The following is a 552,357-nucleotide window of genomic DNA, read 5'->3' on the forward strand; positions in this document are numbered from 1 at the left end:
ATCAATGGAGATAATGCTTGTACCCTGTCCCACGTTGTCGTAACTCAAGATAAGCAACTACTCTTTCTTAGAGACAGACTTTCCTAGAGAAACTTTGATCTGGGTGAGGAGTTCCCATCCTAATTCTAGACCTCAGAAAGCTAAGATAAAGGGTACCTCTCAAGACAGCACAACTTTGACACTTGCATGATTTGACTAAGGACTCAAATTGTTAAAAATAAAGCTAAGGCGGTGAGTTGAGGTGAGGGTTAATGGAATGTTTCGGTTTTTGCAAAAGAGGTTGCCATTCATCAAAATCCAGCTGAGAACTTCTGGGACCAGATGTTTCCATTTGGGACTCCTTTGGAAGACAGTGCAGTGCAACAGTTAAAAATCTGAATTCTGGAATCTAGTTATCTTAACTTAAGTTGTACTAGAACTGTTTATTTGCCCACTGTTTGCATTTTGGTTCAATAGAGAAAAGCAGTGGTTTTCCTTCCTACCAACAAGTTGAAATCTAAGGAAAGAGCAATGACTTGAGAAGCCACTGAGAGATGGAAATCACAAAAGCTTCTTCTGGGTATCTTAGAAAAAGAGAGTCAGTAATGAGGAAGGACAGAGGTGAATTGAAGATGCCTTCATGTTCAAGAGAGAACCTTTCTTATCATGACTGACACAGAAACACCTATTTGGCCTCAATCCAGAAGATGATCGGAGGGCAATTAACTTCTCAGTCTACTTTTTCTCTAAAGGAAGGATATCCTTGTCTCAAACTTGAGGGTAGAGTCAGAGAAGTGATGCAGAGATGCCTCTGAAATAGCAAGAGCTAACATTGTTGCAATTTATCATTTCTTCCCCTGCCTGTCCTTACTCTTAACATGCTCCTCTATTTTAGACTACATATAACTCTGCCTTATTTTGTATCCTTTAGTTATGTGTTTTTCCCATCTCTATGTAATGTATTTAACAAAGGTAGAGACCAAACACTGTACCTCTCTTTCTTCTTCCTCCTCCTTGCCCACTGCGCGCCGTATACAGTAAGTGTTCACGGAGTGGTTGGTGAAAAAAAAAATAGATGAATGAAGCGGAATTTTCAAAGATTCACAGTCTTGGCTATCTAGTCTGTCCCATAAAAAACAATGAAGAAATGTAAGTTTTATTCAACTGTCTTCATGACTATCCTTTTACTCCTCACTCTTCCCACCGCTTCCTTCACTGTAGACATGGCATATGTTCCAAACTTCTATGTATCGAAACTTACCTGTCTTGCCTCCCATTTATGAAAGGAATTATAGTTTCAGATTTTCAAGGTAAAAACTGGTTTCCTAGTCAGCTAATCCTGATTCAAAAGCTGATGACTCCTGGTACCTTAAGTGTGCTAGTCCTAACTGCATTTGATAGGAGCTTTCTGGAGACGGATGCTCTCATGAAAAGGATTATATGTGGCTTAATAGGCCAATGGAAACAGAGTCTGTAGTGGAGAAGCTTTCTGTTCTTTAAATCACTCATCCTGCAACCTAGATCTATTTAGGAATAAGCATTCGTGATGAATATGAAAATTTGAGATTAAAGAGAGTATCAATCATTTGATTTCCAAAAACTCAAGTCTAGGCGACTGGTGCCAAAGGCTCATAAATGAGCAGCTGCTTGAGATGAGCATTGTATTTTATGTATTTAAGTGCATTAATCTTAGAAAAACGAATAAGAAATCAGGGAAGCTGAGTGCTTCCTTATTCCTTGAAAGTCCAGATCTTCAGAGTGTCCTCGTCCACTTGACTTTTCTGCATCTGTTCTTTTGGTCTAGGCTGCCAGAAGCCAAGATGCCACTGATCGTCACAAGCTAAATAGGTCATTTTGGCTAAAGAGAAAACCCAAAGAGGAGATAACAAGAGAAAGGAAATCTGCAATAGGTTATGTATGAAAAGAGGTGACCAAGAAAGACATGATTCTAGGTGGGAAAAATCGAAGAAAGACAGCTTCATATTTTAGCCCATCTTAGATTTTTGGAGGAGGATCAATACCTAGCTTAACACAGATGGAGAAGAAAGGACAGCAGAAAAGCATGGTGGAAAAAGCAGGTCTTTGACTAAAGATGCTTGCTCTGCCACTAATAGGATGTTTTAATGGGAAAAAGACACTTTATTTTGAGGGACCCAAGTTGACCCATAAAAAAATGAAGATGTTGGACAAAATGGTATCTGAAGTCCTTGGAGGAATGCTCTGATGCTTGAAGAGTTCAGAAAACTGCTTGGGGTGCTTTGAACCCGTCTGCTCTATGATTAAAATCTTCACTTGTACCTACTTTCCTCCTGTGCAATCTCAGGGCACTTAGCAGTAGATTAGGCAGAGGGGTCAATTCCCAGGGCTTTGAATCTGGAAAATGTGGTGTCACTCTCTCATCATTGTTTCCAATTGCATATTTTGGTTTATGATGCATAAAACATATTGTAAAAAATGAACTCTCCAAACTGTACTGCAGAACCATTAAATGCTGCGTCTCATTCACGGGTGAAGTTTTTTAAAGGATCATCTATAGCTATGCTATGGAAGCCAACCACAACAATGTGATGTACTTTGGATCTTTCAAATGGGCCATATTTCTATTGAGAGGGAATACAATCAGGCACTGACCTTTGGAAATGATGGGAATAATTGTGCAGAGCCTGGAAAAGCCCTGCCGTTGGCATGGGACTGCCTCTGTCCCAGTCATTCATTCACTCAACAAATATCTGTTGAGTACCTATTATATACCAGGCACCGTGCTAGGCACTGGGGAAGCAGTAGTAAGACAAACTTGGTTCTTATCCCAATGAAACTTACAGTTGAGAGAGTGCTATGACAGTTTCATGGGAGACAGCCTAGAGTTGGATGTCAGGGAAGCCCCCCCTCAATAATAGCACTTGAGATTTGAAAGATAGCTCTCCTGCCTTTCCTAACCCTTCTTGTTCTTTTATGTATTCCTTGTATGAGATACTTCCCATTTTCTACCCTTGAACACACTACTGTTTATCAGGGTCCACTTTCAGTGGTGCCACCAGAAGCTAACCCCAGATGCATCTAGTCTGAGAAGAGGAGAAAATGAGTCTCTATTCTCCCTGTTCTGAACACATAGTTGCACTAATATAGTGATCTTACTGGCTCTAATAATAATATAATAATAATGGTGATGATAATGATGATGGTGATAAGTAAGAATAGAAGAATAACAAAGATGCCAAGACTTTGAATGCCTAGACTAAAGTCCATATTCCATATCTATCTTGGTTTGGGTTCCCCCAAGAACAGAAATAGGTTGGGGAAGAGTTACAAGGCCTCAATGGCCTGACTATGCAGTATACTCTTTACAAATACTTCCTTCTGCGGAAAAACCCCGTCCTCCTCCCTGCATTTCTCTCCTTGCCCACTCCCCAACTGGTAGTGCCTATGAAATCTTCAAGTCTTGGCCTAGACGCCGCTTCCTCTGGGAAGCTTTCCTCAACTCCCAAACCTGGTTGGCTTGCCCTCTTATGCATTTCCACAGCATCTTGCCTTTGCTTGTCATGGCGCTCATCTTGCTATATTTGAATTGCCTGTTGTTTGATTGAATTTGTGCAACTGCACTTTCAAAATGGTCATAGAGAGTAAATGAATGAATAGATGAATGAATGGATGATGTTGCCTACTTTGCTCTGGGTCAAACAAGCATGATCTCCCACACAACTCTAATTTTTTAAAAAGCACAGATCTACTTTCAGCATAAACAATGATTTATTCCTAATGAATGTTCTTCCATTAGGCCCACTCTGGTTTCCTCCAATCCTTGAAATAGGACTGTTTTTGGTTACTGGAACAGAATAAAGGAAATGCATGATTTTTTAGGATTGTTTCGTAGATGCAAGGAGAGACAATCCCGCAATGATCAGTCTATCCCTCTAGCCTGTAAGCCCCAGTGAATCCCTCAAACCACTTCTGGATGGTATGTTCAGGGAATGACTTAGATCTCAAGGTCACACAGAGCAGCCATCCCCCAGATGGTGCTATTAGTGATACAAGAAAAGATAAAGATTGTCTTATTTCTCCCCTTAAAAAACTCTCTGAACAGTCCTCGTGCAGCCCAGTAAAACAAAAGCCAGGATCTGGAGAATCAATAGAAGAATAAGGAAGAAGATGTGCATTAGTGTCTAAGAGATCATGAATTAAACCCCAGGGCTGTCCTTTATCAGCTCCATGAGCTCACGTAAGTCATTTACATTCTATGAGCTTCATTCTCCTCTTCTGTAAAACGGGATAGTGTTTCCAGGTCTTGAAACCATGCCTGGGATTTAATGTATCCTGCCCTTAAAAGATATATTGTGGCATATAGACCGAAGAATGTTCCATCTGAATTGGAGAGAGGAAAAAAAGGCAGTAGGTTGCTACTGTTAAGAAGCAAATAGCTTTTCTGAAAAGATTCTTTTATACTAATGTTCCTCAAACTGTAGCACACATCAGGCTCATTTGCAGGACTTGTTAAAATAAAGGTTGATGGGCCTGATTCCCTGAGTTTCTGATCCAATAGGTGTGGGGTGGGCCGGGCATCATGCTGGGTCCTAGGGAGATGGGAGTGACCTCACTGGTCCCTATCTTCACAGATCTAACAAATTAATGGAGGAGGGCAACATTAAATAATATCCTGACACATGGAGTTTTAAGAAGACAATATCACATTCAGACTCTGCCCAGAATATCATTGTTTTGTACTGGTTCTCAAACTTTGGTGTACATAGAAATTATCTTGGGTGGTAGGCATTAAAATGCAGATCCCAGGCTCCACCCTCAGAGGCTTCAGGAGGTCTAGGGTGGAGCCAAGAACCTGAATTTTTCACAAGTTCCCCCAAATCATCCTAATGTAGGTGGTCTTCATATCATATTCTGGAAACACTGCTTTATTAAAGAGTATCATTCTTTGCTGATGGATTTTTAAAGCAGCTTTCAAAGTTGAAGTAGACCAGCTTGTATTTCCTTCCATTTTAATAAAGAAGCTACTCAAAATTAAATCTCTGTGCTTTGCCCTCCTCCTCTGATATTTCAACGGCCTTCAGGGAGCTATTTTAATTAAGCAATTCATGGAGAGGACTCCTGTTCAGGTGTGCCTTGGTTTTATTTGGAAAACAATAATTAAAAACCAAAATCTCACTATTCCTGGAAGGAGACAAGCATCTATCTGTTTCAAGGCATAGATGATATTTGCAAAATGGGAGAGAGTGGTAAGAATGTCTGTTAGACTCTATAGTAGATTCGAGCACCACCTGATAATATTGATGCATGTCGGGAATGCAGATAGGTCCACCTCATGGAATCATTCTAGTCACTGAAGGGGGTTGTGTAGACCTATGTGAGAGAATAATCCTAAAATTACTTCTGGGTTCAGTGGCATGATGGGACACATGCTTGACAGGCTTTGGTTCCTTCTCCTTCAACACAAGGGTGCAAGTGATGCCAATATATGATGTGGATTAAGTCTGCCCCAGCTAGAGAAGCCCAAGGTGACCTGGCCTACATGCCAAACTATACGACCCAGTGGACTTTTTTATGGTGGGAATTAGGACTGCCCCAGGGAGAGAAGCCCAGGGCATCCTCACCTACATGCCGATCTATATGGCCAGATTCGTATCTAAAGTTATATGACCGCACAATAACCAGACCCCATCTGCACTGAAATCATTTAATGACTTTTTACATCATCTTGTCTTTTCTCCAGTAAAAAATAAGTCACGTACCCATGCCTTATAAAATTAGCCCTAACCGTCAACTCGGGGCAGCAGCAGGAGCTCTGACCGCCTGTGGGTCCTGTCCCCACGCACCAGCTCTGACTGCCCATAGGTCCTGTCCCCATGCAGCAGCAGCAGGAGCTCTGACCACCCGTGGGTCCTGTCCCCACACACCAGCTCTGCCTGCCCATGGGCCCTGACCCCATGCCCGCGGGGACAGCAGAAGCGGCGGCATCAGAAGCTCTGACTGCCCATGGGTCCTATCCCCATGCTATTCCACACTATTCTCTAAATAAAAGAGCACTACTGCCAGATATCGAGAGTCTAAGAAATCTTTCTTTCGACTCCTCGGCTCACCGACCCCGCATCATATAGAGATAAGTCATTATAAAACGAATCTGCATGAGGGCTTGGAAAGACTTTCGAGAATTTAACCCACAACCCCAGAAAGCAAGGTGTGTCAACAAGGGTTGGCTTTTCCCCACATTCCCCACTGACACAGCGGAATGACCATTAACAGGGTCATTTCCTCTTGCAAGGCTTTGTCCCCTCCCAGTAACATGAGAAGGAGAGTATGAAGGTACAATTTACACTGTCAGACTAGCTTAATAAGACATTAGCACAACCTGTAACAGAAAGAAAAAAACAAACCTCAAATCCTTAGTAAAAACTAACCAGAAACCACGCCACATATCAAATGGATAGATGTTCTTTGACTCTGGCTAGGAGGAAAGAAAAATCCGAGGGAGATAAAATAATTGGGCTTCTGTCAAATCAGAAGGCCCTATGTTACCAACCTATGTTTGGGAAGTTGAAAAATTGATGTTAGATTACAATCTAAAAAGAGATCCTGAGTGGCATTAGCAATGACTTTTGGCCCACAATCTTTTATTAATAGAGCCACGTGCAAGTCCCCAGAATTGAGTCATCCATCAAGTCAAAAATCACTCACCTATTGTGCCATCATGCCTTAGAATTTACTCACAAATATTTATGGACCATAACACACGCAGAGCACAGATCGAGACACTATAGGAGGGCACCCACTCCACTTGGGGAAACAAAGTGCTCATGAACCATATCATCCCACTGTACACATAGAACCAACTGTCCATATCCTGATTGGCAGCACCCATGGGTAGGAGATGATCAGGGGCGGGGGCAGTCAGAGATGGCTTCTTGTAGGAAGCAGAAGCAAATCTTACAATGAGTTATAGAGGACAAAGTAGTTACAATTTGCTGAAGAAGAAACGAGAGAGCATTCTAAGCAGAAGATCCAAAAGGCCCAGATTTTCAATCTAGGAAGTCTTTCCCTGATGAAAGCACTGGGAATTATATACAATAAGGTCTGTCCTTAATTATCAAATAAATGCAAAACAAAAATAAGATGGTATCTTCCACTGATTAAACTGACAATATAAAATAGTCATCAACAGAGTTGGCAAATCCTGCCATGGGGTTGTGTGTGATTTGCTACAACTTTTCTTGCGGGACAACTGGGAATGCGTGTCAATGGCCTTTAAATTTGTCATACCCTTTCAGGTAAAAATACCATATCTGTGAAATATCGACGTTGCTAAATACAAGAAACTTCATGGCAGAATTTTTATAAAATAGAAAAATTATAAAAATGTAAATGTCCGATATTTGGGAATTAGTCAAAGTATGGTGCATCCATATGATGATGATAATGGGCAGAATATTTAATAACTTGGAAAATATTCATAACAACCGATGAAGAATATGATCCAATTTGGGTTTTAAAAATACTTTATATACATTGGAAAGCCTCTGAAACTCTAGAAACATGTTCACCAAAATATCAACCAATAATGGTTCTCTCTGAAGTTGTAAAGTTAAGGGTGATTTGTATTTTTTCTTTTCGTCTGTCATCTCCACATTTTCTATAACAAACACGTATTCCTTCAGAAACCAGAAAAACATGAAAAGTGTTCTTTCAACAACTAAGGAAAGAGGTTAAATGGGTAAAGCTCAGTGTTTCTCCATTGCTTACAGTACGGAGGTCAGATTCTTTTCCATGGGTTGGCCCCACCTACTGCTCCAGTCTCGTCTCTCATTACGTTCCCACCAACTCTCTCAGCATTAGCCACAAAGGCCTCTAAGTTTTTTATTTGAGAACCTTAGTATCGTAGTTTATATTATTTTTTCAATTATTCATTCCCATCCTCTTCCCTGTAAGAGGGTTAGGTTACTGCCCTCTGCCATGTACCTTGCTGTGTTCCCAGTGTTGAGCACGATATACCCCTGTCCCATTGGCTTTGGTCTCTACTTCTCAGGCCTCAGTGGCCTCTTCTTATAGATTTGGAGAGTTTTAAGAGCCCACTGTCAGCAAAAGGAATGTAAGCACACATGACAGGGCTAATCCAAGCAGAAGCTTTCAGAGTCATGGAAAGTTCCCACCAGGGCTCTTGACCCTTCTTTCTGCTACAAGAATAGCAAGTCCCACATAGGGGCTGTTCCTTCAGTTTGAGTCCCTGAATGAGAAACAGAGTCATAGCCGGACAGGGCTGCAGTCAACCCACAGCCTACCTACAACACAAGTGACTAATAAACCTTTACGGGGTAAGCTGAGATTTGGAGGTTATTTGTTACTGCAACAAAACTGATTAATACACAAGACACATGGCATTTCTCTATCTGGAATATTCTCATGAGGCACCTCCACTCCATATAATTAATTCCATCTCTTCCTTCATATCCCAGTTCTACCCTAACCCCTTGACCAGGTCAAAGCCCTTTTCACATACTTTCTCAGCACAGTGACTGCTCCTTCTTAACACTTATCACAATCATAATTTCACAATTTTCGTGTGATTATTCAATCAATACCTGGTATGCCAATGGACCGTAAACGCCTTCAGAGCAGGGATAGTGGCTATCTGTCCAACCATTTTATCACCAGCACCTAGCACAGTTCTTGGCACATAATACCTCCTCAAAAGAAAATGTATATATATAAATTAATACATGAAGGAAAGCATGGGTAAATTAATGAAGAAGCTTGAGCGTAGAATTGAGAAGTGTAAAAATCAAATAAAGCAAATATTTGGAAGACATTGTCTTAAGGTGAAAAAACATTATGAGTCTTTTAGAGTGCAAATCAATATGTAGTAACAGTGCTCAAGACCTCCTGAATAATAATAACATGTGAGGACTTTCACCGTTAAAAGCACTTTATACATATTAATTCATATCATCCAGGTAACAGCCCCGTCATGAGAGTACTACTATTTTCCCAAGGGAGGTTCAGCACTTGGCCCAAAACCACACAGCTGGGAGCTGGAGAGAAAGGCTTTCCATCCAAGCAGTCTGGTGCCAAAGTCTGTGTTTGTAACCACTGTGGTGCCATTGACTGTGCTGCCATTCATTTCGTCTGAAGCTTGTGAGTGCTGGGAAAGTCTTGGGGAACTGCATTGGCAAGGCAAGAAAACATCTATTTTTAGTTTCCCTAATGTATCACAGGGAATCCCCTGACCTACTTCTAGGTGGGGGTGGGTGGCTCCAAGAGAACCTTTCCCCTTGGGAAAATAAAGCCCACACATTTTCCTACATCACTTTTATCATTTGATCCCCATTCAGTGCCCTCTGCCCAATTCACTTGTAAAACGATGCCAATAACAATAACTACATCATCATTGACACATTTTGGTCCTCTTCACACCCCTCGCTGTGCCTCGTACGATGTCCTGCACATATTGGGTGCTTAGTAAATGTGCTTTGAATCGAGTGGGTCCTGTAGTTCTTGTCTTATGATTAAAACGATTGGCATGGACAAACACTCATATGAAGTCTAGTGGCCTGTATGAGAAGTCCATTTGGGGGAGCAGGTGGGATGTGAGAATCTCATTCTAAGCTAAACTTGACGCAAGAAATAAGGAACCTGAACACCGATTGCCTCAGCCATGGAGCAGGGAAAGCAATTGATTGTGGGGCCCATGCACCAGACAGCTTCCCCAGAAGTAGTGGTATTATGAGGGAGAGTGAATCTGGGGAGGGGCTGGCACAGGGGGACTAGCTTGGGAACAGGTGATGTAGTGGTGGCAATGGTGTGAGGTCTGAGCCTCAGGGGAGAGAAAGGGCAGAACCAGGGCTCAATGACTTTGCTGCTGTGACGATAAGAAAGGGTTCGATGACATCATTTCCTTTAGCAGTCTCTTCTCTGACAAAGCTGATTTGTGAGTTAAAGGGAGGAGGAAGATACTGAAGTCAGCTGGGAAATTCCTGAGTGCAGGGGTAGAAAAGTGAATTGGAAACAGTGGAGAACAGCTGGTCCTCAGCTGAGGCTCAAAGGCACCCAGAAATGCCAGGCTGGGAATAGAGAATTTAGACCTATTCCAGGACAGTATTCCTTAAAGTACAGATGCCAAACCACGTACATCAGAATCACTAGGGGAAATCTTTAAAATACAGATTCCTGAGCCCTCCTGGAATCTGAGAGTTTCATGCAGAAATCTGCAGCTTTAACACCCCAGATAATTCTTATGAATCCTAAAACCTGGAAATCTCTGACCTGGAGAGCGAGAATACTAACTTAACCAAAGTAGGGAAATAAAATCCCAAATGCTTAGAATTTGGGACCTGAGCAATGATTGTTTTTCAAGGATAATTTAACTCCTTATGTTAAGACCAGCTGTGGATTCAGTGGAACAGTCATTGATTGGGATTTCTAAGTGCTTTTTAACAACAGACATGGGTGCATGGCTAAACTTTCCTTGATGATCTCCCCAACACTTCACAGGTGAAGAAATGGAATCTCCTTTCAGCCTAGTGGGCAGATTTCAACCTGTCTCTCAATTCTCTCCCTCCTCTTTCTACTGAGAATAAAGGTAGCTGTTGTGTCTGTCCTGAGAAGAGCTGGACCCCCTGAAGTAAGGGTGCGGTACAGCCGAGTCTCCGGCATTAGAGATGTAGCTCCTTGGCCTGGATTGAAGTCGCCCTGTGAAGCAGCTAGACAGAGCACCCATCTCCTGAGACTTGGCCTTCAAATCCCTATTGTTTTTAAATTAATCACCAGAAAATACTCTTCATTTCCCCACAGTTGGGCAAAAGTCCCAAGTTCTAGCTGTAACTAACCCAAGGGCTCTATCTCAAAATAAAGTGTGGGGGCCCGCGGGCAGAGCTGAGATAGTGGAGACCAGGCCATCCACCACCAGCTAACAGCACAGGCAGCCTCCCTGGGCTTCTCTCTGGGAGCCTGAGCCGGTTAGGCCAGCCCTGCCAGGGAGCCTCCACGGAAGAGGGGGAGAAGGGCGGAGATGCAGGGCTTGGAAGAGGAACCTAGAAGCCTTGGGGAGGGCGGGGCTCAGCAGGTTTCTCCAGCAGGCCAGGAGAGGAGGAAACGGGGTGGAGGAATTGTGTTCAGGTGTGTGACACTGAAGGCTGCGCTTCTAAAAGGGTTGGGGCTGCCTGCCCCAGCCAGGGATGAGAAGGAGGCTCTTGTACTGGCTGTCACTCCCCTTTGATGGGATAACTGGAGGCAGTGACAGTTCAGACCCCCTCCTTAGTGCCCCACCAGAATAAAAACACCCAAGGAGTGCTGACTCCCCTTGTCATAGCTGTGGAGCCTGCACCCTGCACCAAGGAGGAAGGAGGTAAGCGCCCTGCTTGATGCTAAGACTTTGGGGTGGAGGGGGTTTCTCTTCAGCTCTCACCAGTGCTTGCTGCCCTGGGGTAGGAATGCTACTTCAAAGGGAGGCTCTGAGCCTGCCCCTGGCTTCATCCTCACTACCCTGGGTCCTTGGGGCTGCAGCTGTGTCCACCACCAGCCTCCAGCAGCTCCGGGTCCCAGGGAACCTCATTCCTCTGTATCTGGGGAGCTCTTTGCCCACGCTGGAAGATCTCGTGCTTGCATGGACTGAGTTATGAGGGCAGCTGCAGATGGTGATGGTGCTCACTCCATGGAGTCTTGGCTTCCTCCACGTGCTGATGAGCAGGCAGCCTCTGCCCTTGCTGACTATAGCTAGGAATGAATTACCTGTATAGAGAGCCCATATTATACAGGCATTGGTCATCACCTGTGCTATTTCAGGGCCTCTTTCAAAAAGCTTACAAAACCATTATGCAGGATTTTGAAAGAAGTAAATGTGTGTGAGGAAGAGAGAGAGTGAGACAGAGAGTTGGCTTTTTGTTTATGGTGACTGATAAAAATAGTAATGGTGAGAGCTTATTTGAAGGTTTATGATTTACAAGCACGAGTGTGAGGCAATTTACAAGCCCGTGAGTCAGGTGTCAGTATTACCTACAATACTGCTGAGGATGCTGAGGCTCAAGGAGATTAGCTGAGCCAAACCAGTGCTTGCTGATCCCAGTCCATGCTTTTGACTTACATCAATGAGGTCATAGTTAGCTGAGGGTGTTCCAGATTCAGAGTATACAGAGGTGGTGAGGAACAACCACTTGTCAAGGGGCTTTCTCCAGGCAGAACAAAGCTGACAGCCTCATTCTCCTGTTGCCATGTTCGGGAACTAATTTAGAACTTGGTCTCTACTTCTCAGGCCTCAATGGCCCCTTCTTGTGGATTTGGAGAATGTTTAGAGCCCACCGTCAGCAATATGTAATCCATGTGGTCTGTGCCATTAAGAATTCAGAGACTGTGCAGCTGAACAATGCAGCTGGTCTTTAAAACACCAGAGCCAGCAATGGAAGCAAAAGCAAATACATCAGAGAGGAAGACACTGGGTCAGTGCACTGTGGCTACCTAGAATTAAACCCAACCTCCAAATACCAGGCCTCTCATCACTCCAACCTTTGCCCCCTCCCCAATGTCACCTAATACCAGCTCCCTTAGTTTCATAGTGAGCCAGCAACACTGGCGGCCTCTGCTCTTTCCTCTTTGGGACCTGTGTCCCTGGTCCTCCCTCTGCTTGGAACACGTTCCCCTGGGCTTTTCCTGTATTTGGCTCCCTCTTTCCAATCAGGCTGCAGCTCAAATGTTGCCTGTTCAAGAGGGCTTTCTAGACCACGGAATCTAAAATGGACGCACCACCACCACTACCACCCTCAATTACACTCCCTCACAGTGTTGATTATTTTCATAATGCTGATGACGATCTGAAATTCTGTCGTCTTGTTTATTGTTTACCTTCCCACTAGAACATAAGTTCCCTGAGGGTAGAGCCATTCCATGTCTTCTGCCAGCTGGACACTATTGGGTCCCCAGGGCATAGTAGATTCCCCAATTAAAACAGGCTCAGTTAATATTTGTTGAGCGAATGAATAATAGACAGGATTAGGAGATATCAAGACAGCTAGTTTTTCTCCTTCTCATCCAACACCTCCACTCAATCTCCCTTGGGAAGGCAAACATCTTGGTCTAAAAACAGCAGTAAGGGTCACCTGGGTTTTCAAGAGCTCAAGGGGCAACTGATTTCATTTTTGGGGTAACAGGGAAAAAGGCTAAATGACATCAAGTGGATTTAGTTCCTTGAGAAATAGCAAGGTCTGATCAGGCTGGCTCTGCTGACCAGTCTCAATAAGCAACACTGCCTGTGACACATGCCAGCAAGCTCTTCTGGACCAAACATGATATTGATCTTAGGCACGCCTGGGGTACTTGCCATGCCAGTACAAGTGCAGGAAGCTGAGAGTGCTCCCTTCCAGCCCTGCTTCCTCAAGTCACTGATTCAAATTCCCACCAGGCTTTGCTGACATATCTTTTGCTATTTTGGGTGTCATTCATTCATAGGATGGAAAGAGGTCCATATTTGGGAGCAGGGTGTACAAAGCATTTCTATGGGCTCTACCACTCTCTGCAACTGTGGTCATGTCTCTTCTTGTCTCCTCTTCTCATATTTCTCTTCTGTAAAACGGAATGATAAGAGCTGCCCTCCATAGCCTGTGAGGTACACGTGTGGTGCCAGCCCTTTGCAGAGTATTCGGTGTGACAGCGATATAGAAACCAGCACAACGTATCTCTTATTCACAAGCACCCAGCCCTGCAAGCAATGGGGAGCATGGAATACGCAGGGAGCTGTGTTTGTTTTGGAAAATTTCACTTGCAGAAAATCCACAGTTCCAAAAGAAATCTATCAGAGGAAGAGACTTCTCTGCAGGATTCCTTTTCCCAGGCAACAACCTCAAGAATCGGCTTACACACTTTAATTAACACCCAGCCCATTTGCTTTGCAGCGAGGAGCATTAGCATCCAGCCTACTGACGCTTCCTCTTTGGCAAGCACACAGCATTTGGCAATATTTCACACGCTGGTGGTTTTTATGGGTCTCTCCTCACACTTATGTGTTCTTCATTGTAATGTGTGTCATGCCTTCCTGGTATCAGCCCTGGCCCTGGCCCTATTTGATTTAAGAGACATCCGATTTTGTATCTGATCCTCAGGTTGCTCGATGATTCTTTTATTAACGCATTCCTTATCTTGTTCTGTTCCCTTGTGTTGTTCTCAATTTGCAGATGCCTTTTGAAAACAATATATTTTTTGAATCAGGAGCCAAGCCAGAGTCCTGATAATTTTCTGGGGAGGAAGGGGCCGGTAAGGAAAGTTGTATCATAGAAAGAGACTTACATTCAGTGTGTGAAGACCTTGTCTTGAATCCTGGCCATACTTCTCAGTAATTCTTTTCCAATTCCGTGGGCCACAGTAATGATAATAGCAATATTGGCAGTGGACATTTATTGAGAACTTACTAAGTACTAAGAGGATTCCTTGGATAATCTCATCTCGTGTTCCTGCTGACTCTCTCTGTGTTTTGGAAATAAGGAATAGGAGACTTAGAGGGTACGAGGCCATCAGGTAGGGAGTGATGGAACCCAGATCTGAATGCACGCTGGGTGACTTAAGAGCACATGCTCTTATCTACCAGACAGGTTGCCTTCTTGAGTCCCTGGAATCTTTCTTTATACACAATTCAACATAACTGGGCCTGCCCTTCTCACAAGATGTCACCCAATGAGATGATGCCTGTGAAGTTTCATTGAAATGGTGGTTTTACTTTACCATTTTCCATGTGTCTTGTTTACCAAGATTTAGAAAAATGCTCTAGAGGGATTCCTTTTCTCAAAGTGCCCTTTGAAGAAAATGACAGATATTTTCATAGAGAAAGGAAAATGGTGCATCTTGCCAAAGGGAAAATGAAAATCATCAGTCCTAACCCAGAAAATCATCAGTCCTAACCCAGAGCATACATTGGATACTAGGCAGAACCCAAACTGTGTTAATTCTTAAAATCTTCTGGAGAATTCGCAGATACTATCTGCTGCACTAGGGGCTAATGATAGAATAATGATAGTCAACATTTATTAACTACTCCTTCATACTCGGCACTGATAGAAGCGTTTTCCTCATGTTATCTCATGTGCAAGAGGCAGTCCATCACAGTGGTGATGGGCATGGGCTCATGGTTTAGAGTGCCTGACTCTGTCAGTTGCTAGCTGTGTGACCTAGGACAAGTTTCTCAACTACTCTGTGTTTCAGATTCCCCATCTATAAATGGGAATATTACTGAACTTTCCCCCCAGTGGTGGTGTGAACATTCTATAAGTAGATACATATAAAATGCCGAAACAGTGCTTGATGTGTATGGTACTCTGAAATGTTCGCTGCTGCTGCTACTTTTCCCTGTGCCCTTCTATGAGTGAGGGCCTCTCGCTCCCACCCTGTAAGTGTAGAAACTGATGACGAGTCAGGTGACACAGCTAGAATCAGGATTTGATGCTCTAACTGTATCCATCTGACCCCTTCCCTCTTCTATGTCATATTTCCTCAATAAATTCTCAAGGAAACACACATTCCTCTGGGAACTCAGTTGGACAGGAGCTTATATTGCAAGATCCAACCTACTTTCTCTCCACGCATGTACCTAAGGGTCCTTATTGGCATCTCACCTTTAGGCTGGTGAGTGAAGCGTGTTGTTGAAAATGACTTAAGTTGTGTTCTCTAGGATATCATCAAACCAGCCAGAACTTTCTCCTCTCTTCAGTTTCTCTGTGCGCAGGCAACCACACTACCCTTGGGGTGGTAAGTTTCCTCATTAAAAGCAATCACTGATGCTGCTGTTCACCAAGACAGAGCGCTGACCGGACTGTTAGGGGGCTTCTTTCAGCTCTAGGAAAACATTCTCCTGCGCTGCCTTAAATCCACCGATACAAAGTCTCTTGAGTTAGGACCAATGTTGGGATAAGTGACCAGAAATTTTCCAGAGGTCTGTCCTGGACTGATCAAAGACAGATGCCAGCACTTGTACTCTTTCGACCGTGGTACCCAGTTGCATATTCAACTTGCTTTACGGACTCAGACTTCCCTTGGGTGGAGACTTGCTTCTGCCAGGAGCACCAGGACCCTTGGAAAGCAAACATTCTTCAGCTGCCTGCACTGAGTGTGCCTGGCTCTGAGATCCCTCTCAAATAATGACAGTAATTAATAATTAACAACAGCCCCCTTTTATTGAGTAGGTGCTCTGTGTGAGACTATTTAAGTAGTTCATGTAATCCTAACACAGCGACAGTCTCAAGTGGGTTCCAGTACTATCCTCCCTATTTTAGAGAAGAGGAAGATGACGTTCTCGGAGCTCAGAAACTTGGCCAGGGGCACCCAGCTGAAAGTGGTACCACCAGGACATACATCCAAGCCGGTGTGACCGAACACAGGTTCTTCATGTCTGTGCTCAACTGCCCCAAACTCCTCCTGCCTGAATCACCCTCTCCAAGATGGTTTGATAAGACATTACTGACTAACCATGGAAAAACCTGTCCTGCTGGGCCACCCCATGGGACATGTGGACAAACCTGCCACCCACAGTTTGTTTTCCTTGCACCTTCCCACCCCGGCCTGGGCAGTGAGTCTGTTTGTTTTCCTTTGCCTCGTCTTATCCGGACGCAGTTGAGCTCCTTAACTAGTTGGCTTGGCTTTCCCCCCATGACACTTTAGTTACCAGAATATTGCAGAAGTAAGCACCAGGGCAGAATTCTTGTCTCTTCAAGGTACCCTCAGCCCATCCCTAACCTTTTTGAACAGTAACCCTTTTGCATTTTTCCTTCCTTCTCTTTTCAGCCTGGTTTAAGAGCCAGTGGATTTGATCACAGATCATGAAGCATGTTTTCACTGCTGTGAGAGAATTCAGTAATTGGCATTTTAGCCTGAGGACTGGCCTATGAATTCTGTCAGACAAAGTGGTGGTCTGCATTGTGGCTGCATGTCAGGAAAGTGCTGTCATCCCTCCTAAGTGGCACTTATGCAACTGGCCTGTTACCAGGAAGGAATACAGAAAGAAGTCGGAGAAATTGAGTTAAATCTTGGACACCATGCCCTTTAATGCCTATGAGATCTTGCACAAATTACTTACTTTCCAAAGTAGCATAATTCTGCTTCCATTTCATTCAGCCTTGCATGCATTTACAGATAACACTTCCACAGTGTCCCGGGCACTCTACAGACCCCTACATGTGTACCATTTCACTTAATTCTCCAACCAACCTACTGAGGTAGATACTGTGAGCATCATTTTCCAGCTGAGGAAACCAAGGTTGGTAAGATTGAGTACCCATTAAGTAAGCGATGAAGGGGGCCTTTGAATCCTGTTCTTTTGAGGTCAAAATCCACTCCCCAGACCAGCATAATGCACTGGCTGATCATTTGCTGTTAAATTCTTCCTTCTCTATCGCAAGATCATGCACAAGTCTTTCTCTTGTGCACAATCGGCTTTTGCAGCTCTTGCTGAGGACATTTTCCCAGACCCCGTCTCCCTGCACTGCTCTTCCTCATTTGCCAACCTTCCAATCGATGACCAGAGCAGCTTCGGCTGATGCCCTGGCCTTCGCTCATTATCCTTTCTGCTCAGTTTGATCTCCCCATCACAGAAAGACACCTCATCGATAAGTGTAAATCTTTTCTGTTTCCTAACAATTGAGAGATCTTCCGAACAAATACTTGGGCTTACCTCTGAAAATAAAACCATCTATTTTCTCTTCCTCTGCATGGCAGAAGGATCACTGGGTACCGCTGCATTTCCAGGACACTCAGAGAAAAAGCAGGGATTGGCTGTGGACAAGATGAATGGGCCAGAGTCAAGGGCTTGGAGGGGACCCATTAGGATGTACACCCATAAGTGCAAGGGTCTCCTCCATCGTGTTTGTCACTGTGCCCTGGCACTCAGGACAGCTCCAGTGTTATTCACTGGATCAGCGTGTTGGCTTCTAAGAAAAGTATGTGTCTATTGCAGCTTTGTTTTCCAGATACTTTGTTTCTGTTTTACTTGAAAGTAAACGCAGAAGGGAGAGGGTAAGTGGTTATTGGAATTCTTACATTTGGAGACCAGTTTTCTTTCATCAGCCTCTCAGTGGAGTATTTCTCTGCCCAGTTACACTTCGAGTTACTGTGGACTCCGTTTTAGGGTAAAGCTCATCATTTCTCTCCCATCTAATAATGCCACTTCTCCTGCCATGGCTCACACTGGGAGGCCGGTCACACACACTCCCCCTCTTTCAGTTACTTGGTTTGGCTGGACAGTCACCATCGGTGGGTCCCTGGACCCCACTTTTTGCCCACATCCTCCTCCTTTAATTCTCTTTCAGTGAAGAGTCCAGGACAATAAGATTTCCATTTCTGAGCACTCACAGTGTGCCAGGCATGGTGCTAAATCCTTCCATATACTACTCCCTTTAATCCTCACAAGATCTTCACCTCAGCATTTGGCAGATGAGGAAGAGCCTGTTCCTTGGAAAGGTGAGATGGTTTGCTACAGGTCACAGAGCTGGTTGGTGGTGAACACAGGCCTCTGTGCCAGGTCTGTGGGTGCCCAGTTCCAAGCCTTTCTGCCGTGGCTGCACAGCGAATCCACCTCTTGCCTTCAGTCGACATCTGTTATGCAACCCCCTATATGAGAGGGATGCTGGTCCTTCTCTGACTTTTCTCAAGCCAGATACCCACCCCCATGACAAGTGTCATTCTCTAGAAGGGCAATCTCTGATGTCACCTCCTGTAAAATGCTGAGGTTGGGGTCCTTGTCTCTATCAGGGAGCACAAAATCCCCTAAGGGGCCGTGCCTTCCTTCTTGGTTGCCATTCTGTTAGGGATGACAGAGGAGAGGCTGCTATGTGGTCTGACTTCCAGAAACCAGCCTGAGCCCTTAGAAAAAACTGCCTTTGGGTATAAGTCCTGAGGCCCTAAGGGAAGGCCATTTTCACTGCCCAGTGTGTGGAGATAAAAGTCAGTTGGGAGCTCAGAAAGGGGGCGGGCGGGGAGGGGGCTTCCTGTGCTTCAGTTCTTCCTGATGTACAGCTTTCCCATCTTGTGGTCCAGCCAGGGGCAGCCTTCACTAACACTTACCAGGCATCGTTATTTCAGCAGAAATTAGATTTGTTTAAAAAGCAAACTACTTTAAGTGGAAAATTAGTGTTTCTTATCACAAACAGAGTAACTGTAAAACGAAATACAGGGATTACAGAGCACAAAGTGAACTCTGGGCTGACACTGCTGTCCACTGAAAGCTCTGGCCCCAAGACCAGCTCTCGCTTTGTTCAAAAGGACAGTTAAATATTAACCAGCTCCATTTTGCAGACATAGAGTTTTAGTTTGGGAAGTTCTCGAGATGGGTGGTGGTGACGATTGCATAATAATGTGAGTGTACTTGATGCCACTGAACTCTAAACTTAAAAATGGTTAAAATGGTAAATTTTATTTCATTTTATATTTTACCACAATACAAAAAAGAATGAGGCAGCTCTTTATGTACAGTTATGAAACATCTCCAAGATATATTAAGTGAAAAAGTAAAGTGCTGAACAGCGTGATCGGAATGCTGTCATTTGTAGTTTTTTTAAAGGCTAGATACACATACACACCTATGCTTGTATGTGCAAGGATCCTTCTGGAAGACTGACAATATTTGATTCTGTAGAGGGATTTGCTTCTGGTGGCTAGGAATAGAGCAGGAGAGTCATTGCTTGCTGTTTGATTTGTGTTCCATGTGCATGTATAACTCATTTTAATTGATAATTTTTTTAACTGTAGAAGAAAATAAATTGCACCAAACTCAAACTGCCTCCCTAAAGCAGTGGTTCTCAACCTTGGCTGCAGCCTAGACTTGAGCCATTTAAAGTGAGGTCCTCTGACCAGGGGCCTCAGCATCTCCCGGGAGCTTGTTAGAAATGCAAGCTCTCAAGCCCCACCCAGACCCATGGAATCCAAATCTGCATTTTATCAAGGTCCCCAAATGGTTTGCAGGACATTAAGGTGCGAGAAGCACTGCGCAGGACTAATTAAATCCATCTCTGAGGTGGGGTTTGAGCCTGGGAATTTACTAAGGCTCCTCAGACGATTCCACAAGACAATTGATGCTGCCAACCACGGACTTAATATAATAGGGAAAATTGAAGGGGTTGAAATAGGATGAATTTTATCACTGTATGACTCCATTTTATTCAATGGGGGCCCCATGTGCCTCTTAAGAGTTGTTACACGTCCCACACTTGGGAGCACTGGCCCAGATGACTATCTCAGATCACATTAACGTCACACAGGAACATGCACTATTGGGATTCACCTAAGCTTGGTGGGGAAGATGTTCTCCTTTCTGGCTTCGAGTACATCGTCCCTTATATAAAATAGACTTTGCAATTCCACACCAAAACTCATGCTGACTAAGGGCTTTTTTATCCATGGATGGGCATTACATGAGGTCATTGTAAAATTAAACTTTGGAGTTAAAAAGATATGGATTTGAATTCACCTCTCTGAGCCCTGTGTCAAATGAGGCTAATGTCTACCTCACAGAGCTGTCATGTTTAAATGAGATGGCATAGATGATGTTTGATGCGTTATAAGTGCTTATCACTATTAGGTGATAATTATGATGTTTATACTCCTCTCCCTTCCTCTCACACCCACGTCTTGTCCTGGGCTTCTCTCACTGTCACTATTCCCTTCACATTTGCTCATTCTGCCTTGAGCGTTTCACATACAGATGACATTTCTCACATTGCGGTTGACGCCAAGGAACTTGAGTTCCACCTCCCCCGTCTCTTGACACAGAAAACACTCTGCTGCCTCTCACCAAATTATCTGACACATTTCTAAAACACAACTGAAACCTCATTACATGGATGAACAGCTTTCCATCAGCTCATTCCTCACTCTGATATTAATATAATTGTTGCCAAGACATTGCAGTTGGCCTCAGAGGCAGTCAGGAAGGCGTCATTGGTAGCAACCCGAGATGGCTGCAAGTGCAAAGAGAGCTAGTGGAAGCTACTAGGGTTTCTGCGTGGATACATGGTACTGTAGAGTGGATTCTGTGGTTCTCCTCAATTGCCGCGGCAGATACGGTTCGGGGAGAGGGAGCGGGTGTCTGAGTCAGAGAGTAAATGTCCTTCCCCCACAGCACCCTGAATCATCTTTTCAAAATGCAAATCTGAACATGTTTAAAACCCCCGCTTAAAACCCTGTGAGAGCCTCTCACTGCTTTGAGAAGGAAGACCAACATTTTTGATAGGATCTACAAAGTCTGGCTTCCAGCTGTTACTCCTAGTCATCTCTCTAACTCCCATCTGTCTGATTATTGGGTCGTCTTCCTCACTTCATTGAGTCCTTGCTTTGTGTGAGTCCTGATCCCCAGGCCATAGACCAAGTCTGATTTTGCGCAGTCTCCTAGCCCTAGGGCCTACTTTGTAGCAAAAGCTCAGTAAACGTTCATGGAAAGAATAACTGCGTGCGAGGATGTCGTACAAATTGTTCCTGTCTAATCTGCTACCCCATGATTTGCAATGTCCCTCCCAGTAACAGAAATGCTGGCAGTTGCCTATATAGGTAGGTAGTAGACTGTTTTCTACATTTAAGCTTTGGCTGACGCTGTACCCTCTGCCTAAGATTATCATCTTACTCCTCGCTCGCTTTGTCTGGGAAATCTTAGGCCAGGATTATCTCCTCCAATCAACTTCCCTTGACTCGCCAACATCCTCAGTTATGCCTCCCTTATGTCTTTATTATGCTCCATATATAACCTCCATTTCATTTAACTCCGTTCCATGTTTGTGTCTGCCTCTCCAACACCTTGAGAAAGAAGAAATGAGAAAACATAAATTGTGTGCGATACAATAGGTGATGAGTATGTGTGTGTATGTATGAATGAGTCACTGATATTTCATGGTGAATAAAGAAGTATGCCTTGTAGTCTCAGTGCTTTTGCACTTGCTGTTCCTTCTACCTGGATGCTTTTCCCACCTCTTCTCCTAGTAGTTTTACCTACCTTCAGACCTCAGTTCGGTTATATCACGGGCCACACAGAAGCCGTCCCTGCCCCACCCCCAGACTCAATCTGACCCTCTGCTATATATTCTAGCTCCTTATTTTCTTCATTAATCTTATTACCAATTCCAATTATAAACTGTACTTTTATCTGATTTAAGTTTACCTCGCTGTTTATACTGGAAGCTTCATGAGGACTGGCTTTATTTCCATTTTCCCCCAGCAGTTAGCATAGTGCCTGGCACCCTGAACATGCTCCCTGGAATGAACAGTTGATCAAATTCAGGTCTTATTAGATCCCTGAGTGTGAAAAGAGAGAGTAGGCAGATGAGAATGCCCAGCTTCCCTTCCCCACTGTGGTCCTGTGAGGGTTTTCCTCAATTGCTATGAGTAGAAACTCCACCCCATCATTCAGCATCATGCGGACATGCCGGAAAGCATTGTGGCTGCTGGTCCCCACCTTGCCCCACAGTGCTCCCCTCCCGACTTAAATCAAGCCACTGCTCTTCTGAGAGCTTGTTCTTTGGAATCTCAGACGGGTCCAGCTACCAACTGCTGAGGCAGCAAAGAGGCATGATGGCAAACCCAGAAGGTCAGGCAGGTGGCAGGCAGGACAGCACAGTTGTGGCTTGTAAGTAGGTCTGACATCCCCAGACACATTCTGTCTAGAAGAATGAGCCTCACCAGATTTTGTGGGCTGGCAGGAGAAGAGCTGCTATCTTTCCTCCTCTTCCTGGCTGTCCCACTCAAAGCAGATGATCAGTGTGATTTGACTTGAGAAGTATGGGAATCTTCTAGGTGGCCCCCCTACCTTGACTCCACCACTTGTAGCTGAAGGTTTTCTTGTCATTGACATTGATAGGCCATTGACATTCCTGACATTGCCAAACCACCCCAAACCTTTTCTTCCATTTGTCCTGCCCTAGAAAGCCTTCTGGTGACTGTCCCCAGCCAGCTAGAAGGTTAGAAGTATTCAAACATCCAGGGAGAGGCTTAGAGGGCTTGTATGCGAGTGTGTTTGTCCTTGACCGGTAACAGTCCCTTGGCCATGAGTTGGGCGGTGGCTGGTTGCAACAAGGAGATTGGGCAGAGAGAGAGAAATGCCCTAGGACCAGGAGCCGGTCCCATACCCAGCTACCGGCTCTCTCTGCCTCATTTTACCTCCTGTAAAACAGAGGGTAAGACAACATGAGAAATTTTCACATTAGGTTCTCTGGAGCTGTTGGGTTGGGTAGAGATGACCTGGAGGCACCGTGGAGGGCAAAGGAGCAGCCCTTTAACACACTCATCCCACATCCTTACCCGTACATCTCTCCCACACGCTCACAAGTACACTCACACCACGGCATACACTCCTGTTCTTTCTCTCTTCTCAGAGCTGCTTTCATCTGTTTTGTGTACCAGCATGCCGTGAAGGACACGTGGCACTGCAGGTGAAAATGAAATAGGGTCCAGTACAGTATGAAAACATTTGATAGCCACTGACCCAGATGATCTCTGAACTCTACCAGCCCTTGAGCCTTCAGCTGCATTATTGGGATGCGTAGTTCTCTTCCAGAAGTCTCCTAGAAAGTAACAAGAGTTAGTGGTTGCAGAGGATGGACTCTGGAGCCAGACTACCTGGGTTTGAATCTGGCTTCTACCACTTACTGTGTGTCTTTAGAAAAGTTATTTAACCTCTCTGTTTTCATCTCCTCACTCCAAGATGGGTATAAAGGAGTACCTACTTCATAGTGTTGTTGTGAGGATTAAATAAGTTAAATAGGTAAAATGCTTAGAATAATGCTGAACATAAAATAAATATTCGTTAAGTATCGGCAGTTATGATTTTATTGCTTCTCATTATTAAACCAGTGGTTCTGAACATTGAGGGGGGCCATGGATCCCTCTGTAAATTTATAAAAGCTATGGATCCTTTCCTTGGAAAACTATATACCAAAACATCTTGCGCCTTCAATTCAGAAAGCAGTGGGCTCAGTGTCTTCACTGGAAACTAAGACCCCACACATAGCTCGCGTGTTTGGGAGAAGTGTTTTGGTGATTGAATCTAGCCTGTCAAACAATGAACAATCGGGCAATTAACAGGTTCTGATAAATGATTGCTAATTAAACTTTACGACAAATAGAGCAGAGCCAACCTATTTTCCTATTAGAAAGACCCCAATATGTCTCTTGAATTGCTGCAAATCTCTCAAACAAGGTATACATTTATTTAAGCACCTTCCAAAGGGACCTAGTTTCAGGGATTGCAATTTGCTAAGAGATTGGACTGGGTATTTCCACGGCAAATAATTCCATTTACATTACACCCAGGCCCAATAACACTGCATGCCCTGAATAACTCATTACGCTCCGTGCGAGGCTTCTAACCCCATAAAAGGTATAAGAGCATAAAGAATATATAAAGGAGACAGAACATTCAGATTCTTTAAATTTCTTCAGCTTTTTTGCCAGCACTCTCTTCTTAGGAGACTTTAGCTAGGGGGAAATAAAGAAATGAGTTGCACAACCAAATTAGGATGGGAGATTTGGGGCAAGTGGATTGAGGTGAAGGAGATAATGGATGGACTGGGATAATGAGCTCAGAGAGGCCGGCTTCCAGATGCAAACACTAGGTATAAGCAGCTTTCATTTTCCTGAAGCCAGTTTTATGAAGCTGCTGTCCCAGGGCAAAGGCATGCGGTGCCAACTTGGCCTCCAGGATCCAACACTTCTGAGATACTTATAATGATATTTCCTTGATTCTAAGTCATGCACTTTTTTTTTTGTCATCAACGTTTTGTTTTTGTTTTTAAAGATTGGCACCTGAGCTAACAACCATTGCCAATCTTTTCTTTTTTTTCCTTCTCCCCTCCAAAGCTCCCCAGTCCATAGTTGTATATTCTAGTTGGGAGTGCCTCTGGTTGTGCTATGTGGGACGCTGCCTCAGCATGGCCTGACAAGCGGTGCCATGTCCGCGCCCAGGATCAGAACCGGCAAAACCCTGAGCTGCTGAAGCAGAGTGAACGAACTTAACCACACAGCCACAGGGCTGGCCCCTCATCAATATTTCTTAAGTGTAATCTGCCTTATACATTATAAGCACATTCGATGTAGTGTTTTTCCACTTCCTCTTTGGCACTCCCCAAAATTATTGAATTGGTTATCTTACCACAAAAAAAAAATTTATCTTGGTACCAAAATACAATAATTCTTGCTTAATTTACAGGATAGTGAAGTCTGAATGAGATTAAACTTGTCAGAGTATTTTTGAAACTGTAGAAACCTATATAAGCACATTATTATTATTATATTATTATTAAATTGGCTACTCGATATTTACTGAGCATATACTATGTACCGTTTTGTTCTCCATGTAGGGACTGGAGAAGTGAAAAAAAAATTAACAAAGTCCCTGCTCTCATGGAGCTTTCCTTCTCTTAGGAAGAGATCAAGAATGTACACACAAATAAGGGAGTTTTCAGGAAGTAACGAATACCATGAATAAAATAAAACAAGCTCATGGAACAGTACCTGGGGAGGACAGCTCCAGCTAAGAGAGTCAGGGAAAGCCTGTCTGAGCTGAAACCTGAGTGTCAAAAAGGAACCAGTCCCATCTTGAAGGGAAGAGGGTGTGATAGCATTTCAGACAGAGAGAAGAGCAAACACAAAGGCCCTGGTACAAGCCAATCAAGGGTCAGAGGAGAGAGTGTGGCCGGAGCACAGCGGACCAGGAGGAAGGTGGGCAGAAAGGGAGAAGCAAGCAAAGGCTAGATCATATGCGGCCTCTTAGGCTGTGATGATGAGTTTGGGTTTTAATTTATCCAGCCCTTGCTTTTAACAAATTCAGGAACTAAAGTCCAAAGGCGAAGTGACTTGTTCAAGGTCAATGAAACATCCTACGGTTTTGGAAATTAGATCTCTTCATTTCCTGACAGTTCTGCTTCACTGAGCTGCTTGCAGACAGCAGCTTTTGTTGGTCAGGTAAGGCCTTCGAGAAGGAGCCTGACACTCCTCTGTGATTTTTTTCTCCAAGTTCTTTCTGATATATCATTTTCCTCCTAATTAGAGATGAATATATTCTCATCATTTAGCTGGTTTATAAACAAAAGCAAAAATAGAAGTTATTCCAAGCCATTTAAGTTAACATTGGTTATTAAAACACTAAAGTAGTCAAAATGAAAACAAGACCTGGTGGGTGGCTCTGCAAACCAGCTCATCTGAGCTGTCTGTATCGCTGTTCCTGTTACCAAATCAGGTTCGGTTTGCCCTTCGCACGAAATGCCAGTCACTGAGATGAGTCTGCAGCAGAGAAAGGGTTTATTCACAAGGCAGCCAAGGGAGGAGATGGGAGAACAAATCTCAAATCCTCCTCCCTGAAAATGAGCATTAGGAACATTTATGGGATAAAGGAGGCAGAGTGGTCTGAAGTATGGGGATAGATAGTTGGAGGTAAGGAGAAGTGAGGTAATTGATAATCTGCGCAAGCATGGTCAAGCTTCCTGGCTCTTCATCGGATGCATGTTCACAATATAGTGGCATTAACATGATCTGAGGGTAGAGTTTTTGCCTCTCGGATGTCAGGAGTTCATCTATCACATACCTGCACAGGCCCGGTTGGTGGGTTGGTGGTCTCCACTGGCCTGAACTGGACAGTGGTTGATCCTTAGTTCCTGAAAGTAACTCAGGCATCTGTTACCATAGTGACCCAAGCGTCAGGGAGATGTTGTCTATGAGGAACCTAGTAGGATCTGGATAATATATTGCCTATCTACCCGTCTTTTGAAAATAAGCAGCACAGCTAACAATGAGCAGGTGGACAACTAAAGACTACAATTAATAATTGCCAAAAAAACCTTTAGTTACCAGCTACCTAATTATTAGTGGCTAACTGTCCACTGGTTTCATTCCGTTGGGAACAGTACAATTACACACTGTATCTAACAGGATCCAGCTCCTGGACTCAGGACACCGATTATCTCAAGAGATGGGTCTGCTAAAGCCATTCATAGCTCTCCATGAGGTTCCTCCACTCATTCCTTATAGAACACTGACTTGAGACTTGGATGTGTGTCATCAGGGACTGTCCCTTGGCATGCCCAATGGGAGAACCAGTGTGGTATGTGATAAGACCAAAGCTCTTGTATCATATTTGAATTTGAATAATTTCTCCAATGCCATGTTATTTATCGCTATTTATTATATCAAGATAATAGTACTTAACTCAGAGGGTTGTTATCATAATTAACTGAGACAATGTAAGTATTTAGCATGCAAAAGTGTCTCAAAGTATCTGGCTCCATAATGTCCCTTCCCATCCCACAGGATCTCTTAAAATCAAGGGATCTTTGTATCCCAGATCAATCTGCCTCTTTTTGCTCCATACATAATCTGCTGGTCCAAAAATTATTTAATGAACACCTACTGAGTGACTTGAACTGTAGCATATACACCCACCCAATTAATATGTAGGGAGTGTCTACTAAGTGCCCATGATTGTACCAAGCATTATGAAGTCTATAACAGGTACAATGGAACATAGTTTTTGTCCTAAGGAGCTGAGCACTTAAAAGGACAATTTTCAATTAGAATATTGTTTAGGACTTGATACTTCCAAATGCCAGAATTCTATGTTCTTAAAAGGAAGAGAGAGAGGATAGAGTGATGCAAACTGGAGCAACCAGAAGGCTTTGTGGAAAAGAATGGGTCAGGGGGAGGCTTGAGCTGGGCAAGATGAGGGTAAACCAAGAAGAGAGGTGGCGGCCTTCCAGGCTAGGAAACTAACAGCATTGCAGGCACGGGCAGAGTACAGAGGTAAAAGGGGAGAGGATGGTAAGGAGATGGTAAATCCTGCCCCTACCTGGGCTAGATGCCTTTTGAGGAAAAGTGCTTTTTAGGGGGCACAGACAGAGGAAATTTGGGGGGACACCTGGGTTCCAAGCCTGCTTTGTCCCCATGATGAGAATGTGGTCTTGTTGCTGCCAAGTGAAGAGCCTGGGAAGACTGATCCTTTTAAATAAGTCTCATAGTTCTTACTTGTTCCAGAATGTTAATATAAGCCCCAGATATAAAAGGGCAGTGATGTGGCATAATCCTTTCCAGCCACAGTATCTGTGTGCGGGAGGCCCAGCAGATGCATACCCTATTTGGGAATTGGGCATTCAGGAAGAACTGCCAACATTTGTTGCATCCTATACTATTCACCTCTTCCATCAATGTTGTGAATTCTTGGCCAAAGAAACTGGCTCCTTTTAATGCTGAGAAAGACTTCCTAATAGTCTGGGCTGTAGTGCCTCTGCTAGGGTTCCCAGAGTGTCCTCTGCTTCCTGCATGAGAGCCTTCATCACACCGTATTGTGATTGCCTGTCTATGTCTGACTCCCACAAGACCATAGGCCATTTGAGGTGAGCGGGTACCATACTTGTTTTAATTATGTCCACCCTTCAATTCCCAGAGCCTTGCACAATACCAGGCACATGATAGATATTTGATTAATATTTAATATATTGAATTAAATTAAGATTAGCTTTTCTAGAGCAGAGGGTGGTAGGTGGCATATAAGAAAGTTAGGGTCAGAACTTGGAAGCCAGTAAACTTGACAGAAGTTTAGATTTGATGAGAAAGCAAAGGAGGGCTGGCCAGCAGACTAAGAGAATAGTAAGCATTAAACTGTACTGCCTGCTCCCCTCTCAGCAGAGCAGATGGGGATGAATGGAGTAAAATTAGAAAAATCATTAGCATGATGATAACCAGAATCTCCTCATGCTGGGAGCTGAGAGGTAACCAGGGGTCTTCTCTGCTCCCAGCCTCCATGCCTTTCAGATCACTGTTGCTTCCTTCCTGAGGACAGTAAGTGATGCTAGCCCCAGAGTTCTCTGTGAGAGGGAGGGAGGAAGCGAGAAAAAGAAAAAGTAAGCTGTGTCAGCTGATTCTGTGTCAGCTTTGGAAACAGATGAGTAGCCTCACTTAGGGACACCGAGATTTGGAGCCTGAGTATGGGCTTTGAAATCAGATCTTCCCTGGTTTAAATCCATAGTCTTCTACTTCCTAATTCAGTGGCCAATGGCAAGTGAACATTCAAAGGGTAGAGGTAGTTATTACCTTATATGATGATTGTCATTATTGCACTAGAGGGAACTCCACTGGCATGCATCCAAGGCAAAAGAACAGAAAGACAATATCTCCCAGAGAGACCCAGCCTAGGACCAGAGAGCCCAATAAGGGTCATTTTTTAGTACGTGTCTTTTCTATCTCCGCTTTTAGTTCTGTATTGTTTTGTTAAAAGATAAATCACAGAGAACTGAACCAGAAATGATTTCAACTCACTCTGTCAATGCGTTGGGCAGGATAATTAACTCTAAGTGCACAACAGACAAACCTTGAACTCTCAGTGACTTAACGGGTAATAGTTTACTTCTCCCTCATGTCACAGTCCAGTACGGGTTGGAAGACCATCATACAACCTGTAGCAAAGTCATCCTCAAAGGTCTCCAAGGTCGCTGAGGTAGCAGATGAGAAATTGAGGAGATACACCAGCTCTTAGCTGCCTCAGCCTCGTAGTGGCACATGCCACTGCCGCTCATGTTCCATTGGCCAGTGCTAGTTACAAGGGCCCAACCTAAATGGAAGGAAGACTGGGAAATATCAGTAGCATATGGATATTTGGTACTGTCTGCCACAGCCACTTTCTTGCTGTGTGACCTTGGCGAAATCACTTAACCTCTTTGAACCTCAGTTTTCCTGGCTCTGAAATGGACCTAATAGTTCCTACTGCATGGAGCTTTGTAAGAATTACATGGCATCATGCAGGTAAAGAATTGAGCACATTACTTTGCAGGTAGACTCTTCAGTGTCAATGTTCTTTTGTAGATTGATTAAGAACCACGAAGTCTTATTTGGCTTCAAGGTAACAGAAACAGGTTCTAACTACCATCAGAAAATATGAAATTTATTGGAAGTATTTGGGGTAAATTTTAGAATATGAGTGAAGACTGAAGAACCAGATCATAAAAGATAAGTAACTGGGGCTTCATGGCAGGAAGTAGAGGAAACTATTTGGCTTGGTGCCATCCCCTTAGCAAACCAAGGGCTGGGTATTTTGATAGTCCCCCCCGCCTCAAGGCCCCATGCAGGAAAGAAGTGTTTCTTTAAAAGGAAATCTGGGTGCTGTTGCTAGAAAAGAGAGAGTGGAGCCTGAGTAGCCACAAATAAAAAGTATCCATTCACTGTATCAGTTAAGAATAAGTCATACAAATAAAATAAGACCCAATTAGAGTGGCTGAAACAAAAAGTCAGATGGAAGCTGTCCACCGCTGATGCATTGATGCCCTCAGGGATGCATGCTTTCCAAACTTCCTCTCTGCCTCCTTGGCACCTTGGCTCCTCATCCCCATACCTTATAGTCACAATGTGGCCACTCCATGTCTAGTGGGAGGACGGAGAGTGGTATCAACAAACCTCCTTCCATCTCATCGGACAAAACTGTAGCACATGGCTAATCCTGGCTGCCATGGAACCTGGGGAATTCTTTCACTTTTTTAAATGACTTTTGATAGATTTAAGCAAAAGAGAAGTTGAGCATGGAAGTATGGATGTCCTAATCTATGAGATCTTCTAAATGTCCACAGTTTAACATTAAAGTGAATAAATCAACACCCTAGTACCGGAGGGAAGTAGGAGGAAACACTAACTATCCTGAAACTAAAGAATTCCTTCCACTGGCTCTTCCCTCCAACATCCTCATAAAAAATGGAAAAATGTGAAAATTTCTCCCAGGGGTCTACAGATCCCCTTCCTGGCCCGAGAGGACCTGAGTAGCATTGGATATGGAGAGTGAACTGGTTGGTAGATGTCTTCCCAAAGACTGTTTCTGGATGGATTAGTGATTAAAAGTTCCTTCTCTAGTGAAATGTCTCTAAAGTTCCAGCACAATCCACTTCAATGGTCACAAATTAACAAGAAAGGTAGGAATAGAATATTTTTTAAATGTTAACATACCTTGCTAGCGCCTGACCCATTCTCAGATCTCAAGAAATGGAAGCTATTTTCCAAGTTCCCTCAGAACCTACCTTTCCCAGCTTTTGATGTTAAAAATCTGAAATCTAAATCTAAAAACTAGGTACTGACACAGTTCCAGAAAACAGCTACCCCTTGGGCAGGATTCCGCAGGTAATCGTAGTAAAAGCAGTAAAAGAAAGGGGCAGAAGGACATGCTAATTGTCCATGGAGAGTTATAAGTCCTTGGGTAAATAAAATCGTCCCATTTCTTCCTTAACCTTCTCCCTACTCTGCCTCTCACCCCAGACACATTTTTTTTCATTCCAATGAAATGAGGTAGGCTTGAGACAGAAGCCTAGCCAAAAACACTTATGCTTTTTAATATTTTATGAAAGAGCTCAGTTTATCTCCATTTAATAGCCAGATTTTATTTAATGTCAGCAATGTGCTACATGCTATGGTTGGGGTTTTATATACACTATAATAACAATATTAGTTAATGTTTAGCAAGTATTTATTGAGTCCTAGGCTCCCTGCTCTAGTGCTTTACATAAATGATCTTCTTTACTCAGCAAAAATACTCCACCATGTAAAAGGTGTATTACTTGACTTGTTTTACAGATGAGGAAATTGAAGACCCAGCCAAGGTATGAAATATGGCAAATATCATAGCTTCAAGTGGTGGAGCTCTGAGTCAGACTTGCTTCCTTAATCACTAAGCTATAGTGCTGTTGACTTTTCTCAGCAGCCCTATGGGCCACAGGTTGTCTCACCTTACACCTGAGGAACCTAGGACTCAAGGGGGTTGGTGACTTACCCAAGGCCAACAGCAAAACTATTAAATGGCAGAGCTGGGATTGAACCTAGGCCCATCTGAATCTTAAATGCAAAGATGTGCTATCCCACAAGGTTTTTTCCCAATGGCTGAACATATCTAGTGCATTAATTCCCTATTCACAACTCTGCCACCAAGATTTACTTATCCAATATAGTGTAGTAGTCAAGAACACAGACTCTGGAACCAAACTAGCTCTCTGACATTAGGTGGGTTTCTTAACCTCTCTAAGCCTCAGTTTATTTATCTGCAAAATGGAACTAACGGTAGTACCTAATTTATAAGTTTGTTGTAAGCACTTGGTATAAACCCAGTCTAGAGTTTCTGTTCAATAACTATTATTGTTTTTCTTCCAGCTTGTTTGAATTTCATCCATTTTATAACTCGTATTTATCATGTGCCATCAGATGACTTTGACTGCTGGCAACCCTATGAATGAGTGATGTCCACAGTGTCCTGTCCTCAGCAGCCCTACTTGGCTTCTGTAGACTCATGCCTGTGGCTTCCTTTACGGAGTCAGTCCATCTCATATTTGGTCATCTTCTGTCATCTCCTTTTCCCAGCATTATCTTCTTTTCCAAAGAATTCTGCCTTCTCATGATGTGCCCAAAGTAGCACAGCCTCGGTTTTATCATCTTTGCCTCCAAGGACAGTTCAGGCTTAATTTGCTCTAGGACCCACTTGTTCATCTCTCTGGCAGTCCAGGGAATCCACAGAGCTCTCCTCCAACACTGTATTTCAAACGAATCAATTATATTCCTGCCAGCCTTCTTCACTGTCCAGCTTTTGCACTTGTACATAGGAATTGGGAATTCGAGGGTGTGGATAATCTTGGCCTTGGTCTCTAATGACACTTCCTTACACTTGATGATCTTTCCTAATTCTTTCATTGCTGCCCTTCCAAGTCTGAGTCTTCTCTTGGTTTCTTGGCTGCAGTGTCCATTTAAATTGATGACTGAACCACGGTAAACAAAACCTTTAACAATTTCAATATCTTCATCATCTATGTCAAAGTTGTGTAGTTCTTCTGTAGTCATGATTTTCGTTCTCTTGATGTTCAAGTGCAGTCCTGCTTTGGAATCTTCTTTCACTTTCATCAGAAGTTGTTTCAAGTCATTGCTGCTTTCTGCCAGGAAGATAGTGTCATCTGCATGTCTTAGATTGTTGATATTTCTTCCACCAATTTTCACTCCTTCATTTGAGTCTAGCCCAGTTTTTCATATGATACATCCACGTACGGATTAAACAGATAGGGAGATAAAATGAATGCTTGTCTGACACATTTGCCTACAGGAAACCATTCTGTCTTTCCATATTCTGTCCTGATAGTGGCTTCTTGCCCACAATACTGGTTACGCGTTACAGTACAGGTTACTCACTGTATAGCCTTAAGAATCTTCTCCTCTCTCCGGGCCTTAGTTTCCCCATTTGTGAAACAGGAGGTTGTCTCGATATCCTTTGAGTCCCCTTCTAGCTGTCATTCCACTCTTCTCACATATCACGGTCAGGTGCCAAGTGAAGCTACGTGGTGTTGCTTGGCTCCTATGGGAATCATAAGGTCTCTGTGAAAATAAACACATGGTTAATGTTAGCAACCAAAGTGCCAGCAGCCCCTAAGTTCTTATGATTGTAATAACTATCATTTGCAGAGTGCTTGCCATGTGCCAACCACTTTTTAGAACATTATATATACATTACCGTATGTAGTTCAAGAATCTGCTCATCCTTTTCCTTTTCTCTTGCTGATGTTGGCAAAATATTTTACCTAAAAATATATCTTGTAAGTAGGGCAGACAGGTTGGACAAGGTATTACGTTAGCTAAAACACATATCGCAGCTAATGTGAGTGATACACGCACACACATATTGAGAGAGAGAGAAAGAAGCTAACGTAATTACCAGGTCAGGACTGCCTGCCCATCCTGCATCTGTCTAGACTGTGAAGACCCAGAACAGGAAGAGCTAACATGTACATATAGAACGACAAAGAAATTCCAGGCACAGCTATGAGCACTTAGGACTGCCTCAGCTGCTCCTCATAGTTGCCCCATCATGTTGGTACCATCACTATCGATTTTATAGATAAATATATGAGGCTCAAAGAGATTAAGTAGTTTGCTCTGCTAGGAAGCGGGAACCCTGCCCAGTAGTCTAACTCCAGAGGCTTTATCCTATTAACCACTACTCTTAGAACTTTCTGTACCTTCTGAGCTTAAGCCCCGTTTAAAAAGCAGGAAACAACTCCCAGCTTCCTGAATAGTAACAAAGCCCTGGGATCTTTCCTGGTCCTGAAAAACAGCACAGAGGTGGTGTCCTCAGCAGGAAGCTGAGGTCCTCGGCCCTCGAGGCTCTGGTGACAGAAGCTGCCAGGTGAGGCCGCCCCGTGGATGTTCTGACCTCCCATATGTCACCAGGGAGACACTAACTCAGGGATGACCTCCAGATCTGGAGAGACAGCCCCCTACAGCCTGCTCCAGGCCTCGCTGACCTAGGGTCAGAGTAGAGCTGGTTTACAGCCACTTGGAGCCCCTGCCCTCCTTTCTGAACAAGGAAAACACGAGGCTGGTGGGTAGTGAGGCGGAGCCAGGCTCTGCTCCTGTTCTGCTGCTGTTGGATGTGGGATACCTGCAGGGAGCAGCCAGGCTGCAACCTTGTCAAGCATATGACAGAGACTCCTCAAATGATGACTGGGGCTGTTCTGCAGTAGGCTAAATGGGACGACCAAAAGGGTATCAAAATTGTACTAGGGCTTCTGTAATATTTTATTTGCAGTGGACCATCAAACGGTTAGGTTTTCAGCATTTTGTGCAACAGGAAAGAGCAGATTCATGTTATTCCAAGTTTTCCCGTTGCTGACAATGCAGACGATGAAATGTGTTTGGGCCTGTGGGAAGGCTGCTAGAAGCCCCTGGCTCTCCATGTGCTGGAATGGTGAGCGAGGGACAGCGTGTGAGACGCCTTCAAGCCCCAGTGCTGTCCCCTCCTCAGTCTCACTGCATTAAGAACAGGGACAGGCTTCTCTTACACCTAGCCTAGCGACTTCGAAACTTTGAGTCAGCAGATCAGGTTCCCGTCTTGGGTGTGACATAAACAAGCTACATAGCCCTGAGCAAGTTGGCTTTGCTGCGTCTCAGCCTTCCTGTCTATAAGACACAATGTTAAAACTGGGTGGCCTCTAAGACTCCTTCCTCTTTAGAATGCCATGGCAAATAAAAAACTCTCAGCCACTCACTGCAGTTGTTAGTAGTTACTTGTATTATTAACTTTTGAGGCAAAGTAGTTGATCTATTAGATTGTCTTTTCCAAGAAGGCAGATTAGTTTTGCTTTGTTCAAGATTCTATCTCCTGTGTCCGACAGTGCCTGACACAGAGTGGGTGCTTAATAAATGTCAGATGGATGGTAGTTGGGTGGGTCCAATTTCTCTTCTGAATTAAATAGTGCCTTCCATGGACACTCACAGCATGTCTCATGTGCACCCACCAGAGATGGACTCATTCTCCGTGTACCCTCCCGCACATGAAGTGGGTCCACACTAGTTGCTGGAGACAAACTCCCGAAGCTTGCACAATGGATCTCTTCAGTCATCTAATTTTGTGTCCTCCTTGCTTCCTTTATCACTTGTCAGTCAACGTGTCTTTGCAGTAACAATGTCCTTTCCTATCTCTCAGAATGTTCCAAATTATCGGCCAATCAGTTATCTATTTGCCTAATACGTGCTCAGACCCTCTGACAAGTCCTGTAGGGAAAAAATAAATGAAGAAAAACTGGGCACTGCCATCAAGGAGTCTATGGCTATTGGGGAAAAGAAAAGCTGCCCCCACTTTTCATTCACCTTCAGTTCTTGCCCTGATATTATTCTTTTTTTCTCCATCATGAGCTCCAATCGTTTCTCCCAGAGCAGCCTTCAAAACTATGTTCCACTCTGCCATTCTTTATCCCCTCAAATGCCTGACATTTCTCCATTTTCAGGGAACTTTGACCCCACTAATTCTTACCCACACATCTGCCAAATCCCTCATGTTGCTGAGTTTTGATAGCGAGGGCATCGTTAGGGACCCTGCAGTCGGGAGTAGAGAACTTGTTTCTCTAATTTGTTTCTGTCATGCAGCAAATCAATCACAAGGTCAGCTTAGGAAGTAGGATGTCGAGGCTCACTCAGTGCTCCTCAACTCTCCTGGCCACAGGAATATTTTTCAGAAGTCTTGGCATCTATCTGAGGTATTACCAAAGCAATGAGACTTTTCTTTTTTTCCTTATAAAAATGGTCTTTTTTCCAGAATTTCAGCTCACATTTAAGAGAGAGAAAGGACTTCTATAAAACTGAAATTTGATTTTGAATTTCTACTATGTAAATGGTAATGTGCTTATTTTTGGTTAGTTTTCTCATTAAAACCTTTTGTACATGGTCTCATGCCTTCACTCCTTCGAGGATTCGTGGAAGAGGGTGCATTTGGAGATTGCCCAACAGTTGTGGGCTTTGATCTGGGTTCTGTTCCTCACCAGCCATGTGACATTGGGCAAGTAAATTTCAATGAATGTTTTCTTCATCAGCAGAATGTGGGTTCTTTATTTAAAGGACTCATGTGGTTGTTAGGAAGATTGACTGAGGCAAAGTCTATAAAACTTAATGCTTAGCAGGTTATAGGGGTTCAATAACCTACTGTCTGAATCAAGTTCAACAATTTATTGGTCTCCCGCTGTGTACAAGGTCCTGCTGGGGGATGCAGAAAAAGCTGACCCATTCATTCCCAAAGCAAATATTTGATGCATACTTGTAACGTGATTTCTATTTAATTTCCAAACTTTCAAGTTTCAGCTCAAATATCATCTCTACAGAGAGGCATTCCCTGGCACCATATCTAAAATCAACCCATGGTTATTCACCCTGATGGCAACTTGTATATTTCCTTGATGGTATAACAATGTTTTGTTTGAATGTTTGTTGGCTGTTCCTTTCTCTAAGTTGGGGGAGGCCAAGACTTTGTTTCTTCATTACTAACTCCCCCAGCGCTCTGCCCAGTGCTTGGAAGCAAGTAGACACCCTACCTGATTGAATGAATGAATCCTAGCTGCTGGGGCGACACTGAGAAACCACAGACATAGGTCTGCCCTGATCCGATTCACAACCAACTGGGGAAGCATAAGGACCTTTAAGTTAAATTGTTAAAACCCTCTATTTTTGTTAACACTAGAAACTTTCTACCTCAGAGCAAACAACGATAGGTTTTATAAGGTAGGTATAATTGGAGGTGTCAATCCTGAAAGAGGTATTTGGGGTGAGGGAGACGTGGGAAATCTTGGATGGAAGGCAGCATATGAAAGTCCATAACATTTGCAAAGCATTGCCAGGACGGAGCCCCTCTCAGTGTGGCTGGGGCCACTCTGAAGAAGAAAGCCCCATTCTCAGCTGAGAACTGAGTTTTGCTTTCCACCTGTTTTGGTTTGCACCACTGCTACTTTCCTACAATCCTGGAAGAATCACATGGTGTGGCTCTCATGGGAGAGAAGAGATGCCATTCACTAGTCAGAAACAAGACCATGAGGAGAAAAAAGAAATACATGCCTCCCCTCCAAAGGGACTTATACTCTTCAGAGAGCATTCCTATACTTTTTTCTATGACATGAGTAATACATGTTCATCATGAATATTCAAGAAAATACAAACAAGCCAAAAAAAAAAAAGAAAGTAAATCTCCTTTCCCATCCCATGACATAGATGACCCTTGGCACATTTTGGTGTATATGCTTCTAATTTATTCTATACATATATCCTGATCATAGAGTACCTAATTATTGATCATGTTTTCTGTACTTTACAGTATGCAATGATCATTTTCTATGCCATTTAATACGCTCCACCACATTATTTTTTATAAACATATAATACTTTACCCTACGGAGGCATCACATACCTTAGTACATCTGTAAAGGAGAAAGAAAGAGAAATTTGGGGAAATCATGAAAGGGGTTGCATCTGGAAGTTAAGAACTCAGACGTTGGAGGTGTCCCAGGTTCAAATCCTGGCTCCACCTTCACAAGAGGCAGGACATCCACAAGCCCTGAACCAGTCGCAGCATTGTTATCCTCATCAGTAAAATAGTAATAGTAGAGGTAGCTGTTCCCTGTGGTGGTTTTAAGGATTAAATAAACTAATATAAGCAAAGTGGTTGGCCCCACAGAATCCAACAAATGTTCACTTATTTTCATGTCTAATGAGGAAATAGAACAAGAAGGAAAAGAGAAAGGAAATGCAAGCAGAGGAAAAGAGAGGAGGTAGAAAAAAAGATTTGAGGGGAAGATCTGACTTGTCTGCAAACTGGAAGTATTCGGTCGTGAGAGCAGGCTAGGAGACAGAGGGCAGCCTCAGGAGGGGCGGTCAATGAGTGCGTGGGAAATGGCAGGTTTTCTGCAAGAGCTGCTGGTCTGTGTATCTGAGCCCTTAACTGCTTTAGGAGAAAACAAAACACAAGACAACCTTCTGTTTCTTGTCTCGGCTGGAAGGCTTCCCGTTGAGAGAGCCTGGTGCTGTGGGGGCTGTTCTCTTCTGCTCCCCCAGGGGGGAGCCCCCTCAAGCACAGAGGTGAGATGTGGAGGCACCAGCTTCCCCACACAGGCTGTTCTTTCTCTCCCACCTCGACGAAAATGACCTCACCAGTGTCCTACCCCAGAATTCCCAGAATGAATGGGATGCATCATCTCTACCGTCAAAAACTTAGGTTCTGAGCTCACCAGCTGGAGGAAATCCATGCATGCTGTTTTGTGGTGTGGCTAATGTTGTTTTCTGTGTAATTTTTAAATAGCTTTTAATAGCTTTATTGAAGTCTAATTACCGTACAATAAACTGCACATATATAAAACATACAATTTAGGTTGTGCCATACATATACACCTGTGAAACCGTCACCACAACCAATCTAATGCAGCTGTAACCCCCAAAGTTCCCTCATGCTCCATCCTGGTTCCTCCCACCACCACCTCTGCTCCCAAAAGCTTTCTGCGTGACTGTGTTTTTAGTTCTTTTTCCGCCTTCTTGTTTTCAATAATTAGACAATTTGATGTTATCCTATCCCCGTGGTTCCTTTTTTCTGAGAGTGCAAATGGAAATGGTTTTATAGCAACTTTTACCACCGGTTTGATTTCCCAGTGGAATTGGAAATAAAGCTCACTCGAGACGATTGTCGCACCAAGATGGAAGACAAATCATGGCTTCATTCGTTCCACAGAGAGGAGGCTCCTCTGTAGGCAGCTTTGTGTGTGCAGGATAGAACAAGACAAGGTTGCTTGCCTCATGAAGCTCAGATTAGAAAGGGAGACTGACCATATCCAAGCAAACAAATAATCATTTATGAGGAAAGGCAAAAACATGCAGTGACCAAAAAATTATGTTTTTGCTTTCCTTTTAAATGTAAAGCATAAGGAATGGCCTGTCTAAATGGAAGCAGTTAACTAAGGTGATAGCAGGTTCTTTCTTAGCCAAAAGCTTGGGGAAGCCCAGGAATGAGGTTCTAGGCTGGGTAATCAGCAGGTGCCAAGGCCCTGAGGCTGGAAAGAAATTGGAGCCTTGAGGGAGCAGCAGGCCAGCGTAGTTGGAGCCTGAGAGAAAAGGAAACAGGCCTGCAAATACAGCTGGAAGGGTGGGCAGGGGCCAGCTCAGGGTGGTGAAGTCCTTGGAAGGAGTTTGGGTTTTATTCTAAATTTAATTTGAAGCCATAGGAAAGTCTCAATCAGAAATAGTGCAATTTGACTGGTTTAAGATCACAGCTTCTCATGAAAGGACACATAAATGACAAAAATGTAAAATTTCTGATTAAAACGAATAATTATGAAAATCATAATGACGGAACTCTCTCTCTACTGTGGCTCCTTTGCTCAGATAAAAGTAACAAACGACTGTTTTCCATTGAAGAGTGCCGTCTGCCACGCACAACTCCAAGCGTTTTGCCTCTCTTCCTGGTTTACCTCTACAAAACACGTATTATTCCCATTTTACAGAGGAGAAAATTGACTCAGAGGTTAAATAATTTTCCCAAGTTCGCAAAACTTCGAGAGTAACCTACCTAAGTAAATTAACAGGACCAAAGGAAATGTCTCTTTCTATCAAAACTCATCTGGAACTTTTTGCTGCAAGGGCACATTTAAACCTGTTTCCTGGCCTCCGTGGAGGTTAATGGCTTTTAGAAAGAAAATAGGTCAGACATTGAAAGGAAGAGGTAATGGAGGAAATCACTGGGGGTGAAGAACACACGCTGGGGAGACTCTGAGGCAAGGGACAGAGTGTCCACGATGGTCACCCAGAGGAGCATAAGGTTATTCAGCCACCTGGCAAAGTAACATGAGAGGCAAGTCCCAGAAACTGGACAGTTCTGGCAACATGGAATGTTTGGCAAAGAGGATCAAGTCTCAGTAACTACACAAAGGTAGGCATCTCTTCTTCATACACAAGAGGCCTCAAAATGTTAACGTAAAATTACTATATGGCCCAGCAATTCCACTCATCGGTATTTACCCCAAAAAGCTAAAAACATGTATTCAAAATAAAAGAAACTTGTAAACTTATGGTCATAGCAGCTCATCACAACCCCAAAAAAGTGAAAAGAACCCAAATATCCATCAAATGATGAAAGGGTAGATAGCAAGTGACATATCTATACAATGGAATGTTATTCAGACATAAAATGAAATAAATTTCTGATACATGCTACAATGTAAAGGTAAATGTTGAAAACAGGTGAACCTTGAAAATACTAAGTGAAAGAAGTCAGACACAAAAGGTCACGTATTGTGTGATTCCACTTACATTAAATATCCATAATAGGCAAATCCTTGGAGAGAGAAAACAGATTCGAGGTTGCCAGGGGCTTGAGGAGAGATGGGAAGGGAAGGGACTGCTTAATAAGTACAGGTTTTCCCTTTGGAGTGAGGAAAATGTTAGAACTAGATAAAGGTGATGGTTGCACAACGTTGTGAATGTACTAAGTGTCACTATTTGTACACTCTGAAATGGCTAAGTTTATGTTATGGGAATTTCACCTCAATAAAAAAAAAATTCAATAGAGTCATGGAGAGCACCCAAAATGCCCAGTTGAGGAGACCGTAACAGTCTATAAGGAGAATCTCTAGATAATCTTTGTTCGTTCCATATATATCTAACACCTGTTATGTTGGGTATTAGGATGAGCCAAGTAATATCTGGTCTCTGCCTTCATGGAGTTTATGTTCTAGTGGAGGAAACAGGGATTAATCAGACCCACAAATATGTAAATTATGAATGTGATGAGTGCTCTAAAGGAGAAGCTCCATGGGGCCAGGAGGTGGTCAGTGAAGTCTTTCCTGATAAAGTGACAATTCAGGAACCTTCTGAAGGAATTTACCAGGGGAAGGGAAAGCTGTTTTAAGTGGAAAGGGAATAGGCTGAGGGAACAACATGTGCAAAGGCCCAGTGGCAGGAGATCTCATGGTAGAGGTCAGGATCTGAAAGAAAGCTTATGTTGCTGGGTTGTAAATGTGAGAAGATGTCCTATACAACGTGAGCCTAGAGGGGCAGCATGGAACCTGGAGAGGCCCAGATCATACACAGCCCTGTCAGTCACATTTAGGATTTTGGTCCTAGTCCTTAGAAGAGTAAAAAACAGCCCCCAAACACACACCCTGTGTCTCTCCATTCCCTGCCCTGCATTTCCTGTCCTCTGAGCTCTTACCATCCCTGACCTGTCTTTGTTTCCTCTCTGGCTCCCCCGACTTCTATGTAAGCTCCCTAAGGGTAGGGACTGTGTGTTCACTGATGTGTCCCCAGGGCACAGCACCAACGAGGTGCTCAAAGCTTGTTGAATCAGTTCATGGGTTTCCTCTTTGAAAACACCACTCACACTGCAGTGTGAAGACTGGATTGGTTTGGGGCGAGAGGAGAGGCAGGGCAGCCAGCAGTTCGGTTCTGCAGTGGAAGGAAGTTACCTCTCCTGAGAAACCCTGTGTGCTGCACTGCCTGTGGTGGGCAGCAGCTTGTTCCTCTGCAAAAAGCAGGTCTTATCTTGAAGAATAAGACCTCTTCTCAACTGAGTGCTCTGGCCCCTTGATTCAGACTGCCCTCATAAGAGGTTAAAGAGTCAGAGGTCAAAGAGTAGGAGAATGTCCGTTCAGTGAGGAATGTCGAGAGGCTGGAGTTGGCTGGCAGGGCAGTGTGGTTGTTGAGAGAGCACTGGCTAGGTGTTCTGAATTCTACCCCAGCCCTCTGTCATCTCACTGTGAGACCTTAAGGTCTCTCCACCTCTCTGGTTCTCCATCATATGAAGGAAATAAATGATGAACTTGGTCTCGATGATTTATCCCTACCCTATTTTTTCCCACAGAAGATTTTGTCTACTATTGTGATAATAGTAACTTATGTTTGTTTATTTGAGAGTGTGACAAAGTTTACTGTTATGAGTGTTATAACAAACCATACTGCAAATCAGTGACAATTTTAATAGGATTCATGTTTCATTAATCCCAGTAACACATACATCTCAAAAATATTACAGATGTGTACACAACATCTGATATTTATTCCATCTAGAGAGAGTGTTGAGTGCTCATGGATTTGTACACCCCTGACACCCATCCCATGGCCTCATGAATTAGGAACCATTGGAATAGAAAACTTTGGAGATCATAATCCTAGGAACAGAGAAAAAGCTGATTGTGGAAGGGAAAACAGGATGGCTTCACAGCCTGCACTGAGATTGAGCAGCTTACTTCTGCCTCCTCCCCTCTGCTTCCTGATTCCAGACAGGTGATGATACCTAGCACCCCATCCTCCCAGGAGAGAGGTCCTCCCAGGAGAAAGGTCCTCCGGATTCAAGAAGCAGATTGCCCCATCCCCTGGTCAGATGAAACATTCTTTCCTCAGCGTGCAGACGCTGGTCTGGCTTCTAGAATGGCTCACAAAGGAGTAAAGTTCAAAGAAGCTGCCTGGGCGTTGAGAGAATTCTGTTGGCTACTGAATGAAGTTTATCACAAGCAAAACTTCCAGATCTTTGAAGCAGAGAGGCTCAAGTCTGGAAATTGGTGTTGCCCCCTCTCTTGGCCTCTGCTACGTGTATGTTTTTCTAACAGATTCCTTTGTCAGAGGCACTGGTTTTCCTTTCCCCAAGCTCATTAATTTCCCAGCATTAATACACTTCCCTTATCCTCTAATTAGGCACCGCTTCTCACATATTTATGGTGGTGAATGCCCATGAGCCAAGATTTCCCCTGGATGTATGCAGAGGCCAGTCCATGCTTGTGATCTGTGCTCCAAATGCATGCACTGGCAGTGCAGGAGCCGCTTATCAAGTGTGATTCACAAGTCACTCCTTCGCCCAGAGACTTGCATTCAATATATTAAACAAATATTTGAGCAACTACTCCCTTCCAGGTGCTATTCTAGATGCCTGGAATTTTTGCAGAGAACAAAAGACAAAAATCTCTGGCTCCCAGCAGAAATAAATTTGATGACAGGTTAGCGATTAATAAATGCCTTGTAGGTAAAAGAACAGAGTTGGGTAATACAGGCTAGGTGTGCCCGAAAGTGGCAAGGGGGTGTGGTGTGTTTGTAAGCAGGGTGTTGAGAAGTTGACCCTTCACAGGAACTTGCATCAGAAAAGAGTTAGCTGTGCAGCTATCTGGGGTAAGAGCAATCCAGACCACAAGGACAGTAAGTGAAAGACCCTAAGGAGGGAGCGTGACCAGTATGTCCAAAGAATAGTAAGGAGGTCCATGTGACTGAAGCTACAGGAGCAAGGCGGACAGAGTGAGGCTGAGGTCAAAGTCGTGGGGGCAGACTGTATGAGACCTTGGGGGTGCTCTGTAAAGACCTGAGCTCTTACTCTCAGTGAAGTGGGGCCAATGCCAAGTTTTGATCAGGGGAGCAATGAGATCTCACTTGTTTTTTATTCATTATTTGATTATATTTCTATTCATCTAATAGTTTTAATACCAATTGAAAATTTGTGCCTGAATCAATTATATTAGAGCGTGCAAATGCTTTTTTCTAATTCTGTCACTCACTCTACTCTTATCACCTGACATTCCTTTGTGAAGTAGAGCTTTCTTTCATCAACTCTGGGTATTTGATTCCCAGGAATACATTTCCTATTGGAAAATAAAACTAAATACTAAGATTGTTCTATGTTCTTTGATGGCAAATTTTCAAGGAAAGCTTTTTTTTTTTAATAGCCACCTCAAATAGAGACAAATGTGCCTCTGCTTTAGAAGGGCTCTCCTACTTTCTCCCTCTTACATTGTCCTTTCTTATTACTGGGGAGGAAATTCCATCAGGGAGCCATTCCTTGAGTCTGCTGTCATCTTTTGGAGTCTCCTTTCGGTGGTGCACCCATGATTCCTGGAAGGAAAAATATGGCCATGGAGGAGAGGGCATCAGGAACTCTTCCTTTGATTTGTTGGAGGGATGAGCTGATTCTTGTGTCCAGATCCTAAAGAGCAGCTAAGATAGTGCCATGTCCCTGTTCCACAGCCTTCATTATTTAGTTAAATCCAAATGGCCTCACCAGGTTTTTAAGGCTCTGTAAAATCTGTGTCCAGATGATCTTTCACTCCTTAATTCTTTTCCTGTCCCCCCCCCCACACACACACACAATGCACCCCTACATTCTGGATATAGCCCCTCTAAACTACCCAGTACCCCAATATATGGTCTATCCCATTTCAAGATTTTGTCTGTGGTTAATTTTCCCTGGGACGTCCTTCTCCAGAATTATCTATACCTGTTTCATCCTTCAAAGACTCCACCACATACCCCTTCCCTGATCCCCACCCTAAACACCCCCCAAAGCTGAAATCTGATTCCTCTTTCCCTGTGCAACCACATCCCTTTGCCTTATCTCTCTCTCACTTTGTTTCTCATGTTCTCAGTTGTATAAAAATTACCTGTGTTCATGGCTATCTCAGCCACGGGTTTACAACGTCTTGAGAAGTGAGGCTGTTGCTCTGATTTTTTAAATTCCTCCCAGTGGCTAAAAGTAGCATTTGGTTCAAGGTAAGTGCCCAAACACTCATGGAAAAGAATTTATACAGCGGCTGTAGTAATTTTCAAATTTCTGCTTTCATTCATACGTTCAACCAATACATAGTGAGAACTATTGTGTCTCAAACAATGGGTGCTGTGGAGAATCCAAAAGTGAGTCAAGAAGTAGATCCTGCTTCTGGGAGATTCCAATTTAGAAGGAGAGAGAGAACATGTACCTAAATTACCATATTACAAAGTCAGAAGTGTTCAAAGCTGGAGAGTCAAGAACAATAGATTAAATTCACTCTGGTTTTCCTCTTTGCTCTGCCACAATATATTCTCCAACAGCCTATGAATCATCCCATCAACTAGGATGAAAACAACTTTCACAAGTCCTCTAGGGATTTTCTCTTGTTCCCGGAAGAGCTTTCAGTGTCGTGCTGATGCCCCTCCTGAGAAGAGAACAAAGACATGTCATGTTTTTTCTCTCTCTTGTTAATTCAGGCTGGGTTCCCACTCAAATGGGATTTTATAACTTTCCTTTCCACCAACAACCAGGACTTTCATTTTCATGATTCCTTTACAGTTGGAACCAATACAGTTAATCCTGAGGTTTAACCAAGGTGATCATAAGCTCCAGCTTCCTCTGACTTGCCTAAAAAGTCATTTCTGGGTCCATTGTCTCCGTGGGGTTATCAGCCAGTCATGCAAACACATCTGGAGAGAAGACAAACACTCACTAAGGAACTGCTTTTTCTCTAATTTCCTGCTGGTTTAGACTTCATGTTCCCCATCTGGGCCATGCAGGGTGCTACCTTTCTTGTTACAACTGCAGTGCACTCGTTGCATCAACCCTCCTCATTAAAACAGCAGAGCTGAGCACAATCAGAGCTTTGCAATTCTCCCTCTCAGCTCATCTCTTTTCTCTGTTTACTTATTCATTCACTTATGTATTCATTTATTCAACAAATACTGATTAATCGCCTCCCTTTTTATATACTCTGCCTATTCCCAAAAGGATCAGAGGTGGCTTGTGGGATCAAACATAATGCAAAACAGGGAAGCTTGGGATAAAAACAGAAAGGAAGGAGGAGGCGTTGTCACCAGCTCCAAGGGGGTTGGAATTTGGCCCTGGATCTAGTCCAGCAAAAGAGAGATTTGTCGAATTTCTGCCGTTTTGCTTTCTCCCCAACGAAAACATGCAAATTTCTGTGCAGAGTGTATAACTTTTCCTGCATCTAAATACATTTATTGAGCATCCAGTGGAATGCTTTGTTCTCGTATGCAAATGCCTTTAGAATAAATGAAAGAATGAATTCACTGCCTCCCAAATTTTAGTCATTTGCATGCTATCGTTCAAATTTTTGCTTAATTACATGACTTATTTATTGTGTAGTTTTTTAAAAATTGACTTTAAAATATATTTTTAAAAAATACTTGACTCTTCCATAAATGGGATTCTATGTCCATTGCCATAGCTAGAAAGTAATAATAAAATAAATATAATTTAAAAATAACATTGCATTCCATGTAAACAATGGCATCTACTTAAAACTCTGAGTTACAGCTTCTTCCTTCCTTTGTGCTGCAAGAGAGATTAGGATGTGTTAAGGATTTAAATTACACAAGTACCACAGTGAGATAGTCAATTCTTTCAATTATATCAATACAAAAAGAAACTAAGAAAGAAAAATCTCATCATAGACATCAGTATGATATTACTACTTTTAAGTAGCATCCTATATTATCTCACACTGCCCCAAACCTTTTTACGTATCATCCCCCCACCTTTGGAAACGTTCATCAATTAATGGAAGCTGAAATTTGTGGGACAGAGTTTCTCTCCTACCTGGAAGATATGAAAGCTCTTAGATCTTACCGCATTGGGTTCATTTCAACAAGTGCAACACCAAGCCATCCTCTCCTGCACCCTTTGTTACCAGCAAAGAATTGTTGCAATATGGTCAGCCCCAGTACAGAATGTGTGTGCCTCTGTGAGGAGTTCATAGTCCAGATGAGATTTTGGAAGACTTGCTTGGGTGGAGGAGCAGTGAATTATGCTTATTTAACATTATTAGGTTGCTTATAAACAGTATGCTGGACAGCAAGTGAACTACTCGTAAATTTGGAAAGTCTTAAAAATTCAAGAATGTTTCCATTCACTTATTGGATGTCCTAGTTTCAAGGTGCTAAGATTTGGATCTTAATTTCTTCTTCTCGTACTCTAATGTACTCATCTACTTTCTTTCATATCAGTGATACACATCAATAAGCAGAATTATCTTTGGGGGACAGAGATCCTGTAAGAGGTGCCAGTGACATTCAATATGTATACCAGCAATGGCACCTGATTTTAGTGGGCATCCAGTTTGGTGTTGTTTGTCTGCCTTGACAGATCGGATAGTCTACTCTACTAATTCAGAACCACCACTTTCTCTTTTCTCTTGCTGTGGGCTCAATTATGTCTCCCCAAATTCCTATATGGGTCCTAACCTCAGTACCTAAGAATGTGGCCTCATTTGGAAATAAAGTCTTGAAGATGTAATTAGTTAAGATGAGGTCATACCAAAGCACTTGGGCTCCTAATCCCATATGACTAGTGTCACTTATAAAAAGGAGAAATGTGCACATAGAGACATGCGCAGAGGGAGAATGTCATGTGAACATGAGGGCAGGAATTAAGATGATGTGTCTATCAGCCAACACAAACCTAAGACTGCCAACAAAACACCAGAAACTAGGAGGGAGGCATGGACCAGATTCTCTCTCTCAGCCCTGAGACGGAACCAGCCCTGCCAACACCTTAATCTAGTACCACTAGCCTCCAGAACTATGAGACAATAAATTTCTGTTGTTTAAGCCACCGAGTTCATGGTATTTTGTTACAGCAACCCTAGCAAAGTAGTACATCTCTCTCCACCATTTCCACTGCAAGAGGGAAGTGTTGGAAACTTGGTACCACTCTACTTTCTAAAAACTGCCGCCCCTTACTCAAAGAACAAACCTCATCACTATCATTCAATATACCACATGTACGAACATACACTTGACTCAGAAGTCTTCTTCCTTTTCAAGAAAAAAAGGGACTCTTTTTTTTTTTTTTTAAAGATTTTATTTTTCCTTTTTCTCCCCAAAGCCCCCCGGTACATAGTTGTATATTCTTCGTTGTGGGTCCTTCTAGTTGTGGCATGTGGGACGCTGCCTCAGCGTGGTTTGATGAGCAGTGCCATGTCCACACCCAGGATTCGAACCAACGAAACACTGGGCCGCCTGCAGCGGAGCGCGCGAACTTAACCACTCGGCCACGGGGCCAGCCCCAAAAGGGACTCTTTTATTAAAGAACTTGCTATTGATTTGGGTATATTCGTTTAGCTGATTGGTTAATGAAAATGTTTACCTAGTTTCAGGGAACAAGGAAAAGCTTTATCTGTCATTTTTCATATGCTGAAATTTTCTGATAAAGCCTCAACGGAAAAGTAGTACTAATTACTTAAATGACATTTAGTTTACCGATCATTGTACTATATAAACACTACTGATCCAACATAGGAAAGTAGCCACAGCTACTCTAACTTTTAATATGCTTAATGTAAAGGGCATGGGGTTTTTGCTAGTATTTTTTTTAATCCTTTAATATATGGTCTCCTGTTTTGGTTTTTGTGTGTATTTGTTTTGATAATATGGAAAGTTTACACATGTTCTAGTAATTAGTTTAAGTATAATATTAGTAACTATTAATCCTCTACTTCTTTAAATGGTATCTATCAACTTTCTGTTATAAGCAATGATGAAACTAGTGTATTTTCTCGTCTCCTCTTTTTCTAACACCTAATTTCAGTTTCCAGTATTACCTTTGCTAGTGTTTCCTTTCGTTCTGTTATACATCTAGTGCTCGATCCATCATTCTCAGCTGTAAAATGTAAGAAAATCACTATATTTATAACACCTGCCCTCAATTATCCTTCTCCCAACTTTTACCAAAGTTAATAAAATGTAGATGCTGCTCTGAAATCATTATCCCTGCATGACATTTAGTCGCAGTCATATAGTCAAATAGATTCAGTCCTCACCACAAGGCTTTTTGCTGTAATCTTTATAATCATATGTGGATGGACTAAAGTTTTTTCTCCAATAGGTTTTTCAATAAAGAGTCTTGGGAACAATATTCCTTAAGTTCTTGCACGTTCAAAAATGCAGTTGATAGTTTAGGTAGAAGGTTCTGAGGCAAGATTTTCTATTCCTGAGAATTTTATAAGCAATGTTGCCTGTCCTTCAGCATTTACTGAAGCTATTTCCCCACCCTATCCAGGACTGGAGGTGGTTCCCTTTGGCTGCCCAATTGATTCCCTCTGTATCGTTGATATCTGGTAACTTCACCAGGGTATGTCATCATGTTGGCCATTCAGTGTCACTTCTGTCCCAGAATATAGAGTGCCCTTTCAAACTATACATTCAAGGTCATTATGTCTGAAAATTTTTCTTTAATTATAATTCTTAATATTTGCTTTAGTTGCCTATTTCCATTTTCTTCATCAGGGGCTCCCATTATACACATCTTGGATAACCCCATCTGTCCTTGATATCACTAATTTCCCTCACTGAGCCTTTGGAACTCACTTTTCCCACCCCTGTAGTCTGTGGTTTACTGTATTTATAGCAGTTTTTGTTCTCCCTTGTGTTGCTTCTCATTTCAGATTCATGTTTGCATTGATTTCAGTTTTATCTTCCATTTCTCTCCTTAGACCAGCCAGCTCTATTATTTGTTTTCCTTCTGTATCCTTCCCACACTTCTCTAGTCTTCAGAATTCTGACTTGATCTTAGATTTTAGTGATGATTGCTTCATGAGGTGGTTTTGTTGTGTTATGCACACAGTGAAAACTTGGTCACAATTTTATCTTCTCCATGGCAATTTTTTCTGTTGAATGTTCACTATTTTTCACTTGTTTTTCCTGGTTCATTCCCCATTTGATCTTCATAGTATCTATCTACAAAAGTGACAATTTTTATGATGTTTCCTTTGTGATTACTCATCTTTAAATAAGATTCCTTGTTTCTAAGCCAGTTATTTGCAAGAGGTTTTTATGAAAGCGATACTAGGGGGAATTTTAAATGGAGGGTTTTGTAAGATTTTTCAGACTTTTCCTTCCCCAACTGAAAGAAATCAGCAATTATAGGACTATTTTCTGTGCCACAGGCATTTTTCCTTGAAATTAGGCTTTTGTATGATTTTTATATTTAGTCCTACTCCCGCAGCTTCCCTTGACCAAACAGAGAGTGGGGGTGAGAGGATAAATGTTAGTAGCCTAGGAGATGAATTGTATTCATCCAATTCTCATGTGATGGGAAAAAATGAGAGCTGTTAGATGTGGTACCTGAGTTTACAGGTGGGTTGGGTAGAGCACAGTAATAATGACAACTGTCATTGAGAATTTATTATGCCAGATATGTATACACACACACACACACACACACACACACAAGATATAGATGTAGACATAGATAGACAGAAGGAATTTATAATGATCATGTAAAGTAGATATTATTTTGATTATTTTTCAGAAGAAGAAGCTAAAGCTAAGAGATTAAGTAGCTTTCCAAGGTCAAACAACCAGGAAATGGTGGCAGAAGTGAAATTAGAACCAGGTCTGTGTGAATCAATTCCAATGCATGCTCACAACCTCACTGACTCCCCAGTGGTTGATACAGAATTAACCCTTAGAGGAATTACTCGGCTTCCCTGTTTAAATAATGCAATTAAATAATCGTAGACTGGGTATGTACCAATATGTCTCTGGCTTGGTCCACTATTGAGCTCTAAATCTTGAGGAATCCAAAGGCATGCCTAATGTGTAATCTCAATGAATCCTAGTCACCACTAATTTGCTGGTCTTCCCAAAGCTTAGGGTACTATCATGTAGTTGGATTTTTCGAGAGGAGGAAAACTATTCTCTATATATTCTCTATATATTCTATTCTCTATATGGTAATCCAACCTCTGACTTCCCAATCACAGATATAGTTATGCCTTTTTTTGTAAGCGAGAAAAAAATTTGACACTGTTTTCATTTTGGAATATGAACTTGTTTCTGATAATATATGTTCATATGCCTTAGAAATGAGGTTCTTGTTGGAAAATATGCAGAAGTTTTTTGTTTGTTTTTGTCTTAAGAAAATCACAAAATTCACAGCAGTGGTTTCAGCAAGTGAAATGTTGAGTGCAGGTGGGGAAATTGAGTAAAGCCTCATTGTAAACCCTGTGATGATGTTTTCCTGTAAATTTAAATGAAACAGAAAGAGTAAGTGGGATGAAGTGGACTGTAGATAATAACCAACTATTCAACATGTTCAAGTTGATTGGAATCCAGAAGAATTTGGGCACAAAGATCAAAAAGGCACTGAATATTTGTGCAAAATTAGCCACTACTCCACCCCAGATGTGGTAGTGATTTGGCAGCTTTTTTTGATGATGAAAGGCTATTGTTTTTGTACAGAAGTTTCATCAGGCAGGCCACGCATGTCTGTGAAAACCAGGATTAATCTTCCTCTAGCCCTGTAAGGTTGAGATGCTCTGCATTTGGTTGGTTTTCACAGCTCTTAGGGATATCACCCCTTAGCTCTGTTAAATGGCATGTGTGTGCTGAAATATGATGCCAAAGCCATTAAGTGTTCTTGAGAACCTCTAATATGAGGAATAATATTACCATATACCTTGAGTTTTAAGATGTCATCAATTATACACATCATTGTAAATTAAATAGTAGCATCAGGGATTTAAAATATCTCATTCAAGGTACATATCAAGTGTAAAATGCACCACAATTTCAGAAACAGTAGTACGTGAAAAAGTGAGAACATATGGTAATATGACCTTTGATCTTACAAAACATATTTGAATGGATTGTTCCCACAGAATTTCCCAGGAAAAAAATGGCTACCAAGGATAGCGGAATATTAATCACTGCTGAGGTTGATGGAAAATCAAACATGGGCCTGTCATCCCATAATCTTTGGCCCAATTAAAAATTAGTTACAATGTAGAATTGTGGGGAGGGCCACTTACGGATCTACAGCTGAGGAACCTCTATCTGATGTTACTGGTGTAATTGCAAAGATAAGATTTGTACCCTGCACAGGTATCAAAAGCCAAGGTAGACCCTAGATATCAGAAACAAGATTGTCAAATCAACATGATAGACAGATGACAAAGTAAAAGAGACAACAAGTGGAAGAAACAATGAAGTGACAGCAAGAAATGGGAGCTACTGACTATTGAGGAGTGGTAGAAAGAAGAAAACTCTGGAGATGTTTGACAAGATTTTTTTTTTTCTATTGGAAAAGATTCACCCTGAACTAGCATCTGTTGCCAATCTTCCTTTTATTTTTTCCTTTTTCCCTCCCCAAAGCCCCAGTACATAGCTGTATATTCTAGTTGTAAGTCCTTGTAGTTCTATGTGAGCTACCACCACAGCATGGCTACTGACAGACGAGTGGTCTGATTCTGTGCCCAGGAACCAAAGCCAGGCTACTAAAGCAGAGCACCAAACTTTAACCACTAGGCCATAAAGGCTGGTTTGACAAGATTTTGGAAGTCTTTCCCCAAGGCTATTTGGGTGTAAAAGTGTTCCTAGCAAACACATGGTGCCTGAGCTCTGCTTCCTGTTGAGGCACAATCTGAGATACTCTCCCATCTGATACTTTTGCCTCTACCATGGTCTTCGGGAAAGGCATCAGGGAAACATCCTACTGTATGAATCAAATACTTGAATCTATTAAAAAGGTCACATTGCATGGGGGCTGGTCCCGTGGCCGAGTGGTTAAGTTCGCGCGCTCCGCTGCAGGCGGCCCAGTGTTTCGTTGGTTCGAATCCTGGGTGTGGACATGGCACTGCTCATCAAACCACGCTGAGGCAGCGTCCCACATGCCACAACTAGAAGAATCCACAACGAAGAATATACAACTATGTACCGGGGGGCTTTGGGGAGAAAAAGGAAATAATAAAATCTTTTAAAAAAAAAAAAGTTTACATACAGAAATGTGGACGTTTTCATCCTTTAAAAAAAAAAAAAAAAAGGTCACATTGCAGTACCCAGAGCCTGCTGCTCTTGGACCAAAGTCCCAAGAGACACTTTATATATCACTGTCTATGGTCATGGATTAAATGATGCTCCTGCTCCACTTCTGGCCAAACCTCGACGTCAAAGATAACGTCTAACCGTGGGTGCCAGAGTTATCAGAAAGTCCATCCTCCATTACCTTTTTCTCACTTATCTTTCATAATTGAAGCATATTAAAAGGTAATAGAAATAAGGTATAGGCTTATTTAGGCTCTTGTGAGAGTAAGCAAATAAGAATTTGGGATTCATGGGTCTTAGACACACCTATACAAAAGGAGAGCTTGAGAAGTCTTAAAACATTTTAAGAGGGGTTCTCATCCCAATCCATGTACCTGTGGTAACTGTGTGGGGGTCTACTGCCAACTTACATAGAACAATCCACTTTGGTTTAAAAGGGTTGGAGGAGAGAAGGAAGTTCCTCCCTTCAGTCTATCCATGGACAAGTATTTACTGAATCTTTACTGTAAGCTCAGGATGATGATATAAAGAATATACTGAAGTAAGGTATAATTCCTGCAGAAAAATTACTTACGTTTCAGTCGGAGAGAATAATGCAACAGCTTACGTGGCAAGCAGTCTGTAATTAGGAGTTAAATTGTCTTTGTGATTACAAAGAATACGAAAGAAGTGAATCAGTGAGAATCAAGAAATTTGGGAAGGCTTCTTGGAGAAAATGTAAAAGATAGCTATCTCCAGCAGTAAAAATCAGCATTCAGTTCTACAAACATATGTGTGTTGCCCATGATGTGCTAGGAGCTGTAGTAGGTGCTATTTATGTTCTTTTTTTTATTTCATTGCCCACACATAAATTAGTTTGACTGTCATAATGATGGTTAACCTTTATTTAGAGCTCAAAGAGTATCATGCACTCTATATGCATTATCTATGAATTAGGTGATGATGGTGTTCCCCCATTACAAGTGAGGTCATTAAAGCTTAAAGAGATGAAGGAACTTGCCTAAAGTCACACAGCTAGTAAGAAGTCGGGATTTCAACCCAGACCTATTTAACTTAAAAGCCCCAGCACCTAACCATGACCATACACTACCTCTTCAGTCTCCTCTGAAATTACACACATGACAATTTCTTAATTAAGAATTTGTGCTGCATTTAAGTCTTTGATTTTCCTCAAAAGTGACGTTGTAGAAAATTTATTTTGCCAGATTCCACAGTATCTTCAGCTATATCATTCAATTCTCAAATCCGTATTAGACAAAGTCCAAGTGAGTTGGAATTAAAAAGAAAATCAGAATAATTCATACCCCACTATAGTGTTAGGAGAGTGGGAAACATTTGCTGTGAAATCACAAGGAGCAATGGTAGGTTATTTGGGGAACTGTGGCATTTAAAAACTCGAACATTGAAAACCAAGAATATGAAACAGTTTATAACAGTTTCTTTTAATTGAGACTTCATGACATAAATGACACTGACAGTCTCTGGTGATAAAGGTGATGACAGTGGCCTTGGCACAAATCAAGCTAACAATTCTATATGGAATATATGTGCAAAGGAAGGGAACGAGCATTCATTAAATGCCAGACTCTGTTCTAAGAATATATAATATTTTTTGTTTTGAGTATATATGAAAGCAATTATCCTGATGTAAACCATAGTGAATCAATCTTTTCTTCCATCTCCAGAAATGAAATTTTCCTTTATCTTTCTCATTACAGATATCAACACAAATTATTTAGAATAAGAAAAGCAACACCGTTTCCAGAGTTGGTATTCCTGCATTTGGTAAGTTTCTATTCTTAGGTATTTCCTTCCATGAGGCTGCATCTTAGAATCTGATTATAATATATATTTGTTGGTGGTGCCTATTTAGAATCCCTGACCTCCTTCTGATTAGATAACCCCTTTTCTTGCGAATAATACTTTCCATGAGGTTAAAAGAAATGACCTTGCCACAGAGTATGTACGTGAGCTGGTGAATCAGAGTAGCCATCCCTGTAGCAACGGTGATTGGTCCAGGGATGAGCACTCAATTTAAAGTGAAACAATCAGGGGCTTTCCCAGGACTTTAGCAAAAAAATAAAATGTGTCCAGAAAGACTTTCTACTGAGGCTTCTAGACTGAGTCAGTATGTGCGTCTGGAGTTTCCCAAAGGCCGTCTGGCCTACCACATGGAGAAAGCCAGTCTAAAACACACAATAGAGGGGGCTGGCCCCGTGGCCAAGTGGTTAAGTTCGCGTGCTCTGCTGCAGGTGGCCCAGTGTTTCGTTGGTTCGAATCCTGGGTGCGGACATGGCACTACTCATCACACCACGCTGAGGCAGCGTCCCACATACCACAACGAAGAATATACAGCTATGTACCGGGGGGCTTTGGGGAGAAAAAGGAAAAAAATAAAATCTTTAAAAAAAAATAAATAAATAAAACACACAAGAGAGCTGATAACATTGTTGGAGGCCTTGGGTCTCTGGACATTCCAGTTCTGTGAGCCAATGAATTCCTCTTTGGGCTTAAGTAGTTTGGGTTGGGCAGAAAAAGTTCGGGTAGAAATACAGTGCTTATGGTGACCTCACTGAGATGGTATGAAGTGGCAGAAGTACACTGGATTGGAATTAGAGGGGCCAGCCTGGTGGCGCAGCAGTTAAGTGTGCACATTCCACTTCAGGTGGCCCGGGGTTCGCCGGTTCGGATCCCAGATGTGGACATGGCACCACTTGGCAAGCCATGCTGTGGTAGGCGTCCCACATATAAAGTAAAGGAAGATGGGCATAGATGTTAGCTCAGGGCCAGTCTTCCTCAGCAAAAAGAGGAGGATTGGCAGCAGATGTTAGCTCAGGGTTGATCTTCCTCAAAAAAAAAAAAACAAAACAAAACTGGAGTTAGAAAATAGTCTTGATGGTGACATTGACTTGTGACCTCAAGCAAACTTCCTAATCTTCCGGAGTCTGTCTCCTTTATCAGCGATACGCTAAGATAGAATCATAAAATCCTAGGCCGTATTTTTGTCTTCCATTTTTATTCCAAGTTCCATTGCTTTAGCTTTATTAATTCATAGTTATCTCTCACCTAGAAGTCATAGGGAAAGGTAAGTCACACACACTGCTTACTAGCACGTCTACATGGGCAAGGCTTTTATTTCTAGATGAAGGCCACATCTCTCTGTTCCCAGGTCTCACTCCACCTGTCCCAAGCAGCTACCTTGCAAATACATGTTGTAGACAGCCACAGGGCCTGCATAACAATGCACATTAGGCTCTGAGAAAATCCATCCCTCCTACCTTGAAAATCAACTTAACTACTTGTATTCAATAAATAGAAAATCATGTACAAAGACTACTATGCGATATCTCTTATTTAATGTCTTTTTTCTTTATACTCCTTTAAGACCTGTTCCAGCCAATGATTTCTGCACAAATGCACAATGAAAACTTCTAAATCTTTTGAAAAGGGGATTCACACCATTACACTCAAACATAATAGACCCTGAGACTAGAAATTCCACTTTAAACTAGCAGCGATATCATAATTCTGCTGAATATTCTGTATTATTTGTCATTTACCTCCTGAACCAAGTCAAAAGTATTACATATGGTGAATGGAACATCTCTTAAATTTAATTGTGTACAGAGTATTAAAATTTTACAATTTTGGAAAGACCTGAAATTCATCCTATTGATGTTCTCCTGTGGAGCAAGCTGCTCAGGAAGAGTCCCGGTTCTGTGTGTGTTCTGTGATAAAGATCAAGCCTCATACTAAGGCCAAAAGCTTGTTTCAAATTGAAAAGATGTCCCTATAACTTATACATAAACAAGACCAGTGCTATAGTTAGGCAAGTGAGTTCTCCTAGTTGGCTCTTGTTACAATTACTTGTTATCAATTGAATTTACTTCCAGTGTACCCAGATATTAACAGATGTGTGTCATTGAGAGTGAATAGCTACCATTTGTAAGTTCTGTAGATACTTCTATACCCAGCTTTACATAACTCTAATGAGATCCTAGACATACGTGGAAATATTTGCGTGACTTGTATATAGTTTTTTTTTTAATCCTAGACAGGCACCTCCTTAGCTATTGAGTTTTCTGGGGACCTCTAGTCAATTTGCCAGCTAAGCAAAGAGAACGTGGAAGTTATGTCAGGGAGTTGGACATTCTCTAAAACCTACAACTTTCAACTTCTAAAATCCTCCCCTAAATCTGATCAATGACATACTTAAATTAAATATGCTCACAGAATTTTATAGTTTCCCTTTTACCAATTATACTTAAGGAGAGACTTTTTGCTCCTGTTCCGAATAAACCACCAATGCCAAATATATGTGATGATCCAGTGGAAGGAGCACTTGGCTAGGACGTCCCTTACCTCTATCGCTTCTTTGTGTTTGGACTATTGAGATAAACTCCTAACTGATTGCTCTGGATTAGGTACTTTCCCTCAATGATTTATTCTAACATTAAATGTATTTTCCAAAGTGACAGCTGCCCCCAATCATTATTCCAGTTAAAAACTTTCCATTGGCTGCTTGTTGCCTCTAGGATTAACAATGATAGTGGTAGTAACACTAATACTTATGAGGGCCAACGCTTATTGGATTCACTCTTTTCTAGGCACTATGTGAGGTACTTTACATACATTTTCTCATTTAATTTTCACGGTAACTTTCCAAAAGTTCATGGTTGTGGAAACTGAGGCTCAACAAGGTTAGGTAATTTATCCAAGATCACAGAGCTAGTATGTGATGGAACTAGGATGTAAACTCAGATCTACCTGACTAAACATCAGACTATTAGCCATGACACTATTCTGCCTCTTCTTCCTAATGAAACACAGCTTCCAGCCAGTCTCTCATAAGATGGAAACTCTTCATTTGTTCTCTTGATAAATCTCTTGATACTCTTTGACACGCCCTCTTCTCCTGCTCAGTTTTTTTTTGTTGTCTTTAAAAAGTCATGTTCCATCTTTCAATTCTTTAGTTTTCCTTTTCTCCTGACTTTTCTGCTTTTGCTCTTCCTTTTCACCTTCATGTGCTATACCCTTTCTCTGCATCTTCAGTCAGTCGTTCAATGAACAGGTCGTTATTGTTAAGTACCTGCTGATCGGTCATTATCCCTGTCTTTCATAAACTCACCGACTAGTGAGGACAGTAGGTATGGGGGTGGGATCTATTCCATAATAGTGATAGCTGAAAAAGATGAAAGTGGCCCTGTTCCAGTGGCTAGCACTCAAAAAAAGTATTGGTAAGGAAGCAAAGTCAAAATCTCTTTATTAAATCTCATTTCATATCTTCAGGGGTGGATAATCTTATTTCTCCCAGATAAATTATAAACTCCTTGAGCATAAAACAAAGCCTTGTGTTTCTTTTTACCACGTCCACTCCTAGCTCAGATACAGGTATGTAGTAAATATTTGATATGTTCTTACCTAACAAGCATGTCTGTATAAGATAGATTTTTATGTCCTGCCTACTTTTTCCAAGGAATTTCTTCATGGCATGTATTTATTAAGTAATATAAATATCTATATTGGCAAGTATATTTCCAAATATATAGAAGGTTATTATTCTGAAGGATAAAGAATACTGGTATGGGGACAGGAATTTAAGAATCAAGACTAAGAGTGCTGTAGGATGGGCGCCATTTGATAAATATCCTCTCTGAGGATAGAAGTGATGATTTCTGCCTTACTGGCTCCGTGGAATTATTAAGTTAAGCCAGTTAGGTAAGTGACATTAAAGGCTTTATAGTCTATACCAGTGATTCTCAAAGTGTAGTTCAAGGACCCCATGGGGGTTTCTATACGAGAGTTCAACCAGAGAAACAGAACCAGTAGGAGATATAGACTAAGACATTTATTGCAAGGAATTAGCTGACATGATTGTGGCCCTGGTGAAGCAAGTATGACACCCATAGGGTAGGCCATCAGGTAGGCCATGCTGGAATTCTCAAGCACAAGCTGAAGCTGCTATCCCCACATGGAGTTTCCTCTTCTTTTTCAAGGAAGACACAGCTCTGCTTCTAAGGCCTCGCAACCAATTGAATCAGGCCCATCCAGATTGTCTATGATAACCTCTCCTATTTAAAGTTGACTGATTATAGACTTTAATCACACCTGCAAAACACCTTCACAGCAGCATGTAGACTGGTGCTTGAGTGAGTAACTGGGGACTGTAGCCTAGCCAAGTTGACACATAAAACTAACAATCACAGTCCCCAAAACTTTTTCAGGGGCCCCTGAGTCCTCCCTTTTCCAATATGAATGAGGCTGGATTTTTTCTTCATATACTTTAAACAATATAGTGCAACAGAGTGAACGCATAAACAGACATGAGAATCCAGCTCTCTTCTACTAAACCAAATACTAAAGAGATTTAGAAAGATTCTCACTAATTTTTTGTTTTGGGAAATAGTTATTTTTCATAAAAATGTTGTATATTAACATATAATGAATATATTCTTCTTAAGTGAATAATTATTTTAAAATTTTCTAAGTTTCTGATACAGTAAATACAGACAGAAATAACACAAACAAAAATTTATCAGGATCCTAAGTAATTTTTAAGATTATAAAGGAAGTCTGATTCCAAAAGGATTGAGAACCACTTTCCTGTACAAGTGTGATGATTATAGAACCTTTCCTTTATCAATAAAACAAGCGCCTCAATGATTATCCTGATATTTGGCATAAATCATTGCAAATGTCTTCTATTGCACAGCATGAAGTAGACAATATAAAAACTTGGCCTTACCTTATGAATATCAAAATGACCTAATCTGTTCCTCCTCATGCATTGATTTAAACAAATTATTATTCAAAGAATCACAAGATCCTTTTGTGACCTCCTAATGACTTGACCTGATGCTATAAATACCTATTTGAATTTTGGCTATAAACACTTTCAGCATCAATATTCAGTATTTTATTCTAAAGCTTATCTTTTGCATATCTCAGCAAGTTTTCCCTGCCAAGTTTCCTTACATGATGGTCAAAATATTTATTTGGGGGATATTTTTATTCATGTTTTATATGCTAAAAATTGTAAGCTAACAAAGTGGGTAGCAAAGTGGGTAACAAAGCAATCCCTACTTGTGGCGACTTTGTATCCCAGTGGGTAAAATTCAAGTTATTCTTCACTATTTAGTCACCCTTTGATTAACCAGGAAAATTGGAGGACAGAAAGTCTTGGAAACACCAAAAATCATGATTAAAACAACAATGCCCAAAAGATGGTGCAAAATTCATTTGACAAAAATTAATCTAAGCAAAACTGCATATCACATTTGGAAACACATTATCATTATGTAGTGTCACCCCAAAGAGTCCAGTAAAAGGAATAGTAAAAGTATAATCCTTTAAGATAGAAGTTGCAGACTGGAATTGCTACAGGGCCCTGGCAGGTAACGTAACCTCCTGAAGCAGTCCAGATGAAGAATGGGGTTACTTGTGCCCAGTTCAAAATGGGTGGCCTTTATTTAGCAATGGCCAACTCTTGACTTTTATAAATCGATACCCACGGTTGTCAGTTCTTTGGCTTGTCCCACACAAAAAGAATCTGCATTATTATGAGACATATCCTAATGGTAAATGCTGCCAACTAATCTAAAATTTAAGTCTGTGCAGGCCAGGCCACACAAAATGTTCCTGAAGATTATTACCACTGTGTAACATCTGATTTAGGAACACTGAATATCACACAAATTATTTGGTGACAAAGGATCAAGAAGTCCCTATCCACCGAGGTCGTCTGTAGCTGCTGCTGTTTTTCAGCAGAGCCTATCCTTGTCCCCTCAGTGATATTTAGTATGCAGGCTCTTCATCATTAGTTTGTCTTTGCTTTCTAAGATTAATTGCTGGAGGTCCAGACTGAGATTTCACGCTCCTTCAAATCGTTCGTCTTTGAAAGTTTGCTCAACATCTACCTGGCAGAAGAGCCAAGCTTAGGTTGGGGAAGAGAAGGAAGGACTCCCAAACCCCTGTCGTTTACTCAGTGAATCAGCCCTGCAGCTATCCCAGCCCGTCTCTTTGGGAGTCCAGGAAACATCTAAGGCAGGATTTCTCAGCCTCAGAACTATTCACATTTTGGGCAAGATAATTCTTTGCATAAGAGGATGTCCTGTGCAGTGTAGGGTGTTTAGCAGCATCCCGGGGCTTTACCCCCTGGAAGCCAGTAGCACCCTTAACCCAGTTTGACAATCAAAGATGTCTCCAGATATTGTCATAAAGTCCCCTGGGGGGCAAAATCACCCCTTGTTGAGAACCATTGATCTAGGGGTATTCATGCATGCCCCTTGGGGGTCTCTCACCTCTTCTCAGGCTGCTTAGACTGTACTCTTCCTAAGAGGAGTTCTGGTAAATGAAATGTGTTCCGTCATGTTTCATTTCCAGCGATGTTTGATGCCCTGGGCAGCTGCTCTGCTGTCCCCATCCCCTTACCTTAGTCCTGAAAAATTAGTTTTATGGCTAATCTCTCATGTTACCAACTCCTCCTCATGTTTCAGCTATTTGCTCAGTACTTCTTCCAACTCTTACTCTTTAATCCTACGCTAGTGTTTGCATCTGATTAACCAGCTAAAAGGCTTCAAGTTATTTTCCATTCCAAGTACTTAAAACGTCATTTTGTTTGTTCAGTGAGGATTAATCTAGACCCTTGCCTTTCTCATGACTAAAATTAAGACAAATAAGCACTGACAAAGTGGCCATAGGAAGATTTTTCCCCACAACTTTTTCTGCTATATTTTATTTGAAGAATTTTATGACCCTATTTGTTTTCTAAGGGGAGTAATGACATCAATCTATTAAGGCTGTTGGGGAATTAAATGAGTCAGATTATGCAGGGTGCTTGGCACAAAGTAAGTGCTCAGTGATAGTTATAAAAATTATCACCAGTAACATTTGTGCAACTTGCAGTAAACAATTTGTCTTAAGCTTATGAAATTCATCCTGGTTGTATGGTGCTGGTGGTAGGAGATGGGGGCAAAAGGCTCTGTCAACAGTTGCTTCTTTAATTGGCAAGTTAGGGCAGCAGGAATATAAAGATTAAACATGACAAACTGTCTAAAAATCAGAAATGAGAAGCATGATGCAGTCAATGAGAAATGCAAATATGTACAAAATGCTCAATTCACCTAAGTGTAGAAAAGTTGACTGCTGGAAATGGAAATTATTTAACGCTCTGAGACGTGTGATCTCGTAACATGATTTACTGGGAAATTCCAGCAGCTAGACAACAGAAACATGGCCTCTCTAACAAAAACTGAACACAGCATTTAATATCTATTATTTGTTACTAAGATTCTACTTAGCCGGATAGCGGCATTTAATTCCAACTTCATGATGCAAATAACTTGCCACATGCCTATTGGTATTTACAATCTCTAAGCAGCTTGGAAAATGAGGCAATGCTTTAAGGGCTCTATATCCATTGGTCAGCATGACAGTCCAAAAGATAGTCTAGCCTCTCTTGTCTCAAAATTGTATGTACCCCTCTGTTAGGGAAGTGGTAAGGGGAAAGACCACTGGTCCTAGGAGTGAGGACATGGGGCTTGTGGTCCCTTGTCTGCCACCAACTTCCTGGTGAGGCCTTGAGCAGATTTATGAACTTCTCTAAGCTTCAGTGTCCTCACCCTGGCACAAGGAAGCAGCACAAAACGACCTCTAATTTGCTTCTGGTGCTAACATTCTGTGATTAACCAGATCTGTGATCCTAGGTCACACTTGTGCCAAGAAACCATGGGACTCTGAGAAAAGGAACAAGGACTTGCAAAGCACTCTTCTCTTCAGCAGATGGAAAACTACGAAATGTCAAGTGCCTTTTAACAACATTCTAGACTGTTCAAAGTGTTAGGCAAATTTTATATCGTTTAGAAATGTCTAGCTTGTATCCTACTGTTACAGCTATTCAGATTTTACATGTTGTAGCTGTTTCTTCTCTTCTAAAATGCCTCCTATGTCCATGTTTCTTCATAGCAGTCTGATAGGATCCAACAGCACAAAGTCCACAATAACCCTAGCCACCAACCAAGATCATATGTAAATATTTTCATGAAGTCAGATATTACCTTCATTTCTTTCCACCTCCTTTTTTTCTTAAACTTGGTAATATTCCCCTTTTGTTACCCTCAAAATAGGCTTGTTGTTTGCTCTGTCTTCTCTTTTCCTTAGGAACCCATCAATAACTATCCATGACTATGGCAACTGGTTCATGACATTTACCCCAATTAGCTGAGTTACAGGCAACTCAGTAAAAGGATAGGACATGAAAATTTCTTTTTTAGGGTGTGAATCAAAACTCTCAAAAAAGCACAAAAAATAATTCTGATTTTCTGTATGTTTGAAGCATTCACATAATCCGTAAGTATAATATATTGGTCCCACTTTCCTTATTTTGTGTAATCAAACCATAATCAATAAGAACTACAACTATTTCAAAATGAGATTTCTGAAGCATTGAGGACAAATTCATCAGGAGCACACATATAAAAGTCACTGGAGAGAGTCTTTTCTTTCTTAAGTGCCCTTGAAACCCAGCAACTGAATTATATTCCAGGCCCCAAAGGAGAGCTACAAGGTTATAATTGTCTCACACTTAATTACATGCATTGCAAAAGGTAAATGGACGAAGTCATTTTTGTACCATGTATAGAAAATAAAATCTCTTATAAATTTTGTTCTTGCTGGCCCACTGATTCACAGCAAGCAGAAATTTATGCAAGAACCATGTCTAACAGTGATGGTGTTGTTTAACTGTGCAGCCGAGCCGAGAACACTGCCTTCACTGTTCTGGGCCTGGGCCCCGCACTTACAGATGTGCTATTCTTCTTCTCTTGGGGCCCTGGTGAGGTGGCTTCTTTTTCTGTTTTCCTTTATTGGTCACAGTTGTTTCTTTCCAGGCCATCTTCTCTGAGTTTCCAAGGGAGCATTAGCTTAAGGCCTTGCCTTGACACGGTCAGATATAATCAGAGAAATGAAAATTGTCATAGGAAAGAGAAAAGATATTTTAGCCAAGCTGCACAAGAGAAATAGAGCCACTTTCAAGCCCCGTTTCCTGTAGCTTCTAATGGAGCCTGCTCAGGAGGGATGTCAGCTGTGCGGGGGTAAGTAAAAGCAACCTGGCCCTTCCTACATAACCAGGAATGACCACCTCCTATGATGACTGAGTCCAAGTTTTGAATCAGGTCTGAAATATAACTATTTCTCTTTGTGCTGCATTTGAAATCTCATTTGGCTTGCTGAGGGCGAGATCTATGTTCCTTTTGTATCACTGTGTTGTATTTTTCTTCGATTGATTTCACTAAGATAAACTGATGACAAATGCTACTTCCTTATGTGTGATAGAGCTTGCAGCCTGAATGTACCTGAATACATTTTATGATAAATAATATATCCTGCATTCATCCAGTGCAGTCTGAGGAAGCAGACGGAGTTAGTGTCTTGTTCTCAAAGCAGAAAGAAACTACAGCTTTAAGGGAGAGAGTGAGATCATTATATGGCTTCCCCGTTTCATCTCAGTAAGCTCTGAAGCTGGCAGTGGTTTTCAACTATCTGTGGGAACTTTGGTTTCCCTTTGAGTTCAAAGGAGAAAATAGATGCTTAAAGAAAAATCTGTTTACTCTCTAAGTATTAACTACTCCTTCCAGAAAAAGCCCCATGCATGCAAGTGAGTCTGTGATGAACACCTTTAGTACAATCCTACTGTGGCATGCTATTAGGGCTAGGGTAACACATCTCTAACCACAAGGTAAAAAGTAAATTTTTTGAAATCACTCTCAGCAGCTAGTTGTTTAAGCTGAAGGCGGTCATATATCTGGGAACTCATTTGTCCTCCAAATTTGCTACACAATTCTGGCTAAGGTAGTCAGAGGGGAATTCAAAATTCTAGGGAGGAACTTGACCTGCAACAACCGATCTGGCACTCATCTGCTTTCTTCTCCAACATCCCTTTCTCTGGTTCCAGATCTTGTAAACATACAGGCCAGAGAACTAGGAGCGTCATTCCATTAACAGATGCACTGTTACATTAAGCCATTAATCAGGCAAATCACAAATGTTTTCTTTCTAGACGTTACTATAATTAGTCCTAATAGTACCTGCTAAATTTGTCATTTCATTGCCATTGATGACTTTTTAAAATTTTATCAAATAATTCATTTCTCCTATTTATATAGATTTAAGTTGTATTTCTACCTCGGAGGGTTCAGGATCTCTCTCCTCCAGTTGTGACTATATAATTCCCAAAGAATATAGCAGCGGAACCTCACCTATTGGGTGGATGAATGGACTCTTGAGAGACTGAAAGTTGAAACTCACATGCTAAGTTTGCAATAAAACCATATTCCCCTCATGCTAAAGGATGGGCGTTATTGCTTTGAGGCATATGGTGCTAATAAATCAGCTGAGGGAGTCTGCCGTTCTCAAAGGCAGAGCTGGAAAGGGAACTTAATCCAGCCGCCGGGTTTATAGGTGGTGACACTGGGACTCGGGGAAATGACGTCTGAGTTACTGAGACGAAACAGTGACTGGTGTCCAAGGCTCGTGGCTCTCAATCCAGTGCCAGCTTTTCTACCACCTATTCTCCAAATGGCCCTTGCTGTACCAGAAGGGAATAAAAGTCTTCTTGACTCAAAAGTAAGCTAAAACAGATTGGATTTCTGAGACTGATTCTCTCCACCTACCTACTCTCCTGAAAGTAAACCTTAGCCAGACATTCTTAGATCCTTGTTTGAACCTAGGAAGCTCTGTCTTCATTGCTGATTAAATGTCACTGATTTCTCCCTTTCCAGTAACATCACTTTCAACATTTTCTGCTAAAAATTTCAAGTATCCGGAGCCCTTTCTCCTTCTCATCTTTTCTCTATGGAATACACTTTTGTTAAGAGATTGAGTAAATGGGTTGTTACAATAGCAGTGGTGTGGCTTAGTAAAAAAAAATAAGCGTTGGAATTGATCTTGGAATTGAATCCCTTGTTTTACGTCTCAGTAACCGTGTGACATTAGACAAGTTTCTTAACCTCTCAAATCCTCACATTGTGTGCGTGTGGGTGTGTAATCATCCAATACAACATAAGGACTGGCTCACAAAAGCCGCTTTATAATTATTAGTCATTTCTATTCATTGGAACCAGATGAGAGGGAATATTATCTGTCATGGCACTTTTAGTGTTATGTGTCTCAATGTCTGGAGCAAAGAAGGAGAATCTCATTTTCTCCTTTTGGCGTTAATCATCACTGGCTGCTGTTAATGCGGACAGCCTTGCAGATAGTTAGCAGCCTGCAAGCAACCTGAATTTTGGGGGAGGACAGACTTCCATTCCTTAACCAAAGTTGCTGCAGGCTGCTCCCGTGTGGTGTAGTATCAATTTGAACTAGCTGGATTGAAGAAACAACACAGGAACATAAGAATACATTGTTTCTTTGCCTGATCTGCCTGTTTAAATAAAAATACCGGAACCCTGCAAGCTTGGTGGAGAGATTTTCACACACAAGCCACCATATATTCCTTACAGCCTCCTCCCCAAGTACAACCCAAAACAGTGGCTCTCAAAATGGGCTTTTTGGGCCTGCTGCTTCAGCATTACTCAGGAATTTGTTAGAAATGCAAATTCTCAGGCCCTCCTCCAGACATACTGAGTCAGAGTCTTGGGAAGACTCAGAAATCTGTGTTTTCCGCAAGCTTCCAGGTGATTCTGATGCTGACTGGAGTTAGAGAACCATGACCTGGAGAATCTGCCCGAGTGCTTTATGGCCTACGGTGTTTCTCAAAGTGAGGAGTAGATACCAGAACAGTACTCAAAACGATCTGAGATTGAACAAAGATGACATTAGTTCACACTCTGATGTGGCATCAAATAGCGGAATCAGAGTGAAAGTTTTCTCTGCTTTGATTCTCTTTCCATTCTTAAGTCTTAGTTTGATGTGAATAGGTCTTTAACACCTCTCTAACCACTGCTAATCTCCTCTTTCAAGAAAGAGAGTATGTGCAAATTCAGTGTCTTTAGGGACCAGCAGAATCTAGCGATATTTTGGTTTCTTTGTATTTGCTTTTATGAATACCTTTGATTTAGGCACATTATATTTGTTTTACATTTATGTAGTGATAAAAAGTTTTCTTTATAAATGTTTACGTGAGTCAATTTAAAGAAAAAGTTAAGAAAACTATAATACAGTTGGTGTGTAGATGTGGAAAGAATGAGTGCATTCAGAGAAATGCTGGTATGCTAGAGGGAACCTAGTTACATCAGCACTTTAATTCCGTTTGTGGCATTTATGAGCTGTACTCCTTTTCTTAGCCTCCATTCTTTCGTCTATCAAATGGGAATGATGATATCGACATCATAGAAACGGTATGAGAATTTATGTATGGCAAATGCTTGCTGCAATCCTTAGAATGTAGCCGGTACTTGCTGCATTCTTATTCCCTCAAGTTTTATTTGGGAGTCAATTTGTGTGGCCTTCAGAATACCATTTCTTTCTGGGCTTCAGAGTCCTCATTTGTAAGACAACCAAAAGAGACCTGATGATCTCAAAGGCCCCTTCCGACTCTTCACTGATATGTATATGCATGTATTTTGTATGTGAGTATCTATATATACTTATATATATATAATAAATTCTGTATTCCCTACCTTTTTATAAGCATGGTGTAGGCATAAGTAACTGTATTCCCCAGACATAAACCTTGACTGCTAGGGAATAATATTGAAAGTGGCTGAGCTGTGTTGGAAAATAAAAGTCAAGTCATGAGGAATGTGGGAGCTGATGTACATTTCAGAGCTCAAACGTAATTTCATCGTATTTTATTATCATCTGTCAAACTTAAAGCAACACTGAGACTAGAAAACAGATTGTCATGGAGGTTTCTGAGGACAATGGTTTCCATGAGTTGGTGTAAATATATTCAGAGAGACTTGTTTCTCCTTAATAACCCACGTTTTTCCTTCTGAATTGCTGATGCGTTCGCTTATAGTGTTTGAAAGGCAGCTTGTCCTTTGCTGTCAAGTGAACTTGATAGAATAATAGAAAATTCTGATAAATTCAATCAGACCTTGTTGTTTCCTAAGGGAATTTCTTGGCTACTTATTCTACTGAAGGAGAAAAAGAGAAGATGGTGTTTCTTTGGTCTTGTACAAAACACTGACCAAGTTTAACCGTGCAGGTTCCAGTTAGCAGGACCTGCTTGAGTTTTCCCTTCTCGGCATCCCAGGGGACAGTGCTGCAGGAGTGTAGGGGCCCTTTGGAAGGTGAAAGCAAGACATAAAGGGTTACTACAGGATTGCCCTGTTATGAAATCAGAAGTGGTAACCATCAACTTACTGCTTGTAGCATTCTTGTCAATCAGGAGACTTAAAATCCAGAAAAATGGTGAAGTGAATTTCTCAATCAGAATATAAAATAGCTTGCACTATCTTTTACATAACTGACTATTAAAGAGTCCCAGAAGCTAGATCCTCTAAAATATTGACGATTCTGATGAAACACCCCAGTGGGGCTATTCGACTCAATTCAGCTGTCACTTAATTGAAAATTATTATGTAAGGCACAGGGAATGTGCTTGAAGTTACACAAAGGTTCAAGTTACTATTTTACTATCTCTTTAAGCTCCAGTCTCACCTATAAACTGAAGATAAAATGTTCCCACTTCACAAGATTGTTGCGAAAATTAACCAAGGAGATGACATTGGAAATAACCAGAACAGCTAATAGTCACTGACCACTTACTACTTGCCCGGTGTCACTCCAGGGGCTAGGATCATTTAGCCTCAATCAATCTCTGAGGTAGGTATTATTCTTAGGTCCAGGTGGTGGATGTGGGAACAGACGCCAGAGAGAACTAACTTGCCAAACATGTAGTCTGGCTCTAGATGCCTCTTCTTTAAGGCTTAAAAACACTTGACATTGTTCTCAGCATTTCCTATGAGTTGAATCATGTGAAATTAGATACTTGACCTTTTTTCTACTCATAAAAAAAGCAATTTTGTGTGATCCTACCTAATAAGCATTGAATATGGATTAATAGTAGCTACAGTTGCTACTGCTAAAATAGTAACAATAATAATATTGATTTTTATCTTTGAACCTCCTCATTAATGTAAGAAATGCAGGTGACACTATAGCGTAAAGACCACTAGCTTGGCAATCAGGAACGAGGTGATCTCTAGGTCTCTGTTTCCCCATTTGTAAAACAAATGGGATTGGTCTTTTTCAGCTCTAATAGTCAATGGCAGAGCTTTAAAAACTGCATTGGGAAAAGGACCAGGTTTTTGGCCAATCCATCTTCAACCAATAACTTCTACTGTGAATGACTAGTACATAGTTCATGTCATACACAAGGCGAGTTTACTGATCACCTGCTTGCATATCGTAGCAGGGTAAAAATCAGCATATCCAGATCTAAACGCACATTCTCAATTTCTGTATTTAACTTCTTGTAAACCAGTAATAAACAGTTCATGGACTGGTGCTGCTTCATGGACTATACTTTGAGTAGAAATGGATCTCCATGATATATATAAATAAATTCTTAAAGAAAAGGGAGCGTGTGGGTGTGTGTTCGTTTCCCTTTAAAAATGTATTGTTTGGAGGTTAGAAATGAATATCATTAAAAACTGGAGAATTTTAAAAAGGAAGGCCACAGATGTGTGATATAAACAACAGTACTCAGAACATTTGGATAAGGTAGAGAAAAGAAGGCAGTGTGTACCAGAGTCTGTTAGTACGTTTATTTTAAAAAATTGTTTTTTTATGTAAATAATAGCTAAGCACGTTCCACGTTGTCATGTTTGAAGCACTGGGGAAGTAGAGGTAAATGAGGCCTTGCCCCTCTCCTCCAGAAACTCACGGTCCAGCCAGAGACGCAGCACATAAGCATGAAATTGTAGAATAGCAGATAATGCTCTGAAGAAAGACACAAGAAGCAGCATTTAATTTGGCTGGAGTATCAGAGGCGGCTTGACCCCTAAGGTGTAATTTCTTATATTTTGGTGTTTCGAATAGTTTTTCTTTATTAAAAAAAAACTTTTTTATTCATGTCTAACTCACACACACACAAAGTAGACTAATCTGGAGTATACAGCTTTGATGAATTATAACAGAGTGAACACGCTCATGTAGTCACTGCTTGATCAGGAAATTGAATGTCACCCGCTTTCCGGAAGGTCCTGACGTGGCCCTTCCTAGCTGTGGTCCTCTCCCTCTCCAAATGTAACTATGACCCTGATTTCTAATACCAAGGATTAAATTTGCCTGTTCTTGAAATGTTATGTGAATGCAATCACACTGATATAATCCCTTGTGTCTGGCTTTTCTGTTCAGTGTGATATCTGTAATCATGCTTCCCAAACTGTGTGCCAAAGTATCCCAGAGCACTGCAGGATATTTTTAAATTTTAGAGAAACATAGTGATATTCAGTATCTATCAGACACTGAACAAAGTAGTATCTCGTGCTAGTTTACAATTTCAACATTAGACTGCACTACATTCCTTTCCGTGGTGTCGTGTCTTTGCAAACATTCAAGGGGCTGTGATTAAAAGCAAGTACATGCAAAAATTTGGAATAATAAATGGCAGGTTCTAATCTGATTCCAAGATTTGAGATGCTGTGCAGAGTCCAGCGGGCACACACATCCCACTAATAACAGTTACTTTGGTTATTTAAGATTGAAATTAAAATATTAGTTTTTTCTTTCAATTGATGCGTACTTTTTTTAACATAGCTGCTGAGTTGCTAGGACAGAAATCTTTATTAAGTTATTGAGACCTAACTACTTAATAATTGGAACTATTAGATACTTCTTTTGGTGGAGTAGCATTATGAAAACATTCCTGAGACACTAAGTGACCTGAGAAAGTTTGGGAAAATCTGGTCAGAAAGTTCATTTGTATTGTTATGTGCAACAGTCTTTGTTCATTTGCATTTCTGTTTAGTTTTCTATTGTGTGAGTACACCATAGTTTATTTATGTATTCTACGGTTGGCAATTTGGTCTGTTTCCAATTTGGAACTATTATGAATATTGTTCCTATGAACAGTTCTAAATACATCTTTCAGCAAACATTCATGTATATTTCAGTTAGGTATACATTTAGGAGTGGAAATACCGAGTCATAGGATATGGACATTTCAACTTCAGTTGAAACTGCTAAATAGTTTTCTAAAATGGTCATTCCAATTTACATTCCCACCAGGGTTGTACAAGAGTATCTGTTGTTTCATATCCTACTAATATTTAATATTTTTAGTCATTTTAATACAGCCAATTCTTGTAGGTGCAGGCAAATCCAGATTTTGTGCCGCCTAAAGCTTAATTCAATTTTGAGGGTCTTACCTAAAAAAAGATAGTAAATTATAAATACAAATTTAAGTTTAAGAATGATTAATTATTGAATAGGAGAAAATAAATTACAGCAAATTATAAACTTTCAAAGCTGAAAAATAACCCAAATATCACAAAATCAAGAAAAATTGAGAAAAGTCATGAATTCATTGCCCATCATAGCCCCTACAATTTTCCCTCTTTCCACTTTTTGGTTGCATATTCCTAGATTACCTCTTCATATGGCAACAATTTTGTATTATCACTTTCTCTGGAGAAAATAGAAAGACAATCCAGTCTTTCTTATAGTACACTTGATCAAAACTTGTTTTCAAAATATAGATCATTTAGGGAAGTTTCTTTATGTTTAAGAATTTGTCAAATTTAAAGAAATTTCTATAGATTTTTTTCCAAAACTGAACTGCAAATTTTTAGGACGTCACAAATAGTACAGCATGTAATCTTAAATATACTTTGAATTGGTGAAATTCATTCGTCATCCACGTCCTGGTTGTAGTGGTTTATTGTGTATTTTGCTAGTTCTTCCCTTTGTTTTGTGTCTCCATCAGCACAGCAGGTAGTAAGAGCTAGCAATTAATTACCTGTACCTGGGGGGTGACCGCAAACCATATACAAATATCCCGCTAAATCCAAACTAAACGTTTCCCCAACTTACCTTCCAGTATTCGGATCCCACATACCCTCACAGCTGCTTCTATGATCATATGACTTTTCTCCTCCCCCCACCTCCCATTAATATGTTGAAATATCTTCGTTACTTTTCTAACTTAAAACCACTCTCGCATTCCTGTGCCACCTAGTCAAGATGTATTATCCTTTTTATGAGTCTCTGAATTTAGGGTGGGAAATATTTTGTTTAGAGTTACTACTTCTACATTTATAAAAGATTGGGCAATAATATTCCTTTTCTTCAGCTTTATTGAGGTATAATTGACAAATAAAATTGTAAGATGTTTTAAGCATACATCATGAAGATTCAATATATACATACATTGTAAAAGGATTCCTCCCACCTAGTTAATTAACACACCAATCACCTCATCTTTTTTCTAGTTGCGACATTTAAGTTCTACTCTTTTAGTGTTTTCAATTATACAATACAGTGTTATCAATTACAGTCACTGTGTTATACATTAGATTCTCATTAGACATATGAGATATTCATCTAACAGCTGAAAGTTTGTACTCTTTTACCAACCTCTCCCTATTCCCCTACAGTGCCCCTCAAGTTCCTGGCAATCACTTTTCTACTCTCAGTTTCTATGAGTTTGATTTTTTGTGTTAGATTCCACATATAAGTGATACCATGCAGCATTGATATTTCTCTGGCTTATTTCATTTAGCGTAATGCACTCAAGGTCTACTTATGTTGTCACAAATGGCAGGGTTTCCTTTTTTCTCATGGCTAAATAGTCCATTGCATATATATGCCACATCTTCTTTATCCATTCATCTGTTGATGGACAATTAGGTTGTTTCTATATCTTGGCTATTGTGAATAATGCTGCCAGGAACCAGATATCTCTGATATCCTGGTTTCATTTCCTTTGAATGTATACTCAGAAGCGAGATTGCTGGATCATATGGTAGTCTATTTTTAATTTTTTGAGGAAGATCCATACTATTTTTCATAATGACTACACCAATTTACCTTCCCACCAATAGTGTACAAAGGTTCTCCTTTCTCCACAGCCTCAAAACATTTGTTATTTCTTGTCATTTTGGTACTAGCTGTTCTGGCAGGTGTGAGTTGATATCTCATTGTGATTTTAATTTGCACGTCCCTGATGAATAGTAATGTGGAGCACCTTTTCACGTACCTGTTGGCTTCTAAGAACAAATGTTTATTCAGATCCCCTGCCCAATTTTGTCTTATTTTTTGGTATTTAGTTGTATAAGTTCTTTATATATTTTGGATATTAACCCCTAATTGGATATATTATTTGCAAATATTTTCTCCTATTCTATAGGTTGCCTTTCATTTTGTTGCTTTTCTTTGCTAGACAAAGCTTTTTAGTTTGATGTGGTCCTACTTGTTTATTTTTGCTTTTATTGCCTTTGCTTTTAGTATCAAATGCAAAAAGTCATTGCCAAGACTGATGTTGATGTTACCACCTACATTATCTGCTAGGAGTTTTATGGTTTCAGGATTCACATTCAAGTCTTTAATCCATTTGGAGTTGATTTTTGTATACGGTGTAAGATAGGAGGCAAGTTTCATTCTTTTGCATGTGGCTGTCCAGTTTTCCCAACACCATTTATGGAAGAGACTATCCTTTCCCCATTGTATATTCTTGGCTCTTTTATCACAAACTAATTGACCATATATGCATAGGTTTATTTCTGGGCACTGTTCTGTTCCATTGATCTATGTGCCTTTTTTTATGCTAATACTATACTGATTTTATTACTATAGCTTTATAACATGGTTTGAAATCTGGAAGTGTAATGCCCCCAACTGTTATTCTTGCTCAAGATTGCTTTGGCCATTTGGGGTCTATTGTGGTTCCGTAAAAATTTTAGAATTATTTTTTCTATTTCTGTGAAAAATGCCACTGGAATTTTGATAGGTATTGTACTGAACATGTAGATCGCTTTGGGAAGTATGGACATTTCAACAATCAAACAATTAATCGAGCAGTTCTTCCAATCCATGAACACGGGATATCTTTTCATTTATTTGCATCATATTCAATTTTTGAATCAATATCTTATAGTTTTCAGTGTACAGATCTTTCACCTCTGTGGTTAAATTTACTCCAAGTGATCTATTATTTAATACCATTATATGTGGGATGGTCTTCTTAATTTCTCTTTCTGATAGTGCATTGTTAGTGGATAGAATTACAACTGATTTTTGTAAATTTATTTTGTATCCTGCAACTTTACTGAGTTTGTTAATTCTGACAGGTTTTTAGTGGAGTCTTTAGGATTTTCTATATATAAAATCACGTCATCTACAAATAGAGACAATTTTACTTATTTCTCTCTGATTTGGATGACTTTTATTTCTTTTTCTTTCCTAATGCTCTGGCTAGGACTTCCAATACTACGTTGAATGTAGTTGGCAATAGTGGGCATCCTTGTCTTGCTCCTGATCTTAGAGAAAAAGCTAAAAGCTTTTAGAGTATTCAACTTTTCACCATTAGTATGATGTTAGCTGTGGGCTTGTCATGTAAGGCTTTTATTTTGTTGAGGTATGTTTCCTCTTACCCAGTTTGTTGAGAGCGTTTGTCATGAATGGATGTTAAATTTTGTCAAATGCTTTTTCTGCATCTATTGAAATGATCATATGATTTTTATCCTTCATTTTGCTAATGTAGTGTATCCCATTGATAGATTTGTGGATGTTGAACCATCCTTGCATCCCTGGAATAAATCCCACTTAATCATGGCATATGATCCTTTTAATGTATTGATTAATTCAATTTGCTAATATTTTGTTGAGAATTTTTGTGTTTATGTTCATCAGGGACATTGGCCTGCAATTTTCCTTTCTTGTAGTGTTCTTGTCTAGTTTGGGGATCAGGATAATGCTGGCCTTGTAAAATGAGTTTTAAAGCATTCCCTCCTCTATTTTTTTGGAAGAATTTAGGAAGGATTGGTATTAATTCTTCTTTAAGTGTTTGGAAGCCATCTGGTACTGGACTTTTGTTTGTTGGTAGGTTTTTTATTACTGATTCAATCTTCTTACTAGTAATACATCTGTTCAGATTTTTTATTTCTTCGTGACTGAGTCTTGGTAGGCTATATGTTTCTGTGAATTAATCCAACTCTTCTAGGTTGTGCAAAATGTGGGAGTATAATTGTTCATAGTAGTCTCTTATAATTATTTGTATTTGTGTAGCATTGGCTGTAATATCTCCTCTTCATTTCTAATTTTGAGTCCTCTCTCTTTTTTTCTTGGTAAAAACAGCTAAAGGTCTATCTATTTTATTTATGTTTTCAAAAAACAGTTCCTATTTTCATCTTTTCTGTTGTCTTTTTATTCTGTTTCATTTATTTCCACTATGGTTTTTGTTATTTCCTTCCTTCTGCTAACTTTGAGTTTAGTTCTTCTTTTTCTAGTTCCTTGAGGTGTAAAGTTAGGTTGCTTGAGATCTTTCCTTTTATCTTAACATAATTTTTTATCACTATGAACTTAGACCTACTTTTGCTGCACTCCATAAATTTTGGTGTATTTTATTTCCATTTTCAACTTTCTCAAAATATTTTTGATTTCTCTTGTGATTTTTTTCTTTGACCCATTGGTGGTTCAGTAGCATGTTGTTTAATCTCCACATATTTGTGTTTTTTCCTGTTTTCTTCTTGTAATTGATTTCTAGTTTCATACCATTGTGATCAGAAAAGATGCTTGCTATGACTTCAGTCTTCTTAAATTTACTAAGACTTTAGTGGCCTAATATATGATGTATCCTGGAGAATGTTCCATGCTCACTTGAGAAGAATCTGTATTCTACTGTGTTGGGTGGAATATTCTGTAAATGTCTGCTAAGTCCATCTTATCTAGGTGTGGTTTAAGGACAATGTTTTCTTATTGATTTTCTGCCTGGATGACCTATCCATTGTTGAAAGTGGAGTATTGCAGTCCTCTACTATTATTGTATTACTGTCTGTTTCTGCCTTCAGGTCTGTTAATATTTGCTTTCTATATTTAGGTGTTCCTATGCTGGGTGCATAAATATTTACAAGTGTTATATTCTGTTGTCAGATTGACCACTTTATTATTATATAATGATCATCTTTGTCTCCTATAGTCTTTGGCTGAAAGTCCATTTTGTCTGATATAAATATAGATCTCTTGAAATTTTTTTTGTTTCTATTTCCATTCAGTATCTTTTTCCATCCTTTCACTTTCAGTCTGTGTGTACTCTTAAAACTGAAGTGAGTCTCTTGTAACAGCATACAAATGGATCTTGTTTTTATCATCCATTCACCCACTTTCTTCTTTCAATGGGAGAATTTAGTTCATTTACATTTAAAGTAACTATTGATAGATATGGACTACCATATTTGTAACATTCTACTTTAAGCTGATAACAACTTAACTTCAAGTGTATACTAAAACTCTCCAATTTATTCTTTCCACACACATTTAATGTTTTTGATGTCACAATTTATCTTTTACCTGGTGTATCTATTAACAAATTATTGTAGTTACAGTTATTTTTAATACTTTTGTCTTTTAACCTTCATACTAGAGTTATAAGTCATTCACCCACCACCATTACAACTTCGGAGTATTCTGAATTTAACTATATTTACCTTTACAAGTGAGATTTATAGTTTCATATATTTTCCTGTAAGTAGTTAGCACTCTTTTGCAATTCTCTTTAACAGTTTTTGTAAGGTCAATCTAGTGATGATGAACTCCTTCAGCTTTTGCTTGTTTGGAAAACTTCTTATCTCTCCTTCCATTCTAATGGACAACTTTGTCAGACATAATATTCCTAGTTGGGAGTTTTTTCTTTCAGCAGTTTGAATATATCATGCCATGCCCTTCTAGCCTTCAAAGTTTGTGATGAAAAAGTCTCCTGATTGTCTGATGGGGGTTCCCTTCTATGTAGCAAGTATTTTTTTATCTTGCTGATTTTAAGATTCTTTCCTTGTCTTTAACTTTTGATAATTTAGTCATAATGTGCTTCATTGTGGGTCTCTTTAGATTCATCTTATTTGGAATGCTCTGGGCTTCCTGGATTTGGTTGTTTCTTTCCTCAGTTTAGTAAAGTTATCAGCCATTATTTCTTTTAATAAGCTTTCTGCCCCTTTCTCTCTTCTCCTTCTGGGACCCTACAATGTGTATATTGTTCTGCTTAATGGTTTCCCGTAAGTCCCTTATACTGTCTTCACTCTTTTTCATTTTTTTTCTTTTTGCTGCTCTGATGGGATGAATTAAATTGCTCTGTCTTCAGGTTCACTGATCCTCTCTTTCACTTGATCTAGACTGCTGTTGAACCCCTCTATTGTATTTTTCGTTTCAGTTATTGTATTCTTCAGCTCTGTGATTTCTGTTTAGTACTTTCTTATATTTTTTATCTCTTTGTTGAAATTCTCCTTTTGTTCATTATTTTCTGACCTCAATGAGAACCTTTATGCTCAGTGTTTGAACTCATTATCAGACAAATCATTTATCTCCATTTTATTAAGATCTATTTGTGGAGTTTTATCTTGTTCTTTTGTTTGGAACATATTCCTTTGTTTCTTCATTTTCCTTGACTCTGTGTTTATTTCTGCATGTTAAGTAAAACAGCCACTTCTCCTAGTCTTGACAGAGTGGTCTCGTGTAAGAGATGAATCATCAATCAGCCTGGTTGGTGTTTCTGGTTGTCTCTCAAAGCTCTGTGATTGTCCAAGCCACCTTCTTTGTTCTTCACGGCTTCCACTAGTCGAGGTTGTGCCAAGACCCATACATGTCCCCAAAGGGAGGATCAGGGGGTTGACCCCATGGCTGAATGGTTGGGTTCATGTGCTCCACTTCAGCAACCCAGGGTTTTACCAGTTTGGATCCTGGACATGGACCTAGCACCGCTCGTTAAGCAATGCTGAGGCAGCATCCCACATAGCTCAACTGAAAGGACCTACAACTGGAATATACAACTATGTACTGGGGGGCTTTGGGGAGAAGAGAAAAAAAAGGTGGAAGACTGAGAACAGATGGTAGCTCAGGGCCCATCTTTAAGGAAAAAAAAGGGGGAAGATCACAGTCAGCACCTAGATGCAGGCTGTTTGGAAGCTAGACCATCAGGCAGCAGCTGGGAAAATATGTAGTTAGAGCACGTCAAGGGATAAATAGGGATATAAGGGGGTTTTTTGCCTGTTCCCTCTTCACTGGGTCCCATTGTATAGCTATTGGGGTTGCTCCTACACCCATTAATAACTGCTACAGTTAATAACTGTAGCAAATACAGTTACAATCCTGTAGGAGTGTACCATACTGCTACAGCCCTGTAGGAATCAGGAATGCAAACCCCTTTGGCTATCAGAGCCAGACAATCCAGAGCCCGTCCCTTGGACAGCACTACAAAAGCTGGGGCACCAGATACGCGTACATACTTCTTCCAGGGTGATACTAGCAACTTGGATCAGGCAAGAGAAAAATCAGTGGAAGTGTCCTCAGACTTCCCTGTTATCTGGAGAGGATCACAGTCAGCTATAGATGAGTGCTAAATTAGAAGCCTGACCCTCAGGCAGCAGCTTTTAAAGTACAGTCGTGTGTCACTTAACAGACAGGGACACATTCTGAGAAATGCATTGTTAGGTGATTTTGCCATTGTGCAAACATCATAGAGTGTACTTACACAAACAGAGGTTATAGCCTACTACATACCTAAGCTATATGCTACTAATCTATGGGACCACTGTCATATATTCAGTTCATTATTGACTAAAACAATGTTACGTGGCATATGATTATAGGCAAATAGGGCTTTTTCAGGAAAAGGTCTGGAAGATAGGTGTTTTGTCTTCTCTCTGTGTGCTGAGCTTTGGGAGGATAGCTAAGTAGCCATTTTTTCTTTGTTTGCTACAGTCCTGTTGGACTCATTGGCTATCAGAACCGGGCAATCTAGCAGTCTATCCCTTGAGTGACAGCTACAACACCTGGGGCATCAGATGTCTGTATAAGCTCCTTCCAGGGAGATATTGACTATTTGGAGTAGACTTGAGTGAGAAGGTGAAGCTGGCTTCCTCTGTCTCCAGGAAGGATCTTAGTCAGCAACTAGATGCATGTTAAATTAGAAGTCTGACCCTCAGGCAGCAGCTTTAAAGTATGCAAATAGGCCTCTTTCAGGAAAAGACTGGAAGATAGGCCTTTTTTCCTGCTCTCCCTCTGTACTGAGCTGTTGGGGATAGCCACAGAAAGTCCTTGCCAGCCCCTTAAGAACTGTTTGTTTGCTATAGTTTTGTGGATTTTGTGGACAAGCTCTGTTGGCTTTCAGAGCTAGGTGTTTTTGGGGCACTAAATGTGGTGTCCAAACTCTTCGCTTCTCAGTTGGGAGTTATCTCTGAATTGTATAGTGCTGTGCTGGGGGTGGCATTTATGATGAGAGTATGTCTCAGTCTTTCCTATCCATTTTGATGTGGGTGATATGAGTATTTCTTCTTTTGCCTGATTTGTAGGAGTCACTCAGCTAGCATCCGGGTTTCTTTCGGAGTGAATTGGTCCATGCGTAGCTGTACATTCAGTGTGTCAATGGAAGGAGGTGAGTTCTGAAGCCTCTATGTTGCCATCTTGAATCAGAACTCAAATGATATTCTTTTGTTTGTTTATTTCTTTCATTTCGTGCAAGGTGTTCATCTTGTTTTGTATCAAGCCTCTGCTGTCCTCATAAAATAAATTGGAAATTGTTTCCTATCTTTCAGAACAATTTGCGTAAGATCAGTGTTATTTTTTCTATAGATTTTAGAAGAAATCACCAATGAAGCCAAATAGTCCCTGAATTTTCTTGTGGGAATGTTTTAAATAATGAATTCAATTGCTTTAATAGATACAAAGCTATTCAGATTTTCTGTTTCTTCTTATGTCAATTGATAGGTTTATTTTTATAGGAATGTATCCATATCATCTAAATTTTTTAATTGATTAAAGTTGTTCAGAATATTGTCCAATGATTTTTTTCTCAGTTGAATTCTCAATGATATTCCTTTAACTCCCTTCATATTATTGGTTGTTTGTTTCTTCTCTCTTTTTTTTTCATGATTAGCCTTCCCAGGAGTTTACCAGTTTTGTTAGTTTTTCCTAAAGTACCACCTTTTGGATCTTTTACTTCTGTCTACTGTACTTTTTAAAAAATTTCACTAACTTTCTTCTATTTACATTTTTTGGGTTTCACTTCCTTTTTCTCCCCCCTTACCTCCTTGAGAAAGATACTTAGACAATTGATTTTTAGCCTTTCTTCTTTTCTAGTATATGCACTCAAGGTTATAATTTCCCTCTAAGTGTGGGTTTAGCTATATCCCACAAATTTTGATATGCTATATTCATTATCATTCAGTTCAAAATATTTTCTAAACTTCTATTATGATTTCTTCTTTGCTCCATGGGTTATGTAGTAGTGTATTGGTTAGTTTTCAGATTTGGGGAAATGTTTTCTGGTTATCTTTCTATTAATTACTTCTAGCTTATAGCCATTGTAGTCTGAGAACATATTCTCTATGATTTCAATCCTTTGAAATTTGTTAAGATTTGCTTTATGGCCAGAATGAGGTCTATTTTGGTAAAATGTTCCATATGCACTTGAAATCCTATGCAAGGCTAAGAGTATATTGATCAAATACTCTGTTCACAAATTAATTGAATTGGTTCTTTTTCCCTCTCCCCTTTAGCATGATTATATTATTTATTTGGAATACATTTGGGTTCATTTGTTTTCAATTTGCTTTCAGTCTTAAGTTTTCCTCCTTCCCGTCTTAATTTAATTATGGTTTTGAATATGTAGAACATTAACATACTTCTAAAAATCAAAACTATGCAGAAACATGTAATCATCTTTCTGTAAAAGTGTCACTGCCTCCTGTATTCCTTCCACCTCATTCCACCTACCCCATGTAGGTCACCAACATTACTGTTTCCTGACCGGTTCTTGCTCTGTGATTTTTTTTTTTAAGATAAGTAAATGTACATATGTTCTTATTTCCTCTTTTTTCTTTTACACAAGGTAGCATGTAAGCTCTTTTGCAATTTGCCTTTTTTATTTAACAATATCTCCCAGAGATCACTCCACATCAGTTCATAGAGATCTTCCTCATTCTTTGTTTGCAGCTGTGTAATACTCCATTGAATATATACACCATGGATTTTTCAATCAATCTCCTATGCTTAGACATTTAGGTAGTTTCCTAAAAATAATACTGCAGTTAGTAGCTTTGTGTATATGTATTTTTGTGCTGTTGAGGGTGTATCTTCCGGATAAACTCCTAGAAGTGAGGTTGCTGGGTTGAAGGATAGATGCATATGTAGTTTATTAGCTTGTGCTGAATTCCTCTCAATAAGGACTTTGCATTCCTACCAGCAATGTATGAAACTGTCTGCTTTTCCTCAGCGATAGGAACATTGTCAGGCTTTTGGAGTTTTGTCAATCTGATGAGTGAAATAGAATTTCAGTGAGTTTTAACTTGCATTTATCATAATGTGAGTGAAGCTGAATATCTATACATATGTTCAAGGCTCATGTTTATATCCTTTTGTAAATTGCCACTTCGTGTCATTTTTCTGTGAGATTATTAGTATTTATTTTTTCTTCAAGTGTTAAAGGTTTTTTGTATATTAGAGATGTTGGCCGTTTTTCTGTGATATACACTGCAAATACTTTCTCTTTGTCCTTTGTATTTTTACATAACTTATGGTGTTCCTTGTCATATATAGTCAATTTATCATTCTCTTGTTTTTCACACCTGGATTTTTTAGTCAATGTTATAAACATTTCCCTAAATCCAAATTATGGAGGAACTCACCCATATTTTCTTCTAGTACTAGTAAAATTTTATTTTTTACATTTATAATTCTTACTCATTTTGAGTTTCTTCTTCTATATGACGTGAGGAATGGATTTTTTTTTTTTAAAACAGTTATCCAGTTGTCCCAACATCATTTATTAAAAAGATTATCTTTTCCCCAGTGATTTGAGATACCACCTTTATAATATACTAGATTTCTATGGGCTTCTATTCCATTGGCCTTTGTCTCATCATAAGCCAGTACTGCACCATTTTAATTACAGAGGCTTCATAGAATCGATATTCAGAGGATCAGACTCCTCCCCTCACCCATAGCTTTTCCTATTTACTCTTCCTTCCTGTCTTTGCGTATTTATTTTTTCTTTTCTTTTTAGCTTTATTGAGGTATAATTGATAAATAAAATGATAAGATATTTAAAGAATGCAACACGATGATTTGGTATACATATGTATTTATTTTTTTATATGAACTTTAGTCTCAGTATATCTAACTTGATAATAAAACTTGTCGATATTTTCATTGGGTTACATTAAATTTATGTTAGCATAGTAAAAAGTGAGATCTTGATTATGCTGAAGCATCTTAAATAAGAAAAAGTGTTATCTTTCCACTTGCTCCAATATACTTTTGTGTCTTTCAGGATATAGTTTTCTTCATATAGATTTTTATCATTTATTGTTATGTTGATTCCTAAATATTTTATCTTTTTTGTTGCTATTATAAATAAGATATAAGATTTTCTCGTTCATTATGTCTTTTAACTGGCTATTGCTTTTGTATACGAATGCTACTGGGTTTTGTTATATTTTCTTTTCATTGTGAAATATGGTTTTAGCATTATAAAATGTCCTGGCCTCACTTTATGTATTTGGCTTGAATTCTATTTTGTCTGATATTTGGATTTCAATTCCTGCTTTCTTTTTGCCTCTGTTTGGCTGGTAAGTCTGTGCATTCCTTTATTTTTAGCCTTTTTGAATTATAGCATTTTAGATATGTCTCTTATATACAGCATAGAGTTTGGGTTTTCATTAATGGATAGGTTTTAGAATTATTTTAATAGATGAGTTAAGCTCATTAATGTTTATTGATATGACTGTTATATTTCGTGCCAAGTATGTCATCTTATGTTGCAATTTCTGTAGGCACCATATTTACTATGTTTCCTTCTCTTTTTGATGTGTCTTCTTTGTTTTTCTTTTTTTCCTTTGGCTATTTAGGATGTTCACGTTTCTGTTGTAGTGTTTAGTTTTGTATTCATAGTATCCTTGATTCCTTTTTGTCTTAACCTTTTACTATCTCAAACTTCCAATGACTCCCTCATCTCAGAATAAAATTAAATATCTTTGCTATGGCCTACAAGGCCTTCCATGACCTGTTTCCTGGCTATTTCTCTGGAGTTTTTCCTGTGACTCTCCAGTCACTCAACTCCAACAACATGACGTTCTTGGTCTCCCTCAAACATGTTATCATCTAAAGGTCTTTGCAGTCAGGTTATCTCTATCTGAATGTCCTTCCTGCAAATTCTTACACTATTTACTCCTTGACTTCATTTAGGTCTGAGCTCGAATTTTACCTCATCATCAAAAGAGTCCCTGACTCCCATAGTTAATAGATCATGGCGATTTCAATCTGTAGCTCCTTATCCTATGTGATTTTTCTTCAAAGCATGTGCCACCACTTGCCATTGTTAATACAAAGCACGGGTAGATTCTGAAGGCCAAAGAAAATATTTGAATGGTCCCTTCAACTAAAGAGCATATTTTCCATGGTTTCTTGGCATCGTTAAAATGCTGTTCAGTTAAAATTCTAAAACTTGAAAATTTGGGTCAAGTATATTGAGGTTCTCAAATAGAGAACAGAACTGGAAGTTACTTGGCATTGAAAATGCAAATGGGTAACTCTGCCTGACAACCAGATAACAGCCCTGCCTATCGAAGTTTGTCTCTAGGCTGTTTCCACACTACAATTTGTTGGAAGTTTCATCCACATCTTATTTTGATGGTATGTGTGGGCCTGTTTTCTTATGTTCCCTTGACCATTTTAACAAGAGTCTAAGATATGGGTTCATTTGAACCCATGAGTAAAACTGTACAATGTGAGAACCCCCCGAATGGAAGTCTAGCACCAGCTGTCTCATGCAATTCTCCAACTTCATGCTCCATAAAGCAGAGGATAGAGGCATCATGAATTGATGAGGTGTGGCATAGTAACCTGGGGCCTCAAAATTCATGCCAGATGAGGAGGCAATTGGAATGGGCTTCTAAGTACCAGCATAATTTTGTAATTCTGGCAAAAGTTTGTATGTGAAAGATAGCTGAGTCCCAAATGATGTCTGCCATCTGTGGCTACATTGTAGAATCCTGGTGTGGAAGAATTTGGTTCCCATAACTTTGCTCAAACTTCTATGTGGTAATGAATACTTTTGTGAACAGTAATGGTTATTGTAACCTGGTGTGCTGATAAGCATGGGAATATCTCCAGGGCAAGAGTAGGATGGAGACTGGATCGTGGGGAAATAATTCTAAAAATGGTTCTCCAGGGCTAAGGGATAAAGCAGATGGTACTATATTTGAAAAATGGGAGAGAACAAATTATAGCTATTTATGTTTCTGCTCTGAGGGCAATGCCTGTATTTTCTATAGGATGGCTTCTTTGCTAAGGACTATTAACTTGAGAGGGGAAAGCTACCACCAAATGATATTTTAATGGCCAGCATAAAAAATGTGTTACTTTTGCTGTGATTTCCCTGAAAAAACATATCTTGGTAGAGAAATCTTAATCATATTTTAGAAGCTCTGTTGGGTCTTTCTCATGGAATAAAATAGTAACAACATTTTAGGAAGAGAAACACTAATGGATTTCCCTTTCAGAAATTATTTAATTCAAATAAATGTTTAACGAGCTTTTGCTGAGTTCATGGCATGGTACTAGATAATAAGGGAGTATAAAGAGGAATAAAATATATCCCTTGACCTCAACGCATTTGTGATTTTGTGAATAATATTCCAATAGCTAAATTTTGTGTATTGTATGATAAGAGATAGTAACAATATATAAATGACTCACCTCACCACATTTATAGTAGCTGATTTTTTTTTATTCCTGCTTTGAAGGACCTTTCTAGTTGAAAAAAGAAAGCCCCACAAAACTCTTTCATAGAGCCGTCAAACAGCTTGCAACATTAGACAAATGTAATCAGCAGTGAGAAAACATGATGGACTGACTGATGAGATGGAAAGACTTTTGATTGCCTGGATATGTGATAAGACAATGAATCCATATGCCTAGAAGCCAAATGGATTTTTTCCAAAGGGCTTTCATACTGAAAAACTCTTAAGAAAAAGAAAAATGAGACATTAAAGGAAGACATTTTCAGCTTGAACAAGGGACTATTTGATAACTCCAGGAGGAAGTTCTATTAGCGTAACCTCCTAGTTCAGGGAAAAGCTGTAAGGAATCAGGCCACTATGTAATACAAGAAGGAGGAGGAAATGGTGGACGTAAATGGAGTACGAAGGAGGGATCCTTGGAGGTAGTGGCATTTAATCTCAGCCTTGAAAGATACGGATGGGTTGAGTCCATGGGAAAGAATGATTGAGTCAGAGGAACCAGAGTGAACAAATATATGAGCTCTGAATTGGCTAAGAATCTGGTAGGGAAAAATATTTGTATGTTGGATTGGTAAGAGCTGAGGAAGCAAAGATAGTTCACGACGGGTTCACAGAGGGTGTTCACTTGAACTTTACTTAATAAACGATGAAGGAAATGTAGGATGTGAAGAATAATGCAGTGAGATCAGGGCTTTAGAAAGATAACTCTGGAGGAGCAACGTAAAGAACAAGTAGAGCATATGTGACAGCAGTCCAGACCAGAGAGTAGAGGCACAAGGACTCTCTCATTTTGTCCTCTACAAATAACTAGCATATTATTGAGCACGTGGCAGCCGTTCCACAAATGCTTTATTCACTCAGCATGTAAGTATAGCATATCTACCACATACAAGCATTTGTGGAGGCTAGAGAAATGGAGAAATATTCCATTGTTCCCAAGAAACTTAAACTCTTTACTGATTAGTCATGAATTTATAAGGTTTTTTAATTTATTTTTTTTTTCAGTGAGGAAAATTGGCCCTGAGCTAACATCTGTGCCAGTCTTCCTCCACTTTGTATGTGAGGTGCCACCACAGCATGGCTTGATGAGCAGTGTGTAGGTCTGTGCCCAGGATCTGAACTGGTGAACCCCAGGCCGCCAAAGTAGAGCACACGAACTCAACCACTATGCCACTGGGCCAGCCCCCTACAAGGTTTTTGAGGGTCATCCAAGGTCCAATTGCCCAACTGTTTTGAAATGGTTTGCATTCTGCTCTCAAAGATATCAGTAGTCAGGACCAAACTTCCAGAATAAGCCACACAAAAGATTACAAATTGTATGAAACAAACAAACAAACCGGGTTCTCTGTCACATCTCCCTATTGCTCTTACTAGTTTATTTCCACTGACACTGAACTATCTAGGAAACCAAAAATTGAAAATATCAGATCTGACTGCAGGAGGCAATCAGGAGCCCCATGGAAAACCTATTCTTTTTATATATTTCCAATGCATGAAGAATAATCTCTACCTGGAAGCCAAACACCCTAAGCTGATGTCCAACTTGCTTTTTAGACATTATCCAAACATACATAATGTAGGCAATAGCTGCTTGACAGGGATTTGGAATCAGGAAGAGGAAAAGACATTTTGGTTGAAAATTGCGTGGTAATATTTATCTTCACAATGCTGTGTATGCCCCAAGCCTGTCTTCATTCTTAACCCCTGAAGAGAGAAATAAACTGAATTCAAGCCAGTGGGTCAAGATCCAAATGTAGCACATAAGCTTACTCCCGGCGCGGATAGGGGGTCCCAGAGAACAGCATGTCCTATAAAACCTTGGACAGCAGAGAGAGATGACCATATGCTCCTCTTGCCATTTCTGCTTGTCATTTTCCACTCCCCTTCCCCCTGTAGGTGACTGATAAGCAAAAGCTTAACTTTCCTTTCATCAACAAAAAAAACACCACAAGCTATACATCTCAGCTTGTTCTTCAGCAAGTACTGTCTGTTTCTGAGCCAATGTTTGGAATTTGAAGTGACAACTCAACCCAATAATTTTACTCCTCTCCCTCTCAATCTTAAATTGTTTTGTTTTGTTTTTTTTTTTTGCTGCATCTTAATCCAGGGTGTAAGAAACATGGCTCTCACAGAATGAAATAAATCTTGAGGAGTTCTCTCTCCCTCAGCAATTCAACATCTCTTTTGGATATTCTCCCACTGAGCATGTCTTCAGAGGGACCTCTCACCTCATCGGTGATCTGTATCTCAGCTGCCACTTCTTTTTGAGGAAAACTTGACTTTCAGTTTCTAGGGAACACACAAAACAAAACCTTACAAGGGAATTGGAAGTAGGGGTGTTGAATGAGACAGCAACAAATTTCTGGTTAAGGGATGCACCAAAGTACGTACAGACTAAGCTGGTTCTGACCATTACCTTTACTGAGGAAATTAAGGATGCTTAGGTTTTACAGAGCCTTTATCCTCAAGGAAAGATTTCATTGTAACTAATGCATGCTTGGGCTGGAAAGCATTTAAAGAAATTCTAAAATGTATACCACAATGATCATGACCAAAGAGTTTCTCTGGTTGATGAGAGCTTATGCGTGAGTATCCAGAAGCATGTTGTAAATTGAGAAGATGCATCATCATCACTTAAGCCCCCGATTAAGGTTTTATTTCATTAAATTTTAATCACAGTTCACCTTATTGACACATCGCTCTACTTTTTTTTCAGTTTCATCCATATTTATCTCCACCAACTGCATCTTATAGAGAATGTTGCCCTGAAAAGGCAACATCCTTTTGTATAGATTTATTAAATATATCCTTTTAAAAATCAACCTTTATTGGTTTCTGCCACATCTAGCCCAAGACTGAACTTGACCACCCTGAACAGCATGCCCGTTAATCCATAATAGTATTATGCCCATAACAGCATAAGAATCTACCGTTGTGCCTTGAAAAGACAGAAGTGAAAAAGTCTCTCCCCAGAGAAAACAATGCTTCTCTTCCTCCCCAGGGATAAGCATTTTTCCTAGAATTATACTGCTTGAATTGAAAAGTTTACCTCTCACATGCAGGCTTTTAGAAGCACTGTTGATGTGGTCACATTTTAATGTCTAGATTTCCATCTGGAGACCTTGATTGTATGACTGCCTCCAAGTGTGGTAGAACCATTATTGCCAGTAAACCTCAGAGTGTGCATAGATCTATATCAAAGCTTTTCCATGGGGTTGAGGTTTCCCTCTAAAGCACTTGAATTATACTTTAACTATCATCTCACATAGAAGCATTTGGAAATTTGTTTTTAAAATCACTTTTTAAAATTTCAAAACACTTCTCGTTGCCAAATGTAAATGATACAAAATCACACCATGTAAAAATATGGTTCTTTCTAAAGTTTTCATTTCTCAGTTAAAATTCTCTACCTCTTTGTAAATTGTCCACTTTCCTCTACTAGATCTTTAACACATTTATCACAGTTGTTTTAAAGTCTTTGTCCTCTAATTCCAAAATCTGGACTGCTTCTGTTGACAAACTTTTCTCTTAATTATGAATCACCTTTTCCTCCTTTGCCTATCTCATAATTTTTGGTTTTATGCTGGACATTGTGTGTAAAAAGAACCATAGGATGAAATAAATATTAACTCCTTGAAAAGAAGATGTCCCTTCCTCTTCAGAGTGCTGATGTGGGAAGTTGAGTCAATCTAACCTTATAATCATCTGCAATTCAGCTGAATTTTGAATTTGTCGCAGCTTTTGTTAAATTCAGTCAACCACTGACTTCAACAGATTCGAGGGCGGGATCAGAGCTTCGCCTTCATCAGGGCTTGAGATCTCATTATTAGTGAGAGTCTTGAAATCCCTCTATACTCTACAATGGCACTGCCAGCTCTCCATTTTGGGAGAGATTTCTCTCTTCTTTATGACTCAGCCATCAGCTTTTTAGTTTTTTGTACCTTGTGAAGTCTCTCTACCATACTACCCTGCCACCAGGCTTCAGAAGACTGATGCTTTAAAAAAAGATGAGTGCCTTACATTTGGTGAGGGTCCATGCGCCTTAGAGGAAATCTATATCAGATCTCCAGGCCTACCACAGATTTAGGCATCTAACGCCACACCCTTCATAAAGGTGCTGTGTGAAAGAGTTGACAGGTAAGCACATTCTTGCTTTGGTTCGGATTTGCTCAGGATTCTAATTTGTGATGCCAACCCACACCTGGCCATGAAAAGATTGCTACAAATCAGGCTTGTTTCTTCTTAGCCCCATCTATGGCACGGTTGTTCCTCCTGCTGCCTTGACTTCAGGGATGAAATTAGTTGTGACATTCTTCTCCCCTAGGAATAGCTCATCCCTTTCTGTTTGTTTCATTTAGATTTCTTTGTATCCTCAGCTCTCCAATGAATTTTTAGAAGTATGATTTTGTGGCTTATGTAGCTTTGTCTTATTGTCAGAGTGGGAGCAGTGGTCTCTTGCAAGATTCCACATTCTAACTAGAAGAGAAGTCATACAGGAAAAATAGAAAGTCTTCCTTATTGCTCCCCAAATGCATCCATATGCATACACACTCAGACACTTATTTGTTTATGTATTTGTGTGCATATGTATGTGACTTTTTAAATAAATAGCTTGCTATGCATTCTCTCTACAACTTTCTCCTTTTTTTCAACAATGTCTTGACTGTATATTTCCCTGCTAGTACAGGTAGAGTTACCACATTCTTTTGAACACTTATATAGTATTCCATGGTATTGTCTGAACTATCATTTATCGAAGCAAGTTCTTACTGATGGATATTTAGTCATTAAATATTTTAATATTATAAATAATGTATCCACGAAAAATCTCACAAAAGTATGCAGAGTTTTGTGACTGTTTCTAAGGTCGAAGTCCTAAAAGTAAACAGCTCATTTGAAGATGTTTACTTCTTTTAAAAGATAACATTAAACATCATCTACTCTTTTCACATCACTCTGTGCCATCATTGTGACTATTATCACTGTACTGCTGTGATGCCCTGATCACTTTTTGACAAGTGTTGGACTATTTGACCCCTTGCATAAAGGCCTGAGATCAGAGTAACCCTGAGTAGGTTCTGTGGAAGACTAGTGCCATGAATATTTCATAAAAAGGGGATCTGGGGGCCGGCCCAGTGGCATAGTGGTTAAGTTCACGCATTCCACTTTGGCAGCCCAGGGTTCACAGGTTCAAATCCTAGGCACATCCTTATATATCGCTCATCAAACCATGCTGTGGCAGTGATCCACATACAACATAGAGGAAGATCAGCACAGATGTTAGCTCAGCAACAATCTTATTCAAGCAAAAAAAAAAGAGAAAGATTAGCAATTAACATATGTTAATTCAGGGACTTTCTTCCTCACCCAAAAGAAAAGGGAGAGAGGAGGTTCTGTGGTCAAGTTAGATTGGGAAGCCCAGTATACTATATCCACACACGCTTCTTTCTTAGAGATTCAGAACATGCTTGAATATATTAGAGACTTTATGAAGCCATGCAGAAGAATGATCTATTTAACTTTGTTTCGCCCAGTGTTTTCCACACCTATTGATCAAGTAACTCTCATTGTTTATTATATATTGACATCCTATAGAAAGAAATTTGGGAAGTGCTGCTCTAAGTAATTTTATTCCTTTAAAAATAAATCTGGATGTTCCTGCTGCTTCCATCTCTTTCCTTGTAACTAGGCTTTCAACACTGTCCATGATGAGTTGCCTTTTCTCCTGATCACTGAATCTCCTAGTCCAGAAAGGCTCTCCCCGCTTAGAGATGGGAGGTCTCCATGCTTGCTAGAATTGTTTATAAACTAAAAATGGGCAGACTTTAAGAGAGGGCCTACTGAGCTCTCCCATGAGTCAATGAGAGCTTTTAATGCCTGAACTCTATTAAATTTATGCGGCCTTCCCATGACTCTTCTTTTCTTTTCTTCTTCATCTTCTTCAAGATTCTCATCTGTATTTTCTCATAAGGGAAGTATGGTATTCTTGGCTGTCTCCTAAAGTCCTGATGTAGAGAAGTCTCTTGCTTATTTAAGGCTTAGGCAGGGAGGATTTGTCCTACCAGAAGAAGAAAAGTAGGAAAGTTCAGTAATCTTATTCATGATAAGCTATGAGAAGAGAGCTGTGCTAGGTATGAGAGAGACCATATGCTAGGTAGAGCCTCCATTAATTGTGAACTCACTCTATGCCAACCATGGTGTGAAGAAGTTTACCTCAATCATCTCATTGACTTCACTCAACAACAGACTAAAAAATTACTGTTGTTATCTCCATTTAACAGATGAAGGACCTTGGGCCCAGTGAAACTAAAAATATAATTTGTTTACAGTCACACAAAGCAAATAATAAAGTAAATGATAGAGGTGAGATTTAAACTAAGTCTTCCCAATTTCAAAGTTGTTTTTAACTACTACACTATTCTATCTACTATGTGAGTGTGTATAGTGCATGTGTGTGTGAGAGAGACAGACAGACATAGAGGGAGAAAGAGACAGAGACAGAGAGAGAGAGAATGAGAATGAAATTAACCAAAACTGCTGTTCTGATATGTCAGACTAACTAGAATGAGAGTCAGAGATTTAAGGCCAGGCCAAGCTGGGTAGAATTTCCAACCCTCTAGATCAGTCATCCCTCTAGATCCTATTCTATATGCTGTCCTCATTTCTCCTCTGGATCTTCCCTTGACATCAGTTGTAGAATATGCAATAGAAATCTGCACTAGACAAAGGGACTATAGAGCTTCTCTGAGCTAAGAAAGAAACCCAGTCCAGAGAGTTTCATATATAAAAATTTGGCTCAGTTCCTAACGAATTTGGATTACATGAAATCAACACTGTTTTCTCTGTGGATAACCAATCAATACAAGTACAAAAGGAGGCTTAGATTAATCTGCAGCTGGAAGCACATTCGTGAAAGCAAAGCACAGATTTTCAAAGCTCAAAAAACCTTAGGCTTATTTGATCTAGTATCGTGATTGCAATTTGTCACATGCAAAAAACATATTTATTCAACAAACATGTATTGAGTACTTCACTTTCAAGCATCGTGTCAGTTGTCGCAATGCCTACACAAACACAGTGATTGGAAAAAATTAAGGAGTGAATTGCTTGAGTGCATTGGGGAAGATTATAAAAAATGGAAAATTAAAGAAAATACAAAAACGTGTGCTATGAACTTCTGACATACAAATAAACATTAGCAGGAAATAGTTTAAAAGGCATTAGTGAAATAAATTTTATATTAGAAATCTCATATTCGTTCCAGAAATACTTGCTGAGAAGCTCTTATGTGCTAGATATGTGCTAGGTCCTGGAAACATGGGGGACGCATAGGATAGTTTTTTACCTTAAACATCCTACAGCTAAGTGGGAAAGAGAAACATAAGAAGAATACTAATCACACAGCTTATAAGGGATATAATAGTAGCATAAATGAAAAAGTGAAGAAAAGTCCTGAAGGATTGGTTAACCTTTGTGAAAGTGCATAAAGCTAGTTGACATGTTACATTTAGCCTCTGGAAATGTTAGAAAAGATTTTGGGGATCACAGATGAATACCTTATTTTACCAAAGAGGAAAGTAGGCACAGAGAGGGAAGGTGGCTTGCCCAAAACTAACAATTGGCAGAATGGGAGTAGGAAAATCCTTGACACCCAAGCTAGTGCTTGCCCACATGCAGGTGAGAACCCTTTGTTAGAGACTTTCAAAGAAGATGTGTGACCTTTCCTGGCACACATCTCACTGGGAAGCAGTTGTCCCTCCTGATTTCCTACTCCTGAGCTGCTTAGGTTAGGGTGAACCTTTGTGAGCATGCCCAAGTACTTGACAGAAACCAAAGGAAAAATGCAAACAGTTTGAAATAAACATTTTCATTACAAAATGTGCCAGGGGGTACTTTTTTGTGAACTATTTTACATTAGAACCACCTGCAACAAAGTGGGAACTGCTGGTGTTTGCCCCTTTCTTGGCATAACAGGAATGCAAATAAACAGCTGCTGTATTTTCTGCAATGTCACTGCTTGGAAGTCCGCTAAAGTGCCTTTTGTTTGTGTTGGGTATATCTCTAGGTCACTTAGAGTCACTGTCTTTTCCAGGAATTAGCTTAACCCCTATTATTATTCATAAAATAATGAAAACTGGAAAGCCAATATCCAGCTGCTATTCAGTCTGAATCCCCTTTCAGTTTATTCATTAGACTACTGAGATAGAGCGGCAAGAAAGTTTTGTAGAAATTAGATGCGAATCCTAAACATGTTCGTGTAATTCAGCCCCCAAATTCTACTTCTTAGAGTGTGTCTAAGAGAAGCTACTCAAAAGAAGAAAAAGATTCATTGTTTTAAACATAGTCTTAAGAAAACTGGTTATAATAGTAGAAATTATGCAAACATCTTACATATCAAATAGTAGGTAAATTAGAACAATTTTTGGAGCATTACAAAGCCATTAAAAAATGTTAATAGCTGTACAGCTGCATGAAAAAAATTGTTTAACATAATGTTTGTTTTCATTTCTGATGTGGCTGATTCAATAAACTAAAAATCTTATAAGACAATTTGACTATGTACTCTGAAAGTCACCTAGAAGTGAAAATATAACAAACATCCTTTTAAGCTCTAGGTAAGCACTTAAGAAAGTACAGAAAATCCCAAAGAGTCAAAAATAAAAGAGGAACAGAAAAAGGGAGAAATCATGGGTATTATTCCAAGTTGCTGAAGTGAGTTTTGGGGATTGTAGATTGGGCTGATAGTCTCCATAAGAACCTGATTTTTTAATACACACTAGTGTGCAGGAGCCAAGATCTTGGGCCTCAATTATTTGAGGGATTTTGAATTAAGTTGCCTATGTGAAACCATGAACTTCAAAGGGCTACAACTTCAGCAAAAGATTCAAACTGAGGAAAAATTCAGCCCATCAACAAAGGGGCACTAGCAGCTTATACATCATGTCCTAAGCTCAAAAGAAAGGTATAAAGAAACTTCCCCTGAAAATTTGTAATGAATCTGTCTTCACTTATGTTTGGAGTTTGATTTTTATACCATCTGCTTGCTCTAGTAATTATTAAGCTGTAAGTAGCACATACCCGAATGGTCTAGGGAGCTTCTGATTTTGGCCATGATAGAGTAATTGAACTATACTTGCCTCCCTCCATGAACAATTAGAAAGGTGAGTAAAATATATAAAACAATTCTTTTCAAACAATGAACAAAGGCAATGTAGGGCTGTGATTCCTAAGAGAAGGGGAAGAAATGAGGAAATCTTTTGATTGCCCTAACTTCTGATTGTTGATACCTTCCAGACCACAGTGCAGGGAGGGAGAACTCAAGCAGAGCACTGTCGACTCAATGACTAGAGAAGACTGAAATAAGGGTGCAGGCAGGCTAACGTGAAAGGAACCTGTGGGCCAGCATGCCAGAGGAAAACATACAGAGGAAGAGTTCCAGAAAATGGCAGGGGGAGTCCCTTTGATTCTGTCACTAAATATTGAGTGCATATGTACAGGATGAAACTACGTGAGCCCAGCCAGAAAAAAACTTGGCAGCTAAAAGCTGGTCAATTCACAGAGCTCACACGGGGCTAGGAGATATTAGAGTGGAGAGTAAACATCGGACACTGAGGGCACTCAGTAGCAACCACATGAAACCACACTTTACACACCTTAGTAGGTGGGCTAAATTAGTACCAGAGTAAAAGTTACTTTAGACTAACTCTAAAGAATCTAAAAAATGTGATTCGAAAGATCAATGTGACTTCCAAATAACTTACCTGACTGCCAGAACAAAGTCCAACACGTTTCAAAGGAAGACGAAAGATCCAGCTACTCAACAATGTATAAAATTCACAAGTCCAGCAACCAATCAACTATTACTAGATTTACAGTGAAGTGGGAAAATGTGCCCCATTTACAGGAGAAAATTCAGTCATTAGAAACAGATCCCAAAATGACAGCAATATTGGAATTAGCAGACAAGAGCCTTAAAATAGCTGCTATGAGTATTCTCAGCAATTAAAAGGAAATTTGAACATAATGAGGAGAGAAAGATACCAAGAAGAACCAAGATTTTATAGCTGAAAAATACATTGTACTTAAACAAAAAATTCACTAGATGGGATTAACAGCCAATACTATGTTCAAGAAGGAAAGATTATGAGCCTAAAGACAAAAGAGTAAGGCATCCAAACTAAAGCAAAGAGAGAAACAAAATAATAGAGAGGAAAAAACAGACTCAGTGACCTGCAGGATGATAATAAGTCAACTAACCATGTGTACTTAGAGTCCCAGAGGGATAATGGGCAAAAAAAAAAAAAACGTTTTGGAGTAATAATGGCTGAAAATTTTTTTAATTGATAAAAAACCACGAGAATATAAATCCAATAAGCTCAATGAACTCTATGTAGGATAAACATAAGGAAAACCACCCTACAGCACATCAAAATTAAATTGCTAAAAACCAGTGATAAAAAAAGAAAATTTTAAAAACAGTGAGAAGAAAAAAATATATTATGTAGAAAGGAAAAAGATAAGAATTATTAATTATTCACAGAAAACATCATGTACATGGAAAATCCTCAAAAAAGTAACTCAAACAATTAGTAAATTTAGGAAGGTCACAGGGTAAACACATAAGTCATTTGTATGTTTATAAACTGGAAAAAAATGATTGAAAGTTAAATTTAAAATACCATTTACAAGCACCATAAAACCCCACCAAACAAAATATGTTACCTACAAAACTCTGCTGAGAGAAAATTTTAAAAACCTAAATAAATAGACACGCTAAATTCATGGATTGGAAGACTCAACATTGTTAAGATGTCAATTTTATTGAAATTTGTCTATGAATGCCACATAATCCCGATGAAAATCCAAGTGGGCTTTATTGTAGAAATTTAAAAGATGATTCTAAAATCTATATGGAAATACAAAGACCTAACATAGCCAAAGAAATTTTTTGAAATGAAGAACAAAGTTGGAAAGCTTGTATAATCTAACTTCAAGAGTTACTATAAAACTGTTTTAATCAAGATAGCATTGTATTGACATACATGGGAACATATGGATCAATAGAACAGAATAGAGACACCAGAAACAGACATACACGTATATGATCGTTTTTTGACAAAGAAGCCAGGTAATTAAACAGGGAAAAGAGACTTTTCAACAAATGGTGCTTTCCATAGCAGAAAACAATGAACCTTGAAAAAAATGAACTCTCACGCCATATCTTGATGTTAAAGTAAAAACTATAAAATTTCTCAAAGAAAACATTTTTCTTTGTTACCAGAATTAGACAACAAAAACGTCAGACAAAAACTGGCAAGGCTATAAAATGTGAATGATGAAAACATAAAAGAAGGAGCTGAAAATATGAAAAAAGAACAAGACTCTATCAAAAATGACCAAGCAGATATAAAAGGAAACAAATAGAACTTCTGGAATAATTTTTTTACAAATGCAGTCAATGATTTTTTAAATTAGTTGATGTGCTAAACAGCAGACTAGACAGAGGGAATGGAGAAGCAAGTGGCGAACTGGAACATGTTTATTAAGCGAACATCCAAAAAACAGAACGGTGAGTTAATGAGATAGAAACTATGAGGGGAAAAAGAGACATGGAGAAGACACTGAGAGAAAGAGAAAGAAGAGAGAGAGACAATGAGAGCGAAACCAATCAAAACCATTGTTCTGATAGACTAGTTAGAATGAGATTCAGAGATTGAAGTCTGTGCCATACTTGTCTTAGACACAGAGTAAAATTGCAGATTTATAGACAAAAATCTCAGAAAAACATAGAAAAGATACATACTATTTGCAAAGAAATAACAAACTGACAGACTTCTCATTGCAAAGATAGAAAACCAAATGGTGCTAGAGAAAATTAACTTTTAACCTCAAAATATATATTCAGCTAAAGTAGCATTTGAGTGAAAACAAAACAAAGATGTTTTCAGACAAAGACTAAAAGTATTTACCTTATAAGAGACTCCCACTAAAATACTTAATAAAGAAATTAAACCAGTAGAAAAAAATTGGAATAAAGAAAAATACTGAGCAAAAAGTTTTTAAAACGTTTGGGGAAAATCTAAACAAATATTGATTTAGGGTTAATAAAAATAACGGTAGAATTAAGTTTTGGGTAACAACTGGTACAACAGAAACAGAGGCAGGCCAGGCAGATGATCTGAGTTAAAGAATTCTAACTTCCGTAGGGAAGGAAAAGATATGGTTAATTCCAACTTGTGATGTGTGCATGGTGAATTTTTAAGGATAATCAATAAAGAGAAGAAAATACATTGAATAACTTCCAAACCAGTAGAAGGCAAAAAAAAATAGAGAATTAAGAATAGAAAATGTTTAACTAGAAAGTACTAAATTCTAAGATGGCAAAATCAAAGTGTATCAAATCACAAAATCATAAGTTAAACTTGCCTGTAAAGACAGAGATTAGCGTCTTCGATTAGAATTATTCAAACGCATTTGAATCTATTTTAAAAATTACGGACACAAAGTGGTTGAAAGTAGAAGGATATGTAGAGATTTACCAGACAGATTATAACCGAAAGAAAGTTGGTACAGCAAGATCAACATCAGTTCAAATAGGCATTAAAGCAAATTATTGTTAAAAATAAAGAGGCTCACAACATTGATAAAAGGTACAATTCACCAGGAAATCTAAAATTTTCATGCACCTAAGGGCATAGCCTAATAATATGTATAAACAAATTTACAGAATTACAAAACCACAGTCTTGATGGGAGATCATGATTGCTTTCTGATTAATTGCAAGCTCAAGCACGTGAAAATTTAATAGGAACATAAGATTTGAAGAAGATCTTTAGCAAGCTGGATGAAATAGACACACAGAAAACCCAGCACCCAAATTAGACAATAGATATTCTTTTCAAGGACACACAGATATTTACAAAATTGTCCATGCACTAAACATAAAACAAATCTCAATAAGTGTTAAAGAATTGGTATGATACTAAACAACTTAATTAGAATAATTGTTAAGCAATAACAAAGAGAGAACTTCAAAATTCTCATATTTGGAAATATAAAAAACTCACTCTAATAAATGGCTCAAAGAAGAAAGAATAATAGAAATTTTTAAATAGAATTAAAAAAATAATGACAATGTTACATATCAATTGCAGACCTTATAAGAAGAAAAACTAATGCCTGAAATTCTCTTATTATAAAAAAGAAGATGTAATCAATAAGCTTGCAAAAGACCTAGTGCAATAGGAGGGAAATAATACAAATGTAAAAACTGATGAACTAGAATAAAAAAAGAAGAAAAAGCCAATAGCTGGTTCTTTGAAAAGACTTAATAAACCATATATACTCCTGGCTAGTTGATCAAGAAAAGAGAAGATACTGTAGAAGATTTAAAAAGATGCAGAATATTATTTACAACTTCAGGTTGATAATTGTGAATGCTTTAGATTACTTGATACATTTCTTAAAAAATATAATTTATCAAACCTGATTCAAGAAAAAAAATAGAAAAGCTGATGATCATTAAAAAGCCTAATACACAATAAGAGAGTTTAAGCACCAAAGAAAATGGAATTAATAGTTAAAAATATCTTTCTCTTTCCCCCATCCCTAATCCCTTCTACAGGTACCAAGGCAGTTTTTCAGACGAGTTTGACTATATGTTCAAGAAATAGATAATATCACTGTTAACTTCTTCTAGAAGAGGAAAGAACACTTCCAATTTATTCCAATTCAAGCCAATATAACCTTGAAGTCAAAATCAGACAAGCACAGTAAGAAAGAAAAATGACTGGCCATCTCAAAAATGAGCATGGATAGAAAATCTATATAGATTTTATAGAAATTTATATATATTTTATAGAAATAAAATAACAAAACTGTCAATGGGTTTTGAAAAGACATCTCAAATAAAGGTTAAAAAGCAAGTCATGGACTTGGAAAAATATTTGAAATTCATTATAACCAGCCAAGCATTATCTAGAGTCAGTTAAGAAAGCTTACAAATCAACAACAGTAAGAGATAAGCTAATAGAAATGAAGGCAAATTTGTATGATGTGCCAGGCACTGTGGTAAGCACTCAGTTTATAGTAGGGAAGGAGACAGATGTAATCCCTGCCCACGAAATGCTCACAGCCCAGCCAGGGAACATGAAACAATTAACAGGTAAACAAATCAAACTGAATACATTTTGTTGTGGATTGAATTGCGTCCCCCAAAATTCATATGTTGAAATTCTAACCCCCTAGTACCTTAAAAACATGACCTTGTTTGGAAATAGAGTCATTGCAGACATCATTAATTGGGGTCACTAGGGTGAGCCCTAATCCAATATGGCAGGTGTCCTAATAAAAAGGGGAAACTTGGATACATAGGCACACAGGGAGACATCATGTAAAGGTGAAGGTGGAGATGAGGGTGAAGCTTCTACAGCCCAAAGAATGCCAAAGATGGTCAGAAAACCACCAGAAACAAGGAGACAGGCATGGGCCAGATCCATCCCACACAGCCCTCGGGAGGAGCTAACCCTGCTGACACCTTGCCTTTGGACTTCCAGCCTCCAGAACTGTGAGACAATAAATTTCTGCAGTTTAAGCCACTCAGTCTGTGGTACCTTGTTACAGCAGCTGTAGCAAACTCATACAGGTTTCTTTAAAGAGGTAACGTATTAGACAGCAATGGAAGATCTGCCTAGATAAAATGGTCAAGGAAAATCTTCCTGGGAATGTCTTATCGAAGCTGACCTTGGAAGGATAAGAAGGATGCAGGCGTGCCAAGAGCTGGGGCCGAACATTCCAGTGAGAGAGAATGGTGTGGCCAACCCAGCTAAGGGAGAAAAAAGCTTGTTTATAATATATTGGAAGGGAACATGGTTGTGGGGGGCAGTGGCAGGAACTGATGATAGAATATAGGTTCTTGGGCCTGTGGAAGGATAAATGATTACCAGAAACAGAACAAAGTCAGGTTCGTCCTCAGATGTTTGGGTGTCCAAGGCCGTGCTCACTTTACAGGATCCTCTGACAGCCCTCAGATACGGATAAGTTGTCTTCCTCAAAGTATTATCCTCACAGGGAACATGGTGAAATTGCCATTTGCAAGGATGTTAGGATAATAAAATCGCAGATTCCTCAGAATGCCTCCAAGCCCCAATCTGCCCTCCAAAGGATCCTTACACCGTCTCTGACATCTTCACTGTCTGTCTGGCTTTTCCCTCTCTGCTCACCATCTTGAGGCACAGCCCATTCTGTTTCTCAGCTCTAACTTAAAAGCACATTTTCAGCAGGTAATACAAGCACCTGGCACAAAATTTCAAAGATAAAAAAACGGTTTACAGTGAAAATTGTCTCTCTCCCTTGCTCCCTTCCAAATAGTTTCCTCACAGAGGCAATCACTATTACCGGCAAAGTCTATGCATTTATAAACATACATGAATATTTTATTTTTGCAACACAATCTCAGCAACTATACACACCCTCTGCCCCCTGGTTTTTTCTCTCTTGGAGTTTCCATATTGGTATCTAGAAAGCTCCTCATTCTTTTTCAGCAGCTCTATGTACAGTTTTCCTCTGTAGCTCTAATTTGTTGCTAGCTTCTCCCTTTTACTGGATTGAACGCTGCATCTCTGTAACTTTTCCTCATTTGTCTGTTCTATGGAGCCCTTGAAAATGTAGCTAATCCCACTGGACTGAACCCCTGCATGAAGCAGGGAAACTTTCTCTGCACTACCTGGAGGCTGGCAGGGTGCTCTGCTGCCATAACCATCTGCAAAAGTTGTGGTGAGTTCTGGAAGGCAGTGCAGATATTAGTTAGAAGACAGATTGCCCATGTTCAAATGTGGATTCTGCCACTTATAGCTAAGTGACCTTGGACCAGTTACTCAAACTCTGTCTCTCGGTTTCTTCAACTGTAAAACGGGAATAATAATAGCACCCATGCAAACAGGGTTGTTGAGTGGACGAAATGACGTTTGTTAAACGCCTAACACGTGGTAAGAGTTCAGTCAATGCTAATCAATGTTCTTATCTCTATCTCCCTTAGAGGATAGAAATCAAGCTTCCAAGACCTCTTGGACAGTGCTCAGAAAGACAAATGCAGTGAAGGAAACCTCCACTGTCAGCCTGCATCTCTCTCTCCAACTTTATCACCTCTGCTCTAAGGGATAAGGGTGTGTGTGTGCATGCATGCACACTTTTATTAAGGAAAGATGGCAGTGCCTTGTTACCCTCCAAAACTCTGCCTGGTAGCTTGTTTTCAGATCCTATCCTTACCAGCAGCAAGGGCAGCTGACCTTGGTCTGTGTCAGAGGAGTGTCATTTGACTTGCAACTGTCTTCCCACAGAATCCCCCCATCTCAAACCTGGAGCCGTCTGCTCACACACACAGCTGCCAAACTCAGGAACCAGCGAGAGCCTCTGGGGCACTCAGGGCCACCACAAGCACTGTGTAAATGCTCTCAAGGGTCTTATATTTCACTGTCCCTGTGTCCTTGACAGGCAGGGAGACAGGTTTCTGGCTCTGGAGAATGTGGCTTAGTCCCAGGTGGCCCTTCTAGGTGGGTGTGATCCAGTTAGTGTAGTCACCCAGAAATGTCCATGTGTGTTGGCCAGTTCTCAAATCAACAGCATTGTGGGCAGCTTTGGTTCAGCTTCTAAAATCAGCAGTCAGCTTAAAACTGCAGTGATCTAAATGGTTTCTTCAAGATACACTTAGCAAGATAGTTAAATTTAACGAGATGCTATTAAATACCAGTGATTATTTAATATGAATATGTGGAGGAGCTGTCGTGTAGGAGACGAATATTAGTATTAATTACTGCTGAATGATTTTAATCATCAGCACTGAAATTTCAATGTTTCTCATCAAATTGGGATACTTATGTGCAGAATCCTGAATATACTATATAAGCAATGGTATATAGTCTTTAAAGCTCTTCTTTCTCCACAAAAGGAGAATAAGAGCTAATATATATAATATGCGGCCACCTACAATCTGCCAGGCTCTATTCTAAACACTTTACAAATAGTACAGTTAACCCTCGTGATGTCACCATGAGGGGCTCCTGTTTTTATCTTTATTTTATATATGAACAAACTGAGGCACAGAGTGGATGCATAGCCAATGGTAAAACACCCCTGGGAGGAGGGTGATGAAGCCGTGATCTGAACCCAAGCAGACTGAATCTGGAGTTTGTATGCTTTCCTGCTAATCATAGTCTCCCAAATGATCGCAGACTTGCAAACATCTAGTTTTCAAACTCCAGTCTAGTCTAATACTGTAGGGTCATGGGACTTTGGATCCAGAAGAAGCCAGGTTAGAATCCTGACTCCACACTTACTAGCTGTGTGGCTGTGGACCCCTAAGCCTGTTTCCTCATCTGGAAAATGTCAGCACTAACACATGCTCACATGGTAAGACAATGCATGTAGAGTGCCTCTCATAGGGACTGGCACATGGCAGAAACTCAGATTCACTCACCAGACTTATTTATGGAGCCCTCAATGCACCACCCTGTGGCAGACACAGGGGAGAAAGGGCAAAAATGATGAGCAAAAGCAGTCCAACAGAGTCCCTGTTCTTGTCACGCACAGAAATGAGCGGAAATGTACAATTGAGACTGGATAACTGCTGAGAAGGACAGAGGTACGTGCTATCATGAGACTAAAAAAGGCTTCCCGGAGGAGGTAGTGAACACCTGTGACTCCATCCTTTAGAGAAATAGCCATTTGGCCAAACAGATCTGCTAGTCTCTATGCTTGGGCAAGGCTGTAGGGTATTTGATGGATTTTTGCTGTGAATTTGAGCATTTGAACTCAGGAGGCCATCAGAGAATGGCAACCTGGGTCAGGGACTAGTGTCAGAAATTTGATCTCTGCCTCGCTATGATCCTGCATGGGCAGTGTTGAAGAAACCTCAGCATTGACCTTCTCTAGCACAGTCTCTAGCATTCAAGACGTTCTTAGTCAATATTAGTTAAAAAAATAAAGAGCAAATACAAAGCATGGGGAAAAAATTCTAAGATTTATATAGTACCTCACGTTATCCAGAGCTCTTTTCTCTGTATCATTAATGTAGAGCTCAGTGGTTGGACTAGCAGGTTTAAATTATTCCACCACCTACAAGCTGTGTGATCTTTAGCAAGGAACTTCTTTCTATGCCTTGGTTTACTCCTCTGAAAAACGAGGAACGGTGAGGATGAAATCAGATCATGTATAAAGGACTTGGCACAGCTTCTGGCATATGTCATTTTCATGGCAGTGTTAATCGAGGTAGTAGTCAGTGTGTGTAGTAGTAGTCAGCAGATGATGGTGTGGTTGTTTAATCCACATGGTACAACCAAAATGGGTGGTCATAGCATTCTCCTTTTACATAAAAGGAAAAACTGAAGTTCAGAGCTCTAAGGTTATATACCTAGTCAAACCCAGGTCAACAGGATTCAAACCCACCGTGCCAAGTGATCTAGCAGAAGACCTTAGATCAGAAACGTGCCATGGGAAAAGCATTAAAGACAAAAGGCTGCTCAGGGAGCATGTGTAAGACTGAGGTCAGCTGCAAGTAACTCCTTCCTTCTGAGCAAGCAGAGAGCACACTTTATGTTGACCCCTAATTGTTTTCCCTCCTTTCTTTTTCCGGAATGGAGTAGAGGGTGCAGAATTGTGAACAGGAGAGAAATTGATTCTTCTCCCATGAGCTCAGCAGGAGAAGGACGAGAAGCCAGGGAAAAGCATCCCCTTATCAGCTTGGGACTCCAGATCCTGCCACAGCAGTGGCTGCAAGTCTGAAACCAAGCTGCCCCCTAATGTGCACTCTCTGCATTCAGGAGGCTGCAGCTGGGGAGCAGAAATGCTGCAGCCATTAGCAACCAACAGCAGGCAGGAAGAAAGGGAAAAGGACTCAAGTGCCCTGAGCAGTAAGCACCAGGCTCTATGTGAATTCAGCAGTGTCCCTTGCCCTGTGTTTACACTTATCTAGGCTGGGTTTCTCATCCTCAGCACTAGTGACTTTGTGGCCGAATAATTCTTTGTTGTGGGGGATTGTTCTTTGCATTCATTGTAAATGTTTAGCAATATCCCTGGCCTCTTCCCATTTAGATATCCATAGAAATCCCCAGTTGTGACCACCAAAAATGCCTCTAGATATTGGCAAAAGTCCTCTGGGATAACCCCAGTTGAGAACCATGACTTGAGATCTGACTTGCAAACACGCCATGGCTGGGGGTTAGGCATGTTCCGGGATTTCATTTAGGGGCAGAACCTAGTGTCTGTGGCCTGACATTCCCTGAGGAAAAAGCCCTGCACCACTAGGCTAGATATTTTTGTTCTGTCTTTGCAAATTAAGACAAATCAGGAAGCATTTGTCTCATCCCCTGTCTAGTGTGGAAGGAAACAGTGCTCATCTTCCTCAGCTTATTTTACGCTTTCTAAGGCCCACCTATATTTTGAGGAAATAGTTTCTCAGCACCATATGTGAGGTGGTATGAACCACGTCCAGAGAGGTGAGTGAAGGAAAAAGTTGGTACAGAAATCGCTTCCATGTCTCCACCTCCACCTCTATAGACATGGCTGCAAGGCAGCAGCAGTGATGGGGACTCTGACAAGCTAACAAACATTCATCTTGACCAACGTGCTTTGCTGTAGCCAACAAATATTTCATGGCAGACCTTCTGTGCTAGGCATTTCATGAGGTAAGGTGGTATTTAGAAGGACCACGTGGGCTATATATCTTCTAACTGAGTTCAAGACCCGAAATTGGAATCCAGATTTGGACTTTATCCAATTAACTGGTGAACTCAGCGTGTATATCACGAGAGACCAGGGTGGGTGCTTGGGCTCTCCCTAGGCCTTGATTTGCATTAGAAGTTTTGTCTTCCTTGCCTGGATCTTGGTTTGGGGGTGCATAGATTCAAGAGAACAAGATAGTCCTTCATTCAACACAAATTTACTGAGCACTGCTATGTTCAAGACTGTGCTACTCTGAATGTGAGATGGTGAGCAAAGCATATTCAATTCATTCCTTTGTGGTGTTTACCATCTAATGGGGGAGACAGACGTTAGACAGAAATGACACAAATAATGTGTGATCACTGTTGGTAATAAGAGCTACAAAGGAAAAGATCAGGTGTCCCCCTGTCCCTCAGCCCGGCTGCAGTCTGAGGCCAATGGGGAGGCTGCTACAAGCAGAGGCTAAAGGAGCTGTTAACATGCAGGGCTTTGTGAATGGGAGCATAATCAGAGTGACTGCAGGATCAACAAGACAATTCGAAGCAGGGAGTGGCAGAGAGGGGCAGGATCGGTATTACTATAGGGGAAGCAGCAGTATTTTAGTTCCCTATGAGGTTTGTGGCTTTGGAAGCTCCCTGGAAAGGGAATTAGTGTTCACAAAGAGGACTCTGGGGTTCAGGATGGTGGTTAAACACATCACCAGTGGATTCCTAGGCCACAGAAGTCAAGGAGGAGACCAGAATTGCACAAATTCATGTGAAACTCCTCCGAGAATTCTTGGAAGTAACTCTAGGACATTCTGAGGGCCGACTAAGGCTCTAGAGCATGAAGATGGAACCAAGAGTCAGCAAACTGTGCATTACAAACCTTTTCAATAGGAGGCAAAAGAAAGGCTGAACCCTGAGGGCCCCTAGGGCTCCAGATGACAGGGAAGTGTCGAACCTTGCTGGAGGAGAGAGCCCTTTACCTGAGCCTTGAAGGATGAATTTTTAAATTCGTTTCCTAGGCTGATATTATTATTCCCAATTCATAGCTGGGAAGTACTTGCGGCCCAGACTGACCAAACACTGAGAATCAAAGGGCACTGCCTCTCTCTGCTGAATCCAGTGGAGGAAGAAAAGAAACCAACTGTATTAGGAGCCAAATCAAGTATAAATGGAGACTATTAAGCAAGATCCAAGATTCTTCTCTGGTAGGAATATACTGCCTATACTTTATCAACCCACAAATCCTTATCCAGCATGTACTTGTGCAAACCACTGTGGTAAGAACTGTAGACCACATTGGCTGGCATTAATGGATCGAATCCCGGCTCTGCCACGTTTTAGCTAAAGGACAGGTTTCTTAACCTCTCTACTTCTCAACTTCATGATCTATAAAATAGGAATAATAATAGGAATAAGTAACATCTATGTGTAGAAGCATGCCTGGCATATAGCAAATGCTATACAATTATTATTATTATCATTATAAGTTTTATCATCATCATTATTGTAGGCCAGACTATATCACAGGATTTCATTTCTTCCTTATAAGATAGACTCTTATATTATTTCCATTTATTTGCAAGATGAGCAACTGAGGCCTAGAAAGAATAAGCAGCTAAGTCACTTAGCTACTAACTTGCAAAGCCAGGATTTAAACCCAGGGTGCTGGACTCCAAGTTCATACTTTTAACCACAAACCTACAATGACAGGATTACAAGAAATAATGTGTATGAAGTACCAGCCAAGATTTTTGACACTCAGTAAATGGCAGCTATTGGCATTTTCATCATTATCAATGGTGCACCGTTTCCTTCTTAAACAAGGTAACACATATACAACATTTGGTTCAATAACTGGCACATAGTTAGTGCTCCAACTCAAAAGTCCTTATTACAGCTGGCAAGGAGTGAGGTTCAGGTTCCTACTTAGGAAAGTTGGTGTCTTGAATACATGAGAATTATAGGTGAACCCATCAGTTGTAAGGAAAAAAGGAAATTATTTTCTCCCAAACTTTAAGAAGCTGAGAACTCCAAATCCTATCAGGTTACATAAAGCTATGCACTCCAGAACTTTCTGATTTCTGCCTTATTTCCCCATTTGGCCATTTTTCCTCTCCAGTTATGTGTTTTTCCACAAGCATCAGACAGCTAGCACTCATGAATGGCTTAATTTAAGCTGTAATTGGGCACCTGAATCCAGTCATCCATCGATTTTTAGGCACATACTGAAAGTTGTGTTCAGAATTAGAAGAACCCTTCATCCCTTAAATAAGCACTTTTTGCAGCAATGTCAGCAAAGCAAACATCAGCATTAATTAACAATGACTTCAGAATGTATAATGTTTTCCATTAGATCTGAAGGGGGCTAGAGGGAGGAAGACAAGGGACAACACATGTCATCGCCACGTGTCTGGGAAATAAAAGGAGCTAAATTCAGAATGCAGAAGTAGACTCCCGTTTGCTTAAAAATAGAAAGGAAATGTTTGGAAACCTCAAGTGGTTAATGATGGAGACAGTTAAGCCAGATGACTGATCTCTGAGAGCGCTACATTTTGCCTGGTCAGTGGGCTGAGGACAGTGTAAATGGCATCTTATCCTTAAGGAAAGACTTGGAAAGTGTTGGGAGCATAAGGACTTTTTTCATTCATTTGACATACCTTTTTAAACACAAATCCGGGAAATAAAATCAGTTCTTGTTATTGCCTAACACCCTTTGATGAATCTCCATTTCGCTAATAATAAAGCACAGTCTTTTCCTTGCCTCTTGCATTAGTTTCTGAAGGCTGCTATAACAAATTACCACATTTGGAGGCTTTAAACAACAAAAATTTATCCTCTCACAGTTCCGGAGGCTAGTAGTCCAAAATCAAGATGTCAGTCATTCTCTCTCTGAAGGCTCTCCTGGAGGGTCCAGCTTCTGGTGATGGCCGGCAGCCCTTAGTGTTCCTTAGCTTATAGACGCATCAATCTCTGCCTCTGTCTTCACACAGTCTTATTCCCTGCACATCTCTCTGTCTCTGTCTTCTCTTCTTAGAAGGACAACAGACATTGGATTGGGGGCCACCCTACTCCAGTGTGACCTCATCTTAACTGGGTAGACTTGAATTTTAGGAGGGCTCTATTCAATCCAGTACAGCCTCTTCCTGCTCCCCAGCTTCACCAGATGAGCTCTAGCCAGAGAGATCTCCCCTCATTTCTCTGAATACATCCAGCTCTTTCCCACCTTGGCCTCTTGGAACTTCCAAGTGTTCTCTGCCTAGACGGCCCCCCTGGCTGCCATCTCTTGGCCTGCCTGGCGCTTCCTCACTCTTCAAGTCTCAGTTTAAATGTCACCACCTCAAAGAAAACTTTCTTTGCCCACCCTATCTAAGCTCCTTGAGCACATTATCTCTTCTGTCTCCATACTTGTTTCTTTTCTAGTACTTAGCGCCATGTCGATGCTGTATGCGTGTGTGTATATATTTTCTTAGCTTCCTCACTAAAATGTCAGCTTGTCCACCAGGAGTTCCACACTAATTGTCCCTCCTAGCTTGTTCATGCAGCACCAATAAAGTCCTAGTCACACATCATGTCCTAAATGAATAGTTGTTTATTAAAGAAACTACTTGAGTACCTATTCTATGCAAGGTCGCAGTGCCTGGCACTTAGGGGACATGGAGTACGTGAAATATTATCCCTACCTTCCAAGAACTTGGGCTGGGGTGAGATCAGAGGTAGACATGAATAATTCTAAGATATGATGTGTTAAATCCAAGCAGAGAGGGACTGAAAAGCGCCACAGGAAAAGCTCAGAGCAAACAATTCAGTAAAACTGGCGGTCTCAGGGGATCAGAGGGACACAGGTGGGGATAGACTTGGAAAGTTGCTATCAGAGCAAAAGGTAGCTGGTATTGGTGAAAAAAGTGAGAGTAATTCAGCGTGCATGCAACTGTGGGTAACATCTGTGAATCGGCATTTGGCGCATCTGTGAGCAGGATTCAGTGGAGCCATGCGGATTGGGTGTCACCTGAACCCAGCTGCCGCGGCAAGCAAGACAATCACAGGCAAGGTCCAGCAGATGATGCCTTTCCAGCCATGGCTTCTGGGACCCTGGTTCCTAGGCCTCAAGGGGCCTGAAAGCCATATGTGTTTAATGACTTCTGACACACTGGAGACAGTGGGGGATATTTTGCCACCCACCCTTGGGTGCCCCTGGCAGCTGGGGCAGGATCTGCATGGCAATTTTTCTTTGGGTTCCTGCTTCTCACCCTCCCCTCCAGTTTTCACCCTAAGAAGGTTGTTTAAGCTTCAGGTTAAACCAAATCCTGATGCTCGTGGAGTAAACACCACTCAATCTTTTACTTCAAGAGACAGCTAGCTTAGAAGAGCTGCCTTTTCTCCTACTCCTTCTGGACTCCCTTCCAGTCCTCCAGGTGCAGGGTGAGGTACCTGGGTGAAGCACCCTGAGGATGTGACGGTAGACCTTGAAGCCTGAATACATTTGTGAAGGAATTCATTTAGGAGGGATGGTTTTTGGAGGCTGAAAGAGATAATACCCCATAAAAATTGCTTAGCACCATGGTTACCACATGATAAACAATCAGCTATCATTAGCTACTATTGCTGCTACCACTGTTGTTACTATGACTATTAATGTTTTCACACGGATTGTGGAAGTAGAAATCTCCATAGCACCGAAGGCAAGCCTGGGCCTCCTTAAACACTTGCTGATTTGTTGGCTGAGGGGACTGGCGGAGAGAGTGAAGATGAAGAAGAGAGGAGGTTCTCTGTGGCTAACGGGCTGGAGGAGAGAAGATCTCAGAGAAAGAGTTGGGAAAGAGCAGCTGCTATGGGCAGTGGAGTGTGAACATTGAATTTTTAAGAAGGCTTTGTGCCATGATATGGATAATACTGTGCTCCATGTCTCTTTTTACTGGACTATACATAGATTGTTAAAATTTCTAGAGTTGGCCTGGTAGGGTCACTGGATATAGTGACATTAGAGGCTGAGCTCTAGACTAAAGAGGCTCAGTGACCCTCAGTCATACGTATAGTACAAATGAATACTGTGTTCGTTTCCTAGAGCCACCATAACAAATTACCACAAACTTGGTAGCTTAAAACAACAGAAATTTATTGCTTCTGTTCTGGGAGCCAGAAATCCAAAATCCAACAGGACCATGCCTCCTCTGGGGGTTCAAGGAGAGAATCCGTTATTTGCCTCTTCCAGCTTCTGGTAGCTCTTGCATTCCTTGGCTTGTGGCCACATCACTCCAGTCTCTGTCGCTGTAGTAACACTGCCTTCTCCTCTGTCTCAGATCTCCCTCTGCCCTTCTCTTATAAAGACACTTGTCATTGGATTTAGGGCCCACTTGCATAATCCGGGATGATCTCCTCACCTCAAAATCCTTAAGTTAATCACATCTGCAAAGACCTTTTTCCAGATAAGGAAAGCTTCACAGTTCCAAACATCCACAGGAATTGGGACATGCACATATCTTTTGAGAGACCACTATTTGGCGCACTGTGAGCACCCTGGCACTGATGGAGGTTAGGTGACTTGCTGAAGGTCTCAGCTCTAGCAAACAAAGGAACCTGGTACAGAAATCCAAGGAACGGAAATGACCTACTCAAGACGCTGTGGTAGATGCCAGAGTCTAGGATTCTGTCTACACCAGCCTTCCACGAAGGCTGTTTTGCCCAACAATATGGGTATTTCCCATCATTTTTGTCTGGGTAACTGGGAAACTTTAAGGAAGACTTTTTTGCTGTTGATGTATCCAATCCAATCTGAGTATCAACCCAAGAAATCTTTTTCTTTTTAATGAGAATAAAAGAATTGTTTGTAAGAAAACAAAGAAATGGAATTGCCAATGTATCATGTCAATTTTGAAATGCAAAGGAGGATGATTCCTGTATAACATGGGCCTCCATCCTTTCATACATTCACATATTTATTTGCTTATTCATTCAACAAATATTGAGCACCTACCCTGTACCAGGCAGTGTGCTTAGAGCTGGGGAGACAATAATGAACAAGATGAGTTTGCTCCTTGCATTTATGAAACGTACTACAATATGGGAGAGACAGACAACAATAACCATAAAGCAAAAGAGTGCTGTTTTGAAATTTGAAAAGTGCTATCGATAAAACAGAGCACCGTGTGTCTACTGCTGATGACACTACTTTAGGTAGAGGACCTAGAGAAGGCCTACGTGAAACTTAGGTGAGGTTTGCAGGAGCCAGCTGTGCCAAGATACTAGAGACAGTGTTCCGTTCCAAACACGATGCCCTAAGGGCCAGCGAGCTTGGCGTGATCTTGGAACAGTCAGAAGACCTCTGTGGCCAGAACTTAGAGCTGCGTGGGGAAGGTGAATGATATGAGGTTGCAGAGGTGGGCAGGTATCACTTTTTACTTTGTAGTCCAGGGAAAAAGTATGAATAAAATTCAAAGTACAGTGAATTGAAGTGTTTCGGGTATGTGTGTGTTTGTGTGTGTGTAGAGGGAGGATCTAATTTGCATTTTTTAAGATCTCTCTGTCCAGAACAGATTATAGGAGGGCAAGAATGAAGCAAGAACCCATTAAGAATCTGTAGCACTGTTCTAGGCAGCAGATGGTGGAGGTTTGGATTTGGACTTGGGTAGTGACTGTGCATATGGAAATGAGAGGATGGATCTGAGAGACCATTTGGAGGAGGATCATTCAAGACTTGGATGATGTACTAGATGTCAGGCATGAGGAGAAGAGATAAATCAGGAGCAAATGGCTGGATCATAGGGCCATTTACAGAGATAGTGGAGAACGAAAAAGGTACAGAATGCTGAGGAAGGCAAGTAGCACCAGATTATGGAGAGTTATTGTGGAACCACAATAAGTTGGAGAAGCTTACAAAACATCCAAGTGGAGATGCCAAATGAGACATTGAATACATGAGTCTAGAGCTCAAAGGGCATGGTCTAAGTTGGAGATATAATTTAAGAATCTTTAGACTATAGATGGTATTTAAAACCACGGGAATGGACAAGGTCACCTAGGGAGAAAAGGATCAGGTACTCTTGCAGGAAATGGATTGCCATCTCACTCTGCCCTGATTTAAGCCTGAGTTCTGATCAGCTTTGTATTTTACCCTTTTTGAGCTTATAGTAAATTTCTCTCTTCTGCTCTGAGCTCCCTGGATCCTCAAAGTTCATGTGAGTAAAACATAGCAATACCTACAAAGGACCTTCCATAGAGAGATCAGAAAATGTCTAAGGTAACCAGTGCGTAAAGTGCTTGGGCATGACTTGTTGTGCAATCCTTCACAAATATGGAGTTCAACTTGCCACTTGGGGTTCTGATAGGTGTTACCATCACTTCCTTTCCTACAAAACATTGCATCAGTTCACGCAGATGGAATTTGTACTTGATGAGGTGTAATTACATTAAGTACACTCATTTCTCTACTGCGGACAGGCTCATACTTACTAGTTAACTGCCTCCTGCTGGCTCAGTGGAGAAAGCCTGACACAGAACTACTTCCTGCCTCTAACCCAGTTAGACTGGCAAAGACGTAGATACCAGTAGGCATGAGATACAGTCAAAATGTGTCTGTACAAAATTCAGCTCGCCTGAAACCTCCCTTAACAAAATTTGGTGAGATTCGATAGACTGGGAACTTCTTGAGGTAGTTTTTGCCTTCTCATGATTGTACTGCTGGTTCCAAACATAGTTTCTGACGCACAGCATAAGCCAGTCCAAATGGCTGGGGAATTAGGCCTCCCCCTCTGACCTCTCCTCCTACCATGCTCTCCATCACTATTTATACTCCACTACTCAGCCTTCTTTCAATTTCTCAAAAATGCCAAGCATTTGGGGACCTCAGGGCCTTTGTACTTGTAGTTCTCTCTGTCTAAAGAACTCTTTCTCTGTGTCTTCATGTGGCTGGCTTCTTTTTAGATTCAGATCTCAGCTCAAATGCCATGTTCCCTTAGAGGCTTTCTCTGACCACCCAGTCTAGCAGGGACTCTGTTCAATTCTATACCTACTTTGTCATCCATGGCCTGTACTATTTCCTTAAATTACTTGTTCATTTATTTGGTTTCTACTTTGTTACTGTCTCCCTTCACTCAAACAGAAGCTCTTTGAAGATAAGGCCCTTATCTGTCTCATCCTCCCGTATCCTCAGGACTCAGACAATATCTGGCACATAGAAGACACTCACTTGATAAAAATCGGTTTTATTGAATATAGGTAGCATTAGACCTCTTGACTACAGTCATACACCACATAATGACATTTCAGTCAATGATGGACTGCACACATGACAGTGGTCCCATAAGATGAGTACCATATAGCTCAGCTGTGTAGTAAGCTGTGCCGTCTAGTTTTGTATAAGTGCACCTTACAATGTTGGCACAACAACAAAATCACCTAACAACACATTTCTCAAAGTGTACCCCCATCATTAAGGATTACAGCCTGTATATGTCAACTTCTCTGCTTAAAGCTTTTCACTTCCCTCATTGCGTCATCATCACCACCCTTATGAGAGGGTGGTTATTTTTTTCTCAACCTCATTCTGCTGGTTGCTGAAGAAGCCAGAAATAAGAGCAAAGCCTACCTGATATCTAAGCCTTTTTTTTTCACTATCACTCTGTTTTGCAATATTTTGAGAAAATGGATGAAAATTATGGCAAAATAAGATGGTGAGAATTTTTTCAATCTGTAACTCCTTCCACCTAGCTGAAGACACAGTCAATATAGTGCCATTCATTTGTTCAAGAAATAGGTCCTTGGCATTTTTTCCACTCAACACACTGTACTGGGTGATAGGGACTCTCAGACAAAGGGGCTCAAAGGCAGTATTCAGCCTTCTTTTTTCATTTCAACAGAAAGTAATGAGTACCTACTATGTGCCAGTCATCATTTTAGCATCTGGTCGAACTACTCTGTCTCCTTGCAAATTGCTGTATCTGCCTGTCCCTCAATGCTGCCTCTCTCTCCTCCCCTCCTATCTTTCTTGGCTCTACTTCTCTACTTCAGAAAAGGCTTTCCTCCATGTGGCAAAAAATACTGCCACAAGTGGCTCCAGGATGACATCATCCCAGCCCAGTGATGACAAGTCAAAGAAAAGCCTCTATCTCCTCCTGTTGCATAAATTTTAAATCCCAGGAAAGACTTTGATTGGCTTAGGTTTGGGTCATGTGACTTCCCTTGAACCAATCACAGTAGGCAGAGAAACAGAGTACTCAGAAAATCCAGGCCCACATCCCCTGCCTCCCTCTGTGGTCAGCAATTCAGTCAGAATCACACGGTTGGAGCAGCAGGGAGGCCCAGTGGAAGGAGACAATGCAAGACAGACAGACAGTACATGTCCACCACCCTGCTCAAAATGGGGTGATTCATCAACGGTCCACCAGATCCTTAGGAGCAGGGATATTGTCCGTTTTAGTCGCCGCTGCGTCCCCCATGCTGAAGACCATTCCTGGGACATATTAGCTGTCTATTGTATTTATGAGATGAATTAAAAGAATGACATTTCATCTTCTAAAGAAATATATATGATTATAATATAGCATACTTCACAGTGAATAACTGGACACTGCTGTTACACCACATTCTTGTTGAGGATTGTTGATCTCGGGAGTGGGAACCCTAATACTCAAGCTAAATAACTTACCAGGCTTGCTTGATGATGAAGTGCTATTAGATTGTGAAAGGGCTTTGAAAAGTACTAAACAACACACAAATACGAAGCATTTCGCTGTTAATAGGCAGCTAGGAAATGAATGCTCAGCACAATTGTCTAAATAGGCCTTTAAAAGGCTATGGCAAAAAATGGAACTTTGTAAAGAAATTTTCAAATGGCAAGAAATACTTGGGCAGCAAAAGGCAGTTTTCTAAAATGATGGGTTTGAGAAGAATGAATCAGCAGTGAATGTCGGTGCAAAATAGTGCTTAGGACGTCTGGACATACTTCTGGTTAAAGATATTTTCAAGAGTGACTCCAGAAATAATAAAATGCTAGGCATGAACCTATTTGCTTAACTCTCCCAGCTAATCAGGATGAGAGAGATTGAGCTCAAACCTCCCGTCAAGTGCCCTTGGCCACTTTTAAGGAGTGGCGTGTGTACAGTCAGTTCTATGTTTAGTATTTTACGTCTCGTCGTTTTAGGCTAGGTGTTACCCTCCTGGAAAAGACAAGGGGAAAGGAAACAACTAATTTGAGGATAGGATTGGAAAGTGGGTGTACCATAACCAAGGCAGTAATTTCAGAGAGAAAAGAGGGAATGAATGCCCCTCAAAGAAAATGAAGGGATGGGGTACCCTCCAAACTATCTGGGTGGAACTGGGGAAAGGTCACCTGATTGGTAGTAAAGAGCCATTATGGTTTGATCTTTGTACTTTCTCCCAGCTGTACTTCAGCGTGAGGTCTTTGGAACATTAGCTCCAAGAAGATAAGGACCTTGTCTGTCCTGTTTTCTTTACCCCCACCTCTCAGAGTACTGTTTTACACAGAGTACTAACAAATATATATTTGCATGAATAAATGAATGAGCGCACTATTGATTGAGGCAGTAATTGGTGGGCACCCAAGTCCTTCTTCAGTCTTTTTCCCACTGGGCAGTGTGGCCTCGTGGTTAAAAGCTGATGCTCTGAAGTCAAAATAGATCCAGATCCCACTTCTGCAATTTATCTTGCCAATATCTTCCCTGGGAACTTATCTGAGTCTGTTTCCTGTCTATAGTGTGTAACCAGTAAGTACTGCTGGGCTTTGTGAGCTTTCATTGAGATAATAGATTAAAAGTGCTTAGCATAGTTGCCAGTAGTCAGTGAGGGTTAGTTCTTAATGTTAGTCCAAACCCTCTGCTCTTGCCAAAGTAGTCTCCCCTTGATCGTCAAAATTAATTCCCAGTCTATGTGCTTTTGCTTGCGTCAATTATCCTGCCCCTTCAGCATTTTATGCACACGTATGGGTGTATGTACACACACATGTACATGCGCACATGTCACGTGTCAAAACCAATTTACGCTATCTTCTCCATGAAGCCAACTACTATGGCCCTCGTCAAAGTCATCTCTTCACTTTGGATTCTTGGATGCTGATTAAGTCACTTTTGCATTATCACATATCAATGCCTAGCACAGTGTCTGGTATAAAATACAGAAACCTAACACATTTTGGATAGGCGGATGGATGGAAGGAAGGAAGGAAGGAAGGAAAATGAACTTATGTTCTCTGGCAGCTCCCCAGGAATTTATTTATCTTCATACCTCCTCACGAGTCAGCACAGTGCTCTTAAGCTCACTAAATGTTGATTGGATGGGGATAAGGCGGAAGAAAAACCAGAAAAAGAAAATCAAGACCAATGCCCACCTGGATCCATTCTGCTTTCAGGGCATCCTGTTGAAAGGAGTTATTGAGAAGAGAAGCAGGGAGTTGACAGTCATTCTCTGGACTCTCTCCCAGGGCCTTTTTAGAACAGGAAAGTTAATTATGGAACCAGATTAACAGTTTCTTTTTTGATACAGTCAAAGTAAAACCAGCAGGATGCAATTTAGCTCTTCCCCACTTTCCAAATAGCAGCAAATTTTCATACAAAACAAAGAGACACTTGAATTGCAAATTACTTAGAGAATCAGCTAGCAACCCCAACGGAAGAATATTTCTGCTACTTTCAAAACCCGGCTGTTGCCTTTTCAGGTTTAACTATGTAGTGGGACCTTCACAAAGGCTTGGGCGTCTCGCTGCTTCAACTCTGGGCCAAGCAGGGAGGAGGAGTGACTCACTAAGGTTTACTGGAATGTTACTGCTTGGTTTTTTTGCTCAGAACATTTTTTTCTTCTCCGCATCGTCTCTAACTCTCAGATTACCAGCCTCCATTCACAGAATCGGGCCTGATGGGTCCCTAGGGGTCATTTTGTTCAAGGGTGACAAGGGCAAATGCCTCTGAGGGCTGGCAGGGATATAAATGAATAAAGCAGGTGGTGAAGGTATGTGTATGTCTACTAGGAAGTGAGTGAGGACCGGAGTAAACTGGGAACCCCCATCTAATCACCATTGTCACGCGAGAATGCTGGCCCATTGTCAATTGTTGCTAGCTAGTTCTGAGAAGTCTGCAATCTGCATTCTTACCTGAAATATCCTTCTTTTGAGCTGTTGGCGTATAATTAATAAAAGGAAAAAATATATCATCTAAGCTTCATATGGCTTGTGGGCCACCAGTTAACAACTTCCAATTTAGCTCAACTTCCTCCCTTGATAGATGAGGAAACTGAGGTAAAGCAAGGGAAATTATTTATGAAAGGTCACAGAGTGGCAGAGTCTTCTGACTTCTCACTCAGTGAGATTACCCCATATGGCCTCCCTCAAGTCCCTGTCCCCTGCAGGACACAGAGCAGCTTTATTTGCACAAGAGCCTTCATAAACCTTTTTTTTTTTTTCCTGATTCAAATAAATCCTATTTTTTTGCAGAGGATTTGGACGATATGGCAAACATAAGGAAAAATAAAATAAAGTCACACAGTGGTGCCACTGTAACTTTATTCATGAAAGGACTGGAGGCTGGGGTGGGAACGTCGTTGAAACAGGCTGCTTCCAGACACGGCCACTGGAGGGCAAGGTGACATCTCAGTTGTGTTAGCCCCAAAACCAAAAGTCTTAGGAAAGTTAGGACGGGGTTGAAAATGCATATGCTTATGGCACTCAGGCAGGTGGCAGGAATGAGTCAAGGAGGCCAGATGGGAAATATGGTGAACAGAGCAGATGTGTCTGAAGGACTCAGATGCTGCTCAGATTCGGAACCGTGTCACCGTGTGGGAATGGACTCAGTGTTGACAGTCCTTTTCACTTTTTTCAACTGAAGCTTGAAATCTAAGGTTTTTTGTAAAATTTTTCAATGTTTCAATGTAGCTCAATTTAAAAAAAAATGTGAGTCAAACCAAACACAAAGCAGGATTTGGCTTCGGGCTTCCTCTCTGTGACCTCTGCTTAGTGACTCACTGAGGGTGGACTGGGCACTGGGCAGGTCAGTCAGCTGGGCAGAGCGTGTGTCTGTGATCAGGCCAGTCACAGACCAGCAGGCAGGACTGGCACAGGGATGACCGGGTCTGCAGGGCGAGACTGAGGAAGCAGAGATCACCCATACACTGGGGGCTGCAATTCTCTGGGGAGAGAGGGCTTCAAGCAGAGCCAGGCTGCAGCCTGGACAGATCCTTGGGGAGAAGATCTGTGCGCATCTAAAGCACGTGCTGTGGCCTTTTATAGTGTCTGGGGGGTGTGTATATAACAATCTTTACTTCACTAAAGTAATGTAGATTATCTCCTTGGTAACCCTGTGGAAGACTCCTCCATTTTCTCAAAAGCAGAAATGTTAAAGTCAGTAAAGATAGCAAAGGGTATGTCAATTCTTTCCATTTTACTATAATGAATCACTGAATGAGTAAGCAGCAGACTGGAATGGAGGAGCCCTTGAAAAGAGGTCCTGGACCGTCCCCCCTAACCTTTCCCTGAGCCTCCATTTCAGCCTTTGTAAAGTGAGCATTATGATACCTGCCCTGCCTCTCTATATTAGTGACAATTTTTGATTGGAAGAGATAGAACACTCAACTAGCTTAAGCAAAAAAGGGTACGCATTGGTTCACACAACTGGAAAGTTGAAGCATTTCAAACGTAGCTGGATCCAGGTGCCCAAATAATGTCAGGACTTGGTACCTCTCACTCAAAACTGCGGTCATGATCTTTCTCCTAAGTGCAGGAGAAAGAGATCTTCTCTTCTCCTACATTTCCAACACAAGTTTTGGGACTGACTTTCATTGGCCCAAATCTATCCTACGCCCATTCCTGAACTGGTAGATTTGGCAAAGGAGATAAAATGCACTGAGTGGCTGGGCCAGTACGTATTTCAGAGAACAATCAGGCATTTAGCTTGGAGTCTGTGGGAGCATGATGGATGTTCTGGAGGGGAGCAGATAAAGTAGTACACCTGATTCCCTGGTAGGAATAAACTGTTCCTATTACAATGACCTCTTGGGAAAATGTCCAGCCTGGTCTGGGGAGTTTGTTTAAAGCTGGATTCATCTAGCTGCAGAGAAAAGGACAAAATACTTGATTTCTGCCTGATGCCAAAATGCAATTGTATATTTTGTATTTATTTGCTCTCCTGTGTTTTGCAGGCTTTCTTTGACAGAGAATCAGGCTTGACCAGTGACACTTGTTTCAATGAAAGCAAGAGAGTGAATAGTAAGTAGTTTTTCCTGTTATCCATTGGTTATAGGATGTGGACTCCTCTCTCGTGCCAAGATGAGCTTTATTAAATTACCATTCCTCCCTCCAACCCGTTTAAGCAAAGAGCAGCATGTCTCATTGGTGAATCAGATGCCAAATATATGGCTTAACTTTTTTCTATTATATATTCCCCAGAGCAACACAGACACTGTCAAGGTGCAGATCACTTCAGACGTGTTCTTGGCTGCAAGTAACAGACAAAGCAGACTCCAGATGGCTTAAATAATAAGAAAAAAGTTATTAGCTCTCATAACAAGAAGTCCTAAAGTAGGATAGGTCCATAGCTGGTTAATCGAGCAGCTCAAAAATATCACAAAGATGCACTTATTTCTAACATCTCCACTGGGCTCTCCCTTCCACTTATTTCTTTTTAGTCAGCCTTTCCAGAAATCCCCCAACAGGCTTTCATTCACATTCATTGGCCAAAACAGTGTCACATACCCTTGCTTAGGTCAGTCTCTGGCAAAGCAGATGTGACCACCATGATTGGCTTAAACCAATCGTTAGTCCCTTCCTAGGGTTAGGAATAGGACCACATCCCGTGAAGCACATGGTCTCTTAGAGGAGAGGGAATATCTGAACAAAATTAAAACAAAAGGGAAGGAAGGCGGTCGACTATCTGCTATGAGACTGTGCAAATCTGAGTGGTGCTTCCTCCAAATGAAAGTTTGAAAAAGTGCTTAAGTTCCAAGACATTGTATACTCCATCACTGCAGAAAATCGGGCACCTGGCCTGGGCTGACCTCCCCCAAGTCACAGATAAAATTGAAGACATATTTGGACATACTTTTGACTCTGGATATAAAACCTAAGACATTACTATTATACCATATGCAGACTGTTTCTGCAATTTGCATAATTATAAACTCCTCCTCAAAGAGTAAACATCACTGCCAACTTAAAAAAAAAAACTACAAAGCAGTATTACATATGCATTGCTAATTTGACTTTTAAGTTGTCTGGGATCTTCACAAAGACACAACTCTATAGATACTGAGTGCTTAATAAAACCTTCTGTTTGTCTGAAAAGAACTCAAGAGGAAAAGAAAAGCTAAAACCCAATTTTTTTAGCTAAAGAATATGAGTTGATGCCTGAAATTTACCAGTAGGAGTTCATTCTATTAAAATGTCTCTGAAATTCATTATTCTGTGCATTGACTACCATCATTCAAGTATAGGTGATTTCTTTGTGCAGCCAAAGGAAGATATTTCCTCAGATGTCTCCATTCAGTTTTAAAAGTCACCTGTGAGCTGTGTGGCCTTATATGTGAATATTTCTAGGAGGTGATTGAAGAGATCCAGAAAGACTTTCTTGTCCCTAAATGTCTGTCTTATTAATTAGCTCCACCTAAAATATCTGCACAAATCCCTAACTTGGGCCTCGAAGGTTTCAGCTACAGTACAAATATGCTGCTGGCCATGGTGGACTGTTTTTATACACCTCAATTTAAGTTCATTGGTCAGCCCCAATGATGGCTGAGACACAGCACACTCAGGTGTACATGCAAAGAGAAGTCCTCCTGGAGCTATATTACAAATTGTGTATATGCAAATGTGTGTGTACACACAAACTAGAGATAAAGATTATGTACAAACACACAACACACATATCTACAGTGTTACATAAGTGAGTTCCCTTTTATATAAGCTATTCTATAATCTGCTTTTTAAGCTCAACAATAAATTATAGACATCTTTCCATCACAGTATGTGTGTATATGTGTGTGTGTAAGAGTATACACGTCATTTTTTCACCATTGATTAACATTGCATCTCAGGAATCAATGGTAATTTATCTACTCAATCCCCAATTAAAGGCTGTCATCCTTGGTTCATATTTTTACTATTTTAAGTTACACCAAATATTCATGTGCAGAGAGCTTCCTCCACACGTATCATTATGTCTTTAGTCAAGTTTCCAGAAGGGCGATCGCTGGGTCAGTGAGAGGTCAGCCTCTCTGTTAAGGAGAGAGCCATGAAGCACTAGAATCTTGACACTGCCCGTAGTCCACCAGAGCACCAGCCCTCTGGGGCTTCTGGACGTTCCTGTGAGGCCTTGAGCTCCTACAGAAGGAAGATGTTAAATGACAGGAAGAAGAAAATGGGGACAAAGTGCGCCAAATGTGAACTTTGCTAAGGCCACGTTTTTATCTTATGCTATCATGGAACAATAAGGGAATGACTGTCTTTACAGGCAATCATATTCATTTTTGTGTTTACTTGAGTACTACCTGTCCTTGGTCTAGACTGTAGACCCCCTATCGCTGGGAGCCAGGTCTGGTTTTCTGTTGTTCTTCATCAATATGTATTGAATGCTGACATATTTACATTACTGTATGGATATGTTTTGGCGGCAAAAGATTAAATGAATTATATAGAAAATATTTCGTGACAGAAAGGAATTTGGAAGGAAGTTCCTAAGAGAGATGTGTCTAGGGAATTTATTCTCTTCCCATTCCCAACCTTCTCACCCAACCCCAGGGTCACTTTGGCCTATTATGCTGTCCAACCCACAACAATGGAAATAGATAGAGAGCCATACATCTCCAGGTGTTACTCCACCATCTCAGGGCAAAAGATGCTTCTGTATAAGGAGCAGGTTGTTATAAATGGCCATCCCTGTCAGTCAACAGATTATCTTAACATAATTCATTCAACCCCTGACCTAAGGGTCAACCTATTTTTATGACCAGCATTTGATTTACTTTTACCTTTTGCTTCCCCTTCTAAACAAGAAGAGATTCTATGAGATTATGAAAATCAAAGAAGGGCTGGACCTAGAGATACGACTTTATGCTGAGTTCTATCCATTGCAAAATGAACGAGTTCTGTAATGTTGTGCCAGTTTGATTTGCTACAAAACACATCGGAAAGATGAGATATTTTGTTTCTCTTTCCATAAATGATATTTATTTGCCTTTTCTATTTCCAAAAATGTTTCTTGTCGCATCATTCAGGGTTTTATCTAAGTTTCTTGAATTCTTGTCATCCTTCCCAGAGCAGTGAGGGTGATTTTCATGCTCCCTAATTCACTTCATTTCTGTCTGCGGTTCTGTGCCCAGCAGAAGAGTAGGGTATAGAGACACCCCACACCCATCACCAACTGGCAACTCCACTGGCTCCTGGACTTACAGTAGTATTGACCATAGAAATCCTTCAATTCTCCCCACGAAAGAAGAGAGATTGCCATCTGTCTATTCAGAGTTTGGAGTTTGGAGACCAACAGAATTAATATCACCTAGTAGCTCCTAAGACATGCAGAATCCCAGGCCCCACCCCAGACCCACAGAGTTATAATATACATTTTCTCAAGAGGTGTTTGGTATGCACGTTACAGATCTAAAGGATAATTCTTTGAGGTCATTCTCCCTGATCTCTTCCTGTTTCCACAATATCTCCCTGCTCTAACCAACGAAGTGAAGCACACACGATGCAGAGGATAACGAAATGTGCATCATTTCCGTAGCATGCACCATTATCATGTTAGGCAAGGAAAATCCTTCAGAATGATTGGAAGGACATTTTCTCTATCTAAAAACAATTATTTATTCCTTAGAGCATTTCATTGTTTTCAAAGTAATTGCTCTTCAATTCTCTCATTTGTTCAAAATGGCAGCCTTACAGTAAGGCCAAATCGTGGTAAAAGTGAGGGATACGATGAAGTGATCTTTGGCGCTCCCAGCCCCTCCTGAGCTTATTTCCTGTGTTCTCTTAAGGTTTCCAGTTCTCTCAGACTCTCTCTAACCCCTACCTCAAGCAAAATCTATTCTTGGGACAGCATATGATGCCAGCCATTTATATCTTATATACTTTCACAGATTTGTTCTAATAATTTGTGCTCACCTCTCTCATGAGGTCACCTCTCTCACCTCACTTGGTCTCCCATTAAAGGAATATTATACAAGTAAGAATGAAAAGGTATGTTTTGACTAGATCCAGCTTGGCAAATCAGTTTCACCTGAGCAATTGAGCTCCTGGAGTTCTGTGTTAAGAAGGATTCTGAGGCTGCATCTGGATTCACCAGAAAAAAACATTTTGTGATCAATCAGTCACGCCTGCTATGAGTTAGGGATAAAAATATAGCCATATGTCAGCCATATAATGTTTCATACTAACATTTACTAAACTTTTACATGTCATGCATTATCAAGCTACTTGCACACCCTCTTAGTTATCTATTGCTGAATATCAAATTACCCCAGAATTTAGTGGCTTAAAAGAATAATATTTATTATCTCATAGTTTCTGTGGGTGAGGAATTTTTGCACAACTTTCCTGGGCTCTCTGTCTTGGGGTTTCCACAAGGACTCAGTCCAGGTATCAGCCAAGGCTGCAGTCTTACTCAAAGGCTCAAATGGGGAAGGATCTGTTTCCAAGCTCACTCACGTGGTTACCGGTAGCATTGAGTTCCTTGAGGGCTGTCGCACTGAGGGTCTCGGTTCCTCACTGGCCAGTGTCCAGAGCCTGCCCTCGGTTCCTTGCCAGACGGTCCTCTCCTTTCGGCAGGGTATGCAAGAAGAGTGAGAAAGAGGGTTAGCAAGAGGGATGTCACAGTCTTTTGTAACCCAGTTAGAGAAGTGCTATCCCATCACTTTTGCCTGTTGTGTTCGTTAGCTGTAAGTCGATGCATCCACTCAAGGGGAGGGGCTTACCCAAGGGTGTGTGAGTACGAGGGGATGGGAATCCCTGGGAGCCATCTTGCAAGCAGCCTGCCGTACATGCTTTATCCCGCTTAATATTCACCACAATCTCTTAAGATATATATTATTATTATCCCATTTTTATGAATGAGGAATTAAGCACGGAGCAGTCATTTATTCAAGATGACACAGCTCATAAGGGACAGAGCTGGGATTTTGACCCAGGTCCATCTGACTTTAAAGCTGATGTTACTGTCCCTACGCCTTTTGCCGTCTCTACAATTACTCCATAGAGTGACCTTCAAAATGTTTTGACCGTGAACCCCTATTGCAAAAACTTCCAGAATACACTCTTATTATATACATATATATTTATAAATTGCATCTTAATCTGCAATTAAATATGAGTAAAGCTTGCTTTTAAAAGTGATTATGAATAGAAATTCTTTTATCCACACCACAATGGCTTGTCTTGCCCTCCGGAGGTCACTCCCACACTGGAGACTACTAATGCTTTTCCAGCTGTGACATCCTATGATCCATGATTCCCGAGTGGATGGTCAAGTGGGCTAATTGGGGATACGATCGGAACTTCTGCTGCCCAACCACTTAGAGCAGGGAGAAACTGGCCATCAGCCTCCTCCTCGCTCCAGTATGAGTGATAGGAGAAATATTGAATAAGTAGGAGTTTAGCCAATTCCCTCCTCTTACTTGCTGTCATCAAGTCACTTAAGGAAGGACACTGCAGGATTGGAGCAGCCTTCTCTCAGCCTCGGAGCTGTGGGGCTTCACTGTGGGAGGAAAAAAACAAATGCCTTTAAAGGCTGCCTCCCGATTGGGCCTGAGGGATGAAGGAAAGTCAGATGTAGTTTTCAACTGAGGCTCTGTACTTTATAAAGACCCAGCTATTGTCTAAAAATTCCATATGTATTTATTTTAAATAGGTAATTCATGCACATGGTAAAAACATGTTTAATGGATATTTACTGAAAATTAACCTTTCTGCAGAGCCTATCTTTAACTGTTCTGCTCTTCTCCCTAAAATAACTGCTTTGTATGTGTAATCCTTCCAGTGAGCATCTGTTTCCATTCAAATATACATACACATGTCCCTGATTTTTTTTAACCCTAATGGTACATCCACTGTTCTGCACCTTGATGTTTTTCAATTACTCTTTCTTAGAGATGCTGTTACATTTGTACACACATTTTCTTATTCTTAATAGCCACATAATGTTCTATAGTGTGAGTGCACCAAAATTTATGTAAATAGTACCCTATAGCTGGATATTTAGGTTGATTCCAATTTTTGCTCTTATAAACAATGCTGCAGTAAATATATCCTTTAAAGGATTGCTTCGGAAAGTATTTGGCTTTCACTGTTGATGTCTAACAACTTTGTTCTGACCATTTAAGGACTATGTAGTCCTTGCTGGGGCCAGGTTGGGAGAGCAACACTGAATTACAGGGACATATAACCACCTTCTGTCCTCTTCCTATGAAACGCTCTGACAATGCTCCCCTTGCTCCAGTACTTGGTACCTTAGCTGAATAAGCCTCACAATATTGCTAAGAGAAAAGGAGTATGTGACTTTCCTGGAAGACTAGAGCAACTAAGGCTCCATCTTCCATCTCTGGATTTCCCAGGGCAGTCCTGGCAAGCAAGTGCTAGAACTCTGACGTGGACTAGCTAACAGGATTTATCCAGAGCAGTATGAGTGGCTCGAATAACGGCAGCATGGTGTGGTGGGAGAGCCCCAGCTTTCAGGTCAGTGAGCAGGAACTGTGTGTGTGGTTCCCCAAATCAAGATACTGTCGCCAGAAAGTGGGGGATTGGATGCTGGCCAGGCACAAACCACAGGTTCCCATTCTAAGGGATGTTCAAGCAGAACTTTCATCAGCAACCCTTTGTCACCACCCGTTCTATACTCTGAATCTCCTTGTCCCTCTGGCCCCCAACACTAGATGACCTCTGAGATCCCATCCAGCTCAAGCTTACCCCAACTTCATGATCTGCCATCATGAATAGGGGGAAGGAGGCATCCAGCTCAGGCATCTGCCTTTATTTTGTTTGATCCCCATCTTGTCAGACCAATCAGAACTCGCCAGGTGTGGAAATCTGCCCTTTCCTCTCGCCTTCCTGGCCAGCTGCATGTAGGAGTTATTCACAGTTGCCCAATTGAAATGCCTTCCAAAGACACATGTTTGCATTGATTTTCAAATCAGTATTCTGGCCAGAGTGACAAACCCACACACTGAAATCTCAACCTCTGAGTTCTGGCTGGGCAAGATTTTTCATGTGTGGACAAATTGTTATAAGCATACGGACGACTAGGCTGACTGTATTGTTTCCTTCTGCCAAGGCTCACAGCGTTGGGGGGTGGGGGACACACGGCGGGGGTACTTCTTAATAACAACAGCAGCAGCAGCTACATTTGAGTTTCTCTTTTACCCCGGAGTCTATATGACACAGGGAGCACTGTGGTGAAGAATATGGGGCCTGGTATCAGTCTCACTGGTTTGGGACCCCATCTCCCTCCCTCAGTAGCTGTGTCACCCTGGCTCATTTCTTGGCCTCTCTGAACATCAGTTAGACTATCTACAAAAACCATAACCACACCTACCTCGAAAGGGCTGGTGTGAAGATCAAAGGAGGCTGCCCATGGAAGGTACTTAGCACTTAGTGCTTAGTACCTGGTGCACACAGTACCAGTTGGCTATTCTTGTAGCTGTCCCTGCCAGATTGTTTCTCCTCATTTCGTAAATGTGCAACCTCAGAATCAGAAGATAAATAACTTGTCTAAGACCAAAAATGGCAGCACTGGACTTAAACCTAGGTCCGTCTGCCTCGCTAATTCTTCACGTATTTCTTGCGTGCTTCTTATCTTCCAGGCACTGGGAATAGAGCAGCAAGAAAGCAAGGCATTGTCCTGGTCCTCATGGAGCCGGCAGTCTAATGAGACGTCGTGGAGCTCCATGAGAGACCTCCCACCCATTGCCTTTGTGAAGCCGCCCCAGGGCGCTGAGTTAAAACACCCCTGGAGAGTCTTGAGGGCAACTACAATAGCTGGTATTTATTGGGAGCTCATTCAATCTCCCCAGGAGCCCTGTGAGGCAGCTACTATTATCATCGTTTTACAGATTGGAAACCTGAGCCTTGTAGAAGGCAGGACACCTTGTCCAGGCGAGGTCCTGGAGCTAGAAAATGGTAGAGCTGGGTCTTGACCAGACAATGGACTAGTACAGTTCATCATATTATTTCCAAGGAGGCAAGGTGACTTGTGACTGGGATGGGAGCTAGAATAAGAAGCTGTGTTACTCCTGCAACCCACATCTGATCACGTATAAGCTGTGTCCCGTTTTTTGTGCCCTGAGTTCCCATAGTTACCCTCTGAGGGTAAAAAATACTGGAAGAGAACCTTAGCCATGAAAACAAAGAAATCAGGCACTATCTAATTAAAATTCGGTAGCAGGACTTTTACTGACTAACTCTGCTCTCCTAAATTCTGCCTAATTGCATTTTCAAGGGCCCCTGCATCAAGGGGCAAGCTCTGTCAGGTCAGCTGGTGGCAGATACTGGCCCCCTCCAGCCGTGGACATGGAGCCTGACTTGGCTGGGTGCAGACAGGCAAGGCCTGGGAAGACATGCACAGAGGCAGGGCCCAGGAGCCTGACTGACAAACACAGCCACGGCCTGGTGACTTCTGCAGAGCTGCCGCAGATCACAGAGAGGGCTGTGTTCAAAGGAGTCGAACAAACTCAGTTCTGCCTCCCTGATTCAGAAGATTCATCTGAATCTCCACAGGCGCCTGGCAGGTCCAGGGAGCCCGTGATGCTGGCAGTAAGTAAAAGGCCGCCAGCATGATCCTCCCCCATTTGCTGGCTTTATTCATGGCTCACAGTTACCAGCCAGCGAGGGAGGGTCTGCACAACCCTCAGGCAGCATGAATTTGTTGACGAGGAGTGAAAACAAGGCAGAGAAGAGAGGCTTCCTGCAGAAAACAGAAGGGGCCTGGCCCTTCACAAACCGACCAAGCCGAACACAGCTGGAGCCTGAGTTCAGGTTTCTGTTACCTATGAAAGGGAATACCCAGCCAAAACAGAGACGAGATTTGTGTTGTTCTCAACCTGGAATTAAGAAATCTAAAACGATAAGTGCTTCATGGATCAACTCCCCACCTGCCTCCCAAGGTGTAGACAATCCCCTCAGGAAAACATCAAGAATATCCCAGGACTGCTGAGGAGGCCGAGCATAGTCAATGGAGCCAGATGTTGGCAAAGGCTGTCATCCTTCTCCGAGGGCTTGCTGATCAAGTGTCTCGTTTGAGCCTTGTGGCTTTGATGGAGGGACACAGGGCATTTTAACTCATTTTATGCATGTACAAACTCGGAATATCCAGACAGGTCATGAGATCTGCCTAGAGTCACGCAGCAGTTTGATGGAAGAACCGGAACCAGAACTCTGATGGCTCTGTTCCTAGTGCGCACTTAGACTTCAGCTGTGTCTCCAGGAGAAACGTGGGAACGCATGCAGGGTGCTCTGCACACCCTGGGAAGCGCTTGGTTTTGATTAGATGGCATTAAGTTGCTGGGACCTCTAGCTGCTCTTTCCATGGGGCCAAAATGAAGACTAACTCCGTTTACTTTGCGTTTCCCGCTCCTGGAGTGATCCTGGTGAAGCTTCGAAGCAGCCACAGTGAAAGAAAATAGCATCCTCAATTAGATCCTTTAGGAAAGTCTGCTGCATCTTCCTACCTTCAGAGGAAAACACTAAATCAATTGTCTGTATGTGGATAAACAGAAGAGAAAAGCCATATCTGTGATAATTCCACAAATGCTTACAGGAGTCTTTATAATGGCAAATGGCCCAAAAGCCTTCAGACTCATCATATGGGTCTTTTGAAAAGTAGTTTTTGTCATTGCTAATGGAAACACCATGTTTTTACCTAGATGGATTCTGCAATTGCACATCAAAGGTCGGGCTGCATGGGATGGGAATGTCTGTCCATAGTGTGACTCCTTGCTGGAACAGAAGCAGATGATTCTGGCACCCTGACACTCTCCCACCCAGAACCTGCCACTACACTCTGAAGAATAAACTGTGGCAGAGTGGTCAAGGTCAGATAGAATGGATTCGAGGCCTGGATCTGCCACTTTCTAGCTGTGTGACGCTGGAAAAACATTAATTGCTCTGAGTCTATAATTCTTCAACTATAAGATGGAGCTGCTAATGTACCTAACAAATGATACATAAAGTATTTAGGTAAATAATTGGGCCATCTCAGCAGTAGTAGTATCACTCTAATAGAGCTGGAAATGACTCCAGAAATCACCTCACCCAGAGGTTCCCCAACCTGGCTGAGCATCAAATGAGGTGCTTTCTGCAAATGCGTGTGGCTGGGCCCCAGACTCGCCTATTCCCTGCAGCCTGCTTTCATGCTCTCGACTTCGTAGACCTCCTCGCTCCTTTGAAAAGCAACTACAGAGTCTGTCTAGGACAAACGTACAGAGCTTCCATTAGCAAAGACTATCATTTTGTTTCAAAATCTCTGAGGGTAGAGACCAGGCTTCTGTATTTTCAAAGCCCCACGGCTGATTCTTAAGCAGTTAAGATTAGTATTAGTCCTTAGAATGATCTGGGGAGCCACTGATCTAAGCCCTAGAAAGGCTAAGAAAACTGAAGCTCACAGAAACAGAACTATTAGCAAATAATAATAACAACAAACACACCCTCAGTTTTTCTGATTTCTTGTCTAATGACCTTCTCACCAAATCAATGCAACCAAATTAAGAAAAGAACAAGATAGTTTTCATGGTTGATTGTCTCAAGAATGGTCCTGGTTTACGATGTGTTGGTAACAGTTTAGAGCCAGCAACTGTATTTTCACTAAGGACTAACTCTGTGGGTTTCAGTCAGAACCACCAATCCAGGGATACTTGGGGATCTGTCTGAGTGTGAGAACATCACAGACTTGCCCCGGAGAAGGCTGGCTTTTTTTAGGATGCAAGGTCACAGCCCAGGCATCACGGCCCCATCCTAACAGACACTACTTCCTGGATGGCAGACATTCTGATCAGAAGGAAGTGATCAAATCAGAAGAGTAAATCTAACACACAAAGCATCAGGGCCAGCAGTGCCTCTGATGTAAACTGAGGAGAAGATGAAGAAATATTTTCCCTGAGAGCTGACCATGTGCCAAGATGTGCTGAGTAACTGACTTCGGCAGTCCTAGAAGGATAATGCTCTTGTTTATCTTTATCCTTATCTATCAATTCTTTTTATTTCTCATCATTGTAAGAAGAAATGTAAGCTTGGGAGGTGGGGATTACAGGTCTGAGATGAGCATAAAGGCATAAAAAAGAAAGATGGAAGATTTTTGCCTTTACTAAAGGAGGCAAAATTTGCTTTTCATAAATGCTGTAACTGTTAATAACGCCTTCTTTAAGTAGCAGAATATTTGTTGCACTCAACATTGCTCTATGCTCTAGTTTCCTCAGTTGTAAAATAAGGACTCATAATGTGCCTACTTCCTAAGATTGTAAAGATTAAATGATTTAATGCATGAAAAGCACTTAATACAGTGAAAACACTATAATTGTTGAAAGAATGTTAGATATTGTTATAATTACTATTAAAATGTGTATTTGGTTTTTATAAGCAGTAAAATTTACTCAAATCTAAGAGTGGAAAATACAGGGACTGATTCAGTTAAGTGCATTTATATGTATAATAAGAATATTACATTTATATAATATGGATACCATTTAGGGCTTCAGATACTGTATTACTTTTTTATTGCTATGTAACAGATTATCAGAAACATAGCAGCTTAAAGCAATGCCCATTTATTAGGTCACAGCTTCTGTAGGTCAGATGTCCAGGCAAAGCATGGCTAGGTTGAAATCTTACAAGGTTGAAATCAAAGTAGTATTTGGGCTACGTTCCTTTCTATAGCCTCTCCCAAACTTCTTCATATTGTTGGCCAAATTCAGTTCCTTGCAGTTGTAGGACTTCAGTCCCCATTTTCTTGCTAGTTGTCAGAGTGGAGAGTATTCTCAGCTCCTAGAGGTCGCCAGCATTCCTTGCCATGTGCCCCCTCTATCCATCCATCTTCAAAGCCAGCAGTGGGAAATCTCTTTCCCATCAAATCCCCTTCACACTTCACATATCTCTTGCCAGGAAGAGCCCAGTCCCTTTGAGGGGCTCACTTGATTAGTCAGATTCACCCAGGATAATCTCTCTATCTTGAGGTTTGGGACCTTAATTACATCTGCCAAACGCCTTCCTAGCAGTACCTAGAATAGTATTTGATTGAATGAGAGAAGGCATGTGTAGACCAGGGACCAGGAATCTTGGGTACTATCTTAGAATTCTTCCTACCACAAATGCATTTTCTATCAACTCTGGCTTGGATCAAAACAAAATAGGACAGTAAAATAATGAGAATGACTTCCTTTTTATGTGCAGCTTATTTAATAATTTTTAAAGATTATTCTCACTTTTTTATAATCATACCCCTTATGTGGAATACTCAAGACCCTTGGCCGGCACTTAGCAGGAATGAGGGTTACAGATACTAATGGTAATGTATTATTAGACTCATGAGGAATAATCCCAAATACTGGCTATGAGTCACTTAACCTTTTTATACCTATTTTATCACCTGTAAAAGGAAGAAAACATTTACCTCACAGGACTGATAGGAGTGTTTTACATAAATGATAACGATGATGAGCAGCTGTCATTTCTTGAAAACTTACTAGGTGCTGGCACTGTGCATACTTCTGGGAGCATTGTGGTATAATTGAAGTTGTCTGGCTCCAGAATTGAGGCCAGATACGTGGTTCAAGCTCAGTTCTATCTCCTTGGGTGAGTTTCTTAACCACTCAGAGCTGCAGAAACTCTAGAGAGTGGTGACCAAAAGAATAGAAAACGGATAATAATAAAGGATAAATAATGGTCCACAACATAAGTGTGGACCTAGTGTGTGGTGTCCACCCAGTATGTGTTGAGTATGCAATACACACCCTATAGTAATACTCTTTCTTTCTAAAACTGCATTCATTCAAGTACCATCTTCATGATTTTTGCCCCAAATGCGTACTATCTATTCATACCTGCATACTATATATTCTTTTAAATCAGTTTTTTCTTATCCATGAGAGCATGGTTTTGATTCACTTATTTCATTTTTTTCTAAGCTCATGTGAAAATAAATGCACAATTGTTAAAATAAAAGTATACTGAGAAAAACTGCCATGTGTGTCAGTAGAGATAAAAATACCGCACATTGAGAAATGCTGCAGTAAGGATATGCAAAGACCCCTTCTCAGTGAAACACACTGCTCCTCGAGGTCCCTGAGGAAGTAAATTTAGAGCTACCCAGATTTTTAACAGCTTAATTTTGTGTTTTGAGAGAGTGCCTTGGAATTGAAGTCATCTGATGTTTAAATTAAGCCTGGGGAATGGAAAAATATATATATTCAGTTAAAACAGAATGAAAATAGGTGAGGGCCAGAACTCACACTTAGATCTTCCTAATTCTAAGGTCCACATTTTTTCACATTACAACTAAAAACAGGGGCAATGGAAGGAGCCAGGTGAGGAGGTGGGTAGGGGGAAGAGAGTAGAGAAGGAAAGATAGAAATGAAGAGAAAGAGTGACTGGCAAATATGTATCCAGAGAAGGAGAGAGAGAGAGAGAGAGAGCGCGCATGTGTATTTGTGTGTGTGTGTGTGTGTGTGAGAGAGAGAGAGAGAGAGAGAATACATGGGGGTGGGGGGCAGGTTGGTAAATTCTTAAGTGATTATAAACCTTTCTGATTATCCCATACTTGGGCTCCTATGGGTTTTAAAAATGCAGGTAGCTCCTATCACTTCTCTTCGTGTGTTATATAGGTGATTGACAGCTCTTCAGCTTTCTTTTCTCTTAAGCCTTTGGAACACCTCTCAGAATCTACATGATATGGCTGCCCACAAGGACAAAATTGTAAACTGCACAACATGCTCATAATCAGGGCAGTATGACTCCAGGATCCGAAAATCAAGCAGGGATCCTTTACTCTGAGTCTCTCCCTTTTGTCTAAAAAATAGCCACACTAACTATCTTATGGTAACCAACTGAAAATGATGTTGAACAAGAGCATGAGGTGGCTCCAGTGTTTCTCTTTGACTTTTTACTTGTTGCTAAGTGGTTCTCAGGAGGTGGATTTCTTGTAGTCATTTGCTTCTACAGCTAGAATTAAATTCTCTGCCTTTGCCACTTCCTGTCTCAAGAAGCCCACTGCAGTGCTGACTGCTCAGTACCTAGGGAAGAGCACTTTCGTTCTATATTTTAATTAGGCCTGACATCTGGTATGGACTGTGAGTACTTATGTGCACACCTGCAGGCTATTGGCTGTAGAGGAGCCGGTCTATCTGGAGATTACTAGTACAGATGGAGACTGTAGTCATTTAATTTAATAGAGCAATTGTGTGGGCCTTGTAGAATGTGCCACAACTGTGAAATGTGCCCCCCCATCTCAATTCCAGGTACTCAGCACTGTTCTTTATGTAACGCACATTTCACCTCTTCTGTCAATCTCCACAAGCAATACAGTCAGAAGAGAAGCTTGGCAACAGAGCAGTCCTGGAAACCTTTCAAGGGGGAAGGAAGAGAGATGGGGCTCTGGAAAGCAGTTGAATTTATAAAGACAATGAAATTTGCCAAGGATTTAAATGATCATCTTCCCTCCTCTGTTAAACAAATGTGCTGTGTACCACTCCAACCTCATCTAAAGAGGCTCCATCTTTCAATGTGCAGCAGGAGGTGAGCATCTGGCAATGAGACAGAGGCAAACGTGACAAGAGATGGTCAGAGTAGTCACGAGCACTTGTTTTTCCATGACACTGGGGATGACCCCTTTCTTTCCCAGGACTGGAGTGCTAACTCAAGACTGTGGTTCCTGTTTTGTGAAACCTCACCTGTAGCATCTGGTTTTTTCCCACTGTATCCCCAACACCTCTCAGAGTGTCCGATGGAGCATACACGCTCAATAAGCAATTATGGAAAGAAAGAATGAGTGAGCCAGCTGAAGTGGTATTGACAAACCACAGAGACCCTTTAACTTCCTGAATGCATCCTTCTGGGTGTTCTCAAAGCTGTGGGCCCACACTGGGTAATCTGTTGGAAAATTCCATCTCTCAGTGTATTCATTGGCTGTAAAAACAGAGCTGCTCTTAGTTGGCTTACGTTGCTTCCTAAAGATCTCTTGAGCACCTGTGGAATCCCAGCATGCTTACGTTTTAGCTGAGGAGACAGTATCATAGTAGCAAATGATACAGAACAGAATAATGGTTAATGTCATGATCCTGATTAAATGTTGGAGGAGTTCAGAGGAGAGGGAATTCCTGTGGCCCAGGAAAGTGAGAAAGACCTTGTTTTAGGTCTTGAGGATGGGCAGTCAGAGAAATTGTGGAAAGTCTTCCAGGTGAAGAGGAAAGGACGTATAAAGCAATTAACAGCATGGATTGTGGACAAACCTGGCTTACGTTTTCGGCTTTGCCATTTTCCAGCCATATGAATTTAGGTAAATTGTATAATCTGTCTAAACCTTAGTCATCTCGTTTAAAAAATGAGAATAATTGTGACTATGCCGTATACATTCTAGAAAGAATCAGGATTAAAGGAGGCAATGTGTATAAAGGATTTAGAAAAGTTCCTGAAATATAGTAAATGCTTAATATATAATAATGATGACGGGAGCAGGAAGGAGATGATGATGGTGACAATAATGACCAAGACCCCATAGCGAAAGGTTGACCTGACTGGAAGAAAGGAAAGAGACTCATGTACACGGGAGGACATTGGGGGTGGAGACTAAAATCAGACAGAGAGGGGAACTGATTCAAGAAAACCTGGAAAACTATTAAGGGACAAAGAAATGCTGAGAGACAGAAACATCCAGGACAGGAAAAGAAAAGTTTACTTGCAAGGGGTGTAAGGAAGTCAGACTTCCAAGGTCAGGTTCACCAATTGCAAAGCACAAGTATTTAAAGGAATATACCGCAAAATCACTTAGGATACCAAGTGTACGTGTGTCTGTTCACAGTGGAAAAACAGCCACTTTCTTGAAGGTCAGGACAATTCCACAGACATCAGCATAGCAAACATCTAGGATTAAATTGCTTTGTTAGAGTTTCAAGGTTTATGTGAAATAACCAAGGTTCCGATACTTTGGGGACCAGAACCAATCAGAGTAAACTGTCATTTTGGGGTTTTCTGAGGATGAGGTCCCCCGCCACCCATACTGGAAGCAAAGTGTCCATTTTTGCTTCTACTGAAGTAATAGCTATAATCCGTTTCATGGCCACAGTTATTTAAATCCAAATCAAGGATTTGGGAGTCGGAAAGATATGGGTTCAAATCCCAGAATTACCATTAAATGGCACTGTGAGCACAGACAAGTTACTTCATCTCTCTGAAGCACAGTTTCTTCATTTGTACAAAGGGATAAAAATACCTCTATTATTTCTTTTTATGGATTTAAATATGTGTAATCACTAAGCACAGTGCCTGGTGCGTTAGGAGTATTCAGTCTGAGAAAACTGGTTTTCTCACGTGGCTCAAAGCAGTGCTGCCTCAGATTGCCCAGGGCCTCCGGGGAAACGCAAAGGTGAGAAAATTGACTCAGACAGGGAGTCCTGGGGGCCTGGAACTTCTCCACTAAGCTGGAAAAAATACCCTGGAGACAGTTGGGTCAGGTGTCAACACCAGCTCTCTTTTACCGTGTTCCGGGTGAACGTGTCTGTGTGTTGAAATAGCACCATTGTGGACGTCAAGTTAGTCTTCAACAAAATAAGAAAACGGAATATGCCTTTCATAAAGTTAAATTTATTTAACTTCAGGGACTATCATTTATTCTAAGATTGTGTCCTTCCTAATGTTCTTAACAGAATAAAACCATGCTGAGAGTGAAGGTAGTTTTGAAGCTGGTTTTTACTTAATTGGGGAAGTACAAACTTGGTAATCCTACATCAGCTCCCCAAATTTCTTTGGAAATTTTATTGCATCATATAATCCAAAAAAATGGAAACCCTAGCCTGGGAATCAGAAAATCCTTGTCTTGCTGATTGGGATATTAGGGGCAATCATAGTATCCAGGGGTATAGTCTTTGGGCAAATACAGGAAGCAAGGTCTTGGGAAAAGGACTCTAGCCTGCTCGGTTATTGATTATTTCAAGTCACCTGCACACAATTTAAAACACAATCACACCTCATTTCACTGAAATACCAACACTGCTGTTCTAAGTGTTTGTAAACTGCCTGTTAGCAGTAAGTGGAGGTGCTGACTTATGTTCTGAGGGCACTAGGTGCTCAGGCTGCCCCATTTACCTAGAATAAGAATGGAAATTGATCCCTCTCTTGCTGTTTAGAATTTGGGAGTCATATCCTAAAACTGCTGGTCCATTTTTCTATCTAAGGATGCAGCTCTGAGAACATGTGTGAAATGCTGAAGTCTGGGCCTGACCCCCTCTGAGCAGGGCGTCGGTGCTGCCTCTGCAGACATAGCTGTGGCAGTAAGGTTAGTGGATGCCCAAGGATTCCAGAATTCCCACTAACAAGCAAATCCTGGAGCAGAGACAGAGCAAATATGAGGGATGAATTACTGTATTCACACAGGAATCAGAATTAAGGAAACAGGTACAACATTTGCATTTTTGCTTTGGAGGAACATGCTTCTGAAAGGAAAATAATTCACCTCTGATGAGGATGAAAGGAGATGAATGAAATGTTTATATGAAGGCGATGAAAAGAGAAAGCCCAGAAAGAGCAGAAAGACGGGTGTTCCTTTGGGTACAGACATATGGACTGTTCTCACGCAGCCTATTGCTATGGATGTCTACAAAACATCCACTCTGATGTTTGGAAAGACGAGATTTAGAAAGACCTCAGATGTTCACCCATGTCTTCCTGAGTTCAGTAAAGCACATGGAGAAGCAATGATCTCTAAAAAAAAACTGGCTCTGTTTTATTTTCTTTTTCACAGTCAGTGAAAGATAATTACAGACACATCATTCGTGGGTGACAAAGCTGTTCTCTTATTATCGGTGTTAGAGCCTTAGAATAAGCTGTCATGCTTACAATCGTCTCCTTCGTGATACAATTTAAAGACTAAGGTATTATGCAAAATATGAATTGTCATTCCAGAAAAGGCTTTGAAAAAAATTATAATATAGATCGATCCACCAGAAAGATATGAGGCAGGGCTTTCTTTTTTATGAAGGGTGCAAGATATTTAATGGTGTCTGTGCCTAGAATTCTATGCAGTCACATGAAAAGGAAAACTCAGAGAAAATAATTAGAGCTTAAAAGGACCATGAAAGGCAAGTCCAACCTTCTTTTACAGATTCTTGAATCTGTAAAAGTTTTTTATTGGTGAAAGGAACTCTAAAGGTCATAATTTAAATTACTATGGATTGGGTTGCTGATTTGATGGTTATTCTGTAGTTATAGAGTCTGGGACTCTAAAGGACCCAAATCCAGGTCTTCTAATTATCCTTCCACTTTATGGTTTTCCAAGAAAATTGTGTACAGTGGCTAACAATAAAAGGGATGGAAAGTACTACATTATTGATAGAATTGTAAATATTGCAAAGCTCTGATAAAAAAAAAAAGGGTAGGTTGCCTCACAGGTCTCTCCGGGGCCTCACTTATTAATTCTTACCTGGCACCTCTTTCTTTCTCTCTCCTCCTCATCTAAATCTTGACCCAGTATTCTCAAACATGCCAGTAAGAAAAGAGAGGTGACCAGGTCCCAAGAGCGGCTCAAGTCATCTCACCCATCTGGAGACATTGAATCATAAATGAATAGCAGCCTCCCCCTAGTGGCCAGGCCTGCCTCCATCTGCTTGCCACACAGAAATAGGAAGACAGAAGTGTGAGAACGAATGAGACTGAAGCTTTTCAGGGTACAATCACATTGGTCACTAGTGACCTCTGTGTCAATGCTTTGCTCAGTCAGGTAAGCATCTTCTCTTCCCTTGCAGAGGAACTGGGAAGAGAATGGACAGGGCAAAAGCTTCCGCGTGTAGGGAAGTGTTTCTGGAGGGCAGGTATTTCTGCCTCTACAATAATAACAATATCCACCACATGTCGAGTATATACAATGTGCTAGGTGCTGTCCAGAGGGCTTTATGTACATCATCTCATTTAATCTTCACAGAACGCTGTGGCGTTGGCATTATTATACCCATGTTACAGATGAGAAAACTGAGGCTTAGAAGGGTCAGTTTTCACCTACATCAGCTATCTAGTCAGTGTTTGAATACCCACTGCGATGTATAGCCACCTGCTATTCTTGGACAATAATAGAAAGATCACTTTCACCCCCACACCTACCTGAAGCAGCTTGAATCTACCATTGGTAATTCTGACCATGATCAAGTTCCCCCTACTACTGGAAATGTTGTCTCCCTATAGCCTACTTCACTGGATACAATTTTCACCCTCTTTAGCAGTAGTTCTCAACCAGGGTGATTTTGCCCCCATAGACATTTGACAATATCTGGAGACATTTTTGGTTGCCACGCTTGGGAAGGGGGTGTTACTGGCACTCCATATAGAGGCCAGGGATGCTGCTAAACATCCTACAGTGCACAGGACAGCCCCCTACAGGAAAGAATTATCCAGCCTAAAATGTCAGTCATGCTGAGATTGAGAAAACCTGTTCTGTTGACGCATAAAGTAAAGTGAACTCCTTTCTATGTTAGCATTTACATGTCTGGAGAAAGCAAAAATGTCATGTCTATCCCTTCCGCCTTATATATGCTCACACCCTTAGCACACTGACTCTCCAGTCTTACCTGGTTTTTTTTTTTTTAAAGATTTTATTTTTTCCTTTTTCTCCCCAAAGCCCCCCAGTACATAGTTGTATATTCTTTGTTGTGGGTCCTTCTAGTTGTGGCATATGGGACGCTGCCTCAGCGTGGTTTGATGAGCAGTGCTATGTCCGCGCCCAGGATTCGAACCAACGAAACACTGGGCCGCCTGCAGCGGAGCGCGTGAAGTTAACCACTCGGCCACGGGGCCAGCCCCAGTCTTACCTGTTTTAATACTCCCATTTTCTAAAAACGGAGGCTTAGAAGACTAAGTGAACTACCCAAGATAAAATACCAGGGAATGACAAAGCCACACTAGATCTGAGGTTACCTAGTTCCTATTTCAACTATCTTCTAGTTATATCATGTCTAATTTTTCAATCCACTCATTAGGAATAAGGGTGAATTAAACAATGTCTCTATTCTCACAAAGGTTATACTCCAGTAAATGCTGGCCCAATATATTCCCTACCCGGGGACGAATTATCCCCTCTGTTGACATCTGATTTGGTCATGTCTACTCTTAAAGTCAGTGAAAAGAATCTGATAATCAAGACCCTCAAGGAAAGCATGACTACTTTCATGTCAAATATAAGTCTGTGCAAATAGATCAATAGAACAGAATAGCATAAGAATGAACCCACATACATATAGTCAATTGGCTTTGACAAAGGTATGAGGAAATTCAATGGGAAAAGGATAATCTTTTCAAAAAATGGTGCTAGAACAGTTGGATAGTCATATGCAAAAAAATGAACCTTGGACCTTACTTCACACCATAAACAAGAATTAACTCCAAATTGATCATAAAACTAAATGTGAGATCTAAAATTACAGAACTTCTAGGAAAAAATGTAAGAGAAAATCTTAGCGACCTTGGGCTTGGCAAAGATTTCTTAAATATGAAACAAAAGCATGAACTGTAAAACAAAAAAGAAATAATTCAGATTTCATAAAGTTAAAACCTTTGCACTTCAAAAGATGCTGTTATAAAAATAAAGCAAATTCTAGAGTGGGAGAAAATATTTGCATGACATATATCCAACACAAGATTTAGATCTAAAATATGTGAAGAATTCTTATAAATTAGTAATAAGACAAACAATCCATTGAAAAAATAGAGAAAAGATTTGAAAAGACATTTCACCAAAAGAAAATTTACAGATGGCAAAAAACACATGAAAAGATGCTCAGCATCTTTAAGCATTAAGGAAATGCAAATTAAAACAACAATGAGATACCACTATAATCTATTACAATGGTTAAAAATTTCAAAGACTAACCGTACCAAGCATTGTCAAGAATCTGGAGCAACTGGAACACTCATGCACTACTGGTGGGAATGCAAAATGGTAAAATCGCTTTGTAAAATAGTCTGGCAGTTTCTTTTAAAAATTAAACATATACCCACTACTTGATCTACCATTCCCCTCCTAAGTATTAAGCCAAGAAAAAAGAGGAACACATATCCACACAAAGACTTATAGACAAATATTCAGAGCAGCTTTATTTATATTAGCCAAAAACTGGGAATCACCCAAATATCCGTCAACAGGTAAATAAACAAATAAATTGTGGTATATCCATACAACAAATTACTACTGCACCCAAGAAGAATCTCAAAATATTTATGCTGAGTAAAAGAAGCCAGACACACCTCCCAACAAAAAACAAAAAAGCATACATATGGTATGATTCCATTTATATAAAATTCCAGAAAATGCAGATAATCTATATGTCAGAAAGCAAATCAGTGGTTGCCTGGATGACAGGGGTGGTGAGGGATGGGGATTCATAAAGGAGTAAAAGGAAACTTCCAGGGTGATGGATGTATTCATTATCTTGATTATGATGATGATTTCACGAATGTATACTTACATCAAATTCATCAAATTGTACACTTGAAATATATGTAGTGTATTCTACATCAAATATACCTCAATAAAACCATAGAAAAATGAAGTGAAATAAAATAAGAAGGGTCTGAGGCAAAGAGAAGAGGTCTGCATCCTTTAGCTCTCTTTCCCATTTGAAGAGATGCCACTCAATGGGTAACATCTGTTTCTATCCCTCTAGCACTAACTACAGTGGCCACAAGACTCCTGCTTCCTCACCCCAGTGAGGTCTCCTGACTTCTGTCATCTCTAGGAAGGTTCTGCTGATGCAGTCATTCAGTGGTCAGCAAATGTATCCACAAAGAACTGAAAAGGCAACAATTGCTTAGAAATTGCACATTGGTGACATCGGTGGCCTCATCTTGGGTATTCTTTGTCATGAAGTATGGATTGAGTTGTACCAATCATTTTAGAGTCAAAGGTGTAGCTTGGAGGTTATACGAGTGCCAGTCTGCTAAAACACAGTGTCTGAGCACATTTTTCACTTCCACAGAACCTTGTGATACCTCATCCTTGAGTTTCATTTCACATCTCTTTTTGTACTGCTGATTACGTCTTTGAATTCTTATTTGTTTTGACTTTTCATTGTCTCTTTCCTGACCAAGAAACAAGAAAATCTTGAGCCACATAAAGACCACAGTTCATCAAGATGTTTCTTTCTCAGCAACTCTCTGTGTTTGAGAGTTAGGAATTCACATGGATGGTGTTTGGGAAGATGATGATGATGCTTTTTGACAGATTTTTGTCATCTTACCATCAGTTTTCTCTATGTCTGTATATGTTAAATAGAAAGTGGCCATAATTTATACTATACATGAGAGGCTGCCTGCTATACTAGAAATTACCACAAACTTTGGACTCAAATCTAGACTCAAAGCCTGTTTATGTAATTTCCTAGCTGTATGACCTTGGGCAAGTTTCTGAACTTTCATGAACCGCAGTTTTCTCTTCTATAAAGTGGAATAACTGTTAAGTGTTTAATAAGATATTTTCCTTAAAGAACTCTATACAATAAGCCATAGTATAGTCATTCAGATAATGGGTCTGAAGCCAGACAGTCTACATTTCAACCCTGACCTCACCACTTACTTTGTAACATTCTGTGCTCCAGTTTCCTCATCTGTAAGAATGGGGATAATAAAAACACCTACCTCATAAAGCTGGTATGTAGGTTAAATTAGTTAATACATATAAAACATTTACAACAGTACCTGGCAGAAGATTAGGACTTAAAAAGTGTTAGCTGTCTTCAGCATTATTAATGCAGCTATTATTTTTTACGTGTGCCGCCTAATAGGTGTTGCATAAGCGGTCGGCATTGTTCCTTTACAACCCTCTCTCTCTTCTGATTTTCAAAACAAATTCTGTCCCCTACAGCCATCCCTGAAGCACTTTCAAGAAAACCCAAACGTTCTTCAGATCACAGTAAGAATGACACTTTTTTCTCTTTGTGCATGTGTGAGCGTGTATGTTGCTCAGCAAAGCAAATAGAATAATAACTAATGTGAGATTTTAATTACCATGTATGTCAGTGATGCTGCTTTGTAAATCAAAGTTAATTAATTCTGAGTACTTGCTACTTCTTCAATCCTCCTACCAGCTCAGGAGCAAGCATGCTATTTTCTATGTAAATAACAAGGGTGCTTCTAGAAAGGGTGTTCAGAACAAGCAGGGTGCCATCTACACAAGAGCAATTTCAAGGCTGGAAATTTAGACTTATCATATTGAGCTCTACCCAATGTATATATCCTAGAAGAGGGCATGACGTTTCCTCACTGTAATGTTAGATAGAGCAAAGCTGCCTCCAGCAGCTGTCTTTGGGTTTATCCTTCAGAAAATGGTCCAAACTTTTTGAATCAATGATTTTGTCTTAACAGTCCTTTGGAGCGCTCCTTAGTATAACAGGTTCAATAGTATATTTGGCTGTTATGTGAAACAGTACTTCCTTTTATGTGTCTAATCGCATGGTTTTCAAACTTATTCTGTTTACTCACACTAAATCTTGCATGGAAATGTAATTCATAAAGCAGAAAATAAGAAGAGCCAAGGGGTGTAGTTTGGGAAATGAAGCCAGTAGTTACCCAACCAAACTCCACACACACTTCTGTCCCCAGCAGCTATCTCTGAAGTACTTCCAAGAAATCCCAAATGTTCATACGATTGCACTTTGAAATCTCCTGCCCTAAAGTAACTTTCTTCACTCAGTTTTCCAAAGAAGCTGCTTCTTCACTGTATTTGTGTTTCATGAAAATCCCACATTCCCTTTGACTTCACTGGCTGTGCTTTTATCCATTGCAATCACGTTGCCGTTAAGCTGCCTACTTTCCAAAGTGAAAAATCCTAAATTTTTCAATAAATCAAAACATCTTTCTTCCTATCCTACCATCATTTTCTAATCATTATAATGATTAAGAAAATGGAGATAGATTAAAAATGCCAAGATTCTTTAATCTGGAAAGATACCAGCAAAACTTCGGAATGATTGAAGTCCGTGAAATCATCATGGCACTGGCAAAGAGGAAGATGCGTTAGCTCAGCAAATTCTTCACTAATTGATCTGGGGTGGGGGGTTGGGGATTCTTCCTCGTAGCTTGACAATAAAGATCCATACAGAGTATGAGAATTTATTTGCCAATCAAAAATAGAAACCACTTTACAAGAGAATGAGTAAATAAACAAAGATGATAAAACTATAAATGTTTATCACACATCAGCCTTGTGATGGCAAATCTATGACATGTGTGCCCTCATTCCCATCTCCAATTCCCAAGGCAGAGATCACTAAATGATCGTGGCGTAGGTGCAGCCTCAGAGTCCTTCACAACCCAGCATTCCAGGCAGCCACTACCAATTAATTAATCAGTATTGGCGTGTGATTTGAAGTCTTTCTGCCAATACTGACTAGTCTGACCACCAGAATTCACATATGGGAAAACAGAAGCCCAGAGGGTGGATAATTTGCCCAATATCATACAGCTAATTAGTGGAGGATAGCCATGCCCTTTCACCAACGCAGCTCTGGTCTGTTACACTGAACATGCTAGAACATTTGTTAGACCCTGTTTGAAAATTCCTTTGTTCTTACTTCCCACATCCATGTATAGGGAGCTAAGAGCATCTCCTAGCCCTCTTTCAGTCCAAATGTTGTTTCACAGTGTATTTTCCCCTGTAGCCTTTCACAATTGATGTAACTAATGGAAGATATGGAGATAGCATCTTATAAATGTTAAGAGCACAGATTTTGCCAGACCAAGTTGAACTAGACTGATATTCCTGCTTTGCTACTTACTTACTGCATGAGCTCCAGAATGCAGTCCAACCTCTTTGAACCTCAGCTTCCTCATACACAGAATAAACACTCCTCAGAGGTATGCTACGAGATTAAAGCAAATACAATATGTAAGCGCCTAGCAAAGGGCCCAGAAAGTAGGTAAAATATTTACCCATAGAGCTTTCTTTTCTTCCCTTTCCTCTTTCCTTTTCTCTCCTCTTCATATTTTATTCCACAAATATTAACTCCTTGACCTTGAACAAGGAACTTAACCTTTCTGAGCCTCTTTCTTCATTTTTAAAATGAGAGTTACATTAGTACTGACCACATTGGGTTGCTGGGAAGAGTAAATGGGATTATAGCAGCAGTAGCAATAGCTAACTCAACTATATCTCATATAGGTATAGACTCCATACAGAGAATCTTCTAGAAGACTAACCAGCTTGCTTGCACTTAAATGTCTAGCCCCAGAGACTTTTGCCATGAATATTCATGTTATGGTCAGTGGAGGTAGAATGCAAAGGAGATACCTACTGTCAGAAGGCCTAGCTCTCTCTTGAGAGAGTCCATGTATGATGAGAAGGATAGTCATTGGATTTCAAATTTGCAGACCTGGATTCTCCCTGAGCCTGTCATGAGCTTGCTCTGTGACCATTGGTAGGTCACTTAGCCTCTCTGGACTTCAGGGTAATCCACCAAGCCCACCTCATAGCACTGGCAACCCAAATGAGAAATAACCAGGGAAATCTAAAGCTCTTCAAATGGAAGAGATCATTTTTTTTCCTTTTCCTAGAACAAAAAAAAGGAGGAAACCTGCCCCCTGAAGTTTGAATTGGCTTTAGTTTGTCTTTATTCTCTTGCATGTACAAATACCTTTTTATATAAAGATCTTTTTCTTTTTTACTTAAGATTGGAAATGTGGCTGCCCTACTTAAAGTCAAGAATGTCTGTGAGCAGCCGTTCCTTACCTCCTACACGTATAGCCAGTTAGAGGATGCACACTGATCCTGGGCCTCATAGACTCTTCTTCCGCTCTTTATGTAAAGATTTTGTGTTCAGAGAGTCCCTGAGTTATTACATGTAATGACCTAGCTCAGCCAGGATGAAAATGGGAAATATATTTTCTCTTGTGCCTGTACCCCGTGACAAACAGACACATTTGCATGTATGCACATACATATACACACACATTTCTTTCTCCAGAACCCTTCAGTCAAACATCTCAGAATTCCTCCTTGCAAGGCTTTGTGAGACTCCAGAGTAACAACCAAGGGGATGGCACCAGTGATGGTGTCAGTTCTGATGGACCACTATGACCAGCAGCAACGAGTTTCCAGAATGGAATGAAAGCACTAGGTAATTGAGAACAAGTCCTTTGGGCTATTAGGCATCTAGCAGACAGTAAGATAAATCCTCATCTCCTGCTAGTTATAGAAAAAGAGATATATTTTTCCCCTACAAAGAAAGTGAAAGGACTAGACTGTTATCAGTTACCATGGCAACTCAGATCCACTTGGTGCTCAGTTCATCATGTCATGATGGAAGACTGGAGGAAAAAAGGAAAACAACACTAAGCTTCTCTCTGCTTTTTGTCAAATATTTTGAAGTGACATTTCAGGGTATGAGCCTAAAACAACTTTTTCTGAGTGGAAAGGAGAGGAGACATGAGGGGGAGATAAAGCGGGAGTGAAGAGCCTGGGGACGCTGGGGACATGTTTGAGAGAAACTGACTGATGTGGTCAGTACTAATGAAACTGAGAGGCAAGGAAAAGAAAGCAATAGGTATTTATTGAGTGCCCACCACATGCTGGGTGCTGTGCTTAATAATGAGCAGTCTGCAACCTCTCAGAGTGCTCTGTCTGGAAAAGAAAGACAACTAAACACACAATTACAATATAAGGCGCAAGTTCTTCCAGGGCATAAGTACAGGGGGCAATGGGAGCAGGTGTCAGGTGGTTGCTGCTGGCGGGGAGGGAGATTTCCCACAGGAAATGTCTATGCTAGCATCTCAAAAATGAGAAGGGGAGACCAGGTGAAAAACTCCTGGTTGGAGGAGTGAAATGTGCAAAGGCCTTGAGGAGAGAGAACTCTGGGACTTGGAGGACACGAGAAGTTCACTGTTGCTGGAGTGGAGTGTGTGAGGGCTTAGGAAGAAGGACGAGCTCGGCTGGAGAAGTTAGCAGGGACTACGTTGTGACATATCTTATAATATGTCATATTTAAGGGTTTGGAATTTACCTGAAAGGCAATGAGGAGCCATTAAAGTGTTTTAAGCAGGTTTGGAGCGACTGGAGGATGGCTCTGGAGCCAAACAGTCATGGTGGAGTGAATAAGGGAAATATTCTAAAGTCAAGAGTGCAGGTGATGGATCTGACAAGACTAGTGGCAGTGGAGAGATGTGGATGGATTCTAGAAGTTCTATGAAGTAGAATCAACAGAACTTATTGGAGATAAGAGAGAAACAAGTGAAAACTGAAGCCCAAGTTGCTGGGCAACAGAGTGAATGGCAGGGTCATTCACTAAAAGAAGGTCAGTGATGGAGGAGTGGCTTTGGGGTCATTTTGGTTGATTACAATGAGGCTATGTTGGTTGAGCCACGTTAAGCCTTTAGAATGGCACTTGTCAAGCTTTTGTGTGTGGGTATGCTCAGAGTTGGAAACAGGCCTCATGGAACACTGTGAGAAAATGACATGTTTAGCTTAGGATATGATGAGAGGGACTCTAGAATGAGATTTTGTGTAGATCCCACCATCCGGTGCATAAGAGCAACCACAGCAGAATGATTCAGAGCATCTTCTTAGTCCGCATCTTTAATGACAAGCTGCCTTCCTTCTGCATCCTTCGTTACTGCATGTGAAAGATTAGAGTCACTCTTGGCCTTGGAGGAAGAAGGAAATTTACTTCCCCTGTTGCTATTTGCACTGATATCCAGGAACTTAGCTCTTGTGGAGCTCAACAACCTCAGTCAGGTTTGGAGAAATCTATAGTGAGAATGCCAAAGGTGGGACATGATAGAGTGAGAAGAGGATGTGGCCTACATGAGTTGTCTCTGGTCGGCCAGCTGGCAGGCTAGAGGATTCCACCTGTGACCCTCACATGCACTCACTTATGCTCTATTCTGTCTTCCAGCAAGGCCAATACCCTACTGATCTTCTTCTTTTAGTGGCCCACAAGCTTGCTCTGAAGGCTGAACTCACCCATACTTACAACCATGCAAGATCTTGGCTTCCACCATTTTAACTGCCAGGAATGTGCATGAAGTCAGAAGGTTTGCATTTGAGACCCAGCGCCACAATAGCTGACGTGTTAATCTTGAGCAAGTCTCTTAATTCTCAGAGAGTGTCCTTCTCTGTGATGGAGGGATAATAGTGAGCCCCACCCACCCAGGTGGTGGTGAGGAATAAATAAGACAGGGCTTAGGAAGAGGTGTGGAAACTGAAACAGGAGTTGGGGCTCACTATCACAGCATGGAGAAGGGTGCTGGGATTATAGGAAGAGGAATTCTCCCGACTCTGTCCTGCTGCTGTGCATGTCTAGACCTCTCTGGGGGGCATTCCCACAGGGTAATCTTGAATCTTACTGTAGGAGGGTCCTGAGGTCTGAGAAGATAAAATTCCATATGTGTAATAGAGCTACCACGCCCAGGCATTTCTTCTCCCAGCGGATAAGACAATGAATAAATAAACTCTCCTTTGCAGCTTTCCCATTTGTCAACCCTCTAACGTAGCCTTGAGCACAGTCCCCAAATATGGGTACTTAATTTATGCTCCCTCCAGCAAGTAGCAAGAAGTTACCCCTAGAGTAACAGAAAGAGCATGGGTTTGGATTCCGACCACCTAGATTCAGCACTGACATTTACCAGGTGTGCTGCTTTGGATAAGTCATAGAACTTCTGTGAGTGTCTATTTCCTCATCTGTAAAACAGAGATTATCCTTCTCAAATGTTCTTATAGGGATTAGAGATAATTTAGGTAAGGGGCCAACCACAGGGCCTTGTGGGCACTCAATAAGCAGTAGTTACATTCTTTCATTTCTAATAATTTATAATAATAATAATAAAATAAGAGGATAATGCTTCCCCAGATCCTTAGCCCACCCTCTCTCAAATTTTCTATCAGTAACTACGGCTGTGTAAGGATTTCTTCCCATCCTGAGGGAAGCATCTGAATTCAGTAGTTATGAAACAAGTCGACATCAAAAAGGATTAGGAAAAATCCTGTCTCTGGTTCTAGCCCTATGACTGCTCAGAAATCTCAGCCAGCATCATTCTAACTGGCATCTCAAAGTCACTCCTGCATTTCAGAGCCCCTCTGCAGGAGCCAGGTCCCATGAGATGGGGGCAGCATCTCTGCAGGCAGAGAGGGTAGGAGGCAGCAGAGAGAGAGAGAGATGTCTAGCTGGGCCTGTGGTCCCCGGCGCTCCTTCGTACCCAGTGGCTGTGTAAAGGGTGGATGTAGGGTATTTGGTTTTAATTGGGAAATGCTATCAATTGTCCTAGGCTCATTTAAAAATCTATCAGTATCAGGAAGTAGACAGATTAAGCAATGAGGAAGAGAAAGGAAAAAAAGCTGTCAGCGCCCTGCTTTGTAGGGAGGGAACGACCTGTCTAAGCTTCACGAGCGAGGGCTGTGCTGAATGCTAAGAAGCTACCAGAGTCGATTTTGAGATGCTGGAGAGGGAGAGGAGGTGTCTGAGCCAATTCACACAAAGTCCTGGGCAAGCTTGTTCTCGTAGCTTCCAAAGGTGGGACTGCAGTGATCCGCACCCTGCAGTTCAGGTTCCTGCAGCTGTTTCTGGCAGCATGGCAACTGTGCCCCCTGGCTGTAAGCCATGTCAACAACACCTGCAGATAGTTACTCCCCTTTGCCTCCCTACTGGCCAAACCCTGAACTGGGCCCAGTGACCTTTTCATCCTGGGAGACATCAGTCAGGCTGAGTCCACCGTGGACCTGAGGCAGACAGGGAGAAGGGTGATAGAGATGTATCAGAGGTTGGACAAGAAGAGAGAAGGCAAAGAAAAGAAGGGAGGACAAAGACAAAAGCAAGCTATGAGAACAGCACGTAAAAGGGATGTGTGACAGGGCTGTCATAGCAAAGTCCCACTACCCAGGGGCCTTAAAACAACAGAAATTTATTCTTGTGCAGTTCTGGAGGTCAGAAGTCTAAAATCAAGGTGTCTGCAGAGCCCTGCTCCCTCCAAAGCCTCTAGGGCAGGCTCCTTCCTTGCCTCTTCCAGCTTTGAGTAGCCCCGGATGTTCCTTAGCTTGTGGTAGCTTAGCTCGAATGCCTGCCTCCGGCTTCATATGGCCGTCTCCCCTCTGAGTCTGCATCTGTCTCTTCTTCTTACAAGGACACGTCGCACTGGATTGGGGTCCATTCTGATTCAGCATGACCACATCTTAACTTGATTACATCTGCCAAGACCCTATTTTCAAATAAGGTCACCTTCACAGGTCCTGGGGTTTAGGACTTCAGCACATCTTTGCGGGGGACACAATTCAACCCATTACGGGTTGTTCAGAGGGCTGCTGTCTGGTTAATTTAGTCCAGTACTGCAGAAGGCTGGAAAAGGACTAGTCAGGAACTCAGGGTTGCAAATGCAAATGCCTGCAGGGGCCAGGCAGGTAAGATAATAGGCTGCAGAATAGGAAAATGGTGCTTGTCCCTTTGCCTGGAGTCTTTGGGACAGGAGTAGACTGGAGTGCATACCCTGAATAAGGACAAAGGCTCCTCAGCTTCAGCCATTGTTCCCTGTGGGACTGAGGCCCAGGGAGGCCAGACCTAACCATGAACCAAGAATCTAGATTTATATGTGAAATCTCACGATTCTTTTTACAACTTTGGCAATTTTTTTTGTTTTATATGATTCAGGCCAAACTAAGCTCATCAGCAAACTAGGAACAGTCATGAGCAGCCAATGTGCCGCTACTGGTGAAGGAGCCTTAGGTTCAAGTCCCAGGCTTGCCACTTGCTGTGTGACGTTGGGTGACTCACCTCCCATCTCTGGGCCCAATTTCCTAATGGAGCATGAGACGGTCTTGATCACCCCACAGAGTATGGTGGTGAATGTTCAAAGGTCTGGGGTGCCAGGCCCACGCTGGAGGTGCTTACAGATTAGTTTAGAAAGAAGACTTACACAGCGGAAAACCTGAGTGACCTCATGCAGTTGTTCTGAGGATTATATAAGTGGATCAATTTAAAGCTACTAGAAAGTGCCTGCCCTGGCCTAAGGCTGAGTAATTCCTCTCTCCTGCTTAACTCCTTCCAGGGCTCCCCTGAGTGAGGTTCAGCGGCTGTTTTAGCACAGCGGCTGAAAGCATGGATTCCAAATGCAGAGAAGTGAGGGAGAGAAAATTGAGTGGGTAAGAAAGACAGCCACAGAGTGGAGACAGACAGAAAGCTTCGAATTCTGGCTTTCACGCTGCTGATGACAACAGCTCATTGTGCCTATTTTACAGATGAGGCACTGTACTAAGAGCCTTCACAATTAGTCCTCATGCCAACTCTGTGAGGTAGATATTATAATGACTCCTATTTCATTGACAAGGAAACAGAAGCCAGAACTCCAGAGTTTTAGGTGAAATCTCCCAATTCCTTTAAATTGTGGCAGCTAAATCAAACTTTTTTGAAACATCGTGCAGTCTAAACTTTAGCCCAGCTGCAATCCGACCCCACCCGTGGGCAGCCGCTTTGCAATCTTTGCTCAAGAGCCTTAGGTTCCAGTCCTAGCTTTGCCATTTTCTGTGTGACGTTGGGTGAGTTATATATGCTCACTGGGCCACGGTTGAGATGTTCAATAACTTGCCAAGGTCACATAGCTTGTAAGTGGCAAAGCCCAGGATTTGAACCCATGCTGTCCAGGATCTGAACTGCAGTCTTCAATAAATGTTTCTGATTCTCCTCTAAGACCCTCCACCAATCAAGCTACCTGGATCTAGGTGGGACCCAGGATGTGGACCCACTTGCCCTGGCTGATGCCTTTAACAAACTCCAATGATGGACGATGGGAATGGAAGTAAGTGCCTGAAAGATTGTATTGACTTCATTAAATGTGAAGGGCAAAGAAGAGGCAGGAAGGCCCTTGTCCAGTGCTGCATCATTTGGCCTAAGATTGCATCATTGAGCTTTTTTTCCCCCTCCATCATGTGACAGTTTTGATTCGTGCTTCAAAATAAGAGGAATCTGGCTTTAATATTGGGTGTCACTGAGTCTTAAAAGCTCTTGATGTAAAAATGAAGCTGCCCAGTGGTTTTTCATATTTATTTTTAGCAGAAAACCCTTTTATGAAAAAACAAAACCTTACGTAGAATGCCAGCATATAAAATAGAATCAGCTGGTGTCCATTATGTGCAGCTAAGGCATAATAATGATGATGATGGCAATAAGGACAGCAGCAGCTAATCCTTGCTGAGAGCTTGCTGTATGCCAGGCACTATTTATTGTAAGACCTGACCTAACAGCCCTAACTCATCCAAGCCTGACAACAGCCCTAAGAGGAAACTGAGACACAGAGATGTTCAGTAATTTGCTCAAGGTCACAGAGTTCAGTGTGGGAGTCAGACAGGCTGTCCTCAGGGCCCAAGACCGTTCCTACCCTTCTGCTCTGCCGTTCACCATGGTTCACTGCAGAGGTGCCCACTAAGAAGCAGCCGATTGCAAATGAGAGCCAGCAATACAGAGCTATGCCTTTTCAGCTTATGATCCAGGGTCCTATTGAAACCGCTGTGTGCTTTTCCTATCCACAGGGACTTAATGCACGTGAAAACTATCTCCCAGTGACATTTACATAGGCCTGTCATTGTACTTCAGTCTTAGCTCGTCTGTCTTTGAGGTGCTTCCTAGGGTCTTTCGAAGAGATATCACATCTGCCCCAAAGAGTAAATTATAAATCAGAATATCCTAAACGATATTCTCTAAATTTGGTGAAAATCTGTTCAGAGTGGTTAGAAACAAACAGGCCCCCAATTCACTGTATTTATACAAATAAAAGAGGGACTGTACTGATCCAAGAGAGCTGGGGGCCTGGCAGTAGCCCATGACACGTCGTCTGGGAACCTTAGGCTCCAGGAACCCAGGTGGAAAGCCGTGGTTCTCACCAGGAAGAAGCACGCTTGTCTGCTCTCTGGGAAAGGGAGAGAATGGTGCCCTGGGCCTGGAGAAACAACAGTGTTTGGAAGTAGAGTCAGCTTAGGGCAACAGCAATCCTTAGGCTCTGACCCTCGGGCCAGGGAGTGCTGCAGCTCCCTCGGAGGCACTAGGTCATGGTCGCCCTTGGATTTGCAGAGGCACCACTAATAGCCAATTTGGGATCAAACAGAAGGTATTAATTTGCATGATTAGGTCGGAGCTGATGGTACAAATAATAAGTTAAACCTCTCTTGAGCTTTATTTTCTTTACACTCTACTGATAAAAAATAACTTTTAAATAAAACATTGAACTTAAACCTTAAGCTTCTAGAGAGTTGAACCAGAATAGGTTTCACAACCTTGGCATTATTGACATTTAGGGCTGAATGATTCTTTGTTGTGGGAGCTGCCCTGGGGCTTGTAGGATGATGAGAAGTTTTCCTGGCCTCTACCCACTACAGGCCACTAGCATGACCCTCCCCTTCCCCAGTTTGTGATAATCAAAAATACTTCCAGAGGCCAGCCCCATGGCCAAGTGGTTAAAAGTCTGTGTGTTCCACTTGGGCGGTCCAAGTGCACGGGTTCAGATCCGGGGCGCAGACCTACTCTGCTCATCAAGCCATGCTGTGGCAGTGACCCACATAAAAAGCAGAGGAGGATTGGCACAGATGTTAGCTCAGGGTGAATCTTCCTCACACACACACACAAATACTTCCAGACATTCCCAAATATCCCCTGGAGTGCAAAATAAATCCCAGTGAGATGTGAGAACACTGAATTAGATCATTTCAGAGGTGCCGTTTGACTAGAATCTTATGATCTCTATGATAGTTTAGATAAACTTTAAATAAAAAGTTTAACTCAATATATTTTCCTATTGCTAAACTTGTCCTTTGTCTGGACGCCCTGGTTCACAGTTGAGGCTGAGATCACAGCGATTCAACAGCACTCCAGTTGCTCCTGGCTACTTGACCTCAAGTCAGTTACTAAAAAAACTTAGCTTAAAAATCCTTCACAGACTGACCTCCCTCACCACCTTGTGTTGCCTCCAACTCCCTTCTCTCATCATCCCGCCTCTTCCCAAAAATGTAAAACAAGAAGAAAAATGAAAATAAATTCAAATGTCTTGGCTAAGGCAGTGAAACTCACCCAGACAGGCTTTCGCTTACCAAGAGGCATCATTTATTTTTCACTTTATATTTTTCAATTGTCTTTTTCTCATCAATTTTCCCCAGTAATTACTACTTAGCTACCTAAGAGCTTAAGTCACACACTCTGTGGAAGCACAGGGGTTAAGAATTTGAACTCCACAATCAGACCACAGCCTAGGTCTGAATCCCAGCTCATCCATCCGTCGCCAGTTTCAGGCTTGTCGGTAAGTTCCTGAAACTCTTAGCTTCAGTTTTATTATCTACAAAATGGGGTCAGCAATAGTGCCAGCCCCACAGGGTTGTTGCGAGGATTTAATAAAATACGGTGGGTAAAGTGTTCAACCAGAGGCCGTGCATATAAAATACAGCTATTACCAGTATCATCATCACCATTATAATTATTTTTAATTATCACTTCATTCCCTTTTCTACTGTTTCAGCTAGAAGGATCTCGAGGTAATGATTTCAGGCAGCTAGGGGGATTGCTTTAGGAATTTTTGTAGAAATTAAACACTTTTGAAAAGCAATTTAAATTTATTTCATCAGCCCTTTCAATCACTCTGAGATTGCCAGCCAATGTGTCTGTACAATGTCTACGACAGACTCAGCCAAAACCACAAAGCAGGAAGTCACAAAAGACCCTCCCCAACATGCCCCTAATCACTTTTCCCTTCTTTGTTTTCTTAGGCACCTGCATAGGGCCTTTTCGCTCCCTCCACCTTTCCTTTTCCAAAAGTATCTACTGCCATCAATTGAAGTGGCTACACTTGAATTCAGAATGACAGGAGAGAAAAGATCTTGTTTCCTTGGTGAGATTTATTTGCTTACGGGTGAAAAGCAAAGACTTGCAAGAAAGAGGTGAATCTTAGTAGCCGCTGCCCCTTTCTCCCCACCCAACATTAACTTCCTGCTGCCCGTATGTCTGGCATAAGGAAAACAGCCCTTTAGGATTTAAGGGTTCAAAAGACATGCTGACCTTTTTTTTCCAATCAATAAAGATTGAAGTGTTTGCCATGGAATCCTATTTCTTCTGTGTAGGTGGTCAGCGATGAGGGGTCTAGGTAACGGCTTTTTTTGTACATAATTAGCATGCTCTCTATAGCATCACGCCTACACCCTCAGTCTGGAAATGCGCAGGCCGGGATTAGACTCCCAGCTCTGTCATTTCCTAGCTGTGAGAAAAGGATTTTCACCTCACGTCGTTTAAAACACTCTCCTATGCATTAGCACGATGGTCCCCGTGCTAGCTAGCCTTGGGGAGACCGGGGATAGACAGCATTAACTCCATTAAACCAAGAGTCAGAGAGGTTGTCAGTTGCTCAAGATTACATAACAGTTTGTTGTGGATCAGAAAAGAACTTCGGCGAGTTTTTTGACCTATTTGAGCTTCAGTTTTCATATCTGTATTTCTTCTGCTTAGGGTTGGGCTAATGATTCAGTTTGCGACACACTTAGCCCAAAGCCTGCCATCTAACAAATGCGCAATAAATAGTTCTGGAAATAATGGTTATTCAGATGAAAATAACTGTGGTCTATGCAGAACAGTGTACGAAAAGTGTGCTGCACTAGCAAGTAAGAGACTTGACCAACGTCCCCAGATCCGTTCCTAAGTTATCTCACGTGACTGTCTTAACCTCTGCAGTGCGGGTTCCTATCAGGATCAAATGGAGTTAATATTATCTGCCTCTAATTGCTTAGAAAGATAGTGAAAGTCTCGACTAAGCTGTAGGATAGAAGTCATCCTTAAAAAATGTAAAGTGCCAAACAGATTTAACTACTAATAATTTTCTCATTCTTCATACACTGTTGTTATCACTGTTGCATTGGATCCTGGCAATGGCAGTTGACAGGCTAGCTACCCACACGCTCTTCTAGCACATTCCCAGGCAAGGAGGGACTGCTAGAAACTATCACTGAAGGCAACTCAAGGCAGAGTCAGGATTAGGACCCAAGCCTCTGACCTAGGTCTACTTTCTTCCTCCCTCACAAATAGGCGAGGTCCTCCAGACACTGCTCCCATCCCCTCTCTGGACCTTGTACACTGGATCTATTGACTAATGGCATTAACAAAATGAGAAGCGTCAGATGATTCTGTGTAGCCATTCCGACACTAAATTTACAGAAGCATTTCTTCAGAGCTACTTGTCTTTCCTTCCTTTTCTAGCTCTTCAGGGTAAAAGAAGGTTCAGCTGCTGATAACTGGTGATGTGCTTACCCTGCGAACAGTTCATAAAGCGTGACTGCTTCCAGGAGAGCTATTTGTACAAGCCTGGGAGAGGGCTCAGTCCACTAATGGAGGCGGCAGAGATTGCCTGCAGAATAAACATGCAACTTCTTCAAGATTGCTACTGTATATTGAATAGCTTCCTAATGGAGGCTGGGACAATGGATGTGAGGACTAGGGAGGCCATCTCTATTCTGTGAGCTTATCAAGTCCCATTGAGATGTGAGCCGAGCCATTTAAAGAGCTGTCAAGGGATGTAATCTTCCAAAGCAGATCAGCGACATGTTGGGGATGGAGGTCAGGCAGAGGTCCAAAGACTTTCACCACTACTACTCCTTCTTGCAGAACTCAGCTGGAAAAATGTACCCAGTGCGGGAACTCTTGATATTGCAGGGCCTTTTGTACTTTGCAGTAGCAGAAGTCGTTAAGTAACTTGAGGACAGGTGATGCCAATGTACCATTGCCTGATTCGGCATTTGTTTTGGGCTGAGGCCACAGGCCATTGCTGGACTGATTATGGAAGGGGAAAAAAGTCAGTCTAGGACTGGGATTGTTTAGTATTAGAAAGCAAAGACCAGAGGTGAACCCGACAGCCCTTCAGATATCTGAAGAGAACTCTCAGGGGAAAGATGACAATTTTTTCAACATCTCTTCACAGAGCAGAGCCAGGGCCAATAAGTGGACATCATGGCAAGATGACCCCACATTTGGAAAATTGACAGTTCAGTGGTCCAAAATGGAATGGAATGCTTTGTGAGGTAACAAGCTCCCCATGTGAGGAGTCCAGGCACCGAGTGGTTTACAAACTGTTCTGTGTAGCCTCAGGCTTCTCTTGAAATTCAATAAAGTCACAGCGTATGTAGGAATTAGCTTTGACAATTGGCCCTGAAACAGAAATCACATTTGGTCAAAATTGGTTTTGAAAATCCTTTAAATCATCCATAAAATACAGGGCTGTGGTTTTATTTTTCACAACCCTGAACAGTTAAAGCTGGATTGCTTCTGGGGACTATGTGGTTGAAATTGATCTTTACACATGGGAATCACTTTCAGTGGGATTAGATGCTCCAAGATTAGAGGAATCACAGTCATTCACTTCTCTTACCAGGGCACATGCTCTGTGGGTAGATGGAATGGCAGGATGAACCACACATCTTATTTAAATTGACGTACATTTATGTGTACGTGAGTGTGTGGCACCTATGGTTGAGTGTGCCAGCTTAAAATTAGAAATGCTGCTGGTTTATGAAGCTCATGGGATGAGGGCAGGGTGAAATCTGGGCTCTCCCATCTTTGCTCTAATTTCAAAGGCTCCTCTATCTGTCTTACATATCAGAGTTTTCTTTCCCCAGTTTTATTGGGTATAATTTGAATATAATAAAATTTACCCATTGGGGTGCAGTCTGACTTTTAATAATTGTACATAGTTCTATAACCATTCACCACAATCAAGTTATAGAACATTTCTATCATCACCGAGTGTTCGCTTACACCCAGGCCTCTTTGCAGTCGATCCCTTCCCTTTCTCCTCCTTCCCTGGAAACCACTGATCTGCTTTCTCTCACTATAGTTTTCCCTTTTTAGGAATTGTGTATAAATGGAATCATTTGGTTTCTATTCGTCTTTTGTGTTTGATTTCTTTTACTTAGCATAATGCTTTTGAGATGCAATCACGTTGTTGAGTTTATTAATACTTCATTCCTTTTTATGTCTGAAGAACAGTCCATGATATAAATATATGACGACTTTTTATCTATTCACCTGTTGATGGACATTGCAGTGGTTTCCAGTTTTTGACTATTATGAATAACATTACTATAAATATATACATTCGAGTCTCTGGGTAAACATATGTTTTCTTTTCTCTTGGGTAAATGCCAGAAGTGAGATTGCTGGGTTGTGTCTCTTTAGCTTTATAAGAAATTGTCAAACTGTTATTTGGTACTGACGGTCCTATCTTGTACTACCATCAGCACTATATGAGAGTCCCAGTTATTCCAGATTCTTCTCAAGACCTGATATGGCACTCCTTTTAATTTTAGCCAACTTAATGTGTGTATGTCATTTTAATTTGCATTTCTCTGATAACTAACAGCGTCGCGCACTTATTTATTGAGGATTGGAGGAGACACAACCACTCAAGTCTCTCAACCAAGTTCGTTTTCAAGTGCTCCTTTTATCTTCTTTTGTGAAATGCCTATGTAAATATTTTGTCGACTTTCTAAATTAGGTTGCGTCTCATATCATAACTGAGTTTTAAGCCTTCTGTATATTTTCTTGATGCAACCCCTTTGTCAGATATATGTTTTGCAAATATGCCCTGTAAGAGTATGTCTCACTTTTTGGTTTTCTCTGTGTCTTTCAAAACACAAAATATTTTAATCTTGCTATGATCCAATTCATGAATTATTTTCTTTTATAGTTGGTGCTTTTGGTATCCTATCTAAGAAATCTTTATCTAAGTCAAGATCACAAATATTGTCTCCTATGTTCTCTTCTGGAATTTTGTTGTTGTTTCAGTTCTTACATTTTGGTCTACGATTCCTTTCAAATTAATTTTTGTGTATAGTGTAAAGTAAGAGTCAAGGTTCATTTTTTACACACAGATTCCTGCTATTCCAGCACCAATGGTTGAAAAAATAGACTTTTCCCCCTTTGAATTACTTTGGCGACTTTGTCAAAATTAGTTGAGCATATGAGGGTCTATTTCTAGGTTCTCTATTCTGTTCCATTTATCTGTCTACATCTGTCCCGATGCCACACTGTCTTAATTACTTTACATTTATAGTGAGTTTTGAGATAGGTAGTATAGGTCCTTCAGACTTGATCTTCTCTTTCAAGATTGTTTTGGTTATTCAGGTCTTTTATACTCCCATATAAATTTAAAAATTAATTTGACAAGTTTCTTCAAAAAAAAGTCTAGGTTAAGATTTTGATTGAGATCTCATTGAATCTATAGGTCAAACTTGGAGAGAATTCCATCCTAACAATATTAAGTCTTGCAATCCATGAACACAGTGTCTCTCTCTATTAATTTAGGCATTCTTTAATTTCTCTCAGCAATGTTTTGTTGTTATGAGTACACAGGTCTTGCACATCTTTCATTACATTTTTTCCTTAGTATTTTCATGACATTTTAAGTGGGTTTATTATTTTAATTTTATTGTTCAATTTTTCATTGATAACATATAGTCAGGCACCACGTAACGACGTTTCAGTCAGTGACAAACTGCATATACAACGGTGGTACCATGAGATCAGTACCATATAGCCTCGGTGTATAGTAGGCTAGACCATCTAGGTTTGTGCGAGTATACCCTATGATGTTCACACAATGACAAAATCGCCTAATGATACATTTCCCAGAATGTACCCCCATTGTATATCGACACATGAGTGTATAGAAATACAATTGACTTTTGTATGTTGACCTTGTATTCTGCAACCTTTTAACTCACTTATTAATTCTACCTTTTAGGATTTTCTGTATATATGATTACGTTGTATGCAAATAAAGACATTTTTATATCTTCCTTTTAAATGAAATTTCTTTCCTTATCTTTGTCCTGAAATCTGTTTTTCCCTTGATATTAATATAGGCTTTCTGTTTGCATGGTATATCTTTTTCCATCTATTTACTTTCATCCCATCTATATCTTTTTATCTTATTTTTAAATTTATTTGATTTTTATTTATTTTTAATTCATTGATTTTGATCCATTCTGACAATTTCTATACTTTAATTAGAGTGCTAAGTTCTTAACGTTTAATGTCATTTTTATATGGTTGTGTTTTAGTCTACCATTTAGTTATTTATTTTCAAATTGCCTCCTCTGCTTTTGTTTTATGTTGTTGTTCCCCTGTTCCTGAAAATTTTTGGATTATTTTAATAGTTTTTAGAATTCCATTTTAATTTTTCTCTTGGGTTTTTAGATAACTTTTTCATATTTTTTTGGTGATTTTAATGGGTCTTAAAATATAAATCTTAAGTTTTAATGGTCTACTTAGAGCTAATGTGTACCACTTCACACGAAATGGGAAAGTTTTGCAATCATGTAAGTCCATTTATTCTCCTACTTCCATCTGTCTGCCATTGTTATATGTATTACATCTACTTACATAAAAATCCCAGAAGGCAATGTGATTTTTTTTTCTTTATACAGGCACATGTATTACAAACAAAATAAGAAGGGAAAGGCAAAAAAAATTGGTCCTTTTTACCTTCACACAGATATTTACCACTTCTGCTGCTTTTTATTCCTTTCTGGGAATTTGAGTTTCCATCTGGTGTCATTTTACCTTAGCCTGAAGAAGTTCCATTAGTGTTTCTTGTAGTGTAGATTTGTGGCAACAAAGCCTCAGTTTCCTTTTATCTGAAAATGTCTTTTTTGCCTTTATTCTTAAAGAATTCTTTTTGCTGCTTATATAATTCTGTTAATTTTTTTTCTTTAACTCTTTAAAAATGTTCCAATCTCTTCTGGCTTTTAATCAAATCATCATTCCCGTATACGTAATGTGTCGTTTTTCTCAGATTCCTCTCAAGATTCGCTTTCTTCCTTGGGTCTTCATAGTTACTGACACATGTATGTACCTATGGTCTTTTTCACATTTATTCTGTTGTGGTTTGTTGAGCACCTTGAATCTATAAATTTGTGTCTTGTATCAAATTTGGGAAGTTTTTAGTCATTATTCCTTTACATACTTGTTTATACCTTATTCTCTTATTCCTGTCCTCTGAGACTTCAATAACATGTATGTTGGACTGTTTACATCATCCAACAAGTGTCTGAGGCTCTGCTCATTTTCTCTTTCTTCTCTATGTTGGATAATTTCTATTGATCTATTTTCAGATTCACTAACTTTTTCCTCTATCATTCCATTCTCCTGTTAAATCTATCCAGTGATTTTTTTATTTCGGATATTTTATTTTTGGTTATAGAAAATTAATTTTGTCCATTTTCATTGTTCCCATATCTCTGCTGATATTTTTAATCTTTTCTTTCACTGCAAGCGTATTTTCTTTTACATCATTGAAGGTGGTTAAAATAGCACCTTTAAATTTCATGTCCGCCAATTCCAAAATCTGGGTCATCTTGGGATTTGTCTTCCCTGATGATCTTTTCCTTTGAGAACTGGTCACATTTTCCTGGGTCATATGTGTTGAATATCCTGGACATTGTGAATGTTAAGCATGGAGACTCTGGATCCTGTTATTTTTCTACAAGAAGTAGTTTTTTTTTCTTTTCACAGGCATTTAACTTGATTGGAACTGAACTACAATCTGTTTTTCTTGGGCAGCACCTCCCATGTCAGTTTGAATCTTTTTGTTTGTTTTTAGTTGATCTTCTTGGAGTCTGTTCCGTGCATGCATAGTCCAGGGGTCAGCCAGAGATGTGGCAGACAGAACTTGGGGATCCCCTCTCTGGCTGATTCCCTTCTAGAATTACTCCTCCTTCTTTCTACAGTGCATGTGGTTTCCCAGACTTAGTCCTCTGGTCACTCATGCCACAGAGACTGCGATTTTTTCTCCAGCTCTCCCACCAACTGCTCTTCAACACTGTGCTGGCCCCTCCCCACAGCTCCTCCTCCACTTCTGCATCTTGTCAGCGCTAATCAGTGTTGAAATTATCTCCACTGGTAGGAAACTTGTTAACCCACAAAAAGTTTTGTTCATATTGAGTTCTACTCAGGTTAGGTTTGCCAACCCCCCTTCCTTAAATACTCCTTTATTTTCCGTCTCTGTATTTTTGAAGTACATCTCACTTGTAGTGCCTTCTCTAGTGCTTCTTTGATTATTCAGATCCTTCATCTAAATCCTAACTCAAGTCCCACCATGAAACCCTCCACTGTTCTATTCCAAGTTAACATTGTCTCCTTTGAGAAGGTTTTCCTAGAATTTCAGCAGGTACATCACATATAGTGTCTTGGGTTGTTGATTGCCTTTGAATTAGAGGAGGGTTTTTTCCCCTCACAATTGGCATAAACTCCACAGCCATAAGAAATATGTCTTATGCAATTATTTTTTATCTTCCACAATAATTAAGAGCAAACTGATCAAGATTAAAAATCCAAATTCTGCTACCTATTAACTATTTGCTTTTCTGACAAGCTATTTACCTCTATAACTTCAGTATACTAATCTGTAAAATAAGCATAACAATACCTGACTTATGAGGCTATTTTAGGATAAATAAAGTTCTTTCCCTAGCACAGACACTCTCCTATTATTTTTTTTAATTTAAAGATTGGCACCTGAGCTAACAACTGTTGCCAATCTTCTCTTTCTTTTTTCCTGCTTTTTTCTCCCCATATCCCCCCAGTACATAGTTGTATATTTTAGTTGTGGGTCCTTCTGGTTGTGGCATGTGGGACGCTGCCTCAACGTAACCTACTGAGCGGTACCATGTCCACGCCCAGGATCCAAACCCTGGGCTGCTGAAGCGGAGCACATGAACTTACCTACTCGGCCTTGGGGCCAGCCCGTCTCCTATTATTCTTTGTGAATGTTTTGTACCTTCTCTTTCTTCAATCTCCCAATGCCTTCTGCCCATTCTTCACTTTCAGCCAATGAACTTTTGCTTTTTATTTCATTGAGAAAACTGTGAAATCAATAGCAATCAAAAGATATCTTCCACACATTCCTGCCAACCAATCTACCTCCCCCCTACATCTGTGCCCATTTTCTCTATCTTTCCTCTTGTTAATTTTCAGCACTCCTATCTAAGACAATTAATTCCTTCACTGTGTACTTGATGGCATTCCCTTTTTTCCTGGTCAAGGACATTGCTCCTACAATTACCCTTCTCTCCCCTAGGACATCAGTTTTCCACCTCTGCTCAATCTCCATCAACATGCAAACATACTACGACAACTCCCCTCCTTAAAACAAAACAAACTTCTTCTCTTGACCTCACATCATTTCCATTGTCCTACTTCCCATTAACCACAAGTTGTATGGATTCACTGTCTCCCTTTCCTTGCCCCACATTTTCTACTAGATCAATATAATCAGGTTTTTGTGTCTACCATTCCATGAGAACATTTCTTGTTAAGAACTTCATATTAGTAAATCCAATGGCCAGTTATCACTCCTCACTCTTCAAACACTTTCTTCACTGGACCCCAGGATTCCATGCTCCCTTGGGTCTCCTCCTACTTCCTTGGCTGCTCTTTGTCAATCTCCTAGGATTCAGTTCTTAGGACAGTTGTCTGCACTCACTGTCTAGATGATCCTATATTATCACAAGGCTTTAAATACTGTCTACACATGAAAGATTTGAAAACATTGATCTTCAACCTAGATCTTTCCCCCAGATTCCAGATTCAAATACACAGTTGTTTACTGGTCAATTAACAGGCATCCAATAATTGGATAATTAATAGGTATCTCAAACCCACATATCCAAAACTGAACTCCTGACGTTATTTCCCAAGCCAACTCTTTCCATAGTCTTCCCATCTCAATATATAATGACTCCATCTGTCCAGTTGCTTGTGTCAAATATTGCACTCCAGTCCTTGACTTCCTTTCTCTTTTACCCAGCATGCAATCCATCAGGAAATCCTTTGGGCTCTTCCAAATATATCCAGAATCTGACCCTTTATCATTTTCTCCAACAGTAGTTCACTGGTCTAAACCATCGTAATCTCTCGTGGTGCAATATTATTTCAGTAATTTTCAAACTGCTCTTTCTACTTCCATTCTTTGCTTCAGCTACACTAGTCTCTTTGTTCTTCTCAAAAACAGCAAGCATTCTTCTGCTTTGGGGGCTTACACTAGCTCTTCTCTTCCTGGAATTCTCCTCCCAAAAGTAGTCCCATGACTTTACTCCCTTACTTTTCAGTCTCTGTCCAAATGTCACCTTGTCCTAGAGGCCTTCCCTCCCTCGCTTCATAAAATAGCAACCATATCACCATTACCTAGTTCCCTTACCTGCTTTATTTTGCTTCATAGCACGTATCACTGCCTGAACTATCATATAGTTGTTTCACACACACACACATGCACAGACACCTGGGGACACTTTACTAAGTGCATGTCAGTTTTGTTTTGTTTTGTTTTGATTCACTACTATATCCCCAGGGCCTAAAACAATGCCTGACATATAACAAGCACTCAGTAATTAGTTGTTATTGGATGGATGGATGAATGGATGGATGGATGGATGGATGGATGGATGAATAATACAAATTGAAGTCTTATCACAGTGCCTGGAGTATAGTTAGCACTTAATAAATCAAGTTTAATAAATAGTAGTAACAAATAAGTAATAAATTACTTAACATGTAATAAATCACTTAATAGATAAGGTTTCCTATCAGGCACTTGATAAATATGTGTTGCATGAATGAATGAATTTGTTCCAAAGTAGCAACAAGAACTTTATCTGTATTGAGCCAGGATCATCAACTGCCTCTTAATCTTGTGTCTCACCTCCTGATCTTCACCAGGTTCTCTGTCCAAATGCTGGTGCCCAAGGTTCAGAAAGCCATTGCATCATACTCATGAAAGACCCTCTTACTGTAACCTCACCCCAGTCAAACACTTGCAAAGATGTCAGGGGCAGCCATCTGCTCACTTGCCAGACAGCATCCCCTGTGCACAGCCAGACTCACCCACAAAGGGTTAGCCCAGATATGGCCTGGCTGGTCATTATTACAGAAGCTGGATCAGGACCGCTGGCTGCTCTAAACTCAAACATTAGAGGCATTTTGATTCCCCACATTTTCCTGAGACTCACAAACTGCAAACCAGGTTGGCTCATCTCAGTAGGTTTCCTGCGTTTATGAATTTTAATATTTAAAATGAACTGAAAATAATAATGAAAGAGACTATTATTGCATAAAAAAGCAGCTTCTTCACCTTCCCTGTAGATTCTATAATCAAAATTAACTATTTTCTTGGTTTAATCTTTGGTTTGCTTACTTAAACTAGAGAAAATTTAAAAAGTCATTTATGGGAATGTTAATGGGGGTCTCACATGAAGTCCAAAGAATGGCTGAACCAGGCCTGAGGGTGGGCAGGGCCTGAGCAGCCCCAAAGGGTCTTAGCCCCAGAGGTCCAGGACCCTTCCCCCAAGGGTTCTGCCATTAGAGTGACTCCCCGTCAACTCCAAGTCTAGAAAGAATTTGACCCAGCTGATTTTGAGAATGTACTCAGGTCCAACCAGTTGTGACCAGGGGGCATCATATAGTAGAAACATGGTGCTGAGAGTGGGAGGAGCTTAGTTTTCAGAAGAGGAACAATAATTGGACAAACACTCTGCAGAGTGTCTAGAACCCCTATGAGAGGGTACAGGCAATTTCAGAGGAGCTGCTTTGTGAGCGGCATACATATGCAAAGGAAAAATGCTTTGCAGACTCAGTCATCCAATCCAACAATGAAAAAACATTGATTTTTTTCCCAGCAGCTCATTCAGCCCAAGCACATTCAACAGCTTTTCACACTGTATCTAGCATGCGTCGTTACAACTCCCATCAAGTGGGGAGAAAGTGCATTAAGAAACCAAAGAATTAATTTCCGTCCTCATTGTGTGGCCTTGGGCTTACAACTCAATCTTTATTTGCCTCAGGTTCCTCATCTATGAAATGGGAAGAGTAATGTTTTCCCATGCAGGGAAAGAATGAAGTGAGATAGCGGGTAGTGCAGTGTAGAAGTTAAGAGCACAGACTTGAGTCCAAGTGGGGAGGTCAAGTCTGGTCCTGGGTCTGCCAGCTATGGCGCCCTGTGCAAGCCTCACCATTTCAGAGCTGCACGCTCTGCATCTCTAAAACAAGGATAGGTGCATCCTTCATGGACTTTGTCAGCATGAAATGATTTCTACAGAGAGCTGTGCACAGGGCCTAACAGTTTGAGGGCTCAAAACTGTGATTAAAAACTGTTTTTAAGTGATAGTGCTTCGAAAAATGTAAAATATCTACACATGCACACTAAGATTTTTCATATTGTTGTCACCATTACTATTGTCATCAGTATCACCACTGATTTAAGGAAGCACAGTAGGAACAAGAATGAAGAAAGTGCAGCTTCAAAGTATGGCCTTATCCTTCCTTCTTCAAAAGACTCTTCCTTGCTACCAAGTAAAATAAGACACTTTGACTTGATAGACAAGACCATCTGTGCTCTCATCACTGTCTTTCCTACAACATTTCTTGCTCTGTCTCTCCTGTGCCGGCCCCTTCCCCTGCCGTACTTGATATGCAGGCTCATTGGCTATGGCCAGTCCCCAAAATCACTCTATACTTAAAAAGTCTGTGCCTTCATCCTTGCCATTTTCTCCTCTCAGAAATTCCCTTTGACCAGTCTTGACCCATTGAAATTCTCATTTCAAGTCCAATTCAACCTCCTCCTAGGCTCTTAATGTGGCCACTACCATTGTCAATTTTTGAGCTATTTGTTCACTCCTTCAAACTTTGCTTGTACCTCTACTCATAATTAGCCCTTATTTAATGTACAAATTCTATTTAGTTGCTTACATGACCCAACTCCCACACCCCCCCATTAAAAGCTCCTTTAGGGCAGGAAGGCAGGACTGTGTCATAATTATTTTTGTAATTCCCTTTTAGCTAGCACAGTGGCTGACATACAGGTGGAACACAAGAGTTGCTGGAAGGGAGGGAAGGATGGAAGGCAAGAGAGCAGAAGGAATGGTGCCATAAACTGCCCTCTGTGGGGCTCAGATCTGCAGTTACCATAAGTGTTAGCACCGTGTTCTAACAACCAAGCAGACTAGTCCAGCAAGAATATCCAGAAACAGAAAAATAAATTACCTCTCCCGATTATAAGCTTCCAAGGGTTTTACTTTTTCCATGCTGTCAAATCATGAAATTCCAGGAAATCTGAAGCCTTAAGGGACCTAGTGATAATTTAATTCAGTATTTCTGTGTTACAGATGAAGAAATTGAGGCCCAGAGAGATTTAACCCCCAGCCCCCAAATGCTTTAAGCAAACAATCAACAGAGCTGAGACTAGGATCAGGGCCCCCTGTGCCGGCCATGTCCAGACCACCCCTTCATAAGCTCCTGCCCTTCCCAGGCTTTGCCTGATTTTCACTTTCCTGGGTTTGACCCCTGGCCCCATGTCCCCAGTCCCTTGCTGGCCCAAGCCAGTGTGACAGTGATTCATTCCAGGGCTTGTTATTGAGACATGGAACATGAGTTATGGAACACAGTCCATAAAAATGAAACTGCTGGCAAAGGGGCTAAGTGAACACACAAATTTCAAGGGTGCACAGTCCATTAGCCCACCTTCACCTCTGACCCCAGTTGAAAGTTTAGGGGTTCCCAAGAGTATCCTCAGGGTTGATAATTCACTAGCAAGACTTAGAACTCACTGAAAGCTGTTATACTTGTTGATGCAAATAATCTATAAGCAATCTATAAATCAAAATTGGAGTGAATTTATTATGAGCCATGTCTGAGGGCTGTAGCCCAGGGCCTTCCTTCCCCAAAGATGGAAGGGCACCAAAGAAGAGGGGTGTACAAAGTGGTTATACACCATCTTGGAACAAAGAGCATACATGACACATGACAAGAATATCTCTTTTACTGCTGTCAAGAAAGGCTTAGCTGGCGCAGCAGGTTGGTGGTCAGCAGGTCAGTGGTCGCAGGGTGAGCACAGCAGGTCAGTAATTAATCCTTAGTTTCCAGGAAGAGATGCTTATCCTGAAAGAAATGCTGATATGGGGGGAAGCTACGACTCCATCTTTAAGCTCATCATTCTTGTCTCTGGGACATAGGAAATATTTAAAGCAGGTGTACAATGGATGCTCAACAAGCACATCAGACCCTTTTGGAAAAACAAAGGTCAGGCAGAATTAGTTTTAAACCAAATGGCTTCCTCATATACTCCAATATATCCTATTGCTTTTCATTTATTTATCATACTCAAAGTTACAGTTAATGACAGGGAAAGGATACAGATTAAAATCAGCCAAGAGAAGAGACCATGGGGCAAATTCTAGGACAGTTCCAAATGCAGAGTTTCCATTGTCCTTTTCCTAAGGAGCCACAGACAGTGTTATTTTCCTAGTATCAATGTGTGACAACACGCACAGAGTATTACCAACCAGGGAAGCTCCCCTGAGCTTTGGTGTCCAGAGTTCTTATTGGAGCTCTATCATGTAGACATAGCTGACTGTCCACATAGATGATCTCAGTCCTCAGCCCATTTGGAAATCAAGCTGAAACCATGTGACCCAAAGCCCACACCCTAAATCACATTGTTATACTATCTGGCATGATGCAACTTCCCCAGGGCATGGCATTCCAAGGGCTTAGAGATTACCTCATAGAAGCTTAGGGCAAACAGCAGACCTCTTTGGGGAAAGGTTAAACTCTTTACTACACAGAGCCTAGCACAGACACTATTCCTGACCCTTCCTAGCCTCCCTTCAGCAAAGCATACCAGGAAATGCACGAGCTTTGGAATCAGACAGGCCTGTGCAGGCTCTATCATTTTTTACCCATGTGACCTCAGCCAATCACTCATGTCTGTAAGCCTCAGTTTTCTCCTTTGGAAAATGGAGATAAAGATGTCTGTAGCCTCGTGGTGTTTGTAAGGTTCAGAGCTAATGCTTTCGAAGTACTTAATATAATGCTAATGTGTAGAAACCCAATAAATGAGAGCTGTCATTAAAAGCCTTCTCCTATTCTTCAGTCTTTCTTCATCCTTCTCTCTCTGTCTCTCTGTCTTGCTCCGTTTCTGTCTCTGTATCACAATCTCTCCCTCTCACTTGCTCGTTCTCTCTCTTTTCTAAGCTTCCATCTTCTCTCAGGACAGGAGGATGTGACTTCAGTGTGCTGTGAATAAGAAAATGCCAAACTCAAGGGAAGCACATTCCTGCAGCAGCCTTGGGATCCCCTGCCCCCTAGAGATGGTACCTGATGGTATTCGTTGAACAAAGCTAGCTGTCTCAGGATCTAACACACTGTAATGACTTAGCTCCATTCCAGATCTGGTGTAAATTGAAGATGAAAATGTGTTTTCCAAAAATACACAGGCTGCTACAGATGTCTGGGCTTATTTCACCTTTGGTTACACGATCGTCTTGCCTGGTCTTCTTTCTGGGCTCGCGGGGGTGGGTGGGCTTGTATGCTAGGAAACTTCCCTGAGAAAAGTCCTGCACTGCTCGCTGATGTTAGTAAACAGCACACCCACTGCACAGAGAAAGCCACTAAAACGCCCAAGGGTAACAATGACCACGTTATGAAGCAAAACTTGCACCATCCTGAGTTAGGCTTGTGCAGCTCTCAGAGGCTCTCCTGATGCTGCCTAGAATTGTTCTGTGGTTTGGGAAAAGACAAACCTTCCCCAGATCCATATTCTGTGATTGAGATCAGCCTTCGATGTACACTTTCCTGCAAACACCTTCTCCTACAGAGATACAATCAAGAAGGAGAAAGTCCCAGTTCAGGACCTCAGTTTGATTGTTGAAGATCTGACTCACAGATTTTACCATTTCCTTCCCTGTATCTCTTCCCACAAACGTGGCATTCAGGATGGTCAATGATAAGAAGCCTGTACATTTTCCCCGTGACAATCCCTTGATAAGCCTGTGATGTAGTCCCAGGCAATTAGAGCTGAGCAAGATAATTAGACTTTGGTGTGTTGCCTTATTTCACCTGCAAGGTCTAGAGAGAGAGTCACTGCTCCGAGGCACAGACGTTCTTAGTGAGCTGAGTGGGTGACTGACTGATCATTGCAATCAGTGAAGCCTGAACTGCTGTGAACTAAAGCAAATGTTTTGCTTTCCATGTGTTTGGGCTATTTTTATGCCTGGACTCTCTTAAATAGCTTCCTCTGTAAACATTCCTCCCTTCCTTCATCTTATCTGAAGCGACCCTTCCTCTTCTTCCTCTTCTAGATCAGCCATCATTCTCTTTTTCAATCTTAATTTTTTTTTTTATTATCAAGTCAGAGGAATAGGTGCTCTTCTTTACTTCATTAATTCAACAGATATTTATGAAGTGCCTCCTACATACAAGGAACTGTTCTAGGCAATCTAAAAAACGGAACGGACAAAACAAACAAAAATCCCTGCCCTCATGTAGTTTATATTTTAGTAGTGGGAAGCAAGCAGTAAACAAACAAAAAATAGTAAAAGTACTTATCAGATGGTGATAAAGCTTTAGAGAAAAAAATGTAAGGAAACATGATGAAGAGTGTTGGGGTAAAAGGAGCTTACAATTTTAAATACGGTAGTCAGAGAAGTCCCCAGTGAAAAGATGACATCTAAACAAGAACCAGAGGAAGTGATCATGGGAGCCAGTGGGTAACAAGACAGAGGTCTTGACAAAAATAATCCGTAACCAATCTATAAATGAAAATTTGGGGTGAGTTTATTCTGAGGACTAGCTTAGCCCAGGCCTTCCTTCCCCAAGGAAGGAAGGGCACCAAAGAAGTGGGGTGTACAGAGTGGCTATATACCCTCAAAGAGCATTTCACGTATGATTGAAATATCCCTTTTACAATAGTCACAAGACTACTCTGTCGGCACAGCAATTGATGGACTCAGCAGGTAGTAGGTCTGCTGTCTCCGTGGACACAGCAGGGTGGCAGGTCTGTTGTCCTGAGCTGAGTGGTCACAGGTGAGCACATAATCAGTTCCTAGCCTAAGGAAAGATGTTTATCCTTAAGAAAACGCCAATGTGCGGGGAGTTGCACCTTTATCTTAAGGCCATTTGTTCTTGTCTTTGGGACACAGCAAATGCTTAAAGCAGATATACAATGCATGCTCAACAGCCACATCAGGCCTTTTTGGAAAAACAAAGTCAGGCTGAATTAGATTTACATCAAATGGCTTTCTCATATACTCCAATATATCCTATTGCTTGCCATTTCTATTTGTCAGCAGCAACTGCAGGTTCTTGGTCTTTGAGATGGCACATGCCTGGTGCACCCTAAGAACCTAGGAGGCCAATGTGGCTGAAGCAGAGTGAGCAGGAGGGGAGAATGCTTAGAAAGGTGATCAGAGAAGAGAGGAGGAGCCAGAATGTGTAGGGCCTTCTGTAGTAAGCACAGAGTAACTGAGGAAGACAACCACAAAGGAACTCAAGCTACTTTGACTTTTACTCTGAGCATATTGGAAGCCATTGGAGAGTTTTGAGCAGAATTGTAAAATCTGTTGACTTACGTTTTTAAGAGTGACTATGGCTACTCTTTTAAGAATGGACTCTAAGGAGCAAGAATAGATGTGTGACCAGTCAGGACTTTATTGCAACAAGCCAGCTGAGAGATGATGGTGGTTCACAGAGTCCATCAGCGGAGGTGATGAGAAGTGGTCAGATTCTGTATATACATTGAGGTAGAGAGGGTGGTATTTCCTGATTGATTTCATATGATTGGGTATAGGGTACAATAGAGAGAGACAGACAAAGAGAAGTAAGAATGACACAAAAGGTTTTGGCCAACACCTGGAAGGATGGAGTTACCATTTGGGAACAAATTAACCTCTCTCTGCCTCAGTTTTCTCATCTGCCTAATGGGGAAATTAATTGAAATAATAAGATTTGTGAAAGTTAAATGAGTTGCTACAACAAAATGCTCAGAATTATTCCTGGTGCATAAAAAGCAAATGTTAGCTATTATTGTCGAGATTCTCCTCCTTTCCCTGCTTGCTTCCTTCAGAGAACTGAGTACAGTTTGATAGGATCTTGTTTATTTATTTTTCTTTGTCATCTATCCCCTCCATCAAAACGTAAGCTTCACGAGGGCAAGGATCTCATCTGTCAAGTTCATGGCAGATTGTCAGCTTCTACAGCAGTGTTTCGATCTTAATATATGGCTGATAAATGTTTAGGAGTAGAAGTGTGAAAGGATGTAACATTCAGGCACTCTGGATTTCCTGTGACATTTCCGCTTTACATACATACTGTTTGTCTCATACACTTATATTTGTCCATTTGCAGCTTGGAAAATTTGGTCACTGGCATTACGGAGGGCCTTAAAAGGTGGACCACACATAGGTTAGATTGTCCACACAGAAAACTCCCTCTGTGCTCTGTCTTGATGAAGGGAAAAGTTCTACCTCAATGCAGCCATCAGCAGGAGATCTGAGATTCCAGGCACCAGTCAGCGCCTGCTCCTTCTGTGGCTGCAATCAATGCCCCTGATTGTTCTTTAATTAGCAGAACCGCTGTCCTGCCTCCACACCCTGGTTCCACTGTCAAGATGTCTCACATCTTTGGGCTGGCTTCCCATCCCAAGAAGGTTTAGCTTGCTGCGCATGCATGGAGGAAGGCAGGAAAAGGGCAAGGAGCCAATTAGATTGAAATGGAATCTGGTCTTTGGAGGCCTCTTGTCAGGGTGAAGAGTATTGGATGTTCTCAAAGATGACAGATGCTTCTTTATTTGGGCTGATCTCAGGGGTTCGAGGTCATTTGTAAATAAGATTTGCTCCATTTGGTATGGCAAGTCCTGTTCTCTGTGCCTTACTTTTTTTCGTCCCTAAGTTTTTTCTCTGTGTTTAGACATGCTCGCTGCAGGCTGAAAGGCTGTTTGGTCTGGGATGAATATTTCAAATCCTTGGGAGCAGCTGAAGTAGCAACCACAGTTAGACAGATTCAGTGAGGGCATCAATGATGGATTCACACGGTGCTGAAAAAACTCAGTAGGAAGAGAAAAGGCAGAAAAACAGTATAGTGAATAAATGCATGAATTAATGAGTAAATGAATGAAGCCTCAAAAATTATATCTTCTGATTTTAATGAGAAGGAGAGAGACTAGTTATGAGACAGCCAGCCTCATAAAGGATTAGAACCAGAGAATGTCAGGGCATCAGGAGCCTTTGCAGCCATCCATCTGGTCTCTTAGCTTTTCTTTGTGTTTTATTCCCAAGGCTGGACTACAATCCCACCCATCAGATTGAACATGGCCCATCATAGTTGACCAACACAGCAGCTCCAGCTTCTTTGCATCTTCCATCTGGCTCTCACATTAACCTCTCATCTGTGACTCTAAAGATAATAATGACTAGCCTAAATGGACAGAGTTTAAAGGTTTAATTTCCAGAAGCTTCATTGGAAACTTTGAGTTGCACTGAGGCAGACTGTTCAGAATTCCCCTTTCCATGCTCCTATCTTTCGACCATGATACTCATGGCAGTGGACCTGGGCCTGGAGGAGGCAAAAGTGTGGGCTTTAGCCCAGGGATGACTGTCGAAGATTTAGCAGAACCCATTTTATACCTTAAAACCTCATTTTCCCCTTTGATAAAATCAATATTAGAAATCAAGTCAACATCACCATAATTACCTATGAATACTCCTTGTTCAGGAAGTGTTACCACACTGTAAGGAGAGAGCACCATTGTCCCTGAATCCCTAGGTGTCCTGACACCTATCCTGTGGTTCAAAAGGAGCAGTATGTGTGCAGTGTCCCCGACCTATGACGGCCTGAGTGGCAACTTTCCACGTTTATACTGATTTTATCAAAACACACACACTCTTGGGCACCCACAACCTGTGTTAAAACTGGCCTACTTGCTGCAACCAGTGTACCCTTTCATGCCAGTTATCAGCTGAGTTAATTGACAACAATAAGAAGAAAAAGCAATGGGCTGAGTGATGAGGTGGAATAATTTTTGATTGCATGGCTGTATGAACAGACATGCAAATCATATGCTTTTCCTCCAAAGACATAATTTTGACCAAGGCAATGGTCTCTTTGAAAAGCTAACAGACATGGTGAGATATTAAAGAAAAAGTTTTCAGCATGAGTAAAGAATAATTCAAGCTCTTCAGGAAGAGAGGGCTATAAACTCAAGGAAAACTATAAATGCAGACAAGCCAGGGAAGAATCTTCCAGAGAACCGAGCTGCAACTGTTGAAGTCAGAGGCTAAGAATTGCAGAGTATTTCGCATCACAAAACAAGGATCCAGATTTCCTGGTCAAAGCCTGATTGCAGAGGTTTTCAAGTATATTGACTCAGAAGAAAAGTTTAAGAGAGTTGGTTTTAATTTGAATTCAGTTCAAAGAACCCTGGAGCAAAGAAGAGTGCTTAAGAAGCTTGTTAGATATTTGCCAGGAAAGGAAGCCAGCATTTTCATTTCAAACTTCATTGAACTCAGATTATTGTAAAGCCTCTCTAAAAAAGAAAGGAAAAAATTACAGTGTAGCCTTTACATTCAGTATTTGATTTTTGCTTCTCGATAAATGTTTGCAAAAGCACGTATTTGGGGGTTATTTTTCCCTTCATTTATTTTCATGATTGGTATTGGTATTGTTGATAAAAATAATCCATAACCAATCTATAAATGAAAATTTGGGCAAGTTTATTCTGAGCTTACATTTTAGGATTATAACCCGGGAGAGTCCACAAAGGAACAGAGCACTCCAAAGAAGTGGGGGTACACAGGGTGGTTATATACCCTCAAAGAGGGTGTTTCACATATGATTGAAATGTCCCTCCCACAATAGTCACAAGATTGCCCTGTCGGCACAGCATTTGATGGACACAGCGGGTAGTGGGTCTGCTATCTTAGAGGGAGTAGCAGGAGGCAAGTCTATTGTCTTGAGCTGGGCGGTCACAGGTGAGCGCAGCAATCAGTTTCTAGCCTAAGGAAAGATGCTTAATCCTTAAGGAGACGCCAACGTTGGGAGGGGGAGGGAAGTTGCACCTTTATCTCAAGGGCCTTTTGCTCTTGCCACAGGGAATCTCTAAAGCAGATACAATGCATGCTCAATGGCCTCAGTCAGGCCCTTTTGGAAGGACAAGGTCAGGCCAAATTAGGTTTACACAAAATGGCTTCCTCATATACTCCAATATATCCTATTACTTGCCATTTTTATTTGTCAGTATTTTTATGGTATGCAAAGTTTCCATAGGGTACTATCGACTCATAACATCACTCCTATGGGAAATAAGTGTTTATAGCATGTCAACTAGATTTGCCAGCAGAAAACTATTAGGTTAGGAGTTGCAGCTCAAGTATATTCAAAGCAGCCGTAGAATATAGTTCACCAGTGCCTTCAGAGGAATGGCAGGGTGTTCCAGAATCTCTTTCCTCGAGGAGAAATGCAACTTCTTTACTGACATTTGTTGATGCTGCAACTCTGTCTGTGAAAGGAAAAAAGTCTGGCTACCACAATAGCAGAATGCACAATAGCAGTAGTTATGTGCTGCATAATGACGTTTCGGTCAATGTATACTTACCGTCCCATAAGATTAGTATCATATGGCCTAGGTGTGTAGTAGGCTCTACCATGTGGGTTTGTGTAAGTGTACTCTGTGATGTTTGCACAATGACGAAATTGCCTAATGACACATATCTCAGAACAAATCCCCTTGTTAAGTGACACATGACTGTGTAGAGTTTGGAGCCCAAGAGACCTGCATTTAAATCCTAATTGGGGCCCTTAGGATCTTTTTTACTTCAGAAAGTCACTTAACTTTCTGGGACTGGGTCTCTTCATTGTAAAATGATAATAATAACACCTACTTTGCAAAGTGATGGTAAGTTTTAGAAATAATCTACTCAACAGCACCTGGCACATGAAAAGAAAATGGTGGCCATAGTTATTTTGTTTTTGATGAGGATAATGATATTTTTTATTAGAAGTTTGGGATCATTGTCAAACAACCTCCTGACTCTTTATATATGGATGTCTGGAATACCCATACAATCGCAGTCGATTGTTATAAATCCTGTTTTTATCTTATAATTCATCTCAATTCAACTCAGCAGCTATTCAGCAAGCACTAGGGTCAAGGTGTACAAACACAATGATACATTGGCCTTTGCCCTCAAGGAACTTGAGCTAATACAACATTTGTTATCCTGGGTGCTCATTCCCAATTCAGAGGACTCCACCCAACCTCCATCCTATCGAGTTTACTTATTCATTCATTTGTTCATTTGTTTATTTAACATATGTTTGAGCTCCTTCTATGTGCCAGCCCTGTGGCAGATCTTGAACCAGACACAATCTCTGTCCTCAAAGAGCTCTCTTGAACAAGCAATGAGAATGCTGGTGATTGGTGAGCTGCCCTGTTTAGATGTCAATGAGAAATGACACTGAGGACATCAGTGTATGTACACTCTTCTTGGCCAAAGTTCCATCTTGTTTGCCTCACTGCTTCCTGCCCTGCAGACGTAGGACCATGAATAACAAAATCCTTAAGAAGCCCTTCATATTTCTTTAACTTTTAGATCAAGTCCCCCACTCTGAGCGCTTAGTCCCTTCCTTGCTTTCTCCTTCTTCAGCCTGGCCCTATGTGGCCTTCCCAAATTGAGACCCCACCAAGCATGGGGTGAACCCAGCCTGTTTTTCCATTTCAGACCCAGCACTATCCCTGATGTCTTCTTTTGGAAGACACCACCTCGAGGTTGGAAACTAGTGCTAAGGATGGAAGAGCAGAAAGACCTGGGTCCCTCATGACCTTGGAGCCCGTGTATCAGCCTTAGACTACCTACCTCTAGATTTGTTTTATTTCATAAACAGATATCTTGTTTAAGGCACTTTTTGTTACTCTGGTTAAATGCAACTGAACCCAACCCTGAATAATAAAGAATCACACTGTACCTATCATCTTCCAAATTGAATTTTTTGCTTAACATTATATTTTCGTTGCTCAGGATTCTGTTTTATGAGGCAGGTTTAATGTTTAAATCACCAATGCTAGAATTAGACTGATTGGTTCACAGGCCAACTCTGCCACTTGACAGCTGTGAGACTTGGGTACTTAAACTTCTCTGTGCCTTAGTTTGCTCATCTATAAAATGGGGATCATAATAGTACCCACATCACAGTTTGTCATGAGAATTAAATCAGTTAATATTCACATGTAAAGTGCTGACAGTAGCACCTGCAAAATAACAATTAACCTATTTAGAATTATTAACTATTACTTTGCTATTTATCCATGATGATATAGTTCAATTTTAACTGCCATAGAATACTCCATTTTGTGAATATGCTACAGTTTATTTTTTCGTTGTGCTATTTGGTGGACATGTAAGTTATTTAATTTTTTACATTTTTGATGATGCAATGAATGTTTCTAAATACATTTCCTTGTGGACAGTTCCTTCTTCTGAGAACACCCTGTTCCTATCATTTCTTATTTTCTATTGGGTTATCTTTTCCTTTCTGGATTTGCATATGTAATAACGTTACACACATCTCTTCCCAATCTGTGACTTGCTTTTCCACATTCTTTAGGGCACAGAAATTTTAGTGTAGTCAAACTTATCAATCCTTACTCTAATTATTGATACCTGTGCCTTAAGAGTTCCCTCCCTACCTCAAGGTCATAGGATATTCTCCTATATTTTGTTTTAAGTTCCCCCTCCCCAAGAGGGAGGTCTTTAAGCACCTGGAATTTATTTTTTTGTGTGCGATGTGAAGTAGAAATTTGTCGTTGCTGTTGTTGTTTTTATATGAGTTAACAATGATCTCAACACTATTTATTGGGTAGTCCGCCTGTCCATACTGATTTATAAGGGCATATCTGTCACGTATCAAGTCCCCATATGTTCACGAGTCTGTTGCCCGGCTCTCTGGTGTGTATCATTTGTCTCTTTGCTATGCTGATGCCAATACGCACTGTCTGAATCTCAGTCCCTAAGGGGTCTTTAATCCATGAGATAATTCAGGAACCCTGGTTTGTTGGCATCATGCAGATAAATTAAATCATAGTTAGGATGGATTGTCCCCTGTTCAGACAGCAAGTCTCAGTGCCAGTGGAACACAGCAGAAGGGAGAAATGGATTTAACTCAAATTTGCCTTTTCCTCTCTTCTCAATAAATATCCTGTGGTGTTTCAGACTCCAAAACCCATACACACATTCTGTCACCATCAGAGTCTACTCTACATGGTGCTGTACTCAATAGTCCCCCTCCCCACATGGCTGGACAGCAAAGCCATTTGTCTTTCTAATGGTCCAAAGGAAAGGAAAGGTGCCTAGATACAATATTTATAGTCTGGATAATTATGAAGGACTTGCGACAGAGACCATTATATTGAAGTTGTAAAATGTCACCAAATGCCCACATGCACAACTCTAAAAAGACTAAGAAAATTGGAAATAAATTATACACTCACCAGATGGGGTGTTATCTCCTTGGCTCTTTCACGAAAGGACAAAATGAAGTGATTAGGGGGTGGGAAGGAGGGAGGATGAATGCAGCTACCTACATGTGTTAATTTGCTTTTATCTCAATTTCCTATATCAGAATAATAAGCTCAACAAAGTGCCCCAGAGAGAATCTAATTTTGTTTTATAAATCAGATAACAAAACCCTTGCAATGCCCTAAAAATGTTTAAATCGTTGCCAACGCCCCTAGAGCCAGTCCTGGTGGTCTAGTGGTTAAGATTTGGTACTCTCACTGCTACAGCCCAGGTTCAACTCCTGGTCAGGGAACCATACCACCCATCTGTCAGTTGTCATACTGTGGCGGCAGCATGTTGCTGTGATGCTGAAAGCTATGCCACTGGCATTTCAAATACCAGCAGGGTCACCCATGGTGGACAGCTTTCAGTGGAGCTTCCACATTAAGACAGACTAGGAAGAACTGGCCACCTACTTCCAAAAAGATTGGCCATGAAAAGCCTATGAATAGCAGTGGAGCATTGTCCGATACAGCGCCAGAAGGTGAGAGGACGGCGCGAGAGATCTAGGAGGGTTCCCTCTGCTATACACAGGGTCGCTAGGAGTCAGAATCGACCCAATGGCACTAACAGCAACAACTCCTCTGGGCACCATGAAATGTCAGAGGATCTGCCTCAGCAGCCTCAAGCAGAATCAATCAGACAGGAACATAAAAAGCTAGTCCCAGTGGTTTTTCTAAACATTCAGGATCTCTCATCAAGGATTGAGGTTTGATGAAGAGGGGAGAATTGGGCCTCTGGGCCTAAGTTTTCAGAAGAGGAAGATTTCCTAGGAGTTTGGGCAGGCCCAACCCTGACCAAGCAGTCCAGCCAGGGGACATCACTCTGTCATTCTCCTTCTAGCTGGTGGCGGCTGATTGATTTCTTGCCCTTGCGCTACTGCTGCTTCATATCTCCATGGACCTTTGCCATTTAAGTGCTAAACCTTGTTTCTCTACTTTCTTCTCATTCCTTTTTTGCCTCTTTTCTCTCTTCTCCTGTCTCTTTGTGGGTTTGTGGTCTTGTCACAGGAGATCACAGTCATATGCTCCTTCGCAATCTTAGAGACTTTTTTCCACCCAACTGATATTAATAAACTTTTCTTTACTCTAGGAAACAAACAGATTAACAACTGTGGTCTATTGTTCTTCAGAAAGTCATATGTAGACCTGTGTGCCCCTATCCTGAAGATAAAATGTGCATATTGCAATGAAGTAAAGAGAGTGTGTGGTGTTGTCACATGCCAATGCAAAGTCTCTGTCCAGAAATATGCTTGCTTGCAGTTTAATGAATCTTGTAACAGACTGAGAGCCCTTTCAGAGTCTCAAAGGAGGCAACACGGTTATGACTGGCTATCCTGGAGAGCCCAGGGTTCCTGTCTTGGAGAGCCAGACCTCTCTGCACACCCATACCACTCTGGGGTCCTACCACAGTGGGAGATCTGGAAGGAGTGTGAGTCGCATAAGAAAGCTGCTTAGTATTATGTCAGATAGGAATAAAGGGAAATTAAAACAAACAATCCACAAACAAATCTTTGACCCATGCAGTCTCTTGGTCCCAATGAATAAGTGCCATTGTGGGAGTGGGGTCAGGCTCTCTATTTTTCTCTAATTTGAAATGCTTTGTTATTTAAGAAATTTAAAAATGCCCAGGTAAAACGCAAATAAACTCTGTGGTTTAGTTAATTGTATGGTACCGATGTTAATTTCTTATTTTGACAAACGTATCTTGGTTCTGTAAGATTAGGAGAATCTTGAGTGAAGGAACTCTCTGTACTATCTTTCCAACTTTTCTGTAAAGCTAAAATTACACTGAAATCAAAAGTTTATTTTTAAACAAATCAAGCGGGGCAGGCACAGATGTCTAAAGTTATAGGAGTTAATATAAATGGCTTACACTGAGGTAGAAACACCAAAAACCAAGCTGACCAGGCTGTGCATTGGGAAACTGATGTTAACTGATGATCTTCATGACCGTAAGCAAATCACCTAAACTTTCTTCATTTTATTTATTATTTCAGAGAAAAAAGGGAATCAGACTGACCTGTAAAATATAGAAAATTTCAGAATTATCCACAGTCATACCCTCCAAGCCACAATTTCACCAAATATGAGATTTCAGTGTAAGCAAATTTACTTCTGCAGAATTTCTAGTTCACACAGACAATTTCAGTTCCAGTATATGCAAATATCAAGTCATTTCTAAGAAAATGAGAAACTAAGGGGTTAGGAATAAAGAAAGACGATATATGGGAAGTAAAGATTTGCACAAGATAATATTGAGAGAGAAGGAATATCGAAAGCACGCGAATTGTGATCTTAGACCTGCACCCTGAGTCTGAGCAGGGAGAGCCTTTGCTGTGAGGCATGAGAGCATCCTGTTACAGGACTTTGGTCAGAAATCCTCCTGAGCAGAGCTAAGGACACGTAATCCTGCATCATGGGAAGAGAGTTTGAAAAACACTTCCCCAACAATTTGCCCATCTCAAAAATCTAGTCGTTCGAGTTGCTAAGATGTGAGGAGCTGGAAGTCAAAAGCCCTGAGTCATAAATCAGAACAATTTTCTTTTTATGGTTCACAACAGATTTTAGCTACAAACAAAATTAATTTCAAGTCTCTTGTGTTAGGAGAGGCAAGCTTTAAAAACTTCCAGGGAGCAGGTCGTGAGTGAAATTGTGTAGTACCTATCATTATGTAAAAGGATAAATGTAATTTATATTGACATTATTTAGTATGCTACCTTGATTGTTTTGTTCAAAATGTTTTTCATTATACTCCCAAAATGTGGTCACAAGAAAGGGGAATTTCTACTGTGACTTCTCAATTCTTTGACCACCGATTCTTGTAAATGGGTGTATTGAGGAACTTGGCCTGTACGGCTGGGGAGAAGCACTGTAATACAGGCCCAACCTACCTCAAAGGATTGTTTGAGGGGTAAAACGGAATAGTAGGAGTGAAGTTCTTTGAAATTTTTGAAAATAATATTGAAATGCAAATTACTTTTTATTCATCAAATAAATCAAGCACTTCTTGGTGCCTATCATTCACCGGGGAAGGCGGTGTGAAGTGCTGACTGCTCCCAGGAGGCACTGGGGCAAAGTGACCACCAGCCCCACCTAACAGTTAGGTAGAGTGGTGACCACATCCAGTGGGAGGTAAAGTGGTGACTGTTCTCAGGAGGCCCTGGGGCGTAGAGTAATGATTGTCTGCAGGAGGCAGAGAGAGTTAAATGGTGACTGCCCCATGAGACACGAGGGGCAGTGTGATGACTGCTCCCAGGAGGCACTAGTGGGTAGAGTGGTGACTGCCTTGTAGAAGCCCTCATTCTAGGAAAGTACGTAGCCTCAATACCCGGAACAGAAGCTAAAATGGGATAAGGACAGAAACACATGAGTAGCCCTTCAATCATACTTCAGGACCAAGGAAGGCTTTCTTGGGGAGATACTATCTACATCCTAAAAGATGAATGGTGGGCCAGCCTTGGTGGTCTAGTGGTTAAGTTTGGCACGCTCCACTTTGGTGGCCCAGGTTAAGTTCCCAGGTGCAGAGCTACACCACTCTGTTAGTGGCCATGCTGTGCTGGCAGCCCACATACTAAAAAATAGAGGAAGATTGGCACAGATATTAGCTCAGGGTGAATCTTCTTCAGCAAAAAAAAAAAAAAAGAAGAATGGAAATTAGCTAGGCTTTGAGGGGAAAGGGATCAGGGAGTACTGGTGGTATTGGTTTGGGCTGGCCCGGTGGCGCAGCAGTTAAGTGCTCACGTTCTGCTTCAGCAGCCCGGGATTTACTGGTTTGGGTCCCAGGTGCCAACATGGCACTGCTTGGCAAGCCATGCTGTGGTAGGCATCCCACATATAAAGTGGAGGAAGATGGGCACAGATGTTAGTTCAGGGCCAGCCTTCCTCGGCAAAAAACGAGGAGGATTGGCAGCAGTTAGCTCAGGGCTAATCTTCCTCAAAAAAAAAAAAAAAAGGACACAAGATAAAACAATTTCCTATGACTAGAGTAGAGCATGAAAGAGATTAACAAAAGGTGAGGCTGGAAAGAGAGGCGTATCTAGTTCCTGGAGGGAAGGAGTTGTAAATTATGTTAGTTTTGTTCCTTATGCTGTCTGAGGGAAATTCAAAGCCAGAAAAGATTTTGAGCAAGGCAATGACATGAATGGATTTCTAATTTGATGACATCTTTCTGATTTCATTGTGGAAAAACAGATTGGAGGAAAGCAAAATTGGAAGCAGAGGGACAAACTAAAACTGTCAAGCAATCCAGGCGAGAGATCAGAGTGGTCTGGACTGATGTGGTGACAATGGGCCGAGAAGAGTGGACAGAACTGACAGATATGTATAGGCTAGAATCAACAGGACTTAATTGGTTGGATACATTGGGTGAGAGAGGAATCAAGCTTAGCCAACTGAAGGGATAGCGTTGCCATTCCATGAGACAGGAAATGGGGAGCAAAAGCAGATGTAGGGTGTAGATAACGAAAATATTTGGAGGCAAACTGAGATTGACATCCTAAGAGACATCCTGATGGTGATGTCCAATCGACAGTTGGATCTTTCTTGAAATTCCTCCCTATTTTGGGAGTAGAATTTTGGAACATATGGAGGCCCTTTGAGAACCTTGTTATTAATATTAATCTTATAAAAGAGGGGACATATTAAAGATGAGAGGGTTCAGTTATTTCTCCGGAAAAATGAGAATGTTAAACCCAAAGTACATATGAGAGAGTAACTCAACCAAAAAAGACCGATGAAAAAGGCTTCATCCTTTTGACAAAGAAAAGAGAAAAGATCAGCCACTCAGCTATTATGTGCTGTGAGCTCCCTTACCTTTTATGGGTAGGCTGTCATCTGGGGAGGAAATAATCTGCCCTTTGGCAAGGTCCCTGCTCAGGGTCACTCATCCCTTTGACTTCAGAAAAGTCAGGGTGAGAATTACACCTGAAGTGAAAGTGTCAGAGATGTTAGTGATTGCCTGGTCCAATTCCCTCATTTTATAGAGGAAGGAACTAAGGCCCAGAGAGAATAACTGACTTGCCCGTGGTCACACAGCTGGCTAGTGGGATGTGTAAGCCAAATGTTACCTTGGCTTGGTTTTCCCTGCCCTTTAAAATCCAGATGAGATCAACTTGAACCCCCATCCCGTATCCTGTGGAAAACCCTATGCCACCACTTCCCCCCAACTTCTGTGAATTCCTATGGGACTTATGTTTCGCCCAGTCATCTCTGGTTCTAATTTCCAAAGTTTGCTAAATTTCTCATTCTCCCCTCTTTCTTGTGGTTCTTTTTTCAATCTTCTCTCCTTGGCACTGAGCCAAATATGGGGACAACTCCTTCTTGACTTCAAGACTTCTACTTCTAATCAAATGATGCCATTCATACAAAGCCACTCTGTGTTGTAAAGTTTTACTAACAATTTTAGAGTAACTGGAAGGACATCATATCATGTTACAATATCATACACAATTTTAAGTGAATATTTGAGCTTTTTTCTAAAGTCCTATGTATACAATGGAATATTATTCAGCCTTAAAAAAGAAGGAAATCTTGCAGTTTGTGACAAAATGGATGGACCTTGAGGGCATTATGCAAAGTGAAATAAGTCAAATATTGAAACACAAATATTTAATGATCTCACGTACATGTGGAATCTAAAAAAAAAAAAGGCAAGCTCATAAATACAGAGAATAGATTGCTGGTTGCCAAAAGTGGGGATAGGGGGTGAGCAAAGTGGGTGAAGGGGGTCAAAATGTACACACTTCCACTTTATTGTGGTGATTACTTCACAATATATACAAATACCAAATCGTTATGTTGTACACCTGAAACGAATGTTATGTCAATTATACCTCAATTTTAAAAAAAGTCCCTCTGCCCTTTTCTGATAACACATGCACCAACCTGCTACCATCTTAATCTCTATTTCTCATGCTCTTGCCAGCTAAATTTCCTCCTCCCTTTTCCTCTCCCCCTTAATTCTCATCCCCTTGCCTTTCATCCCAGTGCTAATCAAGGTTTATTCCCTCCCTAAGGAAATTCTGGAGGCATCTGCTAAAATATCAGTTTTTCTCACCCCAATTCACAAATCCGGTCCCACACTCTTTGCACTAAGCCAAGTGTCCAGTCCATTTGACCTTGAGAAAGCTTCTCCCAAATTTCCCAGGTCCTGCTCCCTGCCTGCCCCACCTCAGACTTTCCCGGGTGTATTAGTCAGCATGTAACTCACATAACCATGCGTATGTTTTGAGTGAGGTGAATTGAGCCCATCAGCGTGTACCATTGTCTTTTCATTGCTTTCAGCCCTGTGGATTTTTGGACAACTTTCTTCCCTTCAGCTCAGCACTGATTTATTCAGCTTCTGCGAGCAATTTATTCACTTTTAATTAGACCCAACTTAATTATTTTGTCAGTAAAACAAACCAAGAGAATCTATAAAACAACTTTTAAGTGAAATCACATTTCTGCCTGGAGGGATATAAAAAATAAAATTATGCATCTCATTTTACCTGCCTCTTACAAAGAAAAGATTGCCCGTGCTGTGCTGTCTTTTTATTTCCCAAGATCTTTTGTCTTTCAATAGGAAGATACTTGGGAAATCAGGCTTGGAATAGAGGGAAGAAAATGGAAAAGGATAGTTTTCAATGGAGAGCAGATACGTGAGTGCAGAAGACAGTGTCTTTCCAGGTTGGCTCTTTGGCAACCCTACCCTAGAATGATCTGGGAGCTGGTTAACAATGCAGATTTTTCACACTGAGAGGTAAGGACAAGAGATAGAGTTGCTCACTTGCCTATTCTTGCAGCTTCTGGACTCATACCTGCTTCTGGACACCCAAGCCCTCTTATGCAGTAATTGGCCGTTTCTGCTTCTCCAGGAAGCTTGCCTTGTCTTACCCACTCACCTATGTTTTCTTCCATCTCTGACAACTTCTGATGCTTGCTGTCTGCATTATTTAATTCCCCCTTGATAGCCTATCCAATTATCTTTTCCTATGTATATATCTCATCTCTCCAACCATTTTGTTAGGTCAGGAACTATGCATTACAGATCTTCTTCTGTGCACTAAACACCCCGCATTCAGTTCTGGGCTCACGCTACTCCACCAGCCTTTCAGAGCTCAAAGATGTCTTTTGTCATGAAAACACTTCACAACCTCCTGTTGAAAGGAGCTGTACTTTTGGTATTCATGGGATGAGAAAATACGTATGGCAAAATCCTACTGTGAAATCAATAATGCCTTTAAACAAATTTGTAATATATCCATCTCAACAGTATCTGCTACACTTAAAAATAGTGGCTCACATATGTATGCAGCATATAATGTGTTTCATGTACAGACTGTGCCAGAAGCACATATTAATTCTCTAACATCTTGCTGTCAGCAGCCTACCTCAGGACAGTGTTTGAGAGCCAGAGTTTAGGGGCCACTCTCTTGACCTCAAATTTGGAGTAGGACATTTAAATAGAAGGTGTCAGAGTGTTTGGAAAATACAGAATCCCCTTCTTCAGCTAACAAGGCAATAATGACAGGTCTGACCATATCCTATTGCCATGCCACCCATTACTCCAGTATCCCTCATTACTCTGAACTCTACTACTCTACCCAACTCTCTGAAGAAATGCCATTTAATCTGAGACCTGGCAGAGACAGTCACTGCTCATCAAAAATTCTATGTGTTCCCCATGTAGCCCAGGGTCCCTTGCAGTCAGAATGAGACCGTGTGACTGATTCTGGTCATTTGACTATGAGCAAAGTGATGTAGTTCGCTTCTGGGTCCCTGTTTTGGCTATATTTAAAGGCACATATTGGGATCATGAGGTGGAGTGAGCCTGGATCCCTGAGTCAGTGGATGGAGGAGAGTCACTTGGACCTACAAATTCTTCAAAGGTTGTGCTAAGCCATTGAGATTTGGGGCTTTATTTGTTTCACAGCCTTGCCTAACTTAGCCTGACTAATATACTAGGCAAAGAGTGAAGAAAGAGCTTTCAAAGGAGAGGAACTACTCAATGTCTAGACCCGTGCACAGAGAGAGAGAGAGAGAGATTGGAATATTTGAAAATATTGAGCAAGAGGAAAGAGGTAGGCAGGAGCTAGATCATATGAAATAATGCAGGCCAGGGTGAGAAGTCTGGATTTTATACAAAGGCAATCATATCATTGAGATCCTTAAGAAGAGGACTGACATGATTTGATTTATACTTCAGAAAAATAACTCTGGCTGCTATGTGAAGACTATATTGGAAAGGGAGCAAGTGAGGATGCGGAAACCAGTTAAAAGTCTATTGCAGTAGCCCAGACAAGAGATAATAGTGCTTCTTATTAGATTAGAAGCAGTAGAAATGTCAAGAAGCAGAGGGATTTGAAAAATATTTAGGAGGCAAAAAATAGATAAAACTTAAAAATAGAAGGGCTGTAGCAAATGAAGGAGAAATCAAAGATAACGCCTAGGTCATTTGGGTAAATGGAGATGCTATTCATAGAAATGGGGACTACTGGAACCAAAGTGAATTTTGGAGAGAAACCAAGAGTTTTAGAAATGTTAAAGTTGAGATACCTAAAAAAGAAGTGGCAATAGCAAGTAAGCAGTGGGATACTCTTGTCCGAAGCTCATGAGAGAGGTCTGAGCTCCAAATACACCCAATAGAGATCAGCTTGCTGGGGAACTGGTGACACCCTTAACTCTAACGAACTTTGGAGGTGATGAAGTATAACACAGCAGACTACAGAATTATCTTCTCATCTGTTTAAAAAATAGTTTTCCTTTGAAAATCTGTCAGAGTAAAGCTCTTATGGACTGAGGAGCTAAGAGAAAACCAATGGGGTAAAAAGCATTAACTGAAAGACTAATGATGGGAGCTGAGCATGGCATGCTGATGACTCAGGAGTTTTGTAAAGACCTACCCTTCGATCATTCCTTTCCCACAAAGGCCCACTCCATAGGATTTCATTTGCCACGTATTTCGTTATCTTCTACAGAATTGTGTCCTTTCACTAATTTCATTGAAGGTGATCACTGTTTCCTTCTCATTCTCCCCTTCCCTTTCACACTAGTTCCCGCTCTCACTGACGTCCAAAGGCAACACTCCCCACCCTACCCTGTGCAAGGGCCTACAGACTCATTTCTCACTCGGTATTTCTTCCTCTAGAGGAAATCAGCATCTGGCATCCTAATTATAGGACACAGTTTGTAGTCTGTGAATAAGGCACAATCATAGCTCTTGCTCATCCCACTGGGAAGTTCAGAGCTCTGTCTGGTGCTTACAAGGACTGATTGCTCGCAGCAGCTATATGTAGACTCCTGTTACTGAGTACAAGGCAAATGAAGGCTCTGAGCTTCATCCGTCCCCAGGACTTCTAGCCTATCCCAACCCCACTGCAGAATAAGGCCCCCCCCTTGACCATTTCTTTCCTATGAAGGCCTTCCTGAACTTTCCTTGGCAGGTTCCAGAACTGGAAACCTTCATGAGAGGTTTTCAAACCATGATTTCTGTTTTCTGGTCTGCCACTAAACACATTTCCTTGAATCTAAAATACCATTAATTTAATAATAGGTTGTGAGGGTAAAAATAAAAAAGAAACATTACCATATCAATTATATGACATACCCTAGATCCAAAACATTCAGATGTGGGGGGAAAAAGAAGTACATCCTGGATTCCAGTAAATATAGGCTTTCCTGAAAGGGAGCAGGAAGAAATGACAAGTTCTAGAGAGGAATTATTCTAATTCCCTTATTTTTGTTTTTTCATCTGTAAAATGAGTATGGGTAAAACAGGTAGAAAACTGTATAAAAGTGATAGCCATTTTCTCAACAAATCAAACCAAAATAAGTAGAAAAAACAAAATGAATAAGAAACTGATAATAAGATTGTTTTATTGCACATCTGTCTTTGATCTAGTGTAATGCTTGCGGAATGAATAGAAAACCGGTTCACTATATTTTTTCTTTCTAAATCAGGGTTGATGAAAAACCTGTTGGTGTTTTGACACTTCTGTGAGAAACAAACAGAAAACAACTTGCAAAACACATTAGCAGCCTTTCCTGCATTCATAGGTGAGCTTCAAAAAAGGAAAATGACTGATGCTTTCTGCATGATGGTAATGTTTTTGAACCCGGTTACCAGAACAGCAATAGAGATACAGCAGGTCTAGTTCAGTGTTGTAATAGAGGGCCAAAAGCTTTTGTTTTAAGAAAAGTAGGTCTTGTTAGCGCCTATTAAAAAAATAATGTGTGTCAAACTCCTAATTTCAGATATCAATGCTTTAGCACAACGCCAAAGTCAACATTTAAGGTCTTAAAAAGTAAGTTGGGGGCCGGTCCAGTGGCATACTGGTTAAGTTTGCGTGCTCCACTTCAGTGGCCGGGGGTTCACACGTTCAGATTCTGGGTGCAGACCTAGCACCAGTTATCAAGCCACTCTGTAGTGGCATCCCACATAAACTGGAGGAAGATTGGCACAGATGTTAGCTCAGTGACAATCTTCCTCAAGCAAAAAGAGGAAGACTGGCAGCAGATGGTAGTGCAGGGCCAATCTTCCTCACAAAAAAATAAATAAATAAAATAAATAAAAAGTAAATTGAGTTAAAATATACTGCATTAATAAAACAAACGATATTCAGGTTTGGCAAAAATTGGAAAGATGATTCAAAAATTATTGCAATTTGGGGGAAACTGATACAGTTGATTGATTTGAGTATGTGCTAACCTCAGACTGTTTCTTCTCAGTGGTTATTGCTTGTTGACTAGATGTCTAACAGAAAATGGTTTTTGTGAGATTTACACATTTTGTCCTCAAGATGGAGTGCTTTAAAAAACCCTGTGGTTAGTTGAAAGCCAAACTTTCTTAGATTCTAATTAATTTTAATTTTAGGATAGTGTACTATTTGATGAGGATTATTTTAGGCTGGTTACTTTTAAAACTGCAGATGAGAAAGGGGCTGGTTACTTTTAATGAAAGCAATTCTGAGCAGCCCTCAGCGCTTGCTTGCCCTTTGTTGGGAAACATTTACATTTGTAAGGGAAATCTCCAGCTGTCAAGATGCCACCCTCTCTGCACCACGAGGAAGGCAGGATGGCCTTATCTCTGGAAACTCTTAATGGGGAAGGCAAGGACTTAAGTTGGTTACTGTCTGGCAACCTCAAGTAACTGACTCCCCCCCCACCCACCCCCCAAGATCCTCCTTTGTCTTTAGCTGAAGATAGTATTTAGGGTGGTGGCTTCTGGCCTTTACTTAATCCGATCTGATTCTTATCTAAAAGTTGTGGGACCACCCAATGGCCAGACCCCACCTGCACTGATACCATTTTAACTTTTTTACATGTTCTTTCCTTTGTCTTGTAAAGAGATGGCTCACATACCTATGCCTTAAATTTAGCCTTACTCTCCACCCATGTTTGCAGCAGTAGCGGTGGCGGCAGCAGCAACATGCCGGCACCAGCTCTGCCTGCCCATGGGTCCTGTCCCCATGCCAGCAGCTGCAGCAGCTCCCCATGCCAGCAGCATCTCTGACTGCCTGTGGGTCCTGTCCCCATGCAGCAGCAGCATGGCAGCAGCAGCTCTGACTGCCCATGGGTCCTGTCCCCATGCCATTCCACACTATTCTCTAAATAAAAGAGCACTACTGCCAGATCTTGAGAGTCCAAGAAATCTTTCTTTCGACTCCTCAGCTCACCGACCCCACATCACTATTTACCAAGAATCTAAGTGTAGATTAAATTTAATTTTATAGGGTTTTCCCCCCATTGTCCTGACCAACTCATATACTTTTTAGAGAACTGTACATGAAGGGAAAATAATTCTCCAGGAACCACTGATTCCTGCTTTCTAGCCCTACTTGGGTCTTCCTTCCATTTTTAAAGTGAGCTTGTCTGTTCTAGCCACAGGAAGCTTGCAAATGTTGTTTCTTTCTAGGATACTCACTTGCTTCCAGACACACATACACACACATATTCGTACACACACAACACACACATACACACACACAACACACACACAGAGGCACACTCACTATTCCATCCAGTTACCCCTCACCCATGTCTTGATCTCAGCTCCAGCCCCACCTCTTCAGGGACAAAGTCCCACTCCTCTGTAGTGTAATCACATTGCACCCTGTTCTCCTTTGTGGCACTTATCCTGGTTGGTGAGTATTTATTTATTTCTATGAGTGTATGTTTAAAATCTTTCAGCCTCAGTAGAGTGCAAGCTCCAGGAGGAGAGGGGTGGATGTGTAGGTTTTACTCAGCTAGTACAAAACAAGAGTTTGATAAGTATTTCTTGATTCACTGAATGACTGGTTGATTGACCCCTGACAGTGAGAATGGAATTTGCTAATGATGGAGTTTACCTGGGTTCATTAAAATGAAAAGGAAAGGAAAGGAACTACGGTTAATTGGAAATGTGAGCCCAGCAGAATGGAGAAAGTTTGGGAATGAGAATAGGGTTTCTCAGTAAACTGTAATTAACTCAGGATGTTAGGCTAATGGTCCACCATATAAGAATACTCCCCCACCACACAAACACCATCCTGGTAAAAGTGATATTGGTGCTGGAGGAGATTATTACCTCAAACCAGAGGTGATCTGAGCATGAATTAGCAAAAGTAGATAATCCTCAAGTTTATCGTTAGTGGGGAAGTGCTATTTCAAAAACTTCGAATGAGAGAAAGACTTTATGACTGGAAGGACCTTAGAGAGTTGCTTCAGGCATGCCCCTCCCTGTCTGAAAGCAGTAATAAACCACACCTCAGATACAAGGATTACACAATCCCTCTGTTTCCTGTTCTACTTTTGGAAAGAAGTTACTTATTTAGAGGAAAGGGGAAGCAGTTCGTGAAGGAGCTGCCTTCCTGTCCCCAGTGTTGGCCCCTCCGGCCCATTCTTGTGTGCTTCAGGCAAAACAAAGCCTGGGATCCACAGCTCTGTTCAGGCGGCTTCCTTGCCTAAAACTCTTCAGGACTCCTCCTTGCTTTCAGCACAATAAGTAGCTTTAACAGGCCACCTGGCCCTTGTCTGTCTCTCCAGCCTCAACTTTTGCTACTCTTTCTCCCCCCACCACCAGTTCTCTACATGACACTCCTAGGAACTTTCTGTTTCTAGAAACTTCTACAACTCCCTACCTACCTAACTGTGTATATGTATATATGTACACACACACATATACAAACATATACATTATTTTCTGAACCATTGAGATGCCTTAACCCTTTACCCGTAACTACTTTAGGATGCATTTCCTAGGGACAAGAACATTTTCTTACATAACCACCATATAATTATCATAATTGGGAAATTTGATGTTATTAAAATTCTATTACCTAATCCACAATTTACATTCAAATTTCGCCCATCGTCAAATAATGCCCTTTAGACCTCTTTTATCTACCCCTGGTCTGGGATCCAATCCAGGATCACACCTTACATTTAGTTGTCATATCTTTTTAATCTCCTTTAATCAGAAACAGTTCCTCTGTCTTTCTTTGACCTTTGACATTTGAAAACATAAGCCAATGATTTTGTAGAATAGCTCCCAGTTTGAGGTGTTTCAGTATTTCCTTGTGACTACCACAGCAGTGATGTTATGTCCTTCTCAGTACATCGTATCAGGAGGAACAAGATGTCAATTATTCCAATTTTGGTGATGTTTGCTTTCGTCTGTTGGGTAAGGTGGTGTCTGCCATGTTTCTCCATTACAAAGTGATTCTTTTTTTAACATTTTAATTAATGATTTGGGGGGAAAATACTTTGAAACTATGGAAATATCCAGTTCCTCATCAACCTTTCATCCATTAGTTTGGCATCCACTTCATGTCTGCTTTATTTTTAAGGGAACTTATTTTAAGTTGTTAATAAAGAAAAATAAAGAATATGATAAATGGACTTTTTAAACCACCCTGCCTAAAATACCTGCATCTCCCATATCAATCCAATCTTCCTTTGTGAAGATCTTATCACCTAAAATTGAGAGAAGTCTGATATGTATGGCATTAGCCAAGGCAATATTTCTTATTTGCATTTTCAACTCTATTCATGAATTGTCTTTTCATTTCCTTTTCTCTTACAATAACAATAAGAAAAAAGAATCCATGAAAGGGGCATATTTTTTTATAATGAGAAAGAAGATATACAATATTATTTCTGGCTTACCAAATGTTGTCATATCGCTTTTGGTCACTTATGACGGGCATCAGTAATTGCATTTATTTTTTTTTTGCTTCTACAAGGGCTCACTTAAGACTCTCAAGAGCTTCTTGCAGCCTTGGGGTCTGTGAGTTGAAAATCATTTGGAAATTGATTAAAGTCATGAGGAGAATTAAAATAAAGGTCAAATCATATGGGCATCAGGAAGGTAAAATATTACCATTTAAATAAGAATGGAACTTTTTTCTTTCGTGAATCCCAATTTCTATGACAGAAGGGGTTGCTCATTGTAAGAGTAATAATATCTAACATTCACTCGTCCATTTATTCAAGAGAAAATCATCCTGTGAGCCTGCTAGGTGAGAAGCACCATTATATACAACTTCTATCCTTACAAAGCGTATCTTTGAATAACATCCTTCTGGGTCTTTAAGCAAGATTTGGCCAGAAGGAACCTTGAGGGCTTGCTTACAGGTTTCACTAAAAGAGCTCAAAAATACGAATCCCCTAGATAAAGCAGCATTCTTCCACCGCATAGGAAGATCATCTGCTTGACTAAGTGCTCGGTTTCAGAAAACACCGAATGGAGCAGAGAGAAAGGAAGCATATCCAACCCCCGGCCCCAGTCAATCAGATCAGAAAGCACCAGCTGTGTTCATGGAACAACATTCAGCATGGCCCAGTCAAGTCAGGCTCAAACTTCCTGGGAAAGAAACATCTCTTTTTCACCCATCACTCTCATTTGAGGTTCTGGCCACAAATGAGGTTCTCTGAAATATCATCAATATCAGAAAATTTTATAGCTAGAGAAAAGCTCAAGAATAAATACTTTTCCCTTTAAGATGTGTCTCAGCATATTTTTATGTCCTGTCCAATTTGTTCCTCACAAAAAGCTTGTGAAAAAAGTAGAACAAGAACAGTTTTCCTCATATTACAGTGAGGAAACCGAAGACCAGCAAAGGGAAGGGATGGTTCAGCCCCAGGAATGAACCAGAGCTGGAATTCTGACCTTCAGGGTCATGCCCCAGAAGCCATTCTTTCACTGATAATGTCAACTAGGTCATCAATACCCTCTCCCCATCCCCATCTTAAATGCTTTCATGACGCTTATCACACTGTTAGTTGTATATTATTTATATGATTATTTGCTTAATGTCTGTCACCCTAGAACATGTGGATTATAGGGATTGAAGCTATTTTCCTCACATTGTATCCCAGAATCTACCTTGGATGGACGGGTGGACAAGTGGATGAGCTGATAGACCACATATTTCTCCTGAGCATGGCAATTTCCTATGTCTGTTTTCAAACCTTAGCTTGCAACTGGAAATGGCCCTTTCAGTGGACTCGTCTTGGCACCGGTGGCAATGGCGAGTCAGAGATGGCCTCCCCCAGTCTCCATCAGAAGCCACACCACTGCTGTCCCCAGAGAAGGGAAGGCAGACCTACAACCTGACACAGCAGCGCGTCGTGTTCCCCAACAACAGCGTATTCCACCAAGATTGGGAAAATGTCTCCAGGAGGTACTCCAGCAACAGAATCTGCACGACCAAATATACCCTCTTCACGTTCCTGCCCCAGAATCTCTTTGAGCAGTTTCACAGGTACACAACCACTTGGCCAAATGATACACACTTTAACCAAGCATCTGCCACTGGGACCAACTCAGAGACACAGCCCTCTGGACACCTTTCTTTTAATATGCAAATATGTGTACCTTGAGAAGCCTTGTCATTCATTCATCCATTTGTTCATTCCATAAATATTTATCAGAATCTACTCTGTGTCAAGCTATGGATTGGGTGCTAGAGATATATGAGGGGGAAAATATAGAGAAAGAGAAAGACGGTCCCTGCTAAGTGTATTGTCTAGTGAAAGAGACAGACGTTAATTTTAAAATTATACAAGTTGATGTAAAATTATAACTCAGGTAGATACTTCCAAGGAGAGGTATACAGCACTACTGGAGTGAGTAACAGGGAAATCTGGCCTAGTTAAGAAAGTAGGGAAAGACTTCTGGGAGGAAGTGAAAATTGAAGTATAATTGAAAGATGTGTTAACTGCGTGAAAAGAGGCAGAGAGAAGTCAGGGAAGGGAGCCAGGGGAATGCTCCTGGAGACAGACCTTCATGTGCAAAGGCACTGTGTCAAGAGGGAGTAAGAAACACTTGGGAAACTTAAAAATGCAAGCCACTCTTCTGAGATAACATATACAAAATCATCTTTTAATTGTAAAGCAAGATATGCACTTAGATATCATCTTGAATTTTGTAATTATTATTATAAACTCCCATTTATTGAGCAACTACTAGGCCCCAGAACCCTCTATTGTGTATGTAACAAATATTATCACATGTAATATTTATAAGAGCTCTTTAAAGTAGGTAGTGCTATCCCATTTTACACAAGACAAAATAGACTCAGGAAGATCATACAACTAGTGAATAATAGGAACCGAGTTTGAATCTAAATGGATTTGCCTTCAAAGCCCTTACCATAATATTCAAGGTGACACTGAAAGAGAATGTCATTTTGGTTGCTAAGGGTCAACAGCAGAGAACTACTTACGTGGAGAGTACATTTTCCTTCTCCATGTTTTTCACTCCCACCTTGCTTGTCCCTTCCAGATGGGCTAATCTCTATTTCCTGTTCCTGGTGATTCTGAACTGGGTGCCCTCCATGGAGGTCTTCCACAGGGAGATCACCATGTTACCATTGGCCATCGTCCTGTTCATCATCATGGTCAAGGATGGCGTGGAGGACCTCAAGAGACACCGTTTCGACGGAAAGATAAACCGCTCCAAGATCCAGATATATGAAAGGTAAGGGAAACCATTCCGTTTTCTCTCTTGCAAATAGGTTATGCAAACTTGTCAGCATTTTCAAAGGATTAGTCTCTCCTTTCACATTATATTTTCTTAAATTCATTTAATTTGGTGGTTCTCAACCAGGGCAATTTTGCTCCACCAGGAACATTTGGCAATGTCTGGAGACGTTTTTGTTTGCCATGTTGGGAAGGAGGGTGCTAATGGCATCTAGTAGATAAAGGCCAAGGTTGACGCTAAATGCCTTACAAAATGTAGGACAGCATCCCACAACAAAGCATTATGATCCAGCCAAAATGCTGACTGTGCTGAAATTTAGAAAGCTTAATTTAATTTGTGTAAACACTCATATTATTAAGCACAAGGAAGTTATATTATTAAGAATGGGACTGAAAGCTCAAGCATTAAACTCCAGACTTGACTAGATCATTTCAGGAGATCAAGTTCAGGAGCAGCTCCTTGACAAGTGACAGGCAACGTCTCCCAAACAAGAAAATGCATACCATTTTCAGAGCATCTGAGACGCTTGGCTAAGAATCCTTGCTTTTAGAACTTAACCAGGTAGGTTTTAGGACCCAGAGCTGATGCACCTGCTCTGGGTTGCCTGGGGTGGAAAAGGAAGATACCTGTGGGTGACGTCTACATTCCACCGGGTGGAGTCTCAACAAGTAGGAGGAAGTGACCTGGCGGCTGCACACCTGTTCTCTGTGAGCTCTTTCCTGATCATATTTCTCCCCTTGTGTTTGTACACTGGCTTTTTATTTTTAATTTTCCTTTTGAAAGAAGAGAGAAGTTTTCGGCAGAAAAGGCAAGTAAAGATGTCAGGGACAGGACTCGCTGGTAGCTGAACCATGGAACTGATCAGGAAAAAACCTCTTTGACAAGGAACCCAAGTGTCATGCTATGAGAATTAAAGAGACAGGATTGCACAGAGATGAGAAAAGAAGGGAGGAGAAAGCGGAAAAGGAAAGAAGACAAGAGACGGGTGGTGGTCTCCAACTTGCGCTTTGAAGGATGGTCCCACAAAGAGAACCCCAACAGACATTATCGTGGGAATCAAATTAAGACCAGCAAGTACACTGTGTTGTCCTTCATCCCCAAGAACATCTTCGAGCAGCTACACCGGTTTGCCAATCTCTATTTTGTGGGCATCGCGGTCCTGAATTTTGTACCCGTGGTCAATGCTTTCCAGCCTGAAGTGAACTTGATACCAATCAGTATTATCCTGGCGGTCACTGCTATCAAGGATGCTTGGGAAGACTTCCGGAGGTACAAATCTGATAAAGTTGTCAATAACCAAGAGTGTCTCGTCTATAGCAGGTAAAGCAAAACACTTCAGGGAAGTCCTATGGGCCCAGCTCTGATCTTTCTAAGGCTGCTGCCTCTGTAGCTGCTGTTTATAGAGGGATGAAGGAGGAAGAGAGTATTATTTTATCTCAGTGAAGCTGTTCAATTTCCATAGTGAGAATTATGGTCTAAAACCATAAAACAAAAAAATGTAGAGGCTTGGATCAGTCACTTGTTAAAATTAGGAGATCTTTATTATGTGGCATTTTCTTTGCTGTTTCAGATGTTTTCAACATTTGAGGATTTTGCATAAATTCTCACCCATTCTTGGTCCAGTGTGGCCATGAGCACATTGGCCCGTGTTTGGAGACCCTCAGAGGGAAGAGTCATCATTGTTTATCAGGGGAGCAGTAGAGCATTTTATTAGGAGAACCAGCCCTGGAGACACTCTGCCTGGGTTGAACACTGTCTCCATCACTCATTAACTATACGACCTTAGGCAAATGAGAATCGGAACACCTCCTAGGGCGGTTGTGAGAATCGCAGGCAATAATCCTTGGAAAGTGCTTAGCACGACACCTAACGTAATATAAATGCTCAATATGCAAGCTGTGATTGCTTCATCTTTAGAAAGCAAAACTTGTATCAGCTCCACCATCAAGCCTGTCCTTCAGCTTCCTCTCTGATATTGTCCCAACCAAAACAAAACCGCACACCTGCTGTCTTGCCCCATTATTTAACATTATTTTATACATGTTGTTGTTTTACAAAGGTTCCATTGGAGTAAATGAACCAACTGGGTTGTTAGGGAAAGGACGTGCTCTCAGTCGATAAGGGAAGAAGATGGAGTTTTGTGTGTCTCAATTTTGTGACAACTCACATAGCCCAAAAAGAAGCAAGGGAGTCGAGTCTGGGCTTACAGAGAGACTGCCATGACTCAGCGCTTCCTGGGCTAGCAATTAGAAGCCTTAGATGACTGAATCACTAGCAGGTGAGGGCTTGACTTCTTGGCAAATAAGGAAAATGTCCATCTCTCTCAAGGAGCACCATCCCTCTGACTTTATCAACCCCAGTTCAGCAGAAGCTCTGCAGTTGCTCTGGTCCTTCTTGGGATGGAAGGGGTTTGCTTCAAGGTGTGCACTGCAGCCATTTAGGGCTCCTTCCTTCTGAGGAGGGTTTCTCTTCCCCAGGGGATGGGAAGGTGATGGATTTGGCACTGGCTGCAGAGAGGGTTTCTCAGCCAAACTCCACTCAGAAAGCTGTAGCCTGGGGAAACCTCTAAGGAGACCACGTGAGGCAAAGGACTTCTTCGTCTCCAGGGCACCCCTAAGAGGAACTCCGTGCGCTCCCCTCAGCATCAGATGAGCTTCTAAAAAAGTTAGTCTGAAGGATTTTGTTGGCTTTTCTTTTTTCCAGCTAGATATAATTGTCTTGAACATTATTAGCACATTGAACACCTAGAGTTAAGATTTACACATTCCTCACCTTTGAATAAGGAAATCATAAAGAAAGGGAAAAATAATTGTTGGGGTCTGATGACTTCTTTGAAGAGACTGTGTTTTGAGAAAGCTTTGTGTTTCTCTTGTCACCAATCCACTCCATCACTTTTTGTTTTCTATCTTTCTCCTTTGTTGTTTTTCTGAAAGATGCACAGTGGTGAGCCAGGAAGCTGGTTGCTTGGGGAGGAGTGTGAGTGGACCTCAATTAGCCTGGTCCTGTTCTCCCTGCTCTGCCGGAAATCCCCTGCCAGAAGCATCCCAGAATAATGGGCCTGTTCTTGGGGATAATCTCGATGTTGATCAGACCACAGAGCAACCTGTGCTGGGTGCTGGCCTGATGTGTGGCAGACTGTTGTTCTTCTGTTCTCAAAATAACTTCCAGGGAACAGTGGAAAACCAAGGTGATAACAATCTTAGAGAAAAGAGACATTAGTTCACAGGCTCACTGGCAGGAAGGGACATGAGGAGTTTGGTGGCAATATATTCCCAAACTGTATTCAGTGAAATACTAGTGACCAAAAGATGGTCTCTGATAAAAGACGTCCATGGCCAAAAAAATGTCTGCTGGTCCTCCCGACCCGTAACCCATGAGGACTAAGAAAAGATACATAGTAAAGAAACGTATTCATCTTTGATTAACTCAGTATTGTTCCAAATATACTGAATTTAAATTTTTTTTTCCAGTGTAGCAAAATAATTGACTGCAGGGGCCAGGCAGGTAATTGAATGAAATAAACTGGATGCAGAAGGAAAGCAATATTATTCATGTACTGATAAATAGCAACTGACACTTGGCATCAGTTTTAGGATACAATAGGGAATAGTGTGGACTGTGGCAAACTGGAAGGCCCATGCATTCATCTCAGGAGGCAGAGCTGGCCACTCAGCTCTAGCTGTCTACCATGTGGAAACATAGGCCCAGTGTTGCCAGATTGTTTTATTAGGGGAGCTAGAAATTGCTGTTTTTATTTGAAATGTTGATAACTGGTATAATTTTTTCAAACACTTCAGACCTATTTTATCTGACCCAAAGTTCTTGTTTTCCGATGAGCCCCCTAATTTGCACCCTTTGCTTGATAATATCCTAGGAACTTGAAGTCTTTGTAAAGGATAATTAGATTCTTCTTTTGCGATTCATCTTCAGAAAGGAAGCTCTTAACCTCTTTGGGGAGAGAGACGGTGTGACCTTGAAGCAAAAATGCAGGCCTGGGAGTCAGGAGGCCTATACTCTAGGCCCAGATCTGTGACTAACTACTAATTATAGCTTAGAAAAGTCATTTGAATCTCTGGATCTCAATTTCCACTTTGTAACACTTGGGATGCAGATGAGAACTTCTCCTGTGAGATGCGCTACGAAAGAACCGAACCCACAGCCAAATGAATTTGGGAAATAGTACATACTTGATGCTTCTCTTGAGTCTAACAATGTATATTAGCATAATAAAGGTTCTGGGAGGACCCTCAGTAAGTAACCTAACCAGCTTTGTTTAACTCAGTTGTGTCAGTGCAAATACTCTCTGCTACAAGCAGCAGAAAACTCCAACAGGTTTAAATAACAAAGAGACATCTTGGCTTAAGTCACTACAAACGCCCTGAGGTGGGCAGGTGATCAGGCGTGGTTCAATCTGCGTTCTAGATCCGGCACTTAGCTTCCTTTTCCTTCAGTCCCGGTCTGTATCATCTTCATCCCCAGGCAGACTTTCCTCGTGGCAATGAGATGGCTGCAGCAGCTCCTCTCACAGGAGAACTCACAAAGGGAGAAAGACAGACACTTCTGAAAGCATTCTTGGAAGGTCAAGGAAGCCTTACTCCCCAGACCCTCCTCATACCTCAGTGACCCCAATGCGTCACATGCCCATCTTTGGACCAACCCCTGTGAGCAGAAGATGGGATTATGCTAACTGGGTCATACCTGAGCCTCAAAGTCCAGCATGAAGCCAGCTTCCCTGAAAGCATATAAATGATCCAGAGAAGATGTAAAACCCAAATGAAACAATGAGATAGTTTCCAAGAAAAGGGGAACAGATGTTGGAGAGGCCACCTCTATTTCCTCAACACTGTCACTCTAAAGTATTTTTGAGGCTAATCTCTTTGTGAATTGCTTTCCACATATTAACAGAAACATACACACTCTGGGATATTTCATACTATACATCCATGAAGTTCTTCCAACTATGAAGTGGATTGGTTCTATGAAAGCTCCCGGAATAGGAAGGTAGGGAATACTAGATAAGCGTTAGTTATTAACTTATGAGTGCTAAAGGGCGTTTCCTCTTGCCACATACAGATGGGACAATGATGCGTGATGGGATGTCCGACAAAGAATACAAGATCCGCGAGGAAAATTTTTTTTTTCTGAGAAGCAGCATAATAGCTTATGTCTGAAGCACTGGCTCAATCCATTTTGTCTCAGATTCCCACATTTGAGAAACTGATGTCTTTTTTTTTTTTCATTTTTGTGCAGTTGAATACCAGGGTCCTTAGAATTTTGCTCAACTTAATCCCATGCTTCATCCAGCCCAGACTTGTTTATACTGTGAGAGAATCTTTTTGCAAACAGCAGAAGCATTGTTAACAGAATTACAATCCTGTCAGAGCATTTTCTTTTAATATAGCAACCGTGCTTGTGGTCTAAAGGTGACCCATTAATCAGATTTATGGAATGACTTCAAGGAGGGATTAGCTTTGGAATTGCATTAGCTTAGTTTCTCCCAGGGCTCAGTTTAATGAATCTGGAGAACATACCCAGCAAGAGATTGTATTTTTCCATCCAACTTAGTAAATTTTTATTTGTATTCAGAAAACACGCAGTGAGGAAGCAGGAGTGTCAACCAGAGGAACCCATGGAGGGTTTTGTCCCCATATTGTAATGAAGCAAAAGCCTTCCAGGGCTTCAGCAGCCACACATTCCCCTGTTCATCTCTTCAGCAAATATTAATTCAGGACCTAGAGTGTGGGGGCCAACCTGGTAGGCCCTGTGTGTCCTCAAGGGGATCAGGGATCTCTAGGAGCTTGTAAACAGCTGCAGTGTCCCCTGCCCACGTGCAAAGGGTCACAGTCACACAGGGGATGCCGTGACTCTTCTGCCTGTGAGAAACATCAAGGCCAAGGGAAGCCTTCCCCGAAGAGGTGACATTTCAGGAGGGTGTTGAAGGATGAGCAGCATTTAGACAGGTAGAGGGAACATAGTTCAGCTCATGACTTCTTCGTGTGTCAGCTAAAGGTTGTATGTGTGGCTTATGCTGGTATCGAAAAGACCAGGGTTGGGCCAGCCCTGTGGCCTAGTGCTTAAGTTCAGCATGCTCCACTTTGGTGGCATGGGTTTGGTTCTTAGCACAGACCTATACCACTCATCAGTGGCCACACTGTGGCAGTGAGCCACATACAAAAAAGAGGAAGAATGGCACAGATGTTAGCTCAGGGCAAATTTTCCTCAAGCTAAAAAAGAGGAAGATTGGCAACAAATGTTAGCTCAGGGCAAATCTTCCTCAGCAAAAAAAAAAAAAGACCAGAATCAAGAATGTCAGAAACATAGGAGAAGAATGACTCAGAAAAGAAATTTTAAAATTCTGACTTTTTACCAAGACTTGAAGATTCTCTTTTCTGTAAGTCAGGTAGCTGCTATAACATGAAAATAATTCCAGATGTAACAGGAGAGTGGCCAGTCTTCTGACAGCATGACACTGAGGGCCGATTTCCCAGTGGTAGCAAGCTCTGCTGAAGAAGAAGCAAGGCTGGCCTGTGTCCTGTTTTCCCTTGTATGTCAGTTGCCTTTTGTGCCAGGGCCCCCAGTGGAAAGCCTGAGAGCAGGAAACCAGAGGTTGGGATCCTGGGTCTGTCACGAATTAATTGCATGACCTAAATGAAGCCACTTAAGCAGTTGAAGCCCCATTTGTCTCATCTTTAAATAGTGATCATAATCTCTCTCTGATATATTTTGTGAAAAGTTGTGCAGATGACACGCGAGAGGACTTGAAAACAGCAGAGCTGTAGAAGCAATTATACAATGCGATGCCAAAGGAGGTTGAGGGAAGCAATCTTAACAATGATATTTAAAATATGACATCTTACTAGATGCTTCGCACCAAGGACTTTGGCATCAGACCTGGGATTGACTCAGAACTGCCGCTTACCAAATGTATGGATATATATGGTTACTTGATCCCTTGAGCCTCAATCTCAACATCTGTAAAATGGGAACAATACTAGCTCCTGTCTCCCAAGGTCATGTGGATTGAATGAGATAATCCTTATAAAAAGTTTAACTCAGGGTCTGCACCATAAGCATCTCTAAGTCATTTTCTCTTTAATTTTCAGTCACTTCAACTCTAATATTTTCAATGCCAGACTCAACTGGAGACTTCATCTTTCTTGCTACATTCTCCATACATACAAGGGAGGAATTGCTTAATTATTCGTAAAAATCAAGGACATTTACTGAGCCACACTTACCAGTGGGCAGGGTTACCATGTTTTAAAAACCAGCACTTATGTTCTGCTTTCTCAATTCTCTCCTCTTCTATGTAGCAGAATTTAAAATCTGAACTTGGGGAACCCCTGTGGAGCCTGGGCGTATGTCCCTGCCTCCCTTCCCACAGCACCCCTGAGCACACCCATACTAAGATTTAGATTCAGGCAAGAGGTGGCCTCATCTAGCCCAGAGCCTAAGGCACTTCGCCCAACCCAACTTCTAATATAGAACGTGTGTTAGAATAGCATACTTATATGGCTATTAATAAAGCAGCTATTTTCTCCCCATTCTACTATTATTTCCTCTGAATAACAGCTCTCTGGGAAACCCAAAGAAGATGAGATGATCGACAGGGAAGAATTTAGGCTTCGCCAGGGCCATCCCAACATCAAAATATGATCATAAATCCACCTTCACCCTAAAACTACTCCAGAGTTGCTGCAGGTGTTAAATGAGATAATGCGTGTAAAATGCTTAGCATAGTGCCTGGCATTCGGTAGCACTCAGAAAATGTTAGCTAAAATATTGCTAAGGAGAGTTCTGGAACCTTGATAACTGGGAGTCATCACGAGCTTGACCCAAGGGGAGTTAGAAAGAAGGACCATTGGCTGGAGTTTGGAACCGCATGAAAGAAGACAAACTCTTTACCATAGAACTTGACTCCAAGCTCTAAGACCATAGCCAAATGGCCTGGGGGAAGAATCTGAAAAATGCAGACAACAGAGAAGCATCTAGTATCATTTGAAGCATGACTATGAAAAGTGCCACCGGCTGGACTTTACAGCCCAGCAGACCATTGCATCCATCCCACAGGTCTTTGCACAGCATTTGGCTTCTCTCTGAAGCATCAATTTTGCAAGTACTCACCCCACTCCCACTGCCTCACCCTGTGCTCACAGAAGGCCATAAACTATTTGGGCCAATTCAGCTTGTCATTTCAGGATGGAAGGCATTAGATCCTCCCCAAAACTCAATGGGCGGAAGAGTCATAAAACAAGAATTCAGGTGTCCCTGGAGCTCTCCCTTGTGTCAACAAGCATGATTTGTATTTCAGCAGATGAGGAGTTACAGCCTCTGTTTTGCCATTAAGGAGCTCACAATGCCGAAAGGTGAGGCTCCTGTTTCCAGCCAGCCTCACTTATGTCTGTGTCACCAGATTCTGAGGCTTCATCTGCTTTGCACCTCACTCCCAAACAGAACTGAGAGATCACACTGAGTCTTGAAGCTCCCACGGCTGGTGCTCATATGTCCCGATAGACACACCTATGTGACCTTACAAAAGTTAGATCACCTTTCTGGGCCTAAATTTCCTCATCTATGAAATAGAGAAAATAGTGATAATAGAAGTTGTTTCACTATTAGGCAGGTAAACGGTAAAGTAGGTTAAGTTCTGGGCTCATTACAGGCACTCAATACGTGTGAGCTTATGTCGTATTGTATTGTGTTATAACATCATCATTGGAAGTCTCCGCTTGTGAGTCCATAACAAAAAGAGGTAGATTGATGTTAAAATGGCTAAAGGTTAGGAAAATCTTCCCTTCTACTGCCTCATGTGCGAGGCAAATCTACAAGGAATCAGTTACTAAATATTTACTGAATGTAGCGTGCTAGACACCATACCAGACCCCACGTAGGCAGAGAAATATAAGACCCAGATCATCCCAGCTCTCAGCAAGCTTACTACATAGTTGAAAATAGAAGACACATGAAAGAATTAGGAAACAGGGCCATAATATAATAGGAAGTGGGGCAAGAACAGGTGCACCATTGACACTCAGTGCCCAGGAGTAAAAAGAGAAAGATGGGATTTAGATCTGCAGAGGCTAGTGGAAGCATGTTGGGAGTAACATCTCCTGCCTTTGAACACCCTAAGGCTGCTTCTCCATAATCTGTGGCTGTGACCTTGCTGGATTGCACCTGCGGATCACCTGTCCCCCGAGCATGGTGTTTCCCTGGCCGTCACTGCTTGGTGCCATTCTGTGCTCTGTTCTGCTTTCCATGTGTGACAAGCACGTGGACAAGGTCGAGGAGTGGGCTACCCCCAAAGCTGGGGCTTCAGCATCCTCTTGGTATAAAGACGGACTTTATACTGTACAAAATGTGACCCAAATGCATCAGTCCTCAGCAGCCTCTGGGTGATAATGAGATCACATTAATACAAGTACCCCAATGACACTCAGCCCCAAACTGCTGATTTGGGACTTCAGTCCACCCACCCTAATCCTCAAGCCCCCCAGATATGTCTAGGCATCCTCAGGGAAGGTGAATATCACTTGTGTCCCCAATATTTCCGGCCAAGTCAGGGGTCCAGGTCTCCTACCACTCCTGTAGCCTCCACTGTCCCCTTCTGGTACTTTCCTCAGTCCTCTAAGTCTGAAGCCCCCTCTCTGTGGTTGGTAGCTGATAAATGGGTGCAGGGGGCAAAGAGTAGGCGGGTTGGGGGAACACAGTTGCACTCACTGCCCTCTGCCCCGGCCCAGGCTGTCTTTAATGTAACTGCTTTAGTTTCTGTTCCATTTCCTGGTGCCAGATGGGGGACAGAGGCCACACCACCCTTTTCCCCTTTTCAGTTCCTACTCCCTCTTTCTAGGCTCCTCCTCCAGCCAAAAGAACCCACCTCATTCATATCACCTCATGAAAATAGACAACTACACAGTCTCTAGTTTACTATCTCCATAGCAGCGACACTGTTTGCTCCAAGCTAATAAGAAGTATAATGACAATAATGGCAGGAGTAAATGCCATTTGCTATGAGGTCATTAGACACGTTTCATATCTTCTTTAACTCTCACTGTAACCTATAGAATAGATTTTATTTGTCCCATTTGATAGATGAATAAACAGAGAGTCACACAGTTAAGTAGTGGGTTCAAAGTCACACTACACGTAAGAAGAGTTCCACATTTCAAATCAGGCTCACTTGACTCCAAAGCTTTTATCCACTCTAGGATACTGCCTCTCCCTCAGCGCACCACTGCCAAAATAATGGGGCATTGCCGGTATTCCTGGACCAGCCGCAGGGCCCTTGTTATCCTCCTTGCAGCCATGGAAAGAACAGAGATTCCAGACTGTCAAACTGTCTTTCAAAGTGGCTGTACCATCGTGCATTCCCACCACCAATGTATGAGAGTTCCTGTTGCTCCACACCCTCACCAACATTTGGTGTTGTCAGTGTCCTGGATTTTGGCCATTCTAATAAGTGTGTAGTGGTATCTCGCTGTTGCTTTAATTTGCATTTCTCTGACGATGTATAACATGGAATATCTTTTCATGTGCTTTTATTTGCCATCTATCTAGCTTCTTTGGTGAGGTGTCTGTTCACATCTTTTGCCAATTTTTTAATTGGATTGTTTGTTTTCTTGTTGTTCAGCTTTAAGTGTTCTTTGTATATTTTGAATAACAGTCCTTATCTGATGCATCTTTTGAAAGATGCATCACATTTTCTCCCAGTCTGTGGCTTGTCTTCTCATTCTCTTGGCGTTGTCTTTTGCAGAGTAGACGTTTTTAACTGTAATGAAGTCCAGCTCATCAATCATTTCTTTCATGGTGTTGTTTCTAAAAAGTCATCACCGTGCCTAAGGCCATCAAGGTTTTCTCCTATGCTATTGTCTAGCAGTTTTATAGTTTTGCATTTTACATCTAGGTCTGTGATCCATTTTTATGAATTTTTGAGAAGGATGTAGGGTCTGTGTCTAGATTCATTTTTTTGCAGTGGATGTCTAGTTGTTCCAGCATCATGTGTTGAAAAGACTATCTTTGTTCTACTATGTTGCCTTTGCTCCTTTGTCAAAGATCAGTTAACTATATTTATGTAGGTCTATTTCTGAGCTCTCTATACTGTTCCACTGATCCGTTTATCTATTCTTTCACAAATACCACATTGTCTTGATTACTGTAGCTTTATAGCAAGTCTTGAAGTCAGCTAATGTCAGTCCCGTAACTTTGTTCTTCCCCATTAATAGCGTGTTAGCTATTCTGGGTCTTTTGTCTCTCCATATAAAGTTTAGAGTCAGTTGGTCAACATCCACAAAAGAGCTTGCAGGGCAGCCTTGATGTTAAGAATACATTTTTCTGAGAGTTTGTCCCAGTAGCCAGCGTCCAGACCCCTAAGTCTTCAACTGGCTGAGTGTGAATCCCTCTTTTCTGGGCTTGGGGAAAAGGTTTGGGTTTTTAGAGTTTCTTGTGTTTTCACATTGTGTGCCTAGGCACAAGCCATGAAATGTACTCATGGGCGTAAAACAGGTATCCCAGTAGCCTGAAAAGAAAATGCTGGCAGTGGCAGAGTGGTGGTTAGCCTTCACCGTAACATTAACAGTCGTCATCGTCATCATCATGCTAAAAGAAGCTTGTCTTTATTAAGCACTTACCAAGTGCAAAGCCCCAAGTTCAGTCCCTTACGTGAGTCATGTCACCAATCCTTTCAACAACCCTCTGAGGCAAGTGCACATATTATCTTCAACTGACGGAAGAAGAAACAGAATTCCAAGAGGTTAAGAAATTTGCTCAAGCCCACACAGGTAGTAGGCAGTGAAGCTGGGGTTCAAACCCGCTCTTAATCCCCCCTCTGAACTCATTCTCCCTGGCATTCCCCTTTTACCCTGGGGTGGCAACACTGACCATTCTGGGCCTGACGTTCCAGCTCCCTGAAGGGCAGCTCAGGACAGCTCATCATTGTATTCTGAATAGGAAGTCCCACAGACAACTAATTCTCCTGATAAATCCCCTCTACTCTAGTTCCTTGAAACTCTTTTATAAAATCCACATACTTGAGAAATGGAGCCCTAAGCATCCTCTCCTCCTCCATTCTCCTCTTTCACCTGCTTCCCCACAGCATCCAGTTGCCTACAAACCTCTCTTGCTGTTTATTTACCTCTTAATAAGCCCAATCTCCTCTCGGAAAGTCGTTTAGTGCTGCACCACTTAACTTCTCCTCGAGGCAGAATCTGCCAGATGGAGTCTTCGTCCCAAGCCCCGTTGATTTGTCTTATTTTTAAACAGAGGTGAACATCCCCATGAAACTAAAATAGCACTCAGTTCCCAGGTGTGGACTCACTGAGCAGGGAGATGATCAAGAGTGTGTGGACGAGTCCACCTGGGGCAGCTGTTCTGAACAGTCTGGATTAACGAGGGAATGACTTCCTCAGGTGGCTCCCAGCCAGCCGCTGGCTGCATCCGGGCGTCACTCAATGCAGGAACACGCCGCTATTCTGCCTCGGCAGGATTCAGCCACTCATCACTTCCTCTGGCTGGGTGCCCTCGGGCTGTGCATCCTTGCCTGTTCCACAGATGCGCTCCTGACAATTGAGGAGACAAATGGACCCTAGAGAATTAGGAGACCAGCACAAAGTGGCCCAGGGCACAACGAAATGACCCTGATGTCATTTTTTATCCTTAAAATTCCTATAAAATTTGACTCTGATTCCACAACATATGTCTACATTAATATAAATATAATTCCTTAAATTATGTACCAGCTAAATTACAAAATCATATCCCCACACACACACACAAATCTTTTTTAAAACTAACACCCCAAAATCATGTTGATCCCGTAGCTTCAGGACTCCCAGATACACACAACAGGATGTGTGTCTGGAGGTATGTGTGCCTCCATTTGAGAAGCACAAGCCCCAGAGATGGGCAATCTCTGTCCTGAGGAGGCTAACCCTACAACAGAGACTGAGAATGCTTCTTCACCACTACATGTCATCCTAAGGAAGGCAGGATTACATCTAAGGAAAGACAGAGGCAATTGCTACCAGTACAGCAGTGACCTCCCTGGGATCCAAGGAATGACAGAAAGAAGAGATAATAGAAACTGGTCTGACTTTCAGCTTCTTGAGTGGCTCCATTGAGCTCATGATGGCTATCATCATGATGGGAATTGACAAGACGACACTCCAGCCCAGCTCAGAAGTAACTGTTCATAAAAATGTATATACCGTAAGCTCATCTCCGTACCCCTCAATCTCCCATCACCTTACATCCCATAACAAGCAGTGAAGTCCTTTATCAGAAGGGGGAAGAATAAGATTCAATGTTCATGGGAGGAGGTGTGTCGGCCTTGCCTCTGATATGCCTACATATGCAGCACACCCAACTAGCATTTGCAAACCTTCTGAACCTGTGTGCTCTGGATATGTTGGCAATTGGGAGACTGCTCAGAGTCAAAGGTGTCCTCCCTAAATCCAATCTCAAATACCAGGTGGAAGGCTGAGATTACAGCAATCAACTGATACCCTATCATTCCCAAAGGCATTATCCAATAGGATGCAAGTCAAAGAGAGGAAAGGAGGAAGAATGTAGACAAGTTGAGTGACAATCCTTTATTCCTTGGAGCAATTTTGCTATAATATTTAAGCACCTTTTTTTTCCCCAAAAGTAAAATAAAAGCAATAAAGAAAGCCAGTCCCTCCTTCACCCTATGAGATTCCCTTTCCATGGAGAGTATGGACCATTCCAATTCCTTTAAATGGTCTTATACTCGAACATTTAGCAGGTGTTCCCATGGTGCTTCTGAAGAAAAACACAATCCTCCCTTGAATCGGCAGTGAGAACATGAATTATTTGACAGTTACCGTGACATTCCTGATGGAGGAGTATCCACTCTGAATGCATCAATAAACGAACAGATAAATGTATTTCTGAAACGACACTGAGAAACAAATCTGGAGTGACTGCCCCTATTCTTCATAGAAAAAACAGTGATGTAGGGCAGAGGGGAAGCTTAAAATAAGCTGATGGGATGCAAAGGGCAGAGGAACCTGTTAAACCTGTCACATGCTTTTCCATGGAAAGAATTATTCTTCAAATGCTACTGAGGCACTGCCCCCGAATCCTCAGAAGTGGCCTCAATAGCCATTTGGAAGATATTGCCCATGGACTGATTTGACCAGCAGGCGTGGCACTGTCCTTTCCAGAACCACAGGCGCTTCTACAGAACTCTGTGGGTCTTCAGAGTTACAAGGCTGCTCCCAATTCTGGTGTCCTGCTTATTTCATAGACTCTTATCAGATCTTCCTTTGGCCTCCCAAAGGGAAGCACATTCATTTCAGTGAACGGGGAGAGTCCTGTGCAAGGCCCTTTCATAGCAAGGAAATAGAGTCTTAGGAGGGTTTGCTTGGAGTTCTCCAGAGGACCCCAAGGAAGCAAGACATTGAACCCCTTGTCCTCCTCAGGGACATTAGTGAAGTCAAAGGAGAAAAGTGGAATTCCAGTCACATCTCTATCTCTGTGGAAGAGGATATATGTCACGCCCAGGGCAGCTCAGATTCCAGCAGAAACAGAAACAATAACATGCCCAGGACTCAGCCTCAGTGAGGAAAAACAGCAAAGGAGACCCAGCCTCTCCAGGCCGGCGGGGCTCAGGGGCAGCCGGCTGCAAGCCAGCTGGGCTCAGATAAAAAGACCACGTGTGGAGTATTGGTTTGGTTCCAAACCCCACATTAAAAGAGGAACATTTCCAAACGCAGCCTTAGGCAGAAGAGCACACATCTCCAGAACAGATCTTAAAACTGTGTCACACAAGAATCATTGAGGGCGCTGAGAAAGTTAAATTTGACTTGGCATGTCCAAAAGGTTTCACAGGACACTTGATGAATGCCTTAAAATATTTCAAAAATGGTAGAAGATGGAGTAGATCCAATTGCCTGGGAGAGCAGAATTAGTTCAATATTTGGCTAAGCAGAAGGAAGACTTTCTAAAATGAGAGCTCTTTGAAATGGAAAGTATTGCCTTGGGTGGGAGCAGGTCCTTTTGCTGGAGGTGGAAAGGCTGAGGCTACAATGCCACCTGACAGGACACAGGGGGATGTTTTCGAGGAGGAGGAGGAGATACAGGGAGTGACAACTGTGGGATTTGGTGTCAGGTTTGACCCGATCTCAGGTTCTAGCTCTGTTTTTGTATGATCTTGGGAAATTTTTCATGGACCCTCAATTTCCTCATTTGTGATATGGGTATAATAATATCTACTCCAGTGGGTTATTATGTAAGTAAGTGAAGTATTAATTAACATGAGTGCCTGGCACATTAGAAATGCCCAATTTGCAGTTGCTGCTGCCACTGTCATTATCGGAGCTTGATAAATTGCATGGGAAGAGAAAGTGCGTAATTTCGTCAGATTTCTTCAGCCATGATTTCTGTAGTTATGATAGGTCCCATCTCATCAAAGTTCCTGGTGCCATCTTCCTAATTCCCTGACTGCCAGAGTTTTCTCTTTCAGGACCACTCTGTCTTCCTAGACAATGGCCTATAACCTCACCTTTCCCACTGCCTATCTCCTTCCATAACCAGAAACAATCTCCTATACGCTAGTTCCTTACAACCCTGCTTTCTATGGTGATAACTGGCTATTCTGAGAAACGATGTCTATTGAGAGTGCTTTGTTAACATGACTGTATAGTAACCTTCCTCTTTAAATTTTTTCTCTTGCTGGAAAGCAAGGGCTGAGCACAATACCCAGTCAGCAGCCGGCCGTCAACCAAAACTGAAATGATTATAAAGACAGATCATTTACTAATGAGAATTTATAGATCATGCTCAGCTTTGCTAGAGAGATTATAATGGTGGCCAATTAGGGCAAGGTGGAATACAGAGTGGTCTGTGACAGGCTGACTAGGGGATATTTAGGTGCAGGTGAGACCTTCCTCCATTCACTCATTAATTGTCTGGAGAACCTTAAAACTCACTCTGACCCCCGTCTTTCTCCCACCCAAGGAAAGAGCAGAGCTACGTGCAGAAGTGCTGGAAGGATGTGCGTGTGGGAGATTTCATCCAGATGCAGTGCAATGAGATAATCCCAGCAGACATCCTCCTCCTCTTCTCCTCGGACCCCAGCGGGATCTGCCACCTGGAAACTGCCAACTTAGATGGAGAGACAAACCTGAAACAAAGGCGTGTTGTGAAGGGCTTCTCGCAGCAGGTAGGGCTCTGTCTAAGATCAACAGTGAGGCCAAAGTAGAGGTTTCCACCTCTACTGGAAACTTGAACTTAATCTGGTGGGTAGAGAGGAGAGTAGTGGATGCCTCCTCTTCCCAAGCGCTTAGGTACACCTAATCTTGCAAGTCACTCTGAGATGGGGATTATCCCTTTATCACTGATGGGGAAATTGAGGCTTAGGAAAGCTCAATAACTTGCTGAAGGCCTCAGAGTTCCTAAATGGGGACCCACTCTGTTCAACTGAAGAAACTGTGCTCTCTGCTCTAAAGCAAGGAATCTAATACCTGTTCCTTTTGGGACCACCCCCTTTTCTGTCCTTATCCAATCCCTGCTCATCTTCCCAGCTCAGCTCCAGCAATTTCTCACCCCATAAATCTTCTCCTGTACTCTTCTGACCCCAGCATAAGCCATAGTATGGTATTCTTGACTATTTTTCCATTTGTGTATATCTTACCGTCTCAACAGTACTGAAACCTCTTGAGGACAGGGAACAATCACTGACACGTTTATTTAATCCCCACACTTACATGTACGGCACCTTGGACATCATTATTCACTATTCAAACAACCATTATTGTTTGGTTGTTAACAGCCCAGGCTCAGGAGTCTGGCAGAGCTGGCCTCAAAGCCTGACCCCACCATTTATTAGCTGTCTCCCCTTAGGCAAGTTATTACCCTCTCACACCTTCGTTCCTTCATCTGTAAAATGGAGACAAAAATACTACCCTCTGAATGGGGTGATTCTGAAGATTAGATGATATGTACATGAATTACTCAGCATGAAGACGAGAACATAGTAAGAGAGCAGTAAATAGTAGGCAGTAAATAGCCATGGTGTTTGTAGGCAATGTGTGTTAACTGATTGCTACTGGGTGTGATATTCCAATTTTCAATTAAAATTCCCCTTGTAAGTGTTGATTTCCAATCTAGTGCCTTTCTCTGCCCATGGAAAAGCATAAAATTCTATCACTTTCCTTCACTCTTCCAGCCTCTGGCTGGAGAGAACTGGATGAGTCAGGGGATTTAGGAGAAAGAAGGCAAGTGCTTCATTCCGCAGAGATCCTCATGAGGTGGCGTTCAGTTAGCCAGATTGAAACGCCTCAAGAGAAGACAACTCATCATAGCTCTCTTTGCCTCTCTCAAAGCACCGCATGAGTAGTTCTCATAAAATCCCTTTTGGATGATTGATTCAGTTCTCAGAAGTCTGTTCCCTCCTCCTTACAATGGGAATAATAATAGCTAGCCCACAGTTTTGCTGTGAGATTGAAATGAAATAAAGAACAAAATATGGGGTTTGGTGAATAGCAGATACTCAGTAAACGGCCTACTGCTGCTGCCTCGACTGCAGTCACTGCACCGGGCGTGGAAACCACCACGACCACCTCGCTGTCATCTTGCTCTTCACTGTTATCATGGCGTCTCAGTCTTCCCATTGGGCTCCAGGATCTGCTTGAGTCAATCACTGCACCGGGGCTTGGCATCTGAGTTTTCTCTTCTTTGCTTGTCCTTGCCACATTCACCAAATCACCCCAGTGTTTACAAAAAGGCAGGGCAGGATCTGGGTTAACGTCACAAAGCCATTGTAGACATGCAATAATGATCTATTTCTGGGCCCAGAGCCCTATGGCCTTTCCTCTAGATCAGAGGTTTTCAAGCCTTTTTAACCGTAACTCAAAATAACAGATATGCATTATGCACGCACACACACATACGTGTGTGGATATGTGTGTAAGTCCAAAGAACTGCCACCAGCCTTACTACATGCAAAGCACTCTGAGACTTTCTATTCTATTTCATTTTTTTTAAAAGTTCTGGGAGTGGTGAAACTTGCAGTTGCTTACAAATGGCCCCTTCAGCCTCCCCACCTCAACATCCTCCTCACAATTCTGAATCCTTTTCACTCTCCCTTGGGCAACTATTTCTGTGTTGTTGAGTTCCAACCAGTCACTTTTCTTTTTGCCTTTGGCAGCAGCTCCCAAGCTGTTTCTGGTATATTAATTAGTCGGATAGTTTGGGACTTGACTAGACTGAAGAGCTAGATGAAAGGGTCATTCACACTCCAGTGCTGTCGACCAGCCAACTTAATAACATCCCTCAAACTCTAACCCTGCGTTCTCACAGGATATTTGAGATGATGATTTACCAAAAAAGGGGTAAATTCATTTGTGAAGGGAAGAAGATTTATTTGAACTTGGAGTTTTCCAGAGTTCTCTATTCTGTTTCAGTTCTTCATTCTCCCCCTCACTTTGCTCAAGAGTGTTTTCCGTTTCTGTATAATAGTAGTGATCGTAGTAATAATACGCTTTTATTAAGCCCTTACTAAAGGCTTTGCATGATTATCTCATTTATCTTCACAAAAACCCAATGAGATAGGTGCTGTTATTGTCCCCTTTATACACAGAAGGAAATTGAGGCCTAGAGAGGTTAAGTAGCGTTCCCCAAGGTCACTGAGCCAGGAAGTGTTGGAGCCAGGATTCAAAGCTAGGTTTGTCCAGAGTCTCAGCTCTTAAGGTTTCCAGTAGCTCGTCTCCCTGGTCCTTTGACTGTTACCTTGGGTTTACCCAGAGATGCTCACTTGAAAGCACATGTTCATCGTTTTCAATATTCTTCCCACATGTAAGTAGCAAGTGAGTGGCAGAAAGAATAAAAGTTGGCTTGAGCAGCTCCCGGGGGAGGAGGAATTTTGGCTGCTCTTCGCTGCCATGCTTCTCCCTTACGTCTTTAGTGCAAAAAGATTTCTGAATATAGATAAAATTCTCTCCTGGCTAACTGTATACTATAGTATTTCTCAAATGTGCCAAACACAGATGTTGATGAGAGTTACAAGAAAAATACATGTTGCAAGGTCAGATAAGATCAGAAGACAATAGGTTACAAGCTTTCAAATACTGCGTACCTCAGAACTTCTCAGATACTGTAATAAGCCTCAAGGAGAAGAGGAGGCAGGTACTAGAATGTAGTATTTCTAAACATGTAACCACAGAAAGCTTTGATTCCAAGGAACATATCCCAGGGCTACTGCAGGAGAGGTGGCGTTACTATTTAGTCATTTGCCCCAAATACATTACAGGTGTTAAGGATGTAGCATAATCACCATGGGGAGAAACTTTTAAAAACGTGCATGCATCCTTCCCCATTATCACCCCTAGATTAGGATTCCCCAGGACTGGGCAGGGGTCTGGGCACACATATTTAAAAAACGTTCCCCTAGATGATCTCAATACGAACCTGCCCCCACCTCCTTGAAAACCTGTACAACAAAGGGAAGTTGCCACCTCACACACTTCCAAAAAACACTTGTCATAATGAGGACGAAACTACCATCTATGTGCCTCTTACATGTGCTGGTGCTCTTGCCTGCATTGTCTTTTTCAGTCCTTGCAACCACCCTCTGAGGTGGGCATTCCTATCCCCATTTTACAGACGAAAACTCTCAGGTCCACAAAAGCAAAATTTCACCAATTGTCTCAGAGAGGATTTTGAACACCTACAAATATGCTTTGTTTGGAAATGTAATATCTTAGATAGTAAATATGAATGGCTTTTGTTAGCTTGCTTTCCCTCTAACTCCCTATTGGCTATGAGACTTTCACTTTGCCAAAAGGGTTTTTACCAACCACAGAAATGTCTAGAAACTTCCCACCCCACACTTACACCCACACCCATTTTCACCATCTTCTGGACGATAACAGATTACTATATTCTGTTAATTCAAAGTCAATAAGACAAACTTTGTCCCTGCTCCCCTAGATAAGCATTCTCAAGGTGGAGTCTGCCAAACTCTTATCTCAAGAGAGAGTTCTTGAAAAACAAGGTTCATGGTCAAATCCAACTGGGAAGTCTGTGTCCTGTGGACCACTCTCTCTTGGAGGTTCTAATGTCCATTCACGTACTAAGGTCTCTGAGAAGACTTGGAGTCAAGAGCCCAGTAAAACCTTCTTTAACCCTGAGCTTTCCAGACTTATTTAACCTCAGAACGATTTTTTAACACAATACTTTTTAACACACCTATAGAAATTTGGGGGAAATATTAACCTGGATTGTTAAACACACGTAAGCACAATAGGGGAAGAGTGGCTAAGAAGTTGACAATCCTCATGGCCTAGGTAGTTCACTCTTTACCCTCTCTGTCTAGGTTCAAAAGAAATTATAAACATGAAAGAGCTTCTCAAAAGAGTCTTGCTCCTGTGACATGAGACATCATTCTCAGGGTTGCCCAAGAGTTAGTCCTTGCCTCAGAATTCAACTTGGACCAAGCCAATTTTTTTTCAATTGGAGCTTTCGTCATGATGGGCTATATATGAATTAAAAAAATTATTGACCTGTTTTTGAAATATTTATTCCTGTATTCCATTGCTAGAAAAGGGGGGAAAGGAAAGGAATCCAAAATTAGGATTATGCTAAGGTCTGCCAAGCAGGCAAGAGAACTTCATTAGAGAATTAAATTGTAGTTCTCTCTTTGGTGACATTCTGATCCCTGAAACCTTTTTTATCAAAGGGTTTCCATGATGGGCAGTAGGCATTTAACACCTGAAAATGAATGTATGCCATCATTTTGGTAAATGAAGCAGTTACAAAAGCCAAAGAATCAGAAATGAATTCTTCCAATTAGTATTTCAGATCAGACATATTCCTGGTTATCTATTAACCAAATCATTGATGCCTAAATCCTACTGAAGCATGTGTCGGATCATTTCCCAGTGCCAAGCAGGAACTTGCTATGCCAAGTATGAGACACGGACTAGCCTCCTCAGCATCACCTGAAAGCTTGTCCGAAATGCGAAATCTCAGGCCCCATTCCAAACTGAACGGGAACCTGCAGCTGAATAAGATCCCCAGGTGATTTATGTGCACATTAAAGTTTGAAAGCACTGGCCTAGGGTATCATCAGTTAATGTAATAATTGTGCTTATCTGTTTATTGCTCAAATTACAGATTCTTAATTGACTCTCACTTTTAACTAGCTTGTATTCCACTGATAGCTAATGCTTTTAAGCAATGTGCCCGATTGGCAACAGCCATTGTAGCTTGGATCCTCTGCAATGAACGTGCACTGATAATGTATTTAGACAGAGGAACACTTTGCCAATAGAGTTGAGGTGGTGTGGGCAATTATTCATGGCCCTCCCAGTTCAGAGATGCTGCCCTTCAAATGAAGCAAAAGGTAGCTGCCTGTCCTCTCAACCTTGCCTGTCTTGAGAACCAGAGACAAACCTCTGTCTTCATGGATTTTGTAATGAGTCCTGCCCCAACAGGCTGTTGCAAATTTCCTTTAAGAACGATAGTCTTTCTACCTGTTGACTACTGCTTAAATGTTAACCAGAGATCACAGATTTTAGGGTTCTTTTTATATAGGATGTCCATAATAACAACAAGTAATATCAATAGATAGTTTGATTGAGCACCTACTATGTGCCATAGGCAGTTCTTCTACGTGTCCTATACCTGTTATCTCTTTCTGCTTCTCGTAAATAACCATATGAGATGGGCACTTGGATATCCCCATTTGACAAATGAGGCAAGAACAGTTAGGGAACCCCACTAGCAATGGACTGAGTTCAGATTTAAACTCAGGCACAGCTCTTTTAATTTTTTGTTATGGAAATTTTCAAGTATATACAAAAGTAGAATAATATAAATTTTTGTGTACTTATCACCTAATTCCAATAGTCAACTCCTGAGCAATCTTGTTTTATCTATATCCATACTGTCTTCCCTCTGAAAATTATTTTGAAGTAAATCCTCAATATTACAACATTTCACCTATAAATATTTCTGTAACTATCTCTTAAGCATAGGATTTTTTAAATATACCGTTATACCATTGTCATGCCAAAAATATTAGCAATAATTCCTCGATATGAAACTTTAAGTCAGCATTCAATATTTTCAGTTCATTTGAATCAGGATCCAAATAAAGCCAAATGTTGACATTAATTTCTTTTTTTTTTTAAAGATTGGCACCTGAGCTAACATCTGTTGTCAATCTTTTTTTTTTTTTTTTCTTCTCCCAAAGCCCCCCAGTGCATAGTTGTATATTCTAGTTGGGAGTGCCTCTGCCTGTGCTATGTGGGACGCCACCTCAGCATGGTCTGATGAGTGGGGCTAAGTCCGACCCAGAATTTGAACCCTGAGCCACTGAAGCTTGAGCACACAAACTTAACCACTCAGCCACGGGGCTGGCCCCTGAGATTAACTTCTTAAATCTCTTTTACTCTTATATGTTCCCTTTTCAGATTTTTTCCCTTGCATGTTTAGTTTTTGTTGCTGAATAAACCAGGTTGTTTGTCCTGTAAAATTTCCAGTAGTCTGGATTTTACTGCTTGCCTTGTCTCCCTGTGGTGTCATATACCGTGTTTTCCTGTCCGCTATATTCCTATAAATTGGTAGTTGGATCTAGTCCCTAAATCAGCTTCAGTTAGATTTGTGTTAGTACGTGTACGTGTCAGTGTTGCATGAGTTGATTCTCTAGCGTCCTTCAAAGGTGACCGATGAGATTTTTTTTTTAGTATCAATATGAACTCATGGATATAAACATATTTGATTTATGTAGAATCAGTCCAGTTATTATCTGTATATTGACTGCCCTGTCGTCAGTGAGTGGGAACTTCTTCACATTCACTTCTGAGTTCTTTTGCCATGACCTCAGTAGTCTTTGGTAGATCTAGTCCTTTTCAATGGAAAATGGTATTTAGAAACCACAGTTAGTACATGCTAGCGGTCCTTGTTGCTGTTGGGTTAATCATTGTTTCTATGCCATTTAAACGCACAGAACTAGGACTTTTTTAAAGATTAAATACATCAGGAATTATGCAGATACTTCAATTCAAATTCAGGACTGGAGGTTTTTACTCAACCTCCTCAATATTAAATATGTAAATCCTTCCCCTGCATCCGGCAAAGTCCTTCACCACTGTACCACACAACACCCTTTTAATAGTGGACACAGGGCTATCCTTGGAAGTAGAAAAAGAAGGAATGAGCAACATTTTTGAGATGAGAAAACTAAATTTCAGAGAGACTGAATCTTGTCAAAGATTACCCCGCTAACATAGTGTTGAGCCAGAATTGTAACTTGATTCTGATGTACCTGATTATTTTTCCCATTGTTATAGTAATTTTTAGATCCCTTTACATTTCTCAAATAAATACAGTTTTAATATATGTGAAAATGCTAGAGCTATATGTTCTGGTTATGATTATTTACAATAATAATAATTTGACTGTGATGGATGCAACTCTACAAAAAACTTACTTTTATTTTTTATTGCCCTATGACCTCCTTCCTTTTGGTGCCCCTCTCTTCCAGAGTCCAGGGGCACACATACGTCACACACACACGCACCACAGACACAGGAGACCCCTCATCCCAATGTTTAGCACTATTTGCAAACCTCTGTTAGAAAGTCTTTTTCCATTTCCATCCCTTTAGGGCCTTATGAGGAAGCTCTGTTAGGTTATGTGAAAGATGTAATCACAGTAAGGTGCTGGTGGGTGATAGCCCAAAGTTTTCCTCCTTCCCTCTATCTCCATACCCCATGATAACGTATTTACATTTGAACAGTGGCCTTCACTGTCTTAACCACTAAGGATTATCGTGGGCATTTCAGGCCAACATAGGAAATATTTGGTGTCTCAAAGCAGAACCATACCTATTTAGTATAAAGATTAGTCAAGATTCTTGGTTGCATGTAACAGAACCCCAACCCAAAGTATCTTAGACAAAAAGGGAATTTATTGGAAGAATACAGAGTGAGTTGGGCCTCAGGTCATGTAGAACCAGAAATTTGGAATCCGTCAGTACAATCCCCATCTCTTGTCTGTGTTTCTCTTCATGATTGGCTTCGATCTCTCAAACCAACTTCCCTCACGTGGAAGGAAACATGGCACCAATAAATGGGCGCTTACAGCTTCACCCCCAGAGAGGGACTGGGAACCTTCCCTGTTGTCTAGATTGAAAAGCATCCCAGGGAGAGAGACTGATTAGGCTGGCTGGTGTCATGTACCCACCCTGAGACCAATTAACTGGCCGGAGGGGAAGGATTCTGTGATTGGCATCCTCTACCTCAACTTCATGGTTGAAATTTGCCTATGAGTCAGGGGAGTTCTGAGCAGCACAGTAATAAGTATCTATTACATCCATTACACATCAGGGCTATATAAGCCTAACTTATGTATGACCAAGGTCAACGATCCTTAAGGAGAGGGGCCCCATGTCCCCCATCTCTCTCCTAGAGCCCCTAGTGGCATTCCCTCTTTCCTGTCTGCCCTCTCTCTGCCTAGGCAGCATTCTCTAATTCTCTATAATGTACCCAGGTGAATCACTCCTTTCTCTGTGCAAGAACATAGACTTTGTTCTTGCCACTCTCAACCATTGAGCCAACCTCATTGTAGTTCATTTGATAAATTCATTTACTCAACCAATGTCTGATGAGGTCTTCCTATAGCCAGATACTGTCATAGGATTTGTTGTTGTTATCAGCAGGGGTGACACATTACGAGCATATCTTCTGTGAACAACTTATTATAGAGTTTCTCTAACTGGAATTCATACTCTCCTCTTTGTGACCTCTTTTGCCAAAAATGTGAGGTGCAAAACATTGGATCTCATGTCATTTTCTTGTATCTCAATCATCCACAGCAAGAAAATGTGTACAGAAAAGATTTGTCTGTGCAACACTTTCTTAAGACACCACTGCCCATCTGGTGGCAGCCACCCATATTTCAGACATCATGCATTCACTCATTCATTCACCAAATATTGATTGAGGGCGTTCTGGGTGCCAAGCGCTGTAGCTTGAGCTGGGTAAACAGAGAGATTCTAGACCGTGACTGTATACTCTAACAGGAAATTACACAGACAATTGTTAACAAATAATCCCACAAACACTGAATTGATTCCTTTTAGGAATGACAGAAGAAGTCATCCTTTCTCCAGTATTTGTTTAGCATGCCGAACGCATGCCTTATATGTTGGAAAATGTCATAGCAAGATTTCAAGATTAAATTTAGTCTTAGCCCTGAATAGGAATCAGAATATGCTTTCACTTAAGAAAAGGGAACACAGACTATGAGGAACCCTTAGACGGAGTCTTTCCCCACAGCACTCCAGCCCAATCTGTGTGCTTTTGTGAGCATCATCGGGGTAGGCAGGGAGACTCAGGGTGGTTGCATATGCAGACCATTTCCTCATCCAGGGTCAGAGAGGAAAGTAACTGCCAGTCACTCTCTGCTGTGGGTTATCTTGAAAAGAACTCTGACCCGGAAGCAGGAATGTTATCAAGTGCTGGTAACAGTCATTACTTTCCGGATAGGATTCTCAGAAATCAGAGTGTTGTTTAATTTGTATGCCAGGAAGGAAAGCTCAGTCACCTGGCTCAGCAGCTGGGGCGTGAAGAACATTTCATTCTACCATTTACCCGAACAAGTATACTAAAAAAAAATAAAAAAGCAAAAAGCGAAACTTTCAATTAGTACTCTTCTAAGTTTGCAGTGTATCTCCTACGTAGCTGCCTGTGTTGGCATTGTTTGCGTAGCCTGTAACCCTCGGTCCTTGCAAAGTCCACATGAGCACTCCATAAATGAGTTACTGTTGCTGCTTTGTCATCCTCACCACCCCCACCCCCGGGTGGTTCTTCTAGTCATCTAGCCTGAGGGTTGTGTAGAAACAGACTCTGAGAGCCGCACAGAAGCCCGGTGATACTGGTCCAACTCTTCTTTTCCACATACCTCCCTGGCTCATAGTAAAAACTCAAGAAATAAATGCATTCTGTGTTTGAGGAAAGCATTTAGCTGATCTGTCTTTCTTCACAGAATCTTTCTTGAATATTTCCTGATGGCCAAGGAGGAGATTCAAAGTGATCTAAGACATACTTCCCGTCCTCTAAGAACTTAGGCTGTGAGTCTCTGGTTTCTTTCTAACATAAAGACCCTTCGTGACCATGAAAAAGTTTTGATAACCCTAACCCCCTAAGCCCTCCTCTGTGAAAGTAATTGTCCTTTCAGTGTCCATTATTTAAGAAAATAAATTAAAACAAAAAGCTACAATGCATTTGATGCCCTTTTTAAATGGATTTGTAATTTATTAATCTCAAGAATTCCTCAGAAACTGGAAAACCATCAATGTGTGAAACTTATTTTTTCTCTATCTACTGACAGCTTTTTGGTGCATATGGGCAATTACGGACAAGTTGCAATGCTTGATCTTCCAACTGGCTTATAGAAACAGCCTGGAGTTTGACGATTAAAAGTGTGACACGTTACAAGTTCCAAGTGAGTGGTGCAGATATTAGGAATTATCTAGGTTCAAAGGAAGGGAAGATCGCTGTGGTCTGTGGTGAACAGGTGGGTCCTTAAGAGGTGTAGACCTCGGGCTTGGCAATGAAATTTTAAGAGAACTGTCAATATGGAAAATTTGCAAAGAAAGCATGAAAAAGGCCCACAGGGTTTGTTCTTCAGGCAGACAGCATTAAATGCTTACATCAAGCAGAGGACAAGTACGAGCTTTAGAATCAGACACACCTGGGTGCTCACGAGCTGTGTGACCTTGGGCAAGTTACCTAGTGTAATCAACACTCAGTTTTCTCTCCAATTCAATGGGGCTAACCTGTCCTGAACACTTTAAGGAGAGTTGGGAAGATCAAATAAGATCAAGTAAATAAGGGGCAACATTTTGTGAGCTGCAATTTTACCAAATAAATAGACATCATTATTTTTTTAGAGGCCTAGGTGTGCCCATGGGACTGAGTAGTCCACTGTGTCGATTAAGATTCTTTGTTTGCAAGCAACAGAAATGACTCTGGCTAGCTTAAGCAAAAGAGAATTATTGCAATAATGTGGAGGGAGGTGGGTGGAAGGGGAGAAGCACGTGATATGGCTCATAGAATCAAAAGAAATCTAAAGACTCAGGCTTAGAAACTAGAACCAAGAATCCTCAGTGCAGTGGCTGAGTATCGGTAGCAACGATTACTTAATGGTCTTATTTGTTTTTCCCTCCCTGAGTCATTTCCCTCAAGTCAAAGTCCCACAGTGGGAGAGTCTAGTGGGCAGGGCATCTTGATTTATAGTCTCATCAAGATTACAAATCACAGAGGAGAGAGAGTTTCCCAAAAGGATATCAATGGATTTTTAACGAAAGGAGAGTAGAATGGAAGGTGGGAAGCCGGAAAACAACTATCTACCACAAGTAATTTCAAAAGATCATTGATACATTTATGTAATCCTATTTACTGATCAACTTTAACTTTATTTGTGAAGAAAAGTGGAAAATAAGCCTAGAAAAATAAAAGTTGAGGCTAGTGGAAGGGAAAGGGCCAATTCTAGCTACTGGAATGTATTTCAGCTGTCTGTTTCAGCTTGGCCTTCCCACTGGCCCTGGATGGAGGCAGCTTGCTGATTCGGGGCCATAGGTGAGTGAGGAGTACCTTAACCCAGGAGAGTCATTACATGCTAACACTTGGCCCACTTTCCTCTGCTTTTATAGACACCGCCATTGACACACCTGGGCTAAACTGGGAACTTTGAGTTGTTTTATGGCTGCAATAATTGATTTTTGTCAATAACCTCTCCCTTCTCTCTGATCCTCTCTCACTTCCCCCCCATGGCTCATTTATTTATTCATTATCAATCCTCTTTTATTTTTAAGCTTAATAGTACATACATTGCAAGAAAACCACCTTGTAATTGTTTCTATAGTATAGAGTGATATATATAGATTTCACTTATTACAAGTCATTAGGAACCCCTAGTCATAAGACCTAACTCTTTTCCCAATTGAAGAGAAAGAAAAAAAATCCTATCATATCCTCTCCTGTTGGACAGATAGGATAGATGTGTTCTCCATCTAAGCAACTTCATCTCACGTTAGCCTGGAGTTTCTTCTGGAGCAATTCGCAATTCTGTCCCCTGGGGGACATTTGGCAACATTTTTGGTTGTCACAATGCTCGGGAGTGGAGGTGGGTGCTACTGGCATCAAGTTGGTAAAGACCGGGAATGCTGTTAAACATCAAAGAATTATCCAGCCCAAAATGTCAAGAGTGCCAAGGTGGAGATATCCTGGTCTAGAAAAGCCTTGACATGCCTCCCAACCAGATGTCTATGTAGATGCTAGAAAAAATGATGAGAGTAAGCCAACGCCTAAAAGCAAAACCTTTCATAAAACAAAAAAGTAAATTTTTTAGAAACAAGGAAATAAAAAACACTGGATTGAAGTAAATCAAAGATCAGCATGACAATATGTAATTTAGTTTTTGATTCTTCCTTATTTGACCCGAATTCAAAAGAGTGATGGTGATAATGATAATGATGATGATGATGATGATTTCTAGGTATTGCGGTTTGCTTATTTTTTATTGAGATATAATTGACATGCTTTCAGGTATACAACATAATGATTCAATATTTGTACATATTGTAAAAGGATAACAACAAGCCTAGTTAACATCCATAACCAAACATAGTTATAACTTTTTTCTGGTGATGAGAACTTTTAAGATCTACTCTCTTATAAACTTTCAAATACACAATACAGTGTTATTAACCATGGTCACCATGCTGTACATTACATTCCATAACTTATTTATTTTTTAACTGGAACTTTGTACCTTTTTACCCCCTTCGCCCATTTTACCCACCCCCCACACCACGCCTCTGGCAACCATCAATCTGTTCTCTTGGTTTTGGTTTTGTTTTTGTTTCTTTTCAAATTCCACTCATATGAATTCATTTACTATGTCAGGTACTTCAGTCTTAGGAAGTAGAAAAGGAAACAAGGCCCAGAGGAGATCTTAAATGCTAATCTTTCCTTTGTGCATCAAAATAACACGATGGTTTAAAAGAGCAGTCTGTATGGCCCCGGAAATCCCAGGGGTAAAGCCTGTCTTCCTGCTTTGCTAACTGTGTGTCATTGAGAAAATTACTGAGTCTCCCGAAGCCTGAGTTCCTTCATTTGTAAATAGGGATAACAACAGTACCTACCTGACAGAGTTATTGTGTGAATTAAAGGACATAGCACATATAAAATATTTAGTTGGTTCCTGGCACATAATAAGCATTCAGTAAATGTTGCAGCAATAATAAAAATAACAGGAGGAGGAGAAAGAGGAATAAATGTATTGATGATAAGGATGATGATGACTGGCTTTGGATTCTGATGACATAAATTGCAGTTGTGTCTCTGTTACCAACCATAAGACAATTGCTTTACTTCAGTCTCCATTTGCACATCTGTCCAAGCCTCTTAAGGTTACTGTGAGAACTTAACGACAGGTGCCTGGCACACAGGAAGTGCTCAAGGTAGGTGGGTCTGGGCTAAAGAACCACAGAGACCCACACTCTTGTCTCTGGAAAGGGTTTATCTTTTCCTGTCCCTCGATGGCTCCCCAGGGCTTTTTGTCTGTTAGTGAGACTTTCCTCAAGGATAGCGCCTCAGATAAAAAGCTGGGTCAGAAAAATCCATGAGGCGGGCTCCATCCACCAGCTAAGGAAAGCTGTGGGGTAGTGAATCAGAAGGGAATCAGAAACTCCTCGACAAGGTTAAAATAAGGACTCTGACAGATATGTAGGACTTGGCAATTCCCCCCACCCCTCCTGTCCTTGGACTCTTCTAGCAGCTCCCTGGGGTGAACTACAGCAAATCCTTAAACGCAAGCAATCCTGAGGGGTCATCTTCGCAAACAACAGAGCGCATGCGCCCCTCTCCACAACCCATCACGGGGAGGGAAGAAAGGAGCCCAGGGAACAGGTAGCTAGAAAGGGAGAAGTCACCTCTCTGTGCAGAGAGGGAGTCAGATGGAGCACCCAAGGCCAGTGCCTAGAAGAAAAGGAGAGCAAGGGACGCGTCAGGAGGAAGGTCACTGGGAAGCCCCATGAGGGACAAGAGATGCAAACGTCGCCATTGCCCGGAATCCGCCCTGCGTGATGAAACAGACAACGGAGACGCGCTGCAGCAGGATCATTAGCTGCCACTCATCTCTGAAATGAGTTTGGATTTAGAAAGTCAGCAATAAGCCGCGTGGTATGGATCGGGAGCGCCACACACGGCTTAATCAGGGGCGTGAAAGCAACTGACAAATTACAGCGTAATTTGTCATCATCTCAGAACTCGGCAAGTGTTTGTCCCTGAAAGAATCGATACCTGGAGGGAAAAGGACTGTATTTTTAGAAACTCGTGGATGGGTAATTTATTTCAAGTGAGTGGAGAGTTTATTTATGTTGGCGCCCCCACAGATCCAATGGACAGTATATTTAACGCCAAGCCAGGAAATGCTATCAGTTCTTCTAATCAATTTACCCCTTCCAACAGCTGGACCTTGAAGTTTGCAGTGATAAATTCACTCCCCGTGCTAAAAGCTCTACCCAGGAAACTATTTCCATTTGTGCCTTTAGCACCGCTTCCTTCTATTTGCATAGCATGCGCCACCTTTCCAAACTTTCCCCATGAATTCTATCTTCTAGGGTACAAAGGAGATGCACAAGGGAAGAGGCGTTAACCCCATTCTGCAGATGAGGAAACTGAGGCTCCAGAGTTAAATGCAGTATTAGTCAATGCGAGATAGAATTAGAAATCAAGATTTCTTTGCCCCCAGTTGTGTTTCTCCCCCGTTGGACTATAAGAGACTGTACAACTGAAATACCTAATGAAAGAGAAAAAGTGGAGAAAGAGTCAAGGATGTATTTAAAATACTTTGCTACGAGAATGTTCAGGGGGGTGGGGGGTGGGGGTAGGTGGGCAGTGTGCTGTGCAAGTAAAGAACAGAGGGTCTGCGGTCAGACTCGGAGTCAAATCCTAGTCCTGGAATGGCCATGGGTGGCCTACTTCACCCTTCTGAGCCACAGTTTTCCCATCTCTAAAAAGAGAGGGTGAAAGTTCCCACTTCACTGAATAATTGTAACCTTGAAAATAAATGATGTATAAAACTCTCGTTACAGTGTCTGGCAGAAATAAGAGTCCAGCAAACACTATTTATTTTGTTTTATTAGCTACTATTTTCACAGCATTTTTACAATAGCAAAACAAATTAGAACAATGTTTATGTTCAATAGTGAAATGATTAAGTGAAATATAGTGGCATTCATACCATGGGTTTCTACACAGCTGTTAATAAAGATGTAGACAAATTTAGCAATGTAAAAATGTTCAAGATGCATGAATACAATCTCATTTTTGAAGTGCATAAGTATAAATGTGTGTCCATACATAAGTGTGTGTATGTGGTTATTTATTTTCAAACCCCTGGAAGCATTATATATGCAAGAATCTTAACTGTGGCTTTCTCGAGGTTGGTGTGATTTATGATCTTTTTTTTTTGATCATCTATTTCTGTGCTGCTCAATGTAGTAGCCACTAGCCACATGTAGCTATTTAACTTTAAATTAATCAACATTAAATAAAATTTAAAAATCAGTTCCTCAATCATGCCCCCAGCCTTCAACAGCCACAAGCAATTGGTGGCTTCCATCCTGGACAGCGCAGATTGAGCACATTTCCGTCATTCCAGCAAATTCTATTGGACAATGCGGTCTAGAGATTCAAACTCAGGCCTGCCAGAGAAATGTGATCAGGGCAGGGACTTCCCTCTGCCGTGCATCTCACTTTTCATTTGCGTACACTTTCTCCTCGTTAATGAGGACTTAACTTTTTCTTCTAACACATTACAGCTATCACAGTGTGACAAAGCGGGTATTACTTTATTTGCAATGGTTCTAACTGATTAGCTTTCCCAATGATCCTATTAAAACTAGGTTCCGGGGGGCCAGCCCCGTGGCTGAGTAGTTAAGTTCTCATGATCTGCTTTGGCGGCCCAGGGTTTCGCTGGTTCGGATCCTGGGCGTGGACATGGCACCGCTCATCAGGTCATGCTGAGGGGGCATCCCACATGCCACAACCAGAAGGACCCACAGCTAGAATATGCAACTGTGTACTGGGGGGCTTTGGGGAGAAGAAGAAGGGAAAAAAAGAAGGATTGGCAACAGATGTTGGCTCAGGTGCCAATCTTTAAAAGAAATAAAAATAAAATGAGATCCCTCTGACTTAATAACCTCACAGCGTCCTCTCTCATGCAGGAAATACAGTTCGAACCGGAACGTTTCCACAACACCATCGTGTGTGAGAAACCCAACAACCACCTCAACAAATTTAAGGGTTACATGTAAGTTTCTAATGCCCATGTCCGCTAGTAAATATCTCCTCTGCAACTAGAAAACATTTTTTCTCGAAATGGCCAAACAGGTAAGTATCCAGATCCTGAGGAAGTTTATTTCTTTTTGTCACAAAGAAAGGCTAGAGAAACCTAAGTAAATTGGGAAACTTTTCCTATTATTTTTTTGGTGAAGTGACAGTTAATTATCTCGCAGGGTTTAATTCACTAATGGGTTTTTCAGAACTCTAGTGAAATAGCATCAAAATCAAGACTACACTCTGATTCAGAGAAACCAAGTGTGATCTAATTAAGATCAGTTTTCTCAAAGAGCCTGTGTTGCATTGTAGATAAGAACAGGGACTCTCGAGTTTGACAGACCTGTGGTTTGAAACCAGGTTTTATCACTTACAAGCTGTGTGACCTTGGGTAAATTAATTAACCTCTCTGGACCTTGGTTTCCACATCTGTAAAATAAAGATTATCATACCTACATCACAGGATTTTTTTTCTCAGAATTAAATTGTTTATCATAAGCAAAGCCCTTAGCACAGCAAATGGCACAGAGTAAATACTCAGTTAATGGTGGCTACTGCTGTTGTAATCATTGTTATTCTTATTCCTCAGCTTTGGTTCTGAGAGTTTTACTGTAATTCTGCTCCCACATCAGATGACCAGTCTTATTGCAAGAAAGACCAAAAAAGAGCAATGCTAACAGATGTGAATAAATGCCCTTAGAGCTTTAACGGTTTTTAGAGTACTTTCACAGAACACCATCTCATTTCATCCACACAAGCCAGGAAAGTGAATATTATGATCCTCATTTTTCAGATAGGGAGTCTGATCATCTAAGACTTTTCAAGATTCACCCAAAGGCACACAGCAGGTTCAAGACAAAGCCAGGGCTTAAATCCAGGTCTTTTCATTCCAACTCATGTATTTTCTGTTGTCGTGCATTGCGGAACTCAGCCATGTTATGGCGACTTCTCTACCCAGAGGGGCTGGAATGAGGCTTAAGAAGGCCTCTTAGGAGGCAGATGTCGATGCTTTCCCTCCGCCCACATTTTCTCAGGCTGTGTGCGATGTCATGAGGAGTGACAGAGACGGCAAAGGATATGAACAATACAAGAGAAATAGCAGCTTTGAAACTCAATTACTTGTAAAATGCATAGAGAGAGCAGGTGGAGACGGGCAGAGAAGGGCTCTGGGGGAAGAGGAAGATTCCTTGCAGGCATCTGACAAGGTAGAGCTGGCCGCCTGCCCGGCAAGGAGTCCACCCCTCATGCCCGAGGTTTGGGATCTGGGTCATCCCCAGTCACCCATGCCTGGAGCCATTCTCTTTCCTCTTAGAGAACATCCTTCTTGCTGGGTTCCTGTTTGGATCCTCCGTCCCCCAAACAGCTCAGGCCAGCAGCCAGCCTTTCTCAGTTTTCAGCCTGGGTCTGTCCCCCCATCTCAGAACTTTCCCAGCTGCACCCAAACCCCAGCACCTCCTCTTCCTGGGTGCTGCCCCTAGAGACCCGTCTTCACCCCCAACCTGCCCGAGCCTCATGAATGAGCCCTAAAAAGTCCTGTTGGTCAGCCCAGTAGCCAACCCATGGGATGATGGGGAATTCTCCTCTGTCGTCCTGCGTCGGCATCAGGCTCTGAGAACATCCTCGGGCCCAGCACCCTCAGATGGTGTGCGCTCTCTTCCTGAGCAAACCACAGGTCTGATGCCTCCAGGTTCCCAGAAGCTTCTTTGGGTCCCCTTCATTTAGGAGTTCTCCTGTGACTGCCCAGGCTGGCTAGAAAATGAACAGCTTTTAATGCTCTATTAGAAGATTAGGAGTGTCAGACGGGAAAATGCAACTTTTAAACAATAAGATCTCTATAAAGCAGTGGGTTCGCAAGCCCTCCCCCACCACCAGGGGACCTATGGCAACGTCTGGAGATGTTTTTGGTTGTCACACCTGGGAAGGGTGCTGCCTGTATCTAGCAAGTAGAGGCTGGGGATGCTACTAAACATCCTACAACGTGCAGGACAGCCCCCACGACAGAGAATGACCCCACCCAAAAGGTCAATAATGTCAAGGTTGAGAAACGCTGAGCAGCCCGGAGATAGATAATCCTTTTCTACCATCCATTAAAAAAGGAACTTTACCACTAGGAGAAGTAGAAGCCACTGTCATATGGTATCACCTCAGAGCATCATAAAAATGTTCCTTAAACCACTAGCTACCGACAGTGACTTATTCAAGATTCTGTCCAGAGCCAGCCCCTCCTCGATCAAGAGAGGTGGAGCCTAAGCTTCAGCCATTCTTGGACCATCCTTATGGTTTGTGTCACATTCATAAAACATCTAAACTTTACCAAATTTTTGACTTATTTTTTTCTTAATTTATTTCGAAAGGAAAATTTATATCCCTGGTCATATGGGAAACCACTATCACTTGCTATACATAGAAGGTGGTAAAATTAATGAGACCACAACGATTATCATTATATTCTAACTGTTGACTCCAATTTGCCAAAGCTGCCTCTGTGTTGGAAAGTAAGATAAGTAAGTGCTGGAAAAGGGTTGATGATATACTCGCACCAAATCTTCTCATTAGAGTCAGAAGAACTGCAAATAGAGTGACTGGTCAGTAAGTTAACAGGGTACTACTTAGGGAACCCCAGCACAGTGAAAACCGCATGAGAGTTGGTGTCTGTGGCCTGGGTTCCCGAGTCCTAGGATGTCCCGTGTACTAACTGTGTGGCCTTGGAAAAGCCTCTCACCCTCTCTGAGCTTCAGCTTTTTCACCAGAAGATGATCACCCTGCTAACTTCCCAGAGCTATGACGAGTCAAATAAGATGAGTAAATATAGTTTATAAACACGGTAAGGAATAAGTGATATTAAAAGGCACAATGAGTGGCAATATAATGCTCTGGAGCCAGACTTCCTGGGTTTCAATCCCCGTTCTGCCACTTACTAGCTCTATGGACTTGCCTCAGTTTCCCCATCTATAAAGTGGATATGATAACATGACCTGTCTCATCAGGTTGTCATGAGGCTCAATTGAGTTAATTCACAGGAAAAACTTATAAGCAACCTAGAGAAATGAAATGTTAAAGACCTAGAAAGAGACTATCATTTTTCTGTTCTCCCCAATGCTGTGGGGAAGTTATATTTAAACTTCCTGAAAATCTGGAAGGAAAGGCATAGGATAGAGTAAGGGCCAGACCCCAGGGAATGACTGGTGCTGATTGGACTCAGAAGTTTCTAGTGCGAGGTGGAAAACTCCATTGCTCCCTGAGACTAGAGAAGGGGAAAACCTCTCCGCTTTAAGAAGCTGCCTCCCAGGACATTGCACAGAGGGCCACTGTCCACCTCCTGTGAGGTCTGTGTATTTCACAAGAGATGGAGCAAGAGGAGTCTAGTTCAGGGAGAGACCCAGTGAAAGATGCAGCTCTGACGAGAGAGGCCTGCGAGCTGCCCCTCCTCACTCATCTCGAGGTATAAGAGGCAGGGCTGCCTGGCATCTTCCACGGACCTGGACATTCAGCTTGTGTGGTTCTGGTCCCAGCAGCTAGGTGGAATGAGCATATGAACACAGCCTAAGAGGACTCAGTGCCAGTCTTTGCAGGGCCAAAAGCCAGTTCCCCCACACTTGGCCCCTAAAACCATTTATTGAGTGTGAAAATTGAAGCCAAGGCTTTTTCAGCAGAGCTCTGCCTTTAGGTGGGTGAATGATGATTTCCTTATGGATGGATAACTCCCTTCTTATGGTCCAGCTACCTCCAGGCCTCCCAGGAGAAATGAAGAGTTGCACTTGAACATGAAGGTTAGATTCCAAGTTAACATCCCTCTTCTGAGAAAGAGGGAGGGGAAGGATGGTGTTCATTCACTACTTCTAGTTGTGTGACGCTCACCTCTGACAGCATGGAGAGGCCATCAAACCACTCCCTGTCTTTCCTCATCCCCAGGGAGCATCCTGACCAGACCAGGACCGGCTTTGGCAGTGAGAGTCTTCTGCTTCGAGGCTGCACCATCAGAAACACCGAGGTGGCTGTTGGCATTGTCATCTATGCAGGTCATTGATCCCGAACAGCTTATTTTGTCCCTTCCCTTTATCTTCCCTCCTCCCTCCCCTCCTCCAAATCCATCTTTGGTCAGTGGGAACTCACAACAGTTCTAAGAGGGTAGAGTCATGTAACTTCCCATTTCTCAGCTAAGCAAACTGAGACTGGGAGTCCCTTGCCTCCCGTGGTCCCTAGGAAACGTAATTACACTCCAAGATGACATGACTCATCTGAACAAGACAGGGAGCGGGATCACACTCATTCGCCTCTCCTGGGTTTGTGACGCTAACTATAGGCAGGATGAAGAATGTCTTCTTAAGCCTGAAGAATAACCTCTCCAAACCTAACAATTTCACCTTTTTGTGAAAATTGTGCCTCAATTTTTCTCATCTCTGCAATGAGAAGAATATCTGTGTCTTCCTCATAGAGCGCTCGTGAGGATCAAAGGCCCCAATGAATGAAAAGCACCAGAACTGTGTCTAGCAAGTGAGGGCTCAGTGGGTTTTAGTGGTTGCTTTTGCAGTTATGTATTTATCATCATCTTTATTTATTTTAGGGTTGTCTGTCTCTCTTTCCCACTTTGATTTTGCTTTCCAATGAAAAAAAGATAGCAGCTCTTCTCATGATGGAATCCAAAGTCTTAGAGGGCAGTCTTGGGACTGCTGTATCCCCAGTACCTGGCGCCCAGCCCTCGGTTGGTACTCAACAGATATGTGTTGTTACGTCAACAACCATAGACTTCTCCCTCTGGAGAGGAAAGAGAGTCTCCCTGGAGCGTCTGCCTTCACTGGAAAACTCCAGAGTGTATTTCCCTGGGTCTTCCACTCACTGGGACATCTTGAAATATTTTGCTCTTTTGTTATTTTGTTTGATTTGTTGTAGAATCAGTAGAACCCCACTTTGATGGACATGGAAGAGCATTTAAATATCAATCTACCCTAAGACGCACTTTTTGGGACTGTCAAAGAAAAATAGATTGTTAAAAAAAATAGTGTCACCGTGGAACCTCCTTTCGCTGGTTTGCTGGAGGGGGGTTGTCAGTTCAGGTGACAACTTTCAAGCGTCTTTGGCAATGGAGTTCACTGCCATCTGGTAGACGCACTGAGGATGAACTCTGCCTGCAGCAATCCCTGCTGCACCAAAAACCCAAACAGGCTTGAAGTTTGCTTCTCTGCCTGATCAGAAGCAAAACTCAGTGGGTGACGGGACAGGTGTAGGAGGGGTAGAATGGGAGAGAGAGTTAATCATGGCTCTGAGGAGTCAGGCTGCCTGGGGGGAAATCCCCTCCTGGCTGCATGTTCCTGGGGATATTGGTTACACTTTCAATCCAGGGGGATGATTCACATGAGATTATCTGTGAAAAGGGCTTAACACAATGCCTGGCATGTATCTGGCTCTCAAAAAGTGTGAGCAAAAATGGTACTAATTGTCTTTAGTGTTATTATCTAGAGCAGGAGTTCTCAACGTTGGCACTATTGGCATTTTGGTCCAGATTGTTCTTTGTGGTAGGGGGCTGTCCTGTAGGATGTTTAGCAGCGCTCCTGGTCTCTACCCACTAGATACCACTAACACTACCTCCCAAGATGTGACAATCAAAAATTTCTTGACACATTGCCAAATATCCCCTGGGGAGTAAAATCCCCCGGGTTGAGAACAACTGGTCTAGAGTCACATTCTCTGCCCTGATAACATGGATGGACAAAATAGGAACGCCTCAGAGTCCAAGGCCCAAAAAGGCCAAGTTGAGCCTTCCAGAAGGAAGAAATCCAGCATGAAAGTATGTGTTCCTCACAGCAGACATTTATTGAGTTCCTACTGAGTACAAGGAAGTAATTTAGGTACTTTGTGTGTGTTAACTCATTCTCCCACCCCAAACACACACATAACCATTATGTCCTGTTTGCAGATGAGGAATTGAGGTACAAAGTGCTTAATTCACCCAAGGTCACTTGTCTCGTAAGATTAATTTCTGTAACCCAAGGTCAAGTATCTATGGAGCCAAGCTCTGCCTGGAGCCCATATTCTAAGCACTACACTACACCACCTCACCCTTGAGCCCAACTCTTACCAAAAGAACACATGGGTCTCAGAAGGTGAGCAGGGGGTGAAGAGTGTAGTACCAGGACCCCTTATATGGGGTGAGACTGGGGCAGGCGGGAAGGCCACCATGCTGCCCCCGGTGCTCACAGTGCTGCGGAAACCCCACAGCCCACAACTGCAGCGACTTGAGTCTAATTTAAGAAGCCTAGAGTTGCTCACTCCTACTGTTTTGTTACCACTTTAAATCCACAAGGCAACCAGCTAAACAGCATTAAAGCCATTCACTGCTGGCGCTACTGTATTGGTTTTCTTTAATTTTGCAAAGAAAATGTGAGACTGGTATTTTCTAATCTGACTGCTGAGAAGTATAGCGTGGTAGTTACAATTTAACAGCCTGAAGGACAGGCTCTGAAGACAGAGTCTCAGCCTGACTCTTAGCTCTGAGCTGTGTGGCTTGGGTACCCCAGTTGCTGGAGGGAGAAATAGATGGGGAGTCAGAATCCTGGGTTCTCACCGTGGCTCGGTGTTAATTTATTCTTTCGCTTTGGGCAGGTCCCTTGTACTCTTTGGTCCTCAGTCTTTCCAACTGGAAAAACGAGTGACTGTGTGAGATTGGTAGTTTTCACATTTTCTTTGAACAGAATTTTGTGCAAAACTCCAAGATAGGAGTGGAGCTCCTCAGGGGGAGTGCTGAGTGGAGGCTTCTGGCACCTACAACTCTTGCACAAGCAACAACACCACCTTAGGCAAAGAAACAAGTGTGAAAACTACTGGCCTCAAACACTGTCCTTCCCCAGGGCCTTGGCATGTACTGTTCCCCCAGCCTAAAACCCTTCTCTCCCAACTCTTCTCTCTCCCTTCAGGTCTCCCTTAAATGTCATCTCCTCTGAGAAGCCTTCCAAGACCATGCTTTCCAACATCGTTTCTTATTTATTAGCCCCTTGTTTATTGTTTATTTCATGAGACTTCTTACTAACTGTAATTATCTTCTTTATTTGTTTCCTTGTGTATTCTCACCAGAATGTGAGTCATCTGTCTTGACACTGTATTCCACCACTAGCCCATAACAGCACCTTTGTGCAAATTAGAGAAAGATTGCTCTTCCTCAAGACAGCTTACTGTCACTTGCCAGAAATGTGTCATAATAAACTTGCAAATCTATGACAACTACAAAACGAGGGCTACCTCTAGAATGGTGCAGTGCACAGCCTGTGCATGGTCACTCCGTCAGTGCCCACCACAGTGCCTGGCGTGTAGGGGATGCCCAATAAAGACCTGCTGACAAATTGTGTGAGGCCTCTACAGCTGTTCTCGGCAACCTCCCTGTGGCAGGACAGATTCAGGTTAGAGAGCGAAGCCTCTCTTTTCTCGTAAGCTCCTGCAAGAAGAGCAGAGGGTGTCTTCCAGGCCAGAGGCAAACAGGCGCCGAGGACTGATTACTACATTTTCTCTCAAAGGCCATGAGACGAAAGCCATGCTGAACAACAGCGGCCCGCGGTACAAACGCAGCAAGATCGAGCGGCGCATGAACATCAACATCTTCTTCTGTATCGGGCTCCTCTTCCTCATGTGCCTCATTGGAGCTATAGGTATGGAATGTTCTGGAAAGAACAACACCATAGTAATCTTGTTTCTTTAGGCAAGTTGCTTCAACTCTCTGAGCCTTGGCTTCCTCATCTATAAAGTAGAATTAATTAAAAATAAAGCCTACCCTGTACAGGTCTACCTTGGAGCTATTGGGGGTTCGGTTCCTGATCACTGCAATAGAGCGAATATCACAATAAAGTGAGTCACATAAATTTTTGGGGATCCCAGGGTATATAAAAGTTATGTTTACACTAAACTGTAGTCTATTAAGTGTGCATTGGCATTATGTCTTAAAAAAACAAGGTACATACCTTAATTAAAAAATACTGCTAAAAAATGCTAACCATCATCCGAGCCTTCAGCAAGTCGTAATCTTTTTGCTTGTGGATGGTCTTGCGTCGATGTTGATGGTTGCTGACTGATCAGGGAGGTGGTTGCTGAAGGCTGGGGTGGCTGGGGCAATTTCTTAAAATAAGACAACAATGATGTTTGCCACAATCAACTGACTCTTCTTTTCAGGAACAGTTTCTCTGTAGCATGCGATGCTGTTTGATAGCATTTTACCCACAGGAGAACTTTCAAAACTGGAGTCAATCCTCTCAACCCCTGCCATGCTTTATCAACTAAGTCTATGTACTGTTCTAAGTCCTTTGTTGTCATTTCAACAATCTTCACAGCATCTTCACCAGGAATAGATTCCATCTCAAGAAACCACTTTCTTCGCTCATCCCTAGGAAGCAACTCTTCGTCTATGAAAGTTTTATCATGAGATTGCAGCAATTCAGTCACATCTTCAGACTCCACTTCCAATTCTAGTTCTCTTGCCCTTTCCACATCTGCAGTTCCTTCCTCCGCTGAAGTCTCAAACCCCTCAAAGTCATCCATGAGGGTTGGGATCAACTTCTTCCCAACTCCCGTTCATGTTGATATTTTGACCTCTTCCCATGAGTCACAAATGTTCTTAACGGCATCTAGAATGGTGAATCCTTTCCAGAAAGTTTTCGATTTATTTTGCCCAGATCCATCAGAGGAATTACTATCTATGGCAGCCATAGCCTTGCAAAGCCTTGTATTTCTTAAATAATAAGACTTGAAAGTCAAAATGACTCCTTGATCCACGGGCTGCAGAATGGATGTTGTGTCAGCAGGCGTGAAAACAACGTTAAGCTTGTTGTGCATCTCCTTCAGGGCTCTTGGGTGGCCAGGTGCATTGTCAGTGAGCAGTAATATTTTGAAAGGAAACTTTTTTTCTGAGCAGTAGGTCTCAACAGTGGGCTTGAAATATTTAGTAACCATATTGTGAACAGATGTGCTGTCATCAAGCCTTGTTGTTCTATTTCTAGAGCACAGGCAGAGTAGATTTAATATAATTCTTAAGGCCTAGGATTTATGAAATGGTAAATGAGCATTGGCTTCAACTTAAAGTCACTAGTTGCATTAACCCCTACCAAGAGAGTCAGCCTGTGCCTTGAAGTCAGGCATTGACTTCTCCTCTCCAGCTATGAAAGTCCTAGGTGGCATCTTCCTCCAATAGCAGGCTGTTTTGTTTACATTGAAATCTGTGGTTTAGCATAGCCACCTTCGTTAATTGTCTCAGCTAGATCTTCTGGAGAACTTGCTGCAGCTTCTATACCCCCACTTGCTGCTTCGCCTGATACTTTGATGTTATGGAGATGGCTTCTGTCCTTAAACCACAGGAACCAACCTCTGCTAGCTTCAAACTTTTCTTCCGCAGCTTCCTCACCTCTCTCAGCCTTCAGAGCACTGAGGAGAGCTAGGGTCTCGCTCTGGATTAGGCTTTGGCGAAGGAAATGATGTGGCTGGCTTGGTCTTCTATCCAGATCACTAAAACTTTCTCTGTATCAATAATAAGGCTGTTTCTCTTTCTAATCATTTTTCTGTTCACTGGAGTAACACTTTTAATTTCCTTCAAGAACTCTTCCTTCGCATTCACAGCTTGGCTAACTGTTTAGTGCAAGAGGCCTAGCTTTCCGCCTGTCTCGGCTTTCAACCTGCCTTCCTCACTAAGCTTAATCATTGCTAGCTTTTGATTTAAAGTGAGACATGCATAACTCTTCCTTTCACTTGAACACTCAGAGGCCATTGTAGGGTTATTAATTGGCCTAATTTCACTATTGTTGTGTCTCAGGGAATACAGAGGCCCCAAGAGAGGGAGAGAGAAGGGGGAACAAGAGATGGTGAAGCAGTCAGAACACACACATTTATCGGTTAAGTTTGCCATCTTATATGGGCACAGTTTGTGGTGCCCCAAAACAATTACGATAGTAACATCGAAGATCACTGATCACAGATCACCATCACAAATACAATAAATGAAAAAGTTTGAAATATTGCAAGAATTACCAAAACGTGCCACAGAGACATGAAGTGAGCAAATGCTGTTGGAAAAATGGCGCCAATAGACTTACTCAACAGAGGGTTGCCACAAACCTTCAATTTGTAAAAAACGCAATATATGTAAAGTGCAGTAAAGTGCAATAAAATGAGGTATGCCTGTACTTTAAGAAAATGCCAATGAAATAAAAATGCATGTGAAAATTTCTTGAACGTATTAAATACTCTAAATATTAGGAATATCATCTATCATTTATTTGTCCAAGAAATACTTCCTGAACCCAGGCACTCTCTTAGCGTGAGAAGATAGCAAAATGAGTCAGTCTGAGGACTGGTCCTCAAAGGGCTCATTGTCTAGCAGGGAGGAGTCCAACACCTGAACAGAAACAGGAACAGTGTCGGAATCAGTCAGTGAGGGCTGCACATGAGACCTGCGTTAGTCTTAGTTTCCTATAGCAATAGTTTCCTATTGCTGCCATAAAAAGTTAACACATATGTAGTGGTTTAAAACAGCGCTAGTTTATTCTGTTACAGCTCTGGAGTTCAGAAGTCCAAAATCAATTTCACTGGATTCAGATCAGGGTGTTGGCAGGGCGGCTCCTTCTGAAGGCTCTGAAGGGAGAACTTGTCCCTTGTCTTTTTGAATTTCTAGGAGCGCCTTCCTCCATCTTCAAAGTGCATTACTCCAACCTCTGCTCATGTTTCCTTCTCCTTTTCTCATAGTTTCTCCCTCTGCCTCCATTTTATAAGGACACTTATAATTACATCATTGGGCCCACCTGGATAATCCGGGTTACTCTTCCCCGTCACAAGATCCTTGACTCAACCACATCTGCAAAGATACATTATCTTCTATTTTGCCATATAAGATAGCATATTCTCAGGGCCCAGGAATTAGGATGTGGGCATCTTAGGGGGCCATTGTTCATCCTACTACAGGCATTGTGAGAGCATCAAGGAAGGAAGTCTTCCTTGAAGAGGTAGCTGCTAGAGCTGATCACCAAATGCAGTAGGCGCACACCAAAAGAGGCAGGTGGATGGGGCACCCAGCTGTGAAAAGAAATAGAGAGGTCACTCTTAGCCCCAGGGACAGGGCAGGCAAAGCACAGACATAGGAAGGAGAATCATTTTATGCAAAGAGCAGTTGGCTGTTTGGTGTGGCAACAGCAAGACGGAGAATGAAGACATGAGGAGAACCAGGCTGTGACCGAGATCTACAGCTGCTGAGTGTGGGGAGCTGGGAAGGTAGAGGCGCCAGGATGTGAGCCATTCGAGCTGCTCCTCAGAGTGTAGGCAAAGAGGGAGCCTCACTCTTACCTGCTCTCCCCTCTATGGCTGAACTCTAAGGGTGGTTCTCAGGACCCTAAAGGAGACTCCAAAAAGGACCAGGGAAGATTAAGAGGAAGAACTCATGTGCTGAGTCCAGAACCACCTGCTGATCTCAAACCAATGAGCAGCGGTGGTGTTTTTACAAGATAGTGTCTGAAAGGCTAAGACCCTCCAAGGGCCCAGAGAGAATCGTGTGACCACAGTGAAGATGGTGGGATTTAGTCTTCTGGGTGGCCTGGAGTTTTTAATTAACACGCATCCCAGATGTGTCTAAGAGCACTCCACGTGGGGGCGGCTCACAGCTGGAAGGGGAGCCCCTGGAGCAGAGGAAAGCAGAAAAACAAGAAAACTGCCCTCCATGTGGCCACCTCCGGGCCCTTCTAGACACTGCAGGAACTGTTACCTCTACTTCAAGACAGCTTTTTCAGGGACTGTCCGATCTGGAAAGGGCATTTGAGATCATCTCACTGTGTCTCCAGAGAAAGGAAGTTAATGATTAAAAGGTCCCACAGTGAGATAAGGCACAGACAAACCAGAATCAGCTTGGTAGATTGCCTAAAATGATAAATAATTGGAGAAAGAAATGGAGGGGGCGGAATTCTATTCTGTCTGAGAATGGTGCCTCATTCACAGTGACGGGTCTCTGTGGGCGTCTAACTAAAGCACACCTGCAGGAGGTGAAACTCTCAAGTGAGCGCCATTCCAGGGTTCTTTATCACGTGTTTACTTCAACTGTGTAAAAGTGGTATTTCTTTTTTCTTTGCCCAGGATGCCCTCCCCTGGCCTTTCTGTTCACCCAACACCCACCCCGGCTCCAGGACCCCTCAAGGCCTCCTCCTCCATGGGGCTGCTCTCATGGTCTCTAGTTCCTCTGAAGGCCAGTGGCCCTTACTTCACACCATGTACCGGCCCTTAGTCATTTGCTCTATACTATTACCTTCAATAACCTCATGTCTGTAAGTCTCCTTTCTTCTACCACGTGTGATGGCATTTGGCCCAACCTCCTGGGCAAAGCAGCATCGTGGGGGCAGGGCAGCATTCCCTATGCCTTTGATTCCCTATGCATCCCACCCTGATGCTGAGAGCATTATGCATGTTAGATTATTCTATTTTCACAATATCCCTATGGTGAAGGTATTATTACAAATTAACAGATGAGGATGCTGAGATTCAGAAAGCTCTGTGGATGTACTTCATCTTATTAATCCACAGATGATGAGTGTTGTTATCCCCATTTGCAGGAAAGAAAAGATAGGATTCTGTCTACATCTGGTGCTGTTACTGTGGGCTCTCATAGCATTCAAGACTGTAGTGTAGCATCTCTCACACTGTATGGGATTTATCCCTTTACATCTGGCTCCCTGACTTGGTAGGGAACTCCTCAAGGACAAGAACTAGGATGGATTCCTTCTTGAATAGAGACAGGCAGGGAGGAGTGGATGAACAGAGAGATGCATGGATGGATGTATCAGGTATGTGGATGGATGAGTAGATGGATGGATGAGTACGTGCATGTGGGAAGAAGTGGGACTAGCATACAAGTCTGCCAAGACTCCCCAGCCATGCACTTTCTACCACACAGCTGAAAAGAACTCATGTCCCTTTCTCTCTTTCGAATCCCTGTATAACAGAACTTCATCAAAATGTGAGCAGACCACATGCTAGTCTTTTCTGGAAGGACAGAATTAATGCCTATCAAGAGATTGAAATGTAGGGTATATGAAGGACCACTTCAGAGCTAAATGAATACACACACACACGCGCGCACACAGAACTGTGTTGTATAGAGTAAGGATGGGCTCCTCCAGAGTACACTCATTTCAGGGAATAGGCCAAGGGCTGATGTAACTGACCGACTTTAGGACTAAGTGGAGATTCTGCCTCATCCTGACTTTGCCTCCTCTCAGGTCACGGCCTCTGGAATGGGACCTTTAGAGAACACCCTCCCTTCGACGTGCCAGATGCCGATGGCAGCTTCGTTCCCCTTGCTCTTGGGGGCTTCTACATGTTCCTCACGATGATCATCCTGCTCCAGGTAGGAAACCCTCCCTACCTAGGGGCTCAAGAAGACCTGTGGCCAATACCCATACAACTTTGTGTAATAAAGAAAAATCAGTGCTGGCCCCAAGAAAGAACTAACTGGACTGAGATGGGGAAATGTTCACTGCTTTGCTTTCCTGTGGGTCTTTGAAAGCATTCACATTTGGGGTAATGTCAAGACCAACCTTGCCTTGAGGAGGGGACCCTATCCCCGGAAAATAGCAAAGGAAGATATTGATCAGGCTTTCCTATTTAAGAGTATGATTACAGCAGTGATCCATTGTGCCACAGAACAAGTAAAACCCTCATGACCTGGGAACAAAAGAAGAAAAAGCAGCACAGAGAACTACCAAGAGCTCTCAAGCCCCAAGCATTGAGAGAAAGAAACCACGGGTTAATGTTTTAGCATTTGACAGATTGAGATGCAGAAGAACAGAACTGGCCCTACATGGGAGAAAAAAACAAAACATAGAGCACCTACAGGAGAGAGGCTGTAAGGGATAAAGTGATGAATAAAAAAATCTTCAGCCTAAGAAATCACAATCTAGGAAAAGATGAGGGAAGTCGTAGTTTTGTTTTGATGAAGCTCCATCTACATTCTATTTCTTGTAGTATTTGAGAGTGTTTCATTGTCCTCTTACTGGTGAAGCTTTTTCTGTCGTTAGTTCATTCATTCATTCAGCAGAGTAATCCTTTTCATATGCGAGTCAGATCCTACTCAGCTCTGCACAGAGCCCTCTGATGGTTTCACATGTGCTCGAAGTAAAATCCGCAGCCAACGAGGCCCTAAGTGACCTGGCCCCTGACTCCCTCCCTGGCCTTGTCTCCTGCTCCTTCACGTCCGAGGCCTCCTGACACTTACCCCCAGACGCCTGCCCACTCCTCCTGCCACAGATAACCTCACACCCTCATTTCTGCAGGTCTCTGCTCAAAGGTCGTGGTTTATGAACAAGTCCCCAGCAGCCATCACCCTCTACCCTCTTCACTTTTCCTTACCTTCTTCATGAGACTTACCACCAACCAATATGTATTTGTTTGTTTGTTTACTAGAATGTGAGGTGTTCAAGGCCAGGAATTTTGTTCTGTTCACTGCCATTTCCAGCACCTAGCACAGCATCTGACACACAGCAAGCCCTTGATAGATATTAGGTCTCAAATTCATGAACAGTAATCAATAATGGGTCTGAACACCTGCAAAAGTGAGCGGCAGCCCTCGGCAGCAGAGAGACAGATCCAAGGGGTCAGAAGACTCTGGCCAGGGGCACCAGAGTTCCCACCCCCTCCCCGCTCGGTCATTAGACAACCAGTAGTGAGTGCCTGCCTCAGACAAGACATCCCTGGTTGAAGAAGGCGCATCTCTTCTTCAGATTCCCCTAAAACTTCCAAGGGAGGCATGAAGTCATTGACCTTTAGTTTCTCAAAGAAAGTCCATCACGTGAGCTGACCTCCGTTTTCCGTAAATGCCTTTGCTACCCACTAGCAAGGGTGCTGAGGCAGGGCACTGGCCTGGTTTCTGAGACAGTGGGAATCATTCTCTCCCTGCAGGTGCTGATCCCGGTCTCCCTGTACGTGTCCATTGAGCTGGTGAAGCTCGGGCAAGTCTGGTTCCTACACAATGACCTTGATCTGTACGACGAAGAGACCGATTTGGCCATTCAGTGTCGAGCCCTCAACATCACTGAGGACCTGGGCCAGATCCAGTACATCTTCTCCGACAAGACAGGGACGCTGACCGAGAACAAGATGGTGTTCCGGCGTTGTACCATCATGGGCAGCGAGTATTCTCACCAAGAAAATGGTGCGAGGCCTTTCAAGGGCTCCTATGGCTCTTGCTAAAGGAATCGCCCACTCTCTCCTAAGAAAATAGTGATAAAAGACATTATCCAGGCTCCCCACAGATGCCATGTGGCTCTGTGGCAAGCTGCTCCCTGGATCCCTGTGGGCTTCCTTGTCACACATCAGTGCTATTCTTATCACCTGTACACTTCCATTTGTTCACAAAGGCTATCAGTGATCTCCTTTGTAGTCGCCCTCCGGTCAATCTTTATCTAGTGCCATTCATACACAGGATTTTTGTCTGTCAGAAATGGACTGGGGATGTGTCCCAATTATGTGGCAGTCATACAGCCAAGTTTTGAGAATTTCTGAGGTCACGTTACCTGACATGTCAGGACAGGCCTATGTCTAGGCGTATGGTCAGATTCGATACATCCAGGAAATGCTTTCCATGCTAGCTGATCTCTTGGGTTTTCACTGAGGCAAAGCTTTGACTTAGGAAATATGGCTGTAAAATGCCTGGACTGTCATCTTGCATGGACTTCCATACACACACACACACACACACACACACACACACACACACACACACACACTAAGAGGAGAAATTCTCAAGAGAACAGCATTCATTCTTTGGAGTGGGAGGAATGGAGAAAATGAAGGAGGAGATATTGTAGGCAGCCCGATCCCCTTTGCCACCGAGGTAACCATTTACATGGGAGCTTCTAACCTCTTTTTACCAATAATCACAGCTGCCATTACTAGTGCTTAGAGTATGTTAGTCACTGTAACATATCATTAAGTCTTCAAAACAACCCTGGGAGTTAGGTACTTTTTTAAAATCCCTAATTGAGGAAATAAAGGCACGGGTTTAGTCAAAGCTCAAAATCACGCAGCTAGGAGGTGGCAGAGCAAGGATTTGAAACTGTGTGGCTCAGTTGCACCCTTCTTCCTCCAGTCAGGGCAGCCCCCTGCCTATTTTCCAGAGCAGCACAATGCTCTTCTCACCCTAAAGTCTGGCATCTCCCCAACTGTGACCTGGCCAACATATGGCTGGTGCAATAACAGAACTCCTTTCTCACAGCCAAGCGACTGGAGACCCCAAAGGAGCTGGACTCAGACAATGAAGAGTGGACCCAATACCGCTGCCTGACCGTCCCAGCCAGATGGGCCCATGGCCCGGCAACAATGAGAAGCCAGAGAGGGGCCCAGCCTCTGAGGAGGTGCCACAGTGCCCGGGTACCCATACAAGGACACTCCCGACAAAGGTCCATGGGGCGCTGTGAAAGCTCGCTGTCTCCTGTGGCCTTCAGCAGCTCCATAGTAAGTCCATGCCTTTTCCTCTTTGAATTGCTAGTGGCCTCTGTGTGGGAGAGATGGGAGAGGGCTCTAGGGTATGGAAGAGAAAAGACTGTATGAACCCTGAAAAACTCTCAAAATGGCAGCCCTTGGTCTTGTATGTAATCCACGTACATATGTTTTGTTGGGTATATGAAATTCTTGTTAATTTCAAATGTTCAGTGTTTAGAAATTGGAAGATTTCATACAAACATAGATTTCTGGCTTCTGTTTAAAAAATGGAATTGGAGTGGGCGGCCCCATGGCCAAGTGGTTAAGTTCTCACGCCCCGCCTCAGTGGTCCAGGGTCTCACTGGTTCAGATCCTGGGCATGGATATGGCACCACTTGTCAGGCCATGCTGAGGCAGTGTCCCACATGCCACAACTAGAAGGATCCACAACTAAAAAATACACAGCTATGTAGTGGGTGGATTCCGGGGCGGGGGGAAGAAAAAAAGATTGGCAACAGTTGTTAGCTCAGGTGCCAATCTTTAAAAAAATGGAATTGGAAAATTTCTCCACAGTAAGCCAGCATTTCCTCACGGCAATAATTAGCTTGAATTAAGGAGCTGATGCCACTTGGACTGGGTGTGCAGGCTTCAGTTACTCACAGTCTACCACCCTCCCTCTCTGTTTATCCCCATCACTGAGCTGAGGGCCAGCAGTTGCTCATTGTGCATGTTTTTCCGACAATACAGTTAAAAGGAAAGAGAAATATTTGTCATGCTCATGTTTCTACAAAGTAGAAAAACAAAAGATAAGCCTGTAAGACTTATGCATTTCAAGAAAAATGGGAGAATGTGATCATCATTGATAAAGAGTCCTAAATTATTGTGAAGCAAAGAACATCTATGTCAAAATTACCCAGCTCAGGGCCAGCCCCGTGGCCTGGTGGTTAAGTTCACACCCTCTGCTTCAGTGGCCCAGGGTTTTGCCGGTTCGGATCCTGGGCGTGGACATGGCATGAGGCCATGCTGGGGCTGTGCCCCACATAGCAGAGCCAGAAGGACCTACAGCTAGAATATACAACCATGTACTGGGGGGCTTTGGGGAAAGGAAGAAGAAGGAAAAAAGAAGACTGGCATGAGTTGTTAGCTCAGGTGCCAATCTTTAAAAAAAATAAATAAAAATAATAAAAATAGCCAGGTCTAGTGTTAAAAAAAAATAATACCAAGCCCACTTCACTCCCTTAGTTACCTGCCTGGCCCCTATGACATTCCACTTTGCAACTTTGGTCTAGGGCTTGCTGGGTATGGTCCCTTCACCTTTGATCCATGAGGACAGCCATCAGTAAATGTCCAGGTAGCAGGTGAAGAAATTGAGTTCCTTCCCCAAGATTACACAGCATTCCCTAGAATCAAGGCCAGAACTAAGGCCTTCTGCCGCCTGTCCCGTTCCACTTCCCTCCACACCATGCTCTTTCTCTAGGGAACACATCATCTGGAGTCTTCTGCACTTACAGAAAAGGTCAGAGGGAACCCTAGCCAGCTTGAACAAGACGCACATATTAATGGAGGGACCTGAAGTGCTATTATCCCATTACTAGAAATTAGATTTTCAAAATGATCCTTTTGGTGAATTTCCTTCCAGTCTTTTATTTCCCCATTAGTATACAAATAACCACATATATTTAACATTTTTTCAGTCATAGTACATATAAATTATAGGTGCTGGGTGTTTTTTCACCCTGACATGATATCAAAAGCATGTTCCAGGGGCCAGCCCAGTAGTGTAGTGGTTAACTTCACACACTCCACTTTGGCAGCCCGGAGTTCACAAGTTCGGATCCTGGGCACAGACCTAGCACCACTCGTCAAGCCACACTGAGGCAGCATCCCACATAAAATAGAAGAAGCTTGGCACGAATATTAGCTCAGGGCCAATCTTCCTCACAAAAAAAACATTTTCCATATTGCTACCTAGTATTCATAACCCAGGACTATGTTTTCTAACTGTAACAAAGAAGAAATTCTGTCAGTCTATCTGTTCTGGGTTGTTACTTCTCTAACTTTGGATGAGTACAAAGTTGAGTTCATTCTCTCATGCTATTGCCATTCACAGAAATGCATCATTAGTGGGGATGAAACAGTAACAATGTGTTAAGACATATGAGGCTCATAAACATACAGGAGGAATGATCCATAGATGCATCTAGGAAGATTTTTGGTTTTTTTTTTTCTTTTTGATTTTCCCCAGTAAGATAACCACAGGACATGCATACTGTCAAGTCTTTCTCTTCTTTAATTCTGTCCCCTCTGGATGGAATGCTGTTCCCCCAGCTCTTTAAATATTTAAACAACGAATTCAGTGAATTCTCATTAGGCGCAGATTCTAGGCCTTTCACTATTGGCGTCTTTTGGTACTTTCTTGTTCTAGATACCACGAGCATCCCACCTAACTGAGAATGTCTCCCCCAGGATGCAAGGGGAGAAAAAGGGAGCTTTCCTTTGTAGATCTCAGTTGGTAACCACAGATTTTCTGTCCCCTGTTCAACCTGACAAATCTCAGTAGCCCGGGAAAATTGCAACCCTCAGCCAGCCGGTATAACTTTTATTCAGGGCCTTTGGTTGATGGTCACTGAAACAGACACATAAACTTGTGAGCTATCTCCAGGTCCTGGATGTCATCATTCTGCCCTGGCTGGCACTTTCAAAACCAAGGTCTGACTAAGTTCATTCAGGAACAATAAGGACATTGACTCATAGATTAAGACCCAATTCTTGTTGCCTGGGCACGTAAGGATGGTGATAGGTTCTCTTTATGAACTGCCAAATATGCCATTCTACAGTCACATTGCTTGCAAATCTTGGGTTAGTGGGACAATAGCATCCCTGGATATTTGCTAGGGAGGGCACTGGGCTACGAGTCAGTAAGCGTAGGTTCTGGTTTCAGCTCTGCTCCTGGCTTGCTGGGTAACCTTAAGCAACATGTCAAACTTCTTTCCTTCCCTGTTTCACCACCTGAAAATATTTGGCTTACAACTCTCACCAACTGTTCTGAAAATCAAGAAACATAACGTTTGTGCTGACCTGAAAGGTCCCTTTTAGCTTTGAATTAGGCACATTTGGAGTCAAACGCCCTAGGCTTTCATCTCAGCTCCACCACGTATTAGCCCCGTGACTTTGGTCAACTTACTGGGCTGAAAGCCTCAATGTCTCCATCTTTAAAAGCATTATTGTTTTCTGCTTCATGAGTTTATTTTGAGGATTTAATTCTTAAAGTCAAGTGTTCCAGACAGAAGGATAGCTCATAGAAGTTTTAGCTGATCTTTCTGAAGGAAAGCTCTCTACCTTGGACAAGTGGTCACGTATCTGATGACATGGGAGGGGAAATGGGAATTTTCGTAAAATACGATGTCATGCGCCCTCCCCTCAAATTCTGATATATTTGTCTATGGTAGGGCCTGAACATTCATATTCCTATTTCCGATGATTCTAGTGAGCAATCAAGACTGAGAACCTCTCTAAGCATACTGTTGCCCCATTAGGAAATGATCTTCATTTGGCTCAAATGAGCACCTTCTACAGTTTGGGAGGTATTGGCTGAAGGGGGTGATTTATGCTTTCTTAGCGGGATCTGACACTAACCTGCAGAATGTGTGTGGCTGGAGTGGCAGATCCTTGAATTAGTCCATAGAGAACATCTACAACAGCCCAAGGGAGCCCTCTGGTTCCCACCCGCACCCATTCTCGGCAGGCTCTCTGAGCTTACCTCCTCCTCCACCTGACCATCTGGCATCTGATCTGGTCTGATAATCTCTTGGCACCACCAGTTCTTTACCGTCCCTTTGTAAGCTCAGCCAGAACTTGCCCTTGAACCCCGGGGTGCTAGGTCGTGGTGGAGCACCCTACCACATTTGAAAGAAACCAGGTGTTGGTTTCCTTCGCCCTTTGCTCTAAGCCAAAAGTAAAATGAGCATCAGCAACAAAAACTGGCCTTTTCTTTTACTACAATAAACAGGGAAGCATTGGTTGTCGTCGCCTAATTGGCTGCTGTAAAATCTGTGGCTTTAGGGTGGGGTGATACACTTATGAAAGTGGTGAGTTCTGAGCCAGTGTTTAGGGGTACTGGCAGATGGAAAATGAAATGCCTTTTTTTCCCCTGGTCTGTAAGCAGCCAAGATTTGAGCAGAGAGTCTTTGTTTAGAAGTGCCACTTGCAAAATGTTTTCCAGAATCGTCAGACCAAGGAATGTCTTCCTAATCACGTAATTTACATCGGAGCCGGTTAGGCCCTCCACACTGCACCACCACTCCCTTCTGTGGGCACGGCCCCTGCCGCCCTCTGGGAAGAATGCCATAGAGAAGAGTAAAGGTGTCTTTGGCCCTCTGCCTGCTTTCCTGCATCTTGGTCTCCCTTTCTTTCTTTGGAAAAGATTTGTGCAGCCCTTCGGGTCTGCTCCAGGCTGGCGGGAACAGTCCACCTACACACACTCCCACGGAAAGTTGGATAAGAGTCCTGATTCAATTAGCCAAGCACACAAAATCTTTTTGGATGTGCTGTGAACACACAGGGCAGGAACAGCTAAAGCTTATCTCAGTTTCTCTGAGCCTCCAGAGTCCCCAGTGGGTGCACACGGCTACAGTGACTCTGTTCACACGGGGTTGAGGTCTTATAAGATCTGGGAAAGTCCCTTCTTGCTAGGCCACTGACTTTTTTCCTTTGGGACTGACATCACATTTGGGAAAAGCTTACCTTAATAATCCATGTGCTTCTATTGAAGCAAATATTTACTAACATTGGGCTCTCCCAGATCTGGAACCAAACTCAGTATCATCAAGGGCACAACCTCAGCCAGGGCAGAAACAACACCGCCCTAAACACGATTTCAGCCTCCAGCTCCCCAAAACCCAAGAAAGTTTGTTTCCACAATGGTGATATGACCACATGGTTAAGTAGTCAAAAGGAGCCAAAGGTCAAAGGTGGAAAGGAAGTTTCCGTCCTCCTCTATTCCCCACCACCCCAGAGACAACCGTTATTTGCTGTTTCCTGTGTCCTTCCCAGAGGTGTTTTACCCATATAGAAACACACGAGTGTGGTATGCATGTGAGCACATCCGTTACTGCAAGCAGGAACATACCATACATACTGTTTGGACTTTGCCCTTTTTTTGACCTAACGAATCTGGGGGAATATTTCATACATGTAGACAGACAGACAGATATTCAATGGAGAGCTGCCTCATCTTTTTTAATGGTTGTTAGAATTTGTTGGATGGTTGAGCCATCATCTGTTTATACATGTGTGAATTTTTCTCTAATATTTGTTCTTAGAGCCGAACTGCTGAATTATGAGTGTGTGAGTTTTTATTTTGATTGATACTTCCCAAGAGATTGTACCAGTTTAGACAATGACCAAGAACAAATAGAAAGGTCTGCTTCCCCCCATCTCTGCCAGTTCTATGTTTTCTCAATGTGTACATTTCTTTAAAATAGCCTTTCATTTATTGTCAGCCAGTCAGTCGACAAACATTCAGTAAGCATCCACAATATGACATATATTGTTCTAGGCGTTGGGGATATAAACTCTAACAGGGTATTTTCACTCATTTTAGGAGCTCACAACCCAATGAGGGGGCAAGAAGAACCCAGTAACTATAGGACCGTGCTCTCAGTGTTGGGATATATGGGTGCTGAAGTGTTCTCAGAGCCCAGGAGAGGTGCATGTACATCAGACTAGGCCTCAGGGGGCCTGGAAGGGTTAGCACCTGAGCTGAATTTGAGATAAAATTAAAGAACCAGAGCAAGGAAAAGACTATCTGGTCAGAGAGGTGAGGAGTGCACGTTGTTGTAGTGGGAGAAAATCTACACAAGCGAAATGGAGAATTGGGGTTCTGAGGAACAGCTGGAACAAAAGTACAGGACAGAGAAAGGCAAGGAGGAGATGGAGACGTAGGCGGAAGGGTGCCACGAAGAGCTTTTTCCAGGCCTAGGCACCAGGGTTCCTGTTTACTTTCACTGCTGGTTCCAAGGATTCCTATAGTGACAAACTGCAGCCGCCAATCAGTGACAGTCACCAGTGTGAACTGGAGTGCATTATCATTAAAACTGAGAGGGGAGTGACGCAGTGGGGCTTAGCCTACTTTTCCAGCCTTCATTGTGGAACACACCCCAGCCAGGAAAGAAGCAGGGGTGACAGGGCAGCCATGTAGCACAGATCCTTGCTACTCAAACTCTAGTCCTCGGACCCGCAGCATGAGCGCCACCGGGGAGCTTGTAGAAATGCCAATGCTCAGGCCCCACTCCAGAGCCACTGAATCAGCATCTGCATTTTAGCAAGATGCCCAGTTGATTCATGTGCTCGTTAAAGTCTGGGAAGAGCTGGCATAGTGTTTAAGAGTTCAGGTCTTGGCATCAGGCAGAACTGGATTCAAGACCCAGCTGTTCTACTGATTGTGCGACCTTAGACAAGTTACTTAACTTCAATGGGCCCCCTTCACCTCATAATTAAAATGGGAGAATGATAGCTATTTCAATGCTGTTATGATGGATTAAATGACGTACAAGAAAGCCCTTAGCACTTTGCTATAAAGTTGTCAACAAATGTAATCTATTGATAATGATGGGATCCTTGAGGGAGTAGCATGAGGTCAGAGATCATCTTCCTCAGAGAGGGTTTGCCTGAGCTTTGGGTGTTCTGCAATAGATCCAACCAGCTGCCACAAAGCTCTAATCTCAACAACTGGTAGCCCCATAAATTTCTATTGCTTTTCCTTTGGAGAAATAGATTAGCCAAAAGGCCCAGAGATGGGTGGGGCACTGCTTTCTCTCTAAGTGTCCTAAGTGCCAAGTTTCTAAATGGTAATGGACCAGACAGGAAACCAGTGGACCAAGGGAACCATGCAGAACCTTGCCCGGGGAAACAGTCGGTGGTGACTGGATAAAGCTCAACTGACATCTGCCGCTGCCACCTGCGGGCTGGGCCTGCTGCCAAGGCCAGAGAGAAGTAGGCCCTTTGCAGAGATTTTTTTTAACTCATCACTCTATCATTGGGTGGAAATACACTAAAGAAGAGTTTTAACAGAGACCTTGTGAGCTAATCAGTGGTGACATAGCAGGGTGTCCTAGATAGAAGTTAGTCAACAAAGGTTTGAGTGCCTGCGGTCTGCCAGGCACTGGAGACACATCACAGACACTCTCTGCCCTCATGGCACTTAGAGACTAGAGGGTAAATGGACATGCAATAAATAACCATTAAATCATTTTAACTGTGTCACTGTTTGGAAATACATAATGCATGGCTTGGAGCAAAGCAGTGTGCTCTCAGAGGCTGGGAGTCAGGTGATGTGAAAGCTGCCCTAGTTCTGCCCCGAACTGAACGTGCATCCTGAGTGGTTCACTGGCCTCCTCGCTGACACTCACTTTTATCACCAGGACAGCAGGGCATTTGCCTTGGATGACCTCCAAGCTTGTTCCCAACTCTGGGTATCTGTGGTAAGGGTTAAAATCATCCCGTTCATGTACCCCACAGAAAATGAAATCTATTTCCTGAAAAGGAAGATTCCCATAATTTCCTTTGTAATCTCATGAGCTATCTGCTGAGCCCTAAGGATTAGATATATAAACCCATCAGTTGTGTTTGGGATGCCAGAACTGAAGACACTGGGGTGTCAACAAGTGTCAAAGGCCATGTCCTTCACATCGGGGAGTCACCCTGGCATGGAGGTTAAGAGCATGAATTCTGGGGTCAGGCTATCTTGGATCAACTGAAGGAATCTCTCTCACTTATTGTGTGAACTTAGGCAAGACACTTAATCTCCCTGGGCAGCCGTTCCTTACCTAAAATTCAGAAGTAACTGGGAGGATAATAGCTCTCAACAGATAATGTTGCTGTGGGCATGCACTGAGAAAATGGATGTCCCCAGAATATAGGAAACACTACATGAATAGGAACCATCATTACTATTGTGAGAAATGGGCTCAGAGTCCCTTGAGTGGTGTTGGTAAGCTGATGGCAGGCACTGGATGGAGCCTGGAATCTTGTTAGAGAAGTTTGCAGAGGATCATTAATAAGGGAACATAGCAACTTTACCATGACCACAGAGAGGGAAAACCCGAGACTCGCAATCAGGGCGTCTGACATCTGATTCTGGCTTTACACCAACTCAGTGGGTGACACTGGCCAAGTCATCTCATCTCTCTGGGTTTCAATTAAGTTGGGACTAGTTTCATTTCAGCTTATGACTGTGAGAACGCAGTCAGGTCACATAAATGACATTGCTTGGAAAAGTAGGAAGAGTTTCATCAATGTGACCTCCTGCTGTGAAGACTGCACTCAAAGAGAGAAAGAAAAGATGGGGCATGCTCCCTTCCCAAGATTTCTGAAGTCAGCGGCACCACATGGTATAGATCATTTGTTTACTATTATTTACAGGGCAATGAAAGGAAATGCAGAGCTGATGCAGTTTTACTAGCATCTAGCATCTTCCTTTTAATAAATAGACTTTTGTCTGACATTGTCTTCTTAAGATGTTATGAACAAGATGGAGGTATGAATGTTGATCTTGGAGACCACTCCAAATGAAGGCTGGAACTCTTTGAAGGGTGTTTGCTCCACCACGTCTCCAGTCCCTGTTTCCCTTAATCTCCCTGCTGTTGGAAAATCCAGCTCTCATCCCTCCAGGCACCAGCACCTTGGGCTCCGTGTGTCCAGGTTTCCTCCCCAGTGGCTCTCACCTGTGCCAGCAGCCCTGGGGAGGACAGAGTCTGATTTCTGGAGTCACTGCATTTGGTAGTCAGAGAAGACACAGTCTGAGGACTATTTCCCCAGAGGATGTTTTTTAAATCTCCACTTGGGTTATTATTTGTAAAGCCTGCTAGCTCATTGGCCCTCAGGCTTCACCCTGCATAAATCAGTCAAGATTCCCTCAGTCCATCTTTTTCAGCCATTGACTCTCTTCTAAACTTTAATTATACTGTGACTTCTGAACACTGATGGAAATGGTCTTATGTGGAAACTTCTTTGCAGAATGGCTTTTGTCATATCTAACTATTGAGAGCTGGTGTTTGTTGAACTTCTGCCTCAAACAAAGCAATAGTTGGAGCTCTAGAAGATACGACTTTATGAAAAACACAGTCTCTGTCTTTGAGGCTCTTGCCTCATCTCTAGAGAGATTAAACGTAGAAAAAGGAAAATTAAATTTAAAATATAGGTCAACATGTAGTGAATTCCAAAGGGATCGTACAAGTGGAAACTTCTACAAAGACATGAAAAATTAGAAACCCATGAGTCAGATCCAGCCCACATCATCTCTTGAAAACTCAAGAGATTGGGCAAACTTGACCAACACTGGAGCATTTCGCTAGCAGAGCAGTTGCCACCTTTTAGATGAGATAGGACCTGCCAGGTGTCACAGCCCCCACCATCCCATGGTGTCGTCATCTGCACTTTGGCCCACTTCCATTATTCACCTTACCTGCCCAACTCCGGTGCACATTTTGAGTTAAGAACCTGCTATTGTGGTTCAGAAGACAGAAAACTCACTGTGGGCTGGCTAAGACCTCATGGACATGTGGGACTTCTCATGGTTATTGAAGTCAAGGTAGGATTTGGGTAGACAGGAGAGGACTTTTCAAATAAGGTGAGATCAGAGGCATAGAAGTATTCATCCAGGAGGCAGCCAACAGACCACCCAGCTGAGCTGATGGTCCGTGTTGAGAAGCGGTGGGAATAAAAAGTGGAAATGCCAGTTGTGAAAGAATTTAGATGCCAGCCTGAATTGATCATGCCAACAATGAAGATCTCCTGAAGGTTTATGGAGCTCAAGAGTACCCTGAGGGAAATGGTGTTTTAGGACGATGCACGAGTGAAACATACGAAGGCTGAAAAGAAAACATGTGACAGGCAGCAACATCCGTTTAGAGGCTGATGCAGAAATTCAGGATTGAGGGCCAGAGAGTCTGAGCCTGGCTGGAAGCATCAGGAATGAGGGTTAAATGATAGGGAGACACTCAGAGGGAAGACCTGCCACAGCCTATAACTGATGGACACGTGGGACTGAAGGAAAGGGAGGAATCAAATAAGAATCTGCTGTGACCAGGCCTGTGGGAGGGGGAGGCGTGCTGGATACAAGCTGGCAGGGAAGACTGTATCATCCTTTCTGAGAAAAGCACCTGCTGGAGGGGGCCTTCTTCCCAGTCCCTTCAGGAAGGGCTCTCACCCAGGCCTTTCTGTCCCAGGAAAAAGATGTGACTCCAGATAAAAACCTACTGAGCAAGGTGCAAGATGCTGCTCTGTGGCTGGAGACCCTGTCAGACACCACACCTGCCAAGTCTTCCGTCTCCACCACCTCCTCCATCGCTGACTTCTTCCTCGCCCTAACCATCTGCAACTCCGTCATGGTCTCCACAACCACCGAGCCCAGGCAGAGGGTGAGAACCGGTGCTGGTGGGGGGTAGGAGGGTGGATGGGAGGAGGGGTAGGGTGAGCAGTGAAGCCCTGAACCGAGAGACAAGACATTGAACCCTAGCCACAGTGTCCTCATTTCATGCCTGTGAGACCTTGAACAGAGCTCTTATCCTTTATGGGCCTATGTTCCCCATTTTTAAATATAATGGAAAAAGTCATATAGGGAGCTCTCTGTGTAGCTTTCAAATTTTGTGTCTATCTGGGTACATATTGAGTTAATATTTACTGAGCACTTGCTACGTACCAGGCTCTAAACACTTCACCTGCATTTTCATTTAATCCTCAGAGCCCAGCAACCCTGTGAAGTATGTCTTTGGGTTTAACAAGCGAGGAAACGGTGGCTCAGAGAACTTGAGTGACTTAATGAAGGCTGTATGGTTAATACATGGCAGAACCATCTGTATGACTCCATAAGAATATCATATTCTGCTGGTCTCTGCTTTTATATGGGGGTTAAGAAAATAATTGACAGTATGTATGATGTTCTGCCAATTGGGAGCTAATGCAGCTGGATGGCCATTGATGGAAGGTTACACTTTGAATGACTTTTCAGTATTAAAGATAGATTTGTCTTTATCCACGAACTCTCACCCAAGCTCCCTTGTGAGTGACTGATGAGAACATTAGGTGTTACCACTTGTGGCTGTAAAATCAAGAAAAAAGAAGGTTCACCCAGGCACCAAGCCAGAGCCTCCCCTTATTACTTCCAGATTCCAGATTACCCTGAAAAGCCACTTCAGCCACTGAAAAGTCACCAAGTTATCAGAAGTCTTCAAGGAGTTTTGGGAGGCAGGAAGCATTAGCTGAGAAATTAACTCTTTTTTTGAGAAAAGAAGAAGTACCATTTTGGGAAGGACAGCATCCAGCTCAATTCTCAAGTTAATGGGGAGGCTTTAGCTGGTAGGGAGCTCAAGAGTCTAATTTCCGGAGTCAGGCAGACCCAGATTTGAGCCCTAGCTCTGCTTCCTACACACTGGGTGAGCATAGCCAATTTATTTAACCTCTCTGTGCCTCAGTTTCCTCCTCCATAAGTTGGATGATGATTGTATCCCCTAGAGTTGCTGGGAGAATGAAATGAGATGCTGCACACAAAGATACGGCAGACAAGGCTGTGGGAAGCGTTCAGGGAATGTGAACCCTCACTGTGGGTCTGGCTTTTGTCTCCTTTTCTTTCTTTTGTCTGTGATCAGAATGGATGGTCCAAAGATAGAGGAAAATGAGCATTGTTAATCCCTACAATGCCGGGGCTGGAAGGAAACAAATGGCCTAACTCCTCCAGGTTATAGGTGGGTAAACTGAGGCTCACAGAGAGAAGAAGAGTTGCCCACAATCACAGAAGCCCCAAATAATTCACTTATTGCAAAATGACCTTCCTATTCTGCCATAAGACGGCTTGCTATTTTTCCAAACATTGAGAGTAACATTCCTCTTTTCTCTTTGGACCACAAGGTCACCGAGCCACCCTCGACCAAGGCTCTGGGCCTGTCCCTGGAGAAGATTCAGCAGCTCTTCCAGAGGTTGAAGCTTTCAAGCCTCAGCCAGTCATTCTCGTCTACTGCACCCTCTGACGCTGACCTGGGGGAGAGTTTACCCAACATACCGGTCTCGGACTCGGATGAAAGGGATGACACGTCTGTGTGCAGTGGAGACTACTCTACTGATGGTGGCTACAGGAGCAGCACATGGGACCAGGGCGACATCCTGAGGTCTGGGTCGGCCACTTCCTTAGAGGAGGTGCTGGAGGCCCCAGCCCTAGGCCTGGCCAGCCCCGAGCTCTGTTACGAGGCCGAGAGCCCTGATGAGGCTGCCCTGGTACATGCCGCCCATGCCTACAGCTTCACACTGGTGTCCCGGACGCCCGAGCAGGTGACTGTGCGCTTGCCCCAGGGTACCTGCCTTACCTTTGACGTCCTCTGCACCCTGGGTTTCGACTCCATCAGGAAGAGAATGTCCGTGGTTGTGAGGCACCCACTGACCCGTGAAATTGTTGTCTACACCAAGGGTGCTGACTCCGTTATCATGGACCTGCTGGAAGACCCAGCTTGCAGTAAGTCCCACCTCGCCAGGGCTCCGTGGTTTGAGAGGCAGTGTGGAATGGTAATGAGGAGGTCAAGTTCCAGTGTCACTTACTCCAGGGGGTACCAATTGGAACGCAGGCCCACAAGAATCTCTCCTCAAAGCAAATTCCTTAAAACACGCTGCATCCTACCTCTCCTCGACCTGGGGATTTATAGTGCTCGCTAGCTTGTTAAAGACTTTGGGCAGTCTGGTAATAGAGAAACCTCTTTAACTCTATTTATCCCAGTTTCCAGTTTTCCAAACTCATTTAAACATGGATTGTCCATACACGTTTTTTTTGTTTGTTTCATCAGGACATCTATTAACATACCAGAGAAGGCACTGTGGTGCTAAGTTTTAGTTTTCGAGAGAAGCCAGCTGCACCCAGAGAGGGAAGTGACTTAAGAAAGATGGCACAGTTAACTCATGATCAATCCTAGGCCCAGGTAACCTGAATCCAGTTCAGAGCTCTCCCCGTGCTGTCAGAATCATGCACCAGGCTCAGTTCACTCTGGGAAGCCTCAGGTGTCCCTCTTTATTATCCTTTTCCCCAGCCTCCCACAAATGGATTTTCATAAACTTGTGCCAAGCCAGAAAAATGTTCCAAAGTCCCTACATATCAGCATCCAATTTTGGAGCGACATGAATTAGCGTGCAGCCGCTTCCTGATTGCTAACAAGGAGAAGACAGTTATGGGGCTATGATTCTCCCAGGATAGGAGATTCCAGCCAAGCTTTAGAATTGCCCAGGCAGCCCAGTGCCTCCTGCATTATCAGCTGTGGATCAGAGCCAAGAGGTTCGTGGGGATTGATGAGTGTTTAGAATGGGAAGGGAGCTAATTAGGTCTCTTCATCCCCAGACTCTGGCAGACAAGTGAATTCAGTGTTTCTGAGTCAAGGGAGCCATGGCACTCTATCCCTGGGCAACACCCATCCAAGCTGCCCTGGAGACGTTTTTTCATTTGTTCCTCACCTGATTCCAAAATGGATTAGAGATGCTTCCAATAAAAGACACATTCACAATGTTACTATAGAAATTGAGAAGCAACCCTTTGAAGAGGAGGGAGAAAATAACCCCAGGTTTAATATTTTTACAGTATTTCAACATTCAACTTGACCCTGAGGTTCCTGGTAGCCTGGGCAAAAAGGTAAAGTCACACAGGTCAAAGGCAAAATGGTTTAATCCCAGGATCTGATGTCTTTGAAAATAAAACATTATGGACAGTGCTCAATAAGAAAATGCACAAAGACTGTGCTTAAGGCATCAGGAAAACAGTAGCTCCTGAAAAATGAGAAAATAATCTTTGAAAGGACTTTTATATTGCATGAAAACAGCCTTAGAATAGTATCATGGGAAAAATCAGAGCTTTGTTGGACTTCCTTATACTTATCTTACTGTTAAGAATTGTGTTTTTCATTTTGCATTATATAGAGAGATGGATGAGGTGCAAAACAACTGCTTACTACTTAGGCCTCTAAAAATCTCCATCCAGCCCTGGTAAAGAAAGATCCTGAAGCTTTTCCAAGCTCAGCTTTACAAAGAGCTACAATTGGTTAGTGATGTCTGTGACATCTTAAAGGAAGTGGTGAGGCATCAATCATGCCCCATACCCGCCAACCCAGGCTGAAAACCTCTTCTTATCTGATAGATAAAAGTACTAGAATGTCAAGAGAAAAAGATAAATTTCTTCTAAAAGAAACATATAGGACTTCATAAAGGGGACTTTGAGCAACACAGTGAAATGTTTTTCACACTAGATTTATAGGAAATGCAAAAAATATTTTTCTAAGACCATTTCTTATATAGGAAGAAAGCCTACCTGGGCAAACCCAATGTGGTGAAGAACTTAGCAATGAGATTCAGGTCTGTAGCTGTCTTGGAACCCAACCTAACGTAAGGGCTGAAGTCGATGACAGAGAAGGTAATGGATAGTATGTCTAAGAGCTAGCAAACAGTTGGTCACCCGGATCTACAGGGGCTACGTGGAACATACCTTAGGTATCAGCAGAGACCCAGACCTCTGGTCCCCTGATTCAGCCGGGCTTCAACTGGACCTGGGAATCTGTGTTTGTTGAAGTTCCCAGGTGATTCTGATTGCAAACAGGTGATTGGGAACAATACTTGAGACCACCTACCCTCCTTAAATAGGACTTTTTCTCAGCCAGGCTTTTGATGATCAGATATAGAGAGCAGACAATTTAAGGACTCCTGGAGTCATCACCGTCCAGGGCACCCTGACAGCTCCCCTGTGTTTCTGAAGTGGGCTGTAAGGTGGTTCCTCCTCTAAAGATTCCAGAGTGTTAGGAGTAGGTATCCCTAAGCATTTGTACATGACCTCATGGGGGACAATGGCTATTTGACAGTGACTGACACTGATGTGGAAAAGAAGGTGAGGAAAATCAGAGCCCGGACCCAGAAGCATCTGGACTTGTATGCAAGAGATGGCCTTCGAACCCTGTGCATCGCCAAGAAGGTGAGAACGCACTCCTCGTTTAGTAACTGAAAAGCCTCAACCCTGATTCCATCTTCTCTATTTCTTTTTGGAAGACCTTTAATGTTGCTTATTTTAATATTTTCAAAATTAGCTATTCTGACTCACCACAAAGACCCATGACTTTGACAATATTGCTGGGGCAGAAATCTGAATGGTAAGGTTCCATATCACTGTGGCTTTGTTATTCTCTGCTTCTCGTTACATATGTCACTGATAAGCCATAACTCATAACATCATTTTTTGATGTTATACTTTTGCCTTCAAAGTATCCTTTTGAAGTTTGCATTACTTGCCTAGATTTTAAATTTGGGAGATGTTATGTAATCACATAAAAATCTAGATTTCTGCTTTCTCTTGAAAACTTAGAGGGTCTGGCAAACTGAGTCTCCATTCTTGAATAGCAGCAAACAGCTAGAGCCATGTGGCATCTGATCCCTTCAATAAGGGTTATATTCTGCTGTGTTATGTGGCTGGTTACAGTCCCCACCATTCCCTATTGCATTGCCCTTGGCCCAGCTATAGTCATGTACATCACCTACCTCAGGCCCTGCAGGTCTTTGGCTTTGCAGCCCCTGCCAGGGAGGCTGGCAAAGGGAGCTATGAATCCCGGAGCAGAGCATCTAATGAGGCCCCTAAAATCAGGTAAGGGAGCTATGATGGGCACATGTTTCTAGATGGCTAGAAGTGGTTTCTCCTCCAGAAATCCCCAGAGAGCTTCATCTCTTTTATGGTGCTTAGTGCCACATACAGTTTAAGAGCATCCACTGTAAAGCCAGCCCTACCTGGATACAAGTCCCAATCTCACCACTTCTCTGTTGTGTGACCTTGGGCAAGTTTCTTCACCTCTCTGAGTTTTGGATTTTCTTATCTGTAAAATGGTCCTAGTGCTCTCTACCTCATACAGTTGTCATGGAGATTAACTAAAGTGACACATGTACAGTGCCTGGGACAGTTGTCAGCACTTATTACTCTATAAATTGTGGTTATACCCTTGCCACCTTCTATTTTCCACTGAAATTATTTGTACTTATTTTACCTCTTCTAATAAGACTGTGACTTCTTCAAGAGCAAAAGACCAACCTGCGTCCCCTTGGTTTCCCCTATAGCACCAGGCACAGAGGGAAAATTAAGGAATATCTGGTGTGTGGACAAAAGAATCGTTCATTGCTATAAGAGACAGTATGCATGTGATGCCAGCAGAGGGTTCTAAAAGTGCTATGGGACTCCAAGGGAGGAAGATGTGTCCTCTAGTTAGATTCTTCCAGCTATTGGGCACCTCCAGTAGCGGGTGGAGCAGTCTACAGGGCTATGCAGGACCTAGCTACTGCTTATCTTTCCAGCCTCACTGCTGGCTCCTCTCTGCCTGGCTCTCCGTCCTTCAGCCAACTGGTATATTCAAGAAACAGAAACAGAGCCACGTTCATCGATGCCTCACGGCCTTTGCACTTGCCCCTCCCCATGACTGAACCCTTCTCATCACTAGATCTCAACTTGCATGTCCCGTTGTTTAAGATACCTGAAGATCCAAATGAAATACCCCTCTTCCCGCAGCTATCCGTCTATCCAGGCACACTCCATCATATCACCCTCTTCATTTTCCATATGGAACTCTTTGAAATGATCTGTTCTCTTAAATTATTTACTTGGATGATGTGTCTCGCCCTCCACTAGCACGTAAGCCCAGGCCTGCAGGGATCTTGTCTGTCTTGATCACAGTTATACCTCCAGTGCCCAGAGCATAGCAGGGTCTCAACAGATGCTTGGTGATAATGGAACATGAGGATCAATCCTTCATTGATTCATGTCTCAAAGGAAAAAAATCATTGAGGAGAAAGCCCCATCTGATTGTGTAGCGAAGCTCAAACAGGCCCATACGAGACCGAGCACATGGGAAGGGGGAGGGATTCACCCAGAGCTGGGAACAAGCCTATTCCTGTCCCATAGGTCGTAAGTGAAGAGGACTTCCGGCGATGGGCCAGTATCCGGTGTGAGGCCGAGGCATCCCTCGACAACCGAGACGAGCTTCTCATGAAGGTGGCAGAGCATCTGGAGAATCAACTCACCTTACTCGGTAACTAAAAATAAGTCGTGATTAAATGAAAAAAAGGAATGCTGCAAGGTGGGAAGGGAGTTCTTGGCCCTGATTCTGACACTATTACAGATGTGTCTCAATTAGGAGCCTTCCCTGGGGTGCCCTTCCAGGTATTTGGCACAAAAGGGATGTGCCAAAACCCAACCCAGACTCTACACAGAGCTTCCTGAGGATGCCCCAGGAGCAGTCCTGCACTCCCTGCTGGATAAAGCCTGGGAGTTTGGCTGCTTCTCCTCTAGTCATTCAAATGTTTATTGAGCACCTACTCTGGGCCAAGGAGCATGCCAGGCATTGGGCTGTAACAGGGAGCGAGTGTCACAGGCCAGACCTCCTAGAGCTCAGAGGTTAACAAGGAATCTGGAAGATTAAACAGGTAATTTCAACAGAGCGTGATGAGGGCGGGAAGATGTACCTGGTGGGATAGAAGCACAAAGTAGAAATGCCGACCTCGCTAGGGCCAAGGAGGGTGCACAGAGAAGAGGAGCTGGTCAGGCAAAGGGGGAGAGTGTTCCAGGCAGAGAGAAGGGCCCGAACGAAGGCCTGGAGGTGAGAAAGCCTGGAAACTCAGAGGGCTGAGATAGCTGGACCACGGAGTGTGGGGAAGAAATGACATGAGGTGAACGAGGTCAGCAGGACCCAGATTACCAAGGGCCACGTAGGTCAGATGCTGAAAGTTTGGAGGGGGGAAGGGAGTAAAAGCAGGGCAAATTTGTGCTTTCCTGAGATTCCTCTGGCTGCTGTGTGGAAGTTAGAGTGATATGCTTGGGGAAAGATGAAAAGCATGGAGACCAATTAAGAGACAGCATTGTATTTCTTTTGGAGGAAAAGCATTGCCAAGGAAGAAGAGGGGAGCTTTATTTATCAGGATTAATCTCCTCACAGCTCGGGAACAAGATCTAGGAAAGACAGTGTCCGAACACCATGCACACACTGGCCATAGGGCCAAGCCTTCTTTCATCTTGGGAGGCATTGCTGACTGAGGACGAGGGCCAAATCTGGGCCCTATCGAGACCTTGCTGTGGGCCCAGGGACACACTCCCACATCCCTCTGAGCCTTAGCTTCTCCTCTGGATACATCGCACTAGTCCAAGCTCTCAGCCAGCCAGGGTGCCAGAGGACAGTGCCAGGAACGCTGTAAGAAGACAGTGATGCCTTTACACAGAAAAGGTGGCAGCAAGACTTAGTAGGACGGGCGGCAAGCATGGGGCAAGAGCTTTGCTCCCCCCTCCTTCAGCCTTTAGTTTCCTGTGTCTGACTGCAGGGCCTCTGCCTACTGCCTCACAAGGCCCCCTGGAAAGCTGGCTGCAAGAACTCGTTTCAACAGAAGCCAGAGCTTCTATCCACCATACAAGGCCACGGGAGTGTCACCCCGTTATGGCACTTGACCCCCTTCTTGCCCCCCCCCACCCCACCCCCAGGTTTCTTTTGTTTCAGGGGAGCACCTTGGGCTCAGGGGCTGGAAGTGCTCCTCAGCTGGTTCTGCATGAAAGAGAGCACACTTGTCAGGACCTGTCGGCTTCCCTGGCTGGGAAAGGCCCTCACAACCCTCCTGTTTCATTTTCTCTTTCACACAAATAAATGTGTTTTTCCTCTCCTCTCCTTCACTCTGCCTCCCTGTAATGTAGATCAGCTTCAGAGTCTCCCCTTCCAGGCTAAGCCTTGGAGGGAAAAGTGAGGATCGAGCCTTCACTTTTCACGGGGTTGTTCTCCTGTGCATTTGGGTCTGAAATACAAAACAGGCACATTTCAGGGTAGAGAGGTTAGTTTTCTTCCCTCAAGTTGGCTGCAGAAGGAGAGGACTGGGCTAGGAAGAGATTTCATCCTACCACTAGGAAACTGCCGTGCCAGTAAAAGCTGCATTGCATTCACGCTGGGTCCCACAAAATGAAATGATCTTTTCAATATGCATCCAATGTAACTGCTTTGCCAACCTATTGTCACTTGGGATTATTAAAAGAAATGAACTGCCTTGCTCCTGCCCAGAGTGAAATGGGCAGCCATTAGTCTGTGCTCTGAAATGAATCTCAATTTAAATGCAGATTTATTTTGGCTTAATCGCTTAGCAACTATTCAATATTTGGGTATATATTCATCAGGGTTGGTGTAAAGCTTGAGATCATTCAGAAATTATGGAATCTGCATATTTAATTCTCTCCAAGAATATTATCAAAAACTTGAGTCTCGGTTAATTCTGCTGTGAGCAGTTGCAGAGCAAAGATTTCAGTCTCTCCACTTCTCTGTGCTCCGATGGCCACTGTGCGGGTCCTGGCCACGGTCAGCTCTCCTCTGCACTCCTGCTCAGCCTCCAACTCACTGTTAGCCCTGAATCTCCTCCTGCTGCCTCCAATCTCCAATCTGTTCTCCAGAATGATCTTAAAACTCAAAACTGGTCCTGTCGCTCTCTAGCTTTACTCCCTGCTGGAGCTTTCTTTGCTACTAAATGAATTCTGAATCCCTCGATGCCCTGACAGGCTCTGCATGCTCCTGCCCCTTACCTCCCTTCCTGATCTCACCTCTCACCCCGCTGAGTCGTCTTCCACGCTGACCGTTGGGCTTCACACACACTGATCCCTCCACCTGGAATTCTCCTCCGTCCCCGTCTCTTGACTTTATCTTCCAGGTTTGAGCTTCAATGACACTTCCTCAGAAGGCCTTCCTTGACCGTCCAGATGAAGTTTGGGTCTCTGATAAAAGTTTGCGTGGCACCCTGGGCTTCTCTCCTCATATAGCTCAGTTATCAGTCTTTATTCAACAGGCCTTTGAGCTTCAAGAGGGTAGGGACTAGGTCTGTCTATTTCACTGCTGTATCCTGGGTACTTAGCACAGCCTAGAATGTGGAAGACATTTAATAATCATTGCCTGGCTTGATAGGGCTCTGGGGAAACTAAGCAGCTAGTTTTTCACCATAAATATGAGCTCTGGTATCTTTGATCACTCCAGGTGCCACTGGGATCGAAGACCGGCTGCAGGAAGGCGTTCCAGACACAATCGCTGCTCTGCGGGAGGCTGGGATCCAGCTCTGGGTCTTGACTGGAGATAAACAGGAGACAGCGGTCAATATCGCCTATTCCTGCAGACTGCTAGATCAGACCGACACCGTTTACTCCATTAACACGGAGAGTCAGGTGAGGCCTAAGTACGGCTCAGACATTTAAGTGCCAAGCCAACAGGAGACAGGCTTAGGGGTGGGATTTGGGTACACAGGGGAAGCACCCCTACCTCCAAATCTTAGAGCCCACAGGGCCCTGGAAGTCATCCAGCCCAACATCTCCTGCCTCATCCCCACACATGGTTGACCAGCCTATTTATATTACCTCCAGCAGTATGTATTAGAAAGATTCCCCTCTCCCAAATTCCACCCTTGACCCACTCTCCCCATTCTACAGATGAGGAAATGAAGTCCACCTGGGCCACCACCTGCCCAAGGTCAGCCTGGTAGTTTCTGATAGAAAAACTAAGTCTGGAAAGCTGCTCTCCTCCCAGGCCAATGCTATGTGCATTCTTATACTTTGGATTAACTCATCCATTGATAGTCTGAGTTTAAAATTTCAGCTCTCATTTGTGTATCAAACTGGTTTGCCGTGGACTAAAACCTGGAGGGAATGATATATGAGACCAGTATGTTTTGATGGGGTGAGGGAGAGAAAGAAAAACAAAGTCCTAAAACTGCAATTTTCAACGCAAATAGGTTGTGGATGGCAGGGAGAGAGGTTTCAAGAGAGGGCTGTGTATATTCAAGGATGTAACACAATTTTACATTTAAGAGGAAAAATCTATTTTCACAATGTTAATTCCAGAAGGTCAGGTTCCACTATCTTCTTGGCTGATGAATATGGGAAGCAGGCATTGCGATGTATGCTATCAAAAGGGAACAGGACAGCACTGCGTTGCAGGGCTGGTGGGTAGAGGGCACCTGGAGACCTAGGGCCTGCCGTGCGGAAAAGGATGGAGAAGAGGGGGGAAGGTGGGAAAGGGAAAGAATGGCACAGCAAAAGAGGCAGGGAACATGGTGGAATCTCTTTCCGTTTTGCCTGAGGCTGATCTGGACCCAGCACAGAAGTTTGGGAGGTTTAAATTTGGCTTTTATTCCATGAAGAATCCACATATACAGATTAAAAAAAAAAAAACCACCACCACCAAAGGTAGAGTATACTGAGAAAAGTGCCTTAGGCCCTCAGATAAATTGGAAAAATCATTACTTTCCTGTCAGGTGCACAGATTGCGCTATGATTAGATTAAACCCCGATGAATTCTCGAAATGAACTTAATCTCAGGGAAATCTTTGGTGTTAATATTATGCTTAGGAAAGAAAGTAATTTGCAGCTTGCTTGAGTGCTTGATCCCTGTGATCCCCATTGATGTGTGCCTGCCCCGCTTGCAATGATCATTTCACTCCAGGTGATTCCAGAAGGACTTTGGCAAACCTGAGTCAGGCAGCCCGAGGATGGAGTGGGCTTCTTTGGGTTCTGTGAAATGCAATGCTCTTCTGTAGGGAGCTGAAGATGCTTGTTAATTAATTAGCCAAAGTTGCTAAGGAGCAGTGGGCCACACTCCAGTTGAGTTAAGTCACTGTCAACTCTTTTAAAGTTATCCGGGACTCTCCGAGATGGTTAGGCCCTGCCCCCACCCCTGGGTCTGCTAAACCTGTAATATTAGTCTTTCTCATCCCCTTGTCTGGGAAAAAGTGGTGGCTGCATAGATATGTTAAGATAGACACTGGGGAAATCCATTCCAAATCTCAGATTTATTTAAACCACAGTTTAATGTAATTACATATTCAATGGATATTTCCTCCAAGGGTTTTAATCTGCCTAATTCATTATAAATTGATTTAGCACTACCGTTTCTTTGTTATGTATCTTAAAGTTACAAGCAAGTTATGGGACCTGGCTCGACCTCAGGGTTCTCATCTGTAAGATGAGAGAGTTACTAACCCATCACTGGAAGTGTTGCTCTGTCAAGGAATTTTAGAAGGGACTCCAGTATTAGACAGGAACTAAGAATAGCAACTATTGTTGTATTATTAATGACATATATTGAAAGCTTACTATGGTCCAGATACCACACCTTTCTGAACTTTAGTCTCCTCATCTGTAAAAAAGGGATTAAAAAGATTTGTTTCAGGGGCTATTGGGAGGATTAAATAAAAGCATAGAAGAAAAATACTTATTAGCACAATATTTCTACTAATTAACAAATTACCCCAATACTTAGCAGCTGAAAATAGCAGATTTTTGTTATCACACAATTTCTGTGGGTTAGGAGTCCAGGAGTGGCTTAGCCGGGTACCTCTGGTTCAAAGTCTGTCCTGAGGTTGTAGTCAAGCTGTCAGTCAAGGTCGTGGGCTCATCTAAAGGCTCAACTGGATGGGTCATTTGAGGATGGAGAGGAGTCCTTCTTCCAAGCTCACAGACGTGATTGTTGGCAGGCCTCGGTTCCTCGCCCTGTGGGCCTCTCCACGGAGCTGCTTTCACAACATGGCAGCTGGTTTTCCCCAGGGCAAGCCATCCAAGAGGGTGAGAAAGAGCACCAAATCGTAGCCACAGTCTTTTTGTAAATTAACCTGGAAAGTGACATCCCATCATTTTCACAGAATTCCCTCTCAGAATCCTCTCTCTCACAGAACTCTCATTAGGAAGGAGTCACTAGTTGTAGCCCACTCAAGGGGAGGAGATTCCACAATGGCATGAATACCAGGAGGTGGAGATCCTTGAGAGTCATCTTAGAGGTTGCCTACCACAGTACCTGACATATTAAATATTAAATGAATGGTACCTATTGTGATTATTACATGGAAAATTTGAAATAAGTAAAATCAGAGATTTCATCTTGAAGCTTACATCGCCAATGACTTGTTGCAGTCATGTGTCTGAGGAATGTATATAATTTGTGCCAACCCCAACTTCCAGCAAGGACCATCCTGGTCACTTTCCCAGATAGGTGCTTCAGGTACAACCACCTGCTCCTGGAACCACTTCCTGTGGCCCCTCTAGGTTCTGTGCACCTCTTATTGCCTACACGAACTGTGGTCCTGCTCGCTCCAAAAGAAATTATTCCAAACAGTCTCAGAAACTTCTAGATCAATGGTCCCCAAACCCGTCATTTCAGAACAACCTTCACAATTTTTGCCAAGATCCACATATTACCTGTTTTTCATTTAATGGGTTCATTTAAATTGACTCAATTTGAACATTTTAAATTTATTTTTAGAAGAAATTTTTGGCACTACAGTAAATGAAAAATCATCATCCCCTGCCATTGATAAAAGAACACCACTGAATAAAGATCATGTGAACAAAACAATGCTATTAAAACTGGTAATACAGTTGACTGCCACAATTTTTCTCTCTCCTTATTAAAAAGTGATGGTGGGGCTGGCCCCGTGGCCGAGTGGTTAAGTTCGCGCTCTCCACTGCAGGCGGCCCAGTGTTTCGTTGGTTCGAATCCTGGGCGCGGACATGGCACTGCTCATCAGGCCACGCTGAGGCAGCGTCCCACATGCCACAACTAGGACCCACAATGAAGAATATACAACTATGTACTGGGGGGCTTTGGGGAGAAAAAAAAAATAAAAAAAAAATAAATAAATAAATAAAAAAAAAATCTTTAAAAAAAAAAAAAAGTGATGGTTACAGACATTAAACAGGTATGAAGGATGTATTTAGAACCCAAATCTGACTTTATCTCTGATGTAATCAAAAGTAAAGAATGGTGTTAGAATTTGAGTGGTGAATATGATGTAGTCGACACAGAAATTGAAATATAATGATTTACACCTGAAATTTATATAATGTTATAAACCAGTTACTTCAATTAAAAATTAAATTAATAGGGGCTGGCCCCGTGGCCGAGTGGTTGGGTTTGCGCGCTCCGCTGCAGGCGGCCCAGTGTTTCACTGGTTCGAATCCTGGGCGCGGACATGGCACTGCTCATCAGGCCACGCTGAGGCAGCGTCCCACATGCCACAACTAGAAGGACCCACAACGAAGAATATACAACTATGTACTGGGGGGCTTTGGGGAGAAAAAGGAAAAAAATAAAATCTTTAAAAAAAAAAATTAAATTAATAAATAAAAAGTAATGGAGGAGAATTCATAAGAGCAAGTAGCTTCTTCACTGTTTTCAAGGTAAATAGAAGAAAAGAATCTATTGATTTCAAAGAAGTTTCTTTAAATCAATAAAATTTTCACATCCATGGTCAGTTTTAACCAATCTAACTAACACATTCATAACAACGGATAAACACGCAGTCAATTTTTTTTTCAACTAAGAAGCCACAGTTTAGGGAGTAATGATCTGCCTCCACTACTAAGTCATGGGGGCAAGTTACTGATGATTGCACTGTTTCAATGTGCTCATCTCTAGACGAAAGTCAGTAATGCCCACCGTACCTACCACAAAGGGATGTTCTGAGGAACAAAGGAAAACTGAAATGGCTTGTGAGAAATAGAAAATACCATACTGTATGACATCTTGTCGTTATGTTACCATCATATCAGTGTTATTTATTATCTTATACCATCCCTGTATCAGTCCCCATCTTGCTGAGCTGTTTCACTCCCATTCCCAAGCAGTCTCTCCTATGTTGGCCATTAATTTGGTTCCAAATTGATATTGCTTTGATGCTGTTTGATATATTGCAAGGAAGTGTAAAATTCAGAGGATGGTTCCGTAGTAATCTCTGTGGTGGTAGAGTTTTATAACTATTTCGCTAAAGGATAAAGTGACATTTTTAACCTACATTTCCAATGTTACTTACCAATACTGCGTTTATTATTCTGACTACAGGAAACCTGTGAATCCATCCTCAACTGTGCTTTGGAAGAGGTAAAGCAATTTCATGAAGTGCGGAAGCCGGACCACAAGCTCTTTGGGTTCCGCCTACCTTCTCAGACACCACCCCCCACCTCAGGAGCTGCAGTTCCAGACATTGGATTGGTCATCGATGGGAAGACATTGAATGCCATTTTCCAGGGAAAGCTGGAGGAGAAATTTCTGGAGTTGACTCAGTATTGTCGGTCTGTCCTGTGCTGCCGCTCCACCCCACTCCAGAAGAGTATGGTAGTCAAGCTGGTGCGAGACAAGTTGAGCGTCATGACCCTTTCCATAGGTACCTGTCATGCTGAGTGTGGATGGCAGCTTGGCAAGGCTGATCTGACCAGGCCAGAGGTGGGAGGTCAGGTATCAAAGTCAAGATGCTCAGGCTGAGAGTCATTGTCTTAGAGGGAGAAAGTTCAAAGTGACAATCAAGCTGTGGCAGCCAGGAAATGAAGCAGAGGCTAAGTAGAGTGGGAGAGTGAATCAAAGTTCTCAGCATTAGCAGGTCAGCTCAGGAAAAATCAGGACTTGGCTGGAGGTCAAAGTCAATAGGGGCCTCAAATTCAGAACATCCAGGGAGCACAACAGTATACACTCAGGCCAACTCAATTCTGGGAATGCAGACTATTTTCCCTTCAATACTTAACACATGGCACAGTACTGTGAACCTCAGGTGTTTGTGGATTTGATGTTCTGCTAAGTATTGCTGGCTGGTGGGGAGATTTTAACAGTTAGGTCTGTCCCGTATTTAATTTTGTACGTTCAGTCCTAAATACAAGGCCCCGCACGAAGCCTACCCTCAATAAATGCTGGCTTGTTGGTGGATGAAGAATTCCTCCTAAGAGACTAAATTAATCACAGTTGAGGCAGAGAAATAAAAACTGTACTTACTTCAAACCTTCCAGCAACAACCAAACCTGGTTTACAAGAACCTTCACGACCTCTTCTCCATTAACCCTTCAGCCATCTTTCTCGCCGCAGCCGCCTTCCTCTCTCCACACCCAGCACTCCACGTTCGAATTGCTTACCATTCTCCACAAGCCTTGTCCTGTCTCTCTCACTTCCAAACCTGTTTCCTCTGTGAAACGCTCTTCCTTCCAATCCCACCTAAGCTTCCTTTCCTCTGGGAGCTCCTGCGGCACCCAGCCCTCAGGGCTCTAAAGCACTGTTTTGCTTTCTGTGAAGGCCTGCTTGGTAGACTATGAGCTCCTCGAGTAGAGGGACAATGACAGTCTTATTCACCATTTCCTGCCATGCCCGGCACTCACCAAACACACGGTCAATATTGCACTCATGGAGGGCCATTCTTGCAGATGGTCCCAGGTTCTCTTCCTCCTACACAGACATGAGAAGAGATTTTCTTTCCATTGTATTTCAAATAAGAGGCCTCTCATACATTGTTTATTCTCCTGGTCTTCAGGTAAAAGTGGTCCAAAAAAAAGAGGGAATAGAATATAGGGAGCAGAGCTTTAGAATCCTAATTTTATTCTCTGAATTATCTTCCTCAAAACTTCAGACACACAAGGCAATAGCCCAGGACTGAGGTAAGAGATTGGCTTCACCCCCATAGCAGCAGAAACACAACCAGCAGGGCGAGAAATAGCAGGATTCCACCCTCTACTTCCACTGGCTTGCTAACAGAAGAGGTTAAAGGTTAGATTTGTCCTGCCATGCGGAAGATTAAAATTATGCATGGTTACACTACCAAGAAAAACATCATCACTACAAGAACAATGGCTACTTATAATGACAAAATTTAAGATCAACCATTTTATTGCCAAATAATTAGGGGTAGAAAATTCTCTCCCCCAATGCCATATTCTCTATGATGTCTACTATAAATTTAATTGCAGATTATTAAAAGAAACTCCTGGAAAAAGGGGTGAGGCCAGGAGGAGAATGAGGGCAATGCAGTCTACAAACCACAGCCCGCAGGCTAAATCCAGCCCACTGCATGTTTTTGTAGGCATGCTAAGAATGGTTTTGATGTTTTTAAATGCAAAATGTGTAAAAGACTATTTGCCTCCCAGCAAGAACAGTTGTTCAGTTTTGCTTCTTGGCCCACAAAGCCTAAAATATTTACTATCTGGCCCTTTACAGAAAAAGTTTGCTAAACTCTAGTCTGAAAGAAAAGGCACTGGGAAAAGCCAGGCTTGTGAAGGAGGCCTCACTGTACAGATCTGTGCTGTCCAAAATGGCTGCCACCTGGCTGCACGTGGCTATTTAAATTTAAAATTAATTACATTGAAATAGAATTTCACCAGCCGCATTTTAATAGTCACGTGGAGCTAGTAGTTTCTGTAATGAATGGTAAAGATATAGGACATTTTCATCATCACAGGAAAATCTATTTGGCAGGGCTGGTATAAAAGGAGGCTGTGTGTATATATGTATTTCCATGCCCACACCTCCAATTTCCTGAAACAACTTAGTTTCGTGAATAGGAACTCAGTGTGACTAAAGGTGCCTCAACCAAAAAAATTAGTCAACCCCATTTTCCTATCTTCAGAAACAAAAGTGAACACTGTCCCTGTCCTTGGACACAATTGACAATCTCTGATACTTCAGCGTCCAAACATTCCGGGTGTCTCGATATAGTCAGTATTTTAACTCATGCTGAGTTAGGGAAGGTATGCCAGCCCTGGAATCAGAAAATCTGAGTTCCAAATCTCCTGGGTCCATCACTAGCTGGATGACCCTTGCCAAGTCTCTACATTGCTCACATTCTCCATTTGCTCATCAGTAAAGTCAGTTGTAACATTTGTGGAGGTCTTTTTGTAAACTGTGAAGCACTACCCATGTCTCATTCACTCACCGTTGTAGCCCCAATACCTAATATTGTGCCTAGAAAAAAAGATGCAATATTTGTTGAATGACAAAGAAAAAGAAGGGCTTCTTGTCCAAGGAAGAAAAGATATCTCTCAGGCCAAATACTGTAGCAATGGCTTCTCCTATAGGACTATTCAGAGGCACATTAAAGGGATTCAATTATGTACAAATGGGGACACTTCAGAGCCACTCTGTGAAACCCTTCTCATTATCACGCAGCAGTTGGACCAGGAATAAAGACGCCTCGTGCCCGCTCTTCTTTCAGGTGATGGAGCAAATGACGTAAGCATGATTCAAGCTGCTGATATTGGGATTGGAATATCTGGACAGGAAGGCATGCAGGTATTGTTCCCTGCAACTCTTGTTTCTTCCTTGTTCTCTTTGATCCTTGTTGGAGAGTTAAGGAACTCCCCACAGGGTTGGAGGAACTTCTCCCAAAGAGGCTTGCAGAATTATTGTCTGAAAGTCAGGAGGCTTCCATGCCTAGACGTAACCTCCATCACCACATCCCTACTGCTCAGTCCTTCAGAACACAGAGGGAGATCAAAGCATGCTCGGCTCTTTACAGACAGCTGGCGATACGTGTATTCTAAAGCCAAATAGTACCCAACCACTCAGGGAAGACTAAGCCTTCCTCTGACTCCACGCTTCCTCCGTAACCTCCACTCACATCCAAAGTTGCAGTGCCCTCCGTGAGCAGTGACAGATATAGGAACATCTGAAAACATTCTTCAATTGCCATTTTAGTCTTGATGGCTAGATTGACCTATAAATTGCTTGGTACACTTTAATTAACAGTGTACCTAATTTAGTCAAAATTCAGCTTTGAGCTGTTAATGTTTCCCTTTACAACAGACCCCACTTTGTGGTTTTGAACCATTAACAATTGTGTCCCCCCACATTAGGGGACATTAGTGCAGATATTAGGCATTGCCCATATTTGATGGTGAGGATGAAGGGACACTGTTCCCTTTGGTTATGTACCATATGCCAGAGCCTATTGAGCACTTCACATTTATTATCCCAATTAATTTAACAGTCACCACAACCCTGTGTGTTAGGGATTGTTACTCCATTTCTTTCAGATGAGGAAACTGAGGCTGAAGGAGGTAAAACAGCCTGACCAAGACTCATACCAGGATTTATAACCAGGCATGTCCAAGCCTCATACTCTTAAAGAGTACTGTGAGCTGTGTCTTGTTCTGAGTAATCCCAAAGGCAGAAGACACGTTTCAACTCCATGTAAAGGAAGAACTATCCACCCATCAGCTCCATCTGATGGGGCAGGCAAATGGCCTGCCTCAGGGGGTGGCCAAGGGTGTGCAGATGTTTGAGGATTACCTGCATGGAAGCCCCTACTCTCTGGATAACCATTGCATCCCATGGTACCCGACATGTACTGGGCCGCAATAAATGCTTGTTGGATACATGGAAGGAGATGAAGGGCCACACTAGACCACTGGTCCCTTTTGACCTGCGCTTCTCAGATTCTGGTGAGGTTTGGATTTCCCAGAAGAGAGAGTGAGGTGTCAGAGTCCAAAAAGCCACCCAAGGTGCCACGTAGTGACAGAGGTTCTTTCAGACCCACTAGCCGTGGACTTAGAAAAGAGCAGTGCCCTTAAGGGAGCCTCTGCAGCGCATTGGCAGCACGGATGGAAACTGGTGTCTGCTCTGCCCTCTCAGGCCGTCATGTCCAGCGACTTTGCCATCTCCCACTTCAGACACCTCAAGAAGCTGCTGCTCGTGCACGGCCACTGGTGTTACTCACGCCTGGCCAGGATGGTGGTGTACTACTTCTACAAGAATGTGGTGAGTAGCCCTGTGCTAACCTCCTACCCGAGCCTTGCGAGTCCTTGCCAGTCCTTGCTGGGGACCAGCTCTCCCCACAGTGATAGACAAAGCATCTCAGAATAAGGGAATGAGTCAGGCTGGCCTAGATTTTGAATCCTGAAACTGTCCCTTACTAGCTCTGTGAGCTTGGGCAAGACAATTCACTTCTCTGGGCCTCAACTTCTTCTTTGATAAAATGGGACTAATACTATGTATTTTGTGCAGTTCTATGAGGATTTGCAAGACTATATGGAAAGCACCTGACACATAGGAGGCAGCATGAGTACTTGCAGGTGTGGACTCTGGAGTCAGACATACCTGATTCAAATCCAGGGCTCCTATCTTTGATAATGGCCCTGTACCCTCATTTCACCATCTCTAAAATGGGGATGGTAATAGTACAGTTCACATATTTGCTATGAGGATTCAATGAGAGCTTATATATATATATATATATATATATATATATATATATATATATACACACACACACACATACAAACATACACATATATACATATGTATACACACACACAAAGTGATTGGCATGTAGTAATCACCCTATAACGTTCGCCATTATTTTTTACTATCACTCTTGCTGCTGTCGTTACTTTTAGAGGGCCTCCATAAATAAGATTTATTTTCTGACATCAGGGAAGAAGATTTGAAGAACTGGCCTGACCTATATCTTAGATTTTCTCCCCAGATAGAGCCACCCCAATCCAAGCACCACATGCCAACCCTTGGGAGAGGAAGGCTTTAGGACTAGGTGGCTTCTACCTAACACTTCAGCATCACCAGCCTTCCCAGCAGGGAGTGCATAGAGGTGAGGACACTAAGTAAAATACCTACTGGCAAAAATATTTGGAGCAGGGAGTTCATCTGGGTCTAGTCTTGCCTGACTCTAGCATGCCAAGAGAACTTGAAAGAGTCACATAACCTCTCTAAGCCTTGGTTTCCTCGTCAATAAGATGGGAGACTGACTCTCCCTGTCTCTAGAAGTATTATCAAGAGGCCTTGGTGTCAGGGCTCAGGAAATCACTATACAAATACAGACAATCGTATGAAGATATTATTGTTTCTCCTAAAAAATATGTCCATTACTTCTTTCTGCTCATAAGTGCCCAAAGCAGGCCCACACCAACTGAGGTGTTAAAGCTATCAGAGGCTCTTATGAAAAGCCCTCGATTAACAATGGGTATAGAAGAAGTCAGAACATTGCTGTACTAAGGGAGGGAACAGGGCCTGAGGTTTTTATTTTCTGGTTCAAGGATCTTTGAACAATTCCCGAGTGTCTCCAAATAGTATCCGATTCCTGTTTGCATAAGGAAAAAGAGAAGATTAAGACCACGGTGATGGAAGAGAAATTAGCCACATAGCAGCTATGAAATTGCTATTTCTTCCCTCTTGCTCCATTATCCCAGTCCTGTTTTCAGGCACTGACACAGGCACTCTCGCTCAGGAGTGAGTCTTTCTGTGCAAAGTTTAATGTATATGTAAATAAACAGGATGACAAGAAAATAATGTAAATTTGATAAACTGGATGGTAATATTATGACTCTCTATTTGACCCGAAGCGCACTCTCAGCATGAAAGCCTGTTTACCTAGAATTCAAAATGCCCCTGTTTAATTTTTTTCTTGCCTCCAAAGGAATTGTTCTTTTGAATAAGCACAACCTCTCCTCCGCATTAAATTTGTGAAATAGAAAAGGAAACGTTTCCAGCCAGCCATGCTTTTAAAGCTTAAATGATATTTATTTCCAGCCCGATGCCGCGCTTGAAATTGCGATACTGATGCTGCATTATCTCCCCATTGCAATTAAAGGGTGGAGAACTATGACTTCCACATCCAAAACTAATTTCAGAGGGGATTAAAACCCTGCCTGCTCTGAAATTTGAACAATGAATTAATTACTGCACTGTAGCTTCTTGGGAGGAAAAGCAGGCACCCAATTTCCGCGATGCCATCACTGGGTTCAACGTGCTCGCTCCGGGGCACAAAGATTCCAGGCAGGCAGGGGAAATGGAAACAAGGTCCGAACATGCCTGCAGAGGAATGGAATGCTCCTTATTGTTGAAACTCCAGGATGAGTGTTAGGAAAATAGAACAACTTAGATTTACTTCATTTATTCAAATCATTATTGAACACCTGCTGTGTCAGGAATATTATCAGGCACTAGGTATAGACCAGAGATCTAGACAGACTTGGTCCCCGCCCTCAAGAGGCTTACAGTCTAAATCAGGCCTCAGCAAACTTATTCTGCAAAGGCTCACATAATACACATTTTCAGTTTTGTGGGCTACGCAGCCTCTGTCACACCTGCTCCACTCTGCTGTGGCAACATGAAAGTAGCTATAAACAATATGCAAATGAAGTGTGGCTGTGCCCCACTGAAACCTTACTTATGGCTGGATTTGTTCTGTAGGATGTAGTTTGTCATCTCCTGGTCTCAATAAATCTTCTCAAAATGTGGTTCTTGGACTAGCAGCATGAGCATCACCTAGAAGCTGGTTAGAAATGTGGATCCTTAGGCTGTACCCCAGGCATATTAACTCAGAATCTGCATGTTGAGTAAGACCCCCCAGGTGATTGATATGAACCTTAAAGACTGACAAGCACTAGTATAGGGAAAAAGAAATTAAAATCTAAAAAACATTTCCTATGGCACATCTTCTTAGAGGAAGGTTAGAATATGATGGACTATCACCAGGAGCCTCAACCTAATCAACCAGGAGGAAAATAATGTGTAAGCTATGACCTGAAAGAAGAGGAGCTACAACTATGAGTTAACCAGACTCCCTGCCAAGAAGGAGAGGTCAATAATGAGTCCTTTAAGGAAATATTTCCAGCAGTTTATTATTCTATAGCATAGATTGTATCTAATTCCAAAAAGTCTAAGTGGCATACAGTAAAAACATGAAGGCAATAGGGAAGTTATAAAGGAAACATAAGGGTTTGGATCAGGAAACAGAGAGAGGAACCTGAGATAAGATGCTGAGTATGAAATATGTGGTTAAAACAGCAGACCAGTTCTCCAGGAGAAAGACTCCCACTTTCATCTAAATCCAGAGATCAATTTGCAAGCAATTAGAAAAAGGTCACACAAAAATTTTCAGGAACTTGTCTTCAGTGGCATTTTTATAGGAAACGAAAATTAACCTCTGTATGGTCACCCGTTTTTCTAACAACCCTTAATAAAAATCAATATTAAATTATAATTCAATAAGAACATCTCAATGGGAAACTGAGCCAATGATATCCAAACACATAGCACTTTATTGCTTTAACTAGGGCTTAGATGAAGCCCTTTGACACCGCTGCTGTGTCGGGTAGGGCAAAGAGCTCAATAAACCTCAACAGGCAGTTCACTCAAGTTCTCCACGCCACCTTGGTTCCTGTACTATTTCCTTGGTGCTTAGTACTGCTTGATACTGTTTGGCATACTAACATTAACATCCACCACCATTTATAGAGAACCTACCGTGCACCAGACTCTGTGCTATGAACTTTACATACATACGTAACTATGAGAGCTAAGTGTGGTGTAGGGGTTAAGAGCATATGTGCTAGAGCCAGACTGGGCTCAAACCCCAGCCCCGCCCTGCTACTTAATAGCAATGTGTCCTTAATTACTTATTTAAGCTCTCTGTATCTCAGTCTCTTTGTCTGTAAAATGGGGATACCACAGAACTCTCAGGTTTATTGTGTGCATATATGAGTTAAAATGTGTGAGGTGCTTAGAACAGCACCCCAAATACAGTGTATGCTTAGTTTGTCCAGATTAAACTAGGTGATGATGATGACAATGACAACAACAGGTGCTAACAGCCTTATGGGGTGGGGACAGTTATTATCTATTTTATAGATGTGGTAGCTGAGAGCCAACGGGGTTACCCAGATCTCACAGCTAACTAAGTCACAGAATCAGGATTGGACCCAGTTCTAGTCTACTCCACACTCCCCACTGTCCTCGTCATGACGGCATTTCGTGCCTCCTGGAGGTCCAAGCACCCTCTTCTCCGGTAGCTGCTAAATTCCTTGCAGGCAAGGGTCACTCTGACACAGGTCGTGTGTCTGCTCTCCAAGCCTCCCTAGCACCATGCCTCAACACAAATTGTTCAAGAATGTTACATGATGATGTTGTCACACTTGGCCACAGAGCTTCCGCACCCCTTCCACACCAGCCAAGGCCATTGCCCCTCTTCCTTCCTCACCTTTGCCTATGACCAGAGCTTGAGTGAACACTGGATCAAGCATCATGGCTCGTACAGGATGATAATGGTGTACAACTTAGAAACTGCAGTTTGGTGAGACAAAGCTGATGCTCGCAGTCCGGGGAGATTCAGGCTTGGAGTAAAAGGGCTAGATCTACATTGTGAGACGTTAGAGGATGGCCTGTGGAAGTACACGTGCTGCCTCGCCCCCTCTGGCATCCATGGCAGAAACTGCCAGCCACAGCCATCTGTGTGCGATGCTTTCCCCACACAGCACCCCAGGGTGGAACCTACTGCCTTTCCTAGTGTGGGATAAAGGACTCTGCACTGGAGTGCTGGACACTGAGCTGTGCTCTCAGATCTTGAATTCACTTTAACAAGCGCATCCACTTCCCACATATGATGAGGGTGGACTCTGGAGCCAGAACATCTGGGTCTGAATCCCAGCTTCACTGCTTACTACCTCTATAATCCCAGCCTAGTCACTTGACCTCTCGGAGGCTCACTTTCCTCAAATGGAAAATGGGGATAATAGTGACTGCCTCAGAGGGCCATTAGGAGAATTGTATGGATCAGAACAGAGCTTGCCACAGAGTAAGTGCTTTATGAGTCTTTATTGCCATTGTTGCTATTATTGATCTCATCTGTAAGATGATGAGGTTGAACTATATGTCACTTCCAGCCCTGTCATCCTAGGATTCTAGAACCTCAAGTCACTGTTCCAACCCCAGTGGCTGAGGGACTTTGATTTAGTTGCTTACCCCATCTGAGCCACTCAATCTGCCTATGTGTAGATAGATGTGAGAGTTATCGTCTCACCCATCTAGTTGGGGAGGGAGAAGCAAGGCAAGGGGCACAAAGGGCCGAAAAGAATTTTTAAAACCACATACACAGAGAAGTTGAAGCCTCATACATTTGCTGAACACTGGTATCAAAGAGACTTTCTAATACTTTGGTTCTTCTCAAACCCACCGTGTCAAGTACACAAGTGGTTGATATTGATCTGAGGACTCAAAGTCTGCCGATAGTGTATTTCAAACCTACCTACAGCACAGGAAATAGACTGAGCCGCTTCCCCCTAAATCCGCTCCTCTGAGAAATAACTTCACCAAAACTCGAGTGCAGGAGGAAAGCCCTTGCGGCAGCACGAGACTGCAGTGGGAGGAGGTGACCTGGAGGCCAGAAGCGCCAAGGGAGGCGAGCCTGGCCTTCAGACAGAGAGATGCAAGGTCCAGGATTCTCAGAGCACTGGGATCTCTTTCAGAGCCAGGACGCTGCCCACTAGTCATCTGGGCAGAAAAGCCAAAGGATGGAACTCCTTGGCTGGAAGGAGCTCGTTCGGTATTGTCACTGCATCATCCAAAGATGGGACTGAGAAAGCTTGAGGGATGGTCAAAGAGAGAGAGCTTTCAAAACTCAGTGGCTGGTTGTACCACTTTCTAGCTCTGAACTTAAGTAAGGGGTAGCTGAGTATCTCAGAGCCTCAGATTCCTCAGCTGTAGAGTGGGACTAATATTCTTATTATCAATATGTAATATATTAATATAACACACAAATATACTTTTATATTAGCAATAATATTAATCTTGCAAGATTGTTAGGACAAGTTGTAATGTATATTGCGCATCTAATAATGTACTATATACTGATCCTATAATACCTCTCACACACCTGGCACAAATAGCTCAATAATAATTATTTCTGACTACGACTAATAATATTAACATGTTCATATTATTATCATTACAATAATAAATAGAGAGCAAAATAACATTGACCTGGTAGTTAGGGAATGAGAATTCTAGCTTGAACACAAACCTGCTGAATGATTTCTTAGAGTACCCTTTACCTCTCAACACCGAGCTGAGAAGTTCTAGTGATCACTCCAGGACCGGCTGCTTACATGACCTTGGTCAAGTCACCAAACCACGTCACAATATGGTAGACAATAATAGTGACCCAGCCCATCTCAGGCGGGGAGGCCTGGAGTGGGAAGGACCTTTGAAAACATAAAGCAAGTTTAGGCAGAAGATTTCTTATTCACCCTCCAGAGTTGCATGACCATTAGGGATGTATTGTTGAGGAAAACCTCGTGAAGTCATCTTCCCGCCAGGCTTCCTGCCTGGCGGTCCAGTTTTCTGTCATCCCTCTCTCAGGGACATCCTTATCTTTTACCACACTGCTACTAAGAACCACTGCCTTTTATGTGTCACGTGTTGTAGTCTAGGTACTTCTATTTCCATCTGAAAGATGCCAAGATGATGTTCAGAAAAGTTAAGCCATTTGCCTAAGGTCACACAGCTAGTAAATGACAGAATTGGGGATTCACAACCAGGCCTCTTTGCCTCCAAAACCTGTGCTCTTACCCACCAGAGTTTACTACCTTAACAAGCTGGTGGGGTTTCCTTCAGGTCCTGAAGAACACTAAGACTAGTTAGTAGTAGTAGTAATCGCAGCAGAACCTGCTGCTCCGAGGATTAGCGTTCTCTCCAAACCTTACACATCCTGCATGCCATGAATGAGGAAACTAAAGCCCCAAGTCAGCGCAGGTGACTTGTCAGAGCTCCCGAGCAGCAGCAGATGACAAGCTGCCTGCAGGTCCGCGCTCATGAGGCCACGCTCTCTGCCCGCAGTGCTACGTCAACCTGCTCTTCTGGTACCAGTTCTTCTGCGGCTTCTCTGGCTCCACCATGATTGATTACTGGCAGATGATATTCTTCAATCTCTTCTTCACCTCCTTGCCTCCTCTCGTCTTTGGAATCCTCGATAAAGACATCTCTGCAGAAACTCTCCTGGCGTTGCCTGAGCTATACAAGCGCGGCCAGAACTCTGAGGTGAGGGGCCCGGGCAGGCGGGGGAGGTGGCCTCAGCTTCTGCCTGACCTCCGATTCCTCCCTGGAGGTGTCAGAGAAAGAGCACTGGGCTGGGGGTCCCACTCTGCCACTTACCTCCCATGTGACGGAGGAACTCGACTCCCTGTTGCTGGCCTGTTTCTCATTTGCTGTTGAGGGTGATGGACCAGACCCATAGGTATTTTTCTTTTTAGTTCTCTCTTAATTATATCACACATTAATACGTGACTGCCCTAGTTGAAGGGGGAGAGGACATGCAGAAAGTTCCCTCTTAGCTGGTTTCTCTCTCCAGGCTTTCGACAGAACCCCCCAAGGCTTGGTTTGGGAACCCCTGGGGTTAAAGCTAGTTTGCTCATTACTGGGTGAGACATTCAAAAATGAGGGCTTCTACGTCACATCAGGGAAAGCAAAACTTAAAACTCAAGGTTACACGTGGTCTAGGACTTGCTAGTATCAAGTAGACTGAAGGAGGCCCAAGAAGCCATCAGGATAGTTTCTTAGAAGGCACAGGGAGGCCCCACTGGTGCCCAGGATGATTTGAAGAAGTCGTACAGCACCAGTCCAGGTGGTCAGACTGGCACAGACACGGGCCAGGAGGTTGGGTGGAAGAGACAGAGAGGGAAACCAACCACCTCGAAGGAGGAGCTCTGGGAAAAGGGACATCAAAATGCCTAGAGTACCTTTGCACCTGGGGGAAAGGAGAGCCAAGTCACATGTGGTATTTGAGAGCTGGTGATGTTGGGTGGACAGCCAACAAAGAACCAAGCCCAATCCTGACCCAAAGACTGGAGGAGAGCAAAACAGCCCAGCATTTCAGGCGAGGGAGACGTGGGGGTGGCACATGTACATGCTGGGCCATTCTAACTGTCCCCTTCCTGTAGGCAAGCTGGCTGCATAATGCATTCCTTGAGTATCTAACATTAAAAGAAGTTAATGTAGCAAAAACAAACTGTAAATGGTTTCACTTTTCCCAGGGAAGGCAGGAAGACTGAAGCACAAAATGGGAAGTCTTATCTCTGAAGCCACCGAGCTCTGTCTCTTGGGACCTATGATCCTGGGCTGTGATTGAGAGCTCCTTTTTAAAAACCTTAGAATCCCCAGACTTACCAAGTTCGTCTTAGCACTAGCAACGTGCAAATGAATGGTAGTCATTAATAACTGAGCACTAATGCACAATTGCATTTAGACCTCTCAAAACCCAAGAAAATAGTTGGTGTTGTTTTCTTCCACTTTCTATGGAAGAAGAATCAATTCTCAAATCAGTTCAGTGACTTGCACAAGGTCACAGTTGGTGATAGAGCTAAGATTTGAACTGAGGTCTGTCACCCTCAAGTCCATGCTCTAAATCATTCCATTCTATTGCCTCTAAGATAAGAGGTGTTGTAAGTGCCATATAGTGTGCTCCAGCTCAGCATGAGGAAGTTGCTTGCAAAGCAAAGAGGCTTGCTTCGAGGGCGGTAACTGTTGATGTATTCTTTCCTGGCAGTGCTATAACATGTTCACTTTCTGGATTTCCATGATGGATGCATTCTACCAGAGCCTCATCTGTTTCTTTATTCCTTACCTGGTAAGTCATCTAATCCCATTCTAACCATACAAATCACAGAGTAGCATTGCTCCTGTTTATATGAAGTCCTAGACTAGCAGTGTCTTTCTGGACACTTTAGAGCAGAGGCTCCAAACAGGTGGCCTGCAGATTACATCCACACCAGGGTATTTGAAAAGTCAGAACACTTTACTAAAAGAGCTTAATTTCTGCCAGTTTTTGAAAAACTGAAAGCTATCAGTACACTGGGTGATTTTCCCTCATGGCAAAAATCCAGAGTTGACTCAACAGACCTGTTTAGATAGGGTGCATGTTCTCCAGCTTGCCATAGTCCCCACCACTCCCTTTTGTCTTATACCTGGCCTTCTTCACTCATTTACTCTTTCTAAGTTGAGCACTGAAGGTATTTGAATTTACATTTATATTTAGATTTGTGCTTCTAAGGTCAAAGCAGCAAGCATTCAGGCAGCAAGTTCTGATAGTAAGGAATACTACATTATCTGAAATAAAAGCAAGAATGCAGATAACAAGGGATACCAGCCGCATCTCAATTTGGTCCCCTAGTTAAAAGAGTAAGAATTTAGATAGCAAAGGATATCTGCGTTCTTCCTGGACAGGGAACCAGGATGTGAGATAATTGCTACTAGGTAAACAATGGTGTCTATCTGACCTCTGGGCTCACAAACTTTTGCAACTAGCAACAAGATGGGTGTCAACGAAGCAGACGTTTTGTGCTATGTTTGACTTTTCTCACTTATAATACCCTCCCTGCCCAGGCCTCTGCTTGCCTTTCCAGCTTCATCTTTTGTCCCCATGATGTGCTCAACAAATCAGCTATCTAGGACCATTTGACCTTTTCACCCTCAATTCTGGCCTCTGCCTGGTCTGCCTTTCCTTTCTCTTTTCAAGAGATTAACTCCTCTTATTATGGTCTCAGCTGATATCTCCCCTCTTCTGTTCTCCCAGGGGGCCTTATACTTGCCCTCCGTTATAGCATTTACCCCCTGAAGTACAGTTGCCCTGCCTAGTGAACTGTAAACTCTTTGAAGGTGGACAGAGAAGTATCTTCAGCAATTGGCATTGTGTCTAGTGGGTGTTCGATATATTCTTTGTTCATTCATTCCACAATGTTCTGGAATACCCATCACGGCTTCCTCTGCAAATGTGTTTCTAAAGAATTTCATCCTGTCCACTCACTCCTCGTCTCGTCTATTCCTCGGGTCAGTTCCACATGGATGGCAGCTGGATGGAAAGCTTCTCCCCATTCCTTCCCCTGCCTTGACACCTGCCTTCACTGATGCTTTATAATCACTGTGTCCAAGCCAAGGCCTTGAGTCCCTGGGCACATCTCACAGTGCCTGTTTGTTACTCCTCTGCAGACCTACAAGGACTCTGATATCGATGTCTTTACCTTTGGGACACCCATCAACACCATCTCCCTCGCCACAATCCTCTTGCACCAAGCGATGGAAATGAAGACCTGGGTGAGTGCCTCAGAGCCCCTTTCGCCTAACAATTGTCTTCCTGTCCATTGACCACATCCAGATGTCTGAGTTGTTTCACTGTATATTATTGATCTACTTGATACATACTAGACTCCTACCTGTGTCCCACTTGTGCAGGGATGAAAGAGGTATAGAAGATAAAATTAATAAAATTCCTGGCTTCAACTTACTTATCATCTAGTCAGGATGATAAAATTAAGACTTATATTTTTAAAAATGAAAATTTGTTGCGAAAAAAGATATTTTTTTTAATTAAAAAATCAGAGGTGTTTCAGAAACAAGAAAAACATTAGACTGATGGTATTCAAGGCTGTGTTGGGAAGGTATGTTCCCCATTTAATTCCGGGGTAAAAGGCTAGAAGACTGCCTCCATGTAAGCACATCTCAAACATGTCCAAATATCACATTTTCATATCTTAAAAAGGCAGTGCCAGGTTTCTCATTACATTCTTGAAGTCAGTGATAATTGTAACAACAAAGAGTTTAAAATTATATACAGATACCTATCTACATGATTTAATATATTATCTTATTTAACCTCCTAGAACCCTTTGTGTTAGGTGGAGGTTTTTTGTATTTTTTTTTTTTCAGTTTTATTGAGAGAGAATTGACATACAGCACTGTATGAGTTTAAGGTGCACAGCATAATGATACACATATATTGTGAAGAGGTGGATGTTAACTAAACTCATTGTGGTAATCATTGTGCAATATATGCGTGTGTTAGGTGTTTTTTTATTCCCATTTTATAGATATTGAAAAAGGTACAAGAAATTTTCCCCAAGCAGTTCAAGACAGAAGCAAATATGAACGCCGGCAGTCTGACTCTTGACCTTTTAACTGCTGTGCTAATAGTCTGAGGAGATGAGATTGAATGGTGCAGGAAAACCACTTGACAGAAAGATGTGTCCTTAGCCAAGCGGAAGGGCTCTTTCGGAGAGCGTATGTATTAAAAATTTCGAAAATGCCCCAAGTAGGCTCAATGTGTTCCCTACGTTCTGCAATGGAACTTCCTCCCCAACCTCCTACCCCCTACAAGCTAGAGCAGGCCCTGACCTGCTGGGCAGTAGCTGATGAGAGCCATACAAGGGAACTTCCGGATCACAGAGTTCCCATTTTGAAAACCCCTTCTTCTCCCATTCATGCCAATGACAGATAGAACAAAGTAATAAAACCAAAAAGGCATAGCCAAGCTTAAAGATAGGATAAATTTCTTCAAGAACCACCAGCACCGAAAGAGGCTGAAACACAATGGGGTGGGGGAGGGGAAAGTACTCCACAGGCTCAAACTGAAGGTTTTCTGGAATCCAGGACAGGAAACAGACCATGGCAGTGGGAGTCTGGCTCCTGTGGGGTAAGGAAGACTGGAGCCCCATTTACTGCTGGGTCCCAGGTCTGGGCTGGAGTTCCCCCACTCAAGAAAGAAAGCTAAAGATGAGATGACAATGACAAGCTATTTGGAGTTACAGTTTTATCAGAAGCTGTGAGAAAGGTAGGCAAGAGTCAGAGATAGAACTTTAGTACTAGAAACTGAGCCAAGCTAAGGAAACATTTAGAACTCTTGAAATGAAAAATTTTGTCATTGAAACTAAAAATGCAATTCGTAGGACCCACTCTAGATTGACACTGGCAAAAAGTCAACTACCACATTGGAAGGTAGTATTGGGAACTCATCCAGAATGCTGCTCAAATGTGAAAAGTAGTTAGGAGGAGTGGTGGCTAGGCTAAATGACTCCAGCATCCACAAAATAGGAGTGATAAAAGAAGAAAAAGGAAAGAATGGTAGAGAAGCAATAGATGAAGAGATAATCAATGAGGATGAAAATTAATCAAAATAAATCTGGATATATGGCCTGGATATATCAAATGGAAACTGTGCAGAGTAAAAGACAAAGAGACAATCTTAAAGCCTACCAGAGACTAGGAACAAATCACTCGAAAAGGAAGAGCAGTTAAAATGACAAACAATAGAAGCCAGAAAACAATGGAGTAATAATCTTCAGAGGCCTGAGGGGAACAACAGTTACCCTATTAATGCTAGGGCAAAGACACGACATTCTCAGACAAACTCATAGACCCTCACTAAAAGAAGAAACCTACTTCTGCAAGAACATAAAATCTAAAACTGTGAGAAACAACATAATGGTAAAGAAGAGCTGTTCAATAGGTAGTTAATTTATGCTAAAGCTTTCATCACGACCACATTTAACTATAAATTTTCCCATAAAAGTCCACATTTATATAGTGTCTCTTAAAACTTAAGTTATCTTAATATTTAAAAATAGTATCTTAAAAACTTAAGAGGAATGTAGGAAACTCAATTCAGCAGAATATAGGGAAGATGAAAAGAGCAAAAGAAATGATGGCAGATAAAACATACAAAATAAGAGGTTCAAAATAAATCCAAATATATCAGTACTTATAATAAATGTAAGTGGATTTAATTCACCTATTAAAAGCAAAAATTATCAGATTGGATGTTATCCAGCAAATACAAGAAGAAATAGACAAATTCACCATTATGGTGTGAGATTTTTGTACAACTCTATCAGAAACAGATATAGATCAAATAGGATATGGAAGCTTTGAATAAATTAGCACACTTGATCGACTATAGTTAGATCTAATATATAAAATCCTGCTCCAAATAGCAAACATGCATCTTTTCAAACACACACAGACCATATACCAAAAATTCAAAGAAAAAGAGTGAATTCTGAATCACAAAGGAATTAGAAAGACTCAGTATCGTAAAGAGCGTGTTTTCTGACAACAATGCATTTAGATTAAAAACAAGCAAGAAAAAGATAGCCAAACAAACCTAACATGCTTGGAAATTTCAAAATGCACTGCTAAATAACTCACACAGTCAGGAGTAAATCATGATGGAAATTATACTTGTTGCTGAATGACTATAAAAATACCACATTTGCAAACTTGTGGCATGCAGCTAAAGCTTTTATTATTAAAAACAAAAAGAAGAAAAACAAGTTAAGAATTCAACTCTAAGGAACTTAAAAAAATTACCATGTAAACCTAAAGAAAATAGAAGAAAAGAAAAAAGATAAGAGAAAAATCAAGGAAACAATAGAAACTAATGTCTGGCAAAACTGATCCAGGATAAGACACAGAAAGAAGAACCAGAAAAACAATACTAGGAATGCAAAAGACTGTAATCATAGATATAATCAATTTTTAAATATTTTTTTGAAAATGTAAGCCAGTTCATAATTTCTTTAAATGTGAACTTTACCAAAACATAGTCAAGATCATTCAGCAAACCTGAATAAAACAATCACCATTAAAGAAATTTAATTGGTAATCCTGTCCCCAAAGCCACAAACCCAGAGTATTATAAGGATAGGTTTGACCAAATTTATAAGGGACAGATAATCCCTATCTTAAACCAACTTTTTCACAGATTAGAAAAGTGGAAAAGACAGGCAATTCATTTTTCATGGGTAGAATAATCCTGATACCAAAATGGGCATGGACAGTTCAAGAAAAGAAAATTTTAGGCCAGTCTCACTAAAGGAACATAGATGTAAAAATTCTAAATAAAATTATTGGCAAACCAACTGAGCAGTGTATTAAAGATAATAACGTCCAACCAAGGAACTTTCATATCCTGTTAGTAGACGGTAAACTGAAAGCACCACTCTGGAGAACAATTTGCAAATAGCTAGAGGAGTTTAAGTACTCATATGCTGTGACACACTTCCCCTTGTAAATATGCACCCTGGAAATACTCCTACGTGTATATACAGAGGCATGTACACGAATGTTTGTTACAGCATTGTTCTTAATAGAAAAAAAAATTAGAAGTAGCCTAAATCTTCATCAACAGAAAAATAAATAAATTGTGGCATATTCATACAATAAACAGTTAAAATGAATAAACTAGAGCCGTATCTATCAACACAGATAAGACTACAAAACACAATGTCTATTGAAAAACAAGTTACAGAAGGATACGTACACATGAAAAAGTAAAACAGTATTCATAAACGTGCATACAGAAACATGTATATACAAAATATGCATAAGAATGATGAATGCTGAATTTATGTTCAAGATTAAAGAGAAAACATTTGCAAGGGATACATGGGTGCTTTAAGTGTATCTGTAAGACTCAGTCTTTTAATAAAACTCAGGCAAATATGATATAAGGTTAAAATTGATAAAGCTGGAGGTTGAATATATGAGGTTTGTTATCTGTATGCTTGAAATATTTCACAATTTAATTACATTTTTAAATAACTAGCCCAAGATATTTTCCAAGAGGAACTCTGCTCTCTATGACCCTCTTAACCATTAGATTTTTTTCGACCTTTCAAAATGCCCTGTGAAGTATAATCAGGCCTCGATTGTGTATTAAATGGGTGATGAAACTCAAGATTCTGCATCCTCTGATTGCTCACTCAGCCCACTTTCTCAAAGCACTGCATTCATCTGCTTTGAAAGAGGGTAGCTGTTCCTTTCACTCACCATTCAGCATTATTAATCCACCTAAGGCATCTCTAGACCAGGTATCCCAATAGTTACCGGTGATTTCTGGTGCTCTCGGGAAAGGAGTCAGCTGCAAGAATCATTATGAAAGTGCTTGAAGCAGGGGGAGTCTGTTTCTTCCCTGGGTAGAAACCTAACATGAATTTTAATAACTGTGTCACTTTTCACAGTCCCCACGAAAGCAGTGAAAAAATTAGCTAACTGCTTTCTTCTTCAGGAACAGAGTCTAGATTTTTCAGATCACCTTTCCCACTGAAAACAACTAAAGATAAGGAAGAACTTATTTTAAAAAAAAGAAAAAAAACACTCCTTAAAAGCATAAAAGAGCTGACAGGATAGTAAAAACAAAAAGCTCTGGGAAAGGGGAATTCTAGAGACACAAGGTGAGCCAGAGCCTCTGTTTTCTTGAGGGTCTTTGCAATCCTACCCAAAAGGAACTTGGTTTTTGACAGACTTGACTGAGCAAAAAGTTCAGGAATCAAAACCCAGACACCAAAGGTAGGAGTCTAATAAGAGATTACATTAAATTAGGACCCCAAAGGCTATACCACCCGAAAGTGGACCAGCTTGTACACCCTCCCCCACAGGGAGTAAAAGGATTGTTCCCATTGTGCTGAACAAAGCAAGGAGAATCAATATAAAGAAGCTGCCCTGGGACATAGACCACGTGCTGGCCTCAGACAGATTTGCAGCCTAGGTTTGCATCACCTGGGTGAGCCAAACTTCGACCTATGAATTCAGTTTAAAATGACTCAGTGGCCAAGGATACTGCAAAATAAACACACACACCCTCTCTAGAGAAAAGTATGTCATCCTAAGGCTCAAATTGTCCCTATGAACTTTTCAAGGGCGATAACCATCACATATTCAAAAATAACCAAGCTCTCAAGGAAACAAGAACCCATTAATGAAGGTCAAAAAAAAATCAGGGGCCAGCGTGGTGATGTAGTGGTTAAGATCACACACTCCTCTTGGTGGCCTGGGGTTTCTGGGTTCGGATCCTGAGCCAAACCTACACACCACTCACCAACCCATGCTGTGGTGGCATCCTGCATACAAAATAGAGGAAGACTGGCACAGATGTTAGCTCAGGGATAATCTTCCTCACCAAAAAAAAAAAATATATATATATATATGTATATATATATATATATATTTCAGGTGTTGATATTATTCAATATAAATTGTAGGAAAGCTATGTTTAAAGAAGAATAAGATGTAAAATATCTGCAGGGATTAGCAGACTATACAAAGCAACCCAGTCAATTTGAAAAGAGACCAAATAAGACATTTAGACATTTAAAAAAATACAGTAACTATAATTTAAGTTTCAATGGCTGGCTTAAAAGCAAATTAGACACAGCTGAATGGGAGAGTTAGTGAATTGGCCAAAAGAAATTATCCAGAATATAAAACAGAGGAAAAATTATGGAAGAGATATCAAATACATAGAAGATAGAGTGGTATCTGAAAAGGTCTAACACACATCTGATCAGAATCTCAGAAGGAAAGGAGAGAGAAAATGAGACAGAGGCAGTATATGAAAAGATAATGACTTGAGAATTTTGCAGAAGCAATGAAAGACATCAATCCACAGACTCAAAAAGTTCTGCAAAACTCTAGAACACTAATGACAAAATAAAAATCAAAAGCAACCAGGTTTTAAGAGAGAAAGATTTCCTTCTAAGGAACAATAGATAGAGTTGCTAACTTCTCAATAGCAACGACAGAAGCCAGAAGATAGTGGAATGCTAGCTTAAATGTAGTGAAAGAAAATAACTGCCAAATAAGAATTCTACATCCATCAAGAAAATCTGTCAAGAAGGAGAATGAAACAAAGCAGTAGAGAATATATCACCAGCAGACTCCCACTGAAGGAAATGGTAAAGGATATCCCTAGAGCAAAGAGAAAGAAATATCAGATGGAAGGTCCAAGATGCAAGAGAGAATGAAGGCATAGAAAGTGGTAAACATGAAAGTAAATCTTAATGAATACTGACCGTGTTAGACTATAATGACTTATGGGCTTTAAAAAGACGATAGAATTAAAATACACAGTAGCAACAAGATAAGTCGGGAAAAAGGTAAAGAGAGTTAAAGTGCTATAAAGTCCTTGTATAACTCAGGAGGAGGAAAAAGTAGTTATAAACTTTAGACTGTGGTAAGATTGCTTATTATCATTTACTGAGCAATCACTTAAAGAACAGAAATGGAGTGTATAACTTTCAAACTAGTAAAGGGGGAAAATGAAACTAGACAAAATAGTCAATAAGTTTAAAAGAGCACAAGAATGGGGGGGAAAGAAGCACAAAACAGGCAGGACAAAAGATCAGACAACAGAACCCTTCACTGCTTTGCAAATGAATAAACTACAGCCACATGTGGAAAAAATGCATTCATCACACAAACATAACATTGAGGGGAAAAAAGAAAAATCACACAAAATGTGATTTATCTAACATTTAAAAATGGGCTACAAGGGGAAGCATACGTAGGTGGTAAAACTACAAAGGATAACTTGGAAACTATCACAAATCAAGGACGAGACAGAAGATTTAGGAGATCTTGGGGTATGTGTGTTCAAATTCTGGGGGGTAGCAACATAGACGTTTGCTTTATAAGGAGGCATTAAACTGTATGCTTTTTTGAATTTTTTATATGTGTGTTGCATTTCCAAAAAAAGTTGAAAACAAAGTTAACCAAGCGGCGTGGTTGCACTGCCCCCTAACCTAAATGTTCAACAGCGTTTATTTCTCCTTTCTCTCCACAGACCATTATCCACGGGCTTGTGCTCATAGGCAGCTTCCTGTTGTACTTTGTGGTGTCCCTAGTGTACAATGCCGCCTGCGTCACCTGCAACAGTCCCACCAATCCCTACTGGGTGATGGAAGGCCAGCTCGCAGACCCCACTTTCTACCTCGTCTGCTTCCTCACACCAGTCGTGGCTCTTCTCCCAAGGTTTGAACGTGGGAGCTGTTTTCTTGCTAGAACTACCAATCTCCCCTTAATAAGCCGTGTTCATGATCCTAGATTCAAGAGTTTGCCTCCTACTGGGATCCTTGAGGCTATTGTTTCAAAGATAAGGTGCTAGGACAGAAAGAACAATGAACTAGGAGGCAAATAACATGGACCCTGGTCCCAGGTCAGCCACAGAGTAGCAAGTCACCCAATCTGGCATGGCCTCAGTTGTGACATCTATAAAATCAGAGTAATAATTCCTACCCTCCTGCCTTATAAATGTTGTTGTATCTAAGGAATCATTTTGAAAAGCTCTATGGTCCTATATTTATTAGCCCAGGAATCTCCCACTCAAATGCCTGCAAGGACAGGTAAGCAACTATGGAAAACCAGGTAAAGTACAGACATTGACATTGGTGGAAAGAATTTCTCAGCTTCCCCCTGTCATTGCCACCAGGAAAGATCAAGTCTAGCATTCCAGAGCTTCAGAATTTTCCTGGAAATTCAACTTTTGCATGAAATAGCCAACTTTTTAATATTACTCAAATTTGTTAAAACACACACACACACAACATGTATTAGCCAAATAAATCATTCATGCCTAGGGACTATTTCTAACATTTCCAGCCTAAACCCTGTACACTTGCCTTTTCCAGAAAGACCACAGCAGCAACAGCAATAATGCCTTGCATTTCCCTGGAGCTCAGTCTTGACACATGCTCTCCTATCGAGCTCCTCATTTTGCTTTTACTAAATCACCTGGAAGTTAAGCAGATCTCTGGTTCTATTCCCACTTGCTTATGGGACAGCTCAAGTCCCAAGAGGGACCAGAATGTGTCCACATGCCCACCACAAATCATAGTGGAGCTAGATTCTCCCAACTCAGACGCCAATGTTCTGTTCTCCAGCCCACACTGTCTAGTCAGAGTAACTGGTGAACTTGATGATCATGCACCCATAGGCAAGACTTAGCCCCTCTCCATCCTCAGGGTCTCACAACTCTGAACATCCAAATTCAGCCACTTTATCATTATAAGCTGTAGCCAACAGGCCATTGCAACATTCTGCCAAACTTTTTCTAATCCAAAATTAGGCAGAGAGCCATCAGTAGATCTTGCTTTGTTTAGTAAGTCTGGCAGCTTGCATACCCTAGTTTGGTCTCCATATCTTCTTCCTAAGCCACCTCAGACCTTGACCTTTGAAGATACCAAGATGATAAATACTATTGAAGTCAGTGAACCCCACAAATGCTGGGTGAGTTCCAAGTACACACTGTGTCCACAGCCTCCCTGCTTGGCCCTTACTGGTCTCTGCTGCCTCATCTCTCCACTCCCTGCCTCCAACTTTGGGCTCCATACCACCAACCTTCTTGCACTTCCCTAAAGGCCCCAGGCCCTCTCACCTCCCTGCCTTTGTTCACACTGTTCCTTCTGTTAGAAATGCCCTTCCCATTACCAACCCTCCTCCTGCTTTGACAAAATTTCAGGCATGCCCAATTCCAGAAGACTTTTGTGTCTTCACCTACCTTCCTTAGGCTGAAACAGGTCCCCTTCCTGCGTGTGTTCCCATCACTTAGGTTGTATGTCTGTCGCTGCCTTTATCCCATTTATTATAAATTGTCTATTTGTGTTGGTCTAACCATTAACTCCTGGAAGTAATGTAGTCTGCTTATCATTATGTAACCAACACCTAGCACAGTTCCTGCCACATAGGCTACACTCAGAGATAAATGAGCAATGGATGCTAAAGAAACAGAAAGATGAATAAAATGGGATCCTTGCTCTCAAGAAGCCTGCAATCCAGCAGACAATTCAGACATAAGTTCAACCTGTATTATGGGTCCTCTCTGTATTCATAGAAGGCCCTGAGAGTGAAGAGTAGGAAGCAATCAAGAATAAGCACAAGCCTCAGAGGACAGATTTCCCACCCAACCCCTTCTTCAGCCCAACCCCTGGGAAGACAGACCCTGGAGATACCATGAGGATTGTGCCCTCATTGGAAAAGGGCTTCAGATACATGGGTTAAATATTTTTGTCCACCCTGTTGGGGTTAAACACGGTTGTGATCATCACTGACCATGGACTGAGCTCCTCTGTTCTGTTTCTTATTTGGAGTATGGAAATAGAAAATTATCAGCCCCATATTCTTTGTCTTACCCTTGGCTAGAAAACACACTTGAAGCCAAAGTCTACCAGCTTGATGAGGATCATTGAAAACTATGAAAAGACTATTGACACTTTTCTTTGAAAAAATAAGCACTCAACATTACAGCTTGTTAAACAGATGAGGGATGAGTTAGGGAACAGTTAGCAAATATTTACTTGCTGGTTACCATAGTGCATAAGTTAAATCTTTGCTTATTCTATATTGAATTTCTGTTTAATTCTGTTTACTAAGAAAGGCGAAGAGATTTCCTCTAATCATGAAAGGATTATTTTAATGGTTCCACATACTGTTGAACTGTAACCTTGGAACAATTAGTGTTTTTTATTGAAATCCACATGACAGAATGTTTGCCACAGAAAACCGTATTTGTTCATTTAAAGTCGTAAGCTGTATTTATCATAATGGAGATTGATTTCACTTACCAAGATTGTGATAATTATCCCACTCACCGTGACCTCACTAATCTTGGTCTAATTAATTCAACCAGTATGAAAGAACTGTACAGATTCTCTTAAACTAGGAACAAGTAAATTATTTTACGGATAAAACAAAAGAACCTAACACAAACTTTAAAAACAGTGCAGCATCTTAATTAGCTACAACAGAGGATAACAGTCCTTGGACAACTCTTCCCTCAGCTTCAGTAACTCAACACTCTTGGTTTTCCACCTGCATCTCCTTTGTTTCCTTTGCTGGCCCAAGTCCTCAACATGGTGTATGTCAATCCTTGGTCCTAGGTTCCCCTGTCTTCTAACTTCTGCTCTCTCTACAGACTTAGCAACCACTATTGTGAAGTTAAATATTTTTAACAGGTGAATCTCCAATATAAATTCCCAGCCAGATATCTCTTCTGAATTCCAGGCACATCTTTCTAGCTACCTAATTATCACCTCCCCTGGGCATGCTAAGTCTGAAGAAAGCAGGAGATATCGATAATTTAGTTTACGATTCATCCTCTATACTACTGCCATCCAAGAAACCTGGATTTCTTCCAGAGTCCCTTTCCCCAAAGAGTTACCCACTTTAGATCAAGGCAGACCTGGAGGAGTTATGCTTGATACTGCCCACCACCTCATGCCCATATGGAGCCTATCACCAAGACCTGACAGTTCTATCTGCTACACATTTCTCAAATCCATCTGCTATTTCCATTTCTACAGTCACCACCGTGGATGGGTTATAATCCTTTCATCCTAAATTATTGCAATAGTCTCCTAATGGGTTTTGCCCTAATCCATTATCATTGTGTCAAAGTGTCATCATGTCATCTGTTTATAACCCTTCAAGGGCTTCCCACAGCCTTTATAATAAAGCACAAAAACCATAATGTGTCCCACAGTCCTTGGCTGCTCTGTCCCTGCCAACCCCTTCTGTGTCCTATTTCCCCACTCTTGTCCTCACTCTCCACACTTCAGCCATTGTACCCTGGAGTGGTTCCTACCTCCTCTCTGCCTGGCTACTGCCCATGCATCCCTCAGTCCTCTGCTTTAATGTTTCTTCCTCAGGGAAGGTCTCTCACAACCAGATCAGGTGTTTGACACTCTCATTGCTCCCTCTGCTTCGAACTCTGTTCATGGGCTACATGAGAACAGGAACCCTGTCTGTCTTGTTCACAGCTTAATCCCTTGGGGCCTGGCCCGTCGTCAGGACTTGACAAGTATTTGTTGAATAAATGAACAGAGAAGGAAAGTGATGGCTTGGGGGAAAGGTTTAAACTGAGAAAATTCCAGTTTCCAGGCAATAAATTAAGTCTTTCCTGAAACACATACATGGCCACCTGTACTGCCTCCCTGGGAGAAATGAGAAAGAATGGGGAAAGTATGTCTGATTTCTTGGGATCTGCTATAGTCTTCAGAAAACCCTTGCCCACTGTGAGGTCACCCTGAAGCTTTTAGACACAGTGGAAGGATGGGAGCCTCTCTGCTTACAAGGCTTAAGAAATAAAAATTCAGAAGAAAAAAGGATCATTTTTGGAAAAGACCTTAGATGTCTTCTGGACCAACTGGATTACTTTTTAGATAAAGAAACTGACACCCAGAAGGGATATGAGTTGCCCACTATCACAAGATGGTGTGTGCTCCCTCCATACATCACTTAATTTTATTCACCTTCTTACTCCCTCTCTTCCTAATCTTGTAACAGCGAAGAGAACCTAGGCACAGATAGAGACTCCCATTCCAGAGTCCACTACAGGCAACATGCATCTTGCATGGGGAGAAGAACTCTGAGTTCCATCAGGGAGCTCTATTAACTTCTTGAAACCTTGGGACACCCATCTCATCATTTGGGGCCTCGGTTTCTTCACCTGGAAAATTGTAATAATACACTGATGCTGTGAAGTCCATGTGGCCTATTGATTTAAGAAAAGAATATGTATTTAGAAACTACTTAACAATTAAGTTCCACAAAGGGTTGAACATTACAAAGCAAGTAAATTTGGCAAATTAGAATAGCCCAGAAATAGAATGGACTGCCTTGTATGTGATAGATACGAGAAGAGCCCCGGGATCTGGAGAGCTTGGTTCCACCCATAGCTCCATCACTGTGTGGCTCTGGAAAAATCACTGAATCTCTTGGTGCCTCAGTTTCCTCATCTGGACTCAGGGGGAACCAAAAGTACCATGCAGTTGCATGGAATTGTTGGGAGAATAAGATGAGTTAATAACACATACGACACTTAGAGTAGTCCTGGTACATAATAAATGTTAGCCATTATATTCTGTTGTTGAACTCCCCAACAGCAGAGGTGCCCAGGCCTAGATATGATAATCAGCAGTCAGTGCAGCAAAGAGGATCTCGTGCTGGGTGGGGAGTTGGATTCTAAGACCACTTTCAATGAGTCAACACAATAAAATAAAGACAATTTCTGATTTTTTCCCACCAGGTACTTTATCCTGTCTCTACAAGGGACTTATGGGAAGTCTCTGATCTCAAAAGCTCAGAAAATCGACAGACTCCCCATGGACAAAAGAGATCTGAAAATCCAGAGTTGGAGAAGCAGACAGAGGCCTGCCCCTGTCCCTGGGGAGGCTCAGCCCACCCACCATCCAGAGCCACCTGTCTCAGAACAGGGCTTCAGAGCCAGCACCCCAAAGAGCTCTAGGCCTTCCAAGCGGAAGTACAAGGAGAACTGGGTGGTGCATGGGGAGAGATGCAGCAGAGACCACATGAGGGATGACCCATGTTCAGGGGACTCCTCAGCTAAACTCTCATCAGGGGAGCACCTTCTTCTGGGGCCTGGTAGGACAATGGCTTCTGGAGTCTACTCAAGTGGACAGACTGATGCCTACCGGCCCTCAAACAGGGGCAGCCATCGCCGATCCCAGAGTTCGCTGACCATATGAGGAGACTGCAGAAATATGTACAAAGTCAGAGAAGGTCGTCCAGTCGCTGGCCTAATTAACCATTTCCTCTTCATGGAGGAAAGAATGTGCCAGTCTTACTCTTTTCTCCCTACCAGGCTTGACTTCCTTAAAGAAAGTGCCGGCCCTGAGGGGTTTGACAAAAAAGGACTAGAAACCAATTGACCTCTAGTTTTCTCTGCTGCCAACAGCACATCTTGCAAACAGAGTTTTTTTATAAGGAGGCTATGTTTCTATTGTATTGAATTTTCAAATTTTTTAGCCCAGAAACATTCTTCTGATCCTCTGGATAAGTACAGTCTACAACCAATGCAACTGTGTTGTATGTTTCCAAGATTCCAAGAAGTGTATCGACTCAGGCGATATCTCAGGATATGGAAGTTTCTGGGCTTGTCAAACCATCACCCCACCCCTTGGTGCCAAGAGTTAAAGTTTCAGAAGAGACCCATGCACACAAGTGCTTCATTTCTAGTGTATTGCAGTGATGGCCGTGTTGGGATTAACATCCCTTTCATTCTCAGAAAGTTGGGTCTGCTTTTTGTCTCTAAGCCAAAGAAAACCACATCTGAAGATTAAAATGACTTGAAGCCAGTGCCACAGACACTTCTAAGAGTTGTAGGGCCACAGCTAGGGTAAGCAGCGGAAAGAACATAAGCATGCTAAAGGAAACAGGTGCACCAGAAACCCCATGATTTACCACACGTCCCATAGTCTGGAGAATCTACCAAGAGGACGTGGGCAGCATTCTTTGTTTAAAGCTATTTATTTTATTTATTTTTAAATAGAAGTACCCCTCCTCATTCAGCTCTCAGGATAGGAAAACTCTAAGATCAGGAGATCTTTGCACATCTGCACCCAGACTAGACCCATATGATAGAGCAACTCTGAGCCCAAACAATGACATGTTTAAGAGTAGGGCCATTGTGAAACCCTATTCATTAAGCTTATGCCAGAATATCACCATCTGGAAGACACTGGCACCTGCCTCTGTTAAATTAGGGAGAGTCAGAGGAAGTCTCATGTCACAGGGAAAGAAGGATTGTATAGACTTCTTATCCCTGGAGGCTGTAAATGCCAAATATATGAAAAAGCTTAAAAGTGTTGAAATAGAAGAATGGATGGTAGAATTCTAATAGGCTGTCAGGAGAAGCTAGGTCTACTATAGACAAGGATAGCCCATCCCTAGTCTTTTAAGGTAAGTCGGGGAGGGCTACTGAAGCCCTCCCCTCCTTATGGTGGTGCCATATATCAGACAAAATCCCTATACATTAGGGATGGGTGCAACAAGTGTGACAAGTCTTTGAGCCTAAGCGATATAGCCACCCCTTGAGTTGACTTATCACTTAACTTCTCAGCAAAGATGCCCAAAAAGATCGTAACAATCAAGTTGGCAAATGGCAGACTGAGCTGGTCCTTTGACCATCCTACTGACAAACCTGACCTAGAGGGGCCATTCAGTGCATCGTACTGGAGTCAATACACTGGATCACTTTGGCTGACTCTGCCGTATCTTGATGCCACACTGGCCAGCTGGTGGGTATTTAGGGGAATCCTACAGGAGGTTTGCTGAGGGAGGAGTGGGTAACACATCAGGCGACGCAGTAATGATATGAATTGTCCCAAATGAGGGGATTGAGCCAAAACTTGGATCTCAGGGTCCTCTTTTTCCCCCATACAATTCCTGCCCACTCCCAAAAGCCAGATGAGACGGTAAGGTGTTTCAGAAAAGAACAGAGTAGTGGGAAGAACACTGGCCTCAGGAGATCCGGGTTTGAGTCTTTGCTCCTCCTCTGTACTCTCGAGGAGCCAGGAGCCTTGAAGCAGGATGCCTTACCTGCAAATTAGGTTAGAACTGCCCTACCTCCCACGCTTGGCATAAGGATTAGGTCAAAATACATGGGGGATGTGAAAACCCTTTGAAAGCTGTCACACCCTTGATAATAACAAAGGGATTTTTATGTCAGAGCTAAGAGGAAATAAAGTGATAGGGAAGTTGAGAAAAATGTACTTACTATACATAAGTATACTATCCTCAAATGCCAAACCATAACCAACATTCTGATGCTGCTCTCTTTCTTGTGCATGACCAACCAACCCAGTTAGCCTGGGATTTTCCAGTTTTAGCACTGAAAGTCCCACATCCTGGGAAACTCCTCAGTCCTGGGACAACTGGTCACCTACTCTTTCCCCTCCCTCTTTGTAAACCAAACCAACTGTGACTGTCCAATGTGCCATCTTAGGGGGAAAGGTTAAAACAACTATTTCCCTATAACATAATGCTAATGATTGTACTTAATACATTTTTATACTTTTATGACCTTTTACTGATTGACTGGAAATGTGTCACCCTTTGTTAGAAAAATAAATAAACATGGTTTTCCATAGTTGCTGCAGTTCTGAGTACTCTCTCTTCCTTCCATCCTTCTTTGCATTCACTCATTCACATCCATTCACTTATCTAGCCAATCAACTGTTAAGCCCCTACCAGCTAACTGGTGATGTGCTAGAGGCTATGAGGAACACAGTCCTCATCTTAAAGAAGCTCATAGTCTTGTTGGACACATTATCAGGAAGATAATATTTGATCCAACATAAGAGAATGACACAAACCAAAATGGTTGTAAGAATTAGAAGCAGCACACAGTCTCCTCTCTCAGAAACTCCAGCCTGGCTCCTCCCCTCTTCCTGGAAGCCTGACACCAACCTTAAACCCATATTGATTAGGTGCCTCTTTTCATTCACTCATGCAACAAATACCAAGTGAGTACCTGCTGTACACAGCACTGTGGTGGGCAGCAAGGAGAAGAGAGGGAACAAAAGCAGACCCAGCCCCTGCCCTCAGGGATTTACAGTCTAGAAGGGGAGATAGACAATATTCAAGGAAGTCAATAAATGTGCTAATGACACACAATGAAAATAAGCAAGAATGGAGAGGAAGGCGGGGGGTGGTTCCCAGGGTACTAGAGAAGGCCTCTTCACGGAGGAGATGTTTCAGCTGAGACCTTAACCATGAAAACAAGACAGCAGGGAAGGGCCATTCCAGACAGAAAATTAGTATGAAAGCCCTGCAAAAGGAAGAGTTTGGTATAGTTAAAAAAAGATGATCAGTGTGACTAGAACCCAATAAGCAAGAGGAAGTGCCCCATGATGATGTTTCTAGTAACATCTGGACTAGCTTGCTGTGAGCTAGGTGCTCATCTAAGTGCATGTTGTCACGGAACCTCACAGCAACCCTACAAGGTGGGTACTATTATTCTCCCCTATTTCAGTTAGCTGCTGCCACATATCAAACCACCCCCTAAGTGTAGTGGATTAACATGACAACTGTTTACGTGCTCATGATGCTGTGAGTGGGCAATTTGGGCTGGGATCTCCCTCCACGTGGTCTCTCATCCTCAAGGACATCAGCTGGCCTTGTCTCATGACAGCAGTGTTCTGAGAATGGAAACAGAATCTGCAAAGTTTCTTGAGACGCAGGCTCAGCACTCCCACATCATCAGTGCCACCACATTCTATTGAAGCAAATTACAAGGCCAGCTCAGTTTCAAGGGGGTGGGAAAATATACACCTCCTTTAACAGAAGCAGCTCAAAGAAATTTGAGGCCATTTGCAATCTACAACATCCCATTTACAAAAGGAGAAACTGAGGCAGACAGCAGTTACATACACATGGCACAGTCACATAATTAACAAGTAGGGAGGAGACATCCTAACCTCAGGAGTCTGAAACCAGAGGCTTTGCTCTTGGCCACAGAGATACAACTGCGAGACAGGGCTGGAGGGGCAGGTAGGAACCAATGACAGAGGGTCTCATCATCTCGACCTTCTCCTCAGAGGCAAGGTGGTGCAGTCATGAGCCAGAATTCCATCCCACCTCTGTCACAGGCTGGCAACATGACCTAGAGAAAGAACCCCCCGTGATCAGCTGAATTGCTCACCCAAACAAAAGCTTAAGTAAGGAAGCTCCTAACACCCTATAGGTGTTACACCCCTTAGAACTCGTGCCTGCACTGCCCTAAATATCTCCCCCTGAGCTGATCACCCAGCTAGAACTTTCCATTCTGCAGAGAGAGGCCCCAGGAGAAATGAATCACACAGGGGCAAATTCTTCCAGGTAATCAGAGAGTAGACCTCCAAGGGAATCTGGGACCCAGGTAGGACTCCACTGATAAGAAGGTGGGGACCATGAATGGGGCAATACCTCGAGCAGGGAGGCCTTTTGAGGGCACTCCAGGAGGAGTGCTGTGAGCCAATACTTCAAGATGCTGCGATGAGGATTCTGGCATTTTCAGACAGGAGCTAAGGCCAGGAGCCTTTTTGTTCAAAGGCGTTCTGGTGCCACCTAGCATCGGTGGAGGAGCTCCTGCACCTGAGGGTTCTTCCTGCAGCCAGAGCAGGGAAAACAGGGCCGAGGGGGAACCAAGCCAGAGTTGGGAAGCCAGATTTCAACACCAGCTCTGCCAGTGGTTTCTGCTGTGACTCTGGACAAATCCCTTCACCAGTTTTCAACCTCAAACTGAGGTTCACCTCGGTTTCCCCGAATGCTCAAGGGGAGAACTGGAATAGTTCTAACATTCTGTGATTCTAAAAGCTGGTTACAGTGTAGGAATGACCTTGGCACACTCGAAGCCTTGTGATTTACTATTTGTGCAGTTGTTTGATTCTCTATCACACACACACACACACACACACACACACACACACGTGATGGAAGATCCCACAAGGAGGGGACCCTGCGATCTTGTTCTCTGCTGTGTTCCCAGAGCTCAGGACGCGGCAGTGCTCGACAACATTGTGATTATTGCTGCTGAAGACAACTGCAGATGGGAGCTGGTCTCAGAGGGGATATACAAAGGTGGAGGGCGGCAACCCTATCTGGGACGCTAATGACCCCCTAAGCCTTTGTGAGGCCCAGGTTGCCTTTTTCAGATCAGTGGATGTGAAGGAGCTGCAAATGCATAAGGAGGACCTGGGCAGCCACCATTTCCTGCTGTCAGGAGGAGGTGAGAGCTAGGACGCCTCTTTCCCTCTCTCAGGTCATGGTGGGCTCCCTCCAGGTGCTAAAATGAGCAGAAAGAGGAGTTTAATCTCCTATAATCTCCATCAACACCTCCACACCCCCATAAACATAGCTGGTTACTATGTAAAGAAAGCTCCAAGACTAGTTTCCAGTCCCCCTTCCACGTCTGCCACTGCCCCTGAGCCCTCTGCCCATTTTCAGACGGCCACCACCTCTCCCCTGACTCTCGGTCAATGAGAGGGGCCAGCCGCTCACAGGTCAGGCCAGGGGAAAGGTGAACCCAGGCTCCTCAGAGGCCAAGACCACTTGGGAGGTGGCAGTGTCCTCAGAGGCTGTCCTCAGACCCCAGTGCAGCAAAGGGAGGCTGGCTGGCTGACACTTGACTGAACTTGGAGAGAAATGTTTTTTCTACAGTGTCATGAGCCCTTCCTACGCCAGCTAACCTATGTTCCCAAAAGACGAAGTGAAAGATATTCCAGCAGATGACAAAACTCAAGTCAAAAGGTAAGTGGACGAGCCCAGGATCGCCTAGTAATCTAGAATTAGAGCTGAGACTGAAATTGGGGTCTCCTGACACCCCTCAATGGGGGCTCATCAAGAATCTCATCAGCCAGAGATTAATTGGCAATCCTTTCCAGGGCTGCTTGGACATTAAAAAAAAAGAAGATTAACACAAAAGGGCAAAATAAAAAACATCAGGCCACATGGCAGGTGAGTCAGTGTAGATCTGTTTGACTATGGAATCCTTCCAGAACTCATGTTTGCAAAAGGGCAGCCCAAGAGTGAAGGGTGGGGCTATACCAGGAAGAACTCACCTCTGAGAGTTCTCTTCTCCTGTCTGCAGAGGCAGAACTGAAATCTGAAGCCCTAGCAACTGCTGCTGCTGAGCCTCTAATCCTGCCTTTAAAACAATCCACCTTTTTCCCCACGAAAAAAAATATCTATAAACCTTTGTCTCTTTTACTGGATGCAACAGACAAAAGTGTGAAAGGAAGCATGCATCTGCTCTCCCCATTTAAAACAGACTGGTGTGCTGGACAATGAGAGTTCTCTTTCAGGAGGACAAGAACCCTGGACAGCCAAACGTCTGCTGGGCTAGCTCTAGTCACGCCTGCCTCTTTTTAAAGAGCACGGAACCAGAGAGGGGATGTGAACTTGCCAGAGGTTGAGAATCACCTCTGCTACCCTCAATTGCCCCATGAGCCTGCCCCCAGTGGCCAGAGGAGTGTGATTTACAAGGTCGTTCCATGTTGAAAATGGAACCTCTGGGGTACCCACACTCGATGCTTTCACGAAAAGGACCCGCTGTTGCCCTCCCAAGTAGGACCTCATATCACCCTCTGGCCCTGCCATCAATCGATTGGCTCAGGATAACCAGAGGACGTCATTCAGGCCATGGTCTTAATGACGTAAGGTAAGATCCCATCTTTGTAACTCATCTATTTTAACAGCAGTTTGGGGCACTTCATCCCAAAGAAGAAGAAATAGGTATGGGAGTTCTTCAGGCGGGGTGGCAGGCCAGAGTGGGGAGAAAGACACCTTGGGCCAGAAGACCCTTTCTTTATAAGACCCTTGCTTAGCCCTTTGGAAGTGATGGCCTACACATCAGGTGGCTTTTGTACAACAGGACAAACGAGGAATATCTCCCCTTCTTTTGTTCCCTGCAAATTCTAATGTGTTTTTCCATTTGGCTTCCTTGTCCCCTTTTATAGATGAGAAAACTGAGGCTCGATACCTTTCCCAAAGTATGTGGCTGAGAGCCAAGATTCAACCCCAAGCCACCCAACTTCAGGGCCCAAAATGTTAACCATTAGGCTACACTCCTTCCACAGTGGAGTGAAAAGAGCCCTGACTGAATTTAGGGTCAGGAGATCTGGAAAATCTGCAAATTTCTTATTGTGAGTCTTTTCTTCCCCTCTCATTCTTCTCCATGTGTAAACTGAAGGGGTTGGCCTGGAGACTTCTAAGGCCTTCAAATTTTTCTGAATTCATGATCCTCATCTGTAAGAACACACACTGAGTTCCCTCCTAAATACCCTTGAGGCTTCCACTCTAGCTATCAATGAGACTTTTTTTTTCTTTTTGAGTAGATGTGTAAGAAACCAAATTGATCAGCTCTTGAAAAAGATAATGAAAGCCACTAGTAAGTCAACCGAAAACCTGCTGACTGGCTAAGCATTAGCAAATCACAAATATTGCTTGCGAATGGGGACAGGAAGAGTAAGCAGATAGTAGGAAAGGAATTTGAAGGATATTAAGATAACACGGAAAGGAAATAAGCAAGAGCTATGAGCTCTATTTGTGCCCCAGCTCCTGAACCAGGTGTACACTGAATCTCCATCACCTGACTCCGAGCCACCTCCCAGGCTCAGAGCCCAAGCTTGAGGGAAACTAACTGCTTGCTATTCTGAGCATATTTTATACTTTCCAACCTCTGTGCCTTTGGTCGAGCCATCTCGTCTACCTAGAATACCTGCTCAAAGCCCAAATCTCAAACTCAAAACTCTAAAGAGCACTTCTTCCACAAAGCTATCCCTAGTCACTGAACTCCCAAAGCTCTTTGCACACCACATATGGAACTCAGTGCAGACTCACTGATACTTACTCATGTCTTTCTTTTTTTTGGATCATTCCTGCTAGAATGTCTGAGCCTGAAGTCACAGGTCATGAATGATTGGACTTTAGGTCATCCTAGGACTAGAAGCAAGTCTTGGCCAATGATAGTAGCAGACTGGCTCATAAGAATCTTCTCTCATCTAGTCCTGAGCAGAAATCCAGGAGAAGAGGTGGGCAGAGACATTTCCTCTGCTTCATTCATACCAGGAGTTCTGTCTTGGCCTCCCTTTCATCTCTTCCTCATAGGCAAAGACCAGAGGATGATCCAATGGTCAAAGTTCCAGGAAAATCGGTGGTTCTTGAGGGCCTCTGTCTTAACAGGGCTCCAGAAACTTTCTGGGCTTCAATTTCTCTTGCATTTCCTCCTTCCATGAGATCAGCCAGCACAACTAGGCTGAGACTCATCATAGGAGGAAGGCCAATCTCACTTTTACTCCCTTTTCTGGCTTCCACTTTGGGCCACTGGCCTCAGTTATAAATAAATTCTCTTTGTTCCCATTCTGCCAATGTTCCTGTGGTACCAGTCTGGGGAGAAGGGAGTAGGCAAACGGGGAAGTGGAGACCCAGAGAGGGGAAAAGTGATCGTCTATGTGGGATGCAGACATTCCCAAGTTCTATGTCCATGATGCTACCAAACTCCATTAAATTTCAATTGGTATTTTTATCCCCATTTTATAGGTAAGCAAACTGAGGCTCAGAAAAGTTAAGTAAGGTACTCAAAGATGCGCTGTTAATAAGATGCAGAACCAGTATGCCAAACCCAGATCAGATTCCCAGCCCCCTGTAATTAACAATCAGGGCAGCCTGGTCTTTGGGAAGCAGCAGAGCATGTGATTTTCTAGAACAGTCCTGTCTCATGAACTCCCTCAGGGTCTCAAGTTGCACCTCCAGCTACTTATACTTTCCGGCCTCCTTTCCACCCTGCTTCTCCACAGGCACATCCTCCAAACACTGACACAGAGCCTAAGAGGAGACTCAGCACCCTGGAAGATATGTTGACACTGGCCCTGCTCTAATTACAGCTCCAACAGCCTACACTGTGCCTAGCAGACACATCATACCAGGAGCACATTAGTTTCCGCCCCAGCTGGCTCCCACCATGGGCATGCTCACAGGGGCTCTGTGTGAACCCCTGACGTGGGAGGAATGCACCCAGCCCTGCCTCTCTTCTTATTTTTAATTAGAAGTTCCATTAAAACCACTACAGCAATGAGGCACACACCAGGCAGCATACTTCAGGACAATTAGCACACTCCTCGGGTGGCTAAAACAGCCTCGGCCCTGGTCTGGGCTGACATAATTGCACCAAAACATACAGCCTACCAGGAGGCTCCTGTTTCAAGTGGAAAGAAACAATTAGTCACACAATCTATTGGGCATTAGATCTGTAGGAAATTGTTCAGTATACATAATTTAAAAGTTTGCCAGGGGTTGAGATACATGGAAATTATCGCTTGTGTATGGCTCAGTATGTCCACGAGCAAACCTCCATCCTTGCCCACCCCACCCCCATGTTACTAATACTGTTTGTGCATAGAGACGCCAACTGCGTAAAGGGACGGGTTGTAATTATGTGTCTGGATCACTGTAGATGTGCGCATTCTATTTCTGGAATGTGGGAAATAATCAATGGGGCAAAGAAATTATGAACCCCCAACTACCTCATTGCCACTTTCCGAATACCCAAGCTACTGATTAAAACCTGCCCCAAAGATAGCTCTGGGCCGTGTCATCCTGGTGATTCTGAACAGCAAATAAAGAGAACAAATTGGAAGACCAGAAAGACCTCTCTGAACACCAGCAGAGCTGCAGAAAACCACCCGAGGCTCCCCGGCCTCTGTTTGAAGCCCCACTCTTGGATTCCACATGCAGAAGTGACACGTCTGCGTTGGCTCATCCCTCTCCAGCTCTCATTGCTGAACCATTGCACCTTCCGCAGGCCAGCAGTGCCATGATAATTAATATTCAACTGGCATTTCCACTGCACGTTCAAAGCCTGTTCTTTCAGCCTTTTCAAATCCAATTCAGACCAAAGTAATCCTTGCCCTTGCATTCTGGTTTGGGCGGCACTGATTGTTAGGATTGCAGATTATGGTTTATCAGCATTTATTGAACAGCAAAGGACCTGCACCAGAACGTTTGTCACTAGGTCTCTGACTCCCAAGAAGAAATTAACAAGCTAGCAGGACACAAATACTGGACAGGAAGGAGGCTGTTTCAGGGAGAATTATTATTTATGAGTTTGCATACAAAACTATGGATGGAGTAGAGGGTTGCAAGGCTTTGAAACAAGGGACAGTCAGGCTAATAGGAGGCAGCCAGTGTTTGATCACTCACTTTCAAGTCTCCACAATCACTCTTCAGGCTTCATTCTTTGTGGATCTTGAAAAAGAAGTAAAGTGGAAAGACACCTTGATTCAAATCCTGGACTAATCCACTACATGACCTTGTGCAAATTACTTTCCCTCTCCAGGACTCAGCCCCTCATGTTCAAGACCAGAGTTAAATGGGGTCAGGGGTGTTGAATCCTCTTCTGTTGAACCTCCATCCCCTGCGTGCGGATGGACAGGTTCCTTCCCCACGTTCCCCAGAGCAGCTCTCATCCTACGTGTTTCCCATACAAGGCATTCCCCCAAGATTTTGTTTAAGGAAAATTCTTTTTAATCTGTAGAAACAAGTTTGAAGCCACTAGATGATCTCTAAAATCCTTCATAGCTTCATAGCTCAAGAGTCTATGAAGAAGTAGAAGTGAAATGGTAGAAGGACCCCACCAAGCAAGTGGAGAAGCAGCCACATCAGTATGTTTTGAACGGCCAAAGAGATACAAGAGGGAGACAGAAGAAAGAAACAGATTAACATGGAATCCCTGCAAAGCAGAGAACACACCTAGAAATGATAATAATGACTGTAGATATATAAACACAGGGGCCTAAAAACTATGACTTTGAGGGATGTTTAGGCCTTCTTTAATAACTCATATAGCTCAGCAATAATGGCAGATTTCCTAGGCAGATGGAAGGCCCCCTGGTCCAGGCTGATAGGTCCAGATTGATAAGACTTTCTGCCCCATTCTCTCTTGAATGGATGCATTGCTCACCCATGCAAGCTTTGACAATAGGGAAGGTATCAGCTCCTTGGATGAAAGTCTTCTAAAGACAAATTCTGAAACCTAAGAGAAATCTCCCTAGGTCTTCCAAGATGAAATCCAATGACTCTGGTTAATGAAAGCCAGACAAACCCAAATAACCAACGATGACAGAGTTAACTTTTGAAACATGGAACGTCAGCCCAACTTCCGTTTAAACATAGTAGATTGACTACACGTTTCTCTCTCCTGTCTCCTAAAAGCCCACTAGAATATGAGTTAAGGGAGTAGAGAGGTATAAATCCTCAAGAACAAAGAGAAAAGGAAAGAAATAGAAGCAAAAAAGAAGTGGACAAAACTTAGGAAAAAAGAAAAGAAATGAAAGCGTGGTAACTGATTTAGATTTCAGCCTTCTTCTCTCTGCAAAGGACATGCAGGCTGAGAAACCAAGACGAATCCAGGCAGCTCCTGCCAGCAGACCTCAGAAAGGCTCTGGAATCAGAGAAACCAGGTAACGCTGAAAAGAGTGGCCAAGGAGTAGGGTTGAAAACAAGGAGTGGAAAGCCTGAAACCACTCTCCTCTCCTCAAGGGTGCAGGCAGGAGACTGCCACTCCTCAAGCCAGCGGGGAGGTTTCCTCTCTGGAGAGGATGAAACAAAACCTCTGCAAGAGGGAAAATCAGGAGAGCCCAGGCAGAAAGCGAGGCCCTCCCTGAACAAAAAGTTAGACCCTCAGCTCCTAGAACGCTGGCCCCAAGACCCCCGAGGCCCCTCCCAAGCAGATCAGATAATTCTATTTCAGAAAGCTGACTAGCCCAAGAGAAGATTTTCAATTACTACCATCAAAAGAGGGTAGGCAGAGCATCAATCGGAAAGTCCACTGTCTTCAAGGCTCACTCTCTCTCTCTGTCCAGTCCTAGAAAGTCACAGCCCAGCATCCTTATATTTGGAATTCACCACACCACCATTAGCTGAACTCCATCCACCTCACTCCCACTGGAACATGGTGAATAGAAGCTTTAATGTAATCTACCCTGATTCGTAAGGGGAAAAATGAAATCAGTAACATACCTTATTATGGCGGGTTTTGCTGAGTGAAGATGTGCAAGCACAAGGTGAGCGTGACATAGTTCAGAGTGAGAGAGCAAAGTCTTTTTTAATATTGGACATTTGTGATAAAAAAAGAAAGGATGCAAAAGGTGTCTTACAAGGAAGAACTCCTCTAAGGAGAAGGAGGAGAGGTATAAAGGGAGTCCATAGGAGATTTTGCCCTATCATGTATAAGGTAGGCCCCTCTTCTAATCGCCCCGCACAACCTTTAGTTAAATGTCACTTCTTGGGGACACTCTTCAGAGCTGTATCTACTTGGGAGATGGATCAGACTTCCAAATCCTACTTCAAAGCAGCATCAGGAGAGAACAGAGGCCGCCACACCCAAATTATTCAGTTATTTGTCTGCATTCCACTAATACGTCTTGGTGGAGAATTGCTCATTTTAAAAATGGTCAAAAGACCCCACCCCCAAATGAAACCACCTGCCAATAAGCCCCAAGGAAACACCAGTGTCTTCATAGGCGACGTATTTTTGTTCTCTGTGGCATTCTCTGAGGAGAAAATTCTACCTCCTCCCTTGCATTTTAAATTAAGGATGCACAAGTGATTTCTCATTTTCCTAAACGAGAGCCTTTTGACCCTACGTCCCTTAGAGAGGGCCGTAGGCAAAGTAGCTTGCTTAGCGCCAGCACAGCCACTTCTCCAGAAGGCCTTCAAAGGAAAGGCTCAGCACTCAATGATCCTGTATCCGCCGGCTGTCAGAGCCCAGGCCACAGGGCACCCCTTTTTAATATTCATGCTTATCAAACACTCCATAAATTCTTGGAGTTGAGAAGGATAATAAGAGTGACCACAGTAATGACACCATTTCCTGAGTGTTCTTGGCACTGTGCTAATGTTCTACGTGCAACTCCTCACAGTCTTTACAACGTCTGTGCAAGGTAGCCCACTTCTGTTTTATAGAGGAACCTAAGACTCAGAGAGATTAAATTACTTACAAATGACACAGCCAGTCTGAGGCAAAGCTGGATTTTAACTTGAGTCTCTCCTGTCCCAAAGTCTGTCTTCCCAAGCACCAAATTCTGGATTGTTCAGGCTCATTCTTAAGCTATCTCTACGTCATTTATCTGCTTAGAAAGTTTCGGTAGCACCCCACGGCCTGCAACACTGGTTCTCGAACCCAATAAATATGTCAGCTAAATTCAGTGACTCACTGTTGCCCAAAAAGTCATATATACTTCCTACCTCTGTGCTTTTACGTACAGCAATCCCCTAGTTTGGAAGCCTGCCTCCTATTTAGGTGCATATTACCCATCTTTAAGAGAGCAGCTGAGGTCACACCTCCTCTGAAGCCGTCTGTGAGTATTTCAGGCCCTAAAATTTTCTGTAGAGATTTTCTACCCTCTGGACTCCCAAAACCATTCCTATCGCTCATTCTGTCTTTATAATAAGACAGCTTACAAGTTACTATTTTATATGTTATATTGGTCAAGTTTCCAGCAAGAAGCACAGTCATGTTAGCATAATTTGAGGAGCATTAATAAAGGGACTATTTACAAAGGTGAGGGAAGGCTATAGGGAAACGCTGCAGCTGTGTGAACCCCAGTCTGGCAGTAGAGGCTTCTGTGACAAGGCCTAAATGGGATGAGGAGAGAGAACAGTTGTGCCTAATGGAACCCAGTTTGGAGAAGGAACCCATGGTGGGGGAGACAGTGAATAAATACCTCACCTTACTCTCTTTCCTCCCTTCCCTCTCTTACCAATGTTCCTCACTGGCAGATATTGACCTGAAGCCAAAGGACAAGGGAACACATTGCCATAGACCAGTGGTTCTCAAGCTAACATACATCAGGATCACCCGAGGGCTGTCAAAACAAGGCTTCCTGGGCCCTACCCCCAGAGCTTCTGATTCAGTTGGTCTGGGGTGGGCTCAAGAATTTGCCACAAGATCACGGGTAATGCTGAACGCAGGCCCACACATTGAGAGAAGCTGCCATAGATCCTACCACACAGGCCAGCCTCCTGGAGCACCGAACAAGCTGGAAGGGGTGGAACGGTGTCTTGGAGGGGCAAAAGGAGGATATCCAGCCCACACTCGTATATGGAATCTAGACCATTAGACCATTAAACATTTTCTGTAAAGGGCCAGAGAGTAAATATTTTAGCCTTTGCAGGCCATTCAGTCTCTGTTGCTACCACTTAACTCGGCCATCAGAGTGCAAAAGCTGTCATAGACAACACATACGTGAGTGAGCGTGGCTGTGTTCCAACAAGAATTTACTTTCTTTCCTTCATTCTTTATTTATAAAATTTTATTTACTGCAAACTCATTAAGACTTACCCACATCTGCATCTCCACAGGGTTCACAAACAACCACCACAGTCCCTGAGTGTCTAGATTTTTTTTTTTTTTGCATTTTTATTGGGCAAAGTGTTTTTTTTTAATTTTTATTTTTTTCGGATGTACATCATATTTCGAATTCTGTATACATTACATCATGTTCACCACCCGAACACTAATTATAGTCCATCCCCTCACACGTGAGCCTAATCACCCCTTTTCCCTCTCCCCTCCCCTCTTCCCCAAAGGTAACCACCAGTCCAATCTCCAATGCTATGTGGGTTTTTTTTTTTGTCGTTTTTATCTTCTACTTATGAGTGAGATCATATGGTATTTGACTTTCTCCCTCTGACTTATTTCACTCAGCATAATACCCTCAAGGTCCATCCATGTTGTCACAAATGGCCCGATTTCATCATTTCTTATGGCTGAGTAGTAGTCCATAGTGTATAAATACCACATCTTCTTTATCCATTCATCCCTTGATGGGCACCTAGGTTGCTTCCGAGTCTTGGCTACTGTGTATAATGCCGCAATGAACATAGGGGTGCAAGTATCTTTATGCCTTTGTGTTTTCAAGTTCTTTGGATAAATACCCAGCAGTGGAATAGTTGGATCATATGGTAGATCTATCCTTAATTTTCTGAGGATACTCCATACTGCTTTCCATAGTGGCTGCACCAGTTTGCACTGCCACCAGCAGTGAACAAGGATTCCCTTCTCTCCACACCCTGTCCAACATTTGTTGTTTCCTGTCTTGTTAATTAAAGACATTCTGACTGGAGTGAGGTGATACCTTATTGTAGTTTTGATTTGCATTTCCCTGATAGCTAATGATGTTGAGCATCTTTTCATATGCCTGTTAGCCATCTGTATATCTTCTTTGGAGAAACCTCTGTTCAGATCTTTTGCCCATTTTCTAATTGGATTGTTGGGTTTGTTGTTGTTGAGCTGTATGAGTTCTTTGTATATTTTGGGTATTAACCCCTTATCTGATATATGGTTTGCAAATATCTTCTCCCAATTGTTGGGTTGTCTTTTCATTTTGTTGATGGTTTCCTTTGCTGTGCAGAAGCTTTTTAGTTTGATGTAGTCCCATTTGTTCATTTTTTCTTTTGTTTCCCTTGCCCTGTCAGACATGGGACTTGCAAATATGCTGCTCAGACCAATGTCATAGAGCGTACTGCCTATGTTTTCTTCTAGAAGTCTCATAGTTTCAGGTCTTACATTCAAGTCTTTAATCCATTTTGAGTTGATTTTTGTGCATGGTGTAAAGGAATGGTGTACTTTCATTCTTTTGCATGTGGCTGTCCAGTTTTCCCAACACCATTTATTGAAGAGACTCTCCTTTCTCCACCATATGCTCTTGGCTCCCTTGTCGAATATTAGCTGTCCATAAACGTGTGGGTTTACTTCTGGGCTCTCAATTTTGTTCCATTGATCTGTGTGTCTGTTTTTGTGCCAGTACCACGCTGTTTTGGTTACTATGGCTTTGTAGTATAATTTGAAATCAGGGAGTGTGATACCTCCAGCTTTGTTCTTTTTTCTCGGGAATCCTTTGGCTATTCGGGGTCTTTTGCTGTTCCATATAAATTTTAGGATTCTTTGTTCTACTTCTGTGAAAAATGTTCTTGGAACTTTGATAGGGATTGCATTGAATCTATAGATTGCTTTAGGAAGTATGGACATTTTAACGATATTAATTCTTCCAATCCAAGAGCACGGAATATCTTTCCATTTCTTTGTGTCTTCTTCGATTTCTTTCAACAATGTTTTATAGTTTTCGGTGTACAGATCTTTCACCTCTTTGGTTAAGTTTATTCCTAGGTATTTTATTCTTTTTGTTGCAGTTGTAAATGGGATTGTATTCTTACTTTCTCTTTCTGCTACTTCGTTGTTAGTGTATAGATACGCAACTGATTTTTGTACATTGATTTTGTATCCCACAACTTGACTGTATTCCTTTATTATTTCTAAAAGTTTTTTAGTGGACTCTTTAGGGTTTTCTAGATATAAAATCATGTCATCTGCAAAGAGTGACAGTTTCACTTCTTCTTTTCCAATGTGGGTCCCTTTTCTTTCTTTTTCTTGCCTGATTGCTCTGGCTAGGACTTCCAATACTATGTTAAATAAGAGTGGTGACAGTGGGCATCCTTGTCTGGTTCCTGTTCTTAGAGGGATAGCTTTCAGTTTTTCTCCATTGAGAATGATATTTGCTGTGGGTTTGTCATATATGGCCTTTATTATGTTGAGGTATTTTCCTTCCATACCCATTTTATTTAGAGTTTTTATCATAAATGGATGCTGTATCTTGTCAAATGCTTTCTCTGCATCTATTGAGATGATCATGTGATTTTTATTCTTCATTTTGTTAATGTGGTGTATCACGTTGATAGATTTGTGGATGTTGAACCATCCCTTCATCCCCGGAATGAAACCCACTTGATCATGATGTATGATCTTTTTAATGTACTGTTGTATTCAATTTGGTAGTATTTTGTTGAAGATTTTTGCATCGATGTTCATCAGTGATATCGGCCTGAAATTTTCTTTTTTTGTGTTGTCCTTGTCTGGTTTTGGTATCAGGATAATGTTTGCTTCGTAGAAGGAGTTAGGAAGCCTCCCCTCCTCTTCAATTTTTTGGAAGAGTTTGACAAGGATAGGTATTAAGTCTTCTTTGAATGTTTGGTAGAATTCACCAGGGAAGCCATCTGGTCCTGGACTTTTAGTTTTTGGGAGGTTTTTGATTGCTGTTTCGATCTCCTTCCTGGTGATTGGTCTATTCAAATTTTCTACACCTTCTTGGTCCAGTTTTGGAAGGTTGTATGTTTCTAAGAATTTATCCATTTCTTCTAGATTATCCAATTTGTTGGCATATAGCTTTTCATAGTATTCTCTTATTATCTTTTGTATTTCCGAGGTGTCCGTTGTAATCTCTCCTCTTTCATTTCTGATTTTATTTATTTGAGCCTTCTCTCTTTTTTTCTTGGTGAGTCTAGCTAAGGGTTTGTCAATTTTGTTTATCTTTTCAAAGAACCAGCTCTTGGTTTCATTAATTTTTTCTATTGTTTTTTTAGTCTCTATTTCATTTATTTCTGCTCTGATTTTTATTTCCTTCCTTCTGCTGATTTTGGCCTTTGTTTGTTGTTCTTTTTCCAGTACCTTTAGGTGCGCTGGGATTTTTCTTCTTTGTTGAGGTAGGCCTGAATTGCTATAAACTTCCCTCGTAGAACCGCTTTTGCTGTGTCCCACAGATTTTGGCATGTCGTGTTTTCATTTTCATTTGTCTCCAGGAATTTTTTTATTTCTTCTTTAATTTCTTCATTGACCCAATCATTGTTCAGTAGCATTTTGTTCAATCTCCACATTTTTGTGGCTTTTCTGGTTTTCTTTCTGTAGTTGATTTCCAGTTTCATACCTTTGTGGTCAGAAAAGCTGCATGGTATTATTTTGATCTTCTTAAATTTATTGAGACTTGTTTTGTGGCCTAATATGTGATCAATCCTAGAGAATGTTCCATGGGCATGTAAAAAGAATGTGTATTCTGTGGTTTTTGGATGGAATGTTCTGTATCTATCTACTAAGTCCATCTAGTTAATGTGTCCTTTCAGGCGAGTGTTTCCTTATTGATCTTCTGTTTGGATGATCTATCCATTGGTGTAAGTGGAGTGTTAAAGTCCCCTACTATTATTGTGTTACTGTCTATTTCTCCTCTTATGTCTGTTAATAATTGCTTTATATATTTAGGTGCTCCTGTGTTGGGTGCATAGATATTTGCAAGTGTTATATTTTCTTGTTGGATTGTTCCCTTTATCATTATGTAGTGCCCGTCTTTGTCTCTTATCACAGTTTTTGATTTGAAGTCTATTTTGTCTGATATTAGTATTGCTACCCCTGCTTTCTTTTCTTTGCCATTTGCATGGAATATCTTTTTCCATCCTTTCACTTTCAGTTTGTGAGTGTCTGTAGGTCTGAAGTATGTCTCTTGTATGCAGCATATACATGGATCTTGTTTTTTCATCCAGTTGGCCAGCCTATGGCATTTGATTGGAGCATTTAGTCCATTGACATTTAAAGTAGCTATTGATAAATATGTATTTATTGCCATTTTGTCACTTTTTCTTTTTTGGGGGGTGTGTTTTAGTAGTTCTTCTCAGTTCCTTTCTTTTTCTCTTGCTCTCTTCCCTTGTGGTTTGATGGCTATCTTTAGCAATATGTTTGATTTCTTTTGTCTTACTTTTTTCCTGCTTGTTATAGGTTTCTGGTTTGTGGTTACCATGAGGATCCTATTTAATACACTATGCATGTAACAGTCTAAATTGAGTAGATAGACTCTTTAGCTTCACTTCTTTCTAAAAGCTCTACTTTTTCACTCCCCTCCTCCCATATTATGTTTTTCACATCATATATAGTCTTTTGTTTAGTGTGTGTCTATCCATTACCCTCTTATCATTGAAATAGGTGATTTTAGTACATTTATCTTTTAACCTTCATATTATCTTCACAGGTAGTTGATCTGCTGCCTTTATTATACTTTTACCTTACAAGTGATTTTATTGCCTGTTTTTTGTTGTTGTTGTTTTGGGGTTTTTTGATAATTTTTTTCTATTTGTGATCATTGCTTTCCCACTTAAAGAAGTCCCTTCAGCATTTCTTGCAAAATTGGTTTATTGGTGATAAACTCCTTTAATTTTTGCTTGTCTGGGAAGCTCTTTATCTCTCCTTCCATTCCGAATGACAACCTTGATGGATAGAGTGTTCTTGGTTGTAGGTTTTTTCCTTTTAGCACTTTAAATATGTCGTGCCATTCTCTTCTCGCCTGTAGGGTCTCGGCTGAGAAGTCTGATGATAGCCTGATGGGCTTCCCTTTATATGCCACTTGGGGCCTTTCTCTTGCTGCTTTTAGGATTCTCTCTTTAATTTTAGACATTTTGATTATAATATGTCTTGGTGTGGGCCTCTTTGGGCTTCTCTTGTTTGGAGCTCTCTGTGCTTCCTGAACTTGGATGTCTGTTTCCTTCCTCAGGTGAGGAAAATTTTCCTCTATTATTTCGACAAATAAATTTTCTGCCCCTTTGTCTCTCTCTTCTCCTTCTGGGACCCCTATAATCCGAATGTTAGCACGCTTGATATTGTCCCAGAGTTCCCTTACACTGTTCTCATTTTGTCTAATTCTTTTTTCTCTTTTCTGTTCTGCTTAGGTGATTTCCTCTAATCTTTCACCTAGCTCGCTGATCCATTCTTCTGCTTCCTCTACTCTGCTATTGAGTCCCTCTAGTGAATTTCTCATTTCGAGTATTGTATTCTTCATTTCTGATTGGTTTTTTTTTATGTCTTCCAGTTCTTTGCTGATGTGCTCACTGTATTCATCCATTCTTCTCTGCATATCTGTGAGCATCCTCATTATATTTTGTTTGAATTCTTTGTCCAGTAGGTCGCTAGTCTCTGTTTCACTTAGTTCTTTTTCTGGGGTTTTGTACTGTTCCCTTGCTTGGAAAGTATTCCTTTGCCTCCTCATTATGCCTCTTTCTCTGTGCTATTTTCTTTGTGCTAGGTGAGTCGGCTATGTCTCCTGATCTTGGAGAAGTGGCTTTATGTATGAGATGCCTTATGAGGCCCAGCAGTGTGCTTCCCTCTCATCACCAGTCCATAAGAACCAGGAGTGACCCCTTTGTGGGCTACTTGTGTTCCTCTGCTGTGGCAGGGTTGCTCCCAGTGCAGGTACCCAGGGAGTCTGATCTTTCCTTCCCTGGCCAGCTGTTTGTAAATCCGGTTTGGAGGGCCTCAGCACTGTTGGCTACAAAGTCTATTAGCACACTCTTATTGCAAGTGTCCTCTTAATTGGTACCCAGTGTAGCTGGTTGCTAGACTCAGGGGCTACAGTTGGATAGGCCTGAGGCCAACAAGGCTGTTGTCAGTTCTCTTAGGAGTGCAGCTGAGTGGTGCTGGCCCTTGGCATGGGGGCCCTCAGTTGTTTCAGGCTTTGGAAGGTAGGGCTGATCCTTTTTATGGCTATTTGTGAAGCACAAGTCTTCTGCCACTGATAAGCCTCACCCCCCACCGGACCACATACACTGTCAACACAGTCCTGGTCCGTGCACACTTCTCAACCCCCTGGAGCGTACCCCAACGCCACACTGCAGAGGCCCCCACTTCTCCCCCAATGCCCCCCACAGTTCACCTGGTCCTCACACAGGCCCTGCCCCACAGAGGCAGACACCCTTGCCTACCTGTAGAGGATCAAGGCACTCAGTCAATGCAGGCTGAGAAGTATGAGGGCTTGCTGTTAGGTGGGGCCAGTCCCTAGGGCGGGCTGCCTGCCCTGGCTGAACTGGATTAAATCCGTGCTCTTGTGGGTGTGGCAGACCCCTGGGCTAACAGCCCAAGGAATGCACTTCAATGGCCCCCACCGGTGTCCATATCAGCACGCCTGGACCAGCTCAGAACAATGGCCCCCACCAACGTCTTAGTCTCCGGAGAGGACCCTCCTCTCACCAAGATGCCCCCAGAGCCCACCAGGTGAGTCTTGTTTCACCAAAGGACAGTCAGCCTTCTCTCTGGTGATTTTAGTTTTCTGCAATGAGTGAGTTTGTGCGTGGGCCCTTTAAGACCCGGATCTTTTCGGCTTTCAGCCGATAGCTTTTCTGGGGGCATCCTCGCTGCAGTTAATAGCCAGCAAAGCCAGACAGTAAGACCCCCGTCTCAGTTGGGCTGAGTCCAAAGGATGGTTATAGCAGTATTGCCCCTGCTCCGGACCTCACTTCTCCAGGGAGAGCTCGTACCTTAGGGTGGCTCCCGCCTGGCCAGCTGAGAAGCTCTGCTGCTCCCAAAGGTGGCTTTTTTCCTCTCTTGCCGGAGTTACTGCCTCTTCTGCCTTCATTAGGACTGTCCCTTGTCGTGAGGGTTCTTTTTATCCAGTTTTCGGTTTTCAATCCAGGGTGATTCTTCCCAAAATTGTTGTAACCTAGTTGTGTTCATGGGAGGAGGCAAGTTCAACGTCTGCTCTCAGCACCATCTTGACGAGATCTCCGAGTGTCTAGATTTAAATGCCTGGACCTCTGCACGTATTTCTCTCTTCGCTCTGAGGAAACCTGGGTTGTATCTCTCCCGGTGGGATAACACTTGGGTAGCTCTCAATTTATTTGTGAAGCTGATTTTTAATCTCCAATGTGTGTCAGGAACTGTGCTAATCTCTCAGGATCCAGAGGTGAACAAGACACCCGCAGTCCCCAGTTTTGAGGGTAAACCAGTTAATGAGATAGCAGTTAAGGTTTTCCGGTTGCAAGCAACAAATGTGAGCCTGAGTAACTTAAATAAAATGAAATGTGCTAAGAGAATGCTGGGAAGTCAATAGACCTAAGAGAAAAACAAGTCAGCCATTCCTCGGGAAGAAGAGAAACCAGAATGGCTCCCAAAAGAGCTGCCACAGCTCCAGCCCACTCCCTGGGTTCTCCTCAACTCCGTCTTAGGTGGGGCCAGGGCTCAGGCAGATTTAAAATTTCCCCACGTGATTCTAATTTGTAACTGTGGTTGCTAATAATCGCCCTGGTCTCCCCAGCAAAGTTTTGTTTTTCTCCTGTGTCATTCTGGTTTTTAGTAGATCACTGACTCCTGATAAAGTTAAAATAAACTTTCAAAAATCCACCCAAATTCGCTAACCCTCCCACCTAGTTTAACAGGTGGACAAGAATATACTAGAGGCTTTTAGCACTTATTTCCTTTCGAAGCATTCTCAGGAGTCTTCATCTCAAATGAGCCTCATGGCTGCCCTAGACATAGACAGCACACATGTTATTATTCCTCCTTGCAATAAGGAAACTGAGGCTCAGCTAAGGGGTGTGCCCAAGTTCACGCAGCAAGTGAGTGGCGGAGCTGGGACTAGAACCCAAGTCTCCACAGGGCAGTGGTTCTCCAATTTTAGAGTGACTCAGACACACAGGGATACTTGTCCCATTGCAGTGTCCCTGGCTTCAAACCCAGAGGTTCTGATGCAGTAAGTCTTGAGTGAGGCACTAACACCTACTTTATCACCAAGGTGATTCTGATGCCTGTGGCCCCAAAGTCTCAGTTGGTGAAACACTGCCATTGAGGAAATCATCTTCAGTCCCTGGCTTTGACTATTATCCTGCCCAAAAGCAAGAGAATGGCCCAGCTGACTAACTCAAGATACTATCCAAACCTATGGTATTTCATTTGCTTTGCCCTTCATCGTCTAATTGCCTACTAATATTAGCTTTCCAGAGAAATAATAGTCACAGAAGAACTCCAGATCACCATTGGCCAGTGAAGTTCAGTTCAAGATGCCAGCTCAGATCAACCAGCAGTGGCTTCGTAGAGCCTTGGATTGAGAAGTAATGAGACTGTATCAGGCTCAGCAGGAAAACAGACTGATCAGCTTATGCTGTCTGTCGTGGACAGAGGGAGGATTCTGGCAGCCCTGCCTAGCATCACTCTAGATAGCACTTTATCCTGTTTTTTCTTATTTTTCTACTTACAGAGAAAATAGTTCTACAAAGAGAGACCTAGTTTCTAACCAGAGATAAGGAGAAATGATTTTTTTTTAATTGCTTCCATGCTGCCCATAAACTATGCTCTGTTTGAGACATTCTGGATGCCGTGATTCAAATGTAAATATCCCCTGAAATCCATCAATGTCTGGGAAGCTGATTAAGCACCACGGACTATAACAGTGTTCCCTTTTCTGATCTTCAGGCGTTTTTTATTTTTGTGAGCTGATGTATTGCCACAGTGAGGGGACTTTCTCACACATTCTGCTCAGGATAACAGATGAGGTGTGAAATTGATTCTGAACACCTAGGAGGGTTATGATTTATCATCGTACATTAGGCCCTGTGGAGCTTTACTGGATGAATCCCAACTACACTCAGATCCAACCACGTTCCTGGAACAAGGAAACTTACTGACTCAAGATACATTAAGTACAGCTATCTCAAGCTGGCACCCAATAAGGAGCTCCTTCTCATTCAGTCAACAAATATTTACTGAGCACCAAAATGTGCCAGGTACTGCTTTAGGAGCTGCAGATGCCACACTGATAAGAGAGACTCATTTATCCCTAGAGCTGGCTCCTCTCTCTGATTATAACTTACACTCACCATTGGTAAACTCGCCAACAGCCTGGCGCAGGGGAATCGATATTTGAGGTGGCCTGAACTGGGCATCATCCTGTAATTTTCTGGACAATGGATACTTAGGGGAGCCAACCTGAGGATGGCTAATGCTGCAACTTCAACATTTTTACTCTCAGTATAAAGGATGGGCACATGGAAATTTCTAGTGAGGGTGTACAGCACGTGAGCCCCTCAGGAAATCACTCAGTCAAGGGCTTCAGGAAAAAGCCTTATCTAACTGGAAGTGTGTAGGCATCCAGAAAGAATTCTCTCTTCTGTCAACCAATGCCTAAAACCATGTGATTATACAGGGTTGGGCAAGGGAAGAGGCGGGCAGGGCATCAGAAATGCGTAAGGAAGTTTTTTGAAAACAAAAAGTCCTAAGGTGGTGTTCTCCCACCTCAGAATTCTGCCTCTGAAGTTCTGGGCTGGGCTCCGGGCAGATCTCTTTTGAAAAAGTACCATGGGTGATCCAGATGAATCCAGAAAATACTATCTTGAAGTTTCATTTAGACACAGGCCTGGCCTCTGTCCAAATACAAGTTACAAATTATAGTAAAAGCACTAGAAACCCACTCAACAGGAGTCACATAGCCTGGGTTCTAGTCCTGATTTTCTCTCGAATCAGCTGGGTGACCTCAGACCAGCCCCTCAACTTTCTGGACCGTAGTGTCATTCTATGCATGATGAGGGGAGAAGGAGATGATTTCTAAAGTGTCTTAAAGAGCTCAGGTTATGTAGTTATGTTTGTTCACATTTGCAGCCAATTTCAAATACTAATTGATAAAGCCTTGGTATAAATAATCACTGTTAAATAGTTCTTAGAGAAAGTAATGCATATTTAACACATATTTGTGCCAGATCAGTCCATTACATGTTTAAATGACTTCAGGATCCATAATTAGGATTGTGAGGTGCTCAGTGCAGAATTTTTATAAACTCCCCAGTAGCAGAGTCATCCTTGTATAATTTGTCACCCTGCCTTCTGCCTTGGCGCCACTTGCCCCATCTTTGGGGTGTTGCCACAGCTGCAGTAATTAGTCATCAACTGACTCTTAAGTGGAAGCTACTGGATTTCTCTAACAATGTCCGTAAATTCATTCTTCTCATTAAAGAACCCAGAGTTGTGTCTTTTTACAGACCTTTACCAGACTGACTCGCCTAATCATCTCCATTTGATTAATATTCTTGCATGATTTCATTCTGATTACCCACCTCTCTATACCCCAGTCACGTGCACCTCCATGCAAATACTTTGAGCTGATGGCTAAGACCATTGGCCAAGCAACATGTCAACGGCAAACATCAAGATTTTTATCTTTTGCTTCTCCATACAGATAATCTCCTTTGAGATAATGATGAATGGGACTGAAATCCAACTTTCTGGCCCATTCAAATTAGTTATCTTGTCCATGGCACCATCTCCAGCCAAGTTACAGGTCAAAATCAGCAAGAGTAATTCCCCGAGAATTCTTCACCAATTCACAGTTGACTCAGCCAGTGTCTATTTTTGGAATGGGGCTCATAGTTCACCACTCCCTGAGAATCCTAGCACCTTAGATCAATAGATCTGAAAGCTTTAATGTGATAAGAATTCCACAGGGGTGAGGCAGTTGTTTCCCTGTCTGCTTGCAGCCCCACACTCTCCCTCCTACAACCTACTCTATACTGCCAGGCCTGGAAGCCTGCACACTGGATTTCCAGATTCTCTTGCCAGGGGCTTTTGATTAGGTTCAGCCAACATGAACTACCAGGAGGAGAAGTGTCCTGGTTCTACCATGAGCAGAGGTGGTGCCTCTTTAGCAATTCCAGCAAAAGCAGCAGCAGGGCACACCTCCCTCAGAGGTCCCAGCACTGCCTATGTGGGCTCCAGACCAGCAGCTTCCTCATCAAGTGACCTCCTCTGCTCCTTTTTAATCCTTAGCACAACCTTTCTTTTCCTTTTACTCCTCCAGCTTTCCTAATACCATTATAACTATAATAGGTTGTTGGCAAAATGGTCCCAATTAATCCCTTCCAATTATTTCCCCTTTGCAATGTGATTACAAATCTCCTCCCATCAAAAGATAGTCTGTTTCCCTAGACTTCCCCTCTTGAGTTCGGGCTGGCCTCATGACTTGCTTTGGCCAACAAATTGCAGCCAAAGCAATATTGTGTGACTTCTGATTCTAGACCTAAAGACCTGGCATGCTTCTTCTTGGAATCTTGCAGAGCTGCCTTGTGAAGGAGCCTGGGCCAGCCTGCTGAAGGATGAGAGACCTCATGGAGGAAAATCCTAGTGCCCTGACCAACGATCAGCCAGACCCCAGAATCAGAGGCACCCAGCTGCCCTGACACCCACCACAGACACATAAGAGAGTGTACTCAAGACCAGAAGAAGAATCCAGTTGACCAGTGGACTGGTGAGCCATAATAAATAGCTATTCTTTTAAGCTACTAGTTTTAGGGTGTTGTTACCGCACAACAGATAACTGATGCAGTAACTGATTCCTTGCATTAAATCTCTCTTCCATTGATGTTTCTCTAACTGGACCACGATTGATATAGGAAACTTGTTACAAGGGGCTGTGGAGATCAACTTGTCTGCGCTCTCACCTCTCAGGCAGTTTATAGATAAGAGCACCTTTAGCTCAGTCTGAATAAATACTTGGTAATCAACTCCAGTGTCCGAGGAACGTCACGTCACTGTCAAGAATTCTTTTTTCCATAACTGCTAACCTCATTCCCTCAAGCTGCAGTTTTTGTCTTTTCCCTCCTATTTCTTGCTCAGAAGAAAAAGAAAGTAGTGGATGGTAGACATTGTCTATAAGTAAGATACTTTTTACCCCCTTGATTAAATAGCCTCAGCCAGATTCTTTAAATTTTCACCTCTGGCCCCTTGGAATTATAAAGAAAAAAGCAAAAACAAAAAAGCACTTTAGTATCGATTGATTTGGAATAACCCAGGTCTACGGTGTGACTTTCTGCAAGTCATGAACCTCTCCGAATCTCAATTTTTTCCACTATTAAATCAGGCCTGTTGTGAGAAATAAATGAAACAAAATTTGTAAAAACTGAGTATGTGTTAGGTCTTGGCTTTCTCCTCTCCAAGTCTACTCTCTAAGGTAGAATTGCAGAATAAAAAATAAAAACTATGAATCAAGGATGGATCCAAATACCCAGATTCCAAACTCTTATCAGAGTGTCCTGAACAGACTCTCCCATAATGATGGCTGAAAGGCACCCATACCTATGGCAACGGATGCGGAGGAGCGACGGTGAAGCCGACCACCTGCGCCTGCCCCATGGGGAGGGACTGTCCGGGGGAACCGCTGTCTCAAGGGAAGACTCTGAAGACGTTGATCAATTCCTCCGAGTTTAACCGAGCAACAAGAGGGGTATTCTTTCAATACAAATTAACATATTTTAATTGGACAACAAAGAAACAGAAGGGAAAAGTCAAATTCTTATTGCCCAAAACAATCACTGTTAATACTTTAAGTGCATTCTTCCACACTCTGTGAGCTGTCCCCTCAACCTCCACTTGAAGCTCTCTCAAAAGAAGCCACTGGTACAAAGTGAGCAGGGAACAATGTAGACGATGAGACGGAAGAGCCCAGGGGAAAGACAGAGGAGGGAGTTCGCATCACACGCTCCACAGAAACCACTTCTAATTCCCCTCATTAGATCCCTCTGTTCTCTCAAAGTCCCTCCTGGGCTGCACTTGGGGAAGGCGGGGGAGTCAGGGAGGAAGAGGAGGGGGGAGGCCAAGGAAGATTTCAGAGGGTCTCTTCCCTCCCCACACATAATGTCCAGCCTTGTCCGATCCCGCCTCCTTCCAAAACACTTCTTCACTATTCAGGGCAAGTTAGCAACCATTTGTCACTTAGGATATTTTTTATCATTCAGGATTCACATCCCATCTCCACCAAAGTATTTCTTTTAAAGACAAAGCGTCCTGCCCAAAAGAGATCCTAAGGAATGGAGTCGTCTCCAATGATGTGTGTATGTGTGGTACTTTATAATCAAAGTCGCATAAACACACACACAATGAAGACTTCACCTATATTCACATGTAATATAAATATATGGCCCTTAATCTGATTTACTCCATCACAAACATCTTTACTTGCCAAAAAACATTCTTTTTTTTTTTTTTTGAGGAAGATTAGCCCTGAGCTAACATCTGCCGCCAATCCTCTTCTTTTTGCTGAGGAAGACTGGCCCTGAGCTAACATCCATGCCCATCTTCCTCTACTTTATATGTGGGATGCCTGCCACAGCATGGCTTGCCAAGCAGTGCCATGTCCGCACCCAGGATCCAAATCGATGAACTCTGGGCCGTCGAAGCAGAACGTGCGAACTTAATGGCTGCGCCACGGGACCAGCCCCACCAATAAACATTCTTTTATAATTTCATTGTCAAGGCTGTATAGTATCTCATTGAATACATGCCTTAATTTGTTTAAGTAATTCTCTACTGTTAGATACCTAGGCTTTCCAATATTCTCTACTGTTAGATATCCAGTTTTTCAAGATTATAAAATAAGAAAAAAAAACTTGTACCATCTTTCTCACCTGCTCAATTAGTCCCTTAGGATACATTCTTAAAGAAGAATAGCTGAGTTAAAGGAAAATAATACCCACTTTAACCCTTTGATATATTTTGTCAAATTGTTCTCCAGGCCTGGACCAATGGACACCACATCAGTGACATGACAGTGTTCACAAGAGAGGACTTGCAAGCCCCAGTTGGAAAGAAAGTACATCTCAAAAAATGCCTGGCAGCCTCTCCCTGGATGCTGGTGCTTTACTTTTCCATGCAAACACACTGGTGTCCATCATTGCCCCATTGTAGCCTTTGAACATCTCTGCAACTGAATCTTTGCCCTTGCCTCTTCCATCTCTCCCTCCTCCCGGGCACTTTCTCAGACAGTCAAAACAACTGTAATAATAGGACATCTTTCATTATCTACTCTCAGTGCTTACTCACACTGGTATGCATCAAGTTGGCCCTGTGTATCAGGCAGCTGTTATACAATACTTCTGCATAACAAAACATTCCAAAACTCAGTTTGTAATGGCAAGCACTTATTTTTTTTTCTCCCGGGACTACAGGGTGTTTCAGGTGTCAGGGCAGCTACATTTGGTTCCAGCTTCAGGTCAGTTTCCATCTAATCCATCTGTCTCACTCTGGGCTCAGGGTAACAGGGTAATGGCAATCTGGAGCATACACTTCTCAGAAAGACCTGACAAATTGTTGATTCTGCCCACATTCCTTTAGGCAAAACAAGTCACATGGCCAACCCCAAGATCAGTGTAGTGGGGAAACATATTCCTCCCACTCTAGTGCACTATAGAATGACATGGCAGAAGGAGTAAAGATCTGAGAATAATTCAATCTACCACGTCACATCAGTTGTTAAAATACTGAAACACTTCCCGACTGTTTGCTAAGGAAGAATTTTCTACTACAAGTCACCTAATAACCTTGCCCAGCTATGGCCACAGAGGCAAGTAGTGGGGCCTGAGAGCAGTGCCTGTGTGGAAGTGTGTGCAGCCCCTTGCAACTGTGTGATAAGCAACAGTGGTGGTGGCAAGGTTGTACAGCTCCACCTACTACCCTGGAAGGGCCAAGCATTGGCAAGGGCATCAAAGCAAGCAATGTTGTCAGTCAATGCCTCTGTCTCTGTCTTCAGGGTCAAGGCCATACGGGAACTGTTGGCAACCCGGAATGTACCCATCCCCTGATTCATGGGCAGTGCTCCCGAATGCCCATCTGCTGGAACAAAGTACAGAGCTCTGAGGCCCTAATTACCATCCATTTATTGGGGAAGTCATTGAAGTCTTTGACGCAGTGCCTCATGTCAAATCACAGTTCAGACAGGCATCATTCAGCTGATGGCAGCAGCACTGAAAGAGCACAACAAAATCTAAAACATAGAAGAGAACACTACCAAACTCATTTTAGAAGGCCAGCATTACCCTGATACCAGAGCCAGACAAGGACACTGCAGGAAAAGAAAAGTACAGGCTCATAACCCTGATAAACATAGATGCAAGAATATTCAACAAAATATTAGCAAACAGAATTCAACAGTACATTAAAAGGATCACACACCATAATCAAGTAGGATTTATTCCAGAATGTAAGGATTGTTCGACATAGGTAAATCAATCAATGTGATACACCTCATTAACAAAATGAAGGATAAAAATCAAATGATCATCTCAAGAGATGCAGGAAAGGCATTTGATAAAATTCAACATACTTTCATGATATAAACTCTCATTAAACTTGGAGGGAACATATCTCAACATAATAAAGGCCATTTATGACTAACAGCTATCATACTCAATGGTAAAAGCTTTTCCTCTAAGATCAGGAACAAGTGAAGGGTGCCCACTCTCACCACTCCTATTCAACATAGTACTGAAAGTCCTAGACAAAGTAATTAGGCAAGAAAAAGAAATAAAAAGCAACGAAATCAGAAAGAAAGGTGTAAAATTGTCTCTATTTGCAGAGGACATCATATTATATATAGAAAATCCTAAAGACTCCACCAAAAAAGTGGTAGAACTCATGAATGAATTCAGTAAATTTACAATATAAAAAAAAATCAATCACATTTCTATGCACTAATAATGAACTACCAGAAAGAAAAATTAAGAAAACAATCCAGGTGGTAGCATAGGAGAATTCTGAGCTCACCTCCTCTCACAGACACAACAAACCTACAACTACCTATGGAAGAAATTCCTCTGAGAGAGATCTGGAAACTGGATGAAAGAACCTCCACAACAAGGGACAACACAGAGAGGGAGGGAAGAGGCAGAGATACAGTCCTGCTGAGGAAAAAAAACACTCCCTAGCACCAGCCCTTCACAGTCAGGAGAGAGCTCAAAGGTGCAGACCTTTTCCCGGAGGAGCAGGGCATTTGAGCTCCACATTAGGCACCCCAGAAGTTAGATCCAGCACAAGAGAGGTGATAAACCAAAATGCCTAGCTTTGAAAACCAAAGGAGACTATGCCCAGGAAAACCATAAAACTTCAGGGAAAGGAAAACATGCTCTTAATGGGCCCATTTACAGACTCTCTAGACCCAAAAACCAGCACAAAACACCAGATAGAAAATCACATAGTCCTTTGGTAAAAGAGACTCATTTATGAAACTCAGAGTGAATGCTGGAGAGGCAGGAGGTGGCTGGGACCATCCTCCAAGGACTGAGACATTAGCAGCAGCCATTAGTGTGACCTGGTTCAGTGGTGCTGACACGGATGCTGGCAGGCACCATTGGAATCCTTCTTCTACCCTCTGAAGACAGGGGCCAGCCCTGCCCAGTAGAGCACCTGAAGCAATCGAGTACAACTAGGCAGCAAAGGCAGCCCGCCCCAGAGACCAGCCCTGCCCACAGCAAGTCTGCCCAAACAACCACACAGGGGATCTGCTCCACCCACCAACATGCCTGAAATGGTTGTGCACTGCCATGCTGGGACCTGCCCCATCCATCAGTGCACCTGAGGCAGTTGCATGCCCCCAGGCCACACAGCCACAGGCCTACCCTACCCAAAGCAAACTAGTAATAGCCATATGCCATATGCCACACAGCCAGCCTCACCAGAAAACTTCCCCACCCGCCAGCGTACCTGAGGCAACCAAATGCCTCTGGGCTTTGCAGCCAGCCACACAGGAGAACTGCAGCAGTTGTGTGCCCCTCGGCCTAGCAACTAGGCACACTAGAGACCTAGCTCACTTACCAGCAAACCCACAGTAGTTGTCCTCTACTAGACCTCACAGCCAGCCATGCTGGGGGCTTGCCCCATCCAATAACATGCCTGTAGCAGCTGTACATGCCTGGGACTTGCAACCAGCCAGTCTAGGAGCCAGCCTAGCCTACCTGTGTACCTGAAGCAATAGCAGCCCTGCCACAACAGAAGGGCATATGCAGCCCACACAGGGGACAACCCTGGAGCATTTTACATGGGTGATAAGAGGGGAGCATGCTGCTGGGCGCCATAAGACATCTCTACATAAGGCCACATTTCCAAGATCAAGAGATGCAGCTGATCTATCTAATACATAGAAATAAGCACAGAGAAGTAGGAAAAATGAGGAGACAAAGGAATACATTCCAAATAAAAGGACACGGGTCGCCCCATGGTCAAGTGGTTAAGTTCGTGTGCTCTGCTTTGGCAGCCCAGTGTTTTGCCGGTTCGGATCCTGGGTGCGGACACAGCATCACTCATCAGGCCATGTTGAGATGGCATCCCACATGCCACAACTAGAGGAACCTACTAGGATGTACAACTATGTACTGTGGGGATTTGGGGAGGAAAAAAAAAACAAATAAAAGGGTAAATCCTCGAAAAAGGACTAAATAAAACAGAGATTAAAAATCTACCTGATAAAGAGTACAAATTAATAGTCATAAAGATGCTCACTGAACTGGGAAAAACAGATGAACACAGTGAGAACTTCAACAAAGAATTAGAAGTATAAAAAAGAACCAATCAGAGCTGAAGAATACAATAAGGGAAATAAAAAATTCACCAAAGGGAATCAAGAACAGAGGAGACAGCACAGAAGAACAGATCAGTGATCTGGACAACAGAATAGAGGAAATCACTCAAACTGAAGAGAAAAAAGAATTAAGAAGAATGAGGACAATTTAAGGAAACTTTAATATCAATATCAATATCAACATCAAGCATTTGCATTATAGGTGTCCCAGAAGGTGAAGAGAGAGACAAAGGGGCAAGGAACTTAGGAAAAAATAACCGCCTAAAACTTCCCTAACCTAGGAAAGGAAACAGACATCCAGGTACAGAAAGCACAGAAACACCAAACAAAATGAACCAAAGAGGTGCACACCAAGACACATTATAATTAAAATATCAAGAATTAAAGATCATGAGAATCCTAAAAGCTACAAGAGATAAGCAACAAGTTACATACAAAGGAAATCCCATAAGGCTATCACCTGACTTCTCAACAGAAACCTTACAGGTCAGAAAGGAATGGTATGATAGATTCAAAGTGCTGAAAGGGAAAAACCTATAACAAGAATACTCTACCCAGCAAGGTTATCATTCGGAATGGAACTAGAAAAAGATGAACCAACAAAGCCCAAAATGAGTAGAAGGGAGAAAATAAAAATCAGAGTGGAAATAAATAGGACTAAAAAGACAATAGGAAAGAGCAATGAAACTAAGAGTTAGTACTTTGAAAAGATAAACAAAATTGACAAGCCTTTAGCTAGATTCACTAAGAAAAAGAGAAGACTCAGATAAAATCAGAAATGAAAGAGGAGAAATTACATTGGGTACCACAGAAATATAAAGGATTATAAGAGAATACTATGAAGAGCTATACACAAACAAATTGAACAACCTAGAAGAAATGGATAAATTCTTAAAATTACACCAGCTTCCAAAACTGAATCAAGAAGAAATAGAGAAACCGAATAGACCAATCACTAGTAAGGAGATTGACAGAGTAATCAAACATCTCCCAAACAACAAAAGTCCAGGCTTGTCTAGTGAATTCTACCAAACATTCAAAAAATATTTAATACTTATCCTTCTCAAACTATTCCAAAAAATTGAAGAGGAGGAAATGCTTCCTAACTCATTTTATAAGGCCAACATTACCCTGATACCAAAACCAGACAGTGACAACACAAAAAAAGAAAATTATGGGCTAATATCACTGATGAACATAGATGCAAAAATGCTCAACAAAATATTCATAAATCAAATACAATAATACATTAAAAGGGGTCATACACCACAATCAAGTGGGATTTATTCCAAGGATGCAAGGATGGTTCAACATCCGCAAATAAATCAATGTGATACACTACACTAACAAAATGAAGAATAAAAATCACAATCATCTCATTAGATTCAGAGAAAGCATTCAACAAGATACAGCATCCATTTATGATAAAAACTCTCAATAAAATGGGTATAGAAGGAAAATACCTCAACATAATAAAGGCCATATATGACAAACCCACAGCTAACATCATACTCAATGGTGAAAAACTGAAAGCTATCCCTCTAAGAACAGGAACAAGACAAGGATGCCCACTTTCACCACTCTTGTTCAACATAGTATCAGAAGTCCTAGCCAGAGTAATGAGGCAAGAAAACGAAATAAAAATCATCCAAATTGGAAAATCACTATTTGCAGATGATATGATTTTATATATAGGAAACACTAAATAATCCACAAAAAAAACTATTAGAAATAATAAATAAATACAGTAAGGTTGCCAGGTACAAAATCAACATACAAAAATCAGTTGTGGTTTTATACTCTAACAACAAAATAGCAGAAAGAAATCAAGAACATAGTCCCTTTTACAATTGCAACAGAAAGAATAAAATACCTACAAATAAATTTAAGCAAGAAAGTAAAAGATCTGTACACTGAAAACTATGAAACATTGTTGAAAGAAATTGAAGACAAAACGAGATGGAAAGATATTCAGTGCTCATGGATTGAAAGAATTAACATAGTTAAAATATCCATACTACCTAAAGCAATCTACAGATTCAATGCAATCCCTATCAAAGTCCCAGTGACATTTTTCATGGAAATAGAACAAAAAATCTTAAAATTTATGTGGAACAACAAAAGACTCCGATAGCTAAAGCAATCCTGAGAAAAAAGAACACAACTGGAGGTAGCACTCTCCATAACTTCAAAGTATCTTATAAAACTGTAGTAATCAAAAGAGCTTCGTACTGACAGAAAAACAGACACAGAGATCAATGAAACAGAAATGAGAGCTCAGAAATAAACCCACACATTTATTGTGGACAAAGATAACAGATTAGTGGCTACAAGGGGAAAGGTGGGGTGGGGGTGGGCACAAAGGGTGAAGTGGTGCACCTACAACACGAATGACAAACATTAATGTACAACTGAAATTTCACAAGATTGTAACCTATCATTAACTCAATAGAAAAAAAAAGAAAGAAAGAAAGAAACCCACACATTTATGGACAGGTAATTTTTGACAAAGGATCCAAGAATATACAATGGAGAAAAGAAAATCTCTTCAATAAATGGTGCAGGGAAAGCCAGACAGCCACAATCAAAAGATTAAAAGCAGACCACTGTCTTACACCATACACAAAAATTAACTCAAAATGGATTAAAGTCTTGAAATGTAAGACCTGAAACCGTAAAACTCCTAGAAGAAAATATACTCAGTATCCTCTTTGACATCAGTCTTAGCAGTATCTTTTTTAAGGTCTCCTCGGGCAAGGGAAACAAAAGCAAAAATAAACAAATGGGACTGCATCAAACTAAAAAGCTTCTGCCTGGCAAAAGAAACCATCAACAACACAAAAACACAACCTACCAATCAGAAGAAGATGTTTTCAAATCATTTTTCTGTAAATAAAAATAAACAAAAAAAGGGGTTAATATCCAAAATATATAAAGAACTCCTACAACTGTACAACAAAAAAAACCAAACAACTCCATCAAATAATGGGCAGAGGGGCCAGCCCAGTGGCACAGCAGTTGAGCTCACACATTCCACTTCAGCAGCCCAGGGTTCGCCAGTTCGGATCCTGGGTGCGGACATGGCACCGCTTGTCAAGCCATGCTGTGGCAGGCGTCCCACATATAAAGTAGAGGAAGATGGGCACAGATATTAGCTCAGGACCAGTCTTCCTCAGCACAAAGAGGAGGATTGGCGGCAGATGTTAGCTCAGGGCTAAACTTCCACAAACACCCCCCAAAAAAGGGCAGAAAATCTCACATTTTTCCAAAGATGATTTTACAGATGGCCAACAGGCATGTGAAAAGATGTTCAACATCACTATTTATTAGGGAAATACAAATGAAAAACAGTGAGATATCACCTCATGCCTGTCAGAATGGCTATTATTAAAAAGACAAGAAATAACAAGTGTTGGAGAGGATGTGGAGACAAGGGAACCCTTGTATGCTGCCGGTAGGAATGTAAACTGTTTGCAGTCACTATGGAAAACAGTATGGAGATTCCTCAAAAAATTAAAAATAGAACTACCATATGATCCAGCTATTCTACTTCTGTGTATTTATCCAAAAAAACACTAATTCAAAAGATATATGCAACTCTATTCTTATTGCAGTATTATTCACAATAACCAAGAGTTGGAAACAACCTAAGTGCCCATTAATGGATGAATAGATAAAGAAGATGTGGTATAAATATACAATGGAACAGTACTCAGCCATAAAAAAAGATGAAATCTTGCCATTCGCCACAACATGGATGGACCTTGAGGGTATTATGCTAAGCAAAATAAGTCAGACAAAGAAAGCCAAATACCATATGATTTTACTCATACGTGGAAGATTAAAAAAAAAAAACAAACACATAGACACAGAAAATAGATTGGTGGTTACCAGAGGTGAAAGGAGGGGAAGACAAAGACTAAAAGGGCACATTTGTACCATGATGGTTGGCAACTAGACTTTTGGTGGTGAAGACAATGTAATGTACATGGAATTCGCTATATAATGATGTACACCTGAAATTTATATAATGTTATAAACCAGTTACCTCAATAAAAAAATTAAAAAATAAAACAATTTTTAAAAAATAAAATCTCATTTATAATAGCGCCAAAAAGAATAAAATACTTAGGAATAAATTTAGGCAAGGAAGTGGAAGATCAGCACACTGAAAACTATAACACATTGATGAAAGAAATTGAAGAAGACACAAATAAATGGAAAGATATTCCATGTTCTTGGATTGGAAGAATTAATATGGTTAAAATGACCATACTACACAAAGCAATCTACAGATTCAATGCAATCCCTATCAAAATTCCAATGGCATTTTTCACAGAAATAGAAAAAACAACTCCAAAATTTGTACAGAACCACAAGAGACCGCAAATAGCCAAAGCAATCTTGAGAAAGAAGAACAAAGCTGGAGGCATCACACTTCCTGATTTCATACTATATTATAAAACTATAGTAAACGAAACAGTATGGTAGTGGCATTTAGAAAAAGACACATAGATCAATGGAACAGAATCAAGAGCCCTGAAATAAATCCACACATATATGATCAATTAATTTATGACAAAGGAGCTAAGAATATACAGTGGGGAAAGGATAGTCTTTTCAATAAATAGTGTTGAGAAACTGGATAGCCACATGCAGAAGAATGAAACTGTACCACTATTTTACACCATACACAAAAATCGACTCAAAATGGATTAAAGACTTGAACATAAGACCTGAAACCATAAAACTTCTAGAAGAAATCATAGGGGGTAAGCTCCTTGACATCAGTCTTGGCAATGATTTTTTGGATTTGACACCAAAAGCAAAGACAGCAATAGCAACAATAAACAAGGGGGACTACACCAAATTTGAAAGTTTCTGCATAGCCAAGGAAACCATCAACAGAATGAAAAGGCAATATGCTGAATAGGAGAAAATATTTGCAAACCATATATCCAATAAGGAGTTAATATCCAAAATATATAAAGAACTCATACAACTCAATAGCAAAATATAAACAATCCAATTAAAAAATCGGCAGAGGAACCAAGTAGACATTTTTCCAAAGGACATACAAAAGGCCAACAGGTACATGAAAAGGTGTTCAACATCACTAATCATCAGGGAAATGCAAATCAACGCCACATTGAGATATCACCTCACATCGGTTAAAATCACTATCCTCAAAAAGAAAGGAGGTAACAAGTTTTGGTGTGGATGTGGACAAAAAGGAACTTTTGTATGCTGCTAGTGGGAGTGTAAATTGGTGCAGTCACTATGGAAAACAGTATGGAGATTCCTCAAAAAATTGAAAACAGAACTACCATATGATCCAGCAATCCCACTTCTGGGTATTTATCAAAAGGAAATGAAAACAAGATCTCAAAGAGATATGTGCATTCCCATGCTCATTGCAGTATTATTCACAATGGCCAAGATAAGGAGATATGGAAACAACCTAAATGTCAGTCAATAGATAAACAGATAAAGAAGATGTGGTATATACATAGAATGGAATACTATTCAGCCACGAGAAAGAAGGACATCCTGCCATTTTCAACAATATGGATGGACCTTGAGGGCATTGTGCTGAGTGAAATAAGTCAAACAGAAAAAGACAAATACTGTGATATCACTTATACGTGGAATCTAAAAAAAGTTAACTAATAGAAACAGAGACTAGAATGGTGGTTGCCAGGGGCTGGAGGGTGGAAGAAAAGGGGAGAATTGGTCAAAGAGTACAAACTTCCAGTTAGAAGATGAAAAAGTTCCAGGGGGCAATCTAATGTACAGCATAGTGATTGTAGTTAATAATACTGTACTATATACTTGAAAGCTGCTAGAAGAATAGATCTTAAATGTCCTCACCACAAAAAAGAAATGGTAATTATGTGATGCGACGGAGGTGCTGGCTAATGCTATGCAGAGTTATCATTTTTCAATATACATGTGTATCAAATCAATACCTTGTACATCTTAAACTTATACAATGTTATATGTCAATTATATCTCAATAAACCTGGGGGGAAAATCTAAAACAAGTGATTTGGAAATTAGAATGATTTGACCAATGATATGCACCACAACTTATATCATTTGCTAAGCAGTTTTAAGAAATATATAGTATATAAACTAACAGGAATTTTTTAATTTAGTTTTATTTTCTATTTTGATTTACATTGTCAAACATGTTATTAACTATGTTGAGCATCACCTCTGCCTGCTTCATGCCAGGAGCAGTATAATCTTATTTACTCCTGTACTTCTCTCTCCTGTTAGATTACGACCATTCCATTGCCACCCAGAGGGCAGCATGAGATCAGCATGCCAGCACACTGTTAATGTCTGTAAATATCTGAATCATAGACTCATGCAGCTGGAATGGACTTTAGAGATTATGTCCAAGTTCCGCTTTACACATGAAAAGACTGATCTCTGGGCAGGGGAACTGACTTACACAGTTACCACACAAGGGGCATGATCTGCTCACCACGAGACAAAAGCCAATTGTCAAGAGGCAAGATGGTGGCAGAGAAAGGGCATTTTATGCTTGCTAGCAAGAGGGAAGATGGCTGACTAATGTCCAAAAGAACTATCTTAAGGGGGGCACACAATCTTGAAGCAGTTATATAGGCCATTGGGTTATAGGAGAGGGGGTTAGGAAAGTTGACCCTCTGGTGTTACAGTCTGGGAGTCGCCACACCAGATCTTTCAGTTTCATTGATGATGGCTATCAGCATAGACTCTCTGTTTGGGGGTCATCACATTCCTAAGGAACTCGAAAGAACCAAGTTATCGTCTTATTGTCTTATTGCAGCTGGGAGGTATATGCACAAGCAGGGGCCATAAAATCTACAGAGCAGGTGGATCTCCTGGAGGGCGCAAATCCAGCTGGGTTAGTTAGTCAGAGGTCATTCAAAGTTACAACTTAGTCTCTTTTCTACAATATGGCTTCCCTTATGTCAACGTTGTGTTGAGCCGGTTTCACAACCAGTTGTGATAGAACCCAGACCTCCTGACTCTCATTTAGGAGGCACGCTGCAGCACAAGGGTTAAGAATTTTAGCCGAGAGATGTGGGTTCAAATGTCAGCTTTGCCACTTACTAGTTGTGTAACCTTATGTAAATTATTTCATTTCTCTCAGTCTCTACAAAATTTAGATATTCCTACCACCTAAGGTTGTTCAAAGTCAATTAGCCTCTACATGTGTGTGTATACGTGTATATATAAGCTCTCATTACAATCGTTATGGCTTTGACTGCTGCACCAGGGAAGTCTCTCATTTTCTCATCCTAATCCAAATGTCCCTCTACACATGGCCTCTCCCATGGCCACAAAGAGTGTGAAAGGGCAGCAAGTGGGCATCAGAACAAGAAGACAGTCGACTCTAATGTGAGTAACAAAGCTTGTCTAGAAACACCAAGGAATACAAATGGCCATGACTTTAACGCCTGGTGGCTCCAACATCAGGGAGGCTCTGAGTCACATCATAGTTTCTAAATTACTTGCAACATTGTGCCAAGGAAAGCAGGCCAGCACGCAGACACGCAGCTCCAGGCAGACACGCAGCTCCAGGCAGACACGCAGCTCCACGCAGACACGCAGCTCCAAGCAGACACGCAGCTCCAAGCAGCCTGCGCTGGGGCCTGAAAGAGCCTGCTCTCAGGTCAGCGGTACCTTAAACTCTCCCTAAGAGCCCATGGAACACTTTTCAGCAACAGCCTTGTGGACAGACATAGAACTCACCACTAATGAAACACCCTAACAACAAAATTAACTTAATTAGGAAAGAAAAACAAAGTCCATAGGATTGGTAAAACTCTCACCAATAGAAAAAGATTCCTGGTTGGAAAGATCAAAACCACTTAGAAAATAGAAGACTGGGAGAAAACTAGTTTAATCAAATAAAACTAGGTCTTCCAGCTGCTGCTTTGTGGCTGCTCTCTGCCTGGGGTCACATACAAAATGAACACAAGTCAGACTCCAACAGCCGCAGAGAAGGACAAAGCCTTTAGGGAAAGTGTCTTGAAGATGCGCAAAAGGGGAATTACACCACAACTGGAGAATAAAATCGAACTTCCTAAAAATCCAGCTCCTTCTCCCCAAAGGTGCCCTGGAGCCATTCTCATGCCTCACAGCCTCTCAGCTGCGTCTTTCTCCCTGGTGACCTCAGGCCCTTCCTCCTGCAGAGCCGCCCACCACACAGGCAAGAATGGGAGACTGAATACTTATTCTTTTCCTCTTTCTTCCCTAAGAGACCATTTTTAGTCCAATTAAGTACCTTTTCAGGCCATAGTAAAGTTCTAAAGGTTGCCATCACAAGCATTGAAAACCAGCAACTTGTTTCATGCATCGCTTTCTCCTCCTGTTGCACAGACCAGATCACTACAATTTGGGAAGCTATTTGTGCAGATTCTCCTACAGGTTTTATATTCAACAGACTGTTCTGTTCTTTCTAAGGTTTTAAATGAGCCCCTGGTGACTTGAAATTTAATCTCTTTTTTGCTTTCAGTCTCTTTCGTTTCATCTTCTCAAGCCTCAGCCAAATGCTTGGGAACCACCTGACCTACGCTCAAACCTCACCATTTTTAAAGGCTTATTTTCCTAGGCCTGGGGTTCTGTGAATGATTGAGGGGGTGAAACCTAAACAGATCACTCTTAAACTAAGCCACACATGGGCACATTGGATCTCCCAGAAGGGAAAGCCATTCTGTTAGCTTCTCATTTTAAAGGGTCTACACTGAATTACACCACGTGAAAATATTATGGGTATTTTTGTATACAAATAAAGAACACGTTATGTACAAATCACAGCGGCTCAGGATTTTGACATTATTCAACAGACACTTCAGGTGCCCAATGTCCTATGATGTTTAAGGGTGAAAAACTTTTGCCTTATCCCTGAGCTGGGTTTGCTCTTGCAGCAAATGTCGTTGTGCTGTAGGAAAAAGACCACAAGCCAGAGTCATAGGACCCAAGTTCACATCGTGGCCCTGACTCATGGGCTCTAGGGCCTTGGTCAAGTGCTAATAAAAGATTCTATTCGCTGATCTCCTAGTAAATTAAATATAGCTACAAATTCTTTATGGCTTTTCTCATCAACAGGGGGAGTCTCCAACCTTTGAATCTTGGCTGGTCTTGTGACTTGCTTTGACTAATAGAATGTGGCAGAAACAGCACTGTACAAGTTTCAAAGCCTTGCAGCTTCTGTCTCTGCCATCATGGAATGCTTCCCTGAGACCATGTAAGGAAGCTACTCTAGCCTGCCGGAGGAGGAGAAGCCATGCGGGAGAAGCATGGCATCATGGCCCACACTTAGCATCAGCTGCCAAATATACAAGTGAGCCTCTCTGGGACCTTCCAACCCAACTGACCCTCCAGCATCCAGCATTTTGAGTTCAGGCAGAAGCAGCAGAGGAGCCACCCCGCCGACCTACAGAAGCATGGAGAATGAGTCATTGTTGCTTTAAGTTAGTAAGCTTTGGGGTGGTTTGTTACATAGCAAAGGCTGAGTCCCTATTTCCTCATTCAAATGGGATAATAATACCAACCCAATCTATTCATGTGTTTATCCAACAGAGTTATGCATGACCTACTATATACTGTCTATAGAATATATATGGATATATAATTTTGAGAATCAAATGAGATAACGAATGTTAGTATACCTGGTAATTTTAGTTTTATTATTGTTACTAGCCCCTCCATTTCATTGAGCTCCACCATTTTTTAAGCACTTAAATTCCCTTTATATTTGATCCTCTCAAAGGATCAGAGAGCATCATTTCCAGTCTTCTCTGATGCAGCTGGTCCTTTGGCACCTGACCTGCTACTCTCATTAGCAGATAGGTCTGCCCTTAGATAAAGGACCTCTGGAACTTTGTTCTTACAGGGCCAGAAATTCACTCATTACAGGAAGCATACAACCACTGCGATAATGCGCAATGATGGAGGGCTTTCCCGTTACCATCCCAATAAGAGCCTTTTAAAAAATTCTTTAACAACGATAATAATGACTAAAGTTTATTGAACACTTACTATGTGCCAGGTGCAGTACTGAGTTTTTTAGTGAACTGTAGTTTGACTCAACAGCACTCCAAGGTAGATACTATTATTATCCATATTTTGTGGTAAAAAAAAAAAACTGAAGCCCAGCAAAGATAAATAACTTGCCCAAAGGCAGACGGCATGAGGTGGACCAAGATTCAACCCCTTATAATCTGAGCCCAGAGCACCACCCTTAACCACGCCCTGGTCTACTCACTTGACCTTATTCATGCCATGTTCCCTGCGACTCCCAATACTTGTCCAGGACTAAGAACATGTCTTTTTCAAGCTGAGCTCATTAGAAGTGAAGTTCTGTGACCCTGGCCAAGCCATTGCCTTCTCTAGACCTCTGCCCCACACCAGGTAAACCATGCAGAGGGTTAGACCAGGTAATGTCGAAAAATCCTTTCCAGCCCTGAAAATTAAGATGGTAAATTCTTCCCTAACATCTTGTTATATTCTGAGATTTATTCTCTTTCTTATTAAGACAACTAAAGAGCATTAGGGGAGGAAAAGGAAAAGCAGATGCTATAAAAGTGTGTTTATTAACTAACGTATGGAAACGAAAGGGCAGCAGAGGAAATTCTATTTATATCTCCCTCAAGGATTATGCCACGATCTACACTATTTGATTTTTTTAATGCATTCATTCAGAGCCGAGAGTCTGTAGGGTGCTCTTTAAGCCTGACACTGAATGAAATAATTCAATTAAAATAGGCTTGAGGCTTTTGCAGGTATTAAACTCCCTGAAGAGAAGATTTAGGACTCGCTCAAGGCAGCTTCAGCACCGGCATTGGGGAGATCATAGGAAAGCATAAGAAGGGCTCAGTGAGGGCTGCTTCTGGACATATTGGAGGAGGTGAGTTCCAGGTTGCTTGGAAAAGGGGTCATCAGAGTGGGAACCATAGCTCAGGGAAAACAGACTCTGTCAAAAAGCTTCCCAATAGCTCGCTAGAGTCTGACATTCATTCGATCATATTGCCCTGGATAAAACCTGTCATTCCCTAGCGGGACGTGAAACTTAATAACAATCATCAACAAGAACCATTCTTTGAGTGCTCTCTCTATCCTGGGTAGGGTAGTGACCTAAGCGCTTTTCATGCCTTGTCTTATATAGTCTTCACAACTGTATGAGGTCAAAAGTCATCAAGCCCATTTTACAGATGAGAACACTGAAGCGCAAAGAAGTGCCATGACTTGCCCAAGGCTACGGAGCTAGCAAGTGGCAGACTCAAACCCTCGTCTGGGGGCCAAAGCCAGTGCTCAACACTATGCCACTTAAAATCAGGTGGGATGTTACTGCAGGAATCTGCACTCGGAGAAGTGGGTGCATACAGAGAAATGCAGACATGGTCCCTTTCCTCAGGTGCATGCAGTCTGATCCGCAAACATGACATACTCAGAATAGCGCAAACTAAGTTACACATGACTGAGGTCAGATCCAAACCTGAGGACAGGTTTTCACATGGGCGGGACCAAGAGAACAAGATAACTGGAAAAGGAGGATGTGAAACAGGCAAGCTGTGGACCTAAAATCACCCTTCACAGGTCTGCTCAAGACTGGCCTTTTTTTTTTAGGCTAGTAAGATTCTGACTCCAGTTCCAATGTATAGGAGGGTTCTTTCCCACACCATGCAATTCTCCAACACCAGCTGGGTGTCCTATGATTTAACTCAACTCTGACACTATTTACCCAAAGATAGCATCAGATTCCACAGGTTAAGGGCTCAGTCCCAAAAGACTGCCCACCACATTCCCATCCCCTAACCCCACCCCCACTTCAGATGCCAGTCACAAGCCCGAGTTTTCTGACTGAATGGCTATAGATCAGAGTTTCAAACAACCCCCTCCTTAGGTTTGATTAATTTACTAGAGTGGCCCACAGAACTCAGAGAAACATTTTACTTACTAGAGTACCAGTTTAGGGTGAAAGGCTATAACTCAGGAACAGCCAGATGGAAGAGATACATAGGGCAAGGTATGGGGAAAGGGCACAGAGCTTCCGTGCTCTCTGGGCACACTGCTCTCCCCGCACCTCTACGTGCTCCCCAACCAGGAAGCTCCCTGAACCCAGTACTTTGGGGCTTTTACGGAGGCTTCATCACACAGGTGTGACTGATTAAATCATTGGCCATGGGTGACTGAGCTCAATCTCCAGCCCGCTCCCCTCCCCAGAGTCAGGAGGGTTGGACTGAAAGTTCCAACTGCTAATCATTTCTCCTGGCAACCAGCCCCCTCCTTAGGTGTGGTCCAAAAGTCACCTCATTAATGTAACACAACACACCTTTATCACTCTCATCACAGGAAATTCCAAGGGTTTAGGAGCTCAGTGTCAGAAATGAGGGTGAAGACGAAATATACATTTGTTATAAATCACAGTCTCACAACTGGGCATCCATGGGATTCAGAACTGTGTCTTCCTTATTCAGCTCCATAGCCCCAGGATCCAGCAATTACATTTTGTTGGGAGAATGGAAGAGTACCTGAAAGAAGAAAAAGAAAACATACAAAATTAAGTAAGCCAAAGAACAAGAAATCTCAACCCTAAATCTAATCATTCTTCCCTTAAGGAAATAAAAGAGGGGAGAGTGAGTGTGGAGGAGCTTAGGGGAAGGACCTGAGTTACCGATCGGGTCAGGTGCAAGGGATGCCAACAGCCGAAACGACCACCTTGAATTGCTAGCCCCAGATCAGCGCCTATGAAACTTGAGTGTGCCTTAGAAGCACCTGGGGAGCTTGTTAAAACACAGATTGCTGATTCACCCCCAGAGTTTCTGATTCAGTAGATAGGGAAATTTTGCGTTTCTAACTAATTCCCAGGTGATGCTAATACTGTTGGTTCCGGGTCCAGCACTTTGAGAACCAATAGCACTCACCTTCATTGCACATTAGAATCACCTTGTGGGGGCTCATAAAAACACACAGGCTGTAACCCTGACCAAGTGCATAAGAATCCCTGGGGATGAGACCAAGTTATGCCAGCTTTTAAAAACTAGGACCAGGTGATTCCACTGTGTGGCCAAACCAGAGAGGAAGTAACGTTGAAACTGGGGTAGGCTTGAAATTCTTATCCCGTAAAATAACAGCTAATATTTCTTGAGCCCTTACCATGTGACAGTCACTCTGCTGAGCACATCATTGCGTGATCTCATTTAATCCACACAGGAACCTGTTAAGTAAGGACTATTATTCCCATTTTACTGATAAGGAGAGTCACAGAAATTCGATAATTTGTCCTAGGCCATAAACTGATAAGTGACATCCTGGAAATCCAGTTGAGGTCTATGTCTATCTGAAGACTCCTAACTACTAGGGGTCTTGAGCCCCTTCCCCAAGCCACTTAGTGCTCTGGCCTATGCCTTAAATGTGTAGTATTTGTTTGTGTCCAGATGCCAACAATCTGAGCTAGAACAGTTGGAATCAACTTCATATTTGGCATTAGAAAATAGATAGGTGGATAGATGGATGGATGATGCATAGACAGATAAATGGATAGTGTAAGGGATCAGAATTTGCCACCCCAAAATGTGTCTCTTTGGCTTGATGATTTTTTTAGGACAAAAGACTCTGAAAGAAACTTTCACCTTCCCCCTAACTGCCTAAAAGATTTTTGGATAGAAGCCCTGTCCCCAGGACAGGCCATCACCATAGATAACTCTGGGTATTGGTAGACTGGGAGAGTCCTTGCTAAGCCCATTCTTATCAAAGTTCTGTCTCTCAGGTCACATTGTCTATAGATAGCCCAGAAAACAATAATTTACCAAATATTTGCTTTTCCATCTCCATGTAAATTGCCTTCCTCCCCTTTGAAGTCCCAAACCACTACCCCCAGCATCCTCCTTTGTCTTTAGCTGAAGATAGTATTATGATGGTGGTGGCTTTGGCCATTTTGGCAAGTTACTCAGTTTTCCTGGGTTTCTCCCACGTATACATGTTACTAAACTTCGTTTTATTTTCTCCTGTCAATTTAATTCTTAGACTAGCCAGAAGGACCTAGAGGGTAGAGGAATACTTCTTCCTTCACCTACAATAGATAGATAGATAGACAGATGCAGATCTGCATTCATAGATACATATGTGAATAAAAAAATGCAAATCACAGAATGGTTGTTTTACTGAATTCAATACATTTTTTAAACACAGCCACTGTCCTGCTTACACTCCTTCGACAGCTCGCAGTCACTTCCAAGACAAGCTGAAACTCCAAATATGGCATCCAAGGCCCTTCATGATGGGGCCCCTGCCGCGGTCTCTCCAGCCACTCACACCTCCTCTGTTCACAGCAGTCTATTTTCAGTTCCCCAAATCCAGCCACGCCACCATGCCTTTGTCCATGCTCTTCTTTCTCCTTCCTTCCTCCTTATCTGCCTGGAGAACTTCTACCCAACCTTTAAAATTCAGTCAACCTCCTCCCCATAATCCTCCCCCACATCCCTTCTCTGAGCAGTCACAGCAGCATGTGTATCACATTCCATCTTACTGTCACTATTTACCATTCTCTATGCCATTTACCTGTTCGCTGAATTTCCAAAGGGACTTTTTTCACAGAATCCTGGCTCTCCCCTGAGAATGAGACTTCCCCTGAAGATCCTCGAGTAAGGCCTGTACTTTCTCCCATCCACCAGGCCTGGAGATGTGGTAGTGTCCTTCCTCCCTCTGTAAAATCCCTGCAGCTTCGAATCTCATGCTATCAGACTGCACCACCCACAACCCCTCCTTGTTACAGTCCTACTCCCAGCACCACACCTTTCCTTCCTTGAATATTTAGTTCCTGGCTCACTGTTCCACTCTCCAATATCAGTTCTGTCTTAATTATTGGTGATTTCAATATCTACATTGTTGACCCTTCCAACGTCCTGTTCACTCATTCCTTGATTTCCTCCGATGAACTTGTTCTCCATCCCACTTCACCTATCACTCCCATGGCCTCACCGCAGACCATAGACTTTGTCATTACCAATCACTAAAACCCCTCCCAAATCTCACTTTCAAGCATCCCACTCTCCAAGTGAGGACATGTCATGGGGGAGAAGGTGAGAGACAGTGCCCAGAGGCTCAGATTCCCTAGTCCATTGTCATCACCGCTCCCTCTTGCCCTATCCACTGACCTCTTCTCACTTTGTCATACTCACTTGGCTAAACCACACATTTCTTGGTTAAAACCAAATCTCTGCCTGCTCTGCACCTGCTCCCTGAGAGCCGAAAGGGACTGGAGGAAAATATAACCACGCTGACTGGGTCACTGACCATGAACCTCATGACCATGAGGTCATGACCATGAACCTCAAGCAGCTCCTATTGCTAGTCCATTCACTCTTCCACCCTCCTGGATGATTCTTTCATCCCTTTTCCTCTCTTTGCAAATCTCAAGCCCTATCCTCATTTTCAGCCCTTGACTTTGCTTCTCTAAATCATTAAGAAATTAAAGGCGATCAGATAGGAACTTCCATAAGCTCCCACCTTCCTTCACTCTCCTGCATCTGCACCCGGTTCTGGCCACCCCTTCTATGGCTATGACATAGGATGTCAGAGACCTGCCCTCTGGCCACCCAGGGATTCCAGACCCTGATGCACCATGAAGCCAGCATTCTTCCCTCTCTGTGCCAAATTCTGTATCTCCTCTAGATTGGATGATACCACTGAGACAGAAAATAAACTGTCGTGGGGGCATAGATTTCTTCTTTTTCTTAAATTGGAAATTTAAATTATTCCTCTGTGCTTTGTACCCAAGCAAAGGATAAGGCCCTTGATACACTGTTATTTCAACAAACAAAAGGCTGGGCATCGTTGTATCATCCCTCCAGTGGACGCCTATTTATCTGGCTTCTACTTATTTCAAGTACAGTGACCCAGAGAAGACAAATAAAATAGGATATGAAGTCCTTAATGTGTTGGGTATTTACTCAGATTAACAAAGACCAATTGTTCAATTCAATCAGTAGAAATAAAATCTTATTCAATCTTTGTCCCTTGTAATCATTGGAGGATCTCACAAGTGAACAGTGTATGGGAGTGGGAAGTATGTACGGGGGTAGGATGGGGATGGAGTGGAATGCCACTTTCTGTGAATGTTTTTTAAAAAGTCTTCACTTTTCCCAGAGGATTTTTGAGAAAGAAGACTATGTATGATTTTTCTCTCCTTGCTTTCCAACCCAAACTGTAGACAATTCAAATTCCCACTTTCTGTGTTATGTTAGTTAAGGCCATAGGAAAGAGTCTTCTAAAGGTATGTGCATCTTAATTTACATCGAGCACTTACCATCTGCCTTGGCATTCTGCAAGTGCTTTATGTCTGTTATTTCAATCTTTTTGTACTCACTTCACAGGATAGGAAGTATTTTATCATCATTCCCATTTACAGATTTGGAAACTGAGGCTTAGATAAATTCAGAGATTAGCCCAACATCTAAGAAGGCGAGCTGAAAATCAAACCTAGGCAGTCTGACTCCTGAGTGTGTATATAAGGGATGTCACAACACCTTCCATTCCCCTCTTGGAGATTCACTCCTTTGTACCCTCCAATCCATTAGGTATCTAAAAGGAAAACGAGACGAATGCAGTGAAGCTTCACTGAGAAGATAAAAGATGAGGTAGGTCATACAGAAGGGATCGACTTCTCAGGAAGAGAATTAGCAGAGGCAAAATGCAAATTCTGCTGGTGGAGAGTTTACATTTTAAATTCTTATCTGCTAATACATTGGTAAGGACATGGTGACCCCAGTCTCTAAGTGGCTGAGGAAGGTAGTCTAAGGTAGTGATTTCTGGAGTGAAAAGTGCCAAGGTTTAAAGCTAGGCTCTTCTTACTATGTGATCTTGGGCAAGTTACTTAACCTCTCTGACCCTCAGGTTCTTCTTAGGTAAACGGGGATGACAACAATAGTAGCAACTTCACAATCAAATTGGTACCAGTTGTTAACCAAAGAGATGCCATTAAACTTTGAGCGCAGCATCAGAGACTGAATATCCAATGGCCAGACCACATGTGAAAAGAGAACTCTAACCCACTATCTGCAACCAACCAGGAAACCAACCCATTATCTACAGTAACCAGCCCAGGACGCCAGCCTACTTACTATGCATAAGCCAGACTGGTGAAAAGTCAGACTGCTGTCTCTAGAAAAAATCCATGGAGCCAAACAATAACTCCTGTAACAACCAGCCCAAAACAGGCATGACTTGACTCATAACGGGCAGCTTCATTACATTTTATCCTTGCTTCCAACTTAGGACCAACCAGAGAAAGCCGAATATGCACCCTTAACCAATCACATAAGATGTCGTGCTTCTAGTGACTCCACCTACAACTTCCCCGTGCCAAGAGCCTTCGATCGGAGCACACCTGAAGTATTCCCTTTTCTCCACTATAAAGCTTTCCCACCCCTTTGCCTCCTTTGAGTCTCAGCCAAAACACAAGTGATGGTGGCTGGCTCCCTTGTTATAGTTCTGAGTAAATAGTCTCTGTCTGTTCTCACTGGGTTGGTCTTCATTTGTTTCCACAAGTGTCAACTGAACTCACTCAGGTGAGAAATGATGGAGACTTAGATGGAGGTGGTAACAGGGAAGATGGCGAGAGGTGATCAGATTCAGGATATACTTTAAAGGTAGAACCTTCAAAATGTAAGAGGTAAGGGAAAGTGAGAATCAAGTTTTAACTTGGATAACTAGCTGGGCAGTGGTGCCATGTACAAAGTTGAGGAAGGCTGGAGTACATTCTCAAACTGGAGAATCAATGCCTTGGGTTCACCTACTCCCTGCATACACAGCAACATAAATAACTCCAAAACTCTTCTCTATCGAAGAGACCATCTCCACCAGCCTGACACGTGGCCAAAGGTCATTTCTTTGGGTGGGGGAACCTCCAGGGTGTTAGTTCACGGGTACCCATAAGCTCCCACTGCCCACTCCCACTGCCCACTCCCACTGCCATTTACTTCCCTCCCCCTCAAAAATAATCTTTGCAATCTCCTGACTGATATGTGAAATTTCACCCTCGGAACTGACTTCAACCACAATTAGAAAATTAATAAAATAGTATAATCTCAATTTTTTTTTAAGTATGTGTATATCTGGAGCAAATACAGCAAAATGTTAACCACATTTGTTATCTCTGGATAGTGCTATTCTAGGTGATTTAAATTTTCTTCTTAATACATTTCCGTATCTCCTAAGCCTTTAATAATGAACAAGAACATTTCTTATTAAAAGAATACATTTCCTAAAAATGAGATCTCTGAGATAGTTAACAAATTAAAAGCTGTCAGTCAGGGACTCCCCGGCATGACAGAATGGAGTGTTATTTCACCCATGTGCAGGTTCTGATGGGGTGCGCAGAAGACATGAGAACTGGGTGGGGGCTGTCTGATAGGGTCAAAGGCACAAGGAGGAACGTGTTCCCCAACCACTTCACAGTGTGGCCAAAGACAGCCCCGCGTCCGCAGGTGTGAGAGAGAGCAGACATGGAGCTCGGCTCACAGGCATGAGCTGTGAGAAATACAGATCAACTCTGCATTTCCAAACACTGTTTCAGGGGCGTCACTGCCAGTCTAAAGACAAGGGATAGCCTATTTTTTAACTAAATAATTAAAGTTTTTGAAATGCAAACAGAGGCAAATTCAGAATTAGGCAGTCCCAAGAGAACACAAACTGGAGCAGATGCAGCCCTGCCCAGACCTCACCGCCAAGGCCTGGACCGGGAGAATCACCAAGGTGTGTGGCCGTATGTTGTCACTGAGATGAGAAAAGGAAGTGAAATGATTTCAGGCACTGCTCCTCTCCCCCAAAATAGAGGAGGAGAGCTGTCACCACCCAACCCCCACCCCAATTCAACAGGCCTTCTGCTCCAAAAACTTTAAATTGTAGACTTTTTCCCACTCATTCTTGGCTAAACTGACAGCACTATCTGTTTACTTTGGCTTCAAAGCAAAGACTAGGCCCCTCCTGGGTCCAGGACTTCGAATACTCAACAGTTAGGCTGATTCCTACTGGAAAGATGATAGAAACTTTCTCCCTCCTAGGATAACTTCCTCCTTCGGCGTGTACATAGCAGAAGTGTAGATGGATGGACTCGAAGAATCAAGGGCCGAGAAAAGTCCAGAAGCAAATTTTCTCACTAAATAGTAACACCTGAGGAACACTTCAGACTTTTTTTTCATTTCATACTAACCCAAAACTATCCAAACGTGATAAAAGCATGTTCTTTCAATGTTATTGTTTAACAGACTCATCAGAGGATTATTTAATTAGGACTTTGTTTGGTTTTGCCATTCACTGCTTGTTTAGAGAACAGACATTGTGAAAATAATGATAACTTGCAGATTTCTGTCCCAAAGGTTACAATTTCATTGCCCTGTAGAACATTAACCAATTTTGTATTTTTAGAGAATTCATTTCCACTTTGCTTTGACTGACTTACTATATAAATGTCTGTTCCTCAAATTCTCTTTTTGAACCAGCTCTACCTTCTTACTGAATCATTCATTAATTGATGACTTGAGTAAAATTTTCACACACATTTATCTTTTGTATGAGTTGCGTGTCAGGGAGGAAAACTTTTCCTCTACTCTATTGGACTCAGTCTTGGGGGCCTGCAAACAGACAGACCTGCAAACTCAAAGAGATTAGCAAGAGAAAAAATATATTTTAATCATGTATGTATGCAGCTTCATAAAAAAGATATGACTCAAGAGGGCTTATATATCATCTTAATAGGGGAAGGGCAGGGGGAAAAGGGCACTTGTGGGAAACAAATGACTTTGTTGTCGGTGGTGTTGTTGAGGAAGATTGGCCCTGAGCTAACATGTGTTCCAATCTTCCTCTATTTTGTATGTGGGATGCCACCACAGCATGGCTTGGTGAACAGTATGTGGGTCTGCACCCAGGATCCAAACCCACAATGCCTGGGCCACTGAAGCAGAGCATGCAAACTTAACCACCATGCCACCAGGCCAGCACCAACAAATGACTTCTTAGAAGGAAAGGGGAGAAAGGGTATTTAGAATAGATTCAGGATATGATAGTTTTGTGACAAGGTTTTTGATGTGATGCCAACCTGTCATCTCCAAGAGGATTAGAAGAGTTGCTCCCGGGAGGGGATTCATGACAACTGAGTTCTTTTGAAAGACTGCTTTTAGGCAGATAAGGGATTTCAGGATCACAAGTGCCTCCAGCTCAAAATAATTTTTATGCAACAGTGGCACATTCTGGGCCCCTTCATCCTTCACGTTTTAATTTTTTGGAAACTTATTCCCCATTTTGCAGATGCGAAAACCCAAGTCTCAAGGATAGCAGAAGAGCCACACCTCATCAGGATCAGAGGCAGACCTTAAAGCTAGTTCTGACACTAAAGTTCTTCCCACATTGCCAAACTAAATAGCTGTGTGACCTTGACCAACTCACTTTCCTCCTCCAGGCTATTTCCTCAGATGTAAATTGGGGCAGGTAGAAAAGATGATCTCCACAGTTCCTTCCAGATCTAGTAATCTCTGGTAAAGTTAATTACTTGGCAAAATGATAAAAACATCCCAGACTGATCTTCAAGTCCTCTTCCCACTCTACCCCCTCCCTAATGATGTCACTTCATGAGTGAGGCTTTTCTCCCCAGGCAGAAGCCCATAGTCCTGAATTTTCTCTCTCCCCATTACACTGACCTATCCCATGTCCTGTGCGTCAGGAAACAACTCCAACAGGGAATCTGCTCACGTTATAAACTATAAAGTAATCAATACTAAGGGTAAAGCTATTAAGAGATCAAGGTCTCACACACATACACATACTCTCCTCAAAAAGGCATCTGTATTTGCCTTCCAGGAAAGATAAACTCTTTACTCAAGTGGGTGGTGTCATCCCAGGCTGCATGGCAGGCCAGTGGGGTAGCTTTGTGTGAGCAGGGGAATCTTAACACCCCTACATCAAATGTACTTGGAGGGCTGGGTTTTGGTCCAAACAGACCGGAACTGTGTCCCGGCCAGCACCAGTCCCCATGCCACACCAGCTGTTATATATTTTGAGCTTCACCCTTACTTTTTTGCCTTGGTTCATAGAGTCACATCTGCCTCCAAGTACATACTACAGTGACAGTGTCTCTGCATCTGTTGCTAGTCACTCATCTTCTCCAACCCAAAATGTAACATTTGCAATTGCTGTTGATTAAGATGATTAGACTTGATTCTCATTATTCTTCATTATATAGAAAATAGAGGCTTAAGTATTTTTCTTTTCACTTATTAATCTGTCCTAATGTTTCTACACTGAATATTTCTTCAATGCTAGAATTTAAATAATGAAAACAACTAATGCAGAGACTCTATTAAGGATAAGGAATGAGCTACCATCCTGATCCCATCAATGTAGCTTGTCTTTTTAATGCTCTTTTTCCTTCCTCCCTGGCAATTAAAAGACAAGCATCTGTGCTGGAGGAGGGGGTGGGCATGCACGTTTTAGAGAAGAGAACCGGTAGGACAGTTTTTGCTACTGCCAATGCTGTAATGACATAATGTCTTGACTTGTGGGAGAGTCATTTCAACATGATTTTTTACAAAGATGATGAGTCTTCTGGGTTAGCATCCGATCTCAAGGGAATGTCTTGGCCTAGACAAGACACAACACAAGTGGTCAAAGATGCAAGGAGAATAATGGTCCTCAACCCTGGCTACACATTAGAATCACCTGAAGACCTTTAAAAAAATATGTGTGCCTGGGTAGCACTCAGACCAATAAAATCAGAACCTCTGGTAGGGAGGGCCGAGCATAGGAATAGAAAATATCTACAGGTGATTCCAATGTGCAGCCAGAAGTGATAACGCCTGCTGTAGAGGGGTGTTCAAAGAATCTTTGCTTATAGATGGAAAATAAGTTATAGTTTATTGATTGGGTGGGATTAATTAAATTATGATGCATCCACACAATGGGATACTTCCCAGTCTTTTTTTTCCTTTTGAGGAAGATTAGCCCTGAGCTAACATCTGCCACCAACCCTTCTCTTTTTGCTGAGGAAGACTGGCCCTGAGCTAACATCTGTGCCCACCTTGCCCCACTTTTTACATGTGGGACGCCTGCCCCAGCATGGCTTGACAAGTGGTGCGTAGGTCCACACTCAGGATCCGAACTGGCGAACCACAGGGCTCCAAAGCAGAAGGTGTGAAATTAACCGCTGCGCCACTGGGTTGGTCTCCCTTTTTTTTTCCTCATAAGGCAAATCTATAGATGTTGGGCGAAGCCATTCTCTCCATCAATGCTTTGGGCACAATAATTAAGACCTATCTATAAGTTTTTGGGAGGCCTATAAAAAATGTCAGAGACCTAAAAAAAAAGCTGTTGAATACAAAATGTAAGAATAAAACTGCAAAGTTGCGACAAATAAACGTTTGTCTCTAAAACGTAATATCATGTCAACTTCAGCAATTAATGAGTTTATCACATGTGAAAACAGTTGGTAAATTATATTCTCACCTCAAGAATTCCTGAGTATGCACGGTCAGTGGTTCTCAAAATGTGGCCCCCAGAACAGCAACATCAGCCTCATCTGAGAACTTGCTAGAAATGAAAGCTTTTGACCCCACCTCAGACCTACTGAATCAGAAACTCTGAGGATAGAGCCCAATTATCTGTTTGCACAAGCCTTTCAAGTGATTCTGATACGTGCTTAAATATGAGAAACACTGTGCTAGATAATTACTAAAATAAAAGGATCATAACCTTATTAACCAAAATTCAAATAACCAATCATAAATTAAATAATAAGTAGCCAAGTAACTTACAAAGCATGATTTAAAAATCCTTTCAAAAATTTCTACTGAGAAAAATATATATATCCTAAAAAAGATAAACATAAAACTATCACATGATCCACCAGTTCCACTCCTAAACATACACCCAAAAGAACTGAGAGCAGATACTTGTATATCAATGTTCATAGCAGCATTATTCACAATAGCCAAAGGGTGGATATTACCCAAGTGTCCATCAATAGGTGAACTGATAAACAAAATGTGGTCCATATATACAATGGAATATTACTCAGCCATAAAAAGGAATGAAATTCTGATATATGCTACGGCATGGGTGAACCTCAACAATGTTATGCTAACAAAGTAAGCCAAACACAACAGGACAAATATTGTAGGATTCCACTTATATGAGCTACCTAGAATAGGCAAATTCATAGAGGCAGAAAGTAGAATAAAGGTCACCAAGAATGGGGGGAGGGGAAATAGGGGATGACTGTTTAACAAGTGCAGAGCTTCTGTTTATAGCGATGAAAAAGTTCTGGAAGTGAATAGTGGCGTGGTTGTACAACATTATGACTGTACTTAATGTCACTGAAGTTTGCACTTAAAAATGGCTAAAATGGCAAATTTTGTGTTGTATATATTTACTACAATAAAAAAAATGTGAGCTGGAGAACCAGGGGAGCCCGTGGGGTAAGGCCCGGTCCAAGACTAAAGCCCTGAGAACAAGCGGAGCCCGTGGCGTGAGGCCCGGTCCAAGCCTGAAGGCCCCAGAACCAAGAGCACTGATGCCTGAGGACAGAAGATGGAGGTCCTAGTTCAAATGAAAAGAACAAATTGGCCCGCCCCTCCTCTTTTTGTACTGTTCAGGCCCTCAGTGGATAGGATGATACTCACCTGCATTGTGAAGGCGATCTCCTTTAGTCTACCAATTCAAATGCTAATCTCTTCCAGAAACATCCTTACAGACACTCCCAGAAATAATGTTTTACCAGCTATCTGGGCATCACTTAGCCTAGTCAAATTGACACACAAAGTTTACAGATGGTCTATTTATCATCCATAATCTTAGACTCTAAGCTCCTCGAGGGCAGAGACCGTTGTTCATGAGTCTCCAATATCTAATACGGCACCTGGCTCACAGTAAACGAATGAATGAGTGAATAAGGGAATGAGCAAATAAATGAATAAATGAGTGCATACAGTCTTTAGGCAGTCTAGTACCCAATGAGATTGTGTGCAAAATTTTGTGCAAACATGAGTTTTTCAGAGAAAGGGTCCATGTACCTTTCATTAGATTATCAATGAGACATAGCCCCACAGTCCTTAAAACCACTGGTGTGGAGATGGGGACAGGATGGGGTGGACTAGATGATTTCTTATGAATGGCCCCTGGCAAGTATTTCAAACAGATCAAATAAAAGCAAGCAGCAGACAACCTGACAAGGTGACCTCTCTCACTGGGGACAAACGAGAGGAAATCAGAGTTTACTGCATGGAGCTTGATTCCTTCGCTGACCATTCCCCTCTGAGTCCTTGAGGTTCACCAGTTCCCTGATTTTACAAAAGCAAGTGAATACTCTGTCATTATCCTGATTGCACTTCTGGCAGACACTAGCTAGACACAGATGCTTCCAACTTCAAGAAATATCAAGAAAAAGCCTGTTTTTTGGAAGAACTGAATCCTCTGCTGAGGGAAGAGCCTGGCACTGATGTGAGTCACACTCAATTCAGCAGACGTTGAACGAGGTCGTACTGGGTAACAGAGGCTAGGAATGCACACGAGATTATGCCGCCACCTCTGGGGAGCTCGTAAGTTTCACAGAAGGGAAAGATAATCCTCTGCTCAACTCTCTCTGCTAATCAGAGAAACGCCAATTAAAGTGACACTGAGAAACCTCTTTAGATTCATCAGATTTTTTTGGTGAGGATACGGGAGAATGAGATGTTCGTGGGAGTGAAAACCTGAGGTCATGCTGGAGGGCACTGTGTCGGTGCTCACCATGTATCCCACCCTACCTCACCAAGGGTCAGTGTGGCTCACCCAGCCACTCACCAATCCTACTCCTGGGTATACACCCCCAAGAAATTATCACACTGATTCCTAAGAGGACTTGTGCAAAGTTGTTCTCCAAGGCTCCTGGAAACCCCAGATGCTCTCTTTTTGCCTCGTCCTACTTACAGAGAACATGTTGGAAACATTGGTTGAATAACGTTCTGCCACATGGGGAAGAATTCAGATGTAATGCCCTCCACCTAGCCTCACCACCTAGCTCCATGACTCCCATCTCTAACCATCTAGGGAGTATAATGACCTCTGTTTCCAGTAGTGAGGGGTTATTAGAGGGAAAATGTCCCCTGGATGCTGAAGACAGAAATCAATTCAGGAACATTGCCTTAGATGCAATAGACATTTTGGCCGTCACTGTATGAGAAAATAGAATGGGAAGCTTGGAAATTAACCGTACTAGGTTATTTCATCTAGTCCTTTGCCTCTCATGGGTTAAAAGCTTAAGGCAGCTTCAAAAGCTCAGATCTAGGGAAATAATTTTCTATTTTTTCCTGAGACTAAAACTTTGATTCAGCAGGACTATGAACTCTTGGATGGAGGGAACTAGAAATCTAGAGGGGAACCTACCATCGGACACAAAGTTTTGAGAGTAGAACCCAAATACGTCAACTTTATAAATAGTTTTAAAATATCAGCATGGTTCCATGTACTAGTAATGAATTCTATCCATGTTGCTTAAAAACCTCAGTTTCTCTATGAGGATTATAGTAGAACCCACGTTATAGGAATGTTGTGAGGAACAAATGAAATAATAATTATGAAGCATTTAGCACATTATAGGTTGCCCATGAATGTTAACCATTATTCACAAAATTTTTCTTTTATTTTCTTAGCCAGTAAAATTTATTAAGACTTTTTGTGTTCCCTGAACCAGCTCTTGGGAATAAAAACTGGACATGGAATTTTTTAAAGCTGAACAATAACTTAGATATCATCCAGTCCATTTTTTTCCAAATCAAATCTTTTTTTTATTTTTTTTAATTGAGTTAATGATAGGTTACAATCTTGTGAAGTTTCAGTTGTACATTAATGTTTGTCATTCGTGTTGTAGGTGCACCACTTCACCCTTTGTGCCCACCCCCCACCCCACCTTTCCCCTGGTATCCACTAAACTGTTCTTAGTCCATAATTTTAAATTCCTCATATGAGTGGAGTCATACACAGATTATCCTTCTCTCGCTGGCTTATTTCACTTAACATAATTCCCTCAAGGTCCATCCATGTTATTGCAAATGGAATGATTTTGTTCTGTTTTACAGCTGAGTAGTATTCCATTGTATATATGTACCACATCTTCTTTATCCATTCGTCTGTTGCTGGGCACTTAGGTTGCTTCCATGTCTTGGCTATTGTAAATAATGCTGCAATGAACATTGGGGTGCATAGGACTTTTGGGATTGCTGACTTCAAGCTCTTTGGATAAATACCCAGTAGTGGGATGGCTGATCGTATGGTAGTTCTATTTTTAATTTTTTGAGGAATCTCCATACTGTTTTCTATAGTGGCTGCACCAGTTTGCATTCCCACCAGCAGTGTATGAGGGTTCCTTTTTCTTCGCAACCTCTCCAACATTTGTTACTATTAGTTTTAGATATTTTTGTCATTCTAACGGGTGTAAGGTGATATCTTAGTGTAGTTTTGATTTGCATTTCCCTGATGATCAGCGTTTCCAAATCAAATCTTAATTATAACACCAGAAAACTAATTAAAAACAGAGCTGCTTTAGTGGGAGAGGTTGGTAAATGGAGAGCGGGCCTCTCGCCCTCCCCAGGGAACCCTAGGGTACCACAGAGCACAGTTTGAAAACCACAGCTCATCCAAACCCTTCATCTTATGGATGAGGACTGTGGGGTTCAACAGTCTAATTGCTTGTCCAAAGTCACACAGCTAAGCAGAAACAGACAGCCTGGGCTAGAAGCTGGATCTCCACTATCAAGAAATTTACCAACTAGCTACAGAAACAGGACGTATGCATGCTAGGATGTGGAAGAAAACTGGGGCTCATTTTTTCAAGTTATATTATCAAAGCCCGGGCCTTGGCTGAGCCCCTTACCCTCTGGGTTTCAGTTTCTCCGCTGAACTTTCTGTTCTTAATAACTTATGCCTTAGAATCCATTACAACGAAAAGAATGATCACTTATGTGTTCAGTGACTCATAGCCATTTTTTATTGAATACTTTTATGAATGTGTGGATTTGTCATGAATTTATTACCTAAGTAAAATAAAAATACGATGACATTGTAATTAAGGAAAATCGTTTTGAATAAAACATCATTATGTAATTTGGAAATACACAGAAAAAGCAGACCGCAAGCATTAACTCTGATTTCTGTTATTTATCTTCTCTGTGCTCTGAACAATGAAATTTACATGATTTTTATGCAGCATTGAAGCTTTATTTTTTGAAGCTTACTAAGGAATATTTCAAATACACGAAGTAAGCTCTGCTTGCTCTGACACCCGATGCTGAGCAGGGCAGAGGGACAGTGAAACTGGCTGCTCTGATAAAATGTAATTCTTCCCTCATGGCAAGACTGAAGGTGAAATGATTTTGAGGACTGGATATCTTCATAGCTTCCTTCTGGGCAGGAACAATCAAAGGGAAGTAAGACTGACTTCAGAGCTTCATCCACTACCTGGGGTTGGCGGTTCGCTGCTTAGCAGCCTTCAGACCCTCCAATTCAGTATCTCTCAAAACCGCATTGGCTTTTCTTGGAAAAACCCACAGGCATCCTAGTCTATGTCTGAATCCTTTTTAAAAGGCCTCCAGTGGAGACAGAGAGGGGCTTCCACCAGAGTGCAGAGCAGATGAAGTGCGCTCACTTCCCTCCACCAGCATCTCCTCCTCCCACCACCCTGGACACACAAATGGTTCTTGCCCAACATATACATGCCACACAGAGGAAGACGCAGGCCCAGGCCCTGCTGGCAAGGTTTGTTGTCTAGTGGTTAAAAAATTCAAACACATAGACATTAAAAGGAAACAAACATTTCAGGGGAAGATGTTCGATGCCAAGTGAGTTGAACGAATTGTAAATGCCATGGGAATTTAACCCACAGAGAAATCATGGCTAGTATTTAGAAAAGACTTAGCAAAAAGAGATGGACCATGAGCTAAGCCTTAAAGAATGACAAGAATTGGGTGGACAGGACGGAGGGTGCTCCAGGTGGGGGAAACAGTAAACAGAGGACCCCAAAAAGGAAAAAGACAAGATGTATGGAAACAAGTGGGAAGCTTGTCTAAGCAGACATAAGCTGTTTGATTAGAGATGGAAACTGAGGCCAAACCATGAAGGATCTTAAACACCAGATAGAGAGTTTACACCTGCCCTTGTTCCCGTCATTCCCTGGTGACACTAATCTGATGAAATGGTTCACAAATGGGCTTAAGGACAGATGCCTTGCCTCCTCACCCTCAGAAACCCAGGGATGCAAATATCTTTCCTGTTCCATACAAAATCCCATCTACTGGTAGAAGCTGCAAAGAGAACTGTGTTGAGAAAGATGATGGGGCTGGCCTGGTGGCGCAGCTAAGTTTGCACATTCCAGTTCAGTGGCCCCCGGTTCGCCAGTTCGGATCCCGGGTGCAGACATAGCACTGCTTGGCAAGCCATGCTGTGGTAGGCATCCCACATATAAAATGGAGGAAGACGGGCACGGATGTTAGCTCGGGGCCATTCTTCCTCAGCAAAAAGAGGATGGTTGGCAGCAGTTAGCTCAGGGCTAATCTTCCTCAAAAAAAAAAAAAAAAAAATGCTAAGATCGCACCTGAGCTCATCATGAGAGTTGTGATTTACAACTGGTGCCTGTCAAGGATAAAACAGGGAGGAACTGCAGCAAGGACAGCGATGCTGACGCTTTGTGTTTGCCGACTCTGCTTGATTCAAAAGGGATGGCTACCATGGGGAGAAATCAGGCATGGAGGTTGCTTAATGGGGAAAGAATTGTGGGGTAGGGAAGGCCTTACAATTTCTGCTAGTTAGGTTACCAACACTCTTTATGCTTCAGAACAACTCCAAAAGAATGCTCTGCCCCAGACTATCAGTGAGAGTATTTACGCACTAGTGTTGACATCCCACCTCAGCAATAGAGTCCTATAATTGATTAGTGATGTCTGCCATGGGCTCAGAAGTAAGAAGTAATACTATACATGCTACATACTTACTACGCCTAGTTTTACCAAAGGGACCACACTAAAAGTATTTCAGGCATCAGAACTAACTGATGCAAGAAGTTAGGTGCTCTTGTTTGGTTTGGGGTTGGGAGAGATATGTTTTTCAAATCATATAACCAAGTTGGCAGGTACTCCTATATATCTGTGTAATTACTAAGATTAGCCCAAAATGAACACTGTGCCCCAGAAGGAACTCACGGCAGGACCACAGAGCCCACTCATAAGAGAATCCGGGGATTTTAAAGCCTTTAATCATAGTGATTGTGTTTATCCCAACCTGTTTCTTTAGTGGGACCTCCCCAGTACTTGAAAATCTGCAGCCCACACCTGCCAATGATTCCTGGTGCAGAGCAGCCCTCACCAGCAGTCTCGCCCTGATCTCTGATCTCCCTGCCTCTAATTTTCTCTCTTGTTGGAAGCCCTTCATCTCCTTCCCTACCACACTCCCTGGGACAATGGAGTTTGTCGGCAGAGAGAGCAAATTTTTTTTCTTCTTTTTATTCTTCCTGTAAATTCAAACAAGCGGCCAGCACTACAAGAACTTTCATATTTGCAAACACCCCAGGGTGTTTCGCAAAAATCAATCTGACCGAAAACCATAAAATATAAATTCACCTGATACAAGGACAGGATGACGGTGGAGATTTCTCCCCCTACCTCCGTATTACACGGTGGCCATACAAATGACTCTGACAACTGCACCAATTACTAGAGCCACTGGATAAATCTCAAGGTCAGGAGAATTTGCAGGAAAAAGCAAGCAAATGAAATGCATCTTTAAAGCGTTCTCTTTGCATAGGAGAGCCTGCTCGGGAGCACATTTCAGCAAAAATAGATGATTTGGGCAAGAAATTTTCCACCTTCCCTTGGTGATACTGCAGCTATCTGAGAATCACGGCCCCACCATCTCTTCCCAGAGGGCTTTCCTAATCTGGAGTCGACGCCATGTGCATCCCTTATTGTGGAAGAAATGAGGATTGTGCTGGGCGTGGGGCAAGGCAGACTGGAAGGGCATAGCTGCTGAATATTTACACACATAAAATGTTAACATTTTTCTAATTATAAAAAATATTCTTAGTGTTGAAACTTTACAAACCACAAGGAAAAATATTAGTCACTCCTAATTCCCCTCCAACCATTGCTTGGTAGCAGACCCCCAGTGCACTCTCCCAGGCCTGCAGCAGAATCTCCTGGTAGATACACAAAAGGAAGACTCCTGGGCCTACCCCCAAATCTGCAGAACCCAGATTTCTGGGGATGGATGAGTCCCCAGCATCCAGATTTTTGAAAAGCACTCCCAGCAATTCTTATGTGAACTTCTTCTCTGAACTGTAAACCCTCCCAATGCAGATACTTGTGTTTCTTTGTTCACTATTGTATTCCAGAGCCTGGCACATAGAAGGCACTCATTAACTATGTGTTGAACAGATAAATAAATTCCATTCTATCTTTTTTCCTTGCACATATACTTTTCTTCCTTTTTTTTTTTGAAACATGTCTTCTTAGTTTTCACTTAACAATAGATAAGGCACTTACCAAATGTACTTGTCAATGTCCTGTGAGCTTCGAAGCCTTATCTCACTTATAACAAACCCATAAAGCAATTATTGTTTATAATGCCCATGTCAAATGAAAAATCCTAGACACAGAGAAGTTACGTAATTTGTCCAAAGTCACACAGCTAGGAAGTGGTAGAAGCAGGCTTCAACTTCAAGAATAAAAACCCAGAATCTTCACGCTTCACATCTGCATCCGACTTGAACCTCTTCTCAGGTTTCCAAGATGGTTCATTTTTAATGGTAACGTGGTATTCCATTGTACAGATTCACAGAATTTAAGAAATTATTGGATAGTTCCTATTTTTACAATACTGTGCAAAAAGCATGTTAACCAAATTTCCCATAACCATATTGTTATTTCCTTAAATAACTTCCTGAAAGTGGAATTGCTAGGTCAAAGGATGTGAACGCTTTTAGGGTTCTTGATTCATATTGACAAATTGTCCTAAAATATTTTACTAAGATACACATCCACCAGCAGCACAAAGGTGCCTGTTTCTCCCATTAAAAATACAGAAACTTTGAATATCATTAAAAATACATATTTGTGGCTGCCATGTTTTGGGGAGCGTTTTAGTTCTTTTTTAACAAGGGCGCTTCTCACGGGTCCGGATCTTGGCTGTACCAGATCTAGGCAGGGAGACAGAGTTCTCCCCACACCTCCCCCAAAGTGTTCTGGGTTCTGTTTTGTGTTTGTATTTTGCTTTGTTTTACCTCTATACTTTCCCTTATGTTACACCCCCAGCTGTTCTGGATGTTCTCATTTCTACGCATTCCACAAATTCACTTCCTCACCGTTCCAGCCCTCGGTGATCCTACTCCTCAGAAGATTCATGAAAGAAGCCTTATCTACTGTGATTATCCACAGAGCCCTGACAAAGAAATCAAGGCTCAGCCAGGCTGAGCAACTTGCCCAAGGTCACACAACATGTAAAGAGGCAGAGACTGGATTCTCAGAGCTGGAACTCTTCACCACCCACCCTCCACGGCCTCTCCCTTGGCAGAACTTGCCACGTGTGAGAGAAAACTCAAGCTGTGAAGCTACCATTCCCAGGACTGACTGACCTAGCAACCCCACAGCCAAAAAGAGGGATTACTTCTCCCTGTGCAGAGGAGGAGGGAAGTAAAGAGCCTCTCTCCTCTGCCGGAGCACCCGAACGGAACCGTTACTGGTCTCAGTCACTGGCTTCAAACGCTTTGCCTCTGGCGTTACTGAAATCATTATCGATCCGGAGTGTTCTCTAAATGAGCTCACAATCTACCACGGCCCGCAGACCAGCCAGCCTCCTCGGAGCAGCTGCTTCCTTGATCAGCTCTTCCTGGCTCATATTTACTCTGAGAAATTAGAAGTTAAAAGTCAAAGCAAACAGAGATGGAATTTAATTAAACTGAGCGAAGACACCGTGTGCAAGGAATGCTGTTTTTCTCCTCGGACAAGCAAAAGAGAATGGTTGAGTTGGCACCCAGGCACTGCCTGAGTTGACAACTTCTGTTCTGTTGCCCTCCCGGCATCTCTGTCAGCCACTGATTGCATGTATGCTCCGTGGAGACAGGGACTGCGTCCCATCACTCACCATGCTGGTATCTGTCAGGACTGATAAAGAAGTTAAGAGTGTCTCCAACCATGCTGCACCAATTGTTTTCTAAGTGAGAAGTCCAGAGGAAGGCAGCCTTAGGGTTGCTCTGGCAGCTCAACCAAGTCATCAGGATCCAGGCTCTCCTGTTTTCTGCTCCCCCATCCTCATGTTGGCCCCTCCTACCCAAGCTTAATGCTCCAGGCTCTCAAGCTCCAGGCATTAACCCCTACTCAAGGCAGAAAAACAGGAAAAGGGATAGGACCACCAGATCCCCTTTCACGTCTGCCCTTTTTATCAGGAAAGCAAAGGCTTCCCCAGAAGCATCTATCCTTCCTCTTACATCCCATGCAGCTTAGGATCATGTGGCCACTAGATTGGCGAGCAGGGGTGGGGGAGATCATCCTCATCAATTTAGAACAATCATGAGTCTTCGCTGGCGCTGGACAAATTCTTAGCCCAAACAAGATGGAGGTTCTATGAAAAAGGAAGAAAAGAGGGATTGGAAAATAATGTCTGTCACAACTGTTACTCAGCACATAGCAGCAGGCCTGGCACAGAGCAAGTGTTGGATGAAATCATATTCAGTGAAGGGTGAACACCTTTGTTCTGTACCTGAGGATGGAGGGAGGAGTGCGGATTGAGGGGCAAAGTCAAATAGGAGAACAGAGGCGGGTGGAAGGAATGGATGGCATCTGCCTCCCATCTATTCTTGGAGTAAGTCTGAGCTCTTATGGTTGGGGAAGTAAAGGCCAGGAACTGATGGGACCATAACTCATGAGCATCCTGGTGATATTTTGGGTAAGGGGTGATGGATATTTTGGGTGAGGGGCTCATGACACTGTTCACAAGAGCCCAGTGACAATGGGGCAAGGGGCTGTGAAGGGGGGACCTTCTCTGGGCCACCATATAACCCAGCAATGCTCTGTCCATGAGAAATTGGAAGTTTTGAGAGCATCCACAGAGACCTCCTTTGGCATGGAAAGCCAACAATGTCCTCATGATGGGCATGCAGGAGGCTTCAGAGGCGGCTTCCCAGGCAGTGGACTCCATCCGGGGGAAGCCAGAAGAGAGGAGGGACGAGGCCATGTAGACACTGCAGCTGATGGACTGGCTCTGGGAGCACCTACACAAGCCTTGGCAATCCCAGAAATCACTGGGAAATATTTTAAGGAGGCAAATGCTGTCAGCCAAGCAAGTGGCGGCTTGTGCTAACATAATTTGTGTTTCCAGGCTGGTAACATTTGGGTTGCAAGGGGACAAGACAGAGCTGACTATAGTTTCCCACAGGGAGGAATACGGCCTACCTAGATTCTCAGAGCAGGTGGCATGGCCAGTGAGAAGCCCACCTGGGAAGCCAGAGTTGGACTTCCCTATTAGGATCTGAGGATTGCGCAGACAGAGCAGGAATCAGAGGAACCACCAGCAGCCAGGACTCCCACGACTTCTGGGCTGAAGATGGAACAAGATTCACTACGCTCTCACTGGTTAGATGCTCCCTTCTCCCGGGGCCTCAATTTCCTCATTTATAAGATGATGAGCTCACATTACATCTCTAAGGTCCTTTCAACACTGGTGTTCTGTTTACAAACAAGAAAAGAGTTAAAACAAATCCGTGTGTGACTAGACTGAGGATATGAATAAAGATATGGCCCAACCAACAGGCAGTAAGACGCGTGCTTGAGAATTCAGGCTCTGGACTCAGCCAGACCCGGGCTTAGGGCCAAGATCCGTCATTTACCTATGAGCTCATGTTTTTAAGCCTGAAATGAGTTTTCCTTGTCTATAAAATGGCGATGATAATAGCGATCTCATGGAGTAGTGTTGAGAATTAAATAATACACTCATGTTGCCTAATAAAGTGCCAGACATACACTAGGTGCTTCATAAATGGCACTTTCAACAAACCAAAAAGATGAATTCTCAAGTGATGATCTCCCTTCAGGACTTCAAGAATCTCAATATGCTGTTTTTGGTTTCCAAATCTTTGTTCCAAAAGAAGTCTCCTTTTTTTTTTTTTTTTTTAAGCTCAGGGCCAATCTTTTTTTTACTTTTTTTTAATTTGAGTTCATAATAGTTTACATCATTATGAGATTTCAGTTGTACACTATTTCTTGTCTGTCACCACATAGGTGCTCCCCTTCACCCCCTGTGCCCACCCCCCACCCCCCTTCCCCTGGTAACCGCTAAACTGTTTTCTTTGCCCATGTGCTTGTTTATATTCCACATATGAATGAAATCATCTGGTGTTTGTCTTTCTCAGTCTGGCTTATTTCGTTAAGCATAATTCCCTCCAGGTCTATCCATGTTGCTACAAATGGGATGATTTTATCTTTTTTTATGACTGAGTAGTATTCCATTGTGTATATATACCACATCTTCTTTATCCAATCATTGGTCGATGGGCACGTGGATAGTTTCCATGTCTAGGCTATTGTGAATAATGCTGTGATGAACAAAGGGGTGCATATGTTACTTCGGATTGTTGATTTCAAGTTGTTTGGTTTCCAAATCTTTGTTCCAACAGAAGTCTCCTTTTTTTTTTTTTTTTTTTTTTTTTAGCTTTTAAACAAGCACATGGGCAAAGACAACAGTTTAGTGGTTACCAGGGGAAGGGGGGTGGGGGGTGGGCACAGGGGGTGAAGGGGACCACTTATGTGGTGACAGACAAGAAATAGTGTACAACTGAAATCTCACAATGATGTAAACTATTATGAACTCAAATTTTAAAAAAAGTTGTTAGATACCCAGTAGTGGGATGGGGGGGTCATATAGTAGTTCTATTTTTAGTTTTTTGAGGAATCTCCACACTGTTTTCCACAGCGGCTGCACCAGTTTGCATTCCCACCAGCAGTGATGAGGGCTCCCTTTTCTCCACACCCTGTCCAATATCTGCTATTTTTAGTCTTAGTGATTACAGCCATTTTAACAGGCGTAAGGTGGTATCTCAGCGTAGTTTTGATTTGCATTTCCCTGATGATTAGTGATGTTGAACATCTTTTCATGTGTTTGTTGGCCATCTGTATATCTTCTTTGGAAAAATGTCTGTTCCTATCCTCTGCCCATTTTTTGATTGGGTTGTTTGGGTTTTTTTTTTTTGCTGTTGTTCAGTTGTGTGAGAAGAACTCTCCATTTTGTGACTGCCAACTTTAACTTCAAGGAGGGCACCAGAGCCATCAGACCTTCCTGAAAGCTTGATGACTGGGTTTGTTGTAGGGTCCTGCCACGGTTAACCCTAGACTCAGGCAGGTGTGTGGAGGCCCTCCATTCTGGGGAGGGCCCACCCTTCTTCCTTTCATGGGCCTTGTCTTGTTGGAGAGCCAAATAAAAGGCTCTGCCCACTCAGATTCAAAAATCTATTCATTAATGGGATGCAATTCACATTACGTGCCACTAACTACCTAGGAAGGCAGTAAAAATTAACAAGCAACTACAGCTTAATTGTTTGATAATGACAGGGAGTTCCAAAGTGCCCTCTTGAGTAATAAAATTAACATTTAAGCTAGTCCAGTTAAAGAACCTTCCCTTAAAGATAACTCTTCACTATTAACATGGCTTATTTATTTATTTTCTCTTTGGGCAGCTCCAAAATATCACAAATATGTACTGAACTTTGAGAATCTGCCCAACGTTCCAGGACAGTGACCTGAGTGTCTGCAGAATTTCAGGTGAACTACAGAGGGCCCCTGCCACACACACACACACACACACACACTGAAATCAGATTGCTCTACCTGTACTTAAGCAAGGGTACAGCAGTTTCTCAGAAGCCAGTGCATCTCCCTAATGGGAGACGGGGCCTGGGGGAAGCTGCCAAAACACTGCATAGGGTAGGGTCCTATAAAATCTCAGAAATCGGGGCCAGCCCTGTGGCATAGTGGTTAAGTTTGTGCACTCCACTTCAGCAGCCTGGGGTTCATAGGTTTGGATCCCAGGCATGGACCTAGACACTGCTCATCAGCCATGCTATGGTGGCATCACACATACAAAATAGAGGAATACTGGCACAGATGTTAGCTCAGCGACAATCTTACCTAAATAAATAAATAAATGAAAATTAAAAATCTCAGAAATGAAATTATTGCTTTAACATCATTCTTTTACATTTGAGCTTATACCATTATTCTAAGGTCCTCTCTGGGCTTTTGTTTAAGGGAATGCAGTGGTTTTTAAATATGCCTGTAAAAAGTAAAGTCTAATTTCCTTTCCTTTGAACGTGGGGAGGATTTAGTGATTCTCTTCTAATAAATAAAATGTGACAGAAGGGACCTTGTGTGACTTCCAGAACTAGGTTCTAAAACAGATTCAGCTTCCACCTGGGTCTCTCTTGAGATGCTTGCCCTTGGAATCCAACCACCATGCTGTGAGGAAGCCCAAGCACATGGAGAAGCCACAGTTGGGTGTCCTGGCCAATAGACCCAGCTGGGCCCCCAGCCACCAACACCATCAGCTGCCAGACTTGTACGTAAAGGAGAATTTAGATGGTTCCAGCACCCAGCCTTTGACCCACCCCAACTGAGGCCCCAGACAGGGTAGAACAGACACAAGTCATGTTCCCTGTGCTTTGAATTCCTGACCCACAGAAACTATGAGAGATAGTAAACGATAATCATTATTTTAAGCCACGAAATTTGGGGATAAGCTGTTACACAGTAATAGATAACTCCTACAGGAAATTTTACAGACATTGGGCTTCCCGGATCTTGAACCAAAACCACAAGGCCAGAAAGCCTCATCCACCCAGGACAGAGGGGAATGCAGAGGGAGGAGGGCTCAGCTGTGCCTGACCACTGCCCCAGCCACCCGCCTTCCAGCATGCCCATCACTCTGCTAAGTGACAGACCCGAAAAGAAGCTCTTTAGCCCTGAGCGAATTTAAGGTTGAAGAGTTTGTTTATAATTCACAGAGATAGGACTAAGCACAGTTTATCCACCTGGGATGTTTACTTTCCCCAAAGAGCTAAGGATTGGCATTGATAACCCCTTGAAAGTGGCCTTTCAGACAGTCCCATCATGCTGTGGCTCATTTCACACATGCTTGGGAGAGAGGAAAAGCCAACAAAGAGGAAATGGCTGTGTTCTGGGACATGTCATGCCCACCCCTCCATGCTCGGCCCCAACTCCACACCCCATGTCCACTGTCTCTCACACCAGCACTGTTATCTTCCCAGGCCAGGCCAGCTGTCTTCTCATTCATTCATTCATTCCATACGTCTTGAGCACTTACCGCATCAGGGAAAACAGACATTAATCAACTAATCATACAAATAAAGAATTTCACTTGTCCTGAGCACTAGGAAAGAGAAGTACAGGATCCTCTGGGGAGCTGGGGACATTTCAGCTGAGCCCTAAAAAATTAGAGAATTAGTGAGGCAGACAGAGGTGGGGTGTGGGCATGGGGAGAGCATCCCAAACAAAGGTCCACACAATAGGAAGAAACTGTGTGGCAGGTGGGGATCGGTCAGGATGCCAGGAGTGGAGAAAGCAAGAAAGAGAGCACCCCCAAAGAATCTGAGGAGGAAGGGAGCAAACGGGATCATGTGGGGCCATACAGTAAGATTTCGTCTGTCCTCTAAGAACAACAGGCAGCTACAAAAGTGTTTAAAGCAGGAGAGTGACAGGGTCAAATTTAGTCTGCTAAATCATTTCAGTCCTCTAATCCCATCTCCCGTCTGTGTGTACACCTCTAATATAACCCAGATCACATCATATGATAGCTAGCTGCTTAGGTATCTTTCTTCCCCCCGGGGCTGATGACCTCATGAGAACAGACATAAAGTCCTAATCATATCTGTAACTCCCTCAGGCTCCCTACTGCTTTTGGGATCAAGTGCAAACTCCTTCTGTGGTCTGCAAGGCCTTGCACCTTCTGTCCCTTACCCACCTCTCCAGAATCCTCTTGAGTCGCCTCCTCTGCTCTCCAGTCATTAGTCATGGCCCAGCCACACCGGAAGATATGTCACTTCCTCGAGGGTCTTTCAAGACGCCCTGGCTAGGAGAGCACAACTGCTAAATATTCTCTGAGCAACCAGTGCTTCCCCATCAGAGCACCCACCAGGATTTATACCACTACTTACATACATTCTTTAATTTAATATCTGTCAACTTCATGAAAGCAGAGAACTTGTCTGCCTTGGTCACCATCATGTCCCCAGTCCCTGGCACTGTGATGCTCACATTTGGCATTCCACAAAGAGTTGTTAGAATGACAGAATGAATGAGCGAGGACATATGAATGGGTAAATGAATGGACAGATTAGTGCACGACCCCAGTGGCCACCCAGGCCAATTCAACAGCTGATGTTGGACACCTCTTTCTGGTCGCCCTCCAGGCCCATCAATGACATAACCTCTTTGCTGGCCTCACTGACACGCCCCTGGAAGAAATCAATGTTAGCGATGGCTTTATGGAATAAATGGAAAGTAGAAACAGGTGGAGAATGCCAGGAAGGCATTTCTGGCAATCTCTGAATAGTTATTATCTTAATCCTTCTGCCAAGCAAGAGGAGGAAAGCTGGCAAACACCCATGCTTAGTTAACGAGTCCTTGTAAATGTTGACGTGTATGGGACATTGGCTGCATTCATGAGCTCCCCAAGTGCAGGGCATTTCAAAGCCTTTCAGAGGAACTAATAGGATCAAAAACAGTCCTTTAGGTCAATGCTTCTCAAACTATCTCTGATAAAAGGCCAAGTTTATTTTTATTTTCAATCTATCACAGATCAATACTTCATGCAATACAGAAATGATACACTTGGATAAGGCAGCAATGTCAAACTGCTATAAAAGTTTTTAAATGCTCACTTCCAATTTCTGCACTCGCTTCATCACGGATAACAAATATTTTGTAGACCCACTCCCATCTGCAGGCCACACTTTGAGTAGCACTGAGTCAGGTCAGTACTTGTAACCTCACCACCTCATTCCTCAGCCGTGGCAGACATTGTTAATTGATCATCACACATTTCCCCAGCAAGCCCATGTTTGCCTCTAAAATCTTTCTCATCCCAGTGTTCAAGACAGCCATCACCATGTAAGCAATCAGGGATACCACGAGAAATTAAACTTATTTACCATCCCTACTCTACATGGTCCACAGATTGGCCATCTGTCATATTTATGCCCAGGATAGGGAAATGTCTACATTTTTGTTTCCAGCCTAATGAAAAGTTCATGGAAAACAGCCATCTCATCAAAGGAAACCCCTCCTGTTCACTCAATTCATTAACGATCTTTCTGCAGCTTGAGAAGCCCTCAATTCATACATACTAAGAGAAGATGTAGAAATCTGTACCACATACAGAAACTTCTGATGTGTTCTCAGATGTAAACTGTAGGGATCGCATTTGGGAACCTGAATTCTGGCCCTTCCTTGCCTTGGCTCTTTCTTCCCTCAAATTCTCCATTCCTATGACTCACCTGCTTTTATTTCAAGTTGTCCCAAGGGCTCATTCACAGGGGTTGTTTTCACTTCTCATTACCCTCTTTGTCACAACAGTGAGGTTTTCATTCTTCCCACGTTCGATCTTTTCCCAAACAAGATTAAAATCCCTCCGCCCTTCTTGGGCAACCATCAAGCTATAACCCAACCTCCAGTCAGTGAGAGGCAAAGAAGAAGAAGCCACAAGGGGAGAGAACTGATGCGTTGTCTCTGTGCTTCAGATCTGAAGCTCACTCTAGAGAAAGACAAGCTCCCCTTTGAACCTTTTCACTCAACTCGCCTATAAATCTCCCTTTGAAATGTTTTTTGCAACTTCCTCTTGGTCCCGCAAACCATGGAATCACAGACTGTTAGAGCTAGAACGGGCCTCAAAGAGCATCTGCCAACCCAAAGCTCTCCTTTGACTAGGGGAGGAAACAATGAGGGTTGTCTGAGCAGTCAGAAGACCCCAGCCCCCTCACTAACCAACTGGATGACCTCAGAAGAGCCAGTTCACCTCTCTGAGACCATTTCCAAGAAAAACAGATAAGATCCCTAAAACGGGGTGATTGTGACCCGCTCACAGGGCTAATTGAGAATTAAATGAGATAATGTGAACAAAAATGCTTTGAAAATAAAAGCACCATATGAATCTCAGGATTTTAACTGTTTTTCTCATAGCATCACAGTAAACTAGAGGCCAATGTCAAAGTGGAAACACTGGGGGTAGAAAGGGGAATGAATGATACAGTACACCTTTGACACTGCCTTCTTTTGGTTTTTTTCTTTTTTTTTTTTTTTTTGCAGGGAAAGATTCGCCCTGAGCTAACATCTGTTGCCAATCTTCCGTTTTCTTCTTTTTCTCCCCAAAGCCTCACTGCATAGTTGTATATCCTAGTTGTAAGTCATTCCAGTTCTTCTATGTGGACTGCCACCACAGCATAGCAAATGACAGACGGGTGGTATGGTTCCATGACTTGGAAGCGAACCTGGGCCGCTGAAGCAGTGAGCACCAAACTTTAACCACTGGGCCATCAGGGTTACTACCTGGGAGCTGGAATGAATTTAATGAAAATAATCAGGGGATAGGAGCCCATTCGTGGTCCACAAGAGCTGACAGCAGCTTGAACTGGGATGGTGGTCATGAAAAGAAAAAGTGGACAGATTCAAAAATATTTATGATGTAAAACCATCAGGGCTAGCTGATGGATTGGCTGTAGGAAGACAGAGGGAGAGGGCTTGTTCAGGGTGATGTTTCCAGCCTATTTAACTGGACGGTGGTGTGGTTCAATGAGATAAGAAACACCAGAGGAGACCCAGGTAGGTGGAGCACAGGTGGGCGATCTGAGGCTCAATTTTGAACATATTGAGTCTGAGGCGCCTTTGACACATCCAAGCAGAAATGTCAAATAAGACAGTGGAGCTGAGGGGCTGTGTGTGCTTCAAGACACAGAATGTCAAGTATATCCATGTAGGTGGGAATCGAGGTCATTGTCTAGGATGAGATCACCCAGGGAAAGAATACAGGGTGGGAAAAGAAGTGGGCCTAGGATGAGTCTTGAGGGACCATAATATTTAATGGCAGAGGAGGAACAAAGGGAGACCAGAGAGACAGCAGGAAAAGCAGACTAGTGTTTTTATCCAAGGGGAGAGCATCATTCAAGAAAGAAGAAATGGCCAGTGGCATCAAGCGCTGATAAGGCTTTATTTAAGATAAAAGCTGAAAAATACCCTTTAGATTAGCAATGGAGGTCAGCAGTCCCTTTCCTGAAAGAGTTCAAACTCCAGGTCCTTTCCAAACACAGGGTCTTTCCTGTTTCTTCCCCTATTACCATCCAAGGTTCGAAATGGACCTCAAACCTCTGGGAAAACCAATCCTCCTCCGGGTTCTGAACACTATGGCTCTTTCAACATGACAGTTTGGGGCTTCAGCTAAGCCTATAACTTTCTGGAGGCCCCGCTCCACCCTACAGACTAAGAAATCCAAAAACTGAGATTGGTTTCTTCTAGATCACAGATGGCAAATATACAGCATGCCTGTTAACACCCACCACACCTTGGTCTACAACAGACATCACTAATTGATGAGAAGTCCTCACCTAAAAACATGTCTCTGGGGTCACTATCTCCACCTCTCATGTTCCAGGATGGCTATACAGCCCAGAACTGTGGATCCCCTGCCCATTTTATTGTCCCCTGTTACCCATCCTCCCCTGAGGAGGTAAGACAACAGAGGAGACAGAGACGAGCCACATTCCACGCCACACCACGTCTCTTTGTCCCTGGCTGCCAGCTGCACATAGCGCCTGGCCAGACTGTTGCATCTGTTCCCAATATTGATGCAATTCGCAGTAATTTGCTTTGGAAACCAAAGCCTGGGGATTGTGGGCTTTTTCTGAAAAGCAGGCCCTGCTCCACTGGAGAAGGGGAATGACTCAGCTCACATCAGAGTTGTGTTTGTTTGGCTTGTTCTGTTGGACACAAACACCCACCAGGTCCTGCCCAGCACGGACGATGCACATGCCTCCTCGCCAGTCTGATTTGGGAGGATAAAAAGCTCAACAAAGGAGCAGATGATCGAGAGGCTGATTTGCAGTCTGCACAGTTTATATTTAGCCATCTCGTGACTGGGTTGCTGGCTCTGTGTGGCAAGTGCCCTTGGGAAATTCAATCCTGGGGGACGTAGAGGTGGGACAGACCTGGGAGAGGGTAAGGAGGCTTTAGGTCACAGGAAGGTGAGTCAACCAAATCTGTCGAATAAGCAATCAGCTGGAGACAGTATTTTGGACACTCACTTGTAGAAACATGGAAGAAAATATAAAAATATGGAAGAGGGGGCATTTTTCTTAATAATCTGTAAATTGCCTAGCACACAGGTATGCGAAGTGCCTCCTCCTTCCCTTCACGCCTACCCTCAAGAAGCCTGGCAGCGGGTGGGGACTCAGGAAACCTGAATTCTAGTCCTAGCCTGCCATCAGCTAGAAGCGATTTCCCTGCTCTGTAAAATGAAAGAGCTGGAGAGGGGGATCCCTAAGATGCCGTGGTTCCACTCGTGATGAGATAAAGAGAGGCAACCTACAGGATGTACCATGGGGGGGTGGATGGGGAGTCATAATGGAACCTTCTGCAATCATTAAAAATTGTGGTGCCGATGCCACCCAACAAAAAATGAACTTCCATGAAAATGGAGCTCAAAATCAAAATAATCTTGAGGAAAAAAATAACGCTGCTAATCTATATTAATTGAGACCGAAGGTATTTCTAAGGTCTCGCTAAGTGAGTAGGGCAGCAGCCGCATGAAGCAGCCGTTCATTGTCAGTCAGGCTTCGTGGGATGGGAGAGAGTGACCACCGAAGACAGGAGGGGTTTCCGCAAGGTTCTCTGAGAGGAAGGAGAATCCAAGGGGAGCCTCACTCACCCCTGCTGACCCGTCCCACTCCAGATTTGGAGATTAAGTTGTCTGGGAATGCAAATCCCAGAAAGTGATGCAGCCAGAGAAAGGAGGGTTTTATATAAGATTTTCGTTGCCTGTTTGGGTTTTTGTTTTTTGTCTCTGTGATGCTTAGCAGCTGAGTACATAGAGGGGGAACACAACGCACCACCTTCCCCCAGCCCACAGCAGCAGGGGGAGCGTAGATGGGGGGCACAGGTCCTAAGGGACCCAGTCCCATGGGGGACCCTCTTAGAACAAGACTGCGGCTTTCGACAGAAGCTCCACCTCTTGGTGGGGCCCAGCCTCCTACAGATAGTGTTGTCTGGGCATAAATCCTCTCATTCTAGAATGACAAGGCAGAAAAGGGCCTTACAGATCATCCCTCACTCCCAGAGCAGTCCTAGTTCCGTGCAGTTCTCAAGCTGGCAGCCTCCGGAGCTAGTTCACTAAGGCTCTGGGTTCAGGATAATGGAGGGTTTGATCTGAGTTTCAGGGAGAGACTGGCTTCTCGCAAATATTCACCCAGTCTCCCGCATCAGATGCAGACACCTCAGCCCCGTCAAAGGCAACGAGGATTCTAACTGTCCCGGCGAGGTCTGAAAGAGCCAAGAGTCTCTCCCACTGCTTATGAAAACTGCACCTGTAGCTCTTCACTCCTCTGTGTACAAGTACACTCATCTGCTAAAACGAAAGGGGGGATGTCAGAAAAACAAAACTCTCTCGTGGGAAAGCACCCCCCAAATGAGAAATTACACAAGGAGGCCTCCACCAGGCCAGTTCTCCAGTCTCAACTATCTTCACCACTTGGATTCGCTGAATCAGAATGGACTTTTCACATCATGTCATCATTTTATGAAGAAGCAATTTAGGCCCAGAGGAGTTGTGTTTCTTAAGCAAAGACACACAGCACCCCAGGAACCAAGACTGGGGTCCTCTGGCTCCTATGCACATTTTGAAAGACTCTTAAAGGTTAAATTCCAATCCACGACCCCATTCCTTTGTTTTATGGACAATAGGAACCTACCCCTCCCCACCGAAAGCCCCTTTTTAAAATTTCCCTTCTTGCACTATCTGTGGCAATCAATAGTGCACAGAACGGAATCATCATTGTAAGTACACTTCGTGTATCCCAATCAAGACACGGCGAGTTTGGGGTTCGGAACTTGACCTGTCCCACAGCGGTGCAAACCCCGGCAGCCTGGCTGCGCCTTCCCTGGGGGCCTCGCTTGCCTTCCTCCCGGGCTTGAGGCCTCTGCCTTGACGTGCCTGCCCCCTAGTGGCAGCAAATTTTACTGCAGTCACATTCATCTGCAGACAAACGAAAGAGAAATCCGGTGAAAAGAGACAAAGCGGGCCAGGTTATGATGAAGACGTTTTTTGACCTCACACACAAATACCGGACTAACTAGACGTTAGGCCACAGCAGTTTTGAACCTGCGGAGAGATGAGGCCAGAGTACCGAGGATCCTGGGTTGAAACTAGATTATGTAACTGACTCAAGGGCTAGTGGGACTAGCGGGCTCTGAGAATCTGGCATGGGCAGGAACAGAAGGACCTCAAATAGCAAAAGAGGGAGCATGGGCATGTGTGTGCTCCCAGCAAACACGGGCATGAGTGAATTCAGTCCTGCGCCCCCCACTTTGCACAAGCTGTCCCGCTGTTCAGACCACTGGTCCCCATACTTGCTTAGCTAAGTCCTGCTCCCCCCGCTGCTCTCAGCTCAGAGCTGCCCTGGCCTCCGCAGACGAGGTGAGCCCTCGGCCTATGCTCTCAGGGCACCGGGAACTTTCCCTTCATAAGACCATTCACAGACCCTAATTCTGTGTTTCTCTAATTATTTTCCTGCCCGCACTAAAGGGTAAGTTCCATCAGGGCTGGTGCTGCGGCTGCCTTGTTGACTATTGACTCTGCACCCCAAAACAGTGACTAGCATATAGGAGGCCCTCAATACCTCTCAGCAGAATTAATGAAGCCAAAAGAGTTGGTTGAATGACTGAATTACTCTTTTTTACAGAATAAACAACCAGATCTCGTCTCAATGGAGAAAGCAGGCAAAGTGCATCTTGGCGCTTCAGGGCTGGGCAGCGCCGACAGTGGGATTTGTGTTTTTCTTGCCATGTCTCAGGATCCCTCCTAAAAGGGATCCCAACAAAAGGCACAAAATCTTCTGAAGGTGGAGACCTCCCCAAATATCACCCCAAATGCTCACCGTCGCCCTTGGGACATGTCTCTGGGCAGGTATCTTCGCCACAATTACACTTCTTGGTGTCTTCACCACAATTACGCTTCTTGACCATCAGCGTCCGTAGGCTCAGCTTTCATCCCTGCTGTGGTAGGAAAATCTGCCTGAGGACTGAAGGACAAGCAGGTGAGAGGCTGCTGACCTTCTGGGCTGCCTGTCTGTGTGACCTCAAATGGCGCCTCTCTGCCCCGGGTTTCCGTTGACCCATTTGTAAAATAAGGATCTTGGGGTATGTAACATGAAAGTTACTGATTTTCAGGTCTCAGAAAGCCCAACTTAAGCTGCCTTAAGAGGGGTAAAAAAGGAGATATAGATTGCTCATGAAACTGAAAAGTCATAGATTGAAGCTTGACTCAACCCAGGCTATCAAGGAACGTCCTCAGAGCCTGGTTTCTCTTTTCCATCCTTCTGCTCTGCTCCCTTCTGTGTTGGTCCCCCCGTGGGCAGGTGCCTTCTCTATGGGGGTCTCCAGCAGCTCCAGGCTTTTATCCCCACAGCAGAAAAATAGAGGGCGTTTCTCTCAGTAGTATCAGACAGAAGTCCCAGGTCTGCCCCACTGGTGCCTTTGGACCTCATGCTCATCCACGAGCCAGTCCCTGCAGTCAGGCGGAGTTCTGGGCTGCACGTGGATCAACATGGCCAGAGGCCAGGCACCCTAGAGGGTGATTAAGGAAGCACCTCAGAATGTGGGGGAGTGGTTGCTAGATGCGCAAAAACAAAAATGGCCCTGCAGAGGAAGTGATCTGGAAGGACTCTTCCAGCTTTGCACACCCTCACGGGACTCTGATTTGATGCTGGGGAAACAGAAGGGAGAATAGAGCTACAGACATGCTCTAGAGTTAGCCCAACCCCAGACCCTTTCAAACAACCCAAATGCCAAATAGGACCCCCTCACCCATCCTGAAGGGAGAGAAGGGGTGTCATGAGCTGCCCTGATGTTGTGATGTTGACCCTCCAGAAGGCAAGGGACATCAAATGAATGGCATTTTGATAATGCCACTAAAATGGAACATTTCTATTTCCCCAAAAAGATGGACACTGCCAGTCAGATTCATAAAAAAAAAAAAAAAAAGATTGTATTAAACTTTCCCTTTCACTGCTTCTTTATATCTCTTGTTGAAATGGAGCAGGGAGCAGGATGCAGGTTGCCATGGTGACGGCTGAATTTTAAATAACAGGGCTCAGGAGCTCTGGCTGCTGGCTGCACCGCCCCAGGCAGGAAACCGTGGGGGAAGAAGAGAGGCAAAGTGAGAAGAGGAAGAGAGCTGCTGGGCTCATCCCAGGACACTGTAACTTCTCCAACTTGTTCTTACGCTGAGGATAAGGCCCCAAAATCACAGACTCCCACTGTGTCCAAAAATGAGAGAATGTGAAGCCCAAATGCATAAGCAGAGGACCTGGAAGTCACTCTGTCCATCCCTTACCGGATTCTCTCTTCTGACAGATGGATTTCTCCAACACTTACATCCCTTCCCGTGGACAACGGGCCCAGCCCTCGAAAGTTTTAGCCGGGCCACTGGAAATTTGACCCTAACAGGAATGTTCAGAGACCCTGCAAGCCAAGAGCCCACAGGATTTTTAAGTGAAAGAGGAATTTGAGGTTAAGAGCCCAGTAACTGTCAACTCCCACAGCCCTGGCCACAAATTCCAGTTCTGCTCTTTTTTTCTAGATCCATCTAAGAATGAAATGGAGAGATTCAGGAAGTGGTGGGTTCCCCATGACTGGACATACTCAAGCCCGCATAGGCCACCCAGCAGCTGACTGACAGGAATGCTTGGGAACAGTTCCAGGCATCAGAGAGGTGGGGCCCTGCTGAGGGAGGCCTGGAGAAGCGACACACCGAGGCCTTCGCCCAGAACTATTCTAAACTCCAGACCAGGAACAGGGAAACTAGAGGCTGGAAGAACCGGCACCCCGGAAGCACGGAAATCTGCTCTGACACCCGACCACATGTGGGGACTGGCTCTGACAGGGGATGGTCTCGTCTCTGTGCCTCTCTCAGCTAGCCCTGCCCCTTGTCTCCTTTGTGTGTTTGTCAGGGAATGGCTTTTAGAAGTTAAATAATAATAAACACAAAGATTGTTGCTTTAGTAGCAGGCTTACTAAAGCTGAATGAGTCTGACGTTTCCCCCAGAAGCCCCGTGAGCAGAGGCCCCAGGAGAAAGGGGCAGGAGCTCAGGAGATGGGGCCCCTGGGCCTGGGACCTGCACCTCCATAACCTGCCCCACCCTGGTCCTGTGCCCCAGGCCTGAGGATCCAGCAGCTTGGGCCTCGGGTTCCCCATCAACATTCCCCAGACAGATCGGGCTGAGCAGGGGAGAAGAGAAACAGAAATGGCAGAATCAGGAGGGGGAAGCGACCCCACAGTTGTACCACCAGGCCACCCTCCCGTGCCTTCCTGAACAGAGGCAAGAACTCAGAGGTCCTCAGCCTTGAGAGGAGCAGAAGGCAGCCGCCCGGCACTGGCCTTGGCCTATCATTGGTGCTGCCCGAGACCTGCTGGCCTCTCTTTCCAACGGCAAGCTTAGCCCCAAACCACCACTTCCAGCCCCAAAAAGTCAGCCCTGCCCACCCTGCACATGCACGCGCCCACACACACACACACACACACACACACACACACACGCACACACGCATGCACCTAGAGCAGAGGGCAGGAGCAGCCTGGAGCCTCAGAAAGAGTGCCCAGGGATCCATACACACTAGGCTTGTACACACGTGAAACTACTCCTGGTGGATGCCGAGAATCCATCAACAGAAAGGGACCAGAAGACCAGAGGGTAGGGGACAGAAGGGAGACTTCTTTTCCACCACACGCCTTTTTGTAGAATTTCTCCCCCATGCATATATTGCCTTTTCAAAAAGTAAATTCTGTTCCTCTTTCTAGAACACATCTGTTGAATGCGTCCTTTGTCCTGGCCACTTGAAGTCAGGAAAACTAAGTTCTAGTTCTGTTCTGCCACTAACATTGAAGTAGTGTGATGCCAGCCTGGGACTCAAGCATCCTCGGCCCCAGTTCGTGGGGCTGTAAATTGGGGTTGAGGAAACCTGCTCTACCCTCCTCGCAGGCACTTTGGGAGTTTGATGAGATCCAACAGTAGCAGCAATGATAGTAGTTAAATGTATTAAGTGCTTGTCATGCACTGGGCACAGCACTATAATCTCAATCCTAAAGCAATCCTATAAGATAGCAGCCAGCAGAAGCCTCATTTTAAGAGACGAGAAAAGTAATTTGCTCAAGGTCATGCAATTACATATCCGGCCTTCTGACTCCGGGGCCAACACTTTTACCCAATAAATGCCACGTGTCAGTTTGACATTAGTATTCATGATTCTAGAGGCAGCTTCCTGTCCCAGGAGGCTTGGGTGAGTGATCAGATTGCCTCCACCTGTTTGCCCCAATAGTGGCATCTGCTTTTACTTCAGACAGTTCAATGAGGGGATAGAACCTACAGATAGGGATATAAGCAAATCCCAAAGTGGGATCCCATTCTAGATGTTAGGATTCATTTCGTGGCAGAGACCAGGGTAGTGGACCTGCTTCTAACGGCAAGAAGCCCCACCTGAGGCCCCTGTCCACACAACTAGCTTATTACTGCCCCACCCCCACTGTCGCCATGGTAACGAGGGACCTAGGATGCCAGTCGTCAATTGCTGTTCCTGATTTAAAGAGCCTTCCTAATGCACGCTTCCTCTTCATTCTCCTCTCTCCTGAGCACTTCACAGCCGTCTACCATATCTCCCAACTGGCAGTCCTGCAGCCCCCTCCTTGACCACCACCAGGGACAAGCAGCTCACTACCCACCAGGCCCAAACCATTCTCAAACCACCTTTAATTGCTTGCAAAGTCTTCCTGCTATTGCCCCGAAATCTGCCTCCACATTCTAACTCTAGTTCCACTGCTTCCCTCGGGGGTCTCATATCACACCTCCCCCTGGCAGCCCTTCCAATAATTAGCGATGGTCCTCATCTTCTGCCTGGGACTTCTCTAGGCCAGTGGTTTGCAAACTTGAGCGTGCATCAGATGTGAGGATCTTGCTAAACCACTGAGTGCTGGGCCCACCCACAGAGTTTCTGATTCAGTAGGCCTGGGGTGGGCTCAGAAATTTACACCTTGAAGAGGCACCGCCACTGCTGTGGCTTGGGGATCCACTGTGAGAACCACTGCTTCTCATAACCACTCCTCAGACCTTTGAAAACTCCTTCTGTGTGTGAGTTCCCAGGCTTCTTTACCATTCTAGTCTCTCTCCTTGGGACCTGCTCCAGGTTGCCAATATGGCACCCAGAACTAGACAAGAAACCTTAAGTAGACATTTTGGGTTACAAGAAAGAAAGAGTCCCTCAGGTTACCTCAAGTAATAGGAGGTGTTTGTCGTGGACTTCAGACAAAGAGAAACCTCAAGTTTACGGCCAGCCCGCCTGGACCTCAGGCTGATGAGGCCTCTTGGGAAGAGCAGAGATGGCAGTGTAGCTGGATCTCTACCCAGAGGAAGAGATCTTGCCAGTCTCTTAGCAGCAGAGTGACATCTACCCTCAGCGCTCTCTGCCTCTTCTTACCCTATTTCTGCTGCCACCGACCAATTCCTTTATTCCCTCTCTCCTCGTAGATATCTCTATCTCTTAGCTTCTGCTTCCTCATTTTGCTTCTGTTTTCTTTGTTCCTTATGTCCCCTCTTGACCTTTACAACAGCATGGCCTGTCTCCACGAATATTTCAGCCTCTGGGCCTGCCACCAATGGCCAGATTTGCCCTTTTTTTTCTAGTTCAAATTCCCAAAAGAGAGAATCGGAGTGGGCAAGCTTGTTCCAATTTGGGTAAAGCTCTTCAAAGCAGCCTATAGCTTGGCAGCCTTGGCTCGTAAAAGGTTGGACCACATGATTTAAGCAAAGGCTGGCCCCTCAGAAGGAGATCATGGGAGTAGCCTGCCATCCATTGGCTACCAATAGATTTAATCTTGCATGCCAACTCCATTTGAAAACTACTGGCTGCCTTAAAGACTGTGTTGAGAAGGATTCAGAGGCTACATCTGAACTCAATGGAGTATGATGAATTAGTATTATCTGTCATGGGCAACCAAGCAAGAAGCCTCTGGCTGCATGCCCGTCCCTTGCCATCCTAGTGTGAGAGTGTGTGGTCTGATGAAGGCAAACACGGAGGAGGCATCAACTTCCTCATTCTGAGTCTTCTGCTTCTCTTTATGGGTACTAAGATTATATTTGCTTGTTTAGACAGCTGGATCACGCTATGGCTTCACCTTGAACTTCAGCCACACAAAACCCTTAAGCCTTTTTCATACCTGCTGTTAAGTCACATTTTGCCCATTCTGTATTGTGCAAAAAAAAAGGAAGAAAAGGAACCAGTTAAATTTTACATTTTTCCCTAATAAAGTTCACCTTGTTTAATTTAGCCTGTCACTCCAGCCTGTTGAGATCTTCTTACTTTGAATGATGTCTTTTTCTGGCCTGTTTGATAAATTGCTCAAACTGGGTCTGCAGGCCTCTGTCCATGAAATGGAAGTTAAATGTCTATGTCATCTTCTTTACAGGATTGACACAGATAAATTTAGATTATTTGCTTCCATGGACCAACTATGCACCATTTGGGGGACAGTAGCCCAACAATTTCATGAAATTTTTTTAGCCTCCCAGGTACACGTGTGTATTTGTCCATTGTGTCCACAGTGAGGCCCATCAAAGATACTCAGACTATTCGACAGAAGCAGCTCCTTTCCTTGAATAATAGTTACCGTTCACTGAACAACCATCCTGGGTGGAGGATGCTTTACCACATAATTTCTAACCCTGCCAACAACTTTAAGAGGGGGTTTTTGTTATCTTTCTTTTAGGGATGGACAAGTGTGGCATAAAGGGTTTCATTACTTTCCAAGATCACACAGCTAGTCTGTGGTCGGGCCGCATCGCAGTCCCAACCTGCCTGATCCCAAATCTTGTGTTTCTTCTGCTGTGCCACCCGGCTTCTCCCTGTGCATGACTCTGAATGACAGAAAAACTTGCTAAAGGCAGAAACTAGGGGCTTATGAATATAGTCACCCATGGATCACGTTTTTAAAAAGCACACCTATATTAGGTCTTAACAAGTATGATATATCCGTACTTTGGAATATTACACAGTTACTAAAAAAGAATGAGGTAGATTGACATATAGTCATACGAAAGACATCCAAGATGTTAAGTATGTCTATTCTGATCCTATTTTTTTAACACTACGTTAACATTTGTAAGTAGGAGGTAGAAAATTATGGGAGACTTTCAGTTTCTAAACTTTTCCATTTTGATTGAATTTTTACATTTAGATACTACTTTTGGAATCAAAAAAGAAATTAGGAAAATAAAGTGTTAAAATCATCAGTTACCCTTCCCTTCAATTCCTGAATTTCATGCATCTGCATGATGCATAAAGATTTGAGCCTCCTGTGTCTCCAGGACCAACAAGAAGAAATGCATTGCCTCACATAAGAAGATTTGAGGTAGGATAGGATTTGGGTGGGTTAATTCCACAGTTAACTGAATTATGCACCTATTCTAGAAACATTCACAGCAGACTTCTCACATCCTATTAGTCAGAATTGTATCACATGCCCCTGCTAATTCAACCACTGGTAAAGGGGATGAGGTCCTTAAGCCAGGAATGAACAATTGATTTGCTCCTTGGGACTGGAGAGGCCAGCCCCCTTTGAGGCACATGGCATGCCTTCTCTCTGAAGAATATTGGGGTTCTATTAACAAGGAAAAAGAGAGGAAGGGCTCATAGGTACAGAACCAATGGTGTTACAACTATTCCCTAAGTTAATGATGACACTATGCTCCTCTTATGAGTCTTCTCACCCAGTAATTGTATGTCCCTCCCCCGTCCACCCCCACCCCTACCCCTGTGTATTCACAGAAGCCCATTGTTCTGAGCCAGGTGTACTGGGTTTATAGACTATTTCAATTGTTAAAGTGTCAGCTAAAGTGCTTCTGCTTTTGTTACTTTACTTATGCTGACAGGGATGTTCATAAATGCCTCTGGGATGCGCCGTGGGAAATGTCACCATAAAGATGATTGAAACACACTGATTAAAATCTACTAAAGATCCAAAGCCACGGTCCAGTTGATTTCAGACACTGAGAATTCTGAAAGCAAGCAAGCAAGCAAATGATTTTCAGTGGTGGTAATATATGGCTCAGTTTAGCAGGATATACAGTGTTTGACAAGAAGGATTAAGCTGAATAGATTTTAGAGGAGAAATTTAAAGACAGACAGAGCTGTCTCGGATGTTTTGAGATACAGCTTTCTACGGGTAGGGTTCAGTGTGCTCCGCCACTCCTCTGAGAAACTGGAAGAAGCTACCACCCTTCATGGTTCAGCCTTTTGTCCGCTTGGGAAGTCATCGAGACAAAAGGCTCCAGCCCCTACAAACTTGAGGAATCTCTGAGAGGGGATCAGTGATTTTTCTGGTAGACGAGATGGCCAAAATAGGCTGCCGGGGAGAGAGAAGGAGGAGGAGGAACCACGTCCCCAGCCCCATCAAAGCTGGACCTTGAATTCACCACGATCTTCATTTCTTCCCCCATCCATCACCACTCCCTTGTCCCCTAAAACGCCCTTTTCTTTGACTTGCCCCTTGTGCTAGATACCTTCGTCTGCCCCTCCTGAAGCACTCTCCACTCTTCTCCATCCCCCTGCTCTGTGCCCCCAGAGGCTGACCTGGAGGGATAGATCAACGGGTTCCTGGCCCTCTGACTTCCAGTTGGGTTTGGCACAGGAATGAGATCAGTGGGAAGGGGTAGAGAGAACTTAGAGAGTGAGGTTGAGGTATTTATTTTTCTGAGGTCCCCAAGGACTGGCTACATGTGGAAGTCTCAGCTCAAGTAAGGCAGCCCTCTCCACAGTCCGCTCTATCTCCCAATTCTAAAGGCTTAGGAGTGGTGATGGAGCCCCACTATTACTAATAGTTCTGCACTACGCCTTGTGGTTTCCCCACACTCTGCCCACGCCTTTGTAAATAGTTTCTTTATGAAACTCTGCTTGAGTTATCCTAATTTGAGGGTGCCATCTGTTTCCTGCTGATACACCTCTCTAATTTGATCTTATGTGCGTTGAATGTTTTTACTTGGTGATATATCTGTGTTCCTGCCTCCTGAACCACTGCTCTGCACAGTGCCAAAACCCACAACCTCTGAAGTCACATAAAACTGGGTTCATATCCCACTCCCCCTTCTCTAGCTAGAAGACCTTGGGCCAGTCACTTTCCCTCTGTAAGCCTGAGTTTCTTCATCTGCAAAATGGCAATAATAATAATAGTGGTATCCACTCCATAGAGATCCGACCCCACCAAATTCAAGATCCCATAAGGAGCAAATGAGACAATAGGGAGTGGGGGCAAGTGTGATGAATTACAGAGCTCATGAGGCATCTAAGAGGGAGGCAGCGGCTCCCCAGATCCGAGTGATGATTGTCATGAAAAAAGCCAACCCATAATTGTTAGTTCTTCTGATACTTCAAGAAGCCTTAAATCCAGATTTCTATATGAAATCTCCTCTTCACTAGAATGTCAGTACCATGAGGACACTATTTTATTCATTACTCTATCCCCAGTGACTAGAATAGTGCCCAGCACATAGAAGTAATCAAAAATATCTTTGTTGAATAATTACACAAATTTTTATTTATTAGCAATTAGCGAGGGTAAAACAAAACCAGGGCCATGAAGGGGCCAGCCTGGCAGTGTAAAGGTTAAGTTCACCCACTCTGCTTTGGCGGCCAGGGTTCGCCAGTTTGGATCCTGAACATGGACCTACACACCACTCATCAAGCCATGCAGTGGCAGCGGCCCACATAGAAGAACTAGAAGGACTTACAACTATGAGATGCAAATATGTACTGGGGCTTTGGGGAGGGAAGAAAACAAGAAGAAGGTTGGCAACAGACGCTAGCTCAAGGCCAATCACCCTCACCAAAAAAAAAGAAAAACCCAGGGCCAGGCAAGTGCTGCATGGCTGTGAGAGTGAACACCTCCTTAAAGTTTGCCTCCTACGCTCCTCGCTCATCTCACTCCAGTCCCAGCCCTCAAAGAAACACTGCTATGAATTGCTACTTCTGCTCCAGAAATAACCACAACTGAAAGGTGCTAATAAAGGACGGATCCTTTTTAAGCCCCTATTAATTAAATAAAGCCATATTTTCATGAAGTGGGACACAGCCATCATTTTCAGAATTCCCACTGTGCAGCCCCTAATTCAGCTCACCTGCAACCAGGCACTTAATTAATGTTCTCAGGCCCGAGAGAAGAGATGCAACTTGTTTTAGCCCCAACAGCTCGCGGATCCTCCACTCCCTCTGCCGCACACCAGAGGACGCGAACCCAGCGAGCTGCAGATTCGTTACTGCAGATTCGTTACCCGGCTTATAAATGCCGAGGAGACAGCTCTCCAGCAAAGAATGACTCAGTGGCCACGTTGCAGATAAAATAATGTATGAAACCACTTCTATTTTAATGGCACTTTGCGGTGACACTAATACTGATGAAAAATGTTAGCGTGTATGAGATGGTGTTATGTTCAGTGAGAGATGAGGTTTAGCAGGCTGGGGCCACCTCTAGTCCAGGCCAAAGATGTGAGAAACAGCAACTCCCAGCTGACGGGCGTTAGCCCCTGTGTGAAATAGGCTGGTTGGGTCAAATAAGACTAACACTTGACCTTGGCAAGTATGTGATGGCCACTGCTGGTTGGCTGACCCGACAGTCATTACCAAATCCCTCTCTTCTAGTCAACTTCCACTCCAGAGCTTGGAAAGTGTTTTCCCAGCCTCTTCTGCAGTTGGGAGTGGTCATGTAAAACACAATCGTTCATGAGTGGAATTCTGCTGGGGGAGGAAGTTCTGGGAAGCAACTGTGCTTTCCTGATAAAAGGGACAGAAGTGGTTGATCAACACCATCTGTCTCACTCTTTTTCTGCCCTGAATTGGGATGTGATGTCTAGACCCATCGCAGCCATTTTAAAACTAAGAGGCATGGAAGAAGAAGACCTCAGTGACAGCAGTCTTGATGTCCAAGAAGAAGCTAATAGCTGCCCATATTCGGCCTGGATGAGAAAAAAAAAATGCCTATTCATGTATGGTTCTGTAAGCTGGATGTTTCCCTCAATACAAATGAGTGCATTCTGATATTTATCTTAACCTCCCTGTGCCTCTGTGGTCTCATCTGTATAACAGGAATAATAACGGTATTTACTATTGTTGTAGAGGTGGTGGCCTTAATGAAAATCTGTTCAAAGTCTTGAAATAGAGCTTGACACATAGTTAATCCTTAACACTAGCATCATTATGTATTAATGAATAAGAAGCTGCTAGGCTTTTTTTTTAAAACACTGCTAAAGCCATCACTAATAATGCACGAATGAGTGTAAGCAAAAGGCTAAAAGGAAATAGAGACTGAACCAGGAGTGGCAGCGGGGGGTTGGGAGGGGCAGGCTGAGGCAGCAGATTTGGAGTCAGGACACCCAGGTTATAAATGGCCAGAAATAGCGGAATGATCATGTAAACAAAGGCACATCCACTCCATGAACCACATATGCGGACATTTAAAAATGCATGCAAAAGACTGTCTAAGGGCATAAGGAAATGCTTATGATAAAATGTTAAATAAAAAACAGAACACACACACAAATTACATTTAAAAGACGATCCCAACTATATTAAAAAGAAGTGAAAATGAAAAGAAATAACCCAAAATGGTAATCTATGAGCTTATGGATAACATTTTTTTCCCTTATGATTTTCTGAATTTTCCAAATTCCCTGTAAAAAAAATACATAATTGTTGTATACGATAAAATTTTTGATAATTTTAATTTTTTTCTCTTTTATGCTTTGCTGCATTTTCAAAATTCTTTGCAGTAAACTGATTACTTATATAATAAGAAAGATGAGTTTGTTTTTAAGACAAGAAAACACATTTGTTGCCCGGAGGCAAATGGAATCTGACCAGTCTTACTAGTATTGCAGGACACACAGCAAAAATACATTCTGGTTTCTTAAAAGCTACCAACAACGTAATTTTAGTATATTTTAAAGTATGACGGTGCCCCAGAGGGTGGAACTGCTCATGTATAAGGGCTCACTCCTGCTTACCAAAGACGGAGCAATAAGTCAGAGTGGGCCTCAATGTACACATTTCTGTTTTCAGTTACATTGGAGAAACTGAGGCAGGAGATTTTTTTTTCTTTCATTCCAAGTTTTGTATATTCCTATGAATTTTTAAGATAAAAGTTATCTTTTTATCACACAGATTGTGGATTTTAGGCTCAACTTCACCAGTTACTAGTCATAGGACACGGGGTACAGACAAGTTGTATAAGCTTTTAAAACTCCGTTTTCCCATCCCTAAAATTATGGTTATAATGTCTACTTCTGGGGAATGCTATATTCAGCAAATATAATAACGTGTGTTAAAGTGCTTTATAAACTGTAAAGCCCAGTACAAACTTTAGTGAAAAGAACGTAGGCTCTGAATTGTCAGCATTGATTAACATCCTGGCTGTGACACTTAATTGTATGTGAAATTTAAGCAAAATATACGACCTCCCCAGCTTCAGTTTTCTCACCTAGAAGATGGAGATCTTTCTTTATATATAAGACAGCTGGAGCATTGTGAACACCTAATATAGGAAAGTTGTAATTATACTGTCTGCACTTTCCCAGGAATAATCGCAGTGAGTTCTTCACTTGGAAGAGGCACCCCAGGAGACAGGAACAGGGCTTCCTTCACAAACATTTCCCCAAAGCGCCTGAATGCTACAAAGAGCAAAGAGGAACTGGGCAAGAAAACTGCATCCCTCCCCATAAAGCATTTTTCCAGACTGTCTGCCACCCAACACCCAAGCTCTGGACTGCCTCTCTGAAATATTATCAAAAAGACAGAAAGAGAGTCTAGATGTGAAAAAATATGAAAAAGGAATTTGAAGGTTAATTTCATGTGTTGACTGGGTCACAAAGTGCCCAGATATTTGGCCAAACATATTTCTGGGTGTGTCTATGAGGATGTTTTTAGATGACTTTAACATTTAAATCGATAGATGGAATAAAGCAGATTGCCCTCCCTAATGTGGGCGGGCCCCATCCAATCAGTTGAAGGCCTGAACAGAGCAAAAAGGCTGACTGCTGAGGGGAAGAGGGAACTCCTCCAGCCTGACCATTGAGCAGGGACATCACTTTTTCCCTGTTTTCAGACTCAAACTGAAACGTGAGCTCTTTCTGGGTCTTGAGCCTGCCGGCCTTCGGACTGGAACTACATTCAGTTCTGCTGGTCCTCAGGCCTTCAGACACAGACTAGAACTACACCACCAGCTCTCCTGGGTCTCCAGCTAGACGACTCACCCTGCAGATCTTGGGACTTGCCGGGTGGGACTCCATAGCCACATGAGCCAATTCCCTATAATAAATCTCTCTATATATGTAATTCTATGGGTTCCATTTCTCTGGAGAACCCTAACACAGGAATCTTCACCTTAACGAACAAAGGTTTGACTGGGGGGAGGACTTAGGAAACCACCATGTCCCTAAATCACTGAATCCCAGCAGCCTCGTGACACGAATCAGCAGCGACTATTGAGTGCTGTGTCCAGCTTCCCACCATGTCCCGTCAATGTGAGCTGCTAAATCATGTCCTTCCCCGTTATCTGAGGATGGGAAATCAATACTTCCATCATTATTATTATTACTCCCAAGGCACCTCTCCAGGAGCATCTCACCTGTTCTCTCCCAAGCACAGAGCCGGAAAGATGATGAATCTGCTTTTGAGACCCCATTGATCATAGCAGAAAGGGAAAGGATGAGACGGAAAGAAGAAATATAAGGGGAGTACCAGAAAAAAAATAAAAAGAAAGTGTGAAAAAGCCTAAAGCTGCTGCTCAGTGTTGTCCCTGAACTTCCTTAATGGGATTCCTTAGGGGTGATGGTTAAAATGGCAGGCCCCTGGAGATGCTAAGTCTGTAGGTCAGGGGCATAACCTAGGAATCTACCTTAATTAACAACCTCTTCAAGTGACGTTTTTCCTCTTCAGGTGATTTTATGCACCTAAAGTTTGTACCTTAAAAACTTAGAGATCTACTAGTCACTGGTCGAAATAGTCACTGGTAAGGATCTTGATGTTTGTGGTCCTGCCGTTCATCTCTCAGAGATGAGTTTTGCCGAACACCTGCACACGCACCTGTAGGAGTGGGCCAGCATCTTGCATGTCAATATCAGCCGCATTCCAGTTTGGTGGAGTGGGGATGTCCCTTGATTGACACCAGCAGTTCTAAAACCTCAGTGTGCATTAGTCAAGCCGAATGAATTGTTAAAACAGAAATTGCTGGGCCCCACTGCCAGCGTTTCTTATTCAGTAGGTCTTGGGTGGAGCTTGATAATTTACATATCTAACAAGTTCCCAGGTGACTGATGTTGCTCATCCTGGAAACACACTTTGAGAATTACTGGGTTACACATTGGATGGATTCTTGAAAAGTAGCATGTACACTGACAGTTCTTTTTCTTCTTGTTTGGGCAGAAAAGCATAAATAAGGGAGAGAAAAAAATCACCTGCTCCCTTACCACCCACTAGCCACTGGGCTTCAACAGACACACACACACACACACACACACATTTCTCTTCTTGAAAAAACATCACACTGTATATTGCCCTCTGCCCTACCCCTTCCCTGAACACATCAGGAACTCCAGTCTTCCACGACACACCTCTACAACACAACCTCTAACAAACGCACAACACTAGCACTGTCTACATTCATCACAATTGTCTGTGCAATTTCCTTCAATAATTTTATTGTTTTAATTAAACATGCTCAGTGTAAGAATCAAACAATAGAGAAAAATACAAAGAAAAGAAAATGCATCTCAATTCCCACCCCCCCAAGAGATAATCCTTGTTAATAAATTGATGTACATCTTGCAATGCACATATTCCTATACACATTTATAATTTTACACAAATGGAATCATATAATCTAAGCTATTTTTAATCTGCTTCTGCCACTTATATACATTTTGTAAAGCAAATACAACCTCAAAAATCTTCGGGAAATGTATTACCTAGTTGAATCTTAACCTAAATCCTCTTAGGAAATGAAGCATTCTTCTATATAGTGAATTTCTGCCTCCTCCTCACAGATCCACAGGTTACCTTCTTAAGGGTGTGTGTGCTTGTGTGTGTGTGTGAATTCCACATTCATTTATCAGGTTTGCTTCAGGAAGAGTTCACCTGTAAGAAGGATGAGCCTTTTGCCGTAAATCAGAGTTCTGGGTCTCAGTGTTCACAGCACAGATGGTCTAAAACCCAGAGTATTTGGAGATTCCAGTGTAAATTCTGGATTTTCTCCAGTCGTCTAGGACTGAAGACACTGATCTCTGGTCCCAGTTGAGTTTCACCAACACTCTGGCTCTAGAATGAGCACTGACTAAGGGTCTAGTAAGCAAAGGGTGGAAGTAGGGGGTGGATGTGGCGGCGGGGGTCCTTGATCTGATCAGGGCAGCCCAGACAGCACATCCATGCCACTGGCTTTCATGAGAACCAAGCACCCCTCTGCTTCTGCAGAATGTAGTTATACTTTTTTATATGACATCCTTTGGTTAATTCATCCCCATTTTCCGGATGAGGCTGGGTGTGAGATTCACCACGATCATGCACAGAATGCCCTGAGCACAGTGCCTGGCACATAGTAGGCGCTCGATAAACGCAAGTGTCACTGCAAAGACAGAGTGAGAATGTGGCTGCTGTAGGGTTTCCCACCTGTGCCCGCCTCTCCTTTCCGAGTCAGACCACACTCTCATTCTGTAGACTATAGTGAGATAGACATTTCAAGAGACAGTGATGGATCAAAGATGAGTTCCCTAGAGACAAAGCACACTCCTTATTGCCCATCAAATCTAAAGCCTAATAAAGCCCACATAGTACTTACAAGGTCCCCAGCCCTCTGCCTAAAGGTGGAAATCGTCACCATCACAGTGAGCCTGGGCCTCAGGGCAGACCAAGCTGACTTAACGATGAGGAGGACAACAGAAAGACTTGACCACAGCACCCAGCTGACCATACCAGCAAATGGAGGGGCCTTCAGATCCTCTGTATCCCTTTTCCCTAGGAGAAACTGGGGATCCTCGTAAAGTTTAATTACAACTTCTTTTTGCCTTGTGGGGAATACAAAGACACAGTGTAGCCCTAATGTGTTTATAGATGGCAAGGAAGTAGAGATTCAAATAAACGCAGGGGGACCATAAGAGGGATGTACTCAATGCTTCTCATCTTAAAAAGGGACCAGTAACCTCGACAGTCCATGCTAAAGAACACTTGTCACATTCTATTAGTTCCATCTGATCACATGAAGAGGGAATAAAAATCACAGCATGGCAGTGCCGGGTGTCTCAAGCTTCATTAAAATGATTTTTCCCAAGAGTGTCCTATAACAGCATGTAAAGCACTTTGGTACAGTACCTGGATCGCTGGAAGTAATCAATAAACGTAAACTAGCAGTGGCAGCAGCGATAGCAAGAATGACATGCTGAGAGCACTCATTTAGCTGGTTGGAACCCTGCTCAGCATAGAATTCAAGTCTTCTGGCAATTAAACGAGTGTTTAACTTCCCATGAACCCACCCGCCCTATTCCTTCTGAGACTCGGCCCTTCTGTCTCCAGTGTTCCAAGTTCTTCAGGCGACCTTGGGTCCGCTCTCTCCAATGTCCCTGAGTCCACGATGACAGAGATATCCCAGCTGAAGAACTGAACTTCACAGGTCTGACGCTGACACAACCCATGGAATTCAGTTCTCAAAGCTGAGGATACACACAGGCTTTCCAGCGCTGGCGCAAAGCCCCGCTCCTCGCAGTCCAGGCCCCATCCCAGCCCTGTAAGATACGAGAGAGAAAAGCCAGGTGAACCCACAGAATGCTTCCCAGTACCACATCTGGTCCTGGTGCTCGTCAGTCCTATGCATCAGGAGGCACGTGCTTCGTAGACGTGTGTGTCACTAAACAGCATTAAACGTTATAGTTGGTCTTTCCCACCTCATGGCCCTTACACACGCTATCCTGGAAAACTCTTCTCTCCTTAACACCAACTCATTCTTAGGTTCTAACCTTCAGCATCACTTCCTCGAGAGGCCATCTACGGCACAGACGGCTAATTGTTCACCCAACATCCCATCTTCCCTCCTTCTATAGTACTAGAACCCCCAAATTTAATCTGGGCACAGGGACACCTGGTACCTGACTTCACTTCCGAGCCTCACGTAACTAAGTTCTGAATGTGAGCAGAAGCAATGAGCCTTCCACTGCCCTCTTCCCCTCTTCTCCCTGCTTGGACTGGACACATGGTGGAGAGCCACTGTGGACCATGCAGACAAGGGAAGCCCCCCCCAGGGAAAAACAGAGCAATAGGCTAGAAGATCCCTCAAACCGTGGGCTTCCATATGAGCCCCAGACTGCTTAAGCCTGCACTAGTGTGTCAGCGAGAAGTGAACATCCACCTCGTGTGAGCCGCTGTTCTGTGGGGATCTCTGTTAGAGCACCTGAAGTTTTAGCTTTACTAATCCCTCTTCCCGATTGCCCACTAGCCTCCTCTATTCTCTTTCTTAACATCCGGCTCTTTCCCTTCATAGCACTTACCATAATTGGTAACTATAAATCTGATCATATAATCATTTGATTAGTATTTATCTCCCCAACGAGATCATGTTTTCCACAAGGGCAGAGACCAAGCTAGGATTTTCTTTTTTAATATATATAATAGCTTTATTGAGATATAATTCACATATTATACTACTCACCTATTTAAAGTGTACAACTCATTGGTTTTTAGTATTTTCACAGAGTTGGACAACCATCAACATAATCAATTTTAGAACATTTTCATCATCCCCAAAATAAACCCAATACCTATTAGCAGTCACTCCTCATGTGCCCCCAGCCCTAGGCAATCACTCATCTACTTTCTGTCTCTATATATTTGCTTATTCTGGACATTTTATATGAACAAAATCATACAATATGTGGCCTTTTGTGACTGGCTTCTTTCACTTAGCAGAATGTTCTTAAAGTTTACCCATGTTTTAGCATATATCAGTACTTCATTCCCTTTTATGGAAGAAGAATATTCCACTGTATGGATATACCACATTTTGTTTATCCACTCAGTAGTTGATGGGCAGTTGGACGGTTTTGCCTATTATAAATACATAATGCTTCTGTGAGCGCTCATGTACAAGCTTTCGTGTAGACACGTTTTCATTTCCCTTAGGTATATACCTAGGAGTAGAATGCTTGGGTCATATGATGACTCTGTGCTTGACCTTTTGAGGTCTCCACATTCTCACCAACATTTGTTATCTTTCTTTTGATTATAGCCATCCTACCGGGTGTGAAGTGGCATCTCGTTGTGGTTTTGATTTGCATCTCTCTGATGGTCAATGATGTGGAGCATCTTTTCATGTACTTATGGGCCATGTGTATGTCTTCTTTGGAGAGAGGTCTGTTCAGCTCCTTTGCCAATTTTGTAATTGGGTTGTTTGTCTTTTTTATTTATTCACTTGTAAAAGTTCTTTATATGTTCCAGATACAAGGCCCATACACATGATTTACAAATATTTTCTCCCATTCTGTGGATTGTCTTTTAACTTTCTTGATGGGTGTGTGTGTGTGTGTGTGTGTGTGTGTGTGTGTGTGTTTTCCATAACATTATTTACAGCTTCCAGCCTAACGCCCGGTTCATGGTAGGTACTCCAGTGATGGATGGGAGGAAGGAAGGAAGGAAAGAACTTTGAGAGACCATATGGTTTAATTTCCTTATTTTATCGATGGGGAAACTGAAGGCCTAAAGACATTAAGATGCTGGCATGATGAGATAATAAAAACAAGGAGCTAGAAGTTAGAACTGGGTTCTAGCTCCAGCTTGTCTCCTATCAGGTACGAGAACTAGGCAGGTCACATAACCTCTCTGCACATAAGAGACCTCCTCCTTCCAATCAGGTACTGGAAGGAGCAAAGTAAACTAATGCATGAGAAAACATTGTTTGACCGTGAGTTATAACTGAGGCCCACGGTCAAATGGCTAAATCAGCCAAGTCAGAAAAAGGTGGCAAGTGGCCCAATTTCTGGTCCAGGGTGCATGCTGGAGCATCATAATTCATTTTTCAGATTGTTGCTGATTTCCATCAATTGAGATACTTTCTGGTTCAATGCAAGGAAGGCAGCACTAAATTAGTCCCAAATCTCAAGAATCTCAGTCTTTCTACCCACTGAGAGTCCTAAACAAGAAGCGATGCTTCCACTGAGCGTAGCCCTGAGCAGTGATTGTGTCTTATTCTCTACTGAATCCTTAGCACCTAACACTGTGCCTGGCACATGGTGGATGCACTAAAGTATTGTTTAATTAGTGAACGAATAAATGAATGAATGAACAAACAAATGAACGCCAACCATAATATGAACCTGAATCCCACAATCTTAAAGAAGCAGATGGGAATGAATTTACCAGGTAGAAGGATTCTGAGGTCGCACCCAGGCCTATCTAGAGGCAGCAAAACACAACGAATAGAGAACACGCTCTGCCACAGGCCAGCTGAGTAGTCCTGGGCAAGTTACTGCCCTCTCTGAGACTCAGTTTTCTCAGCTGTACTATAAAGATAATAATAGATCTATCTCACTGAGTTGTTATGGGGAATAAGCAAGATGATATTTGCAGAACACAGTGCCTGGCATGCAGTAAACACTCAAGAAATGTTAGTTTTATATAAGAATCAGGAATAAATGATGTGACAGATTAACAAAGTCTGCCACAAGTGCAGAGAGGGAAAGAGGCAGTCACATATTTTCATCTCTGCTTAAACTTACATCTGTTTATATCTTTCACTCTGCTACACCCATGCCTTTCACTCCTGTTCCATGCCAGGCTTCATGCTCCGTTCATCCATGGCCCTAAGCCAAAGCTCCAGGCATTTTTATTCTGGTTGGATCCACACAATTTGGTGATTACTACACAAACGTTTCGTATTTCTCATGCAGCAGCATCAATTCCACTTACTCAAAATGATCCACTAGGCACTCGCTTCCCTCGGCTGGCTCGGAATGGCTTCTCCATCACCCTCAACTCAACATGGCTTTTTATACTTAGAACACAAGGTAATGGACAATGTAAATATCCACATTTGAAGGTCTCCACAGTTTCATCTCTCCAGTGAGTCTCGTTTCCCGCTTTTACAGCAAGTAAAGCCAAGACACAAAGGGGAAAAAGTGATACCCTCACCCTGAAGTGCTCTAACTGAGACGACCCTGAGAAAAGAGAGCCAGCAACACAGAAATCTAACGGGAAGGGTGGAGCCACACCACTGAATAACCACCAAGTGCCAACTGCTTGCCAGACCCAAACAAGGCACTTCACATGCAAATTTCACTTCACTCTCACAAAGCCATAGGAAGCAGATACTGTTGCCATCTTCGCTTGCCAAAAAAAAAAAAAAAAAATTAAGAAGGAGGAGGATGGAGAGGAGGAGAGGGAGAAGAGAAAGGAAGGGAAGGAGGAGGAGCAGAAGCTAAGCAGTTATACTCATACTTTCAACCATTCTGACCCTCTGCCCTCCTCTTGGAGAAGTAAAAGAAAAAAATCTTCCCTAAAGGAGTTTAAAGACTAGGTAAGGTAGCAAGGTAAACAGATGAAAAATCAGTAAGCGTAGAAGGCACATATAATACATACCAAGCCTGGCGTCAACAAGGGGCCAGCAGCTGGTGGAAGGAAGACCTCACTCTAGCACTGGTTCCCGGGAAGACATGCTCCTCCCATGCTGAACCTCGTCTCCATAAATGGAACCCAGTGGCCCAGGCTAACTGAAACCTTGGTAGATCTGACTCCTCGTTCTTTCACACCCTCCATTCAATCCTCCTGCAAGTCCCACAAGCTCTACCTTGACAGTCCATGGGAACCTAAGCTCTCACCTTCCCCCAAGACACCATCACTTCCCACCTAGACCCCGGCAGAGGCCTCCGCCTCGCTGGTGCCTTGATTCCACTCCTGCCTCTACAGTCCCCCCTCCAAACAGCAGCCAGAGCGCTCTGACCAAAAGGTTAATCAGATCCCGTCACTTCCCTCAACAAGCTCTCCAAAAGCTTCCACCACACTCAGAGCAACCTCCAAACCCCTTAGCATGGCCTACCAGGCCCGCGTGATCTGGCCCAGGTCCCGTCTCCAGGCTGATTTCCTCCCATCCTTCCCTCACTCATCCACTCCTGCCCAAGTGGCCTCCTTGCTGTTCCAATTCCACCACGCCATTGCATCTTCCTGGAATGCTCTTCCTCCAAATATTGGCACTGTTTGCCCCTCAGTTCTTCCAGACCCTTCTCAAGAGTCACTCCTCAGAGTCACCTGACCTCCACCTAAAATAACGCGGTCGCCCATGCTCACCCCCAGGCACTCTCTCCCCTTGCCTCGCTTTTCTTCTTGACAGAATTTCTCCTTCTCTGAGAATGATGGTTACTTATTTGTTTATTGCCTCTCTGCCTCACGAGAATGAAAGCCCCACGGGGGAGGGCAGTTTGACCCCAATAATGTGTGGCACAGAGCAGGTCAGTTCTCAACGTTTTTTCATTATCATCACCTGAAAGAGCCTTTTTAGGCATATTTTCCTAATCGCACCCACTATGAAATTTAATACCTTAGATGTACTGTATATCTGTTTATGTAATATATGTATATCTGTGCTTTAGACATAAAATAAGTAAGATGTTTTTTACCCCACAAGAGCCAATTTTTGTGCCCTTGGGGTGATATTTCCCCCATTGGGAATGCATGAATTAGGAGCTCGATAAATATCTGTTGACCGACTAGATCTCCTGAGGTGAGCAGCAAGCAGAGAGACAGACATCACTCAAGGTATTAAGTTCAGCTGGGGAAATTCCAAGAACCCTCCCCACCCTAACCCTCCCATCTGTAGCATGAGCACATCCTGTCAAGCTGTGTCTGATGACTATCCGGTATTTTTCTAATTCAGGTTTTCAGCTTTTTTTTTTAACCGTAATCTTCTTTTGCATCCCAACTCTTACTGCCATTTTGGATGTTTAAATCCACGTTTCTTTCACCCTCATCCCCAGTCACCCTTTAAAACTCAGATAAGCACCCCCCCCCCACTCCCACCCCATTCATGCACAACTCCTTGTTCATCCGCAAAAGCTTCACTGAGTTTCTACGTGAGCCAGACTAGAGATGAAAAGAGGACTATGGTCCAATCCCTGCCCTCTCAAGCTTATGGGCATGTGAGGATGGACAAACAGCACATTTAGAACAACATACCAAGTGCCCCAGGAGGCGGAGATAAAAGTGCTTTGAAAGGACAACTGCATGGGCCCAGTGGAATCTCTCCTTCGACATGCATCCATTTATTCATTCATTCATTCATTCATCATTCATTTACAGGGCACCTGCTATGTGTCAGGCCCTGGGACAGATACAGCAGGGAACAAGGCCAACATGACCCTTGCCCTCATCCTCATGGAGATAACAGGAGAGACAGAGATCTCATCGACAGTCACACAAAACAAATGAGCTCAACTGTGAGAAGTGCTATCAGTGGAAAAGCACATGATCCTATGAAGCACCTGATGGTGAGGAAGAAGTGACAGTGAAGGAGAAATCCTGAAGGAGAAATAGGCTGCGGTTGGTGAGGGGCAGGTAAAAGCCAATACAGGCAGAGGGAACAGAATGTGCAAACACTCCGAGATGGGATGCGACTGGGCACACAAGGGCAGACTGACAGACCCCTCTGCTGGGGCCAATAATGAGACCAGGGATGGCACAGAAGTAAGGGAGGCCCAGGCAGCCCAGGGCCAGCTTCCATCAGCCTTACTTAGGAATCTGGAGTTGACCCTAACAGAAATCAGAGGAAGCAGGAAAGCCATGTGATTCCGATTGCATTTTTAAATATTCTGGCTGGGTGTGGTGAACAGTTGGGAGGAGGGCAAGAAATGTCCCAAGTACCCATCATCTGATCACGCAATTTAACACTTGATCCTGCGGGGTCTTGAATCCATCAGTGCAAGTCTGACAAGACGGACATTCTCAACCTCATTCCCTGTAGCAGGAGTGCACTGTACGTGCTAGACGATTAGAAAATATTTCTTGAGTAATTATTTTGTGATAAATTCTAAGCTTTTCTTATAATTAAAAACTTCTTCCCTCTGCCCTCCGAAAGATCCTCTCTTGTCTCTAATCACTCTCCCACCCTCCGCTCGACTGATGTGTTCTGGTTCTGAAGACCAGCATAACTTTCAGACAACCTCCTCACAAGCTCTCTGAAGAGTCGCTGCATTGCCTGGACAGGGGACATCAGAGGCCACGAGGATCTGAACGGTGGGTCATTTCAGCAGCCATCGTGGTCCACTCCTTGCCCCCAAACCCCACCTGTACCAGGTCACCCAGACCCTCCAACCTCCAGTTCCTCAGAGTCTGCATCTCCAGTGAGGCAATAATTTCTTCCCGTGCTTCTGAAGGAGCCAGGTCAAAATGGACCTAAACTGCACAGCCAGAACCATTTCTCAGCCAAAACGGAGAGCCAGACAGAACAACTCAGAAAAGTCACTGCCTCCTATTTACCAAGACGAACTGTGCACTATGAGCCATTTTGTCAACTTCATGAGATTTGCAGTCAGAAAACATGGAAACAAAAGAACAATACGAAAGCCTTTTAACCACTGAGCATTCACATTTATCAACAGGGCTGTTCTATCCATTATTAGCATTTCCTCAGTGCAGAGCCCAGGAAAATGGAAGTTGTATTAAATCAATAAAAAGCTGAATTCTTTTTTAAGGCAGAATTCTATTGTGTAACTCTGTTGGGTAAAAGTATAATTTGTCCTATGAAAAGAAATCCCACACCAGATTTGGTCTTGGTGGTTTACGTTAGAGAAGCTATTTGTTTCTATTTTCAAGAATTCATCCCCCTCTGTTTTATGTATTTTTCCCACCATTTGAGGGAAAAAAACAAAAACTAACCCAAAAGTTGTTATAAATACGATTTTGCCAAAAAAAATTACTGTGGCACTTTGCTCTTGCTATCTAGAGTCAGAACAAAGGATTGAGTTTCCAGTATGTGAGGCTTTCAGGAGAGCTGCTAATCCAGTGTAATTCTGCAAATCTAAAATCCTTTCAAACTAAATAATTCCTAGTCTTCCAGTTCACTCCCAGAAGGTGTAGAGGAGATGCATTCAAATTACTTTATGCTCTCACTATAAAAAAAAATAGTCCCTTACATAGCACTTTACTTTTAAAAAGTTTCTAAATCGTCTGCATAACTATCTCATTTGGATCTGTGCACACAGCCTTAAGAGGAAAGCTGGAGCAGGGATGGCAATATTAAAGAAACAGGGTTGATAAATCTTGGCACCAAGAAACTGCAGCGTTATCCTGGTGTTGAACCTCGCCAGCCCTTTGTGTAAAACAAAATCCCCTTATAACCATGAAGCGAGTTCTTGGTACGAGAAAAGAGATTTAACGAAACACAACTCACAAGTGATTGCAGCCCATGCAGCGGGTGCTGGCACTGCTAGGCTCGGGGGCCAGGTTGGCTGGGAAGCAGACAAAGCCTAATATAAAATATGTTTAATGTCGGCAGAAACCGTCTGAAGGCTGGATTCACTCAACAGAAGTGGGCCATACTTTTCTCTCTGGTCTTCCAGCCTATCCACTTCAAACTTGGTGATTGTTTCCTATTTGGAGGGAAAAAATTCTGAGTTCCACACCTGTTTCCAAGGCCTTGTCCCTTCCTCTGTGTACAGGTTCTGCCTGTGTATAGGATCCAGGCCCTGTGGTTACTAAGGTACCAGTCTCTGGGGACTTCTCTGACTCCCCCCACTTCCACAGCCATCAATGCTTACCTATTGAACCACTCTAACTTCCAGGGTACCAACCCTATGGAGGCACAAAATGTCATATTTGACCTAAATGGATCCCCTCTCCTAGCCCAACGCCCATATATTATAGTATTACCACAACAGCTAAGATGTAGTAACTACTCATTACATGTCAAGCACCGAGCTAAATGAATTTTCTCACTTAAAATTCACAACAAAGCTATGAGGTAGGTACCATCATCAACATCATTTTATAGATGAGAAAAGGCTAAGTGACTTGCCCAAGGCCACACAGCCAGCAAGTTAAGGAACTGGCACTGCAACCCAACCATTCCAGCTCCACAACTCAGGCTCCCCACCTGAGCTGCTAAGTGAACTAACCGAGCCTCACCAAGGCCATCGAACCAACGAGCCCGCCTGGCCGGCAGCCCCTCTGGCTCAGGCCAGAGCACTCCTCTCTCCTCCTCAAACCAAGTCTTGGTTTCACTGGAGGAAGGGAGCCCCTTGGACAAAAGTAGAGATGCCCACACCCCCTGTGTCAGCCAATCTTCTTACATACTAAAAATAGGGGGCTCTCAGATAACCTTAATAGCAAACATCATGGTTTTACAAAAGCTGCTGCTACAAAGGAAAAAAAATTCTGGGTGACTAAGTAACATGAATTGCTGGAAGTCAAGCCTTCCATCCACCCATCCCCCTCGGAATTGCAAGATGATGGGGTGTTTCAACGGTAATGAACGCAGCACTCCCAGAGCCATCAAGTGAATGAATCAAGTAAATCCTCAGTCTTCTCCTTATCCCAGATTTCTATCTTCCCACTGTCATTACCATCTTGCTTAGAAAATCATTTCTGGGCCTTTCTGCTGCTCCACAGAGCTGGATTGTCATTTAAAGGCCTGTTAACTAACTGGAATTGCTCTTTTGTAGCTGCAAATAAAATTCGCATGCAGCTTGGATGAGTTTATCATGGGAACTGATTAATTAGCAGTTATGGGGCCCTGAAAATAGAGTTCCATTTCATTAACATAGACATATAATTTTTTGGTGAATATTGTTATGATTTAAATACACTTGCTCCATGGTGGGGACGATATGGAGGTAGTGGAAAAATGAAAAATCTGTGTGTTTACTAGGAGTGAGATCAAATATAAAGGATCTTTTAGATAACAGTGACAGCTAACATTGAGCTAGGGTCTGCCCTACCAGGGTCTGTTCTGATGCTCTTCAGGACCATCCTAGGAGACAGGCACCATCATTATTTGCATTTTACACAGGAGAAAATGGAGGCACAGAGTCACAAAACAGTGCAGCCAGGGTTAACACTCAGGCAGTTTGACTCCAGAGCCGTGGTTCTCAACTGGGCAGAGGAGGTGTGACCCCAAGGAGATATGTGCAATGTCTGCAGATAATTTTGATTATCATGAGTAGTCAGAGGTGCTAATGGCATCTAGTGGGGAGAGGCCAGGAATGCTGCTAAACATCCTACAATGCATAGGACAGCCCCACAGCAAAGAACTATCAGTCCAGGGGCCGGCCCCATGGCAGAGTGGTTAGGTTCTCGAGCTCTGCTTCAGTGGCCCAGGGTTTCACCAGTTCGAGTCCTGGGCGTGGACATGGCACTGTTCGTCAAGCCATGCTGAGGCAGCATCCCACATGCCACAACTAGAAGGACCCACAACTAAAAATACACAACTATGTACCAGGGGGCTTTGGGAGAAAAAGGAAAAATTTAAAAAAAAAGAATTATCAGCCCCAAAATGTCAATAGTACTGAGGAGGTGGAACTCTATCCCAGAGCCTCGTCCTTGCCATCGTGGCCAAGGCTTGTGCTCAGAGAATAGGGCAGACTGCGTAAGAGGCAGGTCACCAGTGATGGCCCCTTCCCTACGTACTAGGCAGATACCCGTGTTCCTTTCTGGCCATCACCTCAGCAGCAGCAACATCCATAAATAGGATTAACAATGCTTTACTTGCCTGAAGTTTGGATGAGACCTCTTAAAAGCTCTGTGAGATCTCAGACTCCCTATCAAAAGATATGAACTCTCTAGAAATAATATTAAACATGTGGCATTAGGGCCGAAATAGTAAACACATCAACAGAATAAAAGTGAGATTCTAGAAAGACATCTGTGTATATGTGGGAATTTAGGACCAGACAAAAATATCCTTTCAAATTAAAAAGCAGCCGAGAGGGGTATACAGGAACTCTCTGCATTATCTATGTGACTTTTCTATAAATCTAAAACTATCCTGGGGCCGGCTCCGTGGCCGAGTGGTTAAGTTCGCGCGCTCCGCTGCAGTGGCCCAGGGTTCAGATCCTGGGCGCGGACATGGCACCGCTCGTCAGGCCACGTTGAGGCGGCGTCCCACCTCCCACAACTAGAAGGACCTGCAACTAAGATATACAACTATGTACGGGGGGGTGATAAAAGCAGGAAAAAAAAAAAAGATTGGCAACAGTTGTTAGCCCAGGTGCCAATCTTTAAAAAATAAATAAATAAATAAATAAATAAATAAATAAATAAAACTATCCTAAAATTAAAAGCTTATTCTAAAGAAACAGCAGAGGGAAAAACTGGCATCACTAGAGGAAAAAATTAACATTAGATCTGTTTCACACCATATAAAAAAATACACTTCCAATGGATGAAAGAGCTAACTGCAAATAAATGACATGAGAACAACTAAAACGATAAAAGTTTCATTAGCAAATGTAACAATAAATCGTTATAATCCTCACTTGAGAAAGGCCTTTCTAAACAAGGCACCAAAACCATTAAGGAGAAGACCGGCTGTGTGAGACCACCGCGGGGGCAATGAAAGCGCGTACTGAAGAGGGACAGAGTGTCAGTTCAGTGAAGTAATCAGAATTGTCACTGCAGCTTTCTTCTGGGAGAAACTTCACAGCCAACGTTTTGCCTCTCTGGTTTGGTAGAACAAGGGGATCTTTTCTTGTTACTTTGATATCTGAGCTGATCTGGGTGACATTTCCTCCAGCAGTGGGAGCAGCTGGTAACAACTCCCGTTGGCCAGACAACTGGGGATCCCAGCACACCAGGGCCCCTGCCAAAATGGGGGCCCCGCATGACTCTCCCTGGTACCTCCAGAGACAAAGCTGGAGCAAATCTTTCAGCCCCACACGCAAACTCTGGTATCAGCTTCTCCTGAGAGCTATGCAGCTTGATGCCCACACCTCCAAGAAATATTAAAAATCCAACACAGTCATTTTTTTCAGCATGACCTTGCGTTTTTATCTTCAATAAGGAAGGTATCCAAATAGTCATGTTCTTAAGGATATAAATTTCTGGCAGAGTAAGGAACTTAAGAAAAATCTGTACAGAGGAGTAGGCAAGGCTCTCCTCCACCCCTCTGATAGGATGGCCATCCATTTGCATCTTCCCAGTGTCTTTTTTCAGAGAATCAAAGACACTTTCTGGAGAAAGGACAACACATACCCTGTAAAACACTATATCAGAACCAACCTGCAGTGGAAAAAGTCAGAAGTTTGAGTCCATCTTGGGCAGTGAGGCCTTCGGTAGGTCGCTTGACCTCTCTGAGTCTCAATTTCCTGAGCAGTAAAATGGGTATAATTCATTCATTCAACAAACATTTAATAAGCTCCCATTATATGCCAATTCTACTGTCTCTACTAACCTTACAAATTCTCTAGAAGAATTACATGAAATGACCTATGAAAATGCTTTGCAAATTATGTCATAAAAATACTTTATTAATATTAAAATAAAAAGAATTTCTGTTGTTATTATTATTAGCAAGGCTGAGGCCAGGACCAAAATAAGGAACTTTTGCCAGATTATAGTACAACCAGAAGGAGGAATCACCATTCGAATTTAAAAAGTGCCCTAAAGGTGGCTTTTAGGGACCACACCCAAGACTCTAAATTGCTGACAGCCAGAGAAAACAAATATTTGCTACAGACTTAGCCCAAAGGCCCACGCTGAGAAGACACACTACAGTGAGTTCCCACAGTGCCCTTGGAAAAAGCTGGATGATAGGAGTTCAGAGATAAGAGGATGACCAGGAAGCATGACAGCCTTGCAGCCAGCGCCGCATCCCATCCCACATCTGCGCCTGGTGGAATCCCCAAGAGAAGACTCAGACACCACCTACCCCACACGCTGACAATCCAGGGAATTCCAAACAATCTGGGCAAACCCCAAAGTCGAGGTTTCCAGCTTCTTCTTCCTCTGTGAGCTCCACCACAAAGAGCTTCTCGTACTACCGCTTATCTGTTCTGAGGAGTGCTATGCATAAGGTCAGCAAGGTGATTTTTATTAAAAACAAACAAGTGAAGAGAAATTCGTTCTGTTCAAAACATAGTTAACAAGGAAGAGACAAATGTCAGCAGAGTGCTGCAATCAGAAGGGTTTGGGGCAAAACCAAGTGGAACCCCGAGCAGGAAGATGCAATGACGAACGTGGAGGTCCCGAATGACAAGAAAATACAATAATTAAGCCTTCAGGAAAGAAAAGCTACACTATTTGCCCAATATACAAATTCAGTAAAAAAAAAAAAAAAAAATTCAAAAAAAAAACTCTTTACCCAAAGACAAGATTGAACGAGCTCAAGAATAGGAACACAATCATTAAAATATAGCAGCTACAATCCCCGACTTCCTAACCCCCAAATTACACCACAGGTACTGCACAGTATCTTCACCCTATTGTCACTGCAAGAAAGCTTATGACTTGCTAAATAGAGTTCACGGTCCACAACTCCAGGATTTAAAGCATATTATTTTACCATACATGTAGGTTCTACACCACTTCCCAACCCCACCCTACCCCACCCTGAAAAAAACAAAAGGTTACAAATATTTTCCTTTTAAAAATGGAACCACATCTTAACCAAAGCACTGGAAACATCTCCAAGCCACTGACATTTTCATATTCACAGACCATACAAAAGCCTCACCTATTTTAACTCTGTCATTCAATATGCCTTAAACATCTTGATTATTTCTTTAATGTGCCATTTACTCTGCAATAATCCATGTACAAAAGCCCACTGCCTCTCAGACAGAAGATAAGTACATATAGATCAACTTGCAATGATTATTTTTCCCAGCTCATACTCACAGCGAACTCCTAAAATTTCATTTTACTTTATCTTTCCCAATTCGGCGGCCCTTCTCCCCCTCCTCATTTTCCTACTTGCCCCCCATCCATCCAGCCCACCGCTTGGCATGGCTTCCCGCCCGGGGTTTTACCACTCCACTCGGCCCCGCCGCTGCCATCCAGGGAAGGAAGAGAGCTGTCAAGTGTCTTGGAGCAAGAGCATCTTTCTGGAGAAAGGCTCTTGCTCACTTGGGTAGAGGAAGGCACGCAAAGGCCTATTTGCATATGCTTTTATTCCATTTCCACACCCTGCACGCTAACGCTCTCTGGAAAGTCCCTTCTCGATTCCCTCCTTGCGCAGCGAGGGGGGAAGAGGCTGGGCCGGAATGGAAGGTTCCAGCCTGACGGTGTCAGCCTCTCCCTGGGGAGGCCTCAGCCCCCCTCCTGCTGTCTGCAGGGTCCAGACTAAAGCATCCGGGCAGGGGACCCTCTCCCAGCGCGCCATGGGCGCAGACGACTGCTCTGGCCTGCGCGCTCTGGAGAGTTCTGAGCAGGATGCTCGTGCTCTGCTCCAGCCTCCCCCGAGGAAGTTCTGGTCAGGCGCTCGGTCCCGGGCTTCCTGTCTGTACTCTCCCGCAGCCTCGCGGGGAAATCCCGAGAGCTTTATCCGCTGCCCAAAGAGCCTGTTGGCTTTTCAAGTATGTGCAGGCTGAGTTTCGGTCAAAACCTCAATTTAACGTTAACCAAAAATAAATAAATAACATGTGTGCAGGCATTTATTTAAAAAAAAAAAAAAGAAAGAAGGAAAGAAAGAAAAAAGCAAAGAAGAAATGGCCTTTACAGTGAGGACCAGGCAGAAAGCTCTTTTTCTTGCTGCACATACACGAGGCCTGGATTTGCTCAACATTTGAACAAACGGATGCTTTGAAGTGTGAACTGGCTGCTTGAAGTGAGCGGGGACCTAGCAGGCAGGAGACCCAGAAATTTCTTTCCCAATGCTCTTCTCCGAAATGTGGACATACAAAGCAGTCTTGGCTCTTACTCAGCTAATGATAACAATAATAGCCAGATTTTTATGGGCACTTACCATGCCCCGGGCTCTCTGCTAAACGTTTCACATGCAGGATCTTGCCTAATCTCACGGCAAGCCTGACTGCTAGCCAGGATTACGATCCCCATTTTACCCATAAGGGAATTTTATCTTCTCTGAGGTTAGGGTCTCTTACCCAAGGTCACATAATAACCACTTCTGTGGGTGCTCTTTGCTGCTCCTTTTCCCAAACTAGGAAGGCCTTTCTAGGCCCTCTGAATGTGCAGCTGCAAATTCAGATTCCCAGCCAAGATAAATACAGCCTCTCCATACTGGACATTTGCCCCTACACAGAAAAGAGCCTGTTGAGGGATTTTTGCTTCCAGGCTGGGGTCACTTCCCCAGCCTCCCCAGAAGGTGTTCATTCCTCACCTTCCTGGGCTCCCAAAAGGTTTGTTTGAACTTCTATTACAGAGAACTTTTTAAAAAGCAAATATTATTGAGCACTTATTATATGCCAGACACTGGACATACATACAGGTTCTTATTCAATCCTCCTAGCAACCCTAGAAAGCAGATACTATTATTATCCCCAGGTTACAAAAGAGGAAACTGAGGCTCCGAGAGACTAAAACACTTGCCCAAAGTCGCATAGCTAGAAATTAGCAGAGCCAGGGTTTGAAGTGAGGTTTGTGCTCCTCAAAGCTCTGAACCGCATACGCTGCATTACACCGCCTCTTGAGGGGGCCACATCACGACTCCTTGCCTCTGTGAGATTCTCTGTCATGGGAAAGCGAGCTCCTTGGGGGTGTGGGTAGGGGCCCAGACCTCTGAGTCACTCTGAGCTGACCTTCAAGTATTTTTCAGCGTTTGCTGAAACACTGGGTGGATGGGGGGAAGAAGGATAAGAGAGTCCAGAAGAATACTCTTAACCCATCCCATGCTGTATTAAGGAGTAAATGACCCATTTGTGAAGCTTTTATAAAAGGATAAGAACTGTATCATATCAACTAGTGACAATCTTGTTTAAAGACATCTGAAGTCATGTGGATATATCAACTGGGGGTCAACTCAAGAATAAACAGGAGAAACCCAGGCCTGGCTGGTTTCTGCTAACAAATCCCTTACCCCATTCCAGTCAGTTTACTTGACTTCTGCCTTCCGAAGGGTCCTTCCCCAACACCTGGGGCTCATTTTGTATAGTTTTCCAGAGCAGACAAGTGGATGTGTGGAGCCAGGATTTAAACAGCTATAGACCCCCAGAGGTATGCACTCTCATTGTCTGCCTATTGCCTTTCAGTAAGAATAGACTCTAAAATCTTGAGCCAAGTTTTCCTGGTCAATATAGGAATTTAGCCTCATCATTTTACAATCAAAATTTATATCATTTTGTTGCATTTTTGTAGGGGGGGTAGGATGGAGGTGAACTTAAACGCCATTTATGGAACTTCTATGCCAGGCAATGTGCCAGACACTATACCTACATTATCTCATTTAATGCTCATAAGATGGGTATCACAATCTCCATCTTAGAGATGAAAATGTACAGATGAATGCAGCTCAGAGAAGTTAAACAACTTCCCAGAGTTACAGAGTTAGTAAGTCAACGCTGGGAGGAGGGGAATTGTTGAATGAGGATGAATCTTCCTGAGTGACAAGAACATGCCTTTTCTGGTTTGGAGCCCAGTCTAACTAAATGTCATGCAGCCTTCTTTACATGTGCTCACAAACGCAAAAATTAATAGAATTACTGGGTTGGAGCTATTTGCTACTCAGTTACTTGGGAAGCAATGGGAACAACATTAGTATGAATTGTGTGTGTGTGTGTGTGTGAGAAAGATTGGCCCTGAGCAAACATTTGTTGCCAATCTTCCTCTTTTTACTTGAGGAAGATTGTCCCTGAGATAATATCTGTGCCAATCTTCCTCTACTTTGTATGTGGGATGCCACAGCAGCATGGCTTGATGAGCGATGTGTAGGTCCATGCACAGGATCTGAACCAGTGAACCCGGGAGGCCAAAGCGGAGCATGCAGACTCAACCACTACACCACTGGGCCGGCCCCAATATGAAAATTTTTGAGCCCTGCATTGTTTTATTTTAAATCCAAGGAGGCCCACCCCTTCCTTTTTAAATAACTCCCTCGCTTCCCCCCACCTTCTACCATGGTATTAGACATTTCAAAATGGTTCCATATCCCGCAGTAAATATTACACACAGGCAGTCCTTGGTTTTGCACAGTGCTGTGTTAACTGAAACTAACATTGATAAATGAGTTGAGTTAAAGTTCAGAAATTTATCCAACGTTATGATGTTCTGTTGGGGAGGCATTTAATCATTTATTATCTTTGATTTTGTAGTTTTCTTTTTGAATTTTGGAGCCATTTTTCCCTCATGAGCCCTTGAAAAACTTACACTCACAGCATCCAGAGTCTCTGATGTGTTACCTGGTTCCATGTTGAAGAGATGGCTTTGCTCCATGTTTCATGATGCACATACAAGAAACTTGAGAATCTTGCCGTTGTTCACCTTAAGTATCGCAGTGTGGGCTTAGGGGTATGAAAATATCAGATTGGAAAGATAACCCTCAAGCATGTCCCAGAATACTATGGGGATGTCTCCACCTGAGTTCTTTGGCCCTCAGACTCTTTGATCCGGTACTAGGAAATTGTGACATAGATGGCTGTGAAAAATACCCCCAAGGGCCATGATGCAGGCTGTGTTTCCAGCCCACTCAGTAGCTAAGATGCTTTGGGTTCTTGAACCCAGGAAATCCCCAAATAGACAGCCTCTGTTGGGGTGAGGGTTAGAGCAGGTACCTCAATCAGCTTACAGTTCAGCTGGAGCCCAGAATCAGGATGTAACTCACCCTTGTCTCTGCAGGTTCAGGTGAGAGTTCGGAGTACCCAGTGGACTGCCTCTATCCGAAGAAAAATCCCAGGTAACCAAGTGCCCTTCTGCTCAGGGGCTGCCCAGGAAGCATGTTGAGCAGCAGCAGGCCCCCAGGCTGTCACAACCCGAGTTTCCCCCACTTCATCCTGTCACAGGACCATCTGGCATGCATGCCTTGTCCAATGGTCTTAACTTTTCATTTGTGCACAACTGCTCTCTCCAACTAGTTTCACACCTGTGAAAACAACAAGGAGTAAGAGAAAGCCAGACATTAGACTCCAGCTGAGAAAAACCAACAACTTCTGATTAACTTCTAATACAATCGGGAATAACTCCTCCCTAACAGGGTTGCGTTAAAGGTTAAATTCATTTTTAAAAAGCAGTAAAGTGCCAAACATAATACATGATCCATAGCAGGCCCTGAAAATACCGAGCAAAACATCACCTATTAAATATCTTTGTATTTCTTGTGCAGCCTTTCCCCAAGCTGGACATCCCGAGAGCTATCTCCAACCTTGTGCCTGGTAAAGAGATCTCACCACGCTGCTGTAGCAACAGGCAGGGAGACAACAGTGATGCCGACTGTGTTCCTGCATTCCAAGAGTCAGCCCCTGAAACTGAATGTATGTAAGTGGAGAATCAAGCATCTGTGAGGTGGAACAACACAAGTGGGCCTAAAAGAAATAGAGCATCCCTGTCTCCAGAGGTGGATAATGCTGGAATATGGACACATTTGGTACCGACCCAGCAAATGAAGGAAGCCACAGAGTAACGATTTAGTCAAACAGTGCTCATGAGTAAAGCTGTTTTAACATCAAAAATACTGCAACAAATCTAATTCTCCAAAATAGGAAAGTGGCTAAATAAATTATGGTGCATCTACAGAATAAGCATATCCACTCTATTTAAAATGATGGTGCTAGGGGCTGGCTCGGTGGAGCAGTGGTTAAGTTCACACATTCCGGCTCATCGGCCCAGGGTTCGCTGGTTCGGATCCTGGGTGCAGACATGGCACCGCTTATCAAGCCATGCTGTGGCAGGCATCCCACATATAAAGTAGAGGAAGATGGGCATGGATGTTAGCTGAGGGCCAGTCTTCCTTGGCAAAAAGAGGAGGATTGGCAGCAGATGTTAGCTCAGGGCTAATCTTCCTCAAAAAAATAAATAAATAAAATTTAAAAAATAAAATAAAATGATGACGCTAAAGAATGCTTGATAACATTTAAAAAAGCCCTTCCAGATATCTTTTAAAAGGGAAAAATACTATAAAAAATGCTTATTATCATGTAATTTCTATAAGAAAAAGTGAAAGCAACACACACAAACAATTATTTATAGAAGGGATATGTGAAATCTTTCTTATATTTGTGTCATCACTGTTTCTATGTTTAAAAAAATCCAAGTGTCTTACTGTTTTTAAAGGGTGAAATGTTAGTTTGAGAGAGAGAGAAAGAAAGAAAGAGAGGGAGGAGGAGAAGGGGGAAAGAAAAGAAAGTCAGAAAGCAGGGGTTCATAAACATCTTCCCACCAAACTGTTTCCCTTCCACGAAGCTTTCTGCTCTGCTTCCTTCAAAGCTTCTGGCTGAGGAAAAACAACGCGAGCCATGCTGCTAGTAAAAGATCATAGATAAAAGACTAGGGACATATACCCAAAGCATTAACAGAGAGTAAATATTTACAGATCAAAAAGTGCAATGTAAGGGTAATTTTAAGCAAAAATTACTTGTCTTTCCCATGAACTCCTAAAAGCATGAAAGGACCCTGAAACTACCCAAAAGCTTTCAACGAAGTGGACTGATCCAGAGCTATCCAGGAACATCATCTTCTTCAAAAAAAAATCCCCAAACAAAATACAGTTTACAGAAAATAGTATTAGAGAAATGATTTTGTGGAGCAGAACGACTTTAGGCCCCAGCCTGGGTCTTGGTTAAAACCATAGAGCAATGTTCAAGCGCAGGGTCTCCAGCCAGCCTGCCTAGGCTGAATTCTTCTGCTTCCACCTACCAAGTAGACAACTTACATGATCTCTTTCTGTCTCCTTTGCCTCCATCCTGGAGAAAGAAAAAACAGCAGTGCTCCACAGGGTTTTCATTAGCTCTAAATTAGCTGGTACATGTGAAATGTTTAGAACTATGGCCAACACATGGTAGGTATTCCATAAATAAACAATTGATTATTCTGGTAGACATTTGTTGTGTACTGGCTGCCTAGCATCCAGCTCCCTTCCAAACACTGTTCTGGATCTCCTTTATGAAATCACCACTCCCCTGTTCTCAACACTGTTATTTTGAGTGGAATTGATCCTCCCCTCCCCTCCAAAGGTGGTCACTGATGGACTGAGACCACCCTTCTGAACAATGATGATTGGTTCAGGAAGGGGCACATGACCCAATTCAGGCCAATGAGGGAGAAACAATTCTGAGGCTTGTTTAAGAGTGTCCCAAAGAGGCCCTCTCTCTTTCCCCAGCAGATGATGTAGTATATGAATGTGGGGCTGCCACTGCCACAGCCATTTGGTACCATAAGGAGGAATCTAGAGCTGCCAGAGAGCCCCATGCAAGAGCAGAAAATGAAGCCTTCACTAAAGAAAGCTCTTGATGATATCACTGGAGTCCCTTGATCAGGCCTCACCTGAAGCTAGCATACTGCTAAACAATTCAGTTATATGAAGCAACAAACTGTCTGTTATTTAAGCCAATTTGGTTTGGGCTTCTGTAACTTGCACATAAGAAGTGCTAACTGATTCACTTTTCTGAGATGAATAATCCTTTACGTTTCTTTCTCGGGAACCTGACCATGTTTTCTGCATTCTCTGCATCGATAGAATTTGATTGAGTTAAGTCTCAGACTCTCTATGAAGAAAATGAAAGAAAATAAGCCTTCAGCTGCCTTCACCCTTTCCTACCTCAATTATTTCAATCCACCCCAATTTCCAAGGTACCCTCCAAAACCAACAACATGACTTGAAAAGTGGTCCAGGCATTTGGAATAAGAATAACCCAGAAACTGAGTCAAATGCATAAAGCTCTATGTTGTGTGTACACATATGTGTCTTTTAATGTGGTAACTACCCAAGAGGGGAAAACAAGAAATATGATTTGCAACAATATACTTAACCATGTTTGATGAAATTGATGTTTCTAGAATTTTGTGATGAGCTACTTGAAGATATCACACAGATTTGAATCACCCCAGCACCTAGGCCAGTGTCTCTCATCTAACAGACACCAACACTCCCTTGTCAAACTGAAATGCCCATCATTTCGGCTTCATCCTGCTCCAACCACCACTTCGACCATTTATTGAGCACCCTCTGTCCACCAGGCACTTCGCTAGGCAATTTACACATATTCTCTTAGATAATTTACCTCACAGCACATCTGCATGGTAAATATTGAACTTCCATTCCTATTTATAGAGGAGGAAACAGGGTCAGACAATTTGCCCCGGGGCCACGCAGGTAGTAAATGATGGAACTAAGATTAGAACCCGGGCCTAATATGTAAAAGACACATTGACAGTGAAACACACGTCACATGAGTATCAGAAGAAGAACAAAAGATCATGTGGTTACAAGATGTAAAGGTCAAGGGCAAAGATACTTAAGAGGCAGGAGGCAGCATGATGTAGAGGAAAAGAGAAACAAGAGTTCACACGACTTTGCTGTGACTGAGCTTTGTGACCTTAAACGAGACAAAGAATCCATTCATTGGTTTTTTCAACAAATACTCATCAAGGGTCTACTATGTGCTTAATACTCAGGAAACAGCGGTGAATGAAATAAACATGGTGCCTCTCTTTGTGGAACATGCAGTCCCATCAAGATCCTAGACGTGGAAAGGCCCTTCACCATCACCCGGTCCACTTCTCCCTTTGACAGGTGGAAAGACTGAGACCCAGACAAGGGGAAGGACTCGCTCAAAGTTACACAATGAGTTGGTTAGTGGCAGAGGTGGAGGAAACCCACCTCTTCATATGACCCACTGTAATGCTTCACAAATGGGAAGAAGGTTAACCACCTGTCCCCATCCTATAGGACTCCCCACAGAGCTGAGATGGAGTCTCTGAAAGCAGTTGAAAGGCTTACGAAGATGGTCCTCGCAGCACTGTCAGAGGCAGCATACACAAGCGCGCACGCACACGCACGCACACACACACACACACACACAGGAGACAACTTAAATGCACTCTAAGTAAGGAGTTGTTAAGTAAACTGTAGCACATTCATATAATGGATGCTTTTGCTACTAAAGCAATAATGTTAACAAATGTTCGTTTTATTGGCTTCGTCTGGAGAGTGGCCACGGTGTTTCATTAAGCATGGGGGAAAGCAGTTGTAGACTAATGAATATAACATAATCTCATTTCCTGTTGGTTTCTTGGCTTTAAGAAGAAAATATAGATGTGTTTATATCTTTTGTATACTCATGTTTAAACATAGAGAAAGATGTGAAAAGATAAACATCATTGATTTTCTCAGGAGGTGGGACTGGAAGACAGAAGGGGGCAATTATTAACTTTTTCTTTATATACAAATTATATCATCTGACTTGGTACAAACGTGGATATTTTGTATTTTTGGTCATTCTTTTTTGATCTGGTAATATGTTCACATGGCTCAAAATTCAAAATAGACAGAAACATAGAGGGTAAGAGTGTCCTGCTTGCTTCATCCTCCAGAGGCCCTTGGTTCCCAGGGGCTGTCAGTTTCCTATGATCTTTTCAGAGGTAGGTACTGCTAGAGACCTCTGCATGCGAGCATGACACAAACACTGCACCTTGCATGTTTCCATTTGGCAACATATCCTAGATACCATCTTGTCTCGGTCTATTCGGGCTGCTGTAACAGAATAGCATAGACTGGGTGGCTTCAACAACACACATTTATTTCTCTTGGGCCTAGAGGCTGGAAGTCCAAGATCAGGGTGCCAGGATGGATGGGTTCTTTTTCCTTTTTTTTTTAAAGATTGGCACCTGAGCTAACAACTGTTGCCGATCTTCTTTTTTTTTTTTTTTCTGAATTTTTTTAATCCCCAAATCCCCCCAGCACATAGTTGTGTATTTTCAGTTGTGGCTCCTTCTAGTTGTGGCATGTGGGACACCACCTCAACGTGGCCTGATGAGCTGTGCCATGTCCATGCCCAGGATCCGAACCAGCGAAACCCTGGGCCGCCGAAGCAGAGCGCGTGAACTTAACCACTCGGCCACGGGGCCGGCCCCTGGATGGGTTCTTGATGAGGACCCTCTTCCTGGTTTGTGATGGACGCTGTTTTGCTGTATCCTCATGTGACGAAAAGCAGAGAGAGAAAAAGCAAGCTCGCTGTCTCTTCTTATAAGGACACTAATCCCATCACGAGGGCTCCACCATTATAACCTAATTACCTCCCAAAGGCCCCACCTCTAAATACCATCACATTGGGGCTTAGACTTCAACATGCACATTTTGGGGGACACAAACCTTCAGTCCATAGTACATATCATAGGCATAAATAATGAGCCTTCTTTTCTACAGCTCTATTTATATAACCAACTCCTTACTAAAGGGCATCTAGGTTGTTTCCAGTCTTTGCTCAAATGACCAATGCTGAAAAGAATAACTTTTAAAAATTATTATTTTAAAATTACATCAGACCGTGTCACTCCTTGACTTGAAAATCTACAGTGGAAACCAGTTTCATTCAGAGCAAAAATGAAAATGCTTCCAAGGGCCTGCACGGCCCAGTGAGATCTGCCTCCGTCCCCCCTCTCAGCTCTGGGACCTCATCTTCTACCATCACCCCTGGCCTCTCCAGTGGGTGACGAAGGCCTCCTTGCTGGCTCTCAGAAGTCTCCTCCCTACTGTCTCCATGGCTGTCTCCTTCATCTCCTTCAAAGTTGTGGTCAACTCTCACCTCCTCAAGGAGGTACCCCACATTGTAAATAGCACACACACCCAGTACTTCCTATCTCCCTTGTCCACTTTCCACCATTTTTTCCATAGCATTTACGACCTTCTAACATATGTATATTTATTTATTGTATTACTGTCGTCTGTCTTCCCCAACTAGAATGTAAGCTCCCTGAGGGCAGGAATTTGTGTCTGTCTTGTTCACTGATGTATCTCCAGTGCCTCAAACATAGTAACTGGCACACAGGAGAAGGTTAATGAATATTTGTGAAGTGAATAAACATGAATTGCCCATGTGTGTGAGCATATTGTATTACGTACATATTTTTAACAAAGTATGTTAAAGTGTAGGAAAAAGGAAAGGGGGAAAGGCATATTATTTTGGAGGAGGGAGCAGGGGAGTTATAGATACCAGGGCATATTTCATGAGATTTGTTTGTCACTTTACATACACATCTCAGGCAATCCTCACAAGAACCTGTGAGTTCAGTAAGCATGGCTGTCACCCCTTTTAGGGTTGAGGGAACTTGGGCAGAGGGCAGTGCAGCGATTGCGCAAAGTCACACGGTGGGAAGAGGAAGAACCCACAGCAGCCAGCCTCCCGCAGGCAGCCCGGTTCCAGCACCACGCTCGTTCCTGCCAAGCTTCCACTCAGGTTTCCATTCAGGCCAGTGGCCTTTTTAATGCAAGGGAAATTCTAGAAAGCCACTAATAAATTGCTGTAGTCCAAAATTCTCAACTTTATTTTCTGAAGTGCACACAGCATCAGGAGAATCATGAGCCTGCTCCAGGCTGATGACCCACTGAGATGTAAGTCACTCACCCAAGGTCACACCACAGTGTGCGATGGAGGCACGATTTGAACCCAGACAGTCCTCATTCCTGAGCTTACCCTTAAGCACAACACCACACCACACTGCCTGCCAAACTTGGGCCAGAGGAAAGAAAAAATAAATAGGAGGGTCATATGCATGCAAAGGCCAAGGAGCTCCCAAGAGGCTCTTGGTCCCCAAGGACTCACATCAGCTGCCAAAGCTGCCACACGTGTTCTCTGGAAAGTTTCGACTTATGAGGTTCTCTTGACAGGAAGTGTTGCCGGCTCAGATCTTACCTCGATCAGCGCAGAGGCTGGGAGCTCTTGAAGCTGCATCAACAGGGCACAAGACAGATAATACCACGGCCAGCCTTGAAATATTAACCAAGAGGCAGCTGACAGTCATCCTCCAGGCAATTGGCGTGTCTGAATGATAGGCAGTGTCAGCACACATTAGGCCCCTGAGACCCACTGACTGTTGTTGCTCTGCACAGATCCTAAAGGACATCGTAAATCATAGTTCCATCTTGGGTGATGCATCCTTTCAGGGCAGGGGCGGCCGACATTTAACATGCCATCCACCCAGAGCGGCTTCACGAGTCACTTGATGCTGCCTGTTTGCATTTGTGAAATAAAAATGAAGCATTAGGCTACACTCACTTATGGGTGGTTGCCTAGGGTTTCACTTACTTAAAAATGCCACCAGCCTGACAGTTGGGAGACCTGTGTTAAGATGATATCAATCAGTTTCTGACAGTCACACGGCATCTCTCTAGGTCTCAGTTTTTTCATCTGTAGAGAGGGTGGCTGGGACAAGAGCTGTGAATTCAGGCTTAGTTCCACTTTAAGCACTGACCTGGCCAATCCCAGGGCCTGGGACCCTCTGTTCCTCGTGCAGCTCCATTCCTCACTCAGGGCAGCACCAGAGACAGGCTAAGCCCAGGCTTAGAGCCTCAGAAAAAGCAGGGACACCAAAAAAAGGAATGTTTTAAAAGCAATAGATACTTCAACAAAAACACTGAGGTGGTTTCTGTGGGGAAACATCTGAACTTTTTTTTTTTTTTTAAAGATTTTTTTTTTATTTTTTCCTTTTTCTCCCCAAAGCCCCCCGGTATATAGCCGTATATTCTTCGTTGTGGGTCCTTCTAGTTGTGGCATGTGGGATGCTGCCTCAGCGTGGTTTGATGAGAAGTGTCATGTCCGCGCCCAGGATTCGAACCAACGAAACACTGGGCCGCTTGCAGCGGAGCACGCGAACTTAACCACTCGGCCACGGGGCCAGCCCCACATCTGAACTTTTTTTTATATTAATTTATGGTTTTTACTAATAGGAGGACACCATAATCTTTCCATGTTTATAACCTTCCAATCTGACTCTTTTCTGAAGAAGTAGAGGCTTCTCACCTCCTCCCTCCCTCCCTTCATTTGAAAAGATTCCTAAAAACCTCTGTGCCTCGGTCTCCTATTTTTTAAAAGGAGAGCAGTTGCCCACAGTTCGCCCACAATGGTAGACCTTTATGTGTAAGGGGATACAGATCACTCACCAGGAGGGCAAAGAAGGGTGTGCAAGCGTGTTCTGTGCAGCATTGTCTGTAATAGCAAAATAGGGGAAATGATCTAAATGTCCGTCAGCACAGCGCTCATTAAACCAATCATGGGCACATCCACCCTATGGAACACGAAGTGCCCTAAACATGAACGCAGCAGGTCTGCATGTGCGAAATGGGATGTTCTCCAGAAACCATTTCTAAATGAAAAAAATCAGGATGCAGAGTGATGCACAGTAGGCTCCCATTTGTGTTTCTTTTAAAGAAATCTGTATTCATATATAATGATTTATACGTGGAATATTTCCAGAAGGATAAACAAGAAACTGTTACTAGTCGTTGCCTCTGGGGATTAGACTAGGCAGCCTGAGTGAGGGGAAATGAAACTTCATTTTCATTCTATATGCTCTTGTACCATTTAATTTTTTTTTACCACTCACGCGCAGAACTTCTATTTAAATAAACAAAAGGGCTGCATTTATGTACCATATTGCTATCAATATTAATGGTAGAAGCTAATGAAAGATCGTGCTCTGTCAATACCAGTTAGCATTCATTCGTTTAAAAGGCTGAGGGGGCGTTGATTGTGTGAGGAGCGATGTGATGTGTGCACCAGCCCTGCCGAGAGGCCAGAGCCGGCTCCTTCCTACAGGGGGCGCAGCAGTGACCGCTCAGGTTCTGGAGGGAGGCAGAGGAGACTCCAGGTGGCCACAAGGATCCACCCCTTCCTTGCTGGATGACTGTGGGAAAACCAGGTCACCTCCCTGAACCTCTGTTTCTTTATGTGCAAAATGAAGATATTTAAAGAACCTACTCCCCCCCTCCCCCTCGCCTGAAAGCGCTGCTGTGAAGAATAAAGGAGATGAAGCAGGTGAAACGTTCACCCTGGTTCTTAATAAATGTGATGAGCTCAGCCATTGTGATAACAGGTGTCCTTCTCTATCTGAACTCTGGCTCTCTCAAAATCAGGGACCTCTTAGTTTTCAATAACCCACTATCCCCCTCTGTCCAAATGTGCTATCTGAAATCAGGAACAAAAGAGATCCAGAGGGTAAGGGATATCCTTACTTCTAAGAGGCTCAGAAGAGGAAGCTAGGCTAAGCCTTGCAAGATAAGCAGGCAGAGTCAATAGGTGGGGGTCGGGGGTAGGAATTCCTTACCGAGGAAGCATCATGAGTTAACAGAATGAAGCACTAAAGATGTCTGAGGATTGGCCAAGAGCCCAGTGTGGGTACCTCCATCACGGGAGACCAGTGGACCAATCAGGACAAGGTTTCAAATGCTGTGATGAGAAGCTTCCAGAACAAAGTAGATACTGAAAGTCGAGGAGCAATGAACTTTCCTGACCCAACAAGGAGGTGATGAGGGCAATGGCAGTGAGAAAGGAAATGAGAAGATGGAACCTGAGGGACCCCAGGATGTGGACTGTCTAGGGTTTGATGACCACTTGGATGTTTAGCTGGGGAAGGTGAGGAAGAAACTGAAGACAAACTCTTAGATTTCTAGTTAATGCCATAAACCTGAGCTTTCCGTGACAGTTCGAGGGAGAACTGGGGGTTCACGTGAGTATGTATAACGTTGCCAAACACAATTCACTCTTTTTGTCTTAATCTCCAAACTGCCAGAAGATCTGAGCAAGCTTCTCTTTAATTCATCCAAAAGATATTTATTGACTACCTATTTTGTAGGAAGTACTATGCCACGAGCCAGAAATAGTAAAGAAAACAGCGTGCTTGAGCTCACAGTCCTTCGAATCTACCATGGAGTCCAGGCAGGCTAACAGTCAATCACAATCATACTGGGACAGGAGAACTCACAGAATACTGAGATTTCAAGTAGGGGCACATACTCCAAGCTTGACTGTCAGTGAAGGCTTAGGAAGTGACTTCAAAGCTGAGAACAGAAAGAGAAGCAGGATTTAAGATAAAGAGCCAGGAAAGAATATTCCAAGCTGAGTACACAGCAAACACGAGGGTCACCAGACTTGGAGGAGCTAAAGAGGTCTAACATGGCTGACTAGAGACTGGGAGGTGGGCAGTGGGCAGACAGGAGGCTGCAGCGAGACCAGGTCATGATGTAAGGTGTTAGAATTCATGCATAGGCATCACCTTCTGGGCATTTCTCAGCACCAGCATGATGGAGCACAGACCCTGCTCCCACAGCTCCAGTTGCAAACTGGGCACATGGGCCTGGGAGCTTCCCCCCAAAATGTGTGCAGAAGTACGAGTCAGGCCAACAATTTGGAACCAAGTTTGGATTTGAAAACGATGACTTTGCTTTTGTATCAGATTTCTAAATAGGGAATTTTTTTTCAGCCCCATCAATGTCATGTGCACTGAGTTCCTCCTTTCACTCCCTCTTTAAAAAAAAAAAAAATGCAAAATCCAAGTGGGAGATAGACATCCTGGTGTGACAAGGTGGGACGTTCATAAGTTCAGAACCTTTTCTGCAGACTTCTGCCATCCCTTCATTTGACAATAACAATAACTTCCAAGGCCCTTACAACCATTACCTCATCCTCTGGACACAGAAAGTAAGAATCAGTTTTATTCTGATGTTGGTTCTGATGCTTGAAAATGTTTTGTAACTTGCCCAAGGTCATCTAGGAATTTGTGCGTCTAAGGGCAGGCCAGCTTGGTTTACTCTATTTTTCTACTTATCTTTCCCACTCTCTTCCTCTCTGTTTTCTCTGCCCTTTCCCACTCTTCATTGCACAATATAGAGAGTTATTTGTTTGCCTTAAGCAATGGAGATGGGGGAGAAAGTACAAGGAAACTAATAAGGCTGGTCATGAAGGGGAACCTAAGACTCGCAATGGGGCAGCAGGAAGAGCTGGAGCATTCCAGGGACCCTTGCCCTGGCCCCAAGAAGCCCAGGGAGACAGCAGCAGGGCCCTTGCCCTCAGGCCTCTGCTGTCATTCAAGTGAGTCAGCTGTTTTCAGAGCCTGTGATTGTCTCGCCTCCCCCCGACCAACCAGCTTAACAGCAGTGTTTCTCAAACTTTGGTCCTTGGGACATTGAAGAGACATGAAATTAAGCAGAATTCACGACCCTATGTAGGATCTTGGTCTGGATAAAGACACCATCAGGATAACTGGTGAGATCAGAACATGGACTGAAGATTAGGTAATAGTATTGAACCAATGTTAAATTTCCTGAATTTGATCAGTCGACTGTGGTTGTGTAAGAGATTAGCCTTCTTCTTAGGAAACATATACTGAAGGATTTAGGAGTAAAGGGGCTTGATGTGTGCAAACTACTCTCAAATAGACTAGAAAAAAAAATTGTGTATGTGTGTGTGTCTGGTGTGTGGACAGAGAGAAAGAGAAGCAAATGTGGCCAAATGTTTACAGTTGGTGAATCTGGTTAAAGAGTATACAGAAGTCCTTACAACTATTCTTGCAACTTTTCTTTAAGTTTGAAATATTTTTTAAGAAATAAAATTACAGAAAACAAAATTAATTTTTAAAAGGCCAAAAATGTGCTCCTGGACCAGATGCATCAGAATCTCCTGGGAACTGCTTAAAATACTGTGCCAGTTGCCACCCCAACACAGAACAATAGGATCTGCCTCTCAGGGGCTGAGGTCTGGGAGTGGGCATGTCAAACAAGCTTCTCAAGTGACTCAATGTGCACTAAAAAGCATACCTTGCACCTGTCGCATCAGGACCACTCCAGATTCCTCACAGCTTCAGCTCTCCCATACATTTCTTAAATCAAAATTCTTGGTAGAGAGAGACTCCAATGGCCCACCCCACCTTTTCATGCCAGGCCCCATCACAGGCTGCTACAAACCCATTAACTGGCTGCTTTGGGGTCAAGTGCCTGTCCAACAGCATTGGCTGAGGACCAGAGTGCCATCATCCACTTGGGGATACCTCTTCTGACTGGACAAGATTTACCTTTAAAAAGGTGACGAGAAGAAAGGCCCCATCATTGACTCCTCTAATACAACATTTTTAATAAAGATCCCCACAGCAAAGTCTTTGTCAGTAGACATCATGTGTTTCCCTCCCAAAAGAGAAAATTGGGGGCCAGCAGGGTGGTGCAGTGGTTAAGTGCGCAAATTCCGCTTCAGTGGCCCAGGGTTCGCTGGTTCGGATCCCAGGTGCGGACATGGCACCTCATGTCAAGCCATGCTGTGGTAGGCGTCCCACATATAAAGTAGAGGAAGATGGGCGTGGATGTTAGCTCAGGGCCACTCTTCCTCAGCAAAAAGAGGAGGATTGGTAGTGGATGATAGCTCAGGGCTAATCTACCTAAAAAAAAAAGAAAAAGAAAATTGGAGGTAATGGGGAGGCTTTACCCAATCTAAATCTAAACCTGGAAAAGCAGAAATTTAGAAAGTCTTTACACCACTTGAGAGCAAATATTTTTCCCCAGGACCAATGATTTTATTCTGTAGTCATAGACCATGTCAAGCATTTGTGTGTGAGGCATGAAAAGGCCAACCAGTTCATCAAGCCTTCACGAGCATCCAGCCTTCCAATGAGGACATAGTACCTGGATGATCCATTTAGCTTTAGAATCATATTCTTGAAATACCCTATTGCTGTATATTTTTAAATCAAGAGCTGAGATTAAACCCCAAGAGGTAAGAGGTCAGGAGGGTGGGTGTAGAGACTGCCTTGATTCCTTCATTTCCTTCACACCAACCCTCATTCTTATTCCTTCCTCCCATGCACCAACCAGTCATGTAAACCCTATTTCCAAAACAAATCCCCAAGGCATCTACTTTTCTCCAACTTCGCTGTCACCAGCCCATTCCAAATGGCCATTCCCTCCCCCTGGACTATTCGTCTCCCACTTCTATTCTTTCACTTCACATAGAAACTACAATTATTTTTTAACTTTTTAGTTTAAAAAATGTCAAACCTACTTCTGGCCATGATGGAGTAATCAGGACTGGATTTACCCCTTTGAACAAACTGAAAAACCAAACAAAATGAAACAAAGGTTTTTAAGATACTGGACATGAGGCAATGCAAGTCGGTGATACCTCAGAAATGGGAAGCCCCACAATTGCCCCAGCTTACTGCCTTACGAGACTTTCCAGGCCATGACCCAGACAGGGCAACCAGGCAGACCCAGGGAATGCCCAGCGGTGAGAAGACAGAGCTGAGAGTCCTTGAAGTGCACAGTGGCTGCAGGTCGCAGGAGAGAGTACCGCAGAGAAGCACAGAGCTCCACAGAGGGCTCCCTTGAGTATTCAGGAGAGTACTGACCATGGCGTGCATGAGAGAAAACCACCCAAACCTGAGAGGACTGGAGGGAAGAGGATCCAGCATTCACTCTAGGTCAGAAATGGTGCCTGATCCCCTCACCAGACAGGGAAACCTCGTAATTAGCAGGGCATTGGTAGAGTAACAAGAAGGGTCTCCCCTAGCAGAGGGAAATCATTAGCCCCAGAATAAATGCTGCTCTGATCCTGCCTAACAAATCCAGAAGGAGCTGAAAGGAGTAAACTGTTTCCAAGCAACTTAACTGCATCCCAGAGCGAAGCTCGAGAAAATTCCTACAGGAAGAGAAAACTGTCCAGCACCCAAAGAGTTAAAAGTCCCAATGACTGGCATCTAGTAACAAATTATCAGGCATGCAAAGAAACAGGAAAACAAGGCCATAAAGAGGGGAAAGATCAATCAACTGAAACTGGTCCAGAACTGACACAGATGTTAGAAATAGCAAAGATATTAAAACATTTATTATAATTATTTTCTACTCATTCAGAGTTAAGTCATAGAACATACTTTTAAAAGACTCAGATCAAACTTCTAGATGTAAAACTACAATATCTAAAATGAAAAGTACACTGGAGGATTAAGAGCAGATAAGAAATTGTGGAAAAAAATATTGGTGAAATTAAAGACACCATGATTGACACCATATGAAATGCAAATACAGAGAGTAAACAGCTGGAAAAAGCGAAAAGAGCATCAGTGAGCTATGAGTCTCCAAAGAGGAAGAGGAGGCAAAAAGAAAAAACTATTTGAAGAAATAATGAATGAAAATTTTCCAAATTTGGTAAAAGCTATAAACTTGGAGATGCAACAAGCTCAGCAAACCCCAAACACAAGAAACATGAAGAGAACTACACAAAGGCACGTCATAGTCTAATTGTCCAAAATCAGTGAGAAGGCGGGAGGGGGAAACATCTAGAGGAAAAAAAGACATTGTACAAAGAATAATAGCAGATTTCTCCTCATTGAAAAAAATACAAGAAGAGAATGGAGCAGCATCTTTAAAGTACTGGGGGAAAAAGAACCTGTCACCCTAGAATTCTACAGTAAAGACTTTTTCGGACACACAAAAGCCGAAAGGATTCATCACCAGCGGACCCATACTACAAGAAATGCTTAAGGGGGGCTGGCCCCGTGGCCGAGTGGTTAAGTTCGCGTGCTCCGCTGCAGGCGGCCCAGTGTTTCGTTGGTTCGAATCCTGGGCGCGGACATGGCACTGCTCGTCAGACCACGCTGAGGCAGCGTCCCACATACCACAACTAGAAGAACCCACAACGAAGAATGCACAACTATGTACCGGGGGGCTTTGGGGAGAAAAAGGAAAAAATAAAATCTTTAAAAAAAAAAAAAAAAAGAAATGCTTAAGGAAGCGCTGCAGGCAGAAGGGAAAAGACCCTCGACGGCAATCTGGATCTACACAAAGGAATGAAGAGCATCAAAAAAAGTAAAAGATGTTTTCTTATTATTTAAATCTCTTTAGAAGATAATTGATTGTTTAAATAAAAATAACAACAATGTAATATAGGGTTTATAACAAATTAGAAAATACAAATGTGTGACAACAAGAGCACAAAGCCTGGGAGGGACAAATGGAAGTACACTGACCAAGGTTCTCACGCTGTGTGTGAAGTGATACAACGTCCTGGAAAGGAGACTGGGATAAGATAAAGATGTGCACTGGAAACCTCCTAGCAACCACCAAAGCAATCCACAGAGTTATAGCTAATGAGCCAACAAAGGATTTCATTTAAAAAAACCTCAATCCAAAAGAAGACAGGAAAAGAGGAACAAAGAGCAGATGAGGCAAACGGAAAACAAAGGGCAAGATGACAGACAAACAACCACATCCATAGTCACGCTTACAGAAAAGTCACAGAAATACTACAGAGAACTCAAGCAGCCCCTTCCCACAGATTCACCAACTTTTAATGTTATTCCGTATTTGCCTTATCACTCTCTCTACACACACATTTTTCCTGAAACTTTTGAGAGTATATTGGAGACCCCGCGCCCTTTCACACCTATACACTTCGGCGTGTATTTCCTAAGAACAAGGACATTGTCCTATGTAACCACAGCCAAGTTATCAAAGTCAGGAAATTTAATGATGATGCAATACTATTGTCTAAAGACAGTACATTTCAAAATTTCATCAGTTCCCCCAATAGGGTTCTTTAGAACGACTTTTTCCCAATCCAGTATCACACATTGCATTTAATTGTCTTGTCTCTTTAACACAGAGCTGTTCCTCATCTCTTCTTTGTCTTTCATGACCTGGACATTTTTGAAGAGTACAGGCCAGTGTGGTGGTGGTGGTTGTTTTCTTTTGTTCGGTTCTACAATGTCCCTCAATCTGTGGTTCTCTGACAAAAATAAATTTTTTTACTCTGTATCAGATCCTGACACTGTCCAACATAAATGGTTCCTATGGGTTCCCAACCTCTTGCATTTAGATCACCATGTCAGTACAAAGCCTTTCCTGATCTGACCTCTGCCTTCTGTCCACCGTCACCTCCCATCACTCTCACCCACATCGTGTTCCAGCCACAAAGGCTGGCATGCGTTCTTTCCTTCTTTCCAGCTTGTTCTCACCTCAGGGATATTGCATGTTCTATTCCCGCTTCCCTCAGCTCTCATCCTCCATATCTCAGTTTACAATCACCATCTCAGAGGCATCTTCCCTAATCACCATTTCAAAGTAGCCCTCCCCCAGAGCCAATCCTTGGCGACTCCAGAGCACTCATCACCATCAGAAATTATCTTTTTTCTTTACTTGCTTTGTACTGAAATAAAAGCCTTGGAAGGGCAGGAATCCTGTCTATCTTGTTCATGGAAGAGTTCTTAGCATCTAGAAAGATACTGCGCACACAGAAGGCCCTCAGTACGTATTTTTGGAAAGAATAAATAAAGAAGGGACAGAGGGAGCCAAGAAAGAGAAAGACAGAAGAGGAAAGATATATACTTTGCAAGAAAAGAAATCCCAGTGACATAAGTAACATCTATTGAGAGTTTCCCACATGCTAAGCACTCTTCTAAGCATTGTATATGTACCAATTCGTTCATGGCACAGTCAGAATCTTAAGTAAGTCACTTAATTTCTGAGACCCCAGACCCTCCATCAGTAAAAAGAAGAAGCCCTAACACTCTGGGAATATCTCAGCAGTTAACCACAGCCTCGGAGAGACACAGGAGGAGTGTTGAGGTTATTGAAAGGGACCTGCGCAGTGGGTGAAAGCAGTATAGAACAGCAGACACCCATCCCGGGTGGCCAGAATGAAGGCAGGATGGAGGCAGGAGCTACCCCTTGTAGTGAATGCCTAGCTCTCCTTCCTGGGAGATACCTTACAGTCATGGGAGGGGGCGTCCAAAGACCCCATTTTTACCACATGATACCACCTCCTGGACTGAGGAAATTAAATGTCAGAATGCAAAGACAGAAAATGCAGAAGGAGCACAGAGAAGCAGAGATAAGAGCTGGAGAAAGAGTTCAGCTGATTTCCGAGTACCTGGTTCCAGACCATTCCAGATGTCCGGCAATCCTCCTGCCCTTGGTCTCATGAAACACCCTAAAGGCTATACCAGTCTTCTTTACGAAGCTAGCTCTAGCTGGTTTCTCCTCCTGCAGAATGTTGTTGATTTTGGAGGGCTGCCCGCCATTGTTTGGGGAATTCCCCTAGTTTAGAGTCTTGGTGGGAAGCAGGGAGCACCTCCCACAATCGAAGTTGTAAATGTCAGTCACTCACTTTCCCAGTGTTCCTTGCAGCTGGGATGGTTGAGCACATCACCCGGGTTCAACCAACTAGATGTTACATGCAATGAAACGTGGCCTTGAAGAGTTCACTCTAACGGCGGCCATAACAGCAACACCCTCCATCCAACACCACCAGTGGCGGCAGCACAAGCTGGGTTGTTTGATGGTGGTGGCATCCGTGCCAGTCTCATCACTCTGACTGCTACCCTGGCTGAGGCCTGACCTCCCTTGTTACTCCCTTTTATCTCAGGCCTGTTCTGTAGCTTTCCTGACATTTCTATGAACCACCTGACATGCTTTCAATAAATTCCTTTTCTGCTTACGTCAGCTGAATTGGTTTCTGTTGCCTGCAGAAACTCCAGTGGATCCAGTTACTTCCCACAAATGGGCCCTAACTAACTCAAGGAGCTCAGCCTTGCCTGAATCTTCTTCTTCTCTTTTTGAGGAAGATTAGCTCTGAGCTGACATTGGCCGCCAATCCTCCTCTTTTTGCTGAGGAAGACTGGCCCTGAGCTATCATCCGTGCCCATCTTCCTCTACTCTTTATATGTGGGACGCCTACAACAGCATGGCATGCCAAGCAGTGCCATGTCTGCACCCGGGATCTGAACTGGTGAACCCTGGGCCACCGAAGCCAAATGTGCACATTTGACCGCTGTGCCACCAGGCCGGCCCATTTTTTTTTTTGTTTTCCTGAATCTTCTTTAAGTGTATATTTCCATCCTCTTGATGACCCCTCTCCCCAGCCACTAATTTATATTATCTACTGAGCCCACGCAGGGAGAGCCAGCCTCAGGTCCAGCCCCTCAGGTGGAGAACCTCCTGCTGGACCTTATATTTTGATGCCCAAGTATATGTTTCAAAGGCTGTTGCTGGCCCATGTTCCATCTTTGTGTGGATTAGGAAAAGGCTTAGTCATCAACTGAGGACATCTTGTGTAGGGACCAACGTGCGTGGCCACATGCAAAAGCCCTGGTGGCCATCTCCTCCATGGCCCTGCTAGGCTGACACTGATGGAGCTGGAGGGGAGGAAGAAGGTACTAACCACATGTTCACAAATGGACAGAATTGTCATTGGTTGAGATTCAGGAGGAAAGCATGGGCTTTGTAGAAGTCTATAAGCGGAAGGAAGCATAGAATCAGTGGTTTGCAACCTGGAACCCATGGATAGGCTTCCAGGGGAGGTCTTCAAACACCTTGAAATTTTATATAAAACATTGTGGAGGGGCCAGCCCCGTGGTGTAGTGGTTAAGTTCGTGTGCTACGCTTCGGTGACCCAGGGTTCACAGGTTCAGATCCCAGGCACAGACCTACACACCGCTCATCAAGCTATGCTGTGGCAGCATCCCACATACAAAGTAGGGGAAAATTGGCACAGATGTTAGCTCAGGGCCAATCTTCTTCATAAAAAAAGAAAACGAAGTAGATGATGGCTAAGATGAACCACAAAAACAGGAAAATTCTGGAGATCCAGATTGAGTTGTTAGAAAAAGAGAAAAAAAAAGTTGCGGCAACCCATGCGTTTCTGGAGAGAGGGTCTCTAACTCTCATCAGTGTGTCTAAAGGCTCTGTGATCTACCTACCACACATACAAATAAACCATGACTTAAAAACCACCAGTATAATGTAATCTTTCACTTTACAAATAAGGAAAGGAAGAAATAAATGTTGAGAAAGGTCACAGAGCTCATTAGTGGTCATCAGTCAAGACGAAAACCCAGGTCCACAGCTCAAATAACAGAATTCTCTTTCCGCTTTAAGTAGCAGTCACACGGTCATGCCAACAAGATCTCTTCATGGAGAGAATTCTCCCTGGTCAGGAGTGTCCCGGGAGCAGCAGATATGTATCCCCCAGCACCAGCACTGCTGCTCTTCCAAACCTCAGGCTCCCACTGCCCCCACCCCGCCCCCGGGCAAGGACAGGCCTGCCTCAGTGGTGGAGCAGGTCCAGGGCCACCAGGGGCAAACTCTGTCCCTCCACTGTCCCCCCAACTCTGCTGTGTCCCACGCTCACACTTGCAGGCACCTGCACCTCGGGGCCAGGCAGAGACGCAGGAAACCTGTGGGCTGGGAAGCCACAAGTCACTCAGCTAGTGCTTTAAAGCAAAAAGTTTTTTTGAAGTCCTGAAACCCACGCAAGAGGCTGGGCCCCGGCGTTAGCGCCAAGGCCGCGTGGGTGGGACGGCCCTCACACCCACCTTCACCTTTCTCAGACGAGGCCTCCTTTTCTTGGGTGCCTATAACATTCATTTCATTTCCTCAGTTTAAAAATATTGCAGACAGGGCCACCAGACAGTTTTTCCAAATGGTTTCCTTTCAGGATATCCCAGTTTAATTAAAAAAAAAAAAAAATCTTAGGAATGACCACGACAAACAGGAATAGCTGCTAACATACGGGCCAGGCACTGCAGTGAGCAACGGACATCATATTACAGTTCCGACTTCACAGTAAGGACAAATACTATTACCGGCCCTATTTTATATTAAGGAAACTGGGGCAAATGAAGCTAAGTTACTTGCTCAAATTTCCAAAACTATAGGAGGCAGAGCGAAATCTTTAATCCAGGGCTCTCAGACTCCAGGTTCTCAACCCACAGCTGCTCTGCTATGTTTAGCTAAATGCCTCTCAGGAGAGAGGGTGCTGGCTGAGATTCCTAAGAAGCCATGGCTTTCCCTGGTCCCCTTCAAAGGTTCTAAGCACCAAACAGAGATCCTTCCACTGAGAACCAGGGCTTCAGAGAGTCAGACTGTTAGAGCCAGGAGAAGTTTAAAGACCGTCTCTTCCAACCTCTCCATTTGACAAGTGTGGACAGAGTGGCCCAGAGAGGGCAAGGACTATGTGCAGGACACACAGCTAGTGAGTGGTCCCTTGACTCCAAGTCCAGGAAGCCATCCACTGAACCGAAGTCTCCAGACAGAGACATTTTGCCCATGTTCTATGGGAGATGATTTTAGGGATACTCAGAGAAAGCTTTAAATAACATGAATTCTCTTAAATAACGAGAAAAATATTCCCTTTCATTTCTTTTTCAGTCATTGCGGTTACTTTAAGGACAGCCTGAGTTCAGTGTGAATATGTCTTTAACAGTGTTAAACTCCCTTTTTATAGAGAGAGAATGGACCTTTCGTGGAAATAGTATAAGTACCAGCAAGAATGTAGTAACATTGTCTTATTTTCTTTGGTGTTTTTTTTTTAGGTTACCCTATGCCAAGCAATATAAGTTTTCCATTTATACACTAAAGTTTCCATTTAAACATATGTATTTAGGTTAAAGAAAAAATGAGTCAAGAAAATTGTTAAATGAATACTTATCGTTTGCTATAATACAAAGTAACCTCAAAAATAATTTCAAAGAAAATAAAAGAGACTTGATACTTCATAATGACTTTTTAAGCAAATGACTCAATAACAAAACCAGGACTTTAAAGCATATGACTCTAATCACGGCGCGTTCATGTGACTAGACATTCATCACACTAACTTGAAGGTCAGCTCCATACTCTGTGACTTCCTCTCTTCGCTCTACACCCCCTTACCACTCAGGTGACCTCAGGGACACAATCACGCCGCCCGAGGAGGAGTCTAACACGAGGCGATTACAACTGGAAAGAGATGCAGCCCGACGGCACCGCGGAGGCACTGCCTGTGCTGTTCCCAGCAGTCGAAGCGGTCTGCCGCCCCCTGGTGGACAGCTTGGAAATTCATGCCGGAGGCTTTTTGTCCTCATCTCGGCAAGCTTGATACTCACGTGTGAGAAAGTACTTTGCTTTGTATTATATGTAAGCACGGATGTAAACATAGATAATATACTGCTTTTGAATTTCAACTCAGGACGGTAAAGGGGGTGTTACAAAATACTTGTTAGAAAGGGGTTTCTGTGTCTGGTAAGGTTGAGAACCACTGTTCTTGAACAGTAAGACCTGTTCCCTGCTTTGAGGGCTGACGGGCAGGACGAGCCCCCATGGAGGCCATTTCATAGTACGAAGTGTTACTCCCCTGCCTGACCAAACTCTCTCTGGTCTTCTTTTTCTGTCCAAATCCTGCCTCCCACCAGGCCCAGGCCTCCCTCCCTCCGGCTCACAACCATCTCACCCTCCTCCGCAGTCAGCTCACTTCTCCTGGGTTTGACCTAGTTCCACCACGCTGGACTTCGCACGAGTTACTTAACCAGGCAGAGCCCGGGTTTCCGGCTATTAAAAACGAGTGCCCCACCCACAGCCCGTGGCGTTGCTCTGAGATTCTAGGAGATGATGCTTACGAAGCATTTACACGGTCCTGGCATGAAGTAGATGCTGCATAAATGTCAGGTGGTCGTCGTGACACCCCCAATCTCCCCTCCACCAACCCTTCCCCACTGGCTTGATTTAAAGAGGTCTCAGTAGATGTGTGTTGAATGATAAAAACAGAGTCAGGATTCTCCAACAAAGCTCACCACCAAGCTGATGGTGTCCCGAAGATATAAAATCTAGGCCCGCCACCCCTCTCAGCTAAAAGACCGGTTCCAAATTAGAGAGTGCAGCAAATGAATGAAGAAGGCAAGAGGTGCCCCCTAGTGGCATGGTTATGTCATCTCGGGAAGAAAAGTGGATTCTGGCAATGGAAAGCAGAGGATTTAGCATAGTGTTCATGGAGGACAAAACCAAGTGTTAAACTCAGGTGGGAGGCAGTGATGCCTGAAAGACACAAGTGGGAACTCACCAGCACGGATGCCTTTATTATCTGACTTTACCCCACAGGAAGTGACTCACTCAAGGTCAGCTTGTTAGTCAAGGGTAGAGCTGGCAATTGAACCCAAGGGTGCCAACTACAAATCTGGAAATCTCTCCCCTACTCGAAAGCAAACCCTTTCAGAGTAGGAGCTGCAGCTTATATGTTTACGTCCTTCACAGCACTTACCACCGGGTTATGTATGTAATAGACATATGCATCAATTCTTTAGGAAATCAAATGAATTATTTGATGAAATGATAATCAACATTTATGAAATGATCATGTGCCAAGTGCTATTAATATATTATTTCATTTGTTGTTCACAATAACTGTGTGAGGTAGCCTAGCTTACAAATAAGGAAATTAAGTCTCAGAGATGTTAAGTAACTTGCCTAAGATCACAAAGCCTGGATTTGCACCCAAGCACATTAACTCCAGAGCTGGGCCTCTCATCCACTAGACCACAAGTTCTCAAACTGTTTGGTCTCAGGATTCCTTTACACTCAAAAATTATTAATGACCACAAAGAGCTTTTGTTTACAAGGATTGTATCTATCAATATTTACAGTATTTGAAATTAAAACAGGAACTTATTTTATTTTTTTGGTGAGGAAGATTGGTCCTGAGCTCACATTTGTTGCCGATCTTCCTCTTTTTGCTTGAGATGGTCCCTGAGCTAACATCTGTGCCAATCTTCCTCTACTTTGTATATGGGATGCCACCACAGTGTGGCTTGATGAGCAGTGTGTAGGTCTATGCCTGGGATCCAAACCCACAAACCCTAGGCCACCAAAGTGGAGTACATGAACTTAACCACTATGCCACCAGGCTGGCCCCTATAACAAGAATTTTTTAATTGACTAATTAATTTAAACATTGCAATAACCCTTTTAATGTTAACATAATTAAGATATTTTCATGAAAATTATTTTCCCAAATAAAATATTTAGTGAGAAGATTGAGATTGTTTGACATTTTTGCAGATTTCTTTACTATCTGACTTAAAAGAAGGCAGCTGGATTCTCGTATCTACATCTGCCTTCAATCTGCTCTGGTGTCACACTTCGCGTAGCTTCTGCAAAACTCTAGGGTATGCTTGTGAGAGGAGAGTAAAACAGGCCAATGCCCTCTTAGCACTGTTACTAAGATGCTCTTGACCTCATGCACCCCTGAAAGGGTCTTGGGGAAACCTGGGGTCTCCAGACGCCCTTGGAGAACCAATGCTCTATAACATGCCTCCACAGGGCCAGTGAAAGAGGGCCTTGCCTTGCTGAGCGTCACTTCTTTAGGAAGTTCATTCCCCCTGAAACATTCCTTTTGACTTCTCAAATATCTTTTCTTCCCTTTTCCTCCATTCTTGCTTTTTTCCTGGCAACGGCAGGAAACTTTTAAGTCAACTTTAATATCCTCCTCTATGCTCTGGATACAGCCTGTCAGGGCGATGAGGAACCTTGAGACAGAATTCTACAAGCGATAAAGACGGACTCTGTCTTAATCCTAGATCCCTCTGTATAAAGACCAAGGAGCATTAACTATTAATTCCTAACTCTTACTCCATTTCTAGGAAACTCAGGATTAAGAAGCAATACTCTCATCTCGTTAAAATAAATAAATATGAGTCATTAATTGTGGTATCCTAAAAGACAGTCCCATTTCACACCTAGAGGGAACCTTGGTTCGCCTGGGTGCCATCCTTCCCCTGGTCACCAACTCTCCGCTAGCCTCCCATCAGCACAGTGAGGAGGGGGCCCCTGCTCCATCCCCAGCCCCAACAGGGATCCACACTGCTGCTTCCAGACCACACTTCTCTCTGCCTCAAAGCCCCAGCTTGAACCTCATGGCATCAGACTGTACCACCCCTTGCCTGTCTTGTTGCAAACACCTGGGTCATTCCCTTTCCTCCTTGAAGTTTTGGGTTCCTCGCTCACTACCATTCTCTCCACCACCACTCCTTCGCTCTGTTTACTCCTCCCAAGACCCTGCTCTCCAAATTCCCTGACACGTCTCCTCCAGTGAGCTTGCCCTCCATCTGTCTCAGTCGCTCACTCCTGTAGTCATCTCCTAGACATTATCACTACCAACAACTCCAAACTCTCCATAATCTGATCTTCAAGCACCCCACTCTCCACCTTCCCAGCTCAACACTATACTATCCATCCCCAACAATCTTGTGGCCTGACAGGGGCCTACACTTAAAATCTAAACACATTTCCATGGCCTTTAAGATCCCACAGGATATGGCCCCTCCCCACCTCTCTGGCATTGTGTCCCAACCCTCTCCCTATCACTCGCTACCCTCCAGCTCTGCTGACCTTTCTGTGATTCCTCAAATATATCAAGTCCATTCCTGCCTCAGGGCCTTTGCACTTGCACTGTCCTCTACCTGGATGGTCCTAGCCTTGGATGTCCTCAGGGCTCCTCCCTCACTTCCTTCAAATCTTTGTTCAAAATATCCTCTCAGTGAGGCCCTCTATAACCTCTCTATTTAAAATTTCAACCCACCCATCCAGCCACTCACCCACTGGCCTTACCTCCTTCCCTACTTTATCTTTTCCATGGCATCTATCACTTTCTAATGTGTGGTATAACTTACTCGCATTTTGTAGATAGTCTGTTTCTTCCAGCTAGGATGAGGGCAGAGATTTTTACCTGTTTTGCTCACTGCTGTATCCTTAGTACCTGGAACAGCACCTGGCACATAGAGACCACTTAGTAGGTATTTTCTGCCTGAATGAAGGAAATTGGATTATGCAGATTTGAAAAAATAAAAATGTTTAAGTCATCTACATAACATCTTAAGCAATAAAGCACCCAGCAATTTCTCAGAATTTATCAAGAATTATCTTTCAAAGTTTTAATGGGTTTAAAAGAACTTATATTTATGCCATTGCTGTATAGCTTCGCCTCTTTAACAGACACACATGACATCTGTTATGGGCTGAATTGTGTCTCTCCTCACCCCACTCCCCTGCCCCAAAGTTCCTCGGCTGACGTCCTAACATCCAGTACCTCAGAATGTGATTATATCTGGAGATAGGCCCTTTAAAGAGGTGATTAAGTGATAACGGAGTCCATAGGGTGGACCCTCATCCAGTAGGACTGGTGTCCTTACAAGAAGAGGTTAGGACACAGACACACAGAAGGAAGATCATGTGAGGACACAGAGAGAAGGGGGCCATCTGCAAGCCAAGGGGAGAGGCCTCAGAAGCAACCAACCCCACTGACATCTTGATCTTGGACTTCCAGCCTCCAGAATGTTCAGAAGATAAAGTTTTGTTGTTTAAGCCCCTAGTCTGTGGTATTCCATTATGGCAGCCCAAGCACCCTAATACAGCATCTGTGTCAGGGTTAGTCCCAAATTAATAAATTTTTAGTTTTTATGGAAGGTCTTCAGGAATACAACCCTCCCGTAAGATTCCACAGTCCTGTGTTTGAGCACCGCAAGTTACATAGTTCTGTGTGATGTCATGTCTGCTGCCTTCTTAGCTCCCGCTTCTCTCTGGCTCCTTCTCAAGGCATGAATCCACGCCTGCTTTCCCTGTCTATCTTCACCCGTCTGTCCTCTTCAGCGTCTCTCCACGCCCCCTCACCTCTCTGCCTCTAAGTACAAAGCAGGACTGAAAGACTATTCGTTTTACTGCCCTAGTTACATGCCCAGTGTTCAACCTAGAAACGCAGAACTTTGTGCTCAACTAGCTTCTGATCTTTCTGGAAGATAAAGATGCTTCTTAACTCTGTGCCCTGCCCCCGACTGCAACCCTGGGTTAGTGTCCCATAGTGCCCCCGATGGGCTGTCCCTTCTAGTGTGTCAGTGCAAGTCTTCAGGAAGCCAGAAGCCAGCTGTGGCCCGGGCTCTGAGCAGCATACCAATGGCAGGCAGCTCCCGCCTCTGCAGTGGGGCTGCAAGATGGAGAGGAGGGCTGGCACGTGCCATCGCCATGGAAACCCCCTCCTACTCCTCAGGCTCCAGGGGAAGGCAGGACCTGCAGGCTGTTGCACGGTGTGCTATGAGAAGAGAAGTGGCTCCTCAATCCAGCTTCTCTTACAGGAAAGAGAGGCCTCTTTGCGGCGAGTGGAGGCCCAAATCCTCCTGGGAGCCAGTGCATAGGGACACAGGCAGCCACTTTGCTGTCGTACTTCCTGCTGTAATTCAATTCCACAGACCGATTGTTTGTCTACCCCAGGCAAGGCTGTAAACCTGGAGGCCTCAAAGATAAACCACCCTCGGCAGGCGTTCACTCTAGCTGGGGGAGAGGGACATTAGATCTGCCATTTGTCTGCTCCTGTTGCTTGAGCACATATGGCTAAGGTTCCAAAAGCCACTAAGTGCAGCATGTTCGAAGTTAGCTCTGGGCTTGCCGAGAGAGGCCAGGACCTGCCCTGGGAGCACCAGCCATCAGGAGAGGAAAGAGGCCTGAGAGGATGGGCAGAACCCCTGCAGTCTGCAGGGGACAGCCACGTCACTGGGGTGGGGGGAGAGAGGTTCCTCCCCTTCCTGCAGCCAAGAGTAGCTCTAAATGAACCACATGGACCTGCAAGAAGGGGAGAGTGACATCTCAGAAATTGTAGGCTCACCCTGGTGCCACCAACAGAGCCAAGTGTGTTGAGACAGGGCTCTTCGGGGAGCATTGTGGGAGTCTGAAAAAATAGTGTGTGTCCTTTTCTGTCTTCTTAACGCACTATGGAGAGAAAGAGGGGACCAGTGGTGTGGGGGGACTTGACCTTAAACACTGGTGCCTGCTCCTGGTCCAGAGATTTCTCACCTGCCAGAGTAGCCCAAGTCTGCAGGGCCTGAAGATCCTCCAACATGGTGTGCCTGGGAAACCTTCACCCCCATCCCATCCTCTGTGGCCCTCACAGGTATGGAAAGGCCCCCGGTGGTTATTAATGGAGAGGCAGCGGCCATGGTTGGCCGCTGGATCAGGCAATAAGAGGCCCCAGGTGGGAAAGCTGTGGGAAGAGGCAGGGTGGCCATTCTCAGGAGGGAGGGAGTCCTCAGCCATCAAACGTGTGGTCACACACCCTACAGAGTGTTGGCCACCAGCATCACACAGAGCCCAACACCCAGAATGAGGCCAGGACACTCACCATCACCAGCACATGGCTCATCCCATGAGCAGAATCCTTCTCCTTCCAGGTGTCCTCCAGGGCATTGGGTTGCAGTAAGGCCCACAAGGGCCTGAGATCTCAGGGAAGAGCTTGCAAGGAGTTTGAGATGGAAGTTTTAAAATGAATAGGACCAATGCTTATATTCCAAGCCAAAGTTGAAGTTTAACCCAAACTAGAGAGCTGCGCAATCTGTTGAGATGCTGTTAAGCATCACCCACCACCCAGCAGGGAGGAGAGGTCAACCAAACACGTGTGGCAGCAGTTCCTAAAGAAAGAAAACCAGTTCACTTCCACCCTTATGACCTGGACGTTCTCAGTAAGCAGGGGTGGGGCCGTGAGAAGAACGCCAACAGGACCCGAGCTGTCTAGCAGGGGAGGCAGGAAGCTGGCCCCCTTGCTTGTGCTTTGCCCCCACCACTCTCTCTGTGGAAAACTGTGACGAAGGTGGGCTCCCTGGCCCAGACTCTGCCTGATGTGACAGTGGGCACAGTGCAGTCACTGGGTCTCTAGGAAGCTGGGTTCCCAGGGACTGATGACATACTCATTCATTGCAGCAAACACCAGAGTACCTACCACATGCCAGGCACGAGGATACAACAGCGAACAGGACAGACCTCAGCAGCTCCCCGTGTGGCCGAAGAGAGAGCTGGACCAACAGGCAGGCAAAGCTTAGCTTGGTAAGTGCTAGGAGAAGTTTAAGGGTCTGGGGCTAACTGAGCAAATAGGAGGGCAGCTAGCCCATGCTTAGGGTCTCAGGAAAGGCTTCCGTAAGAGACTTGCCTCAGTGGAAAGCTCAAGGGTGGACAGGTAGGAGTCGGGCAAATCAGAAGAGCTTTCCAGAAGTGAATCGCACGTCATCTCCCCAGGAGCCACCAGGCTGCCTTGGGAGCCCCGCAGACTTTATCCCGAGGGCAGTGTGGCATCATTGAAAAGTAAACGAAGTGTGGAATGACCACTTAATGGGCATGGGTTTCTTTACTGGCGTGATAAAATGTTCTGAAATTAGGTAGATGGTTGCACAACATTGTGAATGTACTAAAAGCCACTGAATTGTACGCTTTAAAATGGGTAAAATGGTGAACTTTATGTTTCATGAATTTTACCCCAGTTAAAAAAAAAAGTAAATGACACATGGAAGGAACTTTCAATTCCAGCCAAGACGGAGTAACAAGGACCACTGTAGCCTTCTGCCTGAAACAACTAATAAACAGGACAAACATATGAAACAATGGTTTCCAAGAGACTAGATGTCAGGCAAAAAGGGCAGTGATCCTTGAGGAACGGGAAATAAATGAGGTGAGCCTGAAGCCTGCCACAGAGTGGGGAAGAGAGGGGAACCCAGCAGAGCCCAGCCGACCCCCTGAATCGAAGAGACAGCAGGGTCAGCAGAGAGCACGGCAGCTAGTTTGCAGGGCAGAGCACTGGGGAGGACAGAGCTGCAGAGAGAGAGCCCTGGGGATTTGCAGAGGGTCTCCCTCTAGCATTTGGAAGAGCCAGCTCATCACCTGCACGCAAGAAGACTGCCTGAAAGGGTTAGAGGGAGGAGCGCCCACGGGTCACACACCACTGGGAATAGCGCCCATTCCCAACTGCCAGATGGGAAAACTTCACAATCCAGGGAACACTGGATAGAATATTAAGAGTCTTACTTCATTCCTTACATTAAAATTAAAAATAGAACCATCATATGATCCAGCAGTACCACTTCTGGTATACATCCAAAGGAAATGAACACAGGATCTCAAAGAGATATCTGCACTGCCATGTTCATTGAAGCATTATTCACAATGGCCAAGGGGCAATCAACAGGTGGATGGATAAAGGTGGATAAAAATGTGGTTTATATATACAATGGAGTATTATTTCATCCATGAGAAAGAAGGAAATCCTGCCATATGGGTGGACATTGAAAGCATTATGTGTTTTGTTTTTTTTTTTTTGTTTTTTCTTTATTAATGTTATGATAGATTACAAGCTTGTGAGATTTCAGTTGTACATTTTTGTTAGTCATGTTGTGGGTACACCACTTCCCCCTCCGTACCCTTCCCCCACCCCCCCTTTTCCCTGGTAACCACCGATCAGATCTCCTTCTCAATATACTAATTTGCACCTATGAGTGGAGTCATATAGAGATCGTCTTTCTCTGACTGACTTATTTCGCTTAACATAATGCCCTCGAGGTCCATCCACGTTGTTGTGAATGGGCCAATTTCGTCTTTTTTAATGGCTGAGTAGTATTCCATTGTGTATATATACCACATCTTCTTTATCCAATCATCAGTTTCTGGGCATGTAGGCTGGTTCCACGTCTTGGCTATTGTAAATAATGCTGCGATGAACATAGGGGTGCAACGGACTCTTGAGATATCTGTTATCAGGTTCTTAGGATAGATACCCAGTAATGGGATGGCTGGGTCATAGGGTATTTCTATTTTTAACTTTTTGAGAAATCTCCATACTGTTTTCCATAGTGGCTGTACCAGTTTGCATTCCCACCAACAGTGTATGAGGGTTCCTCTTTCTCCACAACCTCTCCAACATTTGTCGTTCTTGGTTTTGGATGTTTTTGCCAATCTAACGGGGGTAAGGTGATATCTTAGTGTAGTTTTGATTTGCATTTCCCTGATGATTAGCGATGATGAACATCTTTTCATGTGTCTATTGGCCATATTCATATCTTCTTTTGAGAAATGTCTGTTCATGTCCTCTGCCCATTTTTTGATCGGGTTGTTTGTTTTTTTGTTGTTAAGCAGTGTGAGTTCTTTGTATATTATGGAGATTAACCCTTTGTCGGATAAGTGGCTTGTAAATATTTTTTCCCAATTAGTGAGCTGTTTTTTTGTTTCAATTCTGTTTTCCCTTGCCTTGAAGAAGCTCTTTAGTCTGATGAAGTCCCATTTGTTTATTCTTTCTATTGTTTCCCTCAACTGAGGAGTTACAGTGTCCGAAAAGATTCTTTTGAAACTGATGTCAAAGAGTGTACTGCCTATATTCTCTTCCAAAAGACTTATTGTCTCAGGCCTAATCTTTAGGTCTTTGATCCATTTTGAGTTTATTTTGGTGTGTGGTGAAAAAGAATGGTCAATTTTCAATCTTTTGCATGTGGCTGTCCAGTTTTCCCAGTACCATTTGTTGAAGAGACTTTCTTTTCTCCATTGTAGGCCCTCTGCTCCTTTGTCGAAGATTAGCTGTCCATAGATATGTGGTTTTATCTCTGGGCTTTCAATTCTGTTCCATTGATCTGTGGACCTGTTTTTGTACCAGTACCATGCTGTTTTGATCACTGTAGCTTTGTAATATGTTTTGAAATCGGGGATTGTGATTCCGCCGGCTTTGTTTTTCTTGCTCAGGATTGCTTTAGCAATTCGCGGTCTTTTGTTCCCCCATATGAATTTTAGGATTGTTTGTTCAATTTCTGTGAAGAATGTTCTTGGGATTCTGATTGGGATAGCATTGAATCTGTATATTGCTTTAGGTAGTATGGACATTTTAACTATGTTTATTCTTCCAATCCATGTACAAGGAATGTTTTTCCATCTCTTTATGTCATCGCCTATTTCTTTCAAGAAAGTCTTGTAGTTTTCATTGTATAGATCCTTCACTTCCTTGGTTAAGTTTATCCCAAGGTATTTGATTCTTTTTGTTGTGATTGTGAATGGGATAGAGTTCTTGAGTTCTTTTTCTGTTAGTTTATTGTTAGTGTATAGAAATGCTACTGATTTATGCACGTTAATTTTATACCCTGCTACTTTGCTGTAGTTGTTGATTATTTCTAATAGTTTTTCTGTGGATTCTTTGGGGTTTTCTATGTATAAGATCATGTCGTCTGCAAACAACGAGAGTTTTACTTCTTCGTTACCTATTTGGATTCCTTTTATTTCTTTTTCCTGCCGAATTGCTCTGGCCAGCACCTCCAGTACTATGTTGAATAGGAGTGGTGAAAGTGGGCACCCTTGTCTTGTTCCTGTCCTCAGAGGGATGGCTTTCAGCTTTTGTCCATTGAGTATGATGTTGGCTGTGGGTCTATCATATATGGCCTTTATTATGTTGAGGTACTTTCCTTCTATACCCATTTTACTGAGGGTTTTTATCATAAATGGGTGTTGGATCTTGTCGAATGCTTTCTCTGCATCTATTGAGATGATCATGTGGTTTTTGGTTTTCATTTTGTTGATGTAGTGTATCACGTTGATTGACTTGCGGATGTTGAACCATCCCTGTGTCCCTGGTATAAATCCCACTTGATCATGGTGTATAATCTTTTTGATGTATTGCTGTAATCGGTTTGCCAAAATTTTGTTGAGGATTTTTGCATCTATGTTCATCAGTGATATCGGCCTGTACTTCTCCTTCTTTGTGTTGTCCTTGTCAGGTTTGGGGATCAGAGTGATGTTGGCTTCATAGAATGTGTTAGGGAGTTCTCCATCTTTCTCAATTTTCTGGAACAGTTTGAGGAGAATAGGTATTAAGTCTTCTTTGAATGTTTGGTAGAATTCTCCAGAGAAGCCGTCTGGTCCTGGACTCTTGTTTTTGGGGAGGTTTTTGATTACCGTTTCTATTTCCTTACTTGTGATTGGTCTATTCAGATTCTCCATTTCTTCCTGATTCAGTTTGGGGAGATTGTAGGAGTCTAGGAATTTGTCCATTTCTTCCAGGTTGTTCAATTTGTTGGCATATAGTTTTTCATAGTATTCTCTTATGATCTCTTGTATTTCATTGGTATCTGTTGTGATTTCTCCTCTGTCATTCCGGATTTTATTAATTTGCGATTTCTCTCTTCTTTTCTTGGTGAGTCTGGCTAGGGGTTTGTCAGTTTTGTTAATTCTTTCGAAGAACCAACTCTTTGTTTCATTGATCCTTTCTATTGTCTTTTTTGTTTCAATATCGTTTATTTCTGCTCTTATTTTTATTATTTCCCTCCTTCTACTGACTCTGGGCTTTGTTTGTTCTTCTTTTTCTAGTTCTGTTAGGTGTCGTTTGAGGTTGCTTACGTGAGCTTTTTCTTGTTTAGTGAGGTGAGCCTGTATTGCGATGAATTTCCCTCTTAGGACTGCTTTTGCTGCATCCCAAATGATTTGGTATGTCGTGTTCTCATTTTCATTTGTCTCCAGATAATATTTGATTTCTTCTTTAATTTCTTCAATGATCCATTGTTTGTTGAGAAGCGTGTTGTTTAGTCTCCACATTTTTGCACCTTTCTCTGCTTTTTTCTTGTAGTTGATTTCTAGTTTAATAGCGTTATGATCAGAAAAGATGCTTGATATTATTTCAACTCTCTTGTATTTATTGATGTTTGCTTTGGTTCCCAAAATATGGTCAATCCTTGAGAATGTTCCATGTGCACTTGAGAAGAATGTGTAGCCTGCTGTTTTTGGATGAAGTGTTCTATATATATCTATTAAGTCCATCTGGTCTAATTTTTCATTTAATTCTATTATTTCCTTGTTGATTTTCTGTCTGGATGATCTGTCCATTGGTGTTAATGGTGTGTTGAGGTCCCCTACTATTATTGTATTGTTGTTGATGTCTTCTTTTAGTTCTATTAAGAGTTGCTTTACAAATTTTGGTGCTCCTGTGTTGGGTGCGTATATATTTATAAGTGTTATGTCTTCTTGGTGGAGAGTCCCTTTTATCATTATATACTGTCCCTCTTTATCTTTCTTTATCTGTTTTGCTTTGAAATCTACCTTGTCTGATATTAGTATAGCGACACCTGCTTTGTTTTGTTCATTATTAGCTTGGAGTATTGTTCTCCATCCCTTCACTCTGAGTCTGTGTTTGTCTTTGGGGCTGAGGTGTGTTTCCTGGAGGCAGCATATTGTTGGATCTTGTTCTTTGATCCATCCTGCCACTCTGTGTCTTTTGATTGGGGAGTTCAATCCATTTACATTTAGAGTGATTATTGAGACGTGGGGGCCTACCACTACCATTTTGTGTCTTGTTTTCCGGTTTTCTTCAGTTTCCTTTGTTTCTCGTCCCATGGTTTAATCTGTTCTGATGTAGAGCTGCTACTCTCTGTTGTTGTCCTTCTACTTATCTCCTCTGCTCTTGGTTTTGTAGCCCCTTTCCTTTTTTGGATTTTTCAGGAATGAGTGTTTTCCTGAGGATTTCCTGAAGAGGAGGTTTTGTGGCAATGAACTCCCTTAATTTTTGTTTATCTGGGAAAGTTTTTATTTCTCCATCGTATTTGAAGGATATTTTCGCTGGGTAGAGAATTCTCGGCTGTAGATTTTTGTCCTTCAGATTTTTGAATATATCATTCCACTCTCTTCTAGCCTGTAAAGTTTCTGCTGAGAAATCTGCTGATAGCCTGATGGGGGTTCCTTTGTAGGTTAGTTTCTTTTGCCTGGCTGTCCTTAATATTTTCTCCTTGTCGTTGACTTTTGCTAGCTTCACTACTATATGCCGTGGAGTTGGTCTTCTTGCATTGATAAAGTTTGGAGATCTATTGGCTTCTGTCACCTGAAGATCCATCTCCCTCACCAGATTTGGGAAGTTCTCAGCCATTATTTCTTTGAATAGGTTTTCTGCCCCTTTCTCCTTCTCTTCTCCCTCTGGTATACCTATAATCCTTACGTTGCATCTCCTAATTGTGTCTGATAATTCTCGGAGAGTTTCTTCATTTCTTTTAAGTCTTGCTTCTCTCTCCTCCTCTGCCTGCAACAATTCTATATTGCCATCTTCCAAATTGCTAATTCTTTCCTCCATATTATCGGCCCTACTGTTCAGAGCATCTAGATTTTTCTTAATCTCCTCTATTGTGTTCTTCATTTCCAATATTTCTGTTTGGTTCTTCTTTATCGTATCAAACTCTTTTGTGACATAGCTCCTGAACTTGTTGAGTTGTCGGTCAGAATTCTCTCTTAACTCATTGAGAATCTTAATGATGGCTGTTTTGAAGTCATCATCATTTAGGTTATATATCTCATTTTCTTTGGGATTGTTTTCTGTGTATTTGTTACTTTCTTTCTGTTCTGGAGATTTAATGTATTTTTTCATATTGCTTGATGTTGTTGATTTGTGCCTCCGCATGGAGATAGAGTTTAGTTGCTCCTTTCACTTGTTTCAGCTGCTGCGGTGGGGGGAGCAGCTGTTTATACTTCACCAACCAGGAACCCTGTCCGTAGTTGCTAACTGGGCCTGGGCCCCTCTTCGTAGCCACAGTGGCCCTTTGGATTCCCTCCTCTGCCATGGGGGCCATCACAGGGGGGCTTCAGGCTGCAGGTGCCTACTGTTGTTGCCCACCTAGATGCGCTCTCTCCTTGGGGTCTGCAACGGTGTTATGGGCTTTCCCAGCGGCCAGGGGTGGGATCACTTATATTTGTCGCTCCGTTGCTGTCGGCACCCACCAAATCTCATTTGTCCTCTATGGGTCGCAGGAGAGCTATTGGCATCTTCTACAGTCTGTGGTTAGTACACCTAGCTATGCTGCTTTTGCCCTGGGGTCTTCCAGCCTTGAGGCTGGCGGCTGGGTGCCTTCTACTGGTGCTGTGCAGAGGCTTTCCCTAAGGCTGCTGTGAGCCTGTAGGGTTTCCCCCTAGGCTACTAAGCTGGGTCTCTGGAACTCTCTCCAGCCCCAGTCCTCTCCGAGATCTCCGGCAATCCCTAGCCTCACGGGGTGGGCAACGGCAGCTGGGGGTCGCCCCGCCCTCTGGGATTCTCTCCGGGCCTCTCCCGGAGCCGTGAATGCTCAGCGTGGCCCCTCTGCTAACGGCACACAGAGAGTTTTGTCTGCTGCCCGGGCGGATCTCCGGCGCTTCCCCTCCGGGTCGCAGAACCGGCCTTTGAAATTTCCCCCAGCCCTGGTCCTCTCCTCTCCAAGATCTCCGGCAATCCCTAGTCCCACGGGGCGGGCAACGGCAGCTGGGGGTCGCCCTGCCCTCTGGGATTCTCTCCGGGCCTCTCCCGGAGCCGTGAATGCTCAGCGTGGCCCCTCTGCTAACGGCACACAGAGAGTTTTGTCTGCTGCCCGGGCGGAGCTCCAGCGCTTCCCCTCCGGGTCGCAGAACCGGCCTTTGAAAGTTCCCCCAGCCCTGGTCCTCTCCGAGATCTCTGGCAATCCCTAGCCCCACGGGGCGGGCAACGGCAGCTGGGGGTCGCCCCGCCCTCTGGGATTCTCTCCGGGCCTCTCCCGGAGCCGTGAATGCTCAGCATGGCCCCTCTGCTAACGGCACACAGAGAGTTTTGTCTGCTGCCCGGGCGGAGCTCTGGCGCTTCCCCTCCGGGTCGCCGAACCGGCCTTTGAAAGTTCCCCCAGCCCCGGTCCTCTCCGAGATCTCCGGCAATCCCTAGTCCCACGGGGCGGGCAACGGCAGCTGGGAGACCTCCGTGCCCTCCGTGTCTCTCTCTGGGACCCTCCGGGCGCCCCGAGCACCAGGCTGGGTCTCCCCGCCAATGGTGGGGAGAGACTCTCCCCGCGGGCTCAGGTGTGCAACTCCAAAGTTTCCCTCTGCGTTTAGGAGTAACTGCGGGGGGTTTAGGTAGGGTTCTGGTCACCTGTTTCCACCGTCGCTCCTCTGTTGTGTTCTCGCTCCTGCCCTAGATGTGTGTGGATCCTCTGGGGGCGTCCGTTGGAAGAAAGCTGCTTGCGGGTACTAGGCTGCCCGTCAGGGTCGGAGAGTTTTCACCTATTTCCACATCCTCCCGGAGGAAAGTCCATCCACCTTCCGATGTATAGTCGCGTGGGTGTCTCAAATGTCCTGAGATGCTGTCTGGATATCCTTTGTCAAGCGATAAGTGTCCAAATAATTGTAGACTTGAAGGGCGAGAGACAAAGAGGACTACTCACGGCCCCATCTTGGCTCTCCCTCAGAAGCTCTGAAAGCATTATGTTAAGTAGGATAAGTCAGGCAAGAGAAGGACAAACACTATATGGTACCATTTATATGTGGAATCTAAAAAAGCCAAACTCATAGAAACAAACAGTAGAATGGGGGTTACCAGGGTCTTGGGGGGTGACGAAAATGGGGAGATAATGGTCAAAGGGTACAAACTTCTACTTATAAGATGAATAATTTCTGGGGATCCCATGTACAGGATGATGCCTATAGTTAAGAATACTGTATTATATACTTGAAAGTTGTTAAGAGAGTAGATCTTAAATGTTCTCATCACAGAAAAGAAACAGTAATTACGTGACATGATGGGGTGTCAGCTAACGCTATGGGGGGGGTCATCATTCTGCAACATAGAAATGGGTCAAATCAACACATTGTACACCTTAAACTCACACAATGTTATACAACAATTATATCTCAATAAATCTGGAAAAAAATAAGAGAGCTTAGGTATTGAGGCCAGACAGACACAGGTTTGAGTCTAGGCTCCAACAACCTACCAGCTGTGTCACTTAAACTTTGGAAGCCTCAGTGTCCTCATCTGTAAGACAGGGATTCATTTGATCGTTGTAAAGATAAAAGGAAGATACGTTAAAAAAAAAAAAAGTTCATAATATATGTAAGTCAAACCATTATGCTGTACACCTTAAACGTATCTAGCGCTGTATGTCAATTATATCTCAACAAAACTGTAAGGAAAAAAGTCTTTCCTCAGGAGAAGGGGGAATTCAGCCCAAGGCCAAATGCTGCTCTGGTCCTGCCTAACAAAAGTTAAAAGCAAGACTCAAATGAATCAGATTGTTTCCAAGTAATTTAACCATATCCCAGAACAAAGTTTAAGAACGTTTCTAGAAATGTAAAAATACCCAGCATGAGAAAAAGGTAAAATACCTGTCTGGCATCCAATTAAAAACTGTCAGACATACAAAGCAATAGAAAAACATGACCTGTAATGAGGAAAAAAACCAGTCAATTGAAACCAACCCAGAATTGACATAGATGTCAGAGTTAGCAAAACAGAGATTATAACTCATTCCATATGCTCAAAAAGTTGAGTAGAGACATGGAGATATAAAAAAGACCAAAATCAAACTTCTAGAGTTGAAAACTGCAATGTCTCAAATAGAACGACAGTGTCACATCTGCTGGAGGGGAAAGCCCTGCACCTGGAGAATGGCTTTGGGGAGATACTGTTAAAGCAGGAATAAGAAGCTGTTGGAACATCGCAGGTCAGAATGATGGTAGCACCGGAAGAGTCAGGCCTTTCTGAGATATTTAAGAGGTGGAATTGGCAGGATGAGGTGACTGCTCCGAAGTGTCGGGTGAGGAAGCTGACGACGACCAGGTGAGACATCAACCTGAGTTCCTCAACTTGAGGTGAGGTCGAAGAGAACCAACTGATGCCTTAGGTGGACTCAGCAATGGCAGAGGAATCTGAAATGCCGTTCAGGAGGCGAAGCCATGAAATCAGGAGGCAACAGCCTCCCTCAGGGTGCCGCGCCACGGGCATGAATGGTGGACTCAAGAAAGAAAAGGCGGGGCAGTTGGCTTCTGGGGAGCGGGAGCATGAAACAGAGTGACACTGAAGCGCCAGGCAGGGCCTTGAGGGCCAGGGTGACGAGTGCAGATGTTACCCAAGGCACAATGAGAATCTACTAGAAGGCTGCAAGCAGGGGACTGACAATTGCATGTGCATTTTAAAATGTCACACTGGTCAGTGGTGGAGAATGGACTGGAAGGGACATGAGCAGCTGCAGAATGAGCAGTTGAGGGCTTTGGTCATGGTGAGAGATAACGGCTTACAACTGAGGGGTGGAAAGAAGTGAACAAACCGGAAAGATAAGTTAGAAGCAGGTCCTCAGGCTTGTTTAGGATGGAGGTGGGAAGAGACAGAGGTGACAAGGATAGCTCCCAGGTTTGTGACAGGAGTAAATGCCATTTATTGAGGTAGAGAAGGCTAGCAAACGGCAGATTTGGGAGGGGAGAATCAAGAGATCCGGTTTAGATGTGTTAGATTTGAGATCTCAAGTAAGCAACTAGAGACAGGGGTCTTGGAGCTGAGAGAAGAGACCTGGGTTAGATACAAATGTGGGCCAGAGAGACAAAGGCAGCACAGAGGTGGGGTTCTAACCACAGAGGTAGATAAGATCGCACGAGGAGAGTGTGTAGAAGTGAGAAAAGAGGCCGAGACTGAGCCCCTAAGATCTGACATTTAAGAAAGATGCCGAGACAAGGAAGGACTTTTAGTGATGATGGAGTGGAGACTAGAGAGGCTGCAAAAAGAGAGAGAGAGAGAGGAAGGAGAGAACGGAAGAGGGGAGGTGACCCAGAGCACATGGAGGGATTGGCCCATGATGGCAGGAGGGACACCTCTGCTGCAACATGCAGGAAGCTTGTAGAATCAATGGCAGCAAGTTGAGGGCACTCCTGACGGTTGGCTCCTACATCCTCTACTAGGGAGGAGGTACAGAACCTGAGAGGCAGGGGTAGGGGGCAGAAGTTTAGAGCAGAGACGGTATGAAAACAGTTGACTCAAAGTGGGAGAATGGATATTAGTGTAAAACTGTCAGACAGCGTGGCATGCCACTCACCAAGGTGGTTGATCCTGAATCCTCAGGGATGCCAAATGGCTCCATTGGGCGATTTTCTCCAGGAATGAACTTCAGTTCCCAAAGGGCACTAATACCAAAGTACCACATCCTACCCCTAGCCTCCTTGGAGGCTGTTTCAGAATCAGCCACACCAGCTCCAACCCAAGTCACAAACGGGATGTGCAGCCAGCCCAGACCTTAGCAGCAGTTATCAAGGTAAGGCTTCAACCTGACACCCCCACCCCCACAATGAGGACTGTGGGAAATCAGCAAGAGGAAGGCCATCTTTCCAGCCTCTGGGTTCTCAAGGTTCCAGAGGGAAGGGTGTCTTCTCTCTTTAAATGGTATAATCCTATTAATATGCAAATTCTGATAAATTTAAACTATGCTAATCTCCCATATGTTCACACAAGATAACCCTGGTAATAGACAAAAGGTATAGCTTTACAGATATTTTTGTACTCACAAATCAACCTAACTGTAATAGTAACAGGCCAAGCCTGTTTTGAGTGTTCATGCATTAGCTCATATAGCCCTCCTGACCACCTTTCAAGATAAATTTTATTTTGGGTTTCACAGATGAAAAAAATGGAAGTTCAGAGAGGTTAACCAATGTGCCCAAGGTCACAGAGCACCTAAGTTGCTGATCCAGGATCTGATTCTGGAGGCTGTACTCCCCACCACCATGCTTTTCTGTTGCATATATGTATATATGCATTTAAATAAAAGTGATCCTGGACACTGTTCTATAGCCCATGTTTACACCGGAAAAGTTCCGTGGTTATCTTTCCATGTCCACACATGTAGATCTACCTTGTCCTTTTATTTTTTTTTTATTTTTTGCTTTTTTTCCTCAAATCCCCCCAGTACATAGTTGTATATTTTAGTTGTGGGTCCTTCTAGTTGTGGCATGTGGGACGCTGCCTCAGCATGGCCTGATGAGCAGTGTCATGTCTGCGCCCAGGATCTGAACCAGCGAAACCCTGCCACCGAAGCAAAGCACACAAACTTAACCACTCGGCCACAGGGCCAGCCCCAACCTTGTCCTTTTAAAGAATGCATTTTATTCTACTGTATATCTGTATCACATTTTCCCATTACAAACTATGTGACAGCAAACATCCTCGTAAACACACGGGGACACTCACACGTGAGGGGTTTTTCGGTACATCCTTGACTCTTTTCTGTGCCTTCCTCCCCACCATTTGCCACCCTGCCAATTCCAAACCCTAGATTCCTCCAGCCTTATTCTTTTCTCCACTGTCACCTCCTCAAGGTCATTTCATCATCATCTGCCACAGACTCCAAATTGGTCTCCTTGCCTCTTTTATTCCCCATTTTTTTAATTAAAAAAAATTTCTAATGTATGTTTTATTGCAGTAACATTGGTTTATAACATTATATAAATTTCAGGTGTACATTGTTATATATTTCAGTTTCTGTGTGGATTACACCATGTTCACCACCCAAAGACTAATTACTACCCACCACCACACACACATGCCTAATCACCCCTTTCACCCTCCTCCCTCCCCCTCTCCCCTCTGGTAACCACTCCCTGCCTCTTGAGTGAGTTTCTGAAGCACAAACCTGACCCTGTCACTTCTCTCCTTAAAACCTTTCCGTGACACCCACAGGACAAACTCCAAACGTAGGACAGACTGTAAACCCCCCGACATAGTTTACAAGCCATCTGGCCCCTGCTTAACTCTCCAGACTCCTCTGTTGCCAGCCAAGCTCCTTGCCCAAACCTCAAGCAGAAAAAAAAAGGCAGTTTTCATTTAACAAGCTGCGTTCTCTTGCCTCCTTGAATTTGCAAAAGCTGTTCCCCCTGCCCAGAACACTTCTCTTCCACCAAGTCTCCACCCACACGTTCCTCCTCAGGAAGCTGTCCCTGCCCTTCCCTACGCTGGGCTGGGGAGCGCTCCACAGCCCTGGTCCTTCCGCCCCTGCATGCCTTTATCCCCTGTTGTGAGGGTGTTTCCTGCCTGCCTCGCCCACTGGAGCACAGGCTCCTGAGGATGGGGGGGAAGTATTACTTAACCATCCTATGCTTGGTCCCCAGCACGGTGGGGCCTCAGTAAAGGACTTATGATTAAACTAACGGAAAGAACAAAGTCAACCTAGGAATTTCTACGTAGTACTGACCCTTTTGTGAGTTGGTCCTATTGCATAGTATTGGCCTGATAGAGAATATTAACATCAATATATTGAAAAGGCTTTGTGTTCCTGTTGAAGGGTAACTGGAATTTGAAGCCTGAAAAATGCCGTGAGAGGAGCAAGCTAGGGGTGGGTGAACCTTACGGACAAGAGCCCCCTGAAGGTCCAGTGCAGGCAACTGCCTGACCTGAAAGAAACTTTAATCCCAGAGTTTGGACAGACTAGAACTCCAAATGGGGCTTCTCATAAGCTTTTTCAAGTAATGAAGCCAAATACATTATACTTAGTAACTTGTACGCAAACAGCAACAATCCCAGAAAATTCTCTTAATGGAGAAGCATCTGTTTAAAGTTCTGAGAGTCTCAACAAGCATTAAGCACTTTGCATCCAGATTAACAGCAGACAAAGAGATCACTCGGCACTCAGGTCTGACGGAGGACAGTAACTCACTGGTGAGGGACTGACTAGTCGCCTTGCTCCCAGCCCTTTGTTCCCTCCACCACAAGAGGCCACTTCCCAAAGTTTCTAAATTTACGTAGAGTACAAAAGCCATTCACTATTATGTTTGGCTTTTCAAAGTAGTTCTATTATACCCAAGGATGCTGGATCTAATAGTCTCCCTTAAAGAAAAGCGCTTTTGTCATCTTATTCTTTCAGAAGCCTTTCTACTAATTCCACAAATTCAGACGATTCAGTCATATTCAGAGGGCAAAAATTTCAAAGTCAGGACCAGTGTCTGTATGTGCTCCTGGTACTTTATGCCTAGCATCTGGCAGCTTCCTCTAATAGTGATGGAAAAGAAAGGATTTGCACTCTAACTTGACTATAAATGCTACAGATGTTTCGGGAAAAGGCTTCCTACATAGGTTAGTATTGAGCAAGGATCAAATTCAATTGACTACATGGCCCCGGCAAGTAAAGCGAGTTAAGTAGGCTGGGTCAGAGAAGAGACAGAGTAAAAGGACACGCCAGCTCTCCCTTCAGGCCACCTCAGGTAGGTTCTGAGGACAGAAAACCCACAGTCCACCTAAAAGGCAGCCAGCACCCCATCGCCAGTCCACCAAGTGCTGGAAACCAGGGCCTCCTATTGCCTAGAGAAGCTCCAAAACCAAAAATATGTGAAACTCTGGAATTTTAAATGGTGACAACAATGTTTTTTTTTAAAATATCCACTCCCCTCCCCCAAAAAAGAAAATCCACAGCAACCATTTGCAATCTCCGATATTTTGATTCCAATCTCAGATTTGGAATCAAAATACCAGCTTTATCATTTTCTAATTCTTCATGTCTTTGGCCTATTAATGAACTTCCGAACCTCACTGTCCTCATCTGAAAAACAGGGTCATGAACATGAAATGCAATGCTTATCAAACACTTGACGTCCAACACAGGGTGAGCAACGAAACAGAGCTTCTTACAGGTGAAGAGCGGATCTTCCTGTCAGTAAACCAACTGGTGTGATCTTCAAAGAACCTAATCAAAGATCCCAGGGAGGTCGAGTTCTCAGAAGATTTAGAGGCTTCCAAATTCTGATTACTGAACACTGAGCATTCAAGTCATTAGAAACTAAACAGAACCAGCAATAAAGAATGCCTAGCAATAGATACTTAATGAGCTGGAAGTGGCTCCTCCAATTAAGAGATCTAATAACTGGCACTAGTTAATGGCCACAAAAAGGCAATAAAGTACACATTGAGGGGTATATGTTTCAGGGAAAACAGTGGTAGCTTCTAAAGTAAGCTGTTAACAAACAAAAGGGTTTTAAGATAAGTTTTTCAAATCAGACAAACTTCCATTGTCAGATTCTAGACTCTTGTCTGTTAAACACTTCCACTAATTTTCACACTGTTTTAAGCAGATTCCAAAGAATACCAACCACAATATTAAGAGTCTGTTAAACAAAGAATTGCTTTATTAATACAAACTATTCATACATACACACAAACTATAAAGTGCTAAGAAATTTAAATGTTGAAGTCATAGCAAACGGGTGGCAATTCAACATCCAGGGCTGACAGAATGCTTGAGGGAGACTGCAACGGATCTAGAAAACAGGAATTTCTTATTCAATATGTGCAAATCCTTGAGTCACGGTCCATCTCAACAGGCATTAGTTATCACTTTTAATCATAAATTCTTGTTTTTCCCTTTGTCTAATGAATCCCTACCCTGCCCTACCTACACACATACACATACACACACTCTCGCTCACTTGGAGACGTGGCTGTGGTCCCAGAATTAACCTTCATTAATTAGGAAATAAATCTTAGAAGTACCTGAAACTCTACTGTTCTTAGAGACCCAAGTAAGAGCCAACAATGTCACTAATGTAATTTATAAAATAGCATAAGTTATCCCATCAGAATAAATAGAAAACATACTTTTGACCACCAGCAGGAACCAAGTCCTCAAACCTTCTGCAGTAAGAAGGTTTTGTCATGCTGTTATTACACAGCTGTCTTGATCCTATATTAGCTTTGGACATAACTTGGAACTCTCATTCTAAGCAAGTTTATTCTACTTCGATTTATAATCTAAGAAGCTATATGCTAAATTCAATCTTGTTTTGCTGTATCTAAGACTGTCCAGATTCCAGAATGCCCTAATTCTACCCGGGCATTTGGGACTAAAAAGCAGTACCAGTTCTGGAACCTTATCCCTGAATGTGAGGGATAGAAATTACTTGCAGGCTAACCTTCCACACAACTCTGTGCGCAGGCTAAGGAAAGTGTTATGACACAAATTGTTTGCAGCCCTTCGAGAAGGGCACTTGTTCACTTACTGGACTCCCACAGTGGAGAAGGCATCTTCAGAGGGGAAGGGGGGCCCAGGTGTAACAGCTTTTCAAGTTCCCGTTCCTCCTCGAGGATCATGAGAGGCACTCCATTCAAGGGCAGGTGTGCAATCTGGTGCTCTTCAGGCAGGTCGAAACTCTCAAAATCTGTCACCGAGAAAGCATTTTGTCAAGGCAACAGTTTTCAGGGTGGTCAGTGGCCTCTGGAGGTCTGAGACCCTTTCAGTGGGTCCATGAGGTCAAACTATTTTTCATAACATTAATACTCTTTCCCACTGGGTTGATGCAATGATGGTACAAAAGCAATGGTGGATAAAACTGCTGTGTCATAGAACGAATCAAGGCAGTGGTAATAAACTATATTTAGTAGTCACTCTATTCCTGTCATTCGCTTGCAGTAAAAAATGCCAGTTTCACATATCACTTTACCATATGTAGTATTAATTTTATTAGCTCTCAACCTTTGAGAACATGTCTTTTTAGTATTCTGTACGATAAAATGAGAAGTATGCCATAAAGCACATCTGTTGCAAACTGAAATACCACGGTGATCTCAAAGAAAAAGATTTGCACAATGATTTGATTTTCAAGCGAAACTAGAGGCCTTTTTCCTGGAACACCACGTAGTCGAAAGAAGAACGGAAAGACAAACCATGGTTACTCAGACTTGGATATTTGTCACACATTTTCTCAGAGGAATGAAAGAAGTCTATCACTTCAAGGAAAACAGTATTTGTTGCCAATGACAAAATTCACAATTTCAAGGAAAAAAACCAGAGCTTTGGAAAACTTATCTGCAATCATTAGCTTGACAGCTTCCTAATACTTAGACTTTTCTGAAGAGATCAGTGATGTTAATGAACGTGCTTTTGATGTCACATAATGAAACATTTCAACATTTGGATGATCTACATTTCTCAGTGAACCAATACTTCTAAATGACCAATGCGAGATAAATGCAAGGATAAAAGATACATTGGAAGTACAAAATAGACCAATAGATTTTGTCAGAGGATAAAGTGTTCATTGACATGGTTTCAGATTCCAGATTGCAACTATGGGTCGGAAAACATTGTTGAGTTTTAGTGCCGTATCAAAGAAAACTATCCAGACTTATCTGAAAAGACTACTAAAATACTTCTCCCTTTCCTAATCATGTATCTCCACGAGGCCCAATTTTCTTCATACTTCAACCAAAACAGATGCAACAGATTGAATGCAGAATCAGATGAGAATCCAGCTGTCTTAAATTAAGCCAAATTAAGCAAATCTTCAAAAGTATAACACCATGCCAGTCTTCTAAGTTTTGTTTTGGAAAAGTTATTTTATGAAAAAAACAAAAGTTGTTAACATTAACGTAGTAGGTTTATTTTTAACCAATTAATTTTTTTAATTTCTCAATTTTAATTTCTAATACAGGAAATAGAAACAGAACACACAAACAAAGCTTCTTTGGGGTGTTTGCTAATTTTTAAGTGTGAGAAAGTCCTAAAACAAAAAATTTGAGAACCACTCTGTTAGGTAACATTCCTTCTTAAAATCTGAGTGCCTTACTTCTTAGAAATTATTTAAAACTGATTCCTCTTGACAGTAACAGAACTAAGATTCAAATATTGAGTCTTTCCTCTTTTCAAAGAGGTTAAGTGTTTCCTCAAAAGATAAGAACAAAGATGGAGGGAGAACCATCATTTTCTGAAATGTGAAGTTTTCTATAGCCTAAGTACTAAGAATTGTCTGTTGTTTTTCAAGCCTGGTCAAACCCAGAAGTCAGAAAGAAATCGAGTGTTGCGTGACTACTTAGTTTAAAACCACTGAATTGTAAAGGAAACCATAGACAAAGATGCCAGAGGAAAGAAGTCGGCAACATAACAAGGCTAATTTCCTTTATCCACAAAGAGCCCTTAAAAAATAAGTCAATCTGTAAGAAAGTCACATAATCAAAGGCAAACAAAGATACAAACAGGAAGTTAAAGAGAAAGAAAAACTATAGATGGCCAATAATCAAACATGCTCAGCCACAAACATCCCCCAATTTAAGACATGAGAGACCTGCTGCCTTTCTGGTAAAGATTAGAGTTTTGAAACATCTGCAGTTAGAGAACACGGGGAAGGGAGGCATCCTCACCCACTGCAGGTGGGTTCGCTTATTTATGCTTCTGTTTTGGAGGGCAATTTAGCAGTATCTCTTTCCTCAAACACAGCATATTATAGTCCTCTTCCCTGGTCAATATGCATAAACCTACCTCATTTTCCTGAATGTTAATCATTAGAATGGATGCACCATGTTTTATCAAAACTTAATTACACACACTTTGAGACCCAACAATGCTTTTTAAAGTTTACTCTCCAGATATACCCACAAACTCGCGACAATATAATTTCGACGATACTAATGGCAGAATTGTTTGTAATATACAACAGCCAGAAAAAACTTAGATGTACATTAGCAGAATGACTAAATGCTCTTTGGGCCCTCGTGGTCTGCCCCCACCCAGGCACCAGCAACATCCTTCACTTGGCCTTTCAGTCGGTCTCCCAGAACCACTCCAGGCCTTTGTTCTGCCTCAGGATCTTTGCACACACGTAGGTACAATACTTTTGCCTTGCCTCTCCCCTTCACCCAGCTACCTCCTTATATCCTTCAAGACTCAACCTCAGGTCACTTCCTGAGAGAAAGCTTCCCCGCTCTTCCAGGCTGGGTCAGTCCCCTCAGAAGCCCACCCTCTTTCTCTCCTGGCTCACACTCCAGCACAGAGATGATTGGTTCAGTGCTTGACTCTCCCTCCAAATCCTGCACTCCCTCAGGGTAGGGCCTGTCTTCTTAATCATTTCATTCACAGCCTAATAGTGCCTGGCATACAGTAGCCTCTCCTCAAATGTGAGGAAATTAAAGCTTGAGAAGCAGGTTCTATAATACAAAACATTTCAGATCCATGTAGCTGGTTGAAGGAGTTAAAAAAACACATTTTCACTGGCTATGTGGATTTTTCAGGCATTGCTCAACTTGACACAAAGCCCACTGTCTAAAAGGCTTGCCAGGAAGACTGCCCACTTTAGACTTCTTCACTGTTAGTGAGCGCATCTTCTCTGCCCCAGGTGGTTAGCTTCTGAGGACAGAACAATGCTCTCCACATCTTCTGATTTCCCTCCTGACGTAAGGATAATACCTTACAAATCATTCCACCAACAATTAGATTTGTTCAAAGACACCCAGATTCAGACAGTCTCATTATAGTTGGGGTCCTATGTTTGAAACTCAAGGCTAACGCATTTGTGCAACACCACAAGATACTACCTAGAGGATTGAAGGGGAAGAATTTTTCTATTTCTGGATAGGCGTCGTCCGGGGCAGGAACAGAGCTTTTTGCTTTCACAGTCTTGTCAGTCACCTAAAACAAGCCAAGAAAATACCGATTAGTGAGAGTGGAAGCCTTGTCAACTGATTAGTACAAGAGATCATAGAGCTTCCTCAAGACATGCGACTGCTTTGCTACAGTTTGTTTTCAATTTCATGCGGACTTCTAAGAAACCATAATCTTCAGTTGTCATGATTACACGCAAATACAATTCAGCAAGCCATTCTAGTAGCAGGGTTCAAAAGTTAAGTCCGAAATTTAAGTACTGGCACCTGTCAGCATAAACTATCAAGAATGCAGAGTGGAGTTAATTCAGAGCTAATCAACTCACTCACTCAGCCTAACAGAGAAGAATCTGGGCATGAGCACCCAGAATAGTAGCTAGTCCTAGAAGCCATTTTTGGCTTTTGGAAGTGTGATTTATCTTCATTACTTGCTTGGTTAATATTAAAAACAAGTTTGTATTCCTCAAATACATACACATAGTAAGAGGCAGCAAAAAACAGTCAAGGACTTTAGAAGCCCACCAGGGATCACTGCCTCGTCTGGAACTGAGAGGTAGGCAGTCCACGACAGCGGCAGGCCAAAACGAAGCCTGAGTTTTCCGGATTTAACCTTACACATAGAGCAAATCCCTATGGCAGGGTTTCCCACACTTTGGTTCTGTGTCACATTCTCCTTATTTTTGCCATGTCCTTGCAATACCCATATTTAACGTTTCTAAGTCAACTCAGTTTTTTAAAAAGACATCCTTGTCCTAGGCCGTATTACGTGTAAGCCACGGGTTTGATGTAAAGTACTAGTTGTTTTTTCCTAATACACATTAAACCAATTATTCAAATAAAGTGTTACTCTCTATGCTGAAGTCACCTTTCACAGCAAAGTCCTCTTGGTCTGGGACGCACTGACCTACAACTCATGCACACACACACAAATGCCAACATTTTAGCAAATTATCACCCAACGAGCTGGTGCTGGCTCTGGGACGTGGGGAGGAGGATGGTAGCACCTGAGCTATTACATTAGGAACGCGACCACTTACAACGTAAGCACCCTTGCTCGCACTACTTCATGTATCTGTAAGTAGACACTACCAACCAATCTGCTTCAAGATACTAGCTAAGGGCAGGTGAGGCAACAATATTCACCAGCTGCTTCTGCGACTTCTAATTTTGAGGTACAGAGGAAGTCCACAAAGAGAGTCTGACTTTCATCTGCTATCTATGTTTGCCTCTGTTTCCTTTTGCTCACAGGAAAGCAAGCCAGGTAGGACGCCAATAGTCATTTTATGAGTCAAAAGTGAAGTGTTTAAATAGTGTCTTTATAGCCAACACTCACCTTTTTGCCAGAGAAGCTTGTCTGTTTCTGTTTGAGGGGTCCATTAGTCTTTACTGACTTTTCTGTAGCTCTGTTGACAGTCCCCAAAGCCTTTCTGGCAGCTTTAGGTAAGGCTGGGGGAACATCAAACGTTTTCCCAACACGTGGTGTTGAAACTTGAGATCTCCCATCCAAGGCTTTGACTGCTGAAGGAAAAGTCTTACCATAAGATTATGTAGGCAGTAGACACCTGTGCACCTTGAAGGCTGACTGTGTATATAAACTTGGCCTAATTCTCATCCCTAAACACAACCTTTTTTTTTTTTTTCCCTGAGGAAGAGTTGCCCTGAGCTAACATCTGTTGCCAATCTTCCTCTCTTTTTTGTTTGGCTTGAGGAAGATTAGCCCTGAGCTAACATCTGTGCCAATCCTCTATTTTTGATGTGGGTCCCCATCACAGCATGGCTGACCAGTTGTATAGGTCTGCATACAGGATCTGAACCCGCTGCAGAGCGCATCGCACTTAATCACCAGGCCACGGGGCCGGCCCCCTCAACTCCCATTTTTGACAGTGGCATGGCCATGATATGCCTAATAGTACTTCAGTTTATGACCCTCTTAAATAATCTCATTAAGGCATTGAACCTGAAAAAGGGACCCATAACAAGCACGTTACAATAACAGTATTCCGTAACCCGATTCCATTTGCCAACAAAGGACACCAAATGCCTCCCCCAGCTCCAGGCCACATTCACAGTTGCTTCACAATACCTGTGTATCTGACTGCAGCCTGTATACTTACAAGGCCCAGACCCCAGCTTCATCCCGTCCTTAGGAGCCACACGGGTGCCTGGTTCTCCATTTTCCTTATCAACAAAGATCAGAGTAGCCATTCTGGATTAAACTAGGGATGTGAAGTACATATTAGACCCTGAGGGGTTAGGGAAGACGACAGAAGTTAAGGTGTAGCTCAGAACAAACTTTCTATCCTGGGCACGTCCACGCAAAAACAAGAATTAAGAAGGAGAAGCCGGATCTTGAGCCAACAAGCACTTAAGCCAGCTCTTAACGCTCGAAACCTGCGTCAGAGGCTCTAAGCCCCTGAAGAGTTGGCGGTTTGGGGCTGGCATAGGCCCTGGTACTCATCAAAACCGAACCGCCCCGGGTGGCGGACGCAGTCCGGGGCCATAGACAACCCGGGGTAGCCCTAGCCTCCAGCCCCCAGGCCCCAACACCCCGGCTCCCGGTTCCCAGTTCCCGGCCCCCGGCCCCCGGCCCCCAGCCCCGGTCCGGTCCGTCTCCTTCCTCGCCAGACCCCGCTGGCCCAACCACTAGCAACCTTTCCATTCACCCACGTTGGGATCAACAGCCAAAACCACCCAAGACTCGGTCTCCAGCGGTCGCACCAGAATCTGCGTTTAAACCACAACTCACGCCCCTATTGGTTCATCCGCCCAAGAGGCGGGACCGGGGTGGGGCGGAGGCTCCCAGGAAGAACCAATGGGAGGAACCTAAGCTCTCTGGGCTCCGCCCCCGGAAGCTTTTTCCCGGGAAGTTTTGTAGCTTGTTTCCTGAGAAGAAAAAAAACAAACTTGCTGACACCTTAATCACGGACTTGTAGGTGTTTTTTCAATCTGCTCCCTACATAGATAGAAAGGGAGTGAATATGGTCTCCACTTCCAAGAAATAAATAATTATTATGATTCTTATGATATCAAGATACAGAGTTTTGCGTTCGTTCCTGAAACACATGGGTGACCAAGACGTTCTTAAATGAAAAGCTTGCGAGGTTCAAAAAAGTCAGTGCAAGGTGGCGACAGAACTATTTTCCTAAGGTCTTCAACTAATGAACCATCCGTCCAGAGAATAAATAGACCGGATCAAGTCAAATAAAAAGAAGGAACAGCACTGGAGGAAAGGCATTGTAGTCACTGGAAAACTGAGTCATAACTGAGGAAAAATGGGTACATAATAGTTGTATCTCAATTAGAGACATGAAAGAATACATATATAGTCAGGTGGGGAAGACAACCCACATTAGGTCTAAGGAACACTAGTAGCAGAGCAGAATTAAGAAGAAATGTAGGTACAGATAGATCAAACAGCAATGTGGGAGTCATTCTGTTATGCTTGTGATTAAGAATGTACTGATTATTCCCTAATTGCAGGACTATCTATCCTCAACATTTCAGGCTAGGATGCTGTCTCTTCTGTAGCATCAGGAATCTGACTTAGGAACAAAATGATGATCCTACAAAACACATAATTCAGGCTTCCTTTAAAATTCTGTCATTTAATAGGGACTTATTTTAAACTTCTAACATCTCAACAATATATGTAGTCATCAAAACCACCTGGAAGGCCCTGGTGGGGAAAGGCAGATGGATGAACAAGAGAAGATTAAAGCAATAATAAAGATATAGAAAAGGAATTCCAATTTCAAGATATGGAGAGAAACTATGCTTGAAAAGGTTGACGAACTTTTCCTATTTCTACAGTAAATGGAAATATATTGAACAAATGCAAGATAAAGGAATAAATTCAAAAGACCAAAGCTGACCTGTGTCAGGCAAACCCTACTCCCCATAGGTCACCAGATACATTTAACCTGCAGGTAAGTTGGGAGAGAGGAGTTGACCCTACATTACTCTTTCACAAAAGGTTTAACACTACACCTGGCACAGACATGGTTCTTAATATATGCCAGTTCATTGACCCTTCTTCCCTGGCATTTCAGGATCAAAATTGATTAAATCATTAATTCATTCAACAAATATTTATTGAATGCTGAGTAAATGCTGGATAATGTGTTAGGCATCAAGAAGAAAGATCCTAACTCAAGAAGGTGAAGAAAAGCAGGAGTACAGAAAATCATGCGTGCCTTTATTGCCCCTTCCTTGTCCTTTTTCTTTTACTCCCAACCCTCCCTTTAATTTCCCCCGTATCTCCTTCTATATGTCTCAGCTCCATATTACATTATCAGCACACAAATGTTCACTTTGAAACCAAATTTGTACAACATCTACAGCTTCCAAGTGGGGATTCTCTATCTCCTAAGGTCTTTGGGTGCAGGGTTTATATCTCCCTAGGGTAAGTCCTCCCCTTATGACAGAAAGTGTCGTGTCTCTCTAGGTCATGCAGTAACTGTAAAATGCCATAACCACCCCCTCTTTGAGTGACCACTGTTTTCTTACTAACGATGCCCCAGACCCACTTTGTTATTCCAAACCATTACTAGGGATACCCAGTCGCTAAACCACACTCATCTCCTAATAGCACCCAAATCCTAATCAATCCTAGTTTATCCTAATACCCATTCACAAACAGCAACCCATCCAGAACTGATCCCTGCTTCCCTAGACTGTCCTCAGAATCCAAACTTTACAAAAGATTATTCCTGCTTGTCCAGCACATTCTATGCTTCCTGTGGGAGATGTGCTCCCTGGCTTGTGCCTGGTGGTTTTAACTAAATAGGCCTCAACACTTCCAAGCAAATTTCAGGAACTTCTTTAGGGAGATAAAAACAAAGTGTGGGTGCTTCGGGGACTATGCACTTTAAGTCTATTCTCTGACATTTTCTGTTCCTTCATCTATTTCCCTGTAAAATCAAAATTAATATTTACCGTTCTTAAACTCTAGGCACTGCAAATTCTTAATAAGAAAAAAAATAGATTATATGATGATGGGCTCTCTTATTGAGGCAAAGATGTTAGATATTTTCACTCTTACATGTCATTTTGAAAAATAAGAAAAACATGACCAGAACAGATAGGGAAAAAAAATCGGAGTAAAGTCTACTAGGAAAATTACTGCTTACTTTTCAGTACTTTATTTCATACATATACTTTAAAAGGAGGGTTGGGATGTCATGGATAGTATTGTTTTCCCAAAAGGGAAACCGTTTTATAGTATTTTTTTTCTAATGATAAAGTATAAGATCAGTTCAAAGCCAGGTGTCACAATTACCAAATAGTGCCTTGTGTTCTCACAGCGCTGGTATTCCTTTCAGAGCGACTCTCTACAACTGTAAATCACCTCAATAACTATTTTAGTGTCTTTCTCACTCTGTATGATATAAATACAAGGAGAGAAAGACGCTTTGTGTTCACTAGGTCCCCAGCATGTTACACAGTACCTGGCTACTAACTAATACTAATTTTAACTGTTTGGGGTTTTTTTTACTTAATGCCTAACGCGCTTCCCCATTCATTTCATAGTGCTAAGTGAGGCGTAAGCTGTCGTCCGTTGTCGGTGATCATTTTTTTTTTCCATCATAAGAGTCTGCGATTCTAAAAGAAACAGCTGCACATACAGGGAGTGGAAAAGAAGCTGCTCAACCTTAGCTCCGCCTATTGACCCGAGGTAGAGAAATAGGTATAGCTCGAGATCTCGCGAGATCAACGTCTCCTGGGAGCTGCGACGCCAGGGGTTATTAATGCGCATGTGTCGATCGTTCTGAAGATACCGCGGTGGCTGCCGGGAGGAGGTGGAAAGCCAGGAAGTAAACATTGACCCATCGCTTTGGTTTCTGTGCGGTGGTTTTGGGGTCGGCTGCGGCGGGACTGGGTAAGGAACTACTGTGAGGACTTAGGGGTGGAGAAGCAGGTGAAGCTGAGGAACCCCGGAAAATAGATCAAAGTCCCCTAGTTCTTAGATGTCTCCTGACGGGGAACGCCAGGTTGAGGAGGGAACGGGGAGCAGGGACCGGCAAAGAAGCCGCAGTACTAGGCCTTAGACGCGGTATTCGTGCCCGGCCAGACCAGGACTGTGTCTCAGTGGTTTTTAGAGTAAGAATTATAAAAGGCGATTGAAGCTGCACTGCCCAGTATGATAGCTGTTAGCTGCTTGTGGCTTTTAAGCACTTGAAATGTGGCTAGTCTGAATAAGTGTAAAATCCATATCAGATTTTAGAGACTTACTTTGTTTTTTTAATATTGAAATGATATGTTGGATATATTGGGTTAAATAAAATATTGCAAAAGTAATTTTACCTGTTTGTTTTTAGTTTCTTAATATGGCTACTGAAATATTTTAAATGATGTATAGGGCTGGCATTATATTTCCGTTGGACAGCCCTGCGTGGGAGGGTTTTAAGCTTGTGGGACATGCTATAATTGTGTTTAAAATTTGTGCTTTGAAGAAATAACACTGCAGTGTGGAGAATTGATTGGAGGGACTTGGAGGAGACTAGTAGGAAAAGTAATAACACGAAGGTGGTAGCATTGAGAATTGAGAGAAATAGGTGAATTTGAATGATATTCAAAAAATGAAAATAATGATGAAATAGGTATGAGGACTAGCTGGAACACTTACGTAAAGCGATGGATGGTGGTGTCTTTCGTTAAGAGAGGAAACAGTGGAAGGAAACTAGATTTCGTGGAGAAGATCATGAATTTGAACTAAGATTTGTTGAGGAGCAGGCCCCATGGTGTAGTGGTTATGTTCAGGGAGCTTGGTTTCAGCAGCCCGGGGTCAAGGGTTCCGATCCTGGGCACTGACCTACACCACTGCAGCGACCCACATGCAAAGTAGAGGAAGATTGCCACAGATGATAGCTCAGGGCTAATCTTCTTCAAGCAAAAAAAAAGGAGGAAGATTGGCAAGAGAGGTTAGCAGGTTAGCTCAGAGTGAATCTTCCTCAGCCAAAAAAAAAAGATTTGTTGAGTTTAGGTGTCTCTGAGACCTGTATGTGGAGATGCTCTGAAGTAAGCAATTGGACTTATGTATCTGCAGTTCAGATAAAAGGTCTGGAGTAGAGAAATAAATTGGAGAGCCAACAGTGGTATACTGTGGCTATTGAAGCCTTGGAAATAGATGAGCTTGTCCACAGGTGGAGTTCAGAGTGATGAAAGAGACTCTAGGATGGAGCCTTGTGGAATCCAAAATTAAATAACTGGGCAGAAATGGATGAACCTTCAGAGCAGACAGGAGGAGTAGCAAGAGGGATACAAGAAAAACCAGGAGAGTATAGTGTCACACAAGCCAAGGGATAAGAATATATCAAAAAGAGAGGGAACGGAACTGAAAAATGTCCAATGGATTTAGCACATTGATCATTGATATCTTGGTGGTGACTCTTTGGAGTAGCGGGGTGGAAGCTAAATTAGAGTGATCGAGGAAGGAAGGAGATGCGGAAATAGTGACAATGAATATAGATAACTCATTCAGTCTTTAAGAGGACCAGAGATAGGACCCTGTTTACTCATTAAGGGTTATTGTGGTAAAAAAGTTTGAGACACCTACCTAGAAAGAGAGGAATTCAGGAATATATCTGAGAGAAAGAGTCTTACAAAATTTTCAATACCTGTTTGTGTGTGTCTTTCTCCATTTGTAGGTGAGAGTTGAGGGAGAAACTGCAATAGGAGGGGAAAGACACCATTCCCTTACAGACACTATGAAAGACTAAGAACATATGACACATTGTGTATAACCCACAGTATGTGTTATTAGGATGTACTTTTGATAGTTTCACTGATGAACTCATGAAGGCCTAGTTTATACTAATGTGTGTTTCTTCCTTTTCATAGAGGAGGGCAATTAACCATGTCAGCTGCAGCTGTGGATGCAGTTAATGCTGCCTCCCTGTCGGGGTCCAAAGAAATGAGTTTGGAGGAACCAAAGAAGATGACCAGAGAGGACTGGAGAAAGAAGAAGGAACTAGAAGAACAGAGAAAACTGGGTAATGCTCCTGCAGAAGTTGACGAAGAAGGGAAGTAAGTACTGTATTTGCATGATCTGTTCATTCAAAATTCAAATTCATGTCTACTTAGTTTATCAATTTCTCATCCTTTGCTTTGACAGGAAGCCATCTTTACCATTTACATCATCTTTTTGTTATTATTTATTTTATCAAACTCCTATGTGTAAGGTTTAGTAATCAAATAATATTGGAGGGCCTGTGATGCATAGCTATAGTCCCTTTCAGCCCTTCCCACTCCCTGTTCCACGCTACAAAAGTGACTGCTTTCAAATCTTTCTATTTTGAGATTTTCTGGTTGATACCTCCACATCTCTAAATAATGTATCTTCACCATTATACAACTCTACACATTATTAGTTAACTTCTTGTTCTGATACAAGATTTATCTCATTAACATACATCCCAATCTTCCTTCGTCTCTCCTTCCCCTTCAGTTATGGCATTATTCTTAGTTTCTGTGTTGGAAATTTTTTCACTCTAAGATAAATTACTTTATTTTTACTTATTTTTCATTATAGGAACATTGAGCATATTCTCTCTCCCCCCTCCCATTGCAATAACGATTTTTAGATTCTGGATAGGCTGCCTTTGTAATACCAATTATTTTCTAACTTTATTTTTTTTAATTTTTTAATTTTATTACAGAGACATCAACCCTCATATTCCTCAGTATATTTCTTCCGTGCCATGGTATATTGATCCATCAAAAAGACCTACTTTAAAGCATCAGAGACCACAACCAGAGAAACAGAAGCAGTACAGCTCCTCTGGAGAATGGTACAAGAGGGGTGTAAAAGAGGTATGTAGGCAGCCAGTGTATATCCATGTAGAAATGGAGATTTTATTTTAAGAACTTAATATAAGAACCTTTAATGCAGTACTATATAAAGTAGAAACAGATTATGTAACCTTTTGTCTGGTATTAAAATTCACAATATGTATTACTTTAGCTTCTGTATTTTCCCTTTTAAATTTTATATTGCTGAAGTCCTTAAACTTTCTCATTTATAACAACGTGAAGACTAGCTTATTTTCCTCTTAACAAATAAATCATTTCACTAGACAATATAGTAAAGAGAGCCAAAGTTATTTCTAACTTATGCAGATAAATGGAACACTTTCTTTGTTTTTCATTATATCCATTTGTAGAATTCCATAACAACTAAGTACCGCAAAGGAGCATGTGAAAATTGTGGCGCCATGACACACAAAAAGAAAGACTGCTTTGAGGTAAGTTCACCTTTGAGAAGTTTGGAAACTTGTCAGAGTCTTTCTTTATTCTTTGTCAGAGAGCTTAATTCTGTTTTTCTAAAATTACTGTTTTTAGGTACAAGTTAAATAAAAATTGAGTGAAAATGTTTAGCACCATCAAAATTTTCTGCTGGAAGCCTAACTGATAATCGAATAGACCGTAAAGTCCCATGGTGTGTTCACACCCACTCTGTAAAGATTATACAAAATTTTCCTCTGGGCTACAGATACTTAGGAAAAGATTTAATCTTATTCTGTTTTCCAGAGACCCAGGCGAGTTGGAGCAAAATTTACAGGTACTAATATAGCTCCAGATGAACATGTCCAGCCTCAGCTGATGTTTGACTATGATGGGAAGAGGGATCGGTGGAATGGCTACAATCCGGAAGAACACATGAAAATTGTAGAGGAATATGCCAAAGTTGATCTGGTGAGCAAAATTTCCTGCTTTCCTACTATCCTTAAAGAAGGTACATTTTGCTGTAGCTCTGATTTAGCAGCTCTATTTTTTGTGTCTTCGAGCAGTATAAAAATGGTGACATTTTTATTATAGTAATAATACTAAGCCTAATTGAATGGTGAAAATAAACAGTGTGCTAGCCCTATTTGGCAGCAATTTCTTTTTATTTGATTCTTGTATTGTCCTTTACTCCCTGACTTAGGTTGCAAAAAATCCTGGAAGCATGAGAACAGATTAGTATTCAAATCTTTTGGCTTTTTGAGGTTATCAACTCTTGGCCCTCAGACTGTGGCTTACCCATGGGCCTGTTTTACAGTTGTCACGTGGCATTTGAGGGTGGTGGAAGAGGAATAGGGTAACCCATTGAGAAAATTGAGTTGTTTAGTTCAACCTCAGATTTTTCTTTTATGATTTCACCTACTCACACCTATTCCTTAAAAACCATAGTCACACTGCCATTTTATTTTTTAAGTAGAGTTAACATTTAAAAATCATGGGATTTCACATAAACATCTGAATTTCATCTTTCTTGAACAATGAAATATATGGTAATCATAGGCCTGCCTGGCAAGAGTCAGTCATCTGGAGTCAGGAGGCAACTGCCCCATTTAGACAAGGCTTGCTCTCTGCAGTTTACGGCTGGTGCTGGCTAGCTCAGCTCACGTTAATGCCTGGTTCATACAGGGCTTTGCAACTCCTCTTCTTTGGAGAGCTATGGGTCTAGAGCTACAAGACATCTCAAAGACGTAATCTTGTCCAGTGACCTTTTCTGAAAATAATAAACTTATTTATTTTAAATATATAAGATTAAACGTTCATTTGAATGTTGTAAGTAAATTTCAAACGTTTCCTTTTTTCTTAGGCAAAACGAACACTGAAAGCCCAGAAACTCCAAGAAGAGTTGGCGTCAGGAAAATTAGTGGAACAGGCTGTAAGTAATAAAAATGTTCAGTAAAAAAACTTCAGGGGCTGGCCCCATGGCTGAATGGTTAAAGTTCACGTGCTCCGCTTTGGCGGCCCCGGTTTACAGGTTCAGATCCTGGGCACAGACCTACTCCACTCATCAGGCTGTGCTGTAGATGCATCCTATATACAAAATAGAGGAAGATTGGCACAGACGTTAGATCAGGGCCAATCTTCCGCAAGTGAAAAAGAGGAAGATTGGCAATGGATGTTAGCTCAGGGTGAATCTTCCTCAGCAAAAAAAATAAATAAAATAAAATTCAAACTTTTAGTAAACAAAAAATGAAGATTGAAACAAGAATATGTTTTATATGTCTCAAGTTAGAAAAGATTTGAAGGAGAGAGAGGTACTATTGAAGGGAAAGTAAAACTGACACTTTTATACAGTTCATGGGAATATAAATTGATGCAATTATTTTAGAAAGAATACTGCCATATGCCTTTCCTGGAATTAGTAGATCCATCCATCCTAAAGTATTTTCTGGTATTCATAAAAAGCATTATGCACAAAGATACTCATTGCAGCACTTTTTATGACAGCAAGAAATTGAAATAGCCTAGTAAGGAATTGGTGGAGTAAGCTATTCTGCATCTCATGACACTATGTTGCATAGCTTTTAAAATGAATTTTATCAAGATTTAGTAACAACTCTGGAAAATACTTATATTTTAATGACACATGAGAAAATATTATTATATTACCACATAGGAAAAAAGACCAGAGCACCAGTTCTTACTTAATGTAGAATTAGTGAATTTTTCTTTTTTTCTTTTTTTAGTATTTCCCACATTTTCTATAATGAACATGTAATAATTTTATAGCTGGGTAAAAAAATTTTCCTACTAAAAAAAAAATGATATATTGCAGCCAGGTATTTTTTTTCCTTTTTTAAATCATGTCAACTTAATAGTTAAAGTATATTATGCTTATTAGAGTTCTGAAAGTTTTCTTTTTAACAAATTCATGCCGTGACCAAATAATAAATTAAACATTTGGAGTTTTTGAGTTTAAATTCCTAAAAGAGTCTCAGCAAATATAATTACAAGCAAACAGAACGAAGTCAACACCAAGTAAGCTGTCACTGAGGCCACCTGTCAGGTGGATTCACAGCACAAGTTGACAGACAGGTTAAAATCCAGCTCTGCCCCTGGCCAGCTAGGTGGGCCTAGAAAAGTTAATTTGCCTCTCTGAGCCTCATTTTATCGTCTCTAAAGTAGAGATAACACCACCAACCCCCGAGGAGGCTTAGCATACATATCACATCATAAACACTTGGTAATTGGTAACTACTCTTGATTGTTGTCAATTATTACCAACTCTGGAAAAAGGAAGAGGGCCTGTTTCTCTTGTTCTAACCTATTCTCTATTGTTTGTTGTAAGCATAGTATAATTTATTTCCCCAGGTAACACACTTAAATATATGGAGGGGACTGATGAATTTTGCCCACTTGGATATTAAAATTAACTACATATAGTAGAGCAGTCTCTGCTATGGAGATTTAATTGTCTATGTAAATGTCCTCTGTTGAACTGGCAACTTGTGGGACCTCTAAAAAAATTGTTTTTTAAAAAAAAGTGTCTGATTTGGAAGTAACACAGCAAAAAATTTAGAAAATTACAGAGAAGAAAAATATCCCGTGTTCACTGTTAACTTTTTTTTTTTAAAGATTGGCACCTGAGCTAACAACTGTTGCCAATCTTTTTTTTTCCCTTCCTCTTCTTCTTCTTCTCCCCAAAGCCCCCGAGTACATAGTTGTATATTCTAGTTGTGAGTGCCTCTGGCTGTGTTATGTGGGTTGCCGCCTCAGCATGGCCTGATGAGCGGTACCGTGTTTGTACCCGGGATCCAAACTGGCGAAACCCTGGGCTGCTGAAGCAGAGGGCGCAAACTTAACCAGTTGGCCACGGGGCCGGCCCCCTTACTGTTAACATTTTGAAGTAGGCCGTTCTAGGTCCCACTCCACCCCTCCACACATATCTATATATGTGCGTGATTATAATACAACATGTTTTTTAAATAGATTCATCTTTACATACTCATTTATCACCTACTCTTTCCATGAAAAAATATATAGTGCGATAGGACTTGTTCTCTGTGTCATTAAATGTACACCATAGCATCATTTATTTTTATATAAATTCACATGGTTCAAAAATCAAAACACTTTAAGAAGATATGCAGGGGGCCGGCTCTGTGACCGAGTGGTTAAGTTCACGCGCTCTGCTGCGGCGGCGCAGGGTTCGGATCCTGGGTGCGGACATGGCACTGCTCATCAGGCCACGTTGAGGCAGCGTCCCACATCCCACAGCTAGAAGGACCTGCAACTAGGATATACAACTGTGTACAGGGGGAGTTTGGGGAAATAAAGCAGGAAAAAAAAAAGGATTGGCAACAGTTGTTAGCCCAGGTGCCAATCCTTAAGAAAAAAAAAAAAGAAGATATGCAGTGAAGTCTCCCACCCCTGCTTCCATCCACCATATTGCTAAACCTCACCTCCCTCATAACCTTTTTCACTTTTCTTGTGGATCCTTCCAGAGGTGTATATCCTTCCAGAGTTTCTTATGTAAAAATAGAAATATATAATCTTATTCCCACCCTTCCCTTTTTTTCCCCCAACAAAAAAAGGGTAGCAAATTATATATTTTTCTGTACCTTGGGTAGAATCAGTTTTAATGGTTGTTCATTGTTCCAATATCGAGTGTAGTAATTTATCTAACCAATAATCTATTGTTAATTTGATTTTTTCCCCAATTTTTTGATACTATACACAACACTATCATGTTCTTGTAAATACATCTTTGTATAATTGACATGTTGTTTCCTTAGGATAAATTCCTAAAAGTATAATTATTGGTGCAGTAAATATGTATATGTGAAATTTTGATGACAGATCACTTAGTTACCATTCAGTAGAGCTATAGATATTTTTTCTTCTCACACACACATTTCCACATCCCCCTACTAATGCTATAAGGTATTCTTTTTAGCCTTTGAAGCCTTTTTAAAGGGACGAGATGAAGTACTGACCACTTTGCTCTAGGCATTTTGTGGAGTTAGAGAGGATCTTGACCAATTGCTAATGAAGAAAGATTCTCTTTGTGACAAGGATTTCAGACTCTCCTTAAATCACAATACCATGTCACCTGAGTGGATTTCTTCATTGCCCAAATTTTACAAAGGCTGTTTTGGCTATAAAAATACTTATTACATGATCTTGGTAACTTTTCTTTTTGGCCTTAATAGGAAACTAATCAAGTTTAGTGAAAATGGTATGTCTAAAAATGAACATGTGAAATGAGTATTTGTTGGGTACATTGGTCAATGTAATCTTCCTGTTACCTTTGTATGATTATAATCCTATATCAATGAAAATTCTCTAGAAATTTTTGGGCTTTGTAGATAGTCTAGTAAAATTACTCACAATGATATCTTGTATTCAGAACTTATATACTTATTATGAGTGAGAAATATGAGAATTTGTTCAATTAGATTTAAATTATATTATCTTAACATGTTTTTAAAGTGCTAAATAGTCAGCTGATTCAGTGGAATAAAATTACAAATTCTTTTTCTTCTTTCATGTTGCAGAATTCTCCAAAACACCAGTGGGGAGAAGAGGAACCAAATTCTCAGACGGTAATAAATATTTGCCCTGTCTGGGCACACATTACGTTTTTCAATTTCTTATAGCTAATGGTAATAATGATATATAATTAATAATAATAATAATAATTTTAAAGAACACAAGTGAATACAGGTTTGGTTAAGCGGAAAAGAAAGGAAAACCAGAACTAGATGCCATTCTTTGTGTCTTACAGTTTTTTCCCCGATCTCTCCTTCTTTCAGGAAAAAGATCATAATAGTGAAGATGAGGACGAAGATAAATATGCAGATGATATTGACATGCCTGGACAGAACTTTGACTCTAAGAGACGAATTACTGTCCGGAATCTCAGGATTCGAGAAGATATTGCAAAAGTAAGCCTTGCCAACTTGACATACATATTCGAAAAATATTTGTCTTCCCAGCCTAAATTTTGTCTACTCGTCTGGTATCTGAGCAGTAAATGGGTAATATAGTCAGTCATTCCAAGATCAAGTGTCATTCTGTCTTTTTCTCTTCATCTCTACCCCAGAAATGCACACACGCATTCAATTGATCATGATCAACTCCTACTACTAGTTTGCTGAAACCATTTTTGACAGAAGTAAACATTAATGCAGTCTTAAAACATTTTTCCCTTCTAGTATTTGCGGAATTTAGATCCAAATTCTGCTTACTATGATCCCAAAACTAGAGCGATGAGAGAGAATCCCTATGCCAATGCAGGAAAGAACCCAGATGAGTAAGTATCAAGTTAAATGTATAGATTTCAAGGTGGGGGAGGGGAGTTTTTAATCATAAAACTGAATCTGAATTAAAATGAGCATCATCCCTGGTTGGGTCAGAAAAGAATTAACTTTCCTTAAAGAAATGAGTCTCTGAAACAATTTTTTTTTAATTTGTATTTACAGAGTGAGCTATGCGGGAGATAACTTTGTTAGATACACAGGCGATACCATTTCAATGGCTCAGACACAGTGTAAGTGTTTGCTATATGTCAAGGTATTTCATATCAGCTCATAAGAAATTTGGGGGCGTTTTTTAAGGGTTGTTTTCAAGAAGCATGCAATCAATGTAGCTGACTACTCATTAAGATGTTTTTAATTACTCTAGTGTTTGCTTGGGAAGCCTATGACAAGGGATCTGAAGTGCATCTGCAAGCCGATCCTACAAAACTTGAGCTGTTGTATAAGTCCTTCAAAGTCAAAAAAGAAGACTTCAAGGAACAGCAGAAAGAAAGCATCCTGGAAAAGGTAATTTTGACCATAATGCTAAAGAAGAACATTCCTTAAAGAGAAATTACCAATGAGTAAGCGTTCAGTTTACATTTGGAATACAATACACAGTCCCTTTTAATCCATCAGGGATCATCGTTTCTTTCCATTGACTTAATCAGCTGGTATTACTGTATTAGTATAGCTGTATAGGTGAGCTTGAGCTGCAAAACAAACTATCTTAGGACCAGCCCCAGTGGCCTAGTGGTTAAGTTCAGCGTGCTCTGCTTTGGTGGCCCAGGTTTGGTTCCTGGGCACAGACCCACACCACTTGTCTGTCACTGGCCATGCTGTGGCCACAGCTCACATGTTAAAAAAAAAGAAGCAGCGTGGCAAGATTGGTAGCAGATGTTAGCTCAGGGTGAATCTTCTTCAGGGGAAAAAAAAAAAACAAAACACTACCTTAAAACTTAGTAGTTTAAAATAAACGTTCTTATTTCTCACCATTTTGTATGTCAGCTGGGTCTCCTGGTCTGAGCCTGCCCATCTAAGGCTGGATGATCTGGGACAGCCTCACTTTGGTATCTGTCAATGAGCAGGCCTCATTTGGAATAGCTCCTCTCTGTCCCTCTGGTCTGCTGGCCCAGCTTCTTTGCATGGCATTCTCAGGATACCAGAGACCAGCAACAAACAGTATGCTCCAGTGCACATGTGCTTAACAGGCCTTTGTTTGCATCATATTTGCCAATTTCCTAGAGGCCACAATGAGTAAGAAGGTCAGGCCAGATTCAAAGGATGGAGAAACAGACTCTACCTCTCTTTTTTTTTTTTGGAGGAGGATTAGCCCTGAGCTAACCTCTGCTGCCAGTCCTCTTTTTGCTGAGGAAGACTGGCCCTGAGCTAACATCCATGCCCATCTTCCTCTACTTTTTGTATGTGGGACACCTACCACAGCATGGCTTGCTAAGCAGTGCTATGTTCGCACCCAGGATCTGAACCCGTGAACCCCGGGATGCCAAAGCAGAATGTGCGAACTTGACCGCTGCGCCACCAGGCCAGCCCCCAGACTCTATCTCTTGAGGGGAAGAGCGGCAAAGTCATGTAGCAAATGGTATACATAGAAGAATATGAGAAACTTATGGCCATTTTGTAATCTATCACATTCAACAGATGAATAGCAACTGACACATCTTTTATTTGCCTATGAAAATTTGATGGCCTTTTTTTCACTTTGTTTTGTATAACAAAGCCCATAAAGAATATTCCTTTATGGGGCCGGCCCCGTGGCCAGGTGGTTAAGTTCACGCACTCCTCTTCAGCGGCCCAGGGTTTTGCCAGTTCAGATCCTGGGCACAGACATGGCACCACTTGTCATGCCATGTTGAGGTGGTGTCCCACGTGCCACAGCTAGAAGGACCCACAACGAAAATATGCAACTATGTACTGGGGGGATTTGGGGAGAAAAAGCAGAAAAAACAAAGATTGGCAACAGTTGTTAGCTCAGGTGCCAATCTTTAAATAAAATATATGTTCCTCTAATCTTTCTGATTGGAAATAAACCCTTTGGTAGAGAGATGAATGCAGATCTTTGTAAAATGTATTTAATCATGTTCAATGTCCTTTTAGTATGGCGGCCAAGAACACCTGGATGCCCCTCCAGCTGAGTTGCTTTTAGCTCAGACCGAAGACTATGTGGAGTACTCAAGACATGGGACAGTCATCAAAGGACAGGAGCGGGCCGTCGCCTGCTCTAAGTATGAGGAGGATGTGAAGATCCACAATCACACGGTATGTGTTGAACCAGAACTGTCTTGTGTCCTTGTTAGCATTTTGCTCTGGATTGTATTTTTCTGTTACAACTTCATTAGCAAATCATTGTTGAGCTTTTTTTGTTTTGTTTTACATTTTAAATTTGTTTTATGAAATTTTTCCAAAAATAGAAAAAATGTGAAAGAGTACTGTTACGTTTGCCCATGTACCTACCACCTAAGTGGGTATTTACATATGGCCATTTATGATCTGTCTACGTATGTGTGTGTGTGTGTGCGCTATGTATATCTTATATTTATAAATTTTTTGACTGAAAAATTTGAAAATTACAGATATCATGACAGTTTACCCATAAACACTGTATCTTGTATTTCCTAAAATTAAGGATGTTCTTCTATGTAACTACATTACCATTAACACACTGTAGAAAATTCATGTTAACTCTGTAATATTGTCTAATCTCTAGTCCTTAATCACATTTTCCAAAAGATACCCAAAAACGCCTTTAAGTGGCTATTTGGTTTTGGGTGTTTTTTGTGAGTCAGAATCCAATCGAAGTTTATTTTGCTTGTTACTGGTTGTTATATCCCTTTTTTCTAGAATGCCTCTCTCCTTTTTCGTGACAGTGACTATTTAACAGATCAGGCCAGTTATCCTGTAAACTATCTCATATTCTGTACTCAGCTGGTTGCTAATGATATCATATAACTTATTCCTTTATCTCCTGTATTTCCTATAACAGGAATTCAGACCTAAAGCCTTGATTAGATATAAGTTAAATGTTTTGACAAGAACACTTCACGGGTGATGCAGTATACTTCATATTGCATCACATCATGAAGTATATAATGTCACTTGCTGTACCCTTGAGGTCCCCAAACTACAGTTGTCTCTTCAAGTCAGGGGTCAAAAACGTAACTAACTGTAGGAGCCAGGCCAGTAATCTATATGAGCGAAGCGAGCCAGGCAAATTGTACAAACTAGAGAACATAAGCCCTGTCTAATGGGGCATCCACTATTCAGTAACAGCCAGTTATTGACAAGTGGGAATGTGGGCCCAGCATTCCCCAGTGCTTCTAAATTTTTCAAGAGAATTCAGATATCCTAAATGTTTTTTATAGGTTTTTGGGAATACAATGTAAGACCGTTGTAACTGTAATACCTGCTCCTCACACTTGAGGGCGGGCCACCCTCTCCCTATTTGCTAGCCCTAGAATCCCCGTAAATTTCCTCCCAAATTACCTTTAAAAGGACTGGATTATTTAATACTCTTATCAACAGTATATGAGAGTCCCTAGTTTCAGGTCCCTTTTTAAGTAACCTCTCTCTCTCTTCTGCAGCATATCTGGGGATCTTACTGGAAAGAAGGCCGATGGGGATACAAATGCTGTCACTCTTTTTTCAAGTATTCCTATTGTACTGGAGAAGCTGGGAAGGAGATTGCTGTACGTAGTTGTCCTCTAGTTCTGACGGGGTAAAATAGCCAAAGCTCTTAAGTCAAAGTCTGGATAAAACTTATCTTCTCGTGTTTCAAATTTTAACGTTTTCTTAGATGATTGGTCTCTATGATACTCAAGTCAAATTACATATATTTCCCCACAGAATTCAGAGGAATGTCTTGTAAATGATATCACTGGAGAAGAATCGGTGAAAAAACCTCAAACCCTCATGGAGGTGAGTCTGTGATGATTTGTCCTGAATTTTTAAGTCCTGGAGGGAGGACTTTAAAACTTGCACCAGCGCTTTGTCTTTGCGTTAATAACGCTGTATTTCAACCCTCCCCGTCAGATGCATCAGGAAAAACTAAAAGAGGAGAAAAAGAAGAAGAAGAAGAAGAAGAAGAAGCAGCATCGAAAGAGCAGTTCAGACAGCGAGGACGAAGAAAAGAAACATGAAAAATTGAAAAAGGTACTTCGTGAGGTCTAAATAAATAGTAAGAGTGGCAACAGGGTTCTTTATTTGTAGGGGCCTGAGGAGATCATCTAGTTCTGTCTCCAGCCCCATTCTAAAAATGAGGAAGCGAGGCCCGAGTCTGGGTGATTTGCTCAGGTCACCTTGCATCAGGTCTGGAATGTGAGTGGAGATTTGATGTGTCTTGGTCTTGCCTGCTTCTTGGATTATTTGTTAACTATCACTAAGGCACAGAAGAAATGTGCTTGTTAAAGCTGTTAGTTTAGAGTTATTGGCTCGTTGCCCAGAAAGAATTGCCTTCTAACTCTATAATTTGTAAGTTTCAGCAAGTCCTTGGGAAATGTCTTGCAGTCTCCACCTGAAGCATCAGTTGCCAGCTTCTGTCAGTAAAATGAACCTCATTCAATTTTTGTTATTAAATAAAATTTCTGTAACATTGAAAATGTCATAGAATTTTGTGCTCTATGAAAATATATGAGCCAAATAGTGATTAGTTGTAGCTTGACAGTAGAAGGACTGACTCCCTGGCTTTTTCAGGGAATCTAGGTTTTTGACATAGCAGTTCATATTCAGTGGGGCTTTCGGTACTCTGCCACTTTTGAACAAAAGAGATCTGATGGAGAGCCATGGTACTCATGTTTTTCCTCTCACTATAGGCACTGAATGCAGAGGAGGCCCGCCTTCTCCATGTCAAGGAGATCATGCAGATTGATGAGAGGAAGCGGCCTTACAATAGCGTATACGAAACTCGGGAACCCACGGAAGAGGAAATGGAGGCCTACAGAATGAAACGTCAGAGGCCCGATGACCCCATGGCCTCTTTCCTTGGACAGTAGTAACTAGTCGTAGATGGTCACCCAAGATAGACACTGCTGATACATTCTTTGAGCTTCTTGCTGATGATTGTAGGTGGAAAACTCTGTGTCTACTCTTCTTGTGCCTGACTTTAATAAAGGTTCCTGAAGTCTCATGGTAAATTCATTCCTTCTCACACAGAAGAAACAAAGAAGAAAAAGAAAGAGGAGATACATTAAAGGCAGAGTAAGATTTTTTTCCAATTTTATATTAGTGATGTGGAAGGAGGCCTTGGCTCTCTACCTATCAAGAATATCTTACGCTCAGGGCCAGCCCCGTGGCCGAGTCGTTAAGTTCGCACGCTCGCTTCGGCAGCCCAGGATTTCATCGGCTCGAATCCTGGGCACGGACATGGTACCACTCATCAGGCCATGCTGAGGTGGCATCCCACGTGCGACAACTGGGAGGACCCACAACTAGAATATACAACTATGTACTGGGGGGCTTTCGGGAGAAAAAGGAAAAAATAAAATCTTTAAAAACAGAAAAAAAGAATATCTTACGCTCTATATTTATTAAGTCTCAAACTTTATTTCTTCAATTTTTATGGTCCTTTAGTGTTAGCACACATCTTGAAGGCAGATTACTTAGTCTTTCTCAAAATCAGGTCTTGGTTTTTTTAAATTACTAGTAACTATAATTGTAGTTATTTGCTAATCATTCATTTTTGCCTTCCAAGGTTTTCCTGGTCTGAAGCTAAAAGTAGTATTCTATCTTGGGCTTTGGGTTACTGAAGGGAAGTCTGCAGGACATGTGAATAACTTTATCCCTGACATCAGTCTGTGTGGTAATAATTCTGTTTTCCACTTGGTTATAAAATTTTGATTTTAAAATATTTCCTTGTACCTTACACCTAAATGTGTTAGCCTTTGAACAGAAAAATAACTTATCCTTCAGTCAGTGTCGACTGATCACTACCTGGTGTTTTACCCTTCAAGACGTGAGTCTTCAGACACAGAAATCCTCCCCTTTATAATAGAGGATATAATTTGTGATACTAGTTTATTGTGATTACTTTGTGTAACAATCATGAATATTACATTTTAAAAGATTGTAGAATATCCGTTGTTCCTAATCTTTATAGCCAGCAGGTGTAACTTTGTAAAATTTGCAAAAAGCAAAACCTCTTGTTGAAGCTTTCTTCAAAGAATTAAAAGGATAGCTTATAGGGATATTAGTAACTGAGATTGCCATGATCCTCTTCTACGAACATTGTGAAGGTAATACTGACAGTGAGAGTGGGATCAGTAATAGCCTGTACATTGTACGTGGACTTTTAACAACTCGCTGGGTTTTCTAAGCTACCAAAACCTCCCAGGACATTGCATTGTTAGCATCTCAGAAATAGTGCTGATGGGAGAGTAACTTCATCAAATTGTCAAGTACTATGGATATATGTGGTATCTAGATTCAGACTAGTATGAAATTAATACAGCAATGCAAATAGGTCTAATTCTTACCTACTTTAAGAATGTCAAAAATTTGTTTTCATATTCCTACCTTAACATAGGATGGTTCAACAGAAAGTCTGACATTGGTATCTATTTTGTATTTTATTTATCTTTTGTTAATAAAGATATATAATTGAGAATTGACTGTGAGTAGTCTGTAGCATTATTTCAAATTTTGGCAGAAAAGTGGTTTATAGGACTGACAGAGAGCCTGGGTTAGCTTCTGTGAGTTTGATTTAGAAAATTTCAGGATTCTTTAACTCAAAAAACATGTCACCTAACCTTTTTGGGTTCTGTTCTCTGTGAAACCTAATTCACTCTGATTTTAAGTAGAATTCTATAATATCTGAAATCTTATTTGTTTCACTTTGGAAAAAAGGTATCTGGAACATTACTCAAGATACGAGCTTTGATTTTACTGTCTCAATAATAGCTGCCTTTCGAGTGCTGGAACTGTGTGCTGTAGTTTTCGTATGTTACCTCCTCAGAACAATTTCGTGGGGTGAGTAATGGATGATATCCCTATTTTACAGTAAGCACACGGGCTTAAAGAGTCCAGGTAACTTGCTCATGCCCTAACAGTTCAAAGTACTGGGGCCTGGACATAAAGCCAAGTATCTCTGCCTCTAAAGCCTACTGCTTTCTCTGGTATTTAAGGCCCAGGTTTGTGGACCAGGAAGGCTGGTCCTTTGCAGTTTCTTCCATTCACAGAAACCTTAAGCAGGCTCTCAGTCTTTATCACATTCACTCTAAACACCTGAAAATGATGCATCTGACCCACGTTCTTTGATGCTTCCCCCTCCCCTAACCTTGTGGGATGCTTCTCACAAGATTGATTATTCAAAAATGAATAAAATACCATTTCATTAAGTTTATAATGTAGGAGAGGAAGACAATTCCTCTACCCACTCTGGGTCCTTCTGGCTGGTCTGCAAATTAAATTGATATGAGACAGAATAACAGGAGAAAATCAAACAAAGCTTTATAACATGTATACATGGGAGAAACCCAGGAAAACAGCAACTTGCCAAAATGGCCAAGGTTGCCACCTTAAATGCCACCTTCAGCTAAAGATATGGGGGGGGGGGGGGGGGCAAGACAATGCAAGCTCATCCTCCACCTTAGTATCTTAATGGAATGTACAGCTAGTCCCATTTGCCTGAACGTTTCATTTGGGAGTAGAATGATCTTCCTTCTTTTTTTCCTCGTTGATTCCACATAGAAACTGGTAATTATTGGAGCATTATAATCTCCAAGCACAAAGTCTGACAGAAAACTTTATATCTAGTGCTCTAAATGTTAACAATTAGAACTATGGGGGCTTTACAACGCCTTCCATTCCTGAGTCTCTACGATTCATCTTTTCTGCCAGACACAACAAGCAAAAAACTCCCACCTCCACGGACACAAGCTAGAAGGGCCATCACGCATGCTCCCTACTCAAGCCAGCCGGGCCCTCAGCCGTTTGCTAATGCGCCTGCGTGCGGGGAACCGCCTCCCCCAGTGTGCGGGCGGGAAGCCGCCCGGAGAACCCGGATGGAGCCCTGGTGTGGCTGCGGCGGAGGGCGCTGCGGAAGCTTAGCTCTAACCGCGTTCCGCAGGTTTCTGCCCCGTGTCGGCCCTGAAGGGCTGCTGCCTAGACTGCTTCCGGCGCCCAGAGGCTGCGCCCCCGCCGGAGCAGAGAGCGAGCTGGAGCGCGAAGCGGGCGCCTAAAGGAAGCCCGAGCATCCCCGGGCCTGCGCCTCTGGCTGGGAGAAGGGCGGACGGAGAGCAGCCGAGCCTGCTTTCCTCGCCGGGGCCGCCTGCCAGACGCTCGGTCCTTAGTAACACACCGACAGGGCCAGCAGTACGAGCTGGTGTTCTGTGCATGCGTGCTCATAAGTAAACCTCCCAGCAGCCCTGGAAGGTAGGTACTATTGTCATCCCCAGTTGACGAGTGGAGCCTGGGAAAGGTCCCAGCCTCTGAGTGACAAAGCCGGGATCCCAGGCGTTGGCCTCTGCAGCGTCTGCTCTGCCACCACATTCCCGACCCTTTTCTCCTGGCTCTTGCTTATAACTGTAAACGGTGATGACTGAATCCCCCGCCTCCCCAGACACCGCACGTCCCGTGGGCTGCCGGCGGCGGTGGCTCAGTGCAAGTGCAAGTGCGTTTGGTTTGGAGTTTAGGCGTACAGCTGCGCTTTGGTGTTGTCATTGCTGACACAGATGTTTTAGCGTTCAAATATCTCTGTTATGTGCATGTTTACGTTTAACTGTTTTTTCTCCCAGTTGTGATATTTTTTCATATCTACCCTTATCCTTCATAAACTTGCCAAAACATTTTACTTTGTTATATTAGATCTTTCGTTGTTATATCAGATCTTTCATTCTGCATCTTAAGATCTCTCTGAACATACTGTCAAAAGAATCATTCTAAACCCGAATGATTTCTGTTTGGTAAGATAATGCTTTTTATTTTACTGTTTATTTTGGAAATTTTTCAGCATACTCAAAAAAGTGAGAATGGTGTAATGAATGTGTACCCATCATCCAGCTTCAACAGTTACCAACTCAAGGTGCATCTTGTTTCTTCTGTCTCCACCCTACTTTATGTTTGTGTGTCTGTGTGTGCTGAAGTACAGTATTTCAAAGGAAATCCGAGACATCATTGCATTTGTAAATAAGTCTGTATCTCTAATAAATGAGAACTTTTTTTGGACACAACCATACCATTTATCGCACGCGCTTAGATTAACAATAATTCCCTAATAAGATGATGCTTTTTTTAATGTTTACATGTTTTAGGATATTGTGATTGCTAAATACCACAAAGGAGCAAGTGAAAATTGTGAGGTTCTAAAACACAAGACAGTCTCTTGGGCGGTAAGTTCATCTTTGAGGATCTTGAAAATCCTTGCTATCTGTTCTCCCTTTTGAGGGGGATGGAGAAGAATACTATAAGTGAATTTTTCTAAAAATTCTTTTGTTCAAAACAGGTAAATCTTCAGTCAAAATATACTTGAGCAACATAGTCAAGGTGAATAGGAATGGACTCTTAACCGGTCCTGTAATGATTTCTAATGAGACTGAAACAAGGTTTTTCCTTCACTTCCTCTGCCCCTCAAAATACACATAGTAAATCTACATAACAATACAGAAGGATAATCATGTTTTATGCTTATTGCTGTCAATTAGGATCGATTCTAAACACAGTTGGCCCTATAGTCTCATCACTTGACAAAAGAAGGCTTAAGATTGACTCTTTAAACTTCAAATCGTCTTTATTGATTGGCAGACATCTTCCAATTTTTAACTGGCTCGTAACAACCATATGGCAGGTCAACTTATTAGTTACATAGAAGTATATTTTACAACAAGGGAATCTTGGCAGAGCCACTAGAAAGCTAGTGCTTTAAGTAAATATTCTTGGCTTACTTATTGTGACTTTATTTTATGGCCAAAGTGGGCATTTGGATTTAAATGTGCCCCTGTTAAGTTATTTCAGCCACATTCAGTGGCATAGAACTTTGGAAACTTTGGGAATCACTTATCTGGGAGATAGAATTGTTTTCTAAGGTGTATTTGAGCCTACCTATGGATTATACCTTTGCTCATTGCTAAGGAGGAAGAAAAAGAAAAAAGGCATGGCTTTCTTTTTAGGTCCCTCAGCTTTCACAGAAGGTTGTCATCAACTCAGAAAACGTAAACGCCTATTAAAGCATTTAGACTGTTTACTTAGCAAGCTAGAATATCTGCCAGCTAGGGATTGGCCTGAAGGATATGTTTCATTCCTCTAAATCCGGCCACTTACTAGGATATGTATCAGAATCACCTGGACAACGTTATTTTGGATTCTTTTGTCCTACTTCTGGAGAAGATGATTTATTAGTTCTAAGGTGGTACAGGGATGTTCAGCCTTTCAAAGAGGTTTCCAGGGATTGTGATGGGCAGCTTTTGTTAAAGATTACTGCTCTAGTTACAATTCATAAGAATTATCTAAAATGCTTCTTCAGAATACAGATTCTGGAACACTCTTCCAAAGCCGGGGAATCAGAATCTCTGGGCATGGGGCTCAGGAATCCATATTTTCGCAAGAGATTTAGATGATTCCTCCATTTACTAAACTAGAGAACCACTGCTTCTACATTCTCCTCTTGGGTTAAGCCAGGTCAGGAATGCTGCTTATTTTCATTCCATTGTTTCAGCTCCTTTCTTGACTGTTTTTACTGAGGGGTAGTTTATGAAAAAGCATCATGAAATTTCTATTGTAAGTAAGGGTGTCCTATGAGAGAAATTTTCTGAAGTCTTGGTAATAAGAATAGTTGTGTTTCTCCTGAGCAGCTTGTTTTGTTTTTCTATATGGACCGTATGAATCACGGATGAATAGTGGGTTACACTTTAGCAGCAAGAAAGCTCTGAGCCAAATTTGTATCCTACTTGTTTGTCAAGGGTGGCTTAATCAGACCTGGTTGAAATTCTCTGCTTAAGTTGGAATCAAAGCTGCTTAAGGATTGAATAGTTTTACAGGCCTTTTTACTCCTTAACTATTAAAAAGAACTAGCCACCATGGCAATCTCTGCCCTTCCTTAGAGTATTTATTGAATTACTCCCTTCTCTATTCAGTGCTTCATGACTGGGGCTGTGCACACATCCTTGGTGCAGGATGGAAGAAGTGGGTGGTAATGAGATTCCCTTTCCGAGGATACAAACTGTATCAGATTTGTTTGGAACATACATCATTGAAAACAAATTAAGCCATAACTGCAATTCACCAGTAAGAACTTACAAGTATTCACAATTTGTATAAGCCCAAATCTCCCATACATAACTGGCTGACAAGTCATTTATTCTAGGGCATTAGCTGTGTGAGCTGTTATCTTTAAGTTGGACTGTCATGCTGTCATGGCTTACTTTGAACTGACATGTTACAGGATATTTCTTGACATGCACACAGATGACAGGATGGCATGTGATGTGGCTTTGTTTTAATTTGGTTAGCCACTGATTTTTAATGTGTGGGTTATATTTTACTCCCAAAGCAAAATTCTGCGGCATCTCTGGAATACTACCTGAGAATTTTTGGGTGCCATGTCGAAGAAACGCAAATGGGATGACGACTATGTTCGTTACTGGTTCACCTGTACAACGGAGGTTGATGGAACTCAGCGCCCACAATGTGTATTGTGTAACTCGATATTCTCAAATGCTGACCTCAGACCATCGAAACTGTCTGACCATTTTAACAGGCAGCATGGTGGTGTAGGTGGGCATGATCTCAATAGCCTGAAGCATATGCCAGCACATTCTGATCAGAACGAAACCTTGAAAGCATTTGGAGTTGCATCTCATGAGGATGCCTTGTTACAAGCGTCATATCAGTTTGCTTATTTATGTGCCAAGGAGAAGAATCCTCATACAATAGCTGAAAAATTAGTGAAACCTTGCGCATTAGAAATAGCACAAATAGTTCTGGGACCAGATGCACAAAAGAAGCTTCAGCAGGTACCCTTATCAGATGATGTGATCCATTCTAGAATTGATGAAATGAGCCAGGATATCTTACAGCAAGTTCTGGAAGATATCAAAGCCAGTCCTCTTAAAGTGGGCGTTCAGCTTGCTGAGACAACTGACATGGATGACTGCAGTCAGCTAATGGCATTTGTGCGATACGTAAAAGAGAGAGAGATCATAGAAGAATTCCTGTTCTGTGAACCTTTGCAGTTAACAATGAAAGGAATAGATGTGTTCAATCTCTTCAGAGACTTCTTTTGGAAGCATAAGATAGCACTTGATGTGTGTGGCTCTGTTTGTACTGATGGTGCCTCCTCTATGCTAGGAGAAAATTCAGAATTTGTTGCTTGTGTGAAAAAAGAAGTACCTCATATCGTGATCACGCATTGTTTGTTAAACCCTCATGAACTTGTCACAAAGACATTGCCTGCAAAACTGAGGGATGCTCTGTTTACTGTGGTGAGGGTAGTAAATTTCATCAAAGGGCGAGCTCCAAATCATCGCGTGTTTCAGGCTTTTTTTGAAGAAATTGGAATAGAGTATAGTGTCCTCCTTTTCCATACTGAAATGCGGTGGCTTTCTCGAGGCCAAATACTTACTCATGTCTTTGAAATGTATGAAGAAATAGATCAGTTTCTTCACCACCAAAGCAGTAATTTAGTTGATGGCTTTGAAAATAAAGAGTTTAAAATTCACCTAGCATACCTTGCAGATTTATTCAAACACCTAAATGAACTTAGCGCGTCTATGCAAAGGACTGGGATGAACACGGTGTCAGCCAGAGAGAAGTTATCTGCTTTTGTTAGGAAGTTTCCGTTTTGGCTAAAGCGAATTGAGAAAAGAAATTTTACCAACTTTCCCTTTCTGGAAGAAATAATCGTTTCAGATAATGAAGCAGTATGCATTGCCACTGACATAACACTGCATCTGCAACAGTTGAGCAACTTCTTCCACGGCTATTTTTCCATTGGAGACCTTGATGAGGCCAGTAAATGGATACTGGATCCATTTCTTTTTAATCTGGATTTTGTCGATGATGGTTATTTAATGAAAAATGATCTTGCTGAATTACGAGCTAGTGGCCAAATCCTAATGGAATTTGAGACAATGAAGCTTGAGGATTTCTGGTGTGCTCAATTCACAGCGTTTCCAAACCTGGCAAAGACAGCTCTAGAAATCCTTATACCGTTTGCAACTACCTACCTTTGTGAATTGGGATTTTCATCACTTTTACATTTTAAAACAAAGTCCAGGAGCTGCTTTAATATGAGTGATGACATCCGTGTGGCTATTTCAAAAAAAGTTCCTCGTTTCTCAGACATCATTGAACAGAAGCTACAGCTACAGCAGAAGTCACTGTAAGCTGGTAAACTTTTTTAATGTATGATTTCTAATATATTCTTAATTCCACTGTAAAATTAAGCTATAATTCTGTCTCTTTCCTTTTATATTTATGGTATACCAAATCCAATGTTTAAAAATTGAGTAACTTTGACTTCATTAATGAGGCATGTGAAAATATATTTTGAGGATGAGAACACAAGCAGCAGAAAAGATTAAGTACCCCTCACTGCCTAGTTGATCCATAGGGTTTTTCTAATTTTATGTGTCTGTCTAACCTCTTGATGCAATACATGAAAAAGACACCCAACACTAGAATATCCAGCTAAATAGTACAGTAGGCTAGGAATGGAGCCAAGAGAAAAAAGAAGACCTCCCACAGCTGGCATCTTCGTGTGAAGGGTAAAAGTCAAAGGACAAAATGGCAGAGAGTCCTCTCATCTCTGTGCAGGCTGTTATGGGGAGGTTAGTGAAATCAGAAGAGGATCATGAAATGTTATAGTGAGAGAAGGGATGATTCTAGTTTATATAAGATTTATTTTTAAATGCGTTCTTTGGAGTCACTCTCACACTGTCCATCCCCCTAGCTCCCATGCTCTGAATGCCATGACGTTAATAAACATCCTCATACCTTATCATCACTCGTCTTCCTTTAAATTACATGAGGACTCCAAGTCACCGAGGCTGCTAAAAAGGAGGTCCCAGAGCCGCCTCCTCGAGATTCCGATTTAGCAAGTCTGGGAGAAGATCACAGATCTTCATTCTCAACTACCTTTCCAGATGGTTCTGATGGATTCTTTGGTCCTCTGGCCTCCTCTTATTTTCCTACACCCCAGCTTCCTCACCTGTTTTACATTTTATACTGTATGTATTTTTCCAAAATAGTTCAAAACTTTTGAATGGACCAGAATATAAATAATAAACAAATTGACAAGAAATTACTAGAGTAAGTCAGGGTCATCAAAAAATTCCCCATGGGCATCTAAAGGAATGTTCTTTTTCTAGATGATAATTTGACAAAGTATTTTCTAATTTAAATAAGCTTACATTTTTGTTTCAAAACTTGAATTTTTTTATCAAAGTACTAAATGCTCAAGGCTGGAGAAAGAAATGAGTCTGCGGGGGCCCAGCCTGGTGGCACAGTGGTTAAGTTCGCAAATTCCGCTTCAGTGGCCCAGGGTTCGCCGGTTCAGATCCCGGGTCCAAACCTACGCACTCTTTGTCAAGCCATGCTGTGGAAGATGGGCACAGATGTTAGCTCAGGGCCAGTCTTCCTCAGCAAAAAGAGGAGGATTGGCAGCAGATGTTAGCTCAGGGCTTATCATCCTAAAAAAAAAAAAACATGCGTCTGTGATGAAAAGCTGCAGTCCCCTTCCTGCCCAATCACCTTGACCATTTCTGCTTTAACTTTTTGTGGTTCTGCCCACATCTGTAAGTAATATGTTTATATCGAACACATATACCAGCTTTGATTTATCAGCTTTAAAAGTTATGTATTTACTCCTCTAGATAATAGACAAGGATTGGATTTCTAAAACATCTCTTCTACTACTACCAATTTTTGATTATTATAGTACTAGTTTTCGTTCCTTTATTGATTATTCATAGCCGTTTGATTTAGGATTTTTCCGTGTAGTAATTTGTCACATGGAAAGAAGCAGGGATGTCCACAAAGTTTTATTTATAAGGTGAGTAATCACAGCATTATTTATTTAGTTATTTTGGTGAGGAAGATTGGCCCTGAGCTAACCTCTGTGGCAGTCTTCCTCTGTCTTATATATGGGATGCTGCCACAGCGTGGCTTGATGAGGAATGTGTAAGTCCGCACCCAGGATCCAAACCCACAAACCCCGGGCTGCTGAATCAGAGCACACAAACCTAACCACTATGCCACCAGGCCAGCCCAATCACAGCATTTTTATAATAGTGAAAAATTGAAAAAAAAACCTGAAAGGCAATGGAATCTGACTACCAAATTGAGATGCAAATTGAAGTTTATATTTTCTACATAAAACTGAGCTTTATCACCATCAAATACTTTTATCAGTAAATATAAATACATGCCTTTCATTTAAAAATGTAGTTACAGAATATACGTTGTAATGTTTCCTAGTATAATCTAACTTCAAGAACAGTGGGAAAAATTTCCAAAGCTAATATAGGAATAAATCTGGATGAGTATGTATAAAGTTTAATATGTCTGCATATCTGAAGATAGAAGGGAAGTAGGGATGGAGCAAGGGCTTGTATGAAACCTGGGACCTAACGACACAATAGCAAGACTAGGATGAAAGGCCAGAAGCAATGACCTTTGATGCCCAGGCTTTGATTAAGTCCACTAGAATCTCTCTTCAACTAAATTCATTCATTTCTGCTCTGAAACAAAAACCCAAAGGATTTGTAAAGGAAATGGCTGAGTTTTTAATTCATTTTCAAATTCTACAACAGTTTATTTTCCCCTGATCAAATGAAAGAGGGTGCAGTGTCTGCTAAATGAAGAAGAAACCTAGTTTTTTTTTTAATTTAAATAATCTCCGACAGTGGTACATATATTGGCACATATAAGTCATATGTGTTGGTTTCTTTTTCTCCCAAGGAAGAGATCATATAAGATTGATATGAGATTGTTTTTCTTATATTTTTACTATATAATTAAGGTCACTGATAAATTGCAAAAAGGAATCAAGGCAGGATAAAGATATAACCTTTATGACCAGCAGATGTCACTCTCTGTGCATGATTGGTTGAAAGCAAACCTGCTTGCATTACAGATTTTGCCAAATATCTGATTTTAAACATCACTAGAAAAGGAATTAGTAGTTCATATTAAAAATGCTCCACCTGAGCCTCTGCTACAAAATTGGCAGACAGAACTCTGGTGGAGCCAGTAACTACCAGACTGCAAGAAATCGTTGGGGAGCAAGGGTGGGAAAGAGAAGATGGGAGGGACTTTTTGTCTATACTGACTTGCATGTGAATTTTCGACATCTTGGCTGCTCTTGTAAGCCACCAAAAGCTACTTGTAGTAAATAGATGGGTCAGCATTTTCAGGCATGATCCAATGAGAATCAAAACGAAACACACATACTTTTAAAGGGTGAACTTTATGATATGTGAATTATATCTCAGTTTTTAAAAGATTAGGATCTGGGTATTTATAGTATAGAACCTTTTTAGCACTAAATTATATCAAAATATTGTAAGCTTGGCTTTAATATCTACCAAGCATTTGGAAAAGTCAAATTTGAAGCTTTCAGTCTACCTTAATTTGAAAGGCAATATAAAGTAATTGTCTCATTCGTTGTATGTTGTACTTGATTTATCTTCTGAGAATAAAGAGACACCTGAGGTTACGTTTCTTCTGTTTTACAGTTTTGCTCTAAATCTTACTCTAATACAGAAATGGATTCCAGTTCTGGCTCAGCTACTTACTAGCTGTGTAAACTCTATAGCCCTCAGCATATAGGAATCAAGAGGTCTGGCAGACAAATCATCTCTTATTTTGGTCTGCTTAGCATTCATTCATTCATTCATTCACTTGCCTTTTTAAATAATAGCACCCAGATTTTTCTTTGAGGAACTTTCTTACCCGCTGGCAGTCTGTATGACCACATCCTGGCTAGAGTGAGCTCCAGTCCTTTTGTTGGAGTTAATGGGAAAGACGTTATACTTGCTAAACTAGCAGCACGTGAGTCTGGAGCTTCCAGTGATCAACTCTGCTGCCAGAGGATGAAGTCGGCAGAGACAGAGCCGAGAAAAGGGAGGAGGCAGATTCCCCGTGACACTGCTGCAGCACCCAAGTGCAGTCGTACTTTTTTCCTCTCAGTTACGTGAGCTAACAGAGTCCCTCTTTTTCTGAAGTCTGTTTCCTGACGTGTGCAGTCAAGAGACCTGCTTCAATACCTGGTTTCCAATCTTTCTTATTACGAATGGCTCATGGGAAAGTTTTGACTCTGTTAATTTTATTACGTGATTTTGGGCAGCTCTTACCTGTCCTGCGCCTCAGTTTTCTCCCCTATAAGACGGAACAATTGGACAGGTTTTCCCTAGAGAACGTCTTCATTTTTTTCCCACAGAAACCATATTTTATTTGCTTGATTTTGGAATTTTGGTGGCATTGACATCAGTTGAAAGAACTTTTCCTAGATATAAACAGAAAACTAGACTTTTTGTTGTTTGTTTTGGGTTTTTTCTATGTTTATTTTTGTCATGGTTCCCAGCTTGGTTTCTGGAGCAATCACAGTTTTTATTTATCATTTCCTAACCTACAATTTTGGAAACTTTCACCCTTTATCAGGGTTACCTTTTTATTCTGGAACTGATATTTATTCAAATCTTCAGAAGACCTTATCCCCAGTGTTTTATTATGAAAGGTCTCCAACATACCACGAAGTTGGAAGAATAATAAAATGAACACCCACATGCCTATTTTCTAGATTCAAAAATTAACATTTTGCTGTAGCTGTTATATAAATGCATAGGTATCCATGTATCAAACAGGATCCAGTAAGAAATAGAAACCAAACCAGTTTTTAAAGAAATGGAATCTACAATAAAGAATCATTAACCAGGTGTTGGAGAACTAGAAAGGAAAAAGGGGATACTGAGGTATCACCGAGATAGTAAGTGCAGGAAGCAACTGGCATCACTAGGATGGGTGAACAAGAAAAGAGGTGGGATTATTAAAACTTGGAAGCTTGGATGAGGGGTCCCTTGGAAGTGAGACTCGGGAGTCTGAGGAAGGGGCCGCGCTTGACTGGTATTATTGTCTCAGGACCTCGAAAGTCGGAAGAATGAGTGTCAGCCTGCTGGTGCTGCCATCTCTGAGAGTGCATGATGAGGCTGGCTCCAGAAGTGTGAAAAAACTGAAAACTCAAAGCAGCTGCTGCTACTGGAACTCACTCTCACTGCCAGGCTGAAGAACCACTGCAGAGATGATACTGACAGCAATACAAGGGAAAAGAGCAAGGAGCAAGTCCCTGGGCCTTCCTCTATAGTTCCATTATCTCTCTTGCTCCCTTATTTGCAGAGTTTAACAGAAACCTAGGTGATAAAGAAATATACTTTGTGGGGTCCCAGCCCCAGGATCACAGAGCAGATTATAGGAAGTATGGAAGGATGGGTTTGAAGCTGAAAGACAATAGTTTAATAACCAGCACATTCATCCCTTTGGCGATTGAGCATCCATTCCTACCCTCTATCCATATTTGAATTTCTATACAATAAACAGCTTTGTGGTTCTCTTAAGGTGTTAACTACCCTCTCTACAAATAAAGATGCTCTGCCTTCTCCCCAGAATGAGGAGACACAAAGTTTCAACTCTCTTCTCAAATTTAGTAGCAGTGCCATTAATTATTCAGTTGCCTAAAAAGCAGCCCCAACAACCAAGTTTGTGGGGCAGGGGTTGAGGGCTGGGGGTGTAGAGGAGGTCTCCAGGTATAAATCATCCATCTCACTCTAACAATAAACAGTGATGACAAGCTGGTACAAACCACCCTGAAACTCCTCAGATGCATGGTTCCAGTGCAACACTAGTCATCTGGACATGTTATGCCTTGACCAGGCCACGTTCAGGCCCACTGGCATTAACCCTCACAGCATAAGCCCAAAATGGGCAGTGGCAACCTCAACTTCCAAGTTAGTAGAACTACTGTTACGTCCTCTGGAAAGCATTCCTTGGGAACCAAGACTTCCAAACTACCAGTGCTCAGAGTTGCAGCAATGAGAAGTGAAAATTCTGTGAGTTGTTAAGTACAATAGTAAGCGGAGCTACTCTCACGTCCACCCCTTGATTCCTGGACCCTTGTATTATGGCTTAGAAAAAAAATCCATATTCATTGGTTACCAATTCAAAGTACATATTGCATCTTATAAGAAAGAACTTTATCCTTTTAGGTTATTTTCTCCCATTTGCAAGTAACTGAGTCTTAAGTAAATCATTCTGTCATGCCAACAGACCAGCCGCTTTTTGGTGGTGAAGTACATGACAAGACCAGTAAATTCTGTAGGCATCAGTCTGTTGCCACACTCTGTTATGGGCTAAAGGTTTGTGTCCACCTCCAAATTTCTATAGTGAAACCCTAACCCCCAATGTGATATTTGGAGGTAGACCTTGGGAGGTAATTAGGGTGAGGTGAGGTGATGAGGATGGGACCCTAGCCCAATGAGATTAGTGCCTCTATAAGAAGAGACACCACAGAGCTTGCTTTCTCTCTCTGGTCCACAAAGGAGGTCATGTGAGCACACCGAGAGATGGATTCCCGCTACAAGCCAAGAGAAGAGGCTTCAGAATTAAACCTACCTTGTCACACCTTGATCTTGGACTTCTCAGCCTCCAGAACTGTGAGAAATTTCACCCAGTCTATAGTATTTTGCTATGGCAGCCCAAGCAGAATAACACACACTCCTTTGCTGTTCCTTGATGAGATACAATGTGGTGCAGGATGCCGTGACAGTTAATAAGGCTGGCCGAAGTACTGAAGGCAAAGTCATATCTGAATGGTGTGTCTTTTCCAATAAGAGTAGGTTACTGCCCTGTCCATGATAGAAGGGATCTAGTATAAATAACCTGCCACCAAGTGCCCATATCAGGGCCTCAGTGTGGGTCTCTGGTCTCTGCTGTTGGCAGGTCGGGCACTCAGTAGGTCAGTCTTGGTGAGGGGAAGTCAATGTTGTGCTTATGTATAAGCCTGCATCCTTGCCTACATGGCCACTCTCACACATGGCCCTTTGGGCAATAATTGTGATGTCTGGAGAAAGAGGCTGACTAATAGCTATAAAGTACGTCATCATGTCCTGATTATTGAGATCCTCCTCTGTGTTAATGTAGGTTCAGCAAGGCCATCGGGAAGTCCTCAAGCCAAAGTCAGCTGTCACAGGAGACTTGTATATCCCGTGAATATGCATGCCTTAGTATTCTTGTCACACTCAGTTATGTGCTGGGAGCAGCCCATGGAAGTGTGAGCTGGTCCAGGTGCAGTGACGAATTTCAGATTGCAGCTGCTGAAGCTCTTGGTTCGTTATGTTCCCTGTGGTTGTCTGTCTACAAAGAACATTCTCATTCTCATGGCTGCACAGCGTCCCTTGGTGAGCATTCACCTAGAATGCAGTGATCTCCAGTTCTCTGCCTATTCTGAGGTGTTCAGCCATGCCTCGCCCCCAGACCTCCTTGTCACTTTTAAATCTGTTCTTTCTGAGTCCCTGACCATCCGTCAAACCATCAGTAACCGCCCTTGAACACGAGTTTAGGTGCCTACTTCTGGGTAGTGCTCAGTCTAGACATAGCAGACAACCAAATGTCCTGCTCCAAGTTCTGCTCCCCAGGCAGATTTCCCTTCAGTGGGGTCTTTCAGAGACAGACCTGACTGGGGTTGTAATGCTGCGGCAGTTTTTGCAGCAACCAGCTGGTCCTTGCATGCTGGGCAGAATAAACTGTAGACCAGGCTAAATTTCTTCCTACTAGTCAGCTCGTCATAGGGAACTCCCCATGCACCCAAAGTTATAGATTGAGGGAAAAGGAAGCTTTGCATGGGAGGAGGTGTCAAAGGAGTTGGGTCACCTACTCAGGCAACTTGCTTGTGCCTTCCAGACCTGCTGATCTCTCTTCTTTATGTACCGTTTCCACTTGGTGATAGACTGCTGCTGGGCACACTCCAGTTCATGGCTTGCTGGATCACATAGCACCTAGTCCCATAGTTAGGTGTTCAGTTTTAACAGGGCCTAGTAGCAAACCAGGAGCTATTTCTCAAAAGGAGAATAGTTATTTTCAAAAGAGGGTACAGATTTTCTCCAAAACCCTAGAGGTCTATGCTTGTATGGGCATTTGCCAAAGGCTCCATCCAGAATCCCTATTTGCCACATTCAAATGTCATTGGATCTGCTGCGTCTTAGGTCTCCAGTGGCAGAGTAGCGAGCACTCCAGATGGACTTGCTGCAGAGCCTTTTCGTGCTCTGCTCTCCACTCAAAACTGGCAGTGTTACACGTTACTTGGTAAATGGGTCAGACTGGCACACTCAAACGTGTGCGTTGCCTCCAAAAGCCAAAAAGGCCCGTGAAGCCTTGTGCCTCTGTTGTAGTGTAGGTGATGTGAGGTACAGCAACTTGTCTTTCTCCTTGGAAGGACTATTACAATATAAACAGCAATATGGTATTGTAATCATCCAGCTTGCTAAGAAACTAGATTTTAATTATTCCCACCACAAGAAAGAAATGATAATTATCTGAAGTGATAGAGGTGCTAACTACCGCTACATGGCAATCATATTACAACATACAAATGTACCAAGTCAACATATTGTACACCTTTGATTTACACAATGTTATATGTCAAATACATTTCAATGAAAAAGATAGAAAAGGAATGGACTGTTGAAACATGCTCTAGACGATTAGCACATCAGAAGCTTCACTAAGATGGGTGGGTCCCTGAATCTTTATGGGGTTTATCTTCCACTCCCTGACTCACATATATTTTACTAAGGCATCTAAAGTACTTGCTACTACCTTCTTATCAGATCCAATCTGCATGTCATCAGCAAAGTGGACCAGTATGATGGTCTGTGAAATGTCCGATGATCAAGGTCTCTGCAGTTTATACTGCAGCAGACAGTAAGTGGACGTAGCCCTAAGGCAAGGCTGTGAAGATGGTCTCTTGGTTCTGCAAAGTAAAGACAAACTTCTGGTGGCAGTGCCAATTGGTATAGAAAAAAGAAAAGCACTTACCAGGTCACTAATGGTATATGAGGTTATATTGATTTTTCTCTTATAAAGATACCACATCTGGAACAGTAGCTGCAATTGGAGTCATCGCCTGATTAAGCTGACAGTAATCCATAGTCCTTCTCCAGATCCATCAACCTGCACAGAACAAACAGGTGAATGTGATAGATATTAAGCTATGATGGTGGGACTCTTATCTGCAGTTTCCTCTAGGAATGTGGTATTGCTTACTACCTTAGTAAGGAGGGGAATTTCTGGGAGCTTCTACTTCGCCCTTTTTACCACAATAGCCCTCACTCCATGGATCAGAGAGCAAATTTGGGGATTCTGCCAGTAGTTGAGTATGTGTATTCCACGTACACATTCAAGAACTGGAGCTGTAACCTCTAGGTTCTTAGACCTACTAGGCTCTCTGTAAGTTAAACTTGGGCCAATACTTCATTCATTACCTGACCACCATTAGCCCCCACCTTGACTGATGGACTATAATAGAGTTTTAGGTTCCCAGGAATTAGAATTAGTTCAGGGCCAGTGCCTATTAATCCCCAAAAGAGCTGAGGATTTTCTTTTTTTGCAATACGCAGTCATCCTTTTAAACACTGCAGATCTCTGGGGAAGTCTTGGAGAAAGGTTTATAGTATATACTTGTGGCAGTGTTGTGGAGTCCTTAAGGGAACTCAGCACATCCGCCAATCAGGGGACTCTGGATCTGAAAACTGCCTTGGGTCTGGAAACAAGGAGAGGCTATGACTCTCTCTGTAGTAACTTTAGTCAGATTTCTGAGCATCAGACCTAAGAGTTTTTCCTGTTGTATAGATCAAATAATATTTTAGTAGACTGCCCATCTATTTCATTCCTAGATCCACTGTACCAATTAGCTAATGTATTAGTAGGGTTCTCCAGAGAAACAGAACCAGGATGATATGAATATATATGATTATAAGGAATTGGCTCAGAGAATTATGGATGCTAACAAGTCCAAAATCTGCAGGGTTTTGGCCAGCAGCCCAGAGAGCCAGGAGAGCCGTTGCTGCAGTTGTAGTCTGAAAACAGTCTGCTAGAGAATTCTTTCTTGCTTAGGGGAGCTTGGTCTTTTTATTCTATTCAGGCTTTCAACTGATTGGATGAGGCCCACCAAAATTTTGTAGGGCAATCTGGTTTACTCAGAGTCCATCCATTTAAGTGTTAATCTTATCCAAAAACACCCTCACAGAAACGCCCAGAATAATGTTTGACCAAATATCTGGGCACACGGTCACCCAGCCAAGTTAAAACATAGAATTAACCATGACAGCTACTATCAATGATCCCTGTGGGTCAAAACATTCTAATTACCATTTTGTCCCTGGTGTGCATTTTGTTAAATGCATCTGCCTTATCTCTAATGACAGAATGCTGCCACTTGGACTCTGCCACTCTAGGATCCCATCAACCTCACTGCAGTCAGTGAACTCATCTCAGTGGCAGCATCTTCTGCCATCAAACCAGCCTACGGAGAACAACCACCACAGAGATTGTCAAGGGTATTGGTGGACTCCTTAATGTATTGCTCAATACCTAGTGAACGAGTGTCCTCTGGGCCCCCTTGAACCATAAAGTAGTGGGGGGTAGTGGGTGAGGGAAGGTTGAAGGTCACACCTGGTAAGTTTGCTCCAACATTTCTATCTCCCTAAGTCTTTGAATTCCTTTCTCCACATTATGCCAGGGAAGTTCTGGGATCTCAAACTCATTATATTTAAGTCACTGTTGAGTCCAAATTTCTGTCATCCAAGTAAATAAATTCTTAATGCAAGCTAACATTAAATCCAGAATCGCTGATAAGTATGCACGTATCGGTAAATTTGGCCTATTATATTCTGTGCTCTTTAGTCTAATGCTCTTAGAATGCCATTCCCACACATACTCACCAGGTTTCTGCCTATGTCGATTAGAAAAGTCTTGCTGTTCTTTGGATTATAAAATCTTTCCTTTGGGATCAGACTTTGTACTTGTTCCCTTGGAATATGCTGGATTTCACCCTAGTTAGGCATCTAGTGGCAACAAGAAGTAGGTGGGGTCGGTCTTGAAGAGTATAGGCATCTCCTTGAAAGGCACTTGCCTCAGGTGAGGTTATTACAAGGACTTCAGGCTACTCTCAGACATGGAAGGTGAAGGCAAGGCAGGCTCAGAGTGACTTAGGGGTTAAGATTTTCAGCTTCGTCTGAGTCCATGCAGATGTTCTCATTCCAAATCTTGCGGACAGTTCCCAATCCTCATCCTAACTTTCACTGAAAGATGGAGGCTGTGAATTCAATTTACATTTAACTCTGCAACCCTCACAATTAAATATTGTGTCTGAATTTGCAGCTACAAAAGATTTGAGATATTTCAGAACTGCCATAGATTCTCTCTAGTTCTCTGACTGAGACTTGAGCTGAGATTTTAAATAGCTGAGTGTGTCCTTTTCTTTCTGTAAGCACTTCAGTGCACTCAGAAGAAGGCATCCCACCCCACAGTCCTTGTAGTCATCATTATTCCAGGCAGCCGCTTGGTCGCCAGGCACCTGCTTCAGGAGGTTCTTTATCACAATAATCTACAGTCAATAATTTGACTAATCAGTACCACTCCATGCCATGGGTTACTAGCATCCCCTTTCCATGACAAGGAGCTCAACATTGCATTCAAATCTGAAGACTAACCCAGGCATGTGAAAAAATTCCATCTTGGAGGGTCTGTTTCCTGAGGCTCCTGGTACCGATTTCTGTATCAGTCAAGGCTCAGTCAGGGGACACAAACCTCACCAGTTACTTTTGCAGAGAGAATTTAATGTAAAGAATTGTTAACCGAGTATTGGAGAGCTGGAAAGGCAAAAGGAATACTGTAGTAAATACAGAAAGTTACCATCCTAGGGCTGGGAGAACAAGGAGAAGAGCTTGGGATTAATACAACTGAGAGACTTGGATGAAGAGGCCCATGGAGCTGGGACAGAGAAGACATCTGCCAGCTGATACCGGTATGTCTGAAGAAGCATAATGAGGCTGGTTCTGAGAGTGTGGAAAAAATGTAAATTTGAACCAGCTGCTCCTACAGGAAATAACTCTCTAATTGCCAGGGTGAGGAACTGTTGCTCCGGTGAGGCTGACAGTAACAGGAAGCAAAACAGAAAGGAGCGGGTTCCTTTCCACTCCTCTGGACTTCCGGTCTCTTTCTAGTGCCCCAACTGGAAGACAAGCAGAAGGCCAGCTGGCAAAGGAGAACTGTGATTTGCAAAGTCCCAGCCCTGGCATCTCATGGCCTAGTTTGAAGCTAAGAGACTATAGCTTAATAACCAACTCTGTGTGTTCGTGTGTTCAGGTGTGTTTTTGGAGCCACTTTAAAGTGAATTTCCTACATCATGTCTCTTCACCCCTCCTACTTTGGCATGCATCTCGTAAGAATAAGGGTATTATGCTATACAACCACAAAACCATTATTCACACCCAAGAAAATTAATGATTCTCTAATAATTGCCTAATACTCAGGCCATATTCAAAGTTTCTCCAGTTGCCCTCAAAATATCTTTTATTCCTAATTTTTTTGAACCACCTAATTTTTTTCTGACAACATTTTGAAGAATGTCCCACTCTCTGGATTGCTTTCTCCTATGTCATCTCCTTTGATTTCTGCTAATCAGAGGTTAGGTCTGAAGGCTTGATTAAATTTAGGTTAAAACCGTTAATGCACCGTATAATGTCAGGTTGTTTTAGCCTTGGTGATGCAAAATTTCCTTGTGTGGTTAGCAGAATGGCCACCTGATCTCTCCATTGTAAAGGGATGTTTTTCTCTTTCCACTTTTTTAAGACTATGTTTTATTTTTAATACATAATACAGGCATAGGGTAAATTGAACAGTGCAGCGAAGGCTGTACCTCCCACCTCGTCTCTCGCCTCCACGGTTCTCCCCAGAGGCAGCCGCTCTTACCAGATTAGGTATCTTTAAAGAGATGGTTACACATAAACAAGTGTGTGTGTGTTTGTGAGTGTAACCTTTCTCCTTCATAAGGAGTAGCACATTAGACACACTCTTGTTTGCTTCAAGGTTTTTAGTTTTTATTATACCCATCATAAGTGGATGAGACATGTAGAGCTAAGTGTCTTCTGAGTGTTAGGTAAAATAAATCTGTAGACGTCTCTGAAATACAAGATTTAGAGAAATTAGTCTCCTACTTCACAACAGCTAACACATAAAAATTTTTTTATCCTCCAGCTCAGTCTCATTTATACAGTTTAATCATGCCTCATTTCCTCAATCTGAAATTTCTGCTTTTCTTCCCAGCCAAAAGGCAGGAATAGACCCTATATTTCTCATGTTCCTTCCCAAAATTATGCTGACAAAAGATGGCAAAGCCTTGGTTTCTATACTCATTCATAGGCTGCTTTCTCAAACCTTGATTCCATAAAACAGAAGCCTCTCAACCTCCATAGCAGCGCATTTCCCTCCAATCAAATGCCTGCTCGCTTCTGATCCACACTCTGAGTTGAGAAACCTTATCAAGAGCTTTTTGCCTCAGCTTCCAAAATGAAGTCTCTCCAACTGAGGCCCTTCAAATAACATCTGGAAACGGATTGGATCTTTTCTGGGTCATTTCCTGCTGAATGTAAGTGGTGTCTATTTTGGTCTGACTTCATTTGCTCTGGGACGCTAGTTGGCTCAGGGCTCTAACTTTCCTCAAAGCTTAGGCCAGAAGAGCCTCTCAGAACTCCCTGGGTCTCCTTTTCCTTCCTGTGACAACTGCTCTGCTTGTTGGAGCCTCTGCCCAGCTAAATGTGGTCCAGTAGAAGGAATGTCTGCCTGGGCAAGATCTGAGCTCTCCCCACCTGCACCTCCCCCACTGCGTGACCGGGGGAGGCCTGCTTCTGTGCCTCCGTTCCTCTGGCTGTATGATGAGAGAAATACTTGTCCCACACTTGCAAGGTTGGAACAGACTGCTCTTTGAAAGGTTTTTTTTTAAAAGAAAGCATATAATCCCTCTGCCTGAAGTTACCACCGTCATGAGTTTGATATGTATTCTTCCAGAGCTTTTAAAAAAATACTCTTACATAGGAGAAAAAAAAAAAAGGGTATAATTGTAAGGGGTTTGCCACATCCCCAGATCCAACTCATCCATAAGAGCAAAGGAAGAATTTCCAAGAACTGCAACACAATATATCCTTTATTTTTTATTTTATTGATGGGAAGGGTGTTGAATATGTAATAGATACCCATGTTTTTAAAAATCAAGCTGCTCCAAAAGACCTACCATGAAAAATAAGTCTCCCTCTTACCACTGTTTTCCAATTCCCCTCTCCAGATACAATGTCTTGTGTTACAATTTTCTGTATATCCTTCTACAGATTGCTTATGCTCATACATCCATGTGTTTATGTGCATTTTCCTCACCTCTTCTTTTTTTAATTTGGATAACAGCAAACTACACATTGTTCTGCTCCTTATTTTTTTCACTAAACAACATATCCTGGAGATAATTCCAAAATAGTACATAGAGTTCTGCCTCTCTGTATATATGTATAATGATTTATTTAACTAGTCCCCTATTGCTAGACATTTAGAGTGTTTCCAGTCGTGTATTAGTTCAAACAAGGTTGCAATGAATATCCCTATATTCACTTCCAGGATGAGTTACTAGAAATAGAACACCTCTGTCAAAAAATGCATATTTTTAATTATTATAAATCTGTCACCTTTCCTTGCATTTCAGCTATCATCTAAGTGATATAATACACAGAGCAGCCAACACTCACTCCAACATCACCGTCCTTCTGTGCAATGGCAGCATGTCCTTTCTATCAACAGCTGTCTCCCCAGTGCTACCACATTAGTGAGACTCCATCTGGAATGATCTCATTCTAGAGAATTTCGCAGCCCCAAAGCCCCTTGTTGAAAGTAAGCATTGTCAGCTTGGGTCTTGGCCATTAGGTGTTTGGAATGATTCAATAATTGTTTTTAAACTCTCTTTTGTATGAGAATTGGAGAAAGGAAAGGGTTGAAAAAGGCAAAAAGGGAGCCCAGGAAGACCTACGTTTTCATAATGGATCTAAGTCAAGATCTTAGACTTTCCTTGTCTTCACTCCACAACTACCTACCAAACCGCTGAAGCTCTCTGGACTTCTTTGTCCTCATGTGCAAAATGAAGACCACAGACCAAATTATTTCTCAGGACCTTTCCTCCTTTGAGAATCTGAAGCTACAAATGCAGTGTAGGTCAGGGGCACTTCTCCCAACATCACCAAATTCAAAAGGCAAGAGATGTCACAAATCAGTACATTATTAATATCCAAATGGGTGGTACAATTGAGAAGCAATTTAGACAGTGGTGTGCTGGTAAACAGGCTGGGGGCTGGGTTGGGAGAAAGAGAGCCTTGATTTGTAGCATTTGCTGATTTCTGTAGTGTAATTGACTATTTTGATGATTTCAAACTGCCAACATGACATCACTAAACTCAGAGTTGGAAAGAGGCACAGAATTAGCTGCTGGCTTCAGCAAACCACCAGTTAGGAATTCAAAGAATTTTCTTCAGTTCTGTGTTGAAAAGACTTCATGAAAGAGGAGAGATTTGTATTAGGCCTTGAAGGATACTGTATTAGGACTCTTTCCATGGTAGCTGACAGAAACCATTCAAACTAGCTTAAAGAAAGGGAGAGAAAGAATATGAGAATGTGACTATTTTAGTACAAGTATCTGAACAAAGGGCTCTAATAATATGGTCACAGCACTGTTCTCTCTACCTTTCACTTCCTGAATCTGCTTCTATTTGTGTATTGATAACATTGTCTCCCGCCATAAGCAGGCTCTCTCCAAGTGGCAGGAAATACGCTAGTGGCAGCCCAGAGCTATAGCCTCACAGTTAACAATTCAGAAGCAAAGCAATGCCCTCTGGTGGAAATCACATGGAAAGACTCTGATTGGCTCTGCTTGGGTCTCATGCCCACTGTTTGGGCTCATAACTGGGCATAAAGAAAAGAATACCTGGTCCACATGGTGCCCTGCCCCTGCAGCCAGAGGGCAGGCAGAGCACTAGGATGGACCATTCGTCCCACCACCAATACTCATGAGAATCATCCAAACAGAGTTCCCCAATGGACAGAGGGGTACTGGGCAGATAAAAGCCATGAGTTTCTAGTAGACATGTGGATGAGTCTTTGTGGAGAAGCAGAAGAGTTGGAGATAGCTAGAGGAGCAGCATAAGTGGAGGTGCAGAAACATAGAAGTTGATGGTGCTTTGGGGAGTCAGCAAGAAGACCACCCTGACAAAAGCAAGGCTGCCCACAGGACAGTGGTTCTCAACAGAGGGCAATTTTCCCCCTCTGGGGACGTTTGGCAATGTCTGGAGACGTTTTTGGTTGTCACAACTGGGGATGGGAGAGCTGCTACTATTTTCTAGAGGGCAGAGGCCAGAGATCCTGCTAAACATCCTACAATGCACAGGACAGTCCCCACAACGAAGGCTTATCCAGCCCCAAATGTCAGTATTGCTGAGGTTGAGAAACATGGCCCTACAGGAGAAGTGGCTGGGAAGATGTCAAATCAAAGAGGGCTTCCAGTTAGTGAGGCTCCAGAAAGCCTAAGGAGTTGAGGCTTTATCCTGCAACTATTCCACAGGCGAGCATTACAAAGATGTGGAGAAAGGCTGACATGGCTTTGATACTCTCTGCTCCTTCTTTGCCAGCTTTGCATAGCTGGCCATTTTTCATCCTTTGCAACTCAGCTTAAATGTTACCTACTCAAGAGATCTTCACAGATCTCCCAATCAAAATAAGTTCTCTCACAGACGTCCATCATCGTCTCCCACAGTTCCCTCTTCTTTTCCTTCCTAACTCTAAACCACAACTCTGACTTACATGTTTATTTGGGCGATGGTTGAACATCCGTCTCCTCATAAGTATCATGGAGACAGAGGCCTCGCTTATCTGTTCCTTACTGTGACCCCAACATTAAGCAGAGTGCGTTTTGCATCGCAGTCATATCATATTTAATCGATTGATTAATGTGAAGGTTGATTATGGGATTGAAGAGAGCTGGAGGATAGGAGGTGGGGTTGAAAGAGGAAAGGAAGGCAGTCCTCTGGATTTCTCCCCTGCTCGCTCTGACCCACCCTCATCTCCCTTCTCTGACTTTCACAGGATCTAGAGTTCACAGCATGACAGATCAGTTAGGGTTCAAGTGAGATGCAACACCCTTCTAGCAATTTTCAGCAGACAGGATTTAATAAAGAGAGTCAAGAGAATTCAGAATCACTGCCCAGCAAGTTCCGGCCTGGGCCTCCGGGAATGACTCCCAGAACACCACCGCAGTACTGACACCCCGAGGGAACTACTATTTCTGGCACAATATGGAAGCTAGGAATTGAGGGAGAGACTGGCCCAGCCGCTGGCTACAGGAACACACCATCTGAGGTGTAATCTGGGGACCCGGAGCTGCTGCCAGGACTCCAGAGCCATACTGCCCCTTTTGGGTCAGCATCAGCAAGTGGATTCCTCCCAAGCTGCTGCCTCCTCTCCATCAAACTCAATTTTTTTTCCTAACTCAATTTTGAACTCAGGTCTCGCAGAAGCACACAGGACTGGCTAAACCTAAATTACAATGAGAACCCCAGCAGCAAGGAGTCTAGGAAACGGGTTTTTACATTCCAGCCTCTGTAGCATAGGAAGGCACACCTGAGAGAGGTTTGAACAGGTGTGAAACAAGCCAATCAACCACGTCTGGCACATGGCTGCCCCTGCCAGATTGTAAACTCTCTGTGGCCGTCAGTGTCATAATGTCATTCATCTTCTCTCATTCGATGCTGGACATGTTCTCCAGACTCGAATGGAACTGTGAAATGAAATGAATCAAACAAAGGGGAAAGCCTCCTCATTTCTTATAGGACGCTGTACCTTTCCTGTGGTGCTATCGCATTTTGCTTCTTAATTTGTGTTCTCATTCATTTTCCATGTGGACCAGAAGTTCATCTCCTTGTCCCCACACTCATAATAGGTCATAAATGTTTTCAGATTGAATTAAAGACAGACACAGGCTAGAGGGAGGAAGTCCTGAGGTCCCTTCTAGCTTGAGGCAGCACCTGGAACAGCCATTTCATGCGTATTTTGGATTTCCTGCTACGTGAAGCTATCTCCATTGCAAGGACCCACAGGACAAGGCCCCAAGGACTCTGCTCGACTCCAGGAGACCTGGGTTCCAGCGCTCCTCCAAAAGTTGGATAAACATCCACTCCCATTCATTCAGCCAGTAAACATTTACTGTTGTAAAAGTATGGCACCACAGCCTTTCCCTATACTTTTCATTCACCATTTCCTTTCCACAAGAGCATGCCAGTGATTTCAACTTCTGTCGCCATGGAGCCCCGTGGGTAACACACGGAGATTCCTACTGCACCCTGGAAGACGGGCTTTCCTGAGCCTTCGAGATTCTGGATAGCCTCCAGGCATTGTGAACAGAGTTTCTTCACCTTTTCCATCCCTGACTCATCTGGGGACAGACCAAGGTGCCCACAGGGGGTGGTGGATGGAGGTCCCCTTTCCAGCCATATATGAATCAGCACACCAAACTCTACTTCACATGTCGTCTTTCAGTCATGTTCATTGCACACTCCTCCCCTACAACCGGACAAGTTACAGTCATCCCTCAGGGCTCAATGGAAACATCTCTTCCCCAGGCCTTCCCCTGACCACCCAGTTGTATACACAATGTTTTTCTCTACTGTAACACTCATTTCACTTGGAACCACTTGTGTCATCCCCACTAGACCCTAAGTTCCATGAGGATAGGCACCATACCTATTTGGTTTACCTCTATATCCCTGGCACCTAGCTCAGGGACTGACACATGATAGATGCTTATTAAATGTTTGTTGAGTGAATGTTTGTTGAGACCACTAACTTTCATCCTCAAATAATATTTATGTAATATTAACAATAATTCTCTACATAGTTCAGTGGCTTACCAAACACTTTTATGAGTGAGTGCCCCAACTTTAGGAGGAAAGACAATGCAGTAATATCATCATTATTCTCCCTACATTTCAGAAAATGAAACAGCATCTATAACGTAACTGACTTGTCTAAGGTATTGGAACCAGCATTAGAGTTCGAATGCATATCTGCATTAAAATTCTGACTGTAAACCTTGGGTTATATACAATCTGTTAACCAGATGCTCTGGCAGCTGAGCAAAATACTGGTAGCTGGTGGAAGAGAGCAGTGGACGGAACAGGGAGAAGCAAAAGTCAGGCTTCTGATGATTCTTCTCTTCTCTAGTGTCTGCTTGCTACCTGAGCAGGATGGCTCTGCCTGCTCTGGAGCAGAGACCCTCCAGCAGGCACACACACCTCTCCCAGTAACGAGGCTGGGCCAGAGTTAGTGAGGCCTCATCTTCTGGGGAGGAGAGAGCTGAGGGCTATCACGCATGGGTACCTGTCCACACTATTATGTACGTGCACACTCACGTCTGGACAAAGTCCACACCAAGGCTTGCTTACATATACACACACACAGGATGAGCCACTGCACAAACAGGTACCACACATGCATTATGCACATGCACACTGATATGTGGTTATGCACTCTCATACAAACATTTAAACATGCACCAACACACAGTCAGCCACTATCGTGTGTACTCAGCAACTGAAGTACATTCCAACTGCACACCAAGCTGCAGTCTTGGACACGGTGTGTATATGTACATACACCAACCCTGATGCACGTGTGGACACATGCACTTATGAATGCCCACACATAGATAACTAAGCACGCACACGCGATTCATGATCACTCTCAAGTACACGCACGTTCAGTACGCAGGAAAAGGTACTCTGTTATAAGCTGTCCTGCCCCCAGCACCCTCAGATCCTCAGTGAGATGCATGTTCACGTGCAAGCAACACAGATGGCTCTTGACACACGCAGACGTACCCACACCCTTGCAAACGCCTGCGTAACGATCACTCTCGTGCACGTAAACTTTCAAATACACTGATAAGTTCTACACACAGAGATTCATTGACACACGCAAGCTGTCACTAGCCCTGGGAGCACGCAACCGATGCTGAAGAGAGAGCGCGGAGCTTCTGGCGGGCCCACGTGACCGGAGGAAGGCGCCCCCGCCCATGACGGGATGGGAAAAGTATGCCTGGGGCGGGCGCCGGCCGGGCCGCAGCTGCCGCGGGAGGCGGGGTCGCGAGCACGGCCGAGGGCTTCGTCGCTCCGGACGCTCCGGGACGTGGCCGGCGGGAGCGAGGGTGAGTGTCCGCGCGCTGTCCGGCCGGGGCGGAAAGTGCGGGCGCGGAGGGGAGGCCTCGCGGGGCTGGGCGGGGCTGGGCGGGGCAGGAGGGGGAGTGCTGCGAACACCCGCTGTTTGCAGGCCGGCAGCCCCCGGATTCCTGGCTCTCACCTCTGCCTTGCGAATTACAACCTGAATTAACGTCTGCTGAGCGCTTACTGCGTGTCAGGGCTGTGCTCAGGGATTTACCTGCTGATCGTAATAGCTCTGCCACTTATTCGTGCCTATTTTGTGCCAGGCCCTGCCAGCCCTCTACGTGTGCTGTTTCATTTCTGTGACAACAGGTTATCCCCATCTACAAAGGAGGAACCAGGCTCAGAGACGTTAATGACTTGCTCAGGATCGCACAGCTAGTAACTAGTGGTAAAAGGATTTGAACCTTAGTAAGTCTGAGTCCAATACCCCAGCTAACAGTTAACATTTATGGAGTGCATTGTCTCATTTACTCTTCACAACATTTCTTTAATTAAATGCATCATACAGATGGGCAAACTGAGCTGAAAATGTACTAAACGGCAAGCTGAGATTTGCACCCAATTCTTCACAACTCTCTTCACCCTCCCTCTTCCCGTAAACGACTTGTCTCTAAACCTCAGCTTACTTACTTTGTTCTTATTTCTCCATCCCCACCGCCACTGCCCCATTCCAGGACTGTCTCTCTCAGCTGAATGATCCCAATGGCCCCCAGTAGACTCCAGCCCAGGTCTCTCCCCTAACACCACAAGTCCTTTGCACAACCTCGGTGCAATCCCCCTCTGCTCTCTGACCACTGAGCTCTCTTGCCTGCGACCCTTCAAGAGTCCTCTCCTTAGACTGGGCATCTCCCAGAGACCCTCGTGTGCCTGCCACACTGAACCAGCAGCAATAGTACCGACAACGTCCTGTCTATGTCAGCCCAAGGCTGATGCTCACTTACCATTGTTCAATGTCTGTCCTCTCTTACCTTGCATTTCTGCCCTACCATCTGCACAATTCTCCTCCGATTTGTTCTGTTATCTGGTAATCCTATCCATTACGCCCACTTTCAACTGCCAGCTCCTCAGACCCTCCATACTCTTCAGAACATCACTACTGCCCTTCATTCTAACATAGCAAATGCCCCACAGAGTCTGTTTCTTCCCAAATGTCTGTCTTCTCCCCTTCCCCTGGCAGGAACACTAGCCTTGCCTGTCTTTCATGCTTGAATGTTAGACTTACCTTTTGCTTTAAATGATATAAAACTAACAATGCTCATCATAAGAAACTCAGACGGTGCAAAAAGGTGCAAAGTGAAAAGTAAAAGCCCACACACTCATTCCTAATTCTAAGAAGTAACCCCTCTACAAGATGCTGTGTCCTTTCAGAGATTTCCCACATATATATATATATACTTATACACATTTGTGTATCTATCTTTTTTTAACTCAAAGAGAATCATACTTTACATTCCTTACTTTCCATGCTGCAACTTGCTTTTTCCCTTTCACAGTGTATCTTGACTATCTTTCCATATCTGCATGTATGACCTACTTGGTTCTTATAATGGCGTCACAGCGTGTCATTGTACAAATGAATCGAGATTTCTTTCACAAGTCTGGGGTCATCTTTGAAGCTGGTCTGCCTCCATCAAATATTCAGCAGTTCCCCCAAGAAGTTACTTCCTTCTCTGGAAATTCCTCTCTTCTTCCCTGTCTTGCTGTTCCTTCTCATCCTCATCTGCTGATGGGCCACAGACAACTGAACCTTCTCTCTACAGTTCCCGTCTCTGATGCTTACTATTCCCGAATGTTCATCATTGGGGCAACAGAGTCCCTGTAATACACTCACCGCTTCCCCCACTCCTTCCTCCACGTCAAAGGCCTGCCAATGTGGCTTTGCCTCCATGAGATGAACTCCTGCGTAAATCAGGTTTCTGTCAGTCAAGTTCAGGGATATAATCCTCCCTTGGATTTGCGCGTTGCTGTAATGACTTACTTCTCTCACACACGCACGCAGAGCTGCCCTGTTCGTTAAGGCTTTCTGCTCGTGGGTCCTGTGCTCAGGCAGAGGGGCCAGAGTACAGCGACATGAGCCCTGGACCCTGAGTCATCCAGCCTGGTTCCATCCCAGCTTTGACCTGGGAAAAATGACTTCACTTTTCTGAGCTCTGTTTTTTCTTCTGCCAAGTAGGGATGATAGTGTCAGCCTCTTAGAACTGTGGGGAGAATTAAAGGAGGAAATAAACATCAAAGCTTTGAAATAAGAACATGTAACATTCATGGAGAATACCCTTTTCCTGTAGATCAGAGATTACAAACTCATATGCCGCCAGCAGCTATGTGTGATGCCTAAGTGAATGGGATGCACGACATGTGGGAGTGGTGAGCACTGTGGACGCTGAGAATATAGGTCCTGTGTATTAGTTTGCTGGGGCTGCCATAACAAAATACCACAGACTGGGCAACTTAACAGAAACTTATTTCCTCACGGTTCGGGAGGCTAGAAATCCGTGATTGCGGTGACGGCAGGTTTGGTTTCTCCTGAGGCCTCTCTCTTTGGCCTACAGATGGCCGCCTTCTCCGTGTGACCTCGTATGGTCATCCCTCAGTCTGTGTGTGGCGTCCTAGTCTCCTCTTCTTATAAGGACACAGGTCATATTGGATTAGGACCCATCCATATGACCTCGTTTTCCCTTAATGACCTCTTTAAAGGTCCTATCTCTAAATATAGTCCTATTCTGAGGTTCTGGGGTTAGGACTTCAAAATATGAATTCTGGGGAACACAATTCAGCCCGTGTCACCCTGTCTCAAAGGGCAACCATTTGGTGCCCTGCTGGAATGTTGCTAGATACTCCAGATTCTCAAGCAAACCTGGAAATCTTGATTTTAACATAAAATCTCCCAAGTTTTACATTGGCAACAATTTCAAATTAAAAAGCAATAACAGGGCCGGCCCAGTGATGTGTCGGTTAAGTTCTTGTGCTCCGCTTCGGTAGCCCGGGATTCGTCGGTTCAGACTCTGGGTGCAGACCTAGCACCGCTTGTCAAGCCATGCTGAGAACTAGAAGGACTCGAAGAACTAGAAGGACTTACAACTAGGATACACAACTAAGTCCTGGGGCTTTGGGGAGAAAAATTTTTTAAAATTTTAAAAAAAGAGAGGAAAAATTGGCAACAGCTGTTAGCTCAGGGCCAATCTTCCAAAAAAAAAGTGCACAGTGTCGTCTGTGGTTTGCATGAGACCACGAGAACACTGATAAGTCATTTGGTCTAGATTCTCATTTCTTCAGTGGCAGGGCCATCTTCCGTAGCTTTTTAATCCCTCTCAGCCAGAGGTTCTCGCACTTAACAAGTTTGTTGCGATCTTAACAAAAAGCTGTCATTGAATGACTAAATTCGAATTGTGTAAGCTTTTTTAAAGTGTGGCACACCTGTAGAAATCGTGCCCTTTGCATGCACGCCATGCGGTAAAATTGCGTCAGTAGTGCTAACTGCCTTCAATGCCGTTTATCCCAAAACTCACAATTGTTCAGCTCCTCCCCATTCTACAGCTCTACCCGGGCCTGCTGTTTTAATCTCTCCCAGTCTATCATAGCCCTCATTGTTTTTACATATTATTATATCAGAATAACACTACTGTTACCAACTGCTTCCTGTGGGCTGGTTACTGCATCATTTCATTTAATATTCACAATTACTCTATAATGGAGGTATGAGCAATCAAATTACCCAGGGAGACATTCCTAAAGACCACAAATAGTTCACGCTAGTGTAATTCAAAACTCACCTGCTGAAGGAGGGCAGGTTTTTCTGTTTACCTATTGGAATAGTGCAATCATGTAGCTAGAGCGTAAATGCGGTTTCCAATTTACAAGTCATGCTGCCTTGCAAAGTTCTTGACAAACTTTTTTTTTTTTTTTTTTTTGCTGAGGAAGATTCACCCTGAGCTAACATCTGTTGCCAATCTTCCTCGTTTTGTATATGGGAGCCACTGCCACGTCATGGCCACTGACAGATGAGTGTTATAGGTTCACGCTGGGGAATTGAACCCAGACTGCCAAAGTGGAGTGCACCAAACTTAACCACTAGGCCACAGGGCCAGCCTTTGACAAACTTTTAATTTGGGGATTTTGAGTTATTTCAGATTTCACACATAAAGTGAAACAATAAATATTTCTGTATTATGCTATTCCAAATTCAAAAAAACCATACAATATTGTTTTTCCCATTTTACAGACAAGAAAACTGAGGCCAAGAGAGGTTAAATAACTTAACAGAGGTCAAACAGCTAGAAAATAACTCTTAACCATCTCTTAACCGCCACACCAACTCTGTGCTTCTTGAAGGCCAGCCCTGTGTCAGGTCTTTAGAGTTACCCTGAACGCCCATCATGGCCTGACCGGAACTGACCCCACGGAGACCAGCAAGCCCAGGGAAAACTTAGCCTTTTCTCCCCAGCCCTTCCGAGTTCAGACTTTCTTCTTCCTCAGTTCCTAGATCTTCAAGCATGGTCCCTTCCATACCATTCCAAGGGATCATCTAGCCCCCAAATTTCATTCCCCTGCCTTCTATGTCGTCCTCGATGCTCTCTGAGAGAGAGAGACTATTACAGGGAGAAAGGAGGAGAGAAGCTGGCTTTCTCTCCTGAGAACACAGGTGTGCTGGGCTGGACCGCAGTATCACCAGACTATGTGCCCTATGAGAGCAGCAAGCACATCTTTTCATCTCCAGATCGCCAGGGTCTGGCCTCAAAGGCAATAAGAATAAGCAACACCATTATTATTTATTAGGCATTGTTATTTATTAGGCATCCACATGCCAAGCCATGGTACCAAGGATATGGGTACATGACATCCCATTTTGCCTTCTGTCACTTGATGAGCTAAGCACCATCCCATTGATTCACCTCTCTTTGTATTATGGAGCATGAACACTCGGGTGGCTCTGAGGTATGGGGCCAAGGCAGACACCCCATTCTTCCCTCGATGGAACAGCTAGGCAGGAGCAAGGCCAAGCCTCCCCCAGACTCTTTTTTGTAGCAACTGACAGCAAGACAACTCAAATTAGCTTAAGTGAAAATGGAGAACTTATTAGAAGTTATGTGTTTATTAGATACATATTAGTATGTATTTCTAATTACTAGAAGGGGTCTCTCCCTGAAATACCACAGGACTCATGGAGGGAGGTCAGGACTGTTCCACTGCACTTGATGACAATTACAATTTTAAGCAAGGTCCTAATTTTTGTATCATATTTTATTTTCAACATCCATTATCTTGTTTGATTTTCAGAAGGACAAGAAATAATAAAATAATAGCTAACGCTTTTATATCTCTTACTGTATGCCAATCCTTATCCTAGGAAAATTATATCCTCATAAAAACCTTCTAAGGTAGGTACAATTATTAGCATCCCCATTTTGGACATGACAAGGCTGAAAGAGAGAGGATAAGTAAGTTGTAAAACGTCCTACAGCTAGTTCATGGGATTTCAGCTCAAACAGCTGTGCTTCGAACTAATAGAGTAGCCACCCTGTGACTGTTGAGCACTTAAAACGTAACCAGTCTGAGTTAAGATATTCTGCAAGTGTGGGGCCGGCCCCGTGGCTGAGTGATTAAGTTCGCGCGCTCAGCTTCAGTGGCCTTGGGTTTTGCCAATTCGGATCCTGGGTGCAGACATGGCACCACTCATCAAGCCATGCTGAGGTGGCGTCCCACATGCCACAACTAGAAGGACCCATAACTGAAAATACACAACTATGTACCGGGGGCTGTGGGGAGAAAAAGGAAAAATAAAATCTTAAAAAAAAAAAAAAGATTCTGCAAGTGTGACCTACACACTGGGTTTGAAGATGTAGTGCTAATTAAAGAACGTAAAATGCGTCATTAATAAATTTTACATTGATTACATGTTGAAATGATATTTGAGATATATTGGCCTAAATAATGTATTATTAAAATTAATTTCAGTTGCTTTTTACCTTTTTAACATGGCAATGAGACCACTGAAAATGATATATGTGGCCTCAAATCATATTCCTATTGGACAGTGCTGCTGGAACATGCTCGCCAGCACTCTGGTCTGCCACCTGGAGGCTGGCCCTTGGGAGAAGCTGGGTACAGGGCTCTGAATGCCCTCAGGCCCCCTTCCCTCCCCACTCAGCTTGCACATCACCTGCAGTCTTCTCTCACTGCACTCCTTTGTCTTCCAGGGCAAAAAACAGCTGTGGGCAGGTCCCAAGTGGATGGCTTTGGCTTCAGCCACCCCAGAGCCTGACTCTTGCCCTCACTGCACGGGCAGCTACAGTCCAGTGTGAAACAGCCCAGGGCCCAGAGGGGTGGGCTCCATGCCCGCCACATCACATGCCACGTTTGCTGGTTTGTAAGGGTTTGGGGTGTGTCTATCAGAAGGTATAACTCTTTGGTGTGGGTACGGTGGCCGCCAGGCTGGCTTCCAGTGTTCTCTCTGGAGTGCCTGCTGAGACAAACCTCGAGAGATCCTGGCTCCTGAGACCTCATTAGGTCGTGGTTTGTCCTTCAGCCTCTTTTTCTAGACTGAGCCAGAAACTGGGGGTGGAAAGACAGAAAACAGCAGATCAAATATTTTCTGGGGCCTCTTGGCAAGTGGGCCCCATGACTTTTAATCCTCTGTATTTAGACGCTGGATGCTGGAGTGTTTCCAAATGGGTGTGGATCTCAAGATCCCAGGCCTGGGCAGCGGTCCCTGGGCGCATGTGAGGCGGTCCCTGAGCGCATGTGAGGCGCTGCCGCCAGCCCCTCTCCCCTCTGGTCAGTCTCGCTCAGCCGGAGACGGCTGTTTCTAATTTGCTTCCTGGAATTCAAGGGGGCATGGAGTGTTTCTCATTATAGAATTCTCACTCCCATCAAAGCGAATTTTCAGCGAGCTTCATCTGCAAGCATGCCCCGCCCCATTCCAACCACCAGCCGTTCCCTTTTACCTCCACACACAGGAGACCTGCCTGGCTAGGTGAGGTTCTGGAATCCCTCCTCTCCCAGAGCCGGGCCTCCCGGAGACGCTCCAGGGGCCCCTTGCGGGAGGTCAGGACTGCTCGTCAGGACTGCTCGCTGTTTGTTCAGCCACAGTTGGTGGCAATTACAATTTTAAACAAGGCTCTAACTTTTGTATCAGGTTTTGCTTTCAACATCCATTATCTTGCCTGATTGCCAGGCAGGGTGGGCGTTGTGATCTCCATCCTACAGGTGAGGCAATGGAAGCCCAGATAAGAGGAAGTGGCTTTTCCACAGTCACAGGACCATAAGTGACACAGCTAGGACAGGGCCCCACATCTTCCAAATCCAAGACCAGTCCTCCCTCGGGGTTTCCTTCCACAGCGAGTGTGGCTTTGTCATCTGCACGTTTCCTGAAATCCTTTTGATCTTGTTCTTCTTGTGTTGTAAGAGTGACCACTCCATTCAAGACTGTGGAACAGCCATGTGTGGAGCACTCACACCGTACGGGGCAGGCACGGAGGCTCTGGTGCAGGAGAGAGACAGGCAGCGCCACTTTCCTGGACCTCCCACTGCGGAGTTGGGGGTGGGGGGCGCTAACACGGGACACAGGCCGTTAGCAAGTCAAGAAACAAATAAGTGCATAATCACAACCCAGGCCAGGTGCTTTGAAAGGAAGACCAGGTGGTCTGAGCAGACAAGCTGGAGCGGGCAGGGGGATGCTGCAGACCCTGTGACGGTGGCCTCTCCAAGGAGAGGATGTGAGAGCTGAGGCTGGAGAGCTCCAGGGGAGGAGGTCAGGATGAGGGGGTGTTTTAGGCAGAGTTGTCTTCAACTGCCAAGCGTTTACTGTCTCACACACCAGGCTTGAAGCTTTCCATGCCCTCTCTCATTATTCCTACACAAACTCCACGAGGTGGGTAGACTATGATCCCCGTTGGAGAGGTGTGAATCCCAAGGGGCTGGGCTTCCCATGGCTCTTAGTCACTGAGTTAAACACCCTGCGTGTCAGTGGGACATAACCTGACAACCAACAGGTCACATTTATTTGAGCACAATTTCTATGTTCTGATCCCAAGGGGACTTTGTTCAGAACTGAGGCTAAGCAGCCATGCTCAAGGCCCGGACAAGCGTCCCTGGACTTTCTCCTGGAGACCACTTTCAGGTAGAGTCAGTGAGGGACTGAGGCCCTCCCTTCTGGCCCTCCTCACATCACAGTCTGGGCGGAGGGCCCTCGGGAAAGAACCCCGGAGCTGAGTCCTCAGGGCCAGGGGCAGGGGGAGGAGGAAGAGGCAAGCTCTTCCCTGACAGTGGACTTCAGGCTGGGGCTCCTTCGCTCCTAGCATCTTCCTAGAACGTGTGTATTTATGAATCATAAGCTACTTAACTGAGACATGAGAGGCCCATGGAATGGGCAAATTAAAACCAGACTGGAGAACTTCTCCAAGTTTAACACTTCATGATTCCATTTTTGGGGTTTGACCAACTAACATGTTTTTCCCTTCAGCAGGAAGGCTATCCTGCAGCCTTGGCTATTCAGCTCATGCCAGAAAGGACAATTTAGGAGCTCAGATAGTTTTTAAAAAGATGAGGAAGGACCAATACTTCTTTTTTTCTGGTCAAACAGATATCTATGGAGCATCTACTATATGTAAAGTATTCTGCAAGCCCCCTCCCCAGAGTAGGGGTGAGACCCTGTGCTCTAGAAGATCAAACGGAAGGAGGGGGGCCAGCTGGGTGGTGTAGTGGTTAAGTTTGTGTGCTCTGCTTCAGTGGCCCAGGGTTCACAGGTTTGAATCCTGGGCATGGACCTGCACACCGCTCAGCAAGCCATGCAGTGGCAGCAAGCATCCCACATACAAAACAGAGGAAGATTAGCACAGATGTTAGCTAAGGGCCAGTCTTCCTCGCCAAAAAAAAAAAAGAAAAAAGGAAAGAGGGATTAGAATTAGATCTGGTTTGGGTTAGAAAAACTGGGAAGGGGAGAAAACTTATTTGAATCCAAGGGTATCAGTACCCCTTTTGGATTTAGGCTACTGTCTTGTTTTCTCTTTGCTGTGGATTTTCTTGAGGGCAGAGTCTGGTCTCATTAATCAACAAATGTTTCCTGAACACCCACTGTGTGCAAGAAGGTTGGAAGTCCTGGGGATATAGCAGGAGGTCCCTGCTCCCATGGGCTTCCATTTGAACAGGGGACACATGGGAGAAGGAGTGGGCCCAGGAAGCGAGTGAGATACTGGTGAGTTGTTGTTAAGGACCAGAAAGTCACAAACAAGGAGCTGGGATCCAAAGGGAGAGGGCACATCAGGGAAGACCTTGGAGGAAGTGACATTTAAGCTGAAATAACGGATAGAAAGGCAGCAGGCCAAGAGGGTGGGGTCCCTAGGTTGCAGACAGAAGGAGGCAAGGTGGCAGGGTGGGGGAAGCGCAGAGAGAGGGGAGGAGCTGGGGCTGGGGCCAGGTCATTTAGGGCCTTGTGGGCCACGTCAGGGATTCCGACGTTTGCTGTTTGCAGCCAGCAGCCACTGGGATGAGACCCTCCAGGAAGTGATGTGGCTGAGCTCTGTTTTTAACTGATCCCTCTGGCATGGAGAGTGCCTGTGGGGGGAGCGACAGCCCAGGGAGGGGACCCCTGCCCAGTCCAGGCAAGGAATGAGCTGATGGCCATGGCGGATGGCACCAGGGCTGTGCTTTGTGCACCCTGGTGTTTTGGTTCAGACCCCAAGAACACCCCAGAGGGGCTCGTGGTGGGAAGTCAGGGCCCAGGAGGCTGCACCACCCCCATCTCCTTGGCTAAGCCCAGTGTGGGCCTCTCAAGGACAGGAGGTTTGCCTCAAGCATCGATTTACTCAAGTGTCCTGAGGGAGAAAAGGCATCTCCTTTCCATTTTCAAAGTCATGTATTGTGAGTGTGAGTGTGAGTGTGTGTGTGTGTGTAAAATGATAAAATACGAAATCTCTACTACTGTATGTGGCTTTGGCATACACGGTCACGGTCTCTTTACTTGGGGATATTTAGGAGGAAAGAGCTAAGAAACAGTGACATAATGGAAAGCATTTGGGCATTGGGGTCAGCCAAACTCAAGTTCAAATATAGCTTCTGCCATGAACTAGTTGTGTAAACATGGGCAAATTAGCCTCTCTGAGCTTCCTCTTCTATAAAACAGGAAACAATAGCAGGAGAAGGGAGCAAGGTGGAGTGGGTGTAGTGTTGCCTTCGGAGCCCCCCAGGCACGGATTCAAATGTTTTCTCATTGCTCCGATTCTGTGACTTTGGGTAAATCATTTCACTTCTCGGAGCTTCTATTTCTTCTTCTGAAAAATGAGACAATAACTTAGGATTTTCACAAGGTTTATTGTAAACTTCAAGTAAAATAATTTAGGTAAAGAGCTTCACATGGTGCCTGGAACATTGTCAGTGTCTCCAATAAAGTCAGTTGGCCTCTGCCTCAGTTTCCCTGTCTGTAACTGAAGGGGTTGGATTAGACTGAACCTTGGGGACCCTCCTCAAGTTTGTCCTTCTAAAGGTATTTAAAAGGTCCTGGAGGAGTTAACCTGTCTGGATTCCTTGGAGCCTTGGCTTCCCCACCACCAGACTTGGGGCCGGACTTGGGAGGCTGGGGCACAGGCTGGGAGCAGGGCTATTAGGAGCCTTCTTTTTCTTGGAGGTGCCCTGGAGGCAAAGAGGCTCTCCTCCCCCTCCCTCTAGGTTTGGAACCAGAATCTAGTCTCCCCGCCTTTATTTCCAAAACAGTTCCTGGCTCGGGCTGCGGGAACCTCCAGGCTCCAGCTCTGAGAAATCCCTTCCTCCCTGCGTGTCCCAGAGCACTGCGCCTGTGCCTCCACCCGGCCACTGGGGCCTGCCAGGGCCAGCTGTCACTGAGCAGGCCCACTATTGTCCCAAGCGGCTGATGTGGGGCAGACCCTCCTTCCTCTTGTGGGCTGAGAGAGGAGATCGGTAAACTGAAGCGGATGGTTCCTCTCTTCTGTCTCTCATCTGCCTGTCTCTCTTTCCTGCCTGTCTTTGTCCTGCTGTTTGCAGGACTCTCATCTGCCTGGGAGACTCACTCCCACGGCTTCCTTCCTCCTTCTCTCCCTAGTGCAAAATGTTTGCAGATTGCAACTTTCCAAGCCATTTCAAACCTGCTTTGACAATTCGGTTTCTATTCTGGGGGCCCGGATGTGTCACAGCCCACAAGTAACACTGACTGGTTGTGCAGGACTCTCATCAAGTAGGCAAGGGGAGGAGACGGAGATTCCTGGGGACTGGGGAGTGTCCAGGCAGTTTTCCAAAAGCACATCGTGCATGTTAACATTCCACGTTTGTCATATCTGCCTGCCACCTCTGGTGTCGTTTATCCCACCCATGGTGAGCACATGTGACGCCAGAGGTACAGCAAACTGCAATTGTTCCCTCCCTCTGCCCCTTTATAATTTGGCCAGTGAGGAGCTCCCCCTACCAGGCTAATCCACTTCAATCTTCATTCCAAGGTGAGGCTTCAGCCCGTCCCCCAGCAGGCGCAAAGCTGGCAGGCCATCTGCTCCCTTTCTCAACTCCGCTGTTTCCGGGTTGCAGGGAGGAGAGGAGAGAGAGGTAAGGGGACAGAAGCAGGAGGGTTCTTACATGTCTCGTGGCTGGACAGGGTTAAACTGCTCTGCCTCTCTGGGCCTGGCCGACATTGGAGCTGCGTCTCATGGGGCCTTTCACCAGCTCCTTGGGGGTTTCCATATTGAGCCCTATGACTGTGGCAGCCCTGAGGTAGCCAGGTACATGTTCCTTTTACTGGGGGATCCAGGCCTCACCCTCAGCTTCTGGTTTTCTGGCATTCACCCCACATGGTTATCCCTGCGGAGGCCCCTCACATTCTGGCCACATCCCTCTGGCCCGGGCCAGCTCCTGCTGTGAATGTCTGCTACCTCCATCTAGCAGGGAGGGTGACAAGGCAGTCAGCCCCTCCCCACCCAGCAGCAGGGCACCCTCTGTCCCCTTCCACCCAGGCAACCAGCTCTCCTTTTAGGTTTCTCACCCAGGCCTCAGACACAGGCCCTTCCTCCCTCTGCTCCCGATAACAGGGGTCACCTTGTAAAAACCTTGATCTGATAAGAGTGCCAAGAGCTGTGGAATGGGCTTTCACACTCTTCCTTTGTCGGTTCTTCACTTTGCCCAGACCCCTCAATGTATCATACAGCATCTCATGTATCCTGGTGCCCAGGTGGAAATTTCGATGCTAACACCCTCTTAACTCACCCAGTAAGTCCTCTCCAAAGGACTGGGTACCCAGAGCTCACCTGTGCCCCGCCCAAGTCTCTTCCCTGGTGCCACAGTCTTCCTTGCATCCTAGCACAGGTGTTGCCCCAGGGTCCCTGGAGCCAAGTGCCTGTCTAGGGGTTTCTGAGGTCCCCATGCATATTTGTGGGGGCCTGCCTGAGATGCTTAAAGAATCAGTGTGCACTGCTATAGATGACCCTGTTCTTTGTTAAGAAGGGATATTATAAACAGGTATGGAGGCATTAAAGATTTACTATCACCAAATTGAAACTGTTTTTTCCTAATCAGGATTAAAGAAATAGAAAAGATGATAACTTTGTTACTATATGATATAATGTTATTTAAAGAAGCCTCTGGTACCTGGCCGGGCTCGCTTCTATGATGCTTATCTAGAGAGACCCTCCAAGGTCCAGAGGAGAGAAGTGACTTGCCCAAAGTCACACAGTTGGAGAGCATTGAGGCTGGAACTAGAACAGGCCCCCAAGCCCCAGGGCAGGGCAGGGCTGTGGTCTCCCCTCCTCTCCCTGGTCGGGGAGGCCTGGTTTTCTCTCCCACCATCTATTCCCAGGGTTAAAGGTTCTAGAGGAGCAGGAGGTGAGGTAGGGTCAGGCTGTTTCCAGAGGTGGCCCGGAAGTCTGGACGGGCTCCCAGGGCCGGGGCAGAGCAGGGTCTGAAGGGAAGGGAGATGGAGGGCCCCGGAGGCACGTGGGAGCTCCAAGGGCCGAGCCCTGAGCAATGTTCCTGCCCTGCCACCTGCACCACAGCTGCGGGGAGCCCCCTAATGCTTGAAGGCTCTGATTAGGCAGCCAAGCTGTACTGGAACAGCGAAGCCAGCAAGGCTTCCTATCTGGACAGAGAGGGCAGATTGGAGTGTGAGAGGCTCAGCATCAGAGGGGAGGGACCTGAGAGGCCATCCAGTCTAGTGGTTCTCAAAGTGGGTCCCTGCACCACCAGCAGCAGCGTTGCTAGGATGTTTAATAATCATGCAAATCCTCCAGCCTCAACCCAGACCACGGAATCGTAAACCCCGGGGCAGGGCCCAGCAATCTGGGTTTTAACTCACCTCCAGGTGAATTTGATGCACACTCAAGTATGGGAACCAACCCTTTACTGTTCAGGTGGGGAAACTGGGGCTCAGAGAAGGAAAAGGGCGTGCCTAAGGTCACAAAGCAAGTTATCACTTGAGGCCCATCCCTGTGTCAGGACGCCATGCCTGGAATGTTCTGCCTCATGGTTTCATTCTTGGGAGAGGCTATTGGTTGCAAAGTGATTGAGCTCATTTGTTGAGAGATCTTGGACAAGCCACTTATTCCTGTTCTGGACCTCAGCTTCTGCATCTTCACAGAGAGGAGCTGGGAGTGGATCACCTCTGAGCACGTAACACTCTGGTCTCTGGTGATCATGCCGTTCCTGCCACCAGCCTTAAGGACACAGTGTAAAATTGGGACATATTGGGACTTGCAAAGTCTCCCAAAAAATTACTTCCCATACTCTTTTCCAGGAAGCTACTACAGGATATGTACACCAAAATGCGGGATTAAAAAATTTTTTTTAATTAGAAAGAAGAGAGATGTGAGATTCGTAAAACTGGAGATATAACACAGGAGAGAAGCAGAGAGCATCACCATGATGGTTACCGTCGTCCCCCGTCATTCATGGTTTTGCTTTCCACGGTTTCAGTTACCAGAGGTCAACCTCGATAGGAAAATATTAAATGGAAAATTCTAGATATAAACAATTCATAAGTTTTAAAGTGTGTGCCATTCTGAGTAGCGTGATGAAATTTCTCACCATCCTGCTCCGTCCCTCCCAGGACGTGAATCATCCCTTCATTCAGGAACAGGCTCCCGGCGCAGTAGCCATCTTGGTTATCAAAGCAACTGTCGTGGTATCGCAGTGCTTGTGTTCAAGTCACCCTTGTTTCACTTAATGGCGCCAAAACACAAGAGAAGTGATGCCGCCAAGTCAGGCATGCCTTTAAGGAGAAGCCATAAAGTGCTTCCTTTACGTGAAAAGGTGAAAGTTCTTGACTTAAGAAAAAAAATTGTATGCTGAGGTTGCTGAGATCTATGGTAGCTTTTATTACAGTATGTTATAATTGTTCTATTTTATTATTATTGTTGTTAATCTCTTACTGTGCCTAATTTATAAATTAAACTTTATCGTAGGTATGTATATATAGGAGAAAATGTAGTCTATAAAGGGCTTGGTACTATCTGCGGTTGCAGGCATCCTCTGGGGGTCTTGGAACATATCCCCCGTGGATAAGGGGGGACCACTGCATAAAGGAGAATCCCAGATGACAAGTGTGTAGCATGTATAGTGATTGGAACAGGAGGATGGAGGGCTCTAGGACCTATATCTTCAGGAAAATAAATGGAACAGATGAATTTTCTGATATATTTGATAATGTAGAAAATAGTCACATAAAGAACTAAGCAAGGGGCCAACCTGGTGGTGCAGCGGTTAAGTTCACACATTCCACTTCAGTGGCCCCCGATTCGCTGGTTCAGATCCCGGGTGGGCACGTGGCACCACTTGTCAAGCCATGCTATGGTTGACATCTCACATAAAATAGGGGAAGATGGGCACAGATGTTAGCTCAGGGCCCATCTTCCTCAGCAAAAAAGAAAGGATTGGCAGCAGATGTTAACTCAGGGCTAATCTTCCTCCAAAAAGAGAACTTAAGCAAATGAAAAAATAAAACTATTAATATCTCCAGTAAGGAAAGCATGTACGAGAAAGGAAATATAATTATAGTACAGTGCTTAGCTTAGCAGTAAACAATACTTATTATAATAATTCCAAGAGTGAATTTTGATTTAGTCTAGAAATTTATTTTAGCTACATTAGGGAGAGGAATAGGGGTCCAGAGTGATGGAAGAGGGCTGAATCCTCATCTTTCATGAAAGGAATTCAAACAGTAGTGTCTGAAATTGATAGATCAAAAAGAACCAGTATAAGCATATTGTCTTTTAATGGAAGTAAGTGCCAGAAGAAATAGCTAGAGGGTTCAGGGCGGGAGGTTGAGGTTAAGGATGAGTGGAGCTGGAGATCACAGTTTTTCATCATAAGAGTATTTTTTGACCTGGTAAACAATGTCAGTGTAATATTTTTATTAATTTCAACTTTAAAATTTTAAAAAAAGCTCACAGTGTAGCCTGGGGCAAAAGGGCACAAGCCACCTGCAAGTTGCATGACAGGAAAGTGGTGAATGTCCCTGAGCCTCCGTCTCCTCCCCTGTCTCTGTTCAGTAAGGATGTAGGAGATTAAGAACTGCCTGGTGCGCAGGAAGCACTTGGCAGAGCAGCTGTCCCCACGGCCCACCAATGTCACTCAGGTTGGGGCACCTTCACTCAGAACTGAATCCTCACCCACCGACGTGTTACCTCAAGTCCCCTGGTTCGCCTGGGGAAAGTAGCCTCGTTGCATATTATTACCTGCAGTTCGAAGTATTTCTGCCCTCGTCGCTTTCCTTTTGTGCTATGTATTTGAAGGAAACCATGGATCCTTTCTCTCCATCCACAGCCCCTCCCACCCGGCTGTTGCTGGGCTGAAAGTCCTGCCTCTATTTTAGCCAGTGGGGAAGACAGTGGTGTGAGGATGACTGCCTCACACCCAAGACCCCTCCAGAGTATGTTCTGGGTCCATGACTCAGCTCATCCAAACGTATGTTCAAGATATGATGACACTGGCCAGCGGCTTGCATGTGATGCAGGAGAGAGCAAGAGGCAGAAATACGATTGAGTCTCTCCCAGCTGCAGCCTCCGCCTCCTCCAGATGCCTTTCTGATTGACACCAGTCACCTCAGTGACCAGACTCACCTGCTCACAGCTCTCCTGCCTCCCACAGGTGACCACCATGATCCCCTGGGTGCTCTTGGCCTGTGCCCTTCCATGTGCGGCCGACCCACTGCTTGGTGCCTTCGCCCGCAGGGACTTCCAGAAGGGCTCCCCACAGCTCGTCTGCAGCCTGCCTGGCCCCCAGGGCCCACCTGGCCCCCCAGGAGCCCCCGGGCCCTCAGGAATGGTAGGAAGAATGGGCTTTCCTGGCAAAGATGGCCAGGATGGCCAGGACGGGGACCGGGGGGACAACGGAGAGGAAGGTAAGAGGCCTGGTACCCTTCCTGTTCCCACCTGGGGTTGACAGCATCTAGCCCAGAGAGGGTTTGTGAAGTTATAAAAACTAGTATTAGTCTCATTTCATTATAAACCAAGTTAATGTCTCTTTAAAACACAGAGGGGTATATTCTCCTGAAAGGAGCAGTGGGTATCAAATCTTGTGTTCCTGCCCCAGCTGCACCACTGATTCGCTGGATGACTTTGGGCAAATCTCCTGAAATATCGTTCAGAACTCTTTTGGTTGCAAGTAACAGGAACCCAATTTATAGCCCCAAATGGAATTTATTGCCTATGTAACTAGGAAGCCCAAGAGCTGAACTTCAGGAATGGCTGGGCCCAGGAGCTCAAATATTGTTCTCAAGGCTCTGCTTCTTTCTGTGTGTTGGTTTGTTCTCACAAAGGCTAGAAGTTATGAAATGGTGGGCTCCAGCCTGCCTCCTCCTGGCTTGATCCATAGGGCAAATCTCAGGATGAGCCATCCTCCTTGCTCACCTGTGTATCCTGGACCAATCCCTTTGACCATGGAGATGAAGAACCACTGTTTGCTGGGACTGGGTGTGTGTGAGTGGGTGGGGTGGGCAGTTAGTCGCTGTGATTGACACTTTCACTGGGACCATGTGAAGTAGCGAAGGGCAGGTCCCTGAAGGAAGGGATGCCAGGCAGCCAGCAGACAGACTGGATACTCACTACAGGCCTCTCAGCCTTGACATTTCTTATGTCTCTCAACTCTCACCCCACTAACTGAGCACTTTTCAATGTCAGCAGCATCTCCAAGTGTACACTGGAAGCAGCAGGGAAATCATCGTAACTTTTATTTGTATGGCATTTTAACACTGACAAAGCACTTCCGAGTATGTTGCTCATCTGGCCAAGAAGGAGGTATTCTTAGCATCCCCATGTTACAGATGAGGAATCTAAGAGTCAGTGCGATGAAGTTGAGAACAGCGTGTCATGGCTGCAAGAACTTGAACTTTGGAAATGAACCTGGATACCAATTTTGGCAGATTACTTAACCTCTCTCCAAACCTCGGTTGCCTCATCTCTAAAATAGGGATAAGAATAGCACCTCCCTCGCAGGGGTGCATGGAGATGAAATAAAATCACATGGGAAGCACCCGTCTCGGAGTAGACATACAATAAATGATTGTCACCCCTTAATTGACTTACTGAGCTCACACAGCAGGCTGGTCACAGTCTCCAAATCCAGGCCTTTTCCTACCACACCAAATTAGTTCCTCTAAAAGCACCTCCTTCCTAAAAGAATAACTTGATCAATAATGATGATGGCTTTGAGTTGAGGGGTCTCACAGTATGTCAGGCCCTGGATGTCATGGTAGCTCATTCCCTGACCTCAGTGGTAGATTCGGGTCTGGGCATGTGCTCCAGGGAGGGCCAGCTGGAGTTTCCCTGACATTCGCCTTATGGATCCTACGGGTGAGAGGGTGTCTCTGCTATTGGCTTTTTCCCCTTGATCAAGAGCTGTGAGGATGTAGGCTTGAGGCTGCTTTTGGCCAACTCTCCTAGCAGGCACTGAGTCTCTGCTGAGAATTAAGCCAACACACTGAGGATGGCAGTGTTGAGAGATGGACAGTCCTGACGTGTGTAACCCAGATAAAGCCGGGTCACCCTGGGACCAGTACAGGTTGACATCCAGCTACCCTCCCCCTGACGTACACGGACAAATCCATCCCCAGAAAGATCTTGAAAAGTAAAGGCAGCTTTCCCTAAAGTTTCTCCAAAAGCTAATCAAGAAGGAAGCACATCACATAAAACATAGTGGAACTTCCCGATAAGCTTCCTTATCTGTCTCCCCAAAAACCTCCAAACCAAAAGGACTCTGTCCTTACCCCTCCTCTTCTCACGGCTCCTTCTCCCACCTTTTGTTTATTTTCATTTTTTCAAGGAAGAGCTTTGTATCCTTTCTTGGTCTTATTTTTCTCCATTCTTTTTATTTATTTTTAATTACATGAGTAATACACAAATATGTTCTCATGGTAATAATATTCAAACAATAAAAGTAAAACGAGTGTCCTTCTTAATTCCTACCCCTCTGGCCCTCCCCTCATCCTCCAGTGGTAACCACGCCTATTTAGTTAGATGTGTATCACTCCTGGCCTTTTCCTACGTATTTACATACATGTATAATAATACCAGGCACTGCCAGCCACTTAGCATAAGCAATCTGTTCTTGAGAGCTGGATGTTTGGGGAGAAAAAGCTATTTGGGAATCTATTTCCCAATTGCTTAAAATAGGAAAAGTTTAAATGCATTGCATGTTAACCTAAGACTCTCAAACACAGTAAAATGCCTACTTATATATAATATAAGAAGCAAAGTACCTTGTTAGGATGTAAAAAGCCTACAATATTGCTTTCTGATCACCCAGTTCACATGGTGGTTAACAAACGTTGCTTTGTGTACAGCGATACTACGATGCCGTCCAGCAGCAGCAACCTTCAGAAGCAGCCTCCTTGGTTGATATGCGGCCACTTTTCAAAACATCTTCACCCAATTCTGTCCCCTTAGCAATTGTACTGATTGTACAATTGTGTTTGGCGGTGACTCAAATCTTTACCCATATATGTTTTGTTTAAAATGTTGAATTGAGTTTAGGGTACATATATATAAATGTTTCCTATATAATCATTGGCCAAAAATGTTGTATTAAGGCCAATGCACATGTTATTAAAAACCAAGAGGCATTCTACAGGAAAACGTTGGTGCGGAAATGTTCTGCAGGATGTGCCAAGTATGTTTAGCAAGTGCTTACTATGGCCCAGGCACTTTTCTATGCACTTAAATTGGTATAGCAAAGGATAGTGTTGTGGTTTCCTTTTCCCAAAAGAGATTCTACTACCCGCTTTTTCCTCTTACCAGTGTATTTTAGAGAAGTTTTCATATAGTGCATGTAAATCTGCCTCATTTTTTTTAAGTCCTGCATGGATTGCACAATATGGATGGACCGTACTTTTTTAATCATTTCCCTTCGGATGGGCATTTAGTTGTTCCCAGTTTCTGCTACTGTAAGCAGTGCTGCATTAAAACCCTCGTACGTGTGGGCAGGGATCTGGGGCACGAGGCAGGGATTTCACTAACATCAATATTTTGAAGTCAAAAAGCTTCTTCCAATTTTTCCAATTCTCTTCTCAACCCATGACCAGAACAGACAGTTGAAGGATTAGTGTAGCAGACAAACTAGACTCTCCCTTGGAAGGCAGGAAAAGGGAAGGGCGAGAATGGTTACAAGTTAGTCTTTTTGCCCTGATCCACAATGATTCTGGAAGGTAAGTATCCCCATTCCCATTTTCCAGATAAGACTAGGAGAAGGGCCCCAGTTTACACCATCAGGATTTGCACCCGTTACTATGCGACTCCAAAGCCTTCTTATTCTTCCCATTACCCCAAGGCCTGTGCTCCAAGGATGGAAAGCCAAGGCCCACAGCCTCTGCCTAGTTCTGTGAGGGCCCCTCTGTAACACCAGCTGCTCTGTCTTCCAGGTCCACCTGGCCGCACAGGTAACCGGGGAAAGCCAGGACCAAAGGGCAAAGCTGGGGCCATTGGACGGGCCGGCCCTCGCGGCCCCAAGGGGGTCAGTGGTGCCCCAGGGAAGCACGGCACACCAGGCAAGAAGGGGCCCAAGGGCAGGAAAGGGGAGCCGGGCCTCCCAGGCCCCTGCAGCTGCGGCAGTGGCCGTGCCAAGTCCGCCTTCTCGGTGGCAGTGACTAAGAGCTATCCGCGGGAGCGGCTGCCCATCAAGTTCGACAAGATCCTGATGAACGAGGGTGGCCACTACAACGCGTCCAGCGGCAAGTTCGTCTGCGGTGTCCCGGGGATCTACTACTTCTCCTACGACATCACGCTGGCCAACAAGCACCTGGCCATCGGCCTAGTGCACAATGGCCAGTACCGCATCCGGACCTTCGATGCCAACACAGGCAACCACGATGTGGCCTCAGGCTCCACCATCCTGGCTCTCAAGCAGGGGGACGAGGTCTGGCTGCAGATCTTCTACTCCGAGCAGAATGGACTCTTCTATGACCCTTATTGGACCGACAGCCTCTTCACGGGCTTCCTCATCTACGCAGACCAGGACAACCCCAATGAGCTGTAGACAGGCAGGCGTTGGGTCTCCAGGGGGAACAGCCTCCTGGACTTGTGCTTCCAGAGCAAGACCCCTAAACTGTCTGCTGGGGGCCGTGAGTTGGGACCTTCTAGCCTCAGGCCAACCTCCCCTGCCTCTTTTTTCTCCATCATTAAATCCAAGCTTTTTTATTCATCCTTCCATCTATCCATTCAGTAATTTTTTTGGTATCTACTGTGCGACAGGCACTGTGCTCTGCTCTGGAAGGTACATCAGTGAACGAGACAGACAGAGGCTCTGTCCTCATGGGGCTCACATGCTAGTGGGAGATATAACCTGCCAAAAATATAATTATTGTGCCAGGATGGAAGTGCACATGCCACGCTCAAGAGTAACAGGGGACAGGGAAGAGGTTGAAATTTATTTTTAGATTTCATCGTTTGAGGTTTACTCATGTCCAGTAAAGTCTACAAATTGTAAGTGGACGGCTCAATGATTTTTTACATATGTACACACCTTGTAACCTCCATGTAGATCAAGAAGAGAGTATTTCCAGCCCCCCAAGTCCCCAAGGCTCTCTTAAGTCCCCTGTCAGTCAGGACCAGGGAGAGGTTATTTTTAAGCTGAGCCCCGAAGCAGGAGATAGAGCAAAGTGAAGGGTGGGGAAGGGGTCTCCTGGCAGAAGGAGCTGCAGATGCAAAGGAAAGAGCTTGGCATGTGTGAGGAGCTGACTGGAGGCAAGAGGGATGAGGGAAGTGAGAAAGGCGACGGGAGGCATGAGGTGCGAGGCTGGATCACACAGGACCTCACAGGCCGTGGCAGAGTTCATTCCGCTCAAGAAAGCTTATCCGAATGCAAGAGTGTGCCTGGCCTTAATATAGGGGTAACCTTGAACCTGTTCAATGTTGAGTCAGATCAGTCTCACACTTAAGCACTTTGCTCTTAGTTACAAATCACCTGCAGGCCCACTTCTCCGTCCATGAGACACACTAGGATCTCCCATGCCTGAGAGCCACGGCTCTAAGATGGCGGGATGGGTAGTGTGTAAAGGACTCCTGTCCCTGCCCCAGGGGTCTCCAGTGTGCATGGATCTGAGGGACAGAAGAAGCCGCAGTACAAAGTGGCTGGTGTGAGAAGGCCCCACAGGGCAGTTGCTGGAGAGAAAGAACTTTCTGAAGGAGCTGCAGCTCCCTGGCAGATTGCTCTGACCAACCTCTAGCTGGAAAGTGGGACCAGTGGGGGCCTCAAGGACAGGGAATGCTGCCTGGGGTGGTCCTGGAAGGGGTGGCCCCTCCATAAATAAAATGAGGTTTTCTTAAAACGACTCCATTCTTGCTGGGCCACAAAGAGTATGGGATTAGGATAGGCCTGAGAAACCCAGGAAGGGGTTTGGGGCCCAAGTAGATTGATGTGCAGGTCAGAGTCCTTCCCGGCACCCCTATAGGAAGGGGCCAGCTTCTGAGATCAAGGGGCATATTTGTCTGAACAGTTCTTTTTTTCTTTTCCTTTTAGTCTTTTTTAGGAGCTCATTTAGCCACTTCCGCTTCCTTCCCCCAGGGATGTAGGCATTTCAAGACAGTTGACTTAACTCTTTGTCGCCTGGGTAATAAATCCAGCCTGAGCAATATGGACAGGACCCCAGAGCTCTGTAGCTGCCACTCCTGGGCCTGACCTGCTCCCATGTCCCCTTCACTCTGCTGGGGAGTCTCCAGGGAGGATGGTGGGCATAATGGGGGGACACTCGGCACTCTGTGCTGACTGGGGCAGATGGAAGCAGAGATCTCGCAGCCCAACATTGGGAGCTTGTCTCCCTTGGATGTGGTCCAGGGCTGCTGGAGGTGGTGAGATGGGAGCACTGGGTTTGGGGCAGGTGGGGCAGAAGCAGGGGACACAATTCAGGGAGCCTCTGGTGGCCAGCTGATGCCAAGGATGAGGGCTGGTTTATCCCCTAACACTTCTGAGGGTGGCTGCCTCCTGGGTGAGCCACTTGGAGTCCCCAACAGATGATGCAGAATGGAGGCCCCACGAGGAAGGTGTTCCAAGCAGGGCGCCTTCCCAGACACACTGGGGTACCAGCCCCTCCTCCTGGCTCTGGCTGCTTGCACTGGGCCCCAGACACCTGGGCCTGTCTTTAGGGCTTCTCATTTGTAGGCATCGATGAAGACCCAGAACCCAGTGCATCTTTGTGCAATAAAATTGCCCTCGAACCCAGGGTCTTTGCTCATAAGGGACACACTTTGAAAGGCAGTCACTGTCAAAGCGAAACAAAGCCAGACACTAGTTAAAGTGGTAAGGACAGATTTTAATCACTAATATACTATTGTAATAGGGAAAAGAGTCCAACGTGAACTGAACTCAACTTCGAGTCGTACAGAGGCGACTGGGTATTTTCAAGGGAGCAGGAGGGACTAGGGATGGGGGCGTGTGGCGCTGTAGAGTCAGGGAAGTGGAAAATTGCAAAGCACAGGAAGGGAATTAGTCCAGGTGAAACCCATCTGGGTTTGCTAACTGGTGTTTGTCAGAGGGGCTCCTCCCCCTGGCAGAGACTGGGAGACGGGTCTACAGATCTTGGCTGGAACAAACAATACCTTCTTTTGGCTGCCTTGAGTTTTTTCAGGCAGCCTCTTTAAGGGGGGTCATCTAGGGATGTGGCCGTGAGCTGTTAGAAATGATGCTTGTGTTTGCTCAAGTCTTTATGGGCCAGGGTTGGCCAGCCTAGTCAAGAAGAGGGCTCAGAGGAGCCTGGCTACAGTTTAGGCAAGGAGAGACTCTTTGTCACTGTCCCCTCCTGGAGAAAGCCCGAAGAGTCTGCAGCTCTGATTATTATGGTGCAAAGAGCTCGAGACCCACACTGCCCTGACAGGCCGGCCCCGGCCCTCGCTGGGCCTCACAGCTCACCTGACATGTGAGGGGGGGCTGTACGTGATATATCAGGGTGGTCTTCCAGTGCTGACTCCTGGATTAGGACTAGGGGTAGGGGGAGGCGAATGAGGTACTCACTCCAGGCACAAACTTTAAGAGGTTGCCAAAAACCTCAGTTATCCATATAAATAATATTTTAATGTAACATTTTAATAAATCAAAATTAATGCAAAAAAGCTCTAAGATGAACAAAATATCAAAATTTTAAGGACATGGGATGTGACAGTGCTGGTATTAGGGTGAGGTGAGGGAGGCCGAGTCGTGCAAGAACCTGGGATCCTGGTGGTCCACCAGCAGCATGGGACCCCTGGGCAGCCAGGCCCTGGGGGTGGAAACTTTCTTCACTTCCTGCCTGTCATCTTCACTTGTTCCACTAGGGGGAGCACGCCCACTACACAAAGCTCCAGGCCTGAGGCTCAGAGGCTGGAGGGTCTACCCTAGTCTCTTCTCCAGGCTGCTTTCTAGATTCAGAGCCAAAAGAAGAAAAAAAAGAGAGAGATTTAGGCCCATGGTATTATGAGACCATGACCTTCCGCTGGGGAAAAGAAAAAGAGTAAAACACAAGAGCCGCACATCTTCCTAGCATTTTCAGTTAAAGGGATTTCCGTACATTCTAAATTGCAGAGACAGCTGGGATAGGGCAAGAATACAGCAGTTGTCTGGGAAACAAGGAATCTGGATTCCAGTCCCAGCTTTGCCTTCAGATTCCTTGAATGACTTGGCCAAGTGATTTCACATCCGGTGGCCTCAGTTTCCCCATCTGTGGAATGAAGTATTGGATCAGACGATCTCAGAATCCATTTTGGCACTAAACATGTTTCTGTCTCCAAAGCAGAACTAGGAAAAGAGCCTGACATTCCTGAAAGGTAAATTAAAGCAGCTGGGTGATTCAGGGCGGCGTGTTCTGGAACGTTGAACTTCCCCTTCAGCCCTCTGCTCCCACAGAGGACTTCCAACAAACCGCTGTTACTAGGTTTCCTGCACCAGCAAACAACGGCTCACTTCTGCTGAACATTAGCCATGTGCTGGGTTTTACAGGTATTGTCTCTTTTCGGCTTCTCAACATTCCTGTGAGCAGTGGCGATGAGCATCATCCCCACTTTACAGATGGAGAAATCTGAGCCCTAGAAAGGCTAGGTCAATGCCAAAGGTTACCTAGCTGATAAATGCATAGCTAGGATTGGAAGGGTGTCTGAATCCAGACAGTGCGTTTTCAACTGCAGTGGCCACAAGTGGACCCATCTGTGGGCAACGGGCCCTCCCTGCCACTGGTGTATCCCCTTGTGCGAGGGGAGCCAGAGGAGTGCCCTGATTTCGAAGCACTCCTGAGTGGTGGGGGTTGGGCCCCAAACACTTGCCTCCCACAAAGCGGGGTCCTGTCTAGCGGATTGAAGGTTTCATCTCAATTCAGCAAACATCTCCTAAACCCTCGCTGTGGCAAGGCCAGGGAAGGCTCCTCTGGTCCCCCTAACAGGTGGGGAGTCAGAATCTCCCAGGCCGGCGGGCGGGGGTTGAATCAGTGCTCCAGCCAAACCGCCTCCTTCAGTTTCCACCCGGGGGCGGGGGGCCTGCGAGTCAGGCTCATGAACAAGCTCCTCAGCTGACGGCAAAGTACAGCCAGCTTCCAATCCCTGGGCCAGGCTGAGGGGAAAACCAGAACAGGAAGACTCTGATTCTACCCTTTAATGGGGGTGGGACGTGTGTGTGCCTTTTTCTTCCTTTTCCGCTTTCCTGGGGTCACTTCACAGCGGTCCTCAGGCCCAGGTGGATGTTGAAAGTGGAGCTCTGACGGTGCCTCACCGGCCCGGTTCCTCAGCCCGCGTCTGAGGGCAGGAAAGGAGCCTGGTGCTTTCTCCGTCCTGACAACCTCTCCCCAGCCTCTCCCCTCTCTCTGATCCGTAGACAGACGCCTGAAAAGAATTTCTCAGAAATGGCCCACAGATGGCTCTGGGCAAATCGCTTTTTTTGTGTTAAGGCATTCTTCATCTACTTTATAATTGGGCCGCAGGTTGGCCCTGATTAAAAACAAGAAGGAAGGGGTCAATTTCATCCCTGGTATTTATTTTTCACCGATGTCCTCATGAACGGGCAGCACAAGTTCATCTCCACCCCCAAGTGGTTTTCAAGCTGAGACTGGTAATTATCCAAAATGGCCTCCTGGTGTGAAAAGTCTGTATTCCACTTGGGGCTCCCTTATCCCATAAAACTCATTTAATGTATGAGCTTAATTACGTGGCGATCAAGGGCCTCGGAGGTGAAAGGCTAACTAGCGCATTAAATCCTGAGCTGCTCTCGGCTGCCCCATCACTTGGCAGAATTGTGTGGGCAAATCACTCTTGAAAAGCTCCCCATCCGTGGGGTGAGTCCCGTACCAGGCACATACAGCCAGAAACTGTCCCAGGGAGGATGTGGGGGTCTGGAAGGACCACCTTCTATAAGGACCACCTGCAGGCTGGTCCTGGGGGCAAGGGCGACAACTGGTTTGAGGAGCCCTAGAGGGCAGAACTTGAACAGCTGGTGAACTTCATCAAGCAGCCAATTTTGGCCAGTTTACTTATTCAACAAATATTTATTGAACCTCAACTATGTGCCAAGCACTGAGTTAGGCGTTGGGGATACTGGGATGAGCAAAATGCAGATACAGTCTCTGTCCTGGAGCTTAGCGTCTAGCACAGGCAACAGACATTGGACAAATGACCATCAAAGAAATGTAAAACGTCAGCTGTGAGATGGTGCCATGAGAACGGTAAAGTGAGGATTTGTCTCGGTAAGACTGTGTCAAGGAAAACTTGACCGGCTGAGTAACAGCAGAACTGAGAGCTGACAGGCGAGCTGACCTTGGCAAGCAGGGTGGGGAAAACATTCCAGGGGCAGGAGCATCTCATGCCAAGGCTCTGTGGTGTGACAAAGCGTGGCAGGTGGGGGGAATCAAAGAAGTCCCCTCCCCCAGGTCATGGGGAACAGGCATAAGGTGAGAAGACGAGGGGGCAGAGCCCAGACCTAGCAGGCAGGTAGGTCAAACTAAAGACTTCTGTCTTGACCCTGAGAATAACGGAAAAACCACAGAACGATGTTAAGTGGGCGGGTGACATAAGCAAACTTGGGTTATGAGAAGATCACTCGTACAGCCATAAGAACATTTCAACTTACCCTAAAGAAGAGCTTTCTAATGGAGTGCTTGCCCTTGGGAAAGTAACAACAGTGAACACGTTTCTTGGGCTTTACCGGGAGCGAAGCACTGTGCCACGTGCTTTTCATGGACTGGTACACTCGGCCTTGAGAACAACATATAAGGTGCGTGAACTTCTATGATGTACTTTTTTCAGATGAGGAAATAGAGGCTCAGAGAGGCTCAGAAAGTCGGTTGAGGTCACTCAGTTGGAGAAGTAGCAGAGTAAGAGGTCAAATCCAAGTTTGTTTGACCCCAGAGGCCCCGCTCGTAATGACTACAGCGCCAGAAAGCTGTGCGGGGCCACAGCCCTGGTCCTCGACCTTGGTTGGCACATTGGAATCGCCTGGGTGGGGTGTTAAACATTCAAATCCTCCCTCCAAAGAGCCTCTGATGCAGCCCATGTGGAGTGCAGCCTGGGCAGCGGGAATGTGTGTAAACTCCCCAGTCTGCTGTGCAGCCAGGTTGGGACCCGCTGGCCTCCTGCCTGTGCAAACTCTTGGGAGGGCTTTTGGAGCAGAGAGGCAGCTCTCTGGCTGGACTCCGTGACCTCCGAGCTCCCTTCCAGCTCAGATATTCTGTGATTTTATGATTCACCAGTTCTGCTGCCAGAAGCCTTTCCCCCAAGGTGACTGGGTTTCTGGAACTGACAGATGGAGGCTGAGGGACCTTGCTAACACCACGTCGGCTCCAACGGCTGGGCAGGGAGAGCCAGTTCTCAAGGCTTTGTCTCAGCCCTGCCAGCCACTGTCCCTCTGGCCCAGACTCAACCCACAGATAAGCTGAGAGGAGGAAGGGAAATGGTCAGCTGACCCCAGGTGGGCACTGCCAGAGCTGGCTGCTGGCCCCACTAGAGGGACTGATCCGCTCCTTTGAGAACACCTGGAGACTTGGAAGGTGGGAGGACTCCTCCCAAGACGGAGGCCCCCCAGAGGTCTGGGGTGACCATGCCTGAGGGCTAGGTGGTGAAAAGAACCAGGGAACGTCTCTCACCTGCCCCCTTGGGGCCCATTGGCTTCTCAGGCGTTCTGCTGCCTGGGCAGGTCATGTCTGACCTCTTCCCTTCCTCTCTCCAGCCAGGCTGGTCTGCTGCTGCTTGAACTTGCCAAGTTCATTCCTCCTCTAGGTCTTGAAACTGCCAAGTTCATTGCCCCCTCTAGGCCTTGAAACTGCCAAGTTCATTCCCCGCTCTAGGCCTTGTATTTGCCAAGGTCATTCTTGCCTCTAGGCCTTGGACTTGCTGGTCCCTGGGCTTGGGATGCCTTCCCCCAGCCATTTTCTTGGCAACTCTGAGCCTGGAACCCAGGCCTGGCATCTTGGCAGGTGGAACCCAGACAGAGCTCTGAGTTGAAGGGCCCGGAGGCAGGCTGTGCCCAAGCTCCTGCTCCCCCCAGATGCCTCCTCCCTGGCTTTGGAGGTGAGGCTTCATCTGCACCCAGGGAGACCAGCACTGTCTGATCTGCCATCACTGCTACAGTGCAAAGACTCAGGTCATAAATGCTTCCATGACCCTCTCTGAGACCAGTGACCACAAAAACCACAGGCAGTTGGAAAGAAATGGGGCCGCAGAGAGTGAAAAACAATACCTCACATCTGTGGACTGCTTTCTGCCTTTTCCCGGCCCTTCTGGAGCTATTTTCTCATTTGTAGCCTCAGAATCTGACAGCCTCATGGTGATCTCATGTGACCCCCTCATAATATAAATAAGAAACTTGGGAGGCCAGAGATTCTATGGCTGGTACAAAGCCATGTAGCTTGTGAGTGACAAGTCCTAAAGTACAACTCTAGCCAATTTTGATGCACCTTTGAGTCTCAGGATAACTCTCTGCAAGATGTAGAGCAGTGCCATCAGCCCATTTTACAGATGAGGAAACAGAGGAACCGAGATGAACCATCTGCCCAAGGTCACATTGTACCTCACTGGCAAACAGAGACCAGAAATCTGCACCCCTGGCCATTCCCACTGTTAGACCGCAGAGTCCTGCTTCTTAGAGGGGCCCAGGGAAGGCGGGGGTTGCAGATAATGCCAGTTAACATGAGTGGAAAAGTTGCTTTTAGGACTATGAGTCCTCAACTCCTCAGAAATAGAATTTTCCAGACAAGCTCAATCCCAGCCCAGCTTTTTGCCTTGACCTCTGAGCCTTGGTTTTCTCACTTATTAAATGAGGATAGCAATAGTCCTTACTTCATGGGATCATCGTGAGGGTTAAATGAGACAAAAAACCCCAAAATTGCAGGATCTGAACTTGACAGGCAATAAAGAGTAGTTGCTATTTTTATTTGAATTACCATTTTTATAATTTCCGTTATGATCATAACCATCCTGGAAAACGAATGATCAAAACAGCTTCCTCCAGCAATGAGGCCTCATTTCCAGCCTCCTGGGCTCCCAGCTGGTGAAATCAACCTGGAGGAATCTTTCCCTCTTTGTCCTTCCTTTTTTCTTCCTCGAAATATATTTGTGTGCTGGAGCCAAGTTTTACTGGCTTCAGAGGGTCTATTGTTAAATTCTCAGGAATTTTGTGAACTGGTTGTTAAACACAGTCATCATTAAAAATTAAATTATAGGGCCAACCCGGTGGCATGGTAGTTAAGTTCTTCTGCTCTGCTTTAGTGGCCCAGGGTTTGTGAGTTTGGATACCAGGTGTGGACCTATACACTACTCATCAAGCCACACTGTGGCAGCGTCTCACACACAAATAGAGGAAGATTGGCACAGATGTTAGCCCAGTGACAATCTTCCTCAAGCAAAATGAGGAAGATTGGCAACACATGTTAGCTCAGGGTCAATCTTCCTCACCAAAAAAAAAAAAAAAAAAAAATTTATATAAACTGTTGGGAGCCAATTCTCCATGAATGTCTCTCGTTTCAGCTGGTCTCACAAGTGGAGGCCCTCACTGTCTTTGTTCCAGGCTATCTTTTCAAACTTGTTTGTATAGTAGTTCCCTCCAGAAAAAAAGAATAGCTTTGCTCTTTGTCCAGAATAATAAAGATAATGTCTACCTCTGAGCATTATAAAAGGTGATAACTTATCCTTATGAAAGATTCAGGTCCCTAAGCTCAGGATTTCTCTCCTACATGCAACTCACTGCATGTGCCAGCAATGCCAACTGGTCCACTTTGCATCACCCTATGGGAACTGGGGCTCAGGGAACTGGTGCGAGATAACGCTGACACTCTGATTACTCCAACTGCTCTAAGCAACAAAGTCCTTTGTCTCTGACCCAGGAGTCTCGTGTCTTCTGCTGGCATCCATGAAACTGATGGGTCATTTTTTAGCTTGTAAGTAGGGTAAACTCTTAGAACCTCCAAAGTTCCTGACATAAACTTAAAATCAAATAAATGATGTTAAGAACAAAGATAATAAATACTCAAAACTCATCACTTCCTACTAGATTTGATAATTATGTATGCTTCTGAAGTTATTTGCGTCTATCATAAATGTGGAGATGCTACATAATGGTGTGCTTCTGTACATCTCTTCTGACTCAGTGTTCATTGGCATCATATTAGCAGCTTGAAATCAGCTATGAGGGTTGTATTTATACCAGAGAAATTGCCCCTCCCCGCCAAGAGCCAGTTGTGAAACATTTACCATCACATGATTGTCTAAATCCACAAATCCCTTAGCAGTTCTCAGATCTTGATGCTCCCGAGGAGTTTGTTGAAATACAGGCTCCAAATTGGACATCCATAGGTTAAAAAAAAGAATAAATCTCAAGCTAATCTCACACCTTATATAAAAATTAATTCAAAATGGATCATAGATTTAAATGTAAAATATTACTCTATAAAACTTTTAGGAAAAAACAGAAGAGGACATCTTTAAGATCTGGCTAGGCAAAGAGTTCATAGACTTGACACCAAATGGAAAAGTTGGATTTCCTCAACACTAAAAACTTTTATTCTATGAAAGACCCTGTTAAGAGGATGAAAAGACAGCCTACAGAGTGAAAGAGAATATTTGCAAACCACATACTTGACAAAGGACTAGTATCTAGAATATATCTTAAAAACTCTCAAAACTCAATAGTAAAAAACCAAGCAATCCAATTAGACCATGGGCAAAAGACACAAAGAGACATTTCACTGAAGCAGATATACAGATGGCAAATAAGCACAAAAAAAGATGATCAAGATCGTTAGCTATTAGAGAAATGCAAATTAAACCCACAACATCACTATACACCTATTAAAATGGCTAAAATAAAAAATAATGACAATACCAAATGCTGGCAAGGATGCAGAGAAACTGGATCACTCTTATGTTGCTGGTGGAGATGTAAAATGGTACAGTCCCTCTGGAAAACAGTTTGGTGGTTTCTTTAAAAAAGTAAACAGGTCACTACCACACAACCCAGCAATTGCATTCATAGGCATTCATCCCAGTGAAATGACTTAATGTTCACATGAAAACCTGTACACGATTGTTTATATCAGCTTTATTCATATTAGCCTCAAACTATAAACAGCCAGATGTCCTTCACCGGGTGAATGGTTAAACACACTGTAGTACGTCTATACTATGAAATGCTACTCAGCAACAAAAAGGAACAAACCATTGATACATGCAACAACCGATGTGAAGAACTGTGAAAAAATACTCATCCTTTTGGCCCAATAGTCCAACCTTGAAGAAGGGACATGCTAAATGCGGAAATACTGTTTAAATCAATAATTACTGAATACCTGTGTGTGCCAGGCTCTGTTCTGGACACTGCGGATAAAGCAGCAAACACAATAGAGAAAGATTCCTGCCTTCATGAAGCTTACACTCGAATAGAGAGTTAGGCGATAAACCAGGTAAACAGGTAAAATGGTATGTTGGATGGTCCCATGAACCATGGAGAGAAAATACAGTAGGGGAGAGAATTGGGGGCTGGTTGGGGTGGGTCACAGCTTTAGCGAGGTGTTGAGAAAAGGTGTGACTGCAAAGGTGACACTTGAGTAAGGACCTTTTAGAAGGTGAGATGAGGATATCTGAGGGGGTTGCAGGGGAGGGGGAGCATTTTAGGCAGAGGGAACAACAGTGTGAAGGCCTGAGACACAGTGTGCATGGTGTGCAGAGCCAAGAGGCCACCGTGGCCAGAGGAGACGGTCAGAGAAATGATGGTGGGGGAGATCATGTAAGGTATTATGGACCACTGACCTGACCTGGCGTTTACATGGAGATGGAGAGCCCCTGGAGCATTTTGAACAAAGGCTTTACATAAATGATGTACCTGTAAACAAGAAATCAATGCAGGCTCCAGGTCTGCCCACAGAGGTGGTAACTGGGTCGCTAAATCTGACAGTGTTCTGAAGTAGGTTCCACAGTGAATAACAAAACAAAGGGAGTAGGATAGGAAACAGCTCCAGAGAAATGCACGTCCTTGAACCTAGTTGCAACAAATTATAGGTAAGAAATAACCCCGCAGAACAGGGTAGGGATGTTTTCCCTCTCCTTTTTCTGCCATTCTCTGCCCCGCTTTAGCTCTGATGACCTGACGTGGAAACCCGACTGCGAAGCGGGACATCAGCAGACTGGGGCTGCCCCTCCCCCCACCCCACTTCAACCGCAGGTCCAGACGCTCTTAATGCCTTACGCACAACGTCTCATTACCACTAACTCAATCCTCACGGCAACCTTATGAGCTGGGTCCTAGCTGCTTCATTACATTTTACATCAACACTGAGAAAAAGAATTACCTTCCCTTTCATACTTTTTCTGTTCAAAGATAAGCACTGCGTCTTCAAATAGGTTAATTTTAAGACACATTCTCAATACTAGAAATGTTAAAAATCGAATGATACAACTGAGGAAATTCGGAGTCATCACTTCCGTTTCACAGATGAGGAAATTGAGGCTCCTGCAATTAGAAGTATAAAATCAGAGACTGGGACCCACAACCATTCGTTCCAGCCCCAGCTCCCTCGTTTTAGTAACCGGCAACCCCATCCACCTTGGTGCTTAGCTCAAAAATGTCAGGAGCCTTCCCTCTGCCACAGTGTTGACACAGAGGGTTCGTCTTCCTCCTAAATTAGCGGGACCTTGCGCTGGCAGATGGACCCTCCTACCAGAACTCCCATCTGTTGATTTTGTGCTCCATGCCGCAGCTCCCGAATGGTGCCGATGTGTTTTAATCTTTAAAATATATGTGACTTTGACATTCTACTCATTAACATCTCTATTTGTATGAACAGAGAAATAAAATGTTTTTCTTAGCCAAATCTTTGAATAATATCGAAGCTTGAAGGAAATGAGCCGTGGCCTTGAGCACCCAGAACACACTGATAAAGCTGATGCATTTGGTTGTGTGTTTCCAGTTAGTCAACCCCAGCTTGCCTCTTGGCAGACGACAGTAACAGATGAGAAGGTGCTTTCTGTGTCAGCATTAATGTATCATTGAAAGCAAATCACTGCCAATTTGTAAGATGAGACTGCCATCTAAGAGAAAAACCACCATATTATCAGGCTGAAATATTTGGAGGGGTAAGTAAGGCTTTATGTATTTAAATCGACGGATGTGTTTGGATGTATTTTTTGCATGTCACTCATTATGAATTCTTAGAGTTGAAAGCAATGATGACTTCTCACTCTGGTGGTGGTGAACTCAAAAATATACTTTTTATTTATTTATACCTAAGATACATATGTAGCTGTTAAGTGTTATCTTTGTCTTGGATTTTATTGCTCTGTCTTCAAAGCCATCTCTTATTTATAGGGATAGAGATTTAATCACAAGAGCTGGGAGAGAGTGCAGTTCTGCAGTTAATTTTGCCAGGTCTTTTTTAGGTTTAAGAGTACTTTTAGGACACTTAGGGTGAATGCTTGTGGTAATAATAGCTCTTGCTTATTGAGCTTTCACCGTGTGCCAGGCCCTGTAGTAAGTGCTTTGTATGCACCACTTAACTTAATTCCTTCTTATCCACTTAGATTTCGTGGTCCAACATTATAATCATTCCCTTATACAAATGGCCTTAACATCCTTGCTCTTCTCTTCCCATCATCCTTCCTTAGCTAAACCTTAATGTGGCCAAACCCAACCCTCCTCTTTCCCTAGTCACTCGTTCCAACTGAATGGTAAAGAGAATACACAACTGTGCTAGTTGGTCTCACTTTAAACTCACGTCTACCAATCTCAAATAGGACAAAATGTGTCCTGGTAGTCCTACCAGCTCCCCTCCCAAACGGCCAGCATTCTCAGTGAAAAGTTGGGAACCAACATGGTTGGTTCAAGGAGCCAAGTGATGAAAGGCAAGAGTAGTGGGAGATGACATCAGAGAGGTTACAAGTGTCCAGATCACAGAGGCCCTTGTAGGACATTGTAAGGTCTTGGCTTTTATGTTGAGTGAGATGAAGAACCACGGAGGGTTTTGAGCAGAGGAGTGTCAAGGTCTGACTTCAATTTTAACAGCGTCACTCCAGCTGCTATTTTGAGAATAGACTGTAAGGAGCAAGGACAAAAGCAAGGAGACAGGAGATGATTGCAATAATCCAAGCAAGAGATGCTGGTGGCTTGGACCCAGGTGGTTACAGGAAGGAGATTAGAAGTGATCTGATTGTGCTGTCTTTGAAGGTAGAGCCAACCAGGTTTGCTGATGGTTTGGATGTGAGGTGTGATAGAAAGTGAAGGGTCAATGAAGACAGCAAGGTTTTGGCCTGAGTGACTTTAAGGCTGAAATTGTTCTTTGCTGAGAAGGGAAAGACGGTGGGAGGAGCGGGTTCCGTGGGTGGGAGCGAGAGGTAAGTAGATGGAGAGTTTGGTTTTGGACGGTTGAGTTGGAGATGTCTGTGAGCCATCTCTGTTAGTTTCCTAGGGCTGCTGTAACAAATTACCACAAACTTCATGGCTTAAAGCAGCAGAAATTGATTCTCTCACAATTCTGGAGGCTGAAGTCGGAACTCTGAGTGTCGGCAGGGCCAGGCTGCCCTGAAGGCTCCTGGCGAGAATCTGTTCTTCGCCTGTTCTAGCTTCTGGTGGCTCTTGGCATTCTTTGACTTGTGGCCACACTGCTCCAGCCTCTCCTCCTTGGTCACAGTGCCTCTCCCCTACAGAGGTCGAGAGAACCGAGGGACTGTGGTGCTGGACTCCATGTGTCTTAGTCCATTCGGGCTGCTATAATGAAGTACTATAAATTGGGTGTCGTGTAAACAGCAGAAATTTATTTCTTAGTTCTGGAAGCTGGAAATTCCAAGATCAAGGTGCCGGCAGATTCAGTGTCTGGTGAGAGCCCACTTCCTGGTTCATAGAAGGCCTTCTTCCTGCTGTGTCCTCACATGGTGGAAGGGGCAAAAGCTCTCTGGGGCCTCTGTTATAAGGGCACTAATCCCGAATCCACGAGGGCTCCACCCTCATGACCTAACCACCTCCCAAAGGTCCCACCTCCTAACACCATCACATTAGGGATTAGCTTTCAACATGAGAGTTTGGGGAGGACACAAACACTCAGTCTATAGCACCAAGTGAGGACACTGATACAAAAAGGAAGAAATGACCAACCATATCAGATGATGCAGGAACAAAAATAAGATGAAGACCGAAAGGTGACCATTGGCTTTAGGAAGATGGAGCTCAGAGGAGTTTTTGGAAAGAGCAGTTTGGGAATAGGAATGGAGGCAAAACATGGTTGGAGAAGATTCAAGAGACAATAGGAGGATGCAACTTTGCTGAACTTATTTATTAGCTCTAGTTGCTTTCTTGTGGATTCTTTGGGATTTCTTATATACAGAAAAAAATTGGGAAACAGTAGTAATGGTTGCACAACAGTGTGAATGTACCTTTTTTTTTTTTTTTTTTTGGTGAGGAAGATCTGTTGCCAATTTTCCCCTTCTTCCTTGAGGAATATTGTCCCTGAGCTAACATCTGTGCCCATCTTCCTCTATTTTGTATGTGGGCTGCTGCCACAGCGTGGCTTGATGAGTGATGTAGGTCCACACCAGGGATCCAAACCCACGAACTCTGGGCCAGCGATGCGGAGTGCGTGAACTTAACCAGTACGCCACGGGGCTGGCCCCATTGTGAATGTAACTAATGCCACTGAATTATACACTTAAAAGTGGTTGAAAGGGAATATTTTACGTTATACATATTTTATCACAATAAAATGTTTAAAAATAAAAAGAGACACTAGGTGAATAACTGGAGGCAGTGATCATAGACAACTGTTTCGAGAAGTTTTGTTGTAAAGCAGAGAGAGGTAATGAAGAGGGGGTTTTGAAATTATTTTTTCTAAGATGGGAGAAGTTATAGCATGTTTCTCTACTGATGGAACGAGCCAGGGGAGAGACAGTTCGCCCATAATGACAGGAGGGATGGCAGCAGGAGAGTGAGGAAAAATGATGAGGGAGCTTGTGGAAGCTCTCTTCTGATGGCTCCTGTTTTCTCATGAGGTCAGAAGCAAGGTCATCTGTCAAGAGTGAGGATGAGGGGCCGGCCCGGTGGCGCAGTGGTTAAGTTCGCACGTTCCGCTTCAGCAGCCCGGGCTTTGCCAGTTCGGATCCCGGGTATGGACATGGCACCGCTCGGCAAAAGCCATGCTGTGGTAGGCAGCCCACATATAAAGTAGAGGGAGATGGGCATGGATGTTAGCTCACGGCCAGCCTTCCTCAGCAAGAAGAGGAGGATTGGCAGCAGTTAGCTCAGGGATAATTTTCCTCAAAAAAAAAAAAAAATCTAGAAAAATGATTAAAAGAAAAAAAAAGGAGTGAGGATGAGGACAAGGCGTTGGAGGTTGAGAGAAAGTGTGAAATGGTCGCCTTTGGGGGGTGGGGTGAATGGACAAGGGCCGTGGTCCTCTGCTCAGGTCCTCAGACCAGCACAGCAGCATCACTTGGGCATTGTTGTCAGGCCCAACCCTTCATATCACGGATTCAGAAACCCAGGGAGTGGATCCAGCTCTCTGTGCTTAACAAGCCCTCCCGGCAGATCTGAGGCCTGCTCTGGTCTGAGAAGGCTGGCCTACTTAAATGTGGTGTAAGTCGTGGGCATTAGAGGCCGCGTGAAGTTAGCGGACCTGAGAGGCTGGTGGAATGATTCTGAGTGTGGATTCTGGAGCCAAGCTGCTGCCTGGGCTCTGTTCTAATTCTTCCACTTCATTGTGCGATTTCGACCTTTCTGTGCCTCAGTTTTCTCATCGTGAAAATGAGGATGATAATAATAGTACCTCTTGGGGGTCTTGTGAGGATTAAGAGGGCTATGCAGGTAGCTGTTATCATTCATTTAAAGGGGCGCCTTCAGTATGGTGTCATATTTTTTTTTATTGTGACATCTAGTTGCACGGGGTAAAGGAGATGGAGAGTTGCATTCAGCAAGGGCTGGGGTTAGCCAGATGAAGGTCGTGAAGTGAGAAAGGGTAGCAGAGTTGAGGGTGTGGGCAATGGAAGGATTTAAGGATAAGCTGTGGGATCTGTGCTGTGTAAAGAAGCAAGTATGGGCATGACAGCGGGTGAGTGGGACAGTAAAAGGCAGAAGGATCAATGGATGAAAGACCCAGTGGGGTGGAATGCTTGTTGGAGCTGGAGGGGCAGAGGGGTGAGCTGGAAAGACAGCTGGGTGGTCATAGCGTGTGATCCCGGAAATGGATGGTTTGCAGTTATTAGTAATAACAAAGTCTGGGTTTGGGCTAAGGTCACGTGGAGGACAAGATTATTATTTTTTTTTTTTTGAGGAAGATCAGCCCTGAGCTAACTGCCAGCAATCCTCCTCTTTTTGCTGGGGAAGACTGGCCCTGAGCTAATATCCGTGCCCATCTTCCTCTACTGAATATGTGGGACGCCTACCACAGCATGGCTTGACAAACGGTGCCATGTCTGTACCCGGGATCCGAACTGATGAACCCCAGGCCACCGAAGCGGAACTTGCACACTTAACCGCTGTGCCACCGGGCTGGCACAGGGACAAGATTATTGAGAAGACCTCAAGGAACTGAGAGACCAGGGTCTTGGGTGAGTCATCTACCAAGATAATGAAGTCACCAAGAATTATGATGAGATAATGGTGGCGATAGTGACAGTGAGGCACAGGCTCATCCTCCAGCAATGAGAAGGATGTCCTGGGGGTCCATCAGAGGCTGTGACAAGAGAGTCTAGCCTGATGATGTGCCTTTCTAAAGGGCGAGGGCTTCTGGAGGCAGGAGGGAGAATGGTTGGGGGGTGACAATGAGGAGCAAGGAAGTCACCCACCTCCCCTTCAGGCCCCTTGGTACAAGGGTAGTGGGACAGAAAACAAACCCAACCCAAGACGGCTACAGTGGAAGCTTGCTCTCGGAAAGGAGCCAGGTTTTGGTTAAAGGGAGAATAGGAAAGGAATATTTAAAGAAGCTGATGATATTTACTTTCTATGCCCAGCACTCAGCTGGACACTGAGACAGTGAACAAAAGAGTGAAAGTTCCTCCCTCCTGGGCCTTATGTTCCACCTGGTGAGACAGAGTAAACAAGATTGAAAAAGTCAAATATATAGTCTATTAGATAGTGCTAAATATTAGGGGAAAAAATAAAGCAGTGAAGAAAGATCGAAGTGTCAGTAATTGGGAGTTAAAACTATAATAGTTAGCTAAGACAGGCTCCCTGAGAAGAAGACATTGGGTAAAGGCCTGAAGGAAATTGGAAAGCTGACCAGAGACCTGGGGGTAAGAAGAACAGCAACTGCAAAGGCCCTGAGGTGACAGCATGCCCACGATGTCTGAGGAAGAGCGAGGAGGTCAGCGTGGTAGAGGTGGAGGGAAGGGATTGTGGGGGTGAGAGGAGGTCGAAGTGGCAAACAGAGGGGTGGACAGATCATGTAGGGCCCTGTGGGCATAGGAAGGACTTGGCCTGTATACTGAATGAAATGGGGAGCCCCTGAAAGGTTTTGGGCAAAGGAGAGATGTGAATTGCATTTCGATGGATTCATGCTGACTGCTGTGAGGACAAAATAGGGGGCAAAGGCTGATGTAAGGAGACTAGTTAGGAAGCTTTTGCCATAATCCCACTGAGAGCTGGTGGTGGCTTGGACCAGGGCAGTAGTGGGGGCATGGCCTTAGGAGCCCGAACGGCTGATGAATGGGTGCATCTTACTAAGGAGAGACCAGGTAGGGTGTGAGGGCAGAGGTGGAGTAAGAAGGGGCATAGTGTGTTGTGGGCAGTTCTTCTGGTTTCTTAGTGAATAAGGAAGCAAGCTGAATGTGAGGTGGGGGGCGGAGGAGACATATTGGACCTTTGCAGGGAGAGGACAACGTTTAGATAGTCACCTAGGAGAGTGAGAGAGGAATGGGTCTTAAACTTAAGCACGCACAGCAGGCTCACCTGGAGTGCTCGAGAAAGCAGAGTGCTGGGCCCCACGCCCAGAGTTTCTGACTCAGTCTGGGATGCGGCTTGAAAATTTGCATTTCTGACACATTCCCAGGTGATACTGATGCTAATGCTGCTGGTCGGGGACCAGTTTTGAGAACCACAGGAGAAGTGCATTACAGTCAGTTTGCCCCGCAGAATGGAGCACCCATTTGTGCCTCATGATGGTGAATTCACTGAAGGCCGCCAGCATGGCTGTGTTTTTGTCTCTGTCATGCTCAGCTGCACTGGAACCGGCACAGAGCAGGCAGGTAGGTTTAACTTGGGTTGAATTTTAGCCAAGTGAATGCTACAAATCCTGGGAAAGGCAAGTGGGTTAAGGGGAGAGGCACTGGAATGACTGGGCTGATTGACCTTGGATGTGAATCTGGGCAAGGTGAGAGGAGAGGTGAGTTGTTGGTGGAGACGTGTCAGGATCCAGGATGTCCAGGGTTGTCGTGGTCTGGGTCCTTAGAGGGAGTGAGCTAGAATTGAGGTTATGGATGGGGTGAGACCATAGCAAGGAGTGGCCAAGGTTGGGTGGAAGACAGGGTGCTTGCAGGACAGGAGGTCCAGGAATGAGAGGCCAGAGTCTTGGAAGGTGCATCTATCTGTTTGGATATTGAAAACACTAAGAATTGAAGCAGGAGCCCGTTAGAGAGAGTGACAGTGAGCCAGGAGCTAAAATCCTCAAGCAGTGAGGTGGTGACCTGGTGGCCCAGAGGTGACGGCGACAAGGAGAGGTGGTGGGAGCTGCATTCTAATGACAAGAGGTTCAAAGCCAGAAGGTTTTACAGGAACGACCATGGAGAGAGGTCTGGCATGACAAGGGGAACAAGGAGGAGCCCACCCCACCTCCAGGCCTGGAGCAGAGAAGCAGGAGTGAGCAGAGCCATCACTTAGGGAGCCGCTGGGAAGCTGAGCTCTCAGGGAGAGTCAGGGTCCGTTCCCTCTGTAGTTCTCCACCCTAGCCTCAAATGAGAAACACCTGGGGAATTTGGAGACCACACCGGAGCCTGGACCCCACTATCTGAGGTTTGAATTTCATTAGTCTGGTGAGGAGCCTGGACTTGGGTGTGTTCTTAAGCCCCTGACGTGATTTGACTGTGCAGCTCGGGAGGGAGAGGGAGACGGTGAAGGGGACGCTGACAGGAGTCCAAGGATGTGGGGGACTTTGCCGGTGATTGGCCTGGGGTCCAGAGGGAAAATGGCAGGCTTCAGGACATGGGACCAGACTAGGGGAGGATGGTGGGCATGAGGATGAAGTCTGGGGGAGTGGGGAGACCTGGCAGACCTGGGCTGAAAGAGGGGTCAAATGCCTGCCTGTGGTCTCAAGGCACATCGTGGTGGTGAGGCTCGGAGTGTTGGGTGTTGGGGAGAGGGAGGGATGGGGTCTCGCCTGGAGCACAGAGAGGGCAGTGGCCCCTCTTTACCTGGCAGTGGCAGAGGCTGGAAGAGGGGGAGGGGATCCGAGTGGAACACCTTGAATTTGAGGCTCCGCCCTGGCTCCTAGCTTCCTCTTCTCCGCGTCCGATCCATCAGCAAGTCAGTAGGCTCTGCAGAGACTGAGACAAAGGTCTGGGTGCAGGTAGCTTATTTGGAAGGTGTTGCCAGAAGGTGGGGGTGAGGAGGCACCGAGAGTGAGATGGGGAGGGCACAAAGTCCATGTAAGGGTGTTGTCAGCCTCACTGCTGTAGGGGAGGGGCTGCATCCCACAGGACCTCTGGGAAGCATTCAGAATACCTGGCGGGGTTGTCTTGCCAAAGATGGGAGGCCGAAGCCTTTATCCACTGGCTCCCATCCCCACTGGTGGAGGCTGCTTCTGGGGCGTCAGTTCCCTGACCACCAGCCTGTGCTTGCCTGAGGGCCAAGGTAGTTCCAGCTGCAAGGCTGCACTGGAGAAGGCTCTGGAGCCAGAGGCAAGTCAGCACTTTTCAAGACAGCCGTGGCTAAACTCAGAGGTGGGCGAGAGGCTGCACCACAGGCTCCATGGTGTCTGCTGCCTGACCCATTGCCCCACTAGAGTGCAAGTTCTTAGCGAGCGGAGACTGTCATTTCTGTTCACGGATGTGTCCCAAGAGCCCAGCACAGTGCCTGACAGACAGCAGGGAGCAACGAATATTAATTGAAGGAAGTTAATCCTTTCATCAATCCAGTGGTAGGTACTACTGTTATCCTCATTTTTAGACGAGGAAATTAAGACTCAGTCTTGCTTACAGGGGTCGCCCGGCTCACTGGTGATGCAGCTGGAATATCAACCCAGGCAATCTGACTTTAGACTCCAAGCTTCGACCTACAAGAACTTACTTCATCAGGAGCTAGAGTTACTGAGGAATATTATCAGACCTGATCCTCAAATTTAGTATTGGCAGTGTAATGCTTTTAGGTATTTTTTAGAAGATTGCCTCGCTTCTATGGCATAATGGCTTTCATGTTGTATTAGGCTGTGATTTAGAGGATTCATAAGAATGGAAAATGCAAATGGCTCAAATGCCTTGCAGGGGAAGATAAATACTTAGCAGCTGGCCAGGGTCAATCCAAGAGCAGGTGGGGAGGCTCCTGGCGGAAACTGGAGAGTACATGCTTCATTTAAAGTGAGCCTCGGTGGTGGCCTATACTTGGTGCCTTACAGCAAGGGTCAGCAAACCTTTCCTGTAAAGGGCTGGATAGTAAACAGGCTTTGTGAGCCATACAGTCTCTGTGGCGGCTGCTCACCTCTCCCATTGCAACATGAAGGTAGCCACTGAGAATACATAAACAAATGAGTGTGACTGTGTACCAATAAAACTTTATTTGCAAAAATGGGTGACAGGGCAAATTTGGCCCAAGGGCTATAGTTTGTTGACCTCTGCCTTACAGAAATGTAGTCCAGATCTTCTGATTTTTCGAGAGAAGATGAAAGTTGGGATTTTTTGTGAAATTTCCCAATTCTGAAAATATCATATAGGCTGCCAGTTTGCACTCACTAATTTAGCGGCTTGCCATATTGCCTCAGAGGTTGGTATATTTCTGTTCAGGAAACAAGACATAAATATCAACAACCATAATACACGTAGTATGTGAATAATACTGCAGTTCAAAAGAGAACATTTCCTCTGGACTGAGAAATAGTTACTAAAGGCTTTGGGAGGAGGTGGTGCTTAGCTGTGGTTAAAAGTTAGGTAATGTTTTTCCATGTAAAATGTACAGTGTGGGAGCATTCCCAGCAAAGGCAATGGTATGAGCAAAAATATTTGGGGAACCACAAATATTTATTCTGACAGGGAGCAGCAGGCGATAAGGCTGGGAAGGCAGAGAATAAGATCAAGGACTGCTGAGGGGGCGGGGTCCTGTCTGCAGCCCTTGAGCCCCGTGCTCAGAACTGCCTGTTAGGAAGGTTGATGTTAGCAATGCCCGTTAAAGATTGGAGCATAGAGGGATCAAAATGGGGAGGCCAGTTAAGAGAGCGTGAAAGACTGAATGTTTGTGTTCCCCCCCAGATTCATATGTTGAAGTTCTAATCCCCAGCGTGATGGTATTTGGAGGTGGGGCCTTTGGGAAGAAATCTGGTTTGAATGAGGTCATGGGGTGGAGCCCTTACAAGGGGACAAAGGGACTAGAGCTTTCTGTTCCTGCCCTGTGAGGATACTGCAAGAAAGCTGCTGTTTGTAAACCAGCAAAAGGGCTCTCCCCAAGAACCCACGCATGCTGGCTCCCTGATCTCAGACATCCAGGCTCCAGAACTGTGAGAGGGAAATGCGTGTTGTCTAAGTCAGCCAGTTATGGTAATTTGTTATAGAAGCCCGAGCTACCAGGGAGGCTGTTGTAATAGGTGGTAAGAGCTTCTTGAAATGAGCTCTGAGTTTGAAATCAAATTTCTAGCTTTAGAATAGAAACATAGGATGCCAGAACTGAGAGGAAGCTCAGAGATCTAACGAGGACTGCACCCCATTGACAGATGGGGAGGCTGTGATCCGAGAAGAGATGTCAAACAGCAAACCAGGGTAGGGGTAGGCCTGCAGCCTGGATTCCCAGGCGCATTTGAGCACGCACGCCAAAGTGCTTTGGAAGCATAGACTCTGGGGAAGGAAAAAGAGTTTTCACTGCATGTATCCTATAGTGAAACGTGGCAGCTGCTCACCTCTGCCACTGTAGCATGAAAGTAGCCACGAAGAATACATAAACAGTGTATTTCACTACATGCAAAGTCCCAGCATAAAATTTAAAAACAGCAGCAAAAACACTTGCAACAAATTCAATAGACTGAGGCTTGTTAGTTTTAGTATATAACTAGCTCTTCCTTTTGCAAAATGCTGATATGCCAACAGAAAGATGGGTGAAGGACAGTTTGTAGAAGAAATATAAACAACAGAGAATCACATTTTTAAAACTTGCTGGAAAGCAAAGAAATGTGAAGTAAAACAATGTATTCAAGTTCATAATCAATTGGGGAGAAATTTTAATATTTTTTCCTTTTTTTTTTTTAATGGTGTCTTAGTCTTAGCGAAGGTTCAGGGAAGCAGGCACCTTATTTTTTCCAGCTTTATTGAGATGGAATTGACTTTCCGTATGGGGTAAGCGTAAGGTGTACAACGTGAGGACTTGATACATGTATATGTTGTGAAATGTTTATCACAGTAAGTTAGTTAACACCTCCTTCACCTCACGTAATTACCATTTTGTTGCTATGGTGAGAATATTAAAAGTCTACTGTCGTAGCAACTTTTCTGTACTGTTAACAGTAGTCCCCATGTGTACATTAATCCTGAGAACTTATTCATCTTCTAACTGGAAGTTTGTATTCTTTGACCAACATCTCCCATTTCCCCCACTCCTCAGCCCATGGCAACCACCATTCTACTGTTTCTGTGAGTTTGATCTTTTAGATTCCACATGTAAATAAGATCATACAGTATTTGTCTTTCTCTGATTCATTTCCCTTAGCATAATTCCCTCAAGGTCCATCCATGTTGTCACAAATGGCAGGATTTCCTTCTTTTTTATGGCTGAATAATATTCGTGTGTGTGTGTGTGTGTGTTTCTGTTTGTATCTGTTTGTGTGTATCACCTTTTCTTTGCCCATTCATCCATTGATGGCCACTTTCGATGGATTTAGGTTGCTTCCATGTCTTTTTTTTTTTTAAGGTTTTATTTTTTCCTTTTTCTCCCCAAAGCCCCCCAGTACATAGTTGTATATTTTAGTTGTGGGTCCTTCTAGTTGTGGCATGTGGGACCCTGCCTCAGCATGGCCTGATAAGCAATGCCATGTCCACGCCCAGGATCCGAACCTGCGAAACCCTGGGCCGCCGAAGCAGAGTGCGTGAACTTAACCACTCGGCCACAGGGCTGGCCCCTGGTTGTTTCCATGTCTTGGTTCTCTATTTTGAATGAAGCTACAATGAACATGGGGGTGCAGATATCTCTTCAGTATCTTGTTTTCATTTCCTTTGGATAAATACCCAGAAATGCGATTGCTGGATCATATGGCAGTTCTATTTTTAATTTTTTGAGGAACCTCCATACTGTTTTCCATAGTGGTTGTACCAGTCTACATTCCGACCAACAGTGAACCAGGGTTCCTTTTTCTCCACATCCTTGCCAGCATTTGTTATCTCTTGTCTTTTTTATAATAACCATTCTAACAGGTATGAGGTGATATTTTACTGTGGTTTTGACTTTCATTTCCTTGATGATGAGTGATGTTGAGCACCTTCTCACGTTTTTGTTGTTAGTGCTGTCAAGTCAATTCCGAATCCTAGTGACCCTGCGTACAGCAGAGTGGAATCCGGGCCAGTCTTTGTGCACCATCCTCTCACCTTCCACTGCTCTATCAGACAATGCTCCACTGCTATCCACAGGGTTTTTATGGCCAACTTTTTCAGAAGTGGGTGGCCAGGTCCTTCTTCCTAGTCTGTCATAGTCTGGAAGCTCCACTGAAACCTGTCCACCATGAGTGATCCTGCTAGTATTTGAAATACCAGTGGCATAGCTTTTAGCATCACAGCAACATGCAGCTGCTACAGTATGATAACCGACAGATGAGTAGTGTGCTTCACTGACCAGGAAATGAACCCGGGCTGTGGCAGTGAGACTGCTAAATCATGACTACCAGGGCTGGCTCCTTTTCATGTACTTCTTGGCTATTTGTATGTCTTCTTTGGGGAAAATGTCTGTTCAAGTCATCTGCTCATTTTAAAATCAGATTTTTTTTTGCTATTAAGTTGTATGAGTTCCTTATATATTTTGGTTATTAACCCCTTATCAGATACATGATTTACAAGTATTTCCTCCTACAGAATAGGCTGCCTTTTCATTGTGTTGAGGGTTTCTTTTGCTTTGCAGAAGCTTTTAGTCTGATGTCGTCCCACTTGTTGATTTTGAAGCAGGCGCCTTCTAACGTTGTGCGGACAGGCATGTGTCTTGGTAGAACCACCTGGAGGTCAATTTGTCATCGATTTCAGAAGGCTTAAAACTGTTCAAACCTTTATCATGGCAATTTCACTTCTAGGAGTGTATCCTCAGGATATAATTGGAGAGGCATGAAGAAAATATGTTTTTAGGATTTTCATCTCAGTGTTCTTTATAACACACAGAGAAAAAACAGAATCACTGTAAATGTTACCAATGGCTCCTAGCGATATTTTAAAATATCCAACAATAAAAGTCTGGTTAAATAAATGATGATTTAGCTATATAATAGAATATCATGCAGCCATTTGAAAGACTTTTTTTTTTTTTGATGAGGAAGACTGTCCCTGAGCTAATGTTCATGCCAATCTTCCTCTGTCTTGTATGTGGGGTGCCTCCACAGCATGACTTGATGAGTGACTGGTAGGTCCACACCTGGGATTCGAACCCCTGAACCCTGGGCCACCGAAACAGAGCATGCGAACTTAAGTACTCCGTCATGGGGCCAGGCCCTGAAAGATATTTTTAAGGCACTCATGAAAAAATGCTCATAAGATAATTTTGGGCTTAGAAGCAGCAGGATACAAAACTATGTACATATACGATCATAACTGAACGATGATACAGTAATTTTGGCTCACACTTATTCAGTGCCCTCTACATACCAGGCATTATATCATTTGATCTTTATATAACTTTCTAAAGGAAGTATTATTATCCTCGTTTTGCAAATGAGGAATCTGGGGTTAAATAACTTGCCTGAGATCATCAACTAGAAAGAAGCAAGGTCAAGATTGAAGTCGGAGCTCTTAGAGCCCCGATGAACCACTGAGCTGGCGGGAGGTACAATGGCCAGGGGAGGGGAGGGCAATACATCAAAAATGTCCTGGGTGATGGAATTAAGGTCCCCATCTCAGTAAAGGGGAACTTCTGCCTTCAGGTGCTGAGGACTAAAAGCTTGAGGTCATTCTGATTCCCTCTTTCACACCTCACATCTGGTCCATCAGCAGATCCTATCAGCTCCAACTTCAAAAGACAGTCAGAATCCGGTCCCTTCCCACCTCCTCCACCGCTTGCACCTGGAGCCTCCCAGCTGGTCTCCCTTGCCCCTCACCGTCCATGTGTGCAGCCCAGGACACCATCGCATTGGTATCGCATGGTTGCCCGGTGGTGGGAGGAGGGTGGAGTCCTTCAGGATCTTGGACATATTGTAATCATGTTTTAATAGTGTTACAAGGAGAGTGATACTTATATGATCAAAACATTTTAAAACAGAAGATGGAGCAGCACCTCCCCACCCCCCAGCCTCAAGGCCCCCCGCTGAGTGGCTGCCACCCTAATCCTCAGCTCCTCAACCCTGGGTTTCTGCACCCCCTGGGCTCTCTGGAAGCCCCTCAGAGAAGGTGACCTGGTGGCGTCTCGTGGCCTGAGGAAAGCGGCGCCCAGCGGCTGGCAGGCAGGACTGCCTCGGCCTGAGAGTCCCACGGCAGGCCCCGACAGGATTGTCTGGTGGCTTTTTACTGTCCAGTCTCAGTTTCCTTCCTGTTCATTGTCTGTCAGAGGAGGGGGGTCTGGCAGGCTCAGGGGCTTTGAAGTTAATGGCTGCTTTTATTTCCTCCTCCTGGAGTCTGGGGAGTTCCTACGGTCTCGTTCCATTGTTCCCCACAGAGTCCTAGGCAGACTGGAAGGCTCCTTACCACACACCTATCCCAGAGCTCTGAAACGAGGGCTGATGCTGTAGGTGGCCACATGGCAAAAAAAAAAAAAAAAAAAAAAAGAAAGAAAGAAAAAAAGAGAAGCCAGTATTTTAAAAATCAGGAGATATCTCAATTTCTTCTTGCTTTGAAAAATCTTACCATCTGGCAACAATGGGCCCACATTCAGAGCCAGAACAATCCCAGGGATGCAGAAGGGGCTCCTCGCTTTGGATGCACCGTGAGCTGTCCTGCTCACCACAGTCCTCCCCACTCCCAGTGCTTCCCTGGCCCCTCAACTGGGGTGGCCATTGACCATCAAATTGTGCTGTTGTTTTTCTCAGAAAGAAAAGCACTTCTCTCTCCTCTTGTCTCTTTCAAAGTGGGGGGTGAGGGGTGGGGGAGTTGGGCCAGGAAGGCTGTGAGAATTTTCTTCCACCCAGCGAGCTTCTTTCTCTTATGTTGTCTTCTTGATCCTCTTATCCCCCTGGGTTGTATCCCCCATGGTCTAATCCCATCCCCTTCTCTTTTTTTCTTTTTTTAAGATTTTATTTTTCCTTTTTCTCCCCAAAGCTCCCCGGTACATAGTTGTGTATTTTCAGTTGTGGGTCTTTCCACTTGTGGCATGTGGGACGCCACCTCAGCATGGCTTAATGAGTGGTGCCATGTCCGTGCCCAGGATTCAAACTGGTGAAACCCTGGGCTGCCGAAGCGGAGCGTGTGAACTTAACTACTCGGCCACGGGGCCGGCCCCCCATCCCCTTCTTTGACAGAAGGAGAAACTGAGGTCCATGGAAAGAGGGCTACCTGCCAAGTCCCCACAGTGAATTTACACAGTGCTTGCTTCAGGCTGTAAAGAACAATGTCCTAGGAAGGTTCTAGAATGTTTTGTTATTATTACAAGTGGCAAGTATTAGAGAGCAGGATGTACTTCCACTCAAGTTTCTTCTTTTCACAGTCACAACAGTCTTTTAAAGAAAGAGTAGTTCCTCCATTTTACTAATATGAACAATGAGGCCCAAAGAGCATCAGTGTCCAGGGTCACACAACTTTCTGGGTCTCATTTGAAAAATGGGGATTAAAAACCACTTACCAACCTGAAGTCTGGGCCAGTGATTGCTTCAGGTCCCCATGGGCTCTGCTACCCACGTGTCCATCATTTATCAATTCAGTAAACCTATAGTGACCATCTCCTCTACCTCAGGCACTGTACTTGTCTTCAAGGAGCCTAAACTGTGTGAGGGCAAATAGTAATGGCGGGCAGAAATGCAGAAAACCTCATCCCCAAAGTGCCCCTGGAGGGGGATGGGTGAGTTCCCATGAAGAGTGGTGTGGCACACGAGGTCTGTGAAAGGAAACAGAAGTGCATGTCTAGTCTGTTTGGGCTGCTATACCAACATACCACAGGCCGGGTGGCTTATAAACAAGAGGAAATTATTTCTCACAAGTTCTAGGGGCTGGAACTCCCAAGATCAAGGCACCAGCAGGGTCACATTCTGGTGGGGGCCCTGTTCCTGCTTCATAGCCAGCACCTTCTGGCTGCGTCCTCACATGGTGGGCAGGCCAGGGATGTCTATGGGGTCTCTTTTATAAAGCACTAATCTGATTCATGAGGGCTCCACCCCATGACCTAGTCATCTCCCCTGGGCCCCACCTCCTCATACCATCACCTTTAGGGGTTAGGATTTCAACATAGGAATTTGAGAGAAACACAAACATTCAGACCATAGCAATGGGTTTCCTCTGGGGTAGAGTTCAGAGGGGACAGAGGTGGGAGCTGGGCTGGCTACATGATTTGCAGGGCCCAGTACAAAATGAAAACACAGCGCTCCTTGTTCAAGAAGCTGGGAAAAGTGTTGTTAAAATGCTAAAATATAAAGTTCTGTCCTTTCTTCTGCCATCTCTTGACTTGCCATGGGTTTTTTTTTTAATTTGCGATTTAATGTTCTCAGTAAAGAAAAATTAAAAATATTAGCATGAGTTTTATCATTCGTCTTTATATTGTGCAGTAACACTTTTCAATGCAAAAATAAGAGCATTTAACTCACATATAGGATCCCTGAGATTACACAATTTGTATTTTTTGGCTTGTATGTGCTCATGTATTTAGTTCATACAATAACACTGCATATGCTATACAAAACTAACTCAACTGGTTTTATTTCACTTCTTTTTGTTTGTTTTTGTTTGGGGGTGTTTCATTTTTTAAATAAATATTGTGTATTTAAGCTATAAAACATGATGTTTTGCTATACGTATATACATAGTGAAATGATTACTATAGTCAAGCTAACTAACAGCCATCTCCTCACATAGTTACTTTTTTCTGGGGGAGGGGGGTGACGAGAGCACCTGAGATCTACTCTCTTAGCAAATTTCCAGCTTACCATACAGAGTCATTGACTACAGTCCCCAGGCTGTACGTTAGGTCTCCAGAACTCATTCATCCTGCATAATGGCAACTTTATCCCCTTTGACCAACATCTCTTCATTTCCCCACCTCCCTGCCCCTGGTAACCACTGTTTGACTCTGCCACTATGAATTCGACTCCTCTGGATTCCACATATACATGAGACCATGCAGTCTTTGTCCTTCTGTTACTGGCTTATTTCACTTATCATAGTGCCCTCGATTTATCTCAAATGGCATAATCCCCTTTTTTAGGCTGAATAATATTCTCCTGCGTGTGTGTGTGTGTGTGTGTGTGTCTGTGTCTGTGTGTATCCATTCATCCATCGATGGACACTTAGGTTGTTTCCACATCTTGGCTACTGTGAATAATGCTGCAATGAACTTCTTGAGGTGTGCACATCTTTTTAATGCTCTCTACCATTGGCTTACTGATGAGTAAGGAAGGGCAGAGAGGAAAAGGAATGATGGGTTGTCCTATCTTTTCCTTTCCTTCTTGTCATAATATGTGGCTGCCTAATACAAAGAAGCAATACCAGTAAGAAAGGATATGATGGGGTTCCTCGGTGTGTATTTCTCAGAACACTATTGCCTTCTATTATGGGTTGAATTATGTCCCCCTAGAAAGATATGTTGAAATCCTAACACCAGCATGTCAGAATGTGCCCTTATTTGGAAATAGGGTCGTTCCAGATGTAATTAGTTAAGATGAGATCATACTCATCTTAATGAGTGGGCCCTTAATCCTGTATCACTGACTGGTATCCTTTTAGGAAAACTGAAGATGGAGGCAGAGACTGCAGTCAGGCAGCTGCAAGGTGAGGAACACCACGGACTGACGGCACCAGCAGAAACGAGGAAGAGGCAAGAAAGGATTCTACCCAGAGCCTCAGAGAGAGCATGGCCCTGCTGACACCTCGATTTCAGACTTGTAGCCTCCAGAACTGGAGATAATAAAGCTCTGTTTTTCTAAGCCACCCAGTGTGTGGTACTGTGTTACAGCAGCCCTGGGAAACTATACACCTTTCTGTGTTCAAAGCAAGTTCTAGTTCAAGCTGAAAGCAGGGCCTCTAGGAGCTGTCAGTTCCTCCTGCCCTCCTCTCCCCACATTGTAGACATAATTCACTTACCTTCTACTTCCTTTGAATCTTGCTGAACTCCCACGCCTTATAGATTCACTGGAATTCGGTGCTCATGGGGCATGGAGAACACTATACGCAAATGGGGCAGCAAGGGACAGCAGACACCTACTGCACAACTCTCTGTTCAGGTGCGTGCTCTGCCGTCCCCTCCGACTTCATTTACAAAATACGGGTTCAAAGATAAAATTCTTTCTTCTTCTTTTTTTTTTTCTTAAATAGATCGAGTTAAGAGTCTTTGTGAACACAGGTCCTGGCCTTTGTCAGTTAACTGAATCCCTAGTTGAACCCTGTACTATAAGGGATGTGGCAGAAACAGGCTCTGTTTCAGGCCCTTTGGTTTGTTTTAGGACTTTTGTTTTTTGTTTTTTGTGGTTTTTTTGCTGAGGAAGATTATCCCTGAGCTAATATCTGTGCCAATATTCCTCTATTTTGTAAGTGGGATGTCACCACAGCATGGCTGATAAGTGGTGTAGGTCTGCGCCCGCGAACCAAACCCATGAACCCCAGTCACCGAAGAGGAATGCTCCAAACTTAACCACTGGGCCACAGGGATGGCGCCCAAAGATAAAATTCTTAAGAAGTTCAAGTTGGTGATGGTAGAGCATTAAAACAAGCAGGAGGCCCTTCTCAGCACAGGCTGTGCAAGTGCATAGATCACACTCCCATGAATTGGCCCCAATGAGAGGGAGATTTACTTTTTATTTATTTTATACTTTATGATCTCACACCATTTTTTTTTAATTGAAAAGAGTAATCTGGGCCAGCTTTATAAATGTCCTAGGTTTTGAGTTCTGTTTGCAAAATGCCGGGGTTTTATTCTTCCTGCCTGGTTCTCAGACCTAATCTGTAGAGTTACATCTCAAGAATGTCTAGTCAAGGATCATAAAAGACTTGGCCAATGTTCTCTCGACTGCATAGAGCACATCGCAAGAAACAGTTTAGAGCGATTGGCTTGGTTTTTGGTTAAAGACCAAAGTGGTAAACAAGGCTTATGTCTCAAAGTTTATGGCCCAGATGTCTTCCTTCTGTCCCTATAAACAGAGCCAGCCTTCATGCTTTTGGTCCTTAATGGAGCACTGCGGACCATTAAGACCCTAAGGAAACACTACTCGAAGTATACACCTCAACTTCCTCTGAAAACCTGAGTGCTCGAAGAATTTCTATCACTGACCTCCTGCCACCCAGGACATTCACTGCAGTGCAGTCGGGCGGCAAAAGGCTGCAGATAACCTAAAGTCCAGCAAAGAAGGCTGGCTACATATATCACGATGGGTCTGTATCGTGGGACTCTGGGATAACTGTGCAGCGCTCGGGCACTGCCCGGAAACAACCAAGAGGAAAAACAAGTTGCAGAAGGATGTGTACCATAAGCTGCCGTTCGTGTAGAAGGAAAAAGGCATGAATGTCGGTGCTGGTAAGTGTACAGATCATTTCTGGAAGGAAACACAAGGTGCTGCTTGTCCTTGAGGGGGAGGACGAGGCCTGGGACCACAGTGAACACATGTACATTTCACCGTATATATTTGTCATGTGAAAACTTGTATCATGTGAAAAAGAAACAGAGAAAGGAAAATTAAAGTGAGTATTTGATAATATTAGAT

At 43.0% G+C, this 552,357-nt stretch overlaps 4 protein-coding genes and 2 long non-coding RNA genes across 32 annotated transcripts; 4 read left to right on the forward strand and 2 right to left on the reverse strand.

The window, feature by feature from the left end:
• Window positions 1-11,033: 11,033 nt before the first annotated feature.
• On the forward strand, window positions 11,034-297,722 carry ATP10B (ATPase phospholipid transporting 10B (putative)). Of its 17 annotated transcripts, XM_070569114.1 has the most exons (29): window positions 63,678-63,878; window positions 68,380-68,556; window positions 79,233-79,315; window positions 118,520-118,586; window positions 141,403-141,450; window positions 150,204-150,311; window positions 186,852-186,947; window positions 192,347-192,634; window positions 193,657-193,851; window positions 209,827-210,031; window positions 226,112-226,197; window positions 230,136-230,242; window positions 233,729-233,860; window positions 239,450-239,577; window positions 241,128-241,380; window positions 242,443-242,681; window positions 252,875-253,066; window positions 254,553-255,150; window positions 257,525-257,634; window positions 259,600-259,726; window positions 262,688-262,872; window positions 267,536-267,857; window positions 270,660-270,736; window positions 272,078-272,203; window positions 279,074-279,274; window positions 280,779-280,859; window positions 282,218-282,322; window positions 289,623-289,810; window positions 294,861-297,722. In XM_070569114.1, the coding sequence occupies exons 8-29, from the start codon at window positions 192,360-192,362 to the stop codon at window positions 295,318-295,320; spliced, it is 4,392 nt and encodes a 1,463-aa protein (XP_070425215.1). In that variant the 5' UTR covers window positions 63,678-63,878; window positions 68,380-68,556; window positions 79,233-79,315; window positions 118,520-118,586; window positions 141,403-141,450; window positions 150,204-150,311; window positions 186,852-186,947; window positions 192,347-192,359; the 3' UTR covers window positions 295,321-297,722. The 17 variants fall into 17 exon arrangements, with proteins under 17 accessions (XP_070425218.1, XP_070425211.1, XP_070425216.1 ...); XM_070569117.1 differs by lacking the exons at window positions 63,678-63,878; window positions 79,233-79,315; window positions 150,204-150,311 and adding exons at window positions 11,034-11,320; window positions 54,507-54,573; XM_070569112.1 differs by lacking the exon at window positions 68,380-68,556 and having other exon boundaries at window positions 63,741-63,878.
• LOC103568029 (uncharacterized) lies at window positions 265,037-381,798 on the reverse strand. The gene is made up of 4 exons (XR_011525091.1): window positions 381,581-381,798; window positions 372,299-372,416; window positions 339,419-339,617; window positions 265,037-265,310 (listed from the first exon to the last, which is right to left on the reverse strand). It is a non-coding gene; the product is annotated as an uncharacterized lncRNA (long non-coding RNA).
• A 65,938-nt stretch (window positions 381,799-447,736) lies between these two features.
• PTTG1 (PTTG1 regulator of sister chromatid separation, securin) lies at window positions 447,737-454,791 on the reverse strand. Of its 8 annotated transcripts, none has more exons than XM_008523350.2 (6): window positions 454,676-454,791; window positions 454,123-454,224; window positions 453,342-453,523; window positions 451,943-452,036; window positions 448,636-448,794; window positions 447,737-447,897 (listed from the first exon to the last, which is right to left on the reverse strand). In XM_008523350.2, the coding sequence occupies exons 2-6, from the start codon at window positions 454,211-454,213 to the stop codon at window positions 447,818-447,820; spliced, it is 606 nt and encodes a 201-aa protein (XP_008521572.1). In that variant the 5' UTR covers window positions 454,214-454,224; window positions 454,676-454,791; the 3' UTR covers window positions 447,737-447,817. The 8 variants fall into 8 exon arrangements, with proteins under 8 accessions (XP_008521572.1, XP_008521568.1, XP_008521571.1 ...); XM_008523346.2 differs by having other exon boundaries at window positions 453,342-453,526; XM_008523349.2 differs by having other exon boundaries at window positions 454,123-454,251; window positions 454,676-454,783.
• A 2,922-nt stretch (window positions 454,792-457,713) lies between these two features.
• Window positions 457,714-473,645, forward strand: SLU7 (SLU7 homolog, splicing factor). The gene is made up of 16 exons (XM_008523351.2): window positions 457,714-457,886; window positions 459,848-460,033; window positions 460,666-460,819; window positions 461,170-461,250; window positions 461,537-461,701; window positions 462,594-462,662; window positions 466,285-466,332; window positions 466,543-466,674; window positions 466,945-467,042; window positions 467,212-467,279; window positions 467,414-467,553; window positions 469,141-469,302; window positions 470,625-470,729; window positions 470,887-470,958; window positions 471,073-471,192; window positions 471,852-473,645. Exons 2-16 carry the CDS (start codon window positions 459,864-459,866, stop codon window positions 472,029-472,031), a joined length of 1,764 nt encoding a protein of 587 aa, XP_008521573.2. The 5' UTR covers window positions 457,714-457,886; window positions 459,848-459,863; the 3' UTR covers window positions 472,032-473,645.
• Window positions 473,646-475,003: 1,358 nt separating this feature from the next.
• On the forward strand, window positions 475,004-521,222 carry C1QTNF2 (C1q and TNF related 2). Of its 4 annotated transcripts, XM_070569106.1 has the most exons (5): window positions 475,004-475,407; window positions 476,286-476,363; window positions 478,520-480,349; window positions 516,393-516,645; window positions 520,159-521,222. In XM_070569106.1, the coding sequence occupies exons 4-5, from the start codon at window positions 516,402-516,404 to the stop codon at window positions 520,770-520,772; spliced, it is 858 nt and encodes a 285-aa protein (XP_070425207.1). In that variant the 5' UTR covers window positions 475,004-475,407; window positions 476,286-476,363; window positions 478,520-480,349; window positions 516,393-516,401; the 3' UTR covers window positions 520,773-521,222. The 4 variants fall into 4 exon arrangements, with proteins under 4 accessions (XP_070425207.1, XP_070425206.1, XP_008521582.2 ...); XM_070569105.1 differs by lacking the exon at window positions 476,286-476,363; XM_008523359.2 differs by lacking the exons at window positions 475,004-475,407; window positions 476,286-476,363; window positions 478,520-480,349 and adding exons at window positions 500,174-500,305; window positions 511,763-511,865.
• An 11,917-nt stretch (window positions 521,223-533,139) lies between these two features.
• On the forward strand, window positions 533,140-550,591 carry LOC139075060 (uncharacterized). Its single transcript, XR_011525090.1, has 2 exons — window positions 533,140-533,305; window positions 550,388-550,591. It is a non-coding gene; the product is annotated as an uncharacterized lncRNA (long non-coding RNA).
• The last annotated feature ends 1,766 nt before the right edge of the window (window positions 550,592-552,357 follow it).

The sequence above is a fragment of the Equus przewalskii genome, chromosome 13 (genome assembly GCF_037783145.1).
Source record: "Equus przewalskii isolate Varuska chromosome 13, EquPr2, whole genome shotgun sequence".
In the NCBI taxonomy this organism is placed as follows: Eukaryota; Metazoa; Chordata; class Mammalia; order Perissodactyla; family Equidae; genus Equus; species Equus przewalskii.

Coding starts and splice junctions, on each gene's coding strand:
- ATP10B (XM_070569108.1), top strand. Junction 230,243..233,728: donor TGGCATTGTCATCTATGCAG/GTCATTGATCCC, acceptor TTTCTCTCAAAG/GCCATGAGACGAAAGCCATG. Junction 259,727..262,687: donor GAATCAACTCACCTTACTCG/GTAACTAAAAAT, acceptor TGATCACTCCAG/GTGCCACTGGGATCGAAGAC.
- PTTG1 (XM_008523346.2), bottom strand. CDS start 454,213: ATGGCTACTCTGATCTTTGTTGATAAGGAAAATGGAGAACCAGGCACC. Junction 453,527..454,122: donor GAAGCTGGGGTCTGGGCCTT/GTAAGTATACAG, acceptor CTTTTCCTTCAG/CAGTCAAAGCCTTGGATGGG. Junction 452,037..453,341: donor CAAGCTTCTCTGGCAAAAAG/GTGAGTGTTGGC, acceptor GGCTTGTTTTAG/GTGACTGACAAGACTGTGAA.
- SLU7 (XM_008523351.2), top strand. CDS start 459,864: ATGTCAGCTGCAGCTGTGGATGCAGTTAATGCTGCCTCCCTGTCGGGG. Junction 467,554..469,140: donor AAGAAAGCATCCTGGAAAAG/GTAATTTTGACC, acceptor ATGTCCTTTTAG/TATGGCGGCCAAGAACACCT. Junction 470,959..471,072: donor AACCTCAAACCCTCATGGAG/GTGAGTCTGTGA, acceptor CCTCCCCGTCAG/ATGCATCAGGAAAAACTAAA.
- C1QTNF2 (XM_008523360.2), top strand. CDS start 500,174: ATGACGGGATGGGAAAAGTATGCCTGGGGCGGGCGCCGGCCGGGCCGC. Junction 500,306..516,392: donor CGTGGCCGGCGGGAGCGAGG/GTGAGTGTCCGC, acceptor TGCCTCCCACAG/GTGACCACCATGATCCCCTG. Junction 516,646..520,158: donor GGGGGACAACGGAGAGGAAG/GTAAGAGGCCTG, acceptor TCTGTCTTCCAG/GTCCACCTGGCCGCACAGGT.